We start from the raw sequence: 487,587 nt of genomic DNA on the forward strand, positions 1-487,587 counted from the left end.
TCTGGGGCTAGGCACACCTGCCTGGTGATCCTCCCACAAATGCCAGCTGCAAGTGACCCTGAGCTGTCAGACAGCCACCAAATGCCCTGCAGATAGGAGCACAGCCCTAGAGAAGCTACGTGCAGCCCTACAGCCTGCTTGTAGGGATGCTGATGGAGCCTGATCATCTCTGTATAATCACACAATGATCCTTCAACCCCCAACCCAGGGCTCCAGCAATACCCCCAGCCCTGGTGGAGCCAAGGCAGTTATCCCTCGTTTGGATGACCCTGATGCCCAGCTGATTGGCTGGACAGGGACCATGCTGCTAGGTGGGGGCCAGGCTTTTAGTTGAGTACCAGGCTTCTTGATTGAAGCAGGACTATTGCTGGGGGCCAAGCCTTTCAGTGGGGATCATGCTGCTCAATGGGGACCAGGCCTCCCAATGCAGACCAGGCTTCTCTCTCCCTTGTGCCCATGGAGCTCTCTGAGCTGGGACTGAGCCCAGATGACCGCAGCCCATCCAGCTGTACTTCGTCTCCTCCAGCTCCGCACAGATGTTTGGTGTTCCTTTCACTGCTGTGCTCCCCACCCCCTGCTCTGCCCCAACTCCAAATTTTGCCTTCAAAAGCTCAGCACATCCATAGCCAAACTAGAGCAACCCGTCACTTTTGGTCACGTTTCATGCCAATATTTCTCCTCCGGCCGAAGTTGTCTGGCTGGCTCTGTATTTCCTCAAGGCAGTTGGACAGACACTGAAAAACCAACTTGCACTAACTCCGGTTTCACATTTGGGATTTGCTACACTGTGAGATAAGCGGAAGGGGGAAATGACTTTCAGTGCTTCTCAGTGCAGTCGTGTTCCTGTTCCCAAATTGGTACAGCACCAAAAGCTGAGCCGTCAGCGTGGTGAGAACAGCCCCAGGATGTGAACACAAAACATACAGCTGGATGGCACCATTTTGCATCGTTGCTTATGGATTTAATTCCATCGTCTTTCAGGCGAATGTTATTGTCTGGGCACAGACCGTCATGTTTGCATAGCAAAATCCTCCCACCACAAACCTAATATTAAAAATGAATCCAGGAAAAAACACTTTAACAGAAACCCATTCCAGCAGCAATTGTGGCCCGAAAGAGCAGACAAGTATCCTTCTGTCTCTAATGGTACGTACACTGTCATCTCCTGGAGAGATTCTCTTTTCTGCCTTTTGGTCTTATTTAAAACAGGAAAGATTGATAAGAAAAGGAGGAAGTCAACAGTCTCTAGCAGAAGGTGTAACTAAATATTGAGTCTGAGCACACGCCCTCCAATGTGCATTATCATACACTCAGCTTTGCTGGGAAACATTTTGGAATACGAAACAAGTAATGTGGATATTATAAAATGGCTGTCTTGGAATTAGATTTTAAGATATTGATGTGTCACGATAATAAAATAGAAAACACTTTTAATATCAATGGTGAGCGGTGTGATCCCTTTCATATTTATTTTGCGGCTGTTGGCTTCTTTTTGCTGCAGGGAAACCTTGGAAAGGAGAATGTGAGCCCCCCACAAGTATTGAATCTGATCCTGTACTGTTTGGTTTGGGGAAAACAAAACCAGACCCCAGTAAATGTATTTGCACTCTCTCTTCCCAACCTGCCAGAGCTGCGCTGCCCAGCCCAGGACCCAGCCCTGATCTGCATGGTGTCATTTCTTGGGCCAGGAGCTATGGGCAGCAGGGTCACAACCCCCACTCAGCCCCAGCACTGAGGGAAGGGCCGGGCTGGAGCCAAGGCCACAGCCCTGAGGGTCTCCCTTGGGGGAAGCAGGGTGGAACTTTCCCACCCATAGGGTTTTCTTCCTCCTGCGCAGGGTGATGGCCCAGAACAAGGCTGAGCACAGATGGAACACAGAGTGATTCCCCATCAGGGAATAATTCCCCACGCTGCTGCTGGAGGTTTCCTTCCCTTCAGCCCTGCTTTCTGCACCATCCCACTGCTATCAGCCTGCCCCAGCGCTGCCTGTGCCGCTCGGGGAATTTCCCCACCCGCTTTAATGCAGAGCTCCATGGTCCCTGCAATTAACACAGGTGCTACATGCACAGCCAGAGCCTACAAACAGCTCTGGGATGGGGAGCCAAACCCACCCAGAGCTTCCGAACACAGAAGACTCAAGCAAAGCCAAACAGAAAAAGCACTAACTCTATTTTCATCTTAAGCAGCCCAGCCTCTGCACCAGCTCCCATCCACGTCTCCTCTCAGGGATCTAATAGGGAAGAGCAAAGCGCTCCATGATTTATTCAGTACCCCAGAGACCTTTTTTTTTTTTTTTTTTTTGCTTTTTTATCTTTTATTTTTCGTTTCCACATAAATTACACAAGCACTTTATAAAATGAATACACAGAAAACACCTTATAAGTGCATAACTTAAAAAAAAAAAAAAAGCCTTAAAAAAATCTCACTGAAAATAGGTTTTCTGCTCGCTTGCCTGTAGTAGCTGTTTAAATTGGCAGTGCTGCTTTAGATTATAAGTAACTGAAAAATATATACTGTATATATAATATCTATATATTCCCAGCGTTTGCTATAAGAAGTGCTTTGCTTAATTGTGTCTCATTCCCTCAGAACAATTAAAAGAAACAACCAAGTTGGAAGCGAAATCGATTTTCGCCCTCGCAAACCACCTCGTAAAGGGACACGGGTAAAACAACCCGGCGGGCCACGCTTTGCAAATGAAATGGAAATAACCCACAGAACGGAGTGGCAGCACCCCTGCCCAGCCGGGCTCTCCTGGTTATTAAAGCGCGGGTTGATCGGCGCCGCGGCCATGGCGGCTGGGGACAGTTTGGGCTCTTCGTGCAATAGAGAGATCACATTTACCGTCCTCAGGAGGCTGTCAGTTCCTTCGCTTCTTCCCCCCTCGCAGGAAAAAATTAATGAAATATGGGAGGAGATGCAGCTAGGTGAGATCTGCTGGGAGGCCAACAGACGGCTGGGCTTTCTCCATTTGTTGCATCCCCAAACGTCTCCAGCGCCGAAGGCCCAGCGCGGTGCCTGGCTGCACAGACACGCTGCCCAGGGAGCCGCATCCTTTTGTTCCGATCAATCCAAAGTGCGTACCTATAGACGCACATTATATATACATATAGTCTTATGGGGTGCCCCGAGCCCTGCAGAACCCAGAGGAAGTTCCCCCAGCCGGGTGCTCGCCTGCGGCCACGTCTGTCAGGGCTCAGCTTTGTCTGGCAGCGTGTCAGGAAGTTTGAGGCCGGCACCAGAGACTTTCAGAAGAACAAAAGGGCTGGGGGGAGGAGAGCTGCTGCTGCTCCGCGGCCCTGCGGGCAGGGAGAGTTTGGGGGCAAATTTTCCTTCCCCATCAGTCCTCATAGAAGGATGCTCCGCAGGATGAACATGTGCCCAGTGACAAAGGGGACACCGCAGGTGCCAGCCCTTATTCACAGGCGGAGGCGACGGTGGTGACGCTGGTGATCTTGGTGGAGTCGTCAGACCAGGGCTGGAGGTTCTGCAGGGCGAAGAGAGAGGAGTTGTGCACGCAGATGGGGTCGGCCTGGATGGGCTGGTTGATGGTTTTTTGGAAGGCTTCCTGCTGCAGCTGCATGAGAATGCGGTTCGCTTGCTGCCGCTCGGCCTCCCGCTCCTCTGCTGTCTGCCTCCTAGGAGAAAGGCAGCCGTCAGTGGGTTGTGGAGTGGGAATGGGGAGGAAAAGAGGGGCTGGGGACACAGCCCTGACCCCATCCCACAAACCGCTGCTATGTCCCATGCACTGGTGGCTGTAGATACTTCTTTTACACAAGGAAAAACCTCTCCCTCAGGTTAAGAAGTGAAAGGCTCCACTTTAGTTCTGGCCCTGGGAGAAATCCACACAGAAATCAAAGCATCCAAAGGAGCAAAGAGGGGACTGCAAAGTGCAGTTCCCTGCAGTGCTGCAGCAGGGAGCAAGGGGATGCCTCGGAAGGGTGCATGGTCACTGGCATCCCATCCCTCAGACCTGCCATCTCTTTTCCTGGGCTGCAGTGCTGAGACTGAAGCAAGGAGTTGCTTGCAGTAAACAGGACAAAAATCACACCTTGCAAGCAGCAAAACATAGCCTAAATTCTAGAAACACAGAGCAATGAGAACAACCAAATACCAGCACACACTGACTGGGCAGGGAGGAGGAGGGAATTTTTAAGAACAGGTCAGACACGCGCCTGTCTGGAATGGCAGAGGCAGAGCTGAGCTCATCCAGGGAGGGGAGGGGGGATTAGGGGGCGGCTGGAGGAGATGCCCTGCAGGTCCGAGCCCCGGAGTGTCTGGGAGGAGGGGATAGAAGAGGAATGGCCTCAACGTGCTTAAATCCACAAGGAAAATCTCACCTCTCTACCTCGATAGCTGCAACCTGTAGTGCCCCAGCTCCCACCAGGGAGCATCCCTGGCACCCCTCCCTTGCTTACAGACAGGGGCAATGACAGCTTTTTAATTTAGCAACTCGCAGGGAACACAAATCATCTTGTCTTCTTCCTCCATAGGGATTGGAGGTGGCAGCTCTGAGTGCAGTAGTGACACCCGGAACAGGGCTGGGGACACGGGGCATTAGGCCACCAGGTGTGCACAGGCAGCGTGTGGCTCACAGCTCAGTCCCTGTTCTCATCACAGTGTCAACATCTCCCTGTGTCACACATCCCAGCGACGGGGGCTCCTGTGGCACCAGGGCCGCTCAGTCTGCACTGCAATGAATTTTTAATGACTGCCTGCATAAGGAGGAGATGCTCCTGGGGATGGGAACAGGGAGCCCCACGGTTGGGCAGCTGAAGCATGATGCCACCAGCACCTGGCTGTGCACTCACCCTTCTGCCTCAGGCTGGAATTTGCAGGTTCAGATCTGCTCGGTCAGAGGAAGGAACCAAACTTCATGCCTGTCTCAAGCGAGCACCCAAATCTGGGAAGGGGACCACTCAGCCACCTCATTCCCATGGATGCAAGTGAGGAAGGGGCTTCAGACACAGGAAAAGCTCTCCCCCAGCCCTTATTTATTTAAGCTCAGGCTCATGTGGATTCTCCCATATCTAATACCGTGGCTGAGGTCAGGCTGCAGCCTTTCCCTCCGACAGAACCAGTCATTCCTTTCTCTTCACCCAGCTATTTTTCTTTGTCAAGTGTATGAATAGGTTTGTATCCTCTGCTCCCCTGCCAAAGGGGATTGAACTTAGCCAACAGACGCAAGGAGTATTGACAGACGCAAGGAGAGGCAGCCAAGCCACATTTGCCTCACTTCCTTAGGAAACCAGGTTAGAAGACAGCTGACCCTGTTGTGCAGGGCTGTTCCTCCTCCTCCAGGACCTTGCTCTTAGCCAACAGAAACCCCTTCTGCCCTCAGCTTCCCTGTGCTGAAGGAGCTGCTCTCTGTGGGCTCTTTATGAGTGGCTCACCCCTTGGTTCAAGCTCCCTATCCCCCATTGCTCACCCAAACCCACTCAGCTCCTGGGGAAGCCCATTTCCTCCACACTGGAGAAAACATAGAAACAACCAGGAGTGAAGCTTTAACTTGCAAAATACCCATGATCAGCTTGGTCTTCCTATGGAAGGATTCAGCCCTTTGTACATGCAGTATCCAGATGGGAAAGGGGAGAGAGGAGAGATACGGCCCCATTTTCCTGCCTGGAATCCTTTACTTTGGCAGTGTGCACACATTCAGGCAGCTCACACATAGGAAAAGCAAAAGGTGCCTCCCTTCTGCACCAAACAGTACAGCCCCCCCAGCACCCAGCTGCCCCTCACCCAACTTTGCAGCCTGTTGCTAAAGCTGATTGCCTCTCCAGGGACATGCTGGGAAGCTGCAGCATGGGGTAGAGCCTGGGAGCTCCATGAGAGCCTGACCTCCTCCTCTCCTGCCCGCATGTACTGGCACATCCAGGAGGAAAAAAATGCACTTTTGCAAGGAGGAGCAGTAAGCCCTGCGGGGGGCAAAATCCGAGCATATGCAGGGCTCCGTATCCCAATAGCACCAGGTGCAGGACCCAGCCCAGGCCCCCCAGTACCATCCAACACAGAAGGATCCCTGAGGGTCCCACTGCCAACACAGCACAGGAGCCGTGCAGCCACAGTTGTGACTCCCCGGTGGGCTCCCATGTGCATACACCAGGACACCTCCACACGTACATACACACACAGACCCCATAGTGCTCTCACCATCGCATCCCCCAGCCCAGGATCGGCCCCACGCTGCAGCCCTCAGCCCCCTCACCTCCACTTGGTGCGCCGGTTCTGGAACCAGGTCTTCACCTGTGCGTCCGTCATCTTGAGGGCCTTGGCCAGGGCTGCACGCTCAGCAGAGGCCAGGTACTTCTGCCGGTGGAAGCGCTTCTCCAGCTCACAGATCTGCAGGCGGGTGAAGGACGTGCGCGGCTTCTTCTTCTTGGGGGGCGTGCGGTTCTGGTAGGGGTGACCTATACGGCGTGTTACAGTGAAGGGTGAGAGGGCCACTGGGGGGGACATGGAAGGGGGGATGAGAGGCAAAGAAGCAAGCAGCGACATATCAGCACAAGGGCTCCGGCTCCCGGGCGCTGGGCTGGGGACCCCCCCACTGTGGAGCCGCGGGGCAGAGATGGGCACGGGCGGAGGAACGCAGCCGGGCACCGAACTCCGACCTCGGCGGCCATAATAGGGGGGAGAGCCCGGGGCTGCAGACGGGCTGCGGGCACGGCGGGCGGGACGGGCAGCACCTCACCCGGCTTCGACCCGGTTATTTGCAGCCCTTAAGGTTGAAAAATAAAAAATAAAATAAAATAGAATAAATAAAATAAAATTAAAATTAAAAAATAAAAATAAGAAAGAAAAGAAAGAAAAAGGGAAAGAATAAAGAAAAGAAAACAAAACAAAACAAGCAATGGCGGGGTTGGGGCGGCGGGGCAGCACGGAGCTTTCGGAAAGAAACGAAAAAGCAGCAGTGAAGCAGCGGAGAGTGGGAGTTTGAGTTCGGAGAGGGTCCCGTTGTCTGCCCTCAGCCCGACCCGGCCCGGCCCCATCGCTCCAACCCTGAAGCGTTGCAGAGGGCCCGGCCCGGTTCTCCTCGTCCCGTGCGATCGGGAACCGGGGCAGTTTCAGCTCGGCTCTGCCATAACAGCCCTGCCCGATCATTTTGTACCCAAAAAATAACTTCGCGCGTTGAGAACGGGACTCGCTTTTCGGTTTTGTTTCGTTTCGTTTGTTTTTCTCCACGAAAATAATAATTAGAAAAAAATAATCTAATAATATTAATTGGGTAAAACCCGAGTTGTTTGCGAGCGCTGCGGCCGGGCAGGGTCGGGGCCGCCGGGACGGGGCTAAATGCGAACGGAGAGAAACGAAACGGGAACTTGAGCAAAAGCGGTCCCGGTGCCGCGGCCGAGAAAATGTTCCCGATTAAGAATTCGTTGGGGGTTTGTTTTGTTTTGTTTTGTTGGGTGGTTGTTGTTGGTTTTTTTTTTTCCCCATTATTTTCGTTGTTGGAGTTTTTGCTTTGTTTGGAGAAACAAAACAAACGAACAAAACCAACTGAAAATGATAAACGAGAGCTGCTACACCTGGAAAAGGCGGCGGCTCCGGGAAGCGGCTCCAGCCCCGCTCGGGGCTGTGCGAAGTCCCCGTTGGTTGGGGAAGGGCTGAACGCGGCGGGGACGCGGGGCACGAGGAAGCCGAAGCGGCCGCACGGACCGGGACCGCCGCCCTCCGCCGGGCCGGGGCTACTGACGGTGCCTCATCGACCAAACAACTTTGGGTGGGTGACTTGTGCGGGCGGCGGGGGCTCGAGGAGTTCTCCGCCTTTCCCCAAGAATTATAATAATAATAACGACGGCAAAACGCAGGGGAACCGGAATGCTCCCGCATTCCCTCCCCTTCGCGTTCCCGGCCTGTTCCAGCCCCGACGGCCGGGAGCGGCCCGGCACCGGCTCTTGCTTGCCCAGCGAGGAGGGGAATGGGGAAGGAAGGGGTCCGGACTCACCTGTGAACCTGTCCTTTGTGTACCGCCTGTTGCTCTCCATCCAGGGGAAGGTGAGCCCCGTCAGACTGTTCATGCCGTTCACCGGCGGCACGGCGGCAGAGAGGGGCTGGTGCACGCCGCCGGCTACGGGGCGGTGGGCCGGGACGCGGATCACCCCCCCGGCCGAGCTCAGAGCGTTGCCGTTCATGCTCACCGCCATGTTCACGTTGTAGGAGCCGGGCAAGGCTCCCATACTGCACGAAGTGCCGCCGTAGGCTCCGGCCCCGCCGCCGCTCGCCCCGTAGCCGCCGGTGACCGTGTTGTAGGCGCTGCCTACGATGCAACCCAGGCCGTAATCTGCCGAGTCCTGCAGCCGCGAGTGGGACACCATGCAGCTGCCCGGCTCCGACGTGTTGAGGATCTGGTCGATGCCGAAGCTGATGGGCTCGGCTTGGCCTTGGTGCAGGTGGTGAGCCCCGAGGTGCTCCATGCCTCCACCGTCCGTCCTCGCTCCAGCAGCGGAGCAGCGCACTGAGCCCCGGGGCCCCTCCGCTGGACCCCGACACAGCCGTGCAGACCCCAAAATGCGGCAGCAGAAGGCAGGAGCCGGGCTCTGGCAGGCACTACGCTCTCAGACCCATCGCGCCGCAGCTGCGCGCCTCGGGATATCGCGACAGAGCCACGCACAACCGCTCCACGCCAGCCCCACACTCAGAGCCACGCATCGCCGGGGAGCACACGGGAGACACAGCCCAGACCCTGAGACTCTCTGACCCCAATAGCACCTCACACCCCCACCCAAGATACCATCACCGACACGCGAGAACCAGGAGCCGAAGCCCCCACCGGCAATGTGAAGCCGAAGCCCCGCGGTGCGGAGCAGAGAGCGGCAGAGTGCGTGTGCGAGAGCCCCTCCGTCCTGTTCGCCCATCAATCACACTACCCAAGGCCTGCTGCTCCCAGGCCCTCACTCTCCATTGGCTGCATGCTGAAAGGAGCCGAGTGAATGACAGCGGAGAGGAGCACACGAGAAAAGGAGTTTCTTCTTCCCCGGCCCCCCCCCTAAAAAGAAAAAAAATTCACCACCCGGCTCGGCCCTATAAAGGCAGCACTGCTGCACTGGGTGTGTGCAGGGCAGTGTGGAGATGTTGTGGAAGGAGGGGGAGACTCAGGAAGATAATATTTCCCCCAAGAGCAACAGTGGGACCCAGTGTGGGGCAGAAGGAGGCTTTTGGTCCTGGAGTTGGTAAGGAGTGAGAACAGCAATGGCTCTGGTGGAGCTCTGCCTCCCCCCTTTCTGCAGATGGGTTTTCAAATCTAAGCACCTCTCAAAATCTGAGCAGGAGGAGGTGCCCCTGTTTTCAGACCCCTGAGTGGAGGCACAGGCAGAAGGTCCCCACAGATGCCCAGGCTTGGAAGGAGTTGCCTTTGGAGGGGGAAGCACAGGAGGAGGTGGTGAGAGCCGGGGCCTACCTTCCTGTGTTGTGAGGTTTTGCCATGGGGCCTCATTGCCCAAGGCACAAACTGGTTCCAGCTGCTCCCCCCATGGTGAGGGCTGCAGGGGTGCCTGCTGCTCCTGGCTGTGTCCTGCTTTGTCCCTGCCTCTGTTGTGCCTCTATGCCCACCACTGTCACTACCACCTCCTGCACCTGCCTCCTCCTCCTCTCCTGCAGGGAGATGAGTATTTTGCTCATTGTGCTGCCCCACAATCCCACATTTCCACAGTCACTTGCACAGCTGTGTTCTTGCATGTCTGTCCACCCATTATATCCCAGCATCAGGGTGCTGTGACACCTCAACACCCTCACTGGGGGCCCTCTTATCACCACAGCCCCACAGCAAGGACACTGCAGGGACACTGGGGACACTATAGGGATACAGCAGGCAGCAGCTCCTGGCAGCCCCATGCCCAGCTTGGTGCCCGGTTGGCCACCTCCCCCCACCCCCCGCCTGCCGGGGTCAGGTTTCCCCCCTCCCCGTACCTGCCTCAGTTCTTGACTTCTGAACTCTTCAGGGAACTCGCTGGCGCCAGCTCCATCAACCAAAGTCCTTGTGGTTAGGAGGAGCTGGGAAAGGAGGGAGGGAGTGAGGGCTGGGGCCAGCGGGTCCGGGGGGCTGTGCCCAAGCAGGGGCTTTCTGGTCCCCTGAGGTTGCAGCTGCCTTCATCCTTCTCCAGGGACCAACCTGAGCCTCTTCTCCAGCCCCTTCACATTTAGGGCAGCTGGGGTTTGAGACCTCTGGAAGTCGATGGGAATTACTGATGAGTTAGGGGACGATGCACAATCCCAGGATTTAATTCTTGTACAAGCAATAGACCTCACCTGTAGCCTTGGGGAAGCCATGCAGCTCGTAGCACTGGGAGTCTGGGCACTGCTTGTCTCAGCCCCATGACAACACCTGGTTCAGATGCTCCAGTTGAAATTGCTCCTGGCCTCAGTTTCCCCAAGGGCTTTCTGTGGATGGGGCTTGAAAATGTCATAGAGCACAAGGCTCTAGAAATGTCCTGTCTTGTAAGAACTGGCAGCTCATTTTTGCATTCAGCTCTCTAATTCTGAGACTGAAGGGGGCTTGCACACAGCGCCACTAATGCTCACACCCGGCCAAGTCAGGGCCAGTCTTGGTGCTTTCAGGTTCACATCCCTAGAACAGAAAAAACGAGGATCAGCACTCACTTTGAGGTGCATCCGGTGCCCCTACAAACAGACAGCCTGGTGGCAGAGCTGTCCCAGGACAGCCAGCGCAGCCTTACACACTCCTCACAGCCTTGAAACTTTGGTTCCCCCTCATCCATCCTCAAGCAGCTGCAGGAACAGGCTCATTCCCAAAGCAGTGGCTCAGCCCTACCCCAGCTCGGAGTTAGGGTCTGGGAAAAGCCCTGTTAGATGGCAGTGGAGGCGATACTCTGTCTCTCTCCCCTCCCACAAAAGTCTGGGACCCTTTCTCAGGTTTTCTCATTGATCCGGAGCATCTGCCTCCTGCTAGCCGAGAGGGACAGCCCAACCGGGGCCTGACCTCCACCCTCCGCTCCCATTTCCTTCTGCTTTGCTGAATTTCGAGGGCTTCCCCCTCGTACCCCGCTCTCCTCCAGAGCTCGAGGCTCCCAAGAGCTGCGAGCTGCCCCCGGCCCGGCAGCTGTTGCGAAACACAAAGCCCTCCTGCGGGAACCGGGGACAAAAGTGGCACGCCTGGCACTTTGGCGGAGTCCCAGCAAACGCTTCTCTTCCTCCAAAGACCGCGTTTCGAGCAGCACTTTCAGGAACTTGCAATACTTTCCCTATTTCCTAAAATCGGATCGACCGACGGCTGCGGGCAGACCTCACCTCAATAGCTCACCCCCACCCCCGGGCGTCTCCTTCCTTTTCTCCTTCCTTAATTCGTTCAATTCGTTTGCTTGGGGGACTCTTCCAGCCCCGGGCGGTTATTCACCCTTCTGCACATCCATCACTCGCCGAAGTTCTTTCTCTCCCTCCCCGTCCCCTGTGAAATCAATTACCGAACGCGGCACATGTGGGGCCGAGTTGCGCCCCCTCGGAGACCCGCTACGCCTCGGCCAGTCGCGATCTGTCACGACAGAGGCCGAGAAGAGCGTCTTCCCTCCACCTCCCGACAGCAGCCGAAGCCGGGCGGGTTTCTCAACTCCGAATCTCACTTCCCTCATCGAGCAGCGGCCCCCAGAACCCCCACCCCGTCGGGGCCGGGCGGGCAGCAGCTTTCCTCGGGCTCGGAAAGGGCGGGCCGCTCTTCCTGGGCACTGAAAGCAATTAACACCATTTGGGGAATTTTTAATTGCTCTATAAAGCACGCCGTAAATAATTACTCCCAGCTCCGTTGATCCCTCGAATACGCACTGACAGTTGTAATTTATGGCTTTGGAAACGTGGCCCCTTGTATTCAGCATAACTCCTTATTACGGTAATGACTTAGCGCCGCTGCACTTAATGAGTATAAAGTGCCCGGCGCTGCGGGAGCCGCGGCACCGCGCAAACTTCGCCCGCACCAATATTTCTCCCCTTTATGGTTACAAACGACCGAACTGCCAGGAGCTCATAGGGCGGCGGGGCCCGGGGAGCGGAGCTTTGGGCCGCACGTCGGGGCTGAGGGATCCCAGCGCGGTGTGCCCTCTATTCCTGGCACGAGGGCATGCAACAGGCCGGCGGCCCGGTGGGGACAAAGCCACCAGCTTAGGTCCCCTCGGAGGGAACGGGACGGTGGTAGGTGGGGGCTGAAGCACCCGGGGGCACTCCATGAATATTCAACGTTCCCTCTCGCCGGGGAGCATCTGCCAAGAAGTTATTGGTCCTGCGGCAGCAGCCCCTCTCCCGACCGTGCAGAAATGCGTGAAATCCCATTAGCCCCCTCCCCTCGGCCACCCGCCCAGCACCAGCCCCGCTAATGAACTGCGTCTGGCCGCTACCCCCGCGGGCACCGACGGCAACGGGGGACACCGGAGGCTCTGCCCCGTTAATAACTCCCGGCTTAATTACACACCTCTCGTGCCAGCTAATTGCGGCTCCGAATTCAGTGAGGGAGCACGAGTGGGCTCCCGAAGTGCTGCCCCCCCCTTTACAGCCTGGCCTGTCGCGACCGAGCGAGTGGCTTCGTTCTGTCGGGGCTGCCGGCAGCTGCCCCTCGTGTTTGTTTGCCGGGGGAGCGGCTTTTGTCTGCTGCCTATTCCAGCCCCCGGGCCTTTTTCGCGATCAGACAAAGTCCTGTTTTGCCAACAGATTTTTGTCTCTTCCCCTCTCTCCCTCCTCCCAGCTTAAAAGCAGCCCCCGGGGGCAGGGGCAGCTCCGCAAAGGGCGTGCGGACGGGGAGCGGCACGCCCGGCTCCGCTACCAGAGCAGCTTTCACTAACAAGAAGATCCAATAATAACGAACTTAATTATTGCAAACATTGTTACGAGCTTAGCCGTAAAACCTCCAAAACCCTCATCGCGCTTGTTTATTTGTTGGTCCGGGGTTTTTCTTTCCTCCCTTTTTCCCTCCCCGAGGTTAATTAGCACACAAAAAGCAAATAGGAATCACGGCAAAGCCAATGGGTAAACTTAAACCTGATTTGCTGTTGTTTGCATTAGCCCTCGGAGAGCAGGGCCGGAGGCACCGACGCCGGACGGGACACGGGTGAGGCCGGACCGCCCCGTTCGGGCTGCGGGGATGGGGACGAGCCGTGCTCGGTGTCCCTATTGCTCCAGAGAATGGGGGTCACCCCGCGCTCCGCACATCTTCCTCCGCCCACAGGAAGAAAGCCGAGTTCTTCCTCTTGCAGCATAGGGTGGGTTAGGGGTTACGCGTGACCAAAAAGAGGGAGATGTTGCAGTTTGGTCACAGTGGGGGTCCCAAGAGAAGCTCCCATTCCATGGCGCACACACCGTACCTGGCCGCGGGGATTATCAGAGTTTAAACACCGCTGAAGGTCTGCACAAACAGCTTTCTCCACACTTGTAAATTAAACTGATTAATTGCGTTGTTTACAGGTGCATTAATTGCGTTTTCCACCTGCAATTAGTTGCTATTTCCAGTATCGCTGCCCTCGGAACAGACACCCTGTGTGGGCCCCGACGGCAGGCGGACACACACACCGCGCCAGTGCACGTCGGGGGGAGAGAAGGAGACGCGGTTCTGCGTGTCACCATCGCGAAGCGTCGCTACGAACAGAGTCAGTTTGGGACAGAGCTTGAGGGACCCCAGAGCAGCCCCAGGTCCAAGCAGAGATCCTGGGGGAGCGCTGGGGTCCAACACAGGAGAAAAAGTCCCAGCAAAGCCCGGACCCGCGCCTCACACAGTTCCAGGGGTGGCTCAGCAGTAGAGCTCCCATATTCAGTGTCCCATCAAGCACTAACGTTGCAGCTCTGACGTCCCCGTCCCAAATTCCCCCGATCCCTCCCGGCGCCTTTTATTTTTCCCCAGGACTTTTACTGCTCGGAGGAGATGAGCCAAGACATTTCCTTCTCCCCTTCCATAAATATTGCATCTCCCAAATGCAATTACCAAGGGCAAAGCAGCACAAGTGTTTGCTAAATAAGATTATGTGATAATGTTAATGTATTTTATGCCTGTGCTGTGACACTCGACAAACCCTCTATTAATAACAGCTCAATAAGGTGTGGAAGTTCTTAACAGGATGCTTTAGGGGACAGGGAATTTTTCACTCCAGGGGGAAGGTTTGCACAACAGCACCACAGCATCAGTTATGCTAGAGGAAGAGCGGTACCCACGGACAGCATTTCTAGGGTTAGCACCCATCACTGTCTGAGGTTGGGACTCCCCTATGAGCATCAGCACATCACTAACCTGAAACCAATAAAAAAACAGCTGAAAACACCCTCTAGTCTTCCCCCATTTGAACAACAACCCCAACAAACCTACATCCCTCTCTGCCTATTGCCTATCCCCAAGCTGTGCCCTTTATCCACTTGCCCTCCAGCGGCCACATCCATCTGCCACCTCTTATTGACCCACCCATCCCTTGTGGTCTTTTGCCTCTATCATATGACTCAGCCATGGGCTCATTGATGGCCAGATGTTGGTTGCTCAGCCTGAGACACTCAGCTCCAGCCACTGAGTTCCACTTCACCCTTCCCTCGGGTTAGCTTCAGCTGCAGCATCCCCACCAGAACCCACTGCCATGGGTGGCAGGGCCATCACCCCATGTTGGTGCAGACAACATGACACACGAGTCCTTTGCCTTCTTTGATGCTTCCAGAGCAGATTCCTCCAGAGTCTGCAAAGTTTGCCTCTCCATTTCACATTAACACTAGTTTGGAGCTGCCCTCTGGCCCCCGAGGGTGAAAGGTCAATCCTTTATTTACTCAGCCCCTCACTTAGTTCATCTGCAACCCTTTCAGGGACTGGGATAACAGACACAAAGTGGGCTCCTAACCTGCTCCCTGTCCCCCGCCTGCTGCACCAGGCAGGGAGAAGATGAGCATCACATGTTCCAGAGGCAGCACAGCATTTTCTGCCCAGGGACAAGGTTTGTCACAGTGTGAAGCAGAGTTCAGAACATTGGGAGTTCGTGGGCAGGAGGGAGTCATGCTAAGTTCCTGTACCACCTGAGCGCCTAAGCAGCCCCAGCTCTGCACTGATCCCATACAAAGCCATACAACACCTGAATATTTCCCAGCATCTCCCACACCTGACCTTACCTTTGAGAGCAGAGTCTCCCCAAGAGCCTTACAACCTGGGATCAGCAGTGCCTAAAAGAAGAACAGCACTGAGTGCTGATATCCCCTGCAACACCACCTTTCCCTTGGAGAATTCAGCTAAAGGAGGGTTGTGTCCCTGCTGAGGGTTATATGGCCAAGGCAGAGCTGTGCCCCATGTGCTCAGCATTTGGCAGGATTAAATGCCCACAGCTGTGGGGAGACTTCTTCATTTGTTTTCAGGATTTATTATTGTTGCTATTGTTATTACTGGGGAAAAGGCTTTACTTTTTGTGTTTTCCCCGTGTCTATGGGAGCACATTGCAGCCCCAAGTGCTGCAGTCACTGTGGGCAGTGCACTGGGAAGCTCCCCGGGTGCCCACTTCTCTTTTTGCACCCCCCAGATGTGCAGAGGCTTTGCAAGTGCTGTCAAAATGCTTCCAGTGTGTCTTTCACTGAGAAAAATAATAATAAATGGAATCTCATTAAATCTGCTTTGAAGTAGAAGGGAAAATCCACACGCTGTGCCAGTGCTTCACTTTGTCTCCATTGGACAATTAGGAAGAATGTGGCTTTCCAGGAGCATCGCTTGTTCTTTCTCAGCTTTCAAACTTCTCTTCCACCTTGTTCTCCAGGCAGCAGTTTTGAACTTCACATCAGCTGTGAAAAAAAAAAAAATAATATTAAGGTGTTCTATTTCTGGGAGTGGAAGAATACAGACCTAAATTTTCCACTTGAAAACTTTCCTCACTAACAAGCTACAGGCCAAGAGATGTGCACCTTTTCCCCTAAGCTATCCAAAGTCTTTCTTCCTTCTGAAATTTAGGAAGAAAAAAAAAGACAAAAATTCAGTAGTTTCCTCCCCGAGCTGATGGAGATCTCTCTGGAGGAAATGTGTCCGATAAGCCCAAGTGGAGTGGCCTCCCTGCTTTATCTCAAGCAGTGTCAGATGGGTATTTCCAACAGGATCCTTCCTGGACACCGCAGCGTCAGGTTTCTCTCCCGTCCTAACCAGGCATTGCAATGGGAATGCCCATTCTATAGCACACAACGGGAGTTGGGCCCGGAAAAGCTGGCTGAAAATGGGGCCAATTACCCATTAATTGGTGCTGCTCGTTCCCTGGTGATTAATTGTTGGGAAAAAATGTGTCACATTTTGCAAGCCCAGACTCCAGCACAGTGACACTGTGGGTCCTTTATCAGCCCCGGGGCCAGGCACGGCACCAGCCTGTCTGAGCCTGGCAGGTACCTCCGTGTCCCGTAGCTTGTTTGTTTTGGTGTAAGCCTGAGCATAATTGGGGCTAAAGCAAAATATCCACAGCAAAACAAATGTGGCGCCAATGATGGACACAGCCCTGCAGCCAGCATGAAGACAGATGTGAGGAGAGCCTGTTCAAGCAGCCCAGGTGGAGATGTTCAGAGAGTTCAACATGCGGCTGTTGACCAAGCAATTAATTTCCAGCCACCTCTCTGAGATCAAATAGCCACGAATCTGCAGCATGGCCACCTGGATATGGGCAGCCCCCATGCCAGCTCCACTTAGAGCCACGGGGCAGAATAGGGGGAACCATGGGTTGGGTGTCCGTGCGACGGGATGCCCAGGAGGTGGGTTGTTGGTGGGATGAGCTGTCTTTGGGATGGAAAGTCCATACAATGGGTTGTCCATGGGATGGGCTGTCAGTGGGATGGGACATCCATAGGATGGGCCGTCCATTGGGCAGTGTCCCCGTAGGGTAGGTCAGTCCTTCTGTATCCCATGCTACCCTTCTGTTTGGGGGAGCAAGGTCACTGGCACCAGCCATGGGACTTTCACATGGCTTTCCTTGCCTTGGCATCATCCTGAATAATTCATGTACAAGACAGAGAAGAGGATAAATTGCAGGCAATGATTAACATGAGTTATTTTATGTGGTAGGAAGATCTATCAGTCTGGCCCCGCCAGGCTGCAGTGATTAATGCAGTGTTGCTTCCTCAGACTGGAGTTCCTGCATTCAATTACAGGTGCTGGTGGGCTGCTGAGCAGCCAGAAATCAGCAGGGAAGGTCTGTGTTCAGGACCAGGACAAGCTGAAGCAAAGGGGAAGGCACTCACCCCCTGCCACACTGCGATCTGCCAGATCAGAGTGATATGAGTCCGATCCATTAACACAGAAAGTTATTAGTAGGCTCTTGGGCAGAGTCTATTTTCATATTCATTTGCCTAATTAAATGTAAATCATTGCTTGGGATTACCACACAGCATCCCAAGCCCCATTAGCCAGCATGTATTCACCAGGGAGAAAGGGCTGCACCCTTCAGTTCACCTGTGACCTGCCCAGACTGCATGGCCACCAGTGGATCTCTCACCTGTGGTCAATGACAGACATGGGGGAGGACTCAGGGTGACCCTGCAGAGCACTCCTTGCTTTGGCAGTGCTGGGGATCACATCTCTCCACTTCAAGCAGTGACATCTGGCCATGGCTGCGTGGGAGAGGCTCCATGAGCATCCCAGCCATGATCAATATTTGGAGCCTGCCAGGCCTGGCCACCCCCCCCCCCCACCCCCTCCCCCTGCCCCCCAGGGGCCCAGCAGAGCATATGGGTGTTCCCAAGCCAGCAGCTCGTGTTGCAGCAGCTTTTAAGATGTCACCAACCTCCTTGCGGGTCCCTCTGCCAATCACCTATAGAAAAGCAGTTGGAGTCCAGCACCCAGCTTGGGGGTCCTCACTGGGGTCCCACCACCAGCCCAGGATCAAGGGACAGGGCTGATGTGCAGCTGAGCATCCCTGAGCAGTCCACAGAACATGCCGCAAACCTTTCCTGGAACATCTTTGGAAGAAGATCCCACAGTCCTGTGGGATCATTATAGGGTGGAAGGGTTGCTGCAGCCCCCAGCAATCCTCTAAGGTTGTCCCATCACTCTCCTCCCCTCCCTTGTCCTTCCTTAATTATTCTTAATGGGCAAGCTCATAAGAGGTTCTATTAACTTTATTACCAGATCAATTAGTGCTTGCTTTTCCCCCTCCTCCACCCCCAGTGCTAATAATCCTATCAAATATGAAGACAGCATCACACCGGTGCCCAGCAACCTGCAGAAGGTGCTCCAGCCGAGCTCCAGCTGCTCCATTGGACATCGCTGAGATCGATGGATCCTCCCCAGGATTCAGCCCAGCGAGGAGGGGAGAGAGAAGATTAATTGGAGAAGACTTTGGCACCGACCAGTTCCAATATCTACTAACATGAGCTGAGCAGGAACAGTTGGCAGCTGGATGCAGCCTCTCGCCTGGAGCCCCATAGCTGGAGGAGGATACAGGTGTTTGTCGATGGGAAGATGCTGTAACATCAATCAGAGGCGGGGGCAGAGAGAGGGGGATGGGTGCTGGTGCCTCCAGTCATGGCCTTGCACTCTGAGCAGAGAGAAGACCCACAGAGAGGAGGAGACCTCTGGCAGTGTGCCTGGCACTGGATGAGAGTTGGCCCCAGAGATCCTTCCCCTGCATCCATCCCCTTTGGGTCCCAACCCCAAACGCAGCTTTCTCACTCCACTTCTGTACATTCCAGGCACAGACGGGGTTGCTGGCTGCCAGCTGTAGCCGTGCCGGATGCCCAGGCTGAGTGACAGCCCTTGAAGGGGACATTCAGGGAAATCGTGGGAGCGAAAGGATGTTGAGATGTTTGACCGGGGTCCTGGCTTGCAAAGCATCCCTCTTGCAGGGATGCTGGTTCCCACCCCAACGCGTTTCTCAGAATATCCTATGCAGTTTGAAAGGACTCACTTGAGACTCCAGGAAAGGCCACGGCGTTCCCATCAGCCTGGACTGCGTGCCCTGCCTGTGTCACGCTGATGGTTCGCAGCTTTGGCACTGGGAAGGACACCAAGACCACTGGAGAACTCAGGCACTGAATCAGTCACGGGGCAGCACAGCTCAGAGCCAAGGGGCTCCACGTGGGTTTGCAGCCCCCCAGGACCTGCAGCAATGTGCTCATGGCAAAGGAGCACCCAGAGCCTGAAGGGTTTCACAAACCTAGACCTTGCACATGGATGGGGTTGGAATGGCCATTGGGAACAGGGCCCTGCTCTCATTTCCTCAATCAGCCTTGAAACCAACACCAGGACCATTTCCAGGTAGTGATCCTACTGGGCACTGGGGGTCTCTCAATCACTGCAGGGCTCTCCAGCCCCTACCCCAAATCCTGCCCTTTGGCCATTTTTCCAAGCAGCCCATTCCCAGCCAGACCTTGTCCCTAATCTTTCCCATGAACATCCTTCTCCTTGTCAAGTCAACCTGAGACTATTTGGACTCCACATACCAAGCACCTAGGACCTGCCCCATCTATCTGGCACTGAACCTGATGACACCAGAAAACAGACCCTAAAGACTTCCAACTTCAAGGCCAAGTGCTGCCCTATAGAGATGGCAAGGGAGAGGGTGATGCTTTTCTTCGATGGGGCCATTGCTGGGCTATGAGATAAGAGAGCAAAGAGGCACTGCCTCCCCCAGCCCTTCCCAACCCAATGGGACTGGGAAATAATGCTCCATGCAAAAGGAATTAAAAGGGCTTCTGCGTGTGCACGCGCGCATGTGTGCGAGCCCTGCCAGGTTAATACTGCTGCCTATTTGCCTGACAGCTCCAAGATTGATTACCCGCCGCAGCGCTCTTTATAACTTGATCAGTTGAATTAATCTCTGGCTGCGGGCCCATCTGATGCCAGGCATCACAAATTTAATTTGGAGGTGTACGGGATCTTTTATCCCCGCCTCCTTCTGCCCCCCCATCCTTTTCCCTTTCTTCCCCACTTGCCTGCACTGTGCTGCTGCTGTGGGGACAGCCCAGGCTGTCAGAGCTTCCTATGGCCTGTAGGGAATAGCATCAGCAGGTAAACCCCTGCTACCCACAGAAAAAAGAGAGGAAAAATAATAAAAAAACAACATCAGAGGCCAAAGCAGACACTAAGTAAGACATATTAATGTGCTAAAGACTTAATGAAGTTTAGGGGGGGTGGTGGGGATGGAGGGGAAAGTGCTTACTTTATTAGTTTATGGCCGATTAATGGGAACGGTCATTACATTGATGGAGATGGATTGCTCCCGTCAAACACAACCACCAGCCCCATTCAGAAGGTAGAGGGGTGCTGGCGCTGGGGAATCTCTGTGTGGCTGGGGCACAACATGGGAAGGTGGGTGCTGGATGGAAGGGGGTGGAGGGAGCCCAAGGGTGCCATGAGCTGGTGTTCAGGTGGTGGGAGTGGGGTCAGTGCTTGGTGGAGGGGAAAGAAATGTGGGAATGGGTGAGGATGGAGGCAAAGGAGACTCCAAGCCAGTGGGGCGATTTCAGGGCCCCAAAGTGTGCTCAGGTCTAGAGGGAGGGCACCCTGCAGGCCAGATCCCAGCCAGTGAGGCCACAGCACAGACCTATTGCCAGGAGGAGGCAGCTCTATGATAGTGTGAGCAGTAGAACCTTCATGCAAGGTCTTTGGGACATGGAAATGTCTTCCCACCCCTTTCCTAGCTCAGCATCCGTCCACCTGGATACATTCTATTGTAGATCAGCTCCTATCCAAGCAGCTGCTGGGTGATCATAAGGATAACTCAGCCCCAGATCTGAGCAGAGCAATATCAGCTTGCTCCTTAGTGCAACTCAGGGGCTGAGGGACCATCCCTATCCCCGCTGGTGGTCAGCATGGGAAGGATACTCAGCCACATGCCAGCATCAAGCAGCACCACTCCCCAGCACCTGCATGGACCTGCAGCCTTTCATCATTCCCAAGTGATGAATAACCATCCTAATGAATGGAGGGAAATTGGATTAGTGCTGAACACCCATGTGCTTAAACTGGGGCTGATTAAACCCCCATCTGTGCAGGGAGTGGTTGAGCTTTATGCTGCTCGATGCAGGGAGCTGGCAGCACTTGTGCATGGCTCTGCCTGCAGCCTGTTGGGTCGGTTATGGTGTTAAGGGTTATGGTGTTAGAATAGGGCAGTGTACAAGACTTAGAGATACCTGCCCCAGCCTCCGTGTCTCAGTTTCCCCCATCTCCAACTCATACAGGTGACATCTGCTCCAGTGCAGATGTGTTCTGTTCTGGGGCACACTAAGATGCTTGCAGTTCACTGGGTGCTGCCCCTTGTCAGGATGACAGCCCACCTGGGCTTAGTGCCTCCCTGGCTGTGCCAAGAGCCCCTTTGGATTGGCACAACCTGGGGTTTGGCTGCAAGCACAGCTGGCACTGATTTGCTCTCACTTTTCTAAGAGATGAAACTGCAACAGCTGCTGAGTGGGCATCGGTATGCAGGAAAGTGCTGCTCTGACAGTCCCAGCAGTGCCAGGACAAGGTCCAGCTGCATGTCATGTATCACCCCATCAACCTAGAACCCCAAATCTCCCCTCAAGGGATGTGTAGACCAGCACCTCACATCCCAGCCAAGCCACGTGCCCCATGGATCCTCTACCATAATAAAGCCTCAGGTGTCCCAGCCCGGCCACATCACCTCCTCCACATGCTGCACAGCGCTGGAGCAGCAATAAAAGTGTCACGGCCATCTCCTCGTGCATCACCAGAGTGCGGCATTTCGGGAGCGGCCCGCGCAGAGGTTAATTATTGCTTCCCTCTCTTCCCCTCTCGCTCCCAGTTTAAGATGGATCTGACTGTCAGCAGGGGTGACAGATGAAGACAAAGCACAGGTACGGCTCCCATGAACTCTGCGCCTGCCTGCATCATCCCAGAGCAGCCAGGAGTGCTTAGAGGAGCTGGGGGAGGATGAGGAGGGGGCATAGGGAGGAAGCAGTGACCTGTCATTGTGGAGTAGGGATGCCAGGCTGGGAGAAGGGAACACAGCTCTGCTCATCCTTCTTATGCCTCTAAAGGGGGGCAATTCCCTGACCATGGGATCAGGGAGAAGGGAATAGCCTCTTCAGTTTCAGGGCAGCCCAGAATCTTCCATTAGGAAGATGGATTTGTGCCCCTTCCCCTGCAAGTCGCCTGCAGCTTGTTGCGGTCTGGTTTAGCTCTCAGCCATGCGGAGGAGCTGCCAAAGACCCAGGGACTGTGCGTTGGGGGATGTACCAGGGTAGAGCTGCAGCTGCATCACCCTCAAAACCAGGGGTATTTCCAGTGGGATAGGGGCAGAGAACGCTGTGTTGATGGGGCTGGAAGCCGCTCTGCAGCTGCCCAGGACAGGGCAGGAGCTCCACCTCCTGTCCCCATCTTGTGGCTGAACCAGCAGGGAAGGTCTGACTCCAGCCGTTCCCAAAGGACACGCTTCCTCTCCAGGCTTTCCGGCCGCTTCAGCCTCATTTGATGCCATTTACTGCAGCCGCTGAAGGAAACATCACTTCAAATTAAACCAAAGGGGAGCACTTCAGCTGGACAACTTTGAAGTAGGAGATTTTGATAAAAGCCCACGTTTCTTCCCCCTCTTGATCTTTGTTTTCCTCTCCAAATGCTGAGATCCAGACTTGCCCAGCCAGGGGAAAGGCTGCAGTTCTCCCCCGGAGACCAAACCCAGCACCAAACATTCTCCCCTGGGACAAAGCCATGGGTTTGGTACCCCAGGTGCAGCTCCCAACCCCAGCAATTCTCCTGAGCTGCACAGCCCGGGGACCTGGCTGGGAGCACATCCCTCCCTGAGCGACAGCTAAACAAGCTGAGACAATTAAATGTGCTGTTTGATGGCTGCCTGGCAGCGCCTCTCTCTCTTTTAATAAAAGGCCTCTTTCCTGAAGTCGCTCAGGCTGCAGAGAGGGCTGAAGCACGGGAGCCCTTCACATTTAATTAAACAGCACATCCAAGGCTGTATCTGTGCTGCTAGGGATGCTCTGGCACAGGACAGGCAAAATGTCCTTACCCAGATGCTGGCCCCATGACCCAGAAACAGGGATTCCTCTTTGGGGACCCCATCCCCACTTCCGCCAGTTCTGCTCCTCATCAGGAGGCAGAGGGAAGCACCCTGCTCCTGGGGATAAGAGAGATGGATAAGGGCAAGGGCAGAGGGTAGGCTGGGCAGCTGCGGGATGTCCCAGGGAGCACTTGCTCTGCTGGGACCTTCAGCTTAACCCTTCCATAACCATGGGTAGGTGGCAGTGAGAGAAAGATGGAGTTTGGGGTGACTCGAGGCCAGGAGACCCCATCCTGATGTGCTCCAATCCATTGCTGCACCCCCAAGACATCCCAGATCTGGGATGTGAGTTTTCAGGTTGTTCACCCAGGAGCTGCAGTTTCCCTGGGGAGTGGGGCTGGGAGGCTGTGAAAGAGCACAGGCACCTCCCAGCCCGTATGGGCGCAGGGGCTGCTGCCATCACTCACACTTTGAGGCCTGCCAAGCCAAAGGCACGGTAATTGTGAGCCAGATCCCCCCACTTCGGAAGCAGCAGGGACCAGGCACGGAGGCTCCCGTTTCCGCCTGCCTCCGGCTGTTACAGAGCAGAGAAGTGACAGAGAGCAGCCCCAGGGCCAAAAACACTGTGAGGAGAGACAGCAGCCAGCCCTGCGATAAGGCCATCCCCCTACACTGCCCAGATAACCCCCTCAAGCACAGCCAAACCAGCGCTCCCCAAAGCATAACCCCACCCCAACCCTAACCCCAACACCAGCCCTTCAGTTCAGGGGACATGTCACTCTCCCCCCCCCACATCCAGCACCTCGCAGTGCCGGAGACGGCAACCTGCCGCTGTTATTAAACTCTTTGCTTCCTGTTTTAAGCTGAATAATAAATAGCATGTCACATTACAGCGGGGTTTATTAAAACCCATTGGCGTGGGCTCTGCGCTGCAGCGGCATTTGAATTATTGAAAGCCACCCCCCGTGGAGACCCATTTGCTTCAAAGACGGGAGGATTTGTTTCCATTTTATTTATCAGACAGCATAAGGGCTGGGCAGAGGCAGGGAAACGCTCTTCTTCAGACGTGAACAGGGGCGAGGAGGGGTCATCGTGCAGAGAATACAAGGGATGCTGCCTTCCCTAGGGTTGGGGACAGGTTGGGGACAGAGGTCCTGCACGCAGGTGGCCGCAGTGCTTGAGTCTTGGCTGCTCCGTGCCTCAGTTTCCCAGCGGCCAAGCGAGGAAGCCGGTGCTCACGCGGTGGCTCTGCCGGGAGGTGGCACTGTTCGGCGGCGGATGGGGACTGCACTGCGGTCCCCCGAGCCCGGGGAAGGACGGCAGCAGCTGCAGGGAGGGCTGCAGCCCCCGCCCCTGGCTCCCACCCCTTGGTTCGGTGGCTGCTCTGGATGCGTGCGCCTGGGCAAGCAGCTGGTAGCACCAGGACGAGAGGGTGGGATGATCACTGAGGGCAGTGGGACACCATTGCGTCACCCCTGTGGGCAGTCACCATCCTGATCCTGGAGTGTTCCGTGGACCATGATGTGACCTCATACCTGTGCTGTGGAAAAACCCAGCAGCAGGGGTTGGATTTGTGGCAGAAAGCAACTAATTCTGGAGCTCGAGCTGTGAGTTCACAACCAGAGCGGCCAAAACATTTGGGGGTGCCAAGCAGCACCGGTCCTGTACGTGTCCTGTAGGGCTTTGGGTCTGGTAGAGATCTGACTGCTCTTTTAGCACATACCCCTGGATGCCAGCAGGATGGGACCCTTTCCTTTATCCCCAGCCCTGTGACAGCCTTCAGTATCATGGGGTGCTGGGGCATTAGTGAGGCTCCCCAGGAACCTCCAGGTGCCCAGAGCTGAGCATAGTCCTCATGCATCCCCTCAGGGAGGCACCCGTGCAGAGCTGACCAAACATTTCAGAGGCAACAAATAACCTCAATTACACTGTGTGGCAGTGACCAATTCCAGGCACACAGCGATATCAGCTCCTTTAATTTTTAAGTGGCACAGGGGACACCAACCCCACTGCCTTGCAAGGAGTGGAGCCCCAGATCTGCAGCTGCTGCTCTATGGATGGGCTCCAGCCCCTCAGTCCCCACCAGCCTGGTGACGCAGTAGCACAGGCAGGGCTGGCACAGGAGCATGGCTAGAGGCCAGCAAAGGGCCAGGTGGCTCCAAGCCATGGGATGCTCTCAGGTTTCCCTACTGCAGCAACAGCCCCAGCATGGCCCAGTTCCACCAAACACTCGTTGTACAGAACAGGGAGGGGATCAGCAGTGGGGGAAACGGCCCAGGCAGCAGCAGAAGCAGCACAGGAGTCGAGGCTGTCACAGCTCCATAGGGTGCACCATCATGAAAAGAGCCCAGGAACCACCACAGAGGTGCAGGGACCTGGTGGGGCTGGGGAGGCAGCACTGCTGGCTGCAGCATGGGGTAGGGGCCAGCCCAGCCTCACCGGCTGAAGGAATTTCGGGCTGCTGCCAACTCCAGACAAACCCCTTTTATTTGCTCGCTCAGGTTTTGATGCTGTAATTGCATCGTCTGAGCCAGCTTTCAAGAGAAAGAGGAAGGGAAGAAAGAAGAAAGGGAAGGAGAGCAGCCAACCCAGAGGGACCCCATGGGACGAACCCTGTTGGTTGCTCAGAGCTCTGCGTGTACACTTGGCCCAGCACTCACTGAGATGTCAGCACAGAGAGCTGTTTGGGAGAAGAAGCATAAAGCCAATCCAAAAAGGCCAAAATGTTTATGGCCACGTGGGTTTTTAGGACAACATTGTCCAGGGGTGAAACCACAAATGTCAGGTTGCCTCAAATCACTACTTTTCTCATTAAAAACAAAATGGGAAAGAAAGGCACTTTGGCAGCAAGCTCCTGGGTGTCCCTGCCTGAGGGTGACACACAAGCCACAGAGTCGTTGTGTCTCCAGCCCAAAAAGAGATGTTCAGAGAGGAGTTCAGGGCTGAGTGTGCTTGCTCTGGTTCCATCCCTGACCCCAAAGCACCACGGGTTGAGCGTTGCCCACTGCCAAGCTCCGCAGCTGGGCTAGTAGTACTCCTCCTCGCTGTCCCCGTAGTCCTCAGGTATGGCGTGGGGTTCCGGCAGAGACAAGCCCGTCAGGTTGAGCTGGTCTGAAATAGCAGCACAGGGACTCTGTGACACTACCACCCCTGAAAGCCAGTGCCCTGCCCAAAGGTCCCCTCCCGCTGCTCACCCGGAGTGAGGACAGTCAGGCTGGCCACTGCCACCACAGCCCCAACCCTGTTCCTGGCGAAGCAGCGGTACGTGCCCTCATCTGTCACCCGCACGCCCTGGATCTGCAGCCAGCCGGTCACCTCGTATTTCTGGGGGCCACCTCTGAACTGCAAAGAGAGAGACAGCAGTGAGCCCCAAGGCAAGGGAACCCCCAAGAGGTGACCCTTTGGGGTGGTGAGGAGTGGGATGTGGAGAAACTCTTGTTACCCTATTAAGAACTGCTCTGGGTTGGGAGCCAGCCCTAAGCTCCCTGGCGCCAACTGTGCTATGTCCTGTTTGTCCCCAGCAAGAAACAGCTTCTTCAGGCCCCAGCTGTGCTGCAGCTGTGTTTGCAGGCAGCTATTTCAGTGCAGTGGCCGGGGATGGAAGATGCTTCCATCCATGCCTCTGCCCACACCCTATAATAGCCGGGTATGACCCAGCAGGGCTATATTTGGGGCTGGCCACAGGCAGGATGCATGCAGGGTGAGCAGAGATGAACCAGGCTGGTCCACTTGTGCAGCCCTGTGTGTGCGAGTTCAGCAGTGCTCAATTGCACATCTCAGTCACCATCCCCTATGCCAACCGCTCACCTGGACAGAGATGTGGGGGTCATCTCCTGGCAGCAGCATCTCTGTGCCATCCTTCCTCCACTCAATGGACGCCATGGGGTAGGCAAAGACCTCACAGCCAAAGATGACGTCCTGGCCAGTGACATTCCATGCATCATAAGGAGGAGAGGTGATCTGAGGCTCTGGGAATAGAGGATGGGAAGGAGACAGGGGAGCATACTGGGCTGAGGGTACCAGGCTCTGGTAGTGACGCCAGGACCCTTCCCATTCCCCTCCCCTCATCCACAATTGCAGAAGGTCACTGTGCCAAGACTGGGGGTCCCCCAGCTCCCCAGTGACCCATGGAGGACTCCAACCCCTCCTGGCCTCGCTTCCCCCACCTGCACAAGGAACTCCCCTGGGATGCAGCCTTCACATCTCCTGTCCTGGCCATAAACCTCTCCTCTCCCTGTGCCTGTCCCAGCTCTTACGGGCAGCCAAGAGGGGAAAAAACTCAAAGATACCATGAGATAAAGAAAACTAAGTCAACCCTGATCCCCTCCTTGAGGTGCAGTGAATGGTGTTAGTTGGTCACCCCAACCCCATAGTCACATACACGGCTTCAAACAGGAGATGGAAGCAGTGCAGCCCCCTGACTTGGCCCAGCTTTCCATGAAGGAGCCACGTTCCTGGGGCGTTCCTTGGCCCCAGCCACACTCCAGCCACACTGCAGCCAAAAGCTCGCTAACGACGCCTGGCTCTGCCCCAGCCAGCATCGCTCACCGCCTCCCATAAATCCCGAGCTGCCTTGGCACAGCCTCTCCCCTGCACCAGACCCACTGCACAGGGCCCTCTGCATGAAATACTTAAGCCAACCTCCCGTCCTCGCTCTCCCTCTCCCCAGGCACTACCTGCCTCACAGGGACCCTCATGGGCCATGGTGAGGTTGGCATCGGGGTGGGCACGTGCAGACTCGAGGAAGCGGCAGATCTGGGGGTAGGTGCGTCCGTCGGAGCCGCACAGCGCCTGTTGGGAGAGGCAGGCACACTGGGGCTCGGGCACCTCGCCGCGCTGCAGGTCTCCAGCCTCCAGCTGGCACTCCAGGTGCTCCCCGCATTTGCCATAGAAGTGGTTGGTGTTGTCCAGGTCGCAGATCTGTCCCTCCAGGTTGGCGCATTCCCAGCAGCAGTCACAGGCATCCCGCACTGTGCCAGCCAGGCAGCCCCGTGGCTCCGGGCACTCCTCTGGCCGGCACTCGGCACAGCCCTCACCCTCCTCCAGCAGTCGCTGCCAGCCCCGCTGCAGGTACTCGGCACTGCTGGGGAAAGCTCGGGCTGACTGGAGGCAAGCCCAGTGCAGGGTGAGCAGGGAGAGCAGCAGGCAGGAGGAGCTCAGCACCTCAGGCATCCTCGTGGCCGTTCCCAGAGTCTGATTCCAGCATCACTCGGATGGAGATTTGGATGGGTCAGAGCCAAGCAGGCATTGTGATCTGCAAGGAAGAGAACGTGTGTTAGCAGCACTGTGAGATATGCAGCATCCTGGGGCTCTCCACCTCCTACCATGCTACAAAAACAGCTTGCTCCCCCAGATGTGATGCTGTGTGTCCCCTCTTACCCGCTGCCCTGACCCGTACCCACAGGCTTCAGCCTTCTCCCCTGACAGTTAGATCCCAGCCCACTGCAATCCCACTTGAGGGGCTGCCTCATATTCTCCCAGCTGCTTCATGCTCCGCTCCTCTCATGGAGCAGCTCTGGAGCCAGGCACCCCTCTCCTTTTCTCACCTCTCCTCAAAAGTCATGAGGATTTTTCCCTCCATCACTGCCCAGAGGAGCACATGAAGGGCTCTTTCCATGCAGGAGGCAGCCAGCCCAGGGAAGCTGAGCCAGAAGGATGCTTCCACTCATGCCTGGCTTTTGTCCTCCCCTCCCTGCTCTGAGCCCCACATCTCAGTCACACCAGGAAAGCTCCACAAATCCTGCAGTTATCACACTGGTGGCTGAGCACCAGGGAACTCAGCGCACAAGTGAGAACAACAGGGTCCCCACCCCCCAGCCTATGTTAACCCCTCTCCTGCAGCAAGCAGAGAGGCTGATCGGCCCTCAAACATCCCATCTCTGCTGGGGAGGATGTGCAGGTCCAGATGAGCTGTGCTATCCCCCAACCCCCAGTTTTCATCTCCTGTGTTGGAGGGACAGAGTGAAGTTACAGCCACCTGTGCCAGGACCACCCTGCAGCACCAAGTGGAGGCTGAAAGGTAAACTCCAGCATGGGAGTCCCCACGCTCCCCCCCCCCCCCGGCAAGTTTCAGCCCTCTGATAGCCCCACAGAAGCCAGACTAAGGCAGCCCAAAGCCTGGCAGGGATTTGTTACCCCTCCGACCACAAACACGGAGCTCTGCCCCATTTCCCGGAGACCCCAAGGCAGCGGGGGAAAAAGGGGCCGGGGGGGGAAAACCTGCTTGCCCTCCCTTCCTGCCCCCGGGCTGCAGGGAGGAAAGCTCCAACCCCAGGAAAAGGGGCCAGGAAAGGGGCAGACGAGGGGACGCTACCCTGAATCTCTATAGGAGTTGTCCCGGGGTGAGGGTCCCGCTCGAGACAGCACTTACCAGAGCGCGGTGCGGGCCCCTCCGACGGCTGCGGTGCACAATGGCTTTGGCAGCCGCGCGGCGCGGGGCTCCGCTGCCACCGGCCGTGATGTCAGCGCCACGCCAGTCCCCACGCCCCCCGCGGGCCCCGGCCCAGCTCCGGACGGGCCCCGCACTGGCGGCCACCCCTTCCCTGCCGGCTGTCGGGCCGGGATCTTCCGTCCATCAGCAACACGCAGCTCCCAGATGGGATCTATGAAGGTACCCGGCGCCGTCCTAGACTGAGCGTGAGCTTGATGCTAAGGGAGCCTGCAGCCCTCCCCCCCACCTCACTCCCGATGAGGAATTTGTGGGATTTGCTTCTGCGGCAAGTCTGCAAAGCTAAAAGCATCCCGGGACCCCTCGAAGGATCTGGTTTCTTTCTCTGCACTGCAAAAATCTGCTTTTGCTTTCCAGAACCCCGCTGCAAATCCATACTGGGCTCCTGAGCTTTCATTCAGGCACGATGCAAATCTGGCCGGTGCTAAGGATGGAAAATGCACGAGGCTTTGTGCTGCCGAGGGGCTTCCTGCCGGTTCTGCTTCCCCTTTGGTGGCCCCCAGCCCCACGGCTGGGCTTGGAACTGCAGAACTGGGGGCAGCTGGGGCTGGAGAAGTGCTGCTGAGGCTGCTTTGGGAGCTGGGGGTGGGGCTGAGGTACCGCTCTGTGCACCCCCAGGGGCATTTTGGAGAGGCAGAGTTGGGGAACCCCCCCACCCACTCCTTGCTGGGGAATCCCTGTGCCCAGTGCTGCCATTGCCCAGCCCATCACCTGAAAACAGCTTAGCTCAGTCCTGGGAACAAGATGGAGTTCCAGCCCAGCAGGTAATTAAACCTCCTGCTTAATGAGACTGTTGAATGTGCTAATAAATAGCAGCAGCTCTGAATTAGGGGGGTGGGAGATTTAACCTGTGCTTAATAAGGAGCTGTGCTCTGGTTTAGTCAGTACATCCCATTGCATAGCACACCCCAGGGCTGTGGGAGGGGTCCTCCTGCTCTTATCACTATTACCCCATTAATGGTCCCTCAGAGATGCTCCCTCAGCCATGGAATCCCTCCATGGGTTCTAACATGTGCCCCCATCACTGCTTCTGTGCCCATCCCAGGTTGCCCCGGCCATGCCCTGGGCTGATATCCTGGCTGATCCCAACGGGCTGTGGCTGATGAGCAAATTCCCACCCTGGAAAAAAGGCTGTGGGCCAGATGACTCAACACTGTGTCAGTTCTGGCAGGGCAGAAGGCTGCGTGACGCCCGGGGCAGAGCACGTGTCAGCAGGGCTGCTGGCCCGCCGGATGGCTCTCAGATCATGAAGGCTGATTCCAATTGTAACTCAGATCTCCCATGTTTCAGCTCAGTGTCCATCTCTGCTTCCTGCCACTCTGACCCTGGCTCCACGTAGCTCTCAATGGGGTCCTGGCTGCATCCCACAGGACCCTATTGGGGATGAGGCCCCCACCCCGTGTGCCAAGCAGGGCCAATACCACCAAGCTCAGGTTTCCCCACAGCAAATTCCTGCCCAGAACAAACCCGTCAGCAAATTCTTGGGGAAGTGGCTGCAGCTGTGTGCAGGAGGGAGGCAGGTTTCCCAAGGGGCCCCCAGCAGCACTGTCTGGGTGGTGAGGCTCACTCTGTCACTGGGTACTCTGCAGTCCATCACCTCTGCAAGTCACCCCGTGCCTGGGAGCTGTGGGGACTGCCTTCTCCCCAAGCATGCTGCTCAGCATCCCCCTGCCAGCTTTAACACCTTGGGGTCAAGAGCACAGTTCCCACCCCCTTGCCACATGCCAGGCTCCACCCTGACCCCCAGCACAGAGCAAGCAAGAGCTCAGCCAGGTTCTGCAATGGGGAGCAGTCCTATAGATTTGGGGTGAGAGGGCCACGCTCTGCAGTCCCACTCCCATGCAAATAGTTTTGTGCACGACTATTGCCTTTCCCAGCCTAGTGCTGGTGGTCTCCTTGTCACGAGAATGTCCCCCCCACCCCAGTGAGGTCATCTCCAGCACTTACCCCAAGGGTCATTTCTGGCTGGAATCTGGGGACCTGGACTGGGAACTCTCCCCATTTTGCTACAGGGTGCCCCATCCCATATGAGCTGCAATTAGGGTGTGGGGGGGCCCCTTGTGTTTGGTGGCCTAAACGTTTCCCCCCCCGGGGGGTGACGCTGCTGTTGAAGCCGTGGGGACAGGCTATGGGGTCTCTGCTGCCACCTCCAGGGCGCTGCTGGCCTCGTCTGCGTCCCCTTGCCGTCACAGCCCGACCCTGTCCCGGCAGGTACATGACCCCCACACACACCTCTCTTCACCTCAAAGCACCCCACCATGCGACCACTCTGGAGACACCTCCCAGGGTACAACGTCGTGTCCCCTCTAATAGGGGTTTGGGGACGCAGCCGGGGAAGGTGACCCCCACCCGGCACCCCCTGCCCCAGGGACGCTCTGTGGGGAGGGGGGGAGCCTGCCAGCGGGCAGCCCATTTCCAGGCGTCATTAAAGAGCAATTAGCTGGAAATTAAGCTGAGAACAAGTATTGATTAGCTCATTAAGGCTGGGGGAGCGGGAGGGATTGCTGCCGCTCGCCCTCATTATGGGCAAGGTTAAAGCCTGTGGTTGGGCGGCTCATTAACAATGCCAGGGAGCAATCGATGACCCCCCCCCCCACACACACACAACCCCGGCACCGCGACCTCTGGGATAGGACGGTGTCCCCAGGGTGACGGCGGTACCACCTGCAGCGTGTCACCATACATAACCCCATATCTGCTGCTCCCAGAGCAGTAAGAGCTGTCCCTGCACCAGGCGGGGGGGGGGTGGGAGAAGTGTCATCATTATTTTTGTTTTCTTTGCTCTGCCCTGGAAATATATTGTATTCTCAGCTAATCCAGTTCAATTACACCACAATAAAACACATAATAAAAACGTAATTCATTTTTCCCGAGCGCTCCCTCTCTCCCCGCGTCTTGGCAAGCTATTAAAAATTTGTCTTCATTTTTCTGGCAAGAGCCTTGTACCTTTTCATCTTTAATTTATGAGAGCAGAACAGCAATTGACAAGCCCTTATTGCACGGCGAGGGGCTGCATTATTTATAAGCTGCCGATGGCTGGCTCAGGGGAGATATGTGCAATATGCCGGGGCTGGGGGGAGTGGGGGCTGCTCCTGCATCCCTAATGGGTGCTGCGTGCTCTGTGCTGAGCATCCATCCCCCCTGACCACCACGGCATAGGAAGCAGTAAGCAAGGAACTTCTCTTTGCTTTTGTATAAACAACCTGCCTTTATTATTTGGTAGATAGAGGTACGGAGTGTGTATAACAAAAATAACCAGAGGAAACAGCGATGTGCTTAAAGCCATATGAGAAGGTCCATGGAGGAAGCCACATAGGAGCCAAACCTTGAGCAAAGGCGGTGTTAAAGGGAATAAAACGGGGACTGCTGAGATTAAAATGTGCCATTTGCTCCGGGGAAAGCCAGATTACAGCCCGGATCAGCACAGAGCAGTGTGCACGGGGAGCTGCGCACGCACACCCGGGCTGGAGCAGCCCCCCCTGCCACACTGTACATCCCATAGTGCTCACTCCTGGCTTCTGGGGGTTGTGTTTTCAGGATGCAGTGCCCAAAAGTGGGAGCATCCATCTCAGGTTCTAGCCTGGGGGATGCCACGAGACACAGCCTTGATAGACATATACACACTGGGTATGGGAAACACGCTGGGTGACAGCCAGGAGTGGAGACACCTGGTATGACGTGGGTCAGAGATTGCAGGGACACCAGCAGCACAGTCACCCCATGATATTGCCTGAGGCTGGGACACTTGTGTGCCCCTGCACCGTGCAGCACAGCAGGAGGATGGCAGCAGCACACAGGGTCCCCCTGTCCCCACCCCTGTGAAGCACCACTTGTCCAGTGCCCAGGTCTGCTGCCCACTAGCCTTGTGCCACCGGGGGAATATTCCCTCCTCCTGGCACCAGGCTGGTGGCCCTCAGGACAGCCCCACGTGGGGACAGGAGAGCAGCAAAGCACAGCTCAGGGGAGGTGCTGGGATGGGAGCCCGCTGTGTGTGGGGGCTCAGCTATACTGCAGCACCTGGGGACAGGAGGTGGCCACGGGGCAGCAGCTGCATCCTTGGGATGCTCTGAGCTCAGTGACACAGCGGCCCTGTGCTCACAGGCCCTTGTTGAAGTAGACAGTTTGCAGCTGTGGGTCCACCTCCCGGATCTGAGCTTGGACGCTGGGCTCCAGGCGGCTCACCTGCATCGAGCTGCCAAGAGATGTGGGGTGTTGGGGGGGGCACAGGCATGTGCAAACTTCTGGCTCAAAAGGAGCAAAAGCACCCCTGGAAAGCTGGGCACAACGCCCATCCTTACCTCTTCTGTGGGAAGAGCGCACAGCACAGCGGGGTTGCAAACACCAAGCTGCATGGGGAAGACAAGGAGAGCAGTAGGGGCAGCCAGGAGATGAGGAGGGGCTCTCCCAGCCCCAGACCTCAGACCCCAGTGTGGGGCAAACAAGGATGGTGAGGGTTTCATCTGTCCCACCAAGTGCAAACCTGCTCCTGGCACAGGGCATCACCCCCATCCCACCTCCCTGGGATCACTTACCAGAGTCCCACCAAGCCAACCTGCAGGGGAGCGTTCAGGTACGGGTACCGCTGTAGGGGACAGTTTGGTGTCAGTGGGGCAGGCAGGTGCTGTTCCCCTGCAGGGTGCCAGCACAGTGCCAGTGGGCCATCCCTATGCCCGCTCTCCTGCCCCTGTACCTTGAGGAAGGCTCTCTTCTCCAGCATATTCATGATCACCGGGGGGATGGCTGGGACAGAGGAGAAGGAAATGAGCTCCATGGGACCAGACTCGCATGGCCAGGGCTAGGGCTGCGTACTCACCCATGGCCGGGGCTGCCATCCCAATGCGGGACACCACCACCTGGAAGATGGCCTTCTGGGCAGCTGCCGTGGACTCACCCAGGCGGTTCCCATTCTCATCTGTGATGGGGATCCCCACTTTGAGTTCCCTGTAAGGGGGTCAAGGGCACAGCAAGGAGAGAAGTCAGTGTCCCTCCATGTCCCCCACCCATGCACTATGTGATATGCTGGGTCTCTTGGCTGGACTCCACGTGCACACCCAGGGAAACTGGCATTAACCCACAGCTATTGGGATGCAAGCAGGTGCTGGTACCCCCAGACCAGCCTTTTGGTGTACAGGGCCCCATAAAGCCTTTGCAGAGCACAGACATTGCTCCCCACGGTGTCCCCCACATCCCCCCTGCAGCTGGGCACCCACCTCTGCCTCATCAGCGGGATGTTGATGCAGTTGGCAGCAGCCACGGCCGCAAAAGGCACGTAGCGCCCGATGATGGCCGGCAGGTGCTGGGGGGGAGCAAGGAGTAGGTCACTGAGAGGCTTTGGGGACACAACTGGCTGTCCCCAAACACCCAGAACATCCTTACCTTGGTGAGGGACTTGAGCCCCAGTGCTGTAACAACCGCCCCTCCGGTGGCGCTCACGTAGGCTGTCCCCAGCTGGCTGCAAAGGCAGGAGGTGACACCACATCCCACCACCCCACGGATGGATATCGCAGCATGTCAGGGAAACTCACCTGGGTGTGATGGGGGCATCCCCGCTGCGGTTGGTGTAGTTAACGATGGCATTGAAGGACTGGTTCACCCACTGCCAGAACACCACAGCCGGTGTGGTCCTACGGGTACCGGCATCATTGCGGGGTGTCCATGACAGGGGGGGGACACGGGCACCCGGGGGTGCCGGGGATGGGGAGGGGCCCGGTACCTGTAGAAGGTCAGCATGCAGCCGGTGATGGTCATGTTCATGGGCACCTGGGCCGACATGCGCCCGATGAGCAGCATCTTCTCTCCCGTGTCGGGGTGGAAGGCGGAATCATAGATGTACTTGGCACGCCACAGCTCATCCTCGGTCAGCCCCGGGGGCACCGTGCCCGCCCTGCAGGCAGCGCACAGCTGCGGCACGGTACCCACCGCTGTCCCGTGTGGATGGGACCCCCCCCGTCCCATACCTGTAGGCCAGCACCAGGCGGCGCGCCTCATCCAGGGCTGCCCCCGACAGCAGCAGGTTGCGGGGGTCGGTGACGGTGAAGAAGTGCTTGGCCCGGCCCTGGAACGTGCTCTGATCCCAGCGGGGCTCGCGGATGTCGATGGTGGTGGGCAGCGTGGGGGGCATCCTCTGGGAGAAGGGAAGTGGGGGGGGGTAGCACAGGGAGATGCGGTGACACGCCGTCCCGGAGCCGCCCCCCGGAAAAGCTCCGGTCCGGCCCCGCTCCCGCCCGTTCTGCAGCCGCTCCCGGGGCTCGGCAGCTCGGCCCGCGATCCCCGCCAGCCCCGCGGGGTGACCCCCCCCCCGACCCCCGCTCCCGGCCGACACTCACGGCTCCGGGCAGCGCCCGCTCGGCAACGCGTCGCTCCGCCCCGATGACGTCCGCGCCCGTCACGGGGCCGCCCCACGCCGGGAGTGGGAGCGCGGAGGGGGGGCAAGGCGGTGGCGGCCGGGGCCGAGCGGGGCCATGTGCTCCACGCGGAGCGACGTGCGGAGCGGCACGGCCACGAGGCGGGGAAACGAGTGGGGATGAACGCGGGGCGGACCCGCGTGGGGGAGATCAAGCGGGCGGGAACACGAGTGGGCGCGTGCGTATGCGAGTGTTTGGGCGTGTTTCCTTGCACCCACGCGTGGCACGGTGCACGCGTGCGCGGCAAACGGGGACGAGCCGCCCGTGCGCACATCCGTCATCCATCCGCGCGGGGGGAAACACTCGCATTAGCGGCGGCTCGTGGGCTGCGCCGTCCAATGAGCAGCGCTGTCAGACCCAACCGGCTGACCCGCACCCCCCCCGCTGCTGCGCATCACCTGAAACCGGCGCGGTGTCGGGTTCTCGCAGCTGGCGCCAGCCCCGCCGTGTGTCACGGCCAACCCCGGCACGGAAAGGGGAGGGGGGGGGACACCGGCTGGCACCGTTCGGGCCGGGAGGGGGGCACCCTTCAGCCCCGTTTCGTGCCTCAGTCCTCCCGTGCGTGGCGTTCGGCTCCGCGCGCAGCCCCGCGGGGGGGGCTCATCCCACGGGAGGAAGGGGGTGTGACACGGGGCTCCCCCCGCGCCCGGCGCCGCACTGAGTGACAGCTCCCGCGGCCGGCACAGCGCCGGGACGGCCAATCCCCGCTGGCACCGACGGGCGAGAGGCGGTGCTGCTGTCACCCCCCCGTCTCCCCCCCCCGCGTCCTCTCCATCCCCCCCGCGCCGACCGGTGTCTCTTTCGCAGGTGGCACCATGGGGACAGGTGAGGAGGGCACGGGGAGGGGGGGACGGAGGTGACAGGGGGACCCCAGCGCCGGGCGCCCCCTCGGGGGAGAGCGCCGTTGGAGCGCGGAGGGGTAGCCCTTGGGAGGGGGGGCTGCCGGGCGGCGGGGACACCGTGGAGGGGACGCACGCAGAGGAGACATCACTTATTTATGGAGGTCAGGCCGGGGCGAGCGAGGGGAGCTGGGAAAATCCCCCCCGTCCTTCTTTTGGGAATGGGGCGATTCTTGGGGCTCTGGGGGCGGGGAGGCTCCGTGCTAATCCGCATCCCGTGGCTGAAGTCCCCGCTGTGCCGCCGGCGATCCCACTGGGAAGCGGCAAGTCGGGGCACCCGGGCGGCAGTGGAGGTCGCGCCGTGACGCTCGCTGTCCCACTCAGGCTGTGCCGCCGGGACCCTTCCTGCTGCCCCCCGACCGGCCCCAGCGCTGCGCTGCTGAGGATCGCGCCCCAACCTGGGCATGTGCTGCGGGACGGTGCCACGGTCTCTCCCCGCTGGCGGGCAGCCCCGGCCCCGTGAGCACCCGGCGAGCCGCGGTCACACCGCTCGGCCGCCGCCATGGCCCAGGGCTGGGAGGACGCGGAGATGACGGCGGCCGGGCGGTCGCGGAGCTCCAGCAGCGAGGTCAGCCTGGCGCCCCGCTGCCTGCTCAGCAAACAGAGCCGCCTGCTCAACGGGGTCACCCGCAGCGCCCGCGCCACGTCCCCTATGGGGCGCGTCATCCTCATCAACTCCCCTATCGAAGGTACGTGGGCACCCACCCGGACGGCTGTCCCCGCATAGGGGTGGCTGCGTCCCCCAGCACGGGTCTGAGCCGGTGACATGTCTGTCCCCGCAGCCAGCAGCAATGAGAGCGATGTCATCAACGCCATCACGGTGGAGAAGAGCACGGACGGCAAGCTGGGCTTTAGTGTCCGCGGTGGCTCCGAGCATGGACTGGGCATCTTCGTCAGCAAAGTGGAGGAGGGCAGCGCTGCCGGTAGGTGGCACTGAGCAAGGGGCAGATACACGCCACCAGGACACAGGGGAGCTGGGGGGGACATGGTGCCATGGTGGTGATGCCACCCTTCATGTCATCACCTGCATCAGAAATCAGAAATCACAGAGTGGTTTGGGTTGGAAGGGACCTCCACCTTGTGCAGCTTGTTCCCACTGGGTTGGGATGAGACTGGGGACACGGGAGGGAGCAGATCAACCTACTTAAGGACAGGTCAACCCACCTGGGAACAGGTCAACCTGCTCGGGAACGGGGCACCCAGCAAGGTTAGACTGGGTGCCCAACTGAGCTGCTCACCCCTTGCAGAGCAGGCTGGGCTGTGCGTGGGGGACAAGATCACAGAGGTGAACAGCGTGAGCCTAGAGAACATCACCATGAGCAGTGCTGTCAAGGTCCTCACTGGCAACAACCGCCTCCGCATGGTGGTCCGGCGTATGGGCCGTGTGCCGGGCATCAAGTTCTCCAAGGAGAAGACAGCCTGGTGAGCAGGACACCCACACCCCAAACCCAGCCCCATGGAATGGGGAGGCTTGGTGGGGGATGCTGGAGGGCAAGTAGGGACCCAGAGGTGGGAGACACTCACTCTACTGGGTGACATCAGTGTCCCACTGGATGACAAGAGATGCCTTCCCCCAATGCTGTGTCCGTGCCCCAGGGTGGATGTGGTGAACAGGCGGCTGGTGGTGGAGAAGAGTGGCTCAACACCATCAGAAAGTGGCTCTGAGGATGGTCTGCGTCGCATCGTCCACCTCTACACCACCTCTGATGATTACTGCCTGGGCTTCAATATCCGCGGAGGTCGGGAGTTCGGCCTTGGCATCTATGTCTCCAAGTATGGCCGCTCGTGTGTCCTCATCCTGGGGGGCACCGGGGGGACGCAGCACTCAGTTTCTACCGTGATCACTTTGGGGCTGAACGTACCTTTCTGACTGATGCTGGTGCATCACTGCATTGGGTGCTGGGGTATCACCACACTGGGTGTTGGGGCATCACGGCATTGGGTGCTGGGGTATCACCACGCTGGGTGCAGGTGCACCGAGACTTTTGGTGTTGGGACACAGGGCTGCCTGGGCAGAATATTAGGGTCTCCATCCCCAATCTGTCCCTCTGTCACTGTAGGGTGGACCCTGGGGGGCTGGCAGAGCAGAATGGCATTCGGGTGGGCGACCAAGTCCTTGCAGCCAATGGAGTCAAGTTTGAAGACATAAGCCATAGCAAGGCGGTGGAGGTGCTCAAGGGGCAGACCCACATCATGCTTACCATCAAGGTACATGTCCAGCCCTATGGGGTTGGTGAGCCCCCATGTTGGCACTGTCCCAGCACATCCCAGTTGCCGGGGGGGTTGGCAAGGCCGTGAGCCGCTTGGGTTTCATGGCTGGTGGGAGAGGGATGCATTATTCATGGCTGGCACCCGGATCGGGTTCAGCCGGCACGCGCTGACCCCTCGTCTTTTCCCTGTGTGTAGGAGACCGGCCGCTTCCCTGCCTACAAGGAGCTGGTGGCCGAGTACTGCTGGCTCAGCCGCTGTAAGGACCATGACACTTGGGTACTGGGGGGGCACACGGTGGGCCTGGGGCCTCAGTGCAAAGATGTCCAGAGGATCCCAATGGGGAGGGAGAAGGTCTGCGTGCCATGGGGTCATGTGTGTCCTCTGTCCTGGGAGGGAATATGTGCCGTGGCCAGCATCTCTGCAGTCCCACTCGTCTCCATCCCTCCAGGGGACATGAAATCCCCAGGGACACAAAGATGTCTGTGCCATGTCCCACAGCCCTGTGGTCCCATATGCCCCCCTCCCTTTGCAATACTAGCAGCCCACCTTCCTTGTGGCCCTATGGTCCCCATGTCCCCATGTCCCTGTTCTTGAGGGATGTGAAGCTCCTGTGTTCCCTGGTGAGTCACCCCATGTCTCCCCAGCATGTCACCCTGTGTCCCCTGGTGTGTCACCACCTGTCCCTGCCGTGCCTTGCAGTGACCAACGGGCAGCTGCAGCAGCTCTCTCAGACCTCGGAGACCAGCTCCTCCATCTCCTCCTACTCCTCGGGGCCACCGCCAGGGACAGTGAACGGGCTGGGGACGGTGACCCCTGTGCCACCCACACGCACAGTGGACGTTGCCATCTCCACAGAGGATGGGCCACGTCGGGGCTGGGCACGGGATCGTGCTGAACGGGCCATGCAGACAGAACCAGCCACCGAGGGGCTGCAGGAAACACGGCGCACAGTGCGGCCCCCAGAGCTGCTGCGGGACACGGCCATCCGAGGCCAGGGTGCCCGCGAGCCCCCCGGCACCCACCCGCGCCGCACCTTCTCCCACTCCCCCAAAACGGCTCTGCTGTTGGCGCTGAGCCGGCCCCGGCAGCCCATCACACGTTCCCAGAGCGACCTCACAGTGGCTGGTAGGAATTCAGCACCCATAGTGCCCCAGCCCCAAACACTATTTTGGTGTTCCCCCCTTCCCCCCCGGTGCACCCCAACCTCCTGCTCTGTTCCCAGAGGAGAAGAGGAAGAAGAAGCCAGAGGGACAGGGGTCACGGGGGGCTACTCCCGGGCTGCACCGCTCCAAGACCCTCGTCAACCTCTTCTTCAAGGGTGGTCGCACCAGCAGCCAGAGCTGGGTACCCCCCAGCCCTGAGCCCCCCAGCTCCGAGCGCCGGGCACGCACCAAGTCCCCAGGGCGCCCTGATGGGGACAGAGGTACTGGGATGGGGTCAGGGACTGGGCACAGAGCTCCACTGACAGGAGACAGGGGTGGAGATGGGGTCCCTATGTGCACAATTTCAGTGCCGCCCCAGTTGCTCACCCATCTCCATCTCCCTTGCAGTAGGTGCTGTGCAGAAGTTTGTCATCCGGAGCCTGAAACGGGGTAATGGGGGTGGCTGTGGGGGGGGCCTGCATGCGCCTGTCCTTGCATGGTGTGGCCAAGGAAGGAGTGGGCACCAGGGGTCCCCATCTCCAGTGCTTTGTGTGTGACTTTGGCATGGATCGAGCCCACATAGGTGTTTGAGGCTGGTATGGGGCAGTTGGCACTGGGTGTCCCTGCTTCACTGACCCTCCGCTCTGCCCCCATAGAGAAAAGCCGCCGTGGCCCCATCCCAGCCCCATTCTGCAGCCTGGCCACCCCACAGCCTGACAGTGGTGATCCCGAGGCACGGCTTACACTTATCCAGGATACAGCGGCACGGCTGCTCAGCCCTGATGAGGTGACAGCTGTGCTCCGCCACTGCACTCGGGTACGGCACCATGGGCATCACCAGGAGGTAAATTGGGGCACGGGATTGGAGCTGACACCAACTCTATGCCTGCAGTACCTGCATGAGGGCGGCGTGGAGGACCTGGTGCGGCCATTGCTTGCTATCCTGGACAGGCCCGAGAAGGTGCTGCTGCTGCGGGACGTCAGGTGGGCACTTGGTGCCACTGGAACGATTGGAGCCCTGCGCTCCGCTCACAACACACTGTGAGCCCTGTTTGTCCTTACAGGAGTGTGGTGGCCCCCACAGACCTGGGACGCTTTGACAGCATGGTGATGCCGCTGGAGCTGGAGGCTTTTGATGCCCTCAAGAGCCGCTCAGGTAGAGCCCGGCATGGAGCTGGGGGTCAGAGTGGGAGGGTACCATCCTGACCCCACTGTTCCCCTCCTGCAGTGCGCTCGCCTGCCCTGCGCCCAGCCCACCACGATGTCACCCCCAAGCGACACCTCATCACGCCTGTGCCTGGTGCGTGCCCTGGGACAGGGGGGTTACAGGGGCAATTTGGGGAGGGGGGCTCCAAGGAAGGAGTGTGTACTCCAGGAAGAGGGGTTCAGGGGTCCAATGGGGTGGTGCCAAGGATGCCAACCCTCTCTGAGCCCCTCTCACTGCAGATTACCGTGGAGGGTTCCTGCTGAAACCAGCAGGGGCCCCTGAACCAGAGGAAGCTGAGGGGCTGCCACAGAGCCCGGCCCGGCCGCGGGCCTCCCCAAGCCCCCGCCGACTACACCCCCGCGCCTACACCCCACTCCCTGACGTGCCAGTGGACGCCTACGCCTATGCCAGTGGCCCCTCACCCACCTCTAGCCCCAGGCCCCCCAACTGGCTGCTGGCCGAGCCCCCGCACAGCCCCCAGCCCCAGGATGGGCGCTCCTCGGTGCCGGTGAAGCCCCGGAGAGGACGGGCTCCCCTCACACTGGGAGGGGAGAGGGGGGCTGTACCCCTCGCCAATGGCCCCAGGGAGGAAGAGGTGGAGGAGGAGCGGCTGCTGACTGTCACCTTGTCCAAGCTGAAGCATTCACTGGGTAAGTGAGGGCCTCGTGGTTGGGGCATCAGCACCTTTGGGATGGTTGGGACCCCCTTAGCAAGGGATGGGTAAGCACACGGACAAAACATTGAGCACTGCCAGTTGCAGTTGCTTAGGACCTACCAAAACAGGGCAGAGAGAGGCTGTGCAGCCCAGGGATGGGGGTGCCATGGGGGTTCCCATGTTGTCTGAGAGCATCACGGTTCCACTGCAGGGATCAGCATCTCTGGTGGCATTGAATCACGGGCACAGCCGATGGTGAAGATTGAGAAGATCTTCCCAGGAGGGGCCGCTTTCCTCAGTGGTGTCCTCAAGGTAGGGGGCAGCTCTGGGGGACCCAGACCCTCGTCCCTTCATCACTGAGCCCTCCTGCAACACATCTCATAACTTTCCTCTTGGCACCAGGCAGGGCATGAGCTGGTGTCAGTAGATGGAGAGAGCCTGCAGAATGTCACACACCAGCGCGCCGTGGACATCATTCGCCAGGCCTACCGCAACAAAGCCAAGGAGCCCATGGAGCTGGTGGTGCGGGTGCCTGCTGCCCCCCCGGAGTGACAGCACACCTCCCCGGGAACCATCCTGCATCCCCATGGAGCTGGCTCACTCTGCACCGAGCTGCAGCCAGTCTCAGCCAGCAGGGACAAAGGGACCTGTGGGCACAGAGGGTCAGAGCAAAATGGGAGTGAGGTGGGGGCACGTTGGGGATAAGGGAGGAAGGCAGGCAGCCCAAACCCTGCTACAGATACATGGACACTGCCCTGAAAAACACAGCCAGGGGCTTGTCTTTAATCAGTGTTTCCAGGTGGTACGAGGGCAAGCCGGGCTCTGGAAGTGGGACACAACAGAAATAAAAGTACAAAAATACAACCCCCCCCAGCAGCCAGGGGTGAGCAAGCCAGAGCTGGGCATGGCCAGACTCTTCCTTTGGTTTGACCCCGTGGGCACACAGCCTGTCCCCATCCCTGGTGTCCCCGTGCTGGTGGCCAGCGCTGGCTCCTGGCACTAAGCCCCTCTTCCCACGCTGAGTGGGCTGGGAATCACAGGGGCATGGCTGGGCTTTTGGGGGGGGGCACACAGGGACAAGGGCACGGGGAAGGCACTAAGGGCAATGTGCCCCATGGTAGGGGTGAGGAGACCATGGCCAGACAGGGGGGTGAGTAAGGGGGAAGAGGTGTTTTTTGGTAGGTCCTATAAAAATAGAGTTATTTAAAATGGCACAGAAATGAATCCCCTGACAAACACGCTGGGGAAGGTGGGGGGGAAGGCTGGCATGAGCAGGGACATGGCACGCTGTCCCTATGGGAAGTGGCTGTGTGACAGTGCTGGGAGGGATGTGAGGGAGGTGACTACGCACCCTCCCCAAGGTGACCCTGGCTGAAGTCAGCACGCTAATCCCTGGCTGCTAAGAGGATCAGCAGGAACCAGCTTTGAGACATGGCACCCCCTCGGCTCCACAGCTCACGGGCACCCCCTGCCATGGTGCAGCCAACACAACCTCAACCTACACCGCGATGCTGGGGAGGGGGCAGCACCTGAGGTCCCCAATGCCCCCTCCCAGTGCATAGCAGTGGTAAGCGGGAACACCCGCTCTCAGCCCCACAGCTCCCAACATCCCAGGGGCTGTGGCAGGCAGTGTCTCAGATCTCAGTGGCCGTGATCTCCTCAAAGGGCAGATCGGGGCCGGGGGTCTCGCAGGGCTCTGTCGGGGGCTCCTCTCCCTGCAGCCGGAGGTGTTGCAGCCGCTGCTCCAGGCGCCGGTTGCGGCGGTACATCTGGATGTAGTTGTACTGCAGCTGCTTCTGGTAGCGGATCACCCTCTCCTTCTCTCCCTGCCACGTGCTGCGCTCCTGCTCGAAGGCGTCCCGCTGCTCCTGCCCGCGCTGCCGCTCCAGGGCCACCTCTGCCCGCAGCCTCTCCAGCTGCCGCTGCAGCCCCGCCATGCCCCGCGGCTCCTCACCAGACTCGGGGCAGCCCTCGCTGGGCTGAGGGCAGCATCCCCGGGCGGCATCCCGCAGCCCGGCCACCTCCTGCTCCAGACGACCCGCTTTGGCACGGAACAGGTCAGCCTCGCTCTTGCGTCGCTGCAGTTCATTGGCGCACACCTCCAGCTCCAGTGCCTTCAGCCGGGCGGCCTCCTGCAGCCCCCGTGCCTGCTGCTCACCTGCCTGCAGCTCGGCCCGCGCCTCGCGCAGCTGCGCTCGCAGCACCAGCAGTTCCGTACCGCGCTGCGCCAGTTCTGCCTGCGACTCCTTCAGCTGCTGCTTCAGCAGCGAGATCTCACCTGACTTCTGGCACACCTGTGGACAGCGGATGCTCAGGCACCGGCCACGGCCCCACCCTCGCCCCCGAGTGACAGGGACACCACGGTTGTCCCCAGCATAGCTCACCTCCCACTTGGTCTCCTCCAGCCGTGGCCCCAGCTCGGTGTGCTCCCGCTGGAAGGATGCGCAGCGACGCTCCAGCAGCTCCCGCTCCTGCAGCAGCTGAGCAAAGTCCTCCTGCAGTTGCTTCTTCTCCTGCTGCAGCTGCAGCACCTGGAGCTGCAGGACCTGCTGCCCACGCTGCGCCTGCTGGGCCGCCTGTCGCACCTGGGCCGCACAGCGCTGCCGCAAACCCTCCAGCTCCTGCTCACAGCGACGCTGCTTCTCTTCATACACCTGGGCACAGGCACACGCTGAGATGGGACATCCCACATCCCACACCACCTCCATGTCTCCCCAAGTCAGCATCTAGAATGTCCATGGGGTTCCCCAGACACATCACTGCATGCACAACCCAAACCCACACAATGGGACCGTATGGGCACCCCCAGCCCTGAGAGCTCCCCTGGTTCTCCTCACCCTTATATGGTTCCTACCTGGCAGATGGCCACCTCATTCTCATCCAGGCTGTCCCGCAGCTGCTGCAGCTCGGCCTCCCTCTCCCGCAGCTTGTCCTCCAGTTCACGCACCAGCAGAACCTCCTCACCAGGCAGCGGCGAGCGCCCACAGGAGCCACTCTCGGAGGAGGGCCGGCCCCGGCCACTCAGCGAGCCTGTGCTTTTGCTGGAGGATGAGCGCCCACTGTCCGAGTTGGAGGGGCCGGCTGGTGGGCGGTAGCCACCTGGGGGCTCAGGGTGGCTGTGAGGGGTGGCTGCGAGGTTGCCAGGCTCAGTATGTTGGCTGCAGCCTGTGCTGTAGGTGGGCAGGCTGGACAGAGAGTTGCGTCCCGAGTCTGAGAGCGTGCCTGAGTGGCTGCTGGTGCGGCAGCTCAGTGAGCCAGGCTTGTCGGCCCCGGTGGTCCCCAGCAGGTGGGTGAGGCTCACCTGGCTCTCTGATAATGCTGCAGCCCCTGGACGTACCCCTTGGCTGGCTGGGCCCGGAGCAGCCCTGACTTTGGGTACCACCGGTTTGAATGCCATGGGGCGGATCAGGGTCTTCTCCACATTCTGCAAGGCAAAAGAGGAGAGAGTGGGATCTGGGGACCAGGTACACTCCAGAGGTGGCCTGGCAGATGCTGGGGATGCTGCCAGAGCACCAGGGAGGACTCGGTAACCCCACCAATTCTGCTCCCACCCAACACCTCAGAGTGTCACAGCTCTATAGAAGATGACCACTAGGTGCCCTCTGCTCCATGCAGCAGTTTCAGAGAGGCTCCCACACACACATGGCCACTCCTGACATGAGGAAGAGGGCAGCAGGAGCACAGAGATCACCACCACCCCCAGCGACATGGACCATGTGCTCTCTCTATGCATGCACCAGCACGTCTCCCCAAGCCCAGCAGCCCCAGTGCAGCACAGGGCTGAGCAGATCCCCCAGCACTGCTTCCACCTTACCTCTTCTAGCTTGCCAGAGACGGGGACAAGCTTGGGGGGCGGCCCCCGGATGCCACCACTTGGGGCTTGTTCATCCCGCGCCTCGTCTGAGTCGCTACAGGGGCTGACGGGAGAGGCTGCCTCCAGCCACTCCCCATGAAAAACTTCATTGGTGTAGGCATGGGCAGTGGCTGAGCACGGCTTCTTGGGGGGCAAAGTGTGGAGCAGGGGATCCGGGGGGCTGGCTCGCAGCAGCGTATCCTGCACACGGAAGGGACCACCAGCACCAGCAGGCTGGCAGGAGCGATCGTGGCATGGTCGGCTGGCAATCAGGCTGCCCACACTGCCCATGGTGCCGTGGGTGGGCAGGGGGGAGCGGGTGGCAGTGCGGAGCTGGGCAGCAGCCTCAGGCGTGGCCTCGATGGAAACTGGCAGTGTCTGCACAATGGCCATGGCAGGGGGGCCCCCAGCGGGCAGGGGGGCGCAGACAGCCTGTAAAAGAAAGGCAACGTGAGGCCTTGAGCAATAAACTCACTCACTCATCCCATAGGACACCAATGAATATAGGACCCCCATAATGGCGCAGGCAGATGTGGGATGGCTGCAAGAGATATGCTGGGCATGAGCAGGCGTCGAGCAGAACAGCATAAAGCTGGGATTAGCCGGAGCAGGGGGAGGCACGGGGCATGCAGGGGGCTCACGCAGCACCAGTGCTCCCGTGCAGGGCCCAAAGGAAGAGCCCCACAGGGGCAGCCCCATGCACTAAGCAGGGTCCCCACTGCATAGCAGTCACGGTGCCTTCTCTGCCCCACTGCTCCCGGTCCTGCACCCCTGCTCTGCCCCACGGCGCTGCCTACACTGCCATACCTCAGCTCCAGCCTCAGAGAGACGCCCCAAACACCTCATCCTGAAGCATCCTCCTCCCCAACCCCCCCAACCCCGGCACCAACATCACCCCGCTCCCCAACCCCCGTCCCTACACCCCTCTCTCCCACAGCTCACGGTCCCCACGCCGCCCCCTCCCCCCGCCCTGGAGCTCCACACCGACGCGTCTCCCCGGGCCGAGCCGGACCCACCCGGGCCGGGCCGCCCCATGATGCGCTCGGGCCGCCGCGCTCCGCCCGCCGCGCTGGCACCGCCCCGGGGCCGCCCCCCGCTTCCACCGCCCCCAGCATCACCCCGGGGTGACGCCGGGCCCCCTCTCCCGTTGCGGGTCGCCCCGCTTCTCACCTGGCCGGCCGCGGCCCATCCGTCCGGCGGGTCCCGGCCCGACTCCGCCGCCCCCTGAGCCGGGAAAAGGAAGAGAGAGCGGGGTCAGGGCCGCCCCCCCCCGTCCCTCCTCTCCGTAGCGCCCCACTGTGTCTCCGCCGGGTCCCACCGGCCCGTTCCGGCCCAGGCCCGGCCGCCCTCGCTCACGCTCCGCTCCGCACCGCCGCTCTCCGCCGGCCCGGCCCGCGCCAGGCCCCGCCCGCCCCGCCGCCCCCGGCCCCCGGCCCCGCGGCGGATGGGAGGCGGCAGGGGGTTGCCCTACGGCCGGGCCGCGGGGCAGCGACGGCAGCGAAGGGCCCTCAGGGGGCGGCCGGGCCTCAGCCCGCACCACGGCCCCGCAGGCAGCACGGGGGGGGCTGCGTCCCGCTCACCTCCGCGGCCCCGTCCTCCGCCATGGGCCCGGCTCCCGGCGCGGCGGCCAATGCCTCCTCCCGGCCCCACGCGTGGGAGCCGTGGGGCGCGGTGGCGGGGAGGTGCCCGATGCTGGGTCAGCGCTGGGGCGGGAGGTGTGTGTGTGCGTGGGGCCATGGGGCCCCGCTGTGCCGTCCTGCCCCACGCACAGCACGGACACGGGGCTGAATGGGACCCAAAGTTGGAGGGATGGGGGATGGGAGCACGGGGACGCTCATGCAGCGAAGGACAAACAGCTTGAAGAGCTCTGCTTTAATAAAAGTGTAAAGAAAACAGAGGGATGGGCCAAAAGCCCACGGCGCGCTCCCCTGTGCTGGGGAGGATTGGCTCAGACACAGTGTTTTGCCATGAGAGGCTCCGAGGCGCCCAGGGCTGTGTCCCTGAGGCATTGCTGCTGCTGCTGCTGGTGGTACATGTGGCCAGAGGGGCCGGGCTCAGAGCCGGCAGAGCTGCACCAGCACCACACCGTGCGGGAGGTAAACCTGGGCTGCAGCCTCCACTTAGCAACCGTATATTGACCTGCTCAGGGTACAGAGACCCCAAAGCCTGCACATCCACTCCTCTCCCATCTCCCAGCATCGTGCTCTGCTCAGGAGGAGCACAGCTGCACGGCACCTGGTGTGCCCGAGTACCAAGGTTGTCCCTGCCACAATCAGGGCTTGCCAGAGCCACCCACACCTCCTCCATTGGGACCCTTCTTGGGTGAAGGCGCCTTCTCCTCCTTCACCTTCTTCAGCTTGGCCTTGCTTTTGCCGTAGGAGGAGAAGGTGAGCGAGGCCTTGTTGAATTCCAGCGGGAAGACGCCTACATCGCCATCAAAGCGGTTCTTGGACACCTGCAGGTAGCGCTTCCCGGGACCCGTCGTGAGCTTGCGGTCCTGCAGGATGAGGACGTTGTCGGCCTCCTGGCTGGCCTGGGGGAGGAGAACATCTCCAGGGGGTGCTGCAGGGCACGGGGCACCCCCACACCCAGCATCCTCCCTGCTACCCCACGGAGCAACTCATGCCACGTCCCACCCACAGCTGATGAGCATCAATCAGCCGCGTGCCACCAGATGGCAGGGGACACCCAGCCCCACTGTGGCACAGTTTGGGTCACGGCGACGTGCCAATGTCCCCACCCTGTCCCCGCCTGAGGCCCAGGAGGAGCCACCTTGGCAGAGCCGAAGATGGAGGCGGTCTGCAGCTCCTTCTCATCGTCCTCCTTGCGCGGGTGGATGACCAGCGTGATGTGGCACGTGTTGTCGGTGGCAAACTTGCGGAAGGCGCCGACGATGAAGTCCTGTGCTGCCAACCTGCAGGGGAACAGCAAGGGGGCAAATGGGGACAGTGCCACAACCCCGTGTGTGTTAGCGCTCAGTGGGGGCGACTGCCCCAAAATGGGACAGGTTGGATATTAGGATCGTTCTTCTCAGAGAGCAGTGAGGGACTGGAATGGGCTGGTGGTGACATCAGCCTCCCTGCAGGTGTTAAAGATGTGGCACCGAGGGACATGGTTTAGTGATCACAGTGAGGATGGCCTGGGTTTGGACTCAATGATCTTTGAGGTGTTTTCCAATCCAAATGATTCTAATGTGGGCTCCTACACCAGACAGGACAGCCAGGTGGTATCACCACTCCCAGAGAAGCATTACCTGTCTGCAGAGAGCTGCTCGTGGCCCATCATGAACTGCAGGTTGTCCACCACCACGTGGGTGATGTCATACATGTAGACGGCATGCTGCATGGTGTCAAGCACCGTCCTGCAAGGGGAACACCAGCACTGGGGACACCCAGCCAGGCACAGGGGGAGGTGGAAGCACCACCATGCCTGTCCCCCTCCTTCCTTTCCTCCCCCCCCCCTCCACCAGTTGGATGCCACTGTGCAGCCCAGTGAGCCACCCTTTGCCACCCTAACCACCACAGTGTGCCCAGCCCCACATCTACCCCTCTGTGCCACAGCACACGGAAGGAGAACTCCATTAAAGGACAAAGGGACGGTGCCATACTTGATGTTCTGTTGTCCATGGAAGGTCATGAAGTAGAGCGGCAGGTCCTCAAAGCGGTCGGCCCACTCGTCATACAGCTCCAGCTGGTCCTCCAAGCGCCGGGTGGCAAACTGGGTCAGCATGATCTTGGCCAGGCGGACGTTGTTGATCTCAAAGCTGCCCCACAGCGTGCACACCCCTTGCGTGCACAGGTCCAGTGCATACTCACTAATGAATGTCGTCTTTCCGCTGCCTGTCGGACCTGAAAGTAAACAGGAAAATGAGTGCAATGGCGATGGTCATACTAAGGCACGGTTGGAGAAGAATTCAAAAGGGGCAACCCGAGCCTGGGATGGGATGGGCAGCAAGCTGGAGGAGAATGCACAATGGCAATGGTCATATCAAGAAGAACCAGAAGAAGGACCCAATGGGAGTAACCCAAGCTTGGGATGAGCTGGGAAGTGAGCTGGGGGAGAATGCGCAATGATGATGGTCGTACAAAAAAGAACCCAGTGGTAGAAACCCAAGGTTGGGATGAGCAGCATCCCATGCCAGATTTGTGTGGAGACCCTCACCAGTGAATACAGTGAGCTCGCCCCGGCGGTGCCCCTTGAGCAGCTTGTTGAGCTCAGGGAAGCGCGCCCACTTGACTCCAGCCACCTGCTCGCTGTTGGCCAGCTCCCCAAACACCTCCTCGCGCAGCTGTCGGAAGGACACGATGGCTTTGTGTCCGGCAGGCAGGGCGGCACGCAGGATCTTGGTGAGGTTCAGCCCCCTGTTCAGCGCCTCCAATGGCCGTGGCTGGAGGTCTCCGGGCTGCACCAGCGAGCAGCGCTTGGGGTTCAGCTTGCGGGCGAAGATCTTGGCGGCCTCCCAGGAGCGCAGGTCATCACCCAGCCACAGCGTGACGCGCCTGAACTGCTCCAGGTACGGCAGCAGGGCGGGCGGCAGGATGGTGGCCCCGCGTGGCAGCGCCAGGCAGGGCACACCGGTGGCCTGGTGCAGGGCCAGGGCATCCAGCTCCCTCCCGGTCAGCACGACCTCGGTGTCGCGGCGGCCGATGAGCGGCAGCCCAAAGAGGTTGCGGTAGGCATCGAAACGGGGGAACGTCTCCTCGGTGTAGCTCACGGCGTCACCTCGCCGCTCTGCCACCAGCAGCTTCAGGCCCCGCAGCGCCGCATCGCGTGGGGCGAACCAAGGGAACACCAGGGCCTTGGCCGCCCGCAGGTAGCGCACCCCGAAGCGCTTCAGCGTGCTGTCGGCCAGCGGGGCGATGCCGAAGGCCGCCTTGGTGCTCTGCGTCTCCTCCTGGTCCAGCAGCTCTCCCAGCGGCAGCGCCCGCTCCCAGATGCGCCGAGCATCCTCGCGCGCTCTCCTCGCCTCCTCCTCCTCCTCCTCGTGCTCTTCTCCTTCCTCAGGGCCGGGCGCCGGGACCCCGCGGTGCCGCAGCTCCACGGCAGCCTGCAGGTCCTGCCAGCCGCCCTCGGCCAACGTGGCGGTGCAGAGGAAGCTGCCCGTCGTCTTGTCGATGAACAGCGTGAAGGGCGGCCCGGCGGCGGGCGGCTCGGTGCCGAACATGCTGGGTGCGTGCAGGCAGCTGTAGCCGTCCTGGAAGGGGACGCCCTGAGCGCGGAGGTACCGCCGGATCTCGGTGACGGACACGGCGGGCGCGGCGCCGCCGGGCTCGGGCAGCACGTCCTTCTTGTAGCGCCGCTGCGACACCCGGCCCGGCCCCGCCGCCCACGGGGACGCCCCGCGGCTCCGCGCCCCGCCGCGCAGCAGCGGCAGGAGCCGGCCCGAGGCTCTGCAGGGCCGCAGCGGCACCGCCGCCATCCCGGCACAGCATCGGCACGGCTCAGGCCGCCCCCCCCACGTGGAGCCCCGCGGGCGCCGCCATGTCTGCCCCGGCCGCCGTCACTACCGGCCGGATGTTCGCCCTGCTCCTCCGCGCCCAGCTCCGTTCCGGTTCCGGGCGGCGACATGACGGGCCGCGGCACGGCGAGCCGCTTCCTGACGGCCGTGCTGCACAACGGCGTGGGCCGGTACGTGCGGCAGCTGCAGCGCCTGCACGTCGTGTTCAGCCCCAACGCGCCCGACGCACGCGGAGCCAGGTGAGACCTTCGGCCCCCGGCACCCCCGGCACCACGAGCCCCGAGCTCGGCTCATCCCGCTCCGTCCGCAGGCAGTTCGTGGAGGAGCAGGCGGTGGACTTCGCCCGGAGACACCCGGACGTGGTGCTGTACGTGCGGCCCTGCGACTGCCCCGCGCCCCTGCTGCAGGCCGAGTACCGTGAGTGCGGGGAACGGCAAGGACACACCGAGCGTCTGTTACCGAGTGTCTGTTACAGTGTCTGTGTGTGTTACCGAGTGTCTGTGTGTGTTACCGAGTGTCTGTTACAGTGTCTGTCTGTGTTACCGAGTGTGTGTGTGTGTTACCGAGTGGCTGTGTGTGTTACCCCGCAGTGAACGGCACGGTGCGGGAGGAGCTGATCGCCAGTAAGAGCAGCGAGGAGATCGTGCAGCTGGCCGCCAAGCTGGCCTCCCAGTCCGGCCTGGACATCGTGCGGATCCGCAAACCCTTCCACACCGCCAACCCCAGCGTGCAGGGCCAGTGGCACCCGCTCACCAACAAACCTTCCTCCCTCACCGTGCGCGGCCCCCGCACGGCGCCGCAATAAACAGCACGTTGATGCACCGCCGCTTCCACGCGGAGCCGTCGCCTTTATTGCCCTGGGGCCATAAGGGGGAATGCGGTGTCCCCTCGGGGTGGCTCATCCACCCCACACAGGGAATGGAATGCCCGTCGGGGAGGGGCTGTGCTTTGGGCCATGCCCTCAGTCCAGGGGGTGTGACAGAGGGGACACGAGGGACAGAGCTGGGGTGTCCTTCTTGTCTCCAGGGTTTGGGAGAAGAGGTAGATGAGGGAGTGAGGAGCTGCAGGGAGCTGGAGGCCCCGCATGGAGCAGGCCATGGGGCAGCTCCTCAGTGTGCAAGGGGACAGTCCGTGGCATGGGGGCAGCAGCCAAGATCCCAGCATCTGCTGGCACCACGTAAGGATGCAGAAGCGCATCGTGTCCAGTCTGCAGGGCAAGGATGCTGAGAGGACGCTGGTCCCTTCCCACAGCACATGGCGAAGATGCAGACAAGCCAACCGGTGTGCATGGCCCTCAGCACAGAGAGCAGTCCTGCTGCCAGCAGCACCCTGCGGGAGGAGGGCAACACGCTGTCAGGGTTGGGTTCCCCACAGTGGTACCCCTCCCCATAGCACCCATTCTGTGTCTCACCCTGGGCTGATGGTGGGCACGGGTAACTTCATCCCACTTGTGGGGACAGCTCTCCTCTTCTTCCTCGCCGTCCCTCGCTGTGCATCCTTCCTGCAGGCAGCCCTGGGGAGCACACGTGCAGCAGGCAGCGGCTGGCGGCCCAGCAGCACAGCCCAGAGCCCACAGTCCTGCTCTGCACCCACCTCTCAGCGCCTGGACACCCAGGGCTGGGGATGCCCAGTGGGGTGGACCAGGTCCACACATCCAGGACAGGGTCTCTCCTGCCTGGATGGACAGACGGACAGACAGACACAAGCCCTCCCTCCCCATGTCCACCATTAGCCGTGCTCCGGCTCCTGCCTCCAGCTCGTGGCCACCATCCGTGGGTTGTTATACATAAATAGAGCTCCCAAATTTAAATAGATTCTTCTTTGGGGGATATTTCTCTCTTTCTTTTCCCATAGTGGTTTTTTTTCTGTACATTGAGTCTCAAAAGTGAGTGAAAAGCCATAGGGATGGCCAAGCCCGGGCCCAGCCCGGCGCTGCGGTCCCAGAGGTAGTTTCGCTGAGTCTGTAACACTGCTGGCAGGGGTGGGAAAAGGGACTGGAGGGACCCCAGTCCTACACGGAGCTCTCATCCAGCTTCTCCACCAGCTGCATGTGTTTCCGCTTCTCCAGGATCTTGCTGAGCTCCTCGGTGAAGGACGCGCTGTAGAGCGGTGAGGCCAGCGGCTCGTCCTGCTGCTGCAGCAGCATGTAGCTGTTGCCATTCATCTTGCGGAGGACGTTGGGCAGAGAGCCCACCCCGTTGGTGAGCTCGGTGGGCAGCGGTGGCGGCGGAGGTGGGGGCACGGCCACCGGCAGCTCCTTGGCTGGGGACACGGTGGCTGTGGGTGCTTCACCGGGGATGATGCGCAGGCAGGGATAAGCCAGATCCTCTTCATCCTCCTCATCCTCCTCCTCCCCGCGGGTTTTGCGCAGGCAGCTGCCTGACACCGTCTGCAGCTCCGGGCTCACAGCCCGCGGCTCCCCCAGCACATACTTCCCCCTGCGCTTCTCCAGGCAGGACACGTAGAGCAGGACGGTGCCCAGCACGGCACACAGCACCACCAGCACCACGATAGCCGACACGTAGACCACCTTGGTGTCTCCAGAAGCCTGGCTGGCTGCTACGGGCCCGGAGGTGGTGGTGGCAGCAGCACGAGGCAGCTGGGGCAGCACAGTGAGGCTGTATGCAGCCAGCAGCGTGCGCAGCCCACGCTCCTCGCCGTAGCAGCGGTACTCGCCGCTGTGTCCTGGCATCGTGTTGGTCACCAGCAGCCCATCCACGCCAATGCGCAGCCGTTCCTGCCCCGTGCCCGGCACCTCGCTGCCATTCACCAGCCAGACAGCCCGTGCCAAGTTGGAGCGCTGGTCACAGGGCAGCAGCACATCATCCCCACGCAGCACCGTGCGGTTCTTCCACGGCAGAGAGCCTGCGGGGACACATGTCAAAAGGACATTTATCACTTGGAGGGAGGCGAGGCCCTGCCACATGCTGCCCAGAGGGCTGTGGGTGCCCCCATCCATGGAGGTGTTCAAGGTCAGGCTGGATGGGATCCTGGGCATCCTGACCTTCCAACCCCCCATGACAGGGGTTGAAAATGGATGGGCTTTAGGGTCCCCTTCCAACCCAACCGCTCAGTGATTCTATGATGACTTACCCCGACCGGAGCCACTCCGACATCCCACATTGCCACTCTGCACATCCTGCACCAGCCCTGTGCTGTGGGACACTGGAGTTCAGCACATGGCCCTGCTGCCAGCCCCACAGCCACCACCCATCAGCACTGTCCCTACCTGTCCCCGCTGGAAGTGTCACGGCAGGCCCTGCCATCCCAGGCACAGTAGGGATCCCGGGCGAGGATGCAGTCATAGCAGGAGCTGTACCTGGCGCAGGAGGCCAGGGGCACCTGCAGGACTCCACTAGCAGCCCCCACATACAGGCTCCTCTGGGATGGAAAGGGCCAGCTCGCAGTGTTGCCCCACACATGGGTGCCCCGTGCCGCCCCCAGCCCCATTGCTGCCCCTCACCTGTCTGTGGGACACCACCAGCGTCTCCACAGGCTGCGGGTCCTGGAACACCTGCACCTCCTCGATGATGTGGAGGCTGGAGCCCAGCACCACGGCCTTGTGCAGCCAGCCATCCCCTGCAAAAAGGGCAGTGAGGGGATGCGGGACCCCCAGCACCACGCGCAGACCCGTCCCATGTCCTACTACTCACCCGTCCCCATGAACAGCACATCATAGGAGCGCCCATCGAGGGCCTGCACCCTGTCCACCGCCAGGCGGCTGTATGCCACGCTCCTCTTCACCAGCAGAGGCTCACCGCCCGCCGGCTGCACCTCCTCGAACATCAGCGGGTGCAGCTTAACAAAGTCCAGCACGCTGTTGGGCAGGTCCTGCGACGAGTTGTAGCCCCTCCGGCGGGAGCTGTCGGTGATGCACTGCCCAGGGGAGGACACGGCTGTCAGTGGGGGCTCACCCACCTACGCCCCCTCCCCAAACCCACCACATCCCCAGCACTCACGGAGCCGGGCCGGGGTTCGGGCACTGCTCCATCATAGCGGGACCACTTGCGGGAGGAGTCCTGGTACTCCATGTAGGGCCCCTCGAAGGCACGCTGCACCTCAGAGATGTCATAGCGGCACACAGCCGAGGCCTCCATTGTCCTCCTGGGCGCAGGACCTCCCGTTATCCCCCAGCACCACCTCCATCCAGCCCCACGCCCGGCCCTGCTCACCACTGCGCTGAGAGTGTGAAGGCGGCGTAGAAGACGGTGCTGGCCCAGCCGCCGCCGTCCAGGCTGCAGACGCTGCGCAGCACCTCATAGTAGGGGATGTAGCACACCAGGCGCGCCTTCATGAAGGACGTCCACTTGCGCTGCAGAATCTTCTTCCCCCCCAGGTCACTCTGGGAAGGTGGACAGGGGTTCTTGGTGGGTGCACTGAGCCCAGCATCCGCAGTGCAGAGCCAGTCCCCATCCTCACAATCCCCATTCCCCACTATGGGAAGCCCAACCCCCCGAGCACACAACCAGCTCTGCCCCCAGGTGCATGCCCACATCCTTTGCCCCACAGGGACACCCCTACCTTGCACACGCGGGCCACCCGGGCTACCCGAGCCACCTGGCTCTTGTCGAAGAAGGACGTGGTCTCTTCTCCTGCTCGCTCCATGAAGAAGTAATAGATTTTGTCATCGTCACCCACGAGACTGTCCTTGCTTTCCTGGACCAGTACGGAGGTCACAAAGTCAGCATCTGGGGGAAATGGAGTGAGAAGTAACAACTGGGAACTCACCAGCTCCCCACAATCCCTCCCTGCCTCAGTCCTCCCCTGCAGGACAACACTCTGGACAAGCCCAGGGGACAAGGACACCTTTACCATTCAGCCAGTGCAGAGGGGACTCCTCTGTCTTCAGTGGCCGCTGGTGCAGGTTCCTCCGGATGTCAGGGAGGCTCCGAAACTCATAGCGTGTGGCTGTGTACAATCCACCATCTGCACAATGCAGGCACCCATCAGCATGGCCACCGTACCCCAGGGACTGTGGGGACAGCCCCAAAAGCCGCCACATCCACATGCCCCGGGCAGTGGAGGAGGAGAAGGAAGGAGATAACCAATCTCACTACACCTTGACTGCCCCTAATTGTCCTGACCTGGTGAAGTACCACTTACCCACAATGAGGCCGGTGTAGCCACGGGAGGGGTCGTAGGGACACTTCTCTTTGCCTTCCTCGAAGCGGGAGGGCAGCGTGAACCTGTCAGCATCCTGCAGGACCGGGGATATCAGCACAGGGAACAGCCCTGTGCCCACCAGTGCAGGGACAAAGCCATGCCCACGGCCACCCCCTCCAGGCAGGATGAGCCCCCAGCAAAACACCAACACCCAATGTTATCCTCAGCAGGGCTGGGTCTTCCCTGCAACATCTGTGTCACCATAGGAGTTATTTTCTTCGGGGGTTCGAGTTCAAAGCACTTAAAATAATGATGGAGCCAAGTGTGGCAGCTCCTCTAGTGGCTGGGGACACACCAGACCGGCAGCGCAGCCTTAAAAACAGGCACAGACCTGCCATGAGCAGCTGGGGACTTGGAGACACACACCATGGCTGTGGGGGGGGTGTGGGACATGCAGGAGCCCACGTGGCTGTCAGGGACCTGCGGCATCAGTGTGACAGCAACTGTGCCCGGGTGCTGCCATCCCAAAGCCACCCTGGATGCGGACAATGATGGGGACGGGCGGACTCACAATGGAAGCACAGAGCGGGTGGAAGGCGTAGGTGCCACAGGCGTAGAGGTGTGTGGTGTTCAGCCTCTGTAGGAACCGCACGTGGTTGAAGCACTCAGTCTGCGGTGGACAGGACACACATTACTGCCTGGGGACACCACAGGGGGACACCATGGGACCCCCACTGCCCAGTGATGGCCGTACCTTGTTGTTCCTGCCCTTCTGCAGGCAGTCCAGCTGCTTCTCTGGAGATGCTTCCCAATGGATCTGCACAGGGAGAAGTGCCATCACAGCATTGAACCCCACCCCAAAAGTTTGGAGACGGCTTGGGAATGGGGGACAGCAGCTCACCATACGGTGCGAACCATCAGCCACATTGCTGGCATTGAGGGCAAAGATGGCCCCCCTGGCCCCCACATACAGCACACCCCGCTCGTCCTCCAGCAGCAGCGTGGTGTAGTTCAGGCTGCGCCCGCTGAACCGCTGCACGCCCAGCAGCTCTGCAGGGAGAAATGGTTGTCACAGTGAGATGCTCCCAAGCAGGGTGAGCTTCCTTCCTGTCCCCCCCCCCCCAAAGCCCTCGTACCATCAAAGCTGACTGTCGTCCTGGGGGTGGCATCCAGGTTGGTGGCGGAGCGCCGGTTGGGGTAGCCCATGGCCGTGGCCACCAGCAGGGCGGTCAGCAGCCGCATTGTGCCCCCACACATCCTCAGTCCCTGGCACCCAGCGAGGGCAGCCCCCAGCCAGAGGGGCTGGCACAGCCGCTGTTGGGGATGGGCTGCCTGGGAACCTCCTGAAACAGAAAGCTAAGATCACAGGGGCTGCTGGGCACAGGAATTTGGCCACCAAAGAAGGCAGCAGTGCAGCCGGTGTGACCTGAAAGCCAAAGGGTTCTGCTCCTTCCACAGAGCCAAGTCAGGAGCCGGCAGGAAGGAAATAAAACCCCAAACATGCAGAGAGCTGACTGGGACTGCTGAGGACAGAGGTTTGGGGAGGGATGCTCCAGGCACACGCAGCACAGGGCAAAACGAAAGCAATACAAAATCACTTGGCACCTCCACCATGTGTTTTCAAGCAAGACTGTGTTTTTTTTCCCCCCACAGTGTTTTTCCACTATATTTCAGTTTCCCTTTTATCAACAGCTGGCTTGAAGTTCAGCATCCTCATCTCGGGAGGCAAATCCTGGCTAAGAAACCACCACAGGGAGGCATGGAGCTGAGCGGCCACATGGGGACACCAAAGTCCACAGGGACCAAAACCACGACAGGAGAATGGGGAGACGTGGGGAGGCCGGATGGGACGGTGGGATCCCAGCACCCCACAGCAGCCTGCTGAGAACACAGACCATAGGATATCTCCGCACAGGAGAGCTCCCTGCAAAGCAGCCGGCATTAACCTGTTTGCTTAGGGCTCTTTTCTATATAGACACCAAATACCTGGCCCTCCAGCGAAGCTGTTCAAACACGCCTGCTGCAGACAGATTCCCTAAAAGCAAATACCGCACCGGGCTTTGGGCAGAGGGGAGGGAGAAGGGAAACAGGGAACCAGCAGGGCATAGAAGTGAGCAAGCAGGCCCACAGCATCCCCTGCCCACGTCACATCACAGCGCTACGAGCTCAGCACAGCCCAGACAGCACTGGGAACAAACACAGCAGGGCCATGCGTGCGGCCGGACGGCACCTCCTGCACGCACACCCTGCCCTCGTCACACTGCAACACCGGACTTTACCCAGGAGAACCCAGGCAGAGCCGGGGCTGGGCACGTTGTGCTGTTCCAGCCCATAGGCTGCACCCATGTGCAAAGGCTCCTTCACCCCAGATCAGATCAACTTTGTCCTGAAGGAAATGGAGCAGCTCGCTCCAAGAGCTCGTTAATGTTTTACCCGAAGGGAAGGGCTGCTCCGAGCTTCTCTTTTCTATTTATTTGTTTCTGTGAGTGTGTGTTTTAATACCCACAGAGTGGGGGAAGGAGCAGGACGGAACTGCATCCCTGGTCCAGCTCAGATCACAGCACTGCTGTGCTCCCCATGACAGCAACTCCCACACCCCACAGCGACCCAGGCTCTTTGTACCCAGGCCCTGCTCCCGACCTGAGCCCAGAGCGTGGGATGCGACTGGGAGAAACCCAGAGCTCCCCCGGCCACCAGCATCCCTAAGCCGTGCTCTGCAAGGCGGTGCATGCATCTGAGCTTAGGGAGGCAGGGAGACGAGGGAAAGCTGAGCAAAATGACAATGTCCATTTAGGGCCGTGCAGCCCCGGCAATCCGCTGTTTTGGGAAAGGCAGCGAAATCCTGCGAGATCCCGCGGTACCCAGCGAGCAGAGCTGGGATGAAGGTTGCCAGGCAACTTTCTGCAGCTTTTCCCCAACTTGCAGCCCTGCCGTGGCTCTGCTGCAGCAGACTGTGAAACATCCCTGGGTGCAGCACCAGCAAACGGCCCCAAACGGGGCACAGCAGGGACACCCAACCCATATGTCAGTGCTGCCACTCAGGGTGGGAGGCAATCAATCCGCTCCTCAGCCAGACAGGACTTTGTTAAGAGCAGCAAGAAAAACGCCTACTTGGCAAAAAGTGCTCCGGGAAAAAGGGATCCGTGACGTGCTGGGTGCTGGGCCGGGGAGGGAAGGAGCGCCGTGACCTCCGCCAGCCAGCGCTGCTCCGCGTTTATTTTGGTTCTTTAAACAAAACCCTGCTCGACCCCGAGGCGCTTCCCAGGAGATGCGGGAGATAGCGCGGCTCACGCGATGCTTCTCCTTTCCCCAAATTTGGGATGTGGGTGCAGCAGAGGGAGAGCACCATGGGAGCACAACAGGAACTGAGACGTGAGCTGAGCCACCGCAGCCCTCCACCAGCACATGGAGGGGGGGATGGGGATGTGAGGTGTTGCGTCCTGCCTTCCTGGGGGCATCACAGGGCTGAGCACCCCTGGGGCAAAGCCATCCCCACATCCCACCTCCTCCATCCTCAGCAGCGCCTCCCTGGCCCCACATTTCCACTGGGAAAAAAAGCAGGCAGTGCTGGGAAAATCTCCACCGAGAACAAACAAACAACGTCCCTGTTTTTCATTCCCTGCTGTGGCCAAACGAGACTGCATGGCCAGACGGATGGACAGAGACACACAGCCCTCAGTGCCCAGCACAGCTCCCCACAGAGGTTCCCGTGCCGGTTCTCTCGCACGCCGTGGCTCATCGCTGCAGCTCAGCCTTAAAAGGATTTGTGGTCGGAGCACATTGCTTCCACAGCAGAAGCAGGAGAATAATTTTAGAATTAAACCCCCAGGAACAATTAAAAATGAAAAAACAACAACACAACTCAAAGCCCCAACCCTAAATTTAAAGGGACGCTGCAGAGCCAGCAGCTGCTGGTGCAGCCACGCTCAGATTTGGGGGTTGGGACCAATTTGGGCCCATTTGCTCATCCCCGTGGATGCACTGCGCTCCATCTCGCTGGGCCATGGGTCACCATTGGATCTGCTCAGGGTTTTGCCACCCGTGTTCTCCCCGGTGCTCGGGTTTCAGGCACTGCTCCCATGGCTGCAGGATGCAGGAAGAGGGGCCCTGGCCCGTGGGGGCCGCCTGCACGCCTGTTTCTTTATGCTTTATTTATTCCAACGATAAACTGTTTCCTTATTATTATTGTTTTTCCCCCAAAGTCCAGCAAAACTAAATGATGGCAGCGTCCTTATTGGTTCCAGCTTAACGACCTCGTCTTGTTTGTTCCAGTTTCCCTCCAAAACAATTCCAGCTTTGGGGTCAAACTGCAGCTGATGCTCTTTAACTCTGCATCCCTCTCCCATACACCCCACGAGTGTGGCACTCGGCCTTTACCGATGTGGTTTGCATCAGAGCCGGGTGGATTTGCATGGGTTTGGCAGCGGGGAGATGGAGTGATCCTCAGCCCCCAGGGGGGCAGCAATGGGGCTCTCCTCCCACCCTGCAGGAGGGGAGCAGCAGGCAGAGCACAGCCTGGTACCAAAGGTGCCCCGTAACCTCACCTTCCTCCTGGCTGCCCTCACCCCAGATTCACTGCCGGTACTACTGGTGGGGAAAGGTTCCAACAGATGGACGCTGGAGGTGGGGGGAGGAAAAGCCCTGCAGCCCTCGTTCGTGGGAGCTGAAAGGGTTGGCATTGGTTTTGTGTTTTTCTTTCCCCTCCGGTTGCAACACAAAAACAAAGCGCTGATAGGGATCGCAGCACGGCGGGGGCAGCTCAGCCCCGTACCCGTCGGGCACATCCCATGGGGGGCGGCGGCGGCAGCGTCCCCACGGCCGTATGGGGTGGGGGCCGGCAGCGGGCATCGCTCCCAGCAACACATCCCCGCTATGGGGGAGCCTGCGCTGCTCGTCCATTTTGGGCAGCCCTTTGTCTTACAGCCGGTGCCCCGGCACCACCGGATCCCTGCCGAGTCCCCCGCCCCCACCTCAGGCTCCGGGATGGAGGAGCCGCGGGCCCACCTGGGCTGCGGGCAGAGCGAGCACAGCCCCAGCCCTGCCCCAGGAGCACAACGCTCTGCCCCGGCACAAGCACAGTGTCCAGCACGACGCAACTCCCTGCTCGGGGCATCCCGAGCTCCAGCGGCGCAGCCCCAGACCCCGATCGGGACGGGGCAGCAGGGAGGGCAGCAGGGAGGGCAGCAGGGGGGGCTTCACCGCCCCCAGCCCCGCGCGTCGCTTCCTCCCCCGCAGCTGCGGCCACCCCAAACCCCCGCCAGGTGCCCCCCGCCTCCATCCCGCCCCGCTCCCCGCTCCCAGCCCCCCCCAGCCCCGCTTCACCTCCATCCCGATCCGTCTCGAGGTGTCTCCCCGCAGCCCGGCCCGGCGCCCCGAGCCGCTCCGGACGCAGCCCCGGCCCGTAGCTGTGCGCAGCGCCGGACCCGGCACCCGCAGCCCCAGCCCAGCCCGGGGATGAGCCAGCACCCCGTGCTCAGCACTCGCACCCTGCGCTGGGGCACGCAGCACCTCATCTGCGGACCCAAAGCCCCAGATCCAGCACCCGAACCCCACTCCCCTCCGGTACCCGGCCCCGATCCCATCTCCCCGGCGCTTACCTGCGGCTCGGCTCGGTCCGGTTCGGCCCGGCTGTGCGCTGGCTGTGCCGCCCGCCGCAGGTCGCTGTGCGCAGCCCCGCCGTGGGCCGTGCCGCGCCGCCCGCACTATGGCACCCCCTGCCGCCCGTCCCCGGCTCTACGAGGGCCGCGGAGCTGCGGGGCCCGGAGCGCGGAGCGGCGGGAGCGGCCCCCGAGTCCCGCAGCGCCCGGCGTGAGGCCACCCCGATCCCCCGGAGCCGTGGGTGGGTGCCTGGAGCGCGGCCAGCTGCCGGGAGCAGGAGCCTGCACGCCCAGCTGGGCACTGCGCCCGGCCACGAGCTGCGCCAGGGCAAAGTCCTCCAAGGGGAAAAAACGACGGCACAGCCTCGTTGCGCCACAGCCGGCCCGCAGCCAAAGAGCCCCCGGTGCGCTGCGCTGCCCTGCGGTGCCGGCACCCCGCGCGTGGGCACTGCTGGGGGTGCCGAGCCCCCGGGAGCCTCCCGTGCCCCACGCGGCTCAGCCCTCCTTCCTCATCCGTCACGGAGACGCGGAGCACAAGCACGGCGTGCAATCTGCAGGTCGCATCTAGGGCACTGGGAGCTGGCTGGAGCAGGAGCTGGGTGCTGTGCCTCCCTGCTGTGCTGGCACGGCATGCAGCTCCGCTCCCAGCTCACTGCCCTCTCCACACGCTCCTGCCCTCCCTCCCTGCACGCTACAGCGGCTCATTGCCATTTCCTCCCGTCCTCACTTCTCCCCAACACCTCGCTCTGCCTCCTGCCTGCCCCATGTTAGACACACACCCGCAGCCCTGCCTGGCACAGCCTGGATGGAGCCAGCCAGCCCCAGCGCACTGCAGGGCAGCAGCACTGCACACACAGCTTGTTGGGGATGGAGCATTCAGAGCACGGGGTGTGTGTGCTGCATCCTGACTCCACATGCACAGCATGGAGGGAGCCACCTGTGTCAGCTGTCACTATGGGGAGTTCGAGGAGGCTCTGACGGCTGCTGCCTGCAGTCACCTTCATGGGACGGGGATGGGCACAGGGAGAGCTGTTTGCAAGCACCAGCCGTGCTTCAACCCATTACTCCCCAGCTCCCATCCCATCCCATCCCATCCCATCCCATCCTGTCCCACAGCAGCACTCCTGTCCGCCCACGTGGCCCGAAGCCCAAATTCAGGCTGTGCTCGCTCCTGGCCTTGGAGTGGGGTAATTAGTGCATGAGCAAAGAGCAAGCTGAGCCTGGTGTGCTCCATGCTGCCTATTTACAGGCCTGAGCTTGCGAGGCTTTAATTAATTAACGCGAGTCATCGGCAGCTGGAAACAGATCTATTTTCAGAGCTTCCGCTTGCTCTGCTGCCCCCACGAGATTCTCCGGAGCAATCGAGGGCCCCGCTGGTGCAGAGGCCGGGCCTCGCCTGCCATGTGCAGCCTTCCTGGGGCTGCAGCTGGAGCTGGGGGCCCAACACAGTGCAGTCCTGCTGCAGCCCCGTGGCGCAGTGCAGCCGGGTGGGGAGGAAGAAGAGGAGCCGCAGCGGTGCCCAGCCGGCCAGCCCAGCCCTGCCGCTCTGTAATTGCCCTCTGTGTCACGCAGAACACCTGGCTGGCTCTCAGTGAGCCGCCTGCTGCTCGCTTTGCCCCTCTGACACCCAGCCAGCACGGTGATGGCTTCCACATCACACCACACCCCCATCACAAGTGACACCACTAACACGGCCACAGTGCTCCATTCCCCATTGGGACCATCACACCATGCAGGCTATTCTCAGTGTGCTGCCTTCAGTCAGAACGCACTTGGTGGGGAGGCTGGGCTGCTCCCGGTGCTGCCCCTCCTTCGCTCCGAGCCGGAGCAGTGAGATGCAGCCCCATTGCAGGGATTTGGCTCGGTGCCGCCAGTTACAAAACGTCCTTGCGCTGGGAGCTGGGGATTTATGAAACCCTGTGAAATCCATGCTAATCCAGCATGGTGCCCACCAGCTCACAGCCCCAAGGGGTGCAGGGAGATCCCTTTAGTTCTGGATGAACCCAGTGCAGGAATGGCACAGCACTCCCCCCTGCACCCTCCAGGCACGGCGCAGACCTGGGCACAAGGAGCCAATGGTCATCCTGACCAGGCACAGCTCTTGTGAGCCCTGCCAAGCGCATCGGCCCTGGGATGAACACACCAGCAGGCACAGAGCGTGGAAGGCACGGGATCCTTTTCCCTTTGAGACACTGAGCAAACTTTCCAAAACACCGTTCCTTTGAGCCGGGAGCCAGCAAGGAAAATTACCATTGCAGGATTCGTCTGAGAAAGCTGTAATGTGCCAGAAGGCAGGGGCATGGCCAGCCCTCCTGCTGCGGATCCTGCGGGCACTTGGGGCTGTTTCTTTTATAGGTGAGACTTTTCCCCTGGCTCCGTACAGCATTGGGGGGGGGGAACAGGACACTGCCCCCAACCTCTGCACGCTCCCCCCTGACCCGGTGCCAACGTTTGCAAATGGAAATGGGGATGCTTTGCCCAGGTGCCGGTTGGCTGCAGGGAGCAGCAGCTGAGTCACGGCAGCCTCCGCCTGCCCTCCCTGCCCTGCTGCCCCAGGGGAAGGCAGGGGAAGCCATCCCAGCCTGTCCAGACGGACAGACAGCACACGGCCAGGGCAGCTCAGCAGCAGGTGGGACAGGAGGGAACAGAAACACTCCGGGGATGAGCAGCGATGGCAGAGATGCAGCCACACGCTGCCAACTGAAGGGCTCAGACCTCTCCCTCCTGCGCACTGAGCCCGGGCTGCTGCCATCCACACGATTTAAGCAGCAGCCTCGGCAGCACCGTAAATAACCCACAAGCGCTGGCAGCCGAAGCTGAGCGCGTACATCACTCTCAGGGTTTTTCTTCGCCTCTGACACTTTGATAGGGGCGAGGGGGTGGGGGAAGGAGAGCGGCTTCCAAAATTTATGAGCTGGGATTTAAAAATACATCTGCTAGAGAAGAGCTGCAGAGACAGGGAGGAGGGCGGCTGCAAGGCTGCCTTCAGCAAGGCGCAGCAGGGAGCCGGCAGAGCTGGGAGAGCTGCGTGGCTGTGTCGCAAGCAAAGTGCCTGCAGGGAATGCACTGCGAGTGGCGGCTGTCCGTGCCCTGCATGACAAGGCTCCTGTGGAACCTGAGGTAGGGGCAACAAATCAGGCGCTAAAATCCCTCTGGCCCTATGGCAACGTCAGCAGTTATGTGGAGCTATAGGGCTCTCAGCTCCCCTCGCCTGCAGCTTCTCCCCATCCCCAAGAGGACCATCCATCCACCTTCCCATGGCTCCCGGCCTCATCTGGGCACACAGCCCTTTGTTCAGAGACGAGGCGTGCGGCTGGGATGGAGCTGAGACATCTCCTCAGTGGGGAATCACGGGTCAGACAATGAAGCCAAGTGGACATCAGGAAGAATCACTGCGATAGCCGAGTGCTTGGCCTTACAGGCACTGCCCCAGTGGGGTGCTGCACAGTGAGCGGCTCAGAAAGGCTGCCCAATCCCCAGCAACATTTAAAAGTAATTTAGCCTGAGCAACAACGATGCTCAAAGCAAGTATTTGTCTGCTGAGACAAAATGAGCTATTTCAGTCTCGCCTCTGGTTTTCGTTTTCTTTTCAAGTCAGAGGACTGGCAATGCTGAGCCCAGGCCTTCCCACACAGCCCGCAGCTCCCTCCCTTCTCTGGAGCGATGCTGTGAGCACACAGGACAGTCCCAAGGGTCACAGCCCTGCTGAGGGCGATGCTTTGCCATGGAAACATCTCCTCTTAACAACACATCTATCAGCATGTGTCCCAAACGCAGCCCGGCCTCCGTGACGTGGTGAATTTTGTTTCCACCTGAGGAAGATGGCAGCCATACCCTCTGTGTGCTGTTTGTTAAAGTTCTGGGGTAGCCCATGGAAAGGATGGCAGAGGAGCCTTGGGCACGTGCTGTGTGGACATGAAACTTTCCAAACACAGGCTTTGCAGCTCAATGCAATATCTCTGCAGCCTTCTGTCTGCATCTCACCTCTACCTCTGCTGCTTAACCAAGTTAATGTATTCCAAAGCCTGATGGTTTTCCCCCTACGCAGCCGGATTTGGGGAAATTACGCCGAGATGCCTCACTCACAAACAGCCTTTGTCCTGAGGTGTTTATGGACTGGGCAGCATTCATCACATCCCGGTGTTAAAGCACATCTCCTATTACATGACTGTGTAAATTGGGGCTTCTTAAGAGTCAGCTGAATTCCTTTGATTCATGTCCATGCATATCCATACAGCTAATTTACCTTTATAAACAACAAGGGGAAAAAAAAAAGAGAAGAAAAAAAAAAAAAAAAGAGGAGGGAGCTATTAAAGGCAGTGTCAAAGCCAGCGAAGCACACACCGCAGGGCTGGGTTAATGAGCAGCCGGAGCCGCTGTCCCAGCAGGGCTGACTCAGCCCAGCAGCCTGAGCAGGCAGCTCCTGGGCACCCACAGCTGCTGGGGGCTGTGGGGCTGCATGCAGCCTGTGACACCGGGGCTTCTCACAGCCATGGCACATGCATGGCCACAGCCAGCCCTCCCGCTGCACTTCAGGGGGAAAAAAGCCAACTCGGGATGCAGTGCTATGCATACAGGAGGCATCGATTTTGTACGGCACGCCAAGGCCGCTCTGTGCGCATCGCGTGACCGGCCGAGCACGCAGCGTCCCCCTGCCTGCCAGCCAATGTCACCAGCAGCTCCCTGCAAGGACACTTCCAAGGCGAGGGAGTGGGGATCTATACCAGACACCCGTCATCGTCGTTTATTCTCGTCATTTCTGACCCTCGGGGTAGGAAGAACATCAGAGCACTGTGGGCACGAAACAACAAGCTTTGTAGGTCATATCAGCGTGCTAAGCCCCATTAGGAACCGCAGCACGAAGCATGAATAATACTCCTTTTATTCCACCATATACCTCAACGCCCTTTGAATAAATGTAAATGGTTATTTACGGACAGGGTTTGTGTGGCACGTCTGCCTGCGAACACAGGACTCCAGCGGAGCTGGAGCAATAAGTTTGCTATCTCCCCTACATACAAGTCAGGGTAACCGCAGTGCTGATAGGATTAGCGATTGCCCAAGGGATCCCTGGCAAAAGAGCAGCAGGAGAGCACAGTAAATCTTACACGAGTGGATTTCTGCGCTGCCCATTAGCCTGGAGCTGCAGAGCCAGGCTCTCCATGCCAGGCTCTCCAAAGGACAGCGAGGCAGCAGAAACTTTGACAGATGCAGCGTCGGGACCTTCAAGAAGCAACTGGGTCATTTCTGAAAAGCAGCGCTCAGGCCAACCCACACAGCTTCCCTTCGAGCCTTTCAGCAATAACTGCATCGATTGCCAAAAATTATCTGATAAAGCAAAGCCAGGGAGAGACGCAGTGAGTCATTTCCCCCCCCCCCCCAGCGCATTAACTCCCTTTTGTCTTTGCCACGGCTGGAGCAGGCCGAGGTTGCCCCCAAGAGGCAAACCCGACACAGCAGATACAGAGGGAAATAAACTGTCCCGAAGGTACCCCATGGGGAAGGCTTCAAATCCAGTCTCACATCCCCTTGTTTTTGCTTCTCTGCCAGTCGACATCATCTATGGGATGGGGTGGGAGGTGGGATTGGCTCCCTGTCCCACACCCTGCAGGGCACAGCCTGGAAGCTCTCAGCCAGGGATGGTCGCTTTCAATTCACAGACCCTGATGGGTTTTTCTGTCACTATAACACATTTTGAATATCTCTGCTTTCAGCCTCCACAACATCCCGAGGCAAGAAGGTCCCCAGCTCCACCGTCTCCTTTTGTTCACTTTGAGCCTTCGTGCTAATAAAAGAACTACAGAGTCTGAAGCCAAATTACAGAGCAGCACTGAATAACTTCACTCTATTCACCCATTTTCAGGCCATTTGACTGGAGAGCTCTCCATCCATCTCACTTTCCAACATTACAACTATTATCTATTTCCCAGCTGATGAGATGCAGCCTGCAGACGACGGCAGCTTGCTTTGTTCCTCCCCTATACACACACAGGCTCCATCCCAGAGGGCTGAACCCAGACAGGGCTGTAACCTTGGCTCTGACACAGCTGGAGCTGCTCTACAAGAAGACATGGGCAGCTGGAGCATCCCAGCTGTGAGGAGTGGGGGTCACTTACTGCTCCATGCTGGGCTCCTGGCGGGTCCCCCCGCACCACCCCGCATCCCCAGCTTACGGTCAGCTCCCCGACAGAGGTGACATCTCCAGGATGGCCGCCACGCTCGCTCCTGCCAGGCTCTTAATTACAAGGAAGGCTGACACGGCTCCTCAGCAAACAGCATCTGCGTTCTGCAGGGAAAAACAGAATGAGGGCAAAGGAAAAAAACGGGCTAATAGGAAGGGAAAATCAACCAGAATGAGAAACAACGCTGTGCCGTGCAAACTTTACCTTAACAATGCTGGAGCCCAAATACTGACTAAATAGGTTAGTGCTCGGGGGAGGCAGGCAGTGCTCCACGGCTGCGTAAGAGAAGCGAGATGTGGCACAGCACCTGAGCAGCTTCACCTGCCAGGCCTCCCTCCGGCTGGGTGTGGGGCAAAGCGTGTGGATTCAGTTTCCAGCATGCAGATCAGCTCTGTGAGCCTGAGGAGCCCACAGCTGCCCCGCATGATTTACGCTGCCTTTATAAAGCCTGCAGTGTGAAGAAAGCACCAAACGTAATGCCTGGCCTTCTTCTTCCCAGTGCTGAGCCTGCCAGCCTTAAGCTGATATTTTTATTCCAGTAAGAGCCCAGCAGTCAGCTCAGAGGGGATGGACCTCCTGATACTGCCCAAGCCGCAGGGGGCAGGACCTCCACCTCTAAGCAGGCTTTGAGAAAAGAGCTGGAATTAAGTGGCAAAGCCCTCAAGCCTTTAAGCCGTCCCCCAGCACCCAGCAGTCACAACTGAAGGACCCTCACCCAGCAGTCCCGAAGCAGCATTGCTGTTATTTACCCCGCAGGACGGAAGGAGCGTGGCTCACCCGGCTTCTAGCAGCTGCAGCAGCGAGTGTGAGCCCAGAGGAAGGCACGGGGAACAGGGTGTGTGCCAGTGGCCCCATTTCCTACGGTCGGGAGCCCTCCTCCACACATCACATGGGGTAAAGCCACCTCGGGCGGCCCCGGGCTGCTGGCAGAGCCTGGACCGCCTCGATGACGGACGCTGGAAGGATTCCAGCCGAGCTGCCACCTCCTCCCTTATTACCTCCCTGCAGGGAGGGGGCAGGGAGGCTGGAAGAGATGAAGGTGCTGCTCACCGGGCTGAGGGAGACATCCAAAGAGCTGCAACGCGTCTGAATGCAGCTTAAAGGCCACCTGAACACACATCTGGACCGGCAGCGCTCACAGCAGGCGGGGGGAGCAGCTTTCAGCACCCACGGCAAAGGATCAAGGCAGGAAGACGGGAATGTTTTCCCTCTGTCACCACCCAGCGCCGCTCCTGATAGCAGGTAAAGAGCTCCCTTTCAAATCCCTGACTACAAAGACCAAGAAATGCCGGCTGAAAGAAGTCAGACAAAACTAAAAGCGCCTCGCTGAGGACCAGCCCTTCGAGGAATTTACTTTCCCTCTGAGCCTTCCCGGCAGCAGCCCAGGCCGTTCCTCGGCACGGAAAGTCCTTTTCAACACCAGATAAGGAGGGGCCCCATCAGTTCAGCTGGCAAAACATCCACAAGGCAGAACATGAAGGCGTTTGGCAGCCCAGGGGAAGACGGGAAAACTCGCAATCCGAACATCACTGAGAGCATTCGGATAATATAAACCACAAGGCACGAGCTAAATGCGGCCGCCTGACCTCCTGCAGCCCCTTAACTGGGTTCTGTACAGCATTTCTGAACCCCCCTCCATTACCCAGTATCACACAGGACTGGGAGGAGGTGAGATGTGCCTACGGCTTTGCTGACAGGTTTCTTCAACTTCAAAACAAGCTTTTTCTTATTTTTAAAGCCATAGAGAGGCTCGTTGGGGGGGGCTGGGGGGGGAAAGGAAGAAAAAAGCAAAGCCACAAATGTCTATTTTATAGCCCACTTTTAATTCTTTTTGTCTGTGATTACTGCAATAAAGTACACCTAATTGCCCATGAAACGAGATAACATGATTCTTAATACAACCAACACCATATCAAAAAGATAAACCTCAGTGCAAAAACGCTTATCTGAAAACAACCGAAGCAGTTAAGACGTGTAGTGTGCAAACAGCCTTTTGCAATGCACGTAACTTGTGGCTGGGGGCCAGTGAGTGAGAGGGTGAAACAAGATGGCTGCAGGTTTGCTGGGCCATTCCTCGGGTCCCAGGGCAGCACCCAGCTCAGCAGCCCCTTGTAAGACACTGCAGTGATGCTTTGGTTTCACCTCTGCAGGGGCTGGATGAGCTCCAGTTCAACCAAGGTCCAGGTGGAGCAAGGCAGGGGGGATTGGTGCTCAGCTACAGCCAGATGGAAGGGAGTCCAGACAAAGAGGGAGGGGGAGAGAGGCAAAACACCAGAATGTATACACAGGCATCGAGCATGAAAACACAGAACTGGCAGAGCTAAGAATTGCTTCAGGACTTTCTCCATTTATAGTAAGCGAATCAGCTGTGAAACTACACGCTGCAGGAAGGCCCGGGTGGGACCTGCAGCCATTTCCTTGCACAGAGGTTGATGTGCTGACTCTGCACAGAGATGCTGCATTAGAAAAGGTGGGTTTTATTTTCTCCTTGGTCTATTAAATAAAAGTAAATATCAAAGTTGTTATTTAGTACAGAAAAAAAAGAAAAATCCCCAGCACTTTCAAGGTGCTCCAAACTGCAATACAAGGAACAAAGAAAGACACGGATCTAAACCTCACCCCCTTCCTTCTCCAAAATATACAGGACCACAGATTCAATTTTACACACACGATAAGAAAATATATACACATTAAAGTGAACTTGGTCTGTACTTTTACAAACTGTATACAACGTCAGTGAGAAAGCGATAAAAACATTAATAAAATCACGTACAACATAGTCAACACAGGAAGCAACTGCTACCAGAGGGAAGGTCGTCACACAGGGAACGATGGGCAGAGAATGGCATTGGCGTACCTGTACATCACCACATCACTTCTGTTTTCAGCCTAAGACAGTCCTGTTGTCAAACAAAGATTTCCTTTGAGGTAGATTCGACCAGTTCTGAAACTACACGCTGGAACACAAGGATTAAAAAAGGGACTTCTTTGTGCCCTCGGGTAAGGATGGACGCAGCACTTGGTGGGACTAAGAGAAGTTAAGAGCAACCCTGGGAAGGGTACGGAGATGCTGCAGACTTCGCCTAAGCCCCACACATTTGAAAGGAAAGACAAAACACCGAATGGGAATCGCCACCAAAATGCCCTCCCTGGAGGCAGGGTCCCACCTCGAGCAGCTCCTTTACACACAACATGCAGACTTAAGATTTAACTTTAATTTTAATCTTATTTTACATTCCCGTCGAGTTGTAGGAAGTTCACTGTACAAGATAAGACAGGCCGTTCTACAAAGATTAAAAGGAAATAATACTCTAAAACGCACATGTAATAGTATTAAAAACCTGTGCTTTCCACTTGGTATTCTACCCAACACTTTAACTTCCTGTTCACACCTACCACAGACAAAACACAGTGCACCATTTAAATGATGGCACTTCCTGTGCAGTCACATTCACTGCATAAATAGTGCCCAAAGGTGAGGAAGTCCAAACAAATGCACCGCAGTAACAGTGAATGCTGTTTTGTTATGTGCAGTAAGTTCTGCTTTCTTATTTGTTAGAAGACATGAGAGCAAAGCAGCATCCACTTAGACTACATGGGCACAGCCTCTCCAGCTGTCTCCACCCTCAAGAGAACACAACACCCCCATCACTCGTGCACGTCACTGCCATATTTTATTATTTAGAGACACTGGACGGTCATGCCCATTAATCTTGCTTTGCAGCTCAACGTGTGTGGGCAGCTGTTATTCAGATCGATAGTGAAACACTTCCTCACCTGCTTACAACAGAGAAGGTCTAATACTGTTTCTAGCCTCATATTTCCTATCACAGGGCAGTTCTTTCCCAGCTATCTCAAAGCAATACTTACATAGGTGTGTGCTGGCAAGAAAACCGACACACGCATTTTCCAAAGACACGTCACGATTGACAATGGAAATAAGAAAACTTCCTTCAACTTTCAGTGTGATAAAATGCAATGCAGACAGAGCTATAGAAACAGCTGCTGCTTCAGTTCACCCACTTTCAGAAAGTACCACATTCATATTAAAAGCAATGCCAATCACATTGGATCACCGTGTTTTTCATATCTGCTTGAACCAAGCGGAGGTTCTAATTCAGGCGACCAGTAAACTCTTGCCTTCTGATCAAGGTGAAGCGCTGCTCCTTCGACACATCCCTTGGTTTCAGCTATTTCCTTTTGTTATTCCCCTGATCTAGGTGAGATGTCACGAATGTGGCTCCCAGAAGTCATGCAGCTTTCCCTGAAGAGCAGAAACAAAATAGGAAACTCAAAACAAACCACCAGACACTGAAGTGAGAAGAGCAGGCAACTGCTTAGCATGAGAACCCCGCATCAGTTTGCAAGTCCCTACAATGTTATTTGTAAACACTTGGAGGTTTCCCCATATGTGAATCAAACCCAAATATCTCTATAACAGTTGCATTGTTACCAGCTTTCATCATCTGCTAAATAACCCCTGCAACCACATCTGCCACCTAATTCACCTTGCTTCCTGTAGCAGGAAACCTTGGATACAACAGGTGATGCCTTCTTTTGAATACTGCTTCGACTGATCAAAATGCTTTAGAGACAAATGTTTCATTACACAGTTTTTAATTGAAATCAGTACTGAGGGTATACACGTAATTTAAACTTCCTGTTAGAAATTCACTGTATTACAAAATATTAAAGGGTTTTGAAGAGTGATCCCCATCATCTCACAGAATTATATTGGAGGGGCTGTGTTCATCAAGAGCTGCTGAACAGATGTGCTTGGAGCACTGGACTGGAGTAGCCTCCAAGTCAAACTGCCAGACAATAGCAGGAAGTGCCTCGCTGCATTCCTGCCCCACTCAAAAGTCCCTTCTGAAGCATCTGCTAATGACTGTAATCAGAGACAGGCCCTGCAACTTGACTCAGTATTCACACTTCAGGTGTTATGTAAACCATTTATGAGAACAGCACTTCTGAGGATAAAAGTGATATCTCTGTTTTACCAAAAGCCAGCAAAGCCAGAATTATAACTGAAGAATATGAACATAAAAATGTTTCATTACGTTACCTGAGTAAGCCGACTGTTTTGTATCAGATCTTGCCATCTGCCATATATCCTAGCAACTAAATCTTTTACCTGTAAATTCAGATTGCTTAGTTTAGCCGTTTAAAATAAGTCAAAAATTAGAGTCACCACCACCACGCAAAACAGAAACCCAACACTCGAGGCTCTCCGGGAGGGAACAGTCTGACAGCAGGCAGACAGCATCACCACCTCAACTCCAAGGAGACCCCCAGCTCAGGTACCTTCACAAACATGTGATCTCCCCTGTTAAGTACCTGGAATCACCACACAAGCCTCTGGCCTCCAAAAACCCATCCCAGCTGCTGTTAAGTTAGGTTTGTGACACGGGTCTTGTTTCTAACTAGAAAAGGTGCCTGCCAATGCAATCACAGAAGCCAAGGATTGCGATCCCCAAATGAATTCCTTATACAAAAAACTGTTGTTTTTTCCTTAGAGCCAAACACAAGCAGGTGTGAAATACAAGAGCTACAAGAGCTGAAATTTGCTCTGTGTTCAATGTAAAACTCAGCACAGTGGTGTATTCTGATAGCTACTGCAGTACTACAATGAAAAAACAGAAATAGCAGCAGGGAGAAACAGAGCAAGGTTATCCTCTCCCAGTGCCTGGATAACAGAAACAGAATAGGCAGGGATCCGAGATTCAAGGCAAGATTCATTAACTTGTTGAAAGGATCCTTGCTCTAACCCATCTGGCTGAATAAAAACCCTCAGCCTCCTTGAGAGTTATGAATACACAGCTGCAAATGTCTGACGTAAGGCTAAAGAAGGCAATTTTCAAAGCTGAGATCAGATTCAGCTTGCTATGACAGCATGCAGAGCATGAAAGTCACAAAGTTAGGACTACCATTAGCAAACTACACACCACAAAGCAAATGAAAGGCAATTAGCCAAGCTTGATGCTACACCACATACAGTGTGGGTATAAGCACACAACATTTTAACAACTAATTTAACTATGTCATTATTTTGAAAATAAAGGGGGACACAAAACAGCCCAATTTCTTCTGCCCCTGAATCCAGCTTTGCCTCCACACCTGGAAGTGCAAGACTGATTCCTGTCAGTTATCAGAGGTTGTCAGGGGAGAGAAAAGGAGCAACTCTGTTGGTCTCAAAGTTGAGATGCCTTCCTAAAAGGAAGACAAGCTCACATCTTCTTGTTGTCACCAAAGAGTATTTTCAGTGCATTAAAACAGATCAGCACTTATGTGTACAGACAGACCAGGAAAAGTAAATATGTGAGGAAGTCTTAGAGCTTGCACAGTTGAGATGAGGGAACAACATTAGAAAAGACCAAATGAAAGTAATGAGAAAAGGTGTCTTACCTTTGTTCGATAGAACAGCCTTGCATCTTCCCTAATATCACATTTTATGTGCTTATCTAAGGTACCACAAAGCTTCAGTAAGTGTTGCTAAATAAAGATAAGAAATGTACAGCTGTTTAAATGTTGAAACTAAAATACCTACTTCAAATATTTATTTCAATGTAAAAAAAGAAGCATGTGCTATAAACTGAAGTTTTCTTTAAACTAGGAAGTAAGGAAAAAGAAAGAAAAAGGGATTACAAGATCCTGTATCAGCTGTTGTTATGCATCTGGCTTAAAAGTTCTACTAGTTTAAATAACCTCTTTAGTAACCATGATTCAGGTAATTTCCTTTCACAGTCCATCAGAATTAACTGAGCAGGTAAAACACACACAGGGTTTATGCACTGATCCTTTTACTTCTCTTTATACTTCTGATGGCTTTAACAACACTGTTTTGCAACTCCACAATCCCCAATAACAGCTCCAAGATCTCCTACACTGTGTGGATTTCATGCTAAAATCCCTGCTCTTAATCTCTCACTATCCTGCTGTAAGGAGGCTGCACTCTCCAAGCAAAACACTATACAATTCCACTTAAATGTTTTCAGGTGCCTCAATGACAACTCACCCCATCCAACAGATGTCTAACCTCCGAGATATCTAGCTACTATCCAATGCCACCCCAATCTCACATCACATATTCAAGAAGAAACTATTTCTTCATCAAGAAATTCAGAGATACGAGTGGTTTTGTGTATATGGCTGCAGGGTTTCTTGTTTGTTTTGTTGTTTGTTTGTTTTTTTAATGTTTTGTTTTCTAATTGAATTCAGAATCCCCATAAATCTTCAGGAAGACGGTTAGAAAGAACAAATCTCAGGTCACTGCAATAGAAGTATTTTCTATACTAAAGATGCTTTGGCTTCATATTACAGCATGTGATCATGCTTTTGCAATTGAGTAGGAAACTTAAGCCCTAAGCCCTTCAGGGGGAGGCAGGAAGATGACAAGGGTGTGTTGCCCTCTATGAGTAAATGCAGCTGCCTGAGGATGGTCAAACACCCCACTGAGATCTTATGGCCTAGAATTAAAGAGAACAGGTAAAGGTGACATTACAGCAGTACCTGCTGCAGGCCACCTACATGTGAAGAACAAGCAGATGAGGCCCTCTACAGACAGAAGAGCAGCTTCACATTCACAAGCTCTGGTCTTAAGATGGGACTTCAACCACCAGCAGGACATCAGCCAGCAGGCTGAGAGCTGATCCTTTCCTCCCTGCATCTGCAGTGTGGTGCCCAGTCAACACAGACATAGTGACACTGCAGGGAGTACAATGAAGGGCCACCAAGGCATTTAAGGGACTGCAGCACCTCTCCCATGAGAAAAAGCCAAGGGAGTTGGGACTTTTCAGCCTAACAAGAATGTTCAGGGTGATCTTATCAATGTCTAAAAACATCTGATGGGAGGCTGCAAAGAGGATTGAGCCAGTGGGGCTTTTTTTGTTGTTTTAAAATTGAGGTTCCCATGACGGGAGGCAATGAGGCACAAACTGAAACACAGGAGGTTGCATTTCAACATGAGAAAACACTTAACTGTGAAGGTGGCTGAGTACTCAAACTGGTTGCAGGAAAGTTTGAGCACCTTCACCCCTTGGAGATACTCAAAAACTGTTGCCTAGCACCATGGCCAGACCTGTTCCAGACAGCACTGCTTGAATAGGGTGGTTGGATCAGATGACCTCCAAAAGTCCCTAAACTATTCTACAACTAAAATGTAAGCAAACATAATGCTTTACCAGTATCTTCAAGAGATCATATGACATTTCTTAAGAGCCGGGAGTGTTCAGCAGGACAGAAGATTTACATAAACACAGTGAAGCAAGGAACTCACAGCAAATGCTTGCAGAAATCTGAATCGAGACTACCAGAAGGCCAAACAGGTCTTGATTAAGGGAAACACAAGGGAAATATTGCTACAGAGAACAGGAGAGATCCAGTCCTAGCCCCCACTTGCCACATGACCGCATCCCAATGCAGCTGTTACGTGTTTCAGCATATTTTACTGGTTATTTTCAAAGTGGTTTTCTTCTACATTGAAATACTTCAGCTTTACTAAAGAAGTTCACACAGGTTCACTGAAGTTCTGAGGATCTATTTGATCTCCGTTTATTCTGTGAAAGATAACACATCTGCTGATCTACAGCCTTATCTCTTTACATAATTCAACTTGCAAAAAAAGCAGAGGTTTCTTTCTCTGCATTTACTGCAGAGAAAAGCCCTTCTGCATTTACTTTGCCTCAGAGCAGAAGTTTCACCCACAACAGACGAAAAGCACATGATGAGTCTTCTAAAATCTAAAGCCCAAGTCACTGAAGTTACTTACCCTTTCATCAGAGTTTACGGTCTCGAAGAAACTAGCTTCACTGACTAGATGGAGGAGGATGTAGATGAGGTAATATACCTGTAGAGAAATCAACAGAGCTGTAGCAGCCAAAACCATCTTAACATACAGCATTCTTGCTGCCTTAATAATTCAGTGTTATGAATTCACTGGCACCCTCCAATAGACAAATAAGAGGACAGACATGTTTTTCCTAAATAACTGGAAATAATACGTTCATATATCATAACATTTAAAAACAGCATTATGCTGTGTTAAGTTACCCAGCTGGCCCACAAAGCTTTCTGGGCTTTTACTGAAAATTAAAGTCATGTTTGACATTATTTTCCCATCATCTACATCCAGATCAAAATACTCACTGATGCATTTCATAGCAGACTAAAGTAACCAATCCAACTCTGAATTTTCAGCTGAAGGGAAGTTCTTCTAGATTTATTTTCAGAACTATAGAAGGCATAAAAAAGATAAATGCAAAAGAAGTCCTGTTGGCTGCATACCTCCTGTTCTAGTTCTGTATTAATGTGTTCTTCAGTGTGTTCTTCACTGACATTCTGCTGCTCATCCTTTCTCATCTTCTCTAGCAGGTTAGAAGGCTTCATGTACACCAGATACCGATGCAGAAGAGACATCTACAGGTACACGTGAATTTACAAATGAGATTGTTTTAGTGGCAGCAGAGAACGTGAAACAGAGCACCACTACCATATTATCCACCTAAGATGAGAACATCTATAACAGGGACTTTTAATTAACATCATAGCTTTGAAGCTTTGGCAATTCTTGGCTATTCACAAACTGAAGTGTTTGTATGATGTCTCACCAACAGATCACTCCTATAAAAACAAAGTGACCCCACATACATATGTAAGAGGAGGACTGAAAAGAAGTCTGTTCTTCTTTCAGTGTTCAACATGAACATTTAGGCACATAAGTAATACTGCACTTAATGTGCACAATGTACTGGTCACACACGTGCAAGCATTCTTTCAATAGTAACCTAAACAAAAAAATCAGTGATTGGCCATTCTTAAACAGGAAAACAGGCTTATGGTACCTAAACAAAGTACATGAAGCACAAACAATAATATAGATGTATTCTAAACTTGGAAACTACACACGCACACACACAGAGTACCTGCTTGTCAGAGTCGTCAGGTATCTTCTTATGCTTTATGTTAAGAAGCTTTGCAATTATCACAAGGCTAAGGCGTCGTCTTACTTCCCTGAAAAACAAGTATGAGTTTTTAACAATTCATTTCCCATTCACACTGTTTCTGAAAGTATAGCAAAGCTAAGCATGGCTTTCCTAGACATAAACGTGCTCAGAGCTGCTACATTACAGAATGCCACTAATCTAAAAAGGAGTCCATTAAGACATAAATACTCTTGCCTTAATGCAGCTTTTCATGTGCATAAGTAAATATTGTTGCATACTTGCCTCCAAGTCTGAAAGCAAGGGGCAAAGTCACTGTCATCTCTCAGATAAGCTATAATATTTATTTCAAGCACACAGAACTCAGAACAGATTGACACAAAAATCAATCGTCCAAAGAACATTTTTGGTCATTCAGACAAAAATGGTGATAGATGTTTGAATCTGAAGCTGTCAATCATTTCTCTACTATAAAGCACCAGGAAGTCTGCAGTCTGTGAAATGGAAAATAACCCTTTTTCACAGAAGAGGTGATGAAGAAATAATATCCAAACAAAAACTGCACATATAACAACTGAAACACACAAGAAAACCCAAATACCTGGTTCAGTTGTTGTTTTTACTTCTTTGGTGCTTTGGATTTTTGCTTGTTTTGAAGTATTTAAAAAAAAAAAAATCAACAAACAACCCCAAACCACCACCTCTGTAACAGCTACTGCATTTATCAGGCTTTGGGTTTACATAAAACAATCAGCTGTTCGAGTGTCATTACCGTCCACGCGTTATCCAGCTGGGCACCAGCTGAACCAGCCACAGCAGATTATGGTGCTGACTGGAGAGTTCGCTCACCCCCAGGCAGAGCTCAGGCATCTTTAAAAAGACAGAAACAATTAAAAAATCCCCAGATTATTGAGTGGTGGATACAGCAGGTATTTGTTTTATTTGCAAAGAAGTACACAGCTGCTCCCAAGCAAAATAAGCAGCACAGACGTTAACAAGAACCGGGCTAGCAAGAGATGATGCACATGAAGATATTCCTGTGCTGCATTTGTACCTAAGCCTGCTAAACAGCATTTTGCAGCAGGCTAGCTGAGATCAGATCGCTTTTGCTGACGTTTGATCAGCTTCCTGCAATCACTGGCTTCATTCTTTCAAACAGCCATCTTAGACATAATCAGTATTTACCCAAATCACTGCAAGCTCTGTACAACAGCCGCTGTGCAGAAGAGGGCAGGCAGATGATGTTATAGGACAAACACCCTCCCAGTATGCCCAGCCACCTCCCAGATCTCACAGAGCTAGAAAGCTCTCTATGTTCTCATTACATTTTCAAGCAGCGCTTTTCTACTATGCCAAAGGGAAAAAAACATTGAAACAAGCTTCTTGAAAATTAAATTGCATTTTCATAAACTCAATGCTACAAAATGAATTCCAAAGTTACCTTTGTGCCCCAGTCTTTAATACTTATCAGGAGTTTTGTGAGAAGGCACTGGAAATCTATTAAAGAAACTTGCTTCAGTTGTTTCTCCAAGCTTATTTTAAAAAGCAACAGAAGTAGCAGCAATATTTCTTCATCTGTATATCCGTCTTGAATTACTGTTGTACAGAAGTCTAAGAACTTAACAAAAAGACAAATAATATTAAAATCTGAAAATAGATTCTATTAAGTGTAATGAGAACTTCACTTTTGCACCCCCACATTAAAGTTTCCTTCAAGCAACAACCCGTCACTGTAACACTTATGTATCCATATTTTCTTATCTCCTAGTAATTGCCTGCATTCTACTTTTTCCCCCCTCAAGCAGCTCCTGGAGGATCATCTAGTGAAACTAGATGCTATGCTAAGATTCTATCTACTCAAACAACCTTGACCAAAGCTTAAGTAAGGTACCAAGGTTTTTGCTTGCAAGAATAAAAAACCCTGTGTGTACTATGTGGCGTTTTCTCACCTTGATCACATTCATTAGATTGCTTTCTGGTAGACTGGAGAAGGCTGGACTGACAGGGTTGGCAGATCCTCCCATCTGCTCTTTGTTCACTGTTTCTTGCATCTGACTTCTAATAAAAGAGACACTAATTTAAGCAATCAGCAATTTAAATGTCCACAAAGCTTTATCTGCATCAAACTGAAGGAAAAAACCCTGCATGTTTTAAACACCTTCAAATGACAATTGTCCTCAGCTACAACACACACACACCTTAAACTTGTAACTCACTATTTACAGTCAGGCTACAACTCTTGTGAACCCCTTAGGAAGTTGTAGGGCAACAAACAACACTGACTCTAAGCAAAAGACATCAAAGCGTCATCAAGGGTCTAAGCAACAGATATAAAAATGAAAACACTTACAAAATATCATGCTCATTAAAGTTGGGCTGAAGGTGTTGCAATGGAAAAAGAGATCTAAGCGCAATACCCATATTGACAAAGACAGTTGTCACATCAGCTAGTGAAGGGATCCACAGTTTAGATTGGTCATCACTGATGGAGGCTACAAATAAGAGATATGGGACATATTAGTTTAAGTTTAGTTGTCTGCATTAATTCCTTTCCACTAGCTCTGATCTCAGAAGAATTGCTGCTACAGTAGTCTAACACAGTATTTTATACTAAATAAACACCTTTGTAGAATCATTAAGGCTGGAAAGACCAATAAGATCATAAAGCATCAACCCATGTCTGTGACAGCTCTGACCGTGTCACTTAGTGTGGCATCCAGCTATTTCTTCAAAAAATATATCATAAATCTAAACAAACAACACTTGAGACATTGTAGTTTCAGATCTTCATGTTTGACTCAGTTAAAAAAAAAAGATGCATCTTTAGTTAAGCAATGGAACAGAATGTCTCAGAACACTCCAGAGACTCTACAGTAGGCAATGTAGTTAAACAAACTCCTCAGGAGCAACTGTAGGTGACTTGATCCCATTTCAAGGGAGATACAGAGACCTGCTGAGACCTGTCTGAGTTCTTTGAACACTCTCTGATTAGTTTCAGTGACTCCTTCCAAAGCAACAAATACAGGAGGCTACAATCTCTCTCATATCAAACAAGTCCTGTTTCCAATGACATTCAGAATACATAGAACAATTTCAATAGATGTGACCAAGTGCTTCAAGTTAACTTGATTACTACAATGTTAACTGGCAGACCTAAATGAAGTAGTGATTCTGATGAATCTAAATAAAGACATGGAGAACATACAAAGGAACTCAAGAAGTTTTAAGAGTACAGATGAAGGCAGGCAGAACACACAAGCAAAAGCATAGGCTGAAGCAGACTCTTCCAAGTGTTTCTATGCACGTACGCAGCTCTTACTTTTGCCATTGATTTGGAAAGTGAACTATGCAGTATTGGGTACTACCAGGTGAAAACCATCTTGTAGTCCCTAAGCTATGAAAGCTTTTACATTAAAAGACAGAGAGGACTTCTGATCAAACTGGGCTCCTCCTCAGGTCAATTCCATTTGCAAACGAAAAGAAGCAAGTATAAAAGGCTCTGCACCAAATGCACAGCTTGGTAAATATACACCAGGATGACACCTTGTGGTAAAGCTTACACACCTTCACTGAAGACCAAGACATTAGCAACAGAAACACAGAACAGAACCAATGCTTTTGTTCTCTATTTAGTGGAAGGGAGATGATTTAATTCAGTTGCTAAGATCTCCATCCCTCAATACTCACCATTGTTTAGTGTTATTTCTATCAACCTGTCTAAAATCTGAGTGGAAACACAACAGCTCGGATGAACAGACATCATCTGTGGAGGAAAAGAAAAGAGAGCTACACGTCAAATACTGAGCTGCACAGCAGTTTTCTTTAGTAAAATAAAAACAACAAAACAGCAAATAAATAACAAGCCCTCTTCAGCAACACAAACCACAGAGAACAGAATATTTTAATTACAGATCATCAGTATCAGAATGCTACAATCCCAAGCTGAATCCATCTACTCATAAGAACGCATTGAGGTGTAGGAGAATGGAGGTATCATATATCTATCCTTTTGGAACCTATTTCTACCTGTGATCAAATTGAAATCTTTAAACAGAAGCGGGGGCAACTGAGAATTGACTGCCACCTTTATCAGTCATTAGTAAGTTGAACATATTCAATACTAAGCCAAGACAATGAATGCCTAACTACAAAAATACAACTGAGAAATACATTCCATGCTTCCTGGTGCCTTTCAGCAGGCCAGTAAAACCCCCTCATTTTTCCCCCCAGGTGCTGGACAGTTTTGTGCTTGGTGAGCAAACTGAGCTGCCTTGCACTTCCACCTTATTTGAAGAACACCAGAGCTCCCATAAGGAGTGCAAGGCAATCTTTTCCCAGCTGGGGAGAACAAGGTGCAGAAACAGGTCCTTACCTGAAAAAGCCACTTTAGAATTGGAATGGGACACACGCTACAACTGTAACAACTTAGAAAACCATGAACAGCCAAAAAGAGCTGCTGTGATACATCAGAACTGTAAGGCAGAGAGTGGGGAAGAGAACAATCCATTAGTGACTGAAGCAGCAGATTCACAGAACTGTTGAGGACTTCCCCACCCCCCGATTCATCAATAACAGATGGAACACAAATAATTGCTGGGATAACAGAAAATCTGTAAGATTTAGCAGTAAACTATTTCAATCTTCCTTATAAAGCGATGCATGCCCTAAGCAGCTGAACTAATGATACTCTATTAACAGCAGCCAATTTCCCACATACCCCTATTTAGTCTCCCCTATTCTCAGTATCTACTGAGACAGGTATGTCTCCTGAGCAACCATCCACCTATCTGACTGATGAGGAGGCTAGGATACATCCATTTGTCAACCAGAGAGCCAATATGTGCCAGCTGGGTGGCTTCAAAATGCCTAAGCAATTCAATCATCATTGCAAGGGATGATTCACTTAATTCTCATTCCTCTGGTTACTGATTTACAAGATACTTCTTGAAGCTTACAACCCTGTGATCTTTAAATCACATTAACAGATAGGTCTCAATCCAGAAGAAGGTAATATGAACACAGCTTTCTCAGAAAGGCCAGTCTTGCCTACAGTTCACTTGTATGCAAATATTATTTTACCTTAAGAACTGCTATCACTTGTGAAAATCCTACAAGTAAACACAACAGAGCAAAGAGGTTATTCTTACCTAGAAAGAAGTTCTTCTATAGGATTTTGAGGGATTAAATGGAAATTCCTCAAGTCAAGGTCATGTTGATTGAAGATTTGCCCAGAGATTGATAAATCAAATACATCCTCTCCAGGATGGTAGTCAGGTATAGCATGAGCTACTACTGAGAATCTCTTTATAAAAGCCCTGTGAAATCCAAAATTGCTTTTATGAATGTGAACAAGAGGCTATTTGCTGTCTCTGACGGTCATTTTCTGATGATGAACACATCAGCCTTATATAAAAGTTGAGCTGGGTTAATGCACAACAACATCTAAGAAAACCCACCCAACCCCCCAAAGATGATAAAAATGGTTCATGACAGACATATTAACAACAGCTGATAGAACAAGGGAAAGATCTGAGGAAAAGACTAAGAAAGAAAAGGGAAGAACTAGACTTAATTGGTTTTGGAACAGCAAGGACCTGTGTTCTTCTGAGAGGTCTCCATTCTCCACAGCATTTTCACTTTCTCCATCTGAAGAATCAATTTCCTTCCTTTGTACATCTTCACGTAATCGCTTTTCTAGTTCATCCAACCTGAAATAACAGTAACAGCAACACATACCAGCGTTTAGCATCAGTTACTAGAACGTGTATCACACACATTCTTTAAGATAAACCATTTATTAGTACATGCCACCAGTGACTGCCCTCAGTACCTGTACCACATTACACTCCTTCCCTGGAAGATCTCTTGCTGGAGCACTCATTAGTTTTATCCACTCAACTGTGTACATGCTTGTGAACTGACAGCCTACAAAACTTTGGAAAACAAAACTGAGCTGTAAATGACTTTGAAGAAACTCACGTAGTCAGCCCACGTAAAGCTTTTATTTCATGCTGGACCAGCAGCCGCTTGCTGGCGAGGTGACCCACAGCAAAGGCAGCAGTGAATTTAGTCCAGCTCTTGTGAGACAGATGTATCACACATCACTCACTACTGCTTGCAGGGAGCCTGCCATTTAACTTTTCAAGTACAGCCATGCTGGTAGGTCCTATCAGACCTATGGCAGTAGTGTTAGGATGCAAAGCTTAACTTGCTGTCACTCAAATGCCATCACGTTTGGGAAGACAAGGTAAGTCTGCATCTACAGCTACACAGTAAATTTTTCAAAGCAGCTTTAAAAACGGCAAACCTTTTAGATTGTTCCTTCTCCTTCAAGAGATGTTCCAAGCTGTTCACATATGACACCTGGGCACCAACAGAAGGCTTAGAAAGCTGCAAAGGGAATAGTAAGACATTTTAAAAATAACGCAGACTACTCACTGTTTCACTATTAGTCGATGTAATACTATAATAGGATGATAACTGCAGGGTGGCAAAGTCTTCAGCTACAGCAAATGAGAAAGAGCCCAAATGCAGCAGCCACGGATACAGAAACGAAGGAAAAGAGCTGCTTACCTTTGGAAGGCCTCAGGTAGGCAGGGATCTCCAGCAAGAGATGCCCTCACCTCCACTGCCAACCCCTAAATGAGGGCTGGAAAAGGGGTGGATCCTGGCTCCACTCTTTCCAGTCACTCAGGAGCACTGCTTGCACCTAAGCCCCCCTGGGTTGGCCCTGCCTTCCCACCAGGTGCTCCATCACTGATTCATCCTGCTTTAGTCACTATTAACCTCTCCAATTTTTATTACTTTACCTGAAAGTAAAATTTCAAAGGAAACCCTGAAAAGCCAGACAAGTAATAGTTGGGTTTCTCAGTACCTTGACAACTTTCAGTAGTGATAAAATCTCACAGTGATTAATTCAGAAATGATGCTTCACAATGAATCAGAAGAGCAAAGCAAGCCTCCTTTTCTCTCCCTGAAGCCAACCTGCAGCTAAGCCCTCATGAACAGCATTCACATCAGAAGCCTTGTACTGCACAGCTTCATTGCAATCCACAGAGACTCCAGGAATCCCCCATTCCTGTGCACAAGAAACTCCTAAAAATGATCCAGTACATCCATGTTACTTCACCATTTCCTGGAGTGCAAAATATCACTCTATGTTAAATCATCTCCTACGTCAAAAGACAAGGGAAAGCTTCAGGTGAGAATCCTAACACAGAAACAAATGAGGAAACCAATAAACAGAGGCAGGGAAGAAAACAAAAATACCCACAAAAAAAAAAAAAACCAACCCAAACCAGCACCTCTACAAAGAACATCTTAACTGCCAGCAAGATTTGTTTCTCTATAGTCAGCAATCTGTTCAGCTGGCTGCAGACAAAACATATCTCAGATCCTTCATAGACACAACTCAGTGCTTTGGACAGGCAGCACCCTTCTGATACGGCCCTCCTAAGCAGGAAAGCCCTCACCAGTGATAAAAGCTTCTTCCTCCCAACTCACTCACTGTAGGAACAACACCGATAAGAGGATACCCTCACACTGGGGATTTTCTATTTCCCAAATACTATAGAAATCTGTTAAGAACCTGCTAATAAAAAAAAAAATAATCACTTAATACACTAACTTTCAGTTAGTGTATTTTTTTTTTTTTTAAAGCTTTAAAGCACTAACTTTCATTAACACAACTGAAATCTGATTCAAATGTAAGCAGCTGCATCTCTTTGGGGGAAAACGTGGGAATGTCGAAGTCCCTTTACCTTATTTCACAGCCATTTAACTCGAGCAAAGTGAACAATGAGAAATCAGGAGTATACTCCAATGTGCACATACGCCTCTTCTTACAGAAGAAGATAAAAATGCCAGTACATGCTGAATCCACAGCCATGGAAATTCTGGGGCAGTTCTTAATTGTTTTGTCTGTGCTGGGCAGGAATTACACAGACAGAGGATACACCATACGATGCAATCACACACGCGTTCCACAAACACTTGGTCTGAGCTGTATCTGCTTATCATTCCCAACCATTAATCACAAAGCCACAGTCGATTAAGATTGTGGAATACGTATGTAGCCATCGAAGTCCATTCTATAATTTGCTTGTTTCATTAACTGCAAGGTCAGATAAAACAATTATGGCTGCCCAAGACTTGTTTATGGAAAAACGATTTAAAAGAAACTCAGCAAAATAAACCATTTCAGAGATTTATAGATGGGACATGAGTAGGACAAGAGTACAGCTGTTCTGCCAACAAGTTTCTTTCCTGTGGTATAAAACCATGGTGGGTTTCCTCCGGTCAGCAGCTAAACAACAGGATCTGCTCACTCCTCCCTCACCACGCAACAGGGCAGTGAGCAAAAGCAAGAACATTCTTGGGGTAGACAATGTCAGTTAAACAAGCAAAGGGAAAACAAATCAACAAGTAAAGCACCTGGCACTCACTCACAACCAGCTCCCAAAAGCAAATCGCTACCTACCTTGTCTCCAAGCAGAGCCTTAATGTTTGCCTGCCAGAAGCTCTGCAGCACCTTTCAGTTCATTGCAGCCCATGACAATGTGCCAGCATATCCCTGGCCCAGCTGCAGCCAGCTGCCCTGCCTGTGCCCCACTACAGCTTCTCTCCCCCTTCTGGCCTATTCACTTCAGGGCCACAGCATGGAGAACAGAAGAAAGCCTTCACACTGTGCAGGTAGTGCTAAGCAACAGCTGTATAACTGATGGCTTACCAACAGCTTCTAGTTACAAACATGAAGCACCTCACACTGCAACAAAGGCTGCTGTGCAGAAAGTTAACTCCAGCCTTGCCAAACACAGCTGAATACAGCCATTCAAACCTGCATTGGCTTTGTCAGGAATGCTACACCCAGTACAAGACTTCGCTAATTAAACCACTACGTTACAATAGAGTTGCAGAGTCACAATTTATTCGATGCTGCCATTGAATAGAATAAGTTTTAAAAAATGAATCAATTCCTTGCCATAGCCTGTAAATCATTAGTTAAATACTTCCTCATTCATCTCTTGTGAAAGGATTTCATTCCACTTGTTGAAATCCTGACAAACTTCAACTTCCACCAAACCCAACCTCAAGGCAAACAGCGGGCAGACCAAGTACTGTACACAGATTTCTGAACCATCTCAAGGGCAAGAGTCACCCTTACACTGACTGCGCTCCACTGCACAGCACAGGACACTCAGGTAAGCCAAGTCACCAGCCTTGCAGGAAAATAACTGAGTTATTAAGAACAAAGGAAGACGGTCATTGGGAAAGGTGCTGTAAGAGCTGACAGTGCTTTTTTTTCCTTTAAAATCCACGTACCTGATCTGTCAGAGCCGTGGTGCGCTTCAAGAGATCATCCAAACTATCTACTCCCAGGGCTTCTGCCTGAGACCTGCTACTTGAAGACAGGATTTCTTGCAGCGGTATGAATGTTTCATCATCATCATTGTCATCATCATCATCTAGAATGTGCGCCAAAGTCTCATCTTCACTATCAAAACTGCTTTTTGATTTGCCATTCATATTGCACATCTCTGTGCAGGGGCTTCCAGCGTTTAACTCTCCTTTACAGTTGTTGTCCTCACACCCTTGTTCAAAAGGCAATGAACGCTGAACCCTTTTACCACTCTTTTCCAAGACTGTGAGCTTTGTAGAACCTTCCACTGGACAAAAATCAGAAACATCTTCTAAAGCCTTTTCTTCCGCTCTTGAAGAAGCGTTTCTGGGTGGAATACTATCAGCTCTATTGTGCATACAGCTTTTTGGTATTACCTGAGAGAACACAGCATTCTGGAGGTGAGATTTCACACCTTTCGTGAGCACAGTATTTGTTTGTTTGACATGGTGTGGAGAAGGCAAGACAGCACTTTCCTCCTGAGAAGGAAAGGAATTGTCCAAGGAGAAGTGTGAGCTGGTCACCTGCAATTGATTCTCTTTAGCGTCTATAACAGAAACCTGGCTATTTTCATCCAGAAGCTGTACAGAATATGATGACAAACCCCCAGAAGAAGAATTATTTCTCTCATTTTCATGGCTTGAGTCAAGGTGTTCCTCTGAGTGAGGAGAACCATGAGACTTTAGCACAGTGTTTTTAATTAAAGCAGACTTTCCGTTTGTCCCAGTTGCAGAGGACCTTCTCAAAGCAGGGTCACTGGAACTTGCTTCTTCGCACTGATCCGAACTGTTTGCATACACACTCATTACAGTGCGTTTTCTCTTCCCAGAAGATATCTGAGATTTATGGCTGACTAATGGAACAGACTGGCTTTTCCACACACTGGCAGCTTTCTCAGGGGACATTCTCAATGAGTTTGAAGATGATACGTCATGTTTCGAGTTCTGCTTTGGCTGGGATGGGCCATCTGTGAAAAACATTTAAGAAGAAAGAAATTATCCCTGGATTTTTTAAGCTTATTTTAAGAACGATCACCCAAGATTGGGCCAGTGACAACAGTGTGGTTGGTTGGCAATCATTAAATCAAGTGATGCAAGTAGAAGAAGACCTGATCCTTTCTAAGAATAATTTTGCCATTCTCAGTTAGTGTTACATAGTATAAAAAGGTAAAATTTGGCATATCAAACCACAGGAATGTTTCTGTATAAAAATAACGCTCAGAAGCAAAGTCACTTCTCTGATCTTATACTCATTTTATCAGGCCACTTCAGGCTCTACTCACACCAGCTTTACATACCGACTTCTACCTCCTGCAGCACAAAATAAGATCTGCTTCCCATAAGGAGTCACAAAGTATTTTTAACAGCTCTCACTATCACTGACATCCATCAAATTGTATGCAAACTGTCCCAATCACCTGAACCCCGCTACCAAACTAACCCTCTTTCTGAGGTAACTTTCACCTTCATTTGCCTTGCACTCTACTATCACAATACATACCACAAGCCAGAGAATCTATCTTAACTACATACATGCAATAGGAAAACATAAAGACAGTAAACGATGAACCTGATTGCTTAATTAATTCCACAAGAGTAGTACTGCATCTACCTGAAGCAGCCTCCCTCGAACCAGAATGTGATATTTTCCTTGAATATCCATTTCCCTAAAAGAAAAGAGGGAGAAGATAAAACATTCATTGCATATGTTTTAAAGACAGAGAATATAACTCCATCTGTAATAAAATATCACATACTTGATATGGTTACTCCCAGCTCTACCCAACCACTGTGGCTTAAGTTCATAAATCTGAACAGATATTCACCACAGCTTCTTACCAGCAGAAATCTGCCAGGCCATTCCCTATGTTACAACATGAGAAAATACAACACCGTTTCCAGTAAGACAACTTCTCTACAAAATAATGGCCATTCAAATCCCATTGCATTTGCACGCTTTCAGCTAAATCAGCCTACTTCTTCTCAAGCCACAATTTCTCATCTACTGAGAAACAATTACGAATCAGCTCATCCAAAAGCACGACCCCATATTTACAGAGGAACAAAGAAAAAGCACTTTGTTGCACGCGCAAAAGGCAGCGCTCAGAATTTCATCCCGCATTAAAACAAAAGCACACACACAATGGTCACTGGCTTCAATCATCAGTAACCTTTCTAAACACACCTGATGTGAGACACTTGTTCCTGAAAATGGCTTTAAGTGATGTGCCTTCGATCGCTTTGTTCTGTGTGTCTTCTGCTTTCCTCCTCTGTGCACAGTTCCCAATGCTAACCTAAACTTGGAGTCGGGAGGAGTGCAGGGCAGCTTCAAGAGAAGCCCTGAGTTCTGACACAGAGACGTGCTGCTTGCATTGCCTTTATTTCTAACACAGGCTTTCTGAGAATCAGCTTCTGATAAAACCCATCTGTCCGAGTCTGAACTGGTCTCTTCTACATCCATACAATCAGTTTTCTGCTCCCAACTGTTCTCACAAGACAGCAGCGTTCTTGTTACATCCAGATACTTCTCACTTCTTCCCTGCTCAGGCTTGACACCTTTATCTTTTTCAGCCAAGATATTCCTGGGAGATGCCGCAGTTACAAAGAGTTTCCGAATCACAACCCTTGGCCATGCTGAACCCAGTGCCTTGCACACCGCATTGTTGTCTAATAGGTTTACACTGCCTTTTTTCTCAATTCCTCTCCGGAAGGCATCTAATATAGGACTTGTTTTTGGTGTCGGGTCTGGCATCTTTTTCCTTCTAACCCTCTTTGCAGGAGTCATTTGCTTCTCAAAGCATTCGGTGCGTAGAACAGACAGTCCAATCCCTGCATCCTTCACGTTTCCTGTGTCCGAGGAACACAACACGCTTCTGTCTTTATGGCCGAGCTCTGAAAGAGCAAAGGGAAGATTCATCATTCACAACCACAATACTGGGGAGGGAAGGGGAAAGAGTCTTGGAAAAGTCTTTTAGTATCTTATTGCTTGGCATTTCACCCCTCTCCCACACAGCCCAAAGTGAATTTACTCGATCACTTAGTGTTTGTTAGTAATACATAATCTACCTCTTATATCAAATCACAACTGCATGATTTTTGACGTGGCTGTTGTTGCTATAACCACCTACCTTGAGCGTGATAAAACAACTCTACTAACTACATTGCTACTTACAGACGTTCACTGTAACAGGAAGTTAATTCTTCAGTTATGTTTTTAAGAAAGAAAAGTATAAATGTGCTCATTTAGACTTATTTGAATATGAAGTCATTGTGCCACTGCTCCTGTTTGGGAAGAGCCCGCTCTTATGTAGACCTCCATAATTCAAACTTTGGTTCTTATTTGTATTTTGTTAGTGGAAGATATTTATATTTACCTTGCTTTAAAACCGGTTTGAAGAACTCTGTAATAGCCTGGTTTCTGAAGAGAAAAGAGAAGTATTATCATCTGAGAGAACAGTGTCTAAACGTCAACACAGTGAATAAAGCAAAAAGCTGAAGTTTATTTCTACAGGGGTTCTGTGGCTTTTCGTTTTGCTGCTGATGCCAGCAGCTCTTATTTCAACCTGCAGTGTGACGTGACTCAGCCTCGGGCACAGAAACGTACCAAACTTCACATAAAATACATGAGTTGACCTCGAAAAGCCTTGAAAAGCACCATCCTGATGGCAAAAAAAGGACAACGAATACACAGAGTCATACACAGAACCTCACAGTGTTCTTTCAGAGGATTATCACACAATGTTTTCTTCTTAGATCAAAGTTTGTTTCTAAATATCCCCAAGCAGCCAAACCGAACCATGTACTTTCACTTTCACTGTCAGGCAGCAACAGAAGAGGAACAGAACTTGTAGCTCCACCCTTCGGGGTTATCAAAACAGAAGATACGTGTCAACAAACAAAACAAGGCGCCGCTCACAGTGTGGGACAGTTGCCACTTGCCTCATACAGCTAGAAGCAAAAGCTCCTCGATCTGGCAGCCTCTGAAAAACCCTATAAGCCTTCAGCAGTTTGGATTTTCAGTACATGGGGAGGTTCATCAGGTCTGTGCTATTAACAGAACTTCTATGTATGTTTTACAACAGGCACAGACTGGAGGGCACCACCAACAGCAACTGAAGGTTCCACTTTACAGTCCAACTGCTGAAGCCTACAGAGAGGCTTGCCAGCAAGCAGTGAGAGGCACATCGGGCACACAGGCAGGTACAACACTCATGGATTTTGAATGACGAGCTGAAAACAGCAGCCAGCATCAGCCCCTTCTGTCACACAGGCTGCCTGCCCGGCACAGGGCAGATGAGGTGGAAGGGACGGCTGGGGCTCACCTGGGATGGAGTTATTAAGTTCTCTGAACAGAAAGACTCCATCGCCTTCCTGACCAACCTGAGCCAGCAGTCACACACACACGGCAGAGAAGAACCACAGAACCACGTGTAATCCCAAGCTGGAAGGGCCACACGGTGATCACAGAACGCATTGGGTTGGAAAGGTCCTTTAAGGTCGCCCAGTTCCACCCCAATACAGGCTGTTCCACCAGCCCAGCACCCCTCCGACCCAGCCGCAGCACCTCCAGTGTCGGGGCACCCCCATGATCTCCTCCTGCCCCCATCCTACCCGTGCTGTCAGCTCAGTGCCGCTCATCACACCGCACACGTTGCTGCCCGTTCCCCTGCAGCCCCGCCGCCATCTCCTCCCGCTCTGACGGCGCCCGGCCCCTCACACTGATTTTCGTGTTAGATCCGTCCCATCCCTACCCTCAGCTCCGGTCCCGCCCCACCATCCCGTTCCCGTTCCCAGGCCTCGCTCCGGCTCCCATCGTTGCTCCCAGCTCCCGGCCATGCACAGTCCCGGTCCCGCCGCCCGCCCCACACACACACTGAGCTCTGCCCCCCTCAGGCCGTACCTGCAGTCCCGGGCCGTGGCCCTGCCTGCTGCCAGCCCAAAATGGCGCTCGGAGCGGGTAGCGGGCGGGCTCGGGGATGGCGATCCCGCTCCGAGCGGACGGGTCATGGCGCCTGTAGCCCGGCCGGTGCTGTGTGGAGCGGCTGAGGGCTGCGAGCACCGCGCCGCACCGCCGCCATTGCGCGGCACCGCCCGACACCCTCAGCCCTGCGAGCCGAGGGCGGGAGGCGGCCGCAGTACTGGGAGCGCTCGCTGATTGGCTCAGCGCATGAAGGACTCGCGCCTCGCATTGGTTCTTCACCTTGGCGGGAGGGACGGGGAGACAATGCCTGGCTACGATTGGCTGCGACGAGCGCGGGGGGCGGGACCGGCCTTCCGCGCCTAAAGGAGAAGGGGAGAGACAGGCACGGGTCCGCCCCGCGGCCCCGCGATCTGATTGGTCTGTGCACGGAGGGGGCGGGCGCAAGCCGCGGCGGGAACGCGCGCCGGGAACGCGCGGAGGGGCGGGAACGCGCGGCGGGGCGCTGTGAGCGCGCGTGGGGCGTGCCCGTGTCGTGCAGCGGATCCCCGGAGCAATATCCCCCGCCCCTAACCCGGCTGTGGGGTCAGTGCCCAGAATCCCAGTGTGAGGCTGCTGGGATGAAGGTCCTTCAGACTCCAGCCCCTGGCTCAGGGGGTCGTTGCCATTAGAGCAGGGTGCGGGAGCTGAGAGCTGAGCTCACGGGCTGTGGCACTGGGTGGGTCCCAGGTCTGAACCTGTTCTAGGGCCCTTCCAAGCAGGAACACGGCTTTGTCTATCGGGGAAATACCCGGCTGGGACTCCCAGCCCTTCCCAGCACGGCTGGGGGGAAAACAGGAACCTGGAGGGGAAAAACAACCCAAGAAACTCCCTTCCCACTGACCACGCTCCCAGCACAGCAAGAACGAGGAGGCTGCTGGTTTCCTCCATCCTGTGTGTCCCTGCTGGTCGTTTCCATTTCTTCCCACTCCTGTAGGCTCGTGAAATGTCACCCAGTTTCTATCTGTGTGGCCAAAAGGATGTGAAAAAAGTGACACGGGACAGAAGCGGCTCCCCGGGTGGAGGGGAGCTGAGGGGGGGCTGCAATATGAGCAGAGCTCTTGCTGTGCTCCTTGAATTGGAGATGCTGGCTGTGTTAGGGATCTGTGTGCTAAATCCCTCGGATCCATCTCACACACTCAGGTGCAAAGCAGCCGCCAGCAGCTCGGTAATCTCAGCCCTGCAGCCTTCCGGGTGCTTCCTGCCCTGAAACACACACAGCCCCCAAAGGCACAAACACTTGGCAGATGTCAGCAGAGCACACGGGCACTCACAGCCCAGCCAGCAAGGAGCACCGGTGCTGCCTCCCACCCGTGTACCCTTTTCCCGTATTGATGTATTTGCCTGTTGCTGTAGGAGGACAGGGAGCGTTGGCTCAGTGCTGCAGCCCCTGCCAGCACCCTGCTCTCACTTCCAACCCAAAGGGAGCCCCGGGGGACCTGACATCGAGTCTGAGCAGAACAATGGTGGGGTAGGAGAAGCCCCCCCGCCCTGCAGCACTGGGGGCTCCTGGCCGTGCCCGAGGGAGCAGCCCCTGTTCCCACATCTGCCCATTTCCCGGGTGTCAGAGCTTCCTGGATATCGCATCTCCCCGCAGCTGCCTCCCTGGCACGGGGATGCCGGTCTCTGCCTCCCACGGTTTCCCCTTTTCTCAGAAATCCTGGAAACCAAAGGTGAAAGAAGTGGGTGGGAACCCCGCACGCTGCCGTCCAGGAAGAGAAGTGAGTAAGTCGGCTGCAGTATTTAACGGTGCCTCCGCCGCACGGCTCGCAGTCCTGATGCCAGAGAGACAGAGCCGGGAGCTGCCGGTAAGTGCCGGGGTTGAGTGCTGCGGGGTTGGGGGGCTATGCCAGAGCCACAGCGAGAGCTGCTCCTGCTCTCCCTCCCATGAGCCAAAGTCCAGCTGTGAGCAGGGAGGATGCATCTTGCTGCAGTCAGGGTGTTGCTCCAACATGGGCTGTGGGGAAGGAGTTAGCAGGTCCACAGGTCTGAGTTTCTCCTGCCTGACTTCAGTTCTAGCTGCAGCTCTTGGGGCAATCTGAGGAACCAGAGCCACCCCACTGATATTTAACATATTTAACCATGGAGTGGGGTGTTTGCGTGTAACTATTTCGGCAGACTTCCTGAGAAGACAAAGCAGGACCATCTGTATGGATGTCCCAGTGCCAAGGGTGTACAACACCCACATGACACTGCTGCCTGTGAACGTCCTCTCCAGTCAGTATCTCCAGCACTAGTCATCTGGCACTGCCAACATGAGGGCACTGCTTCTTTATCAGCCTGGAGATGGGATACTGAGAGGCAGAGCTCAGAGAAGAGCCTGGCACAGGCAGCACATAGGATGCTCCAGCATCTCAGCTCCCCAAAGCCCCTCATAGGAACCAGCCAGACAAGTTCCTGCCTCCCGCAGGTGCCTGCAGTTCTGCACCCCCAGTAGTGCCTCGGGGATGCTGCGTTGTGGGGATGCAGCTTGCAGGAATAGCCACAATCAAAAATGAAGCACAGCTGGAGCTGTTTGTGCTTCAGCCCCCATGTGTTTCCCATCACACCCAGGTCAAACTGTCCTGGTACTTTGGATGATGCCCAGGCCCCACAGTCAGGATACCAAAATCAGGTTGCCTGGTGCTGGCCCTGCTTCATCCAGGCACACCAGGGCACAGGACAGGGCAGAGCACACTGCTAGGCATCCCATGTGGCCCCAAGGCCATCACCTCCCCAGGGCTGCACAGGGAAGGACGGGGACATCTCTTGGGGTATAACAAGGGAAGACATGTCAAAGCTGACCTCCATCCTGCTATTCTACCTGCAGCCCTTCCTTTCTCTTGGAAAATCAGCACACAGTGGAAGCCTAGTTTTCCCTCCCCTCTGCCTTCTAGTCCCCCTGAGCAGTGGCTGCTCAGAGCAGCTGAGAGCTGGAGGCAACCTGAAAGACAGCACTGCCAGGGCCCTGAGCCACCTCTTCCAACTGACACAGTGGCAGCAGAAGGCACCCTGCCAGGACAGAGGGTTCACACTGCCCCAGCTGAACTCGGGCTCCCTGCAGGCAGACTTAAATAGATCCCCACGCAGGCTGCTGAGCCACCACAGAGCTGAAATCTCTGCCGGTGCTTCAAGGCCGTGTGTCATTTCCTGCCCCGAAGCCGGACTGTCAGAGCTGGGGGCTCGACTCCAGCCTGCACCCCTCCCAGCTGCGCTCCGACCACCGTGTGCTGCTGCCGTCAGCACCGCACTGAGCCAAAACGTGTCTCCCATGCATTCAGAAGCCAGCTCCTGGTTGGGCTGAGAACGAATGTCACTTAGTGAGGACCGGCTCTGCCCCCTTCTGCCGGCAGCAGCTTGGTGCTGCTCACCAGGTCCCTGCACATTCCCCTCCACTGCCCACCAGCACAAGCTGCAGGCAGGTACATAGAAGTCCTAAGGCACCTGTTCCTGATCACCACATCTGGAAGAAGCAGTAATTCTCCCAGCATACTGCAGAGCTCAGGGCTGGCACGAGGCTCTATAGCAGCTCCAAATGACAGGGAAGCACTGGAAAAAAGAAATACCAGCCAACTTCAGCAAGGTTTCCAAATAAAGTTGCAGCTCCCTGTGCTGCGTCTGGGGCAGGGCGGTGCCAGAGCCCCCTCCTTGCAGCAGCTTCCCACTGCAAAATCCATGTCAGCTCTTTGCCTGTGCTGTGTCATCAGCACCGTGAGCTCTTTGCTATTTTTCCCTCCTTGCAGATGGAGAAACGGCCACATGGGGCAATGGGAAGCAGTGAGGACTGGCTGCTTGGCTTTGAGAACTGAATTCCATAGGCGTTAAAGCATCCAAAAATGCCCTATGGATTCAGTTCTGCAGTTGGGCAGCAAATAAACCTTCAGGAAGAGAGAGGAGCTGAGTGCTGTGCCTGCAGGAACGTGCACGGAGATCCCAGCAGGGATGGAGGTGAGTTATGACCACAGTGGAAAGCCCCACGGTCAGAGCTGCTCGAGGCAGAGGTCATTTGTTGCAGGTTTCCCTGAAGGGACAAAAAACCCTGCTACAAAATGGTTCTTCCATCTGGAAGTGGAATGGAACTTAAGGAAATAAACGTTGCTGCCTCCCGATGGTTGTAAGCCTGTGCTAAAAATACACATTGTCAACACAACAGCCTGGGTGTGCCTCGAAATCAGATTCCGGGCAGCATAACCCAATAAAACACGGAGAAGACAAACAGGCCAGGCTAAGGCTATGGGCCATGCCTGCTTCCTGGGCTGTCCCCAGCAGGACAGGGCATGCCAGGCTGTGGGAGCAGAGACAGGCAGTGCTGCTGCCAAGTATTCACACAGCTCAGCAGCATGATTCCATAGAAAGCTTTTCTGGACACAACCAGCTCTTTCCACCCATCTGTACTATGACCCTGGGAGGCTTTGGCCAAGTTGAAGGAACAATTTCCATTAAATTATGTTACAAAACTGTCAACAGAAACAACTGGGAGAGTGATATTTGGGGTAACTGATGCAGGTTTTGGCAACTTACGCAGCATCTGACCACCATTAGAAGACAAGCCCCCTGCTCCCCATTCCGTCCCTTAGATGTACTGCTCTGCACCCGCTGCAGAAGCTCACCTAGCACAGCACAGCCCCACCTGCACCAGCTCTGTGATGCTGGAGAAAACCCACAGCATCACATCTGAGTCCTGCATCGCCACATAAGGATCTAGAAGTGCAAGCTTTGGGATTACTGCTTAAACTGCTGCCCATCAGATGGTGAAGGGACAACTGCCAGCCACTGGCAGAGCCAACTCTGGCCCATTCAGCAAGGCCCGTTGCTCACAACACAGCTAGGGAGCAGCAGTAGCTTGATTTGAAGATTCTGTGACAGCTTTTCTGGCTCAGAGCTCCCACCGCTTCATCGAGCAGCAGAGCTCACCCATTTCAGAGAAACAAATGGAACAGTTACATTAAATAAAAAGAAAGAATCCACTTGCTTTTTCCCTATAGCAATTCAAAGCCACCAATGGTCTCCAGATGCACTCTCACAGGCTCTCTCCATCAACATGCTGACATGGAGTGCTGCTTTCTTTCCTCCCATTATGATTGGGAAGCTCATCTCTAATACAGCCTGTTGGAAGGAAACTGTAGGGGGGAAAAGGGCTACATTTCTGGGGCAGCTCACTGTTGGGAGTGGGGCTCAGTTACCAACCAGCAAGGCAAGAGACACACAACTGAAGGAAGACAACTGCAGAGGACAAGATCCTGATTCATAGAAAGGTTCCAGAACAGGTTGAGAATTGTTCACAGCTAAAAAGCAGGAAAAAACAAAATAAAACAACACTATCTACATTCTTTTTTTGAATTGTTTATTTATAATCATTTAAAAGGCACAAGTTTGCAAGCAAGTCATTCTCAGACCCAGGACAGCAGCTGTGGAGGTGCCACAGGACACAGGGCTCTGCTATCTGCAGCAAGGCAGCACCCCCAGCCAGAGCTGGGCCAGACCCAGTAGAGAGCCTCAGGCAGCCACTTCAGCCAGGGGGAATGAGCACCAGGTTACCAAGTGTAAGAGGATCAGGACACCAAGATCTTCTGCCAGAGTGTAGCAAAGTGCTGTGTGCAGGCATCACACCATAAGTACAATGGTACAGCCATAAAACAGCAGTGATGATATGCAGACAGTTACTCTTCACGGAGCCAGAGAACTGCTCTCCCCTCTGAGACTTGCACTGCCTTCATCTTAAAGGAAATCCAGTTTTGATCTCCTCAGGTGAGTGCCAGGGAGGGATCCAGCTCCCAGGACCTTCCCCTGGACAGTGTAGGAAGAGGATCTTCTCACCAAGGGCTGCTTTCTAGGAATCCCCTTTCAGTCTGTGGCCACCCAACCAAACCAGTGATAAGTAAACATCCATTCCAAAACCATGACCAAAGAGCTGATCTGATAGATAAGTGCCAGGTGGTTTCTTCACAGGACAGACATTGTGCATCAAACAGGTGAAGCTGCCATAAGCTTGTGGAGGACACAGAGGAGTTAAAAGCCCAGGGGAGCAGTGGCACCCCTTGCTTGAGCTGCTTTCCAGCTGGCTCCCTGGGGCTGTGGAGCATCCATTTATTGTGAGACCAATCACATCAATGTCTCTGTTTTTTTTTCTTCTTCCTGTTCCGGTCCTCGCTGCTGTCATCTGCTTCGCTGGCGCTGGGGGTCAGAGCTCTCTGGATGACATTTTTCTCCACTGTGTACTCCTGCTCTCCTACCTTGGGGTCTGCTTTGACTAAGAACTCCCCCTTCCGGTAGGTGATGGAGACATTGGTCCGTGGGTAGGTGCCATAAACCCTCCGGAGATCATCCTTAACAAATTCTGGGAGGTCTTTCCTTGGTCCAAACACCTTTCCAAGCCTCCCCCACTGAAGCTCCCCTCTCATGGTGAAGCCCTCTGGCCACGTGTCTCGATACTGGTCTGACCTCTGATAGGCAGCATAGGGATTGTAGTTTGCATAAGGATTGTACAGTGGGACAGGGACCACAGGGGGTAAATGCCAGGTGTAGTACGGATGGAAGTAGGGGTTGGAAGCACTGTACAAGTGGTGATACTCCACCTGACTCCCCACATAGTCAGGGTAGCTGCTTCTGTCTACCACAAAGGTCACGGGGCGGCTGTAGAAGTTGTGCATGTAGATGGGAGGGAACATCGTGGAGCTGCTTGGGTCTTCTGCTCTCCCAGTGCGCAGTGGTAGGTAGGTGTAGGCAGGAGATGGGATCATGGTTGGACAGTACTCCCGTGGTACAAAGCCAGGCTGGTACATGGTACAGGGCGTGAGGCTTTACAAGAGGAATACTTGGCCAGAGCAGGTGCTGAGTTTCAATAGCTGTGAGGACAGGAGTGGAAGAGAAAAATCTTTCCATTGTTACAGGCTCCCAAACCAGGCTGAATAGGGAGACACATCTAGCATTAATGAGAGGATCTCCCCATTCCTGCAGGCTATCATACAAGCAGGTCTGTGTCCACATCCACAACTCCTCTGGCAAGTCCTCACATAGAGGCTTTTCACTTTGGTCTCACTGGCTATTATTATGTTCAAGGGTGCATTTACCCTGAGGAAATCTACCCCACAGCTCAGTTTGTCCTCACCCTGCCCTTAGAGGACCAGATCACCCCCCAGGGCATTGAGCAATGACCTCCCATGACTCATTCTCTCCCCCAAGAACCAGGAAGGGAATGCACACATACAATACTTCAGGTTAGTGTTTGTTTTAAACAGCTTGCTGCCAGAGATGGGAAGAGACCATGCACATAGCAACAAGGTTTTTTTTCCCCTCCACTGCTCAGAACCTTCACCCTTAACCACAGAGTTGCCACATGCCAGCAGCTCTCACTTTAGCTAAGAGAGTAAACTGCCTTGACTGAGGTTTACCCAGCACAGTAGGTGTCTGGTAGGAGGAGGGCAGGCACCATGCTCCTGGGCCTCCTGCCCCAAGGCAGCCTGTGCACTGTGGGATGGTGGAGGAAGCACTACTTGTGCAGTCAGACAGGAGAGCTGACAAAAGGAAGCAACATGAACAGGGAGAACAAAATGAGGACCAAGAGCAGTTGGGAGAGCTCCAAGGCAGCAGTCACATACCCAGCCACAGACATCCCTGGAAGCAGATCACCCTGAGCAGGGTGCTGACAGCTGACATAACCCAGAGAGTGCTCCAGCCCCAGGGGTAGCTGCAGAGCTGCCTGGGCAAGTCACAGAGGCTGTCAATACTGTTCCAAAGCAGCCCAATGCTGCTCTGTTCCTGCTCCAACCTGTCTGCAGCCTTGCACCCTCAGGGGCTGAAAATGTGGCTCATCTCACCATTACACCAGTATGTATTGCTCACATTGCCCCTCGTGCTGCTCCAGTTTCCAGAGGCTGGCTTAGGGAGAACACAGCTGGAGCAAAGTCCTGCTGGACTCTACAGAGCTGAGTGAGGATGCAATAAATCACATGCATTCAGAGGCCGTGCCAGCCTGCTTGAATTTTTCCCCACACTCACAGGGATGGTGAGCAAGTAAGACTTCAAGGAGATAAGGCCAGGCCATCTGTAGCCAGAAGGCACCAAAAGCCAGGTGCTGAAAAATCAAATTTCAGTAGCACTCCCTGAGAGAAGGGTCCAGCCCCATCCCTCCCTTCTCTTCTTCCTCTTCACCCGTTTCTACTTCCATTGCTGTGAAAGTACTAAGTGTAGGAAGGAAGCACCCAACAGCATGAGCTGCTTTTCAGGAGCAGCAGTAGGGAAAAAACAGGAGAAAGATCAGCCTTGTTTTCCTTCAGGCTGTTACCTATTACCTTCACTTTTGTGTCAAACTCTGCAGAACTTCATTAAAAAACAAAACAATTGGAGCACAAAAGAGCAAGCTGGGTTCTGCTCTCTGCTCCTTAACCAGGAACAGCCAGAAGTGCTCACCAGCTTCCCACTGGCACAGGGGCCAAACCAGAACACCAGGACCTGCAGGGAGCAGCAAGGAACTAACCAGTAAGAAAGATACCAGCAAGAGACAAGGTTCTTCCCTTTAAAGTCCTTTTGACCTTGCTAGAAGAGGCTTCAGCCCCACTTGGCTGGAGCTGAATGAGGAGGTTCCCAAGAATGTCACAGCCAGATGAACACAACCACTCTGGGTTTGGAGAACACCCTACTTCAGGCTGTCCCCAGCTTTGCCAAAGCTGACTCCAGCAACTCCCGGTGCAGCTCAAAGAGCCCAACACACCACCACAGCTTCCCAAACACTTGGTCTGCCAAGCACAGCTTGCTTTGGTGCCAGCTGACACAGGCAGAGCCATAAGGGAGAAATTGCAAAACATCGGTGATACAGAGCCACAGAACGCTTGGTAGCTCAAGTGCAGAGAAAACTGTTTCACCTCCCTGTTACACAATTACTTGCTGCAGGTGTTGAATCAACCACTAATAACACCCAGCAGCCCTCCCGGCCTGTGTTTGTAGCAGCAGCAGTTACTTCCTAGCACTACAGAAGAGCTGGCTTTGCTGGACACTCCCTAAGGTAGAATTTTGCTGTCCCCTAAAGCTACTTTTAATTCAGGGAGCTGTTTGGTTACGGCATTCTGGGATACAAGAAAACGACTGTGTGAGCTGTAGAAACCCAAGGAACACAGTCAAACCCAGGTCACACTGCATAGACTCTGAGAAGTGAGCCTGACTGCTGCACTAACCAACAGAGGTTGTGCCACTGTACCATCACAGAAATGCCCATAACACGCCTGCAGATTGCTTTCACAGAGGCAGATTAGGAGATTCCCCTTAGCTGCTTTTTGCTCTCTGCTGTTCCAGCCCCCCCAGCTTTCAGACCTTCCTGTCTTTCTTCCTGCCTTCATCCCCTCTCCACCTCACAAAAATAAATCCACACCACAGATCAGTCACCATTCCCTGTAGCGTCTCCCAAAGGTACAGGGACGAGCGCAGTAAGAGCAATATTTTCCCCTAACCAAGAGGATGGAGAAGTTGTGTTATTTCCAGTTAATCTCTATATTTTTGAGCAGACTCGGCAAAATTTTTGCCACGTGGCAAAGTCTCAAAGGTCTTGCTAGGAAAAAAAGTGGGGAAAAAAGGAAGCTTTAGTGTTTCAGATTTGCACTCCAAAGCTCTGGTGACAGCACTGCATGCTTATCCTGGTAGCTAGAAATAGCTTGTGAGAGAGGATTATAGCAAAGCATCTCCTTATTTTTCCCTTGTAATTTCCTTCTCCTGCCTGCCAGAAAAGATCACTCTCTCTGGTCAAGGTCTCTGAAGAAAATCTCACTCCAGGGTAAGACTCTTGGGTGCTTCTTCGGTAGGGGGAGAGGGAGAGGAGAGGAAGAAGCAGAGAAATCTTACAGCACAATACAACACTTGGTTCCTCCATCATCAGGACCAGTTGGCAGGACAGGACACTTGGATATCTTCCCATAGGGAATGCTCCCACTCAGCCAGACGTGCCTGGCAGCAACACAGGAATTCCCGTAAAGCACAACAGCTTGGTACAGAGCAAGCTGGCTCTTCTGGGTCTTAATTTTTAACTAGGAGCACAAATTCCCACGCTTGCTTCATCCCGCAAGCACTTCCAGGTTTTGCCCCTTTTCCCAAGGGGAAAAAAAAACCAACAGCATCATAGATTTTTGCTACACTCCCCAAGACAACAATAAACCCACACGGTCCCAGCAAAGCTCCCCAAGGAGCAGTAAATACTTTCCCAAGAGGTTCTCACATCATCCCTGAGGCATTAAGATGTACTTCCTGGAAGAGATGAACTCTTGTAGCATCTTGAAAGGCATTTAGTGCAGCAGTGGAGGCAGACACACCAGCTGATGCAGCACAGCAGCTGAGACCGAGCAGGCAGCTCAGGAGGAGCTTGCTGCTTCAATCTTGCACCCTGGATATCACCGTGGGTGTGCTGAAATATGCACAACACATTTCCTATAAAGCCACAGTGCATGTAGCAGCAATCAGCCTCCAGGCAGCTGTTACACAGTGCCTCTCCACACCAATTATCGTAAGATATTTCTGGATGGAAACTTGTTGGAGCAGGAGAACACAGCCTTCACTTCAGAGGGGTGAGGCTGTTTGACACACCCCCTTGTAGTATCTGACAGCGATGGAAGAGAATCGATACTGAAAGCAGCCTGAGAACAGCCACCAGGCGTCAAAGGGCTTTGCAGAGATGCACAGGTACTTGGAATGAAAGCTTAACATTTCCCCCAAAGAGCAGTAGATCTACAGGGTGGAAAAGGTTTGAAGGATTAGATGTGACATTATTACTAGAATCAGGAGAAACCCACCAATTCAGGTAGTTTTGCACATTTCTTCTGAGGACCTGTCCAGGATATTTTAGTGGGATCTGGGTTCAAGGAGTGCTGCAGGAGGTGGGCATTGCTACAGCCCCTGCTTATCTCATTTTCCAAGCTGGAAGGCAGCAGACACCTTCACCTTGTATGAAGGACAGGCAGCAAAGCAGAAGATTCCTCTGAGCTCTGACAGTGCCAGTGAACCACAAAGAGGGCACCAGCTGATGCTGGCACCCATGGCAATAGCAGTGAAGATATTGGTCATCCCTTGCAAAGACTTTCTGAAGAGGAAGCAGATCTGTTTCAGCTATTCAAAGCAGCATTCCCAGAAACACTGAAATCTAGTATAGATCCGGCATTTGGAGTCTGTGCAAAGCACAGGGTCCAGATGAGGTCAAAGCAGCGGGAAAAGTTCCTGGCATTGCAGAGCAAGCCTTTACTTGACTATGATGATGCAAGAGCCTCTCCCTTGGATACCTCTGCCCAAATAGTGGTCAAAAGGCAGCAGGCTGCTGGCTAAGGGAAGGCTGGAGCAGCCAAACCCTCCTCCTCCTCTTGCTGCAGCTGCTGGATAACAGCATCAGAACAGCTGCACAGCAGTAGAAGGGGCAGGTGACACTTCAGGGTTAGCATCAGCAGGGCTCCTAGAGTCAGCCCCACTCACAGCCAGAGCACTCCTAAATACTATTGCCATTCATCCACCCACATAGATTCTGGGGTAGCTTTCCCAGTGCTGACCACACACACACGCATGCCACCCCACTTCTTCTCCTTTGTCTGCACAGCTCCTTTTCCCACGTTCTAGTTTCTGGTTGACTGAAAGTCCCACCACCAGCTTCACTTTTCCCTGTAGGCACCCTTGGCATCAGAGCCATCTTCCTCACCGAGTTCAGGTCTCTGTGCCACACCTCAGGATCTCAGCCTGCATTTCTGGAAGCCACCAACTCTCTTCCAGAGACAGACCTGTTTCTAGAAGCTGCTTTCAAGCACTGTTTTCTTCAGTCTACGCTTAATTGCATTCATGGTCCCAGGGGTCCCCTCCATGTTGAAGAGCAGCTGGCACAAAGCACAACCTCCTCCTCCCAAAGTTCATTGCATAAAGTTAATTCGATGCCCATCTCCTTCACCCACACATCTTTTCAGATAGAAGGTCTCAGTTAGTTCAGGCTTCCAAGATCCTGGATGAGCCCCTTGCTGTCCCTTCTAGAACTAGCTCTCCCCCTTTAGATTAAAGTTCCAATAAACTGATCCAAGAGGTGTTACAGATCGCTCACTCCAACAAGTCAGCTGAAGAATCAATAACCTCATTAACACACTGCTAGTAACTCTTTGTTTTTTATATCATTCTGAGCACAACTAAAGACTTCATTAGAAGCTTTAACAAACCACACACTACAGACACCAAATTACAGGTGCACCTCCCTTCCCTCCCACCATAACTCCCTTGCTCTGCTCTCCCACACCAAACCTTGCTGACTGGGGACAGACTGAATCCAGTAGGTTGTCCAAGGAGGCCACTCCAGCACCCCAGCAGGTTTGGGTCCCCAGGCTAATTTAAGATCTTATTTCTCTCATTTCAGTACTCACTTTTTTGCCTTGCTCAAGCCTCCGCTCTTCCAGCAGTCCCTTCCTAAACAATCAGTCCACCCCTAATCACTCCTTTCCCATTGGTCTCAGTTTTGGTACATCCATAACCAAGCCTACTCTTCCTGATACCGTTACCTAGGCAATCTCAGCCTTATATGGCATTACTGATAGGGTCTGGTTGGCCTTGCAAGGTTCTGCCCTCCAAGAGTTGCTTCAGACTCCCCTGTAATTATCTGATCACAGCTGTTGACTTTACACAAGCCAAAACAAATCCTTCAACTTCAGCCTTGACTCCCTTTCCTAGCTCCAGTTACTTACAGAAACCTCTTCATTGTACATAGACAGTTTGCATAGCAGAACAATAGGCTATATACACTTTTTTTGGTACTTTTGCACCATCCTGCTCTCTCAGCTGCTTGATTACAAGCCTTTACCCTGTAAGTCTTCTTAGGAGAGCTAACTGGTTTGCTGCAAAGGCCTGAGGTCCAGAATGATTTCATGCTCACAGTACATCTCTCCCCTGCCAACAACCAACAACACAGCGAGCAACTTGTACTTCAGCTCTGCATGCATTAACTACATTTGGCATTCCATTCCCTGCATCCTACATAGGAGCTGCATTGTTGAGACAGAAGGAAAGACTGAGTCATTGTAGTGGACCCTCCATAGCATCAGTGCCCAGACAGGGAAGGAAACAGATTATCTCCAGAATTCAGAGTTGCACTACATATCAATCTTTGAGCTCAACTTTGCTTACAGGAATGCATTTTCAGACACCCACAATATGTTTCTAGCTTAAGTTCAAGCTTCTGAGACAAAGTTAGCTGTAGGAATACAGCTCTTATTGTGCCACTAAGACAAACAGCTACAGCTTCTGTAGATCTGGGATTCTATAGAATATAGATCCCCTTTTCAACTTCCTGCTGTTAGCTTCTAGACAACCAAAATATAATTTTTAAGTAGTGTTATTTATTTTATTTTTAATGGAAGAGAAAATGCAACTCTGACTCCAAGAACAGAAAGAGACCTACATCATTTTTCCTTAACTGAGGGGCTTATATCCTATCACTAACAATAACTTAAAATAGCACCTTTCACAACCAGGAGGTACTTGGAAAGTTACAGGCTGGATCAGTACCATAAACCAATACCCCAAGCCAGCTGTACATGGATTTGCCTCTGTTAAAGAACAGAGGATGCATAGAGGTGAAAGGGAAAAGCAACCCAAACAAATCTCAGAGCTGCTCACTTGCAAGCTCATAGCAGCAGCATTGCTTCACCATTACAACATAGTTAAGTCTTTAGCATACAGATAAGTGTATAAACGAGATTCTCAGCGTACTCACTTCCTGAAGGGAGAAAATAGACAAAATGATGCTTTTTCTTGAATCAAGAGCCAGGAAGAGCAGGATACTCTGATGTGGGGAAGGCAACGTCCCTGTTGTTGGCAGCACACTGGGCAGAGGACGCAGGCACAGCACCACACCTTGCTGGAGCACACACCTGCACTCCTCCCACACTGACTGCCCAGCTGGGGGAGCAAAAAGGAATCACCGAGCTACCAAAGCCAACATGAGACATATAACCTCACAGCAAGGAAATGCAGGAGCAGGGCTCAGCTCACGTTTGTACCTCTGCCAGCCCTGTAGGCCCATCACCACCACCTGTGCTGCTTCATGGGCTGCTGCTGGGCCTGCTGCTGGGCTGGGCACCTCCATGGGCCCCTAATTGTAAGAGCTGCAATTAACCACCTGGCTTCCATGACTTTATTAAAGCAATATGGTTAGGAAGCTGCTGCTAATTGTACCATACAAAAACAGTAGGTTGTTGTCCAGTGTTGGATCAGAGCATGGGCTGCAGGGAGAGGCCAAGGACACGTACACCTCTTTGCTCCAGAGAAAGCACTACAATCTGAGCTTCTTCTTTCTTATATGTCGGACAAGGTAACGTAAAACGAGCGTTGAAAGACGTCCCAATGCAGCTGGTGACTAAAGTGATGGGAAGGGCCGCCCTCCGAGCAGACCATAGAGCAACAAGAGTGACCGGGCTAGAAGGGCCACAGAACCACTTCCGGGAGGTCCTTTCCTCCCTCGAACAATATGGCGGCGGGAGGGGCGGCTTCGTTTGCCAGGCCGCAAGATGGCGTCGGGGTGGGGTCGGGACGCTCCCGGGCGCGCATGCGCGGCTGTGCGGTTCGGTGGGACAGCGCCGGTACCGAGCGCAGGTAGGAGGTACCGGGGGGTGGGGGTGGGTTGGGGAGCGGTACCGGGCAGCCATGATGTGTGTCCGTGTTTGCAATGGAGGTTTGGGGCCTCGAATCTCAATTCTCGGCCTGTGCTTTGCAGTGCGGCCGGGCCGGGTTTGGGCTGTGAGGGAATGGCTGCTGCTGTGTGGTGTTCATCATAGCGCTGAGGTTCCGTGTCAGCCCAAAGGGGTGGGGGGTCTGTGGGGCGTTCATGGCTGTACACTGATACCGGGCTGCTGCTGGTTGGTTCTACAGAGCACGGGGTTCTGTGCCGCTGAGACCCGCTTTGAGCCGGTGGGTTGTCTGAGGAAATGAATCATTAACGATTGGAAGCGCTGCTGGCAAAATGAGTGTTGGTTGTGTTGTGGGTGTGGAACGACAGAGCTGGGCTGTCCCTGGGCTTTAGCTAATAAACCTCCCAAACTCCACAGTATGCAGCAGAGGCTGTGGGAGCAAGGGCAGGTGTATTGAGATATTAGGATATTCCTGTATTAGTCACACTGAGGTATTTAGGACATTCCTGTATTACTCACATAGTGGAGGATGCACTGGAAAGTCGTGTTGCTGTGGTCAGGCCTGCAGGTGGCTGCTTTGGTGTACAGGAATCGCCTGGCCCTGCTTCAGGGGCTGGATTGGGTCAAGATGCCCATACGTGGCTCTGCTGCCAACTCAGTACAAGTGGCTTCTGCTGTGGCATGTGCAGCCCAGGCACTGGAGCTGGTCTGTTCTAAAGCCTGAGGGCTGCTGAGTTGCTGTGGGGCATAATAGGTTGTGAACCCAGCTGTGAACCCAGCTGTGAACTGACTAGGAAGCTGGAACAGATTGTGACAGCTCCAAAGTGCGATGTGTTTCCAGCTGCCCTCTGTCAGCACTCTCAAACAAATGCTTTCCTGGTAGATGCTGCTCAAACATCCTCCTCAAAGAAGATAAGATCTGCAGACGTCACTGGCCGGAGCAATGCCAGATGTCAGACGCGGAGGTGGAAATGTTCTGGAGTAAAGGCTGGTTGCTTTCTAATTTACGAGCTTGTTCCTTTATGGCTGTGCGTTATTATTCCCTCTTGCAGTTCCTTTTCCCCTCACTTAAAAACTAATTCTGAAAAGTTCTGACTTACTCCGTGACTAATGCTCTGTCCCAAGGAAAAAGGTTATGAAAATACCACTGTGGCGAGCTTAAATAACACAGTGCTTTGGATGTAGGAACAAAATCTGCTTTTTTTATGAGCTACTATAATTTGTTCCTTTTCATCTGCGTGTTTTAAGATGAGGGAGTTAAAAAAGAGCCCAAAACTTTAATAACTGTCTCAACAAAGTGAAATCGCTTATGTATGTCAGCAGGGCTGCACATCTGTGGGGGAGTGATGGGGAACAGGAAGAGAGGAAGAGGGATGTAACCTTTTTTAAACGGTGTTGTATGGTACGGATGAGAAAACAAGGTGTCTCTGGAAACTTGAGCAGCTGCGGTGTGTGCAACTTGTGCTTGGTGAAGTGCCATTCAGATGGGGGGGGTGTGAACCTAACCCATGTTAGGTGTGCATCCAGTGCTTGGGATCTGGATGCACCAGGGTTTCAAACAGCCCAAAATGATGTTATCTGCCTTGTGCTCAATCCTGTTCTTGCAGGTGCCCAGTGCTCTGCTGGCACGATGTGCCCTTGAGCCAGTCAACTGCAGACAGTTTGTGGTGAGAGACATAGGGTTTATGGTTGGATCAGCTGCCCTAGCTCTGTTCTTCTTAACCTTTATCTTTATCCATCACAAATTCTTGATTCCTTTTCAATTCATGACCGTACAGAATGCAGTTTCCATTTGAGGCTCGTCAGCACGCCTGTCTTTAATTACACCTATAACTGTTCATTGTCTGGCTGAAGGCCCTTTGGAGCGGAGTCATCCTTTTATCTGGCCGTGGGTTTTGGTGCGGTGGGATATGGCGTGGTGGCTCAGTCCCATGAGAGCTCTGCAGTTGGATCCAATTGAGGTCTATTGCTTTGGCAGGGTCGATGCACCGTTTCAATCTAGTGATGCAATTGACGGGAACATATGCTGTGCCTGCTCCTGCTGGGCTAATTACAAGGAATTCCTTGGGCTGAGCAGAGCAGACAGATATCTTTTGTTTTTCTAATCTTGCCTAGAAGTGGTCAGGCTCACGGCTTCTGGGAAATGCTGAATGGAACTGCAGTTTCATCAGCTTTCATACCCAGCTGCTCTTCCCTTGCTCTGCTGTTTCTGCATGGGCTTGCTGTGGCTGATGTCGCAAGCGCAGGGGGATGACTTGGTGCATCATTTCCTGTTCCATACGCTGTTGTGAAGAGGTTCTCTGATGTGTCTGAACAGGGTGCGTGGCTCTGGAGGACTGCACTGGGAGCTGCAAGGGTCATCAGCTCCTTTATTTTGCTTCTGGCAGCATTGAGATAATGACCTTGTTATCACCTGTCATGTGAACAGAGCTTCTTGGGATGGCCTGAGCTGGGAAGCTGACTGACACTGATTTAAGAGCCTGTAACTTCTCACCAGATACTGAATGCATCCATCCAAAGAGATGCCCTGTGTTTTGCCTTTGTTCTGTAGCAGCTGGAGTGTGAAAGGGTGCTCAGCCTGAAGAGCACGGACCTCTGTCATGGGAAGATGATGTCCTGCTTTGGGGATGGGATTCCTGGCCATGAGCTGTGGCTGGTGCTGGCTGAGCAGTCCTACCTTCCCTTCCCCTCCTGCCTCAGCCCTCTGTGAACATACAGTGGCTTCTTCCAGGACACAACTACTGTTTCCACTTGCTTTGCTTCCATATATATTGCTGTTTAGCTGAAGCATCTTTATTTCAGCTTCAACATTCAGGCTGTCCCAAGATGTGCTGGACAGCTGCTACTTGACTTTGGGTAGCCCTTGTTGCATAATGGCACCATGTCTGCCGCGTTCCATCAAGTTCTGATCATATCCCTTCATACCACACAGCAGCAATGCTACTTGCCATAAATACCTCCTGTCTGAGTGAGCCCAGGTGCAGTCAGCTGTGACTGCCTGGGGACAGCAGCATATATGTGTGAGATTACATCAGAGCTGTTATCACTTTTATTTGGATGAAAATTTATAGTGGTACCATAAACGTCAGTCGTTAGGTCTGTGTTCTGAAGGCTGCTTTGTTTGCGGCCACGTAGCTTGATTCTTCCCTGACCTTCCCTTTAAAGAGATGGAAAGAACTAATCAGCTGACTGCTGGATAACAAAGAACATTAAAGTATAAAGGACAGGGCAGGGACAGTGTGCTCACAAAGAGACAGCTGCGCCGGAGCCTGGCCTCAGCTTAATGGAGCAGCTTTAGTGCAGCAGACAGCTTCCTGTCTCATAAATCCCATCCAATCCACTTCTGAACAACTCCTCAAAGCAATACTAATTCTGATCTCTGCTGGCAAAGATTTATCAGTTAATTTGATTCAACTAAGTTCATTTAATAAATTGAATCTGTATTACTTATTTCTTTTTTTCTCTTTTACAGGAGCAACAATGGATTGGCCCCAACAAAGATGTAACAGGTGCTGTGAGAAGACGTCCCACCTGAAATGGAGGTGATCCATGGAGCTGAATGCTGACCCCATCAACATGGGGCTGCGGCTGCTGGCTTGTGTCTTTCATCTGCCCACTGCAGTGATCTACGGGTCCTTGTCGCTGTTTGTTTCCATTTTGCACAATGTATTTCTCCTCTACTACGTGGATACCTTTGTCTCTGTTTACAAGATCGATAAACTGTCCTTTTGGATAGGAGAGGTTAGTCTTCTGCATGGATTCCTGCTCTTGGGAATAAGAAATTCTGAAGCTGAATCTGGTCCTTGCTGCGTGTAGGGCATTTGTTGTAATGGTTGCATTCTTCTTTGGAAAGGAAACAAAGGAGTCCTCTGAGTGCTAATTTGGGCTTTGCAGTTTTTCCCACTTATGTAAACAGAAAACGAGCTGGGATAGAAAAACTGGGACTTTGTGCCTGTGGGAACATCGGAGTGTTTTACTGGTATGGAAAACCACTGGGTTTGCTGTTAGTGGCTATTGCCCCAGACAGGTGTCAGTGCAGAGAAGGTGTGTGAGGGGATCCTGTGATGTATTCACTGTGCAAGCTCAGCACTGCTCCATTCAGTAACAGAAGTGCGTCTTTCCAGAAGCTGTTCTGTGCTTTGTTTCACTGTTCTGTTTCTTTCCTAGACGGTGTTTCTGATCTGGAACAGCCTCAATGACCCTCTGTTTGGCTGGCTGAGCGACAGGGTGTTCCTTAGCACACAGCAGTAAGTTGTGTTCTAAACAGAAAGTATAAGCAAAGTGGTGGGAAAGGATAATTATTTCCTTTTATAATTATTATTTTCCTTTTTATAATTGCCTCAAAGTTGTTCTCAAGTTCTTTGGATTATGGACCACTGTTGACCATTCGCATTTCTCATGTGCTTACTTCAAGCTTTTAATGAAAATCATGATGTGGCTTCCTGCATCTAGTGACAATGGTTTAAGTGTTGGTTGAAATAATCATAGTGCTGTGTTATTAGGGAGCTCCTTATTTTAGAGGAGGAAGAAAACAAACAACAAAACAAACAACAAAACAAAGATTTTTATTTTTTTTCTTTTCATGCTTCTGGCCTTCTTACACCCATATTTTTTTTGTGTATTCACATATTAGCTGAGAGTTATTTGATGTGGGTACTTGTTACGTGACCAAAAGCTGTGTTGATGTCTGGACCTCATAGACAACTTCCTTAGAGAGCAAGGATGCATGATTGTGCTGGGTTTTGTCCAGGAGCCTAAAGCTTTTTGTCTTCTGTTGCAGGCCAGGAGCAGAGATTTCTTCCCCAGAAGTAGTTCTGAAGAGGCTCAGAGCACTAAGCCACAATGGCCCACTCTTTGCCATATCTTTTCTGGCTTTCTGGGTTGCCTGGACTCACCCTGGTTTGCAGTTCCTTCTCTGCCTTTGCATGTATGACAGCTTTCTCACCATGGTTGACCTCCATCACAACGCCTTGCTTGCGGACTTGGCAGTTTCAGCAAAAGACAGGACTAGCCTCAACTTCTACTGCTCCTTCTTCAGTGCCATAGGCTCGCTCTCTGTCTTCATGTCATATGCAGTATGGAACAAGGAAGACTTCTTTTCCTTTCGGATATTCTGTATTGTACTGGCCTTCTGCTCCATCCTCGGCTTTACCTTGTCCACACAGTTGCTCCGCCAGCGATTTGAGACTGATGGGAAGGCAAAATGGGACCAGGAATCAACCTTAAAAGAGTACGTGTCATCAATTCCCCAGCAGGTGACAAAGGCTTAACTTACATCTTTAGAGTCCTGTTATGTGCTGTAGCAAATTGAAGAAAGATCCAGGACAAGGCAAACCATTACTAATTATCTGCAGTTCTTGTCTGTTGACACAGTTTTCAGAATCACCTCTGGCTGAGGTCAGTCTGGCTTCTAAGGCCATCTGAAAACAGGACAAAACTATCTTGTGACACCACCAACCCAAACTGGAGGCAGAGCCCTGACCTGCTGTGTGGTCTATCCAGTGTTTGGAACATGAAATGAGTTAATATCTAGAGCACCCATTGCAGCCTGTGAGTGGCAATATGTCAGAAGCAGCTTATCATTAAAGTATTCCTGCTTGAGCATGAGGCCACTTTAATGCACATTTCCTGTTTAGTAGGACAAGCAGAGATCTCTTACCTTCTTGCTCACTTTGCCTGCCTGGCAGTGGCTGGGCTATATTGCTGAAACTAGATGCATAATGACCCAGTTCAGCTCCTTTGCTTTTCTTTGGGCTGCCTCACTTGTCTCTTGTTATAAGCTACAAGCACTGTGTTCTACTAACAGCAGATCCTGATGAGACCTGCCAGGTGAACTAACTGCAGGATCTGGAGTAGGAGTGTTGTGGCTGATGTGCAATGCTTTTATCAACAGAAATTGTGGGTTCAGGAAACTAATGTTGTTTGGGAGATCTCTAGTGTGTTGACTTCATGTTGTTGAGGACAACACACTCTGGACTCTGCTGTTTTGGTCCAAGGAGAGGGAAGGTTTGAATAAGAGCTGAGGAGGGACAGCTTTGTGTCTGTGCAGAGGCTTTTCCATGCTTGTTGTAAAGGATTCGCTGCTGTGGACTGTTCTGGTTTTGTTTGTTTTAACTTTCTCTCACCTTTCTCTTCTCCCCGTAGGCTGTACATTGAGAAACTCTCTGTTCCCCAGGAGAAGAGGATCACCCTGGCAGAGTATCTCCAGCAGCTCTCTCGGCATCGCAACTTCCTCTGGTTTGTCTGCATGAACCTAATCCAGGTAGGTGCAGCAGTGACGTGCTGGGATTCAGAGGATGAACACGGTTTATGGCTGTTGGGTGATTCACATGCATGTCAGCTTCCCAGGAAGGGCAGGGGAGTTTCTGATGTCTGCTTGCTGTCAGAGCCTCCCACCCAAGCACACTGTGGTCCATCAGCCAGCTGGTAGCCACAGTCTCTACTTGTGAGCTGAGGACAGTTCCTGAACATTTGTGTGGTGCTCCCTCCTCTGCAGTGCAGGCTTAGTTACAGGGGACTGGTTGAGTTCTGCAACAGCCCATCTGGGATGCAGGAGCACCAGGCCTGGCTTGTGGTGGAGAGAGTTCAGGACTACAGTTTGCTGGCTTGGCTTTCCTGGGGCTCGTGCCAGTGTTCTTACTATATCCATCTGGATCTACCTGCCATCTGGCTTTTGCAATTTCTGTTTTTCATTCTTTTAATCTATTACTGCTAAATGCTGTCAGCCTGCTCAGCTTTCCTGAGCTTGATGTGCTGAAATCAGAGCTCTGTCTCCCCAGGGGTCCCTCAGTTCCCTTCAGGCTCTTAGTGCTGGTTTGTATCTTTGTGTTTGAGCCTTGTAGCCTCATTGTTGCCGTCCTGGCTGCTGCTCCCACCTGCCATGGCACTGCCTCCTCCTCCAGATCCCTGTGGCCACTGTTGTCACCTCCTTGCTGTTTCCTGCCCCAGCAGTGCTGTGTGCTGCATGTGTGCTCTATGAGCTTGCTAGTGAGGAATGCTTCAGCAGCTGGGATGTGGTAATTGACCCCAGGCAGCCTTGTGGTCTCAAAGCCTACCATGCTGTAACCTCCATAGCCAAGCTCTTGATTTGCTGAAGTACTTGGGGCCCATCCTGCACGATCGTTTGGCAAAAGACACTCATCTCTTGAGAGTCTAGGGGCCTCTTAGCTTTTTCTGTTCAGTCTTACTAGTGTTGCTGCTTACCAACTTGTTTGTGCACTGCTTTCACAGGTTTTTCACTGCCACTTTAACAGCAACTTTTTCCCTCTGTTCCTGGAGCACCTGCTATCAGACCAGATCTCTGTATCTACTGGATCCTTCCTCCTCGGTGAGTCTTAGAAGGGACTGGAGGGAACATCTGAGTCCGAGCCTGGCCTGATTCTGGATTCTTTCTTTGTAAAATTCAGCTGGAGTGAGGTGTGCTCACAAACAGGTCTTTGGGCTGCAAGTTTCACACATACACACACTTCACAAGTTTTCTTGGGACTTCTGAGTCTTCTTTCCTGGGCACAAGAAAACTAATTTGGAGCCTTTTTCTACTGGTGGAGAGCATGTGCTGCTTCCTGGCCTAGACTCTGTGACTCCACACAGATATTGTTCTCAGTATGACATGTCTGCAGATACAGCTGGGAGGTGCAGCAGGGAACACGGCTCCTAATTTAGTCCCTCTCTGTGGTGTACAATATGTGTCCAGGCTGCTTCAGGTCTGTGGCAGACAGCCTGTAGGGCTGCTGTCGTCCTGGAAGGTTTCTGTGTGGGTCAGCTTTTGTCACGGTGTCCCATCTTGTTGCTGCTCCATGACAGAATCCCAGCCCTTATGTGACACTGGGCAAGTCTTCCCTCTTGCTTGGTGAAGGCCTCCCTCTGTAGGAAGAGTGTGTGCTGTGCCACAAAGCCACTGAACACATCTGCTACCAGCACCCCTGCTTTGTGTGTGTATGTGGTAGGGGGGAGTAGGGTATTCTGCATCACCTGTCCTCCCATGTCGGCAAGCTTTGTATTGTTATTGGTCCTGGGGGGACAGTGGATACTAGAACTCTCTCAAGCATTTGTGCTGCTGTCTCTCTTCAGGTGTTTCCTACATTGCACCCCATCTCAACAACCTCTACTTCCTGTCCCTCTGCCGCCGCTGGGGGGTTTACGCTGTAGTCAGAGGACTCTTCTTCCTGAAGCTGGCTCTCAGTGTTGTCATGCTCCTGGCAGGACCCGATCAGGTGTATCTGCTCTGCATCTTCATAGCAAGGTATGCACACAGCGCTTGCTTCCCTTGCTCTCTGGCAGCTGGGAAGGGAAGCGACTTGTCCCTGTGTCCCAGAAGGAAGAGTAGCAGGGTCACACAGAAGCCATGGGGCTTCCAGCTCTGGTGTCTCCATCTGACAGCTCCCATCTCAGGAGCAATCAATGCTGAATCTGCTGGCCGTGCAGGCAGCAGTGAGGGAGGCAGCAGCGTTCAGGCTCTGCTGTGTGAGAGGACAAAGACTTGGCAGGGCTGGTGGCTGCCTGGGCTGGTAGCAGCCCATGTCAGCTGCTGAGCTGAGCTTCCCTTTTCTTCTGCAGCCTGCGTGGAGTGTTTGCCCTCAGGATATGTGCAGCTGCCTCTTAGCCCCAGCCCAGTGTATCTAGCCCCCAGGCCTCTGTGTGGCAGGACCAAGTCATCACTGTAAGGCACACAAGGCTGTTCTTGCTAGAAGTGTTCCTCTCCAGTAACCAGGGTTTCTGAGAGCATTATTTAAAGTGTTAGGGAACCTTTCTAATCTCTCTCTCCACTTTCTCTGATCTTCCACCCACTCCTGTAACTTCTTGGTGCCCCTATTCAGTGCTTTGCCTGTTGTCCTGCAGCAACCGGGTGTTCACGGAAGGGACCTGTAAGCTGCTCAACCTGGTGGTGACTGACCTGGTGGATGAGGATCTTGTACTGAACCGCAGAAAGCAGGCGGCTTCAGCGCTGCTCTTTGGGATGGTTGCTCTGGTCACCAAGCCAGGACAGACCTTCGCCCCCCTGATAGGCACCTGGCTGCTCTGCGTGTACACAGGTAAGTGCCCTTGAGAAAGCATTGTGGCAGGAGTGGGCAGACCTGTGAGCTCAGTGCCCTCCAGTGTCTTGGGTGGATGCAGAGCTCTCTCACTTACAAAGCTGTGACTGGTCTCTGCATGTCCAAGCCCAGTCACAGTGTCCCATCTAAACAGACTGTTCTTCTACCTCAGGCTATGACATCTTCCAGCGTAACCCCTTGAGCAACGTGGTGAGTGCCCAGCCAAAGCTGGAATCTGATGCAGTCTTGGAGCCAACTCTCCGCCAGGGCTGCTTTTACCTCCTCGTCTTTGTTCCCATCACGTGTGCACTGCTGCAGCTCCTCACTTGGTCTCAGTTCAGCTTGCATGGGAAGCGTCTGCAGATGGTGAAGGCTCAGCGCCAAGGCCTGATGCAAGGCCGAGCACCGGAAATCAAGATGATCTAGGGATGTTTGTGCCCCTGGAAGTGCTTCTGGTTCCAGGCTGGTGCAGGACTGCTGGTAAAGCGAGGGGATTGCTGGCTGGGAAAGCCCCCATGTTTACAGTTTAACTGTGAAGTGCTGTGATGCCAATGTTTACTCATCCCAGGAGGCGGCCACAGGGAAAGCAGAGGAGTGTTGAGCATGTACTGGGCCTGTGATAGATCACTTGGTTACAGCAGTGAGAGCATTCCAACCTTGCTGGTCTGAGAAAGCAGAATTCCCAGGCAGGGTTGCAGCACGTGCTAGAGATGGTTGCACCCCTGGTGTGATGCCCCTCAGGCAGAGCAGGAAGTGGGGAGCAACTGGAAGCTTTTCTTCTACAGCCCTGTGGTATTTGGGAATGAAAGGAGAGGTTTCCAGGGATCAGGTGACAAAGGAGAATTAACTTCAGGAGGAGGTGAGATGGGAAGATCCTGAAGGCCTTTCCCAGTAGCTGGTACGACCTTTCTCATATTCAGTGCTATGGTTCTTGGACCAAATCTGCTCTTAGACTTGTTTCTGGGATAATATCCTGCACAAGATACGCAGACACTCCATTCTGTGTGGCCTTGTGCAGGGAGGTGCTGGGCTCAGAACCTGTATGTCTCATGACATCTTGTTGCTGGTGTTCATCCTTCCCCCTCCTTCAGCCCTTGCAGTCAGCGCTGTTACAGCAGTGCTTCCCACATTATCTGGTGGGTTCAGATCAGGGAAGGAGCCTGTAACACAGCAGACAAAACGTGCCCCTCCCAGGACTGACCCTGTGTGAAGCAGCCCAGTGCCTTCCCTTCTTGCAGGGGGAGAGCACAGCCTGGAGGAGAGAGCAGGTTATGCTTTTGTGCCTTCTATTCCACTGAGAAGCCTGTTTGACATAATGTGGGGCAGTCACAGGGCTGAGATTTTACTTCAGTAGGAGAGAAACATCCTCTTCTGTGCTTCCAAGAGCCCCGAAGGTCAGTTTTTCCTGGCTGCTGAGTGATAGAGCTAAGGAGAGGGGGAAGTTTAGACTCTTCCTGTGGCTGGGAGCAGATGGGGCAGATGGTGCCGAAAGGCCTCAAAATGAGGGAGTGTCTCCTCAGTCTTAGGGCTCCTCTGGGCAGGTAGAAGTGATGTGCTGAAGTAGAATGGGTAGAAGCCAGCAGTGCTCTGCCCTGTGCTTCCTGCAGGAGGTAGAGATTTGCTCCCATTTCTGCTGTTCTCCATTTTGTCACCTCCCAGGCCTTTGTACCAGGTTCCCTCTGCAGATGCAGCCCACAGCTCTGCTATCTTGCCTCAGGACGTGGCTGCCTCCTGTCTTGGACCAAGACATTTCTCTTGTGAGGCTCTTGTTGGTCTTACTGGTTCAATCATAAGTTATTTGTGTAGATTTTAACAAAGTTTGAGAATGATTATTCATTTCATAAATTAAACATGACTTTTTTTCTGTATTGCTGTGGTCTCATTTGAATTGGCAGTGGCCCCATCTGGCCCTGGGTGGGCTCACCTACCCATATAAACCCCAAGGTGCAGTGTCTCTTGCTGGGGTGGGAGGGAAGTAGGAGCTGCAATGGATTTACTTGGAGATGCAGCTGGTGGATGCTCAGGAATGTGCCATCCAGTAATGAAAGACAGCAGTGTATAGCCACAATTTTACTCTGGCCTTTCTCAGTCTGTGACTGAGAACCAGGTCCGATATGTTCCTGCTCAGTGACTTTCTAGCAGGTGGATCTGACATTTCTGGGTTCACACAGTGGTACAGGGGTACAAGCACAGATGCATGGGAGAAAATGAGATTGATAATCAAAGGAGTGGAAGGTGAAGTAGACACCCCTTTCCAGCAAGACTGGGTGCTGGGGCTTGAGCCAGTAACTGCCTTTGGAGAAAGGTAAGTCACTTGTCCCTGCTGCTTTTGAAGACCTTGGGTGACATAAAGGCTGGGGGGAGGTGCAGGCCTGCACAGTGAACCACATAACCATTCCCTCAGGTCTGTCCTGGGAGCAAAGCTTACAATGGGTTCTCAGCAAGCACCTGCCCATGCCAGCAGCATCACTGCTTGTACTATCCCCTTACAGTTTCTCTATCCTTCAGCTGTCCTGTACTTGTCTTCAGTAACAAACTAAAGCTTTGAGAATAATGGTCATTAAGAAAAGCAGCTTTGGACTCTACCAGGGAGACCGGTTACAGGCCAGGCATGTCCTACCTCAGCACAACAGACTGATCAGAAAGGCAGCTTTGGACCACAGTTGTGTTTTCACGCAGAGATTAGCCAGCAAGTTCTGTACAGGCAAGAGAAGAACACACCGTTATCTCCTTAAAAATACAAATGGGGGAAGGTGAGGCCAAGAGGCTTGAAGTTTGTATATGAATGACTTTATTTAAGTATGCTGGGCACCACCAGGCAACATGGTTTGGACAGAGTGCGAGGGAACAGTCAGGCAGATCAAATGAATGCTAGATTGGAGACGGCACCTTTCTGTCCGGTCACTGCAGTTTACAGAATGGAGCACTGCTGCTTCTGCAAGGCCAGCAGAGCTGGGGAGGGGGAAGAGATCACAGGCACTGCCTGGGGCATGTGGTAGGTGAACAGAGAGGGGTTTGTTTCTTCCTCTCTGCATGCTGCAGCTAATCAGCAAGACTGCAAAGATCTTCTGTTAGAACGAGGCTGAGCATTGACGGCTCTTCTCTACCTGACTTGTTCTTACTTCAAAATACAATCTGTTCTGACAGGAGAGTGAGCAGCGTGGCCTCAGCTGGGAACAGGCCACCAAATCTGCCTACCTCCAATTTCTCTGAGCCCAGCAGTGAGCCCTGAGAACATGCTTCCTGCTGGAGCAGCACACTACTTGCTTACATTCATGTCTGCTGGGGCAGTGCACCAGCTTCTGCCAGGCCTCTGCAGCAGGGCTGCCGCTGCCCTTCAGCTCTTGTTCTGTCTCGGATCTGGAGAGTGACCCCAGGGTGTTGTGTGGAAATGAAGAGAAAGGAGGGGAACACAGAGGAACTGCCACCAAACAATTCCAGCCCACTGCTAATGCCAGGTACTGCAGAAAATCAGTGGTGATGCAAATGAGCACCAAGTAATGTATAAGAACGCTCACAAGTAACAGTGCCGCAACCCAACACCAGCTGCTCTGGAGGCCTCCCAATCTCTGCAGAAGCAGCAGCTATAAAAGAGCAGCCAGTAGATGAGCAGAAAGGCATAAGCAGCTCAACAGGACAACAGAACACAGCCACTGCAACAGCCTGCTGCTCACAACCCCGCTGCTCACGTCAGTGTGCATGTACTAATACAACTTATTGTCCTCATATACATGTAGTGTATTCATAGAGAACAGCAAAACTTCCTAAAAAAAGGTTACTGAGTGGTGTAGCAGGGCTGACTGGTTATTATGCTAAGCATATGTGCTGTAAACAGTGTTAACATAAAACAATGGACAGCTGGATAACAGGTGTTCAAAGAAGACCCAAAGAACAATTCCCAGGTGCTGTGGTCAGTATTTGAGAGATATCATTGGAGATTTCAATAAATAAAACAATTCTTACATTACAATGCACCTTTCCAACTATTATTTTGCCCCCCCAAATGGATAAAGTACACAAGAGTTATGCCTGGCTGAAAATACATGCTCCCTTTGCCCTGACATGGCAGAGGAGGAGGGAAACAGCCCCAACTCCTGCAGAGAAAGAACATGAAAGCTGTAAATCTTGGCAGGTTGAGGGAGAACACTCAAGCGCCTTCACTCCCACTCTGGGGCAGTTGCTTCCAGAGGAGAAAAGGTATTTAAAAGAAGGAACAAGAGAATAACCGTCTAGCATAATGAAAGCTGATTAGAGATTGCTTTGTTCTATTCCATGCAATACAAACTAAGTCCTATCACCAACTTCTCCAGCTGTGGCACAGACCCACGCATCAGTCTGAGAAGTTACACACTCACTCACACGCATACACCAAAAATAGTGGGGGCAAATGGGCTTAACTGTTAAGAATGTGCTTTCTCTTAATAATAACAATAAAAAAAGACATTAAAAACAACTTCAAAAACCTACTGATGGCAGAGACACTGATGAAGAAGAAAGTAGCTATGGGGCTCCAGCGATGTATTTCCAGACAATCCAGGCATTGCAGTCAGGCTGACTAAAGCCTACATGAGCAGTTTGCAGTGGTTGGCTCCTTTCTGACTTGCTAGGCAGAGTCTAAGCTGTTCCCTTTGTTTTTCCTTGCTTGTTTTACAGTGGCAAATGTGATGATAACACAGAAACTAAGGAACTGAAATGAAAAATGTATGGGCCGTTCTGAAGAAAAGCAGACTGGTATTTTATCCTTTCCATTAAAAAAAAAAACAAAAACCTCAACAAAAATAAAAAAGAAGTAGTTAGTACTAATACAACCCTCCTGCTGCTGTTGTCTTTGCTCAGTGACATCGGGGCATGCTGGCGCACACACACACATACAGGCAGCTCTCAGACACTCGGACTCAGAAAAGCGAGTTTAGAACTGAAGTGAGTCTTCAGAGGAGACTGAGGATAGGTCCCAGGGCTAGAAGGTTTTTCGGTGGATGGCACGAGCTCCATCTTCTTCATATTCCTTTTTTGAAACCCACATTTTCTTAAAAGTATCCAGCGAGGCCAGAATAGAGCCACTGGGGAGAGACAGACATTAGAGATTAAAGGAGAACGTTGGGAACACTGTCACTACATCTCTGCAGGGAAGAGCTGCTTCTGCTACGCCGCTCTTCCACGCGTAAGAAAGGTGCCAAGTCTCCTAGTTGCCCACAGAAGAAATGCTTTCTGGACAGTCACCTCCACTCCTGTTAGCTTCAAATGTGCTGGTATTACAGAGCCTTTCACGAGCCACCCTCTCACAAACAACGTGCTGACACTGCTGTAAACCAGCAAGTTCTCTTCGCATAAGATCTGATCTCACTTCCTAGGATTCTGGAGCTGAGTTTAGTTCTCCTGATGAACAACAAAGATGTACACAAGAGGGGAAATGTACCTACTGCCTCTGCCCTATGGAATGTGCTACCAATGAGCTTGTTAATGTGGATGTTAGGACTGGTTAAGAAAAAGAAAATTAACAGTCTTGCAGGAGTCTTAAGGATGCAAAGAGCTAAGGGGCTGGCAGCATGAATGGAGGCTCAGTAACCAGGCTGGCTGAGGAGTAATGCCCTCCTGACACACCATAGTAGCAGGAACAACAGTGCAAGCACCAACAGGCTGCAATTCTCCAGCCCTCATCCCACAGGAAGACCCACCACCATGCAGTACTTACCCAATCCATGTAGAATACAATCTCTCCTGAGGAGCTGATATCTAGGAGAAGAAAAGAGTCAGTCAGGACAGCCTCAAAGTACAGTCTGCTTCTCCCAGCATGCTGCCCTGATTTCCTTACAGCTCACACAAGTATGATCCCTCCCACCAAAAATACACCCAGCAGGTTTCCTGCAAAATAACTACTGTGGACCAGATCCTGGACAGAAATCATGCTGTCAGAGGAGCTACCTGCTCCAAGATGAAACCAAACAAGTGTTCATCACAATAAGGCTGTTACTGGTTTGAACCACGTGGCAGCTGCACTCTTAGTGTGGCTTTTTCTTTCTTCAAGAGGGCAAAGGTCACAGAACAACACACAGGATGTGATAAACGCCCAAGAGAATGCTCGTACCCTTATTTTGACATCCTTTGGAGCTAGTTTCTTCACTTCACTCAAGAGCCTATCACCAAAACCTGCACAAGACAAAAAAAAAGAAGCAGTTTGAACCCTTCAGCAAAATCCCAAGTTCCACCTACTAACAACACGGACCTGAACAGTAGAGCAGGGTTTGAACAGGTAAACTAGGGCCTATCTGGAGATGTCTGCCTGTGGTTAGGGGCTGATGGGCTCTGGCAAAGGTTATCTATGTCCATAGGGACCAGATACATGCTGTTATGACTGGGGCTCAGCAAATTACAGAGCAGGGATCAGTCTCCTGCTTCTCACAGTAACTACCCTGAGAACAGAGCTCCCACAGCGGTCATATCATGGGACAAGCTGGGTGTTTATCTCCCCTGTTTCACACAAGACGAGAAAAAGATGTAAGTGACAGCCCACTGAAAAACAAGAGACAAGAACCTTTGAAAAGCGTGGAGCCTCCAGACAGCACAATGTTGGAGAAAAGTGTTCGCCTCAGATCCATATCTGATTTTTGAATGGCAAAAACGAGCACCTCGTGGAGTCCTTCACATTCTTCCCCTATCAGGTCTGGCCGGAATAGGAGCTCCGGGGCACGAAAGCGTGCAGAGCCAATCTGCAAGGAGAGCAGTTAGCACAGAGGGGAGACAACAGCAGTGCGGCACAGTTCACAGTTCACTGTCTACACCCTCAAGGTTGAGTCTTTTTCTGTGAGGCAAAACTTCAGAGGAAGAAAGCTTCATGGACATTCATGCTACATCATTAGCTCCCAAATGATCACCATATTGACCTAAAGCTATTGGCAAAGTTGCCATTTCTATTCTGGAGATGAAAGAGATGAAAAACCGGCTCCATCTCTGGTACTGGAGGTAAGACTTGTATTTCCTCTCCTTCAGCCATTCCACAGAAGGCTCAATGTCTTAAAGAACATTCCCAAGTCAAACTATTCAAACCAGTAGTTTCTGCTCATCTGGGCAGGAAAAAAGGCACATACAAAACCACAGCATAATTTACAGATACCAACCCACACTCTATACCTGATCCACATAAACATTTTCTAGATCAGAATCTGCACTCAAACAGTTCTTAGACTCCATGGTCACGCTTTATCCTTACCAAAGAATTCCAGTAAGATTTCTAATAATATTCTCTTTCCCTAAAAATTCTAGTGCCCCAGCTCAACCTGGGATACATTTTGGTCTTTAAAATTATCCTCTCTCACCCCACATTGCACTAAGTCTCCCATCTTTTACAAACCTCAATAGTGCTTCCATCTGGCAGGTAGTACTGAGCCTTCTCAGTCTCCAGAGTCTCGTCCTTCTGAGGGTTTATGGACAGATAGCAGGCACGCTGAAGAGAGCCAGAGAGAGATGAGAAGGGTAAAACCTAAAACCCTTGACAAATACTTTTCTCACTACAAAAAGCAAATTCCTTTGTTAACAAAATCCAAGTGTATCCTTGGAGGCACCAATTTCAGCACTATTTTGTGTTGACGAAAAGACCTTTTGGGTTCACAACAAGGAAAGTACCTCATCTGCTCTTCATACTACAGCTAGTCACTACTTTTCTAGCTTTTGTTTTTGTCTCTCACTTTGCTTAAGAAGTAATCTCCCTCTGCACTGGTGGGATAACTGTCTTGTGAACTTCCAACCCTTCATAGTGCAAAGCAAAGCAGGCATCTGAAACACCTTTAATGGCATTAACCATGTACAAAGGTAGGTTTAGGTACCTTAGTAATAGATTAAGACTATGAACAAAGTCCCTTGTTACATTCCAGAAGAAACAATAACTAACAAGAACAGTTCAGATTGGAAGACACCTCCCTACTGAAGCAGGATCAGTTAGAACAGGTCACCCAGAACCACATCCTGCCACATTAGGAGCAGTTACACAGAGAGATAAATCTATATCCTCTACTCAGGGCAACTTGTTCCACTGTTTGGTCACCTTCAAAGAATCCAAGCAACATGCAGAAGAGCTCTGATCCCTCTGCACAGCCACACTGAGCTACAGCCATGCAGAACAAGCAAACTATTTCCATTACATTTTTTTTCCCATTAGGTCACAGGCTCAAGAACAGCTCACTGATGTTCTCAAGCCTTGGCTGCTGGCACTGCCCAGAGTTATCTGCGGCAGTTAAAGCTTGTGATGGAGGCCAACAGCATGGCAACAACTGACAGGCATCAGCAGTTCTGATCTTAGTGTTGAAGGCACAAATGCATTGATAGCCCTAAGCCACACAAAGCCTTGCTGAAATCAGATCACAACCTGTCTGCATGAGAACTGCAATGCCACAAAGCTATGGTGAGTAATCACCAGCTGAGCTACTGTTCATTGTCCCTCATTTGCCCTCTTCTCTTGGAACACAAGAAAAGCCAAGGTAACTACTGCATCTCTGCAAGGCCACTGAACACTGTAAATGCCATTAAAAAGGAAAGCCTTTATAAATATGAATGCTGTGAGTGAATTATTTCCATGGAGAGAGAAAGAACGGCAGCAATCCACTTGTGATCCCAAACTACCATGGATTTTCTAAAGTTTTCACTTGAAGATTAGGCAAATACTAGTGAAGGATATCAGACCTGATAAATTGCTCACATATCAAAAAAAAGTTTTCCTTTACATTCAGATGGAGCCTCCTGCGTGTCAGTTTGTGCCTCCTGTCCTTTAACCAGACATCACTGAAATGAGACTAGCTCTGTTTTCTTTGCCCTCTCCCTTCAGATATTAATATACAATGATGAAATCCTCCCTGAACGTCTATTCTCCAGGCTAAACAGTCCAAGCCCCCTCCATCTCTCCTCATACGAGGGATGCTCCAGTCCCTTAATTATCTTATAGGCTCCAGTCTCCCTTTGGTAGATAAAAGAATGAGTTTCAGAACTAGGTAGGCTGGCACTTCCCATTACACTTCAGGGAGTGATGACTTCCACCGGGCAGAAATCTCTTTGTGTATAAGCACAGAAACAGACACTATGTTACCTCTTTGATGGTCTTGACGATCTCAAACTCTGAGGTGGTGTGGAAGTCGTAGCCTTCCTTCCGGAGATAGAGACGCAGGAAGCGTGAGACATCGCGGCCTGCAATGTCGATCCGCATGATGGAGTGAGGCATGGCAAAGCCTTCATAGATGGGGACCGCATGGGTAACGCCATCCCCAGAGTCCAGCACCACTCCTGTAGTCCTCCCAGTAGCATACCTAGCAGAGGGACACAAGACAGATATCAGTGTGGTCTTTCTCAGTTTGGTTTTCTTCTTTGTTTGCAGGAAGGGGAAATAAAAAGATTTCAAGAAACATTTCACAAGTGCACATCAAAGATGAGAAGTACTTACAGACTGAGAACAGCTTGCATGGAGATGAATAGTGCTGGAACATTGAAGGTCTCAAAAAACACTTCAGCAGCACGTTCTCTGTTCTTGCGTGGGTTTAAGGGTGCTTCTGTCAACAGCACGGGATGCTGGTAAAGGAAAAGAGCCAAGCTGTAATAACCAGGATGCAGCTGGATGTACACTCTCAAAAATGCCTGCTTATTTTTCCACTTTAGGAATCACTAGTACAATAGGACACATAGAAGGGACTAATTTCAGCTAGTGAGCTATACTGCACCATGCATAATCTCTATTAGGTTGGAGAACCAATAGGGTGCTGGTCTAGCCATAGAGAAGTCCACCCTGTGAGTGACCCTTTGCTGCAAAGGATGATCAAGATCACTCCTTGTACCAAAAGGAAGACAGTTTTCCCATAACACAGACACCCTAAGAAAGGGTAAAAGCATATAGTCATTATATACAGGCAGAAATACTCCACCAATGACACAACCTATTGCTTTCAGTCATTTAATAAATTTTTTGTTCAGCTCCCTCCAGACCAAGACTGTGTTTTTCTCCTTCCTTACTTCAGATTATGTCACTGCTGAGTGGATACACCTGATGCACAGGCAGAACAAAGCTGCACTTGGTGCAGAGCACCATTATACAAGAGAGGGAGCGAATAACAATCTGACTTTCAGCAAGTCAGATTTGAGTCAGGCCAGAACGTGAGATATGAGAAGAAATTCTGCTTGGATATTTTTTGTGTAGTATCTCCTGAGAGGTGAAAAGAACTTAACTGAGCAAGAGGTGAGTTTAGAAAGAAGAACAAAGGAAGGGTCCCAAATTGCTTCCTGGAGTTCAAAGGCTCCTGGTGTTATACAGAAAGGAAACACACTGGTGCCTCTACACAGTGAGGTATCTCACCTCCTCTGAGAACGTCTGAAGCTGATCTTTTGAATACACGTACTGCCAAATGCGCTCCATGTCATTCCAGTCCTTCACTATGCCATGTTCCATTGGGTATCGGATCGAGAGGAGACCTCTGTGCTCCTGAGCAAACAGAAACAATACAGCATACCTGTCAGAAACTAACAGTTTCATTTCTGAACATTATGAATACAAATTAATCTGACAGACTCAATTACTTTCAGTCCCACTAAAATGTAACACGTCTCTAACATACACTGCAAAGACTGAACAATAACCACAAGCATTTTTCCAGAGAAGTATTAACGAGACTCAATTAGGCCTTTTTATACAGAGGAACACATGACGCTTGCAGAGCACTTTCCATCCTAATGTGTTTTGAGCCACACAGACACCAACCAAACGTTATCTTTGTTCTGCCAGCTCTGTCATGATGAGACAGCAGGGTGATAGCAGGGAATGTAGTTCTGTGGGCTCACTGGAAACATGAGACCATGCTGACAAAAGAAGCACTGTGGACAGCATGTTTCTTGCCCACATCAGAGAGATAAAAGGCAACCAACGAGGGTCCATTTCTAAAGTTTCCAGTCAAGAAAGTGGAGATGTAACCATACAGACCACAAGGTAGCCTAGAAAAGAGGCTAAGTACAAAAGGACTTGGGAAAATGGATTGAGACTGAGAGATCTGTGATCATCAGGCTGGCTCAAGATATTTGTGAAGCTTCCCACTTCAGCTTGGACGCACTAACAAGAAGTGACAGTCTATTCTGCTCTTCTTACAGACACTGATATCAAGGAACCACAGCTGTTAACATGCCAAAAGTGCAACTGCCACGGCCCCTCTAACAGCAGCACAGCAAGATGCACGAAGAGGTGAAGTAACACAGGTTTTCTTACCTCTGCCTTTGGACCAATGAAAATGTCCCCTTCTAAAGCACCAGCCATAACACGAACATGCTTTGGTCTGCCCACACTGGAACAAAGATAAGAGTATAAATGCTTCTAGAGAGACAACTGAGATACACCCGACATTTTATTTCTTTTGTTTTTCTTCTCAGCTCCAACCAGCACTTTCTAACAGCAGTAACAGAGTCTGAAGGCATTACCAAGTGCAGACAGGCTCAGGTTTGCTCTACATGCCAAAAAGAGGGATTCACACCTCAAGATCCAACGTGGTCTTTTTTGACTTCATGTCTCAAGACTACAGGATCCTACAGCTTTGGATGGGGGACGACAAAGAGATAAATCATCTTTTCCCCCAGAAAAATCTCCATGTGTTTAACAGAGGAGACCTTTTCTCCCTAATGTACAGCAGGATGAAGTAGTATAACTTGTTTCTTCTGCTACAAAATTGGACTATTCCCCTCTACATATATAAGTATTGCTAAATGGATTGAGAACTGCTCAAGACCAGCAGAGTACTTACTAGTTTGGAAAGCAGTATTTCGGTATTTGATCGCCAGCAAAACCTGCTTTAATCACACCCGAACCCTGCAGGAGAAACAAACACATGAGTTCATCATCCATTCAGAAATCTTCATTTAACAGAGTAGCATCAGCACTGCCAAATCCTCTCTTTACTTGGAGAATGGAGAATACTTGGAGCTTAGAGAATAAATTCTCCAAGGTGGGGTGGGGGTGCCAGCCTAGGGCCAGGCTGAGCCTCATCCACTCCATTTCCCATCCATGCACAACAGTCCTGAAGCAACGAGGGAACCAACAAGGAACACGCAAGTTTTGGTAAGGAGATTTCCATGGGATCTCCTTCGATAAGTCATTTCACTGCTAATCCCAGAGTATCACAGGATCAAGCTCTTCTATCCAATTTTTCTTGAAAGAAACGTGTACTGGGAGCAATACATGTATATTTGCACTGAAACCAGAGACAGAAAAAGTGCCCATTCACTCTCAAGGGCTCTGCAGCACGACTGCTCTGTTTGTGAGGACATTCTCAATACATTTTAAAATGAACAGCAATGCAGCTCCTCGACAGCTTCCCTGTTCCCATCCTTTCTGTGTGGGTCAATATCACTCACATGTGTGGGGCTGTGCACCTAAGCTCTGGTTGCAGGGGATGCTGAAAGCCCCAACCATCTGCTCTGTAATGAGAGGGGTCAGCAGCCAGCACAGGCTCAGCAGAAAGGAACATGGGACAGTCCAAGGCCTTATTCCCAAGCTCCTTTTGTCAGCTGGTTCAGGTGAGGTGCCCAGCTTTGCAGAGCAGACATACCCTGCCACCATGGTGCAAGCACTCCTGCCTTAAGACGGCCAGAAGCAGGTCTGCAGAGATGGATCTACAAAAAGGGGTACCAGGAACACTGGAAAATGGACATGGCTGGTTATGAGAGATATAAGAGGAATGTAGTGCTGGAACCCCATGTTGGTACCAGCCACAGCTCCCAGCATCTGCACTAACAGGTGCAGGTGGAACAAAGAGCCCCGTGCCATGGTAAGAAATGAGGCCCCCAGGAACATCCTGCCTTCCGACCAGTCAAAGCAAAACAGGGAATAAGACAAAACAAACAGTATTATGACTTTCTTTATATCATCCTTTGTCAAGTCTCACAGTTAAAAAATAAAAATAATGAAGATAATGAATCAAATGCAGTAAGACAGGCACTACCAGAATACGGTGTTTATTGAACATTTTATTCTAGCTAATGCTTGATAGCACAGCCTGCCGCTGGGAAATGGCTTCAGGAGAACAATGATGCTCCTGTTTTAATGCAGTGATCAAAACTTCCCCATGACAGGCCAAAAATTACCCTGCACATCCTGGTGAGCTTCCCAGCAACTTATGCATTTTAAGATTGAAGTACTGAAGTTCAAAGAAATGGAGCTGAAAACTCTTTGCTGGAGTTGGAGATGAAGGTTGCTCTGAAAAGTGATGGGAGGGGATCTGAGCACTGTTGTGCTTCCCAGTGCCTGCAAGCAAACCAAGCACAGATGTCTGCTATCTCTGCACTACAAAGACCCAACAGCATTTTCTGTCACAGCAGGCTGGGACTTCAGGGCCCTGGCTTGTTTACCACCTCAGCTCCCCTGGCCCACCCCCCTTTACACACACATGTACAAGACAGGAGGGCACTCAGCCTCGAGAAGCCGCTGGCAGCTCCCCAGCATCCAGCCCTGCTGAGGCAGCAGAAGCAGCAGCACCTTTCCGAGCAGCTCCAATTGCTATCCTGCCTGAACTCCCAAGTACAAAAATGCAATGTCACCACAAGGCTTGGCCTGCAAGCGTTAAGGGCAGATCTCACAACCGTCTCATTCTGCAGCTTATACAGGCAGGGGCTCATTTATTAGGGAGGCGAGCAGAATTAGCTTTTGTAAGACCAGCTGTTAACATTAAAAAAGAAACAGTCTCTGGCAGCACAAGCCTTTCTTCAGGCCTGAAGCAAGGAGGGGAACAGTCGCTGTGCTAAGTAAGGGAGTCAGACGGAACAGAGACATGGAGTGCTGCTATGTGACCCTATCATAGGTCAGAGGAATAACCAACTTGACCTGAAAAGATTTATGAATCATACAGCTCAAAACAAGTGTAAGGGAATCATACAATGGCTTAGGTTGGAAGGGATGATAAGTATCAGCCCATTCCAAACTCTCTGACATAGACAGGGTTGTTACCCACCAGATCAGGGCCCCTGGCCCCATCCAACCTAGACTTGAACACCTCCAGGGATGGGGCAACCACAGCTTTTTTGGGCAGCCAGTGCCTCACCTCCCTCTGAGTAAAGCCTTTCCTCCTGACATCTAACCCAAACCTCCTCTCTTTTAGTTCAGTCATTCCCCCTTGTCCTGTCACTATCAGACCACAAAAAAAGTTGGTCTCCCTCCTGCTTATAAGCTCCCCTTAAGTACTGGAAGGCCAAAACTAGGTCGTCCTGGAGCTCTTCTTTATAATAGAGATGCTCCATCCCTCTGAGCATCTTTGGAGCCCTCCTCTGCTTCAACAGCTCCACATCCTGTACTGGAGGCCCCAGATCTGGTTGCAGTGTGTCATATGGGGCCCCACGTGTGCAGAGCAGGGAGTGATAATGACCACAGGATTCCACCGAAAGGAAGGTGATGGAGGAAGCACAAACACCAGCCCTTTACACAGCACAACGTGAATCAGCAGCAGCGGGGCCAGAAGGGAGGAGCAGCAGCTTGTGGCTGGCAGCTGTGCAGGAGGCTCCTGGGGATGTTCCACCCCTTCCCTCCTCCCACTCCTGTCACTGAGGCCTCGAGGACGGGGCTGCTTAGAAGAGCCCCAGGCTCACCGCACATAACTGCTCGCATGCAGCTCAGTGCCGCAGTCCTGCCCCCTGCCGAGGCAGCCCGTGAGCAGTGGCGGCCATCAGCACGGCCACACCCTGCTGTCACACCAGGCCTGACGCAACCCGCCCTGGGAGCGGCTCCTCCGGCAGCGCTGCCGGCTCGGCCCGAGGCCTGTGAGCCCACGAGGCCTGTGAGCCCACGAGGTCACCGCCAGCGGTACCGGAGCGTGCCGGGATCCGGCCCCATTGTCCGCCGGGCACAACGCGGGGCGCACAGCCGGGCCGCGGCCCGTGCTGACGGACAGCCGTGACTGACAGCCGTGCCGGCCAATGGGCGCGGCCGATCCCCGCGAGGGCGTTGCCGGGAGGGGCCCCGCTCCGGCAGGTGGCGGCGGGGCGTCCCGTTGACTGACAGCCCCCGCGGCCAATGGGGGCGCGCCGCCCCTCAGGGCCCGCACACAGCCCGGCGGCGGCGGGGGCCGCTCCCCATCGGTGAGGGGCAGCGACCCTCCAGGGGTGACGGGCGGCCGGCTCAGCCAATCGCGGGCCGCACAGCCGCGCTGGCCCCGCCCCGTTCGGCGCCGGGCTCGGGCCCGAGGCGGCGGCCCAGCAGGGAGGGGGGGCGGGCGGGGCGCGGCCAGCACCGATGACAAAGGGATCGCGGCCGGCGGGTAATCCCCCACCCTGCCCGGTACGGGGACTGGAGGCCGCGCACACTCACGTTGTCTATGACGACGGGCTGGTTCGCTATCACGTCGTAGGACTCCATGGCAGGACCCGCCGCAGCCACCCGTCACGGAGCAATAGCCCAGCCGGCCGCGGCACATGCGCAAAGGGGCGGCGCGGAGCCAGCCGGGCGATGTATTCCTGCGGCCGCGGGGCGCGCTGGGAAATGCAGTCCTGGCGGGGAGCGGGGCATGCCGGGAAATGTAGTGCGGAAACACAGCGCGGCCGGAAGCGGCGTGACGTCATGGCGCGGTGTCCGCCCGCCATGAGCGCGGCGTGCGGGGCGGGAGCTCGGAGTGTCCGCGCTCCACCCGTTACTATCAGGGCTGGGCTGCGGGGCTGCCCGCTCCGCTCCACGTTTGTCGGCTGCACCGACACAGCCCCGCACCGCCCGCATCCCGCACGGTTCCCCCGCGGCCTCTGCCCCCCTTGAGGCGCTGTCACTCCTCCGCCGCCAGGGGGCGCTGTCCCGGCACGGCGCGTAGCGGGGCTCATTGGGGCGGCCTCCTCCCGCGCCTCGCGCTGCCATTGGCTGAGCCGAGCTGTCCATCACGGTTACCCGGGCAACCGGGCCCGCCCCCTTCCTCCCGCAGCGCCGCTTGGGCCGGGCCGGACCGGGACAGGAGCGAGAGGAGCGGAGCGGGCGGGAGCTGCCCCGGCCATGGAGGGCGCGCGGCCTGCCGGGGCCAACCCCGCGGGAGGGGCGGGCTCCGGCTCGGGCTCCGGCTCCTTCCCGTCCCTCTTCCCGCCGGGCCTGCACGGAATCTACGGCGAGTGCCGCCGCCTGTACCCCGAGCAGCCCAACCCGCTGCAGGTCACCGCCATCCTCAAGTACTGGTGAGGCGGCCCGGGGCGGTGTGTGAGGCTGGGAGATGTTGGGGTGCTGTTTGGGAGGGTTGTGTGGGGATGGGGGGAAACGTGGGGCCTCGCGTGGGGCTCGTGGGGCCTGCGGAGGAGCTGAGGGAACTGGGGGGTTGAGGAGCAAAGCGCGGAGTTGTGAGGGAGCCGTGTGTGCAGCTGTGGGGGAGTATTGGGGCTGTGGGCGAAGAGCATCAGAGCTGAGGGCCACGTGTGGGGTTTCAGGGGATTTAGGGGGAGTTGTGGGCGTTGCGTGGGGTCAGAGGGAGCTGCTGGGGCTGCAGAGGGTGGGAAGGTAACAGGGCTGGGGGTTGGGAGCTGAATCTGGGAGGAGATGTAATAGAAAGGTTTGGTGCGGTGGGAATGGGGTTGTGATGGGATGGAGGGCATAAGGGGCTACATGCCATCATACAGCTACATGGAGGGAGGGCTGTGCTGCACAGCAGAGATTTGGGGGAGGAACTGGAGGTGGGGGAGGTGTTTGTGGGGTGGTACAGAGCTTCCCTGAGCGGGGATGGAACTGGGTAGTGAGAGGAGGGAGCGTTTCCTCATCTGAATAGCTTATAGTGGGGCTGGGGGTTCTTCTCCTGGGCAGGAGGCTGAAACTCTGTCTGCTGACCTGGAGCTTGGTGTGAACCAGTGTTTAACATCCGAGCCTGATGTGTGCTGTGTGTGCCTGCAGACCTGAGGAACAGACCCGGCTCCTCTTGCCTGTGTGTTGCCACGTGTTACCGCAGACTGAGAATCTGTTGCTTCTCTCCCATCCCTGCTGACACGGTGTCTGACACAGTAACAGCAGTTGTTTGTGTGAGAGAGTGGCACGAAGGAAGTACTTGGATGTTTAGCTAGATAAGTGTCTAGTATCCAGCCCTGTGGGAAGTTGTTCCTCCTCTGCATGAGCTGCAGGATTAAGGGCTGGTCTAGATGAAAAGAAATTGCTGAGCAAAGTTCTGTGCCTTGAAATAAGTATTGTAACACTAATCAGCTTTGTAATTATAGCTATTGGTTTCTCTATTGTTAGCAGCAATTATTGTTGTTCAGGTAGCTGGAGCTGTGTTCTTGGCATACACAGAAGATCCTTCCTTACTTTTATTTTTCTCTTGGAGCTGTTTCCTCTGCCCGCTTTGGGTTTCTCCCTGGACAAACACTTCAGTAACTCCTATCAGCATCCAGAGAAAGCTCCGTATGCAGATGCAAATACCACTTTTCCCCTGAGGCTGCCCTTCTTTCTCCTGAATGAGCACAATGAATAGAGAACGCAACAAATTTGTACCGTACCTGCAGCTTTGAAGTTGGGCTCTCTTTAATAAATCCCTCCAAGGCTTCCAGCTCTTTGTGTGAACCCACATACTGATATGTAGATGTGATATGAGGTGAGCCCTGCAGGAGCACAGTGGGCGGCAGGGCAGGACATACCGGGGCAGGAGTTGTTGGTGCAGCAGCAAAACCTGCCCACAAATGGGGTAAGTTTGTGCCCCAGCCCTTGTGGGGGCTCTTCTGCCTGGGTGAGATCCTGGCTGTGCTGTGAGGAGGGGCTGCCTGAAGCCACTGCAGGGTGCTCCTGTGCTTGTACCTGTGCTGTGCCATGGAAGGATGGTTTAAGAGTTTGCCCAGTGTCAGAACTGTGTCGGCTCCCATCTGACTCATTTGACATCTAAGGTGTTATTAAACCCAGTTTAGGAGCAGGTTTTGTGGGAGAGGGGAACGCTTGTTGCTTAGCAGGTGGGGGTGTTTTCCCTTTGTTTGGGAATCTTATGTGTCAGCTGTGAGGACTTGCTGCGCTCTGCTGACGGCTGTATTGAGCTCTCTTGCTCTGGAGCCTTCCACTAAGGTAGCTTTGTTTGAGCCCTTGTGTGGGGCTCTCCTCAAGGGATCCGCATGCTTGTGTTGCTCATTTCCCTCAGAAGAATGTGGCAGGCACTTCTGCCCAGTTTGAGAACAGGATTTTAGAACCAGGCACAGGGGAAGATCAATAATTGCAGTTTCCCAGGTAGGTTTCCTTGCAAACACTGGGCTAGGAAGATGGCCTGAACCCTGTTAGGGCGTCATAGGGTGCAGGGGCTCTGAGATGTGTGTGTAAAGATGGACCCCATATGCTGTGTTTCATGGGTATTGTGGCAGTGTCCAGCGTGGGATTTCTTTGGCCCTAGTCCCATTGCTCTGGGCAGGGTGCTCACTGCTTCAGCCCGTGGTTCTCATGGCTGCATCACCAGCCTGTCCCAGGATGCCAGAGTTATCCTGGTGTGACTTGTAAGGAAGGGAATGGTGAGGGGCTGTCATGCTCTGCCCCTTTTGGAGAATCAGGAGAACTGCAATTAGTGCTTTGCTGTTTGATCACCCTACAACTCCCTTGCAGGACAGGGTGCCTGTGTCCAGGTGTGGACGTAAACACTTCAGGGTTGTGGAGCATGCTGCAACAGGCTGGATGCTGTGGCTATTTCTTCACAAGTCTGATATATATATACATATAAATATATATATATATAGCTATTGCTCTTTTACTGGTACAATTTTGTGAATGTTTTGAGGAGGTTTTAATATGATTTTCCAGAGTCTTTCATGCTTTAATGTTAAAAACATTGTAGTACATTGCACACATGCACTTTGCCTTCCTGTGCTTGGAGCTGTCTGGACTTAACCCAACCTTTCTCTTCTTTGTTTTTTGTTGTTTTGTTTTTTAATAAAAAAGAGTAATTTGACCGTGCGGGTCTTATTTTTGTCACTAGCTGTGATTTAAAGCAGGTCCCTTGTGGCATCTGTGAAGACTTTTTTGTCTTGAATGAACTGATTTACTTAAAAATCTTTTTGCTTTTACTGCAGGTTGGGGGGTCCCGATCCTCTGGACTATGTCAGCATGTACAGGAACATAGGAAACCCAGCGCTGAATGTTCCTGAGCACTGGCACTATGTCAGTTTTGGGTTAAGTGACTTGTATGGAGATAACAGAGTACATGAGTGAGTATCATCCCAGTTCTGTTGCTGTGCTGAGTTCTGTGTCACATTTGGGGAATGTAGGTAAAACCCTGTCCTGCTGTTTATGTTATTTGAACAGCTGTTTTTCAGCTGAGTACCGTAGGCTGTGGGTCTTGCTAAGGGGTGACGTATGCTTGTTCTTGGATGTAGAAAAGTTACTGTGTTCCCCTCCTTGGGCTTTGCATGCAATATATTTCCTTGCTAGTGTTAAGAAGCGGAGTGACTTCTGCATGTTTGTGTTGGTTTTTATTGTTTGTTTTTTAACTAATGGGGACACTTTTTTTTTCCCCCTTAAACTGAATGGTTTATGTTTTTCCACTCTTGGTAATCTGCTGTGTTTATATGCTTAAATTCTGCTCCCTCCCTGTGCACGCTTAATGACTTACTCTGCAAAAGTGCTGTCAGGGCATTTTTCCTATTGCTGGCACAGCAGTGTTATGGCAGGAAATGAACTGCCACCCCAGTGGCTACTGTATGAAGTGTGAGTCTATCATAACAGAAGAGTAATCAAATCGTTATCTTGGCCTGTTGATATGAGCAGTCTTTAACAGGTGTTTTGCGTTAGTCCAGGCAATCAACATGATCTAACCTTACTCTTGTCTTTCTTTCGCTGACTTTGCTCCTTAACTGCAGATAAGGTGAACAGTAGTCACCACACTTTCACAGTCTCGGGACAGAACTCTTTTAACCAGACAGAAATGGCAGAAGGTTTATGTTGTTAATGTTTAGTTCAACTGTCTTGTGCTGTTCTGCAGTTCCGGGCTAAATATCCACTGTGAACGGTGTGACAAAAGTCCGGATTTGTTCATCCGAGCTTTTCCTCTTCTGTTCATTTAAGTTAAGTTTCAGCCAACAGGTTGTGTTCTGTTTTAACGAGGTGCTTTTGTTGCAACAGCAACAGTCAAGCAGTTCTTTAACTGTGCCTATGTCCTTAAGGCAGTTTCTCCTGTTTGTGGATACAAGCCTGCTTTTCAGAAATCAAGTCTTTTAAGACTGGAGTTTACACAGAAACTTAGTGTCACTGAGACCTTCCTGGAGCATTTTAACCAAAACATCTGGCAACAAACTCCATTCATTACTTGCTGGGGTGGAGAAAGGGTAGGGCAAATGAAAGAAATGAAGTTAAAGGTTACCTTCCCTTGCTTTCACAACAGATGTAGCCGTGCACATGCAGGCTTTAATGTAATGCCTTTATTCTCAAGTAATGAGATTTCATCTTTACCAGTGAAAATGAGAGGTTGCTAAGATTAGGCAGCCTGTGTTTTCCAGCCGCGTTCTACTGGCAGTTCATTTTGGAGGGCATAAGCTGTGCTGACTTCTTCTTTTTGGTGGCTTGTCAGCCTGATGATTTTTCATGTTGAGACTCTTTTTGATCGGGTCTGGTCCTGATGATTTGCAGAGAGAGCAGTAACAGACTGTGTGAGTCTCCACTGAAGGCAGGAAGAGTGAGGAATGGTTTAATGTGTTTTTAGGAACGAGGAAGCAAGTGAGGTAAGGACGTAGCCTCTTGTGGCACATGCTCTGGTTTCTCAGTCCCAGGCTGCTCTCTGCTAAACTATAACCTGTTATTCTGACACAGAGAGCTTGACAGTGAAGGTGTTACACAGGTCTGTCACAACCTTGAAAATCTTACAGGGATGAGACGACCAAACTCTTCATGCTGTCATATAACTTGATCTGGAAATTCAGACTGAGATGATGGAGGATGCCTTGTGCTGGCTGCAGTTCATCACCTTAAGTTTAGTCTCAGTCTTGGAGCTAGAAAACTTAATGTTGCGTGTGCTGTCAAGAAGATTGCCTCTGCTTTTGTTGCAGATAGTCTGACTATACAGTTATGGATGTGGTAAAGCTGTCAAAACCTACGTGTATCTTGAATGCTGAGCCTGAAATTACCAACTGGTAGGTGAGCACTAAGGGTGGATAAACAGAGCTCAGCACCCACCAGTTATTCTTGTTCCTAGCAGCAGCCTCTGCCACCTGCTCACAAAACAGGACTGCTGCATGGACTGCATGTCACAAGGCTGGTGCTGCATGTGTGTTTGCAGGATTGTGGTGGGTTTTGTGTATGCTCAGGAAGCTCTCATTTTTCAGGAAGAAATGTACTGAAGCCCCTGTTTAATACTGTGGGTAGTGGTCTCTGTTGCTCAAAAGGCTTTGGAGTTCTGTTTTCTCAGGTGAAAGCATCCTACAGGATGGTTGGCAGCACAGCGGGGTGGCAGGCACATCGTTTTAGTCTTCAGAGGATTTTCTTTAAAGCTGGTGGGACACTGAGCTCTGTTCAGTTCTGCTGGCCACTGGAGATAGCTGATGGTTTGTGGCTCTTTATTTGCTTTCCAACTCTTTAAAGAGTGCAGAGCTGGGCCTACTTATGGCAGAAAGAGACTGGCAACAGAGGCATGTTTCCATAACCTTGCTGCCTTTCATCCTTCAGAAGGGGACAGATAATACACTGCCAAGTGCCTTGTTCATCTCCTGCTTGACTTTGGACTTACTTCTTGTGGACCTATTATGGCATCCTAAACCAACTACAATGAGTGTTAAATGAGAACGACTTTCTTATGATTATTGTGAGTGAACTAGGGTTGGGTCGGAGGCCCTGTATTTTTATTTATAATGAAATAGCAAACAGATGTAGCGTGTAACATGAAAATGTTGACTTTAATTTATATTTTTTAATAAGAACCTGTAAAGTCTGAAGTGGAGCTCTCCCTGTGCCTCCTTGTTGACAGATTTATTTTCAGTTAAAGCAGCACTATTTCCTGCTCTGCTTAAATGTCAGCTATGCTCTGCTTACGGAACTCTGGCCTGTTCTTAAGAGTCCATGGAATAGCATGGAAGAAATATACAAATTTCAAGCGGGGAAACCTTTTTCATTTAAAAACACTCAGTGTTTCATGGTATAATGGCAACCATGACACCAGCTGTGCTGAGCTGATTGCTCTGAAAATCCTAAATCATGACATCATGACAGCACTGGGGAACCGCGGGCCTTTCCATGGGATTTGATGCCAAGCTGTTTGCATGGCAATAAGTCTCTCCAGTCAAGCATGCTACATAAGTTGAGTGGCAGCAGAAATCCTTCTGGGGTATTTTTGCAAGTTGTTTCTCGCTTTCTTGTTCTTCATAAGTTCTTCTGTCTACTTTAAATCCAAAAGTAATATGTAAGATCTTGAATCCATTCAGCAGGCTTATTTTACTGGCCAAGGTTGAATGTCCAGTTAATTATTCCTATAGTTCCACAAGTACTCGTTCTTTCTGCTAACAATCCTTAAAGTGCACGGAATGTTAGAATCACGATGTAATATGATTACTGTAAACCTTGAATAGCCTTATTTGTATTAAAATTGCAAGGTTGTAACTCAGAGCCACAACAGAAAGCAAAACTGAACTTGTGGCTAGGTTAGGAGATAAGGTTTGTACTTACGGCCTTCCCACATCCTGAGAATAAACATGCCTGCAGTGTTTTGATGTTTCGCCTATTGTGTAAATCCCAATGATTGGGTTTCTTGATCTACACAAACTTCATATAGACAACATGGTTGTTTTTTCTTTTCTGGCAGCTTGCCACTAGCCTCAGTGCAGCATCCCATTTGCATAGAGCCAAAAAGATTCCAGCTGCCTTCATCTCTGATACAGATTCATGGTACCACCCGCCGAGACAACAGGTCCCAGCTTGCTGTGGCCCTTTTGATTTCCACTGCTTCCCATTGGGATGGGGAAGGAGCGGTGCATGCCGGGGAGAACGTGTTGTCTCTGTGGGTGGTGCCTCCCTATTAAAGGTAAGGGTAAGCATGAGCCTTTCATGATCTTCCATCCAGCTTGTGTTCTGCTGGCGTGTATAGATCCTCTGAATGACCTTAACTTGTAAAGGGGCAAGGATGCTTGTTAGAGCTGGGGGGAAGAAAAAGGAGCGCAAAACTGGATCAGGTAACAAATGCGAGGCTTGCAGAGGGGTGGATGTTTTCAGCGAGGCTTTTTCCAAGTATGAAAAGAGTTTGAAAAGAGTATTTAGAAAATAGCCTGGAAGTTGGAACGAGTGCTCTCTTTCTTTGAGTGCGTGCTGGCTTCTCCTTTGAGCCTGCATGAATATAGGATGGAGTGGTGCTGACAGCTGTCACTTTAGTGGCCTCTTAGTTCTGTAGCCTTTCATAAATTCCAAAGCTTGCTGCTGCCAGCCTTTAGCCTTAAATTTTGTTATTTAATGGGTCCCTGAGTGCTTTATAAACCACGTGCCCAAAGCACCTCTGAAATATTACACCCAAGTCTGAGGTGACAATGAACTGTTTTAATAACAGTGGAGATGGTTCTGCTCTTCTTTATTTTCATGAAAATGAAGTAGAATTAAGGACCTTTCGGAAGACTGTGAGTTAGAGGTGGGCAGTGCTGGTTGTTGTGGATTGGTATCTCAGAGAATGTTTTGAAGCAACTCTTGTAGAATACAGCGTATCTAAGAGGGGAAATGAAAGATCAGATCACACTGGGAGCTGAGCCTGAAATTCCAGGAAAATTATTATCCAGTTTGTTTTAAGTGTGCATTCTTCACATAGAGGAACCTGAGGACTTGTTCTGAAATAACAGCAGAGTGGTGCAAGCCATCTCTCCTCATCCTCACCTTGCTTCCCTCGGCTGCTGACTCAGAAGGAAAATGACACCTGCTCAGTAAGGGCTGACTGCTTGGTACCACCTCAGCATATGGAACAGGGAAGCAAGTTTAAGTTCTGGGGACAGATTGAGGACCTGGATAGAGCATCTGCCCCAACTAAAGGGAGCAACGTGGGAAATGGCACTGATAAACTTATAAGCTAACTGATAAGTTTAGGAAGGAGCTACAAGACTTAAGGCTGGAGGAGGGAGAGCCCAAGGTGGGCAATGAGCTCTCAGTGTTCTTTTTCTTCTTGATTCTGTTTGTCTGGCAGAGACCGATCCCAGGTTTAATGCTTTTCTCTTTAGTCATCTTTCTGAGACAGCGGAGTGAGGAAGTTTCATGGCAGAGTAGGAAGGGAGAGGGCACAGAATTGCAGAGTTCTGTGACCAGCAGAAAATATTTCCTTTTAGCAATAGCTTATATAAGATGCCACCAGAGTTGAAATGAATAATTTGAGCTTCAGGGGGGCAATAAGGTTCATATTTTGATGAACTTGTCTCATGCTTAGGTTTGTTACGTGCCTACACAGATGTGAACTAGTCTGAGCTTTTTCCAGACTTCTGCAATACTTGTAACATCTCTCATCTCTGTGCATCTCTGGTGTCTAGAAGTGTAGCTGTGCTTTCACCGATGGACCTGTACATCCATTTTTCTACCTGGCTGTTGTTTCTGCCCACACGTGGTGCTATTGGGACACCTCTTATATTGAAGAGCTTTAAGTGTGACTAATAGAGTTGAACAACTTCAGGGACTTTTTACAATGCACAAGTGTGACCATGAAGGATTCAACTCCGGATCTCCCAAGCCAAAGTGAAACCAAGTGTCATGCCTATTCACACATCCCATTGACCATGTCCCTCTGGTGATGGAGGCAATGCAGTGGGGTGAGGAGTTGTTTGTCTGCTGGAGGCAGACCTCCCTTGAAGCAGTGGTCACCATGGGGAAACCTATTTTTCTCTGCTCCCAGGCAGAGAGCACTTGGCTTCCAAATGCCTTTTGCTGGAGGTGGTTAGCACCGTTAATAATGTGGATGATGCAGGCCACCTACAGAGAGAGGTCTGCTTTGTGCTGCTGTGTATCTGCGTGTGGAGCTTGTGGGATCAGAGCACGCTTGAACTGTGCTAGACTTGGAAATAGTTTTTTGAAGCATTGAAGGAAATTCGTTTAACGTTTACAGCAAAGTAGTTGAATTTACAAGGAGGACTGTTTTCAATAAAAAAAGAAAAGGTTGGATGGAAGTTTACAGCTGAGAGTTGCTGAAGCTGTTTCCTGTGCAGTGGCACATCTGTGCGTGCATCCTGGTAAGCTGAGCCCCTGCTGCCATGTGAGGATGGGACACAGTGCTCAAATGGGGTGACTCCTTTCTGTCAGCAGAGCTGCATTTATGGTCTGCTGTATGGGAGGAGAGCCGGCCCAGCCAGCTCCTCGCTCTCATCTCACAGCTGGGTTAGTGCAGAGCAAGGCAGGAGGGCTCTCGCTTGGCCTGCTGGGATGGGGAGTGACTGGAGATCAAGCTCAGGTCTTCCTGTGTGAGATTGTTTAATTTGATAAGGGTTGTTCTCAGATGTTCTAAAAAGCAATAATTAAAAGATAGGGTTGGTTGTTTTTGGTTTTTTTCCTGGGATGTGAAGGTAAAAGCATTTCATAAGCTGTGCGGCCAGTCCAGCTGTGAGATCAAAGGGAATCTGACTTTTTTTTGTCTTCTTGCTAGCTGGAATAATGATACCAACAAAATAAATGTTTGAGGAGATGCATCTGAATGCTGTTATTCAGACCTAATCTCCTTTTTTCCCCAGTGCAGACACTCTACTTCGGGAGCATGCCTGGCTAACCAGCACAATGCTTGGATATTCTGTCTGCATCTTGATGGGACAGTTCGATGACCAGATTTATTTTAAAATTCAATCTATCGGCATTTCTCTCCCTTAAGCTGCACTGTGGTTACTAAACTCATCTGCCTTTCTACTGTCATCTCAATTTCGAATCAAGCCCCAGTAGGCAGTGACACCAGGCTAACAAAAGCGGGCTGTAAATCTTTGGTGGTCTCCATTCACATGGCATTCCCTTCCCTGGACAAAGGGGTGGCCGGGGCTCCCGAGTGCCACGCTGCCTCCAGGGATGGTGAACAAGGGCTGGATGTCTTGGGGGAGGCATCTGGGACAAAGCTATTTGGGTAGCTGGGATGCCACCTGACAAAGGGGCTGAGGTTTAAAGAGGGATTCTGCTAGGGCTCTTAAGAACAAAAAGCACACACACAAAAAAGGCACAACTGAAAACTATTCCACTATAACCAGGGTGGGAGGAGGTGAAGGGGGACTCAGCCGTTCTTGGGGGGCTCTGATTTAAATCCAGAGTGCAGAAACAAGGGCAGGAGGGAAGGATGCACAGATGGCTCATTGTTTTGTCTCTCTTGGCGTTCTTGCGCTGCCAAAGCGAAGGGCAGTTGTTTTAAAATCCCTGTTGCAAAGGGAGCTGTTTACTTTTCAGCTTTTGCTCATCCCTGAAGATACTAACTGTAAAGCAGCAGGGCTAGACATTGTCACTCTCTTATTCTGAAGGACAGTGCCCTGACCGAGGGCATGGGGTGGCTGTCAGGCAGTATCGCTCTGTGAGGGACCAGTAAAGAGCTGCAGCAGCCAGGGAGCGCACAGGGCAAAGGGGTGCACAATGGGGACTGGTGCAGAGCAGCATATCCAGCTGATGAAACATGGCATAAACCTGCAGCCATACCCAGCGTGCAGTATAGTCCTCTGTCAGCATTTCATTTCTTGTAGCAGACTATTCGTTAGTGCACAGCCATATTCTGCCGTTCCTATACTGTTATTCTTTCTACTGGTGCTGCTCCTTCCCCCGCCTCCCCTGTGGATTGTTGTGGCCTTTCTGGAGCAGGGGCCTTTTTTGGCATAGTCGACAAAAATAAACCATAAAGGCCGCTGTTGTTATGAATAAGGCTCAATGGGGGAATTTCAGCAGTAGAACTACAGCAATATAATTATACTGGTAGACTGGTTACAGTAAATTTGCTCATGAAGACAAGCCTTAAGTTGACATTTCCTAGTAAGTTGAATCCATATGTATAATGTTATTACACAAAAAATAATGTGTCTCTGGGCCTTGAATTCTTTTTTACCCAGAAGAGTAACGTTAAGCAGAAAAGCAAAGAAGTTTGTGTTCAGAGATGGATGGGGATTTTCTGAAGCAGAACTGCCATGATGCTGAACTGAGTTCAGTTGGATGCTGAACTTTATGTTTAACTGAGTAGGTTATTCCTTGGAAATCAAGCAGGAGCGTGAAGAGTGCTTGTGCTTCTTGTACCAAAACCTGAGTGGTACTGAAGTGTGCAGTAAGTTAACATCACTCCCAAGCTTTACTCCCATTAGTAAGAGAAACTGATCCACTGTGCAGTCTCCGTAACTACTTTGGCTGAGAGGCAAAGTAATTTACCTTTAGGTGTAATCCTGGGCCCACTGTGAAATGAGGAGAAAAAAATGTTTATCCCTCCCTTGCTTGTTTTTAAGAGGCCAAGATTCCTTTTATCCTCTTATCCTCTTGTTTTGTTTTTAATCTTGCAGTAGGTAGAGGGTGGGTAATATTTTTGTAAGTCAGGTATTTATTCCTGAAAATCGAAGATATCAGCCTTAAATGTCTGCCTCTGGAAGGTTCTGACTGAGTTTCTAAACCTCCAAAGGAATGATGGTCTTTCAGGAGAAGCTTAATGGAAGATTAATACAAAAATAATACAGGGGACTGCACTCTTTGCAATGAAGTAAGACCAGATACCACCTCAGCAAGTAAGGAGATGTCTTGATTTCTGCAGCTGATGAAGTAAAACATGAAGGATTGGGTCCCAGATCCAGTAGGTAACACAGCTGCTTAAACTCCTGTTGAAGTTTGGCCTTCAGTCTCCTCAAAGCTCCTAAATACTTTTTGTGCTTTAAGCTCATCTGTTGCACTGCTGAGAACTTAGTCGTACAGGAATCCTAAGATGTGATGAAGGTGTTCCCTGTGTTCTTTTTACCTCTGCTCTTAAAGCAGCAGCAAAGTAATGGGAGTAATGCTGTGATACGTTTATGCTCTATGTAACCTGTTGGAGCCTGGGATTTCTAGGCAGTGCTACAAACTAGCTGTAGCTGTCAGTGTAGCTTCTAGCTTTGGGTTTCTCTCTTACTCTTTCCACCCTCCAGTACTGCTTTTGAAAGCCTCCTTTGTTATGCGAAGGGATTCCTCCCAGCAGCTGCAGAACTTTCCACAGTGGGAGCTAGGAAGGAGCCAGCAGACACTGCAAGGAAAGTCGGTGCCCTTTTCCCAGCTGCTCACCGTGCATGGCAGTACTGTCCTCCCCAGCCACGCTGATTGCTGCTGGCCTTTTGTTAACATCCTTTCAGAGCCAAGCCACTAGGTGAAGTTTTTGAGATGTTTTAAGTCTGTTTTTCTTAACTAGCCATTCCATCCAGCCCTCTAATCTCTTAATTTCAAGTGGATATTTTTTTGAATGCATGTTTTTGAAAACATCAAGGTGAAATGATTCGGTCTTGTCAGTTTGGTGATGGCTGAAGTAGGAGATCAAACCATCGCCAACTGGAATGGCAGCATCTTTGTGCCACCGTACACAAAATAAGAACTGCCCTCACGTAGACATCTTGCTGCTGGGGTAAAGGGTGACGTATCCCACTCTGTCTCCTGTTTCATATTTTGGTGTTAAAGTCATTTCCCATTTTCAGTGTTTGTTCATGCTGTGTAGAATATGGAGTTAATTTCCCAGCTTTTCTGTGACCTTTACAGCCAGTATATACAAGCAGTTACTATATCATCCGCGTGTCATGTTACCATCTGAAGTGGGGAAACAGTGTTACTCTACATCTGAGAATGAAATTCTGAAGGAACTCAAAGTAACTTGTGGAGGATGACAGGGTGGTTGTGCCGGACTAGGGATTCATACAGCATCACTCAGATGCTGTTTCAGGACTGTAGAAGTATTCTGCAGTTCCTTACTTAGTGCTAATAACGAAGCAGATCTCTTTGGCACTGAAAGAGCCATTACAGCCTTCTGCCCTTAATCTGCACGCATACTGTTCGTGCACGTACGGCTGTGTGCTGGCACTCTCCAGGACGAGAGGATAATGCTTCCAAGCCCCTGGAGCTCAAAGGCATTAACTCTAGCAGTGAAGCAGAATCTTGTCCTTCTTCCAGATACCACTACTTTCATGGCAGGGACAGCTGAACCTCAAGAAGCAAACCCTAAGCTGCCTTCATTTGCAGCTGGGCACATTAAAGTGACCTGAAAACTGACAGTGGGTTACTTTCACATACTGGGCTGGAGACAGCCCAGTTCTGGAGCAGGTTCACATGTGGGTGGGCAGGAGCTGACCAGCAACTGCTTCTGTCACAACAAGGTTAACTTGTGTGTGAGTTGTCAGCTGTGGGTCCAGTTGGTTTGGGTTTGGATGTGGTGTCAGCAGTGAAACTTCCTACCTGTGTTCTTGGCCATGACGTTTTGCAGGATTGCTTGAGCCAGAAGATTCCTCTGATAGTCTCTGATTAATGCTTGCTTGGAGGGGTGATTTCCACAGCCCCGTGGCATCCAGTGTTTGATGGCTATCATTATTTTCCACCATATCACTGCTTGAATGGTAGCTCAGTGAAGCAGAGCTCTGTTTTCATCCTCACTGGCAGCAAAGCAATTCACAAACTTCCCTCAGAAAACATACTCCTGGGTAAGTGGATCCTACATGAGTATTTCAGAAAGCTGAGAAACCTGCTTGCAAAGAGCTGCATCCGTTTGGATTTAGATGTCAGAATAATGCTCTAAAAACAACAGCAATTGTTGTTTCAAGGAAGGTTTTCCATTTAACTGATGGCAAACACATTTGATGCAATGTACTGCAAAAGCCATCTCCAAGCAGCAGCTCTGGGATAGCTGTAGCCGGACGTCTTGAGCCACGTGTTGCTTACTGCCTGACCTTGATTTTATATTAATAGAACTCTTTGAGCATGTGTTCTTTTCGCATTCATATTTTCCCTTTTTCTGTGGGAAGCATTTTCTTTAAGCAAGGTAGAAAAGAGTCCAGTAGTGCTTTTTGTGCGCAGATTCAGGGCAGCGAGAACTCGTGGAATTTCCTGCCGAGCACTGTGAAGAGATAACCATCTGATGGCCAGATAAAAACATCTGACAAATGCAGGGACTGTTATGTTTTTCTTCAAAATCGATGGTTTTTTTTCGATGCTAAGAGGCAATCCATGAGAATATGGGAACAGGCAGGTGCGTTTGGGCTGGAGCTTTTCTGGGTGCTTTTTAAGCCTTTCAAGGCTCTCAAATGAAACTTTTATATGGTTTGACAGCAGAACTAAAAACAACCATTTCTTGTTAGGCAAGATGGTGAAAGTACTGGGAGGGTCATTTCTTCTTAACTTCTGGAGTCTGTGAATGATTTGCTTGTGGTGTTGGGGCATGGTGCAAGTGCCTCGAGACTGAATCTGAGCAGCCTGGTCTGGGGCATTGCAGCCATTGCCCTACCCTGGAGATGAGGTGTTGTTCCAGGCTTCCCCTTGGGTTTCAGGCAGAAGACCACCCTTTGTTCTGCTGTTCACAGCCAGATGTGAGCAGCAGAAGAGAAGTGGCCTCTGTTTTTTGCAGGGAAAACCTGTGAAGTCTGACGTGTCAGCTCACTTGTTAAATGCCCCGGTGCTTTTTTGTTTCTCCGTGTTCCTAACAGTAATATCTTTGCTAGCTGACAGGACATCCCCTAGGATGGTTTCTCTGCTATCACAGGACTGTGGGCCTGTCTGCTTGAGTTTATCCAGCTTCTCCAATGACCCAGTGTCCTGGCAGGACTGATCTCTAGTGCTGAGAGGCATGGATGCACAAGTGCTGGAACAACTTTTCTGAGGTAGAATTAGGACTATGATGAAAATAACAGCAGCTCTTACTAATGCCAAAGTTTGAAATGCTAGAAACTTTGTATTTCTGCAGCCTTCAAAACAACAGCAGAGCGGCTCACAAACAGCAGAGCAGGAGGCTTTCTCAGGGTAGATGTTAAGAAATGCAATGGAGCCTCAAAGCTAGAGGCAGCGCATGCATTTGCTCAAAAGTAGCAGTGATGGAACTTAAAACTGAAGCTGGGTTCGCTCAGTGGTGCACCATGAGCCTGCCCTCACTTCCCTTCCCAGAGGAACACCTTCTATTTCACTGCAGTTGCTGGGAGCAGGGTTGTAACTTCTGAAAGCTCAGTCCTGACTATTCTCACAGACCCTGAAAGAGCTTTTTTGTTGTTCCCTGGCTGAGATAAATATAAAGAAGGACCAGTGTTTCCCAATGTAAACTCCCATTTTGGGGGCTTGTACATCTAATATGTTTATATGTGCTTACTCTTACACTCTCAAAAAATAAACACCTGGTACACTCTGCTCCTTGTCCAGTGCTGTGTTGCTTTTTGAAGCAGAAATACTGCCATTTCACACTGCAACAAAGCAAATCTTTTCTAGTTCCTTGCAAAGGGGAGAATGAAAATGCTTTGGCAAATAGCTTCGATTTAAACTGAAAAGCCTCTGGCTTTCAGAGCTGCCTTTAAAGCAAAGGGCTAGTTTGGCTTTTGATCCTCTTAAGCTGGCTTATTTGATGTGAAAAACGCCCTGGGTCCTGCTGCAGAGGGGAGTAGCCTTTCAGTTCTCTGTGTGTGGCTTCAGGAGGGGGCTGGCAGCATGGTGGGGGGGGGGAAGCTTGGGAGGCTGCTGGCGCAGCTCTGTAAATAAAGGGGCCTCTATTTCTTTGGATTCTTTTGCTGGAACTAAATATCATGGTCAGAGGAACCCTTACCTCATTAAAGGAACAAGCCAGACGTCTTCAGCCTGTGTGCAGTGCTGCACTGGGGTCTGTTCTGCTGAGCAGATTTGCTGAGCAGATAAAGAGTTTTAAACTGAAGAATGGCATGCAATATATGACCTTGGCTTTCCGACGGTTTGTTTTTGTTCATGTGACAAAAAAAGGTTTTGATGCTAAATGTAGGGTTGGATTTGACTTGGCAGATACCGGAGCCTTCCATTACAACTGTAGCCATAATATGAAGCTATCTGATGGGTGCCAGTGGGCAGCAGCAAGCCAAGAATTTCTCCACCACTGTTTGCTTTTGTGAACGCTTACATGGCTGCTGCAGAGCTGGGCTGCTGGTAGAGGTGATGCCTCCTCTTGTTGGAGGAGCAAAGCAATGGTAGGCAAAACACAACCCAGGCTGTCTCCTTGGGCTTAGTATCTTTGGGGTACAATGAGGATTTTTTTTCCTCTTAGCGCTGGGGGATAGTTTAAGGAAAAAAAGAAACACACACAAACCTTTTGACTCAAAAGTGCAGGGTTCAGCAAAGCAAGGCAGAGACCAAACTATGTGAAATATTTGGATCTGTTAGTGCAGAAACTCGGTGCTGTGTTGCAACTTTCAGTTTATGTACCTGGGGCTATGTGTGGATACAAAACATGCTTTTTGAGGTTTCCTTCTGGCACATTCGCTGTCAGTGCATTGGCTGGTTTGGCACTGTTGTGTTCCTGTTGAGCTGAAGCACTTAGGGACTATTGTATTGAAACTGTGTTGCTGGAGAAATGGTGCGTGATGCCCTTCAGGGTTAGAGTGGAGAACTGAGCTCCAGCCAGAGCCTAAATTGGCTGTTGTAAGAACTGAACACCTTCGGATATAGAAAAAAAAAAAAAAAAAGCAATAATAAAAATACAGAACCCAACCAAAATAAGGGAAAAGAAACCCCTTCAAAACCAACCTGTCAGTTTTCATGTCCCTTCTTCACAAAGAAACCATCACCAAGAGAAACGAAGGCTTGCCAGTGTAGAACCAAAGCCTGTAATAAAGAGGTGTTACCTGCAGGGATTATGCAGGAGCTGGGGTCAGGCTAACCCGGGAACACCGTGGGTGCTTTCATGTCCACTTGGAAGGGAAGAAACAAGGAGGGTGCACTGTGCCTCTGGGTGAATGGGAAGGGCCGTGAGCAAAGCTAGGAAAACAAGTGATTTGGGGAAAGAATGGCTGCTCACTGCCCAGATAGAAAGGAAAAGTCTCTGTCTTAAGGTCCATATGTCTAATGGCCCTTGGCTTATAATGAGGGCAAACTGGGACCTGAGGCTGCTAGAATATCCGCCCTGTTGAATTCCTGCTGTAGTCTTGTTTCAGCTTCTGGTGAATTCAGGATTTATTCCAGGCTACTTTGTAATTGAATTGAGCGTCTGTAGGAAAAGCAACTCCAGAGTCAGCAGCTGGGCATAACATTGACTGCATATATGGTGTGGCTGGATCCGGGGATTGAAGGATTTATGGACAGTTGTTCATCGAGAGATTTTTATGATAGCTGTTAGAGCTAGACTAATTTTCAAATAATAGACTTTTTTGGAAGAATAAAAGCAAAAGCTTTGGCAAAAATGCTGACTGAAATGGACCGCCCTCATTGCATCCTGAAGGTGAATATTCCTTTCGTTCTATGAAGGTTTGTCTGAATTACATAGAAATGATTTTTTTAAATTATCCCAACATTTTAAAGCAGTGTCATTTCAGCAGCCTGCGACCATTAACTGTTTCAAGACATTTTAACTCCAGTTCTTCAGGGATTCTTAGCATCTCAGAAGGAAACTAACTTACTATTCATTTACTTATCTTTTACTCTATGTATCTTCTTACCATTCTTCTCTTTTAAGGCTCCTGTGTTGTTTATGAAACAAAAATCTGTGTGAGTAACATCGCCTGTCAGTGTTACCATTTTGCACCCATTGGTGTGTTGCTGGCCAGCCTTGTTCCCATAGCTCGTTTTTGTTTAAATTTGCTGGAAACCCACCTGCACACTTCTGTTACTCAGTAAGTTGCTTATGGATCAATATAAAACACGTGTGGTCTTCTATGAAGCAGTTATTTCTGTCTACCCCTGAAGCAGGGAGACTGTGGAGTTTAAAAAAATAAAGCCAGCACAAAAGCAAAACTTAGTCAAAATGAGGCTGTTGTTTCAGAACTTGCCTTGAAAGGAGGAAATTCAATAGGGAGCCATCTTACTTTCCAAAAAAATGAACTGCGTAAGTTCAGCTTGAAGGCTTTTTGTTAACTTTGATCCTTTCAGAAACTGACCCATTCATAATGCGTTGCAGTTTATGGTGAATGCTTTTTCCTGGAATCGGTCCCTGAATATTACCCACTTTGAAGCATTTTTGTTTCTCCCTCTATGAAATACTTCTGTTTTTCTTTTGCTAACTGATATGTGAAACTAATAAAACACAACAGGGGTGCTTAATGTACAAAGTACAGCTTTGAATTTACGAGGCCATCACCACCCTGTACCAATCTTCCTGGCAGAGCTGCATGCAGGATCACAGCATGCAGGTTTTGCTGCCCATCCAAATTCCACTCTGCGATCCCTGGCCGTCCAGTTATTCAGTAAGCTTTTGCTTTATTGTAGAACCTAATGTAATTATTTGGCTTGTTGCTTAAAAGTACATTTGTTTCCTAAAAGAGGTTTTATATGTACCAAGTGACCACCATAAAATGTGTTACCTGCTGTTTTCTTGGAGCATTTGCTTCTATAGTACATGAAGTTCAGATTCTTTTTTTTGAGGCTTATATATACAGAAACAAAAATAGACACACTTGCATATTTTTACACAAGTAAGTATTTATTTGCTGTATTATCTTCTTAATATTGTAAGTGTCTGACCTTCCCTGCCTGCCCTCTTGCTTTCAGGCAGAGCTGTTCATTATCTCTGTGGGCTGTTCATGGTTGGGTTCTGTCCTTGGATGTATTACTTAACTATTTTTCTTACGCTATCTTCAAGTCTACCGCAAAACTTTCCTTGAAAGGTCTTCAAATTAAAGCTGCGTCGAATCACAAAGGAGGTACATTGATGCTTAAATTTTGATCAATTTTAGCACTTGTCAGGGTTGCTATAAAGCATTTCTGCTCCAAACAACTTTGTTACTGTTGGAGTGCAAGTCCCAGCACTTGGCAGCAGTCGTGGCACTGCTAGTGAGCTGTGTTTTTCAAATGGAAAGTGCTCTCATCACTTTCCTGACTGCGCTGTTTGGCTGGTTTTACTGGAGGCACAATGTTAACACTTTTGTGCATTGTATCTTTCATGTGTGTCAGCAAGGTACCAGCATCCAAGACATTCACAGTATTTCTCCAGAGAATTTGCCAATGCTTAGACAAGGAGATTTGAGTTTGTAGAATGATGCTGGCTTATGAAAGTTTCTGTGAGGTGTCTTTATGCCCAGAATAAATCGGGGTTTTTTGCATTGTTTTTTTTTTTTTTACATCTGCCTCCTTGGAACAGCTACAACAAATGAATGAGGTGTGTGAGTGCTAGGAAGAAAACTGGTGTTTCCACCTTGCTTTTGAGTTTGTGAGCCTACGTATTTGTCCGCAAGGTAGTAGTTTTTGCTGCTGGGGATTTGGATCTTTGTTGTATGTAGAAATGTCAAATACAGGATTGCGAAGCAGAGCAGTATGCAGCGTTTGTTATTTTCTCCTCTTTTGTTGTTTCCCTGATGCTCCTGATATGAATTTATTCTCTCAGGGAGACCTCGTCAGACCAAACCAAATAAGCTGACATCTGCCTCCGTCAACTTGGGGAAGTGGCCAGATGTCCTGATTTATGGGCTATAGTTATCATGTTCAATGCTTTTCTTCTGTTGTCCTCCTGGGTATAGAAAGAGAAGGTGTACAAGCATATTGGTTTTAAATAAGGTTGCAGCCTACTTCTGAATGTACACAGATTTGAGTTTGCAAGAATGGAATAACATATTCTGTTGTGTACTTTCTTTGGTGCTCTGTGCAAAATTTGCAACTCTTTTGAAAACAAAATCATGTCTCCTAGAAGAAGTTAAGATTTCACAGCATTATTCTGGCTGAAAATATTACTATGGTTGTTATCTTTGAAATTATTACGTCTGTTAAAATATCCACGTTATGCCATTTCAGCTAACATAGGCTGAAATACGAGAATGTGAAAAGGACATTCACCCTTTTTCCATAGTGCTAATACTGAAGACTGTTCTCATTAATCAGAATATGTTCTGACTTCTCTTTTTTCATTCTCTACAGGTTTACGGGAACAGATGGACCAAGCGGATTTGGATTTGAGTTGACATTTCGACTGAAGAGAGAAACGGGGGAGTCGGCTCCACCTACCTGGCCAGCAGAGTTAATGCAAGGCTTAGCCAGATACGTCTTCCAGTCAGGTACTGCAGGGTTCAATCTGTTGCATCTGTCATATGGTGTCACAGTTGGGTCTCACAGTTGTCTGGTCAAATCTTGAGAGGTTTTTTTTTGTGTGTGTGTAAACATTTGACCAAAACCATTAAGTCTCTCCCATCAATGCCCCTTGTTGGGTACAAAACCCAGCTGCTGTTTGGATAATTTCAGATCGCTGATATTGAGGAGCTGAAGGTACAGAACAGTTAGTGCTCTTCCTGTGTTTTGTTGTGCCAGTTGATTGGATATTAGTTTGTGTGGCGAGCTGGTGAAGATCTCTGAGTGGCTGAGTGCATAGCGTGCCTGAAAGGCACCCTTAACCATCACAAGATCTGAATGAAAACATAAGAACTCTGTTTGTTTGTTTTTTTAACCTAACTTGAGCTCCTTTACAGGTAAAGTACCTTCCAAATAAATGATTATTGAATTTGTAGCATTTGGTACTTGCGCTGTTGGTTAATAAATTGCTCAGTAGCTCCTGACTCCATTGCAGGTTTTCAGCCAGCTGGCTGACTCTCAAAAGGGAAAGGTCCAGGTGCAAACAGGATTGCTCTGATAACTTGTCATAAACCTGTGAGGCAGCAGGAACTCTTGTGGTGTGTTTTTTCTAAATACTGGCTGACAGAGACCAGTGTCAGCATAGGTTATTGCTTGTCTTCATACAGGGAATGTCTTTTGTTGCAGTTTAAAATGATGTAATTATTTTTGTAACCCTTGTTGTGCAGCAATCTTTTTCAATTGCCATTTAAGTTTGGGCTCAACTGTTGTAGTGGAAATGTGGAGTCACAGCCTAAAGCAGTGATGGAGCACCTGGTGGGAAGGCAGGGCCAACCCAGGGGAGTTCAGGTGCAAGCAGTGCCCCTGCGTGACTGGAAGGAGTGGAGCCAGGATCCACCCTTTTCCAGCCCTCATTTAGGGGTTGGCAGTGGAGGTGAGGGCATCTCTTGCTGGAGATCTCTGCCTACCTGAGGTCTTCCAAAGGTAAGCAGCTCATTTCCTTCATTTCTGTATCTGTGGCTGCTGCATTTGGGCTTGTTCTCATTTGCCAAATACTTTACCACCCTACTATTTTTGTGGTACTTTCCATCCTATTATAGCATTGTACCTATAATCTGTTCTGTCTGGATTCTTTTTGCTGCTCTTCAGCATCTGATTCCACATTACTTTAATAGTTTTTACTGTTGTTTGAGGTTCTTATCCTGCCTGAATTGTACAGGTGGTAACTTTTTAGCAGTAGACATGCATAGTTCTATTTTCTGCATTTGGGCTGTAGGTTCTGGAAGAAAGCATCTAACTCTAATGTTTCACTTTCAAGTACAGCATACAACATGTTATGTGTTAAACTGTGTTAGATGTAGGGCCCTTCTTGTAGCCTTTAACATTATCTAGTTTGGTATGGTCTCTGTTACAGTAATATCAGTGCCTTATATTTGCATATTAAACGACTGTTGTGCAGTTGCTTGCCTCAACCTTTCCATGAATGAGAAGATGTGTGTGGAGTGAAATGAGATTTAGTGGGATAAGATGTAGGATGAAATTCTTGGAGAGTGATGTGGTGCTGAGGGCAGAAACTTCCCTGATTTGTGCGGCAGCCCTGAAACAGCTCTTCCTTGTAGATGAGGTACCACTTCTTGCTTCTTGGTATTATGGAGCCAGTGCAAGTGTTAATATGCTGCTTAGAAGGGTTTTGTTAAGCAAAAGATTGTTGTACTAGAAGATTTCTTAAGTTTCCTGCACTGATGCTGTCTCAGCTTTCTGAACTCGAAGCAGACAGTTTTTAGACTGGAACGAGCAATTGTACCCATGTGTGTTAAACTCTGTCATGAACTTCTAAGGGCCTTCAATATTATCCTCTGCTTATCCATGCTGATTTTGACTATCTAGTACGACTTTTTAAAGGCGCTGCTCAAATATGCTTTAATAGTTTCTAGCCTCCGGGTATTTAGCTATCAATTTACATTATTAAAAGAAACCCAGAGTATGTATGAATCATAAATCGACCCCTTTGAATGTGGAATTGACTGGGAGCCAACTGTATGCTCACCATACAGCAGGCAAACCACATACTGGGTTACATTGAGAAGAGCATGACCAACGGATTGAGAGAAGTTATTAGCTCTTCTACTTGGCACTTGGCAGACCTTGCTTAAAATACTGGGTCTGGTTTGGAGCCTTGTGGTGTGAGGGGCTGAGAAACCAGAGTCCTTGTAGAGCTGGGAGGCAAGAGTGTAAGCTGGGAGGAGTGCTGGTTTGACTTGTGGGAAGGTGAGGGTTGGCCTAGTGGGATCCAACAGCTGTTGGAAAGGTAGCTACAAGATGGAGGGCTCTCTTTTGATTTTTAGTTGGTCTTTTACAAGACTTTGTTGCTCAGATGTTAAAACTTAAAGACTGCCAGGTACTTGTAGGGTTGGTGTTTCCAAAACCCAATCAGCATTAAGTGCTACTGTGATGTGATGAATGGTTCCTTTCTGATCAAGTTCTTCTGGCTGTGTTATTTGGAGCAACTGTCAAATGCAACAGCGGCAAGCATTGTTTGACTCCAATGTGCGTACCTCACTGTTGTCTTGTTCAGTTGTTTAAAAGTCTGTGGTGAGTCTTTAATACTTCAGATAGCCTTTAAAATACTTGATGAACCAAGACAACTTGAGTATTTTTTGTTAATCCAGTCATAACAAGCAAGAAAAAAAAACCAGCAGGAACTTTTTGGGTAGGTTCCAGATGCTTTGGCTTGTCAAAGGATTGTTTACTTTGAAAGCTATGCTGAGAGCTCAACTCTTATCTCTTGTGTAACAAGCCAACGTCTTGGTTATCACAGATGTGCTTTGCTGGGTCCAGTTGTAGTTATGGGAGCGGAAGATGCAGTTATGCACTTGCTGAGACTCAGCATTTTCAGCTGGTGGTGACTGAGCTGAAGACTGATCTAGCAGCTACTGCTGTCTTAAATCTTGTAGCTGTGTACTGGCATTTCAAAGTGTATCTCATTACAGGTGATGCATTTTTGTAAAAAAGGCTGTTAAGCAAATGAGTGTTGTTTAATTGTTTCCATCTCTCCCTCTCTGTGGCTGTACTTCACTGTCTTCTGCATTACATTTCAGACATCCTTGAGCCTCGGCTTCCCTGTTTGCTGTAAGGAACACTTGATGCTTTGTGCTTTTGATTAAACCGCGCCGTTTCCCCTCCTTCAAGAAAACCAAGTTCGCAAGTCTCAGGAAAAAAAAGTCTTTTGTGGCTTTATCTGTTCTTTATTTTATCACTGTTTGACCACGACCACAAATTCCAACTCTGTTATTTTTAGTCTGCAAAAAGAAACAACCCTACAAACCTTGAAAATGAGACTTTGCACAATTCAGTGACCTTAACTTGTCATGGATCGTGAGTATACTGGGAATGTCTGCTGCTAGAACCAATTTCTGCTTACAGTTGTTAACTCTTTAGGTACTGCAGAATTAGTGCTTGAATGGTACAGTGTGGCCATGGGTTTATTTTCCTGGAATTGAAATCTGTGGATTTTCTTTTTCTCCTTGTGATGAAGTTTGTTTTCAAGTGTATGCATCGTGAGGGCAATATATTGATGCAGTGTGGAAACAAATGCATTGTTTGTATGAGGTCTTGCTGCTATTGTGTTTCCTGAGCTGTAAGGTACAGATTTTGGAGAGCTTGTCCACAAAACAAAGGCATGAGATTTATAATTGGTCAGTTAGATTTTAGCATCTAAGCAACCAGTAGGTTGGAATGTATTAGGGAATAAATCCAGGCAGGAATTTCCATTATCAAAAATAAATGGAAATAAACTAATCAAGTGTCATACTATAGGAAACAAAGAATGCTAGTTACCTTGATAGTGTGAGACTTTGGATGTAGTCTTGTGTAACAGGTATGTGAGCAAGCCAAGAAAACATCATCTTGATAAAAGAAGGGGATGCAATACTGGTTAGATATCTTGACTTTGTGTTGTCCTCAGCCACAGGAAAAGGGTGGATTTGGGATTCCTCTGAAGTCTGTACTAGAGCTTAAGCAGTTTGGGATTGACCAGGATGATGAAGTCATAGAAATGCAAAGTATCCTGATGAAATCTGCAGGCGCAGCAAAGCACTGTCTTGTTTGGGGTGGAGTTCAGAGGTTGATCTTAGCAAAGTGAGGAGATGATCTGGAATGTCTGTGCAGGAAGGTCATTAGGGTGCAACAAGTGCAAATTCCCGTGCTTCTTCAGGAATAACCCAATGCAGTTACTGGCTGGGGACAGACAGGGTAGGGCAGCAGTTTTGCAAGAAGACAGTGATTCAGAGTTGGTTTCACCAGTGAGCTATACCTAAACCAACACTCTTTGGTCTGTGAGGGAAGTAGAATTGTTCTAACACATAAACAGAGCTGCATTTGTTTAGTCTAGGGAAGAGAAAATGGTGGGAAGATGGGAGAACGGTCTTCAAATATGCAAAAGGCTGCTTTAGGGAATGAAGTAATATTTTTCTCTGTGTGCCAACAGGACAGGAGAGACCTATTGCTGCTGATGTTTCTATAAGGTAGACTTGCAGCTTGTCATTAGGAGAATCTTCACCAAGTCAGGGAGCTGCTTGTGTCTGGGGGACTATGAAATAGTAGTGATGAGTTATATGGGCAAAGGAACTAAGTATGTCAGATGCAGTTTCCACATGATGATTTAATGGAGATTTCAGACAGTTACTTCTGAAGAAAGTTGCTTACATGCAGCAGAGGCAGTTGTCAGATCTTAGATAACCTTGACTAAATTATTCCTTAGCAAAGTGTATTACACCCTTTGAAAAGTGCACTGGACAGGACTGATTCCAGCAGATGCGTGACAGGTTACACATGTTGATAGCAATGTGTCAGCACAGTGACCAAACTAGCAATAGATTAGGGCTTTTTTCTTTACATGCGCCTCTCTTGGCATGTCTGACCCTCTGCACGTCACTATGAGGGATTCCCTTTCCAAAGGATTACGTATGAAATGTCTTGTTCGCAGTTTTTTACTGTGAAACCAGTACTAACTGGGTATCTCTGATCTCCTGTCCCATTCTGTCATGGTTCAAGTCTGTGAACCAACTTTCCAAAGTTACTGGAAGGGAAAGGATGCATGAAAGCACCCATTGCACCACAGCCTTGTAAGCCTTTAGAAGTCAGGCTGCGTAGCAAGTCCACATTGAGGTATATCTAGCTTCTGTAGTTACCTCTGACAGGCAGTGATTTCCTGGGGTAGAAATTACTGTCTGATGGGTAGTTTGAGGAAAGCCATATGCGTTCCTGCCTGTGCCATTATTGCACTGAATCAATGTAAGTGTATTATACCAGCTTTGCTGCCTCAATTTCCCCACTGGTAAGTGAGCATAGTTATGAGAGAGGTAAGGACTGCAGCTGAAGATGTGCTCTTATTCAGCAGTTTTCCTCTGATCCAAGTTAGTTTAATCCCGGCCATGGAGGCACTTTGCACTTGACAGGCAGTGTAACTTTTACACCGAAAATGAGACTCAGTGGGATTAAGCGATTTGGCTGAGGTCACAGACCTGAAGCCATTATGCTAGTGAATGCTTTGACACCTGTTGCCCTTGCTTAACCACTAGATCTCATCTTCAGCTCTTCGGGAGTTTAGCAGGCTTCAGTGTGCAGCCTCAATGACTCTTTCCTTGCTGACATGTTTTCAAACACTCTTGACACTGGCCAATTTCTGTGTGTAAAAACAAAACAAACTCCTCGCTTCCTTGAATACAAATGAGGCTTGTCTTGCTTGTTTGTCAAAGTGTTTATTTCTTCCCAATAGAATAACTAAAGCCAAATACAATCTTCCAGTAATTCATACTTTTTTCTTTCCCTGACTGTGCCTTTATATGTTTTTAATCCTCGGCTGATTTATTGTTCTCTTCTGGTTGCTATGACTCTGTAAAATATATATATATATATTTATCATCTGTTTGTAATATTAACCAGTTTCCAGTGTGGAGCTGGCCCTGGCTTCTCTCTTGTATTCCAGGATTTTAGATTAAAAATGGGTGGATTAACTGTGTTTTTTACTCCATGAAGTAGTATAAATCAACATGGATTTCATTTCAGCAGAACCCGTTACACAGTGAACTCTGTGCAGACACAGAAAGCAGTGCAGTGCCATTGTAGAGCAGCACCTGGCCTGCTGCTGCCCATGGGTGAGTAGGATACAGCCAGGCACACAGTTTGTGTGCCCTGGTTCTGCACGGGGGCATGGAAACATTCTGTCCCTGGTTCCAATTTAACCTAAGTTTGTTGTGGCCAAAAGCTCTCATCATCTGATAGTTATTCAGTGGTCCATGAGAAATTGGTTGGGTTTTAGCCTAATTCCTCTTAGACATTTCCCATAAAACAAGCTGTTCTGTGAGCAAAGCGCACATCCTTTACGTATTTGCATCCTTGCTCCTCCCTGTCCCGCAGCACTGCAATAAATCCACTTTTCCATGTGCTGCTGCCCATGAGCTCACCTCCCCAATATTTCCCACTCCCCATCTCCAGAACTAACCCCAGCACATCCCCCTCCTCCAGCTGGGAGCTGCGTGCTGTAGCCAGCACCATGTGCTACGCTCGCTGCTGGAACCAGGCAGCTCCGTCTGGATCCTCAGCAAGGTGCCTGGCAGGATGGGCAGAGCTCTGTCCTGTTAGGTGTTGCAGCAAAGCACTGCTTATAGAGGGATCCAGCTCACTTTCTTCCCCTGTAGACCACAAAGCTTATGCTCTTTTCTGTTCTCAAAGAAATGTCCAGAACCCTTGCGTGTTTTTTAATGTCATGACAGTCTTGCCATCCAGCAGGACTCTACAGGAAGTGTAGCAGTACTAATTGCACACTGTCTGTGCTGTTCAGTACAGGAAAAGAGGGAGGACCCTGGTACAGGTGACACTGAGGCTGGCACATGGGTCAGCATGCAGAGGTGCCTCTACCTTCTCTAACTAAATTTAAGTGCAGTTTCTTCTTTCCAGACTTCCAGAGCTTAATGTCTTTTTGTGTGGCTGTGATTTTGAGTGCATTGCCTTTCCTCATGCTTGTGAAGCAGGGATGTGCAGCTGGGTGCTGAGGGAGGAAGGAGGCTGCAATTGCTGCAGAGGAGCTGTGGTGCCTACCTGTCTGCCAGTCATTCCTCTGAGTCCTGTCTGGGCCAGAGAAGTGGTTTCAGGTCTTGGTGTTAAATTTCAGGTTTTAGAGGGCAGGAAGCCATGAACAGAGCTGCAGGTGCGACTGCTGTGTGGCGCTGCTGTCTCCCCATGGCTGGTATGCTCACTTGCACACTGCCCTGCTCTCATTCTTCTAACGGCATAATTGGAACGGCCTGACCTCAGATTTTGGATGGCTGACTGTACTTGGCTTCTCTTTCTGTTCGGATCAGGCAGGGTGCTGCCTCTCTGCAGTACTGCAGATGTCCCAGCACGGGGCTCCATCCTGCCTACTGCCACTCCTTCCACTGCTGCTGGGACCAAGTAACACTTCCATTTAGTGCTTACTGCTTTCATTGAGTAACATCTCCCTGTGCTTTGCTTGGGAGTTGCATCAAATTGCTTTTTCTGCACTGATGCAAAAGCCCCAGTAGCCCTCTAGCTGGGCTTGAAGAATGCTGTGTGCTTTCTCATGGACTTGAGGGGAGGGGACCTGCAGCACTGCTGTGTGATGCTGCTTTTTGCTTTGTCAGCACAGGGGGTATCAGCCTGGGCTGGGCAGGAGGATCAACAACTTCCTCTCAGGATCAGGAAGGGTCGTTCTGTTCCTTGTCATGAAGCTGCTGTTGTCTCACTGTGTAGCTCCTGGCTGAGCGCAGGTCTCTGACCTTCCTGTGCCCTGAAGCCTGGACTGACACTAAAGCATGGCAAGACTTTGTGCCAGGAGCAGAGGCACAGAAACTCTTTGTTCCTTATAAAAGACTGTTGAAGTAAAGGAAAAGCTATCTTTCTTCTGACTGTATAGTATTTCTATGCAGTAAGCAAAGGATCTCAGCACTGGCTGAAAGAAGAGGCTTGTTTTTAGCTACTGCTGCAATTTAGATAAAGCAGGTTCAGGCCCAGTTTGTGTTGGCTGGATTTCAGCTGGTGCTGTCCCTTTTAATTCTATCAATCCTTGTCCTGTTGCAACCCTGGGAATTGAGCTTGGTTCATTGCTTTTGAGCTGTTCAATATAGTTCATTCAGTTGGTTTATTAAAAGAAAAAAAAAGGCAAAAGGATCTGTCTTCTCTGTGCTCTGCATCAATCCATGTGTCATAGACTGCTCTCAAATGGCATGGAGAGACAGAGCAGTGGCACTTGCAAATCTGACGTATGGTTGCATTTATAAATGCACACGTTACTTCAGCGTATGTTCTGCATGTGGACTCCCCCTGGAAAAGGGAGGAAAGAAACAGGAGTGGATACCCAGAGAAGCCTTGATGTATCTTGGTGCAAGGCTGCTGTGACAGCTGAAGGATGGAAGGGCAGCCAGCTGGCTCCATGCCCTGGAACCCCAGGTTGCTGGCTTCTGGCAGATGTTTTATCAAGAGTGATTGTAGTTCAGGATCAGATCCAATCTTGTTTGTTTTCTGCCCAAGGTGGAGGAAGGTCTACATCCTACCCAGAGTATCCCTGCTATGAAAGGCTGGAGAGCACATGTGCTGGGGACCAGAAGGGTAGTTCAGGCTCCTGGGGTAAGGAAGCAAGGCAGAAGCTGCACGTGTTTTGTCCAGCCTTGGACAAAGGCTCCGACCCTGTGCTGTGGGAGGAATGCAAGACAAAGGGCCTGGCTCAGGGAATGCACAAAACCCCCTCCTGCTGATGTGAGGTCCTCTGGCCTCTTACATATGAGGTCTTTGTCCCACTCAGCCTTTTCTGGGAAACGGAAGCAGCCACTTTTATAGTTAAGGGTTTTTGCATAGAATTGTGCTGCCTCCCCCTGTCAAGGAGCTGAAAGCCACAAAACAGGGATTGTTTTGCAGTCACAGGAGCATCCTCCTTTTCTGCCTATGCCATCATTTGGGATACATGGAGCAGAGAGTGAAGATTGCACAAACCGAGTAGTCTTGTGAAAAGGGTTTGTTTTTTCCTTGACAGCTACCAGCCTGTGTTAGATGAAACTGCAGAGAGAAGGCAGAGCTGGTGGTTGGCTTTGCTGTTACTTAAATCCTTCTTACGCTTTCTATTGAAGATCTGTGAAGCAAGTGGTAGTGAAATGGTGTGTTCTGCCTAACCTGCTCTGTACTCTGCCTTCTGTGGCAGTATGCTGAGCTCATTACAGCCCATCTTCTGGCAGCTTTACATGCAAAGAACCTTTATAGCAGCCTGTCGAGCCAGGAGGCAGCAAATGGTCACAGCAGGGGAAACATTTTGTTCTTGGTGGGGAGGGGAACTGGGAGAGTGCGTACAGAGACTGCAGGCAGACCAGAGCCTGTGCGAAGTGGACTCTTTTTCCTTTTTCTTTGAAAACCTGAGGCTTAAAGGAATCACCTCGGAACACGTGGAATGGAGTTTCAAAAGGTGATCCAGAAACAGGCTAATCACTTTGTTTGAACCATAATTATAGCTCTTGAACAGAGTTTGAGTTTCTTTTGTGTTACTGTAACGAGCTTGTGGAGCTCATCTGGTGAAAATGTGCACAAGGGGTGGGCTCTGGGGTGCTGCTGCCACAGGGCCTGTGGGGTTCCTTGCAGGCAGGAATTGCTGTGATGCCAAGGGGGAGAATTATTCACAGGGCTGCAAACTGTCCCACTCAGGCTCCATGTTTGGCAGGTGCAGCAGTCCTGCTCCTCTGGGGCTGCTTGGCTGGGAGATGGAGAAGGCAGGGTGCAGGTGTCCCACTAGTGTTGGAGGAAGGGAGAGCACACCAGCCATGCAGAACCTGGAGCAGATGGTTGTGGGTGATGAGGTGTAGAGAAGTCAGAGCTTGGAGCAGGAGAGTTCTGTGGGGTTGTGAAAGAACAGCTCATACGCATGTTCATTTTCTTTCCTGTTACAATGCCACGCTGCCTGTGGCATTGTTCATCCTCCCAGTAGGTGAACGCCATGCAGATAAATCAGCAGACCGGTGAGAACTGTGCTGTTCCAAAAGCACCACTGGGGATACATTCTGCCATAGGCAGCACATCTGCAGTGAGATGCCCATATCCTGCAGGAGCTGCAAGGAGCAATGGACTGCTTGGAGCTGGAGGAGCCTGCAGGAAGGCAGAGCAGAAGGGGGCTGGAAGGAGTCAGAGAGAGGGCGGGAGGCCCCCAGCTCCCAGAGGGTGGGAGTGTGCCCTGGGCATGGGAGTCACTTGCTGGGAGCCTGTGTGAGAAATTCTCAGAAGCTGCAGTAATGGAAACTGTGCGTGTAGAGCTGGGCAGGGAGAGGGAGCCAGGCACACAGATGCAGAGGGGATGGGAAAGTATTGTCCTGGGAAACAGAGGGGGTAGAGGAGGCCCAGAGCCGCGCTGGTTGTTGCATGATAGTACTTTAGCAGCTGAATTACTGAGCTCTCCAGTGTCACATAAAGCATCTGGGATCTGCATTGTGATATGAAAACCAGTGTTTGTAACTCCATCAGGGGAAGCTGTGGCACAGAGAGGCACGTGTGCCGCCACCTCAGAGCGAGTGGATGGGTGGCAGTTCTGAGCAGCAAGGAGTCCTCTTTGTTCTGCTGGGGCCGTGGTGGGTTCTGCTTCTGGCCCCTCCACCTGTCTTTCAGTCCAGGACTCTAAAATGATCTGATAAATTATATGTAAGTGTATAAGTTGATGAGCTCTTTTCAGAGGAGCGTTCATTTTCCATATTGAACTGCCAGGATTTAAGGAATAACAAATTATTTTCCACCTGCTGATCAACTTAAAAGAATATCTGCTTTGCTCTTCTGTTTTCTGAACTCAGTCTTCAAACTTCAGAGGTCGAGGAGTCCTTACAGTGCTGATAATCTGTTTCTCTCCCCACTCTTTTTTAAAGAACCGTTTGCCTAGGCCCCTTGTTTATAAAAGCCCAATTTGAATCCCTGCAGTGGAGCCATTGTTTAATTGTGCTCCAGGGATTGAATTCTTCCCAAGGCATCTTGTCCGTGCTGCATGTCTGCAGCGGGCAGCAGCCCTGCGTGAATCTGTGCTGGGGCTGTTCTTGTTTCCCAGACAGAAATAAGGGGCAGCGAAACTGAACTGTGCAGCACAAACATGGGAAAAGGGCTTTTTTGTGTGTAATACAAATATATCATGGCTTGGACTCTACTGATTTCTTCTACGTTCTTGAAACATTCTGCTTGAGCTAAAAATGAAATTACAAACCAATGCTGCCAGCTGGTCCCCCAGAGTATATCACAGTCGTTTTTCTCCTTTATCAACCCATTTGTGCAGTCCTTTGTAGGTTAGGAAAGGAAGCAGACAGGCTGAACTTAGGATTAATTTGGTTTTCCCTAAATTATCTTAATTTAACATGACTGGTAAATGAGTCTGAATGAGCTCTTTCTTTATACTCTGTGCTTTGTGCTATTTTTTTTTTTTAACTTGTCTGTACGATGAGTTGCAATAGCAGTATTGCTTTGAGATTTTTTAGACAGCTTTCGTGTTTAGTCTCTTATAGCTACATATTTGCATGCATGGTCATATCCATTAGTGAGCTAATTAGAAATATATTAAGTAGCTCTGGTGAAAAGCATAGCTAATACATTTCAGTGTTGGACTCTGCATCTGCCCCTTGTTTCTGGTAATTAATTCTAGCTGTTCCATCTGCAAAGTGGTACAGAAACACAGCATCAAATCTTATTTGTGACAGATTGCCAGACTACTTTAAAAAAAAAAACAACAAAAAAACCAAAACCAGACTGAATATTAAAAATGTGTTGGGGAAAATGCACTTATATAATAAATTATATGAGCCATGCATGGGGTAATGGCAGTGTAATAAATTACATGTTTTCTGCAAGTATCGGGTAAGCTGCGTTCAATTTAAATGTCTGGCTGCATCGCTGTCACGCTGGTCAGGAGCTCACCGGGGCCCTTTGTAGCATTCCTGTACTCAAAAGCTCTGGACTCAAATCTTTCTCTGCTTTTCTTTGCCCTCAGCTACATGATTTCTGAGTACTGCTGTCCATTTGTGGCTGCTGACAGCTCAGCTGAGCAGTCGCTGTTGGATGCAACCTGAAAGCTTGTGTGAGCGTTCAAGCTGCTGAGGAGAGCAGGTAGCATAGGTCTGGCTTGCATGAGAGATGGCGTCCCCACTGCCATGCTCTGCTGTGAATTTGTTAGATGTGCTTTTTAGGCCAAACTAGCAGAGAAGTGACAGGAGTTGTGCCAAGCACTGTGACAGCTTGGAGGGCAGCAACCCAGGTCACTGCTGCTGTCACATGGGGACAAGCAGGATCGTTCCTTTCAGCAGCATCTCACACAGCTCAGGAATAAAGGGACCTTATAACCACAGCCTGGCTTTCTACAGAGATGGGGAATTCAAGAGACTTGCTTGAGAAGGATATGGTGCAACAGAACGGCTGTTTGTCCCAAGACAAGCCTCCTTAGTGGCCCAGGACCAGGCTCAGGCTGTGTGCCAGGCTGGGCATGGACAGAAGAGGTGCTCTGAGTTCCCTTTCTGTCTCGTCACTGTTTGAACAGCCTTAGCTCTATATTTTCCTCCACGCTGTCCCCTGTGCACGTACAGGTGAAGATATTTGTCTCTCATGTTCCCATGCCCGCTTTGTGTACAGCATAGCAAGCTGATGGGGAGCATCTCTTAGGCCAGATTCAGCTTGGGGCAGCTTTGAGATGGAGCTCTGTTAGCTCCCAGTGCTTGTTTTGGTGTGCTGTTCTTTTCCACTTGCTCCCTGCAATTATTCAGGGGAGTTAGGGCTCCTAAATAGATGTAAAAATGGCAGATTTTAAAAAAGAAAAGGAAAATACAATAGGAAATAAGCTGTGTCTCTGCAGAGCGAGCCGTTGCCTCCTGAGCTTGGATTGCACGCTCTACGCTTGTTTATAAAGCATCTTGAAGCCAGGAATATGGCTTGTATTTGTTTCTTTAGGCATTAAATGTATTTAGTGAAATTGAATGCAGGGGGAATGCAGTTCAAGAAAATACATAAGCACTGCTGCACAAAGGATTTACTAGTCCACAGTGGGGTGCTTCCTCTGAGTTATTTCCCCAGTTCTCATTACTGAGCAGTTGGGGAGTAAAGCTGGGAGAGATTGCACAGCTGAGTTATGGCCATTGCTGCAGGAAGGAGTTTCACCTGCTTCGTGCAGCCTGTTAAAGAGAATGGATAATGACGTTTTAAAGACTTCAAAATATGGAAGGCTTTATAGAGTAGCGTGGTGTAGTTGTCTTATGGATGCTGCTTTTGCATATTGCTGGTCTGTGGGAAATTTAGAGACTCCTCATTTCTGTGGAGCTAGAGAGATGCTTCTGATTTGCTGTAATAAAATATCAAGTAAAGCAATAAGTTTAAAATGAAATGTTTTAATGATTTCCTTGTTGAGCCCTTATGAAATCAATCCCCACCTGTGAAGCCTTTAAATTCTGTGGCATCAGCATTCCCTGACAGAATAGAATAATTCAGGAGTTCTTGTTAAAACACCCTCTTACAAATTCATGTGGACAGATGACATTACCAGGTCAGGTTTTAAATCCCATTTGCACCCAGACTGATTGGTGCCCCATTTGATGATAGGAAGTGCTGGGTCAGTAACAGCCCCACAGCTACCACAGAAAGTCATCTTACCTTCTCCTGGATTCAGGGCTCAAATGCTGCTGAGACTCTGGAGTTTCAAATGTACTAAACCAAGATGATTTGCAGAGGAACATTCTTATCTGAAAGGAGAGCCGTGGTTTGTCCTAACCCTAACAATTGCAGATGGTACTACGGATATTACTCCTCTAAGACTGAATTACCGTCCTGTGGGATTAAGAGCATCTAATTCCTGCCCCCTGTGGTGTGTTGGGTGCCCCAGACCAGATCAGTGCTCCATCCAACCTGGCATTGGTACATCTTGGAATGGGGTGCCCACCACTTTGGGCAGCAGTGCCAGAGTCTCACCTCCATGTGAGTGATGAATTTCTTCCTGACATCTAACCTTCATCCTCCTCTCTTTTAGTTTAAAGCCTTTCCCCCTTGTCCTATCAGTGTCAGACCACATAATAAATAAGTCAGTCCCTCTCCTGCTTAGGTAAGTACTGGAGAGCCTCACTGAGGTCACCCTGGAGCCTTCTCTTCTCCAGGTTAAACAAGCCCAACTTCCTCAACCTGTCTTCACAGGAGTGATACTCCAGCCCTCTGAGCATCCTTGTGGCTCTCCTCTAGATGCGCTCCAACTGCCCCATAAATATGTATGCATAGGAAGTGTTAACACATCATACACGTCTTTGAGAGTTTATCCAATGTTGTATGTTCTAACTTGGCATTCATTGTAACCAGAAATGTAGCTGTAAATTCATATCTATGAAAGCTTTCAGCACTTTCAATTAAAACATTATAAAGATGTTGGTGGTGTGAGAGGTGGGAATGGAGGATCTGTATTCAGTTCCTGGCCTGGGTGCAAGTGGCCATCCAGTGCTTTGTTCCTGCAATTCCTCAGCTCAAACCCTGCAGTTCAAGCTCTCTTCCATGCTGCCATGGCCTCTATACAGGGGCTGATCTTACATTCTGGGTGGGTTACAATAAATGAGTGTAGAGCTGAGTTTTGGGCTGTAATTCTGATTTTTCTGCACTCTTACAGATTTTAATTGGACTCCATCTTATTTGCAGAGTGTTTTTTTTTGCGTGTGTGTGATTTAATTGAGTAGGCAGTGTGAATTCTGTGGCATTCGTGCGCATGCAAGAGAGAGGGAGATTTTCTAAGTGTTCAGTGTTCGCATAGACATAAACAGGTGGATTTCCAGCAGAGACATTTGCATTTGAAAACCTGCTCTAAACGGGCTGGGATTTCCCAGGAGAAGCAGGAGCAGCAGTGAAACACAGCGATCGATCAGCATAGAATTGTGTGAGCATTTGATGGGCAAAATGTTGTGGTATAGAGACAGGAGCCAAGAATAAGTTCTTTGTGGTTTTGTTTCATTCCTAAAAACTGTGACTGAGAGGCTTTTATCATTTAACAAATACAACTAATCAGCCACATTTGGGCTAACCTGGAGAATATCAACAAGATCCTTTGCAGCTCTGCTGGTTTTGTCTGTTTGTTTAATCCAATTTTGATAGAGGAAAACTTTAAAATCATATTTTTCATTTCTGTCTTTTTCACTGTGTGTCCCAACTCTAAAAGCAAAGTAATGCTACGAGCTGTTTCCTTTTCAGTTGCAGATCTGGAAGTGTGTAATTCATTGTATGTACAGATAAACTCTTTTTCTTTAAGCAGCTCCATTTGATGTGTCTGTTCTATCTTAGTTTTAATGAAGGAAAACATTCCCTTACTTATCACGACGCTTCTGTCCCATGCTTTGTTTTAGGGGCCAAGCTTCTTATGGAATTTAGAGTTGCTTTAATTCTTAATCTACTGAGGTGTCACAGAAATTTGTCTGAAAACCCGTATATAATAAACGTTCAAACCAACGCCAATGGGGACACCTGGTGGAGGAATCATGAGTTGCTCAAGATGCTGCAGTTTAAACCCACAAACATGTAGGGCATGGGTTGGCTCATCACTGGAGTGATTTTCAGATGCAAAAATGCTCATGGCTGGTTGCTTTACTTCTAGTTAATCCACAGAGCAAGTATTGGACGCAGGTGTTCTGCTGTACCCTCTGGTTTGCAGGTGGGATGCAGGGTTATCTGGGGAGAGTTTGTCTTTCTGAGGAGGAGAAAAGGGATTCTTACAGTTGTGAAGAAGGAAGAATGATTTCTGTCTCTTTGTTTAGTTGAAGTCCATTCTGACTTAGAATGAAATTTATAGCCTGCTGGTTTTCTCATTGTTTGGGCAAGAAGGAACATATTAATTACAATTCTTCACCAGAGCCAGCAGGCAATTGGAAGAGAAAGTGACTGACATAGAATGCCGCAAGTTGGGTAGCAGACTGGAGGTTTTTATTAGGTATAGCAAAGTATTATTTAAGTCTAATTTACATTTCAGAATCTGTTTTCTGTGGCAAATCAAATATAAATTGTTGTTGAATAGGCATCCTGTGCAGCCCACAGGCTAACTGTGCCCTCTCATGAAATGAGGCTAACAGTAAATTAGGGAGGGACCAATTGAACTTGATGGTACTAATAGCTAGCCTTTATTTATTTATTGCCACAGGACTAACTCAGGATTGGGCACCATGAGTAGCAACCAGGGACTGAGCTGGGCCTGACCAGAGGTTCCCAGCTGACAGTGGTCAGAAGCAGATCATTGCTAACAGAAACATTATTCTAGCATGTTTTCTGGACTAAATATTTCCTGTTTGTCTTCCCTGTAGAAAACACCTTCTGTAGCGGTGACCATGTGTCGTGGCACAGCCCTTTGGACAACAGTGAGTCCAGAATCCAGCATATGTTGCTGACAGAAGACCCTCAGATGCAGCCTGTGCAGACTCCTTTTGGGGTCGTTACTTTCCTACAGGTATGGCACAGCAGTGGTGGCTCTGGCACCTCTCAGGCATGGGATGCACTAAGCACTACATCTTACTCAGCTTTTATAAGTAAGGTCCTTATTCTCTTGTTTTCGTCCTTCCTGTCATACTTGATTACTGTGGATCTCATCTTTGAGTTGTTGTTCTGGGCATATTCAGTAAGGATTTTACTGGGATTGAGCAATGGCGCATTCAGTTCTCAATGTAGAAGCCTACTTCATGCAGAAAAGGTTTACACCTCAAAACAGACCTGGAATTGAGCATTACCTTACTGCTCTGAAATTTCAAACACAAATGTAAGGTAATAAAGCAGAGAGAAATGCTTAATATTATTACTTTAACGTAGAACTGAATTCAAATTAATGCTATGGCAGTGTTAGTGGGTGACACTCCATTGGTTTCATTTCTAGGAGAGAAGTTTGCAGTAAGACAGAGTTGCATTAGCATTATGTAGTGAACGAAACATAGCTTGCCACATAAAGGTTCTTTAGAGGCTCTGTGAGTTTACCTCTACTGATCTACCATCTAAGGTAGGTTGCTTTGAGAAAGACATCTCTTATATGTTAACCTTACTCTTCAATGAGCAGAGCTTCCTTAGCTAAACAGATTTGCTTGCTATCAGAGACTACATTTTCTCAAGTGGTGTCTCTTGGATGAGGGCTACATCAAATACTTTTAATTTACAAATGCAGTTACTAACCATAGTGACAGAACTAACATCGCTCCCCCTGCTCTTTAGAAAAGCTCCTGCCACGTGGGACAACGCATGTTTTATTTTACAATTACAAGCTTCAGGTTGCTTTTATTTGTCTTTGGCTGCAGCTGCAACACATAAGGGGAAGCTCCAACGTCACAGACCTGCATAATGCAAATGTTGTGCAAGGGCAAAGGCTTTCCTGAACCTTCTCTTTTCCCGAGAACTCTGTGTTTTACCAACAGGAAAAGAGATGAGTGTGGGATTAATAAGTGAAAGGTGAACTGTGGGATCTGGAAGCAAAAATAGAGTCAGGCTAAGCAGGGTGATTCCTGGCTGACTCCCCAGTTAGTGCTGCATTAGTCCTCATCCTTTCTTTAGTACCCAGCTGCTTGGGTTCAAAGAGCTGTCAGCTTGTTGCATCCTGAAGTTTTTGGACTCTAATCTCCCACAGTACATACAGTTGTCTTAATTTCCCTTTTGTTTGATGCTCGTTGTTAAGGATTTATTTTGGTCAATGAGGATGAATGGTTGCAAAAAGTAAAGAATAAACGTGAAATAATTTCATGTTTAGAGTCTCACAGTTTGTATGCTGTTAGTGAGTAGAAGCCCAGGGTGGGGTGTGCTGAATTGAGGGTGATTCAGGCTGTGCGTGGAGGAAGCCTGGGACATGGGTGGGGATGGAATGCATTCTCAGGGCTAGGTCCTGAAAGACTGAGCTCTGTGAGGGGCAGAGGAGTTAGGGTGTGCAGATGTGGGTGCGTGCTGACGTGGGTAGTTTTCCACGCAGATTTCTATCAGTGCACATGTTTGTGGTAAAGGCAGGTCGTGTACTTTTGGTTACCTCTCTTGAGAATTTAGTTTTCAGTTCTCCTCTTCGCTGACAGTACACCAGCTGATCAGATTCTGACTGAAAATTTGATGTCATTGGAAAAAGTTTAATATCTTGAGAGGGGAAATAGAAGTCCACATCTAAAGTCTTTTTTTTTGTCTTGGGGGATGAATCATTGGGCTCCAAGGCACAAGCTGATGGATTAGGGGGGAAAAGAAACACTTCTTGACTTCATTTGGAGTATCTGATCTCAGCTGCCGTGAGAAGGATGTCTGGTATTGCTCAGTGAGGCAGATCCCACCCTGAAAAGCAAATGCATCTTACCTTGCAGAGGAAGGCAGAGATCTGCAGTTGCCTGCGCTGAAGCGTGGATTATGTGGTGTGTTAGCAACTTTACTTTATGGTGGTGGGTAAGATTAAGCCAGTCAGAAGAATTTATGAGCACTAAAGCATTCCTTTGTGGCAGTGTATCTTTTACCAGATTGAAATTGCTGGTTTGTTACCACATTTGCTCCTAGCAAACGGCCAGCAGCACCATGCTTGCCATGCACTTAGACCATGACCTGGCTCAGTGTGGTCTGTCTTACATGAACTGGTTTGAGGTGTGAGAACAGACCAATGGGTCTTCAGTTAACTCTCCTTCTTCACCATTCACCCCTCTTAGTTTAGTTCGCACACTCCATGCAAGATTAAATGTTACATGCCAGGGTGCTTCTCATGGCTTGTTGAGAGCTTGCAGAGTCTCCATGTTGTTTCAGGCTCCATTTGTCTTCACTTATCTACTTAGTTGAAAGGGATGGTGCTTCTCTGTATCTACGCAGTTTGACCCAGCACCATGTGGCCTGTGTTCCCAACAGTTACCACACAGTTTCCATCCGGTTTAGTATCTCTGTTTTTATTTATTTCAGATTGTTGGGGTTTGCACTGAGGAACTGCATGCGGCTCAGCAATGGAACGGGCAAGGGATCTTGGAGCTGCTTCGGACTGTCCCAGTGTAAGTGCTCATGTTGCCTCAGACAGAGGAGTATTTTGACAGAGAACAACTCAGTTGTTTGTTTTTATTAACAATCTTTAACTTGTTGATGGAGCCTGCACTGTAGCCAGGGATGGGAATTCATTGCAAATCTGTTCTCACGCACAGACATTTAGATGGCAAATTAATGCGTGTGGAAATCCACATGTTCAGGGTGGAAATGAATGAGCTCTTGAAAGCTTAATTTCCTTCCTCTTATGCCTGCAGCATATTTTCATTGGTTCTCCCTGAAAGAGCCAGGGCAGCTCTGACCGGTGACCTCTCCGTAGTTCTAAAGAGAGGAAAGTGAGGGTCTGCTTTACTATGCCTAGGAAAGCTTGGGTGCTGTCTGAAAGTGAGGAAATCAATCTCCCAGAAGCCCCACTTGACAGACCAATTTGCAGAAAGAGGAGTATTTGTGATGTAACAGAATGAACTTCACTATCTCCCCTGGCAAGAGAAAGATAGCATTATCATAGAACCACAAGGTTGGAAAGGGCCTACAAGATCATCTAGTCCTACCGTTATGTTAAGGAGGAGATAGATTTTTAAATTTAACATGATGTGTTGATACTTTATTTGCTGTCAGGTTGCAGATAAACTTTTTTTGACTTGCAAATGTGTGGCTTAAATGTTTTCCTGTACGTTCTGAGGAGGTTATTGCAGTGTGATGGTAGCTCTAAAGATATTAGGGAAAATGAATTTTGAATACGTATGCTCTCAGTGCGCTGCCACAATGGGCTGTAATTGATTGATGATTTGGAGGAGTCCAGCCTTTGCTGCTGGATTTCTTAAACTTGAACTTCTCCCACTTAGGTACAAGTGCAGATAATTTGTGCAAACACTTGAGAGAATTTGTCCAGCTGCAAACTTTGTTTCTGGGACCCCAAAGCAATAAACAGTCTGTAGCTCCCTTAACTCCTATGTCAATATAGACATAGCACCCTTCTCCCCAGTCTGTTCTCATATTGGCTTTTTGGCTTTTGTGCTGTGCTGCAAGCACCTTTCCAAGGATAAAGTGAAGTCCAGAAATGTGCCAGGTTCAAAGACAAAGCTGAAAGCTGCTCATATGAAGTCAGGGTGAAAGACTCTTGCATCCTAGTGAGGAACTGAAACAGGTGGCTCTTCTGCAGTTAACAACTTCCGAAGTGATGTGAAAAAGAGTAGATATCGATGCATCTGAAAAACATACAAAATGTTAACTTTTATTGGTCTGACTACAAGTGTTTTTGGAGATGGTAACACAGACAGGGCCAGAGGAGGGGGCTTTTGACTGCAGTGACAGAGTATCTAATGGGAAAAAAAGCACCAAACATTTATACGGTGATTTCAAAAGACTTCAAGTGAGAAGTGCAATCTGAGGCTGATTTCTACAGCCTATGTGCAGTGTGACCCTAAATAAAGTCTCTGTGTAGTTCATCTTCACAGTAAGCTGTTTTCTATCACCTTTGTTGGGAAACATCTTTTCTGACTTTCATTGTTAATGAAAACAAAGATTTCCCTGAAACATCCAAGTATTCAGACAAAATGTCTATTGTGAGATATTCATCAGAGCATGTAAGAAGCTTTTTATGGTACTGAACGTGCTTGCTGATCTCAGCAAAAAATGAGATTCCATTGGGAATCCTGCTGCATCTTTAAATATGTAATAGAGGTATAAATCTTGACCCGATGCCATGCTCATCCTTCATATGCTTAAACTGCACCAGACTTCTCAGTCCCATTTCAGTTACCTATAAAACACAGCTCAGTCTTGTGTGAGTAAGTATATCTACGCAAGGGGCAGATTATGGCAGACCCAGCTGTGTTGCAAGACTTGGTGGTGCCAAACACTAGGCAGGTAACAGGTCACTGAGGTTTTTCATTATCAGCACAAGTCCTTGTTTGTTTCATTACCTTTCTTTCTTTGTAGAGCTGGAGGCCCTTGGCTGATAACAGACATGCGAAGAGGAGAAACAATATTTGAAATTGACCCGCATCTGCAAGTATGTCTTTAGTTAATAAAATAGAGAAATAACATTCAGAAAAATTTAAAATCATTTAAGTATTTTTTTTCCCCATAACCAATGTGACAGTGTAAGTCATTCCTGTAGGATGTCATGTGAGACCAAATAGTATGAATCTGAGAAATAATGGCAAGCTGTAAGTATTTCTTGCTGCTGTTAGTAATACATGCAGGAGGATATACTCAACCCTCTCCATCAGAGCTCAGTTTAATTTCTGAAGTTAAAAGATAGGAATAAGACTTTTCTAGAGGGATTACTGTCCCATGGCATACCTCTGGTTCTTATGTCTGGGAGGCAGTACCGCATCCCTTCAGCAGAGATGTGGTACTGCAGTATGGGATCCCTGGGCAAATCCAGTGTGGTTCTGATCTTGTTTCAGAGAATCACTGAGTGTTCCTTTTAACTGAGAACTTATGGCTTAGCCTGGTAGGGCATGTGCATATGTGCACGTTTTGTACAAGCTCTCGTGTTTGCTTCTGGTCTGTGTGTCTGTATCTCATTACCCTCCATTGCCTCACAGCATCTTTTATTTTGAAAGCTTAGGAAGGAAACCAAATTCTACTTTTACTGTTCTTAAGGTTTTGTTCATCTAAAATAATAACCCCAATTCGAGAGAGAAAAAAGTGTTCCATAAATGTCCCACAGCGTGGGAGTGAACACAACTGCAAGTCCTATAAAGTTTTAGGGCTTTTCACAGTGTTGCCTGTGTGTCCTCTCCCCTCCTGGAGGGTGTTGTCTGTTCTCCACAACACTGGTGATTCCTGACGATAACAGGGGTTTCTTCAATTTACTGTAAATGAGTAGTAGCTCAGCTTACTGGAATGTGAGTCAGCCAAGACAAGTTAAGGCACATGAAGAGTGCTTCTGCCTCACAGTGTGTCCTGCCACCAACGGCTGCTGTGTCTGTGGTCTTTCCGGACTTCCTCACATTAAGACATTCCTGTTTTCTGTTCTCTCTTGCCCCTCCAACAATGAATGTGTGCAGGTGTGTGTGCTGCTCCTTCCTGCTAGTCTCCTGCAGAAGCTTAAAACCTGTGTGGGGCTGCAGTCAGCCCTCACCGTGCATCTCCTGTTCTGCATTAGTGGACAAGGAATAACATGTCATTCATTCACCTGGCATTTTAGTGGTGGGTGGGGGATTATAGGGGGTGTGAAAGCAGAGAGAAAATTGTTGGATTGCTTGGAGCAGGAGTGCATGTTGGGCAGCCCAGGGAGTGGGTATAGAGCTTGTTTTGAGGCTGCATTGTTTCTTGTGGGAACTGTTGAGGCTTAACCCCAGCCCTGGCAGCAGCAGCTGTACTTTCTGTTCGAAGTTGCCGAGAATGGATCCCAGTTAAGATGTCATCCTGGGATGTCAGCAATTAACACTGTGGCAGTGCTGGCTGTTCTCTGTGCAGTCAGGCTTTCCTGTAGGTCACTCTCATTTCCCTGGCACTGCTGTCACACCATCCCTGTTGGTCCCCAGCTCCGTGCTGATGTGCTGTTCTAGCAGATATCTCAGAAGAGAATAAAGCTGATTTGAATTTCCTGAGTTGCGGTTGCTGCTCTGCGGGTCACACTGCAGTGCTCTGGCTCATTTAGAAAGGGATCAATGACTTAGAAGAGCCTCAGAGCATCCCTCCCACATGCTGAGAGGAAAATGGGACAGAAACATCCTTTCTTTGAGGAAGGAAAAAGCTGAACCTCCTTTGCCCTAGGCTCCTCCTGCTCTGCTTTGCTGCCCTTTCATGGGAGGAGGAGCAGCCCCTCACCCATGCACAGCTTTACTGGCTAAGGATGGGGTGAAGTTACTAAAACCAACTGAACTGTTGGGCTTTTCTTGTTTTGATTTGTTTTTCTGTTGGTTTGTTTTTGTTTGTTTGTTTTTTTCCTCCCCTGGACATGCATGTTTGCAAACACAAGCATGCAAATCAGGCTACCTTAGGCCAGCTTGTTTCCATCAGATCCCCTTGATCTCCCAGGGATGCCAATAGAGCAGCTCTTCTTTCCCTGAGGAAGTGCTCTGGAAGCCAGCTGAGATGCAGACAAAGGGCTGCACCCCTCTCCCCTCCCCACAGCTCTGTGCCTGGAGTGGGGCCTCCAGCTGTGGGGATGAAGCAGCACATCCCATAGATTCTCCATCCGGATGCAGTCCTCAGGGCCCTTTCTCTCCCTGCTCGGGGCCAGTTTGGTGGCTCTCCCATGCTTTCTCAATGAGTGGGATGAAAAACAACTGTGCTGACAAGCTGAACCTCTCCATGCTGACTGCTTTGGGTCGTCACAGAGCTCCCTAAAGAGCCACATGGTAAATCTTGCATGGAGCGTCATTAGCATATGTAGCATCAAGATGTATTTCTTTTTCACAGCTTCTATTTCTGGGCAAAACAACAAATTTTCTGTTTAGGATATAACAAAAGAAAATCCCAGCAGATGCATAGTTTGTCACATTTTCCTATTACTTTTTCAGGGAAGCTACTTTCCTGTGACGCCAGAGGAAGGTCCCAGGGAGTAGCTTTCTCTGGGGGAGAGAATCAGAAGGAGGCAGTCTCTTGAATGCTTAAATGTAAGCCAGAACAGCTGTGGTCTTACCCCAAGCTGCAAGTTTCTGCCTCCCTTTTGAGGCCAGAGAGCCAGTGTAGGAAGGTGACCAAGTTTTAAAGAAGTCAGGAAGGGGCAGGGGTGCATGGAGGAGGGTGGGACAGCAGCCAGGTGGATTCCATCATTTTAAACTGCAGCACAACCACACCCCAAGTGTTATGCTTATCTTTGAGCTGCTCAAATCCTTTCCCGAATGGTCACAAGAACAAGTAAAGCTCTTTATAGAGTACAGCAGATAGAACTGGGCAAGGGGAGGAGTGTATGTGGGTTTTAGTATGGAAACTGCTTCTCGAGGAACAGATCTTGCAAAGCACTGAATGCTCCCACGGTCTCTTGACACTAGTGGCAAGGTCAAAGCAGAGGCCAGGAATAATGATCTGCTCCTGTTGTGTAACACAGCTCCGCTCTGCCCTCAGATCTAAAGAGTTTCTGTCCTGCAAGCAGTGGGTCTTATCGCATGTTTGGGGCTGACCCAGATGTATGTAGTGAAATGGAGATCACTGAATGGAACTAGAAGTGACATTCCTGCAAACTGTGAAAAGGAGCCTGATTTGTTCAGTGCCAGTGGAGAGGTACCAGCGTTCTGAGCAGCCCTAAGTTTGTTCAGCTCAACATTACCCCCTTGTGGGAAATAGGTGGAAAATCAAAGTAACAGCAGTTCCCATTAGCAGGTAGGTGTCCTCTGGCTGAAGCTTGGAGTGCAGTCTTGCTGGCAACAGATGCGGGTGTCCTTGAAAAAAAGGTGCGGTGTCTGAGAGCATCCAGCTGCTTGTTGATGTGTGACACCAAACGGTGGTTACGTGCTTGGAAAGTATTTTGCCAAGAGCTCTGACACTTGCATACAGATCAGTATCTCCTTGCACGTTCGTCCTCAGCTGAACATCCCAGTGCGTTAAAAAAGCAGTGGTTGTACAAGCAGTCTGCAAATGGTCATTTGTGAATGAGAGATCACTCTATGCACTTCTTACTGGGGGCTCCTTGGAAAGGGATCTTTGTTACAGTTACTCAGGGGTTTGTTATTGGTGGCAGGTAGACTGCTAAGTTGTGCTGCAAGTAGGAGAATGTAAGTGCTTTGAGTTGTTGTTATAAACTGGAGTTAACACTGAAAGAAGCAACCCTATATACCTCAGGTCTCTCATTTCCACCTCTCACCTGTCTTCTGCCTGTGAGCACCAAGCAGTGAAGCGCTGAGGAAAGGACAGAAGCTCAGCCCAGTCTGTCCTGGTTTGTTTCAGTTCAGATGTGCTCCTGATTTGACTTGCTGTGCAGTCATACTTAGCTGGTACATCAAAACATGGATGGATGGAGCTAGGCTGGGTTTCAGCTCAGGGTCAAGCCACATCCAAAAAAGTTGTGTGGTTTTGGATCTTTTCAAGCAGGAGAGGGTCGACAAAGGGATTGAGACAGACGGCTCAAACCTAAGCGGAGTGAGTGCCAAATGTGCCTGGGATGATCTCAGCCGGCCCCCTGAGGATGACGAGGACAGCAGGAGCATTTGCATCGGAACCCAGCCGCGGCGGCTCTCTGGGAAAGGTAAGAGGTCCTGGGCCGCGGCACTGCCTTGGCTTTTGGGTGCTGATGAGTCTGGGCAGTGCCATGGGGTTCCTAGCAAACAGCACACGTGCTAGAAGGCGCGATATGCCTCAGAGGAACAAAATGAAATTTTGGTGTGGCTTCTTTAAGAAGGGTAGGAGATAGAGAAGGAAATCCTTGTTTTTTTCAACGTGTCCTTCAGGTTTGAGGCTGTTTCTCATCTAAATCTGCAAAGTTAAACTGAGCACTGGGTGAAACCAGGGCTGTAAACACCTGCAAGGTGATGCAATTGCATTTTCCTAGGCTGTGTTTCCTTTTTAATGCAGCCACTTCTGGGGCGGTACATTGGACTGACATTGCATGTTGCTGTGGCTGAACTCAAGTGATTCTTGCAAATATGGAACTCTGGAAAGAAGAAGTTGAGTACAGTGGAGTTCCCCTTTTGCAGCGAGGTGCCATGTCAGGGTACAGATGTCATGGACATTAAGCATGCTTGAAATTATTCATGCTAACTTTCAAATGGGTGAAGTAATAACACGTGAGGGCTTGAGATTTCTTGGAATGAATGATGTGTTCCATAGGAATTATATTTGTTTTAAGTCCATAATAAAAAAAAGTAATAATAAAAATAGCAACCTCTAAGTGTATATGTATATACGGTTCTGTCTGGCCTCTGTGGAAATATTTTGAACTACACTGGATTTAAAAAGACTAGACAATATTGGCCCTGCAGATGGAAAGCCCAAGACAGATATAAATGATGATATTTGTATGTCATGTCCTTTAAGAGATTTTGAAATCATTTTAATATCGTTTTCTCCCCTCAGTCATCAAAAAAGAAGGGGAAATTTCTAAGCAAATTAAGGAAGCATCCCCTTAAAATATTTGGCCACTTGACATTGTAGGAAAATGAAAAAGTGAGGACACTGCATCTGCACTGCGTAATTCGCAGTTTATTTTCAATGTGAGCTTGGGGATGAACTTTATCCGCATAAAAGGTTTTTCTTTTTATGAATTTGGTAGTAAATGAATCAACAGATTTTTCAAAACCAATTGCAAAAACTCCAGGACCTTCTTGCACTTGTTTAGTAAAGGAGTGAGCTCCCACGATGCCTAATGGGAAAAGTGGCTTCCAGCACAAAGGCTGGATATGTCAGAAGGTTCTGCAAGAGCCGCAGTAACAGTAAACACTTCCTTTATGAAAGCATACAAATCTACTCAGAATTTCTACATCGGGGGGCATAGTACCAGAGGTTCCAGTTCTTGCCTGACATAACATTGCAGTTCAGGGAATTCAAGCTGACTTTAAGTGGAATAACTTAAAGGTGCAGGAAGTGCTGTTATAAATTCACCCTTAGTATCTCTTTATTTCTTCCTGAAGGATTTAGATGAAATAGACCTTTTGAGAAGAGCTGGCGTCTCCTTGTGTTTGTGATGTTTCTGGGGACTCTGAGTCACATTAAAAAAATTCTCTTTGCAGATACGGAGCAAATCAGGGAGACTCTGCGAAGAGGGCTGGAGATTAACAGCAAACCTGTTCTACCTCCAATAAATGCACAAAGACAGAATGGGTTGAACCATGACCGAGCACCGTAAGTGCATTCTTCAGTGATGGGAGGGTATAAGAGCACAACGTGGAATGCTAAGTTAAAGCTGGCTGAGAAAAGGCTTGTCAGGAAGGGAAAGCTAATAGCAAATGCTTACAAAGTCCAAAGACAGAGGAGGAAGAGTTGTTCAAGGTGGGTTAATGGGCTACTACTCAGGAGGGGAGATTTTGAGAGGAATTTTGCACAGACTTGTTAATATGGAGTGGCTCTGACAGCGCCTTTTAGGATTTGTTACTCATGGTGTACAGTGTTGGAAATCAGGCACAACTAAGCCATATAAAACTACTTTTTCATATGGTGTTGTGGTATCCAGAGCTACATGGCACAGGTGAGCATTTGCTGATTCTGCATGTGCATTTTCTGTCAGAGTTCATAATTAGAAACCTTTTGGTTAAAATGTTGATTATTTTTTTTCTAAAATCATCTTTGATCTTGCTGAGAAGGCAGGTACTGATATTAATTGATGCCAGTATCACCCTGATGTCTTACAGTCTATAGACTAACAGGTGAGTAAAGTAGGACAAAATGGGTCTGTAGATCTGTCCTCATTCATATATTTAGGCTTCAGTAAGTCTATAGGAGGTTACCTGTGGTTTCAAGCCATCTGCAGTATCTGCACTTCAGTCTTACGGGTTATTTTCCCTTCAGTCTTAGGCTTATTTAATTTACTAGTTGAATCTCTTCCATCAATTGTAACTTTTTCATCTAAGTGGTAGAGAAAAGCATATATCTTTGCACTCTCTCATCTTGGTATTTCCTTTGGTTACCTAGTCTCCTATGAAAACTGTGTTCCAAGAGTAAAGATAGTCATGAAATCAGTTCTTTGCTATAGTGCTATGCAGCATCCTGCTCCATTTCAATTCCATTTTCATTCCTAACTCAAAATATTCCTTGAATAGAACTCTGATGTCCTTTCTTGTTTCATTTTCTGGATGACCTCTCATTTATGTTTGTGTGTGAGTATTTCTGATTTACCTGGTACACCAGGGGAAGCATTAAGTTAACTGCTGATGCTGTGTACTAATAAGTAAGATGATATATTGGTGCTGATTTAAAAAAAAAGGAAAAAAAAAACACACCAAAGTCTCTGGTGGCTTTATTACTGCTTTAGGAATAACCTTATTTCTTATATATAGTAATTATATGGAGTCTGATCCTGACCTGACTCAGATTCTGAGTATAGTGTCTTATGTGAAGGTGGGTCTCATTGAACCATTGGTGGGTCCCATTGGCCCTTCTGAAGAAACGAAATGACGCCATCTGATTTGTAAGCATCACACCCAGCCTCAGAGGGCTGTAAAGTATTGAGCTGGATTTCTCACAGATGCTGGACTCTGCATTCCCAGGTACAGCTTTCTGTTTGCAGTGGCTGGGGGAGACCGGAAACATTTGGGTGCTTACCAGGTCAGGGAGGCAGGTGATGGGTAAGCTGCAATGCTGAGTGGTAGTCATTGCTTAGATAAGAAGGCTGTACATTATCCAAGATATGATAAGCACAGATACACTCAAAACAGAGTGCTGAAATGTTAAGGTGGAGCACACAGATATTTACCTGAGTTTTCAACTGCACTGAGATGGAGAGGAAGGCAGGTAAAAGTCAGAGATTTGTATCCTTGGTTAGTACCCTTTGTAGTAAAGTTGTCTTATTCGTAGCGGCTGAACACCCATCCTCCCTGAAACCCAAATAGCAGGAGTGGCTGGTTCCCTGTGTTTGTTTCCTAAAAGATCAATGCATTACTCTGAGGTCTATGGATACTGCTGAAGAAGCTGCTAGCTAGCCTGTTTCCCAATAATAGCAAAGCAGTTAACAAAAGAGAGATATCAGACTACTGCACATTCTGCCAGTGTCACTGGTGATAGTTATCATCTGAGTGATGGAGGAAATCTCAATTCAAAGAGCAGTGTGTCTTCATATCTCCTTCCTCCATTTTTACCCACTGCTTTGAGAGGAGTTTGGAAAGCATCCTTTTCAACTTCTGCAGTGTTTCTTCCTTTCCAGTTCATGTAATGGATACAACAGGACTTGTTTGATGCACTGAGAGTATTGTAGTACATGAAGCTCTTACGAAGTCTGAGCCTTTTTTAATATGCTTTCTCAGCATGTCTTAAGCATTTGAGCAAGGTTGGACAACCTGCCCCTTTAGTACATGAGCGTGGTCCAAAGTCTCTCAGCTCCTACTGCTGCAGAGATATAGCATAGGAATTCAGTTTTTGCATGCAGTAGTATATCTGCATCCACATTCCCTGTAGGTATGTGCAGTAGCAAAGGCTGAGGCATTAAACCCAGTGTATGTATGGTAATTTCACAGGACTTCACAGGCACCTGAGGTGGACAACTCTGCCCATGGATCTAGTCCTTCTTATACAAGAATCTGTACAAGGTACCTTGCTTTCGGGCCTGTTAGGGCTGGTTCTCAGTTCTGCCCTTCACAAGTCATCTAGCTATTGAGCTTCAATTCTAAGTCTATAAAATGAGACTAATAACAATGTCATCTTCTTGAGGCACCACCAGGATAAATATGTTAACGATTACGAGGTGCTGGCTGATGGGAACCAGGCTTGTGTGTAATCATATCCTGCACTGTACACTCCAGACCATAAAATATCAAAGCCATGGTTCGTTGCAAGGGTCCTGTGAATAACTGGTGCGTTAGGGGCTCCTCAGGAACTTGACAGAAACACTCTGTTGGGGCATGGCAAAGTGTTCCAAATCTACTTTCCATAGGGAGCACTGCAGAGCGCTGGCCATCAAATTTGCACTCAGCTGACATTAGGATGTTAAAGCCTGACATAGACTTTAATGGCTTTGTGCAGGAGAGGAATTTGCTGTTTATTTATCATAGATTTGCAGCCACTGACTGCTTTCCTGGTAGCAATCTCCCCTTTCTCTTCTCCGGCCCTTACCACCCACACACAATAATCTGTCAAGGCTTAGAGTAGGCAACGTATTCCACATTCAGTGTTACTAAATGCATCAGAACACTCCAACTTTTGAATGTTTATTTGTATGAAATGTTGGGATCCAGATGCCATCAGCATTGCCCAGCTTCGTGTTGTTACAGTTTTCAGTGCTTATGCAAAATCCTCACATTGTTTAGTTGCAGATAGGGCTCGATTCAGTGTTCTGGCTCCAGCAAAGCACACACTTAAATGCTAAGCATGCATATTACCAATTGCTTGCTGTCCCAGAGTCCTAAAAAAAGTTCCTTTGAGAAAAAAGCTGGTTTCTGTCAAAACCCTTTTGGGCAGCTGTAGTACTTTGATTCATTAGTGTTATTACTGTAGACTGTGTAGCCATTTTTCTGCTATGGATATGAATAAAGGCACTCTTAATGCTTCAAACTGCATCAGACATCTGTTTCTCAAAATGACTGTTAGCTCAGTTCATAAGCAGCCATTAAATCAGTTTGTATGCATTTAAGGAAAAAAAAAAAACCAACAAAAACTAAATTAATCTTTGGAAACATGTCTAATCATTTTGACCATAGGTAACATAATACTCTTGATTACGCCTTGGAAAAATTAGGCGTGTATGAATACAAATGTACCCTACAGTAGAACGTAATTCATTTCTTATGACCCATCGGCTTGGTAGGTGCAGCTCAGGCAGACAGGAAGGCGAGGCTCCCCATCTCCTTAACTGCAGATTCACCATGGTTGGATGCTGAGCTGTTCCATTCAGATGTCAGACTAAACACTGCTGCTGAGGCCTCCATTGGCTGGAGGCTCCAGATGTCAAAGATCAGTGACACTTGTTGAGTCTCGCTTATTTTGCTGTTTAATTTCTTAATGTTGTAAACTTTGGAGCTGTCTTTCCTGTGGGGTGGGCAAGTAGTAGCCCTGCTTCACAGATGAGGACAGAGGAATTAATTTGCCACAGTTACTGTGAGAGCCAGGGTGGGGAAAGGGGAGTTCTTGACCTTTTCCACCCCTCAAGGGTCCCCTTGATCACGCAGCACTGCTGAAAGCGATGTTTTTCTGCCCCTTGGCTGACTCAGTCTTACTGCTCCTGTCAGCTGAGGCTGGAATAGAAACCCAGAGCTAGCAAGCTGCATTACTGCATGAGCTGAAGCTAAAATTATCAGTAATTGCTACACTTCATTGTTCTAGGTTTCAAGTAATGCCCACGCACATCCCCAGTGTCTCAAGGTGAGGTTTGATAGCAGGAAGAGGTCCCCAGGGCTGTGTTACTTGGACAAAATGCAAGGCTGAACCAAAATCTGTCTGCTGTTTGTCACCCTCCCTTTCCTCGAGAAGGATAAAGTAGCATGGTTCAACTTGTGCATGGTTCCTGTGTTTCGAGCTGGGATTTATTTCCCAAGGAGTGGGACGCTGGTTCCCTGGCCACTCATGCACAGTGGTCGTTTGTCCAGGAGCCCACAGCAGGTGCCCCAAAGGCCTCAAATCCCATCTGTGTTTGATTTCCAAGCAGAGAAACAGGCAGAGTCTAGGGATCCCCGAACATATGGTAGCTCTGCCCGTGTGCTAATTCCATCCAGCCCTGAACAATTTCCAGCTGTGTAGGGAAATGAAGGCAGGCTCCTGGCAAATGGAGCAGGGAACAAGCCTCTGGCAGGTGGGTCTGTTGGGGCTGTCCTGGCTGTGACCTTCTGCTGCAGGACACCCCCACCATCCCAGGTTGTTGCCTTGCCTTTGTGGGAAGTTGTGTCACTTACAGAAATCCTCCTAAAATCACTCCTGGTGATTTCAGTTACTTGCCATGGTGTAGGATCAGGTTTGAGGCATGTGAATGAGAGTGCAAGCTTGTGGGACTGGAGTCCTCTCTATGTGTAGTCCATTTGACTGGTAAAGAGGACACCCTGATTGCTGCTTTTGTTAAGTGCTGTTAATGCAAATCAACAAGCTCAATTTGAGTAACATTTCTGAGGAAATTCTTAGGGTGGTATCAAGGCATAGGATTTGCTTTGAGGCAAGTGTGCACTTTGCTTCTCCCAGTTGCACTAGGTTTTGCTTGCTGCTTTCTTTGGGCGGAGGGGAGCTGTTGTCTGTGTAGCTGGTTTCCTGTCTTCAGTTCTTGGAGGCAAAGTTTTACATAAAGGAGAGCATTTCAGCATTCTCTGAAAATGTCTTGTTTTGGCTAGACTTTCTGATTCTGCAACCACTAAGCAGTAAGTTTCCAACCCAGGCCTGCTTATTTAGGCATGCTCCCTCATGGAGACACATTCAGTGGTGTCTTGCTTAAGTAAGGAATGCTGAATGGGGGGAGGCAGTGTGCTTTAGGGAGTGTCTCTCAGCATGAGCCTGAGTGCTGGGTGACAAGCCTGCAAACTAGGAAAGCAAATGTCTGGAAAACCAGTGTCAGTAGAAGTGCAGAGTGGTCACCGTGCTAATAATTTTGCACTTTTACATAGTTTTCCTCAGATGAGAATCAAAAAGTGCTCTGCAAACACTGACTTAATCCTTGCAACACTCCTACGTGGAAAATCGTCTCAGTTTTACAGATGGGGAACCTGCTGCATAAAAGGGTGGTTTGAGTCTTCAGACTGCCAGTGACACAGCCTAAATCTTTTAATCCTAGTTCAGCTGTAGGTCTGGAACAGTCCAGCCCCTGCAAGCACCGGCACTAATAACTATGCAGCTTTCCAAAGGGGCAAGAAGATTGTTGGTGTTGGCGTTGGCGTTGTCCTTGGAGCCTTTCTGCATCAGGAAACTCATACAGAACCTCTTCACCATCCGGTTGAACCAGGATGATGAGCCTCCAGGTTGGAACGCTGAAGCGGGCCTCGTTTCAGCATGACCACAGCAGGATCCATGCAGCAGCCTCCTCGCTGGTTCTGCACTTGCCTCTGTGCCTCTATGACGTGTCCCAGAACACCACGTGCCAAGATGCTCTGGGCTCTTTCCCACAACTGCTGGTTTGTCCTTCAGGGGAAACTGTGGGAAAGACACTGGAAGATTGCCGGCACTTAAGTGATCTTTGACCGTATCTTCATTAGAGAGTGAGGAATTTTGAAATAGCCCCAGTTGGGAAGGAAAAAGGGAAAAGAAAAAGTGGGGCAGCCTTTCTCTTGCAGCTGTGTAAACCTGCTCTGATTGGCTGCATTTGCTAAGTCATGGCACTGATGCTTGTACCAGGAAGGAGGGATCAGTGATGTAAGTCAGGTTAGTGATGTAAGTCAGGTTAGGGATGTGGTGGGCAGGGCACCCACCATCACAAGGCACTGCCATGGGCAATTTCTAAGAGTCTGTCCTTCATGATGTCAGTACCTGGGTAATGGCTTGGAAATGCAGAGAAACTGTGTTCCGTGTAGGTGATGGAGCTTGGAAGGGAACTGTGACCTCAGTAACAGATCTGTGAGATCAAACACCCTGATCAAAAAGCAGGATGTGAATGCAAGAGTAAATAAACCTTTCTTAATCCGATCAACCTGGTTATTCTGGAATCCCATAAAATAACTGCCATTGGGACTGCTTGAGAAGAGGTTGCCATAAACATGACATACAAGGAGGGGACATCCAAACTTTGCGCAACCTGGTGATTGCATTGGCGGTTTTCCAGGATCCCCCAAGGGCTGCTGCTAATTGGCATAAAATTAAGCAGATTGCAGCTACTCTCATCTTTAATACAAAGAGAAGGCCCCCGGGAGGCTACAGGTTGCAGCGTGTGGCTGCTTCCATCATGGAGCACAGCGCGTGGGGATGTCGGGCTCCTCGGGCTCTTTCTCCCTGTTGAGGGAAGTCTGGGGAGGCTGCAGTCCACAGTGGAGCCCTTTGCAACAGCTTGACCACCCCTCTTTCAAAAACAGTGCTTTCAAAGTAAAATATGGCTTTGATGAAGCTCGTGAACCGTTAATCAGCATTCACAGGATTAAGAAAATAATATTAATAATGTCCTCCTCTCCTCCGCCCAGAAGCAGACTACTGGTAGAAACTGAAGCTGGAAAAAATAGTTGAAAGTCAGCTAAAGTCACCTTGGTAACTGCAGCAATACACTTGCCCAGAATAGGAGACATCAAACCCAACTACAAACAGCTTTAAAGAAACAAAAAGAATGTAATCATCTAAAGAATTAATCTGACAACTGCCCACATTTACACCTCCCACAAGCTCCCAATCAGAGGGAAATGCGCTTTAATCTCCCCCAGCCCCCCTCGAGTTTCACAAAACACTGGATGAGCAGTCCTTAAACTGGGACATTTCCGGCGTGCTGCTTCCATTTAAATCTACTGCCTTTCCGAATGCAGCAGCCCGAGCTGTTGCAGACTTGTTTTTTCTGGACAGTGGGAAACGTGATTTTTTTGTGGGGGTTGGATGAAGTATTAAATCTGGAATAGACAAAGTTTGCAGCGTTTTACGTGATAGTCAGCTAGAGCTTAGTCATAACAAATAAAACTCCACCGGTTTCTGCTGCTGGTTTATTTGGTGATGGGGTGGAGGAAGCGAGGGCTGATGGGTAGCTGGCAGTCATAAAACCAGAGATGTTAGTGTTAGAAAGCGAACTTATTCTAAATTTTCTTCTACGTCTGAAAAGTACAAGCTGTGGATGGCAGGGTGTGTTATGGTGCGAACTTCTCATTGACAACACCCTAGACATCCTAGTGACCCTCTGTCTGGACTGTCACCCTTCAGAAGAGTAAGTACAAGGATTTCTGTTCCCAGTGGGAGGATATTAACAGGTCTTTTAAGAGTTGCTTCACGTGTTGCAGAGGTAAAAGTCACATCTGCTTTGTGGCTTTCCTCAAGCACCTTGTGCCTGGGCATCTCCAAGCATATTGCAAAGCTGGAGGATGCACCTTGAGGTGCTTAGTCCACCACATGGCCAGCAGTGCCCACCCACACAAAGCTCTTGCTTAGAAACATACAGCTTAGATAGAAAGTGGCAGCGTTCTGCTATTGGAGTTTCACCCTCAACCTCAAATAGCTGAAATTACGTGAGCCCCACAAGAAACACTGAAACCGTGACTATCTCGGAAAAGTTTCATGGAAAGGATTAATTATTTCATGTCATTCAAAGTATAAACTACCATTTTGCTTCACTCCTTCACCTTTTTGACAGGAGGGCTGGTTACTTATTAATGTGAAGTCATAATTATTGACAGCCTTAAAGTCATGACAGTTCCGTTTGATAGTTATACATTAGTCAACATCTTCTCTCGAGTGTATAATGACAAACAGCATTTGCTGTTCCTAATAAGATTTAGAAAGCTTCGCCCCTTTTCTCCAGAATATTGTCGTCATTGCTATTATTGCATTAAGAACCGGAGGCTGTTTCCCCTCAGGACTGCAGCCCCATTGTGCTCGCAGCTGTCCTGGCTCATGTGGTGGAAACTGAAAAGCCCACCTTCATTTCATGGGGTTTGGAGGCTGCGGTTGCTGGGATCTGCCCTCTGGCAGCGTGTCCTTCCAAAACATGGGCCTGCAGCACCAGTTGTGGGACGCAGGGGTGGGAGACATGCCTGGCACACGTGAGTGATGCAGGTGAGAAGGGGACAATCTCCTGTCTGCAGCATTAACATTGCTGTGAAACTCATGGTCTGCTCCAGGCTGCATAAACTCTGGAGCTGCATTTAACGAGTGCGAGCTTATAGCCTGCTTGAAAACCATGCGTTGCTAATGGCTGACCCTTTTGGTAGGGATTGATAAATGAATGATTGGAAGCAGTAGACCACAGGCTGACTTTCCCACAGTTCACTTGTGTATATAAGATCTGATAAGGAAGTTCAGGCAAAGCTTACCTTAAGGTCAACTGATCATTAATCAACAGTGCACTTCTCAGGTAATCAGCCTGCAAAATGCTGGCCCACCTCTGTTCTTTGAAGACCCCACCTACAAAGAGCTGTAAAATGTTTGCCCAAGTAGATTAAACACAACTTTAAGTGCCACCTATGGACTACAAAGCATGTTGTGTCTTTGCTTCAGGGTTAACCCACCCGACTGACACTTGGCTGACTGGCAGACCATCAACCCACTCTGTGCATAGACTGTTATCCTGACCTACTGTGTCCTTGCTGCGTCTGTTACTCTTTGTGTGTGGCTAAGGCACAACATGAAGCACATTTCATCTTGCAGGGAGACGAGCTGTACTACTCTGGTTTGTTTTCTCTGCATGTTTCCAGCCTGGGCATGCAGGGTATTTGCAGGCCTTCCTGAGATTGAGGCTGAGCCTGTACCTTTGTATTAGAGTGAGCAGCTCAGCGGCCTGAATGCAAAGCTCTCCTAGGCCTGGGTGACAGGGTAGAGGCAACAGACTGAGCTGCTTTGGAAGCTGTTCTGAACCGTATTGCTGTGTGTGTAGTTGATGGAAGTAGTTTTGAGACAACACCCAAAGGTAAAGTCAAGTAGAGGTGTGATGGGTCGTGAGGGCTTGTGAGGGTCAAGCTGCTTCTTTACATTTTTTTCCAGATGTATGTTCAAGATGGCTCAGCTTGGGTGGAGGAGGGATCTGAGCATGTTTTCACAGTGTTCCCAAATGCAAGATACTCAGCCTGGTAGTGCTGTTTGGTTTTTAATGTGACAAAACAGAACCACATTGCAATATGGCATCTTTCTGCCAGCTCCCTGCTTTCCCTGTCCTCCTCTTTTGGTGATTCTGCAGTATAGAAATTATCTAAACTTAATATAAGTCTTATTTCTATTAATTACACCAAGCAACAAAAATATAAATCACGTGTCAGACTCATCACATCAGTTCATGTCATCCTCAGAAACTCTGAACTCTATGTCCTTCCTTCTTTGTTCTGGACTATCATGTAACTGCTCTTTGAACACATAAAGTGTTTATGGTCAAGTATTTTGAGATAGATACACCTGCTCGATTACCTGGAGGATTCTATCTGGCAAAGTTCCTAATTGTGTACCAACATAACCTTTACTCGTGGCTTCACCACATGCTGGCCTTGCAGAAATGAAAAAATAAAACATAAATAGGAAAGCAAAGCTGCATTGCTTTAAAACAGCCCCACTTCAAGGAGAAGGCAAACCGTGTGTGTCCTGCTCGTTACAAGCAGAATCAGTCTTTGGCTGTTGCACTTGATGCAGGTGGATACAGAGTTCTCAAAACCTTCCAGCTGAGCTGTGGAAAGAAGTAATTTGGTTGTAATTGTAGGGATGCCTCAGACCTGAAAGATATTCCAGGCCACTCTTTCCTGCAGGTCACTGCCTAAAATATCCTGAAAACATAGCAAAAGGGGGCGGGACTGCATACCTGCTAATGTTTCTAAGCTATTTTGTAGTGGTTTGAACATTAGAGAGTGTAGGTTTACTGCAGTTCTTCCCAGAAATTCTATTTCTTGTGTGCCGGGGAGGAACGCAGCATGTGTCTTGGCCAGTTCTGGTCCTAGGTCATCAAACTGAGGCAGCACATACTGGGACTGATAGTCTGTGGGAAGCTGAGTCCATGAAGGGGTGAGAACTCAGCTGTGTCTTCATAACAGTTTGGTCCTGTGTTCCTCAGTATTGACACGGTCGATCTGAATCACAGCAGAAACAGCACACAGCTCTAGGATCCTAAGTGTGCATGTTTTGTCTCTTTTAGAAGCCGGAAGGACAGTTTAGAAAGCGAGAGCTCAGCAGCTATCATTCCTCATGAGCTAATCCGCACGAGACAGCTGGAAAGCGTACACCTGAAGTTTAACCAGGAGTCTGGAGCGCTGATCCCCCTCTGTCTAAGGTGAGTGAGGCCATCCTTCCTTCTTCTCAGCTTCTGCAGCTTTTGCCTTGTGGCACTGTTTCACCATACAGACACGCATGCAATGGTTCTTTAAAGGCCAGAGCTGAATTAATTTTGCCAAAACACATTGGAAACAGATGATTCTTTGCATGTGTGTTCATCATGGTAAGGCTGTTCCTCATTCTTTTTTTCTGTCCTCCAGTGTATTTTAGTGTACTGAAACAGGACAGGGTTAGTCTGCCTTTATTATTAATAGTCCAATGCTGGCAACTCTGATAAAGAAGGGATGTCTTATCATATTCTGTCAAACAAATCCCTTGAGTTGTTAACTATGGCTTATAAACTCAGACACAGATATTTGTGCAAAGCCTGTTTGCAGTCAGTTTATGCATGCAAGTGTGTTTTCTACTCAAATTTTGTCACTTGCATGAGTGAGGAACAGCACATTGTGTGTGTACCCTGTGCATTATCGTTTGGAGGTTAGGCTACGCATAGCACTGTATGTGACTTTTCTAGATACTCACAGTTTCAGTCAGCACTATTTTAAAAAACACATGTGGCAAATGTAGTCGTTAGCATAAAACAAACGATTGCAGGTGATTGAGTTACTTTGGCTTAATTAGTTACCTGCCTGTGGTATCAGAGTTATCAGCAGCAGGTGCACACTCACCTGTGCCTGTTGAGAAACCAATGGGATAGCTGACATGAACATATTTTATTTTACCTTATGAATGTGTGAACACTCTGTTCTGATCAGTTAACACAGCTCAACTGACCAGCAGGAACTCATCAATCAGCTGTGACCCTGTGTTGGGAGCCATATATCTTACCTTAAGTTTTCCCAGTTGCATATTGGAAGCATGCTTGCATGCAGAGGCACTCAGCCTAAGTACCACAGGCATGACAGTTTGATCCCACTGATGATCCTGCTTAGAAAAGCACTGTCTCACTGCCATGTGATGCAAAGTCTGGATCCTCTCCTGCAGTTTTCTTGTTTCTGAAGACTGACTGAAGACTGACAGTCCCCTTTCTGTACATGCACTGGGGCTTCATCATGGGGACAGACATGCAATGGGATCCAGTTAGGCTATTCTAGTTTTGAAGCAAGGCCCCACATTATATAGAGGAAATAAAAGAAAACTTGCCTCAAAAGGAGACTTATGATGGGCTAATCAGACACATGCTGATGGCAGAAGCTATAGCGATACATCTTCATTGATCTGTTGAATGCTGCTCACAGCCTTTCAGTTCACACATGTGTGTTTTATTCCCAGGGGAAGGCTCTTACATGGACGGCACTTTACATATAAAAGTATTACAGGGGACACAGCAATCACATTTGTATCAACGGGAGTAGAAGGCGCATTTGCTACAGAGGAGCACCCCTATGCAGCACATGGACCTTGGTTACAAGTGAGTGAGCCTTCTTCCTTTTTCCTTCCCCCTTTACAGTGTCCTAATTATGATCCTATGTTAAGGGCTTGAAAGTGTAACAAACCTGTTTAGCATCTCTTACAGTTCATGCAGAATATTTTCAGTGATCAGGAACACAAAAAATAATGGTAAACTGTTACTATTTATGTCAGTGGAGCTGAAATTGATGAGCAGTGGCTGGGAAGTTATAAAGTTGTCTGTGAATACAGAAGTATCCATTTCCTGGAGTCAGCAAACACTTTGAAGACTCTTTGCTCTTGATTTCCTCAAGAAAGGAATCTAGGGAGGCAGAGTGGAATGACCTAAATGGAGTCAGGGCAGAAGAGCCAGCAAGCTGATATCCAGAGAAGGCTGTGGGACTTCGATCCTACAGAGCCAGGATCTCAGTTTTACATCACCCTTTACAGGAGGGCAGCACAGAGGGTCAGCCTTTCAGTTTTACTTCTTTCTTAATGATTTTATGACAAAAGTGTGGCTGCTTGAAGCACCCACACATTTTCTGCACCACGCTGTTTCTGTATCACAGATTTCCCTTGGAAGCTCCCCATCTGCTTTGTGTTGAGGGTCAGCCCTTTGGAGCCAGGGATGCACGAATTATAGGATGACATGGCACTATTCTAACCTTGAATTTCTTCATGGTTATAAACACATTGCAAAGATTAAAAAAAAATGCTTTGAGGAATATGTTTATACAGAAAAACACATCTCTGAGAGACTGTATACATGCAGTACATCTCTGCCTTCTCTGTTGCTGTGGCATTCCTGCCTCCCCTTCTGTTTTTAAGGCAGAGGTTTGTTTTAGAGTTGCAGTGTTGTAGTTAACCTTCCAGTGACTTGTTTTCAAGGCATTCCAGTGCATGTGTTCATATGTCTGGAGGACATCATACCTTGAAATCTGTATGACTTGTGAAGGAGCTGATCTTCGCTGGAATCATCTCGTGTAGGGATTTCAAAGAACTTGCATGCTTTGATTGTACTGACTGGAAAGTGCAACACTCCTGTAATGATTAACAGCAAACGGTCAGGCTTAAGGGTGGGTCATTTGCTGTTGGTTCCTGTGCTTGCCAACACATGATACACGGGATCTTGTGACTGTGTTAACTCCAAACATATGAGTGTTTGTCTGCATTTACATCACATCTTGAAACGTATTAATGTGTGGAGCAGTCGGGTAACCTCTAAGAGTGAGGAACGGCAGCAGTTAGGTCACCATTCAGGCAAGTAACCAATATTAACCCTTGTGAACCCAGTTGCTTCTGTGCCTGTTACTGGGGTGCTGAAAATTAAGCAAGTTTTCTGGGAGGGAAAGCTGAAGAGTTCCTGGCTCCTGAGGGACTGAGAGAAGCAAGTTCCCTTGCTTGTCTCCTGCACAAGATCATTGTGTTGGATCTTCTCTTCTGACAAGACTGACTTCGTGCTGGCTCCTGCCCCATCCCGTGATAGGAATGAGGGAGGACAGCCTGGCTGGGAGGGGAAAGGAAGCTAGAAGCAGCCTGGGACAAGAGGAGGAGGACCTGGTTGTGTGAGATAAATGTGGGAGTGTCTGAGGCTCTTGGCTTAATATGCAATGCAAGGCTTCCTCTGTGCTTAGCAGTCCCTTGTGGTGTTGGGAGTGGAGGAGGGAGGTTCATGTGGCTTTGCTTCAGAAGTAAAAGACACTGTGGTGCACAAAATTATCAAGGAGGCGAGTTGTGTTAGTTTAGACCCCTGCAGCCCGAGTTGGCAGCCCCGCAGAGCTTTCAGAATGAGGCCCAGGGGCCCTTCCTTCTCCTCTGCCTGGGACCTGGGGCACTGCAATGCAGAGGCTTGTTACAGAGGCATGCAAATGGAAGGATTATGGAGAGGAAGAGAGATGGCAGGCCTCTTCTTCTGCAGGTTTTTCTCCTATCTTAGGAAACAGAGCCTGAAAAATCCAGGCCTCCACTCTGTGCAGCAGCCAGGGACTGACTCCTTTGGGCCTGAGTGCTGGTGCAGCGAAAGCCCAAACCTGCAGACTAAACACAGCACCTCCTGTTTACATCTCGTGGGCTGGAGTGGAGCATGTCCAAGGTGGGTCAGGCCAGGCTGAGCAATGGGCTGAGAGTCTCTGGCTGCAGTGGGTGCTTAGCAGGTGACAGGAGTTTGGCAGGTCCTGCGCCGTTCCTAGCAGACCGGTGTCCGTATCGCTGCCACAGCTGGGGCTCGGCAGGAGCCCTTTTAGCAATCTCAGCAGAAAAGGCAAGGAGTCATTAGACTATGACGATTGTGTGCCCCATTTCTGTCAACAGTCTTTCCAGGTCACGTTTGAGGTATGTTACTGGGGGAAGCCTGTCCTGCTGCTGCCCATGCTCAGGGGATGATTAGATTATTTCATTCTCCAGAGCTGTCAAATTGGCACCTTTCCCAAGCATTTGGATTTTTATTTTTTTTTTTCCCCATTTAAGTAACATTTAATTAGTTCTAAGAAGCTAAATTCTATTAAAGGTCTAAGCATGTCAGGCTGGTTTATTTCTGAACTTCTTCCACTGTGTCATGTATTGTTGAATAGGGAAATGGCTTTGACTCAGAAATGTACAAACATATTCAAGAAGTCCTCCTTGTTAACACTAGACTCCTGTTTATATGCTAGTTACCGTGGCAAAGTCTCTGATGTGTAACACTTGCATTAACATTACACATGATCAAAGGCTTCCGTCCTTCTTTCTTCCGTTCCCCCTTCCCCCAGCACTGTGACAGCCTTATCCCCATGCCTCCTAAGCACCCCTCATCTCCTCTCCTCTCCTTCCCGAAGGGCAGATGTTCCAGATGCACAGAGAAAGGCTGGGCAGGAGCTGTCTGGCCCAGTGTCAGAGAGTTAAGGATGCTGATCATATAAACAGACTCTGACATTAACTGCCCCACAGAGACATTCATATTCATGGTGGAGTGCCCGAGCTTCTCGGACTGAGCATGCCAAGCATGCAATTCATCACAGATCAACCTTGTTTGTCTGTAAGCCTACCCAAAGCAAGGTGAGGTTGTGCGTGTGTTCTCTTTCCCTCCCTTACTTGTGTTCAGGCAGATGATAGAGACGCTCTGTTGAAATGTCTTGCTGATCAAACCCGACCCAATAAAGTTGCCTGAGCCTTTAATACATATTAATATTATCCTGGGGTAGTTTGTGTCAAAGCCTGTCAGCATGCATCATCCTTTGGGAATTACCATCATTAAGTCTTCGGTGATGGGAGTCAGGACATGCTTCTGCAAAGCTCCTCTGCTTTTATGTGGAGCTCTCTGCCCGTCTAGCACAAAGCAGACTGTTCTCCCCTCCTACCTTGCTCACCTGGACTGCTTACTCTCCCCAGAGGGGAGAAGGAGGTTTGTTTAACACTACCTTCAGATAATTTCTGCTCCTGCTGCTTTAGGCAGTCATTGTTCTAGGGAAGAAGATGACATTCAAGTCTTTGATCATGTACAACGTACATGTTACGCATCAGATATTGCTGCAAACTCTGACATGCGAGCCCATATAGTGCAGTAAAAACAAACTTAAAGAGTCCTCGTTAACTGCAAAATCAAGCATACAGAATTTAAGAAGCATCTGAACAACAGTCTCTGCAGCTTAACCTTGCCCTTGTTATGGATGTGTATTTCAATATCGTATCTAATTGAATGTTCAGATGTATTTTTTACAAGGTACACCACCTCATTCAGTGCACAAGGATGCAGCGTATTTGGAAGTGTAAGGTAGCCTCACACCTATAGGACTTCCACTTTGTTTGTCGAAATTAGGACATGTGTAGTGAATGAGGCAAGTAATTGCAGAAAAATCATAATAATCCCATGGTGAAGCCTGTTACTCTGGAGAACTGAATCCTGTCCCTACCTCTATTATTCTGTTCTTTCTCAATATTGTCTCCAGATTCTTAAGCTAAAATGTTCACAGGTGGCAACTGAGTTTGTGTTCCCCATTTTGTGGATGGCCAGTTTGAGAACTGAGGTCTGATCCATGTTCCCAGCAGCACCAGAGGCCAGGAGGAATTCTGCTGCAGATCGCATGTGTCCCACAGTGCAGAGTGGGCAGGAAAAGTGGGACCTGTGAGTCTTGGGACAGGCACCTGCAAGAAGTAGCCATTCAGAATCTTCATTTCCTTTTCACTTGTTTTCCTCTGTCTGTTAAGGAAAACCTTCTTCCAGCCATCCTGTGAAGATTAATTTAGTGCTTGCAAAGCATTCCAGCACCACAGATGAACACTAGAAGCAATTTCAGGAAGTTATTAAAATTCATTCTTACAAGTCAGGAGAGAGAAAAGAATTCTGTGGGGTAGGGGGTAGGCCTGAGAGTCAAGGCTCACACTGAACCTCCTCTGCTCTTAAGGGTTTTCTCTGAGATTTTGTTAGGTCTCAGCTTCTTTAGCTCCCTCCCCCATCTGCTGCATGGAGAGGAGTGCTCCCTGCCTTGCAGAAATGTGAGGCTGAGCACGTCAGAGACTGTGAGAGCAGGAGGGGCAGTAAGATTAGGTACTTCCAATGTAATCCATGCTGGCAGTAGTCGGATGCAGAGTACTAAATAAAGGGGAAGAGAGTAGGAGGAAATGGGCAAACAACTTGAATGATAATGAAAAGAAATGATGACTAATGCTGCATTCAGTGAGCAGAACCATCCTGAGGACCAAGCAGGGCAGAGGTCTTGTGGGAGAAAAACTGCAGGCGATCTTGTGATTACAGATTTGTTTCGTGATGCAGACATTCACTGGGGCTGAATTAGCATTGCACAGACAGTCTCTATTCAGCCATTTCCAAAGTTTCACATGCCCAATATTGCTGGTCTCTGTAGAGGGGTTTTTTTCCAGGTAATTTACTCCATTTCAAAACAAATGCTGTTAGGCTGATGGAGGCTATGGATCATTTGCAGTTGGCACCTCAGCACAAGGTCTCTGTCTCCACGTGAGCTCTGCTTGCCTCCCATGCCAGCAGGTTTGCAGCGTCCAACAGCCATGGTGTGGATGCTGAGGCTGTGGAAAAGGGGCTCCCCTCCCGTCTCCCTACCCTTTGTGTCACCTCCGGCTTTGGCCTCTGGTCTGCTCTCCATCCTGTTTTTCTATGTCTTTGTCTTCCCCTCATCCTGGCCCGACTCTGCTTTTCTCTCCTCCCCTTCATTCAAGCTGGCAAATTCCTTCACCTCCTCCTCCACATCGCCTGACTTCCAGCAAAAATTCTGAGAGCACTGGAGAGTTTCCTGCTCTGCGTCCCGATGTGCCTGGTGCCATAGCAATCCCTCGTCACTCACAGGAATGATCAAAGGGGAAAGTCCTACTTAGCAGCCTCTGCCCTGTGTCTGGGGGTGAGCTGCCTCGGACTGGGGCATGTTCAATGAATAAGGGACCTTCAGTGCATTTTTCTGCCCTTCTTTGAAAGGCTGTGGGCAAATTGTCACTTTCAGTCACTTCGGACTCTGCAAAGCATTCTCTTGGTAGGGAGAAAGACTTTCCCCTGACCTTCGAGCTCCTCCTGAGGTCTAGTTCCAGTGCTCTGCAACAAAACGATTATCCACATTTGTTAGCACTGTCGGAAACTACTTTTTCCAAAATACCTCTCTGAGATAACTTGATTCCTTTTCCCTTAAAAACCCTTAAAAACCTAAAACAAGACATCCAGCATGGAAAAATAAGTGGAGGCTTAGGACAGCAAGGTCAAACTTCTGGTAGAAAACCTTAGACAAGCGTGTCTGTAGGCAGGATAGGTACGTGGAGCCCGTGGGAAGCATCCAGCTTTCAGGAGCTATCAGCACACACTATCTGTGTTGGCAGTTGCAGGGTGGGGGGTGAGCAGGGTCATAGGGGACAATCCATTCTTTTGGTTTGGCAACCTAAGTGAAAAATCTGGGAAAGAAGAGCAGACCAAGATCAATCTTTAAATGTTCTCAGTTTTTCTAGCTGAAACAAAAGCCTTAAAGAAACCAAAAGCAGAAGAAAATCCTTTTGTGTTGAATGAAACCAGAAATAGAAGGTTTTCTTCAATAAAAACAGACCAAAGGGGAAAAAAAAAAAACAAAACAAGCAAAGTTTTGCAGAATGGAGCTGGGGCCGTTAGAAGTTTTGCCTTCTCTAATCAACATTTGAAGGATAAAGCACTCACCCAGGATATGAAAAACTCATGTTTTATTCCTTTGCTTTTATTTCAACCGCTATTTCTACTTCTTAGCTTTATGGCCGCCACAGCTATAGGGTATTTTGGTTGTTCCTCAGCTCATCCAATTGGAGTTGTTCCACATCATATAAAACACTGAATTAGTCACAGAGACAGAGAGCACAAGAGAATGACTCTGTTCCGGTAGAGTTAGGACATTCCCCTGGAAATGAGCACATCTGGTTCTTCTCTCTGCTATACCACATGTTAAATCATTTATGCGCATTGGCATAATGGCAGCAGTAGAGGTTCAAAGCAACCTTTGTAACAGCTACTCTGGTGCTTCAGTTGCTCACCCATTAAGTGGCAGCTATGGGTTGGATCCAAGGGATTGGTTTTATGTCTCCCCAGACTTGAGTAGCCGTGCCATGCCTAGCCTGGTGAATTTAAGGACAGTGTCCGCAAACTGCCCGAAATCACATACAAGCACAGCCTACTCTTCACCAGATGCATCCGTCCCAAGACAAACATTTTCTAAATCTTTTAGGTGGCTTCCCCCAAATCCTTGGTTAGGCCTGGGGCAATCTAAACTATCACTTTCCAGTAAGTTTATCACCTTCCCACAACACTCCCCCAAATCTCTTTCTGCTCTTTTTTCTCACAGCCTCATTTCATGAGACACCAGGAGAAACTTAACATTGGAAGTTAAAGCATCCCATTAGGTCGTCATGATCCACTCTTCTACAGCAAGTTCTCTACTCCTTTGTCTAGGCTAGTTTTGGACAAGTCAGGTTCTTCCATCCTTCATCCAACTGACTATCCCCCGGCCTAATGCCCCTCCCTTGCTACTTGAACTACATTTTGGCTATTCCTTGTGGCTTTCTTCTTACCCAGTTGGAGCATTTGCTGAAATGCCTGTTCAGCCTTAGCATTTTCACTCCAAATGAATTGGTGTTGCTTGGCTCCCTTGCCAGCTCTCTCTAGTTCAGCCAAACTTTGTGTTTACTGGAAGCAACCCTGTTTACAAGGTTGATCTCATCAGGCTGGACCCAGGACTAGCCTTGTAGCTGGGAATGTCATAGGAGATCTCACAAGGTCAAAATCTTTCAGCGTCATCATATACTTCCTCTTCGGGAATTGTAACATCACAGTGTGAAGCAATAGGGTCCCTCAGGCATCTGCGAGTGGATGTTTTTCCTGTACAAGGAGAGTTATGAATCTCCTGGAAGAGCAACAACGAAATTTCCCATCAAAGGTGTTTGTTGCAATGCTGGTACCTTGGAGGCTGTACTGAGATGGGCCTCTTCAGGCAGTGTCGGGGCTGGTCATGACGTAGAATGGCCTAATGACAAGGCCAGAACCATCAAAGCAAGGCAACGTGAAGAAGGCCAAGCCAAGGGGAAAGCCAGGAGAGCAGCTGGGGATGTTCATGGCACAAAGCACAAATCAAGGGGTGTATTGGTAATGTCTAATTTCAGTGGGAAATGCTGACACACCTCAGCTGCGTTTTCTCTGTGCTGTCAACAGGAATTAATCTGAAACATTTTTAGGGCAAAGGTCTCCTAAATGCTGCTGGGTATTTGCAGAAGTAACAGATGACATGCGGCTTAGGGTACAGCTGCTCCACCCAGCCCAGGTATAGCACCTGTATGGATGAGCAGTGTCTGAGGAGTGCTGGTGTGATTTACCTATGTAAACCTATGTATGGGTTTATTGCAATGCTTCCCCACCTTCTCTGCCTGAGCTGTACAGGCCAGCTCTGTACCAAGTCCAGATCTAATAAAACCTTTATTTTCTTTGACAAACCTGTTAGAAAAGCAAGTGGCAATGTTTAATGCAAACAAAGCACTAGGACAAAGTGTGGGATCATTTGGTTTTGTTTCTAGGTAGGCAAGAACATGGGTATTATCAGTAAAAGCATCCACGCTGAGTTGTCCCTGGGCCAATTGCTTGTATTTTGCCCTGAACAAAGCACATTCCCTGAAGCTAGACAAAGCTGCAGCTTAATTCCTAGCTCAGCTTCTGAGGGTCTTCCAAATCAAAGGTGTGCCAGCTGTTTTAGGCTGTCAGAATCAGCACGAACTGTGGTCCACAGCAACCTCTCCCGTGCTGAGAATTTCTAGTCCTCATGGTAGGGTTGAACCCTAACGTGCGAGAGAGATGGGGTGTTAGGTGTGGAACGGTACCTATAAGCTGACTGTGAAGTCTTTAATGTTTTACTAAGCACAAGTTGCTTTCAAAGTCAGCCGAACTAGTCTAGAGCCCCATGACCTTGTGAACGTCTTTAGATCTCACCTGTTTTCCTGCATTTGCAGCTGTGTACCTGTAACAAGTCACAATACAGGTTTCTCAACTGTCTGCGGGTATGGAGGCTTTGACACAAGCTCCTTCACTTGACCTGTAGCTAAGTCCTGTGGGTAAGAAGTAGGTTTCAGACAAGCTCAGGTGGGATTTACCACGAGAGGGAGACATCATGCTCACAGCATTCCCTGAATGCATCCACCTGAGTGGGGCTGCCAGCCACGGTGTTTTGTAATGTGTCAGCACATGCGGCTATCAGTGAGGCAGAGGGAAATGCAGGCCTTGATTGTTGCAGTAGGTACCTCTGATAGAGAACAGGTACTTCCCCTTTGGGTAGTCACCGTCTTCTGAGCTTCTGCAGCATTACTGACATTCACAGAGCAACAGAGCACATGGGAAATGAAGAGTGAATCTGCTGGCAACGGGATGGCATCTGTCTGGGCCTCTCTGGGTCAGGTCACAGAGATCCCAGTGCAAGCAGAGCTGTATCGCACCAAAGGGAACATCCCAGATAGCCCCAGCTGCTCGGCGAGGCCGTTCCCTGTACGTACTGCAAACAGCCATGACAAAGGCTGAGCTACACCCTGCAACCAGCTTCAGCAGGCCAGGAAGGCGGGAATGTTTGCACAGAGCTGTGAAAACACAGAGCTGTGAGCAGCCGGCCTCTATGGCTCCGGGAGAGCTCCGTCACCTCCTCAGCACTGCCCAAGAGATGTCATGGGAGGAAAGGCTGACTCCGTGTTTTGGATGGCTTCATTTGTCCTACAGATTGCAGAGACTCTTCCCCTAGCTGGAGCTGTTTGTGCTGGGGGAGTGAAAAAGCTGTTTCATCATGATGATCTCTGTGCAGCGTCCTGTTGATAAGATCAACTAACAGCATTGAAGGAAAACTCTAGATTCAGGCCTGAAATATAAAGTGAACAGGACCTATTTGTTTAATTTGAGCTTCTAAGGTTTAAATCCCAAAGGAAATTAAATTAGGTGCCTAGAGCAATGGCAGTCTGTCATGTTTATTTGCTGGGAATGTCACCTTTAATATCATGCACATATAACGTGTGTGTGTTAATGTAATGGGGTATCATACTGTGCAGGAGCAGGCATGCTACAATAGCTGGAAATATGAGATATTCTGAGTGAGGGAAGCTGCGATGGGATCAGATTTATTCTCATCCTTCTCCATAGGAGCAAAGAGTCACCAGCATGAAGCTGTTTTGCTGATTGCAGGTGTGGATGTCGGCCTGATCTATGAGCAGACCTTAATGCTCTTGGGTCATTTAAATTGGTCTACTTCTAAGAGGGGAGATCTTGTCTGGATGCAAATCCAGGACTGCCGTACTTCTTGCTTCAAAGCCCTCTTAGCAGCTGGTGTGCTGGGAGCGTGTGCCTTCTGCATCATCAAGAGAGTTCAGGAGTGCTGCAGGTTCCCTGAGCTGAGGATCACGTCACTTACCCATTTGGTTGCACCCACACTTTAGAAATTCCCTTCTGCTCAAGGAAGGAGGACAAGTTTCCCCAGCTGCATGGGGTAGGAGGCTCTGGGGTGGTTTGTTTCTGACTCAGGCTGCTGCAGGTTGCTGAGGATGGGCTGTGTGTCACACACTGTGTGAATGTCACTGCAGCAGTTTGTCACTGCAGCCAGAGACGCTTGCCCTCCACCAAAGTTAACTATCTATGCAGGGCTTGCAGAACAGCACTGCAATCTTTTCTCAGCCTGCTCCAAAGCACACGCTGCCGCCGCTTCCATCTCACAGCCACAGTCCGTGAGACAGCTGAGCTGCAGACTGCTGTCCCACTCCGCCTGTCAGACCCTTCAGGGAGCCGGTTCAGCTCACTGAATCAGTGGAAGTTGTTATTTGGTCATTGTTTTTTTTTTTTCAGCTGGATTAACAAAATCCACTGAGAGGGTGATGGTGAGCTGCAGATGGGCTGGGCTCAGGGGATCACACCCCATGTTGGTGCTTGTCGCAGTGCTCCACATAAGCTTGTCTCTACTCTGCAAGTCTGTGGCTTAGCCGAGACCTGACTGGTCCCCCGTTTGCTCCCTCGAGCCCTTGCTGCTCACCCCTGCTCACCCTGTGTTGTTTTCCAGCAGCAGAAGAGCAGCTGGCTGCCTCCACATGTGGTTCCCATTTCTTCCCTGCCTCTGGCACCTTGGGAGCGCCCAGGGGTCTTCCTGCTGTGCTTCTCTTCTAGTCCCCCTGCCAAAGATGTGACTCCTCATTCCTGCTCTCTCACCCATCCCAACCTCTGGCATTTTTGTTCATCCGTGGAGGGCTGAATATTCATTTCCTCTTTGCCTGATTGCTGTGAATACCAATTCCTCCTCCTTTTTCCGGCTGCCCTGTACATTTTGATGTCTGCCAAATTGTTTTCATTCCCTCACCCCATTGCAGGCTGCACCTCCGCAGAAACTGATCTGCTCCGCTCAGAGCCCCAGCTCCCCACCCAGCTATTCCTCCTGGGCTGAGCGATCAAGTTGCCCTCCTGCCTCCAACACGGACAGTCAGCTTCCTCGTTCTGTGAGCAGGCCAACAAACGAGTGTCTCCAGTTCAACAGGCAGGATAGTTACAGCCTCCTGCAAGGAGACTGCAGCAGTTTGCAGTGGCGCTGCGTGTTTCAGTGCAATGTTTCTCAGCTTGCCAGTCTGCAGATTGGTGCCAGGTTGCAGAGCTCTGTCCAAAGCAGCGAGCTCCTGGCTGCTGGCTGAAACAGAGCTTTTTCCAGGCTCAAGGTAAGAGCAGAAAGGCCTGATGGGCTACCTGCATCCAAGCTGAGCAGCTCAGTCATAAACCCTGTCCTGAAGCCTGCTGCAGGTTGGAGCTAAGTGAGGAGGGAAATGCAGCAGAGAGTGGAGGCTACAGTTCCCTCATCCTCCAGTGTACACACAGTGTACAGTGTTTGCAGGGCAGCAGGGATGAATGGAAAAGAATTCAGACACATCATAGCTCTTGAATCTGGATTTGGTGTTTTCAGATCAATTCTCTTACCTGTTAAAGGAAGAATAGGAGACCAGAGGACTCCCTTTCTTTTAGCCAACAGCCCTGCTGATATTACCAGAACAGAGGCCAGCACCTTCAGCCAAGTAGCCCATGTTGTCCAGGCAATCATGTGCTCTCCGCTCCCATTCCTGGCACCAGGGAACTGGAGGTGGCTTCCTGCAGGGCCATTAGACAGCCAGGCTGCCCCTCTTCAAGCCCAGGGCAGGAGGAGACAGGGTACAGAAGGGGTCTGGGTATGGTGACTGCTTTGGGAATGGAGAGCAGTGCTGAAGATGGAGGAAAAGGGTGGAGTGAAGGAAGGAAAGGAGGTGCAGTGGGAAAGAAGCAAACCTGTAGGTTGAAGTGGGAATAACACAGTGGGTACGTCTGTAACTCAGCTCCCAGGAATGCCACTCCAAAACACTTGCACTGCGTGGGGATGTTGTCCCCATCCCCTACCACATTTCCATTCCCTTTCCAAATCCGCTGGCTGCTGGGGGCTCCAGCCTTTGGATCTGCTGCAAAAAGAGGCAGAACATGTCTGGTTTTGGCTATCATTGCCTTCCTAAAGAGAGTGTGGGTTTTTCTCCCCGTGAATCTCTGGGGCTTGCTCCCCTGTGTTCTTCAGCTCTGTGTGACTTGTGGTCTTCATGGAGCTTCACTTCAAGAAATCAGATGAAAGCAGCACCGTCTCCCACTGCTTCTCCAGCAATTGTTATATTGACCCCTTTTCCTTCTTCCCTACTCTGTCTTAAAGCCGAGCCTCTAATTTTAGTCTTAGGAAGATAATTGAGGGTCAAAAAAGATTGCCATGTAATTTTAACATTTTTACCGTGGTTGAGGCAGGAGACAAAGTTAGGAGCTCCTTGCCCTTAAACCAATGTGTTGCAGGAATGAAGAACGTGGGGAAGGAGCAAGCTGGTACAATCTGCTCAGTGGAAAAGTCATTTTGTTGCTTGGCAGTTGGCTAAAACTAGGAGTGAGAAGACATAAACCACTGTATTTCCTTTGCAGATCCTATTGACCGAAGAGTTCGTAGAGAGAATGCTGGAAGATTTAGAAGATCTGAACTCTCCAGAGGAAGTAAGGCTGCGTTGTTCCTGCATCCCCAGTGTATGCCCAAGAGAGCCTCACAATCTGGAGGCTTTGCGAGACCTTTACATCTTCTATGGGATAGGGCACTGAAAGAAGGGATTGTGAGAAAAGCAGAGCAGTTTTTGGTATGAAGGGAGATGCTGCACGTCTCTCCTTCAGCATCATTCCCCACTCACTGTCTTGGCACCCCGACCCAAAGCAGGGCAGGCCAGGTGTCAGGGTTTGCCTCCATGCTGTGGGTAACCTCCTTAAGAGCTCACCTCCTCCCCCACTTCCAGAGCAGCTGGATGCAGTGGTAGCACATTTACTACTGAACAGCCTGTCCTTTGGGGCCTCCTTTTTTGGTTTGGGAACATTTTCATGTCTGCTCTTGGCCCTCACCTGCTGCCCCTGCAAGTGAATGCACAGCGTGCAAAAGACCATCCCCAGCCTGAAAGTGTTACAGCAGCGGCTGAAGGAGCTTTATAAAGCTTTGCTCTGTGGTGCTAAACTTCCCCTTGCCATGTGATCTCTTCCTGGGGAACATTTAACACCCTGTCTCCCATGCATGCCATATAAATATTCTGACTGACTTCAAAGAGCAGTGGCAAAAATGACATGTAATATTTTTAATCCCATTTTTTACAGCTCCCTGCAGACTCTAAGGAAACTTTCCTTGGCTTGTCAAGCAGCCCTCCTATCCCTCACCCTGCTCCCCTCCCCCCAGGAAAATCTCAGGGCTCTAATTGTTTAATCCAGAGTTGATTTAATGCCAGGGTGTTCTTTGCTGAGAGAGTGAGGGGAGCACACTGCTGGCTGTGCAGGGACTTTCAGGCCAGCTTTTATCCAGTTAAACCTAATCCAAAGCTCATTTTGGCCGGTGACATGGAAGCCCAGGAGCGCTTGGTCGGAAGGGCCTTTAGCAGGGCTTTGGATTGCTTGTGTTCCTCTGTGCCCTGCAGAGAGGTAAAGACAGTGGACATGGCAGCTTCTGGCACAGCGACCAGCCTCTGAGTTACTGTGACTTTGCTAAATTAAAAAGTGAAAAGCAAACAAATGCAAAGGATGACTTCTCAGAGAGGATTGCTTTGGAACCACTCCTCTTTGTGAAAAGGAAAATACTTGAGATGAAATGTGATCTTTCAGCGTTCAGATCCCTCCAAGGATTTGTACGTTGCAGGATCCCAATTTCGGCCAACTTAACGCGTTCCTCACAGCCCTGGCTGATGATATTCCTGCGACTGAATGAAGCTCTGTCAGTGCTGCAAGGAGAGTCTTTCCTTTGCTATACAACAGATTAAGTGAAATATCTTTATTTGAGTATCTTTAGCATATGTTTCACATACTCTTCACCTTGAACTCAGAAGGATCCCCTGGGCTGTATTGGACCACTGGATTACATGGTCCAGGCCATACACAGGGACTGAGTTAAAGAAAAAACAAGACAGTCCTAATTGGAACTTGGACTGTTTTTGTTTACTAGAGGAGGAAAAAGTAGAAGTTCTGGGGAGCCTTTGCCCTGAACGATCCTTCTGCCTTGCCCTCGGATCATGGGTCAGGCCCAGAACCACCAGCCTGGCACATTAAGGTCAGTGGGTCCCAACTGCAGGTTACCCTTGTACACAAGCTGTACATGGAGCAAGGTCAGGAGCAAATTCATAGGCCACTGCAGCTATCCTTCCTGTGGAGCAGATGGCTGCAGGGGAACAAGAACCTACCACTGAGCAGGCATTGATGTCCTTCAGAATGGGGCTCCTAGGGAAAGAAAGACAACTCAGTGGATAAAGATGGATGATTGCAGGTCATTTTCCCTTGCACAAGCTCTCTATGTATGCAGTAGCCCCTGTGCAACTTCCAGCACTGCTGGCTTTGTTCAGGAAAGGATGGCTGTGTCTGTGGCAGATCTGAAGCAGCTGCCTCCATGTCCTGTGCCTGCAGCTGAGGTAGGATCCTGGTGAGATTCCTTCCTGAGGATGGTGTGGAGGCATCAGGGATGATCACTGTGCTGTGATCACTGAGTGAAGCAGAGTTTTAAATCAAAATCATCCTGCAAACTGGTTTCCAGCCTTGTGTTCTGGATGCTCAGAACAGTCAGTGGGATTGCTTGAAATGCTGGTCCCGAAGTGGCTGTTCTGCTGCCATGTTGCCACATACAGGTTTGAAGCCTTTATTAGTGCTGCATCTAGGATGTTTGCTTTTTTTTCTTTACTTCTTGCACTCTTAGATCTGGCTTTGGCAGTTTAGCAGTGAGAACAAAATTGTAGTGACACACAGGGAGAGCTTTCCTTGCTCCAGGATTGCACTTGTCAACCCACAGATGCCCCACAAGCTTCCCCTGCTAAACAGCAGATCTTTCGGTGCCTGCCCTTTGAACAAGAAGGCGATGGGAGGGCCTGGTCCATGTTAACCCTTGCATGGCTGTCAACACCAGGAAACTGCTAGTGTTTGTTCCACTCTATGATGGTTCAATGCTGCCCTGAACCTCCTGCACTTTCTGTGTGAATGCATGGGCTCTGGTCAAATGTGTTTCTCATGGGAGCTCCTTGGACTTCTGTCTCTAAGCAGTCGTGTTTGGGATCTGAGATGTTCAGGTGCCTTCCCAGCCTCAGGCTGGGTGTCCTGCAACAGCATTAGGACAAGTGGGACAGAAGACTTGCGTTGTTTGGGAAACATCCTCCAGAAACAATGATGTGTAAACCAGGCTGGGGCAAAAATCTCCATTCGCTGTGCTTTAATCAATGTTTGCAAAACAGCCCAAGCAGCTGAGTGCCTGTGCGAATATGAGGCATTGTGCAGGCACTGTGCAAAGCCTTTGTGCAGGGGGTCAGGCTGGAGCAGAACTGCTGCTCAGGCATGCTGACCTCCCAGCCAGGGCTCCCTCCCATGGATGGCCATTTGCAAACCCTGAGTTCTGCCCTCAGCAGGGCTCATGCACCACCCCCCTGCACAGGCAGGGCCTTGAGAGCTGCCAGAATGCTCCCTCTGAAGAAAACTGGGGCTCTGGAGAGGAGGTGGAGGGAAAGGGCCATAGCCAAGTGGAAGGGGAGAAAAAATGCACTTGTGCTGTGATTTTTCAGCGAGATCGGGGAGGGGAGATGGTGATGGGAGCAGAAACCCTCCGGAATCCATCTGATGAAATAAACAATGCTTGGGCTGAAATCTCATAACTTTACTTTGGCAGCTGAGGCACAGGCCACATTATCTAATGTCCACTGCTGTCCAAAACATACTGATGGGGAAATGTTTTCTTAGTGGCCTCTTGTTTTAAGTAATAATAATAACACGGGGCCGCCTGCCTTTGTACCCATTTTGTGTTTTGTTTTGTTTTTTCTTTCTGTGGATTAGATTGCGGTGATATACATTAACTGGTTCTCTGTATTGTCTTACAGTTTAAACTTCCAAAGGAGTACAGCTGGCCTGAAAAGAAACTGAAAGTCTCCATCTTGCCAGATGCTGTGTTCGACAACCCACTGCATTAGAGCTGAATTACACCCTTCTAACAACTGGGAGAGCCAAGTTACTGTCCATTACCCAGTGACTCACAGGATAATTAATGCAGTAAAAACTCTGCCTGCAAATAAAAGAGTTTGCTGCACAACCACTGCAAACAGAAGAGGAGCAACTCAGCACCAGCCCAGACCGAACTGAGCCCTTTCCTTTATCCTTCCCAAGGCTGAGCTCTCTGGGAACAGCCTGCGTATGTGTGAGTGCGAGTGAGAAATATTTAACTATGAAAATTAGTAGTAAGAATCCTTTCTCTCTCCTAGCTACAGAACTTCCCTCTGCCTTAGCCCAGGGTGTAGGCGCTCTGCACGCCTGTATTTACACATGCATTCTGCCAGGTGCAAGCCTATAATCCATGGATTAAATGTTCTTTACGTGACTCTGGAGTCCTTTTGTTAGCCAAACTTTTACTGACTGCAGAACTGTTCTTCCATGTGCTTTTTTTTTTTTTTTCTCTTCAGAAACAGAATGGTATTTCCCCTGTTTAAAGGAGGCCAAAAGCTCACATGCTTGAAGCTGAACAGATTTAAAGATGAACTTTCTAGTTCAGTCAAGAAAAACAAACCCAGATACTCCCTGCCCTCAAATTAGGCATGTTTTAAGTGTTGGTCTTGGTGCTATTAGCTATGGTATCGCTGCAAACAGAGGCAACTTTATTCTCATGCATCCTGTCCTTGTGCCTGAACCCCAGGGAAGGTCGCAACCTCTGGTTTTGCACAAGCAGGAGGAAGAAAGCTACCGGGGCGGGGGAGATCTCCTGTTTACAGTGTGTTTATCTTTAAAGAGATACTGTCAAGTATTTTTTCTTTGCTATTGTACAGAATTTGAGAAGCTAGAAAGAACCGTTTGTTCACAGGGCAACTTCAGCAGCTCTGCAGGATCCAGAGGGGAGGCTCAGCCTCTGTAAATCCAGCTATTCTTGTCGCAATGGGAGTTGTGCCCTATCGTAGCTCTGTTTTCCCCACCAGCCTTGCAGCGGTTGCTCTTGTTGCAGCTGGTGTCCCTCCTTTTTGGTGGATTTGGACTGAAAATCATCCAAAGCAGTTTGAAAAGGCCCTCTCCTCTGGATCCCTTTGGCCTCTCACCCAGAGCGAAACGTGGTGTGCAGAGGACACAGTCTGCTCGGTCATGTTGTGTTTCTGCATCGTGATGCTGGCCCATGTGTTTATGCTGAAGCAATCAACTGCGGGCTTCACCCCCTGCTGCTGCTGCAGGTTCTTCCTGATGCATATTCCCCCAACCTTTCTTTGTCCATTGTCTTTCAGTGGCAACTTTTCTCTCCTTGTCAGAGGAGGTGCAGCTTTCTCTTCCACCCCTTTCTGCCAACTTAGCTTGGCCGTTTCTTCTTCCCAAGTTGTGTGCAATTGCCAGTTGTCGTGTGATCTTAATGCAAGTATAACAATAGCGTTTAACACTTAACTCCCCTGATCAAACAGCAAAGTCCAGGGGGCCTCTTGGTACCCCAGGCTTGGATTTCTGTTTGTTTTTTTCTTCCTGGCACAGACTGCTTTGATGTTTTTTGCATATATTAGAGGCTGGTTAATGCTGGTCAAGAAGCAGAGCTAGGAGCCACAAAGCTTTCCTTGGACTTGCTACAGAATTCCTCTGTGGCCTCAGGCAAGTCACTCAATGTCTCTCTGTGCAGAGAGGGTGATTATTGACTAGAGGGCTGTAGGACCTACCGAAGCATGCCAGGGTTTGCAGGGGAGGGCGTGCTTTGTGTACAAAGTAGTATTTGTATTATTATAATTGTTGTTATATTATAATTTAAGGCAGGCCAAATGCAGGGTCCAACACTGCTCAGCAGAACCTTCCTTTCTGCAAAGCTACGAAAGCAATTTACATGTAAATGAGTTTGTCATTTTGTCTGAACTCAGCGGATCATCTTAAAATCCTGCTGTGAAAGAACAAACTTTCAGATATCTGCATGTGCCAGCCAGAGTGATTTCTGTGCTGTGGCAGACTGCATTCATCCATGGGATCTATTGGCCAGTTTTCATTGTCCTGGTTCACACTAAGCCTGCACAAGCCTTCTGCACTCAAGATTCATAACCAGGGGACACTGTGGGCTGGAGAACAACATGGAAATCTACCAGTCCAGCTTCAGAAACAGTATCACCAAGCGTCCTGTCCCAAGATAATGAACTAACAAACAGTTGTGGTGGTCAGAAAAAGGGCAGGGCGACAACTACAATATTGTCCCAAAGCCATCTACCAGCAGTAGCCCGTGGACTGCTCTGCTATGGGCTTGCTGAGGGTGCCTGCAGCAGCGCTGGGCCATCACCATGTGTTCTTCCTTCCTTCCAGATGCTAGCTCTCATTACATGGAGCTTAAAGTCCACATCTTAGTGGGGAAGGGGTTTTTGGAAGGTCAGTTGTTGCTCTTTTTGCAGAGATGAGCACAGGGCAGAGAGGAGTCCATCACACCCTCTGTGGGTCTGAGACATCTGCAAGGCTGAGGAGCTCCTGCCCTGTGACCTCTGGGAGCCTTTGCAGCAGGGCAGGTGGCTCCTCCAGGCTGCCTTGTGCTCCAGTTCTGTCTATGCGTATGTTGTCCCCACCATATTTACTCTCATCAGACGCTCTGGGTTGGGTTTTCATTGACTTCAGAGGGAGCACACTGAATGCATTTGAAAATCCACCCAGTATTCCTGAGTGTGTGTCGTTTTTTTTGTTCCATGTCATGTATTTATATATAGTTCTGTGTATTGAGTTATGAACAGGTGGCATGCCAGAAATCTCTATTTCTGTGACATTTTCTCAACAGATCTTTGCCAGTAGCCGGATAACAATTACGGGGAGGATTTCAGGGGAAGGAAGTGAAATCTTCCCTTCTAGCTAAGGGGGAAAATATTAGACAAACGTTAACTGCTAAAATAGAAAGCTGTCTTATTGTTAGACCAACTATAGGAGAGAAACTGGTGAAAGTCAACCCTTGAGCTCCAAGGTTGTGCTGCTGCCTCTCAACAGTTATGGAGAAAAAGAAAGTTGCGTGTTGTTTGGCGTTGTGAGGAGCTGCTCACCCACAGGACCTCCCCTCCCCTGAATCGCTTCAAGTCTGCAGCTGTGCCAAAGGCTTACTCATTGGCAAGTAAATGAGATCTCGAGTTTGGATATTTTCATCTTGGGGCGAGAGGACATGCCTGTGTGTGAAGGAACTGGGAAAGAAACCTTTGTATTTTAGTGAGCAAATAGTTTTAAAAAGGGAAATGCACCAGCATTAATAAATGCCATGCTATTTTCTAGCCCAAACCTGCTGAGGTGGTAGGTCTGCTGGTGCTGATTTTTCTTCTAGATTGTGTGAAAGGTCTGAAGCAGGATTATATGAAGCCAAAACCCATGAGGCGTCTGTTGTCTAGAGATAGTGATCTGGATATAAATGTCAGTTTAAAATAAGTGGGTACAGGTTTTCTCTCTCCTGGATGCAGTGAGGTAGGGGTATTTCCAAAGATGAAGAGCCTCGTGGCAGATCTGCAATGCCTTGAAAATGCAACACGTGACAGCAGTTCTGGAACAAGGGAAGTCCCAAAAGCCAGGACTACTTTCCTTCTCAACTTGTGATTAAAAACAGAAGAATTATTGTATAGTTTCAGCATGTGGGATGTGACCTGGGCAGAGCAGTCGGTCCTGTGGCTGGAATGACCTACAGTGATATTTTCAGTGGCTTAGTTAGGTGGTGCCTGCTGTGTATAATATCTTTGAGGATGGTGATATATTGGTTTGACTGTACGTAGATATGCCAGCAGTGATTTGAAGTGATATTCTGAAGCTCCTCACTTCAAATATTCAGTTGCTCTTGGATGACTTTTGAAATGACACCGTCGGGTCATCAAATGGTCTTTGAAGAAGTGGGGATTTTGTTTTTCATCTGCGACCAGTAGAAATATTTAGGAGGTGTAGCTTTAAAAAAAAATAGTTGAAAGCAGAGCTTGGCTTGGAGGGAACAGATTGCTGGGGAGAGGCTGCGTGCTGGAGTCAGGTTAGCAGCCCCCCTTGCACCCACAGCTGGGGCTTCTTTGAGCAGCGCAGTCCTTTGTGCCATCTCAGTGGGATGCAGGGAAGCCAAAAACCAAAGGGGATGGCACTGAGCTGCAATGGTCCCTGCAGACCAGTCCTCGTGTCCACACCACAACCTACCAAGGTCCTGCGTGGGGGTAAGGACCTGGCTGTGCACGTCCCACTGCACATTCACACCTTGGCCTATGCCCATTGCTGAGGGTGTGGGCTGTGAATGACTGTGTTAGCTCAGAGATGGGGAATGGCCGTGCAGCTGCTTCTGAATCATTTGGGTTTTTAATGAGCGTGGGGCAGGGAGTGGAGCTCTCGCTCCAGTGCCCCCCACGGGAGCCCCCAGCCTGGTCACTGGGCGAGCCTTATTGCTCACCCAGCACCCATTTGCTTCATCAAATGTCCCCCAGCTCCTCACCAAACCTCACTGAGATGCTTCACTGAGGACGTTGGGCCGGCTGTGTGCTTCTCAGGGCTGCTGGTTGGAGGATGTGTCTGCATGGGGACTTGGCTGCTTGTCTCTGTGTCTGCCCTGGTGCTCATCCCCTCCTAGGCAGGCGTCCAGAGTTTGTGGCCCACCTTGCAGGCTTGTCTGTGGCACCACAGCAGTGGGGAGACATTCAAGCTGGACAGGGCTCTGAGCACCTGATGGAGCTGTAGGAGTTGCTGTTCATTGCAGGGGAGTTGGACCAGATGGCCTTTAAGGGTCCTTTCCAACTCAAACGATCCTAAGATTCTGTGAGAACCTTCAGGCCTCATGAGCCCGCAGACCCATGTGCCCTATTTTCCCCTATCCTGGACACGGTGCTGCTGGGTGGAGTGCTGGGCTTCAGCTTGTGGGTGAGCTGGGGTCACTGCTGGCACCAGGGCAGCCCCCACTCTCAGCAGGCAATCCTGTGCAAGTGCCCTCCTTCAGATCCCATATTGTGCCTTAATTCTCCCTTCAAGCGACGCTGTGAGGGCAGATGAGCTGTCGAGCACCCGGGAATCCCTCTCAGTGCATCTGTCCCCATGGATAAAAGCAGGCTTGCCCAGAAGCCAGACTGCATCCAAAACAAGCTCTATATGCGCGTTTGCCAGTGGGGTTCACATCCTGAGATGTTAAAGCCGAATTTAGGTCTCTGGGACCAGTTTTTAACAAGCTCTGTAGCAACCTACTATTTTTGTACCATTTTTTTTTTCTCTGCTGTGCGGTGCCTGCTTGTCCTCCTTTTAAAAATAACAAAACAAAGCAAAACAAACCAGCTTGTGTTCCACACGAGTCCAACATTTCAAGCAGAGAAGAAGATGGCGCGGGCTGCAGGCCTGCCCCTAGGGCTCCCCTAAAGCTGTGGGCAAACCCCAGCACTGCTGATGGGCCCCATGGCCATGAAGGGAGCGCGGCCCCTCGTGGGCTCAGCGGCCTTGGGCTGAGCTGGGCACATGAGGCCTACTGCGGCCTACAAGCACCCGCTGCTGTTGTTTATACTCCAGCCGTAATGCTGCTTCTTCTGTCTTTTAATAAAAAAAGAGGAAGAGAGAGGAAAAGAAACGGCCTCTCAAAGCAGGAGGAAAATTCCCTGCGATTGTTGTGTTTTGCAAACACTGCTCTTTTCTCTCAGCCTGTCCCTCCTCTCCCCGGCGAAGCTGGAGATCAAAATGGCTCCTTTGTTCCCGTCCCTGGGGCCCAACCGCAACGAAAGAGCAGCTCCGGAAATAGTGCAGCACGCACAGCGGGGCTGGGGGTGGGAGGAACCGCACCGCCACCATGGGTCCTACATCAGCACGGTGTGTTTGGGTGGGTGCTGCAGCCCCCTGCCCGCTCTGCTCTCTGCGCTGCCCCCCGAGGTGGTGGGGGCTTCGTGCCTCACCCCGACCCCATAGGGGATTCCAGCCCTTCACCCTTGCTGGGCACAGCAGTGTTTCCCTGTAGCGGTGCATGGTGTGGGCCTTGCTGGTCCGTGAGGTGCTTTGCATTTCACAGTGTTTCTGCACAGCTTCCCGGGGGGACCCGGCGACACGTCGGGACCTTGGAGATGGCCTTTATTCCCCACCCCACCCCCTGCTTTCTTTTGGGTTTTTTTGTTGTTTTTTTGTTTTTTGTTTTTTGTGTTTTTGTTTTTGTTTTTTTTTAAATAAAAGACAAAACAGAAAGCTAAACTAGCAGAGGTTTTAAAATATTTTATATTAGTTTCTAATGTAAATTCTTACATGGTTATTTCAGTGCCGGGTACGTTTCGCCTGCACGTGACTTTTGTAATATTTTTGTGGATCACTAAACGTTTTTTCTCCTCCCGTGTATCCTAAGTGCATTAAAGGTATTTGCGTACTTCTCCGTGTCCTTCTCTGTGGGTGCTGGGATGAGATAGTGCTGCGCTAACGGTGCGATGAGTTCCCAGTAACACTGAACGGTTTTGCTGTCATCTTCTTTATGCTCCTCCGTAATAAATTCCTTTAAGGCCAGAGAGGGGAAGGGTGGAAGCTGAATGTGGGGGAGGGAAGGGATGTGCAAGGAGCTGGGTGGGTTTTGTTGCTGTTCATCCAGGGACATTGTCTTGGCCATGCCTGCGTCAGATAGAAGCAATGAGCGAATGGCTGCGGCCGGTTCCCTTGCCCTAAACCCCATGTGCCATCTGCCTCAAAGTGCTGCCCAGCAAGGACAGCACTGGGAACCTCCCCTCTGGCACCCAGTTAATCATTGCAATGCATCAAGGCTGCGTGGGAGATAAGCAGAGCAGCGGGGGAGCTCTGGACCCCACAGCACCGGGATCAGAGAGAACCTGCACTGTCCCTTTGCAAGGCACATCCCAACCAGTGCCGTGCATGGCCCTGGGGTGCTGCTCCTGCCTGCAGCCCTGGCCCGGCCCCGTGCCCCGCCGCACTGTGCTGCCCAGCCTAAAGCACCTTCAGGCGGTGAATTTAATTAAGGTTTGTGAAAAGCGGTGTCTGGGAGCCCCTCCTGGATCTGCGGCTCTGAACTTCATTAGGAGCGGTTTGTTGCTAATAACGCCGGCAGCTCCTCTAATTAATAATGGAAGGGCTGTGAGCAGATGCCAAGCCAAGAGAGGGAAGGGATTTGTTTGTTTATTTCTCTCTCTCTTTTTTCCCTCCTTCCACAGTGTGCAGAGAGGGCTGGGGCTGTTTCCCATCCCAAAAGTGAATGGCAGCACCGGGGACCTGGACAGGCAGGAGGATGCAGAACAGGGAATGGGGTCCCCATGGCAGGGGGCTCATGGTCGCAGTGCTGCTCCCTGCCCACCCCATTTCCCCATAGAGCCGATAGGGGTTCAGGCTCAGGGGCTGCGATGGGGCCTCCTGCAGGCTGCAGCCTGACAGCATTGCGAGGTGTCGGGAGCACCACCAGCGGTGGGAATCCCATCATTGCCTTAAAAGGAGATTTCAGAGACTCTTATTTGAAATTGTTTCCTTGTTATTCAGCTTATTGAGAGTTTTATTGCATTATTTGCAACATGACGTGCGGGGCTGTAGATGCGCTACCCGCAGAATTGACGGCTATGGCCGAGGATGTTTCCATGGGTTTGGGGGCCAGAGGGACCACTAAATCATCCCATCTGACCTCCTGTATGCGGAATTTCACCCAGTTCCTTGCATCGGGCCCAACAACTTGTGTTTTTGATTCAGGCACGCGTTCCAGCAAGACATCCTGTCTTCATTTGGTGACTTCAAGCGATGAAGAATCCACCACTCACTTCCCCTCATTGTTTGTCCTAGTGGTAAAAACACACGAGGAACAAAACCCCACTGCCGACTTATTCTGGATTTGGATGTATCTGGCTCACACCAAAGCAGGGTCGTTCCATCCCTTTTCATCATCACAGAGTGACAAGGATGAGGGGACACCACGGCGCCCACATCGCCCTGGGCTGCCCACGTGTAGATGTGCAGCTGAGCAGCAGTGAAGCCCGGCACCATGTTGGTTTTACCACTGATGGGCAGCTCAAGAGTTAACCAACTTCCCCCAGATGTGACCAACATGTCAAGACACGAGAAGTACGTGGTGTGGATGTTTATAAGTACATCGACAGAAGGCATTCATAAAAGGTTATAAACCGTGGTAATAAGCAACCCATCAACTTGTTTGGACTCTAACACTTGATTAACCATTTATTAAAACACGCAGTAATCATTTATAAGCCGTAAGTGGGACCAAATGCAGTGTATGACTCTCTTTGTGTTCATGGATGCCTCCGCAGTTCCCTTTATGCTGTACTGCTGCCCAAGGCGCTCCATCCCCACCGTGCCCTCTGTGTAAGAGCTCCCAGGCATCCCTGTCCCCATCATGCACAGGATGGGACCCTAGGAATGGTGGCAGCAGGGGACCCAGTTTGGGGACTGGAGCTGTAGGTGAGGAACAGAGTCCTGACCCAGTGATGCAGTGATGGAACTCAGGCACCACAACAGCTTCTCAAAGGACCCTCCTCGTTTTTTGCCTCCCGCTGCCCTCGGAGCAGCCATGTTTTCCTTCTCAGTGTCCTAACGAGACCTAAACCCATAATTGCTCCCATTACACAACCGGGATTGACATTTTATTAGCAATGCTTCCTGACCCAATTTACGCTGATACCGTCGTGCACTTCCCATGTCTGTGGGCAAACAAAACCCTTTGGCTTTCTAGCACTGCAGATGTACGGGCTGCGGGCGAGCACCTGCCCCTTTCCTGCCTCAGTTTCCCTGCACCAAGCAGGACCATGGGTTTGCAGGGCTGCAGATGCTGCCTGCAGCCCTAGGAACAACACATAGCTGTTCAAAGGCAGCTCAGTGGCAGCCCGGCGGGGGGCTTTTTAGCATGCGTGTGGTGCCGGGTCATTTGGCTGTAGCCTGCTTTAATTGCACGGAGCATGCAGAAAGGGAAAAAGGAAGGATGAGAATTGCTCGGGAGCAAAGATTGCAGAGGGTTTGGGTGAGACTGTGCCCTGCTCCTGCTGCCATGCCATCCCTTGTGCTGTAGACATGGAGGTGTACAGGGAGGGATGATGGGGCCACGGTCCTGACCAACCCATGTCAGCCCCAGGGACGTGGCACAGCCACCAGGGAACGCAGAACTCAAATGAGCAGAGAGCTCCGATCTGGGGGCAGTGAGGAGGAGTCCGGCCTGGCCACCCGCCTCCCTTGCTCCCAGAAAAGAGGGAAAGAAAATCGTTCTGTCTTTTTTTATTGTTTGTTTGGGTTTTTTGTTGTTGTTGTTGGGTTGGTTTTTTTTTTCCTCTCTTTTTGGGTTTTTTTCTTTTTTCTTTTTGGAGGTTTGTGGTTTTGACGCAGTTTCCTGAAAATCCTGCCTCATCCTGCCAGGGGCTGAGCCATTCACATCATCCCAGGCCTCCGAGGTGGGGGAGAGCAGAGAAAGGCAGCGACAGAGAGAAAAAAGCCTTTGCCAAACTGGCCTGACCAGAATGTGACACAAGAGCAGGAAATGAGTCACTCTGCAGGGCAGCTGCTCCAGGCATTTCCATAGAAAGAAACCCCACCAGGCAGGGGAGCCGTGCTGCCCCATTCCCAGCAACACCAGGCATGGATAGGGCGGCGAGCATCACCCTGATCACATCCAGCAGTGTGATGGCTGCCCCGCATCTGGGGGGAGGTGGTTCAACACCTGGGGCCGCTGGGATCTGAGGGCTCCAGGCAGCTCCATGGCTGTAGTTAGGAAGTCCTGCTCTATCCCTGCCAACCAATTTGAAGTCATTTGTGACCTCCTGACCGGTGGGAAATGGGTTAACAGCAGCCACGTGCTTTATTCCCCACGCATTTGGGGCCGGACGCAGCACAGCCCGCACAACAGCTGCAGAACCATTTGGTGAGAGCTGTTGGGGGGCAGCTGGCTGCAGAGGGACCCCACGGGACAAATGGCCACTGCTGGCATTGGGAACACCTGGCCCCAACCTGACACAGTGCTGGGACCCCTCTCTGGAGCCCTACTACCCACGCAGCAGGGCACATGTGCCAGCTGGGCCCTGGTCTGCATTGATTGCTGCTGGGGATGTCCTGCACGTCACCAGGGGTGGGACTGGGGGTCTCTGAGATGAGGGTGGTGCTGAGGATGTGCAGCTTGGTGCAAAGCAACAGGGGCAGCCTTCACTATGGGAGAACAAAAGGCCCCAGTGAGCTGCCCTTCCTTTAGGCAGCTGTTGCCCACACCTGCATCTCCGTGTGTATCTCTATCTGCATCTGTATCCCCATCTCCATGTTATCTCCAACCCCATGTCATTCCCATTCCATTCCCATCTCATCATCGTCATCACCCCCACCCAAATCCCATTTCCATCTCCATCTCAACCCAAACACCATTCCCATGCCCACCTCTATTCCATCCCATCTGCATCCCCATCCCAGCACCATCCCCACTTGCCTCCCGTTCTCCATTCCCTTCTCACCTCCTTCCCCACTCCCATCTCATTCCCGTCTCCACCCGATTCCCACCTCATTCCCAACCGAATACCCATTCCCGTGTCCACCTCCATCCCAACGCACCACGCCGACCCAATCCTCACCTCTGTTCCCACCCCCACCCACCCTCTCTCCCCGCACACCGCTCGTGGCCCCGCAGCTCCATCGCCGCTTTAAGGCAGCACCGCCCGCCGTCGGGGCGGACCGCGGTGACGCGTGTCGGGCCGTGCCGTATCTGGCCGTTCCGTGCCGTGCCGGCTCGCAGCGCAGCGCAGCGCGGGGCGGCTCCGAGGCGGTGGCGGCAGCGCCCGTCGGCCCCACCGGCAACTTAGCGGCTGCGGCTCCGGGGCGGGACGCGCCCGCCTCCCCCCGCCCCCGGTCGCTGTCTCCCCGCGGCCGCCGCCCCCATGGCCGCCCCTCCGGGCCCCCAGCGCCGGGGCTGAGCCGGCTCCGAGGCGCCGCCCCGCTCTCTCCCCCCGCCCCAACCCCGCAGCTCCCGGGGATCCGCTCCCCCCCCTCCTCCCCCCGCCGGCCGCGGCCGCCTCCCGGGGGCGGCGGGAGGAAGGCCGGGCGTGGGGCCGCCGGGCAGCGCAAGATGGCAGGAGGCGGCGGGGGCGGCCGCGGGGGGCTGTGCTGAGCTGTGCTGTGCTGAGCTGTGCTGAGCTGAGCTGTACCGAGCTGTACCGAGCTGTGCCGTGCTGATCTGTGCCGAGCGGCCCCGACGGGACGCGGGGACACGGGGCCGGAGCCCGCAGCCCCCAGCGGGGCGGGGGCAGGGAGCGGCGGCGAGGCGACGTTCTTCCGACGGGAGGGGGCGGGGGGGGGTCGGCCTCTTTTTTTTTTTTTTCCCTTTTTTTCCCCTCGTTTCCCTGCGCTGCGCTCCGCTCTCCAATAGGGCAGCGCAAAATGGCTGAGGGCTGACTCGCCCGGAACCGCACGCTCCGGCCCCGCTCCGCTCCGCGCAGCCCCCGGCCCCGCCGCGACCCCCGCCCGCTCTGCGCATTGTTCCGGGGCGGGGGGCGGTGGGGGGAGCAGGGCGGCCCCTCCGGGCTCGGTTATTTTTTTGTCGCCCCTCTCCGGAGAGGACGCGGCCCCCCCGTGAGAACCCGGCAGGTTGATTCGGGGCTCTCCCCTCCCTCCCTTTACGAAACCCATTTTCTTTTTCATTCCTATTTATGAACGGAGGCAGCGCCTGAATGGTTGGCCTGTCCTCCGCTCGGCTCTCCCATTCACCACCTCACAATTCCGGAGCAGCCGAGAGGGTTTTTTTTCCCCTCGTTTCGTTCCTCTCTTGTCTTTTTTCCCCCCTATTCTTTTATTTCTCTTATTATCGCCGCAAACCTTTGGTGCTGCCGAGTTGATTCGTGGGGCTTTTTGGTGGTGTTTTTTTTTTGTGTTTTTTTTTTTTCTACCGTCGTCATCGTCGCTGTTATTTTTTTTCCATTTCCCCGGTCTTCCTCCTTTTCCCGTTTTGGATCTTAACCCTTTGATCTGTTTCCTTTAAAAGACTCCGATTCCGAGCTCCCATCGCGGAGAAAGCCGGGATAAAGCCCGGAGGCAGCCCAGGCGCTCTGCTGTAGTCAGCTTTGGGGAGGGGGGTGGGGGGGGGGGAGGCGGAGGAGGGACAGAAGTCCCTTTAAAATATTGAATGTCGGCGGCGAACCCAAGGAACGAAAAATCGAACCCGGAGCGCTGAATTTCGGAGCTTTATGTGGAACGCGGAGCCCGGCGCTGGATTTTGTATGGATTTCTTTCAACCTTCGGTAAGTTTCGATTCACCCCGTTTGCTGAAAGGAAACCCGCTGCTGCTTTGGGTCAGGCTTTGGGGCTGTAAATCCTGCGCTGTGGCATTGCTGGGTCGTTGGGTTTGTTTTGTTGGTTGGTTGGGGATTTTTTTTTAACTGTTTGTGTTGCGTTTTTAACCAGACGCCACAGATACGGCCCCGGCCCCGCAGGCGTTGGGGCCGGCTTGGATCGGGTCCTGGTCCCTGACCTGCTGGTCGGCACCCAGCCCGTGGTGGGAGCTTGGAGCTGGATGAGCTCTGGGCTCAGCCCCCCCCCAATCCAAGCCATTCTGTAGCGTTTCCTTGCTCGAGATTCCTCGAGTGCTGCCCCGTGGCTCTGAGCTCCGTGGGGCGGAGGGGCAGCCCGGCCGTTCACCCCATCGCTTCCCATTGCAGGGCGACGCCACCCCAGTGCCCGTCCGTAGACCCAACTGAGCCGTTTGGTGGGGAGAGCCGCCAGCGAGCGCCGGCAGCGATGGCCGAGAACTGGAAGAACTGTTTCGAGGAGGAGCTCATCTGCCCCATCTGCCTGCACGTCTTTGTGGAGCCCGTCCAGCTCCCCTGCAAGCACAACTTCTGCCGGGGCTGCATCGGTGAGGCGTGGGCCAAGGAGACGGGTTTGGTGCGCTGTCCGGAGTGCAACCAGGCGTACAACCAGAAACCCAACCTGGAGAAGAACCTGAAGCTCACCAACATCGTGGAGAAGTTCAACTCGCTCAACCTGGAGAAGCCTCCCTCCGTCTTGCACTGCGTCTTCTGCCGCCGGGGCCCCCCACTGCCCGCCCAGAAGATCTGCTTGAGGTGCGAGGCCCCGTGCTGCCAGTCCCACGTCCAGACCCACCTGCAGCAGCCCTCCACGGCCCGTGGGCACCTCCTGGTGGAGGCGGACGACGTTCGGGCCTGGAGCTGCCCCCAGCACAACGCCTACCGCCTGTACCACTGCGAGGCCGAGCAGGTGGCCGTCTGCCAGTTCTGCTGCTACTACAGCGGGGCCCACCAGGGACACTCGGTGTGTGACGTGGAGATCCGGCGCAATGAGATCAGGGTGAGTCTGGTGTCCACTGAGGCCCATGAGCTGTCGTGATGATCACCCAGTGGTGTGTCCGCTGGTGGGGTGCAGTCGGTTGATGTCTTGGCGGTCGGTTGGCCACCGTACTTGAGATCGTGGTCCCTGTGCGAGATGTTGTGGGGGTCTCCACCCCATGGAGCAGCCGCTGTTGGGTGCATTTGGTGGTCATCAGCTGGCCACCGTATTTGAGGTCTATCCACCATGCTCCATAGGAGGTGCTGGGGTAGCGGTACTGAGACCACTGGGGAGAGCTGGAGGAGGTTTCCCATCATTGTGGAGGTTGGGTTGGGTAGGAGCTTCTTCGTGGTGGTTCTCAGCTGGGGATTCTCCCTCTGCCTCCTGGATCTGTGGCGTGCCGTATTTGTTTCCCAACAGGCTGGTGTTTGCGTAGCGCCTACCCAAAAGCCATCCTCCTTGCCAACACCGCGGCCTGTTGTTGTAGAGCTTTGCCAGTGCCCTCCGCAGCACTGGGGCAGCCAGGAGGAAGTCAGCAGGAACAGACATGTTAGATCACGGCTCGGCCGGGTGCAGCGGGGGGGGGGGTTAATTGCAAGGACGGGGCCTCCCATGGGGGTCTGCTGGGGGTCTGCTGGGCCCTTGGTGTCCCCTTGGTGTGAGGTGGGGGTCCCGGTGCTGAGGAGAGGATGGTTGGAGATTTCAGCCCTGCGGTGGTTCAGGGTCAGCTGGAGGCTGCTCACTGACATGCATTGAAATTTGGTGGTGGTGTGTGTGGGGGGGGAGCCCTGAAATGCAGATCCAGGCACCCAGCCCTGGGATGACAAAGCCGCTGCGCGACAGGGACGTGGCCCTGGCCATTGTAAGGCTGATGAATGTCAGAGCCCAGCTCTTCCCACTGTCCTCCCTTTCCTCCCGTATGGCCGGCACCGGATGAGCTTCGTGTTAGGCATTCAGCAGAGATGTGGCTTCTTGCTCCGGGGGCTCAGGGTTGGGTTTTGGCCAAATAGTGCTTTTTCTAATCAGGATAAAGGGGTGACAGGGGCCTGCCCCCAGTCCCTCCGGCAGCGGGAGGCGTTGGGTATGGGGAAAGTGAGTCGGCCGTGCCTGTGGCTGGGCCATCTGGCAGCGGTTTTCACCACGGCTCCGCACCCTGAGGGGTATCACACAGCCCCGCTGTCTCCCCGGTGCCCCCCGCCCGCCTCGACCCTTCCGGAGGGCCCCGGCACTGGTCCGACAAATAAATATTTAACAATGAATTGAATGGTGATTACTGTAAAATGGGGATGATTTCCTGTGTATTTTAATGTTGCCAAAATGAGTCACCATTTAGCAATAAAAAAAAAAAAAAAAAAAAGGAGTCATAAATAAAAATTGCAGTATAATTACTTTCCAATTGGACGGCCAGGCCTGCGGGGGGGTGGGGAGGGGGGGGGCGGCTCCCAGCCTGAGCTCACAGGAAGGTTATTTTCCTCTCCAGGTTTTTTTGGGGAAAACCAGAGACCTCCATGGAGGTGCCACACGCGCTGGGAGGGGAAGGACCCGGGCAGGCTGATGGAGAAGGGCTGTGCTGTTTCTATTTATAGGGAATGGTTTTGGTCTCCCTCTGGCAGGGTGGGGGATCCACCCCGGCAGGCAGGGACGGGGACCCGGAGTGTTTTTCCAGGTCCTTTTCCAGGACGCTTTGATCTCATCGATCCCCGCTCTGCGTTGTTCTGTTGCTGTGCCGTCGTTAGGGCTGGATGTTGGCGTTCAGAACCTGGCGCAAAGCAAGGCCGGATTTTGGCCCCGCTGTGAAATCTGAGGATGTGCGGCCGGGCAGTGAAGGGTTTGTGTCGTAGAGCTGCAGCCTTACGGTGTGACCTTGGCCAGATCCCTTAGAACCTCCATCACTGCGTTATCTTAATTTCCCATCCCTGCAGTGGTCAGCCTGTCTGTGATCACCGTTGGGTGCTCAGCCTGGAGCTGGGCAATGGGGCAGTGGCAGGGTCCCCGCTATGGCTCCCTATTCTCACAGACCAAGAGTGTAGCTATGTCAGCACTGTGTTGGGCCACGTGCGTGTCCCCATCCCGTGTGAGCTCAGCAGTGATGGCTGCCCATGTGCCAGTGTCAGCATGGGATTCCCAGCTGCCGGCTGGCTCCACACTGGGGGATGTGCTCCTGGAGCATCGTGAGTCCCCAACAGCAAGTGGCCCTGAGAGATTTGTTCCACATGTGCCCCTGGGAAGCTCCTGACTGAGAAGTGAGTCAAAGTTTGGAGGCTCAGAGCCTCATCCTCTGCCCGGTGTCTGGCACGTGGGTTACGGGCGTGGGATTGACCCAGTGGTGGAGGCAACCCTGGGGGGCTGGGGGGTGCAGTGCCCTCTGCCGTCATTGTTCCCTGCAGCCCACATTGGGGGCTTTGTGTTGGGCAGGCGGGGGCTCAGAGCTCCTTGGGGAGCACAGCCAGTGCTTCCTCAGCTTGCACAGCACCAAGCTCTGAGGACCTGCAGAGCCCTGGCTCACAGCTGGGTGAACCCAAAGGTGCAAGCAGTAAATAAAATATGTGGTTAATCTTGCTTTTGTGGGCGTATCAGCACCTACCTCCCCTTCCCCCCCCGTGAGATGTTTTCTCCTTTGTTTCCTGTTTTTGTAGTGCTTAAAGAGAGGAAAAAAAATAACACGCTGACAACCCACCCTCTTTTTGTGCTTCTTGACGCAGTGTTTGTGTCGAGGTCTTGAAACAAAACAGTGTTTCCTTCCATCTTTACTGCTGGTGCCATTTACCTCCCAAACCAGAGCACGGGAGGACCTTCTCCAGGGCTGAAATCGGGAAGTTCCCCTGGTCGGAGGAGGACGATCCCTGTGTATTTTTGTGTGCCAGGACGGCAGCACAGGTGGGAAGGCAGCAGCCAAAGGAGGACGTGTGGCAGGGGCTGACCCGAGTGTTTGCTGGGTGCTGCTGTGTTTGTCCCACTGCTGTGTGGGATGTGGTTGGTTGTACTGCTGCTGGAGCGGCTGCCAATGGAAGGGGATGGCTGGGGGCTCCGCTGCTGCTTTGGTGACGCTTCAAGGCTCAGAGACAGCCTCCCCATGACCTTCCTTCCTGCACCGTGTGGGAAGTCGGGAGAAAATCCCGCTGCCTTCTGAAAACCCCGGTGTGACTGAATGAAGAGGAGGCAGACGCACCGTGACCTGTGGGAGGTGTGGGAGCCTTCGTGGTGTCTGGCTGTGACACCAGAGGCACCTGGCAGTGTGCGTGTCCCCTGTCCCATCCCCACGCTCCCTTCTGTGCCATGGGTGGCACCGAGCAAACCCTGCTGCTGGCGATGTGGGGTCGGCCCCACTGCAGGCTTGAGCTGCTGTAGGTCGATTTACTCCAGAACAGGTTTGGTGACTTGCTATGGGGTGGATTTTTATGGGCTCGCTTATTTTCCAGATGAGTTGTTTATGAGGAGCGTGGCATGCAGCCCACGGAGGCACTGTGAGTGCAAGGGCCCGGGTTCTCAGGTGTGAATTGAGTGCTGTGGGCTGGTGCCTGGCAGGCGCTCCCTGGGGCTCTCTGAATGTACCCGGTCCCCATGGTAGGCCCTGCAGAATGGGGGCTCTGCAGGTCTTTGAGCTGGAACCAGCATTTGTCCCTCCTGAGGTCTGGATGTGGGGCCTTCTCCTGCTGAGCTTGAGCATTTCCCTTGTCTGTAGCCTGTCAAGTCCCCAGCAGTTGCTCGCTTTAGACCCGCAGCCATAAGTTGTCTGCACAGTCACCCAAGAAGTGACAGCGGAGGTGGGGGATGCAGGCATCCAGTGTCTGCAGTGGGAGGAAGGAGGTGAAGAGGAGGAGAGGCCGTGCCTGAGGATGTTCTCTTCCCACAGTGGAAAGTGCTGTGTGAATGGGTGCTGGTGAGGAGCGGGGTGGGAGGGGGAAAGAGGCCGTCATCTGTAGGGCTCGAGCCAGGGGTGCAGGGGTGGAGATGTGGCACTGGGGGACAAAGCTTGGTGGCCATGGGGTGGGTTGATGGTTGAACTCGGTGATCTTAGAGGTCTTTTCCAGTCTGAATGAGTCTATGGTCCTTCCCATTCCTCAACTTCCTGGGAGCCAGGGAATGCCAGGAACCTCCTCTTCCCCTCCCTTGGCTCTGGGAAAGCGCTGACTGTGAGCTGTCCCCAGAGCCATGGTGGTACAGGAGCCCATGCTGACGGCCCTTGCTCCTTCCAGAGTGGGGCAGAGCTCGAGGGGGTGGGAGGAGGAGGCAGATTTCCATGGCTCACAAAGGGCACAAGCGATCAGATCCGTGCAACTGCCCAAGAATAAAGAGGCTCTTACATTGCCGGCTGCCCTGACCTCTCCGCGCTCTGTTTGAGGGGACAGCGTGTGACCACACAGGGATTTCTCCACTGTGCTTTGCAGGAAGGCAGCGGGCTTCAGGCCCCAGCTCTGCCTGCACACTGCTGCATTTTTGCCTTTTTTGCTGGTTACCTGGTCTGTTTGCTGGAAGTCTTGGTATGCGCTGGGAGTTTTTCTTCCCTTATCCTTAATTTCTTAGAATTTCTTTATTTATTTTTTAATCTGACCCTGAAATGGGGCTGAGAGCAGCGGTGCTTCCAGAGCAGGGACAAAAGTAACCAGGAAACACAGGGCAAGAGAGGAGGGATCGACACCGAAACAATGAAATAGCCAAGCAAGGGAAGGCTGAATGCTCAATAGCACAGGGCTTTGCAGAAATGCCTGGCTAGTGCAGTATTTTATAATCAGCTTCTGTGCTGGGCTGGCCTGCAACAGTAGTGTGATGGGGGAGGAATGCTTTGAATTAGCTGGATGCCAGAATTAATTCTGTCAGAATTCAAATGTACGTGTATGTACAGATTTATAAATAAACACTTGGAGCTAGATGCTGCTTTGCCACGCAGGCTCTGGGGCAGAGTCTGGTCTGGCCTTGCTTTTTTCTTGGGGGGAAAAGCTGAAATGCTGCAGATCTGCAGCGGTGGCTGGTGACTTTGTCAAGTTGCCGCGTTCATCGGCAGCCTGCAGGCTGGGGAGGTGCTGGCTTGTTGCAGGAAGGGGGTGGCTTGATGGAACCAGAGCTTGGGTTCGTGTGGTGCGGTACCCAACTGAAGCTGCATTTGCTGGTAGGGAAGAAGGGGCAGATGCTATGGGGAGCTGTGGGGTTTGTGGGGCATGAGCAAGGGTTGTCCTCCCCTTCCCTTCATCCATAGGAGGAGGTCTGGTAGGGGTACCCGGCCCTTCTCTGCCAAGGAGGGCTGAATGCTCTGTGTTTGGGAACAGGAGGAGATGCCTGCTCCCAAGCATGGAGGGCTGGGTGGTTGTTTGCAAGCACGAGATGCTGGATGCACGCGAGAGATGTTACATCTGTCCTCCAGATGAACTCCAGGAAGAGGTTCCCAGTGCTGGATCCTTCCTGATAAGGGCAGCTCTGGTCCCTTCTCACCAGGGGACCATGCCTGCCTGCTCTCTGCCTTGTGATGTGCCTGTGGTGGTGACAGGAGCAAAGTCTGTGTCTCAGAGCAGCACCCTGCTGTTCTGGAGCCATGGCTCCTGCGTACCACGCTCTCAAAATGCTCCGTTTGCTGGTCCGGTGCACCACAACTGCCAGAAAACACATAAATTAGCACCAAGTGATTTAATTCCTCTGCCATTCCTCCCCATCTCCATGCTCTCTCTCTCCCAGTACCTCTCCTGTCTCAGCTCCCTGATCTGTGCTTGCTCTGGGGGGGGGGCGGCTCCGGCACGGGTTGCAAACAAGCGAGCTGCGGATGGCTCCAGATGAGGCGGTTGGCAGGGAGTGACGTTCCGGATGGCTGTGTCTCTCTGAAATATGAGTACACGCTGTCAGGCCAGCCGGCTGCAGGACGCGGCGCTGGGTTGCCTCTCTCCCCCCTCCCCATTGCACTGCATCCCCCTGGTCCTGCTCTTCTGCTGGTTGACCTGGGAGCTCCATCCCAGTGCTGGAGCCCTGTGTCCTAATGGAGATGCAGCTTCCCTGCTGTACAGCAGCTTCAGCTGGTTATTGTGTGGCTCCAAGCCCCCGACCCCCACAGCCCCGCTGTTGCTCCTGGTGCTGGAGCTGAACTCTGGGCTTTGGTGCTGGGTCACACACAGACCAGTATTGATCGTGCTGGGGGTGGGCAGCTATTTTTGTGCTGCAGGCTCTTGGGTTTTTGCTTTTGGATGTGCTGGGGGCGGGGGAGATGGTGGCTGGAAGGGACTTTCCTATGTACACTGCCATGTCCTTGGGCTCCGTACCCTCCTGCTGGAGGGGGCTGTGTCCCTTTCCCCGCTCATATCTGCCAGCTGTTGGCTGGGAGCAGGCTTTCCCTGTAGGTGAAACTCCTCTGCACTCAGACAAAGGGATGGGGGTGCTGGTGCCTCCCTTTGTTCTCTGTCCTGGTACACCCAGCTCCACCAGCAGAAGCCCCTCCATGCATGGCTCCTGGGTGGGTGGAGTGGAAGAAATATGCCATGAGGTCCCCTGCCCTGTGCTGTCCCTTTGGGGAGGGGGCTGCTCCTCCCATCCCTCCCTCCCTGCATGCTGTCAGGCCCTGTGATGGTGGGGATGGCTGGATTTGGGGGGTTTACTGCAGCAGGGACCCCACGGGCTGCTCCCACCCCAGTGGTTCTGCCCTTGGTCTTCTCTGAGGCCTGCTTGTGGCTCCTGATATCTGTCAGCACGTGTAGTGCTGATCACTCTTTATTGAGGTGCTTTTGCAGTCATCTAATAAATAACACCAGGCGACAAGCAAAAGCAAAACCGTCATCTACATGTTCAAGCTGGAGCTTCCTTGGGAAACATTCCTCCTTCCCAAAGCACAAGGCTGAGCTTTGCTGTAGGGAGCAACGAGAAGCATCCGAGCAGACAACCTTCATGCTGCCCGCAGTCATGTGTCATCGCAGCACAGGAATTTGAGGAAAGCATTGTGCTTCCCCTGGAGCTGGGACTGGGAGCTGGAGGACATGGGATGGTGGGAGCCCATGGGGTGTGGACCCCGAGCTGTGGCATGCAGGTAAGGAGAAGCTGTCCCAGGCCCCAAGCAGCACGTGGGATGTGTTTTCTGGTGGGCACAAGCTCTTGGGGCTGGACTTGCCCTTCTAGAAAATGGCAGCACGGCCCCTGCTGGAAATGGCTCCTCTGGCTGCACACTGTGCACTGCCCATCCTGCATGGCTCTGGCACATCCCTTAACCTTTGTGCTCCACTGCATCCCCTTTAAAAGAGGATAATGAAAGTGAAAGAGGGAAGTGACGGGTGCTGGAGGCGCCTTGGGCTGCCAGACTTGATAAAGTGCTGCTGATGTGCTGGGGACACAAGGAGCCAGGCTTTGAGTCTGCGGATCAAATGCCAGGTCCATCTGCCCTCTGATTTCCTCAGGGCTGCTCTGCTTTGCCCAGCTCCGCAGCACTTGCATGGAGAGAGGGCAGCCAGCAAAATCCCTCTTGTTTGGGGTTGGAGGCTGAGCTTCACGCGTGGCTCGTGCAGGCTGGTGGCACCAGTGGGGGAGCAGAGTGGGTCCTTGCTCTTGGGAAGGATGGTGTTGGCTGGGTCGGAGCTGCCGGGCTCTCATCTCCCATCAGATCTGGAAGATAGATGACACCTTGGGGGCTAGAGATCGATAATGTCAGAGGCTGGCCCGTAATCAGGCAAGATTAAAAACCAATGACAGGTGTCCTCCCAGGAGCAGCAGTCAGCATGTTGAAGTAGAATGCTGGGGGCTGCATCCAAACCCCCTCCCCAGCAATGCCTCTGACATGGAGCAGGTCCCCTGCAGCATCCTGTCCCCTGTCCCCATGATCTCATGGGTATGTGGGGAAGAGAAAAGCAAGCCAGCGTGGGGCTGGTGTGTGGAGCTGTTAGGTGCTGGGGTGGATTGGGGCTGCAGGGAAAGGGGTGGCCAAGGCTGCATGGTGACACTGTGGGGCTGTGGGTACTGCCATGAAAGGATGCTTGGCTTTGAGGATGGGATCAGAGAGAGGAATTTTGGGAATGCTGGTGGCAAGTGACTTTGCTTGGATCTGTTGATTTTACCTGCTTTTGTTTATTAACCAAGGCCAGATGAGTGTGGTTAACGATGGGCAGTCAGGGCAGACGGTCACATTTTGAGGTTTAGGGGTCACCTTCCCATGTGGGCAGCGGCCCACCACAGTGGAGGAGGTTGAATTCATTTATTTGTAAGAGCAGATTGCTATAAACTCCTGACCCTTCTTCCTGTGCATCTTTCAATGGGTGTGCAATCTTTTGCCATGCTCAGGCTGGAAAATAGGATGTTTCTATTCCTTCCCAAAGTCAAGGGCAATGAAAAGGAGAAGGGGCCATGCTGCCCTGCACTCTGGGAGCTGGAGGTGCTGGCTGCCTTTGCCCTGGGCTCCTCTTCCCCTTCCTCCCACTCTCCGCCAGGAAGCCTGGTGCTGTGAAGTAATGCCTGCTGACACCGTGCTGTGCCAGGGGCAAAACAGGGAGTTCAGGGAGCTGGGGAGTGGGCTGTGTGCTGCAGGAGCCGGGGGCTTGCCTCTCCTTGCGCTGCCCCAGGGCTCCATGCATCTCTTTGGTTACAGTTGTGTCATGAGCACGCAGGGCTCAGCAGCTGGCTGGGTGGGAACTATGGGTCCCAGCGTGCTCCCCAAGGGGACCATGGGGCTGTGGGATGTGTGGTCCCCTCTGGTCTGGCATCGCTGTGCTGTGGAGCCCAGGTCCCTGCCTTCTGCTCCAGACTGGATACAAGGATCAGTCTTTTACAGTAAGGATGGTGAGGCACTGGCACAGGTTGCCCAGAGAGGGGGTGGCTGCCCTGACCCTGGAGACACCCAAGGTCAGGCTGGAGGGTCTCTGAGCACCTGATGGGAGCTGTAGGTGTCCCTGCTCAGTGCAGGGGACTGGATGGCCTTTACAGGTCCCTTCCAACTCAAACGATTCTGTGCTTCTCTGCTCCGCCAGCCCGTGGCTCGGCCCTTCTGTGTCACCGAGCCGGGGAGGGGATTCGGTCCTATTCTTACTCATTTGCAATGTAAATATTTTGATCCCGAGGACGTTGCTGGGAGCTGGGTGTCACGTCGAGGAGCGTGATTCATTCATGCTGCCGCCGCTCGGAGCACAATGAGGCGGCGCTGGGACTGATCCCATGGATTTCCTGCGAGCGCGGCTGGCGGGGAGATGGGACGTCACGTTTGGCTGAGCCCTTTTTGCTCCATCCCTGCGAGCCACGAGGGCTGTGCCCTGCCCAGGCCTGGCCACCTCCCATGGCCGCAGGCTTTGCGCTTGGTCCATCCATCCCTCGCTTGGTCCATCCATCCCTCGCCTGGTCCATCCATCCCTCGCTTTCCTCACGGGGGCTCTGCTCCCTGTGCTGGGATGACGGCAGGGCACGAGGGCAGGCGGTGCCAGGACCCATCCCTGCATCCCTTGCACGTCTCCATCGCGTGCAGTGAGCGCTGCCCCGTCCCCGCTGTGCTCGCAGCCAGGTGTGGCTCTGGATTCGTTCTGGCACCCTCGGTTAGTCCGTGTTTGTTCATGCCGCATTTTTCTTTCTGCTGGCTTGTTTGGACACGCACTGGTACATTCACGGCACTCAGGCGGTAACGTGAGGCTCTTTCCCGTTAGGAAAGGGGCCAGGATTTGGGGGGCTGGGAGGGCGGCTTAAGCAGTAGTTTCTGAGATATTTCCTCCCACTGCCACACCCTGCGTGAAAGAGCAATATCCGCGGCTTCAGCTGCTATCGCCCGGCTCCGAATGTCTCTCTTTTAATATAGATTGGTATCATTTTGCATTTTAAAGTAAAAACACGCTGCAAGCTGCAGACAGCTGTCGGTTGGCAGCTTTGTTTGAACATCTGGTGTTGCTGGGCTGCTGTTCAGCACGCTCTGACTACGGGATTCATAAAGATTAGAATCCGGGCGCTCGGATTCTCAACAGCCACCGCCTCGCAAAGACGGGGCGGGGGAGAAAACCCAATGGCTTCCCTATGGGGTGTCAGTGTGGGGGTCTGTGGTCTGTCGTGCCATGGTGCTCAGCCCATGGAGCCCAGGTGCTTGTGTTCAGACACATCATTTCCAGGAGAAGTGGAGACCTTGACTCAGTTGCTGGGATCACCACGGCCATACGCCCCATCCATCCCCGTGCTCTCCAGTGGGCACCTCGCAGCACTAAGCAGCCTCTCAGCCCCCAACAGGTTTTGTAGCTCTTGTTAGTTGATCTGCATTTTTGCAGAGCTCTCCGGATGCGTTAAGTCACCTTGACTTGCCGTAAGGCGTTGACTCTCAAGTCACTTTCAGGCTCCATTTCTCAGTCAGAGGTGCACAAAAGAAATAAGTGCCCTCTTATCTTTATTAGAAAAGAAAAAACAAAAAGCTGCCTGGAGAAACGTAGCTGTGCTCTGGTTGGTGTGAGCCAGTAACCGAGGTGCACGTAAACCCGTTCTGCCCTTGTTGGTGTTGATTTAACTTACCAGTACAAATGAGAATAGCCTTGAGCAGTTGGAAGTTTAACTGCATTGGTTAGGAGGAAGAAAGTCACTGCCTTGGAATGAAAGTGGGGATTTCTCTCCCTTGCTGCCCTGAGCCCAGAGAGGAGCTCTGTGCCATGGGCACAGCTGGGCTCCTTGGTTCCAGGACCCCCAACTGGGCCGTGATGGGGCACATGGCCATGGGTTATCACCTCCATGTTAATGGATGATGGCAGGGCACATGGCTGTGGGTTGTCACCTCTGCGCCAGTGGACAGTGATGGGGCATGTGGCCGTGGGTTACCTTCTTTGTGCTGATGGACATCTCTGTAGCTGGCACATGGGAGCCACCAGCCACCTGGGTAGCACTGCAGGTGGCACCTGGGTGCCCTCAATCTGGGTCCAAGTCATTGACTGGTCTCAGGGAGAAGGGTCAGCCCTTACCCACCTCACTGAGCCGTGGGGCAAGAGGAGGAGCAGGGGCTGTGGATGAGGGCTCAGACCTTGCAGGCTCATGTCAAGCAGAGGTCTCTGGGCAGGGGAGAGGCAGCTCAGCCCTCAGCAGAAGGGAGGGAGAGGCTGGCTGCATTTCAGCCCTGCGGGGAGAACACTCTGAGATCACACAGGCCAGCTGGATCTTGAATCTGAGATGTTTGTTTGGAAGAGGGAGTGTGGGTTTCTCAATTGTACAGGGGCTGCAGATGGGGGTAGGCTGGCTGCCGGGCGATGGGAGTGGGTCTGAATGGGATGGTAGCATTGGAAGGCAAAGGCATCAAGCCAGGACGGTGCTGGGCTGCAACACACAGCAGCTTGGAGGGTGTTGGGATCCACTGGGGGTGAGCGGGACGGCAGCGGATGGAGGCAGGACTGGGGGTGCTGCCAAAGCCTGTTAGTTTCTTCATGGGGATTATGGAAGGAATAACTCATGGATGATACAGAGCAGAAGCGTGATAGAGGGCTGGTGTGAGGGGCAGGGCTTTGTGATATGACCAAGTTGCAGCCTCCTGTTGGGGCTGTCTCTATGAAACAAGGGACTGAAGAGGGAGAAAAGAAGGTTAGGGCCCCCACAGCTTCCATTTGAACTGATAGAAACTCTCATCCCAGAGGATGCTGCTGCAGAAAAACAGCAACAGCCTTCCTGGGTATCATGCTTAGAGGAAGCTGGGGTCTAAAGGAGTGGAAGCAGGAGCTGGGAGCTGCACTGTGGCCAGGAGCTGGGCTGTCCCCACCCCCTGACACCAGGGAAGTGTCACCTGGCTCCCTGCTGGTGTGGCTGGATAGAAGGCAGAGCCCCAAATAATCCCTGCAGCAGGAGGAAGCAGGGGCTTTGGAGGCAAATGGATGGCCTCCAGGTCCTTCTGAAGGTCGCTGCTGGACTGAGAATAGGTCCCTGTTTCCTGGCCTCCAGTATCCTGCTGCCAGCCTCTGCCATGCAAGGCCTCCTGGTTTCCCCCTGCTCACAGGCTTTTCCTTGCTGCAGCTATAAACAGGGGGAAGGGCATCCTGCAGGACGGGCTCAGTCCCAGGGCCATGGACATCAGCATGTCCCCACAACTGCAAGTTGTGGCTGGGGGGTATGCCTGGCTGCAGCCCCTGTTGGAGTGAGCAGCGGGGATGGGGCCTGGGGTGCTGGGGTGATTACAGGAGATAGGAATTGGGGTTCTGTCCTGTGTTTTCTCCTGCTGGAGTGCTCAGTGCCTTGCAAGGAGGTGGGATGGGATTGCTTGGTGTGAGCAAAGGGCTCTCTGGTGCTCCCAGCTCTGGATATCCCATGCAGCTCCTCTACCCTACCAGGGATCAAGCAGCCCCAGTTCTGCAAAGGGAGCTGCAGAAGAAAAGCAAAACCCCACAGTCAGGGCAGCAGGGGAGACCTGGTGCTCCATCCTGACCTCCCCACCCCCCCCCCCCTTACTGTAAGTATGTGCAAGATGAAACCCCAGCAGCAAACATTTCCTTCCTGTCTCTGTAAGGCAATCAGCTCCTGACAGTGCTGCAGGCCTTTGCAAGAGCTGCGTGTGCCTGGCTGGTCACCGTGACACCCACGGGGTCTGTAGGGTTCCTTGATCTGGGGGAGCACCCTCTGCCCTGGGTTGGGTTTGAGGGATCTCCTTTGTTTGGAGCACATGTGGGCTCTGCCCGTGATGCTGCAGCACCAGGGGACATCCTCAGGATGGACCAGAATAGCTCTGCATGTGGGTTTTTCTTTGAATATCAGTCAGTAGGTGTGAGGCCGGGCGGCTGTGTGTGTGTGCATCCCTCGCTGCCGCCGGCTTTTTGCACATTAGCATTCAGCAGCACGACCTCAGGCCCAGCTCCAGCCCCGCAGAGCTCCATGCCGGGATGCTCCTCAATGGGTGCCCTTGATGCAGGTCCTGCACTCTGCTGCAGGTGGCTGGAGCCATTCCCAAGAAAAGCATCTGTCCTCCGCCGCTCCTCTGCTCCCGTCCCACCTTCCTCCTCCTCACCCGTCCTGCCCCTCTCCCTCCATCCCGTCCTTCCGGTGGCAGTGCACAATGTCTCCATTCAGGCGGTGGCTGTGCTTTGGTGGTATGGGGACGGTGCAGGGCTGTGGGATAAGGATGTAGGGAGCTACGTGCCTGGCCCCAGCCAGCTGCAGGGCTCCTGCTCCCTCCCATACCCCAACCTCCACAGGTTTGGGGCTTTAGAAGTGTTCCTTACAGCAGTGGTTGGGGCCTGGAGCCATACAGTGACCCTGCATCATTGGAGATGTCACCATGGTACAAGCTCTGTCCCAGCCTTTATTTCTTGCTGCTTGTTGTTGATTCTGCTCTCGGGACTCAGCTGTTTTTGCTGTTTGGTTTTTTTTTTTCCATGAGAAAGGGGTGAGATCCCATATAATTGTATCAGAACAAGCTGGCATCCAGCGGCCAGCACTGCCTCACTTGGAACCCACTGGGTTGGGGTGGAACTTCCCGACCACAGATTAATACGTTAATTCATTTGTCACATTAGTTCACATCTGTCGACACTGAAATACGATATTCCTCCATGCTGGGGAACTGCATCTATAACTGTGATTGGAGATAACAGATTTGTGATTGAGGAAGGCCAGTCCTCATGGGGTCTGAGGAGCTCCTCAAAACCCACAGCCGGAGGGTCCTGGCACCTTCTGTGCCTCGGAACATGAATTGGAGCTGCTCAGAGCCTGGGAAGGGCTCGTGTGGGGAGAATGCACATGGAGAGAGCTGCAGCCATCCCAGCACTGGGGTCATGCGTGAAATGTGAGAAATTACCCTGAGAAATTTTGATCCTGGAGGAGGAGTTAATGACTTCAGAAATACCAGATTTGGGAGGGGATGGAAGGGAAAGGGATATATTTTCCTTTTCAAAATACTGAAGGAATTCGGCCTGTGCTGCAGAGACAATGAGATTTCACCTCTCACTGCCAAAAGGGCAGTTTGTACCCTTGTGTCCTGGTCGGGTTTCAGTGGCTGTGGGTGAGAAACTCCCAATCCCAGGCATGGATGGGATGGAGCTGACAGTGCACACCCGGTGCTGCTTGGTCCACCAATCCCTGCAGCATCGTCACATCCTGGGGCTGGTGGTGTCCCCATGGCCACATCCACGTCTACACAGTGTGAGTGCACACATGGGCGCTGTGGCACACAGCTGTGAGCAGGAGGATGGGTTTCTTTTAGCTCCTCGTTATTATTAGCAGTGAGAGCTGCTTTTGGGGCAATGGCTGTGCCATGTGGCCAGGGCGGAGGTGCCCCAGCTCTTAAGGGAAACAACAGGATGGAGAAGGCTCCCAGTTCCTGCTCCGAGCAGAGTTGGAGGTGACAGCCTTTCCCTACAACGCAATTAATCCCAGCAGAGCTTCTGCCGCCCTCCCCCTCCCACCTCGTCCAGGAATTAATTACTTGATTATAAATCCCCGAGTGGCGGTTTATAATAGCAATAATCCCCTCGAAACTCATCTTCGCTGCTGCTTTCTGCCCATCTCACCCCCCCTGCCTGAGCCCCTCTGTGCTGGGGGTCAGGATCCTCCATGGGGCCGGGGTTCACCCCGATGGCGTTCTGTCCCAGTTCTTTGGTGCTCGCTGGGGCCCAGCCCCGGGGTAATGCAGCTCGGTGCCTCCTCTCTCTGTCCCTCCTGATTACGCTGACACTGGCTCTGAGGCTTATCACAGCAGCAGGGATGGGAGAAAGGATGTGGCGTGGCGTGGGGTGTATGGGAGGGATGAGGATGGCTCACGGCAGACACTGGGGGTGGGTGATGGGCATCCAAGTGGTACTTCCATAACAGATTAATCCTTCCATGTGTCCCCCCAAGGCTTGGCTGGGACCAAACCAAGTGGTGAAATGGTAGTCATGGGGCTACCTCTAAGGTTCCCAGCCCTTAGAGCTTCATGTGGGCATGCTGGGGTGAGAGCCCAGGACAAGCTCAGCTTTACTCTGGGATGATCCCAGAGCTCAGCTCTAACAGCTGCTCCTCTCTTCTTCCCCTGCAGAAGATGCTGATGAAGCAGCAGGACCGCCTGGAGGAGCGGGAGCAGGACATTGAGGAGCAGCTCTACAAGCTGGAGTCTGACAAGCGGCTGGTGGAGGTAACAGGGCCAGCACTAAGGCCTGCACCCTCGTGGGACTGGGGTGGGCAGTAGGATGGGGATGGGGAAGGATCTGGGTGTCCTGCAGTGTCACAGAGGTTTGGGGCTGCCAAGGGGCCGACTCTGCTGCCATCCCCCAGGAGAAGGTGAGCCAGCTGAAGGATGAAGTGCGCCTGCAGTATGAGAAGATGCACCAGATCTTGGACGAAGACTTGCGGAAGACCATGGAGATCCTGGACAAGGCCCAGGCCAAATTCTGCAATGAGAACGCAGCCCAGGTCCTGCATCTCAACGAGCGCATGCAGGAGGCCAAGAAGCTCCTCAGCTCTGTCCAGGTCATGTTTGACAAAACTGAGGATATCAATTTCATGAAGGTGAGAACCCTCTGTTGGGGTGGGAGGTAGCCACAGGCCTGGTTCAGCAGTGGGGAGGCCTGGCTCACAATGAGGGGTTAGAGACACTGGTCTGGTGGAGCAGCCAACATTTCTAGTGGGTTCAATGGTGCCCAGTGGGATTAGTGCAAAGAGGGGACAAAGGGATTTGGGACTCAGTGCCCCTCCTGGGCCCTGACAAATCTGTGGCTCACCCAGATGGGGAGGGCGGTAGGATGCCCAGGGACCAGGTGGCTCTGCCTGGCCCTCTGCTGGCTCTGGTGCATCCACCAGGAGTGTGGGATGACCCAGGAGCACTGTGGGCCAGCATATCTTGCATCCATGGGATGTAGAGGCTTCCTCTTGCCCTGGCCAGAGGCACCCAGGCACTGCGTCCCCTCCTGGGGGGATGCAGAAGGTGACATCAACAGGGAGGTGGATGCTGGGATGAGGACTGTCCTCACTGATCAGGGCTTCTCTTTTTCTTCCTAGAACACCAAGTCCGTGAAAATACTAATGGACAGGTGAGTGCAGTGAGCGTGTTTGGAGGGGGCTGTTGTGAGGCACAGCAGCATGACCTACAGGGGCAGAGCAGGACTGGGGATGCTGCAGGGCCTCTGTTTGCCTCTCCATCTCCAGTGAGCTGGGCTGGCAGTGTTGGGAAGGATCCTGGGGGTAACAGATGGGAGCAGCTCCTGGGGAAGAAATTCAGCCCCAGAGGGGTTGGGGAAAGGAGCCCAGTGTGGGGAAGGTGGACTCAGCCCCATGTGCATTTTGTCCCTCACCTCTCCTCTCTGCCCCTGTCTCAACAGGACACAGAACTGTACTGGTGGCAGCCTGCCCCCACCCAAAATTGGCCACCTCAACTCCAAGCTCTTCCTGAATGAGATCGCCAAGAAGGAGAAGCAGCTCAGGAAGCTGCTGGAAGGTGAGTGAAGTGGGAGCACTGGCGGAAGAGGGTTTGTCTGCCTCCTGCATCCAGCACTGGGCATCTTGCAGGTCCCAGCATGAGAAGGTGGGGAGGGCCGTCAAGTTGCAGGGACCCTCTGTGGTCCAGATTAGAATGTGGAGATGCTGTGAAGGCACTCTGTGGCTTGTGGGATGGATGCATGCTGAGGTGATGCCTTGATTTACGGGTCCGGGGCTGTCAGGACAGCAACCTGATGTGGTCCCGCTTTCTTGTTCCCCCCACAGGTCCCCTGAGCACCCCTGTCCCCTTCCTGCAGAGCATCCCCATGTACCCCTGCACCGTCAGCAACTCCGGCGCGGAGAAGCGCAAGCACTCCACCGCCTTCCCCGAGGGCAGCTTCCTCGAGCCATCGTCCGGGACTGTGGCCAGCCAGTACATGAGCCAGGGCGCGTCGTCCGGCGAGGGGCAGTCCGCACAAGCCATGGTGCCTTGTAGCTCCACACAGCACATTGTAGGACTTCCCAGCGGCCCGCAGCCGGTGCACTCGGGCTCCGTCTTCAACCCATCTCACTACCCCAACACCACGTCATCTCAGCAGTCCGTGCTCTCGCAGTACGGCGGGCGCAAAATCCTCGTCTGCTCGGTGGACAACTGTTACTGTTCCTCGGTGTCCAACCACAGCGGGCATCAGCCCTACCCGCGCTCAGGGCACTTCCCCTGGACAGTCTCCTCTCAGGAGTACTCCCACCCGCTGCCACCCGCGCCTGCCGTGCCCCAGTCGCTGCCGGGACTTGCCGTGCGGGATTGGATTGACGCATCCCAGCAGCACGGCCGGCAGGATTTCTATAGGGTGTACGGCCAGCCTTCGGCCAAACACTACGTCACCAGTTAACCCGGCGGACGACGCGTCGGAGAGAGGAGTTGTGCTTCGTTTGGACTTTTTGTTGGTTTTCTTTCAAATCAAACCCAGCGTCCTTCCGCCTCGCGCCCCTCCAGGATTTTGGGGAGGGTTCGTCTTTCATCTCCTTTCTATTTTCATTTTTCAATGAAATAATGATGCTTCTTTCATTTCGATTCTTTTTAATTTAAGTTCGGAATTGTCCCTCCTGCCCCTTGCTGGAAGAGATGAGGGGGGAGTTACGGAGAAGCAGTGGATGGGGATCTGTTGGGCGCGCTGCCCTCACTCGCTGCCGGCACCTCTGACGGGACAATGGCACCTTCTCTGCTCCCACTTCTCTCACTTATTCTTTCAGTTTGGTTCAGTTTCCCCCTTTCCCAGACCCTTCTTTTACCCTTTTTAAAATGAAAGGAAAAAAAACAAAAAAGAAAAAAACCACAAAAAAAAAAAAAAAAAGGCTATCATTGATTCAGTATGAAATGATACATGTAGGTTTGGGGTTTGTTACTTTTATTTCTTTTTAAAGGCTGGTTTTGTTCGTGTTAAAGGCCACCACCTCTCACACGTCTCGGCGTTGGTTGGTTTTGGTTTGGTTTGTTTTCTCCTCCCCCCCCCTCCTCCTTCTTTCAGAGATTTGTAAATACACAATGGCAGGAAATTTAATGCACAAAAAAAAAAAAAAAAAGAAAAAAAAAGAAGAAAAAAAAAAGGAAAAAAAAAAGGGAAAAGAAACTTTAAAAGCAAACAAACAAACAAAAAAAACCAACCCAAACCCACGGATAAATAATAATAATTAAAACCAACAACAAACTGTTCTAGTTTTCAGGAGGGGAAGTGATGCCAAACGCACCCCCCCCCCCTCCGCGTATCGCTGATGCAACTTCCTGTAACAAGCACTTTGTATAAAAAAAAAAGTGGACTTCCTGCTCTAAGGCACAGGTATTTATTCTGTAACCGATTTTAGAACACACACACGCACACACACACACACACAAATATTCAAATAAATGTGATCACTTAGTGCAACCGCCTCGCTCTGCTGCGCTCTGCCCGCTGCGGCTCCGCGGGGCTCTGCGTTCTGGGGTGTTGGGATGAGAGCCCTCGAGCCAGCCCAGAACCCAATGTGCCCTGTAGGGCTGCAGGTCCCCTCCCTGGGTTCATCTCCCAGGGGGACGCAGGAGGGGTGACCCTCCCAGCCCAAGGATGTGAGTCAGGCGCAGGGCTGCGTCCTGCCCACTGCCGCTGGAACAATCCCCATTGTGGCGGCACAGGGATGAGGATGGGGATGGTGGCTTTGCTGCCTGCGGCAGGATTGGGCATAACATGGCCCCAGCCCTGTGGGAAGGGTGAGGAAATGGTGTTGTGTGGGGCTGAGCTGCTCTTCCAGGGGAATGGAGACTGGTGGAGGGGAATGGAAGCCAATGGGGCCAGTCCAGGGGAAAATTGGGGCAATGTAGAGGAATGGAAGCCAGCAGAGGGGAATGGAAGCCAATGGGGCCAGTCCAGGGGAAAAGGAATAGCAGCCTCTATTGGGGCAATAGAGGGGAATGGAGGCCAGCAGAGGGGAATGGAGTCCAATGAGTCCAATCCAGGGGAAAATTGGGGCAATAAAAGGGGATTGGAGGCCAACAGAGGGGAATAGAGCCCAATAGAGGGAGATGGAGGCCAATGGGGCTAATCCAGGGGTAAATTGGTATGATAGAGGGGAAGGAAGGACAGTGGGGCCAGTAGAGGGGAATGGAGGTCAGCAGGGCCAATGGAGGGGAATGGGGAGGCCACTGCAGCCAATGGAGGGGAATGGAGGCCAAGGGGGGCCCATCCAGGGAAAAATGGGTCTTTCTGGAGGCATTGAGGGATTTCTGACATTCTTTTCAAGGTTGGGTTTCTCTGCATTTTTTTTTTCTTTACTCTCCCAGCTGTCCTCATCCTCCTCCTCTGCACAGCTGTGGGCATTAAGGCACCTGTTGCCTATAAAAGGGGCTCTGGGACATGTCCCCACCTGTTTCCATGCCTCATTGGAGCTCCAAACCCAGCGCTGAGCCCTGGTACAAACCCCCAGCGACTGACAAGACCCCAGCACTGGAACTGCTTGATGGCACGTGGGGACGTGGTGGCAGCGGGACCAAGGGGGTAAGCCCAGTGCTGTGGGGTTGTGCTGATGAATGGCTCCATCTGATGGGGGAGAGGAGGAGGGGGTGAGCAGGGGCCATCCATAAACAGCTTGAGTTGTGAATGGAAGGAGATGGATTGGGAGCTGGGTGAAAACTTGTCACACGGCGGAAAGAAAAATGAGCAGCTGGGCCCAACCAAATTGGTGTCTGATGAAGGACATGGAGCAGGGTGGAAAAAGGATCACGGGGCTGGGGAGGCTGATGGGGAACAGCTGGGGCCGGGCACACACATCTGGTGGAGTGGTGAGGGGAGAGGTGGCACCGACACTCGAGTTGTCCCCTGTCCATTGGCACATCATGGGGTCAGTGCTTCGTTTCCAGCTCAGCTCAGGAAGGGTGCAGCTCTGGGGCTGTGGCAGCAATGGGGCCAGGTCCCCACCCACGCTTCCTCCAGCTTTAGGGACATACCCCACTGGGGCTCCACCGTGTCAATGGGTCCCCAGGTGGAGGAGCCTCCCCCCCCATTTGCATACACCTAATTGACAGTCAGCATAATGAGAGTGAATGCAAACTGAGCTCCCAGTTTGCCACCAACTTCTTTTTTTAACCTTGAAAAGGATTTTAGCACAATGGTGCTCTGGCACCTGTACTCCACTGGGTTGGGGACCCCAGACCCAGCCCAGGTGCAGCAGTCAATGCCATCAGATAGAAACCCCTTATCCCCATGGAAGGACACCATGCCACAGTGTGGCTTCCAGGAGCCTTTGTGAGCTGAGGACCTCCCTGGTGCCCCCCATCACTCCAGGACTCCCCTGGGAATGTGGCCCCATGCTTAAACATGAGGGGTATATTTAGACGCCATCAATTTAAGTTTGCACATCAACCTTATAAATATGAAAGCCCATCTCGGAGAGATGTTTTAAGATACCTCATCAGCCCTTGGAAAATATGCAGGAATATTAATTAGCCAGATTTGGGTATTATCTCATAATGAATAAATGAAGATGCGCTGTGGAAGATGAAGCGCTGTCGGCTCACCAGGTTTTCTAACAGCAGTGAAGTTTTGGGGCCGTCCCCCCTTTGCCATGCCCACACCGGGGCCACACAGCGCTCCTTCTGCCCTCAGAACCTTCCTTATGTCTCCCTGCACCTCGACCCCCCTTGGCCACCTCGTGCCCTCCATCCGGGCCAGGACAGGAACTCCCCGGTTGCTGTAGAAACAGGGATGAGGGACATGCTTACAATGGAAAAGCCAAACAAATAATGGCTTTGTGTGCTCCTGGCCAGGAGCTCCTCCACACCGGGACATGGCCACCATGGCACCCTTCTCTGGGGGGTGAGTGCCAAGGGGGTCCATAGGGCTGTGGAGGCTCCTGCTGACTCCAATGGAGGACACCATGAGGCCCCATCTCCACACCAAGGGAAGCCATCTTCGTTTGCAGGACATGGGGCTGGCAGGTGGGAAGGGGTTGGGGGCCAAGCAAGTGACATCTGGGAGGTGGAAGGGGATGGAGACACAGACGTGGGGGTCTGGTGGTCACGAGGAAGGGGCAGTACAGGAGAATAGGAGCTGTGATAGGAGGGAATGGCTGCTGGGGAGTGTCCTCTTGTCCCATCCCACATCCCCAGTGTCCCCACATCTCCAGTGTCCCCTTATCCCACCTCACATCCCCTACACCCCCGTGTCCCCAACATCCCCTTGTCCTATCCCACATCCCCCATCCCATGTTCCCACATCCCCAATGTCCTCAGTGTGCTCCTGTCTCACTCCATGTCCCTGCACCCTGTATGTCCCCTTGTCCTGTCCCATGTCCCCGTGGTCCCCAGCTGGTGCGTGGCGGCTGCTGGGGCGGTGTGTGGGTGCGGGGAGCTGCCGGCTGCCGGAGCTGCCATTGTTTGCCTTCAATCAAGATGTTTCAGGCGGAATCAAAAGCACCAACTGGGGAAATCATCATCACAAAAAATCTTGCGCCTGCAAAATAGGTCAAGTAAGACTCCAAAGAGAGAGAGCGTCTGATCTGCATTGCAAGGAAGAATAGCAACAGCTGTGATCTCCAGTATATATGGATGGGCTTGGGGGGGGATAAATATATATATCCATGCATATGTATAACCGCTTACAGCTGTTGGGCCGTATGTTCATTAGGGCCAACTGTTTTGGAGGCAGAGGGATCAACGCTAATCGGGAAAGGGAGTTTATCACCACATTCAGAGGCAAAAGTGTCAGGAGCAACTGCAGCCCCCTCACCCCCCCCCCTGCACCAGCTGTGCTGCTCAATGCCCCATTCAGCAGCACAGGGCACTGCGGGGCAGACCCCCTGCACACAGCACCCCGTAGGGTGCCGTCCCCATTGCACTCTGGGTGTGGGGACCCCCTGCCCCAAGGCACACCCCAAAGCTGAGCTGTCCTGCAGCCCATCCTCATGTTGGGCCCCAGCAGCTCCCCGCTATGGGGCCGTCCTGGCGTGGTGAGTCACATCAGTTGGAGAGAAGTGGAGCCGGAACTCGCTTCCCTCTCACAAAACTCCCTCTGAACTCGGTCACACTGAACCAAAACCAAACTGTTCTCTGCTTTGCTTTCTTCCCTGTTAGTTTTCCTGCCAGATCAGCAGGGAGCGGGTTCCATGACACGCAGGCTTTTTTTAACCTACAAAATGACTTTGGAGACAATATGCCGCTCTCGAAGCGCTCCATCCTTGCTTCCTCAGTGCTGTGATAGTTTGGGACAAACAAATATCCGATGGAAAAAGCGTTCTTCCAGAATCTGACCGGTTCCAGCGCCAGCAGCTGCTTCGTTCCTCTGGTGAGATGGAGGGAAAGCAGAGGAGGCAACACACAGACAGATGGACAGACGGATGGACAGACAGAGGGGTAGACAGACAGACAGATAGAGGGACAGATAGCCGGAACAGACAGATAGATGGATGGATGGCCTGACAGATGGACAGACAGACAGGCACACATACGGACAGCTGCTGGGGAAATGAAGCCCGCGGAAGGGAAAGGATCACCCCGAGACACCATTTGTCTTTCTACTAAATTGTACTGGTTTATTTTATTTTGACAAAGACATCTAAACCACACACCGAGTACCAACATGAGCAGATATTGCAAATACCCCTTTTTGGTGGAATTCAGAACATAAAAGAAAGAGCTTGTGTGGGCCCGGCCGCAGCAGGACCGCGATGGAAGGGGCAGCGCAGGAGAGGCCTCACCCCACTGCAGTCAGCCAACGCCGTCTGCTGAGCAGGTACAGCTCTGATGGAGAAAAACACCTCTGTCTCACAAGGGGAGCTACTGGGGCGTGGGGAAGAACACAAGGGCAAGGAGAGAAATTCTCCATCGGAGCCAACCGGGGAGGTGGGCTGTGGGCACGAGTCCCTGCTTCAAACATCACAGCCCCATTTCCTGCCGTGCCCTTGGAGAATTTCACTTCTCCATCATCTTTCCCCTCCAGAGAACACCAATGGGCAGGAGAGGCGTCTTTAATCTATCGCAAAGGTAAAACCAGATTTAATGATGTGAAAGTGAAGCACGACAGCCTCCCCCTGGGAAGGGAATTAACCCTTGTGACAGACTCCTCGTGCCCGGGCTGGGCTTGGCCATCGCTCAGAGCTTTAAATCAGGCCGCTGCCTGCCTGGCAGAGGGGCTCTCATTCAAGCGAAGGCATTGAGCTTGCAGCGAGCCTCGCTGGGTGGAATTTAATGGGCTGTGTTATGCGGGAGGTCAGGAGAGAGGAACATAATGGCCCCTTCTGGCTTTAAAAATCTATGAATCGATGCAATGCGCGGCAGAGCTCCACCCATACCAATGAGATGGTTTGCTTTCCTCGGCTGTTACTTCAAAGAGGGCAAAGCAGAGATGTGGAAGGACAAAGCCTCCTCAGGACATCAGCATGAAGCTGAAGGGTCAGGAGGCAGAGGGGCAGCGTCCCTGTTCCCAGCTCCACAGGTGGTACAGAACCGGGTGCTGCTGGGGGCAGAGCGGCAGGTGAGCAGAACCCCACATCCCTTCACATTTCCACCAGGTCAGTACACAGAGCTTACAGTACAGAGAACATTTATGGCCATTGCTGCGAGATGATTTACTTCAGTCATTGTAACCCTCCACCTCCATCCTCCCAGGTAGACCACATTCATCTACCAGATGACGGGTGAAGCTCTGGCTGGAGCAGGACCAAGCAAGCAGGATGTGTGCAAGCATAAGGAACGAGCCAGCAAACGCTTCTGGATCCTGAGTTCAGTAAGGCAATTTTTCCTTCCAAACTGGAGCGAGAGTAAATTTACAGCATTTTATACACGCTTCCAAGTGTAACTAAAGAAATAGCAGGGAGCGGGGCAGCACCCAGCTCTGCAGCCCTGTAGGTGAGGAGGGCTCTCTTCTGCCCCGAGGGGGGTTTTGCTTTGTCCTGATGGGGCAGAGGAGAGGAGCCAAAGCATGTCACACAGCACCCAGTGCACAGTGATGGCCAACGCAAAGCCTGGGAGTACAGCCCACAGCCCAAAGCGCGCCTTCCAGAAGGGGCTGCAACGCTTTACAGCACTTTCATCAGGCAAATATGTGGATAGAGAGGAAAAGGGGACCTCTCAGACATGTGCTGGGATACATTTCTCCTCCTTTGGCTCCAGAAACACGAGGGCTCAGCTTCCTGGGGCTCCCCATGAGCTAACACAGTTGCTCTGTTTAAATGAACATCCCTCCTCACGACTCCTTGCTCAACGCACGCCAACTGGAAGCGTGTCACTTCTTTGTGTCATTAGCTATTGCCTAACAGCTCGATGGAGCCTTTGCTCCCCTCCCAGCCCTGCTTTTTGCAGCAGGCTGCATCACTCTGTCTGCACGTCCTGCCTGGGCTGCAGACAGATGCACTCAGGGTGCTGACTCACAGACGCAGGCAGATTACATTCGGATTGCTGCAGCAGTTGCTGTCCCAGCTGTCCCTCTGCCCCCAGCCACAGCAACGACAGCTGAACTACGCGCAGCCCAAACTCTGAACCATCCCGATGTACGGGGGGGACCTGGAAGCTGCCCGAGATGATTTCAATCTGCTGGGCTGTAACACGGAGGTGGCTTCACGCGCAGTGCAGATGTTTCTGCCGTGAGCTGGAGATGTCCTGGGGAAGGGACGAGCGAGGCGGGGAGCTCCGGGGGTGTCAGCAGCCGCCTGGCTCCATGAGTCAGCTCGCTGGCGCGTGGTGAAGCCACATGCTGCAGGACACACAGCTCGCCCCGTGCTGCCAGCCTGCGAGAGGTGGAAGGGGTAAGGCGGTCCCTGGCCTTTCGCAGGCAGGCAGCAAACAAAGCTGGCAAGCAGGGCAGTGGGATTATTTTACCATCTGTGCATTAGAAACTGGCCCAGGAGTCACCAAGCTCGCTTCAACAGGACGTGGCTGCTTTGGCGCGCTAAGTGACTCCTGTCCGCCGTCAGCTGGGGATAGATTTGAATCACGGACAAGGAGGTGGAAAAAAGCTTTTGCTTTTCTATCTCAGCAACCACGTCCTTCTGCAGGAAAGGCAGTTCAGGGCAGAACAAGCCCTGGCTATAAAGAGCATTTCCCATCTGCTGTTGCAGGCTCCTCACCTCCACCCGGATGAGCTGCAGCTGGCAGCGGGGCTGGGCACCTCCAAGCAGGGCTGCTGAGGAGGGTGGGAGTGGGTTTTGCACACTGCAGAAAGGAAGCCTGGGACCCGGTATCTCATTCTAGAAAGTAATCACGGACTTAATTGCATTTTGCTGCGGAGTTGCCTTAACATCAAGGGAAAATCAACAGGGATTGTTCAACATCAAGACTAATCTCGCATATGGAGCTTACTGAACACAGGAACCACGTTTTTGCTGGCTCAAGGTGAAACGCTGGGCTAAATTCTCCTTCAGCTGCGAGAAAAGCCCCAGGCACGCTCATCCTGCATTATTCCAATTGTAAAGAGCTTCAATTATACACACATAACCCTCTTCCTTCTACGGCAGCGTCGCAATGTAACAGTGTCTCGTTATGATCAAACTCCTCTTTTATGGCTATAGGAATATGCTGAAGTCTTCTACCCTCATTACACAAATGACTTCTTATCAGGTTTTTTTTAAGAAACTACCCACAATTGGTAACAAAACCACGTTTTATCTGTCACTGAGGAAAAGCTGTGACTGACACCTGAGCGTGTCCTCAGCAACTGCAAGCCTGCACGGATAGGGCAGCTCCTATGCATTTAAGCAACTACAGTAACTCACCACTCCCTCTGCTTCACACTGAATCAGTCTTGCTTCTGCTTACAAATCTGCTGGCTAATCAGACATTTAATACTATTTATGCATAGGGAGGAAATATATAATTCCTTTATTGGGATAAAAAACCGATACTAAAGAGCAGGTCAGGTTCCAAATCCAGCAGTAGGTTTTAACCGATGTTGTTCCCTTTTTTTTCTCTCTCTCTTTTTTTTTTTTTTTCTCTTTTAACAGCTGTAGCTGTGCACAGATGGAAAAACATTTGGTCAGAAAGCAGCAAATTAGTGTTTTCAGGCTAGAATTCTGCTCCCACCGCTCCTCCATTTCCATGCAGCTCAGAGCGCTTTATTTCTTCTTTGCATTGACATTTTTGCACACCCAATTCATGCCGTCCTTTAGACAGAGAAAGGCAGTGTTAGTCAAGGGAAGGGAAAGCGAATCTCCAGCCCTCCTCTGCCCCATACCTGTGCTCTGCACCCAAAACCACCATGCGTAAAAGCAAGCGCTTCATTGCTCGGTTATCAGAACCTTCTTCTGACCATAAAAAGTATCATCTCATCCTGTCACTATGCCTCAGTCCTTCAAGGAAGGATCACGTTGCAGTTAAGGTATGTCAGCAGCAGATCGAGGCTCAATTCTGGGTTCGGATCATTTGTGTAACCTTGGCCATGCCACCTTGTCTTTGAGACTATGCATTTTAAGCTGTTTGTTACACAGCCAGCTCCATATTCAGAGCGTGCCTCTAATTCTCTGCACAGCTGCGTGCCTCCTGTGTGTCCCCAGGCAAATCACATCAGCTCAGATGGACGAAAGTCCCTTTAATCACGGGATGTGGACTCTGTGCCTCTCAGGAACAGGCGCTGTGGGGTAACACAGTGGGAATGGAGGTGGTCATGTGTTAGGATGCCGACAGGCTCGTTAGGGTAAACGTGTGCAGCACTTCTTGCCATTGCAAGCAATAGGGCAGCCCTTCAGCAGTGGGTAACTGAGTGCGAGTTTCTTGCTGAGGTCCTAGAATGGGACATGCCCCTGAAGGACACAGTGATGCTTTATCCCACTCCTGTCACTTCACTGATGTGAGGCGCAGGATGCACAGTTCTCATATTGGTGTCCCAGAAAACCCACCTCTATCCTACCTACAAGGCATTGCTGGTGCCACGGTCAGAAAGAAGGCAGGTAGGATGGGACATGGTTGTGCTTGTAAATTGGGTGAAAGCCATTCTGGATCTCTGGAAGGATTTCAGTGCATTATGTTCAATGGTCAACATGCTGTGTTAAAGAATAAACAAGCCCAGTTTGTGCTGGCTGCATGTGGGGCCCAGTACTAATAACACTGCTACCTCAAACCTGGGGGAGGGCTGCTGCCTCCAGTTCCATTTATTTATCTCCACAGCAGAGATCGGCGTAAAACAAATTGTCTGAAATCCTCAGAGCAAATGGGAAAAGACGAGAAGTAGATTCATTTTAAGGCCCAGTAGCTTTGTGTCTTCCCCTTTCAATAACACCGATAACCTAGGTGTAAAACATGTAATGCCTTAAGCAATCAATAGCGCGGTTTAAAGCTTATCACTTTAGAGAGAGAGGGAGCCAGCCGTTCCCAGCCAGAGGAATGCCAGGGCTTAACAATGGGGCTGGGAAGAGAGGTGTCAAGCCTTTGGCTCCATTGTGTGCTTTAGAAATGCGCATGATTGCCTGCAAAGAGTGAAAATAAATAAATAACTAAAAATGCTCCCACAATGATTTCAGCTTCCCCTGCCTCGGAAGCAATAATCACATTTGCACACATCATGGCATACAAGGCAAGCAGAGCTCCTCATTCATTTTGAATGTAGGTTTATTTGCTGAACCAGAACAGCTGAGACAGCTTAAAGTAATAAATATCAGCTGACACCCTCTGCTATTCAGCACAGTAATCTCAGAAACAATACATCACTGCAAAACAACAAACACCCATCCTATCTTCTACCTAATCTGACCACAACCTGAATTCACAGTGATTAAAACTCTGCCTGCTGCCATCGGGGGAGCTCGGGAAGGGGAAAGACAGGCCGTTTTAGCACCAGCGTGGTGAGGGTCATAAAGCAGAGTTTATGATGGGATTTACCGTGGCTGGGAGCCTGGCTGCATCAAGCATATAATGAGGGCAAAAGAATGACATAGCAAAATGCAAGAGGAAAGGTGAACTCCAAACAGGCTTGAAATACGTAAGTAGGTCGCTGAACTTTTAAAGCAGGAATTGATTTTAAAACTCTCTTCTGGCATAAGATAATTGACAGGAAAAATCACATTTAATTGTGAATATCTCCCTGCCTGACAGTGATAAAGAGAAAATGAATGCGGCCAGCTCTACATATGATCTATCTTCCTCATCTTCGGCCTCACTGCAGCTTCTGGTGCAACTTCATATTTTCTGCAGTGCCCTGAGAGCAGCAGCAAATGCAACAGAAGGCAAAGGAAACAAAAAGGTACGTCTGCAGTTTTTTTGCCTAAGGTGTGAAGTGGGACAGGGGGTTGTGAAGACAGAGAAATGGAGGGAAGCTGCTACAAACACAAAGAGCTCTGTGGGGAAAGCATGGGGGAAGGAGGAAAAGATGCTTGAAAGAGTCAAGTCCACAAGGAGTCAACTGCACTCATCTTTTGTCCCTGCATTTTCTGTCCCTATATCTGCATGCTTAAAAGATGGCTCTGTGCAGAAAGTACAGTCCCTACAGTAACATTTAGATCTTGATAGATGTCCTTGGGCTGCTTTGTTGAGACACAGCGACGTTGGCAGATATTCTGAGGATGGAGACGGATACAATATTAGTATTCCAGCCTCAAGTCAACCATGGGAAAACTTAGCCAGGGAAAGATTTCAGATCTTTCAGCTTCAGCTCTCTTAGCTCCTTAACAAGCAGCTAGTAAACTTTACCAAAGCAAAGAGAGAGAACTCCAGGGATGAGGATAATGCTCCTTGCAGAGAAATGCTGCTTAGCGCAACCCTGCCTCGCTGCAGTCACGTCTGCTGTTGCACCAGGGGAGTTGTGCTGTGACACCCTTTGGGAAAGAACTGGTAGAGCCTCCCCCAGGAGGAATGCAAAGTCCTGTTTGAGATTAGCCCACTGCTTGCTTATTCTCTGCGTTATCAGCTTTGTGGCTGTGGGAGTGAAGTAATCTGACTTCAAACACAGCAAACGAGTCCCTTCCACCCCATAAAAAAGCATCCTGATTTCTGCTCCCCTACAAGCCAGGGATCAGGCGAGGCCACAAACTTGTGACCCCTAATGTGACCTTAAGGACAGCAAAGCTTAATCCTTTCATGTAATCTTCTGTCTGCCATAACAAATTGGGTCATGCAAGTACAAAATTCTCCATCTCTAGCATTTTTGGTGTATGTTATTTTAACTGTCACTTTCTTCTTCCTCTGCACAGCCAGAGCTGTGGCTTCATTATCTGTCATTTCTTTGCTCCTCTGCTCAGCATACAGGCAGGCTTTTATAGGCTCCCACAAGTATACCATCCTTGTCTTTGCCTGGGTGCAAGCTTTTTTGTCCTCTGAGACCTTGTATCCCCAGTGCAGCCTTGTAGAGTCTCTTTTTACCCTGCTTAAAAATCACAAGACTTAGCCCTGTAATCTGGAAGTACTGCTGCTTTTCCTCATCACAAGTGGCTCTGCCTGCCCCAGGAGAGCTGCAGTAGTCAAAATTGGTTTAAAATCACATTCACAAGTAGCCCCAGAACCTTCTTAAGATGTGGGAGATCTCTGGCCAGCCTGCTGTGGCTTAGACATCTTTTAGACAAAACCTAGCTCAGAGGATATAACACAGAAGATTGCTGGGAGTTCTGCTCTGAATCTTGCCCCTGTCAAAGTGCTGAATTGCAGGACCAGCATCACGTTGGTCTTGGGCTCCACTGGGCTCCCAGTGGAGAATGGAGCCCAACAGGGAGAAGTAAGCTGTGCAGCCTACAGTCCTTTGGGCCAGACTGGCTCTGCCATAAATTAGAGTTTAGTGGCTAGTCTCATTTCCACTGGTTTTTAATAGTCTCCTGGGTGCTATTATGTTTGGGAGACTCTGGACACAATATGCTGCAGCATCGCTCTGGAGGAGATTCCTTGGGGCAGGCTGAGCTCCTGCTGCCTTGATCTGAGATTCTTGCTTCAAACAAGAAATGAGCTGCAGAGCACAGACTGGTCCAAAGTCTTGAGTCATGTTTAATATATACTGGCCCCTCAGAAGCATCTCCAGCACGAGGGCAGGCAGCTAAGCAGGGGAGTCCCTTCTGCTTTTACCTCACCCCAGCTGGCCAGGATGGAACATGTCTTCATGGATGGAACAACGTCTTCAGCTGGCACAATGCAGGATGCCAGCTGGCTTCCAGAGGGCTCTGTGTGGGGTTTCCAGTTAACCCAGCCACCTCTCTTCTGAACCTGCTCAGAACACTGCTGGGCCCCTCTTCCCGAGTCCCCAATGGTTAATTTTAAAAGAGAAGATGACAATATGGATTCCCTCCTTAATTAACAGTTTTATTAAATAACCCAATTGAAATAATAGTTAAATTCTCTAAATTTATATCATTCTATTAACCATGATCTAATCTCATTAACCTTGAAATCCCCAGTCTTAACTACCCAATTCTATACACCATGGTGCTAGCAGCTAAACTAATTAAATGACCTTCAAACTATTTCTCCTTCACGTATCGGCGTTATTTATCTTTGCTCATTGCTCTTCCTACAAGCCATCACAAGGATCTTCTCCCATGAACTCTACTCCTCCATGTGCTCGGTACTAAATATGCCACTACTCTTCTTTGTGAAATCCATTGGTGATGCCTCTGATTTTCCTCCAGCTAATGCATTCCATCAGCAGTGATGGTTAGTGTGATTGCTCTTTGGCTTTCATTCTGAATACCTGATGCTTCCACATCTTCATTTATTTTTCTGTCACTCATTGTCATTTCTCAAGGAAGTCCTTAAAGCAGTGACCTGAGCACTAGCTACACAGAGAGCTCCCGTCTGAGCCACTGGTAGACAACAGTGTACCATGATTCTCAAAATCTTCTCTCTTAATCTCATGCTCTCAACAAGCTTTTCTTTGATTCCCCTATGTTTTGAGCACATTGACTTATCAGAGTCCCAGGAATGAAGACATTCTTTATTCCTAGGCTGATCCAGTTGCACCTAAAATCATTTAGTTTAAAAGCCATCTTGGAAAACATTCTGTTCAATGAACTGCCAAGGAAAGGGAGAGCTTGGCATCCTCGCAGCCTGACTTGACAGGACTGGAGTTATGGCACAAGAGAAATATAAGGGCTCTTACTACAAAATGCAGAGACTTTGTGACTTGTCTTTTTGCAACAGTCACTTATGGAACAAGCTGCAGTATTTAGAGCAATGAGACTGGGGACGACAGTATGTTATCTGCCCTGCATCTAAATTAATTTGTCCAGATAAGCATGATGAACAACATCTATAGGGCTGCAAATACTTCAGCTCTTGTCTTCTGTTTTCTGGAAGTAAGTACGGAACTGGATTTAATTTCTCTGGCTGAGAACACTGGGCTTATATTCTGGCCAACTGAATGCATATGAAGATGCACTACACTTTGAAGAGAGGGCACAGAAAGGAAGACTGAGCAGCAGATAAGTGGGCAGGGCACTTCAGAGAGCAGCCTGCAGATCAGTTTGGAGATGAGGCATTTTTCAGAGCTCATCAACAGAAAGTGCCATCTTCTGTCATGGAGCTCTTCCACATCCAGCACTCCTCCCAGAATCTCATCTGCCATTCTACTACCCCTAAGAGTTGGACTTAGATAAAACAGAGGAGGGCCTGGAGGAAGGAAGCAGGTAGCCTGCATTTGTCTGCAGCCCTCTGAAACTGTAACCTTGCTTTCCCTATCTCGATCATGATCACATTTCTTTGAACTTCAACACTGCTGCTGCAGAACATCTCCCTCTTAAGACAGCTGCTTCAAAATGAAGATTGCAGAGTTGAAGCTTTTCACAGGTTTGGTTACAACGTAGCTTTGCAGGACACCATCTGCAATGCAACACTTACGTCTAAACGTTAGATTAAGAATTTCAAAGCTAAATATCTACTGTAATGGGTCAGGTCAATGGATGCCAAGGGACAGAACAACTAGGAACAGGGTTCTTTCTCCCAGTCTATGGCCCAGGCTGTTCCTAACTCAAAAGTTATCCCCAGATCTTGTCTGAGGAGTTCTTCTTTAGAAATTCGCTTACTATTTTTCTGAACCAATCAACCTTTGGTTGGAACCTTTGGTTTCCCCAGCATCTTCAGCCAAAGAGATCCACAACTCAATTATGCAACTAGCAATGAAGCAGCTTTTCTTTCTTTTAAATCACTGCTTTGCTAGGAACCTCCTTCCTCTAGAATGTGGGAAAAATAGCACGTAGTCTATCTGTCACTTTTGTATCTCATAAACCCCAAAGACATTCTCACTTTTTGTCCTCTCTCTCTCTTCTAAGCTGCAAATCCCGATCTATTTATTCTCCTTGTTTACAGATGTCACTCTGTACTGCTGATCATTCTCAAAATAATCTCAAAAGAAGATCCTCAAATCTCTCATACTTCCAAGCAGATGTATGGACAGTATTTTTCTAGATGGGGGTAGTTAAGTGCTGGAAGAGATTATGTAGAGAGACAGGGGAATTTCCATGCTTGGAGATACAGCTTGAATGGACAAGGCCCTCAGCAACCTCTTTTGTGCTTTCAGTTAGCTGTGTTTTAAGAGAAAGACCCTTCAACCTAATCTCTATGATTTTACTGCTGCTGAAGTCTTTTTAGATGGGAACAGAGGCAGAAAGGAATGTCGTGTTCAAGGCTGGTGCCTACCACACCTTTATTCTGTTATAGAAGAGAGTTTTCTGGAAAGTTCCTTTTCTAGTTTCTGGTAACTCCCTAGCATTTGTTTTTTCCTTTTTGGTCTTTGCTGAGCACTGAGCTGCTGTTCCCAGTGATCTGCTCTCTGAGTAATGGCAGCTAATTTAGAGCCCATCATCATATATGTCTAGTTAGAGTTGTTGTTCCTCATGTGCGTTATTTTGCGCTTGTCAGCACTGAATTTCATCTGCCATTTTACTGCCCACTCAGTACTGTGGGCTTCTGCTCTGACTTTTCATACTCAGCTTGAGATCTGGCTACCTTGAAGAGCTCTGTAGCATCTGCAAATAAGGAATTCACTGAATATGCAGCGGAGATAAATGGCTTCATGATTTTGTTTCTTTAAGTATCAGCAAAGGGAATAATCCTGACCGCTCGGATTGGGAGCGCTGCAAATATTTCATTAATTCAGGAAAGCCTAAGAGTGAAATAAACAAACCTAGGTTCCATTTACATTACAAAGAGCTACTATGCTTCAGGAACTGGCTACAGCACAGGAGCACAAGAGGCAGCTATTACACTTCAGCTCAGGAACATGGCTCAGCCCCCTGTGCAGGTCTGTGCTGTCCCACATGCTGCCATTAGAAGTGGTCTTTGCCCCACGTGCTGTTCTCCTGTTTCTCAGATCAGAAAAATTGATCGGATTTTCTCTGGCGCCTGGGTTGAGCAAAACGCCAAATGACATTAAGTAGTGAAGGTAAATCAGATTTCTAAAGTGCACACTTGTAACAGTCAAAGGGGTTAATAGTAGAAGGCGATTTGTTTTGTGAAAATGATTAACCTGACAGCAGTCTCTTTAAAATAAATCAATGTCTTCATCTGGCCCGGTCAAGGGGTCCCGGGTGGGGAGGTGAAAGCTCCCCTTTTCCAGGGACAGAGAGATCCCCAGGGCCCATGGCTGCCCCTCCCCTCCACGCAGGAGGTGAGTGAGATACGTGACCTGCTGTGAGCAGTGAGTGTTTGGCCCAGCAGTGAGTGTTTGGCCGTGCTGACCCTCCTTTGAGATGCAGCCAGTCCTGCCCCACCCTGCAGATCCACAGACAAGGATCTCTCTCTGCACATGGCCTGCTGGCACAGCGAGCCCTCTCCAGTGCCTCACCTGTACTCCTTCTCCTGAAAGAGCGGAACAAGACTGGATCTGCCAGACTCTGTCACGGATTGTGTGTAGGTTCAGTCCCTCGGCAATCTCTGAAGCAGGGGCAGCCGTCAGCAAATCCTGCTTGTTAGCGAATATGAGCACGGGGACTCCACCAAGCTTTTCTTCATCCAAAAGCTCAGCCAGCTCCTATATCATTTACAAGAGAGTAGGGTGAGGGGGAAGGCGGAGGGAGGCAAGGGAAGAAAACCTTCAGCCACCAGTGGTTGTCTCTAATTAGAAATATATTTAGGGCAAATGCTGGAAGAGCGTGTTCCAGTGTTCTTATTATATGAGAAGAAAAATGTATACAATCATCCGAGCCCAAGGTTCAAAAGCTACTTCTTCCAATTACAGGTTACAAAAATCTTCATCTTAGTCTGAAATTAGCAGTTGCCTTAAAGGCTACAGCTCTGTGTTTTACCAGTCGCTGCTCACCAGAGACCAAAATTGATGAAACAGCAACAAAACATGTAAATTGGCAGGATGAAGAATCTGTTTTAAGTTACTGCCTGACTGGCATTTGTACCTGAGCAGCCGCTGACACCAGCCCTGATATCTGCACTAATAATGACTTTCAGGGGTTTGTTCCAAGTTCCATAAACTGCAACTTGAGCAGCAGAGGACTTTTTTTCTTTTCTTTTTTTCTTTTCCCCCAGAAATGGAAATCCCACAAGAAAGTGGCAATGCTTTTGAAGGCACTGGCCAGCTGAAGACAAGCTAGGTCAGCTCTGCAAGCTGGATTTTGGCTCCATATGCACAGTACGCATTGGGTGGCATCCTGAGAAATGGGTCTGTTCATTCTAAACCAAATGACTCAAAGAGAGTCTCTCAATAGCCCAAATCTGAATCTGCAGTAGATCAGCAATGGCTGAAATACTTAATGCCTAGGGGTGTGCAATGGCCTCATGTGAAACAAGCACAGTTTCAAGTCGCTTCCCTGTGTGTAAGCGTGTGGCAAACCCAGCAGAACTTCTACCTGTAAGGTCTGCTGGCATTGCAGAGAGATGAGATTTCTGTGGGCTCCTTATTAAGCTGGAAAGGTTCTGCTCTCAGATGCTGTCCTGATATCTTTCATTCACTGACCAGAAACTTTTGGATTAAAAGAGTGCAGTCAGGGAGATGCTAAACTGCAGTGGAAATCCGATTCCATCCCCTCAAAAGCAATGTTTGGTTTGGAAACGAGGGCGAGAGAACAGAGTTATAAACAGAGTTGGCCAGGAATTTCTCAACAAAATAGGTCTTTCATCTGACACGGCTGATTTATTGAAATCAAATTACTTGTGGAAATGTGAGGGGTCCAGCCCGAGTCCACCTGACTCAGGCAAGTGCTCTACGCTTCCGCTTCCTTCCCCCCTCCCCCTTTTGCCTAATGAATATTTAATTGCTGATTATAAAACAAAATGGCATCAACAGGAGAGAAATTTCCCCTGCTCCTCCAATAACCAACGATCCTTCTGCTAGGGTGTGCCCTTGAGACTCCAGAGACAAAAGATCAAGTGCCTCCTTCAAAACAGGCAGAACAGAGGGCTTTAGGTTTAGTCCCTCACTTCTGACTCCCATTTCAAGGGGTGAATCTGCTGGCAGGTATTTTGACACACCTACACTTTCCAATTTTTATAGCATAAAGTTCAAAAGTCCTATTTTTTGTTCCATCCTGAAACACAAAACATTACAAAACATCGAAACTTTGCAGAATGGAAATCTTCTTTTCTAGCCAGTTCTAGTCACAAAGTTCCTGGGTCGTTTTTATGTTGTTCTTTTTTTTTTCAGTTACATCCAAAAGACAATCAAGTCAATATGATTTCCATTTCAACTTTGTAAATAAGGAAATAAGATTCCTAAGGGTCTTGGTTTGGCAAGGTTTAAAGGACTTAGAAAAGTTTTTGTGTTATTTTTTTTTTTTCTTTTAGTATTGGGCTCTGTTTGCTATTCTTGTATAGTTTTAATGAAAACCGTTCTATTTAAACGGAATTAGGCTACCTATTTTCCTTGTTTCACATCTACCAAAATAATCTGCATTGATGTTGAAAGGCAGGTCTCTCTTGAAATGCAAATTTCCCTCATAAACAACAAAATCATCTCCCTAAGTTTTGTGAGCAAGGGGCACTCAGAAGCACTCCGTTACTTCAAAGGAAGCTGGGCATAAGTAACTCACCTGACCTGTTTCTTCAAACCTCTTCCTATCTGCACTGTCAATGACATAGATCTGAAAAAGAAATGAGGGGAAAAAGTTACTTTTCCCAGAATACGCTCTTCCTTCGTATCATATAAATGAGCTAAGCCTAATAATTATGGTTTTGGCCACAAAGATACTTAGTATTATTTATATACCAAGTGTTGGCAAAACATCATGACGTTTAGAGAGGAACCTCCTTTTTCAAAACCAGAGGGAGTGGACAGCCATGTGGTTAGGATCAGAAAGTCACTGGCAGCAGTACTGGGGATGCTCTTACCAGCTCCGTGTTATCTGAAGAGAGTGGGAGACTGCCTGGCATCTTCACAAATGGCCACCTTACAGGCTGAAGCTGAGTACAGGATGGCAAAATGTGGGGGATCCAGGCACAGTCGTTCAAACAGTGCTGCAGTGTTGTGAATAGACCAAGCTGCTTTCTAGCAGAACATGTCACCTTCTCATAAGCCAACGTGGCATATAACGGTGCTCAGGGGACAGATGAAGTTTGAATATATTGGTGACATTGCGTTTCTGTCCTACCACGACCTCCTGGAACAGGTGGCTGGGGACAATGGCTGGATCCAGCTTGCAAGACTCTGTCTTCAGCTGTCAGCTTGTCCTTAAGGGTGGCAGAGGAGACAGGCAGCAGCTGGCTCCTGCAGTCTGACCACAGAGCTCTTCCATCTCCGCGGAGCTGGGCACCACATCTCACAGTCTATGAGGAGGTCCCAGGCAGACATCTGACCCTGGGTGAGGGTGGTTCTCTAGCCTGCAGGCTCCCAGCCTTTGTAGAGGGTCCCCACCCTCTCCAGCAGCATGCCATGTCTTGCTTTCCTCTTGTAAATGCCTCTTGCACAGGCTAAAAGGCTCTTCAAAGACCCCACTAGGTAAGGTATTAGTAAATCCAGCCACCCTTCCTCTCTCCCTCCAGCAGCACTACTGTCATTCAGAAAGCACACATAATAAACTACTAAAGAAACTGGGGTACCTCTGTGTAACATCCAAACAAGAATCATCTCATATAGGAAGGGGAAGGTTGCTGGAGCAGCAGACATGGACAGGACTGGTGATAAACACTGAGTCTTTCACTTTCAGCCCCTGCCATTCTTCATCAGTGCTGACTGAAGCTGCTGGGATGTCATCTGCATGCTCTTTGGTGGCTTACAGGGAGCAAGTGTCAGCCTGGTTTTGAGGGAATAGATGAGCACAGCACCCTGCCATCAAGATAAATGGCATCCTTGCAGGCAGTCTCAGTGCAAAACTCCATGCCTCCAGGATAGTTCTGACCAAACAGTAGGGGAAGGGAAGATCTCTAGCAGCTCTATCTACAAAACTGTAGGTACACCCTCAGTGAGCAGGGCTAGGGTTGTTTAAAATGGGATCAGATGAAAGCTGGAGAATCTGTATGCCAGCCTTGAGAAGGAGGAATCTCTTCAAGCTCACTGGCCTCTTAGCTGAGGCCTCCCTGGTCCTCCCTGTGGCTGATGCACACTGAGAGACCCTATGCATACATAGCAGGGTTGGATGCAGCTGTGCAGGGACGCTGCAGTAGTGCACGTGCCTGGTGCCACGTGATGGGGAAAAGCCCATGGGCATGCGTGACACAGCTTCTCCCTGCAGTGTGATCTCAAGCACCTGCAAAAGTACTGCATCAGCTACACCCATCCTCTCTGCCCCTCCCGAGCACCCACCCCTGTGCATCCCATTTGAGGCAGGAAGCATAGACTAGAAAGAAAGAAGATGTAGAGTGGTGGTTGTGAAACTTGATTATCATCTTTCCTCCTTCAGGACATCTCAGGGGAAGCTTAGCAACACGTGAATGCAATATTAGAGTGCTTCTTCTTAGATAGAAGCTGATACCTTACGTATTATGGTGCTTCTCTAACTGGCAAGGAAGAGTCCCATGTCACAGCCAGCTGGGCTTTCTCCTGCACCGCTCTGTTTCTTGCTAGGGAGCTATCTTGCAAGATGAGAACTGGAGACAAAGTGCTCAGGGCAAAAGCCACAAAAGCACAGCAGAGAAGGTAAAGCATGTGCAGAGTGCCTAATTCCAAACCAGAAACCACTGTGCCAAATAGCTGCAGGTGCCTGTCTGAATATGCAATCAGCCAGATATCCACACCTTATTTGCCTGGGTTAAGCTTCCAAATATCACAGGTGTGTGATGCAAGACCTAGTGCTCATTCAAAGGCACCTGCATGGATTTGAATCTGCAATCACTTCCTGCTTTTTAATGCTTTTTAAAGGGTCCTTTCTGCTTTGTGCAATATATTTTAGGAGAAGACGGAAGCAGGGGGTCCTGGGAACTGTGGTATATCTTATTTCCATCTTTCTTCTGCAGCTAGGCCCACACAAGGCTTGTTTCTGGCTCTAGTGTTTAGTAACATGGTTTGCCAGTTTGAGCAGCCCTCAAGTAGGGTATTGGAGCTTGAGAAAGAAGCTCAGGTAAGGGTGGGTGTCTCCTTTGAGTAGCAGGCCTAAACAAAACCTGGACTAAGTGAGCTGGGCAGAAATTTTGCAAGTGGTGGGGCTGGATGGGGAAATAATACAAGGGATTTGTTAGCTCAGTTTACAGAGGCATGACCTGCACCAGGTTTCATGAGGAGATGAATTACTGGCTTTAAGGGGTGCAAGAGCTGGCAGGAGAACTTGATCTCATCCTTTTTGCTGCTATCCCAGTTTTGGTGCATACTGACATGGAAATCACTGCACTAACATGCAGACTGTCCAGGACTGGCTACTAGCTGGCAAGTAGGGAGTGCAGGCTCATGTCCATATGCACATCTATTATTGCCTCTCTGAATTCACGCTGTTGCTTTTCTCCAAACTGACTCTGATTCTACCAACTATCTTACTTGTATGAAAAGAAAGGTTTCCTCTGCGTGTTGCTTTAGCTAGAGTGGGAGGAGGGCTGGGAACACAGCTGTATTCATCCTCTGTCTTTGAATTCACCTTTATTTCTACACCTCTCATGCAGCACACCCTGGGAAGGGGGGAAGACTACAGACCAGCATAGCTCACTGCTTTGCCAGCAGAGCCTCACAGGCACTGTTTTGCAGTTGCGCAGCCTCTGCAGTCTGAACAACTGCTGTAGCAAAGATCCCCTAGCTGCTGCTTTGCAGTGTTGACTTTGATTTGCAAATCTACATTCACCCCACCAGCAGCTGCAGAGCTCAGACCCAGTGGGCATGATAGAACTGCAGCCATGCCACATTTTCTTGACGTTCACAGAAGGGTATATGTAGTTTGTCCTGCTAGTTTTTCAAACATACAATTTCTCTTTATAAAGATATCACCATTACTCCCTGAAAAAGCAGCCACTCAGGTTTATGCCACGCTGGTTGCCTTGAAACATCTGATTACAAATTAGCAATGGATAAAGAGGCTCCGCAGAAGAGACTAGGGGACTTTTTACACCTATTTAAACAACTTACTCATTTGGACAATGTTTTCTAAGCCTGCAGGTACAGCCAGGCCCTTCAGGACCCCGATGTGAGCCTCGGAGCAAAGAGCCCTACTCCTAGTTGCACTGATCCTCACTGTGGAAATGAACTGAAGCTCCCAGCAAGTCAGTGAGTATGTATGTGTGTGTGAGACAGAAGGGAGGAAGGGCGTCTTTCAGAGAGAGCTTCCTGCTTTCCCATGGGAGCCTGCAGACCTTGCTTAGAATGGCTTTTTCTCTGCTCCCACTGGCAACAGTGCTTAGCAGGGGGGTGGGCATGAAGCCCCCAGACTGTCTCCATCCTGCCACGTGTGGCTGCATGTTAGAGGTGCTCTTTGAAACTAGTCAGGATAGCACTTAGAAGGTCCCAGGGTAACGTGCTCTGGCATGGTCCCACAGTGTAATTATAATGGTAGTCAACTGTAGCTAATTGTAAGGTAACTGCAGCTAAGATGTCAAAAACATTAAAGGACAGTGTAATGATGAAAGGACCAAAGGAAAAGACAAGGGGTCTCTCTGTGTCCCTCAGCCAGAAGCCTTCTTGTCTGATGCCAGACACAACGTTTAACTCTTCTGTGCCTCGGTTTCCCCAACTGTGAAAAAGGCTCCATACTGACCTACATGAGGTTTAAATCGCTCATACCCATGACAGGCTTTCGGAGTCTCCAGTGAAAAGAGCCATAGATGGGCAAACTACAGGCTATTGATGTTTGCTTTTTTGAAAGAGCCTGAGATGAGAAGAAAGGAACTGGCCACAGCCAGCACCATCCCGTGGAAGCAAAAACATACAACTGAATGGCTTCTCCAAACATCACTGTATTTTTCTTAGCGTACCCAACCAATCTTGCCATTTCACTTGGAATAACTCCTGTTATGATGGCAATGGTGTTGCTGAGAACTGGGACATTACACTACTTGTTCCTTTCTGGCCAAGACCATGGATTACATGAAGATAACATTCAACTGCAACCAATACTTACAAGGATATCAGTGTTTTCAAAATAGTTCCTCCAGTACGGCCTGATCTTCCTCTGTCCGCCTATGTCCCATACGTTCAGCTTGAAGCCTTGAGACTGTACGCTTTTGATGTTAAAGCCCTGGAAAGAGCAGAAACAAAGGCACATAGAGCATAAACCTGAATGGCTGGATCAGATTCACAGGCAGACATTAGCACCCTATATATCCCATGCCTGCACCATGCTGTGAGATGGGCCAGGCAGCCATAAAGATGGATCGGCTGCGGGAGAGGCACTGGTGAAAATGAACAGCCACTAAACCATCAGCTGGCCTGTGTTCCTGGGCCAAGGGTTGATGCTGTCATGGCTACGGAAACATATGATGCAGTTAGTACCCTGGAAAGGCTCAGCAGGGTGGGTGCAGGAAGAGGTGGGAGAGCTGCAGATAAGGAGAAAACAAGGGCACTGTGAGAAGCAGGACTGAGCTTGTGAAAGCTGAGTAGAGAGTCCCAGCTCACGTGAAGCCAGAGGTCTCAGCTCAATTCGACACAACGCAACTAATGCCAGGCTTAAAAGAGCAACAGCTGCATGTCTGAAGGGTCCATTTCATCAATTAAAGCACCAACTGAAAGGGCATTCAAGTAGAAAAACAGGATGTGGCGTGGGCTGGCAACGTGCTGCCGCAACACTCAGGGGACTGGGACTTGGAATTAGGGTGTTGGGGCTGGGAGCTTTGCAAGGCAGCTACAGGGTGGGGGGAAGCATCTCCCATAGCTCTCTAGCAACCTCCTCTGGTCAACACAGGAGCAATGCTGCAGCATTTCTGATGGGTGACATCTATCTCCCCAACCCTGATGCTCCAAGAAAGGGGGCCAGAGGTACCAGAGAGGGAACGATGGAATATGCAGGATGTTTGGAGTTGGCTGGATGTAAGACAAAAGGCCTTCCTCACCTGTGTTGGTGTGATGTGGCTTATGTCCTCAGACGCCAGCTGTTTCAGGAGTGTGGTCTTGCCTGCATTATCCAGCCCCAAGAGGAGGATCCTCACCTCCTGGTCTGGGGTGCTTTTCAGTTTACGCAGGATTGACAGTAAACCCTAAATTAGCAAGAGAGACTGTAGTTGTTATTTCCCTCTGACTTTCCCCACCAGGCCGAGCGACCCATCCCTTAAAACAGGTTCTGTTCAGTGCTGGATCCCAGGACAGACTGAACCCCTACCCTCTTCCTTTCCTACTTTTCCCCCTCCCTGCAATTCTCCTTCATCTCCAAGAGCATCAGTGAGGTCTCAGGCAGCACAAATGCCACTCAGTGGGATGCACCACTGACTGCATCGCTCATGTCACACAGCTGTTTGGCACTGCCTAAGCCAGGAAGGCAGTGCCTAAGGATATTACATGTAGGAGCTGCAAACCAAGTCCTTGCGAGCTCTTCATTATCTTTATCAGAGGGAAAACCCCATTAATTTAATCTCCCTCCTAGTTAACTGTAGGTTACGGCACACCTGACATCAGTTCTTTTCATAGTAACTCCCTGATCATCTCAAACCCCGTTTATCTGTCTAAAACATGCTGGACCCATGGGGCACGTGCAGTTCTGATTCTCAGGATGTAGCACTTAACAGCTATCTCAGATCACCACACGTCCTCGCTAAGAAAAGCACAGTGGATTTCAGTCATTAGCCAGGCTCAGCTCTCTGAGCTGACAGTATCACTCAGGATTAGGAAACAGAATATGCAGGTCAGCTCATTTACAACTGTGCACGTTACAGCAGCACACCCAAGCTTTTGTCAGAGACCTGCACCTTTCTGAAATGGATGGAAAACGGTCCAGATCCTGACGTGCAACCACAAGGAGCAAATCACCCTGCTTCCATCTGGACCTCAGCCCCGCAGGAGAAGGGCTGAGATGCATGGATGCTCCTGCAACTTGTTTGCCTAGGAAAAATGCACCCACAGCTCCTTCTGGAGCCTTTGGGATCCTGCTCAGCCTCCTACAGACCACTGCCATGTCTCAAAGGGCAATCATGAGAATGAAGTTCAGATATCAGCACAAGCCTGGGCTGCAGGGGCCCACCTCTCGAGCAGTTTTGTTCTCCCATTTGCAAAACAGAGACAACAAGGGCAAAATTAGCTAAATGTCACAAAGTGCTTTGTTGCTAAGAGGAACTGCGCCCTCTAAGTATTCCTGCTGGGAGCTGAGGACTATCTGAGCCATGAAGGTTGCTCCTCATCCCCTCCAGATCACAACAATCAGAAGCCTGTCCTCAGGATGAAGGGCTGCAGAGTTGCTGTGCTGCTGCTGCACAAAGTGCAGTTTGGAAAGGACGTGGCACTACCCGTCATGATGTCAAAGCTTTCATTGCACAGTGTGAAAATACACCAGACCCAAACACAGGTTAGACTTGATCCATGCCCTCCAAGCATTTTGGATTTGGAAGTAATCTGTTGGCTATCTATGTAATTAACAGATGAAGCTCACAAATACATGATGCAAAAGAAGAGGAGGAACTTACTGAAACTGTTTGATGGATATTTGTAGAATGCTGCGTGGCTGCCATTGTGACTGCACTTTTGTGGAAAGCTGAGGGTCAGAAATTCAGAGCTTGTGCAATGAAAGTTCGTGAAGTGAAATCTTACCCTGCCCCTTGGGCTGCATCACCTGCACCATAAACAGGCTGCTACACACCTGGGAGGCCAGGCCCAGCTCAAGGTGCTAATGGGGAGCAGGCTCTGCTTGCTGGTGGTCAATGCCCGCATGCACCGCCTGCAGCCCAGGCTGTGACACCCCGTGCCAAGGCCGGGTGCCCACAGCTGGCTCTGTGCGGCTGCAGCAGGTTTTTTCACCTGCAGTCAGATTTATGGCTGCATTTGTTGGCCTTTAAATACACAGAGCTCAGCTCCCCATGAGAGCAGGAACTCTAAAATTCACACGTTCTACCCCCTTCCCAGGAAGGGCTGTGAATTTCCCATTCCTACAGGCTGACCCAAGCCAACACAGACCCATCAAAGCGCCGCTGCCGACTTCAGAGGGCTCTGAACCAGGCCCCATTATTTCAGTTTATTGCTCATGGTTAAAAAAAGAAGTTGTTGCAATGCTAATCCTATTCGCAGCACTGCTAAGAGTGGAGCGGTGCATCCCAGAGCAGATCAGGATTAGGAGCTGCTATGTTTCAGAATTCAACTCCGAAACAGCGAGCGCAAAGCAATGTATTACCAAGTATTGCTTATCTACCAGGGAGCAATTCCCAGGGGTCGGGAAAAGGAACTGTTGTAAATGTTAATAGAGCTGCTCCCATTGTAGACGGATGCTATTTCTGGGCCAGTATGACAGCCTACAAGAGAATGATCAGCATCGCTCCATATTCTGCTGGAGTGACACCGCTGCACGGCTGATCGCAGGATTATCTGGGGTAGCCAATGGACAGGAGGATATTTATAGAAATAAAAGTATTCTCTAAGGTATAAAGTAAGCTGATTTAAAAGGCTGGAAGACAAGCAGGCCAACACAGAGAGGTGGACTCTATCTCAGTAACCGCCAGCATAGGTTACATGGTTTGTGTACACAACTTGAATTAAGAGCCAAGTAATAGCCCAGGCTACTGCAATTGTTAGTATTTTGTAAATATTATTACCTACTGGCACCCAGCATTTTCTCCCTAATTAGTGAATACTTAAGGTTAAGTAATGCTGGGCACAGACTGGTTTCTAATATCCTTCCTATTTTTTTTTAATTGGTGTAGTGAGCAGTTAGGAAGACAAAAAGCATTTCCTGACAGCTTGGTAGTCTGGAAAAAAATAACTAAGCTGAGTTGCTTGCAGCATGCAGGTACTACAAGGGACAAGCAACCCTCCCTGCACACATGCTACTGGATTAGCACCTCTGTGCTTGCAGACACGGCGCTGAAACCAACTTGGCCCAATGAGAGACAGGAAACAGCCACTTGATATCCATGGCAGATACAAGGTAAAAAAGCCACCAAATGGGAAAATGTGGTGCAAAGAGGAGACTCAAGTGCCAAGGGAGAGGAGCAAGGCCTTGAGGCGGTGCTGCAACCAAACGTACCCTAAGCAAGGAGGGAGCACAGGTGGGGTAAGGAGCAGGACGGGTCCTGGCAGAGGAGCTGCAGGGATGGCAGCAGGATTGCAAGGGCAGCACGGCATCTGCACAGACTGAGCAGACTGCGGCATCTGTAACAGAGAAGGGAACTGCAGATGCTGTTTGGGTAATGACAGCACAGCATGGCAGCGCGTGCAGCCTTTGGAGAAGGGCAGCCATAGGGAGCAACTCAAGGCAGGGCATGGCCAGCCAGCGACTGCCACTTGGTCATCTCAGGGTTAAGCAAACTATGTGTTCTATGTCAGGTTGGCTCGTTTAAAAACATCATTATCCTTGGTGGAGAGGGCTTTCTTTACAAGCACTGTGAGGAGACAGACTGATGGGGTCAGCAACAAGAAGACGGCATTTTCCAGACAGTGAGTGGGGACATAGGAAAAGAAAAAAAGACTCCTGACAATTACTGTGAAATCAGAGCGGGGCTTTAAATTCAGAGATGCAACTAAATGGGTAAGTGCACTCATAAACACGTTGAGCATGAAAGGGAAGCTAACCATCTTATTAGCATCCTTCTGAAAACAGGGATGTGCGGTTTTATGAAAGCCTATCATTGCTAGGTTTAAAATACCCACTGAATTATCGAAGGACGTTCAGTTATAGCTGCATGCAGTAATCCTGCTCTCCTTAAAAAAAGAAAATACAGACATATATAAAAATACGGTGACATTTATAGTCCTAGCTAAGGCTTTTGTGGGTTTATTCAGCTTTAAATCCAGGCTGTAGATGGGCCTTTTGAACTAGTTGATGCATGTAACTACATCCTGTACCACAGAAGCCGCCGAAAGGAAGATTCGCTTTATAGGCCAAAACAAAAATTGGTTTGGGACAAACAGAGCATTGAGATAATCTGTTTAAATATTGTATCAGATTGGCAATACAAGACCATAACGGAAAGAGCAATTTCCCCTCGTACTGAGGGCAGGACACACAGGGCATGGATAAAGCTCAGCCCGCAAGCCACGGCACAGCACAGTTGATTCCTATTAGGCAAGAAAAGTAAATGTATTCTGTTTAACTTTATTAACCGCAAAGCTCAGATAATGAATTTTAAACAAAACCATCCTCCGTCACCAGCAATCTCTTATCTCGTGGATGTGGGCATTCAGCTGAAATGGAATCCATTCACCGAGACACACCACGGCCACAAGCCCTGTGCCTCTCTAGCCACTGTGATTGCATAGCCCACCCCCTCCCTACCCAGGCTCCCCCTGCCATGGCCGTGGGTCAGACCTTCACCTCCTGGCCCTTTCCAGCCAGCTCATGAGACACGGAGGTGCCGGTTCCATTCCCCAGCAGCACACAGTGTCTCTCTCTGTCCTCTAGCAGCCCCTCTGTGCCTCCCCTACAACCGTGGGAGAAACTTCACCCAACACCCACAAAGCGGCCCACGATTCTCTTGCTAATTCTGCCTCTGCCACACCTACAGTCCTCCAGGAGGTTCTGGCAATGAAGGGGCCAAGTTCAAACCTGCCTCGAATTCACTCTCCTCCTATCGCTCTGTTATCTCTCGCCACGGAGGGGGAACGTCTCCTTGTTCTGCGCCCCGAGCACAGCACAGCCCTGCTCACCACCGACTTTCAGCAAGCAATGCAGCAGCAGTTCACCATTTCTAAATAGATGAAGGCAGTGGGGACAAGCGGTGCTTGGGGAAGGACAAGAGGTTTTGCTGAGCCCAATCTCCTGCTTTCAGCAGTGGATGTTTGAGGCTCCATTGGCAGTTCAGAGTGTGGATCTGCACATACGGAGCTGGAGGAGGGGAGCGGGCCTGACAACTGCACTGATTAGCTGGTGCCCTGAAGAATGACGTTTGATTACCTTTATCTTCGGCTGCAGAACTGCAAATGTCACTAATGGTCATAAAATCACCCAGCCTTTTTCAAAACACAACCGAAGTAAATTAATCTATTGAGCACGGTTTATTCAATACTTCTTACTCTGGCAGAACTCCCAACGAAATCATTTGCTTGCTGCATGTCTCCACCATATGGTGTCATTCAATGCAGACTTTCTTTTCTGTGCTGAAATCCCACATTTATTGGAGCCGAGTCACCTACAGAGCTCTTCCAGCTCAAACCTACTAACACAGTTTTCTGTCAAAGAGGTCACACGGCACTCGCTCTCTCGGTGCATTAACCAACACCAGCATGACTTCTTTCATAATTAAAATCAAACTCCTCTGCTCTTTGCAGACTTCAAGGAAGCGCTCTGCCCTGTGCATGGCATTGCTGATGCCTGCCGCTTTGTCTCCCCTTCAGCGGTGCAGTACTTGGAAACCTCCTCCAGTTGTTGGTATGCTGCACTCCCTGCACATCGTTTCCCATAAAGCTATCGCACAACCAGTAAATAAATGAAAGATGTGTGATGTGCAGCTCTGCTAGGAAACTGGAGCAGCAGAGCACTGCTATAGCTTTGGAAAATGGTTTGTTTTAATGGGGTCGGTTGGGTACAGCCTCCGTGTCAGACAAGGGGCAAAGGGAATATTCTGAGCAGTACAGGCAGCAACACTTGCTGCTTTTGTTACAACTGGGAGCTCGAGGCCAGGAGGAAGATGTTTGACTACACGTTTTGCTATGTCGGTCCTTCATTCTCTGACCAAGATCTGCCTGGTGTCATCCAACCGCTCCGTGACTCAGTTTCCTTGGCTGCACAGTGGGGCCACGCATTGACAGGCCTGGATTGATGCAGCAATGTCATCTTCAGTCAACAGCTTTAGAAGAATTCAGGTCGTCCCCCAGCCCTGCTACCCATCAGCAACAACCATCTCACTTGGTGTAGACAAGCAGGACGCAAGCTCTGCTTCACACAGCACTTCCACAACTCTTGAAGGCTGCTCACCCTTTCATGTAACATCTCCCTTCACTCTTGCTGTGAGCCCAGCACACGTGCTGCTCAACCGAGCCAAAGCCTTCAGCGCCACGCATCTCTCATGCTATGCATTTTTATGGCTCATCTTTCCCTCTGTGCTCCACCTACGACCTTCCAGCACCCCTGCCTCACAGCTGTGAGAAATGCTGGTATGCTCTGCAGAACAAGACACTTCCCCTCTGCGCTTACTTGGATGAGCACTGAAATAATTTAAACATCAGCATTAACCATCTTACCACTGGAATGGGAGCAAGCAGAACTGCTGCCCAGCCCAGCCAGTCCTTTACCCACACCACTTGAGAGGCTGCAACTCCAAGAACTCTCAGAAATGAAAAAAGGAAGCATTAAAATGCTGTAGCAAATAACACAAGCACTGGAAAACACCCAGTCCACCCTCCCCGTGCACAAAGCGCTCACATAACAACAGCCAGATCCCAGACTACACCAGTTTATCAGGACATCACAAAGCAGAAGAGCAGATTTGGCTGGTAGCAGCTGCAGGCCAAATGTGTCCCACAAAGCATGGCGCTGCTGGAGGCAGCTGCCTTCATCTCCACAGCAGATGTCCATCCTGTGATGGCTTTGGTGCCTGGTGTGACAAACTCCATCATCGCCTGATCTAAAATACAGCAGGTCTCACAGTCTTTATCTCAATCTCTTTCTCTGTGGCACGGCAGGTGGGGATGCAGCTAGCATTAACTCAGCAAAGATGAGGAGCTGCCTTTGCTGTTCTCACTTATGCCTCCTCCTGTGCTTTAATACAGCTTGAATCCAGGGGGCTCCTGGACAAAACACAGCTTTGCCCTACAGAAGCTCTTTCCGACATGACCATTTCCTTCAGCCTGGGCTCTCTGCACATGCTGTACCCCAACCACCCCTCTGCTGATCCCCACTCATCCTTTCCTGACAGTCCTTGACAGATTCCACCAGCATCTCCCATCCCACCCCAACTACTGCAGCATCCAGCACCCAAGTCTATCACTCAGCCCCACCCTAACCTGATACAGGCAACATTTCACCCTCACCACACATCTGTCTCCCAGCGATGCCCTCTGTCCTTACCAGACCCTTCACAGTGAGGCTCCAGTTCCTCTCAGTGAACACTGCTCCCCATCAAATACTTTGTTTCCACACTCGAGCATTCCCTTCCCTTCTGGTTCGTCTCTTTCTCTCACTAGCACCAAAGTTCCTCTACTCCTTCCCACAATGAGTTCTTCTCTCTTCAGCCTGTGCTGTTCCCATTTCCTCAGCCCATGGCAGAAAACCCAAGAGCACCCAAATCCCATCACCCTATTCTAGCCAGCCAACAGTGACTGGCACGGTACAGCGATCCCCCAAACTGGTCATCCCACCCTGGTCTCTCCCAGTCCCTGGGCAGTGTCACAGCTCCTTCACCCAGGCTTCTTTGCCAAGACTCCCCTTTTAAGGCCATTTATCAACAGCCCTTCCAACTCCGCATGCCCTCCTGGAGCTCCCTCGACTTCTGCAGCCCCCAGGAACCAGCACAGGACGGATGGGTTGGAACGGATCTTAAAGCCCACCCAGGGCCCCATCCAAGCTGGCCTTGAATTCCTCCAGGGATGGGGAAGCCTTCTCTGGGAAGGCCACACTGAAGCCATACTGAACAGCCGAGTTCTCCAGGCCGAACACGCGCAGCCCCTCAGCCTGTCTCCATAGGAGAAGTGCTCCATCCCTCTGAGCATCCTTGTGGTGCACTCCAACATCCCATGTCTTGTGCTGTGGCCATCACCACCACCATCACCACCACCACCACCACCACCCCCCCTTCCCCCTGGCTGCCCTGTCCATGGTCCTTCCCCGGTCACAGCTCCCCCAGCACTCGGTGTTTGGTCGCTGCCCCCATCACTGCCGTGTCCCTTCAGTCCATCCTCCCTTCCATCTCCCCTGGGGCCAACGGTGCCTCTGCGGCTCCGCTTCCCACCGGCTCCGCTTCCCCCCGACCCCACGCATCCCCCCACGCCCCGACCGTCGGGCCGGACGCCCCAAGGGCCGAGCGATCTCCTCCGACCCGACCCACGCGGCCCGTCCCTGCCCACCCAGTCTCCCCCGTCTCCCCCATGTCCCCGATCTCGCCCCGTTCCCCCCCATGTCCCCTGTTTCCCTCCAGGCCCGGCCCGCCGCCCCCGCCCCGCTCACCATCCTCTACGCGGCAGCGGGGTTACCATGGGCAACTGCGTCACACACACGCCGCCGCTACGTCGCACGTCACCGCTTCCCGCCGGACGTACGGAACGCGCGCGCGGGGCCCGCGGGAGGGGGCGGGGCCAACCGTAGCCACGCCCCCATCCTGAGAGCACGCGGCAGGTGGGCGCGGCCTCTCGGCTCGCTCTGATTGGCTGAGGGTGGCCACGCGGCGCGCCAAAAGTCTGGGTGCCGCGCAGGTAGGGACACGTGGGGTGGGGGCGCGGGTTGAGTGGGGGCTGCGCGATGCGATGCATTGCAATGCGATGCGATGAACGTCACCGGGTGGCTGTGCAGCTCCACGGGTGTGCAGTCAGCAGCCTTGAAGGGGGGGGGGGGGAATGCGACGTAGCACCGTTGGAAGCGTGCATGCCGTGGGGTGTGTGCGGTTATCAGTGTGCAGTGCAGGAGGCCGGCGGCAGCAGCGCCTCGGGTCGCTGAAAGTCCAAGCCAGCTGTTAAATATAAACCCGCAGCAGTTGGCTCGGTGCAGCGCTCCGCAGCAGCACGGCGCTATCCCAAAATGGCTGCTGTGCCCCTCGGCTTCGACATCGATGCCCCGCGCTGGGACCAGAGCACCTTCATGGGGCGGCTGCGGCACTTCTTCAACATCACCGACCCGCGCACTGTGCTGGTGCCGGAGCGGGAGCTGGACCGGGCGCAGGCCGTGGTGGCAGGATGCAGGTGAGCACACAGCTGTGGTGCTGGGGCTGTGCCTGGCACCTGCCCGAGCACTGGTGCAGCATCTGAGCACCCTGATGGAGCTGTAGATGTCTCTGTAGATGTCTCTGTTCGTGGCAGGAGAGTTGGGCTAGATGACCATTAAGGGGCTCTTCCAGCTCAAACGATTCTATGATCTGTCAGAGGTGTTTTTGTGGATGTTTATTGGGGTTTTGGGAGCCCTGAGCTATCGTGGCTGAGCTCCTGCGACTTCGGGCTTGCAGGGCCGGGATGGTGCCACCGGGGAGCAGTCAGGAGCAGCTGCTTTATGCCAAGAAACTGTACGACTCAGCCTTCCACCCTGACAGTGGTGAGAAGATGAACCTCATTGGCAGGATGTCCTTCCAGGTGCCGGGTGGCATGGCCCTCACCGGCTGCATGCTGCAGTTCTACCGGTGAGAGCTGGGGACACAAGTTGGGACACAGCCTGGATGGCCCTCAGCTCCTCTAGGGGCTCTAATGCTATGGGCTCAGGAGTGGGTCGCTCTCACACACCTCTGTCCCCATGAGCTTGCTGCATGCATCACTGAGGGCCAGGTGGATCTTATTCTCATCCCAAACCCCTCAGGGCTATGCCTCCTCCTGTGCTGTCTGCAAGACCCTCTCATACACATTCATTTCCCAGCCCTGCCCCTGCTTCACTCCTTGACCTCAGGCTGCCGTGCCTCAGTTTCTCCCAGCAGACACCAGGACAAGGGTATAGAGGGCATCTTATCTGTTCCCTGATGGCACCTGGGTGCTCTGAGGGCCCTTTTCCCTCTGCAGGACAGTGCCAGCCGTGGTGTTCTGGCAGTGGGTGAACCAATCTTTCAATGCCATCGTCAACTATACCAACCGCAATGCTGCGTCCCCCATCTCTCTGGCGTAAGTGTGCCCCTGGGATGGGACACCTGGTGCCTGTGGGATGCACCAAAAAGACATTCAGGCACCAAAGGAAGAGGATCTCAGTGTCAAAGGCAGTGTTTTATTTTATATTTCCATGCATCTGTTGCAAATCACCAGGCAAATAGGAGTGGCTTACGTCACAGCCACCTCAACAGCCCTGGCCACTGCTGTGGGACTCAACCTCTACACCAAGGTACGTAGAGATGGGGTTGCAACAGCTCCTGGCCGCATCCCACCCCCATGCTGATCCCATCCTTTGTCCTGCAGCGTGCTCCTCCCTTGCTTGCCCGCTGGGTCCCTTTTGCAGCTGTAGCTGCTGCCAACTGTGTGAACATCCCAATGATGAGGCAACAGTGAGTGCATCTGGGGTCTGCCTCTGCTCCCTGGCCCCAAGGGAGGATGGGAGAGGTGGGATGGGATCTGTGTGATCACTACCCTGCATCTGGGAGAGAGTGTCCCTGGTGGGGTGGCCCAGCATTGAACAAAGCAGGAGGGTGGTTTGGGGGTGAAGATATCCCTTTTGGAGTCTATGATGTCCTGGTGCTGCAGGGGGGTTGTTGGAGCTGCAGAAGTCTTGGTGTGTTCCATGGGGTGGGGGTCCCTTGTGTCAGCCATACCCTGAAGGTGGCAGCATCAGCCCAGGGGTGGCACAGCCCAGGGCTGCTGCGTTGCTGTCCCCACAGGGAGATTATCCATGGGATCTCAGTGACCGATGAGGACAACAACGAGCTTGGGCACTCCAGGGTGAGTTTGGGAGGGAGAGCAGATATTGGAATGGGGATGAGTGGACATCAGCAAGGCTGAGCAGCCACTCTTGCTCACAGAGAGCAGCGGTGAAGGGCATTGCACAGGTCGTAGTCTCCAGGATCACCATGGCAGCTCCAGGCATGAGTGAGTGTGGGATGAGGACGGGAATCAGACCCATACTGCAGCCCTGCAGCACTCAGCTTGGCCTGTGCTGATGGAGCTGCGTGGGCTGGTGGGGTCCCTCACTCTTCTCCCTGTGCGCAGTCATTCTGCCCATCATCATGGAGCGGCTGGAGAAGTTTCCCTTCATGCAGGTGAGCCCCTGCTGCTGCTCTGGGTGTGGGATTGTGGCGGTCAGCTGGGGACTGACCCTGCTCTTCCCCTGCAGCGGATCCGGGTTCTCCATGCGCCGCTGCAGGTGTTGCTGTGCGGTGGGTTGTGAGTATCTCAAAAAACCAGTGTGGCTCTGGAGGATGCCTGAAGTCACCCTGGAAAAAGCCCACACCCAGCGGTGATGGCAAAGTTTATTTCCTTCCAACCTGAGCTCTGTTACATTGTGTCCTGGGCTGGGACCATGCAGCGGGGGTTGTGCAGCTCCAGCACTAACACCCGCTCTCCTTTGCCCGCAGCCTGCTCTTCATGGTGCCGGCAGCCTGTGCCCTGTTCCCTCAGAGATGGTACCTGTCCATGGCTTCCCATGGGAGCCCCCCTCCTCCCCTCACTCCCCACAGCCTGTCCTGATGGTCACCCAGGAGGAACAGGATAATGGTCTCAGTCTGTCCCCTCTCCCCACAGCTCCCTTGCGCTGTCTGACCTTGAGCCAGAGCTGCGGGACAGCATCGTGGCCAAGCACGGAGACAAAGTGCCATATGTCTACTTTAACAAAGGGCTGTGAATGGAAGCTATCTTGGGAGCCATTGCACCCCTCCAGCCACCCACCACTGCCAGCCGTGTGCCACTGTGGGGCTTGGATGCATGGTGCAGCCCCCATTAACCCAGTCTGGGAGTGGAGCTGGGATCATTTCCCATTTCCTCCACCCTAAACCACACTGCTGCCTTAAACTGCTGCAGAGGCCTCTGCAAGAGCTGGTACCCCCACGGTGAGTGGGAAAGGACCAGTCCCCTATGTAGGGGAACACCCCAATGCCCTGGGACCAGTGCTATGACTGTGCCTTACACTCAGGATCAGGTTTTATTCACTTTGCGATTGTCACAATCCCAAAGATAAATAGCTAATTGTTTTTAAGCTCCGAATTTTGCAATCAGCTCATTGCACTAAGCATGACAGCCAGGCATTGCCTTGCCATCTTGTGCCTCACTGTCCCTGTGGTGGGACCAAGGACTTGGGAAACACTTGATTCTGACCATTCTGGCCCCCCTCATTTGGAGAGGGTCACAAAGCCATTGGGTTGTGAACTCAGGCCCTAAACAGATCACAGTGCAAATGACAGAGATGGGGAATGGCAAATAAAACGTGGTGATTTTTAAAACAGCTGTGGGCTCTGCTTTTGGCTGGTCTTTGGGTACCTGCTTCCCTGGACAGGGCTGGTTCATGGGTCATACCTGCCCTGGAAAAAGGGAAGGTGCGGGCTCTCTGCTTGCATGTGAAACCATGTATCGTGAAACCATGTATCTCCAGTTGAGTGCCACAGGGAGACATCACTGCTTGGTGTTTGAACTCCTACATTCTGATTGTAGGGTTTCTAAGCTGCAGCAGGAGCCTCCATGGGAAGATTTGTGCCATCTCTGCCACTCGCAGCTCCAATGTGGAGTGCTGGCAGGTGGTTGCAGGCAGTTCAGTCCAGCTTGACTGCATCACACTGCTGCAATAGGAAGGAAACCTCACTGCCAGAAGTCAGTGCCGGACTCAGTCCTATTTGTGAAGAGCTGCGGGTGTTAATTACACTCCAGTGATGAGTCACTCCCAATCTGGGCTTGTCCCATGCTCCAGCTTCTGCCTCCTTCCTACTTCTAATTTCAGGACAGGATGGGAAAGGGAGCGAAGCTCTGCAGGGCTGAAACGTTGGTGCTGCAGCATGTTTACAACCTTCTTTCAATAACAACCAGACCAAAGACGTCCTGTTGGGCTGTGGCAGGGCTGGTGAGCTACAGAAGCCTAAAATTTATGTCTGTGAATGATAAGCAGCCCCAAAACCTTGCCCAAGTGCTGCTGGAGGTGCTTAATCCAGGTTAAGCATGCAGGGTGTGTGCCCAATGGGTTAACTGCTGCCAACCCACGCTCGCAGGGGTGCAGGGTTAGGTGTGCCCCAAGTATCGCCCTGATTGAAGAATCCCAGGGGCAGGAGATAAGCTGCTACGTTGATTATTTTTCTTTGCTGAGCACGTTATCAGAGCATCTCAGGAGCATCACGGTGCCAACCCCCTGTGGGGACTGCCTGGCACTGAGGGATTGGCACTGCACAATGCCTGCACGCTGCCCACCAGCTGTGAGCGATCCACCTGCACCTGGGACAAGCCCAGGCAGAGGTTGCTGTGCTGGGACATCCCTTCCACATGCTGTGGTTCCCAACAGCAGCCCCCACTCAGCTGCTGGGATGTTGGGGGCCATGCCCAGCCCTGACTGGGTAGACTCCAGCACAGCACTTGTGTGCTGCAGGCAGGGCTGTGGGCACCATGGTGTGTTAGCAGTGGCTTTGCAGCCTGCTGCCCATCCTCAGGGCCTGGCGTTGGGCTGGCAGTTTTACTGCCATCAGCACTCGCTGCTGCTGTGGCCATTTCAGCCACTTCCCTGCAGGTTTCCTGGTCAATCCCCAGGGCTGGGTGGGCTGCATGGCTGCAGGGCACTGTGTGCACTGCAGAGGAGGCTGAGCAGGGTTTAAAGCTGCCAGGAGCCATGGCCAGCAGATGTGGCCGTGCGCTGTATGGCCGTCACAGGGCCCCTGAGCTGCCCCCCACGCCGGGGCACGGACACGAGTGGCAGCGCCCACACCCCCTTACACACAGTTCCGCCACTCACAACATGGCGCCCATCGCACCACCCCGGGCCCCCTGTCCGCCGCGCCACACTCAAGATGGCAGCTCCCTGCAGGCAGACCCCGCCCCTCCCGTTCTGGCGTGTCGAGCCAATAGCCGTCCGAGCTGCGCGCCGTCTGACCAATCAGCGATAGAAGGGGGCGGGACAAGGAGCGGGGTACCCCTCGGCTCCCGTCCCGGGCCGCAGTCGGGCTGGGGAGGCGGGGAGCGGGGGGTGGGGGGGATGGCGGGGAGGCTCCGTGCCGCCATGGCCCTCATGTTGTTCCAGGCGCTGCCCGAGGGGCTGCCCGCCAGCCTGGAGCCCGCCCAGGTAGGAGGCAGCCCGGGGGGCGCCGGTCGGAGGGTTCAATGTGTGCTAAGGGGTCGTGAGCGACAGCTGGATGAGAGGGGAGGGGGTTGTCAGCAGGCGAACTGCGGGCTGGGGGCGAGGCCTGGTGGGTCTGTCACGGTTGGGGGCTGAAATAGGGCTGGGGGGGCGGGGAGCGGCGTGTGGGACCGGGCTGGGGCTGGGGGACCCACTGTGCACGGAACAGGGAACACCGCCCGGGGGAGGGCGGCACTGAGAGGGGCACGGGTGTGGGGCGACGGCAGGTGCCGTGTCACCTGGGGAGGGGGCAGCGAACGGGGTGGATGGGCCGGGGAGCGGGGCTTGTCCGGGCACAGGAGGCTGCTGTTGTGCAGGACGTGTGGGGTGAGCATCTAGAGCCAGCACGGCTGGAAAAGGGCTCTGAGAGCATCTAGTCCAACACATCAGCCTGTCACCACCGTGCCCACAAAGCCGTGTTTATCATGGGGAGGAAGGAGGGAGTGCGTTTCAGCCAGGATGATGGGAACCAGCCCTTGTCTTTGTAGGCTGTAACCGCCTTCTTCATTCCGAAGAAGTTCATTTGCTTTCCTCCATCACTTTACTCAGTATTGTGCTTGTGCTGTGATGTGCTCCAGCAGTGTTCTTACACTGCCCTATGCAGAACCCATAGACCTTCACCTTGCTCAGTGTTGCTCATAGACAACTGTGCTGGGCCAGGTGTCCTGTGCACAACCTGGATCTTGTTGTTCATGGAGTCGTTATGTCTTTTTCATCCTCCATAGAACATAAATTGAGCAGGATTCCTTCAGATTTGATGCTCTGCTTAGGAGGCAGGAACTGACTTTCACATTTGTTGAAGATCTGAACCTCCACAGATTATGTGAAGGAATTTACTGAAGGTCTGAATCCCCCTGGATACTGCTCCGTGCCTGCAGAGCACAGGTGCTGTGGTTACACAGTGTGTAGTTTCACCAGGACACGGGTGTGGAGTGTCCTGCTGGGTAAGGCGTCCATTGGAAAACATCCTGACTTCTGAAGCAGGTAGAGACGTGAGGAGTTTGACTGCAGATGTTTTAAAATCTCCTTCTTTCAAGGCAGTGAGAGCACCAGGTGGACTTTAAAGGCTTTGTCATTAGAATCACTATGGTTGGAAATGACCTCTAAGATCATCTAGTCCAACCATCAGATTGGTAGCACCGTCCCAGATTTTCTTGCTGTGGTTTGGCCTTTGATGCAGTAAGGAGCTGCAGGGTTGTGATGAACCGTGTGTTTTCCATGTTGTCTCAACTGTTTCGAACTGGTGGAAGTCCCAGTGCTTGCTCTGCTCCACCACCAAGCCAACATACACAGACTAAGTGTATACAGGCACAAGGTGTTGTGGTGTTCCAGCTATGAGCGGCAGCCAGGTGCTAGGACTGTCTAGACAAAAGCTGTGCAAGTCTTCAGCCCTATAAATACTAATCAAAACACTGTACCTGCTTTGAAGGTTGTGAAGGGCACTCCTTGTACAGCTTGTGCATTAGCCAAGGAACAGGTGGAGGAAAGGAATGGGAAGTAGAAATGGAGGAAGGGAAAAAGAGGGGCGTAGAAGTATTCATACATAGACCTGCTTGTGGAATAGTTGCGTGCTTGACTTGTAGATATCCTCTCCCACCAGTGCACCAGGAATAGTCCTAAAATAGTAAGTCTTGGGTGGTACAGTACGTGATGGTGGGAGAGAAGAGCTTTGGCTGCCTGTGTTTTCTTTAGAGCACTTAGATATGGATGTGTCTCTTACTCGTTTTGTTTTCATAGCTTGTCTATATAAAACCCATGCGGTTTATTTTAGATCTTAGACTGTCTATCAAAGAGCTGGTATTATCTCACGGCATACTACAGATTGACAGCAACCCACTCAAAAACTGTCGTTTTTGAGTAATGTGGGATATATATATATATGTATATGTATATTTGAATAATGTGTGATCAGGGAAATGAGAATGTAACTAAACTTTGTCTGCTTTCATGTTGCCTTAGAGTATGATTTACTTGGAGGTGATGGGCTTGTAGTGGTGAGCAGTGCTGGCTGGGAAGATCTCTGCATCAAGGGTTCCTATGGTTTTAGCTAGACCTGTGACAGCATTCAGCTCTTGGTCTCTGCAGACCATGGCTGCCCTCAGTGCTCATGGTGACTCCTGCCTGCTGCCATCTCTGTATCAGACAGCTGCAATGCCCTGCTTGCTTCTGTGCTGGGGGGAGCTTGTGCAGGGTTTGTGCTTCTCTGAATACTCTCCTACAGAGCTGGAGGTCTGAGGCTGGGAGGTGCTGCAGGAAATGTGTCCTCTAAATAATTCAGGAGGTGGAGCTGTGCAGCCTAGCCACACTGAGCAAACATTGCTGAGAACACGCTGTACTATGCAGGAGGGTCTGATTTTTTCAGGTTAAAATAAGTCCAGGCTGCTGAGAATCTTTGAAGACCTTTCTTTGAATGAAGTCTTGTTTTGGGTGGCACATAGAGGAGAATGAAGATAATTAGCAAAGCCAAGTCCTGAGTCCAAGTGTTTTACCCTGTGACTGTTCATTGCATGTGTGCTTGCCATGGAGCACAAAGCTCTGTTAACAGGAGTTGGAGCACCTATCTGCAGATTAAAGGAAGATATGCTGCTGTTGTGTAACAAAAATAAGATCAGAGTAAACACAGGAAAAAGGAACCTGGCCATGCCCGGTTATGGCTGCACTTGTATAGCATTATCTGTGCACTGTCCTCATGCACAGAGAGGGACAGGGAAGTGGGGAAGTAAGAAATGAATTAGGGTGTCCTTTAAAATGAATGTCTTTTAGGAACAAGCTTGATCAAATTTGTAATGTTAAACTTTGAACATTAATCATTATTCTGTTGCGGATTCTATTGCAGTACATCCCTATGGGGCGAACTAAAGGTTATTTGATTGTCCATCTGCTTCCCACTGCAAGCAGCTTAATTATCACATCGTTTTCTCAACTGTTGTTTTCTTTAAAAACAAGAGATTTAAGTGAATGTTAACTATGTGGCAAGCCTGAGGAATCTGTCTTTCTCTAATAAGATGGTTTGGAGCCAAAATCTGACAGAAGCACAGATCTCCTTAAAGGCTCATTTCATTCCAAATTGAAGAGTTCTTGAAATGCTGTGACTCCAGAGATGATTCATCTGGGTGGCAGAGAGGAGCCTTGTGTCCAGGGCAGGCTTGACGTGACTTGGTGCATCTGACACCCCTTTAGCGCAGTGTTTGTGCTCAGGGCTGTGCTGGCTGTGACCGCACATGAAGTTACTGGGCTTGGTCCAGACCTGCCTGTGCTTGGGACCCTTTAGGAGTGTCACTGAGTAGTGTGTGAGCAGCAAAGCTTCAGTTATCCACATCTAAGAGGGACCCATCTCAAAATCCACACCAACTTCTTCAGTTAACGTATAGGTAATTAGTTGCAATAGCACTTTGGTGCTTCCTGAAATGCTATGTGTCTTTCAGGAGGAGAACTGCTTATACAACCCCAGAGTTGTATTTCGCCTGCTGAAATATCTTTGTGACTCTTGCTTTTTGGCTTGCTGATTTCCCCAGTTTTGGCAGGAGGCAGCAGAGATCAAAGTACGGCCTGTACTTGCTCAGAGTGGAGCCACTAAATAACTGTGCAGATTGAATTAAGGACTGCTCGTACCGCCGTGGTTATACCTCTGTGCGCTCCAGTGTCTCATCTGGATAGCGTGCTTCCCCACTGATTAACATTCTTCCATTCGTGAGCTGCCCTCATGATTGCACACAATGCTGTAAGAATTTCTTATTGCATCCTTGCAGCTGTGCAGCAGATGGAAGGCCTGGTCTGAAAGTATCCTGTGCACCCTAGGAGAGAGCAGGGTGTTTTGTTTAGGCCAAAAGTGATGGGCTGATCTTCTGGCCTCGTCCTCTGTCCCACGGTGTCTGTGCTGTGCCCTTTGGTCACGGCTGTGCCTGTGCAGCTCTGTCCTTGTCAGGCATATCCCGGATTGTTGGTAATGCATTGCTGCAGGTGGCCCTTTGTTCTGTCTCCTGACAGCATGCAGGTTTGGAGGTGTTCCTTTGACTCACACTGCCCTAATCTACAGGGGACAAGGTAAGAGGTAACCAGGTAACCCTTCCTGGTTAGCTGCGTAAGAATCTCCTCGGCTTGCTGATGTGTTTAGCTGGTGACTTTATGGCTGTACGTGCTCCCATCTGGCATTTGATTTAGTGGGTTCATCAATCCCAGAGGACTGGGCAGCTACTGATGGGGTTGTAAGGACCCAGCATATCAGGGATGTCTCAACAGCAGTCCTTGAATCCAGGCTAGTGACAGATAGTCATGGAAGGGCAACCATTCATGGATGCAATCCTTAGGACAAGCAGTGGAAAGATTTTACCTCAATAAATTCTCCATTCCTCTTTATTCTTTTGCATTGCTATGAGATGGAAGTTCATTACTTGTAGTGGTGATGTGGTTTTAATTATAGAATCCTTAGAGTTGGGATCCTTAAAGGTCATCTGGTCCCACTCCCCTGCAATGAACAGGGACACATACAGCTCCATCATGTGCTTCACTTGGAGCTCGATTTGCTGTCCTGCAATGTCAGTCAGCCTCGTGGAGTGAACTGATGGGAGGTCAGCTTTCAGAGCTGGTCAGCTTTCAGAGTTCTGGTTACGGAACTACTTTTATTTTCTTTTTTCTCCTGCTGGCTGAACCACAGACAGAAGTGGAAAAGGCTGATGAGCTGTAGAGATGGTGATGGTTTCAGCCGGAATCTCACCACCATCTTGAACCTGTGCAAAAGGTATCGAGCGTTGCCTGTTGGAAGTGGGGAAACTCAGGCATGAATGGTATGTCTACAGGCATTGCAGAGGGTTTTTAATGAGCAGAACTGATTGGCACTTTTCTCTTGTGTCCTGACACTTTGTAATGAGTTTTAATTTGTTAATGCTGAGTCAGAAGTTGGGTGCTTGGAAACTTATCTTCCGTGGGATCTGCTTTATGTCCCTGGTGGTGGGTGATGGCCAACATGGGAGCTGTCTGTTGGATCCTTCGGATCAGGCTGTTACATTGCATCCATCGGTGCCTCTGACAGTTCTGTGGCTCTGGCTGTGGGCACATGGATCCCAGCTGGCTCCTTAGGGATTGGGAATGACCAGGGGGGGAATAGGAGGATTAAACACTACCTGGGGCCTGGAGGAGGCGGTGGGCATTGTACAGGGATAAAGGATAAAGGCTGGGAAAAACCTTTTAAGAATGCAGTCTGTCTTCAAGGCCATGCTGTTGTGCTGACTTCATTGTGTCTTGTTCATCAACTGTTACAAACCCATGGGGAAATTTACTCTTAAGTGTTCCCCTCACCCCTTCTTGCAGGGAGAAAAGTCTTTTTCGCATAGGACTGGAAGGACCTTTGCTCTGTGCTTGGAAAGCATTTAGTGCTGCTACCTGAATGTATTTGAGGGTCATGAGTCATGTCTGGGTCTCCTGTGTGGTGAATTCCTCCCTTTGTTGCTGGTTGTCCTGTTGGTTAGGCTGCAGGCTGCTTTTCAAGCAGCAAACGCTGAAGTGGAGGTGGAGGGTTGGGGGTGCATTGCGTTGTCTTCAGATTGCTTTGTCATTTTCACTTCTGCCTATTTAGGAGGAACAAACTTCACCAACAGCTTTCATTCGACTCTTCAGCCTCCTGTGATGTGAAGCTGAGATAAAGCAGGCTTGCAGACATCTGTCACTGCTGATTGTCCCTGTTTACTGACACTTAGCGCTCGGGCTCAGACAAAGCCTGCCTGAAATTGCAGTGGCAAATATAAGTTTTCCCTTAAGTTACTTCTCTCTCCTTTTTCTACCTGTATTGATTGCTCTGTTCCTTTGTTCACCTCCTGCTTTTGTAGGGAAAAGGAGCATCCATTTGGAATCTTTTCCATCTCATCTCCTTGAATATTAATTTTCCTCTTGAGTTTGTGGTTTATTTTACAGCATTTCTTGCTATTACACCCTGTCCTCCCCAGGCCTTAGCAGTGTCATCACAGAGCAGTTAGGCTCCGCACACCAGTTTTGTGCCCTTAGGTCTGTCCCTTGCCTGCAAAGTCCAAGGACCATCCTTTCATTAGAAGATGAAGGATTTCATTCCAGGAAAGCGTGGAATGATTCTCCTCATCATTGCGCTGCTTTTCATAGGAAACTTTAAGTTCTTGTAGCGTTTTTCAAGTATGGTCAGACTCTGAAATGAGTGCCCCTAAATTGTGTTTATTTGTGTCCTTGCTGTGAGAGCTCTTCTTATCACCAGTTCTTCTCTTGCACAGGCACTGTCTGCCAACAGCTCTTCTGAAGGCACTTTCCTTCCCTGCAGGACAGGGTGCAAGGTAAAACTTGTTTATGCTTTTAACTAATGTCTAATGTCTTTCATTAAAGGAACAGGCTTCAAAAATACTGCTTTTACCCAGTTCATCCCATTAACTTGTTAATTGCAGGCCTGACACTGCTTCTGTGTCAGCTTTTTTCCCTGCCCCAAGAGCAAGCATTTCGCATTTGGGAGCTTTTGATGAGAGGGAGGGATATGAAGGAAAAAAAAATACACAATTTTGGTTTTTAATTTTGCAGAGGGTTTTTTTTTTCCCCCTTCTATGGTGAATTTTAAATTATTGTCAAAAATAATGTTTTTTTTTATGTCACTTTGTGCTTCTGGGTCTTTCCTTTGGATGCTGCTGCTTTTTGCAGGGGCTCTTCAGCTCTGATCCTGGCTCACTGTGATATTAAGCAAGCAGTTCCACATATCTCAGCGTCCCCGTGTCAAGTGGTGGATGCACAGTGAGCTGTGGGGCTTTTGTGTGGGTCAGGATATGAGAAGGTTGCGTGGCACCTGGTGTGTAGATGCTGTGTATTTCCCTCGTCAGCTGGAGGCCTAGATGAAAGCCTTCAGGTCTCAGTTATTAGTTAACCAAGAAGCTGCTGGTTTTCTTCTGCAAGGTTTCGGTCTAGAGGTTTTCAATGGCCTCCAGTGCTATGGTCAATTTTTACCTAATCATTGAGACATGGTTTTATGGCTCTTGGCTTCTGCTGTGCTCAGGTGGGAGCTGTTCTTCTGTTTGTCTGGAAGGCATTGCTGTAAATCATCTACATGCAACAATGTGAGAGGCTCCAGCTTTTGTGCCCCTTGCATGGCATGTGCTGTGTTTGCTGCACGGAGAACAAATATTCCAAGTGTAAGCTTTTCTTCCTTTGCAGCTCTTGGTTAATTGGCTCTGCAGTCAGGAAGCTGAGTTTCACGTACTGCCTTCCCCTTGGAGGCAGTGGCAGGCAGAGCTGCAGGCTGGGACTCAACCAGCAGGTTGAGTGAGCGAGGCTGTGAAACCAGAGCTCTGCAATGCTAACACAGGATCTGCAAAGTGAGCACAGAACCCAAACTGGCGGTGCAGACTGTTTTGATAGCTGCATTTTGGCTTTAAAAATCCTCAGATGCTTAGAACAAGGGAGTCTGTTTTCTAGACCTGTGAACCAAAAAGCAAAAACCTTTGGATGGCCGTGAACCACAGGAGCCTGCTGTACATTCCTTGGAGAGTGGGGGGGAGAGAAGCTGGGAGCACGCTGCCAGCAGGTCCTATTGCACGGGGGTGGTGTTGGCCAGGCAGGCAGCACGGCTTCCAAGTGCCCCCGAGACACGGACGTCAGCACGCAAGCTTGCCTTGCTTTCTTTGGCAGCGACAAGTTCAACTGCCCAGCAACTCAGCTGCTGGAAAGGCTCGGACATCTGTTTTAAGTTCTTAGAGGATGGGATCCCTTCATAATAGCCATACTTTCTTTGAAGAGTAAGGTGATCTGATGTGTTTGAGGAGGGCGAGGAGGACGTTTTATATTTGCACACCAAAAAGACACCCTCTGTTTCCAAACAAGCACCTCCTGCTTTTTCTCATTGCACCTTTCATTCAGGTGATGGGGTGGACCTGCTGATTTGACTGCCTGGTTCGTTAGGGTTAGCTCACCTCCATTCTGACATGCTTAGACTTTCCATCCAGCAACCCTGCAGATAACCCTCCAGTTCTTCTGAGAATAGCGAGTGCTTCTGCCTGGTGGTGTGTGTTCCTCTGTGCATTCATTGCTCTCATTAAAGCGAGTATGTACCAATAACACCTTTGAGCCTCTTACTCAAATTAGGTAGTGTGTGTCCTACAGAAGAGCCCTCTTCAGAGTGCCTCCCAAGGTTATGCTGCCACACGATGGTTAATAAATGTTCATCAAAACGAAATGAACTGGAGACTTTGAATAGTTTCCCAAGTCCAGTTCTCCATAGTGCAGTTTGCAGCAAGCGTGACTTACTCTCAGCAGATTGACCTCGTGTGGACTTGTGCCTGTGTAAGAAGCAGCTTAAATCAGTGGTCAGAGTGCTAATCACAAGCTGCAGACAGTGGGGTATTATGCAGGGAGAATGCTCCATGAGCCTCTTGTTGCAGCATTCTCATTCAAAAGGTCACTTCCGTGAGTTCGTGTGCAGCTGAATTTAATGTTCTTTCTCAGCGAGGCAGGCCACAGCGGAGAGTGCATAATTACAATAAATACAACTTTGTTCTCAGCTGAAAAATCCATCTGAAATAAATTTTTTCCAGCCCTTCCAAGAAACGCTTCTAGTAAGATAAATAAAAGCAATTCTTGCAGATTTCACATTCATTCAGCAGGAATGTTGGTGGGTGTAGGGTGCCTCCACTTAAGTCACTCACTGTAGTGCCTTCTGGGCTCTGTCAGCCCATGTTTTCAATAGCTGGCCATGGGTAGTATTTGCAAATTGGGCTTCTTACAAGCCAAGTAGGGCCAAGTTCTTTCATTGCTTAGTGTGAACTCTGCGTATTACTTTGGAGTAAAATTGGTCTTAACAGCAAGTACAGGGAGTTGTTAGGCTCTCAACTTGAAAAAACTCACAATGATGCTTTAATAGGTGTATCTGTTTTTAGGGACATGCATGTATTTATACGAGCTTTCGTGGCTTTTTTTTCCCTCTCACTGTGTAGGCAAAGTGGATTTGTTTTCTTCTGTATTCTGTTTCGCAACACTGGAAATATAGAGAAGGTCTCTGCCTAAACACAGAAGGGAAGCTAAGGGGATTTTTTTTTATACTGAACTTCTAAGCAAGTACTTAAACAAAAAATCCCCTCTTTGCTTTCATCTTCTGAGAGGCTGAGCTGTGTGAGAAATGCTCCGACTTCCCTTGCTTTTAGTATCTTAACCAAGTATAGCAAAGACCCTGTGCTCTTTGATCAGGATCCTGCTGCTGATGGAAGCTGAACCTTCGTGTTGTGTCTCTGGGACCCTGAGCAGGTCTGGTTACCTTTCAGATTCAGAGGGACTGTATGGGGTGGCCCTTGAGTGTCTTTACCCTGTTGCTGCAGGGGCTTTGGATAAGCAGTTCCCAGTCCTCTGGACTCATGTGCCTTGCTCCAAGTTGCTGTAGCCTTGGTTTGGGGAACTACCTGGTCTTGCCATGTGGTTTCCCATTGCTGTGAGGTCTATCTTCCTCAGGGTTCATCTGGAGCCTATAAGAAAGAAGGCTTGCATGTTGATGTCATCACTAAATGAAAGAACGCAGATGCTTGGCTCTTGCAGTGAGCTTGGACATCCCCGTGGTGCCCTGCTCAGTGTGAGGAATTGCTCCTAAGCTGTGGTCCCGAATATATCTTCCCATTTCCTTTTAATTTTGGATTTCACCAAAGCTGGCATTTCAAAAGGGAAAAAATCCTAAATGTGATCTCTGGGCAGAAAGTGGAGGAAGCTCACTGAAATCTGACCGCTCTGACTTGATTAAATGCAAGTGATAGTGCTGGGAGGAGGGGTGGAAAGTCGCTTCTCCTTTCATTCATGGTCTTTGTGCTAGGCTAGATACTCATAAGACTTGATACCTCTACGAGCTCCAGTGGGTCTCCAGTGAAACCAGAGGGTGATCAAAGGGAAAATATACTCTGTTATCAGAGCGTTGGTTAGTACCTTGTGGTCACCTTCCATATCAACCAGGAGCAGATTTCATCAACAGTCTGCCTTTCTTTTTTTCTTTTTTTTTTTTTCCTTTATTTTCTCATGGTATTTTTTTATTCTTTTCTCTCCTTGCTTGTCTTTGTTCCTCCCACTGCCTTCGGATTCCTGATGCAAGTCTCTGTGTTCTCTTAATTTTATCTACTGAAATGATCAGGAGGGAGTGCATGGTACTTGCTAATGAAGTTCTTTGGCAATTAGAGGACTGGGGAAACTCCTCCAAACAAATTGCTGTTTCAGGATCTCTCTAGGCATCTTGACCCTGACTGCAGATGGTTTTGGTGGTTTTTCCCCCCTCCAAAGATTGCCTTGAGTTAGAAAATCAGCTTGTCTTAAAATGAAAATGTTCTTCAAAACCTGAATTTCACGTGGGCTTTGTAAACTTGTAATTCGGATTTGGTTTGGTCTTTGGAAAGTAGGCAGTGCTGTTGTCTGGGAAGTTACAGGGCGAGAAACATGAGGAACTGCTGGAAGTCACATTAACTGAGTCTGCATGGAGAGCTGCCTCAGTTCTCTCCAAGAAGGCCTGACTTCTGCATTTCTGCCGTGTGCTGTGGGTGACACTCACAAGGATGGTCACTTGAATAGTTGCAACAGTCTTGGATGCACAACATTACAAAGGGTAGAAAGAATGCCAGGCTTCCAGATAGTCCCCTAGGACTCTACTTCAGCCTCTGCGCTGATCTCTAGAAGCACATTCTGCTTTGATCCTTGCTAAGTTTTATGTGGGCAAACCAGAAAGCCCTTTTTCTAGAGGTTCACGCCCTTGGACTTCTGGAGGTGATAGCTGGGGGTGTTTGCTGGCATCTTTACTCCTTTCCAAGCTCCATCAGGGCCAGTGTTCGAGGTTTTGAGCTGACCCGGATGGTCCCTATCCCTATCCACTACAGGTTTCCGGTGGGAGGTATTAGACTTACTCCCCTCTTTTTCAACCCTGAGAACAGCTGTTATTTAAAAGTTGCTCAAGTTTTTCAACATGATTTTGGGGTGACTGCTGATTCCTCCAGCCCCTTGTTTTCTTTTAGAATTTCTAATCCCATTTTCTATGACTAACTTCAGTTGCGTGGTTTCCACAGCAAGGATTAGGGTTTACTGCCATAGGTACGTCATTCTGCCTTTGAAGCTGCTTGCTCATGCTTTCCTTGGCAAGCTCTTGCAGATGTGCTCAGCAACAACAGAGATCTTATCTTTTCTAAAGCTGCAAAAGGGTTAATCTGAGGAGTGTTTTTATGAAGCCAGGTTCTTTATTCTTCAAAGCTTTTACTGTGATTGTTTTTGATGATTTTGGAAGATTTATCACATCTGTCTTTGTAATTTATATTACGTTTTTCTTTCTTTGCTTGAAGCTTTTTTAATGATACATAGGATATAGTTAAAGTTAAGAGTGATAAGCAGCTTTCCTTGGCAAGCCCTAAATTGCATGCCCCTTGGGTACAAACTGGAGAACGTGACTGTCTACACATGGATGGCAAGAGGTTTTTGGCTAGTATGTCTGGGGTGGTTGAATGAGCGAGCACAGGGCATCTGAAGTATGTCTGCAGCTTATAAACAAAGGCAGGGAAAGGGCTTGCATCTCCTAGGCAGGCGGAGAGCAGCAGCAGCACTTCTTCTTGAGAGCCTTTTTGTGGTGATGGTCACCATTGTGGTTGAGCTCGTTGTGTGCGCAGGGAGGACGGCTGGTGGCTGTTTGAGGGAGTGTTACTTTTCATCAGGGAGATGAAAGATATCGCTATTGATCAGGGAATTCTCTTTATGTGGAGGCTCTCCAATGAAATGGAGCACCTGTGCATATGCAGCACTTCATTAAAAATGTGAGACAGGATGTGCCCTCTGATGGGAGCTGTTAATTGTGCTTTTGGCTCCGTCTGCCTCTCCAGCAGATGTACACCACGGTGACATTTTTGCAACCTAATAAAATATTACAGGATGCTTCACCTCAAGTGGAAACTTGATTGCTGCTTTCAGCCAACGTGTCTTTGGAATCAGGTGAGGTGCGTGCACGCCTCACAGGCAGTTGCACCTATCTGCTGGCAGAGCTGCAGGGTGTTGATGCAAGGTTCATGGACTGCAAGGGCCTGAATGGCTCTGGTGGGATAGGTGTTAGATGCCTGACTCTGCTTGTTTGGTACGACGTAGTTGATGGGCAGATGGTCCCGATATTAGTTTTTAATCACTGACTCACTGTGCAGTTGTTTGCGTAGTTCAATCCAAAATATCTTGAATTTTTTTGTGCGCTTCTAAAGACACAAGGGAGACTTCTTTGGACTCGCTGTGTTTATCCCTCATCTAGTAATGAAGGCTGAACTTTGTTAATTGTGACTCCTGGCACGAAGTTGTGTGCTTGAATACATGTAATATACGGGTCTTCCAGAAACCCCTGGGAATCTGGTGACTTGTCTTTCAATTTTATTGCTTTTTGGAGTTGCACAGATCGAGAAGCTTTTATTTCTGAAGATTTCATTTGTCTAACATTTTCCTACGCAGGAAGTAGCGTCTCCTGGGATTTAAGTATTTGCTGATGCAAACCTCTGCCATCATAGGACTGTTAAAGAACTATCAAGTGTCACATCATTCGGTCACCAGTTCAAATCTAGTCCAAAGCAGTAATGGATATTTTTGTACTTTTGACATCTTTCATCCAGATTTATGTGTTGTTGCTTCAACTAAAGACACTGCTTGCTACTCAGAATTATGGACTCAAGTGGAAAGTAAAGACTAGAAGCAGATGTTTCTATAGTAAGAACTTCTATTTGGCTTCTGTATATGGTTGTAAATCTATATGGTTGTCAGTGCTTTAGAAATAATAAAAGTAGTGTCTTCCCAGAGGAGCATGTGGTTCGCTGTATAGGATGCAGTGCAGAAAAGTGACCTCATTGGCCAGAAAAGCAAATGCATTAGTTAAATGTGGTGTTATTATGTGAACTTTCCTATGGCTTTTGAATTCCAAGAGTCTTTGAAGACAATACAGGAAGAATTAGACAATGAAGAGTGTGAGTGATATTAGAATTGGACAGAGTTTTGGTTGCTATCACAAACATTTCTGGACAAAGTGCTTCCCAAATTCTTCGAGGCAGCTGCTCTTCAAAGGAGTGATGGATGCTTGGCTGGGTGTGTGGCTGGGTAGGTTCTTTCCTTGTTTCTTCCAGCATTTGTTTCAGAATCTTTGTACAATTCGCTTCTTCCCTTCTAAGCTTTGCCTTTTATTTCACATTTCTGGTCAGGAATTATAGGGACTTTAGTTTAGGGTAACATGTAGTACTTACACTAACTCACAGGACTGTACGTTCTCCGAACTGTAGAGAGCTTGAAATAGTTCAGTCCTGTGTCCTCCCACAGTGTTGTAGTTCATCTTTTTGGTTCCTTTTTCAGAAGTTGGCAAATCCATGCAATCTCTTCTAGATGTGTTGGGACATAGAAAGCCTAGTGAATCCCCGCATCCAAGGGCCTGATCTACTTGCAACCACCTCCTGCTTCCCAACCTTTTCCTGAGCATTTCCTGAACGCTTTCTGGCTTCTTTCAGGGACCAGATTGGCAGCGTATCAGGAATCAGTAGCTGGAGTCCTTCAGGAAAGAAGCTGGAGATGCTGAATTCTGGTGTCCTGATTGTTAGAATCTGTTAGCAGAGACCTGTGTGTCTTTATAAATATGTCTTTATGTTTGTGTTCTGCAATGATTGAGGAGGGAATTGTCATTCTTAGGTCAATATGGAGCCCTGGCAATTGAGGAGAAGTTGTGAGGTAGTTCACTTTCGTTCCTGATGCCACTTATTGCTGTCATTTCCCTGGATGTCTCAGAGACAACTGGTCAGTTATTTATTACTTACAATACTCTGTTACAAAGAAGTGGCTCAGAAGCACCCTGGTTTGTTTTAATGATAATTTGCTTTACAAAGGCACTATTAAGTTTCAATCTTAGCTGCAGTGGGATACCACTGAACAACTTCAGTCTGTCTTTTACGTTTCTGTCTAATTATTGCTGTGATTTCAACTGGAAATGGCACATGAATATAGAAATCATAAATTATCATCCATCTTTTTGCTGGAGACTAAAAATGGAGAGCTACTAAAGTGCAAAGGAAACCTCTTTATTTTTTTATTGTTTAACTGAGTCATGGCAAGATTGGCAAGTTGCAAGGGAAAATATAAATCTGGTGTTTACTGTAGCTAACAATGAAATCCTCCTTTGACAAAAAAATAGTAAGGATGAATTACGCTTTCAGTTTCCTTGCTGCTGTGGAGGAGTTAAGTGGAACATCGTGGTTTTTTTTCCATCCTTGGACTGGAATGGGGATAAATCAAAGGAAGTTACCCATTTGCTTTGCTCATTTTCTGAAGTTTGGTCCTGAAAACATGGTAGTCATCTATAATTTCTGACTTTCACAAGTGGTATTACAGTTTGTGTCTGTTTTCCTTCATTATTGACCAATCACTGAGTCGTGCAATATCCAATTTTGAAACCTGTGATCTTTCACTTAGGTATGAATCCTGATACGTATATAGACAAACACCGAACTAGCGTGAAATAACATGTTGAATCTTTGGTGTTGTGTAAAATAATAGATGGTATCTACAAATATTAATTACTCTGCCTCCACTTCTGATACCATAAATGTTATTGAGGGAAAATAATAGAAAATAGCAAGGCTTTGCCAAACATGAAGTTAAGCATCATGTGAAGATGGGCCAGGAGTCATTGGTGTCCTGATTCTGTGACATTTAAAGGCTAAAATAGGTCTTATAGGAGAAAGGAATGCTGAATGTTAGAATAATATTATCTGTCTTTTTTGGAAACAGATGAAGTAGATTGCAGAAGAACGTATTTGTCAAGAGGAAATAACCATAACTTAAGAGTCATGTAGGCATCCAGCAGGACTGAACAAGACTGTAGAGAATAAAGACAGAGCCTCTTTCCTCTTGCTTTTCATGACGTGCAGAAAACACCTTCTCTCGTTGTTTCACACAGCTTTGGTGTGTGTGCAGTGTCTTGATCCAGGTATTGTGCTAGGCTTTTGGAACACAGAATCTAGACCACAACGAGTGAAGCTTGATGAAGTGGAAAGCCATGGCCTTTCCACTCTTGGTGTCAAAGAGGTATTTAGATATTAGTAAGAATTTATGTACATCACATCAAATGTAAGAACCTCAAGCTGTCCCACTGTGGACTTCTGTTGTGCTCCGCTTTACTGAGCTGTTCCATGCTATGAAGGACGTTTTGAGATTGCATTGATCAAGATAGTACTGTGAGTGTGTTTGTCTTCCAAGGAGAAAAGTGAGGTCAGTAGGAATGAATGCTGTGCTGCAACTCAAACTGGAGGAGAGATACTTTGGTGTCCTGAGAAGAATGTGTGTCAAACTTCTGCTTTGGGGCATGGTTTAATATGGCAGTCTTACGTTATGTGACAGGTGACTTTCTTGTCTTCCTTGTTGAGCTGCTCTGACTGTTCAGTTAAAGTTCTGTGCTTTGTCCTTTACCAACTCCTCCTGGAAAGGATCATTTCTGTTGCTCCAGCATGTGCTCTTCAGCTTTGCTTGCTGCACCTTCCCAGCTCAGAATTCTACCACGTTGCTTCTTGTAGGTGTAGCCCAATATCCCACCCTTCAAAATGCTGAAGGTTTGATTTTAGGTCACCTCCACGTGTTTTCTGGAGGCAACACATAGCATGGAAGTCATATGGATTTTGGATATTTGAATACTTATATATTGTGTTGGGAATTAAGGCAACCAGAAAGGCAGCAGATTGGAAAATCCCTTCTGTACACTGTCTGCCAGTTATCTGATGGGATAAAACTGAGATGCTCTCTTAACCCAACTCTCCCACTTTTTGGGTTAGGTCCACTTGTTTATTCAATGAGTGAAGAGCATGTTGTGTATCTGAACAGGTGGAGAAATGGGATGGCTACATATACTGCTCTTAAAAGCCCATAGAAGATAAAATAGGCATTCTCACCATTTCCCACATATTCTGCACTTCCACAGGGGCCTCTCTTGTAGATGGATGGCAAAACATACAACTCTTCTTTTTTTGATCTTACTTCCCTTCCTCAGCTTAACCTTTTCTATGAATTCTCTCTGGTTAAAGTATATCGACAAAATCTTTATTATCTTGGTTTTACAAATTTGGCTTAAAAATTCTTGAGTTGAAGCTTGGCAAACACTGCCTTAGTATGCAAACAGTGAGGATGGAAGAAGCAAAATCATTTGGCTGTTGAAAAGCTACATATGGGGAAGTCACATGGAGCCTCCAGTGTTTTATTTATAATTCTGGAAAGGCCTCTGTTAATTTGTAGAAGTAGGAAAGACCAAATAGTGGCTTCTGGAAAGCAAACAACTCATTTATTTTTTTTTTCCATGAGTATTTTTAATGTAAGGATTGACTTCACAGATTGTAACACTCTTTCCTTCTTACATTTTTATTTTTTGAAGCTTTCAGGATGTATAACTGGCTAAACTAACATCACAATGAAAACCTTAACTCTTGCAGCTTCTTACTCCTTGAGTTCTGATTGTGAAGCCGTGAGAGGTGTTTTGCTTTCATTCAGCAGATACATGTTGAGCTTCCAGGAAGGTAACTTGATTTACAGTAGGTGCACACAGTGGGAACCAGATGATTTTCACACAATTCACTAGCTTAACCACTCAGGACCATGTAGTAAGTAAACACTAAAGCCTTCCAGCTTTGGCTGTACCTGTGAACAGACATTTCTAAACATTAGTCCTAATTCTACCAGTTATTGATGCCACATTGAGTTTTATACTGGCCTGATTCTGAGCAATGTTTCACAAATACCACCACAAAGCAACTATATTATGTGAAAATGCTTGATCAAAACAATTGTAATAGAGGTGGTGGTGGTGGGCTGCTTGGGAGGCTGCAGTGCTCTCCTGCTCGGATTGCTAAACACGGGTAACTCTTTACAGAAGGGCCTTTAAGGTTACATTAGGAGTCATTAGGTTATAAACAGCCCACGGGATATTTTGCATGCTTCATGTTAATATTGCTCCGAAAGTCTGGATTCCCCAGGGAGGAATGAGAAAATGCACCAAAAGACATTTTCAGTTCTCGAGGTTTATCCACAGCTTCCTCGATCGCTAAAGCTTGACTGTCTCACGAAGAAGTTGTTACAAAACAAACTTCGGTACAGTTCTCAGAGTGTTTATATGTACAGAGGGATACATTGGTGACGCCCTTCCCTTTAGCTGTTGGATTTCTGTATTTTTGCTGGCTGGCTGCAGATGTTGATTACAATTCAGAAAGTCTTTGGGACCTGAATTGGGTAAATTTACTTGAACCTTTGTTTTCAGTCATGCCTTTTGATCTTTTACTGTGTTGGTAAAGGACTTGGCAGGGGTGGTCAGGTCTTGATACAGTGTCTCAATCTGTGCTGTTTACTACAGAAAAGAGTCGGTCCTTTCTTGTTTCCCACTAAGACTCATTGTGAAGGAATTTTGGGCACTTCTGGACGATACCAGAGCATTTCTAAGAGAGCTGTCCCACTATTTGATCTGTTACCAAGAATGATTCTCTGTCTTTTGGCTGTGAGTGGTTGTTTTATGCTGGGCACAATCTGTATAAAAGTGGATCTGTGGGGACTGTCCTGTGCTTGTGAAGTCTTCTGAGCATTTCCTGCCTTTCCAAATGCTTGGCCTCAGTAGCGGGTGTTCCTTGCAGGTTGGTCAATCTTGGGCAGCAGCCTGAAATAAAACCAAACTTATAGAGCACCAGCTCATCCTTCAGAAACCGATCTTATTTCAGGTTGCCGTGTTACTTTGCGGAAGGCTGGGATTTGGAGACCTGGCGGGAGGCTCCGGGTGGGTTATCACACTGCAGCGAGATCTGGGCTCTCAGTCAAACCCTTGACCTCAGTTGACGTGTCTCATACCTGAGGATGGAACTCACAAGGGACGTTCTTGGCATCTGTGCACATTCAGATTTCTTCCAGCTCATCCAGTTAAGAGAGACCAGGAGGACTTGAATTGGGATCTGCCTGAGAGCTGCTAGAAGTGGCAGCGAGACGAGCAAGTTCCATTTCACTGACGAGCTTCTGCATGTACAAAAGATTGTGTTGTGTTTTATTTATTTGTTTATTTTGAGTGAAATGCTGCTCGAAGTTCCCAGGAATTCAGGGATGTTTTTGACAGTCACTTATTTTTCCTCACACTGACCTCAACTCAGCATGAGGTCAGACTCGACAAATAGTCTGCTGGGTGCTGACACTTTAAAAGATAGTTGTGTTGTTGGTTTATGCTGAATTCGCTGCACAAATGGCCTATATGTTTTAATCCATCTGACATCTTTTTCTTATGCCACATCTGATTTTTATTTTTATCTTTTTATTGTATTTCTTGCTGATGTGGAACCAACTAGTAAGTTCAGTCTCCCAGAACCGGAGGGATAATAAAGACTACTGTTCTTCTTTACTTTTGGCCTTACATTTATATTGCAGCTGATGAGGAATACTCAAGGCTTAAGAAAATGTTCTGAAAATATGGACTCTAAAGATTGATGAGAAAAAGAGAATGGAAGTGTTAATCTAAAATAAAATGAAAAAAGTAGAAAATGGTGGGGCTGCTGAACTTTGCCACTGAGCACTTAAGGGTGACTGAGGGAATGTGTTGCTTATGGGATGTTGAGTAGAGAACTGTGTTTGGGATTAAATTATGGTACACTGTGTTCGTTAAGTGACTGGAATATATGCTGAAGAGTCATCTGTGGAAGTGGTGGGATCCTGGAGAGGTCTGTTCTGCTCTGTGCTAACAGTGTGGGAGATAAAGTACTTGAGATAAAGACTTGTGCGTATTTTTGAAGATGGGAGAAGAAATAATGTGAAGCCCAGAGCCAAAGTCAGTAAAAAATACAGGAAGAGGCAAATAGAGGGAGCAGCCCTGTCATGAGAGGCTCAGATTGCTGTGTGAAGGAGGCTCGGCATTGCGGGTCACCCTGTCCTCCTCCAGCCCTGCTGCAGCCAGGGGAGTGCTCACCTTATCTGCTGGTGGAATAACAACCACTAATGGAAATTACAGCAATTGGGATAAGATAATGTCCGTTAAGGCAGGTTGTGCTGGTCACTGTTTTGTCCTGAGATAAAGCTGAAATGTGTTTGTAATTATTGAGCATTGAACTTTATTTAATAAAGCATATTGATGCATGCTAGGGGAATGTAGTTTGATGCCGAAGGAGTGACCCTACAGATAGAAGCAAGGTGGGAAGCAAGACAGCGGGGTGTCTGCGGTGTCTGCCCTTGGAATGACAGCGCTGCCTGACTCGCAGGTATGCAGCAGAGATTGAGAACCTGGCTGCGATTCCAGGTGCCACCAGTGCTTCCAATGCTTGAGCGAAGTGCAAACTGTGTAATGTCAGCACTGAAACTCGACCTGCAGGCATGGCTTCCTGCAGGCTGCTTGCTCCTTATGCAACGTGCCTGTCCTGGGGCAGCAGTGCTGCTGGGCACCCACAGTAAGTACACCCAGTGGGTGTTCTTAGAGCCCCGCTGCTGAGACCTCAAGCAACTTTCTGGCACTCTCCGTGTTTTACACTCAAGGAAGTTGCAGCAGAAGGGCACAGCTGATCGTGGGAGGCATTTAATTTGCTCTGTGTGCTTGAATCAAAGCAAGTTGGTACCTGGAAACCCACATCCACACGCTCTGTGCTTTACGTAGGTGATGCTATCTGAGGGCTTTCCTGGTTGATACGATCCCAAAAGTTCTCCACTGTGGTTGGCAGAGCAACAAAGCATGTAGGATTTTGGGGGGCCATTCTTGTCATTTGACAACACAAGCCAAACAGAACCTATGCTACAGCAGAGGAAAGGGTAGGCTTGCAGGTCCTGACCTAACCCCTGTCTGAAACAGCAGGAAAACTGGAAACTGTATTAAATATATACTGAGTTGGTTTATTTATTCCTCATCTTCTGTTCATTCCTCATTTCAAAAGAAAGTGATGAGTTTGCGTTTCTTCTCCGGATGCTCAGAGAGCTCCTTAACGCAGTAATTTGAGATAGAGAAGATGTACTTAAGATGAGGCTTTCTGAAGTGGTTTTTCCCTGAAGTTTCGTGTTTTAAAAAGTTTCTAACAGCAGAGGTTAAGATCTGATAGCTCTCCTTGTGTTTTGTCTGGTGATTTAAAAGTGATGGCTTTAATACTGTTGTGTTGTGATCTCTTAAATGCTTGTGGTATTGAGCTTTCTTAATAGCTAAACTTGTGGTTTCCTTTTATTCTTCACTTTGGTTGTATGAAGATACACGTACACAACCCTTAGTGCTCGTTATTTTGGAGAGCAATCAGTGCTGCCTTGTTGCTGTCAGTGGGAAGCCTTCCATGCCTCCTTGTGCCTCAGTTAAACCCCCCTTGTTTGTGGATGTGTCCTGTGATGTGTGATCCATCACCCACTGATCAATGGGTGGAGGGGGAATGGCAGAGCCCAGGTTAGGCTCTGAAAACACCAGTGAACTTCTGAAACATCTGACCGGGCTGTATAAGTCACAGATATCCCAGCAAAGCCTTATGCAATGAAAGAACCTGTCAAGGCACAGAGTTGGTTAAACGGCCAATTAACTGCACCATGTCTGAAGAAAGACCTGAGCATGTCTGTGCTGTCAGGTGCCCATTTGACAGTGGTCGCTGAACAGTTTTCTTTGGCTAATAAGAAAAGTAGCAGAGGTCAAACAGGCCAATGCTTCTTAATGTGCAGGGATGCCATCCTTTCAAATTGCATACTTCTGTACATGTGGAATTACAGGCTGCATATACTATGTGCTTGCATCCGTGTGGGTGTTTCCCAGGTCACTGCACCTACACCCGGTGTGTGGGACTGGGTTGTGTCTGCACAGCAGCATTTTGCAGAGTGGCACTTGAGGGGAGGCAAACGAGGTGGGGACCCATGACCTCTCCTGGGTTTTGTCTTCCTGCCCATGCTGATGTGATGCAATTTAGCTGATCCCTGACCCTCTTCTGCTCCAGACTTCTGCCTTCATGCATATCTTGGTGATGAAATGCCACATAACCTCCTTAATCTTCAGTTCTCTGTTTTTGTGAGAGATTCTTTTAAAACGCATCTGCGGGTAGAGAAAGATCAAGCCCTGTGCGATCTGCAGGGGCTTGTTCCTGTCGTGGTGAGGCCCAGCAGCAGCAGTGCTGCATCCCAGATAATTGCCCCACGTCTGCACCTATCCTTCTTATTGAAAACCCGTACGTTCAGACTGTCTGCTGGCATAATTGCCTTAGACCCTGATGAAAAATTCATCTCCTAGGACCCCAGAGGGTCATTTGGAGCAGCATTATTCCATGAAGTCTAAGGGCAATAGAAGAGCAAGGAAGGAAAGTAACCTTGGAATCGATGCTAGTCTCCCCAGCACTAGTGCCGTTAGCTTTGGCAAATCCTTTTTCAACAATAAAGCCAGCTGCCATTTTGGCATCAGAACAAGCAGACTTGGCATCAGCCCCTCTGGCACCAAATACACAGCTTCGTGGGAGCTGGCATCAGCGGTGTGAAACAAGGGTAAGGCCCAAGGGAAATGCCAAGCAGACATGAGATGAGCACTAAAAATAGCAAGTTGCTGTCATTTGGAGAGAAAACAAATAGCGCCCTTAAGAGGAGGGTGTCTTGAGATTTCCATCAAGGTTATGCTGGTAAGCAACTAGCATTAGCAGCTTTGGGACAATGCTGTCTGCTGTGATGATGTGACCAGAGGCCAGGCACCTGCTGTATTTTTGGTACCCACATGGCACAAGACGCTAAAACAAGAACAGACTCTTACCGTCTCGATCCCATGTTTGGAGGATCCTATTACTGTCTGCACTCTGCCTTCAGCCCAGTCTGGAGCACGGTGTCTCTTCTTGAGCCCTTACCAAAGGTCCTGTTTGCACACACGAGCTGACGGAAAACAAGAGCAGCGCTGCCAACAGCGAGAAGCCTGGCGGGTGTCCCTGCAGCACCCCGACATGCCAGCCCTGCTGGAGTCATCTCATCAAGTGTGTAACAGCTGATCCCCCACCCTGCCCTGTGCTGGCTCTGAGGGAGGAGTTGGCTTTCCTATGATTTCATGGCCCGCTCCAAACTAAAACTGAAAAAGCTGGCAGCACTAGAGGGACAGAATTGACCCTGACTACACTGCAGCAGGTAAAGTCATCTCTAATAGGGCAATTCTGTCTCTTTACTCCCTTCTACTTCAGTGGCTCAGGACTTTAAAACTTTTTGTGAGGTCTCTGGGCTTCCATAGCAGGCCTGGGTATGAAACAGCAGTCGTACAAAATAACCATGCAAATAGCCTTCGGTGTTACCACATATTGGCTTGGCCACAGCTCTGCTGCTGGGAAGAAGTGCCTGCTGGACCTGTGGCTATCATTTTCCCCTCCTCAAGCAAAAAGCATTGGGAAACAACGTCACTGAGGGCTGAAAATTTCAAGCTATGCTTCACAAAAACTATTTTGGTCTCAGGGAAGGAGCCTGGACTTTTCATTGCCACTGCTCTGCCATCAGCTGAACCAGTGGGGCTTGTGGTGGGGCTGGGACAGCCGGGACATAGCTGGGTCCTGCCTCTTCTTTTGGATGGGTGCTGGGAAGGGCTCCTCTTGGGCATCCCCTGCCCCATCTCAGCTCCCTGCCCTTTCTTGCAGCAGCTTAATACAGAAAGCGGCTTCAGAAAAGGAACTGCTGGCTGAGTTACAGCCACTGAGGCTCTTCACCACACTGAGTGTTTTTTGAAGTGCGCAGCCTCTTCCTCCCTGGTTAACCAGTTACTTGGAGACAAAGCACAGATGAGGTTGAAAAGCAGTGTCCCTATTTGCTTATCTAGACTGAGTAAAGCTGTAGAACTGTATTGTGCTTTGAAACCACTGAGATGACAGAAGCAGCAGCGGGCTGCAGGGAGAGGGACCTACCCAAGGAGATTCTGACCACTGTAAGTCCTTGTGCTTCCATGCACGTCAGAATGTATTGATCCAGCAGGCCTTGAGCTCCCTTGCATGTTTAAATGTATTGAACAGTCTAGTTGTGGCACTGGCTCAAAAGTCAGTTTCCACACGTGCAATGTGTTTTGCTGGTGCTGCTCTTTGTTCTCTCTAGCAATGAGGAAGTTGGTTTGGCCTGGGAAACATTAAACGTAAGTGACTTTGGTGTCCTCATTTTGTCTTTGGACTGCATACAAACTGGGGGGGAGGACCCAGCTTAGTCAGCTCCAAAATAGTCCTGTGGCAGTAGACACAGAGGATCTGGAAGGTTTATCAGGACCATGTATCCCCTAAGGAATAGAGTAGATACTCAGGGTGCTGGGAAATGCTTGGACTGTCCTGTTCCTATTGTCCTCTGGAATTTTCTGAGGCCATTCTTTGAAGTCAACATTAGTGGTACATGTTACAAGAACCCAGTGCACCCACTCTGTGTTGGAAAGCTGTGTTGGAGTGGGTGAGTGGCCCTTTGCTTTTCAGCAATCAGTGACCAGTGGGCAGACTTTGCAGGCAGAAATGGTGTGCAGGCAGCTTTACACTGCTTTCCTGTTCCAGTGCTGCTCATCTCCAGATAGCTCATCCTGTTTTTGCTAGCAAACAAGTCCCTTTAGAACTTATTCTGTCAAAGCAGATGGAGCTTGCTTATTCCTGGATGTTATCTTACTGAAGAGAAACAGGGATCTGCTTTTATGCCTTCCTATACACTGTTCACCCAACCCCCTTTTTTTCTTTAATCCCGAAGCCATCTTCAGGATGGGGAAAGATAAAGTCACGCTCCTTCAGGTTGCTTCTTTCACACGTTGTTTGAAGTGCCTGGCAGCTCTGTGCAGTCTCAGTTCTAGCATCCCAGGCTGTATGATGTCTAATGGAAGCAGATAGCTGATGCTCAAGGGATGATGCTGGTAACAAAATAACAGTGTCCTGGGATAAATGTAGAAGCTCTTAGATACAATTGTTCCACCTTCATGGTCATCCTGCATATGTATAGCTGCACTGTATGATTTTTGGTTGTTTTTTTTTCCCCTAGAACTGTGATATTGAAGTTTGAGGGCATACTATAGACCACACAGATTTACTGTTCCTCCAGCAGGACTCCAGCAGTGGAGCCACTAAGGGTGGCTGGTGGCTGCCTAAACAAGCAGATTTTCAAAATAATGTTGATCCTTTAACATGTTCTTACTTCAGCCTTGACTTTTCAGAGCCCTCACGTGATTTATTTACAGAGAAACTGTAAAAACCTGTGTTTGCTCTTTTCATTTTATCTTTGATAAACACGCGAGATATGTGGCCTTGCAGATGCGAAGCTCCAGGTTCGCATAAAGGAAGTGAAACCCATGCTGAGCTGTTGCTTTCATTGAAATAATAATTATTTCAGCACTGCGTGCTCACAAGCAGAGGGCAGTAGAAAGTTGGAAGGGTTTTGGAACGCATGATGAGCAGATGAGGGCTTTGGGAGAAGATTTTGCATTAAGAGGGGTAGGAAGATTGATATCTTTCACAAGAAGTTATCTAACAAGTACAGACTAATGAATGGGTGAGAAGATAGATGGGGACTTCTGTTCCCACCTGGTAATATTATGGAAGTCAAATTAGAAGGTGGTGAATTCACTACAGACAAAGGAGCTATTTGTTCATAACTGCTGCCTGTGAAACTCATGGCTGCTAGACAAATCACTGGGGTTAGGGCTTTGGATTTAAAAACAGTGAAATAAAAGAGGGTAAAATGATACCACTCGGAACACCCAAAGCAATTGCAAAGATAAGGAGAGCCTATGTGATTTGAAAGATATTGTGTCAATCAGGGATCAAAAGGGTATAGGCTGACTTGCCCAACTGCTGAGGCTGGAAGGGATGTTACTGCTTTACCACTAAGTTGCTGCCTTTGTGACTTGTTTTAGATCTGGAATGAAACTTTGCGTTTTGAATAATGCTGGGGAAGAGCAGGTTGTCAAAGCTGCATTACCTCTGACTGAGGGATTCGGAGATGGCTGCGTTGGCTCAGCCCTGAAATCTGCCCAGGGCCCAACAGCAGCAGCCAAACGGGGTATTTCAAAGGATAATGTGAGGCTGCAGAAGTGATTACTAGAACAGAAAGCTGCCCTTTTATATTGTTGGTGTTTGTCTTCAGAATTGGAAAAGCAAAGGTTGAGAGTTTGATCCGGAAAGCACAGGAGCTGGAAAATGCCATTGCCTGACTGATGGTGGTTCATGCTGATGTTTTTTATCCTTCAGGAAATTGCTGATGTGCCTATTAGGAAAAACAGAGATGTGCTTACCATAGACAGCAAGTCTCTTTGGTGGCTTAAAACTAGTGAAAAGTAGATAATATTGATGACATCCTCACAGCCTGATTGTATGGGCACGCCCAGCATGGGGTTCTTGCTTGGGGTTGGGAGGTGGTAGCAGTGCTCAGGGAGGACTTCTGGCTTGAGGACAGTGGTTATTGCGCCTGGCACTGCTGCAAACTGCTTGGTTCCAGAAGTTAGAGAGGCCAAAATCTGAGGGAGTTTCCTCTCTGCTGAACGTCCCCTGCGGTGCTTGGAGGGGTGCTGGCCCCCACGGGACGGACGAGGACAGCTGCTCATTGAAGAGATGCCCGAAAAATAGAGGCTGCTGAGTGTAGGTAGGAAAAGGAAGTTAAATTTAGATTACCTTCTGCAGTGTCATCTCCTACCTCGCTGTGGAACTTGCTGTACTCCTTGCTGGGGAGAGAGGACAAACAAGAAATGCCATCCTGCACACCAGATGATGAATTTGTTTATAAGGCTTAATTGCCCCCTGGCACAGCAGAGTGAAATGAGGTCTCTTAGAATTAGAAACCGTTGGTGGGTCGGGGCTGGTCGTGCTCTCACTAGGGAGAGGGATTAAAGTGCCTGCTATCACTTGTCCCAGGGCACCCGATGCCAGTGGCAGTGGGGGATCAGTGCCTACGGCTCTGTGGGGCCAGGGCTGAGTGGGGACTTGAGAGGTGTTTGGAAACAGTGAGGACACGGTATGGGACCATCTGGAGATGCTCCAACGGAACCTGCTGCTCACCAAACAGCAAATAAATGTAGGCATTTCACCTATTCTGAGGGAAAAGGTTCTTTTGCTTACGAGCTTTAGTCCCCAGCGGGAGACCAGAGCCCGACCTGCTGCCGGCGTCCCGCACCGGCATTGCGGCTCCTCTGCGCCTTCACCGGCACTGCCTCGAGGTTCAGCCTTTTTTCTCTCTGCTGTTTTTTTCAGAAGTGCCCGACCTGATGTCATTTCCACCCCGGCTGGGCTGCGTCTGAGATATGTCACGGGGAGTGGGAGGAGGAGGAGGGGGAGCCAGCGAGTGCGCGCCGTGCCCCAGGACCCTGTTTACTTTGCATTCCCGGCCGAGGAAGCCCTGGTTTAAATAGGATCGGAGGCGCGGGCTGCCCACAGCTGAGGAGGAAATGCTTGCTGCGGGGCTTTAAATTCCTGCGTTCCCATGTGCGGGTGCAGAGGATGAGCCTGCAGAATGCCTTTCCTCTTGGGTCTCAGACAGGTAACTGGGCTCGGTGCGGTGGGCGCTGCTTGCTCGAGGCTGTGACTTGCTTTAACTTTATTTTATTTCCCCTTCCTGCGCTGGGAAATGATTTCCAGTTCCCACAAGCCCTACAGGAGGCACTTCCCCACCCGTAGCACTGAACTGGGGAGCGCGGCTGATTTTTGCTTAGTGAGGAAGGAGCAAAGCAGTTGTCTGGGGGAAGAAACCCCTGTTTTGGTGGCGGCATGTAGGGCTGCAGCTCTTTGTGCCTGGTTGGTTATTATGGATACTTTCCGTAATCCTTAATATGAGATTGTGTATACAGTGCTGAAAACTTGTGCCAAACTTTCTTGCACGAGCACTATTTTGAGTGTTAAGCTGCGTTTAATAGAAAAACAAGTTAGGCACGTGTATAATCTCACTCTCTCTTCTCTGCCAATGGTCACCAAACAGAAAATGGCAACTTGCTGCTCCCCACTTTGGTGGCTTTTTGATTTTTCAACATGAACAAGGAGCTTGGGTAATGTGGCTGGGCATGGAGGGGAGTGAGAAACGGTAGCAACTGGCCAGCTGCTCCCTGCCGGAGGAGAGTGCCAACTATTTGTTCTTGGGCTCAGGGAGAGCAAACCCTTTTTTTGGTCTGGGAGGCACGTCTGGAGGGGAATCTTAACTGTAAACTCTCTCCAGTGCTGCTGGGTTCTGTAATCCACAGTAAATGGATACTGCATGATACCAGAGTGCTGCCTGCAGTTTCTGAGGGGGCTTTAAAATTTCAGGGTCTGGCTGCAGTGTGGTTGAACTCCCAACTTGCTGTTGTTTGGAAGGCAGAATGACTTAACACACTGCTGAGCAAACAGTGCTGCCTCATTTTCCTTATCAGTTCAGTTTTTGGTGAAACGCAGCTCCCCCCTCCCTCCCTCCTCCCAGCCTGCTGATCTGAAAACAGTTTTACATAAGAAACTACCTCTAGCACAATGACCTTCTGTCGCTGGATGCAATAGCTATAACAACATTTCACTTGTCAGCACTCGGGGCAAAGGGGCTTTCCCTAAAAACCTGGGATCTGAACCGAGGAGGGAGATGGAGACACAAAACCTAAACAACTTTGGGTAACTCAAGTTGCAGTCAGCACAGCTGGCTTTACGCTGAGATTGCTCCAGTTCCACGGGCATGTTTTTCTCTCAAGTTCCTCTTTCTAAACGAACCTTTTCATTTTGGGAAGATATTTGGCACGATTGAGGCGCTGCATAAAGTGCAGAGCAAGCAGTGAGGTGTCCTGGTGCCTGGTTTGCTCGCAGTGCTCCCAGCTGTTTATCTGGGAGTGCTGGATGGTGCTTTTCTGACTGCTTGTGACTTTTCTGCATAGCTACAGAGGCATTTACAGGAAGCAGAAGAAGGTGTTGCCTCAAGAGCAGTTGAGCAAATCTCTCGACTATTTTTATCCACTGATGAGGGATCCAGTGGAAATGAACTGCTTGAACTTCAGTTTTAGATGAGGGGAAAAAAAAACCAAACAGAAAGTATTTAGGGCCGTGTCCTTCGTGTAGATGGCAACAAGAAATTTCTTTCCCCACTTCTAAAATGGGGAACAAAGGAGTTGGTAGCGAACAGTGCTGTTTAATTAAAAGTGTGGGAGGGATTCAGGAACATCTCGTCATGCATCCGCCTCTATTGTCTCTGCTGTTTGCACTCAGACTGTAAACCCTGCGGTGTCAGGGGGGGGCTCTGCTGTGCTCCTGCTGCAGGGCACCCTGCTTCCCTCAGCCCCATGGCATTGCAGCAGGTGGGCTGCCCGGTGCGTGGTGGAAGCAGTGTTTTGGTTTGGGTTTGTTATTTTTCAGTGGGAGTGATGTTTAAATGCCTTTGACGTCAGCACTAAGTGGGTGTCTGTTTAAAGCTCCCGCCCCAGGAAGCGCCGTGGTGCAGGAGCTCAGTGATCGTTTTTAAGCCCGTTTCCTCTCAGGGTTACAGGTGGAAGCTTGGCTGCATCCTTCTGCTCCACTGCAGAAATAACAAAGGAACAGAAAGTTAAAGAACTGGATGCCAAACTTCCAATCTTTTACTTTTTGGTGTTGTCAGCTGTTTGGTGGCGTGAAACACCCAAACACAACAACCTCAGAGCTGTCATTTCCTGGATCTGGTGTTACTGCAGCTGGGAAGCTTCTGGTGGGATGTAAACACTTCCACGTGAGGTGTGGGTATGGAGCTTCTGCAGCCTGAAAGTGAAACTTGCCATAAAGAAAAATGAAAGCAACCCTTCTCAAAGTGTACCGCTGCATTGTCATGTGTGGGAGGGCAGCGCTCCTTTAGGTGGTTGGGGTGTTTCTCTGCAATAACTGAGCGCTACAGACTGATTTGTTCCGTAGGTGAAGGTTGGTGAAACCTCAGAGGTGCTGCATGCTGTGTGGGTGAGCATGGGCATGTGTGTAGGGTGCCTTATGAAGCAGTGTCTGGGCTTCGTTTATTTTCAGCCTAAGCTGTCCATCACAAGGCAGGCTTACAGGGATCTGCCTGCTGTCGTGCTGCCAGAGGCCAATACCCGAGGTTCCTGCACATCACGGTGGTCAACACTGCTTTCACCTCCATCAGACTTTGGTGCTGTTCAGTTAGTTGCAGCTAGTCTTGGCCCAGCCTGATATTTTCAGCAGCTCATCTTGTGAAGCAGTTTTGTGTTTGCCAAACAAACACTGGTGACGTGTGCTAAGATAACAATAGTCACTTTTGTCACTCCAGGTGCTTATGAGTATATATGGTTCTAACACTGCTTGCGAGTCACTCTGAATACCTGGCATTTGTGCACTGTCCTGCAGGTAGCACCTCTTGTTTGAATTCCTTCCTATGTGGCTGTCCTGGCAGTGGCTGAGTACTGGAAGTGAGGGTCTGTGAGCAGTGAGATTAGGGGAATATCTGGGTCAAGATTTTTGTAGTAGATGCTTATTGCTGCAGTCCCATGCAAGCCATGCAACCAGGAGGCCTGGCACGGTCAGAGGTTGTGCCTGAGGGCCACTGATGCCAGCAGCACCATGCCAAGGCGTGGGTGCCATCTTGGCAGGCCCCTTCAGCCTGCAGCAGCTCTTTTCCCCATGGCACTTGGTTCTTTACCCCTGGCATACCATTTTAATCCTCGTCTCTTACAGTCCAGCCACTAACTGCTGTACGCACTGACAAAGCCTGAAGCTTGGAGTGGAGAAAGTATTAGCGTAGGCCTAAAACCTGGCTACCCTATCATAGAGGGCAATGGCAGGGAGCCTGCTGCCAGGAGACACAAGTCCAAGTGTTCTGGCTCTGTGGATGTCACTGAGGCCAGGACGGATTGATATACCCTGGCAGGGCAAGGCAAATAACACAGAGGACATGCGCATGCAAGGTGCTCATATTTAAGGTAGCGGAGGCTGGATTTCTGCGGAAAGGAGAGACAGAGCAAAAAGCTACGGTGGTTATTAGATCTCAGCAGTATCAGGCACTCCTGGTTTGAGTTACCTGGTCAGTGCCAGCTGAGGAGTCATCTTTTGTAGGCGGTTCATGCCAACTATGCACTTCTGAGCGTGGGCTGCGGTGTTTATTGCTGCTGTTGCACGTATTAATTTTCAGCTTGGAAAATAGCCACGCGGGTCTGGAATTCGCTCATCTTCATCTTTCTCCATTTTGACATAGCAACAGTGTTACCAGGCTAGGTGCTGTTTTTTCATGTGCTTGGAAGTTCCTTGATTCTTTGAGTGCAGTAATATTGCACTGTTGGTCCCTCCATTCCCTGTATTGGCCTCAGATGCAGTAAATCTTAGCGATTACAGACATTAAACCCAAGCATTTTGTTCTGAAATCCTCTACAGAGAAGAAGAAGGTCTGATTACCTCATTGGTTACAGTGTGGGGCTGTGTGGGCAACCTGCAGACTTCCACGAATGCCTCCGGTCTTGATTGTGTCCCACATTTCGACCTTTAATTTGTCACGTAGACCTCCAGCAAAGGTCCAATATGGAGCTGGAAGGTGGAGAATGGTGCTGGCACTTTTCCCTGATGTTGATGTTAGTGTTTGCTGTGGCTTCAAGCCTGATATGTGCTGCTGCCTTGAGTCCTCTTATACCTGCTGCTGCTGGGTGTTTTAAGGATTGTTTGTAAAAGCACTTGACAGCAAAAGCGTGCTCCTGGCAGAGTTGGCAGCGTGCTTGTGAGTCTATCAGCAATGCCAGTATATCAACAAGAACAGAAAAAGAAGTAAAAAAATCATCATCATCTTGTGTTTGTATGGAAACACAGTTGGTTTACAAAGTTTGTTTATGACAAAGGAAAACTTAATCCAAAACACCAGATCTAGAATATGAAGACTCTCCAAGTGCACCAAAATGAAGTCTTCCCAAGTCAATGAGTTCCTTAAGAATTAGGTTTTAGCCAGCTCGTTGAAATTAGCTGGAATTCTCCAAGGCTTTGCAGGAGGGAGATAAGGGATGGCATGTTCAGGCCTCTTACTTGTGAAACAGGAATACTCTGCTCTGTTAGGGCTGAGCACACTGAGAACAACCCCATGTAGACACTGCTTAGTAATCCTGTCCGGAGGCGTCTGCAGCTGGCTCAGCAAGGGCTGGCAGGAGGGCTGTGCCTGCTGGGGCAACCAGAAGGCAGGCAGTCCTTCTGCAGGGAAGCCTGTGCTGGAATGCAATAGCCACTGGGTGCTGGCTGGGAAAGTGCTTTAGGGAAGAAACCTTCCCCCTTGGTTGTTTTTGTAAGGCTATCTTAAGAAAAAAATACAACCAACAAAGCATCTTTGTAGTACTTCAGTGCAAACTCCATGCTGCTAAGAATGGTCTAAAATGATCATTAAAAGTGGTGCTAGATGGCAGCTAGAAATGACGGCATCCCAAGAAAGTGTGAATATTCCAATTTTGCTTCTGTGAGGTTTTTTTCCCCTTCCCATGTGCGTGTTATCTATAAAATTACTGTTTCATTCCTGTGCCTTGTCTGTGGCTGTTGGTGTGAAAGAGGAAGCGCGAGCCCTTGTCTTGTTTCCAGGCGACACTTAGACTGTAGATAACTCCGTTACTGATATGTCTTAAGTATTAACCCTTTGGCTGCTTGTGACAGAAAGGAATGAACGGGAGAAGTAAAAAGTAATGCCACAGTGATAATAAGAAACGTGCAGGATGGGATTTAATTAGAAAATGAAGCCTTATCAATGTGCTTGGCAGTAGGTAGAGGATTCCTGGCAAGACATGGTGCTGCCTGTGCCATGGCAGGGCATGACCTCTTCCTTGGCTTGTGAAACAGCAGATGAAAACATGCAGGGGCTCTTCTTTTTGCTCTTCTTTATGCTTGACCTGAGAAGGGAGAGGAAAAGAGGCTGAAACACTTGTTGCAAAGGACGTCCCTGTAACTCTAACCCAATGCTCTCCCAGCGCTGGACTTTCTATCTAGTATCTTTTTTCTAAAGATTTGGTGCTTTTCCCTTTTATTTCTTTCCCATGCCAAGGTGTGTAACCCGACATTGGAGGTAGCTGTGCTCTGAGCAGGGGTTTGGGCCACATGACCTGCTGGGATTCTTTCCAAACTGAATTATTCCTGGATTCTGTGAAACAATTTGGAAACAAGTTCTGGGTTTGACACGTGGAACTCAGTCTGGCTCCAAGAAGAGCACCCAGCCACCTGCTGGCCTCAATGCAGGGCAGCCAGCACCGCGTCCTGCTTGGGCTTTGGCAGCATGGCTGGTGGCCAGCACCACATGGGCTCTGAAACCTGGGGCTGTCTGAACTGGGGGTGCAGAGAGCAAACTCTGAGCTCATTGACAGCTATGGGTGCTTCCACATCACCATTGCTCTTGGTCATAGTGCAGAGAAACCTTGGACAGTAAGCCTGAGTTCTGCTTCAGGTGGGAAAGCAGGATGTTGGTTGATTCTGAATCTCCAAGAGCAGACAGGAGATCCTCTGGAAACGCTGATGTTGATAGAGGTTGCTGCTGCCAAAAGGCACCGTTATGTTCCTTCTTGTTAGTCTTTTGAAGCAGGTAACGCAGCGTGGAACAAATTCTGTGGGGAGAATAAACACAGGTGGTCAAGGACAGATCGGTTGTGATGCAAAGGGGATCCTGAAATGGCACCATGGGACTCTGTTCTTCTGCCAGCCTTGCAGGACTCATTTGCTAGTTCAGCATCGATCCTCGTGTGTCACAACTGTAAACCTCCAGTGGTGACTTTCTGGCTCGTGAATTACCTAGGATTGCAATTTTGCAATAGGAACTTAATTTCTCAATTGGGCTGATGTGAGAGCCAAAATCTATCACGTTCATCAGTTGCACTAACTCTGCGAGGCCAGCAAAAGTGAGGAAAAATCCAAATAATAAGAACAGATAAGGGAATAGACATGTTCTATTTCTTTTCCTGACCAAAATAACAATTTTTGGAATGAGCAGTGTGCCTGAAATGGAAAATACTATGTTAGCTCAGCAGTGCCTGCTAAGTGTTACTGTAGGCCACTGATTAGAGATGGAAAGCTGCCCCTTACTCTGTATGAGAAAGTTCCTACTTTTAACGTACGACATTTTAAGACAGAATATGAAAGTTTGCTTTAGCTACCTGCAAAGCAGCTGTGCTTGCAACATTGATGTGCTTTAATAAGGTTTGTTTGTTTTCAAGGAGAGATGTTTTGTTTCCTGACTTCCAGGTTGCCCTGCCACCTGTTAGAGGTGTACACACCACAGCCTGTAAAGCACTTCTGTATTCTTGTATTTGATACTTTTTCCCACTCATGTTTTCAGACTAGAAGGAAAACTGGGACACCCGAGGGGAGTGGGGGGCACTGAGACTTCACAGCAAACTCCTTTTACATCTTAAGTGTCCTGAGGACCTGCTGGGTGACACGGTGCAGCTGATTTGGCTCTGATCCTGGACTACTTCACGATTCCAGGAAGAAGTTTTACAGGAATGCTGATCTTACATAAAGCACATGGCTAATTATGAGGGATTCATTTGAGATTGGAATCTTGCAGGAACATACTGTAATTGCCATTTAGATCTAAATGAATCCAAGCAGTATTTTCTCAGATTATAACGTTCTGTTTATGCTGTGTTTCCTCCACTCAGTGTTCAGCCCCAGTAATGCAGTAATACTATGTAAAACAGGGAATAAATGACATTTCATCTACAAAATAATGTCTTGTGCCCAAAGCATGATATCTGTTAACAGAAAAGAAGAGGTTGATAAGAAAACAGCATTGTCTAGATGCTAAAGCAGGAGTTATTTAAGAGAGTTAACGGGTTTTCTTCAAAGCTGTCATTTGTGGGACCTATTCTTTGATGGTCCCTTGAAATGTTTTAATCTCTTTGTGTATTTTAAAATGTCCCAAGACCATAACTTGTGACTCTTAAAATGCTTGCAAAATAAATTACATTTCAGAAGATACTGACCAAACATCTTAAAAGTGTGTCTGTTTAATTTTAGGACAAGGAAACCTGCATGGGTGTCAACAATCAAAGTTACATATGTGAAACGGGCCACTGTTGTGGACAGTCCCAGTGTTGCAACTACTACTATGAACTCTGGTGTAAGTCCTTCTGTTTTGTATGGCTTCCCTTCCTAATCTGCATGGCTGTCATACTGCAGGTCTGGCTTGTGTCTTGGGAATGTTGTATTCAGCTCTTGTTTTGCATTGCTGTTGCATTTCGCTGCAACGCAAACTAGAGTTGACTCAATAAAGCAAGGGAAAAATAGGGCTATTGCAATGATCATTGCCTTCTTGTGGGGAGTAATGGGGCTGTCTTCACATGTTCATGACTGAAAATTTGTTGTTTGGTCTTCTTACTGGTCTGGGCAATAGCATTGTATGTGACTGAGGAAACCACACTTAAGGGAAAACGTTCACATGTACAACTCTTAAGTTTGACACGCTCAGAATTAATTCAGTATCTTCCTTCTTACTGTTTTGATATTTTTTCAAGAATGACAGTTTACATCTGATTTATTTCGTTAAAGAGGGGCCAGAACCTGTATTCTCCAAGGAAACACAGCGTTGGGAGCACAGCTCCTTGGGCACAGTGGGCCTGGGGCAAATTCTGTGAGCTGGCAGTACCTGAATATGGTCTATTGTGAGGAGCGTGCATTGCCCATTGCAGCTCTCTTATTTCCTGAGCATTTCTGCAAAATCTGGGCTTTAAACCTACTTGTTTCTCACTAATGGTTAAGTGAACTTTGTGCTAAGTGTGTGCAGAGCAGCAGGCAGGTCAAAGCAGGCCAGCAAGGCTGATAAAGAAGCTGAAGGGGTAGGAAAGTAAGAAATGCGGAAGTTCCAAGGCAGCCTTTGAGTTGTGCCTGGGCTGATGGTGTCTTCCTTTCCCAAGGAGGAGCCATGGAGGGTTGAACACTGACCTTGACATGCTGCAGTACTGCCAGGAACCAGGGCTGTGAGAAGGCATTTGTCCTCCAGAAAGTTGGAAATCAGGATCTCTGAATATTGTATCTCTGCATTAGGGACTGGTGTTATCTTCCTACTGTATCTTGTGGTATCTTGTGGTTTTTATGTAACTCTGGTATCTACATAATCCCTCTGCAGTGCCAACAGTTTTTCACTTTCAAAGTAGCTTGTGTCTGTGGAAATGTATTATACATACAAAGAGTGTTCGCTTAGCCTGAATCTAAGGACAGGAATAGCTGATGCTTCATCCTTTAGTCTAGAAACATGCTTTTACTGAAGTATGGAGGACATGGCTGTAGATTAAACAGGACTGTAATGGACTCGTTGAAGACATGTTGGGCACGAGGGTGTTGTGCCTGGCTGTGTAAATGCAAATGGCAGCAGCTGAATGCTCTGCGGGCTTTTGACAGCAGCTTTATGTTCAGAAGTCTCCAAGCAGTTGCGGGAATGTTTTGGGATGGGGTGGGTAACCCCAGGGACAGCCGGCTGGGATTTGTCTGGACCAAATGGGGATGCATGAACAGAGCAGAGTTGGGAAGGTCAGACCCTGCTTTGGGCTTGTGTGGGTGGGAATGTAGAGGAAGAGGCACGTATCCAAGGGCTTAGATGCTCTGTGGCAAACAGGATCTAAATTGAGCAACAGCATGGAGTACAGCTGCACGCTGATGCTTGTCGCAGAGTTGCCATGTTTCTCCCCTGTACGCCTGGAAAGAGAGACTTAATGGAACTGCATGCAAACAACAGAGTCGGAACAATAGCCCCCTGCTATTTTAATGAAAGGATGTTACTTTAACTCTCTTTGTTTTCTCTACATGGCACAGGCTTTTAGATTAGACAGTGTCTGACTGCGTCATGAATGGTTTTGGAAGATAAAAACAGCTTTTGCTAGGAGGAAGCAGAACATTTCAGGCCTCTTTCTAGGGCGAGCACACAAGCTGCTTTGAGATCATGGAATGAGCACATTAATGGCACACACTGATGAATGGTTCCTTGGGGGAAATGGGTTTCTGTGTTGAGTTTCACGTTCCTTCTGCATTGGGGAGAGCATCAGACGTGGCTCTGAGACAAGGGCAGTAATGCAAACAGGAGACCTATTCTCCCCGGCTTTTTGCAAATCCGGGCAAGTGCCCAGCATTGATTTACAGCTGGTTAATGTTTTCAGGGCTTGCTTTGCCCTTACATTTGTCAGGAAAAGGTTTCTGGGTTGGGGGTGGACATGCAGGGAGGAGCACGTCCTTTTAAATGAAAACTCATGTTTTAGAGCGTGCCACCACAGCTTCAGAGTCATTCTCTTCCTCCAGAAATTGTGGAATATCTTCTGTTTATGCATGTAGTGAGGCTTAAGACCCTTAAGACCTTTGAGGTGAACAGCAACAGGAATATATGCAAATAGTTTTAATAGCAGCTGTGAAGTGATGGTGGCAAGCAACAGCAAGGAAATTGATTGGCTTTGTTGAAGTTGATAGTACGTTTTGGTTAATGATCAGTTAAGTCAGCAGCACCTTTTAGGTACAAGCTTCACACTTGTGTTGTAATTCAATTTTAACTGGTGTGTGCATATACTGAAGTAACTATTTTCAGGAGTTTCCCCTTTGCTCAGAAGCTCCCCTGACCACCAGTGCCTGGAAAAGACCTTCTTGCTTGTCATGTGAAATCCAGGATATTTCACTGCTTAGTGGGGAGAAGCAGCAGAGGAGGGTGGCATTCGAAATGGAAAAGAAAACTCGTCTGGCTTTGTTGGCTCTGCCTTTTGAAATGTGATCCCGTCTTGCAGCCACTTGGAGGATTTCCTATAAAAAGGATCATTTTTTCCCTGTTTAAGAATTTAAGGGAAGTTTGTCTTTGAAAATGGCTGATCTCAACGTTTCTAGACAGCAAGTGAGGTTATGGTAATTATAAAGCAGTCCTTGAGGGCTGCGGAATAGGATGTGAAATCAAGGTATTATTTTGTTAAGGGGTGGAGAGGAGGAATGGGGAATATGATATGCCAAGCAGGTGGACAGCCTGTGTTTAAAATTAGATAACAGCTCAGTTCAGATTCCCCGCTCATCTCTTATTAAAAATATATATATGGCTCTGTGTTGCCAAATAATAAGGTTAGATCCAGGTTTACATATGTAGGACTGATACATATAGGTCCAATTAATTCCTAGCTGAAGGTTGGCATAGGGTGAAATGGTGTGGGGAGGGTGCTGCAGGATTTAGAAAGCAAAACAGAGAGAAGAGGCTTTACAGTTGTGTTTCCCCACCCAAAGGAAGCTGCCCTTGTGGCTGATGGTTGCACTTTTTGGCCTAATAGTTTCTTTAGGCTCCCCAGAGAGGTCACAGTACCCATGGAGGAGGTTGTGGTCTTGGGACAGCCGCAGGATTCTGCTTACAAGTAGTTTTTGTTCATGTCCCTTATGATGTGCTTGTGATTTACCAGAGTTTTCTGTTGCTGGCCTTTGTCCAGGCTTAATGGTTGTTTTGATGCAAAATGTTCCAAAATGGCACTTTTCAAACTAGAAAAAAGGAGGTAATTGAGGACTGCAGTTACTGTGTTTTGCAGGTTAAGAATTAAGGCTCAAAAGTTCCAGATTTTCTGAAGTTTGTGCCTATAATGTGGTTTGAGAACCTAGTCCAGATGTCCTGACACCCATCCTCACGTCTCCCTTACCCTATGGAGGAGCAGCACTAAATTAAGATGGCTCCTGAGGCATCAGACACAGCAAACAAAGCTATGGAAAAGTGTTTTACGTGGCGCAGTTGGAAGAGCAGTATGAGGTGCTTGGGGAATCACGGAGCATGGAGGCAGGCAGCTGCAGCCCCTGGGTCATTGAGGTACAGCACAGCAAGCTGCGGTGTTGAGTGAGGATTCACATGTGCTTTATTTTGCTTCATTTTGGCTACGTTAGCAGTGACACTAAGCCCTTCTGTTTCTAGGGAAGGGAAGGGAAGTCATCTTGACTATTTGGGCCTTAGTGGAAGGGTTGTACGGGAAAAAATGTTCTGTTTGCAGGCAGCACAGTTGATGTTTTTGCTGATTTTGAATGTTTTGCTCATCTCTGCACGCTTCCCCTTGGAATCTCTAGACAGCTCTTTTCCCCAAAAAGTGTGCTGCCAGAAAATGTTGGCAGGGATCTGCTTAGTTGCTGAAACTCCAGCAACTGCTGTAACACGTACGTGTTCCAGGTCAGCTTCATAACAGGAATTCATTCCCTAAGACTTTGCTGCAGTCTCCAAAGCCCTCAGTCAAATAACATCAGTCCCATGTTTTCTTTCTAGCCCCGTGTTATCCTTCAGTCTAACCAAGTCCTTTTCTGGAGGGGTTTGCCCTGTTCCCCACCTTTCTCCCAGCCACCTGCATGGCTCTCCTTGCCCTCCCTTTCTCAGGTGCTTCAGTTCTGGCTGCTGTTATTCCTTGGCTGATGCTTCAGCCATAACAACAGTGTCTGCAGATTGACTGCCTCAACTGCAAGATAAGCAAAAGGTTTTTCTGAAACACTTATTTTTTTCCATTTTTTTCCATGGCATTGGAGGTACTGTGTGTATTGGCTGTGACTCTGAAAGCTAGAAACCAGCTGTCGTTAATATCCATCGTCTTTGCTTGGAGTCATCGATCTGGGGGCGAGTGAGCAGGAGCTGGAGATGTAACTTCAGTAACTTTTTCCTGCAGTGCAGTCAGGCTGGGGCTGCTGTTCCACTAACATAAAGTTTGCACTGAAAATCAGTCTTTCCCTTGTGGCTCATTGGTCGTACGGATGGGTTTCAGCCCGCTCTGGTTCCCCAGAACCAGTTAAAAGCACAGTTGCACACAGCATAGTGCTGGCACAAGAAGAGTTGGAGGAGAGGCAGCATGGGGTGTGGAAGAGACAGGCAGGAGAGGACCGCGTTGTTCAGCAGCCTTATTTTTCCTTAAGTGTTCATAGGCCCATGGCCTGGATCCCCGTCTCACATTCTGGAGCAGCCACACCAACTCATACAGGCTCATGGCTGAAGAAGCAGGAGATGATGTGGTCTCTGTGCCAAGGACACCGTAAAACCCATGTGCAGCTGAACTATGGTACCGGTTAAGTGCCTTCTGTTCTTGATAGTAGCACTGGCCCTAGGAAAGACAATTTCCTCCTGGCTATGGCCAGCTGTGAGGCCACTAGTTGGGAGATCACATTTTAGTCAATGAAATTGTCCCACTTCTGTTTAGAACCAGCTCTTGTGAAGCCAAAGCTATTACCCAGATGCTTGTCAGGCAGACACAGAAACACTTTGCATTATATTTTGGCTTTCTTTTAGGGGACTTCCTGCCAATAGAACAATGGCATTTGCCCAAGTTTACCATGAACTTGAGGGCAGATTTCTCTGTTCCTACCCTTGGAACGCTCCAGAAAACATGTTTTCCATTTTGCACAGGATAAAAGGAGCTTCCCTCGATGGGACTGTTGGTGGCAGCATCCCAGACAGCAAGCACAGTACATGACATTCTCCGCATCAGAACGGACACTGCTCCTTGCTTGTTTCTAGGACGGGAATGCTCTATTTCATACTCATGAGATAGATAGTTTATTCTTTATTTTTCTTAAGTTTGGGCAAAACTATGGTCTGGTTAGTGCCCATGAAAAGTTTTCTCTAAGCTTGACATATTATTCCATGGCTGGTAAGAGGCATCTCCAGTGGATGGAGACACTCCATTGGATGGGACATCCCCTTTGAATGGGACACCTTTCCCAAGGAAGCTGTAAGCATCACAGCCTTCTCCTTCCTGGGTGTTTCCTCTGCTTGTGTGCCGTAGCTTTCCTAGGAAGTAATTCTGTTCTCAGGTCTTTCTGCAGTTCCTGTTTTGATTTCCTGAGCTCTGAGCCTGTCTGATGCTGAGTAAGAGGCTGGTATTTCTGTTGTATCTCTATGAAAGCTTTCAATGCTCTGGCAGGGAAATTTCTTGGCAGAACTCAGCTCCTTGGCTGTGTCTGATTCACTCTTTGCTTGCATCATTATCGACCCACTGGCATCACCAGTGAATCTGACAGAAGATACAGCAGCACTTCTCAGAACTCAGCCTTTTTGGGATCACAGCGTTTCCACTTCTGACTCCTCCATAAACCAAGAGCAAGCCTAAAGATGCCTTGAAACCCAACAGTCTGTTGCTGCATGTTTAGCTCCAAAATGCTGCATTGCTGTTATCCATCAGTGGTTTTGATTATTTTTTTTCTCTCTCTATTTGTCATCTGCCCCTCAGACTGCAGCAAGTTTTGCTCCCCATGATCCTGCCCTAGTGGTAAATGGTAAATGCACACTGGAGCTTTTCTCTCAGACAATGTTCTGACAAACCTGGCTCAGGATGCACGCTGCCTCCCAGCAGTTTTTCCTTTTCCAGTGATGGCCACAATAGCTCAGTGCAGTATGGCTGAACACCAGCTCATGTCCATATGGGCAGGAGGCACGTGTGGAAGAGCACTAGCAAAGCTTTTGAGGACAGTGAAGACAACAAGAAGCCCATTTTTATTGGGCTTTTAGAAACCCTTTCTTGCCAGACTTCTGTGGCTTTTGCACGTCACCCACTTCAGCACAAGGCAGGTCCAGTGCCTGCTTTGCCATGAACCAGGTATTAGCTTGCACCGTTACTGTGCTCAGCCTCCACGTTTCCTGTTCCCGTAGTGTTGTCTTTGGATGAAACTGAAATTTCCCTTCTTCCCCTCTTGCCAGATGAGCTGCTGGGTGCACGGGCCAGTGCTCTCCTTGATTTGCTCCCTGCTGCTAGTTTGAAGCCAAACGTCACCAGGTGTACAAATGCACAGCTCAGCCCTGGACATATTCACTGTTCTCTCCATACTTTTAGACATAATATTTACACTTGGCAGTTACCCGTAGCTTTATTTCAAATAAATGACTGTACTATATATTTGCTGGGCTTTTACAGTTTTTCTGTTCTGCAGCCAACGTTGCAGCTGTGCCCAAACTTCTGGCTAGGGCATGTTACGGAGCCTTTTATGGACTCCCAGCACCGCTCTGGGCATGCAACCAGACCTGCTCCATCTCCTGGCTCTGGCTCCTCTGCTCAAGCAACAGGTGAGCAGCTCAGCACTGACAGTGTCCTGTCCTGTTGCTTCCTCCTTGCTGGGAAGGCTTATGGTCCTATGACACAGACATGCTGCTGTCTGACAAAGTGGGGGAAAGCCCTTAAAGAGGAAACCAGAAGCCAAGTGGAGCAAATAGATCTGGGGGCACAACGCTGACCCGTTGCCATCACCCAGGCAAGTCCTTGGGCGTGTGCTGAGTCAGGAGTTGAGTAATTCCTAGAAGCTCCAGGAAGTGTTGGTGGTTAATGAAACCAAGCAATACCGTGGTATTAGTGGGTTCTTTTTCTGGAAATTCCCATGAAAAACACGACTTCTTGTGCACTTGTGGTTGCGAGTGCACATTGAGACCCTTGGCACAAGGATGGAGGTGTTGTTCCTGGCACCGTGACCAGATTGCAGCGCAGTAAATTACGATCTGTTTACTTACAAACGCCACCTGTGGTTTCAGTAGGATCCAGCATTAATTTATTAGCCCGAACTGCTGTACGCTGTTTACAGAGCTGCTGCACGTCTTCTTGGGAATGGCTGAGCTGATTTTGACCCCTATTCCGAGCTTATGCACCAGTTTGTCTGCAAAGCATTTTGGGATTTGGAATGAGTAGAGAAGATTTCTAAAGAAATGCTTTTTAAATCCACTGGATGCAGGCTTGGGTGGGAGCAGTTATTCCCTGCAGAAAAATTCTGCTGCTACAGCTGAGATTGCTTAACAGTGGCACTTCTCCAGGACCTCTTAACTAAGTGCTGCTTGCTGCCGTTGCATCTAGAGTGCTTGGGAAAGAACATGAAAAAATGTGTTAAAAATCATCTATTTTCATAACTAGCTGAAATCCCTGGATAGCTGGGTGTAATTTTCCATTGTTTTTGAACGGATGATCACGGATTGCTCTTTGAATGTAAGGAGTGCTGAAAGATGAACTGCAGGCCTGCTTTGGAACATGGTGACGTGCTGTGCGAGTGACCTGGTTTCCATGAGTTGTTTTTGCTTCCTTGGCCAGCAAGAGCTGAGGAACCTTCCTTTAGCAAGAGATAAAATATGTTGGTGGGAGTCTTCTAACTGCAAGACAGCAACTGCAAACCGTAGTATGGAATTATGTCGATCATTAAGGTTGGAATGACCAATGAGGTCATCCAGTCCAGCCATCAGGCCATGCTTGTGACTGCTCTAGACCATGTCACTCAATGTACCCTTGTCTTGAACACCTCTAGGGACAGTGACTTCACCACCTCCATCAGCAGCCTATGCCAATCACTCACCTCTCCTCCTGAGAAGAAATTCTTGCTACTATCCAACCTGAACCTCCCCTGGCACAGCTTAAGGCCATTACCCCTCATCCTGCCTGTGTGACTGGCTCTGGAGGGAAGGGAGGACTTCAGCAATCCCTGGAAAACTTTTTGAAAGCTTTCGCTGGGATCAAGGGCTGTTTGGAGGGCAGTAGACGTCCCTTGGCTCAGTCTGAAGGGAGCATAGAGGGCATCTTTAGTGCTTTTCTTTTTCCTTTGCTTTTACAGAGCAGAGATCAGGCTTCTTCCTGCCCTTCTTCATAGGGCTGTGCAGGCTGGCTGGAAAATCTGCCTGGGAACCTTGATTGCCAGCCACAAAGAAAAAGAACATCTAAAAAATAAATGAGAAGGGAACATGCAACACCTTAATTTGATAGCAAGTTTTGATAAATCTGAGTATGAGACAGAATCCAGTCCATTAGGGAAGCAGGTTGTGCAAGGCAAGGGAGAGATTTCAGTTTGCTGTGCCAAAATAACGTGGAGGTTTGGGTTACGACACAGGGAGGTGCAAGTCCCTGCTCAGAATGCCTGGAGGCACAGCACCAACTCACCTCCACCAGCACAAGGCTCTGACACCAGCAGTGCAGGTTGATTGCACTTTGTCCTAAGCCAGAGCAGTATTCCTCTCGTTCTTCACATTCCTCAACTGTTCACCTTTCCCCACCCAGTTCTTAGCAAAGAAAACATTTCTAATCCAGAAGGAGATGCTGAGAGCACGGAGGTATTGTAATGTTGGGCTAGAGGATATTATTAGAGCAGGTTAGTATCGAAGGGCGGAGTGACCACGTTGAAAATGGGCTTTAGCATTGGCTCTGTGTGTTTGGGAAAAGGAAGCTGTAGCTTTGTTGGTACATCTCTGAAACTCATTGCTAATGTATGGCAGTGGGGAGGCAGCTTTAAAGGAAAGGGGGTTTCTTGGCGTGTTGGCAGGACTGGGGAGAATTCGGAAAGTGCTCGTATTAAATTTCCTTTCAGAGAGCACCGTGTGTCCTGTGACCATGCACTGAAACCAGCTGTGGCCACGGGCAGAGCAGAAGTTGGGTTTCTTAAGGATTCAAGGGCTGGATTAATTTAATTTGGGATAATTTAAGGCATTGAATACAAAAATAAGTTTTAAAAATATTTTGAGACGCGTATGTAAAAAGAGTATGTTTTTGTTAGACATAACAATGAAGGATTTGGGCTGGAAATTAAAGAGCAGCGCAAACAAAAGCAAAACGTAGTGCTTGGGGTTTTTCTCTTCTTCTGTGGTTGATCTGCAGAATGTCTTTTGTGTCTTGATTATTATTTGGAAACCAGTGTGGCTGTGGGAGTCAAATTCAATGGTAGTCACTGATCTGCTTGTGTTTTTCTTTTTGTCAGAAGAAAGAGTTTCCAAAGGATGGGTTGGGTGGGTTGGATGGGATGGGATGGGATGGATTGGATGGATGGATGGATGGATGGATGGATGGATGGATGGATGGATGGATGGATGGATGGATGGAGGTGCCTAAGCCCCATATTTTGCTCTCCCCCAGACCCGTGACTGTCAGACATGCTCCATGCTGTACTGAAGCATTCTCCCAGTGCACAGACACAGACTTTCTGACAGTTGTCCCAGTTGTGTTTGTAAAGTTCCCTGGTGCTGGATGTGGCTCTTCATTGTGACTAACTCTGCTCTCCCTCTGCAGGGTTTTGGCTGGTGTGGACCATCATCATCATCCTCAGCTGCTGTTGTGTTTGCCACCACCGCCGCACCAAGCATCGTCTGCAGGCCCAGCAGAGGCAGCATGAGATCAACTTGATTGCTTACCGGGAAGCCCACAACTATTCAGCCCTGCCGTTTTATTTCCGTATGTACCTCCCATCTCTACCTGGCAGTCATGGGGAGCAGTGGCTGGGCTCAGCAGGAGGTGGGGGCAGCTCTAACCTTTGGTCATAGAACAGAAGGGGCATATTTCAGCTTCTGAATGCATCTGAGCCCTCCTAAATCTGCAGTTGAGCAACACCAGCTGCAACACCTGCTGAATCTACCACTGATTAAGCTGCATGTGTGCAGTGATAAGCTGGGTGTCTTCCTGGGAAGGTTTTTAAAATACCTCCTTTAGAATGCTACTCCTTCCCAGCCTGCACTCATTACACTCTTGCCCCAGCAGTCTTTTACTCCCTAGTCCGAAGCAATTGCACATGGAAAACTGCAGTGCTGTCTCTAATTGTTTCCATTATTTAAGCCCATTTTGTCTATGTAGGTTATGCTGTTGGCTGTTATGGAACAAATGACATCCTCCTTAGATTTGAGGGGCTGTACGTACAGCAATCTCACTTCTTCTGCCAGTACTGCCAGTTTATTCTGACCACATGAGAAAAGCTGAATCCAGCACTGAAACAACAATAAGCCCAGATCCTAAGTTTTTTGTCTCGCTGTATTTTCACAAAGCTCTGTGAGATTAAATCTTTGCTCATTAAAGTGGAAGCTCAGCTGAGAAGTCAGTACTGCAGGAGGCTGGGGGTGAGTTACCTCCCAGCTTGTCCCATCAGCCAACACATGCTTTCCCTTGAGGAGGTTCATGGGGGCCATGTTGGGGTATCCTAGAGTCGTGGAATCATTAAGGTTGAAAAAGACCTCTAAGATTATGCAGTCCATCAGGCCATCCTCACCATGCCAACCAGTGCCACATCCCCACTGTTCCTGAACATCTCCAGGGATGGTAACTCCACCACTTCTCTGAGCAGCCTTTGCCAGTGCCTCACCACTCTTTCTGAGAGTAATTTGTTCCTGATGTCCAACTTGAACCCCCCCCGGCACAACTTGAGGCCATTCCACCTTATAGGGAGGTAGTGACCTGGTACATCTAGATGTGGAACTAAGAGCCAAGAAACCTGGCTGCTGTTCCCAGCTGTGTCCATCTCTTCACATATCTGTGCCCTCCTGTGCTGCGATTGCTGCTCCTCTAAAACACAGAGCATCTCACTGATTTGAGTTCCAGCATTGCACATAAAGCCCGTTGAGCTGTTTGGTGGGAGGGTGCTGGTACGGCACACAGACCTACATTAATGCCAAGTTTCCTAAGATAGTCTGTCCGCAAAATAACTTCTCCTCGCCTCCCACTTTCAGGGTTTCTGCCAAATTATTTACTACCTCCCTATGAGGAAGTGGTGAACAGACCGCCGACCCCCCCGCCGCCATACAGTGCCTTACATCAGCAGTGCGTCCCAGCAGGCAGCAGTAGCACAATCCCAGACACGCCGAGAAACCTGCAGCCAGCACAGAGCAGCTCGGCAGCACCCAGCGGCAATAACAGCAGTACTGACAGCACCGGGTCCCCTGGCCTCGGAGACCCTGAGCCTTCCAGCACTGTGCTGGTCGAGCGAGCAGTAGCCAAAATGCAGAGTGTGGAGCCTGGAGGCACCAGCACGGGAGCCGAGCTAGTGGAGAGAACCGGTCCCGAAAAGGATACGGAGTGCAAGGAGGAACTGCTGAAAGGTTACAGCACGGAGAGCTTAGAGCAGAGCGGCGCCATTCCCGACGCCAAGGACAAGACGCCGGGCAGGCAGCGCCGCTTCACGGGCGACTCGGGCATCGAAGTCTGCGTATGCAACCGGGGCCATCACGACGATGACCTCAAGGAGTTTGATGGGCTCATCAATGACGCTCTGGATGGGCCCATGGACTTCTGTGACAGCTGCAGCGGCCGCCCGCACGGCGATGAGGAGGAAGGGCTTTTTAATGCCACGGAGGAGCAGCACCGCGAACACAGCCACCACCACCTGCCCCGGCAGCCGGTGTGTGTACTCTTGAACACAATAAATGAGCAGGACTCTCCAAACTCCCGCACCAACAGCTCCCCCAGCTAAGGAGGCAGAGCGGGAAGGAGAACTGGGGGAAAACGAGGAAAACAGTGAAACACGCAGACAGAAACTTTGAAAGGAGAAAAAGGTGATATGACCTTTTTTGTTCTTGGTTTGTTTGTTTTCTTTTTCCCCCCCTCCAGTGTAAGTCGGGGACTCGTCCCGAAGGCCCGGCTTGTGGGGGACGGGCTGCTCTGGGTTTTGTTAATCACGTCCGTTCTGCTCCACAGGGCAGGGACTGTTGTTTGTCGATGAGACCTTCTCACAAATGGAACTTTCCCACTGGTGATTTTGGTGATGGTTATTATGAGTTTGTTGGTATTAGTTTTCCAGAACACTGCTTTATCTCGCAATCAGTAAAGCTCAGCAAATCTCACCCTGGGAGGATACGAAATCACCATGACGCTTCAACCTCCAGGTGTCTTCCCAGAAGCAGCAGCTTCTGACAGTGCCGGCAGTCAGTAGCCCAAGAGTTCTGGTCTGATCGAGTGCTCTTGAGGCATTGGGGGTTTCGTTTCTTTTTCACTTTTAGGGTTTGTTGGTGGTTTCTGTTTGTTTGTTATTTTCTTTCGGTGTTGAACTTTCCCAAAGCTGATGAATGCCTCAACACATCAGCCCCGTAATCTCTGGTGCTTCAGTGTTTAAAGACAGCAGGTAGGAAATATCCCACTTGAAGCTGGTGGCAGAGAGACCAGTTTCTTCCAGGAGTGTCGGGTCTACCACAAGCAGTCTGCAAGGAGAGCTGTTCCACAAATTTGCCTTTCTGTGTAATTTCCAACAAGTGTATTCCTTCAATGCCTCCAAGAGCACAGCTAGAAGTAGAATCAAGGCAGCTGGGCTGCCTTCCAAGTACTGTGGTCTCCGAATGACCTTTTCCCGGTGTGCTGCAAAAGGGCTTGGCTTTATTTTTTTCCCTTATTTTCGCACCCTGAGGGCAGCACACTCAGTGAAGGTGACAAAAATAAAACAGAACAGGGCTCTCTTTGGCCAGTGTGCCTTCAAGCTTCAGCGATGCGTGTTGAACAAATGGAGACGAGAGCTCCGTCCGTTGCGAAGGGGTGACTTACCGTGTAGATGTGGAACACCTGTGCAGTATTTCTTTTGTTTTCGGATCCAGAAGTTTGGTGCGATTCTGATGTTGACCACTTCAAGAAAATGAATGTCTGTTTTCTTTTATTATTATTATTTTTTTTTAATAGTGGCAACTGGCTACTGTATCATGTCTGTGAGCGTGTGTGTGTGACTGCAATCCATGCATGCGAGTCCTACTGGTAATATGAAAACCTGCTGTAAGACTGCAAGAAAATTTACTGTAGCTTTGCTTTAATAAACGGTAGATTTTGTTAGTGACAACCTGAAGGGAAAAACAAAACGAGCTGAAAACTAACATTCCCTGGTGTGCTCGTGTGGAAGAGAGCACAATTCAGACTGTGTATCTTGTTCTCGGGTTATCTCCCCATCCCTTTTATAATTATGGTCGTCTGGATCATTGCTATTGTGGGGAAAGAAATTGAAAACTGAACTCAGTCGTATTCAGATTTGATTGATTGAAAACCAAAATCAGTTTCAAATAAGGTGGAAACCAAAATATAATGCCTTTTCTGATAACCTGCCTCTGTGTTTGCGTATCATTTTGTGAGTCATAGACTCATACAATGGTTGGGTTGGAAGGGACCTTAAACCCATCCAGTTCTCTCCCTGCTGTGGGCTGGGTGCCCTCTGCCTGGAACAAAGCTGGAGGGCTTCAGCCCAGGCACCAGGCACTGAGGGTTTGCTGGTTTGGGGTCCCAAGGGCCCCTCGTTTCTTGAGGCAGGTGGTTAGATGGGGAAGCCTGGCTGCTGCCATCCAAACTGAGAGAGAAAATGTAAACCAAACGTGGATAGAAGAGTTAGGAGCGAGGAGAGACTGGGTGTGCTGGCTTTCCTGCCCACCAGCAAGAGTTAAAGTGCAGGGGAAGCACAGGGGGGCAGGGAAGGTGGAGGTGCACAGAGCTACAGGGTTAAATATTAAGAGGTCAGGTAATAGAGAATCAGAAACCTAATTGCACACTGCCCTCGCTGGCAGGGTGTCCTATGGTAACTGGCTCCTACTGGCATGGGCTCAGTGTGCACACATGTGTACAAACATGTATGTGCATGCATGTATGTGTAGGCATGCATGAATGCATCTCTGTGCCTGCACACACTTGCAAGCACGCAGCTGTGCAGGTGCATGCAGTGTGTGACTGTGCACAGCGGGAGCCACTCGGGAGCTAAAAATGCAGCAGTGTTTGAGCTGTTTTGTTTGTTTCCCTGTACACAGCAGGTTCCCAGCCATGTCACTGTGGCCCCCAATGGCCCTTCAGCCCATGTCCATGGGGCAATGTCTGCAGCCCCACAGAGGGACCATGCTCACACTTCAGCCCAGCACTCACATGAGATTTTGGGGCCCTTCCACCTGCTCTGCCATCTGTCACCTGCCCAAAAAGCAGCCTGAGCCATGCTGGGTTGGGGACAGCTTTATTCAGACAATCTCACATCTACGAGGCAGGCAGAGCACAGTCTCCACGGTGTCCACCCACTCCATTCCACTTATCCCAAGTACCCCATCTCACCCCACCTTCTCTCCTCTCCAGGCCTCCCGTAGCCTGGCTTTCACCCGAAACTTCTGCACCTGCAGCACGACACCAAACTTGCCCTCCAGCGAGGGCAGGGGCTGATCCTGCGGACACTCGAGCGTGAATCTCTGCAGCACCCAGGCCAGGAAGAGGAAGAGCTCCATCTTGGCCAGGACTTCACCCAGACACACGCGGATGCCGGCCCCAAAGGGCAGGTAGCTGGGAGACGGCGAGTGGATGTGCTGGCCCTGCTCATCCAGGAAGCGGCCTGCAAGGGGAAAGGGCACCACTGGGGATCTGTCCCTTCTGCCTGAGACCTGCCCCAATTCATCCTCCCTCCCCCCTGGGCACTGGGCTGGGAGCTCACAACTCACCAGGGTTGAACTCCTCGGGTTTATCCCACTCCTTCTCATCGTGGTGAACAGACCAGAGGTTGATGACCACCCTGGCGCCCTTGGGGATGGAGTACTCACCGATGCTGCAGGGCAGACACGGTGTGAGATGGATGCTCCCTCCCCAACCTCTGCCCACACCCCCGCTGGTCTCACCTGGTGTCGGCAAGGGACACGTGTGGGATGAGCAGGGGGGACACAGGCCGGATGCGCAGCACCTCGCTGATGGTAGCCTCCAGGTAGGGCAGCAGTGGGCGGTCACTGAGGTGGGGGTGACGTGCCAGGCCAATCTTCTGGTCCATCTCCTCCTGGATCTTCTTCTGGACCTGCAACAGGAGATAAATAGGGAGCCTGGGAGGGGTATGCTCTGTGCAAGGGGCACCTCCAGCACACCCTGGCAGATAAGGGCAGAAATAAAGCTCTCACATCCCAGTACCACTTATCTCTAAAGCCTGACATCTCTTTCCCAAAGCCCTCTGCAATGGCCCTGGTGCACGAGGGACCCCACAGACCCTACCTCAGGGTAGTGGAGCAGGTAGAGCACAGCCCACTTGAGCACGGTGGTGGTGGTCTCCACACCAGCCCCAAAGATGTCCCCCACTGTCATGAGGAGGTGGTCGTCTGTCAGCTCCAAACCTGGCTCAGGGCTGTTGTTCTCAGCGTTGAGCCTCACTTGCAGCAGGGCATCCATCAGGTCCCTCACAGTGTCCCCACTAAAGGCTTCCTGCCAGGGGACACGTGTGAGTTGGGCTGTGCCATGCACAGTCCTACAGCCCAGCTCCAGCAGTTGCAGCCCCAGGCATCCCCTGCCCCCTTCAGCACCTTGTGTTCATTGAACTTCTGCTGCAGCAGCTGGTCCCTGACCTTGAGGCATCGCTTCAGCAGGGCCAAGTCCTTGTTGGGGAAGATCTGGGGGAGAAAAGCCCCGTTGCATCAAAAGGCTCCTGTGGGACACATCCCAACCCCTTCCTGTATTCCAGCAACAAGAGACCCACGTGGTTGCTGTGTCCCCACTCACCTGCAGCCAGGGGAAGATGTCTACCAGGCTCTCCTTGGCCACGGTGTCCACGATGCCCTGGCTGTACTCCAGCATGGCCTCAAACTCGGGGTCCCCACGCCGGTAGGAGGAGTTGAAGCAGAGGGAGCAGACCACGTTGGTGACAGCCCGTGTGAGCTCCGGGGCCATGTCCAGGGCCATATCCTGCGCAGCACCGAGGGTCTCACACAGGGATGCGGCCTCCCTGCAGACTTTGGGTAGAAGGAGAGGGGCAGTGAGCTCTGGGGGCAACCAATCCCCAATTATTTGCCCCAGGAAACCCGAGCATGGTGAAAGCCCAACACTTACTGATCTTCTCCAGGGCGACTGAGCCCTCCCCAAACATGGAGAGGGCAGCATGCACCAGTTTGCGCTGGAACTTCCAGAGGGGACCGTAGCTGGCAAAGGCGATGTCCTTGCCCCCGCGGGACAGTAGGTCCGTGGTCACCTGTAGGACACACAGCCACGGGGTCACCCCGTGCAGCATCCTCGCCCCATCTCAGGGGGGTCCAAAACACTGTCGCCGTGACCCCACGACTCACGGTGCGGGGCCGTCCAGCAAAAGCCTTCCCCTTCTTCAGCAGCACCTCCCGGGCGTGCTGGTAGCTATTGACCACCACCACGTAGTGGGAGCCCATCCAGAGCCCGTAGAGGCTGCCGTAGCGGCCCTGCAGGCTCCACAGCCGCAGGTGGAGCTGCGGGTGCCCGGCCAGCTGCAGCAGGCTTCCCACCAGCGGCAGGGCTGGAAGGCTCCGCAGCCGCCCCGTCCCCGTCCCCGTGGGAGCCTGACTGCACGACAGCCTCCATGCACACAGCAGGGCCAGCGCCAGCAGCAGGACGGCGAGCGGCGGCATGGTGGGACGGCTGTGCGGCTGAGCGGCTGTGGGCTCTTTATACCCGCTCAGGGGCATCCCCTTGACCCTGGGACGGGGGCGGCTCATCGGGGGGATGGCGGTGACGGGCAGCGGGGCCAGCGCTGCAGCTGGGTGAGGGCAGCGGGGCAGGAGTGATAGCGGAGCGCTGGGGGATCCAGCTCCAGCTGCAGCTGCAGCCACCGCCAAGGTGCGCGGGGGGGGGCTGGGGGCTGGTGCTGCTCTAGGAGACATTCCAGGTGCCTGCGCTGCAATGGGATGAACTGGGATGAACTGGGATGTATTGGGATGCACTGGGATGCACTGGGGCTGCACTGGGATGCACTGGGGCTGCACTGGGATGCACTGGGATGCACTGGGGCTGCATTGGGATGCACTGGGATGCATTGGGATGCACTGGGATGCATTGGGATGCACTGGGATACACTGGGGATGCACTGGGATGCATTGGGATGCACTGGGATGCATTGGGATGCATTGGGATGCACTGGGATACACTGGGGATGCACTGGGATGCATTGGGATGCACTGGGGATGCACTGGGATGCATTGGGATGCATTGGGACTGCACTGGGGCTGCACTGGGATGCATTGGGATGCATTGGGATGCACTGGGATGCATTGGGATGCATTGGGATGCACTGGGATGCACTGGGATGCATTGTGATGCATTGAGATGCACTGGGGATGCACTGGGATGCACTGAGCAGCTCAGAGCAGTACTGGGCAGCACCACTCAGCACTGGGCAGCCCTGATCATTGGGCAGTAGCGGTCAGGACTGGGTATAAGGGGCACCATTGGAATGGCTGGGCAGCTGTGGACGGCGCTGCAGGACAGCAGTGGGCAGCACAGAGCAGCAGCAGCAGCAGCAGCAGCAGCGCGTTCTCTCCCCTTCAGTCCCTCTCCGCTCGCCGTATCGCGGCCGTGGGGCACGGCAAGATGGCGGCGGGGGTCCCGGCGGAGGCTCAGTCGCGGTTCGGACACTCGGTGAAGGGGCTGCTGACCGAGAAGGTGACGAGCTGCGGCACCGACGTGATCGCGCTGACCAAGCAGGTGCTGAAGGGCTCCCGCAGCGCAGAGGTGAGCGGCGGGGAGCTCGGCGGGGCGCGGCAGGACGGGGCGGAGGGGCAGGGCCGGGCCGGGCCGCTCGGCTCCCCCCCGTTATCGCTTCGTGCCTTCCTTCCTGTGGCAGCTGCTGGGCCAGGCCGCCAGGAACATGGTGCTGCAGGAGGACGCCATCCTGCACTCTGAGGATGTAAGCTGTGTTTGCTGGGGCTGCCGCGGTTCTGCTTGGTGGTGGTGGTGGGAGACGTTCATTGTCGGTCTTGTTCTCCACAGAGCTTAAGGAAAATGGCCATAATAACCACGCACCTGCAGTACCAGTGAGTATGGACACCGTGTGCGCTCTGGGGATGCGAACGGATCCTTTTGTTGCTTCTCTTTCTTTGTAATTCGTGATGCTGTAAGGACTTTGTGGAGCCTCCATGCAGGCCTGTTTGCTGCACCTCCCATAGCTGAGCACAGCCTGGGGCTGGGAGCGTAGAACTGTAGAATCATTTGAGTTGGAAAGGACCCTTAAAGGCCATCTGGTTCAGCTCACCTGCACTGAGCAGGGACACCTACAGCTCCACCAGGTGCACACAGCCCCTCCAGCCTGACCTTGGGTGTCTCCAGAGCTGGGCATCCACTGCTTCTCTGGGCAACCTATGCCAGTACTTTAGTACCCTCCAGCCCCACCACATCCACTGATATGGACGAGGCTGTTTTGGGGTGAGAGCTGTGATTTTAGTTTCCTATGTGCCATGCACTGGGTCTCCTGTATCAGTGTGTGATGCTGAGAGGGAGAAAAGTGCCACTGCTTTCTGCTCTGGGCATAATCCAGACACATTTGAAGGTTTTTGCCTCCTGAGCCCTCAGTCAAATCCTCATCAGTATCACACAAATGCTGTTGTTGAGATTCTGAGTATTTTTTTCTAATGCTCTTTCCTCTGCTTTTCTCCTCTAGGCAGGAAGCAATTCAGAAGAAGTGAGTACCCAGCTGAGGAATGCCAGGCCGACATGGGAAGCAGAATGTCAAGACTGATGGGAAAGGGATGACTGATTGATAGAATGGGGAGGGGGAGAATGGAACTGGAAATATTTACAGCTGCTTTTGAAACAGATGCCGGCCCAGCAGGAAAATGTTTCACTGCTGTGAAGATCAGTACTGTGGAGGGCTGAGAATTTGGGTGAAGAGATGATTTATGCTAAAGCTTCCATTTGTTTCATTGCCACACACATGAGCACAAAGAGTGAGGTTTGCTTTAAGAGGCAATGGAATTGGGCTGGGGAGATCCAGGGTTTCTTTCTTCTGTAATGTAAATGTCAGAGTTGTTCTGGGTGCTTGAGTGCACATCTCACTGTGAACCTCTTCTTATTTTGTCCCCAGTGTGGAGCAGTCATCAAACCTGCAGGACCAGCTGAGTCACTTACTGAAATGAAGCCTAACTGAAGGCACTGGACATCACTGGCACTGAGCCGTCCTCTTCCTTCTGGGCCTGGGGCTCAAACCCGTGTCTGGATGGTGCTGGATGCCAGCTGGGATACATGCAGAGCTCACATTCCTGAGCGTGCAGGCACCTCTCAGGTGCTCCCATCCACATCTCTGTGTGCAGAACACTCTCCTGATTCCCTACATTTAACTGGAACCTTTGCAGAAACTTCACTTCTACAGCAGTTCCTGTGTTCCCTTTTTCCCTACGTGCTCAGCCTGTGCCTGTACCTCAGCACCTGCATTCTTTAGCTGATGGCCCCGTGTTTGAAATGGTTTGTCAGCCCAGGATGTAGCACATGTTGTTTGTCCAAAGCCTTTTCTCTACATGTCCACAGCAGGATGAGTTTTCTTCCCATCTCTGCTGAGTCATTAGCTGTCTCCTGTAAGATGGTGTGGTACTTACCTAACGAGCTACAACTATCATAGAGCTGGGATTTTCATACAGTGTAATTTCCCCCCTTCCCTGCCCTCCCAGTTAAGTGAAATAGAGCTGAGGGTTTTAAATACAGATACCTGCAGCTTGACACTGGACCTTGTTTACACACAGAGCTGATGGGTGCAGGTTATTTAGAGCGTGTTAATCAGTGGGAGCTGTAAGTGGCTGTGTGGGTGTAGAGGTGCATCAGCGTGGACTGAGGTGCCTGTTGCAGAGCAGAACTTTATAGAGCGTGGATCTGGGCGGGTAGTGCTGTCCCTGAGCCAGCTGGACACGGCTTGACATCCTGCTCTGAGGTTATCTGAACTTTTTGCTAAGCCAGAATTTGGAACGTCATCTCTTTGCCAACACATCTGCGCTGCTTTCGGCCTTCAGTTGCATTCCAGTTCTGGTTTGCTCCGCCAGTTCTTGATTAAGCAGCCTTGGTAGCGCTGTGTATCTGTCACATTGGCAAGGTGTCCAGACACACGGTTGGGCTGTGGGCACTGAGGGGCAGAAGAACATCAGGAGCTGGTGTATTCAGTTCTGCAGTGCTCTGTGCTGAGGACTTAGTGACCGGGCTCCTGTTTGCGTCTCAGGTAGTGAGATGCTATAAATAGTATGTCTTGTTTTTCTTCACTCTCTTATCTGTTGCACTTGGAGCACACTGGAAGCACTTGTTTGCGCGAGTGTGCTTTTCAGCAGCTGATAGGGCAGGAGCGTGGATCAACCTGCCACATTCCTGCAGCGTGGTTCCGCTGGTGTGCAGTGCCACGTGGCTCTGCCCTTGCTGCTCTTCCAGTACCACTGCCTGCCTGTCTGCCTGCCCTCACCTTGCAGCACCCAGTCTGTTTCCACTGAGGTGTGCAGTGGTGCTGTTAGCTTTTCCTCTGCACTGTGCCTCTGCTCAGGCACGAACGCAGCCACGCAGTGTGTGGAGAGCTGCGGTGCTTTGCTTTGTTGTTATAAAAGCTTGGTTTCCTATACCGTAAGTCTGTCGTCTTTTCATCTCTCGTGCATGGTTACCTCCATAGCAGGGGTCGTACCCTGCACTATGTGAGGTGCACCTGAACAAGGTGGGTGCCAGGGGGTGTTTGTTTCCCTCGAGCTTCTTGAGAATAACAGAGCTGTCCCAGCCATCACCGTGCTGCAGCTGTGTGTGCTGCCAGTCACCCTGAGCAGTGTGGAGCAGCTTGGCACGCTCCCTCCTGCTTCAGCTCCAGGGTCTTCCTGTGGACACAGTGTCCTTATTGCAGGTGGCCTATTCCCTGCTGGAGGTCCCGTCTGCAGGGCTTGGAGCAGCACTGGGGCATCGCCATGGGGTCTCCTTGTGTTTGGGACAAGGAGGAGGCTGAGATGGGCTGTGCTGAGGGAGGGACACAGCCCAATGGCAATGGCTGCGGGTACCTGCAGTGAGCAGGGCTGTGTGCCAGGGTTGGAGGCCTGGTGGGAAATGACCTCAGGCGGAAGCAGAGAGTCGGGGCGGAGTGTGGCTGAGCTGCAGCTGGAAGCAGTAAGGCACAGGGCAGGGTGCGGGGCCCTGTCCTACAGGGGACCTTGTGGGACACTGGGGGGGGAGGATTTGCCCTCTGGCAGGGGTGGGGTTGGGGTGTTTCAACGAGGGTGTTGGCAAGGGGTTCCCTTCTCACTAGGATGTGGGTCTGGGGGGCTCCTTGGTGTTGCCAGACGGAGATGGGGGAAGTGTTGTGGTATTTTGAGGAGGGTCTTTGAGAAGGACACTAAGTGGTGCCCATGGCAGCAGCATTGGCAGCAGCTGTGTGCTCCTGTTGCTGCAGTGGCTGCCCCGTGCATGAACTGTGCCACTGAGGACGGCATCTCCCAGGACCGGATCCACCACGAGGTGCAGGTGAGGGTGTGAGCGGGGTAGTTGGGAAGGAGCACTGGGCCAAGGCAGAGCTGGGACAGGGCAAAACTTACTGTGGGATTCCAGTGAGTGCTCAGAGCAGCTGGCTGCTGCCCGTGGAGTTCTGGAGCAGCATTTTGCTCATCTTCATGATGGGGATGGGAAGGGATGAGCTGGGGAAGGTTGGGATGGAGAGACATGTCACGTTACCCAGTTTTTTAGCTGCAGAGGGCACTGCTGCCATATGCAAGCTGCATGACTCCAAGTTTGGTGTGTGTGGAGGCACCACGGCTCAGCCTGCTGTAGTTGGGTGGCTCATGTTTGTCCTGTGCCAGGATTACTATGGCAGAGAGCTGCAGAAGTCAGAGGACCTGAAAACCAATGCTTGCATCACACCAAACAAGCCTGTTCCCAAGGCGGTGAGAGATGCTCTGCAGCGTGTCCATGAGGAGGTGGTGTCCAGGTGAGCCCTGCATTTCTCCCCACGGCACCTCCCAGGGACTGCAGCACCCCCCACTCAGCCCCAACCCTCCAGGTACTATGGCTGTGGTCTGATCATCCCTGAGTGCCTGACATCCTGCCGGGTCCTGGACCTGGGCAGCGGCAGCGGCAGGGACTGCTACGTGCTGAGCCAGCTGGTGGGGGAGCAGGGCCACGTCACTGGCATCGACATGACTGAGGCACAGGTATGGCACAGGGCCACCCATGGGGTCAGGTCACCTTGTCTCCACCCCGAGTCCTGCCATGCTCCTCTTCCTCCTCCCAGGTCAATGTAGCAAAGAAGCACATTGCTTATCACATGGAGAAGTTTGGCTACCAAAAGTCAAACGTGGAATTCCTCCAGGGCTACATGGAGAACCTTGGTGATGTTGGGCTGTCTGATGAGAGCTACGATATTGTCGTGTAGGTACCCTGCAGGGACTGTACTGGATCTGCACCCACATCTCCAAGGGGTCCATTTGGGGATCGATGCCCTTTGACATCTTTATCAGTGACATAGACAGTGGGATTGAATGCACCCTCAGCAAGTTTGCTGATGACACCAAGCTGAGTGGAGCAGTTGATACAATAGGAAGAAGGGACATTATACAGAGTGGTTTTTAACTAGAAGAGAAGAGATTGAAGTGAGATATTAAGAAGAAATCCTTTATTCAGAGGGAGGTGAGGCCCTGGCACTGCTGCCCTGATAGCGGTGGGTGCCCCATCCCTGGAGGCATTCAAGGCCAGGTTGGATGGAGCCTTTGGTCCTGATCTGGTGGGAGGAATGCAGCCCACACAGAGGGCTGGAACTGTATGGGCTTCAAGATCCCCTCCAACATAAGCCATTCTATGATTCTATGTACATTCCTGCTGGGCTGCTCACTTCAACAACATGTTAGGAAATTAAAACTAAAGGTTTTAAGCTGTAGCCTGGGAATATGGAATTTCCCTTTTTCATGGTTGAATGTTGCAATGAGTGATGGACTGTGTGGCAGCTGGTGGTGCTGAGCATAAGTGGTGATGCTGCAAAGAATCTTTGGTGTCCTCCTCCCAGCTCCAACTGTGTGATCAACCTCGCCCCTGACAAGAGGGCTGTGCTTCGGGAGGCCTACCGTGTGCTGAAGGTGGGGAGCCACGTGGGGCTGGGTTGGCCCTGCTGCAGGTGCCTGTTTTGTCCCATGACCTCTCATCCACTCCTTACTGCCTTCCAGCCTGGAGGAGAGATGTACTTCAGCGATGTCTATGCCAACCAGCGCCTGAGTGAGGCTGTGCGGAAGCACAGTGTGCTGTGGGGTGTGTAGGGTACTGCAACACATGGGATGGGCAGCCTTTGGGTCTGATGTGCATGGTGTCACTGTGCCCATGTCCTCATGGCAGGAGAGTGTCTGGCAGGAGCCCTGTTCTGGAGAGACCTGTACAGCATTGCCAAGGAGGTGGGTTTCAGCCCTCCATGCCTGGTCACTGCCAGTCCCATCACTATCAGCAACGAGGAGCTGGAGAGAATCACTGGTGAGGGTTCCACCATCTCCTTTTGGCCATGAGTGCGGCACTGGGACCCCATGTGCAGTGCCTCTCCCTTGCAGGTGACTGCTGCTTCGTCTCTGCCACATTCCGGCTCTTCAAGGTGCCAGAGAGCAGCCGAACCGGGCCAGGCCAGGTCATCTACAATGGTGGGATTGTGGGGCACGAGCAAGAGCTGGTCTTTGATGCCAACTTCACCTTCAAGGTATGGGGAGGTACATTTGGGCTCCCGAGGATGCCACAATGGAAGGTTCAGGTTGGACATTAGGAAAAGTTTATTTTCAGAAAGAGTGATGAGGCATTGAAACAGGCTGCCCAGGGAGGTGGTAGGGCCAATGTCATTATATATAAACCAAGGGAGATGAAAACAGGGCATGGAGAGGAAGTCAGAGCTGTGCAGTGTGTTGGGGTGAAGATGGGAGCAGTACATCCCTGGTGCTACACCAGGTGGTTTGCAGCCAGCTTGCTCCCTGTCGGTGTATCTCCAGCTTTTGGGCTTTGAGCATCATCTCTCTGGGCACTGGGGGAACCCTGGTCTACGTGTCCCAGGCTCCAGCCCCATGATGTTTCCCCCTCCTCAGGAAGGAGAAGTGGTGGATGTGGATGCTGAAATGGCTGCGATATTGCGGAGCTCCAGGTTTGCGGAGATGTTCCTGATCCGGGCTGGTGGGTCTGATGGTGCTGCACCACGAGGCTGCTGTCACGGGAAGGTGAAGGTTGGTAGCTACGTATTGGGCTCAGGGATGGGGACACTGCTGCTGTGTGCTATCACAGGGATACTCTGAAGTATAGGAGGGTGGTCTCATGACACCCATGTTCTTCTGGGCCAGGCAAGAGCCTATGGGAGACTGGGTGGCACCAGGTGCTTGAGTTTGGGCAGCTGTGCCCCGTTCAGGATTGCTGAGGTTTATTTTGCCTCCACAGGGGTTTGCTGTGGCTTGAGAGCCCTTCATCCCCTGCACATGTTTGTGGAGGACACTGCAGGTCTCCATGGGAGATACCCTTCCTATAGGCAGGTGGTGGCCACCCCCAGCTGCCCCTTTCTGCTGCTGTGAGCTTGACCCTGGCTGCCAGCCCTGACCCTGCAGCTCCTTTATCTGCTGGCGGCCTCTCCTTGCCCCTTTGCCATCCTTTCAGCCTCAGATGGGCCAGCTGGGGCTGTGAAGTGGGGGTCACTGGCAGGCAAAGGAGCCTGCAGTTGCCTGTCCCTGAAACGCAGCCTTGCACTTGAGTCTCTGTTCCCCATCCAAGCATTTCTCAGATAAAAGCAGAGCAAAAATCCTGGAGAAGATCACAGTGTCCCCCTTATGGCCGATCAGCTGTGTCACCTATGGGGCTCTGCCGGGGCTGGGAGAAAGCGGTGGGGAACTGCTGCTCCCCCACGGCCTTGACCCCATCCCTCGTTGTTCTCCGCCCTGCAGGAGAAGATCTGTGACCCGTTCCTGCTGCAGCAGCGGGCAGCCCCAGCTCCTTCCTGCGGCGCTGCCGGGACCTGCGGGCCGCGGGGCTGCTGCTGAGCGGAGCGACGTCCGCACAGCTCTGGGAGCCGGGGGGAAATACAACGAACTGCTTGAGCTGCTGAGCCGGGCTGTCATTTCTTCGCCTGGGGCTGAGGGTGGGCAGCGCCTCGGGGGCTCCATCGTGCTGGGCGTCTCACCGCCCTGCGCGGCCACGGGGAGCGCTGCGGAACAGGCAGCGGGCGTGAGTGAGGCGCCATCGCATCTGCTCGTTTTAAGCTCCCCGTGCCGACCTCCGCGCTTCCCGCAGCGGGTCCTCGGGCGGGGACGGAGCCGGGATCCGGATCCTGGAGCCGGGATCCCGATCGTGCCCCGTGCGGCGCTGCCGAGCTTCGTTTTATCCCAAACACAAACACAACTATCGCCCCACACAGCGCCGCGCTGCGCTCAGCCCCCGCCGAACGGGCGGCGCGTGGCCGCCAGGGGGCGCTGCGGGACCGCGGAGCGGGGACAGGAGGCGGAGCGGGAACGGGGCGGGGGGAGCTGCGGGACCGGGCCGAGAGACCGGGCCGTGCTGCTCTGCCCGCTCCGTGCCGCCCCGTCCCGTCCCTTTCTGTCCCGTTCCGTCCCGTTCTATCCCGTTCCATCCCATTCCGTCCCGTTCTGTCCCGTTCCATCCCATTCCATCCCATTCCATCCCATTCCGTCCCATTCCATCCTGTTCCATCCCATTCCATCCCATTCCGTCCCATTCCATCCCGTTCCATCCCGTTCCATCCCATTCCGTCCCGTTCCATCCCGTTCTGTCCCGTTCCATCCCATTCCGTCCCATTCCATCCCATTCCATCCCGTTCCATCCCGTTCCATCCCATTCCGTCCCGTTCCATCCCGTTCTGTCCCGTTCCATCCCATTCCGTCCCATTCCATCCCATTCCATCCCATTCCATCCCATTCCGTCCCATTCCATCCCGTTCCATCCCGTTCCATCCCATTCCGTCCCGTTCCATCCCGTTCTATCCCGCCCCTTCTCGCTCAGCACTCCCCGTTCCCGTCCCTCCGGCCGCTCCTCTCCCCCATTGGTCGCGCCCCCCCTAGGCCCCGCCCCCCGGCCCCATATCCGCTCTGCTATTGGTCGGCTCCCCGCCGCCGGCCCCGCCCCCGCCTCCCGCCGTACACACGGAGTCACGCGCCGCCCGTCCCGCGGTGGCCGCTGAGCGCCGTGCTCAGGCCCCGCCCCCCCGTTCCGCTGCGGGCTCCTATTGGCTGATCCCGGCCCAGGCCCCGCCCCCTGGCGGCGGTGGCTGCGTTGTGGGCGGGGCGGCGCTGATGCCGCTCGCTGTGAGCCGGGCCCGGCCCCGCAGTGTCCGCCCGTCGGGTCCCGCTCTCGGCCGCTCCCGCCCCAGCGCCCGCCGCCACCGCCGTGTGTCCGGGCCCGGCCGCAGGCGCACAGCGGCGATGCGGGGCCGCGGCGGCGCCGAGCCCTGACTAAAGATGGCCGCGCTGCCCGGTGGGAACATGGCGGGGGGCGGCCGGGGGGCGCGGGTGGAGCCGCTGCCGCCGCCGCCGCCGCCGCTGCTGCTGCTGCTGCTGCTGCTCGCCGCCTGTCCCGGCCCACGGACACCGGCAGCCGCCGCCGCCGCCGCGCCGCCCGCAGCGCCCAGCGCGGAGGAGACGGTGATTATCGGGCTGCGGCTGGAGGACACGGACGACGTCTCCTTCATGGAGGGGGGAGCGCTGCGGGTGAGCGAGAGGACGCGGGTGAAGCTGCGGGTGTACGGGCAGAACATCAACAACGAGACGTGGTCGCGCATCGCCTTCACGGAGCACGAGCGGCGGCGGGGCGGGCGGGCGGCGGCGGGGGCGGCGGGGCGAGGAGGAGCGGGAGGCGGCGGAGCGGCGGGGGGCGGCGGAGCCCCGCAGCGCTGCGGCATCCGAACGTCGGACATCATCATCCTGCCGCACATCGTGCTCAACCGCCGCACGTCGGGCATCATCGAGATCGAGATCAAACCGCTGCGCAAGACCGAGAAGAGCAAGTCGTACTACCTGTGCACCTCCGTGTCCGCCGCCGCGCTCGGGCCCGGGGCCGCCGGGAGGATGGTGGACGCCGAGGGGCGGGACGGGCCCCCGCCGTGGGGAGAGACCGCGTGGATCTACCACGACGGGGAGGACACCAAGATGATCGTGGGCGAGGAGAAGAAGTTCCTGCTGCCCTTCTGGCTGCAGGTGATCTTCATCTCGCTGCTGCTCTGCCTCTCGGGCATGTTCAGCGGCCTCAACCTGGGCCTCATGGCCCTGGACCCCATGGAGCTGCGCATCGTGCAGAACTGCGGCACCGACAAGGAGAAGAACTACGCCAAGCGCATCGAGCCCGTGCGCCGCCAGGGCAACTACCTGCTGTGCTCCCTCCTGCTGGGCAACGTCCTGGTCAACACCACGCTGACCATCCTGCTGGACGACATCGCCGGCTCGGGGCTGGTGGCCGTGGTGGTCTCCACCATCGGTATCGTCATCTTCGGCGAGATCGTGCCGCAGGCCATTTGCTCTCGGCACGGCCTGGCCGTGGGCGCCAACACCATCTTCCTCACCAAGTTTTTCATGATGATGACCTTCCCGGCCTCCTACCCGGTCAGCAAACTGCTGGACTGCGTGCTGGGCCAGGAGATCGGTACGGTCTACAACCGTGAGAAGTTGCTGGAGATGCTGCGGGTCACCGACCCTTACAACGACCTGGTCAAGGAGGAGCTCAACATCATACAGGGAGCCCTGGAGCTGCGCACCAAGACGGTGGAGGACGTGATGACTCCGCTACGAGACTGTTTCATGATCACCGCCGAGGCCGTGCTGGACTTCAACACTATGTCCGAGATCATGGAGAGCGGCTACACCCGCATCCCCGTTTTTGAGGGCGACCGGTCCAACATCGTGGACCTGCTCTTCGTCAAGGACCTGGCTTTCGTGGACCCTGACGACTGCACTCTGCTCAAGACCATCACCCGCTTCTACAACCACCCGCTGCACTTCGTCTTCAATGACACCAAGCTGGACGCCATGCTGGAGGAGTTCAAGAAAGGTGGGCTGGCGGCGGGGCGGGAGCTGTGGGTGCTATGGGGAGCTCAGAGGTGTGCAGGGGGGCAACGAGAGGCCGCACTTATGGCATCAGAAGCTTTTCTGATCCGGGGCTGGACGATGGTTTGTGCCCCGGCCTCTTTTCCCCACTCCTGGGATGTGTGTGTGGGCACTGTGCCAGGCACGTTTCTTTTTCCACTCGTCTGCCCATCGTGGCAGGAATTGCTGACGTGAATCTGCAGCCGTTGCTCGGCCGCATCTCTCCGTGCTTTTTCAGCTGGCCCCTGGTGCAGGTCGCTCCTCTCCTCCTTGCTCATCGCACACACGTGCTGAGATAAACACGGCGTTCCCACTCCATTCATTGGCTCTGCTGGCCGCCTTCAGCCCTGCGGTTGTGTTGCTGTTACTGTGATTGATGCTTTGGTCCGGTGACTCAGGCAGTGTCGGAGCTTTGCGGTGTATTTGAGTGCGCCTGTTAGTGCTGCACTTTGGGTCGTGGGCTTTCTTATTGAGCTTGTCCCTTGCGCTGAGAACCACACTCAGCCGTGTCTGAATTTGCCTTGTATCAGACTCAGGAGTTACCTGGAAGAGAGCTCTGTGCATTCAGTAAATGGTCTTTCCAGTTAATAAATTGCAATGTCCACCTACGTTTCCAGGTGCTGTTTGGTCCATGCACTGGGCTGTGACAGTACAGTGTTCGGTCTGTGTTCAGTCTGTTCCCTCCTTAACCCAGGGTGGGAGATTTGAGCGTTATGCTGTTGGTTTCCTCTTTTTCCTTTCGCTCTCAGAGAAGGCAAATGTACTCCTGCATTTTGCAGAGCAGAACTGCAGTTCTGTTTACCTCCTGTCTCAGTGTAATGGTGGGGAAATCCTACTCTGCTTCAGAGCTGTTAAGTGGGAAAGGTGGGAGAGCCTTGACTGTGGTTTCAGTGCTGCAGAATCTGTGGCTGGGATCTGGGAACCTGAGTTACGTCACCTCACTGCTGGCTGGTGACTGTGGATTTTGCTGTCTGTGTGGTCACGGTGCTTGTTCCCCTCTGTCTGTCTGACTCCAGACAGCACCATGTGGTTCTGAGCCTGCAGCCAGGCTTAGTGTGTCTGAAAAATTAATGTTACATAGGAGGATGCTTTATTCCCTGGCTGAGGGAGGTGAAGTTCACCCGTGTGTTAGTCCTTTGATTTAATAGCTGGCAGAACCAGGTAAGCGTTTCAGTCCTGGTATTGTGGCAGAGCCAGTTATGCATCCTTTGCTTTTCTGAAATTTGTGATTAAAACAGGCTTTGTAATTCCCCTGGGCTGTTGGACCAGAGGATGCTCTTACTGACAGCCAGTGAGCCTCCCCTGCTGCACCAGGATGCTTCCCAGCAGCACAGGTTTAGGACAGCTCACCAATGCGTGTACCCTCCTGTGCTCTGTGGTGTGGGTTTAATTCAGGGTACTTCCATCCTACCCAGCGTTTACTCCCCAGCAGTTATGCTGGTGGGTCTGCATCGACAAGCCCTGGGGTTAGGACGAGCTGTGTCTTAACTGGTTTCTCTTTAAACAAACAGATACGGTGGAAATAAATGGCTTCCTTTGTCCTTTGAAATGAATGTAAATAACTGATAGCTTGCTTGATCTGGCATAGCACGGTGTCTTTTGCAAGAGTTCTTCAAACTTTCTTCTTTGTAGCAACCTTGCCAAATTCCCATGAGAATGTACAAATTAAGGGTGAGAATCAAATTGCACGTTGCTCTCTGGTACAACACTGGAAATAAATAAGCTTACAGTTCTTAATCACCCCTTTCCCACCGCACTGACCTTCCACTGCCTGCTTCAAAGCCCTGGGTGCTGCCCAAAGAGCCTTTGCTGCTGTCAGAGCAGCGGGCAGCTCTGGGGACGGTGCTGCTGTCACTGAAACGCTTCAGTCTGATCAAGGGAAGAGGCTTTTCTTAAAGAGGTTTGGAAATGAGCTGAATGGGTGGGGTTATGAAGTGCACTTTTTGGGCAGGAACAAAATATTTTTAACCCAAACATAGGATGGAGGCTCACGAGGAGGAGGTGAAGAGCCAAGCACGGCGGGATAGATGTCCTTATGCTGTTGGAGGATGGAGCTGGTAATTCGGTGCTTGGGCAGGCGGGAAGGAGGGTTTGGTGCTGAGCCTGTTCTTCGTGTTCTTTGCCCACAGCTGCAAAATGAATATATGTTTCACTTCTACGCTGCCAGGCAAGAAACTTAATTTTGAGAGAGCCGCAGCACATTCCCATTCCCTTGCTGCTCTAATCTCTTGAAGTATGAATAAACGTGACTTCTGAAGCAGTCTGCAGGAACGCTTTTCTTCTAGAAAGCATTGTTCGTTTTAAAACAAATAAAAAGCTGTTGAAAGTGGAGCAGTTTTCTATTCCTGTTGACAGACCTCGAACCCCTACCAGCACTGCCAAGCCTGTCTGCCAGCGAGCTGTGCAGGCAGCGTGTACTGCTTGACTCTGACCCATTCGGCTCCAGCTTAATGCAAGGAAGTACAAGGTACTCTTTACCTTAGGCAAGGGCATGCAGTGAGCAAAGTCAGGCAGTTCAAAGATGCATCTTGTTGGTCTGCCATTGTCTCCAGGGTCAGTCAGTACCCAGCTCCTGAGGTGCGGTGAGGAGCGTATGAACAAGGGAGTCATTTTTGGAAGGAAGCTAAGGGCTATCTGCACTGCTCTCCTTCCCCTGCTGATCGGTGTCTGGGCTTTTTTTCCCTTTTGACAGTTTTCCTAGGGTTCTGTTCAAATGCTCGTTGGCACTTGCTCATAGTGTTTTTCACTGGCAGATCTCTGTGTGTGTGATCCCAAATCCAAAGCATTCTATTTCTAGCTCCCTGCATGCCACAGCTACAAGAATTCAGCTTGAAAAGCCCTGTGCTGTAATACTAATATTTTAAGATTGGCCCACTTTTTACAAGCCGTTGTACAGCTGCTCTCCTGGTGGCCTGGACAGCTTCAACATACAGCAGTTTCTCAGCCATGCTCCTCCTTATCTGTCCTTGCAGATCTGGGGACTTGGAGCTGTGTGTTCTGATTTCATTTATCTGCCTCTGCTATTAGGTTATAATAAAAGATTGGAGTTAATAACCCATTACAAAGAAGTCGTGGTGATTGTGCAGCAGTTCTGAGCTCTTATTTTCTAATCACATGGCAACCTGGAGGAAATTCCTAGATTCCTTATTAAAATTATTACCAACTGGACCATAAAAGATTTTTCTTCCCTAAAACCTTGTCAGTTTTACTTGATGATCTTTTCTTCACACTCTGTTGATCTTGTATCATCTGTTTGTTTTAATAGTGTGCGTGTTTAGTGTGGACCCAGGACCTTGCCTGTTTCTTTTTCAGCTCCTACCCTGCTCCCAGGGAAGCCACAGGAACCAGAAACATAAAACCCTTACTTTTAATGGGAACAGAGGGGAATGCCCAGATGTATTTACTCCTCTTTTGAGTACACAGGTGATCATTTTGTCAGCGAGACAGCAAGTGACTGGTAGCCCACAGACCCAAAGCTCAGCATTGCTGCTGTTCTGATCCGAGTTGTTTCTGTTGACGGTCATTTACCTTTCTGGTACTCGTCAAACCTGCATTTTTAGGTGGCTGCTTTCCTGGTCCCTTTTGAGTTTTATGGCTTTCCATTCTGATGAGCCCAGGCTTCCCGTAAGGAAAGGTCCAGGGTGGAGACTTCATGTGTGGTGAGGACTGGGGAGCTGTAGGTGGGAAAGAATTTGCCCACCAAGATCCAGAAGACTCAGCCTGATGTGCTGGCAGATTTGTTCCCTGAGCAGATATTACATGTGGGGGTGGGGGCTGCCATGTGACAGAGGCTTCTTGGCTGCCTGACAGCGTGGCACCCACAGGGTCAGAGCTGCCAGGAGCTCTGCTGCCCTTGCAGAATGCTGGGGGTGTGTGCCTGTGGCGCTGCCAAGGGCAGACGTGGGCTGCTGTGGGCGGCCATCCTGCTGGCATGTAGAGAGGGGGGTGTTGAGATCAGCCCCTACTCCTCTTGGGGTCCTGGCTGCTACTCTTTGTTAAAGCCCAGGAGAAGATGAGCAGTAGAGGTTTGAATCTGATACTTGTGCTGGGAATGGTTCTTGATTGCTTTCTAATTGTTAAGATTGCCCATTGCTCAGCAAAGACAAGATGATGCTGTTTTCTCCATAGCATTTGCCAAGTTAGCAGACTCCTTTCTACTCTAAAAGTAATCCTGCAAGGGAACCAGGCTCCTTTCTGCTTTCTCTTTGTCTGTAAATGTTATCTGCCATGGAAAGAGCAGACTTCAAACTTCAGCTGTATAGACAGCAGCATTTAATGGCAATTCTGAAGCAGAACAGAGAGGAAGGGCCTCAACTTCTGTGCAAGCCCAGTTGTGCAGCAGCATGGTTGGGCAGTGCAGCCATCTCTCACCAAGCTACGATTCAGCAACTTCTGAAACCAAATACGTTGTCTTTAATAAACTGCCTACAGGTTTGCTCCTTTCTGTGAGTGAGTCTAATCAACGTGGAAGCTTTGTCAGCTTTTGTGTGTAGGTGATCAGTAATAGTGTGGTATCTCCCATCAGTTGCTTTGTAACACAAGTGGCAGAAGGAGACGGATCTAAAGGTTGCGTTGCTGATTGTGATCTCTGGAAGATGCTAAACTAGGAATGAAATGCTGTTGTGGTTTTGCTGTTCAGTCAAAGGTCAGAAATACTACAATGGAAGATACCTGTACAATATTATTTGATGCTAAAGTATCATAGAGTAGCTTGAGTTGGAATGGACCTTGAAGATCATCCCGTCCCCCCACTAGGTCAGGCTGCTCAGGGCCCAGTATGAAAGCATTATAATGCCGTTTTTAATTATGTGATTATTGTCTATCCAGGATCTCTGGGTAGCCACGTGATGGAAGAAGTGAACCTGAGATATTCTCAGCCTCTTCAGTGCTCTGTGCCAAAGCAAATGTTCAGGACAAAATTGTCTACTGTTTAACCTAATGTAGTAATATAGTAGACCCATTTCTTTCTTTCTTTCTTTTAATTTAATGTATCAAGTCCATTCTGAAACATAAATATTGAGTCATTCACAATTATAGGAGTGGCCAAACCATCCAAAGACAGTTTCCCTTTTGGCACACTGTAATATTGCTCAAGCTGGTTTTAGAGGAAAGGAGGGAGCTGGCCAGCTCACATTTCATAGATGTTCACTGCCTCAGTCCCCTCCCTTCTCTGTTGAAGGAATCAAACACTATAGTGCCTGGGATTATGGGCAAGGTTTTTAGGGCACTTAGTTTGTAGCATCACTGACACTCAACTGGAGAGAGGAGTAGTGTCAGATTTTGTCTTGCTCACTTGAAGAGCAGACGTAGTACAGAGGAGGGAAGATATGGAGAATTTGAAGGCCTGTTTTTAGGCACTTCGTAGTGTATGCTTAATATTACGAGTTGTAAATCAGTTTTATAGCTGCTTCAGTTCTATAAAGTGGCCTAGAATGGAGTGTCTGAGCAGTGTGTTGAATGGGTCTTTTTCCATTAATACTTAAGAACTCTAATTTTCATTAGCTGATGTGCCTCTGTAGAGCTGTGGTGTATTTGCCAGTCTGGGTGAACCAATTGCACTTCTGGTACCAAGTCCTTTACAGTTTGAGTCATGGAGCTTATAAAACAGAGACTCAATGCAGCTTATAAAACAGAGACTCCTCTGAACCATACTCCGGTGAGTGTGCCCTGGCACAATCAAGACCATCCAGTGATGGATTTTTATTTCGCTTTTTCTGTGGTTATGCTGATAAAGTGAGATCTGTCAGTAGGAATCCACCTCTTTGGCCTAGGAATCAACATGGCTCAATACGTGCTGGCAGAAGAAGCTCTGCTGAGTCTAGATTTAAATGATGTTACAAGATCAGAGCACAGAGGGTAGAGAGATCCATTTCTTAGAGCAAAGCCCACAGAGCTTAGAGAGCAGCTTCATGCTGCATATACCTGGTCAGTTTGTCTTTCCATTCCTGGTCCCAGTAATGTAGAGGCTTTGTTTCTTCCAAACTTGTCTCTACTAACTCTTTTCAGTCTTCCATTATTCAAAAATACTCTCTTCTCTGTTTATGGTTCTGTCTGTACTAACTTTGCTCTGAAGGGTCGTGAGTAGTGGCCCTTGGAGACCTTTGAGCCATTGTTCTTATGTTTTGTGTTAAAACTGCCTGGCAGCACTGCAGAATTCGGGTAGACAGCCAGATTTCACTGAACAGAAGAGTGATTTTCAGGATTTACTACACTTCTGTGCTGTCTATGGTATATACATTGAAAGGGCCACCTGTCTTTGGTAGTTGTGTTGGTTTTGTGCACGGCCTTTAAATGCAAGAGGTGGGTGACTGGGTCAGCTGGCGTGTTGGAAAACAGGGTTCTCACATGGGTGTTTGTGGTTATTCTTGTGATTTAGAGACGTGAGTCAATCTTGCTCTTTACCTACTAGTGATGGTATCTTGAGAGTTCTAGTAAACAAATTCTAGGAAAGCAACTTGTCTTGTAACCGAGTTGTCTTCAAGTTCCCAAAGCCTTAAACTGGACAGAAACCTCAGAGCTAAAAGCTCGTGTGAGTGGGACTTGTCTCGTTGCATCAAACATTATTCCTTGTAAACAAAGTCAGGTACAGTAATTTCAGTGTTTAAACATGAAGCAACAGCCCTTCTCATCAAGGAATTGTAATTTGGAGGGTAGAGCAAGTGCAATGCCCGTCAATCTGGGAACTGCAACCTGGTGATTACTGGGGCCTCAAGAGTTATAAGTTAATGTGATTCTGCCGCAGTTAATCAGTAACCAAGCAAGAGCTTTGCTCCAGCCGACAGAGCTGGGGCCAGGAGATGAGCGCATACGTTTAGTATGAAAGATCTGTATAGTTTTGTTCTGTGTGATGCTTTCCGTTGGGATTGCACCATCCTCTTGCTGGCAGTCCTAAAGGGATCACGCATCAAATGAGAGTGATGTTGTAAGGCTGTCCCTGTGGGGTGAGCCATGTCATTGAGACTGGCTTCTCACTCACTCAGTTGAGGATCTCTCCTGCAAGAAGCCTGAATGACAGTTGTTCTTTTATAGTGAGCTTTTATGGTGATATAATCTCTTAAGTGATACAACAGAGTCATCCATGGCAGTTGACCATTATGGATTGGAGATGAAGTAGGCTTTTTTACCTACTTGTCCACGGTAATCAGAGCAACAAAATGCTGACTCTGCCTCCGAGTTGGTCACTCTGCTACCAGCAAACAGTTTTAAGAAGGATCTTGCCATTTCTGGTTTCCTTCCAGCACTCCACCTCCTGCTTTCGGAAGATCGTCCTGCCTGCCCTTTGCACTATGGGGTTCAAAGTGCAGCCTTGCTGAGCAGGAGTCTGCAGGCCCCCCTTCTGGGCGGCAGTTATGTGAGGACAGGGGTGAGCGGGTGCCCACTTTTATTGCTCGTGGATTGCTTGTCAGCATATTCTGGTTTCCTACAACAGCAACAAAAAAAAAAGGAAGACAACCTTCTGCCGGTATGAACTTGTTCTTGATAAAAAATTATATCTGGCACCAAGAGTAGGTGTGGCTGTGGGTTTTAGGCAAGCTGCAGGCTTAGTTCTTCCTATCTAGGCTGGGACATCTTTCCATTTGAAGCAAGTACAGCTTTTACAGTTACAATTCCCATACACAGCAAGTGCAGACAGGGGCTCTAATTTAGTATTACAGGGCACCCAGTAAGAGGTTTCAGTTAAATGCTGCCCTTCTGCAGTAGGGCCGAGCTGTGAATTATCCAGTAACGCTGACTTGAGTGCCAAGGGACAGCACTAAACTGGTTTTGCTTCAGGATGGATAAATTAGCGTGACGTGTTTTTGCTGTGTGAATTCATGTTTTTTCACCCATGCATAACTGAGATACATGTGTAGAAAATAAAAGCTGAAAGAAAAAGTTTTTAGTGCTGTGAGGGTTGTAGGCCCATGTTGGATGAAGACTTCTGGAGTAGGTCTTGCTGTCCAACAAGAGAGGATGCCCCACCACAGGGTGAGGTAGCTCCCAGTATGGGCTGCTTTACCCTGCTCTATGGCTGTGACTTGCCCTTTGATGTGTGCTGGTTCCCTGCCCTCACCAGAATGACTTTTATCTTCTCCTCGGTATTCCAGTTTGCCTGGAGCCTTTTGGGGTGGTTAAGGCATAGCTACATTCAAGGACTTCATCATTTGCACTGGGAGTACTTTTTCTTCATAGCTCAAGCATTTCTCCAACACAAAGTGAATGGCATTTCTCTAAGAAAAATAAAGATCCTTTTGTAAATCATTGTTTTTCTCTCTCACTGAAAATCCCATACAGTGTGCTTTAGACTTAACATCAGCTACTAAATGGTTGCTTGCAACGACAAGCCTAAAAACCTCCTTGTATCATATGTTTGCATGTGACCCTTACAGAGGTCATAACAACCTTCAAGTTTTGTTTCTTTTCCATATGATAAAGTCAGCCTCTGTCATAACCAGGACCGACAGTTTAGTAGCTCTGTCTGTTGAGCTCAAAAGGCCTGAGGGGGGTTATGATCGCTAATGTGGAACTGCTTTGCCAGTAGCTTACTGGTTTAATCCAGCTCATGCTGTACTGACTGAGCGCTCCCAAGAAAAACCTGGACATCACAGAGCTGCACAGTTCACCCCACAGGCTGTCTTGGTGGGGGGTGAAGTCTTCTCAACATGGGAATCCCCTGAGGTTAGAGCTGGAGGAAGGCAGTGAGGGAACTTAATTACCTACATAATGGATGCAGTCTCCAAAAACTACAGCAATCTGTTACTTGATGCCTGTTGGAAGGTGGAACCTGTCAGTGCAGTAGTAGGGTGCACAGCCAATATACGAGCAAATACAGTAGCATTCTTTTTCTCTGCTTTTTCCAATGCCCCTGGGGTGAAAGGTGGGGCTGAAGGATTCCCCATGCTGCCTGATGCATCACAGATGGGAATCCCAATCTCTCCTGCTCTCCCTGGGGGCACACCTGCTGCATATAGGATGAGATGTCTACCAGGTGAGCTCTGATGTTAAGGGCTTCATTCTGCTGATGTTTTTCTTGCCTACCAGAACAGCTATTTTGAATTTTCTATTTTATTTTTTTGCTGTAAACTTTCTCTTTTATATGTGAGAGACAAACAGGGGAAGGGAGCTGGGAGGAGGGAAGATGTATATACCTCTGAGCATTGATGGCACTTTGTTTTCTGACTCCTGGTCTGAAAGGTGGATTTGAACATATTACTTGCTTGCTGTTTGGACGTGGCCCAGAGGTAAGAGGCCTTAATATGTTTCTCCTTTGTAAATCATCAATCTCACATCTTCCAGTAAAGGAAAGAATTTGGGAGAACAGCTTCCAAGAGTAATAGCCATCTCAGCCCCATGCAATGCACAGGCTCCAACTCAGAAGTTCCAAGGAAAATATTCAGAGAGGGGAAACTTATCTAGCTGTATCCCTGTCCATTTCCTAACGAGGCTTCTGGATTTTGAAGATAGATCAGTATTTTATTTATTTATTAGTTTTCCAAATAGTTCCAGGATGGCTGTATATCTATTAACTCTGTGGAATATCTTAATCCAAGAGCCCAGGATGTTCATTTAACAGATGTGGCGACATGATTGTGTTTGATTGATACACAAGGTAGCAGGTGATGAGGCTGGTGGGAAAAGCTCCACTTACAGAATAAGAATCTGTGCTGGCATTACCTGAGATGAGAAGCAGAGCTCTCCATTTTGCCAAGATTCAAGCTGTTTGCCTGTTTTTTTTGCATTCATGTTGCCCACTTTGATGGTGTGTCAGAGAAATACAGCTAAGAGCATGTTCCTCTTGAAAGGGAAGACTTTGGATGGCATTTGGAAATCCAAAAGATCAAATTGTCATACAAGCTGCTATGGCTTCTTTTTGTGCTTCAGTTATTTTGCACTAGAATGAGAAATATTTTCTGTTCTCTTATGCTGGCTTATGCAGAACCATTCAGCAGGTACATTTCTGCTTTTCTCCTGTAATTTTAGGTATATAACATGAGTTTGGTTTGCCCTTCATGTAAGAGGTTTCTTATATGACCATTGCAACTTTCTGTGGACTGACAGTCCAACTAATGAGTCATATTTTGGTTTCTCTTGCCCTGAGGTTATTATCTCTCAGTGTCTTTATTTAGTGTCATCACTGTGCAAACTGATGTGTAGTACTCTTGGCACTCTTTGTTGGCAGAAAGTGAAGAAAGGAGAGACGGGGAGATAGTAGCTACAGGTGAGATGAGGCCATCTGCTAAAGAAGTGAAGACAGAGTTAAGGTGAATGCCCTAGCAGTTAATGGTTTATTCTGTGTAGTTTATGGATACTAAAATTAGTGCCGTAAAGTTCACTGTCGAATGATTTCTAACCCCTTACTGACCCAGGAGTTTGTGATCTGTTTTTTTTCCTTACTGTGTCACAGGCACCATTTATCCTTTTTATCCCATGTGTCTTTTGTTTTCAGACAGCTTTAAAGTAACGTTCAGCTTATGATTGATTGCACACTAAATGTTTTTCTGTTTTGGCTGGGCTGAAAACCTAGTAGGCAAGTGTTTAAGTGGCAGGACTGTTGTTATTGCTTAAATTCCCACTCTTGTGCAATATAGAGTCATTTGAATTGGAAGGGTCCCTTAAAAGCCATGTTGTCCAGCTCCCCTGTAATGAACAGTGACACCTACAGCTCCATCAGGTTGCTCACTGCAAGAGAAATGTGTGAGTAGATCTCCTTTCTGAGAGGTAACAAGGTGTTGACCAAAGTAAAACAAAAAGCCTTGACTTCATTATGAGAAAGGAATTCTCAAGTTTTTTTTCTTGTGTTGACTGGAAAGATGGTTTTACACTGTGGACAGGTTTGTTTCTCTAGAATTATTGCTCGTAATTGCTGTACTTTCAAAGGAGTTTTGAACCATTTGGGTGAGGGGTGCATTGACACAGGTCTGGGCCTGGTCTCACTGCTGGTGAAATCTGATCTGAAAGGGGTGGTTGAATTGGACTTTTCCTCTTATTTCTATATATGCTGTTGTGACATGGGTGATAATGGCAAGTGCATTGTGTGCAAGATGTGCCCTCTTGATGGATCAGCCCTGCTCTGTGGTTGTGCAGGCTTACTCTCCTGTATAGCACACTCCATCTTTCTCTGGGTGTGTTGGCAGACTGGATTCTGCCACAAGTGGCTTGATGTTGTTAGAGAAAATGTACTTCTTCCTGGTTTTGAATCCCTTTGTGTTGCAGCAGGGTGATGGAGGTTGTGATGGCAGGTGTAGGCAGGGCAGCTCCAGAAGGACGTGCAAGGACGAGATGGAGTGTTGCAACCTCAGAACTGTTAACCTTTACGAGCTGCATGGGGCGGATGTGTCATTGCCTTTGCCCCCACTCATGTGCATTTTTACCTGTGACATACCAAGCAAATGGCTTTCTGCCTCAGAGATGGCGAAGGGTTGTTAAACCTGTTTGACTTCGAGTCAGTCATTCTGGGGATCCACTTGTGTGAGGGGCAGGAGCTACAAAAGCCCTCTCGTGCCCGAGGTCCTTTCTGCAGGACATGCACTTAGGGCAAAAGCTTTTGTATCAGTTGGTAAAGGTGGTTGAGTTTTACTGCGTGCTTACAAGGTCTGGTAGATCGTTCCTCCAGGGTCAGATGAGGAAGCTGCAGGGCTTATGGGGAAACTGCAGCCCCAGTATAACAAGCAAGTGACTCCTCACCATAGGGGTGTGCTTGAGAATGGTGTTTGAAGATACTATTAGAGAAGAAATAGAACATTAAACTAGGTCTGCAGTTTGTGGTTTAAAGCTAAATACTAAGGTTACTGCTGCTTGATGTACACACTTAAAGCAATACAAAAAGCTTAGCAATTCTTGAAGACAATAGTCATGTGCTTCTTATTTTCTCTGTGAGAGCAAACTGGTTTTAACATGCGTAGCTGACTGCATTAACACCCGTCTCAGTGCTATCATGTGCACACAGATGTGTCTTGACAGCAGTCATATCTTGGGAGATGGCACGTTTTTAGTAGGTGACAATAATACTGAACAAAGCCGTTAGCACTTATGGTGTGCTTATGGTGTTTTATCTTATTACACATACTGTAACATCCTACGAAATGGTTGAGACAAGGCTGAGCACGGGGGTGGATGGGAGGAATCCAGAAACTCTGAAAGGGGGAAAAGTGCTGTTATTCAGTGCGTGGGGGAAGGTTAAAGCACTGAATGCAGAAAATAAAAACTATGATGGAAAATTAGGGAAAAATTAGCAGTAAAAGCTACTGATTAGGGTAATTGCTGAAGTATGTGACCTTACTCTGCTGTTCTTGTCACAGCCAGCATGCTCCTGGTAGAGCTTGCATGCCCTTCTGGTGTGTCTCAGTGATCCATAAAGTCACTAAAACAGGTGCTACTGACAGGAAAATGAGCTTTCCTCTTAGTGCTCCACCGAAGGATGTGACTCATTGCTGAAGTGATGGTTCATTGAGCAGAGCAGTTGAGTTAAAAGTGTGGAACTTGTCAGGTTTTTCACTGATAACTATTTCCTTTGGATATTTCTTGTGTTATGGAGTCAGCAAATAAGATTTTGACTGTGGGTGCTGGTCTATTAGGAATTGGATTGGAGATGTAAATGTAACTTAAGTGAGCCTCAACACTGGTATCTGCTTGGTAGTACAGTTCTGCTAGTTTCAAACCTAAAGAAAAATACTAATTTGATCCCTTAACCCGTCAGCTCCTTCTTTGCTCCTGTTTTCTGTTTGGGTGTTGTAGTTTTGGTGTGTTTTTGGAAAGGGCACTGGGAAAATTAGCAAACGTTTTTCAAACAAAAGATGGTTTGTCTTTGTGGCTGGGAGGGCTGATTTGGACTTGCTCTGTATTTCTTTTTTTTTTGTTGTTTGTTTGTTTGGAAAACTGAAGTTCTTAGAAATTAGATGGCCTTGGCTTTCTTTGTTCTCTTCTGTCTCAGACATCTGTATCAGCTCTCTCACCGAGCTCTTTATCTTGCTTGGCTTTTCTGTGGATGCCTGGAGGCCTTGGCTCACATTCTCAAGAGTGTCCACTGGTTCAAGAAGCCATCACTGCTATCAAATTACCTTGACAGCTGTTGTCCCATTTCATATTTGCCATTCCCTCCCCCTGGCTCTCTTGTGATTTTTGGCAGAAACTGTGGCTATTGAGCAATAAAACTTGGATCTGTGAATCCTATTGCTGGTGGGAAAATGAGATGAGAGCATACTAGTTAATGCCTTGCAACTTGACTTCTTGCTGATATATAATCAGTAGCATCTTTGTTTAAAAACAAAACCTACCACTAGCTACTCTGTGGTTCAAATGGATGGTTCATTTACTGTTCATCCGGAGTTGTGTGATAAGTGCTGATCTCTATAATAGTGCACTCTGCATAATGATATATATGACCAGGCAAGCTCTTGATCTGAAGCCCTTGACAAATTCCTATGCCTGAGGACTGCAAAAACAGCTATGATGCTCATGTAAATGAGTATTCCTGCAAAAGTAATCCATAAAGACTGTTCACTTTTGTCTTTGTTTTTGTTTTGCTTCCTGGATTACCTTACTCCAGGACAGAGCTCATGTAGTGCCTTCTAGTAGATGTTAAAGGTGACCCTACAATAAGTGATCAGTCTTGCTTGGATTCAGATTAGCAAAATGTAGAGGTGATGTGAAGGGGTTCATCCTTTGTGCTTGTTTGGGGATTTCATTGCCTTTCTTTTTAATCATAAAACACTTTTGACAACTGACAGAAGTGGGATCAGCCATCATAACAGAGCTGCCATCTTTGAAATCCTCTCCTTCTGAAGATGCCTTGCATCTCCTCTGTCAGTTGTTTGAGAAGTTGGCTGGTGTGTGGCACTGTCTAATCTCCACTGATCATTTTCTTGTCCCTGTTGGAACACGTCAGCAACTAAATTTTGTGTAAGATACTGGGAAAATTAGGGAGGAAGGAAGGAGCAGGTCTTAATTGGAAGGATGACTGACAGAAAACGATTAAGGCATGCAGAACACTTGGTTCCAAGCAACGCATATAGGAAAAGCAAATTAAAAAATTCTTTTGCTTTCACCATGCATGATTTATTAGCTGATAACATTAGTGTGAAATGTGAAGCTTGTAAAAGTCTGGATCAGACCAGCCTTAATGCGTGTCTTACAGCTCCTAAGTACTGTGCTGAAAGGGGAAGACTGGGCTCCTTCTGCAGTGTGTGCTAGGGCTGCATGGTGTGTGTCAGTGGGCAGGGTGTTCTGAGCAGCTGGTGCGTGGTGTTGTGTAGGGGGTGGAATCGCAGCTCTGGGCTGTGGGTGTAAATCTGGGGGCTGGTGCACTGTCCTGGTAGGGACCAGTGGGTCATGGCACACCGTGGGTCTTGGGTGCTGGTGGGTCCTCCTGGGCTGTGCCAGGGGGCAGCCAGGGCATAATGCAGCCAGATGGGATGTCAGGGAAATGTGAAAAACATGAGTGTGAAGGTGGTGTCCTCTGACTTGAGAAGTCTCTATGTCAACATCACCTCAGAAAAGAAATAAAAGGGAGTACAATAGAGAACAGATTGCATCTATGTGAAGAATGCATGAAATGCTCCTCTGCTAGCTGTCACGTTTGGGCTGCAAGGTGAGATGCTGAGTTTTCTGTTGCCATATAGGGAAGTATCTCTCTTCTCCCTGCCTCCTGAAAGAAAACAAAATTCTCTATTTGGTGTACAGCTTAATTGAAGAGATTAAAAAAAAAAGGTGGTAAATTATCTTTCCTGCCCAGCATCCCTTGATATTCCAGCCCTTAGTGTAAGATTAAATAAGGTGCTCCTTGGGCTGTTCGCTTAACGGAGATCACAGAAAGCACTAGAAACACTGGAGTGTCCTGCGATCCTGGCAAGTCTTGCGTTACGCAGCTACGGTTATTGTAGCAGTAGGAGACTTGTTAGTTTTCCAACTGCAGTTCCCAGTGAACGCGTCTGCTCTGCGGTGTGGACTCCTGCATGCTCAGTGTTAAAATAGTTCTATAGCTTTCAGGCATCTTGCATTTCAACTATGGGTGGAGAAACAAGCGTTGGCCTTTAAGGCAGGGGTTTCAAAGCTTTTTGATATCAAAGGCCATGTTGACAACTTGGCAAGAGCTTGTGGGCCCATGTGTGTTAGATCTTTAGGATATGAGCTGACTTGCTGCAGGCGTTGGAAAGGATGTTTTGCATTGTTTAAGTGTATTGTCAGGTGTGCTAAATCCTGGCTTTGCAGCATGGCTGCTGAAGGGTCTCCTGCTCTCGTGCTAGCTTGGCTTGCTTTGCTGTCAGCCAGAGAGGGGCCAACCTGGTCTCCTCCAGCTCCTGTCTTGCTCTCCAGTCTCCTCTACTTAAACCCGCTGTTGTGAAGAATCCCAGCTCTTGCAGCAACTGTGGCGTCAAAAAGCAGTTTTGTAAGCAGGTTGTGGGGTAGAAGGAAGAGGCTCAACCTCACCCTGGTGTGGGAAAGCAGAAGGATTCTGCAAACCCAGGAGAGCTGCCGGTTCTGGCAGGGCAGAGCTTGTCTATCCTGGTCAAGGTCTTAGAGGTCTCACCAGGTTACTCGCTTGTTGACTGTTTGAAATACCAGCATGTAGCTTCCGCTCTGCTCTTGCACTTTCCAACCTTACTGAACAGCCGCTCTGCTTTCTCATGCTGAGTGCAATAACTTTGTTATTTTGCTGCACTATTCGAGCACCTTTGGGATGATGGAGGAACATCTTACCAGTACGTAAAGAACTGTGCTCTACCTCTGTAAGGAGGTTTGTTTTCATCTTGTGAGGCAAGTACAAAGGTCAGTGCTACAACAGAGTGTAGAAGGATAAATGCAATGTGCTTAGATATACAAAAGGCTTTTAAGATCGGCTCTGTTGGTGTGGGGTGCACCAGGATAACTGGGTGCTTGCCTGGCTCATGGATATAGACTGCAGCTTGCTGGAAGGAGCAAAGCAAGCTTAAGTGCTTCTGCTTTGAAATGCAGTCAGGTTTTGGATTCAGGGTGGAGGCTTGCTTTCAGAGCCACGCTGCTTTGCGTAGAAGACTAAACACCAAATCTGTAGCAGTTCGAAGTGGGAGCAAGTTCTCCTAATGCCCAGTCATGTGCTTTCACCACAAAGACCCTGTTTCTTCTTTTACTTAACTGAAGAATTCCATTAGATCAAAAGCTAGTTAAGGAAAATAGAGCCCCATGTGGTCCTGTGTGGTTACTTAGGCAAGTGCTATTTTTAGGTATCCCAATTGAGTAAGCCCTGGCTCTCGCTGCTGTTCAAATCCATGGAAGCAAAATTAAAAGTTGTCCGTTCCTCTGGGCCGCATGGGGGCCGCTTGGCTCTGCCACCTGTTTGTCCTCCCCCAGCTCATTCCCTGCCTTGCGGGGGGATTTGTGCCTTTCCAAGGGAGAGTTAATCAGTTCCTTGGGTGTGGGAGATTTGGAATAAGGCAGGTAGGAAGTAACGAGTTGTTCCCGTTCTGCACCTCTGAGGATTGTTATCGGAGATGTTAATGAGCTGTTGCCCTCCAGCCTTTTGGTTCACCCTAACGCTGTTTCTCTCCTCTTTAGCTTTGTGGCCCAGTTCTGTCCCTGTGTGGAAGATGCTCCTTGCCTGCTTCTCTGCCTACTGAGAGCAGAGAGCCCAGCTGTGCAAAATGGGACTTGTCTACAGCTTTTTCTCCTCCGTGCTGCTGGGGGAAACTTCTTGCTTGCAGAATTTTCTCTTTAGTCCTTTTTATTTGGTGGGGGTGAAGGGAAGGGAAGGTGATGATATAAGAAGGACTTATTCTATTCCAAGAGGAACGATGAACAGATTTATCTCCACAGAGTCTCATCTCTGCTTACAGCACATAGAATAGATATTTCATTGATTTCTGTAACAAGTATTTTTCTCTCTATCAGAGCAGAAAAGCAGGAGAGGGATAAGATGGAAAGCATGGCAGGAGAAATAATGAGAGGCTAAAGGCTGGAAAAGCTTTGGGAATGTGGCTCCAGGGAAGGTCTGCTGAATGATCCTGAGCAGGCTGCAAGGGCTGAGAAGTGGATACTTGGTTCTGATTCATACTGTTTGAAAGAAAATCGCTCTGCCACAGTCCTAAGAATATTGTTTGTTGTAAGAACTCAGTTCAGAAGTGAGGGCAAACAGTGTTTGGAGTCTGGTGAGCCTCTCTTGGCTCATTACTTTCTTCAGGTTGTGTGACCTCTGCTTAGAGAACCCAGCATCTAAACAAAGCTAAAGCAAAAACCTTCTGAGATCTTGTGTGAGGGCTAATGCTGGTATGCCCAGGCTGTGTGGAGAAAGTGCTATGATATGCTGTGAAACATCTGAGTTCCTTTAATGCAGAGCAAGTAATTGGTTGCCATTTAAGTGGTTGAGATTAGCCACTTGCTAATGTATAATGTCAGGCTGAAGTGATGTCGGGGATGAAGCTGGTCAGGGATAAAATTTGGTGTCTGGTATAAGTAAAGTTAGATGATTAGTTTTCTTAATGTTTCTTAAGATTTCTCTTTAAGATTCTCTTTAAGATTTTTGCAGAGAATTCTCAGAGTGTATGTGGTTATAGCTCTTCAGGGCTAACATCTTCTGTCTTGATGATTTGGGGGCTTTACTACTTCCCATCGTGGAACAGAAGCTTAAGGAAATAATCTCAAATAATTTGCAAAATGTGGGATAGGTAACTTGGCTGCCCATCACATGGAGTAGGGACCAGAAACAGCATCAGTACTGAGCTGCTGTGAAGATTAACTGTACAAAACTGCGTGACTGGGAGTCAGGAACTTTGCTCATGTAGTATTAATCACAGTCCTTGCTGTGAAAGAAATTGAGGTGATGTCATGTTTTTGCAGGGTCTCCTTGCTGCAGCTTAACCGAAAAACAGGCCACTGTCAAGGCACAGGGTGGAAATAGGGGGATGCAGTGAACTGCATGGCAAGATCAAATAAACTGAATAAGCATGACATTTCTTGCTTGTGTACTTGCAGTTGGAGGAGAAAATGTGCCTTGTGATGCTGTTTAGTCTGTCGGACTAGTTCTGTACTGGTACCTTTTTTGCCAAACCTCACACTTCCTGGCTGGCACAGCAATGTGTGACTGTTAGCTAGCATGCTAGTCTGCTTTTTCTGACTTTTATTCTCTTCTCTTAAAGTTGTTGTTTCATTAATGGTATTTTCCTATGATTTTTGTTATTCTTTGATATCCCCAAACCATATATATTGCTTTAGTGCTGGGTGCACATTTCACTTTAACTCATTGCTCGGCTATAGTGTGGCCTAGCTGTCCTCTGTTGTGTGCCATCATTTTGAGGACATGCAGAGATGGTTGGGTCCTGTAGTGTTGCTTTTAAATGGTAAATACTGTGGCTGTTCATACCTTGCTGAGTTCTGATCTTTCTTTAAGGGGGTAAAGGGACTGTGATGCTTTGGAGAGCTGCAGGGGAGGTGAGCAGGAAAAGGGCACTGTTAGAAGCCGATAAAGAACAGCTCAGCAGCAGGACTTCAGCTTTTGCACCTACTGAGGAGAGCACCTGCAGTTCTCACTCCCCAGAAGATGACAGAGCAGTGAATATTAAGCAGAGAGGGCCGACTGTGTTGAGAAGGACAACATAAAAAGGTGGCCCTGCTTTGCTTCCACTCCTCGCTGAGCTGCGCGGATGGAGCTGCTGACTCACGGTAGCCGGCGCTGCAGGGAGAGCAGGAGGAAAAGTGTGTCACCTCAGCCCTAGAGAGCTGCAGGAAATGAAGTACGGCGATATATTAAAATTACATCAAAGGCTTTGGGAGATTTTAATGAGATCAGCCCCATATTTATTTCCATGGTTAGGAGCAGAAATAACTGAATAATGTCATGGAAATATTCTAGAATGAAGAGATGGAACAGCCACTGTGTTAACTCCAGACTGGCTGCATCCAGTTAGGGAATCAAGGGCTCATGCATACAGGGCTTATGCAGAGCACAGTCCTGGTGAAGGACCTGGAAAAGCTAAAATGGCAGAGCATTCCTTGCCCCAGCCCATCCATTCCACCAGCAACATGACCAAGTCAGCATTGTTTTAGCTGTGTTCTCTTGCTACTCTCTGTTAGCCTGTTCATGCTATTGAAAGGGGCTGGAGCTCCTTCTGATGGTGTTTGGGCTCACACACATTGTCCTCTGACAGGCTCAGTGTGGCTCATGGTGGCTGGGCCCTGCTGCTTGCCATGGCAGTCCTCAGCCTGGCTTTTACTTTGCAGACAAGTGGGTGCATCAGTATGTAGGACTGCAGTCATTTCAGGGCCTTACTTTTGTAAGGGTGCCCCAAATTTCTGGGGAGTTGGCCTGCGGAGGCCATCTGCATATAGGTCAGCAGCAGAAAGGCATCATGTTCTGGAGTTTAAGTCCAGTTGCAGTGGCCTCAGGGACGTTTATGCATGGTAGCCATGTCCCAGAAGGGCAGGGAAGCCATGGACTGAATCAACAATGACTGTACTTGGCAAAATTTTTGCATCTCCAAAAGTCATCTCAAGGCGATACAGTCTGGTGAAGATGTGAGGCTGGAAAGGTGTGGTCTGTTCCCAGTGTTCCCTCAGAGAATAGGATTGTCTTTACATTGTCCTCTGAACATCTAACAGTGTTTGCGCTTTATGGTTGACCTTGAAACATCCTTTTAATCTGCCTTTGAAAAGAGAGGAGATGCTTTTTTTAATTTCCAGAATGCTTTTATTACAATTTCCATTGTCGTTTTGTGGCTTAAATTAAACATTTAAACATACCGCTAGCAAAGACCGACTCTCTGGACTTTAAAATAGAGCGTGAGGGTCATCTTCATCCTGAAAATGCAGCATTACGCTTTGATAGAGAGAAGATAATAGAACGTGACTGCCTGAGATGAGCAGTTGCTTCATCGTGCATGACAGAGCAAATCAATTTTCCTCCCATCGCTTTTCCTCTTGGAATTTAACATGCCAAAATAGTCACTACCCTGTACTGTGAAGGTTCAGGATTAGACAAGTCGTGCACAGAGGTTAGTTGTCTTTTGGGTTTTGTTTTTTTCCTTTTCCTCCTAATGGCTTAAATAAGTTTGCCTTTGGATGCCCCAGCACAGGAATTCAGACATCATAAAAATAAATTGCAATCCCACTGCTTTACTAAAATATTTCTAGATACTTTTTACTCCTTTTAGAACTCTGCAGGTAAATCAGAAATGCAATTGCCTTAAGGCTGAAGGTGCTTGTGGAAAGCACTTGGCTCTGCTATGAATCTTCTGTTTATCAAAAATCTCTTCAGGAAAAGTACTTTTATTCCCCTCTTAACACAAGTGTTTTCTCTTGTTTTCTGACACTGGAAGTACAGCATTTCACTGTTGGATGAATTATTAAAACTGTTGTGAGAAACTGGCAAACGTACCATCCCTCAAGGAGAGGGAAATGAGGTAGAGATCATTTTAATGTATCAGATGTAGTGTTGTAGAAAGAGTAAAGCAATCTAAGAAGTCTCAGTGTGAATGTTAAACAGGTATAATGGAAGTGATATGGAATTTTAAAGAGCGTTGCAAGTGGTGCGCATTTAAGGAACTGAGAAATGCTGCTGGGTGTTGGGGCTGTGTACGATGATGGAGACCAGAGTCTCAGTGAAGTGAATTTGGTTGTCTCTGGTAGCCGAACATACCCACCTTGTTTTCAGGAAAAGCTCTGCTACTGCAGTTTAAAAAGGATAAAATAAGAAGTGTTCCTTGGTACCAACATTTTTCTTTGCTTGTAGTGTGCAGCAGTTCAGCTGCAGCGCAGAATTACTGAAGTGTTCTGAAATGCGCAAGGAAAAGAGCAGTCTGGACAATTACTGCATTGAACTTTGGGTTGCAAGAAGGTGGGAGCTGGCAGCAGACAGCTGGAGTTTCTGTCTTGAAAGCTGCTCATAAAAACTCCTAATTAGCAGTAACCTCTGTATCTTGACTCGTACATTTCTGGTAAAGTCTCTCACAAGCCCAGAGCAGACTGATGGTGAAGCTGTGCTTAACCTGTCTCCATTTGTTGTTAGCCAACTCAGGAGACTGATCTGCCTTGTTCTGAGATTGACAGTGTAGCACAGCACTGTTGGGTAGCTGGGTTTACTTTGTCTCTGGCAGACATCTCAGGGATGGTATATACATCTTATAGAGCACTTGGGGTGAGGGTGCAGCCATCACCTGGTCTTCTTGGTGCGTGACTTTTTTTCAGGAGAAAATGAACACATGCCTATAGTGAGGTAGAGGCTGACATCTACTTAGTGATCCCTTTGCAGTCAAAAGAGCAATAGCTAGCAGTACAGCAAAGGCCGAGGTCTGCTACCTCCTCTGAATTGAAAACAGACATCAGTGAAGTGACTTTGCCCAAGATAAAGCCTAATTAAAAGAGCTCCTGATTCCCCAGTTTATTACCAAATATCTGTTTTGAGTCATCTGGAAGCCTGTGTGATTGCTGCAATGGGATGTGGGCTCATTAGTCCATGTGCAGAAGACAATGTGTGCATTGAGTACATGAAGCTGGTGGTATTCTGGGCAGCTTTGTGGGGCTTGGTCCTTCTTGTCCTGGTGGAAAGAGATCCTAGTACAGCTCTTGGCATCTTGTTTGTTTGGTTAATTTGTCAAAGGAATTTTCTTACGTTATCTTCACCAGAGGCAGACCAACGCAGCATGAAGATAAAAGCTGCTCTCCATCTGTTTTATCTGTAGTTATTAATTAAAAACTGATGAAAGAAGCAAACTTTGGTTCAAAGCTGATTCCTTGCAATTTGGGCAGCCTGCATACTGAAGCTTTGGCACTTCATAGCCAAGTAGAGCACTGAGCTGAAACTAAGATAGCTGGATTTATTCACACACTGATGGGGGCTTTATACAAATTATTTAGATGGGAATAACGCTCTCACTTGCTCTCAAACCATATTTGGTGACATGTTCTGTCTCTCACAATTCTACCAAACGTTGTCAAAGTCAGGCAGTGCGCAGGTCCTACTAAAGGAGCTTGAGTCAAATTAGGGTTTCTCAAGATGTCTGAAAGTATCTCTGCTTATGCTTCCTCTATTTGAAGATAAGTAAGAGGTGCTATGAGTAATATTTTCATCTCTTTCTATTCTCTCTTCCTTGTCTGTGTCTGAGACTAGGCAAGAAGGGAACACAGAAAGTCGCCTTTGTGAATACGTGTTGGGTGTTCTCTGCTGTGACTCTGAGTGCAGTGATGTAGTCTGCAGGGACCACACACTACAGAACTGCTTGCTGAACAGAAATCCAACTCATTTGTTGCCCTTCAAGTTAGTTTTATGAAGGTGCTTTGCTGGGTAAGCAAAACATTTTTCTGAGTAGGCACATACCCAGTAAGCGTCATAAGGCACAATGCAAGGGATACCATGCTGTGGCACAGTCCTGGAAGCCAAGGATGTCCTTCAGGTGGATGCACTACAGCTCTTGAGCCTGCATATTCAGCAGCTGCTTTGAGTTCAGATAGTACCATGACACAGCAGAAAAACAAAAGCCAAACAAGCTTTTTTTGGGCTATTACAGCAGAGCAATATAATTTAAGGTAAAATGAGAAAAAGAAGGGGAAAAGGTAACTTATTTTATCTGTGCGGTCTTAGCAGCGCTGAGGACTGTCCAAGGGTATGAGAAATAGCTGTTCCTTGTGCTGCAGTGAAGGAACCAGGGCCTTCTAGGGTCGCTGGACCAAGCAGTGACAGCATGAGGTGCTCCTCTGACTTCATGTTGGTGGCCAGCGTGTGTTCAGCTGACCTTCCAGAATAGATGGGAGATGTCATCTTGTGTTTGCCTTTTGATTTGAGAACCCTGTGGGAACTGGGGCTTGTTACAGCAGAGAAGGACTAGTGGGAAGCTTTGGATGATGCTGATGTCACTTGGAGGGCAGGGAGCGTTGCTTGGCAGGAAGCTTGTGTTTGACTTCTCACGAAGCTGTGGTCTTCGTGCTGGTGGTCATTAGTTCCATTCCTTTTAAGGCAACTGTGAGGTTATCTTGATGTCCCAACCTTCCTTGGCTCCTGTTGGATTGCGCTGACCTGGATGTAGCCTGAACTGGGACAGCAGAAACCTAAAGACATAGTAAACCCAAAAGCAAAACCAGCCAGTCATGTTTTCAGCTGGCTTTTAAAACTGCTGCGCGCTGGCAAGGCTTTGTGCTTAGGCCTTCATTTAGTGAAAAAAGGCTGTGTTGCTGCAGCCACAGGTGCTGTGTGCTGCCATCTGCAGTTGTCTGAGGTGTGTGTATTTGGTCTTTCCTGTGAATTCTTTGTGGCTCATCTTGTGGGTCTGGCCAAAATGGTGGGAGGTCAAACCTCAGGGTTTGGTATTGAAATCCTGATGTAAAGTAAAGTATGTTTAGTTTAACTGCATGCAGCTGTCCATTGAAGTGGCCATGGTCCTGTACCATCTGTTGCAGTGAGGGGAGGCAAGCTTTGTTTTTTCCTAATAAAGAGATTATCTCCTGCTATTTAGGCTTTTCCAGTTCTCTGGTTTGCTGTTTTCTGTCTATATAATCACGTGACAACAATGCAAGTTAATGCTGTTTCCTTAGACTCTGCAGAGGTCAGCTTCTAAGTGAGGACGAAAGTACATTTCTGCAAGTTTGCATCCTGTATGGTGCAAGTAGTTTCTGATATGACTTAGCTGAGTGGCAGTGTGAAGGCTTAGAGGACAACCTGCCTCTTTCACAGCAGTTGATGTATGTGAGAAACGTATAGAAACTACTTTGAATTTGATTGAAAAGCTGCTGATAAGGAGAAGGATATCTGTACTTCTGTAATGGCAAATACATGGAATCCTGTGCCATTCTCTTCTTATTGCTAGAAATTCTTTGGTGGCTGTAAAATGATGTAACCTTGTATATACTTTGTTAGACAGAAACACACCTATAAAATTGTCACCGTGCTACAAAGCAAGCATCTCTGCAGTCTCCTTTGCAAATGCTGACCGTACTGGTTCAGCTCTCCTTATTTTCCAAGTTCAAAGCTGATAACATAAATGCTGAGTCCAAGTTCCACAGAGATGACTCAGACGTGATTTCTGTAAATAGATAAAACTGATACAGTAGCTATAAATAACGAATATATTCCACTTAAAACAACGGAATTCAGGGTTTGAATCTGATTACTTATCTCGAGTTTTGCCATTGCCCTAGGTAAGCCTAATTATAAATGTTAATAAATATTGCAGGCTTGAATTCACCTTTAATCCTGAGTAAAGGATGGGATAGTGAATGAAAATGCAAGTTGCAGGAGGTTGGTGAACACTTGGAAGACACTTGCTTATTGAAGGCAAGAGGTGACTGTGTGTACAGCATCTGTGCTGTAAAACAGCATGCATGGATTCAGTGATTTGCCCTCTAAAAAACAGAGCAGTCTTAGTATGAGCGGTTTCTGCTATGTATGATGTGAAAGAATGAGTTCATCTAATAGTTACTAAAGTTCAGGATGGAAAAGGTCTGGCAGTTAACTGCAGGTTAAGGATACCTGTCCTTAACTTACAGCTTGACTATTGATAAGGGATGAGAAGGTGAAACTGAACCTCTTTAACTATTTATTCCTTCTCTTTACCCTATAAGATTTCTTTCAGGCTTTGCTCCGGCCTTGCTGCCTGCAAGTGTGTGTTGGGCTGTTCTCTGGGTGACTGCGCTGCTTCTCTGCAGCAGCGCTTTGCAATTGCTGCAATGCTTTCATACTTGCTGAGGAGCCTGGAGGTGGTCTGCACTTTTGTCTGACTTGAAGGCAGAATCTATAGTTACCTTATTGTCAGACTGTGAACAAGGGAAAGGAGGTGATGAATGCCCACCTTGGTGCTTCTGGACCAGTTTCAGTGCCCACACAGGAGTTCTAAATGTGGCTGTTGTGGGAGCTGCATCACAGTACTTTGTTGCTTTCTGCTTTGGGCATCCTTGCTCCTTGAAGCTGTTGACTTTACATTTGTGAAGTGGGATATTCTGTTGCTTTTGAAAAATAAAAGCAACATCTTTTTCCTTTTTTTTAAATTTTTCATTAGATAATTAGCAGCAGGCTTGTGTAGGTACTTAAATGCTAAGCCATGTACAGAAGGCAATATGCCAATGTCATAATGTAGGCAAGAGAGTTCCTACCTTCTCTTTGTTCCATTCCCACAGATTCTTCCCTTGATAGAGATTTGGATCCTGTCTCAGTCGTAGCCTGTTACTCTAGGAAGCCTTGCAGCAATGTACTGGCACTGCAGTGGCTGAGGTTCGCTGCTTTGACAAAATCACCAAGAGCTTTACATGTGCAGGTTCTGAATCTCATAGGTGGTTTGCCTTCATGAAGCAGCGGCTATTGATTAAAGGAAAATTAGAAACTCTTAATGCTACATTGGACCAGATTAACTTCATAAGTGCCCAAAATAGTTATTCTTCCAAAAAGATGAGGATTTCTGAAAGTTACTTGGTGTGTGTTATGCTTAAGGACCTGCTTCTTTTTTAAACAGAAGTAGCTCCAATGAATATTAATGTGTCACATCTCATCTGTTGCTCTTGTTGTATGTCCAAACACAGCAGCTCATTCTTGTGAGTCACTTTCTTACTTTTATTTTGCAAACCATTAGGGTTACTGGCTTTATTTCTTGCCTCCTCCTCTGCCCACTGAGCCCTCCATGCTAGTGCTGCTCTGAACATTGCTGCAGTTGTCTGCAGTTGTCAGGGACTGTGTGCAAGCCAGCAGGGAAATGAAGACAACCTCCAAGATGTTGTTCCAGTAGAGCCTTGTTCTGACACGATAATACCAAGTTTCAGAGCAAATACTTCTTGTCAGCCCCGCTGCTAATTGTCACAGTTGCTACTGGAATGGTTTAGCAGAAATGCCATCTCATGATGGGCTGGAACATCTCTGCTAACATACCTGCTAATTGCTATCTGTGTAATGCTGACTAGTACTGCAGGGATGTGTGCTCTGTGTTCTGGTGCTGAGTGGTAATACTTTGCACTCCCTGTGCACATGTGCATGCTGCCATTCACTTTGCTTGGTACCAGAGCTGCTTAAAAGGGAACCTAAAGGAGAGCTGAGCCCAATGCTGTTGCTTTTCTGTGTGGATTGGCTGCTCAGTAACACAGAGATGACAGATAATAATCTCTGTAAACACTGAGTTGAACCTCCCACCCATACTGATCTTTATAATCTACATTTCCAGTTATAAGTATCGAGCTCCCAGCAAGGCACACCACAGGGCTGATTATTCAATCCCAATCAGAGCTGGAGAGGATTAAATTTCCCTAGTGCACAGACAGCAGATAAACCTGCTCCACATATTTGTTAAATATGAGTTCTGACTTTGAGATCCTATAATGAGAAATCTCAGGTAATTAAACCAAGTTTTAGCTAGTTGCTGATTTACAAGCCATATTTTTCTGTTTGTTTTTGGTTTTCCTGCTCACGTTGTCTCTTTTTGGTTCTTCTGGTGTTGTATGTGGGGGAGCAAGGTGTTCATTTCTATGTGGAAGAGTGTTTAAACTTTGTTCTCATTGTGGCACTATTTGCTGTGCCTGGTTGCATTCCCACAGCTTAACGGGGACTGTAGAGCTTTTATTAGTAATTAGCTCGTTGTGGCTTTAGGGCTTTCAGACACGAGGAGTTGTTTTCATCAGGGGTATTAATTATGAATCACAAACCTGTAAACAGCTACAGCCAAGAATGTGCACATTTGCAGATAGGGCTGTTTTGCTGTTCAGCTCTGGGTTAGCTCTGCGCTGCCCTCGTTGTTGTTGCAGAGAAGTGTATGCAAAACATACTTTTAACCTCCTAGATGCTATTGAGTTCCTACATTGCAGTATGTGGAACTGGGGGAAAACAAATCCAGGCGTCTGTTTTCAGAGCAGCCTGTTTTAAGGAGGATGGTTTGAGCAGAAACAAGGGCTTAGGGAGCCCAGCTTCAAAAAGCCACGCATGTAAGGTCTTCTGATAAACAAACATGTTGGATTTTGTTTGATTCCCTTCTTTGGAGGTTGGAGGAGAATGCAGCTTACTGAGAATATTTTTACTGGGTTAGCATCACTTTGCTTTACTTCTAGTGTCATTTTCCTGATTTTCTTTTTTAATTTATTATTTTTTTAAAGCAATGGTGCCAAACTAAGAAATATAATGAAATTCTCGACCTATTATAGTTGAGAACAAACCTTCCTTTTAACTGAGTGGAGCTGTTTTCATTCATTCACGTGGGGAGAGCTTGCTGACCGCTCAAAGAAACAGGGTCCTTATACATCATGGTCCCTGGGAGGCCCTAGCAGCACCTTTGGGTTGAACAGGACAGTGGCTATTGTGGCTTCAGGATAGAGACCCAGTACGGGTGGTTGGATGTCTGGATTTCTGTTGTGGGAGTGGTCTCTGACCACATGGGATGAGTGGCTCTTGAGCACTGGATTTATCAACAACTTTTATCCAGTTTTCTCTCCTCCCCTTCCAAGAAACAGATGGTCTGACCTGTGTGAGGTTTTAAGTGTTGGGATTGGCACCAGTGACTTTGTAAGGATTATTTAAAAAATAAATACAAAATAACCAGGAAGCGTAATGTCTTTGCTCAGTGTGAAAGCTCATTTACACAAAAATAGCAGGCTCACAATATGTGACTGTGATGCTTCCCCAGACCTAAATAAGGAAAGCCATTACCTGATGTTTGGAACTTGGCTTTTAGCGGTTTCCTCCCACCTCCCCTCCCCTGCCCATCAGTGCACTCTTTGCTGCTGTGCTGCAGCTTCAGGTATCTCCTATCAAAGCTCGTGCAATGCTGACCGTTGCCTAGAGGACAGATTGCGAGGAGGCTGTTTGCAGTGGGGCTGTTTTATACGTAGTAGAGCACAGTGTTTGGGCCAGGAAGGAAACTGCTGGAGAGCTGTTAATGAAAGGTACCTGCCGTATCTAATCTGGGTAGAGATAGCCACCCATGACTAGTTGATTTGTTTCCTTTTTAAGTTAATGTTTCTTGAAAATAAAGGTAAGCTTACAGCTATTTTGGGTCACAGACAGTTAAATTAATGGTTCTTCACAATGTGGTTACTGACAATGAGTTTATTGACTTCTGAGCGAGAGGTTGTTGAGGAGGAAGGAATACATAAAAATTAAAATTTCATTAACACCTGTTAGGTTTTACTGGTGTCTCTATTAATGAGATCCTGGGCTGAATCTCAGGATTAAATTGAGCTTTTTCAGCACAGCATAGCCAAGAAATGCAATTCTATTGTAAAGCTTGTGTATAACTACTTTGGTTGAGATGGGTCACGAGAGTAGATCACAAAATTATGGTTCTGAAGGGTGACGTCATTGTCACTTTAAGCTCTGCTGTGATGTTATGTGAGCTCTGCAGCTTGCTTTGTTTCCCTGGACTTCTGCTGTTGGTCCTGGGGAGAAAGGTTTGGGGTTAGAGAGATGTTTCACCTCGCCTCTTAAAAGCTATTTCTGCAGACAGACCTCTCAGCTCTGTTTAGGGTGAAGCTGCAGGTTTAACTCCGCTCTCATAGATTGAAAGCAATATGTGTGCTTGTTAAATAAGGCTGTGATGACAGTGCAGGTGGAAGAGGAGTGATTCTCATTAGTGCTGCCTTTCTGGAGGAGAAGATGGGAATTAGATGAGAATCTACAATCCAAGCAGTGATAGCTACATCCTGTCCTCTCAGGTTTGTATTTAACCTACTGTCACTGTCTGACTAAAGGCTGTCACGTCACTTCTTGTGTCCTCCTTGGTGCTTGCTATCTGTGGCCAATTATCTTCCCTGCAATGTCTCCTTTTCTTGGATTTTCTTTAACAAGAAGGTCTGTGAGAAAAGTGTTCATTTTGCTGCCTCCCTTAAAAAGGACTATCTGGCAAAATTATTTGATCTTGCTTATGTTACTACATTGAGATGTTTCACTAAAAGCAACCCAGGCAGCCAATATAGGGCAGAAATAACATTCACTGCATCATAGCTCAGCTGTTCTGTATGGACGGAGCTCTGCATTCTTTGGGGTAAGGCTTTCAGTGTGCTACTTTGAAAGCCATCTCTTCTGGGTTTGTAAACTTTGTTCCTTGTGGTTTTTTGGTATTTATTTATGTATTTATTTTTGTGGGGAGCGTGAGGCTTTTGAATTACCAGTTTATTCATTTATTATTGCAAGCAGGTCAATAATGACAAGATGCTTATGGGGCTAGAGAAGAGCTTTCCCACTGGGGCTACTGTGTTCTGGTGAATTTCTTTCATTAGGTGTTCTTTAATCTCATCAGACCTAATTAACAGGTCTGGCCTAGCAAAATTAACTCTTCTGCCAACTGTATTTAGATGTTACTGGGGTTTTTTTTGTTTGTTTTGTTTTTTGGTGTTTTGATTTGTTTTTTAACTCTTCAGTAATCCTATTATACTTTCAACAACCTGATCTGTGCACTGGACAGGCAGCAGAGCAAATCTGAGCTGGCAAGTCATTCAGCCATTCAAGGGCAGGACTCAGAGTCATCTGGGATAAAGAAAAAAGGCACTGAATGTTTGTTAAAACCAAGAATGCTTAGGAAAAGTTGAAGGGTTTTTAGGAGCAGGTGTTCTATGCAGTGTTTGCAGGGAGATGAAGCTTTTTATCTGTATCTTGAATTAAGCACGTGGCGCCAACTTTGAAGGGACAATGAAAATAATGAGATGAAGTTGGGAGGATCAGAGAGTTGACATTTTACAGTCAGTGTGGTTTGATGGTTTTTGTTGTGCCTTTTGGAAATGGGCTGAGGATGGACCGTGAAATTCCTTGGTGGGCTGGCTCAGCTATTTCGTCTGATGCGATGGAGAAATGGCTCTTGTGTGCAAGACTTCTGCTGGAGAAGTTCACAAAGCTCATCTGTCAGAGAAGAGCTAAGAGCATTGCTCTCTAATTGGCTGAACCACATAATCTTCTTGCTAGACTAGCTGCCGATAAACCCTCAAGCAAGGTACATATTGAACTTCAGGTATGAATGGGTGCCTGAGAAAACTAAGAAGATGCAACAAATAAAACAGATTGCCCCGCTATACAGACACTAAGAGTCCCTTCCTGGTCTTCCACTCCAGACCTTCAGTTAGACTCTCATGTACCATTTAAATTAAGTTCTTTTGGAATTGCTAATTAATTTTTCCTACTGAATTTACACCACTGTGACTGTAAGGACTTTAATAGGAACTACTGCTGACTCACGCCTACAATAGAGAAAAGATTACCCTTACCCCACTGTCTGTTTTTGTTTCTTTTTAGATCATCACAACAATGTTCAGGTTTTGGTGAGAGGCTACAATGCTACAACAGCTTCCACTTAATTTCCATAGGAGTTACTTTCTGATGCTAATTTCACGCTTGATAAATACGGTCCCTTGTTGCCTAGGCTACGAGTTACGGCACAAATGTTCATTACTGCACTACTGGTTAATGAGTCTCCAGTGTTCTGAAAAAAATAAAGCCAGAAGTAAGTGGGCTTATTCACTTTAATCTTAAATCAGCAACAACTTAGGCGACCAATCTGCAGAATATTTCCAGTTAGAAGTGATAGGCAAATTCAATAATGGCAGCACCACCAGAAAAAACAATAGAAGTCTTTGGTACATCACTGTCATGGTAAATGCATGCATTCTTCTTCATCACTCTCTGGAGGGCTGCTGCTTATGAAGGTGACTTTGTTCTGAACAACAAAATATTTCACAGTTAAAATGGAATTATCTTGGAATGCACCAATTGTCAACTTCCATAGTATTTCTCAGAATTATCTGTCTTGGCTGAGTGAGCCTGATGGTTTCTAAGCAATTTCAGAGTTAAGATTTTATCTGCTTTGCATCCTGTCATTCCCGAATTTATTGTACCACAAATTAGAATGTACTTGATTTGATGTCTTGAGACAGCATTAATGTATTTTAATATGGATGTGTCAGAGGCTCTCTTGCTAGAGGATAGTTTTGCACCAAATCCTCAGTTTAATTTTTCTTTTTTTTTGGTAGAAGAATTGAAGTCTCATTTATGAAGATTTGTTCAACTTGCTTTGGTTCACATGTAATTAAGGCAAGAATTCCTCAGCGCTCAGTTGGTTGAGAGGAGGCTTTGCTTGTTGACCTTTCCCTTGGTGACTCAGCATGGAGAACTCAACACTTCCCTACCGGGCAGAAGCCATTGTTAACTTTTATTCCATTATTATTTTTCATTTAAAAGCTAATTAACTCTTTTGCCTTCAATCCACGTCATACATCTTATTCCAGCTGTTAAGTAATATGAAAGTTTGTCTTCGGCAGGCTGCACATGTCATCTTGCCTTGGGAAATCAAAAGGGAAGATTACATAACAGCTGACAGTAAATTTGGCTCCAGAATGTCATTAAACTAATGAACGTTGAGTTTTCTTTCTCAGCTGCAATATTCTCAAGTTCAAAGCTAAAAACTCTTTTTATGTGAAACCTAGAGTGCATTTAGGTGAATTGCAAAGCTCTAGGAGCCTTCTGCTCCTATGTTTATTAAACAGAACATGCCTGTTGGTTTAAGAATTGGAAGTACAGTGCAGACATATGGAAGCCAATTGTCCTTAAGTGAATTTAGAGTAATTTAACTTCTAAATTCTGTCTCTTACCAACATTACTATTACAATTACCTCAGCTTGATGTGGCTCGGAATTCGCCTGCTGATGCAATCCGACTGCTGATTTGAATGCAGAAAAACATTGTCTTCTTTTAATTTGTAAAACCCTTCAAAAATAGTAATAATAATTGATTTTTCAACACTGATTCTGGTTTGTTTTATGGAAGACTAAAGAATTTTAGGACCAAGAATTGTAGGACCTAAAAAGTCAAGATAAATGCGAAATACGTAGCACAACCACGTGTTTATTACATGTTATTAAAAACATGAACAGTGTCAGAATGAAGTTTGGTGTCTGATGCGTGTATTTTAACTAAGACCCAAAGGTTTCTCCTGGAATTAATCAGTTCAGCTCTTCACCACTGTAGCTCCTTAACAGTTTCTATAAGAAAGAAGGAGGGAATTGGTCACTTTCATTTTGATTAAAAGCACATTTTAAATGAGAAGGCTGTTCAGTCACATCTTAGGACTCCCTGCTGCTTTCAATTGCAGGAAGGGTTCTGCATTTACATCACGGCTACAGTTGTATGCTTCTGTTAGTTGTTTGCCCTGCTAGGTGTATGTTGAAAATGCTATAATACCAGTTGAAGTCAGAAAGCATGTTTGCACTGAGTTCTTACAGAACTATATTCAGGCTTAACACGTCTGAAAATCTCTACTGGGCAGGACTTTGAGTTTTTGTTGTGCAGGCTTTTTCGCTTGTTTTAATCCTGTCTTTCAGAAGGCCTTTATCCATCAAGCTAATGAGAAATTGGGTTTTGGAGTAAGTGAAGGATGTAGTAGGATGCATGGCTGTGGGCTGCTGTTCAGGATGCTGCTGACTAGGATGCACTTGATTGTTCCTTCCTAACAGAAGAAACTTGTTCAGCATGAAGTCATGCTGTTACTTTTATCTCCTACTATGAGAAACAACACTAAATGCATTTGAGCACTCTTTCCCTTTCTGAATACCTAAGATGAAAATAGTTTTTTCTGGTCCTTAAAAGCAAGCCACGTGTATGTTGTGAATAATGATGCAAGAATTCCATTAAACTACCGGATTAAGTCGTGTCTAATGTAGACAACTTGTATTTTCATGTCTATGCATCACAGCAACCCTCTTGTGAATACAAGTAACTTTGTTTGAAGTGGGGTCCTTGCTACTTGGTTCAAAGTTGAGGCTTTTCTTGCACAGCAAAGAAGTCTGTTTTGCAAAAATAATCAGAACCCTGAGGCAGGTGAGATGCTTAAAACTATTTTGTATGTACACTTGCACTGGCCCAGATATCAAGGGCAGATGATGAAAAGTACTGAGTAGGAAGGTCACGTTAAGTATGGTTGGATTTGTTAAAAATATATGGGCAGCTTAATAGATTGGCTAGCATAGTAAACCCGATGCAAAAGTAGAGCCTGTATGCAAGTCACACTTGTTCTATGAAGCAGAATATTCCTTTTCCAGTTACAGCGTAATATTCCCTAAGAGCATATCATATTTTTCTTCCTTCTTTCTCACAAAACTGTGGCAAACTGTTGAGAGTTCAGATTTCCCATGGCTGTACCTGCTTGCTGACCCATGGGACCTTCAAACCAAGCCTTTCAGCAGAATTTGTTCCCATTCCTATTTCTCTGTCAAGAAGCTGTTGTTTTGTGCAGGATCAAGGCGAGTGACTCAAGTTCTCTCAAAATCTATTCAGAACCTGTTTAAAATTAAAGGCAAAATAAGCAGCACGTGCTCCTTTTGGATAACCTGGTTCTTGTAATCTTGTGCTAGTGCTGCAAATAGTACAGAGTGGGTCAGCCTGGGTACTGCGGTTGCAAGTGGAAATACATGGTTCTGTTTACTCAGTCTTTAAACTTACTTCGTATGCATAGCCTACTCTGCTCAATATTCAAAGGCAAAAAGTGTGGACACTTACAAAATGCTTCAACCTGGACATAGTGTTCGAGGTGCTGATCAAGTGTACAAACTGTTTTGTTCAGTGTTCAGGGCCCACTGCCTCAGGGAATGCATTTCCAAGTGCACTGAGCCAGGATGGGCAAGCAGTGATGGGGGGGTGAAGAACTGAGTGCTGGCACAGGAGGCTGGGGCAGGATCTTCTGTTACAGGAGAACTTCAGCCAGGCTTGTGAAGGAGCAGTGACCCTGCACGGCATCTACTTCGCAAGGTTGCCACTTTTTCTTAGGAAAGTCCCTAATTTGCAGGTATTTTGTTAAGCTTCTGTAAGGCCTAAGATGTGCCTTATGTGATTTGTCAGCTCTTGGTTGTTGCTGAGAGGAGTGTGCTAGGCTAGGTGGATTTCTTTGTTTTGACTTTGTGTGGCAGTTTGGAAGCTCCTAGAGGAGTACTGAACCAAACCTGTGGCCTGGGCCACAAACTAACAATGTAAGGCAAAGTGAGATGGTCCTTCCACCTTCCTCCTGCGGGATCCCACTTAAAATCATGGAATTGATCATTAAGGTTGGAAAAGACCACTAAGTTAACTTAGTCCAACCATCAACCCATCACTACCATGCCAACCAAATCATGCCCTTCAGTACTACATCTTTGTTCTACACAGGTGATCCCAGTGCAAGTAAGTTTGGTATATTGGACCCAGAGTAATCTATTCACTTCCTTTTCTGGGTTAACTTTCAGCAAATCTGCTGTCCTGAGCTGGAACAGGACAGGATCCTCCCAGCACCAGGTTAGTAAATTTGGGCAAATGGATGAAGCTGGATCCAGTTGAAGATGCATTCCAATGCATTTATCTGTTGAAGTCTTTCCATGTCCATCTGTGGAACGGCCATCCTGGGTGAAATCAAGTGCCCTTCCAGCTCAGGTCTTGTCTCTAGTAAGAGCAAAGAGTAGAAGCCTGGAAAATAAGAGTAGTAGAGGTAGTATATATACATACAAGGCTGTGGACTTTCATGTATGCATGCATGTACAGCCCTAGTACACCTTTTCTATCTCCAAACCCCTCTGGCACAAATCCTTTCTAAAACAGAAGTAGCATCCTTATATTTACTAGCCTTCAGTTGATTTCCTAGCATCCCTCTGCTTTACTTCAATCACTTACAGCATCCTATGCCAAGACGTTCTCATTCACAGAGTGTACATGGCTGCTTACCTCGTTGATGGCTTTGACCTTGCTATCAGTTTCTTTTCTGCTGGAAAAGAGCATGAGCAATGCTTTGTTACTTCTTCCACATCACTGATTTTTATACACCTACAGAAGCCATAGTGAATCTGGCAGCGCTTATTCATCTGAACTGCTCATCCTGATGGTACAGTGCAAGCCTTTGATCAGTAAGAAACTGAACCAGTGAAACTGAATCACCAGCTGACCATAGGAAAAGGCAGCTCGAGTCAGGTTCCTCTTCCCTGTTCTTATCCTATTGTTTGAATCTTTTTTCCCCTCGCTGTGTTAGGCTGTACCGTAAAGGCTGATGACAGTGCAGAATAGCACTGCATCGGGAACAGAATAGGAAAGAAAATAGCAGAAGCCTGAAGCAGTGGTGGAAGATGTGAATAGATGAAACCCTGAAGTGGCTGTGCCAGAGCTATGGGAAGTCCCTATATTTAATCTTCCTTGGGCGAGCAGTAAAATGCTTAAATGCCACTTATGAAGATTCAGACTACACATCAGGAAAAAGTGATGATAGAGCAATGGAATAAGCTAATGCACTAGGAGGTGAGGACACTCAAAGGATTTGTTGAGTGAGAAGATGGAAAGGGTGTGTTTGCCTGGTTAAACAATTACTCTCTGCCATTGATGAGCTCGTGTAGAGGCCGATATTAAAGGGGTGTTTTTTTGTTGTTGTTGTTTTATAATAAACTAGTCCCTTCTGTCTGCTCATGATACATATGTTCCCCCTGTGAGGAATTACCTTTGATAGTGACATCTCTTTATTAAGATGTTTAACAAACCTTGTTTATTTTGTCTCTGAGAATAAGCTTGGGGTAGGAAGGCTGTTGCATCATTTAAAGAGTGAGAGCGCAGTATACCTGATGATGCTCTGGTTAGATCAGCTTCATCCTTTGCACTGCAGATGTTGTTTCTGTAACCATAATTACAGCAGTTTGTTTGGGAACACCAGAGAAACAGGACTGCTGTAGGAAATCGTTTAGGGAGGCAGGATTGAGATAGGATCTAAAATGACAGAGCCATCTTAGCCTGCAGCCTCTATGTTGCCTGCTGCTTTACTCTTCTGTACTTGACTCCCTTGTCAGTCTGTGCGGTTACCACTGAAACTTGTTATTTTAGAAATAATTTTAAGCTGTGATTTAAACAAATGCCAGGAGTTGCTCCTTAGGTAGGCAGTGCCCCATGCTGTATCAGTTCAGTGCGCCTGTAGTTATGTGGCAGCTCTGCCATGTCTGCCAGAATTCTTCCTTACCTCTCCCCCTGTGGCTCTGGATGTGGCTCTGGGCTGGTGACTGGTGACTCTGCCCATGGCCGGGGAGTTGGAACTGGACGATCTTTGAGGTCCTTTTCAACCCAGGCCCTTCTATGATTCTTTTCAGTGTCTTCCTGTTTTCCTTAAAGCGCATACAGTATGGATGTAAGACCCACTGTTGAGGGCAATACAACATAACAAGGTTTGTATGTGTACTGTTTGACTGAAGATGTGATATTTTTATACCAGCATTTACAGACCGAGCTGAGCTAACTGTCCTTGGGCTAATATTAAAAGCCCCAAATAAAGACTAGCCTAGTGCAGAGATTTTTGTGTCTGCTTTGGCCTGAAGCTCATGTATCCAATCTACTTGTGTTAATCTGCTGCTGTACTTGGGTGAATAAGCTGCAGGGTCTTGGAGGTCTGCCATAGATTGAATTGTCTCTGTGCAATGGTCTGTTTTCTGCTTTAGATGTGCTCTTTGCATGTGCCCAGTTGATATTTCCTGCCACATATGGGTGACTGAAGGGACTGTAGGGATTGATGGTGATGGCAGGAGATGATGATTTCCCTTTGACTCTAATGCTTGCTGCCTCCTTCCCACTGAGACTCTCTGTCTTTACATTGTTTTGGGGTGAGCTTTTAAAGTGAAGGTCGTGTTGTGACAAATTTTATATTCAGCTTTTGTTTTCAGTCTCAAAAGATCCTCCTGCTTCCTATTTGGAGGTGACTAATAAACTTTCCGTGGGTGTTATCAGGTGTATTTGTTTCTTGCTTGGCACCATTCTCTGTTTTTCAGGGTGATGTTTGGTAGCTTTAGAACTAAATAAAGCTCTCAGTGAGCTCTTCTGCTATGCATTCTTTTCCCAGGGTACATTATAGCCAGCACAACCCAAATTACGTCTCCTCTTTTTATCTGGAAATACTGTTCTGGTGAAAGTTGACACTATTTTATCTGGCTTTTCTGAATAAACAGTAGCCTAGTCCTGTCTGTTCTGGATGTCTGCATACAATGCAACTTTTTATGCTACGCTTCTGTGTTTTACTGCTCCCTCCTCTAGCAGTGTCCCTGAATGGTGTGGGTGATCCCAGGGTACTTTGACCTCTGAGCAGATTTCACTTTACCTGTGGATTTTGAATGCGTTTTTTTATAGTAATTCTGCAGTCAGGATGTTATTTCATCCTCTGGCAGCCACTGCACGCATTAAGTATGTAAGCTTCTTCTGATGTCACAGGAACATGGGCACTGAAGGCAGAACGGAGAGGTCTCAGGTGCGTGTAGATGAAAGAGGATGCTTGGCCTCTGCACAAGCTAGGTCATGTTTCAGTGGGAAAGCTTGCTTTGGGCCAGATAAGTTCCGTTATCTCTTGAGCTGTTCCTGAGCTGGACTGGACTGCAGGTCTGTTTCTCAGTATACCTCGATATATATATTTGTTCTGCTCTTGCTGGGTTCACCGCCTGGCATTTGAGAGCCACGTTTACTGATGTGAAGACTCCAGGCCTCCTGTGAGAGTGTTGCCATATTTATTACAGCAATGTAGGTTGGTGACCCTAAAACAAGTTCTCGTGCTGTAAAGGTACAGCCCGCAGGGTAGTGACCTACCTTGGCTTTCTAGAGTACATTCAGAGCGGGCTGGGAATAGCATTTGTGTCAGAGAGCAGCAATATCTGATGCTGTAATTGTGACTGGAAATAGGGAAGGGCCAGGAAGATATTCATATAAGAAAAGAGAAGCAGACAAGCAAAGGTGGGCATGCTGAGTTCAAATGAAGCAGAAGCTTGTGTAGCTGTCTGAGTTGCTGCTGCCTAGTGACTAGTTTTGTGAGAATATATACCCATTTCCAATCTCTTCTTGAAGCTTCCTAGCCTGGAATGTTGCATGGTCTCTGTGCTGCAGTTTCCAAGTCTCAAAATCAGAGCTATCCTCACCGTCAAGGGCCCTCTATTTTGTCCAGAGCTATTTGTTTTTGTTCTGTAAAAACCAAATCATTTCACTGTGAATGAAATGCAGGAGATAAACAGTGCATGCTTGTATATGTGTGTTCAGAAGTGTCTCAGGAAGGCATGGAGGGATGTCAGTGTATTGACAAGAGAAGAGCACAGTGTTTAAGGCTTGATCTGGTGACTGTTCCAAAGCAATTGCCATAATCAACCTCCTTGAAATGCATAATTGATGTGAACAGCACCTTATACTTCTGGGTTAGTAGTTTCCATTTCTCTGTGGTGTTGAGTAGCTGTCCTGTGACAGCCCCTGTAACCATACGACGTGATAACATGTCATGTTTTGAATTCCTCCCTCATTAGAGGTGCTCGGGCTTGCTGAGTGCAGGAATGCATGTTTGAGTACATTTATGCCCTTTGGATGTGATGGACTCTGTGATTATGCCCGGGGTTGGAAGAATAGCACAGCCCTGTGTTTACTGCTCCATTAGGGGCATAGGAGTCCATGCCACAGGAACAACTGCTGGTGCAGGCATCTGAACTTCAGCCTCATGGTCCGCATTCTCAGTAGACCTTGTCCTTAATTATGCACTTAGAACCTCAGTGCAAAAAGGCCGTATGATCCATCATTTGTTCTGGGCCTGCACCTCACAGACTGAAGTTACAGCACTGGTATGGTAGAAATGTGTCAAGAAAGCAGGGGGCTGTGCCTGCAGCTGCACTGTGACCTGCCCGACAGAGCTTTGGGAGGGTGCTCATGCTCTGCACATGGGAGGAGAAAACATAGAAGCAAAATCTCCATTGGCTGTTTCATGGAGCTCATAATAGCTCTGAAAATGATGTAGATAAAGGTTGGATCCAATAAGACTTGTGTTCAGGAGTGTTTTACTGTCATGCCCTGTGAAGATGGACACTTGCTGAGGTCTAGTGGAGCTGAGCTACCTGCTGACCCAGCCCTGGGCTCTTTCTCTTAGCTTTCTTTCAGTAAGTGCAGTGTTGGAGCCAGCCTTCCCCCTAGACAAATCCATGGCTTAAGAGAAAAAGCATGCTCACTAATTGCATTTACTGATATGTCTCATCAACAACTGCACTTGAAACCCTCCCCTTGTGGTCTTCAGAACACAGAATGGCCCCAGGCCGCCTCAGTGCAGCCTCAAAGACTCAGACAGAGGCAATGCACTGCCAGTTCCTGAAATTTCATACTCTGCTAATGTCTTTAGAAAAGGCCCTTGGGTCAGTGGTCACCCACTCGCTACACCAGCCAGATAAAATTTGCTTGCATTAGGAAACAGTTCTCTTATTAAAAGGTCATCTGCAGACCAAGTGGGTTTCTTGGAAATGTGTTTTCATACCTTTGTGTTAGTAGCTTTCCATCTTAGCTTTCTCAGGGCTCTTCAGGTCTAACAAGTAGCACGGTGTTCCAAGAAAATGAAGGAAATTGGGCAATGCTGAATGCTGGTATGTGAAACTCACTGGAGATCTTTTTGATCATGTTAAAGGGGTAGCATTTTTTTCAATCAGCTTTGACCATCTTAACCTTTTTTTATTATTTTTTTTCCCTGCTAATCCAGTTACAAAAATAAAAGTGGCTCTTTGGAGGGATCCTGCATGTTTCTTTTGCTGCGGGTAGTGGGAGGTGCTTCGGTATTTTGAAAATAAACGTATAATTGAAGAAAATTCCATTTACTATGAAAATGGTGAGAGAGGGGACAGAGCAGGTCATTGCCTGCAGGAAATGTGTGCTTGGATGGCATCCCAAAAGGATGCTAAACCTTCTCCCATTCAGGGTAAATTACTGGAAGGGATTTTGATAAGGGCTAGAGTAGAAGCCCAGAGGTGTTCTTGGTGGCTGTTTTGGCTCATCACTTTGTGCTTTTCTGTTGACCACGTAACTTCCAGTTATTTCCCAGCTCACAAACAAGCTTTTATATATTTATAAAATATTTTTGCATAGATGCTTTCTTGCTGCTGCTCCAAGCTTTGGTGTTTGTTTTAACCACCTACTGCCATCCTGTTACACAGTTATTTTGGACAGCTTGCTACTTTAGATGGTACTGTATCACCTCTTTCTTCAGAGACTGCAATAAGTTCTACATGCTCATACTGTTTTTCTGGTTTCTTACCCTCTTCCTTCAAGGAATCTTTATACATGTAGGCTGAAAAAGCTGGCAAAAGAAAAATATATATGACCTGTTCCTGACAGCCTTTCTTACTTTCTTGTATGGACAGTTTCCCCTCTCAATAACAGGCTCTTCTTCTGGTTAGTTTTGGTAGGTCTGAAGCAACAATTCACTGTTGTTCTGTGCAGTGTCATAGTGGAATGGGACTGCTTGCTCGTACACAGCCCAGCTCAGCCTTGAAGCTGTGACATGCTCTAAAGGCAGGAATCTCTGGTGTGCATTTAACGGTGTTAGAGAATACTTTCCTTTGCCTAATATCATACACCTCTTCTGACTGTTGTCTTTTAGGAGGATGGAGCCCTTCTGCTCTTAAGGGCTAATGCATTTGAGATGTGAATAGTAAATTCTGGGGATTAGTGGATGGGTTTAATCCCACTACTCTACCCAATCACCTCTAATCTTATTACAGTGCTCAGCTGATTAAAAGGAATGGTGATTCCGGTCAGGATACAGCTTTCCTTAACCTGTTAGCAGTCTTCCTGGGGACCACAGCTGCTCTGTACTGCCGTGAGGCGCTGAGTGATTCATTCCTTTGCTCTTTACCTTGCACTGTTGAGTCTGTCAAGGTCTTTGTAAGAGCATTGCTAATAGTATTTGATTCACAGTGCTACGATTTAATCTTCTTTCTTTTCTATAATAATATCTCCATTAATTGGGATATGTTCCCATGTTGTGTCTTCTATGTTTAAAATCCTTGAAAAGGTGAGGGGAAATATTTGTCATAGAGGAGAAGCTTTCTGGCTTCATTGAAATGAATATATCTAGGAGGTTAGTGTACTAAAATAACAAAAGGAACACTAGTTGTGTTCCTTCCATTGCTTACTCTGTTCTTTAACTGCTAATGACTCTCAGACATTATTTTTCTGATTGATCTCCATCCAGTCCCTGGGAGAGTCCCTGTGCTATATTTTGTGCTGGCAGTCACAGGTTAATATTAGGTGTGATAATGTTCATCAGCCAAGTACAAGTATTACCTGGACATCCTGTAAACTTGCAATCCTCTGTGTGGACTAAAGATATATCAAAGCTTCTTCTGTTTTCCAGCACATTTCATTCAAGTTTGTGAATGATGTTCAGTCAGGTTCTGTGCTAAGATAAATTGATACCGGTGCATTGAATAGGAAGAAGAACATGGGTCTGGAGTAGAGGAGAATTGCCCAGGATAGTGAACAAGTTGCAAAGCAGGAACAGGGCCCAGATTCCTGCCCTTTGTTCTAATTGCTTGACTGTTTCCTTTCCATTTTTTACAATAATTGTGTATGATCCCAGCTTTGAGTCACTTTAATCCTACAGAGCTCATCTGTTTGGGAATTTTAACTATGACTGATATCCACTCCCTACTTCATTTCCAAAAAAGCTCATGGAATTATACATACCAGTCTTTGTAGCCAGAGCTGTGCTTCCCATGGGCTGTCTGGCTGTGGGGAACAGTGATCTGCTCAGTCCTCAGCCCTCCGGGAACAGGGAATGCTTCTTCCCTGAGTCAGAGCTTCTCTGGGATTATGGAAAAATTAAGTCTTGAGATAATATCCATCCCTGTTGATGCAGGAAAAAATTATATTTTTTAACAAAACAAAACTGAAAATCTCCCGAGTCAGTATCATACGTCAGTATGAGGTATTGTTCCATTTCCATCATCTTCAGGGAATGCTCTGCCACCTTTTGGCCCACCAAGACTCTTTCATTTCTGTCTTAGGAACAGGTATTGAACACTCCTCTCAAGGTAATGAGAACTAGGATAGAACCTTTTCCCGTTTCATACAGAGAACAGCCTTCATTGAGATGTTAGACAGATGTTTGCCCAGTTTGAGTGACCAAAAATATTGAATGCTGTCTTCTCATCTCTCTCTCAAACTTTGATAGTTTCAGCAGTGTTATAGATCCATGTACCACCTTCTTCTCGTGTTTATGCAGTAGCTCTGTTCTCTTTTGCAAGTGGGCTATCAATCAGGCTGTGGGCGCTTGTGCTTAATGCCCCCTTTGCAGCAGCAGAGCTTAATGAAGTACATTCTTGTTTTGTTGTTTTCTCAACTTCATCTTAATGCAGCTGGACACAGAACTGCATCAGTCACTGTCTGCCCAGCAGCTGTATCCATCTCTGTGTATGTATGCATAACGCCTTGTCTTGTATGAACATTGAATATTTCTACATCTAAACTTAAAAGTTTCCTTAGGATGTTAATGAATTCAGTGCAGATATTTGTTGTTCTCTTCCACCTTGTACAGCTTAAACCACCAAGAGCAAGTGCAAAAGTGACCCTTTCAATATGATAGTGCATGGTGCTTGAACTTGGATTTCTCAGTTGCAGTGAGATACTCGTAGGAGACAGGGTTGGGTTTTTTTGGTTTTTATTTTTTTCCTTCTTGTAAGCCTTCAAAGAGCAACCTGCTCAACTTTACTGTTTACATTGTACCACAGAAGATTGCATTAATCACAAGGCTTGGTGCCAGACCTGAACTTTTTTGCCAGCTGCTAATTGCTGAGCACCTCGGAGTGGTGATGGCAGTGAGCTGTGCCCCACTGGTGTTTCACCATTGTGTTTCTTTCAGGGGCTGACGTAAAATTAACCAAGGAAATGAGAATGAGGACAAAATACTTGGGAGAGAAGGGGGAGTTATGCAAAAACCTGACAGATTTTCTTGAGTAGAGGGATCAAACTAAGGAGCTTTACCACCACGCAGCAGTGTCAGGGTTGCTGACCCCTGCCAACTCCATGGCTGTTTGCCTGCCTGTGGTATTGCTCTGGAGGACTTTTCTATAGAAGGCGCATTTTCATTAAAGAATATTAGTGCTGCATTCAAAGTAAACTGCATAAATATCAATTATTGAAAACAAACAAACAAAAACCCTTGAATCTTTCATGTTGTTCTTAAGTAGGATTTGTGCTCGCGATACAACATATACTTGCAGCTATTACTGTCTTAACGAGACCTACTCTCATTACATACTCTGTGCCTCCTGCTGAAGATTTCTGTCATCCACTTTGTACAGGTCAGTGGCTCTGTGGTCTGGAAGAGAGAATTCATTTGAAGTAAAGCAACTTTCGATGACCGTAACATAGGTGTGGGTATAGAGAGAAATACTGAGAGACTGTATCTCAGCTTCTGAATTTTAATGACCAAGTAAAATAAATTGGGAGTTGAAAAAGCATGGTAAAAAAGTGTATGCATGAATAAAAGAGCAGGAGTGAGATGATGATATCAGCCGGTTCTGAGGGCTGATTATCATATGCTTCAGACAAGTTCACTTCCTTCGCTGCAGACAATACCTCCTCCAGTTTTTGAACAGTTTTGAAATGGAAATCATGTTCAGATGAACTTAATCATGTAAAAACTGTATCTATTATAGCTAAAATGTGGATTGTTAAAATAACCTTAAGTGCTGTCACTTTTGCTTGTAAGTTTGGATTCACTTTCTCTCTAAACAGTTCAGTACAAATGTATGTATATTCAAAAAAAAAACCACAAAAACTCCACAATTACTGTCTCATAACACAAGGGGAAATCAAATAGCCCGGTAGGGTTGAATTATGGTTGCCTTGTTCCTCAAATAGATGTGGATGGTGTTATCACTGAAGCAGTATGCTGAAATGGCACTAGGGACAGGAACCAGCCCAGGAGATAGGGACAGGAGGAGGGCCACTTCACCTGGCTGTCCTTGCTGCCAAATGCAAAGCCACAGCTGGAGAGGCTGCCAGGAGGTGGTTTGGTTATTGCACAGGAGAGTATGTTTAAGTATGATCCTATATTTCTTCCCTAGGTATTGAATAAGTGGCATGGCTCAGTAGAGGCCTGTAAAGTCAGCAGTTTTGCTATCATGCATGTTCTTCCCACCTTTAAGAAACCTGTCATCTCTTCTCTTTGCTGTTTATCTGCTGCCTCTCCATTCAAAACTGTTCAGTCCCCACACATGCAAAATAGTAGTCAAAACCCAGAGATAGCGCCAGGAGTGCTCTTTTCTTCTCTTTCCTGATGCGACCCTAAGCAAAATGCCTGCAGTCTCAAGCTTTTATCTTATTTCTTTCTCTGTGCACTGTCAGACCTGTTCTGTTATGCTTTGTAACGGATGTAGAATGGATTAGGGTCAGTCAGTGTGTCCCAGCTGAGAAGCAGGGGACTTCCAGTGCTGGAACACAGCTGCTTTAACCACTGTAGTGCAGTCATTTATAATCATCTAATTAAACTCAGCATGAGCAAGTACATGGTGGGATTCTGACACGTAAGACTGATGTAGCAAAACTGACAAATAAGCACCAATTCCTGTGGTCAGTTTTGTATATGTAGCTAGTCAAAGGATGTTCTGCTAGCAGGAAAATATGATTTTAAGAATCATAATATTGAAACAATGTCAGTGCTTTCTCTTCTTTCTGACTTAGAGGAAAGTTGTCTTACTCTTTGTGGCATTGTCCTCTTAAGTACCTGTTCTATGGACCTTGCTGGAGACTCCTTATTCTCCCAGGATGAAGGGAAGTAAAGTAGTCCTTCTGTAGCTCAAGGTTCCATAGTAGATTCAAGGTGCTGAACAACTCAGTGAGCAAAGCCCCGTGTCAGCTGGGAAGCACTGTTAGACTGTTGTGCAGATTCTTTCTATGAAGTCGAAAGGCTACCGGAAGGAGAAAGGAAATAATCATGAGCCTCAAACATCCTGCAGCAAATGTACTTGGACAAACCTCCTGCAGCTGGAGTTAGAGTGTACTCACCCGCAAATCCCTTTAGCGGACAATGTCATTAATTTATTCCTCCTCTGAATATTATTAAGAATTCTTAGGAAGAAATGAAAAGCTCAAGGTTAGTAATGATAGGTTCTTTATTAAGAAGAAACCTCAGTGAAGTGAAATTATCTTTCAGAGCTGCAGTAGAGCCCCCACTGTTAAAATGAAGGTCTTAATGTGCTTTAGCAGAGCAGAAAGCACTCTGTAAAAGTTCTTTTGGATAAGAAGATCAATGCCGAATGCATTATTGAACTTTATGAGCTGCTTGAATTTTTAAGGCATTCTGGAAGGGAAACACATAATGCAAGGTTAGTTGAAATTATTCCAGAAAGTACAGTCTCCCTGAAATGAGTTCATTATGTTCCCCAGCCTCCCTTTAGACCACCTAATGCTTTACTTTCTAAGGTATGACGTGTGTGGCATGACTTCTGCTTATGGGGTGCAGGGAAAGTGTGCTGAAAGTTAGGACATGATTTATTGTGATGATCAGATGAGTAGGTTTTGAATAGCCATACAAGGATATATCCTACAATGATGCTATCAGCTTCTGGCACAGGATGTCAGGGTGGAGGCTGCCTTGTAGCCAACATGCAGATGGCCTTACAACCTTAACTATTCTGTGACTGAGTAATGCTCTGCAGGACATGCAATCACAGCACCACTGAGCTCAATGCATCTAGACACTCTGGGGAGATAACTGTGATGTTTTTACTCTACTTCACCTACTATTGAGGGTAATAGACCATGATCCAAGTTTTATACTTGGACATTTGGGGTCCCGCCCTCTATAGGGGACACCTCTCATGATGACAAGTGACATAGGAAGCCTGCCCTACTAGCTTGTGCTTGGTTGTGCCAATATCATTGTGTGGGCTGTACTGTTGTTTGCCTGAGGAGGTGGAACTGGATTACAAAGATCTCCCTTTCTCATGGTTATTTTGAAGTGTTGTCAGTTCTGTGTCACCCAGCAGCCCTCAGTGCCAGTGTAACACGTGCAGGCAGGATCCTGCAGCCAGTGGCCGGGGTGGAAGCTGCACAAAGGGTGTCCCTGCAGCCTCAGTTTCTCTTGCCAAGAAAGCTAATGTGCTGAGCTCTTGCTTCTTATTAAATGGCATTGCCTCTATTGACAGCTGTCATTGCGTCATCTTTCAGTGCTGAAGCATAAATCCTGGCCATCTAAAGAGCTAAAGGATGAGGGCTGTTGGATCAAAGATTGATGCAAACTCTTACAGCTTTAGAAATGATGCAGCCTTGAGGGAGGCAATCAAAGTGTCATTGTGTGTTAGGCTGCGTCTCCAGCGTTGGGCCGTGTCACTCTTGAGCATCTTGGAAGAGCTGAGTTGGTGTATTGGATGATGATGGTTCACATGTGTATGTTGCTTGCTGCTTTTTTTGTGTAAGAACTAAACTCGTAAAATAGACTGAAGCGGGTAGAAGATGTCTCTGCATGCTATATTGAACACAATGTGGAGATGCTTACCTGCTTATCTTTCAGTTACAGCATTCAGAAAGTCTCTTCTTATGCACATACCCCTTGTGTATTCCTGGTAAAATATACTGGGAATGGCAAATCTTATGAAGGAATAAATAAAAAATTAAAAACATAGCTGAAAAGCATTCTGGCAAGTACTTGTAGAATGTACAAGTCAGGGTAAAAGGAGTCAGAGGAAAAGCTTGCAAAAGGTATCAAAGCTAAATAGCTGGAAAACTGGCAGAGGGTCAGCAAGAGTTGCTAGATGATAAGGACATGTATAAAGGAACATTCAGAGAGAATATCAAAGCTGTGGCAGAGGTATAAATAAGATCTGGTTTCTCTGAAGGAGGCTGAAGGTTGCCACACCAGATTTCGTCTGTGGGGGGTGCAGGAGCTGACACTGATTGAAGAAGGTCTGGAACAAACGGTAGCAAAGTTCAAAGCCTGTATTCACACACAGGAATTTTATATGGATTTATAGCCAAAATATCTAAACTACTGCCATCAGTGTATAGTCTCTCACCAAAATCTCCAATTAAGAGCAGTGAAAAACAGAATCTAATAGAGGTGCTGAAAGTCTTTGTGGTAATAAGTTACAAGCTTAAGTTACAAGTCAGATTAAATTAATTGAGGGAAGTTGTGAAGTAGCTGCAGTGATGGGTTCCAACCTACCTCTCATTTCACCACAGGCAGAAGCCAAATGAATGTGGACCTAAGTGCAGTGGTATATTGGAGTTCAGAAGTTGCTAGAAAAGTAGGTATGGCAGAGAATTAGGGTTGAACACAGTATATACTTAGAGAAGTCTAAGAAGCAGCCCTAGAACAAGGCAGTGTGAACTATCTATGGGTTGATTTATGCTGGAAGTAGGACGTGCTTTTTTTCACCATTTCAGCAGTTAGTCCTGGACTGGCATGCCAGTCAGTCACAGGAATGAGAACACAGCAAGATGGTGCTCAATGGTGCTTATAAAAGGGATTATAAAACAATTTGTCTGTTATGAATGCCACAAAATAGCTTTTCCAGTCCTGCTACTATGTGAGAAGATAAGTTGTAAGTAAATCAGTCTTTACAGCAGTGTTATTACATTAGAAAGCAGGAAGTGGGAAATGAATTCCTTTTATTTAGGAGTGAGCTGCATACCCAGTAAAACCTCCCAGACAAACACAACCTCATTAGAGCTATGCTTGGCTGCTTATTCACTTGTGACAATTGTGATTAAATGCTTAGGAAGACGAGGCTTATTCAGTATTCCCTGGTGGGCGTTCAGTTCAGGCATTACAGATTTTGAGTGAAAAGCAGCTGTTGACCAGAATTGAATTTAGATGTATTGGAAAAGGAGGAGCTGATCATGAATGGTTGATAAGAACAGAATGAAGGAGGAGGGTAAGGTCCTACTACTCCTATGGAGAAGGAGCTGGGGAATACTCTCGCTTACTCCTCCTCTATTACCTGCTTCTGGTTTCCTAGGTAGGAACAACCTTGTGTTTTTAGCTGAGGCTCAGGGTCCTGCCTAGATGAGTATCCTGTCATCTGTAATTACTCCCCCAAACCCTTCTGAGACAGGTGCAGGAGCCTAATCAGTGGCCAGGCTTTGAATGTACCTGCTTGTTTTCTTTATCAGCACGTGTAGAAAGGCACTTTGCCGATCTCATCCCTTTCTCTCCCCTCTTTAATCACCATCTGGCCAGTAACTTAGGAAACTTACCACATCTGGCAGATGAGAAAAGGCTACAAAATTTGAATGTGTTCAGGGAAGCTCGAGGTGAGGAAGCTGAGGGGGAAAAGATCCCAACAAACCAAAAGCTTGGAGTTCCCTCGCAGTGAAGGCAACACCATCAACTTCACGATGCATCCGATCAGTTTGTTTTGCTCTGTGGCTGGAGAGCTTATTTTATTGGCTGTCAGATCAGAGTGTGCATCTCTGAACCAGCCATAGCATGTGCTGCTCCTTGCTCAGTTCTGAAGGATTTATGAAGGACCTGAGGATATTGGTTTGAAGTACAGATTGAGAAGTACTGTAAGGGAGTGGAGGGAATAAAATAGAAAATACCAGAAGCAGGGGGTGTGGGAAGGGTTTTTATGGAAACACGCCTGGTTTTCCATAGAGTCGTGTTTCATTAGGTCTAGTAATTCTGAAATCAGTTGTTATTAAATAAGGAAAACAGTAATGGCTATGTAATTTTCTGGGGGACAAGATAAAGACCAAGTACTCTGAAAAAGGGCTGAAATCCATGCTTACCACTCAGAGAAAGCCATGCTGAGATCTGTACTCACGTTTTTTCTGGTAAATGAAACCACACAAATCACCATTCTAGGAATATCAGCTCTTAAATCCTGCAGGGTTACAATTGTTCATTATCTGCTTTTACTTCCTTTTCCCCTGACCTGTGTTGCTAAAGCCTTTTGAAAGCAGTGGTGTGATGTTACTGCCAGCATGCCAGTGGATGTAAATCTAGCTTATACTACAGTAGGTTGTGGTAGCTTTTGAAATCTGAACAGTTAGTTCTGATCAAGGATTATCTCAGAGCCGTGGTGTTAGAATGGACATTTTTTTCTCATTCTCTGAGTAGAGAGTCAGATCATTTTAGCTAGAGCTGGCACTGAAAGGCATGGTGCTTATAGAGAGCTTCTTTCGTGGTACTGAGACTGAAATCCTGGTTGTAATTTTTGGGTATTTCAGTTAATCCTAACTAAATACCAATCTCATCTTGGTCTTCATTTTCTTCTGTAGTTTCAGTAGATAAAATCCTTATTTCCATTCTTTTACAAAACCTACCCAGGCACTGTTCAAGAATCTACTTCTTTTTATGCAGATACTGAGAGCAATACTCATAGCAGGATATAAGCTAAGATTTTCAAGAGTACTTAAGTCCCTGTGATGCTCTGGCATTCACCCAGGTAGAGAAACCTCAGAGGATCTACTACTTTCTGAAATTCATTTTCCTCTGAGGGTCACAAGCTTGGCATTTAAAAGCCTTGGCCATAATTGTCAATCTAAGGACCAAGTTATTGACTAAAATAAAGTTATAACATTGACTAATGAGAATAGTGAACTAAAAGCAAAAAGTTTTCAGTACATGGGATGCTGTGGTGAAATGTTTATCACATAAATCTGTATTGCTGAGAGGCAATGAGATTAAGAAGTAGTTGGTGGAACACGCCATAGATTGAATTTGCTGCTAGTAATTATGAGCCTGTTCGAGCCAAGCACTTTCCCCTTCACGCATGCCTTGGGAAGTGCCAAACCAATGAATTATTCTTCTTACCAAGAGCAAAGGGTAACTTCTGCTACTGTATTTTCTATTCTGTGTGTTTTTATTGGATGTAAAACAGTCACAAAGAAAGTAATAGAAATACCACACATGTCTGGGGAAAAAGAATTCTGCAGATTTTATTGCATCCATCCAGTTATTGACACTGCAGCCCCCTCTGTAAATCTATGGACACACACTCACAGGCTTCTTGTGAAGTTTCTCAGTTGCCTCCTGTAGGAACTGCATGACAAGGTCATACCCAAGATCTGTCCATCTGCAACAGTGCCAGTGACCAAATGCTTCATGGAAACATGGAGCAAGGATGTGTGTGTATTTGGACCCAGCTTCCCACTAGATCCCAACTTGGTCTATGGTAGAGAAAGCGGGATGTTCATAGCTTTGTGATTTTTATCTATTTAATTCAACTGCCCTTTCTCAAGAAGCCATCTGGATTAGAAAGCAGGCACCTTGCTGATCACCTGGCTGTTCTTGGTGGCTCAGCTGGAGCTCTTGCTTTTTTCCTAAAGGGGTATTTTCGATGGTGGTACAGTGCCATCTGTAGGGGACTAAAGGAGCACAGAAAGGCATCAACTGCAGTGACTGTAGATATACGGGTAGTAAAGGGGAAGTCCCACTGCTCCTTCCTTAGTCATCATACTACATCCGCATATAGGTTTTAGTGGGAATAAACCACATTCAGTTAACACTTGTTAGGCTCAGTATTAATCATTAGCCGCAGGATACCCTGTGCATTAGAAGTTCAGCAGCCAACCTGAGTTAAAACGTATAGGTGCCAGGAGCTGGAGAGCTGATGAATGAGACTTAAAGTGCTGAATACTTAAAATTTTGTGAACGACTGATGTGCATGGATGATTTAGGTGAGATGCTGGAGTAACAAAGGTGTAACTGCACTGCAGCTAGCAAAAGAATACAGTTCCTTTGGGTACTGCTGTGTATGTGCTGGGCATAGGTTAGCAAAGAAGATTCTGTGCCACGTCTCCCAAGTGGGCTCATCATGGTTCTGGTACCAGCTGTGTTAATGCAGCAGCTCTTGAGAGTACCTAAAAGTTACCTCTCTGGTATGAGTGCCTGCCATACAATTAACTCAAAACTCTTTGTTAGTGAGATCCTGGTACTGAGCAGTTGCTGGCAGGCAAACCTTGCCAATGTGGTTTGTTTCTTTCTTTGTCTTATTTCTTTTTTATTTAAAAAAGGGGCTTAGAAATGCTGGTATGGGACATTGGTGGTTGCTTTCTCATGACGTATCTCTCAAAGCTGGGTCCAAATCCACAATTAGATATTTGATTGTACTTGCTCTGTTGTGTTGTTTTTTTTTGAAAACCAGCTTTCAAGTTAACTTGGGATCTGCATGGGAAAGTGCTTTTTCTTCTCCTTTACCAAATCAGACCTACCAATTTCCTTGTTGATGGATGTTTTATAAACCAGTGCTTTTTTGAAGACGGGGTTGGGAAAGGGTCAGCCTTGGTTTATGATGGAAACTTGGTGTCAGTCGTGGCTCTGGAGCAAGCTCTATTTCTCCATAATGGGATTTGAGGCGTGTAGGTTCCCCAGCAGGTCAAGGATTGTGCTCTCCTGCCTGGGGCTGCACCAGAGTGTCAGCACAGGACCAGCTGCAAGGGAAAGAAAGGTGCATATGCAGAGCGGGGTGCTCTGCTGGAAGGTCACTGACTTCACAGAGACTTGTGACCGCTGGGAGCAGAGCGAGTGGTCTGAAGCCTTGTCACCTAAGGAGATGGTAAAACAGGTAGTGCACCCTGACGCAAGCAGTGCAAGACTAAATGGCTGTGAATGGAACAACTTACCAGCAGCATTTTCCATTTGCAGCTCCATGTTGAGGTAATTAGCTCCTGTGAGCTCAAACTGCTGGAAAACTGCAAGAGCAATGGAAAATGAAAAGGTCATTGTGCATTGCAGGGGTTAAACAGCTGGACTGAAAAACCTGCAGATCTCTATAAATTAAAGGGAAAACTTCCTTCATTCAGTAGCTCTAATACTTCTCAGAAGGAGTTTTCAAGAAGCTTTTAACTTCTACTTGCCTCTGTTTCATTACTTGAATCAGAGTTGTTTACAGTCCTCCCTAAGGTTGCTTTTAGCTTTATGGTTGGAGAAAATTCATCAGGGAGAAGTTCAATCTGCCCAATAATTATCCATGTTAGGCTTTGGTTTCAACGCCCCTGCCAAAAGTAACAGAGAGCACAGTGCCCCCTCTTCTGCACCCTTTTCCCACCAGCTTCATGACACATTCTTTCCTCTGGATTTCTAAAATACAGTTTGAAATAGCAAACAAAAAAACCACCCATAAAATCGAAAGAAACCTAAACCCGCAACAAAAAAACAACTGAGCAACGTGTTCTCACCATAAAGAGATTTTTTGCACTCATTTTCTGCTTGGAGTTTGTGGCTTTAAAATACCAAAATTATAAGTTTTGACCTTGAGAACGTTGTTTGTACTGTGCTGCTGTTCTGGTGTTTAGCATGGGAGAGGTGAGCAGAGGGACCTGGAGTAGGTGGGTGTGTTATGAGGGTGGTTTTCTGTGCTGGGAACTCCAGTGCGTGTCCCATAGCGGAGGCCAAGCTCACAGGTATCAGTTGATGCTGTTACTTCGAGGCTCAGAAGAGGATTAGAGTAAAGAGGCTTTCGGTAACTGAGCGTAATTGCACTAGAGCCCTTCACAGCAGAAACAGAAAATTGCTGATGAGAAGCTCTGAGGGGATCAGCGGGAAATTGGATTTGGAAAGCAAATTTCCATGCACCATGAACTCTTGCTTAAAATCTCTGTTGCTGTCTAATTGTAAAGTGAACGTGAGTGTTTGCATTGGTTGATCCGCTGTGCTGTGTCAGGCAGACAGGCTTTCTTTTGCTCTCTCCGTGTAACTGTGCAGCTGATGTGTTATTCTGGGTGGAGGAGCTGGCTGAAGGACTTCCTGCTTTGGCTCATTTGGTATTTCTCTTCTTGGTTTGACATCTCTCTTTTTTCCGTTGTCAGCGAACACTGCTTTTTTGTTCAGCAGGTGACCACAGCAGTTTCAAGCTGTTGCAGGTAGCCTATCATGTCCCCTTCATTTCTCAAGACTCTGTTGAGAGGATTTCATGGGTAAAAGAAGATGGACTGCTTCTCATCATCCTCCACTTCTCAGAAACATTGGCCTTCTTTGAAATATTACTGCTTTTTATCATTCCCTTATTATACAAGCATGCTTCCCTGCTTTCCTTCAGATCCTTTCTCAGATCTCCCCTTTGCCATGAGACTGCAGAGGTTGGGTTGAGCACCACCTGCTGTGCTGAAAGTGCCGTCCCATGGTAATTCTTTGTGTCTGGATGCATCAGTTCTCTCCAGTGTTAGATCAGAACCTCTTTGGAGCAATGCCCAAGCATCTGGTAGCTCAGGGTACTAGTACATGTCTGGTGCTCCCAGATACTAAAATAATACAGGAAATTATTGGTAATGGTTAACTGCGTGCTTACCACATGTCCTTCTTTGGATGAAGAGTAATGCGAAAATAGCATCCAGTTCTGGTATGTGTAAGGAGAAGTCATCGATTTGAAATATGGCTGGTTCTGAGTATTTCTGTGTACTTCTACCCTTGGGTGTCCTCCTCATATTTTTATGATTTAACCATCCAGTTCCTTTTTTGTTCTTTTTTATCTCCCCTATAGTACATTTCCATACTTATTTTAGTTGCAGATCAAAACAGTAATCTGTTTTTCCAGATTATGCAAAATCTAAAACTTCTTTTGCTTTGGCTTTCTCAGCTCTTGAGAACAAATTGTCATTTGTTGGGATGGGGAAAAAACACGTTGCCACCTACTCAAAAATGAGGTGTGGAATCGGGTGAGTGAAGATTCTTTAAGGAAAACAGTTATATAGTGACTCAGGTCAGATAACAAAGCTTATCTCTGCACACTTGAGAAGCTGCAGTGGGTCCAGTGACTACTTGAACCCTGTATTTGCATAGGTAATGGAAACAAAGCCACCACAACTGACCAACACCTCTTGTGAGATGGATGTGTACACACCTGCCTTTTAGTTGATGCCGTGTAGGTGTGAGTGGAGGTAATGAATGAGTGACCATGCAGATCATATGCTGTACCAGCTGTGGATACCTCATCCCTGAAAGCGTTCAAGGCAAGGTTTGACAGGGCTTTGAGCAACCTGGTCTAGTGGAAGGTGTCTGCTTACAGTGCGGGAAGTTAGAACTACAGATGGTATCTAAGGTCTCTTGCAGTCTAAACCATGCTGTGATACTATGATACAGAACCTGGGGCTGGCCAACTCATGGGAACGCAGTTTTAATGCTCACTCTTTCCCTGGAGATGCTGCCATGGTTTCTTTGCTGCATGTATAAGCACTGTCTAAGAGCATGTTGAAGTAGGGTTCACTGCGGAATTGTTTCACTTGCCCTTCATTTTGAGCTACTGACTTCCCTTCTGCTTTGTCCTTACTGGAGTTAGCAGGCTGAATGCTTACGCTTGGGATGGTATTTGCCAAAACCACCAGACAGAATTCTTCTTCCTGCAGATCCAGCTGTCTGGAGAGATAGTCCTTTATGTATATAAACAGCACATCAGGCACCAAATTTTAACCTCTCTTGTCCCACATGCCAAGCTATGATCTCATACGTGGAGTCAGGACTGCTCAGTGGGAAACTGCTTTTGGTCTTGGTACTCTGTGTGCTGGTGCCTACTCCTGTCAAGAGCCACAGGTCACATTCCTTTCCAGCTCTTGCTCTAAGGCAGGAGGTTTTGGTTGTCAAATCAGTCTGTTCAGATAAGAAAGAATGTTTGTTGGAGGGGATTTACCTGGTATTGGTTTAGGATCCCAGAGTCAGTGGTCCTACCAGCTTCACCAGAACTTGCCACTGCTGTCTCGTTAGCAAATGGTTCCTCTTGCACTCAAGCTCTCCATGACCCTGTTGCTAGCTGGCAATTTGTTCGTTTTCCCTATGGGAAGTATTAAGTAGGTAAGCCATGAACAAAGCTGGTCTGGGCTGCTGTTTTCAGGGATATTGTTGTTTCTTCTGGATAAGAGATGGGAGCCTAACTTGAGTAAGGCTTTACAGCACACTACCGATTCTTAAGTTGTCCCAGGACCTCAGAATGACCAGCAGTCAATTAACGCTGACCTCTCGTGGTTTCAGAGTCTGGATCCAAATGCTGAGGTTTGACTCTCTCTGTCTAAAACCCTTGACCACAGTTCGTGTTTTTAGGCAGGGATTGAAGACCGTGATCTTCTGGAATTCATTATCTGCCCCTCCCTTCTGCTTGCCCCAACTCCCTTTCCAATTAATGGAGATGATGCTGTGTTAGTGCAACTTGCCAGTCCCATCCATTGCTGTTATGGTACATCGGGGCCATGGCCTGAGATACCTGAGCTGCATTCACATTGTGCTGAAGCATCCTGGCACCAGTGGGCCTCATTGACTTCTGAAGCAGTTTCCAAGCCCCGATCGAGGTATTTTCTCTCTTTGCCATGACTTGACCCTTCCCCTTCCACTTGTGTTTTTGTTTTCTTTGGGAACATGCGGTTGACTTCCCGTGGGTCAGGGTAGGCATTCCTGCAGCTCTTCACTTGCTTGTCCCAGTGTCCAAACCACCCATGTTTTCTCATGTCATCCAGGCCACCTGCTGGTGTCCCTCCAGCCTCTCCACCAGCCCAAATCTCAGCAGAAAACCCAGTGGCTTTAGCTTCCCTGATGAAGCACTAACTTGATTATTAGAACTTCGGGTTGAAGTAGAGGCTCTGGGAGCAGAGCACATATCACAGTGTCAGCCCACTGAGACATATGCTTAGCAGCAGGGGTCTGTTTCCTTTGGGTCTCATATTTAGGTTAGAAATGCTTTCTTTTGGGGGCCAAACAGTCATTCTCAGACACTGCAGTCAGTCTTGCTATCAACCCCATGAAGACTGCATGTCTAAAGGAAATGACAGAAATAGATGCGTTTGTTTCCAAAACAAAACCCTTTGGTCCAGAGAAAAGATACCTGCCTCTTGGGAGAGACAAGAGGGCTCCCATCTCTCCTATTTGTCTGAGCTCAAGGTCTCTCATCCTTTGTCTTCGACTTGTTTCCCATCGCTTATCATTTACTAGAAAAACATTCCAGCCAGCGCTCAATGCTCGGCCACCAAAAAAGATGAAGAAGAGATGGATGCACTGCTGCTTCTCTATTTATAGGAAGAGAGACAAACCAAAATTGATATGGGAAAATTCAAATCTTTAAATACTCTGGGAGAGATGGATGGAAAAAAGGGCTGCTTTCATTGTTCACATGGCTCAGGAGACTTTCTCACGAGCAGCTTGTTGTATAACTCACTGAACAACTCACTTGTATGACTGAGGGTTTACTATCCCCCCTTGTTTCTAGAATATCTCATCTGCTTCTACTAGATTGATATCTGCATATCAGGAGCGGCGTCGACCTCAGCTTCACTTTCTGCCATGAGCTCTTTCTTTACTCAGACAGTAAATGTGGAGAAACACTTGAGAGTTTGAAGCATCACACTGTGCCAGGTGGGCCTCGTCTCACCCCCAGTCCTCCCACCTCTCCCCTGCCAGGTGTCTGTCACCTCCCTCTTGCCCTCTCTTAGGTCTGCAGGACTCTCTTGTCCCCCGGTTTCTGTGGCTGCCTCTGGAGGTTTCCTTAGAGAAACAGACAAATTATTGGGTAACCTAGTGTACTGGGGCAGGAATGGTGGCTTGAGCACTGATTCATTGTTACCGCAGTGGAAAAATAGCATGAATCTCATTTGCAGTTCCCATAGTTCCTTTCTTTCTCCTCTCCCTCTATTTTGCTCCTGTTGATTAGCCTCTAAATACTGCCTTTCAAAGAAAACCACTGCTGCCAACCACTGATTCCAGCTTCAGTTTTTCTTTGGCAATACAGTGGTGTGGGATTTGGCATTTGGGGTCTGCTCCGCAGCTGCACCCACTCTCACTTTCTGCTCAGAGCCCTTGTGATGTACCTACTATAAGCAGTCCCAGGCTAGAGGCTCCTGCACAAAGGGAATACATCACTCTGGCAACAAAACCAGGTTTGGTGTTTGAATCAGCAGCTGTGCTTGACAGTAGGGTAGCTGGGCATATACGTGCTCTGTAGCTGTCTGGGAACATTGCTCTGCGCAGCCATCCCATAATGTCAACTGGATCGTCAGACTGTAGGCAATTCAACAGGTTTTTCAGAAACCTGTTTAATTCACAGAAAATCTTCTGAACAGCAGATAGAGACTTTCAGCCCCCTCCTCACCATTGTCACCAGTAAGAAGGTCTTTATTTTGCAAAGACCCGTAACAGTTTGATTTCAGGCTTTTAAGTCTTAGTATTTTATACAGTAAGGAAGATTGCTCACTGTTTGGATAAAAGACTTCCAGAAAATAACAAGGTCTGGTGAATTTTTTGCTTTTTAATCTTAAGCCTAAGGACTATTTCTGATGTTGCGGTGAATGGTATCTTGGAAACACTAAGTCTGCTGTCCGTGACAGTTTGTCTGTGCAAAGCTCTGCATTCCCACTGAGCATTTTTAGCAGTCCACAAATTGACAAAGTTTGAAGGCTCTTGTTGCAGTCAGTTTGGCAAATGGTTTCCTTTGGGTTGTTACGCTGCGTAAATATTCCACTGTCCTGCCAAGAGCTGTTGTTCTGCCAGACACGTCATCATCTACATGAATAATAGATCTCAGCTCCTGATCATTTGTGGTCATGAAAGAACTGGGTGTGCTGTGAGGCTGAATGGGATTGGGGTTCTTGGACTCTAGAGCAAGGTCTAGTCCTGCTCTAGATCAGTGTAATACTCCTTTACTGCGCAGCTGAAACTTGTTAGGAGTTGCTGATTTTCAGCCAGCTGGAAAGTTGTGATGTTGTCAAATGGGACAGAAATCTGTAAAGCTTTTCTAAGAAGTCTTTGAGTCTTCACTGCCCCAACAGTGCAATCGAACTTATTCATCCTCAGTCCTGTTTGTGTTTCTGGATACTCTGATGCAGCACTTCAGTGAAGGAGGGAAGAGTGATAGATACCAAGAGCTTTTTGATAGGAAGAGTTGCCATGTAAATATGCAGGTGAGATGTCACCAGCCTTTGAAGATTGAGAGGAGACAAATTTTGTTACTGAGAGTAAACAGGATGTCTTAAATTCTGGAGAGCTGTCTGCCTGTTTTGCTGTACATCCACACATATGTGTGGGTCTCCATTACAGCTCTATGAGCAGTGCCTGCTGTGTGTGGTTCCCCACTCAGACCACTTTGTGAATGTTATTCTTGGTTGCTTTGTCTGGTTGTGCTACTCAGTGTTGTATTACTGGGACAGAGGGCTGGAATGCTGTGATTTCAGTAGTTTTACTGTATTTTAGAAAAACCCTTGAGTTACTGTCCAAGGACTTGTTTTATGTGTTGATGATAATTGCTGTGGAATGGCTACACAGCTGCTTGGCCTCTGTTGCTGAAAACTTTTCATCAAAAACTTCTCTTTTTCATCAAATCTAGGACTCTGTACTTGTCAGTTAAGTCATCCAAGCAGAGCTGTTTGTTTAAAACAGGTACCTGTGATAGTTCTAAGGACTATGGTTCAGATACTGTGCAAGAAGCGTCATGGTTTGGAACAGTGCTTGAACAAATGTGATGAGATGGGATCGAAGGGCTGTTTAATGAGAAAAATGGGAAGCAGTGTACTCTGCAGCTATTTCACTAACTCTCTGAGGGCGAGGAAATACTGTTTAAATGTCCTTTAAAACAAACTTTTGCTGCATTTTGTGCATGTTTATTTTCCCAGCTTTAACACTTAGGTAAGACAATTTTACTTCGTTACGTTCTAATCTAATGCAAAACTGTGTTATGTGAAACAGCAAACCATGGAGGAGAAATTAGGAACTAGAATTAAAATCCTTTTGATTTCATAGAATCATTAAGGTTGGAAGAGACCACTATGATGATCATGTAGTCCAACCCGTCCCCACTGTGCCAACCAAAGCACATCCCTCATTGCAACCTCCCCAGGGATGGTGACTTCACCACCTCCTCCCTGGGCAGCCTGTGCCAGTGCATCACCACTCTTTCTGAGAAGAAATTTTTCTCAGTATCCAATCTAATATCATTTTTGTGAATAGGACTTACAGAGAACATTTATGACCTTCATGTGATATGTACCAAAAGTACCAAAGTACTTTTCTTTGTGGGGCATTGTGGTGTGAAATGTTCTCTCAGGGGTAGTAGTGGCGGTGGTCACTTGGAATGTTTCCTCCAAAGCAATTTGAAGTGCTAAGGACCTTAGTGAAACCATCTTTTGTTGACTGGGAAGCAAGCTGTGTGGCAGATTCCTGTGCCTCTGACTTATGGCTCCTTTCAGGGGTTTTGCTGGAGTGGAAGAACAAAAAAGATGAGGAATAGAAGTCTCTCCAACAGGCCTATTGGACTCATCTCCTACTTTGTTTATTTATTTGAGTATTTCTTGTGTCAGAGCAATACTCCGGGGATTTCACCATTCAGCATTTCATACTGAAATCATCATAAATCCAAGGGTGGTTTGCTGCTTTGTCTGCTTCATGGCAAAGCTCACTGGATAGCTAAGTCATTTTTTTCCTTGTGTGTAACTTCCAATTCCATGAACTAATATTAGTTATACAGTGAGGAGACATCTATATATAACCACACCATTTCGTGTGTTTCCATATATACTCATGTTTCTATATATAAGCAAAATGCTTTCCTAGGAATATTTCAAAATATTTGTCACATTTTGTCGTGTATTTTATGGTGGGAAAGTGTAATCGGAAAAAATGCATTTAGTTCTTGTGGGACAGTAAGGTAAAATAGCTACTTGTGTGAACCGAGTCTTTTTTTAGATGCGGGCAATACAGAAATATCCAAGTGCTAGCCCTGCTGTGAACTCAGAGAGCATTTCCTTTTTGCCAGCACCTGCAGGCCTGTTTGTCTAACCCTTGTGTGGCTGCAGGGCAGCAGGGAAGGGAGCCTGGCATCACCAGGGCTCCTTGCTTTGCCCTGAAGAAATCATAATGTTTTTCTTGTAGGTAGAAGTGATAGTGATGCTTTGAAGTTCTTTCTGCTCCTGTCACTTGTGGGGCTGCCAGGGGGTCTTCCTCCCTGCTGTTGTGGGAAGGATTTCTTGGGGGACCTCCCATTTGTTTGGGGTTTTGTATGTTGGTTTTGTTTTGATTAAGATTCAATCTTACTGAAAGCAAAACTTGTAAGTCTTAGTTGTTCTTTATTTTTTTCCTGTTCTGGTCTTCCATGACTCCAGAAATCACGAAATTAAAGATGCAAGAAGAGGCCAGGAGTTCTGCGGGCCTAAGGAGGGGGTGCAGGGAAAGGTGAGGGTCATAGGATGGGTGGGTTGGAAGGGACCTTGAAGATCACCTATTTCCAACTCTCCTACCATGGGCAGGGTTTCCATCTACTAGATCAAACACCAGATCAGGCTGCCCAGGGCCCCATGCAACCTGGCCTTGAACACCTCCAGGGATGGGGCATCCCCAGCCTCTCTGGCCAGAATGTGCCTCACTGCTCTCTAAGTGAAACAATTCTCCCTGACATTTAATCTAAATCTTCCCTCCTTTACTTTAAAACCATTCCCCCTCGGCCCATCACTGTCTACCTGTGTAAAAAGTTGAATTCCCTGCTTTTTATAATCTCCCTTCAAATATAAGTTGGTATTGCAGAAGGAAAGTGAAGGCTTTACAGCAGGGACAGGAAATGTTGACCCATCCATCTAAAAATAAAAGGCAGGTAGACATTTGGCTCTGGCTCTCATTTCTCATGCCCCAGCCCTTGGATCATCTCCTGTGAAGAAACATCTGTTTTGCTATTGTTAATATGCTGGATAAATACTGGTGTTTATACTTGTAGATTTAAGGGCAAGTCCTTGGAGTATAGTAGACTGGCTTTCTGATTGAGGTTTATATTGATGTTTTTGTATGGGCATACCCAGAATGTTTGGATTTACAAGCAGTCATGGAAAATAGCAGTGAAGTGTGCACATGTACATTGCGTGACCTAATTGCCTGTCTTTTCTAGCAGAAGCTAGAGCTGCTTTACTTTAGTGTTTATTGAGATGTAGAAGAATTCGGCCTAATCCTAGCTAAAACCAAACAAGTCTGAAGTAGAAGTCACGACAACAGGACATCATCATTCTGTGGTCCTTTCTGTGGCCGGAGCATTTTGGTGATGCACGATTGTTGGTATCATACCCTACCGAGCGCTGGTAGTGTGGGTGCAGATTTGTGGCCAAAGCTGAGTGGGAAGCTTGAGTTCCAGTGCCCATCTGGACAAGGAAGCAAGAGAACTGCGAACCATGGATCTGTTGACTAATCCAATCTTTACCAGTGACTCCAACCTGGTAACTGAGTTGATTTCCCTATCCAGTGCTGTTGTGCTTTACTGTAGCTCTCATCAGGGTGTTGTGAAGGCAGCTGGGTGCATCCTGAGTTCCTTGGATCACGGGCTTAGCTTCTTCTAGAGTGAAGTGGTCAAAATAATTGAAATCCCAGAAGCGATAATAAAGTTGCTTGCTTAGATCATATGGCACCAAGTATGTCCAGCTTCGTTTTGGATGGGAATAAAATGATGATACAGACAGGCAGAATGAGGGGGTTAGTTGCACTACCCCTTCCCTGAGATAATCAGGCAGATCAGGGAAGAAATACATCCTGGCAGGCTAAAATATCATCCTGTCACAAGAGAAAAAAGGTTATTGCATCTCTTCACTTTATGGTAAATATTAGACAAAGAGGAACTTGGATAATGCTGTAACGCAGGTGTGAACTCCTTGTCTTCCCCTCCCATCCAGCTGACACGCTGTTGGGCTACCCTGATTTATGTGCCCTCTTTGAAAGCATTTTGGCCTGAATTTTAAGATAAAACATGGAGCAGCCTTTGCACTAATACTTTGTATTGCCTTCTTGCTTCCTCAGACGCTGTGCATACTGTCTCTGTCATTAGATTCAGAAAACTGTGATGGAAATTGTCATAAATACTGTAGCAAAATATTTCAGTAAAATGCGGTCTCAGATTCAATTGGAATATATCTAAGAGTTGCTGTCTCTCAGTGTGTCTTTTTAATTGCTCTTTAAGGCTACTGTTGATTATTAATTATAGACTGTGTTTGCTGTTCCAAACTGATTTTCTTCGCTATTTAGATAGGCCTTGTTAAACCTTAATTTTCTGAAACAGAAGAACTCTTCATCACAGAGAAAACAGTGGTGACAAATTCACAGCATCCTGCTTTGGACTCCTCTTTGTTTGCTCTCTAGTGCCTTGTTTCTCAATAGGAAAGGCTTTGCTTTCTTATCTGGCAGATTTCCTTCCTCCTTCAGAAGCTCTGGGCAAATTCATCCTACCGGAGAGATGCTCATGGTGGCCAACAGAAATTCTAAAAACTGCATTGTTCCCACACTCAGACTATATTTGCTTTATATAGTCAATAATTAAAAATGGTCGTGCTGTCGTGGCCAAAGACTGATCTTTGAAGTCCTTGTTTCTAAAATCTGACTCAGTAACACTTGTTTTTAAAGAGTTAATATTGCTTTGTCTGAAGGGATCGATGGTGATGTATTACTTGTTCATTTGAAAACCCTGCACTTAGGAACAAAGCCACTTATTCTACGTTTGCTCTTCTATAGTGTTAATAATGTTATTATTAATGTGACAGTATTGTCACTCTTTCAAACAAGGCAGTTTACTGTAATATTATCTTTTCCTGGATATAGTGACTCAGAAGTTAAACTACAAATCCTGGTTCGTTTGGCTGCTTTGCTTAGTAGGGTTATTAAATAACGTGTCATTAAGGTAGAATCTATTTAAATCCTGAGCAAAATGCAAAGTCACTTTTCCCTCCCTCTGTACACTGAAATAGCTCTGAAATAGTAGGTGCTCTTATTCTGTCTCTTTGCTGTTGCGTCAGGCAGCTTCAGCATCTCTTCAAGGGGGGAGGAGAGGGGGGTTAAATGATTTCCCTGCATCCTTACATCTCGTCTCGTGGTACCTGAGCCCAGGCCTGACCTGCATAAACACCTGTGCAAAAAGAAGGCTGCGTTCCTTGTGCTTTCAAGTTGCTGGGGCACCCTTCATCTGAAGTCTTTCTTTCATGGTGGCTGTCACAGCTTGGTACGTGGAACTGGGGCATCCTGTGTTACGTTTTGGAGAAATAAATGTGCAGTGTCAGAGAGGAAGAGCTCACATGGCTGTGAGTCTGCTCCCATGCAAAGTTGAGCTCACTGCTGCAGGCTGTGTTTGCAGGCATGTTTATGCTGCTGCTTTGCTCCCTGTGAAAGCACAGGCATGCATGTGCTTCTAAAGTTGCATAAATCCCACTGTGTAGGGGTTGCTGTTACCAGTTTAGAGAGCTAACAGGGTAGCTTTTTGTTAAGCTTCCCCAGGCTGATGCCACAATAGAAATCAGAAAGCCTTGCACTGAGCTCAAAAATCAGACAGTGCCATTGACCAGCTGGGGTTTGAGCTGCTGGAATTGCAAGCTGTGTGTGGTATAAGTGGCTGAAAGTAAAACAGGTCATTAAAATAGAATATTCATGATCTATAAGGTGTTGGTAATGCAATAACCCATTTTAATTTATGTCCTGAATAGTGAGCTAAAAGTAAACCACGGGAGCTGCTGATGGTAATCAAATCCAGCCCCCGGTTCCTATCTCAACCACAGTCCCAAGATGCTGCTCTTCCTTCTCAGCTCACACGCTTTGCTCTCAGCACTGCTTGGGTCCTTATGTAAGTACGCTGGCCTCAGCTAACCTCCTACTGATGTCCAAGCGTGTTTCTGTTACGCCTTCTAGTACTTTACCTTTGCAGGATTTTAAATCCCATGGTGTAGATGCCAAAATCCCAAATTAAACTCCATTCCAGGAATGGAGGGGGGCAGGATTAGAGGGAGGATTAGGATCTAGGATTTTTGGCTGTGATGATACACGTCGGGCTGTTGTTTGTCATGTTTTGATTACCTGAACATGGGAGCGATTCAAGTTCATCACTCTTCATGGCTGACTTCTGGTCATGTACATAGAATCATAGAATCGTTAAGGTTGGAAAAGACCTCTGAAATTGTGTGGTCCAACCACCAACCTATCACTGCTTTGAATTTAACATACCCAAGGTTTTGCACTCCCTCTACTGGCTGCATTTCTGCTGCCTGGTGCCTGCTCTTCATCCCTGAAGGAATGCTGGAATTGGTGGGGGCAATCCTAACAAACAGGGAAGTAATGAAATATGCATGGGTCCTTTACAGGGTCCTTGGCCATGCTGTGAAGGTTCAGGTCAGTAGCGATGCATTTCCTGTGCTTCTTTCCAAAAGGTCATTGTTTGCCTTGGGAAGTGGAGGCACAGCAGCATAAGTCACACTTCAGAATCTTCTGAAGCTGGTGTGGAAGATGTGAACTGTGACCAGGAATGACTTGAATAGTCTGTTTGCTTGCCTTACATTTTATCTGTGTTATTTTCTTCGGTGTTAGCCCAAATAGCAATAGATCTCCCTCCAGATTTGGTGTTTTCTCAGTGTTGCCACCTCTTCTCTCAGCTTCTATTTGCTGCATGCTCTCAAATACTTTCTTGACTCGTGTAGTAGACTTCCAGCTTTTTTCTCATTTCAAGCCACCAGTGTCCTGATAACACAACTTCTGCTTTGAGTCTCAAAGGAGAGGGTATCAAAAATGCTTTGTTTTGAGAGTTTCCTCCTTCAAACCTTATGTTTTCGATCTCTTCCTCTCCCACTTCAGACCTCGCAGATACTTCTCTAGCATGGTAGCTTCCAGTTTTGGGAGTCAGCTTCTATTTGTCCACGTACCAGCCTGCAGTCAGATGTTCTGGCCAGCACTGATAGCAGCCAGTGGTGTGCGTTTCACCAGACCCTGGTTTTGCCATTCTCAGCTGTATCCAGCCCAGATTCCCTCCTGGATAGGGACTGAGTGACCAGGACGCATTGGCACACTGTCCATGCCAAGGGGACCAGTACTAATGTACAGGGACTTTGAAACCATTCCTCTTTACTCTTTCATTTCAGTTTTGCTGCTCACATGCACCTGGTAATAGGTTGCCATAAATGTCCTCATTTCTCTGGATTCTCCCCTAAGATTTCCACTTTGATAGCAGAGCTCTGAGTTTAAATGACTTTTTTCCTTACTGACAAGTTATCTTTGGTTTCCTGCTGACTTCTACTCATGGACCTACTCTTGGACTTTCAGCCTCTGATCTGAACTTGCCCAGTGCAGTCTGGTTGCGTTTAACCTGCCCCAGGTAGCAGCTTTCTCTTGCTATGCTTTTACTGTAAAAAGAAAAAGACAACCTGCAAAGTACATTAATTTTGGTGTTATGCTTCTCACCAATGTCTGACCAGTACAAACTGAAGGGTAGCAGAGGCAGCAAAGCTGGAGTGCATGGAAGGGTGATAGGCTGCTGGAGATGGAAAATGTTAGCTCATCTGTTCTCTTCCATCTGCCACAAGGCAGCAGAGAGCTACTGAGACCTTTCTAGGAGACTTGTCCAGTTTTCAGAGTTGCAAGTAACTGAGCTCCTGCCATTTCCCTTGGGAAAGTATTCCTTATGAATACAATTCACTGTCAGGAAGTCATTCTGCATCTCTATGTAATGTTTCCCTTATTTGTGTCCTCCCACTAAAATGGGCGTTCAGTGTTTTAACACACCAAAAAATCTATTTAAAGTGCGACTTTTTAATTTTCCTGTCAAGGCTGCTGCGGTTTCTAGTTAATGTTTGTGCGAGGCTGTGAGCGCTCTCATTTAAAGGCAAAGAATCACTGTATTCCCCATGGTACCACTAATACTTCCACTTGTTCCTTGAGCTTTGTGCGGCTGCATTAAGTGAGTTTTAGTTATTGGATTCCCTTCCCAAATGTATATTTAAGTATGTGTGTGTTGTTGCTGAAAGGAGCTGGATGTAAAAAGCCTATTCTGAATCTAGATTACGTTTGTGCAGGAGTTGTGGTTTTCTCAGGGTTCTGTGAATGGTGGTGTGTTGAATGGGCAGACGGCAGTAGGTAAAAGAGGACATGGGGGGAAAGCAGCAGCCCCATTCCCCTGCTGAAAACAATCGATGTGCAAAAGCAAACAGCATGAATGCAAATTTCACTAATAGAAAAGAGATGTGATGCCCTTGAGCTGTGCTGCAGAAAGGAGATTCAGGAAAACACACCGTCTGGGGCAGGTGTTGGTCGTGATGGAACATTTGCATCTCTAGTTTGGGCTGCTTGACAGTATTCTTAAAGCCTTTGCTCTAAACCTAGAAGTGCCTCAGGATCAAAGGATCTTTTTTTTTCCTCTCCTTTTTTTCCCCGTTTCTTTCAAGGAGTGGTCAAGGTGCTGACCAAGAGAATCATTATTTCAAGCATTTCTTCCCACGGTGTTCTGTGCAACCAGTCACATGGACTCACTTGAGCTCATTCAAGGTTCACTGACCCATGTGGATTCCACTAAGCATCTTCATGCTCCTTGATTAGCTTAATAAATTAATCTGAAGCAGTGGCACAAAGCAAAATCCAAGCTGAGAGGCAAGATTCTGAGCAGTTGGGTGAGAATGCATTTGCTTTTAATAAACTCCTTGGTAAAGTAACACTGATTTGCACTTGTCCCAGTTTGTATCCAGCGCTGTGCACATGTGTAAGCTCTGCAGGCTCTTGCTGATGTAACCTGCCACTGCTATAGCTAGGGAAGCTGAGGCAGAAAGCAAACACTCCCTCTTTGCCCTCTTTCTGTTTAATATGTGTTCTGTTATTAAAGGCCTATTAATAAATACAGACAATCCAGGTTTCCTTACCTGAACCTGTTCTTTGCTCAGCTCCTACTTGGATATGTATCACATGTAATTAACAATGGAAAATGCAGCTGAATCTTCTCTTTCTCAATTGAATAGTAAGGTATGGCACGTACCAATGGCCTAATAACGTTTTTAAATAAAGCTGTAGCCAATTTCTGTTTATTATGCTCAGAGGAGTCATTATCGTACTTACAGACCACCTTTAAAATTGGTTGCATGCTGTGTTGTGCTTCTTTTTATGATGTATTAAGGACTCTTTGCACTCCTTTGATTTTTCCTTTCTCCTTTACTGCCTTGATTGCTTCCATGCTTGGGGGGTGTTTGGCAGTCTCCTTTACAACAACCAGAACTCAGGCTGACACTCAGAAGGCAGCCAGTCTGGGATTGTGTCTTCTTCGCATCTCTGTAACCAATGCATGTTCCACTGTCTGATGATTTCTGGCAAATCTCTGGACCTGGATCAAAATTAACATACAGAGAATCAAGAAATACAATGTTCAGATCTGATCTTTTTCCTTGAGTGACCACAGGAGCACTGAAGGAAAAGAGTAGACTTTGAGAACAAATTAGGTTGGTTTAAATTCACCTGGTCCCGGCTATGTGATGAATTCATGATAGTTGTGAACATGAAAACTTGAAAGTCAAGAGGGAAAGAAGATGAGCATCAAACTGGATAAGGCTGAGCACTGCATTAATAGCACTGTTGTGTTGCTTGAAGGAGGTTTATTTTATTTTACCCACTCAAATGGATTTGAGCAGTCTTATTGCTAATTGATGGAGGAGAATGGTGATACTGGGAACCAGCATCTAAATGGGCAGGTGTGAACGAGCTGCTCTGGTCTGTGACAGGCTTAAGGACTTAAATCTTAAAGGAGTAGTATATTACAGCAGAAGAGGAATGGTAATAACATGTAGATCTTCCATCTTTCTATGAAGTTGTTTTTTTTTTAACGCTGTTCATTGAGCAGTAAAAAGAGCTGGAAGTCTTACAAGGAATACAAAGAAATAAAATCTGGCGTAGTGAAAGGCTTTCAGTACAATACAAACATACTTAAAATCACAAGTCATCCTTCTGTTAATTCACTGTAGAATAAGGTCTCTTCAAGATAAGACTCAGCAGTGCTGTGGAGTTGGTATTTAAAGTATGTCCATCTGCATCTAAACGAGTAGCTCCAAGACAATCAGATTATGCAGTAGTTACTTTGGTGAGAATATCGCCTAAGTGGAATGGAAACTTCATTTTGAGTCTAATATTAGACCTTGCTTTGGAAAATTCCTTTTAAATGATCACAAGCTGGGAATAGCAAAAGAATTTAACTTTCGACAGACAGCATTCACCAAGAATTTGTTTTTAACTGCTTATGTTGGGTCCCTGGGAAAGCAGATGTGAAAAACTTACCAAAGTGAATTGACTTGACCTGATGCAATGTTTATATCAGTAGTTGATAAGTTTTCCTCCCTCGTCTAATTTGCTCAGGATATTTTCATTCTTTAGGCATGAGTAAGTCTGGGTTGGAATAGTTTGAATGCTTGTTAGTCTAATAATCTGAATCTTAAAACACGCAGACATTGTTGCCTATAAAGGGGTCTAAGCGGAGTTGAACTATTTTGGTTATCTTCCATGGATGGAGATAAGCATCATTTTTGAGACTAGCAAAGAACTCGAGATTGTTGCTTACCTCCCAACAGCTCACAAGGCACAGTAAGACCTGTATTTGTGCTCAGAATGCTGCTGGCATTTGGAGCAGCTTCTGAATGCAGAGATCAGCATTGCCTGTTTGTGCACCTTTACAAAGGGTGACGCTCAGTGGCGGCTAGGGGAGCTGGAAGGGTGTGGGAGCAGTTCAGAGGGTTGGAGTACTTCTGTCATTCCTGTGGCAGAAAGGTCCTTAGGATTCATCAGATACACTGTGGGTGATGCACAGCTTAGGAATCTTTAGAGGCACTAGTATATCTCATCTTAACGTTTCTCTTTGTTAATCAGACCCCGTTGCTTTGCGCATTTTGATTAATTAATTCATAAATAAGCCCCTTTCTGCATAGAGCCTGACTAAATAAATTGTATTTGAGAGAAGGGAGATGGAAGAGAACTTGTGGATTTGGCTGAGCTCCTCTCCCCAGCTCTGCCCCTTCCCATGTCCTTTTGTGGTTTGGCCACTTTGGAACCATTGTAGGAGCTCCCTACAAAAGAAGGCTCCAGCCTGACCTGGACAGGACAAGGGGAAATGGCTTTAAACTGGAAGAGGGTAGGTATAGACTAGGTATCAGGAAGAAATTCTTTACTGTGATGGTGGTTAAATGCTGAAATAGGTTGCCCAGAATGGTTCTGAACGCCACACCTCGGGAGGTATTGAAGGCCAGGCTGGGTGGGACTTTGAGCAACCTGGTCCGATGAGGGATGTCCCTGCCTACAGCAGGGAGGGTTGGAAACTACATCTTAAAGGTCCCTTCCAACCCAGACTGTTCTATGATTTTATGTCCTTTCTCAGTCAGTGCAGGACATGAGAAGAGAAACAACCATCCGCAGAATAATATAAGGTGACAGTGTCTCTGGGAGAAGAAATTAGGAAGAGACTCCTGATGTCTTGACTATCCTTTAGTGTGTTAGGTGGATCTATGCAGTCCAGGACTGTGTTTCTTACAGGGACATCAGATTATGACTTTGTGCATCTCAAAAATTTTGGATCTTATTAATGGGGTGTGACACCAACTTTTCTGTCTTTCTCTTTATACCTGTCTGTAATTTTGCTGTAATTTCTGATCTTTTAGGAATTCTGAAATGTGTAAACTAAACTACTGATCTGTTCCCTTGCAGGCAAGTCTCACCTGGCTATAGTACAAAGAGTAAACAATGAAGGAGAAGGGGATCCTTTTTATGAAGTCCTGGGAATTGTCACTTTAGAAGATGTGATTGAAGAGATCATCAAGTCGGAGATTCTGGATGAAACAGATCTATACAGTGAGTAGAAATATTTGCACCTTTTCTTTTTAATAGACAAGAGAGAAGACACCATCTAGCAGCAGCTGTGCCTTACAGCTAAGGTGCTGATGGTCAGATGATCTGCAAATCCCTCAGGTGGTCAAAATGATTTTTATGTTCACAACAAGGGCACCTCACCTCTTTAAGCTGCATGAATTCAGAAACAGGACAGCTTTCTTTATTTCATCCTTCCATCTCAAAGATCTAGATTTGCAGTGTCCCCATCTCTCCTGTTAGCTGTTCTCCACCATAGTTGCCTAGTTCAAACCTCTTTATTCTAATGCTTGTGACCTCCCATGTTTTCTCCTAAGCCTGTGGTCTGTGTCCCCACCATACTTTATAAAGAAGGCAGGCAGGTGGATATCCATGCCTCAGGGAATGGATTCTCTTTGGGGTCCATCTCTGTCACTCAGTCAGAGAGAGCCTGAGAGTGGGAAGGCTTCCTCAGGGCTGCAAACCTGCAAGTCCTAAAGAACTCCTCTTGTTATCACTCAGTGCAGCTCTTTCTTTCCTTAGTGCTGGTTTATGTTATGCCAGATGATGGTTCAGGTTTAGCATTATCTGAGACTTGAAAGATCTGGACTTCTTTCTCAGTTTAGAGTTTCTCTGTTTTTTGGCCAGTTATCAAAGTGTCTTTACTTCTGTTTCCATCTGCACAATCTAGCCTGTGCATATTGGACATCCGCTCTGTCATTCTTCATCTGTCTTATCTGTACTTTGATCGCTTGCTGGCAGATGCTATTTTTTACTATGTATTCATGGGTAGCACAAGGATGTCTGTAGGCTCTATTGTAATAGAAATAATAGAAATGGTCATTTTAAATATAGTTTATGCCGTTCAACTGCCCTTTTTTTTTTCTTTCTTTTTTTTTTTTTCTTTTTTTTTTCCTTTTCTCATGAAAAGGATCTGGATGTTTCTGCAGCATCTTTTTCAGGCCAATACAAGCATTTTCCTATCTGCCCTCCAGCCCAAAAGGCAAATCAGCACTTTGCACTGTGGGATAGACAGACTTGTACTTTTCCTAGTACATTTCTGTTGCCTGAGCTACTTTCCATGGCTGCTCAGTATTTTAGCAGTATTTATGTGCCCAAAGATTCCTGTAAATCACGGCTGTGTTTTGTGTTGTATTGAACATTCTGATTACTATGGAAGTCACAGAGCTCCAGTTAGTACTGATCTTTTTCATACTTTCACAAGTGAATTGCTGGGTTCATCAGTTACAACATAATGCTTTTACAAGGTGAATTCAGACTTTATGTAATAATCCAAAATACTGGGGTTTGTTTGTTTTTTTTCTTGTTTGTTAAGAGAAACTGTATAGATCATGTTGTGTTGTTTTTCAAGGAAAAAAAAAAAGGAGTTTAGACCATTAATAGCATGTTAGAGGGCAAGGAAATCAATAGTTAATTTTACTCTATGAAGACTTCCTAAAGACTTCCTAGATTAACAAGATAGAGCTGAACATGAAATATGAATTCATTTGAAACCATCCTTCATGGGAAGGTTTTGTATAGAAAATTCCTGATTTCAGAATAGGAGAGAAACTTATCCTCTAGGAAGCCTGAGAAGCTACAGGAGAATCTGAGGGGTAGCTCCTACCACATACAATTGAGATCACCTTCTGGTTTCATTATCATAGAATCACTGAATGGCTTATGTTGCAGGAGACCCCTCTGCTGGTGCAGCCCAGGTTACTGTTGGCCTTCTGGGCTGTAAGTGCACACTGCTGCCTCTCCTCCAGCTTTTCATCTACCAGGACCCCCAAGTCCTTCTCTGCTGGACTCCTCTCAAGGTGTTTTTTTCTCCCTTTCCTAAAAGTCAGTGTGATGTTACCCATTTTCCATTCACAAGGGACTTTACCTGACAGCTACAACTTTTCAGATATGATGGAGTGTGGTTTGGCAGCCACATCAACCAGTTTCTTCAGGCCCCGAGATGCATGTTGTCCAGCCCTATAGGCTTGTACACATTCACCCTCAAGAGGTGGTCTGGGATTTGTTCTGCTTGTACACTGGGAGGGATTTCAATCTCCTGAACCCCACCTGGAGGTTTGGGGGTGTGAGAGACATGGGAAGCTAAACTGCCAGTGAAGACTGAGGCAAACAATTTTAGTGTGTTGGTAGGCTGTAACAAATTCTCATTGGTGTAGTGTTGGAAACATGCTAGTAATGAAGCTTGTTGCCCATAATATATTAAGATGGCTTGATTTTTGCTGTGTCAGTGCCAATAACTCCCTGTTATATTCATGCTCTCTGCTGCTGTTCATTATTAGACCAAGCCAGCTTCTCAGAACTTGAGGCCTTTGAACTGATTTGCTCTGTCCTATATGTTTACTTATAAGTAGACCTTATGATGAATTTTGGCAGTTTTTTATGCCTTTGTTCTGAAGCTTTCAACATGTTCTGTTGTGTTTTGATGGAAACTAGAAATTTAATGCCTTTGTGTTCTGGAGCTGTGCCTTTCTGCTGCTTACATGAAAATGTGTTTTGACTGTGTTATGGTAGAAGCAATCACAACCTTGTGGATCTTGTTGAAAGCTGCTGTCACTGCTGAAGCTCCACAGCTGAATTTCTCACAGGTTGTGCTCCCGGTGGATGCATGCTACTTCTTCATGCTGCTCCATCTGCTGTACCTTTAAGTTTGCAGAAATGGCGGGAGCAAGAGAAAGTGTGAAATATCTTTGATCTCCAACTGCTTGGATTGAGTGCTTCTGAGTGTACAGCTGTACTGGGAATGATGATGGGGTGGAGAGAAGAGGTTTCTGTTGTGATACAGGTGGGCTCTGAAAACGTCTCAGCCAGTGTCACAGTGAATAGCTGTGTATGGAGCATTTGATGCACCACAGGAATATGTGTGCTTTGCACCGACCGTGGTAAAAGAGCATTTTTCAGCCTTCTCAAAGGCCAGCAGGTCTCAGTGCAGAGCGCAGCATCTCCTGAGAGGCACAGAGTTCACCATTGTGACCCATGTTTGACCGGTGTCATGACTTATTTAGCTCTAGCAGGAGATGAGTTTAATCATCCCCTTAGTGTGACTAGAATGCTGCTGTTTTGCATTCATACAGATGAGAGAGGGTTGGCCCCATATGAAATCAAGGACTCTTCTACAAATGATCAGCACTTCATAGAATTATAGTCATTTGAGTTGGAAGGGACGTTTAAAGATCATCTTGTCCACCTGCCCTGCAGTGAACAGGGACATCTACAGCTCAATCAGGTTGCTCAGAACCTGAGGGGAAGACCACATCTTACCTTAATATTCCTATTTCCAAAGAATTGTCAGAACAGGTATGTTAAATATATGTGCTTGTAAACTCTGTGCCACATCTGCTCTGTGAACTGCAGAGCTACAGAGCAAAAAATTGTTTGCCCTAGGAAGTATTTTCATCGACATCCAGTGAAATGGTAGCAACATACTTTGCACAATGGCGATTTGCCTGGCTAGACCTGCAGATATTGGTAGTGTGTAAACCAGTGTGCTATGGCAGGAAAATGGAGCTTTTTGCAGCTGGAATCTGATCTTTAGGCATACCCAGGCTGTTACAACCCCCTAGACAGTGGTGCTCTTACACTGTTGGCCCCTAGCTTTGTGGACTTGCTAACATTCTGTACCATAGCAGTGTAGGCTGTAGGAGCAGCATCCTTACAGGAAGCTACTGCATGTGAGTAAAAGAAGATAGTTGGCACATATTCTTTCTGAACAATTTTCTGTTGTTATTAACACTGAGCTGGACTCCTCCTGCCTGCCTAGAAGTGAACACACTGTATGAACAATATGCAGAACTGCTCTGCAGTTAGATGCTTGCAAGCAGTCACTTCTCTTCTATTGAGATAACAAAGTCTGTGGGTTCTGGGGTCTGAGCCTGTGGCTCAGGTCACGATTATTTCTAGTTTTTAAGGTGTATAAGCAAGCAGGGCTCTGCGTGTGTACCGCAGATGGGTCTGTCTGCTCAGTTGCTCTGGATGGCTGTCCCTGCTGGCTCCATCCAGCACAGTTCATGTTGGACCCCATTCTAACAGAAATCGCTTCCTTCCTTTCTTCTCCCACCCTCCGTTCCCCAGCTGATAACAAGACGAAAAAGAAAGTAGCTCATCGAGACAGGAAGCAGGACTTCTCTGCCTTCAAGCAGACAGACAGCGAGATGAAGGTTAAAATATCACCGCAGCTCCTCCTGGCAATGCACCGCTTCCTGGCAACAGGCAAGTGTGGATTATCTTGTTTCACAAACGTGCCAGAGCCTCGGAGGCAGTTGGTCAGCAAAGGCCGGTGAGGCGGGTGGGACAGTGCAGTTGGGAAGGGAGGCTGGACTGTGGGGTGACAAATAATGCCACTGTTGTGTTTTTCTTTTTAAATTCTCTCCTCTCCTGTGTTCAGTGTCGGCATGAACCCTCTGAGACATTTACCAGGGGTGGACCAGTAACTTTAAATTGGTCTGAAAGGTAAGGATGAATGCCAAGTGCCGCACTGCACGTGTAGAGTCCGTCAGATTAACGACTAGCAAGCTCACCCCATTAGGAAGAGCTCAGGGAACAAACTGCAGAGGACTCGATACCGCTGGCCAGCTGACTGTAATTGCACTCTGGCACTTCATCCAGAAAGAGATGCTGGACTTTTTGCAGGACGGCATAAGCCTGTTCCATGAGATTTGTGACTTGAAGTGAAAAACTCTCAACACACTTAGTGCAGGCTGTGCAAGAGGTTCAACTGTACATTTAAAAGTGGATTTCTTGCTGGCTTGCGTGACCTCCGTTGATGGCTTCAGAGGACAGTTGTCCCCGTCTCACATCACCTTGATGCTTTAGCCCTTGTGTGGGCAGTCTGGAAGAGAGGCCCGGGGCTTGAATGCTGACATTGCCTTTCATCGTAAAGTTGGTCCCTTCACCTCAGGGATGGGACCTGTTAACGTGAGAGCCTGTGGAAAGCAGACCTTCCTATTGCTCATGTTGTCTCTCTTTGGCATATAACGACTTCTCAATATGCAGGTCATTCAGACATGCATCTTTCACTTCTATATTCGTGGACTGAAAGTGATAAAGTTCTCTCTCCGGTTGGCCAGCTCAAGCTGGAAATTAATGCTTCCCCTCCTCTAAGATACAGTAGCTGCGTGCCTAGATGCTCTCAGTCCACCTTCATGCTTTGTTCTGCCTCTGCAGCTTAAATGTGTGTGTGATCAGTTATTGCATCTCAGCTGAGGGGCCGTCAGTCCTTAAAAGGCTCGGATTTCTGCGGCTCACGTGCACGTGAGCATCTCCTTGGTGAGAGGAAACATTGCTACAGGAAGATGTGGATTTATCAGCAAGCAGAGCATTGTTCACTTAGTTGTACAAGACTCAGTGGAGTTCCCTAAGCACCTGCTCAACAGACATAGTCTTGTAGTGCTGTGTCTCTGCTTGTTTTGTGGATAAAAGAGCTAACTGTGTAGCTTCGAACTGCCAGTGCTTCGAAGTGGCACTGCGGAATGAGATGAAAGCTACAATTTTGGGTTATCTGCTCTAGTCTGAGAATAGTGTCTCTAGCAGGTGAGAGGTGCTGGGTCATTAATGGTCCTGTTCTGAAATGAGGCATTAGGAATGCTTATCAGTTTGCATGTGTGAATCTCGACGTCCCTGGTCTAACTCTCACACAAGGATGAGCGTTTTCATTTCTTGCAGCTGTTGTTGGCAATACTGATGATTGAAAAGCTAGTGGGTAGGGAACCTTTTCTGTTGTGTCAGGTATTAATCCCACATGGTTTGAACTGACTTGCACTGTGCATCACTTTGAGTAACTTCCCGTGTGATCCACGGCAGCTCAAATCATGTCTTCAGATTATGCAGAGTATCTATCTAGAGTAACTTTCAAGGCCCCAAACAGTGATTTTTTTTTTCTAACTTTTATTTTTTTTAATGCAATAAATACAGTAACTTCAGTACATTCGGAGGAAGGAAAAATTACATCCAAAGGTTCTGTGTACCCCAACTGTAGAGCTCTTCCATTTACAACTCTCCAGTGAACCTGTTCAACTGTGACTGCACTCTCACATGGGCAAGACTGCCTTCCTGTGTCTTTTTTCTTTCAGATGAAGACATGCTTTTGGTGGTTGTCGTTTGTTTTATAAATACTTCATTGGGGTGTTCTTGTTCTTTTCCCCTTACAAATTTAACAGTCTTAAGAGACAGGAAGCGTGCAATTCCATAATGGATCTCCCTGCATCTGTGTGTCATTTATGGGCAAATGCTTATTAATGAGTACTGCTAACTTCTTGCCAGGCGTATGAAGTGTAATGCCTACTTGTATCTTGTGTTATAGAAGTAGAAGCCTTTGGTCCATCCCAGATGTCAGAGAAGATCCTTCTCAGGCTGCTAAAACATCCCAACGTCATCCAGGAGCTGAAATTCGACGAGAAGAACAAGAAAGCCCCAGAACACTACCTCTACCAGCGAAACAAGCCTGTCGACTACTTTGTTCTCATTTTACAGGTCAGACACGCGATTATGTACTTGATATGTGCAATATTGTGCATCTCCTGACATATCACTCTTGATATCTCTTCCACTTGTTGAAGTTTGTTGTCTTTCAAGTGTGGGACTGGAGCTTTGCTCATGGAAAATGCTTGTCTCCTTCATGATCTTGCCACACTTCAAAGAGCTCATTCAGTTGCTTTTAGCCCCAGTTAAACCTGCTGTGATATCTGCTGAAAGTTATTTGTGCTTTAGGTGTTACAATGCGGAAGAACCCTGGTGTGCAGTTGGCACTGCTTGTAGAACAGGGTATGAAAAGCCTTGTGTCAGTAGGAGCTTGGCCAGGATGCTTTCCCCAGTGGATTTTTCCATTTGCAAAAGGTGCCATGGGGAGTTTGACAGTTTGGGAAGAAGGCATTTCTTCTGTGCAGTTTTGAAGTCCAAAGCCTTTGGTGCTGTGATAAATGCAGGTTTCTGTGGGGCCACTGCACCATCTGCTGTAGGTACAGCCTCCTGCCGTAGCTCTGTGCTACCTTGGGCACCTGAGCTCTCACTCTGCACTGAGATCGTTGCCTTTGGGTGGGTTTAGGTTGCAGCCCTGAGGGAGGTGGGGAAGGACTGATTTCCGTTTGTTCACTATAGGGTCACTTCCAGTGCTGATCATCTCCCAGGGTCCCTTGATACAGAAGCTTAACTCCCATCTAGCACTGTTCAAGCAGTAACAGTCTTTTAAATAAGAGACATGTTGCTGCAACGGTGCTTATGTTGTCTTTGAGGGTAACTGAAATGAGTTTTGGTTATACAGACAAGAGCACTGCAACTGAAACTGTGGCAGAGGGCTTGAAACCATTGCTTCTAACAACAGCAAAATGGTGAGGGTGTTAAACATCATCAGTGATCTGTATCAAAGAAAGCACTGGAATATGATGATGTTGATTCAAGATAGTTCTCTTAAAAAAGAATTTGTTGCTTTTTCTTAAAGTGTTTTTTTAACTGCTGGTTCTTATGTGCTGATTTGTTGCAACCTGAAATATGCAGGAGCACTGTCTGGCTTCTGGAATGAGGTAATGCTGCAAAACTGTAACTGGAGGACGTGTACGATACAAAAGAACAAATAGTTCTTTCTGAGCTATTCTTCAATCAATAAGTATTTAGTAAAAACACTGTGCTAAGTCTGTAATGCTTTTGGAAAAGGGAGTCATGCAGTAGGGACATATTACAAAAACATTAAGTCTTGGTTCTGCAAGGATCAGTGGATCAATACTCTGCTTCTGTTATTTAAATCATCTGCTCTGGAGCATCTTCTCTCACCTGGAGAGATTGAGAGTACCTTCACAGTGAATGATACCGGAACAGAAGCAAATGCATGTTTTTTGCATTGTTTGCTAGTTTAATCTCTGGAGTTACTGTTGCAGATGGAAAGTCACCTCTTTGCAGCAGTTTTTCTCTTAGCTCCTGGGAAGCTCTTCTGTATTGGTTTGCTTTTGTCATTGTGTTCTTTCAGAATTCCCATTGGAGCATTAAGCAGTGCAAACCCACAAACCAGAGGTGTGTACGCTTCAGCAGCAGAGCACATCTCATAGCATACATGGAGAATCCTCACTGGCTCTTCAGCTGCTGTGGCAATGCCAAGCATGTGCAGCCTTCTTGTGGCCACCACTGGGAAGTGCTGTGTGTGCTGACAGCAGCGCTGGAACTGAAGCTCTGCTCTTAGTGCTAGTTACAACCTTGTTGTTCTTTGGGTGCTAACACCAGGCTGACTGTATGTGAATATCAAAGCCTGTTTGCATATTTATTTTAAAGACCTGGCCTTGGTTGGTAGGGAACTACCAATTATGAACAGAGTGAGAGCCCTGTTTATAACCAGTCTTTGCCTGGGTGACCAACATGTATCTAAATATTGGTATTGTGGAGTGAAATTGATTTTAAAAGGGACTACATGAAGTGATTGGTTTTGATAGCAGGAAAGTGGGTTTGTGAGCTAAGCATCCTCTTTCCACGAGGTAGATGCCATTTTTTTCTGGTTTGGAATGGTTAGAAAAACTGACTTGACATGGGGTCACACAGCCTGATTTCTTTCCCATGTTTTTCTGCCCTGATACAGTGCTGTGAAATTAAACACATGTTTAATTAATATTAATTGCTTTTCGAACAGTAAGCACGTAGAAGTAAAAGCTACCTTTTGGACTTGTTTTAACCTGATTGTGTCCATCTGATGGTCAGTTCACTTGGTACATGTAGCGTGGGCAGTCTGTCTGCCCTTTCCATTGCATTGCAAGTAATTATGTTGTCTGCCTAAAGTCTCAGCCTTTATGTAGCTCAGCTTGAAAGCTGCCTGAGATGGCTTCTTTCTGCAGTTAGGTCCTGTAATTCTCAGTACAGTACCAGTAAGGATGGAGGGGAAAACCAGATCCCACTAAGAAGTGAGTTATTTATTGCTATTTATATATCAAAATAACTGGGATATTTACTGCTACATTTGATATGGTAGTTTCTCTTCTAGAGTTGTTTGTATGATATCAGTATCTGTTGTTAAATGTTTGGTACAGACCACATCAGAAATGGGTACATTGTGTGGTAGGGTGGTGTGGAGCCTGGGAAGCTCTGAGGGTTTTTCTAAACAAGATCCTTCTCTTTTTGCAGAGTCTTAATTTCAGGGTGCTGGAATATGTAAAAGTGCCAGAAACCAACAAAATCAAAACAGCCCCAGGATTGCTGCATCAGGAATAAAGGCCTTTATTCTGTGGGAATCTCATCTGGGAAAACAAATTCCATCTGAGATGTTGTCTTCCATCTCCATTTCCCATATTCATGTTAGAAAGGACTTGATGTGAATGTGAGCCGTGCCCTCAAATGGCTTCTCAAGACCCCAGATGACTGGGTGCATACAAACCTCTTGTGATACTGGCTGAGGACAGGCAGTCTGTCTGCCCTTGGATCATGTCAGTAGTACCATCGCTGTGACCCTACTCTCCCTGCAGGGACTTACAGGCACAGGGACCCAAGGGCCAGAATTGCCCAGGACAAGTGTGTTCTTTCCCCCAGGGTCTGTCCCTTTTCAGGCATCATTACAGACTGCAGGGACCATGACACTACTTAGCACAGTCAAGAAGGACTGGCTACTAGGGCTGAAGTCTGGTCTTGTGCCTCAGGACCTATGGTCCCTTTTAATTGCAGCTCTCTGTCCTTTTCCTTAACAGGGGAAGGTGGAAGTGGAGGCTGGGAAGGAGGGGATGAAGTTTGAAGCTGGTGCTTTTTCCTACTATGGGGTGATGGCCCTCACAGCATCACCAGGTATGTCCTCTTACCTTCTGCTTCTGGAATACACTTGTGCACAAGTCTGTCTGCTGGTGTGTGTTTGTGAGGGGAGCATGCAGGGCATCCCCCCATGCCATCCTGTGGGCTGATGGAAGCAACACTATACTGAAAGTAGAACCCCCTGCCTGACACAGCAGCCTGGTGGCAGTGCTGGCTCTGACATCCAAACAAGCAGCCAGCAGTGGCTGGTGGCTCCTGCAGGATGCACACGTTGGCCTTAGCAAAGGAGGTACTGGGCACGGGAGGAGAGCTTTGTGGTTCTTTTCATTGTGGCGCAACGTTGAATTATAGAGAATAGATAATTAGTAGCACAGGGACATCTAGTGGTCTAATGTACAAACAACCTGCTAGTTTGGATATGGTTTGCTTTACTATTCATTGTTTCTAAAGCCATTCTGAGGGAAATGAGGGCAGTGGAACAAGGAATATAAAGGTTGTGCCTGTCAGCTTATGCAGAGATATAGCTGAGAGATCAGCAAAGGAAGAGGCTGAGATGTGAGCAAGTCTCCAGCACATAAATATTAGCTGCACAGCCCAGCATCTCACAGACACGGGTCAGGGGTTTGCCTTACAGTCAACCAGGAGTTTGCTCCCTTGCTCCAATGGGTGATGCCCTGCTGTCCACCGCACTCACTGGGGTGTCTGCATGTGCGTTTCAGTGCCAGCAGCATCTGCTTTTAGATGATGAAGATCTAAGAGTTGGGTTGGCATCTCAGCCCTGGTAGAAGAGCTGGGTGTTAGTGCTGGCAGTGGCCACATGCTCAGTTGATCTCTTCAAGGAGGGTTTCTCATGCCAATATCACCACTTGCATAGAGGCACCACAGGTTGTTGTTCACTTGGGAGGCAGTTTGTTTTAGTAATAAGTTAATGGGAACTCTACACGAATGCTTATGTATGTAGATGTACACTAGTGGATGGCTTTGGAATGAAATTTATTTTGTAAGTTATGCGTATTGCCACATTAAACTGTACAACCATCAGCAGCTCCTGTGGATGTTTGAGCTCTGTGTTGCCACTGTATGAGTCTTGCACTGACTCCTTTCTTGTTAGGAGCTCAGGAAGGAGTCGTTCTTAAGTATATGCACTTTAATCAATCTTGCTTATACCTTTTGAGGCTTGACAAATTTGAAATGTGCAGACATTGAGAGGATTTTATCTGTGCAGTGACAGCAGTGTTCATAATGAATTGCATGTAATGTGTACAGCTGTGTCATACCCTTGCTGTTTGTTCAGTGTTGAAGCTTAGCTTTTGCACTGTGGGCCAGACACAGAGCTGAATTAGGCATGAGCACTTCTGTCCTATCACACCTACGCCTGGAAGTGATTAATGGCGTCTCTGTTTGGCCAGCATTGCTCAGTTTGAATGTTCTCATGTTTCTGTTTTTCCCATGTTGCTAATTCCACAATCTCACCAGTTACCCCAATTCCTGTGAGATCAAACGATCTCCCCTTTCTCGCCTCTGCCCTGGAATCCCTCTCGGATTTGTTGTGTCAAACTCAAGCACATACACGATTTTACATTACACTTGACCACCCTTGGATTTGTTTACCTTCAGCTGCTTGTGCCAGTAGCAAACCCTCCTTTTTTGCTGGCTTTTTCCCCAGGTCTTAGAGGAGTTGCAACACTGTGAGATTTCTGTTAGGTTGAGCTCATAAAAATAAAAGTAATTCTTATTGCTTTGAGTATGTGTGAAAGGCCTTACAAACCAGGGAAAGGTCCTGTTCTTCCCTGTCTCCTGGTGGGATGTCACATAGCTGCTCTCTCCATCTGGAATATGAAGCCAATAACAGGAATTTTAACAACAGAACAGTGTAACTTTCCTTAATGAATAACTGGAGGTGTAATTATCAGTACCATACCCATTCTGGTAGGGATGAGCTTGGAGAATCACAGCCTTGCTTGACATTTTACTGAAAACTTGAACTGCAAAGTGTCTTTTGGATTTATTTTTATTCTATTCTCATAAGGAACTGCACCCATGAAAGCTTTCTGGCTTCTTCTGACTCTGCCTACCAGGGTGGGCACCACTGTTCCTTTTGAACCATTTGAATAGTGAGCATACTCTGATGGATTCTATGCTGGATGACCATTCAAATTAGCAAGTGAAAATCATTTCACTGTAATTCCACAGTCTCGTTGTTTGGTTCATTCCTAAAATTGTTCAGTTGTCTTCTTTGATTTGTTTCAGTTTGGTTTTTAACCCTTTACTTTTCCACAGTTGATTTGCACTTCTGGTTTTAGTTCTTCAGTATGTGAACTGGCTCCCTCCCCTGTCGAGTGTGGATAGCTGCCACCCTTCTGGTCGTGATCTCATCCTTTTTCTCTCCCTCTTCTAGTTCCCTTGTCCCTGTCTCGTACCTTTGTTGTCAGCAGAACAGAGTTGTTAGCAGCAGGTTCTCCAGGTAAATCCGCATGCTTCTATTTTCACCATTCTTGTGACTGCCCTGATACCATAACAAGTCAGCTGCAGTCTGTATTTTATCTGACCCCTTTGCTCGTTAGGGAGAAGTCCAGCACAGAATTATGCCTCACAGGTAGGTATCCTGAACTTGTGTTTGTGACAACTGGTAGCGACGTGATGGAGTCGTCCAAATGGGAAGAACTAAAACCATGTTTAAAAAAATGTATTTGTTAATGTGTTCAGATTTCTTGTATGTGAACTGGTGGGAGATTAGGATGAGAAGTTTTAAAAGAAGATTTTCTCCCCCAAGATGAGGTTTAAGAACTGAAAAATTTCCTGAAGAAAATGCATTTGGCAAAGGGGGATGTGTGCTGCTGCACTGCATTAAGAGGAGAACTTACATGAAAGAATTCCTACATTCTCTTATGGGTAAATTCTATGGTTTGAAACCATTTCAAGTGCTCAAAAACTTTGAATTTTCTTTCACTGAGATTAATGCTGTGATAATGTACTGAGTGGGTGGATTTGCAATGGAATGTGCAGGAAGGCTGTGGGAGCTCCTGCGGGGTTTTTGGTTCCCATTTTGCTTAAGACCTTTCCTTGATGAATGACCAAATTGATTGACACTGAAATCCCTTTGGAGAGCAGAGACCGAGGAGAGAATAAATTGTTGGGTCAAAATGAGCTCTGAGATGTGGTTGAAAACTTGGGAATTGGGAAAGAACCGAACTTTGCAGATACTGCATTCAGAGTAGCTGAGAAAGATGGAAACCCATCAGGAAAGTGTGTAGGAGCAGCAGAATCCTACAAGAGTTTGGGCTGATGAAATGGTGTTTCCTGGATGTAAATTGATAGATACATTTAACGATATTGAATGTAATGATGTGATGGGGATATTGGAGTGAAACACGTAACCATCAGTACGTGTCAGGCATTTCATAGATTTCCACTCTCTGCTCCCTGTATTTTCTCTTCTTTTTTCAGCTTTGAAAATGTCTCTCGCCGTCAGTCCCTAAATTAAAGCACACTCCCAATGAACTATGGAATAAACTATTGCTCATTGCCCTGCAGGGGATTTTTTCCTGCTCTTTTAAGGTTTCCTGCTGCTAAGCTTGAAAGAAGCAGGGAGAAATATAATCTTTCTTTAATTAAAGCACCTGATGGCTTTCTCTTAAGCTCAGAGGCATATCTTTTTTTTTTTCTTTAGCTTAGTTCTTTAATTTTGCCAGGTCTTCCTTCCTTTTCCATATATTTTTCCTGTTTCTGTTCTATAAGTAAGCAAACACCTTGCACATACAAGTTGTTTCCAATAAAAATGCCAAGCTTATTTTCCTCATTTTTTTCCCCCTCCAAATAACAATAATAAAAAATCAGATTAATAATGGAAAATGGGAAGAATCTCTTTAGAAAGGAGCCGGTGTGGTGAGTCTGCTCACTGTGACAGTGTGGTTCCTGTTCCATTGAACCCAACACCTTTTGGTGGGTCCTTCTAAGAAAGTTCCTCTCATTGAACCCCATGTTATGAGATCCACAGTGTGCTTGCATTGATGTGTGCCTTGAGGTTTGTGCTCTTGGCACCTTCAGTACTTAAAGGTGAGGAGAACCTGGGTAGGAAGGATCTATGCAGGTGTTGGCTGGGCACTGCTGAGCAACCACAGACCTGTGTGCTGTGCCTTCTGCCACCCGCTCTTCCTGTACCCCCCCTTCTTTAGTAACCTCTCCCTTCTCATCTTGTACATGATTCCAAAAGCAATGTCCTTACCCTCAGATTTTAAGTAGTCTCACTTCTTTGTTCTGTCTTTTTGTCCTTTTCCTGTATGTGCTTTGTCATGGAGCTGCCTGTCCTTCCTCCTTTCTATCAGTAACACACCATGAGACACCTGGGCACAGCTTGCTGTGGCTTTGGAGATGGAGGGTGGGTGTGGAGGGAAACCATGTGGGGCTCTGAGCGCTTCCCTCTGTGCCCATCCTTGGAGTTACCATAAGGTTGAATGTAGAGACATAGAGCAAGCTGCATCTATTTGCCAGGGAGAGATGTTTATTTTTAAGACCATTTTGTAGGTAAAGGAATCTTTAAAACTGCAAAACACATGTGATACTGTTGCTGATGTGCTGAAAGGGCTTTGTATCTTAAGGTGATTAAAAAGTAACCTTTCAGCTGAGAATGGGGACCACACGGGGAGTGGTGCAGGTGGTGACAGTTAGTGCTTGGGCTGAAGGGGTAACATTTAGCTGCAGTAACTCACCAGTCCCCACGTGCATGTGTGGAGAAACCCATCTGCAGAAGGGCTTGAGAACTCCTTTAGGATGTATTTCTGCATGTCCTCTGGGTGGACATGGGTGGAAGCTGAGGATGCAAAATGCCTGTGATCAGTCATACTCCTAAGGGATTGCTGGGGGATTTTCAAGTGAAAGCCTGCAGTGTGTATGAAAAGTTTGATATGGAATTACAACTATACATGGTTAAGAAAAAAGATCTGTCAAGTGTGGTTGGACTACAAAGAGCTCCTGTAAGGAAGCTGAGGGAAGCTGCCTTTCTCTGATGGCCACCACTCATCAGTGGAAGCGCTGTGAGCAGGTGTGGGCAGGGCACGTCTATTGTAGCACAGACAGAACCAGGTTTGTTTGAATCATACTCATTGACATCCACCACCAGCTCTGGTTTCAAAATGTGCTCTTGTTCTGGACTGTTTTATTTAGCTGCATGTCAGTTATGAGTAGGCCAACTATTTGGTGATCTGTTTCACACTGCAATTTCTTGTGGCCCTTTGAAACTGGTGACTTGAAGTATTTTCTCCTTGATGTAAGAAGCCTGTTGCTCTTGCCTGTTTCCCAGCTGAAAACAAGTCTCCACCTCGACCCTGCGGCTTGAATCACTCAGACTCTTTAAACCGAGGTGATCGCATCGACGCGGTGACACCAACGTTAGGGAGCAGCAACAACCAGCTGAATGCATCTTTCCTGCAAGTGTACGTTCCAGACTACTCAGTGAAAGCACTCACAGACATTCAGTTTGTCAAGGTAGGAAAAAAGCTGGGGAGCCTGGGGGGGGAGATTCCTCTAGACTCCTTGTGACCTCAACTTCTGTCAAAGTTAATTCAGTATTGAAAGTAGGAAATAGGATAGAAATACTGGAATGCTAAATCAATTGTTTCACATCTACAGGTAGCCAGATTTTAAGAAGAGGGTACTGTCTTGTGTTCAGAACTTGGCAAATGGAAATGTACTGATCAGTGGTTCAGGGATGTTAGTAGAAGTGGAGTCGATGCCAGGTGAACAGGAGTTGAAGTGTGATCATCTGGAAAGGGGGGGTTCTTCGTTTTCCTGCGGTGTCCTGTGAGAGACACACGAGCTTGACTGGCCCTTTCTGTTCCTTCCTTCTGTGCCCTGAGCAGATCTCAAGACAGCAGTACCAAAATGCCCTGATGGCATCCCGGATGGACAAAACACCTCAGTCCTCGGACAGTGAAAACACTAAAATCGAACTGACTCTTACGGAGCTGCATGACGGTTTGCCGGACGAGACAGCAAACCTGCTGAACGAACAGAACTGTGTGACTCACAACAAGCCCAACCACAGTATGCACAGTGAAGGAGCCATCTAGGAGCTGACTCCCCGCAACCTACCCATCCCATCTCCTCAGCAGGACCAGCCCTCGCTCCTTCCTGTCTCCTCCCCAAGTGTGACACCGTTAGTACGTGCTTGCGACACTGTGCTGCATCCAGTGTTCTGAGACCAAAGACTTTTGCGTCCGTTGTGGGAGCAAGAAGAGGAAGAAACAGGAAGAAAGGAGCAAAGAGCAAGACAGAGAGACTGAAGCCCCAAGTGTACTTTGGGAATGGTGAGCCACCCTTGAGAACAATGATAATACTTCTCGCAAAGTAGAATCGTGTTTATTTTTTATCTGTATTTTTGATCCTCGTTGGGTTTTTCCTCCTCAGACACATCTGGAGAAGTTTAAAAACTGCTCCGGTTATTTTTTCAAGAGAGATCATGTTTTTGAAGAGTATTTTGCAGAGTTTTAAATTGTTTCTGTCCCTCCCCAACCTCAAATAGGCTCCGTCGTGGTTTTGTGCGTTGGCTCTGATGTCCTTAGGCCTCTTTTCACCTCTCTCTGTTCCTTTTTGTTGCCACGTCGAAGAAGTTAGTAACTGGTACTTGTATGTATTTGTGTCCTAAGAATGAGTGAGCGAGCTTCAAGGAACCTCTGGTTTCAGCCTCCTGGAGGGTCACGGGATGAGTATTATTCCATTCTTGCAGTTAAGTTTCAGGGAAGGAGCGGTTGTTTTAATGTTTAATGATCTCTCAAATTTCAGAAGGTTTATCTGTAAAACAGGCAGACGCGTTGTTATTCTCTACAGCTTTGTGACCTCCGAAAACTTGGTGTACGTTGAAGATGATTCTGGGGGGATGGACTCACTCAATTAGCAAAGCTGTGGTCTCGTGAGATGAAAGCCGGGTGTAATGTTCAATACCAAAGTCACCGGGTGGTTTTCTGTTGACACTCCTGACGATGGCGTGGTGAAGTGATGCGTGCGCCCAAAACCAACTAACTTTAAGCACCCACGTGCTGTAGTGGTCTGTACACCGTTACCTCGGCCAGGGGCAGATTGCAGTGTTTGTTAGTAACAGCGTACAGCAGTCCTTATCCCTCCCTCAGATCTCTAGTGTTAACACAAAAGATGCTGCTACAGTTATGCCCAAAGTACATCCTCCAGGTGACAGAAAACCTCGGCCAGCACAAGGACAGCTCTGCTGAGGAGTTGGGACCATCCTGTCCTCTCCAGGAACTGATGACAACTTTCCAGACATGAGTGTATTGCACTTCAGGGATTCGGAGAGGTTCATTCCCAGGCTGTTCCCAGCCACGTTCCTTCCAGTGAGTGGTTTCGGTGCATTTCCTTCTCTCTGGCCCCTTTTAACAGCCACTTTAGGGGTGACCGTGGTAGCAGAGCAGGGAGCCTCCTGCCCAGGTGCCATCGTTGTGGGGCAGCAGGAGCCAGGTCCTCCACCCCAAAGCCTGAACGCAGCCTGGGTGCAGCAAGGGGCACCTGTGGCAGTTGTGCATTGCATGTTCCCCAGTCCTATGAATGGAGCTTAAGTCTTCAAATGGAAGAAAACAAAACAAAACAAAAACATTCCCCCCTCCTTATCCTCTCCCGTTCCAGTGCTGTCTCAAACAAAATGTGAACATTGCCCTCAGTATTAATGCAAGCAGAAACCAATAAACCAGGCATTGTGATTTCTCTGTTCCAAGCCCCTGATTATGTAGCATCTCCTTTCCTTACTTTGCACCCAGATAGTCTCCCCTGACCCCCAGAGAAGCCCCAAATGCAACTGCTCTGTGCCTACCTGAGTTAGAGGTGCCCCCCTCAGCACCCATGGTCTAGACGCCTTGGTGAATGTCAGCTGGAAAGGCAAAATGCTGCAGCAGCAACACCCTGCAGGAAACAGGTTGTGCAGCCCTGGGGCAGGCTTGGGGCCACAAAGCAAGGCCCCGAGGCTTAACTCCTTTATCAGCTTTGTATTAGCACATTCTGGGTCCCGTCTAAAAGCCACCACTCTGAGGCGCCCCGCACTGCACCAAGAGCTGTCAGTGTTGCACCTTTCTCCCAAAGCAAAGCATTGAGATGTGGCGGTGTTTGCCTTGGCACGGTGAGCCCCTTGCTGTGCTGCTGTTCCTATAAGTGTTACTGAATGTAAAGGTTTGTTGGAAGTGACCGACACGGTGGTGAACCTGAGATGCAGTATCTGTTCTGTAAAGCCTGCCAAAGGAGGGGAGGCTCAAAGTGGGAGGCTGCCCACTGGGTGTGAGTTCTGCTGCTGATGGCAGGTGATGGATTTGTTGGAGTGTCTGTTTCCATTAAAAAACAACAACAAAAAAACCCAAAAAAGCCAAAATTTCCTACCAAAGCCTTGTGATCCCAAAGGAAATACCTCCTGCTTCAGCCCATGCTGCACTGATCACAAATTTCCAGGCCCTTTATTTAGTATTTTTTGCATGACTTTTTCATCATATACGCAGATCTGATCATGGAAAGTGAAATGATTTCCAGAAAACTAGTTGATTGTAGATGTGTTCCGTATGGAAAATATGTGCCTGACCCAGAGGGGTTGGGAGCTGCTACTATAAATTAGTTTGAAGTGCAAGGCATGGTCCGCACAGCGGAGGGGAAGGAATCCTATCTCCCTGTTCTCAGGGGATTTGCAGTCTTACTGCTCCACAAAGGCAAGGGGTTCCCAGCCCTGTGCTAGCAGCCAGCACAAGCAGAGGAGCCCCATTCATCTCAGATAGCTCTGGAGCTCGGCTCTCCCCACCAGGGTGGAAAAGCTGTGGCTCTGAGCAGTGCCAGCACTGGGTCAGGTTACCCGGGCTCACTGCTGGCTTCTTTGTTCAGGTGGGCTCAGATGCCACAACCTGTGCCACTTGTGTTGGAGCAGCAGGTCAGTGCGGTGGCTTGGGGCACTGGTGGTGGCTTTGGGAGTTGTTGGGCTTGGCCTCAGACCTCAGCAAGGCTTTGGCTTTCAGAAAGGATACTGCATCTTCCCATGTTAGCTCTGCTGCCACCGAGCTCACCGTGTCTGTCATGGGGCGGGTGGCAGCCTGGGGGTTGGGAGGGCATCTGGCCATGGTTTCTACTGTCAATACAATTTTGCACAAAGAGTTCTTTGAAGTGACATTTTAAACACTAATATCTTAAATGCACAACTGTGAATTATAACTTTTACACTCCTGTTGGTTGAATTTCCTTTAAAGAAATGAACCTGAATCTGTTGTAACTATGATTTTATTTTATTTTATTTTATTTTTTAAATTCTGTGTATTGCCAAATCTTTGTAAAGAGTGAAGGAATGTTCTTGCTTTCCAATGAGAATCATTCTCCAAACAAGACTGGCTCTGGTGACATGGAGATCATACGAAGCATGTGGCTGAGCACAGAGGGGCTCGGGTGGGCGCAGTGAGACACCTCGGCCTCTGGAGCTGATGGAGCGCTCTGGTTTGTCCCCTTGCTTGGACTCCAGCTCGTCTGTTGTCCCCAGGGCTCAGGATGAGGTTTCCCAGGGGTGAGAGCTGGGGGGCTGGATGCTGGTCCCAGACCGTGCCCTGGCGGTGCCACCAGCAGCTCCTGTCCTCCCCACGCTTCCCTCCCCTGCTCCAGCCGTGCCCCAGCTGTGTCCCTGCTGCCCCTCGTGCTTTTGGTGCCCTGACACACACACATGGAGCTGCTCTGGGTCCCCCTGCGTGGGGCTGAGGCTCCACAGTCTGTCCCCCCTCTCTTCTACACTTATCCCTTCCTCACTGTAGGGTTATTATCACTTTTTATTCTTCTTTTCTTTAAGTGCCTTTTTGAGTGGGTGGAGCAGGCACCTGCAGGAAGCTCAGCTGCCCGTGACACCCACGGACACATCGCCCTGTGCTGCTCCCCAGCTGCAGGCCCAGTTCCAGAGGTGAGGTTGGCACTGGTGGGACTCTGGCTCAGTTCAGCTCAGAGGAAAGGAAACCAGAGGCGGCTCTGTGAGGGGCTGCCCCCCAGCGAACATCCTGTGTAAGTACCCCGTCCTAAGGAGAGCACGGCCACCTTCTCCAGGACTGCTTGGGATGTACATCTTCCTTGTGCTGAAATTGGCTGTAGAGATCGTTCCCACATGAAAGATGTATCATGTTTTATATGCTGTCTAATACACGTCTGTGGTTTTAAAACCAGTGCCTATGTACCAGTTGTTGCATTATCCAATGTCTGGATTGCCAGTAGGAAGCTGGGGCTGGCGGGTGGGGAGCGATCTGTAGTGAGAGAGATAGTGCCAAAGAAGTGCCTGGTTCATGGATACTGAGGGTTAATTGTTGCTGAACCAACAATCTTAACAAATGGGAGTGGAAACCAGACGTCATTGCACAGCATTGAAGAGGGAGCAGCCTTCATCCTGACCTAATGCAGAGGACAAGCCCTGTGCTGCTCTCCAGTGTCCTCGGTCCATCAGCTGCAGGGCCCTGCACTGTGACCCCCAACACAGCACCAGCACAGGGGGACACAGACATGCTCGGTGTTCTGCTCTCATCCTGGAGCTTGTCCTCCTGGTCCTCTGTTTCCAATTCCATGGCCTCGTGCTCGAGGCTGTGCCCAGCTGAGGGGACACGGCTGCCTGCTGCAGATCCACAGTGGGATGGCTGAGCTTCTCAGGTTGGATTTGTGTATCTGCCGTTGTGTTAGGAGGTGGATGTGGGCCCTGGGCATGTTCCCCAAGCAGGCCTGGGTGCAGGTGGTGAAGGAAAGGTTTCATGGGTCAGTAGCATCAAACTCTACCAAAGTGACATTGTCCTTTTTGTTATCCTTGTGTCAGACCATAGAGGTTTTGCACCTTGCAGATAAGGTACTTGAGCTACTGCTTTTCTGGTTACAGTTGAAAAATGTTGTGATCTCTCCTGAGGTTTTCCTTCGGGTACTGGTTTCCTTCAAGTAGGGCCAATAATGGAGTCCTCCAGAGCTCAGTTCCTGAGCGCTTCTCTCTTAGTCTTTCCCCCAGGTGGGCTTGGGCTGAGGGGGGCAGAGCAGGGCGTGCAGCAAAAGCTGTGGTAGCTCCAGTGCTCAGGAAGTGGCTTTGATGTTTCTATGATCATCTGTTCTCCCCCCCAAATCAGGACAGGAGTTGGCTGAGCAGTAGGGTCGATTGAGGAGGAAGGGCTCATCCCAGCACTCAGTGCTTGGAGGAGGGGTCTGGCATCGCCTTTCTGCTGTTTGGAGACCACAGAACTTTATAAAAGGAAGTTTTGATCCTCCGGGGTTGGCTGTTGAACCTAGTCCCTCTGAATTCGAGTGAGAGAACTCGGGGGGTCAGATGAGCAGCCAAAGGCCTTTTGTTGGATGTGCCAATACTGAAGGAATGCCTTCGGGTTTTGTCCAAAGACCAGTGTGGGAGTACGGCAGGGCTCCTGGTGACTGCTCTGCAGCCAGGCCTGGATCCGCTTTACCTGCTATGGGTGCTCTGTGTGCCCTCAGCTTTGCACCTGGATGCCAAACAGATTGAATCCAAAATCTCAAGTACTTGAGGGCACCTTCCTGTGTCACCGGGAAACCACACCGAGCTGCTTCTCTGCAGCCAGTGGGCTCTGAAACCAAACCTTTCTCCTGCATTTGGGAGCATGGCACAAAGCCTCAGCCCGGCTGAGCCCAGCGCTCCCCTGGTCTCTCACGTCCCATTGCCCATCACACGTGGTCTGTGCTGGTTGTATCATATTGTACATTATGTCGGGTCTCCGGAGTTGTAGTGTTCTGACTACAGTGTTTCCATGCGTGTACATAAACCCGAGTAAGCACAACCGAAATCGTGAATGAAGTGTATACGTTTCATATACTGATTGTCATACAAATGAATTTTATAATTATTTCTAATTTTGTTGTAGATTTCCAACCTTTCCTATTTATTTTGTACCTGATTTATTTGTATATGTTGTGATTTTGTTTAAAAGCGTTTTGTTTATTTCTGTTCTTCTAGATAAATGATGATTTTGTTTCTGTTGGACATTGCGGTTTATGCATTTTTCCCTCCTCCGTTCCTCCCCCCTATTCCAAAGGGCCGGCTCTTGGCATGTGGGTGGGGGGCTGATGGTGGTGACCCTGGCCCCAGCTCTCTGCTGACCAGGAATTGCTGTTGGCACCGGGCAGCCTTTACCTCCTCAGCAGTAGTTGGGAGCCACAAAGAAGCCAGATCCTGTAGGGCCAGGTTGTGTTCTTTGCATTGGGGTCTGGGGGCCGTTCATTTGTGGGGGGGGGAAGGGGCAAAGGCAGCGGTGCCTCAATGCTGATGGCCTTTTTCTTCCTCTAATAAAAGACCCTTATTTACAACATGCTTGCCATACATCACATTTGTTTGTTGGGAAGCGGGAACACCATCTGCTTGGCCCTACCCCATCCCCAGTGTGTGTCGTGCAGGGTCTTGGTGTGGCCACACTGAGAGTGTAAGGGAGAGGAATGGGGCAGGGTGGGCACAAAAGGCCGGGGAATGGGAATGGGTTTGTCTGCCCCATCCTGGTGTAGGAAGGGCCTGGCTGCGTCACTGCCAAGCAGTGCCTAGAAGTCAGCAGAAAAAGGGTTTTTATTGACTGTGAGACTGTGGCTTTTCTCCTGCCCTGTAGTGTGACTGTCTGGGACAGTGCTGGCAGCACCCAGGATGCGCCCAGCATCTCTACATGTGTTCTTTGGAGCAGCAGCTGTGGGATTCCAGCACCAAGGGCCAGGTCACTGCGAGCAGCTCATGAGGACTGGCAGACCCACAGGTGGGTGCTGGTAGAGAGACCCCTGGGCATGGCACAGGACTGACAGACAGCTGCTGCTTGTTGGACAGTCCTGATGGCAGCTGTGTTGGCTGTTATGTGCTGTCTGAAATTCTTTACTCAGAGGGAGTTGAGGCCCTGGCTCTGCTGCACAGTGAGTTGTGGGTGCCCCATCGCTGGAGGTGCCCAAGGCTGGTTTGGATGAGGCCCTGAGCAGCCTGAGTTGGTGGGTGGCTCCCAGCTCACGACAGCAGGGTGGGACCGGTTGGGCTTTAAGATCCTCTCTAACCCAATGGTTCTGTGATTCAGAGCCCCATAAGAGGTGGGATGAGGGAGAAGGCCTGGCAGGCTCTGCCTCTGCTTTCCCACCGGTGAGGGCCAGATACCTTCCATTGCTCCAGCCTTTCAACATCTCCCTATCACAGGCAGAAATAGCCCTGGGCTGGAAGCGAGCTATTTGTGGGACTACAGAGGCAGAAGGAATGTGCAATGCCCCCCACACAGCCCTGCTCACAGCCTCGTGCCTCGTCCAGCTGCCGAGCTAACGCCTGAAGAATCCAAGTGGCTCTGCTTGGAGAAATGGCCATACATAGCAAATCCCAGCACGGCCTCCAGTGCGAGGATGCAGGGCTGGCTCTGCCACTCCCCTCCAGCTGGGGCTGTTCCCCACCCGCTGTCCCCCCACACCAACTGCTGCCCAGTGCCAGCCACCCCCCGGCCCAGCACCGTGCCACACTGCACCAGGCACTTCTTAGAAACATCACTGTTTATTGACTTGAAGAACTGCCACTTCAGTAGCAGCGTTTCCTGCTCAGAGGGTGGTGATGTGCATTAATTTTATTTTCTCCTAAGGTACTTTAAAATGGGGGGAAAAAAAGAAAAAAAAGAAGATTAAATGCGCTTATGGTACTGAAACAGCAGTCAAATTCATTACAAGAGGCTCCCACTGTAATCCCTTCACATGTGAACGGCACAGGCTGCACTCAGGGAAGCTGCACCCACAACACAAAGAAAGACCAGCAATGGCAGAGCTGCACCATCGGCCACACAACCAGTTCCCACATGGCAGCCGTGAGTCACCCCTCAGCCAGGACGTGGCCCTCGCTGTGCTCCACACCGGGCCAAAGGCAATGGAGCTGTGGGCGGATGAGGGCCTCCTGCAGCACTGTGGCTTATGCTGTTTCCTATTGCAGGCAGAGCTGTGTGGCCCCGCAGCACCCTGGAAGACCGGGCCCTTCACCGTGGCTGGTTTTGTCTTTGGGACACTGAGCAGACAGAAGGGTCAGGAACAGGCAGTGAGGAAGACAAGCTGACTAATGTAATGCTAAAGCGGTAGCTTGAAGCTGTGGGGTTAATATTTACTGTTGGAAGTACAGGAGCTGAGTTGAGAATCACAGCGTGCGGCTCCGCTGTTTGGAAACGTGCTGGCAGTCAGGCACTGAATGCTGCTGATGGAAGAGAGTGTGAAGCAGAGGGAGGGGACAACGCCGCCTACAAACCAAAATGTGTACAGCTGCAAAATGCACCTAAGGGCCGAAATCCTGCTGCTATCTGTGGTGGACGGAGGAACTGAACCATTCACAGGGAGACTCCTGCAAGCAGGGGTGGACGTGGAGCTGGAAGCCACAGCAGTGCCCTGGCTAACGTGGCGGGGGTGCTTTGAGTGCAGGAGAGCAAAGGGTGGCAACCCAAACAGCAGGAGTTGGATTGTTGCATCTCCTGCAGGGCTCAGCAAATCCCTTTCTCCTCCACGTGAATGTAACAAATGGCAAAAACCGTTTACAGGACACCGTTCGAATGGAAACACATCATGGGAAAGGAAAAGTCATGCAGCATCCCCGAATGGAACGGGAGCAGCATTACAGCACGGGCGGGCGCTGCCATCTGACCGCACCACCCAGGCAGATCCATCAGCTCGTTGAACCGTCTGCAGAACTGAAAACAAAGGTTTCCTCCTGATTAGTGTTAATTTGTTGAAAGTTTCCGGCCGCTCTCAAAATGTGCCTTTGCAGGAATCACACACCCCCAACCCATCACCCCAAGGGCCCCAACATAGGAATCTGCTCCTGATCACTGCTAGAGTCATGGTTTATCTTCAGAAATGCTTTACTTTTTCCTTCTTATTCTTCTTCCTCCTCCTCCTCTTCCTCCTCCTCTTCCTCTTCCTCATCGTCATCTTCATCGTGGCAGTGTGTGATTTCCTGAGGTGCCTGAGGGAAGAGGTTGGGCGGTTTGATCTCGCTGATGGAGCGGGTCAGTTGGTGCCGCTTGTAGTCGGAATCTTTAAAATCCACCGAGGTGCGATTGCGCGTGGCCATGGGCGACTCCTTCTCGTTGATGTCAACGTGTGTGTGCTCTACCGTGGACTCGTGTGGCATCTAAAGGTGTAAGAGAGAGAGGAGATGGCGAGGCAACCAGAGCGCAAGGCCCAGCACATGCCACCCCGTCCTCCCAGTGCTGCCAGCTCGTGGGAGTGCTTCCCAGCGTCTGCAACTCACCAGGACGTGGGCGGCTCTGAAGAGGTAGCTGAAGGGATAGTAAAGGAGGTTGATGAAGGAGGCTGCATAGAGGTCGGCGTAGCGCATCACCTGGCTGGCAAACAGTGTCTGCCGGGAGCCACTGCGGAAGAGGCTCCCCATCATCCCGTAGCACATGTCCATGTCATGGGTCACTTTCTACAAGCAAAGAGCAGGTTAAATCCTGGCCTGGGCACACGGCAGCACAGAGCTGACCCTGCCTCAGCATCGTTGAGGGCTGGGGGCTACGTGAAGCCTGCGAGGATCTCCAGTGAGCTTTTGTGTGCTCTTATCCCAAGGCATCAAAGCACAGCTGGGCCCCAGCTAACAGAAAGGAAGGCAGCAGCGGCACCAGGGCCAGCACCCGCCCCAGGCTGGGACCTCGAACACAGGGCTGGCTGAACCAGAGGCTGCGGCCCCTCCAGGCACACAGCAGCACCCTGCTCTGTAGCAGCGAGCACTGTAAGCAGGTGCTACATACACGAGGAAGGAGACCCTATTCCAGACCAGGCTGCCTTTCAGGAGTGCCAGTGACACCAGTGAGCTGGGAAGCTCCTCCGTTTGCGTCCACAGACAGAACGGCTTTACCAAGCCTGCCTTGCCCACCCAAAGGCAAAGCAAAGCATTTCAGGGCTGAGCAGTGGGTCGGGTTGTCAAGCCCTTTGGGATCCAAAAGGATGAGAAGGGATTTTTATGATTGGTACCTTAATGCGTCTCTGGATGGAGCTGATGTCAGGGCGTTCATTGCTGCTACTGTCCAGATGCCTAGTTACAGGCGAGAAGGTAAATACATGCTGTGAAAAGCCTTTCAGAACCAGATGTTGTGGGATGGGGGCTTAGGGAGGGAGGCTGGTCTGGAGGGGAAGGTTGGTCTCAGGGGAGGAACCCAGGCCTGAGGCAAAGCTCTGGCAGCAGTGCTGCCAACCCAACCCCAAGGGTTCACCAGAGCCACGCATTAGCTGTCGCTAGGCTGGGAGAGGCAGCAGTACACGTCAGTGTTTGAACACTCACTTGTATAACTCGGCCAAGAAGATGTCCAGGCTCTGCAGCTCTTCAAAAAGGGCTGGATAATCCAGAAAAGAAAGGGGGAAAAGGTAAGTTTAACCTCAAAATGAAAAAGCTGAAAGCAAATGCACCATTCTGCCCAGGTGGCTGTGGTGGGGCATGTAGTTTGTCACAGCCACTGTGCAGGGAGGTGGTTTGATTGTGCTCTATGCCATCAAGAGAGCTCTGGGCTTAGTTTCTGGTTGCCACTTTAGTTTTTGAGGCTGAACCTTCACAGCCCTCACAGAAACCTTCCAACCAGTCATGGGACAATGTGCATAACCCCCAAACCGACTCACACATCAGTATGCAAACCTGGGAGAAAGGCAGTAGTGCTCAAGGATGGGAAACAGCACTTTGGCAGCAGAAAGAGGAGAAGGAGGAGGAAGGAAGAGGAAGTGGCTGGTAAGCAGGGATTCCCTGCAGGCTGGAGAGTAGTCATGGCTCGGGTGACACAGGGACAAAAAAAAGGGCTGTCTTGTTAGATACTTTCTACTAGACAAGCCATGGCTCTACAGAGACAAGAGGCAGAGGAGTGCTGGGGACTGATGAGCTCAACCCAAAACAAAGCAGCAGCAGCTTTTCCCCTGGCCAAGTCAAGGCTGGGGTGATCACAGGCAAATGACCTGGGACCCTGTGAGCAACCCAGCTGCTTCACCAACACCCCATCCCTGGGAAAAAAGGATCTAAGGGGGGTTTAGGAGAAAGGTTACAAGATGGAGTGATCCCCCCCCCGTTCCCCCTTGCCCCCTGCTGACCACTTTTGTCAGTCCAGACGTGTAGTTCCTGTGCCAGCTCAGGGATCACCAGGAAGGTTCTCCATCCCTGGCGCTTCTTGGATTTGAGGATGTCTCCGAAGATGTGGTCTCCAATGTACAGAATGTCCTTCCCTTTAGCCCCCAGCAGGTCACAGACTGTGTCTGAGGAGCCTGAAACAAAGAACAGAATGGCTTAGAATGAGGAGCTAAAGGGAAATGCAGGGCTTTGTCCTGAGGATCAGAGTTAGGGGTGCAACTGCTTCATTTTCCTCCCAGAAATCTCCAGCTGCTAAACTTAACAGGGCACTGCACACTCACCTTCCCTTGGAATATAAACACACCTTCATACAAGTGTATCAGCAAAGGGACCTTGTAGCCTCCTGGCCATGTAACAGTGATGGAGCCAAGGGCATTATGGACAGCCCTGTGCAGCCATTGCATTCCCCTGTTGCAGCCACTCTGTGCAGCATTCCCAGCTGTCAGCTGTCCCCACTGCTGCCAACGAGACCAGCTGCATCTCTCCCCACTCCCAGCCCTGCAGTGGCATTTCCCAGGCCCTCCATAACAAGGAAGGGAAAGGCCTTGAGGAACAGCTCCCTTTCTTCTCAGTTCTGAGCAGCAATAGTGACAGAAGGTTTTTTTGGTGCAGAAGGCACAGAATGATGTGTTTCACATCACAGCCCTGCCTAGATTCTGGCATAACACCCAGCCACCCTGCATGAGTGGATGAAGGCCACGAGGGCATGTCAAAGCCACTTCACAGGACAAGAATTGTTTGCCTCACCTCCCGAATACACGATGCCGTGCTGCAGTGGGCCAGTGTAGGTACCGATCTTCAGCTTCCCAGTCACCTGAAGGAGGAGATACTGCATTAGTAAAGAACAGCTGATGCTCTGAGTCTTTTCTGTCCTATTCTTTCTTTACTCTCTTTCTAGGGTAAGTCCAGCCTAAACACTGCACTGCCCATTCCCACTAAGAGACTGCATGTGAGCCCCTGCAGCCTTTGAGGTGCCCTCTGTGTGGTGCTCACCGTGTCCACCTGCCGCAGCACAGTGCCTTCCCCAAAGAAGAGGGGTTTCCGTGCATCCACCAGGATCAGGTCAAAGTAGGATTGCCAAGGCCGATGGGCACTGCCAGGCTGCAAAAGCAAAAACAAAGCCTAGAACTGGGCACCACATAAACAATCACATGGAATTTAACTGGAGCGTCACTGCCCACAGCCAGAATCTTTTACACAGCTGGTCCATCAGATGCACCAATTCTCTCAGTTCATGCCTCTGCGGCACGATCCATCTGCTGTTTTACACAACTCCTTCCCTTCCATCAAGACATTATTTAACAAACCGCTGTATAAGATTAAGAAGAAATCTGGCTGTAAAATGCCACAGCTAAAATGTGTTAATGCTAAAATAATGTTATCACTAACACAGATTATTGTTTGAGACTAGATGATGCCTCTTTTCTCTTTGTTATATTGTATTTGCTTTGATCCTATTCAAATAGGGCGCTAAACAGCAAGCGTATTTTAACCAGATTAAAGCAACTAATCCCATGCAGCTGATGAAGCAGGATTAAAATGCTTGCCAGCTACACAGATAATTAGGCACATCAACTCCTTTTGGAACTGGAATCTAGAAACCACATACCTTTGGTCCATGTGGAAAGTCAAACAAGTAAGTCATAATTTTCTGAAAGACAGAAAGTATTCAAAGATGCATTTTTTTATGCAGTTTAGTTAATAAAAACATATTTTCCTGCTCTTGTCTTTTCAGGCTACAAAAATTTTCAGCATTTACAGGAAAGTCAGCCTAAGATTTGGAGGCAGAATGAATGGATTGACTTAAAGTAAAAGGAAATATAATCGACAGACACATCTGCCTCAGGAATCTGCACACTGCTTCAGCTGTATCTTGCAATGCTTTCTAATGGCATGTGATTCTACACTTTAGCAGTGTGGCAACAAGCTGACATTCAGCAGCACAGCACACAGCCTGCTCTGGCTCCTGGCCCTCTCCAAGATCATGGGTTTGGTGACCTCTCCCTACTAAGAACTGACTCACTTGGAAGAGCAGATTACCACATTTTCTTTCACCTTCTTAATTGCTGAGAAACAGAGGCACAAAGCGACTTAAGCCAGGCCTACCCCAGGTCAGTAGCAGAGCCAGGACTATAAAAGAGAAATCTCACCACCTAATTGGCATTCACCACTAAATCATCCCAGCTCAGAAAGCACCCAGTTCCCCACCAATTCCCTACTATCCTGCCAAATCCCATACACTAGGTGGTTGGCTTTTGTTCATTCCATTACATACTGATGCACCAGTTCACACAGCACTTACATCTGTGTATTTGTAGTCGCTGTTTGTCACAAGAAACACCTTCCCAACTTCGTTCATGCGGCTCAGCAGCAGTGGCAGCTTCCCCTGCAAGTCAGAGGACAGAACAGTCAGACACGGAGACACAGAGCTACACCATGGGCATAAAATACAGCTCAGCTGTGATCCCATCAGACAAAACAAGGAAAGCACTGCTACCACCACCCCCCAGCCCCAGATCTCCTCCCAAAATGGGCCCACGGGAGGTGAAATCTGAGCTCGCGTGAGCCACGAGTTGAAGTGTGTTATGATTCCAACCTCAAATTAGGGAGAATTTATTCCTGGAGCTATTTTTATGGAATCGTAAATCTCAGGGCTGTTGCCGTAAGAGCTGATGACCTCGCAGGATGGTTTCCTAAGAATTTTGCAGGCATGTAACTAGAAACAAGGTTAACTGCTTTAAAATGGTATTGCACCACCAAAGGAGAAGCCCACAGAGAGCGTTTAAACTGAATAATAATTATAAAATGATGGGTCCCCGCAGGGGCCCTGCACATTGCAGAGGGTGAATGTAAGGGGGCCACTGGAGCTTGCTCAGCTAGATGTGCTGAGCACATGTTTTGGGGCTTATCAAAGTACTGGGCTTTGGTGAGTCTCTCAGGATTTTCCCCTCAATCTGTCATTGTAATAGAGGTGTAAAGCTTTTGCTGGATGGTGGAGGAATACTTCTGTTTCAATGATGCTCGCCTGTTACTTTTAGAAAGAGTTCTGCAGCAGAGGATTGCTTGGGCAGAGAAAATGGGGGCAAGGGACTATACAGCTGCTTTGAGCACCAAAAGAAACAGCGTAAGCCTGGCCAGCATGTCCACCTGTGTCCCATGATAAAGTTTCCTCTGGCTTTTATATTTTACGTGAAAAACACGCGCGTGAATACGAAATCACGTGGATCACTGGCTCAGAATAAAGGCTGCGTCCGAACTTTCCACTTTGTCTTTGGTTATTACAATGGAAATCACAGCGTTATCTGTTTTGTGATGTAGTAAAGCAAATCAGCGTATTTCCTTCTTGCCTGCTTACTCAGTACAGAATGTCACGTAGCACAAGTGAAGCAACTTCTCACTTACATCTTTCACCACGTACTTCTCCAGATTCTCAAGGGTCTTCTCCTTCAGCGATCCCTGAAATAGAAACAACAGAATCCAGTGAGGTGATGGAAACTTACGATGTAAGAGACATCAAAGTAATGCCAACTTTCACACTTCAAAATGCTGTGAAAGTACAAACCAGGGCGAATCTGAACCAGTGACTCTAGAGATGAGAGGCTTTGAGTAGCAGGGACCATCACAAACTCTGTGATCCATCGATTCCCTCACCATGGTAAATAATCCACTTCAACAGCATTTTAACCCTTTCAGAAGGGAATACAATAGAAACAAACAAAAAATAGATTTGCCATAGCAAACAAGACAGTCAACGACCTGTCTCCAACACTGACCACCATAGTGGCTGACTGCAACACGTATCATATAACATTGCATAAGGAAAGAAAAACAGATTCCCAACTTCTGCATGACTCAAACAACCACAAGTACAACTGTGAGCAGAGATGTCCTGTGACAGTTCCCCATCCCACCCCAGCAGACCTCTTGAATGAGGAAGAACAAGAAGATCAGGTCCTGGACAATGTATTAATGCTCACAAGATCTACATTCTAAATTTGCACACGTGTGCTGAAGAATGGCTTCCTCTCTGATGAAATCTGTTTAATGCAGGTAGCTTTTAGACAACATAAGGTAGCACCACTGGGACATATTTACAATAAAATTGCTTTTTTTTCTTTTTTTTTTTTTTAAATAGTGACAACGTGTAAGTTGTGAATTGTAAGTGCAAATATCCTCACCGCAGCACATTCTAAAACCCAGCAATTATAGCAAGGAAGCAGAGTCTAGGCACAACAAAACGAAATAGGAAGCCAGCAGAGATATACTGCAGTGCCAATACCTTGACTTCCTCGCATAAAACTGCAGTTCATTATTTGCTCACTAGGTGGCAAAGCAAGGCCCTTGCCCAAAAGTAGACTATCTTAACTAAGAGTTACAAACCAGTCCCTCTAACTCATTTATGACTATGGATGTCTCGAGGAGTTCTTGCAGTCACCTTGTAATGAACCCAGTCAACAGCATCTCTGACATCTTGGAACATACTCCTGAATGACATGAAGAGGTCTCCATCTTTAAACCCTGTTTCACAGCTGTGAAGAGACAGAGGAGAGGTTGCAGTGGCCAATTGCAGGTTCAAAACGTATGGAGCATTTTTATCTTACCACACTCATTTCTTATCGACTCCTTTACTGCAGCAATGGATACACTACATGATTAAACTTTTCCAGTCAGAAAACATGCAAAAATGACCCATTATATAAGTCAGCTGCACAGTAGTGCTCTGACTTGCAGCTTTTTGTTTTTATGTTTTTATCTATTTGAAAGCTAGGAAAATACATACATTGCTGAAACAGCCTTTTAAACTACACTGAATATCTGAATATTTCAGTTTTTGATTACACAAAGTTCTCAATTATAACTTGTGGTAACTGGCTGAGGAAACTTAGCCTCTCAGTTACCTGCTCAAACATGGATCCAAATGACACGGGTTGAAAATGAGCTGTGCAGTGGCTGTAATCACTCTTTAATATGTATGTGGCCTTAGAAACTGTCCCAAATACCTGTGCCAGCCACTACAGCATGCCCTGTGAAGGAGACCCACATAACCAGTCTCAGTCAGTTCATCCCTCTCATCAGCACTAAATTAATTTAATATCAAGAGATTAAGAGGTCTGAATGTTTCCCCATTGAGAGGTCTTCAGAGATACTAACAGCAGGTGCATCTGTATTATATATATTGCATTTTATAACAACAATCTTACAGTATTATCAGCGTGTGTAACCAGAGGGGACACATACCTAGTGTACCGGTCACAGTTAGTAAAGAAATCCACGAGGCAAGCCAACAGGTAGGTCTCTGCAAAGAAGCAAAGCAAGACTTTAAAACAAGGATAACACCATGTAGCTAAATCTGGGCCCTGTGCCTGAAAGAATAAAGTTCATGCAAAAACAAATAAATCAAACAGCTGAGTAAGGCATTAGCAAAGCTTTACAGGCTTCAAAGATACAGGGACAGTCATATGGGACTCACCTGGTAGATTGAACAATGTGTTCAGAATGTAAAACCTATCTGTGTCATCCCTCTGGATAAATTTGTTCGGATATTGATCCCGTGTTTCAGGCCTGAGAACAGATAAGGTGGAGAAGAATGAAGCCACAAAACATACTGTGGATACAGTACGCTGACCGGCAGAACATGGGTTTAGTAGGGTCCATCAGCAAGTAGTATCTCTGTGCTTTAACCAACACCCAGCTTTCCTACGTGCACAGCACCCACCGCATGTCACTGTCACTGTGCTGGCTGCGGCAGCACCGGGCACAGAGCCCTCAACCTGAGTCAGCATAAGAGCCAAGCCCCCAGAGGGAAACCATGGTCAGGAGTCCACAACTCGACCTTAAGCCCCATGCTGCTGGCTATGGGTATGCCTTACATCATCTGCACTTTCATTGTTTGCTTATCTTAAACTTTCCCCCACTTTCCATGTGCTGCTGAACACCCCTCTGAGCAGCTTCCCACAGGGCAGTACAGGGCTGTGCTGCAGGAGCCTTGCCTGGACCCTGCTGCAATTAACCAGCAGGGTGGTGATGATTAAAGTCACTCAGTTGTTCTCGTTTCCTTCATTTCTGGAGCTTCAGAAGATCACCTTTGACTCGAGGAGGAACTTGACTGCACTCATAAGGTCTTTTATAAAATGTTCACCTCCTGCTGTAGGGACTTACATGCCTACAATGACAGGCTCATCACCTTGATGCTGGCCCGTGCTTGCCTTCCATTCCTCTGCCTTGCAGGTAGGAGGGGATTTGCTGGGATACATCAGGCTTGCAGCACTGCAGCCCCCTCTGCTTCCCTAAGCACCTTCTCTGGGGCACAAGGAAAGCAAGCAGATGGAAAAAGGTGCAGGAAATGGCACATGATCCATCACAGAACCTAGAATCATAGGGGTTAGAAGTGACCTCTGGAGATCAGCAGAGTTTCCTTACAGCAGGTTGAGCGGGAAAGCATCCAGGCAGGCCTTGCATAAAGACTTCTGGCTGCCTCTGACCTTGGGCCCTTGAATTTTCTTAGACGCAGCATCGGAAGTCTTCACAAGTCCTTATGCAATAGATGCCCTACAGATCACATTAAGTCAGAAAGAGCGGTCAAGAGTAAGCACTCACCCTCTGAGGAAATTAAAGCCGTGTGCACACACCAGGAGGTTTCCATAGGCATCGACTTTCAGCAAGTTTCCATAGTGGGTATCAAACACCAGGCCTCTGTTAAGAAAGCGATTAATGATATGAAGCAGAGAACAGAGAAAGAGGTGACCATTTCAACACCAGTTCTTTTCAACCCAGCTCTAGAGCAGCTGTCTTGCTTGGCAGAAGGCATATGACCAAAGCTGCTTTTATTGTGCAGATGGAAGCTCACTTTTTACCTGGGTGCAGGTATTCAACAACAAAGCCCTGCATTGCCAGGGTAAAAGATACAGCTGATCTGCTCTGCGTGGACTTGAAAGTGGAGCCGTTTAACCTGGCACAGGCTTAGCTGTGCATTTACCAGGACCTCTTCTACAGGGTCACGAATCTGAAACCTGCGCTTCTGGTCACTGACAGCCCTGTGGGAGTTGGGATAAGGGAATTTCTCCTCTCCTTTTCATCTGTCTGTCATAGACAGAGCCGGGTGGGGTGTGTTTGTATGGCACAGAATGCTTGGGACAATTTTTCCAAGTCCAGCAAAACTCTGTCTCGCTTATTTAGTATCTTGCACATGAGAAAGCAGCATTCCCACAGAGACACCCTTTCTGGCCTTTCCCTGAGATGAACGGGAGGGATTTAAGGAGTCTTTAAGACATGGTCATAACGTTTTGTTATGGGTATGGGAGCACACAGCACCGGTCTCAGTGTAAATCATGCAGGCAGGAAGGAAGGAGGCTGCCAGACTAAAACTGGAGCACCAAGCTTCTACTTCAGTCTTTTGTAAAAAGCAAAAGGCCCCAGAGGAGCCAAAAGCAAAATCCAGCAAAGACACAAGTGGAAATGGCTTAAAGGCACCGAGTTAGGTTAAAAGCCTTTAGAACAAGCAATAACCATTTAACTTCTGCTACAAACAGACTAAATGTAAGAGTTCAGTAACTCTGCACCGCTAAGTCCCACTCTTATTGCTGGTAACCATCAGCTTAATTTTTCAGGATATCTAATGTGCCAGGATGCTGTTGCATCTGATTTGACAAAATCAAAGGAAAACACATTAATTCATTAAAATAATTACAGAAAATGTTCTAAGACTTTCTGGCCTCGTGGACATTAGCAGCTCCTTCTTTCCAAGCCTTGATTTTGATTTTGTTCCAGGTCCCACTGTGTCTCTGTTGTCTTTGCTTTTAAAGTTATTTTTGGACTGTGACTTCAGCAGCCTCTCCTGCTCTCCTTCTCCTTGCTAGCATGGACTTCAGTGTGCAAAGGCCTTCCATGTACCAGAGCAGTCCTCTCCCTTCCCCATGATCTGTGGGCAACCACAGGCTTCAAAGGCACAACTCTGAACACCTGGCCTCAGTGCATCACCTCTGAACGTAACAGAACAAATATTCAAGGCCTCAAGCAGGCTGGGTTGGTATCTGTTAGTCATTTACCTGGTAGGGAATGCAGGATCATACACAAAATTGAGCAGCTCATGAGGGTATCCAATGGAAACTAATCTTTCTACGGTCAGGTCAAATCCAAGAGATTCGTATTCAGGGGATTTATACACTGTACCAAGATGAGATTTCAGTTAGAAAATGTGCACACAGCTCGGGGGTTAAACAAGAAGGCAGTTACAAGTCATGTTCCCATTCACCCTCCTCCCTCCTCCACGTTACACAGATGCACAAACTCTCCCTCTTCCACCTGCTCAGATCGGGTTTGGTTTGCTGTGATTTCACAAAGCTGGTGAAGAAACCAATACATTTTGGGAGCACATGTATTCATGGTTAGAAAGCCTGAAATTCATTGCTGCTGTGCTACCAGATACAATCCCAAAGCTTAACATTGTCTTCAGATTTCACCTCAGGGGAATTTCTGTTTGCTGCAGACTAAGTTAGCTTGAAGGTAGAGCTGTCAACTTAACATACGGTTTGTTTGTTAATAATACCATATGGTGCTGTACAAATCTGTTAGCTATTATTCTTGTACCAAAACGCTACTCTTTCAGGCAAGCTTGCTGCTCCCACATTTCCCACAAGCTGCTCATCTGTGACACACACCTTAGCTCAACACAGAACGAATGACTCGTTCAACCAAGTCATTCCTACCTTCAGGACTGTCTTCTTCCTGCAAATGACCTTCCCATGCACTGGGAATATTACTATTTAATTAGATCATTAACTGAACATTTAGAAGGAAATTGCTGCGTCCCTGTGACAGATGGAAATCATTGTATTTCTATGACAGCGTGTTGATATTTGTTGCATGACACTGTCTTAAATTGGTTCTAAGATATAATGAGGTCAAACAAAACCCTTTACTTCATTGAGGCCTACTGGGGGTCCAATGAGTCCAGCTGTGTCTCGGATTCTTGCATATGTTGTATTTAACTCAGCCAAGTTTGAAAGTAAGAAAGCTTTTTAGAAGACAAACTGCTTTTCCTGAGAGGTAGCTCACACATCTGTGGGCATCATAATGCCTATTAATGCCATTGTCTATACTGCCCAGGTAGTCACCACCATATGTATACTGTGGAATACAGAAGCTCAATCTGAAAGGAGAAAACAAATGAATAAAATACTATAAAAATACTAAAAAAGGTAGGAACTATCAAAGAAATAAGACTCAGAGTAACCATGTGAGAGGGGTCCCATATCTATTAACAATCCAGAAGTATTCTGTAAGTTCATTCTTCTCATTAAACTCAACACCATTCAAATGCAAAAAACAAACCGGTAATGTTCTTGAACACAGAACCAAAGCCAAATAATTACCAAGATCTTCAAGCATCATTAAACCAGTGACAAACATATCAGTAACACGATACAACACTCAGTGCACGTAGCCTTTTCTGTCCTTTAGGAAAGGAAGGGTTGATTGAGCTACAGATAGGAATAAGCAATCAAAAACTACAGCTAATGAAGGAAGCAGTGACTGACAAGGCAATCCTGGGGAGTGAGCTAGAGTTGGAGGGAGCAAAAGGCAGTTAGGTGATGAACATTGTGAGAGTGACACCAGAGCATCATCTGGAAAAAGGAACTCCTTTGATGCAGGACAACAGAGATACTTCCCAGGGAAAACAGTGAGAAATACACCTGCACATACTCTCAGAGGGCGAGAGCACAGCAAAGTTGGCCCCATGATGTGAAGTAGCCTCTACTCCCCACTCTGTCCACGCAGCTCCCTGAGACCACATTACCAATTGTCCATAAACCATCACTTCCCAATAAAACATCTCCCAGAAATCCCTGCCCCTTCTGAACTCACCGACCACCACGGCACGGCCCAGACATAACAAACATCAAGGAACATGCTGGCACCTCCTCTGGACAAACAGAAGTGGTTTGAGAGCTTCTCCAGCAGAACCCTTCTAGGCAAACCACAGGGCTTTCAGTCACACAGCCTGTGCATCTGCTCAGCAAACAGCTCACGTGTGGCTGATCACTCAGCTTCTTCCCTTCTGTATTTCCCTTTCCATCACATTTATCACTGCAAACCTCCACTGAACTGAGCCTACAGAAACAAGCTGACACACCAGCAGGAAAAAGGCTGAAGAACAGGTTTCATCATCCCAAGTCTCTGCTCAGACAGCACCACAACACAGTTAATCTGAATTCTAATTTCTGTAGGAAGTAATCATTCCCCTTCCATCTCAAGCTACAAATAGCACCTCCTTGATTCCTCCTTGCATAAAAGTAAGATACCAGCTCATTCATACCTCACGTCTCCTCCATGTTTTTCTACCAATTCCATCACACCTGGAAAACAAGAGTCTTCTTGTTGATACACGAACTACATGGGGACACTGAGCTCCAGGGGATGGGAAAGGGACAACGAGCACTCCCCAGTTACCATGATACTGCCCAAGATAAACTTTCCTTTAATTACACACAGCTGGGAACAGACTGAGAGATGACTGAGCCCTCCTAGACTGCACTGCAGCACTACACCGCAGCCCGCGCTGCATCAGCCGGTACCAACCACAGCCCACGCTTCTTGTAAGCTTTGTGAACACCTGTTTAAGCAACGTGAGCTTTCAGGCAAACAAGCAATCCATCTCCTTGAGACCAAACATGAACAAGCTAACAGTACAGCAATGACAGCAGCACATCTGGGGATGATGCCCCCGCCACATGCATTAAGAGACTGCTTAGCCTAGATAGAAAATGTATTCTAGTACTGTACTCAGGGCTGGCCCTGCTTTCTCATCTTCAGGCATCCAAAGAGATAAAGAGAGGGCGCAGCAGTATTTTCTTCTGCAGTTGGACAATGAAAACAATAGCTTAAACCTTTCTGGGAGCTTAAATCCCCCCAGTCCTGTGCTGAAACACAACGGGAGGTAACTCACAGGCTGTGGTGCTGCAGGAATTGGGCAGTTTGCCATGCAGTATATCCTGTGCTCTGCTCTCACCCTCTGAGCAGCCCCATCCCAATGAAGGTGAAGCAGAACCACCACACCACAGCCCACAGTGCCCTTGCCATCTCTCAGCCCAAAAAGCACACAGGGTGAGAGTACAATTGAAGCATGAGTTGCGACTCACCCCAACCTCCTTTCTGCCTTTTCACTGCTCGATGGCCGTGTCTCTGCCACCGTGCCAAGTCCTCTCCTCCAATAGAAAAGTTATTAAAATCATTTGTGCTTGAACACAGACAGCTGCTCTGATGGCTCAGGGTGATGGACACCCCATGCTTGTGCATTATGTAATTGCGCTTGAGAGAAAACAACCAAACCTTTACAAAACTGCAGCCAGCTGACAGCATTTCAGCTTCCCCTTCACATCGTCACTTGCCTTAAAACGACACTAGTGAAAGTTAAAAGCAGGACCCCGGGAGTGAACGCTGCAAGCCTCTGGTCTGTGAGGAGTGTTAGGAGGGAGCCGAGCTGCAAGGAGCGGGGTTGTGCAGTAAGGTATGCCATTCTCATGCATTTGTGTGGTTGTTTTTACCTTTGCTGCCAAGACACATACAGTAACAATTTTATAGCCTTCCTGTAAAGGAAAAAAAAAAAAAAAAAAAAAGAAAAAAAGAAAAAAAAAGAAAGAAAGGAAAAAAAAATAAAAAAAGATCTCTACAGAGGCTCCAGCTTATGCAAAATGCCGCTGCCAGGATTTTAACTCACATGAGGCAGATGCAGATTCAGAGTGTCACTCCAGTCTTGACGGAGTTACACTGGGCTCCCCTGTTAAAGAAAAAAATCAGACTGATTTTAAAACTGCAACAGCTCGGTGCCACGTGGGACGGTGTCGCTGGAGCCGTGTCCTCGGGTAAGCTCGGCAGCCGACCTGGCAGCTATTCCAAATGCACTTACAGCTGATTTATAGAGGAGGCACAGTTGGTAATCGTGCATCCTGCAGGCAAAATTCTGTCCTCATATCCACAAAGCAGCCTTAGATCATCAGCTCAGTGGTAATTAGAAGGATGAGGCTACATGTGCATTGCCCAAGTGACATAAACCCTTCAGGTTTCTCTTGGACACAGAGCAAGTGACTCAAGAAAGGGTCTCGTGCTCTTTTTGGGGCTTTGCCATTATTGCCCATCCCTCCGTTGGTCACAGATTGCTGCTGTCAGGTCACTCCATTTCTTTCACAGCACAAAACACCTGCACATGTTCTCGCAGGAGACCTGGGAGACAGTCAGGAGCTACTCCAGGAACTTGAGAAGAGAATTTTGCCCTCCCAGCAAGAGCCTCAAACATGGAGTCAGTCTGATGCAGCGCATCCAAATTCAATCACGTTCTTTAACACTTACTTTTACATTTAAGCTTCTAAGTGTAAAGCACTGAGGGATGAACCAGCATCAATCCTGTCCATTGCTGCAGCCTACTGCAGTGCTCTGGTTCACAAGCACACACAGGAAGAAGGCAAGACCTCTTTGCAACTTACAGGTATGCATGGAATAATCAGAAATCGCTTTTGAGATCAAATTGGCACTAAATGCAAAGCTAGGCAAGTTGGAATGACTTTGCAAAAAGGACCCACAGAAGTATGTAGACCTCCTGTAAGGCTGCTCTGAAGATAAGTGCTTAATGCCTGTAGCTGGGTCAGGTAGCAGTGATTCTGATGGCTCAGTTTAAGCTGTGGAGAGAAGAAAGCCCTTTAAGGGCTGCCCATTTCTTTCCTTGTTCCTCCTCCCCACACACACGTTTTCCAATTCACAGGCAGGGCAGCTTCTTGTGGTTCCTTAAGTGTCACCCCTCCATCCCCTCAGCCAGCTCCTCCAGGCTGGGAGCCCCAAGCAGCCCCGGCTGCCCCTGGCATATGGCTGGACCTGCCTGCCCCAACGCCTGGACTCAAATGCAGGTGCTGAGAGCACCATCCCTGTGGGCTTCCCTGTCCTTGCCCCTGGTAGCTGAGATTTGGGATTAGAAACACCTTAGCCAACCCTCATGGCTCTGGCTGGCAGATGGAAACTATGAAACTTCCTAATATCAGGTATTCAGATAAGATCAGCATTTCTCAAACTACAGGTGATGACCTCCTCTGATGGCTTGCACAAAGCTTAAGGAACACTCAGTCTTGAGTAATTCTACCCGCTATTTGAGTTCTCTGGGGATGACACAGACAGGTAAGTCAAAAAGCAGACAGATAACGTGAAGGGTTCAGCCTTGCCTCTGAAGCACAGGAAACGCAGCCCAATTACTTTGTGTTAAGTCTTGAAGAACTGAAAGTGAAATAACTAGAAACAGGTTATTTCAGCTGCTGACTATTCCCCAGTGGCCGGGGCATGCAAATCCGGCAGTTAGGACCTATATGGGCAGGTGGGTACAATAGCCAGGTTTCTATATAGGCACAGCATGCATAATTGAGCTTGTGCAAACACATGTCTGAAATTACGCACACCGCATATAAAGAGCAGGATCAAAGTTCTGCTGAAGTATCGATCCACATTCTGAATTGCATCACAAATACATAATGCAAGTACATATCAAGAATACATTGTTATCAGTGTTGTGCTGATGAAAAGTGCTTAGTTAAAGCCTTGAGAGTCGAGATGCCCTTTCACAACCCGTCTGTCGTGGCAGTAAAAATACCTACGGAACCTGCCCCACCATGGTCTACAAAATGGGATCTCGGCTGAGCATCCCAGACCAGGACAGATCTCTACCATGTTCTCCATTCTGTCAGCATTTCCTCTGCACACAGCCCTGACACCGAGCACACACTCACGTACCACTGTGATGTACCACCAGTTCTCTGATGTTCCACACAACCACCACGTGTTCTGGCACTTCCAATTCAGAATCTAGAAGGAAACTGAGCAACCAAACCCAGAGGTGCTTGAAACACTGGACTTAATTAGAAAGTAAACCCCACTGAGGCAAGAATTCCAATTAAACAGATTAATAAGCACCGGGCGAGCATTCCACAGAGCCATGGTTTGAAGAAAGCCTGTCTCAGCTGTAGGCCCAGAGGTCTGAGAACTCCCCAGACATAACCAGATAATGATCGTAATTTACACACCAAACCCCTTCTAGGGAATTTATTACCATCAGTTTGCACACACAATTATTAAAGAATAGGATTAATGCTTTAGGATAAACCTGACATCAGCTTGTGTTGTGGGGCCTTTTCTAACCAGGGTAGTTGCAGTCAGGTGCTGGCCCTGAAACTGAAGTCTGAGCACCGTTACTTCTGCCATGGTAAATGCAGGCATTTCACCTGCCAGCATCCTCCGTCAGCACAGGGGAGAACACAGACACCACTGCAGGAAGGTTGTGCAGAGCACAGACCTCAAGCCACCTCTGCCCAGCACAGCACAAGGAGATGGGCCTGCTCTGCCTCTCAGTGCTGGGGACTCACATCTGTGCTGACCTGGGTGCTCGGTGCCTGCAAACAAACTGGTAAATGTGCCTGGTCGTAACCTCAAGAAATCCCAAGGGACAGCTCGTACCTTTTAAGCTAGGAACGTGGTGAATCACCCAACTGTCGTTTGTTTATGGACTTGGCTGAACTGCGACCATAAGGGATTCGTCCGAGGTCAAAACAAGTTGAAAAACAGCCAGGAATAGAACCCAGCTCCCTTCAGTCTCACTGTTTGATTTTAACTACTAGACCATACATAAAACCACACTGTATTATGCAAAACAAAACTGCAATATTTCAGCTTCTATTTGAATTGAGATTTCCTTGTACTGAACAAACAAAATGGCTATGAGCAGCCAAGTTTTCAATCTGAAATGGGAAGAAATCACTGTCATATCGATCATAACTTTCATTTATCCAAACAAACACAATCAAACACAGCCCTGTTCTTTCCAGCAAGACAAAGCTGAGCTTTAAATATGCTTCAATACTTAATGCATCTCTTCTATTTCACTAGAAATTATTTTTTTGAGGTGATCAGCGATCAAGACCTCAACAAAACCTCCGGCTGTATTTCTGTATGCCTCACACAGGAGCTGCTCTCTGCATATGAAGAGCCAGTCTTGCACTGAGCCCTGTGCAGCCACAGATGTTTCTGATGGTGAATCTGATAACAGGAAACAAGGCAAGAGCCACCGCATGTTGGAGGGCCAAACCTTTTAGATCCTGTACATCTGAGCTTCAGTGGCAGCCCAGTGCCCTTTCAGACAGTCCAGTGCTGGTTTTAGGTGGTAATCACAGCACACCTACAGAGAACAAAGGCACTGCAGTCCGCAACTGCAGCAGTGCCCATAAAGCAGCTCGGCACCCACTCTGCAGCCTAGAGTGATGGAAAATTCCTCACCTCTAATGCTCCCGCACACATTCCCAAGTGCACAGCACAGCTTTCAGCTATAAAACCTCTAACCTGGAACTGTATCAGCTCCTGTGCTCCCACTCTGCATGCTAAAAGGATCTGTAAAGACCGCGTTTGTTGTTGCTCTGAAGACTGACCCACCATTGTATGATCAGCTTGGCTCTGAATTGCTGGATTTCTACACTTCGGGTTGCTTTAGTGCTGTGTTTCTACTTGTTTAACACTAAGAAAAAATGTTGTCAAGTATCATCAGCTTTAACTCTTCCCAAAGCAGGCTTGTTAGTGCTCTCATTGGTAAATGCTAGATATTTTTAGCTTTCTGCTGCTGCATTTTGTTTGCCTTTGATGTAACAAAGATTGGGGCTGCTTGGATATGCCTCAGAGGCCAACAAAACAGAGCTTCAGCTTGGAAACACTGCTTCTACTGAATAAAAATGCATGGCTTGAGGTAACAACGGCACTGAGGTGACATTCTGCGTGTTGAGAGAAGCAATTCAGACCGACTCTGCATTTCAAGAAACTTCAATTTGTCAATTTTAATCGTTGGCATAACATCCCTTTGCTCCGGAATAGTATTTTATAGATGACTGCACAGTCACCTGTTCTTTAGGGGAAATTGTTTATTTTTTTACAGTTCCCCTGGCACAAGAGAATCTTTCCGTGCTTACTGAGCGGCCTTCATCATTCACCTCTCTCAAGATACAGCCCACTGGGAGTCATAATCCCATAATGGAAGTATCCCTCCATTTCCATGGAAACAAACTACTGTGCCAAAATATGGGTTTAGTGTTCAATAAAAACTTCCTGAACAGGGAAGAAATAGTTGCATGGGCTTCATGTTGAAAAATAATTCAGTTGCATCTAGAAATAAAATGACTTAAAGGCACAGCAGCCATTTATAGTCTATATCTAAGGCGCTTTTCAGGCATATCAGCATCCAAGTAGACGAGACTTGTTACTTCTCTCCACATCATTTCTACTTGCCTGTTGATGGCCTTGCTCACTTTCCCTTCAGATACGATTTTTAAAACAAAAGGAAACAAAACTCACGGTTGGTATAGGAGTCTCAAAGTCAGGCATTCTCCACATCCATCTCCCCCAGCTCCATCAGACTCACTGCCTGACCATATTCACTTAAGAGAGCAGTCCTTTAAAGCTACACATTTAATTTGTTTAACAGTATGCACCTGGGCATATATGTAGCACAAATGCCCATGCCATCAATGAGCCACATACACAAGCTTTTCTGCCATGTGCTAAAATAAAGCATTTACAAAGCACTAGCACACATGTGATCTCAGAGTTAAATCCTTCTGTGCTCTCAGCTTTGGTTCCTCCTACAGAGAAAGCTATCTGCTTCATCACTGGGGTATTTGCAACTTAATAGTACTTCTATTGTGGTATTGAGATTACTAGATAAGGGCATCTATTAGATTGAAAAATACCTCCATATTTCTATCTGTCTGGCAAAAGCAGGAACTGCTGACCCAGACAGGGTTATTCCTGTGTTCTTGACAGCAAGAGAGCGGAGTACCACAGCCTTTGAAACCTTCCTTACACCGTGAGGACTTGTTCTTCCCCCAGCTTTGTTTAATGCTCCAATTCTTCAAGAATCCACTGACGGCTGATGAACAGTCAGGCAGTGATTTACTGGCACAGAGCAAGCAACACGTGCTTCTTCCACTCCACATTTCCAATGCCAGCATTCTGAAAAGCCACAGCTCCACATCTTGGGTTTGCTGCTGTACGCAGCTTTACACGGACAAACTCCTGCAAGCAGCCACACAAGGAGAACAGGGACAACAGTCACCCTTAGCACTGCACTGGTATGTGAAAAACATCCAGCTCAAAGCATACTAGGAACAACTCGACTTCTCCATCTGCCTTCAGCTTTAAAACACCAATGGCCAAAACAGCTTCTGAAATCTGCAAAATCTGCACCTGTTAAAACTGAAACGTGCAAACATGAAAACGCAGACAGCAGATGTGCAAGAGTCAAAGCATCTTTCAGTGTCTGCTAGGACAGCTTGAAGGCCACTGTTGTCACATCTACCACTCCCCCTCCCTAGTCACCACACGCCTAAATGACACACAGAGCTGAATTACTCTGAGACCTGGGATAAAAGTAGAGCTGCTGAGCTTCCAAGCCCAGAATCCTTAGACTATGATGAAACAGATGACAAACCTTTAACCTAAGCAGGAGAGCTCTGTTAGAACATTCATATTTAACAGTAAACATGCAGCAGTGGCATCTGAGCAGAACAAATATTTCTTTGTAGCTGCTTACATTATGAGCTTTGTTAAGTGTTCAGCTCAACCTTTCATGTGTAAAACTCCCACGTTTATACTTTGCTTTTCATCTGCGTAATCCAGAAAGTCTTACACGAGGAACAAATTCGTCAGTCCCATTTCTCAGTTATGGAAACTGAAACATACAAACTTGACGGAGGTACAAACACTGGACGGACTCAAGAACAAGTTCTCAGCTGCCACCTTTTCCTGCAGATCTGCAGCCAATCCTACTGACTGTTTGGGTGGATCTTTTCCAGAGCCATTATGTAAAGTCAAACGTTTCCAAATAAGATGTAGGTGTGTAACACTTCGCTCACCCCCAGACTGCCTGGATGGCTTAGGCATGAACGTGAGGAAGGGGCCAAACTTGTTTATGCATGTTGCATTTTGGAGAGAGCTGGGAAAGGCAGCCACAAACAATGACTAAAGCTGCCTTTCCCGTGTCTTTCCCATGTGATAAGAAGGGAAATGCTGTAGCTGAAAGCATAAGCAATTTTGCAATAAAACATTTGCAGTGCACCAAATCTTGGCATTACATTGGTAACGTTTCCAGGACACGAGCTACATTCCAGATGATGTTGAATTAATCATATTTGCACACAATAAAAACAGTATTTTTCAAGCTTCATTTCCCCTTCTTTTTTATTGAAACAGTTTGCAGCCACTAGTGATGATTTTATTATAGTTTAATGGAGAACATGGAAGCAACAGTGATTTAAGTACAGGGAAGGCCTCCCAAATGCTGGTCTTGCTGATCTTACGTCCTATCTACCTTGGAGATGGAAGATAAAATTTTCAGCATGGCTCTAACGTCTGGAGAAGGGCGGTGGTCACTGAGGAATCTTTTCAAGCACAACCCAGTTTGTCATACTTACTAACTCTTCTCCATCTGCCCATGGCCTGGTGTGAAATTACAGCCAGTCCAAAAACCTTGCTGCTGTAGCCCTGTGCCTGTCAAGGGACAACTATCCACAGCCTCATTGTGCAACCCATCCCATGTAATACTCCGGAATGCCAAGGCCTCCTGCATTACTTAGATACAGTCCTAATAATTAAAAGTGTAGCTCATCCTGAGAAAGAAGCAGCCGAACAAAATTTCCCCTAAAAGCCATTTCTCTCAGCTGCATTTCCAAAGGGACACAAGACAGGGGGACAAGTAAACTGACATCCTACAAAGATTTTGGAGCCTTTGGTATTAATGTACCTTGCACAACAACCCAGAGAGCACTGCAAGCTTCCATGCATGTAGGAGACCTCATTCACCCCACAAGGATTAATCCTTGAGGGGAAAAGGTGGAATCTAAAACCTGAAAGAGTCATTTCAATTTGCTTCCACTTTATTTTGAGCTCCTAGCGGCCAAATTATTTCCAGCTGTAACCACAGTTAAATTCAGCAATTTAATGTTCATAATTTCTCAGAATAGAAGGCTAAAACCTTCAGGCTCTTTTCTTCAATAAGACTTTACTTGCCCAACCCACCTCTATTAACAGTATTTCCCAACCCTATGCAGGGAAAGAGACAAACACAATGAGAAAACATAAAAGTTATTAACAAGAATTTAAAGCATAACGCAATTTTGACTAGCAAACAAAATCACTGTGACAGTGCTGCATTGAGCAGCCTCAAATTCTTTTTGTTTTCAAGTCAAGTGGTCTTTTAATTTAATAAGGTTAAGAAATATTACCCTATGAAACAAATGTCTGGAGTCATATTTTATTTGCAGCGTAACATGATGATACTAACACTGCTGTCAGTTGGCAAGCTGACACTCTCAGTCATGCAAGTAGCAAAATGTATGATCACTGCAGCATGTGTGTAGTAGGTGTTACTACATCCATACATACTTGCAAATGGAAATATCACATTCCTACCAAATCAGCTCATTTCAGACAGAAATCAGTGCTATTATGAGTAGGTTTGTCTACTTAAACTCATACAAATACAAAACCATCTCAAGCTTCCAAAGTGCAGAAAGATTCTGACTTCTCTGGTACTGAATCACTTCCTAAAGAGGCTTTTGGTGCCACAAGTGGCCATTGATTTGGGAGGAAAGAGACTTACTGTGTTCTCTTTCATTGACGCATCCTCTTCACAAGATGGGCAATTCAGGGCATTCAAAAATAACCAATCTGCTCCTGAGCTGTCAAAATCTATGACTGGCAGCTACAGCATGAATGCCATCAGATTAGAGATGACATGAAAGGTCATGAAACAGAGCAGAGCAAAAACACAGTTTTAGACAGGTCTAATGGGTCTGACTGCTGTCAATCACTGAATAAAAAGACTGGGCTTGGGATACATCTAAACATCTTTACAAAAGTGACTTTGCAACATTTGAAAGCACAAATGTAGAAAACAGATGAGGACACTGGAGGAGCTTCCATTCTTCTTCACCTATTCACATAAGTCATGAACAGGCCTCCAAAATGCATCTGCTCACCATATACCACCTGGTATGCAGATGCTATTTCCAAGTGTTAAACTGTGGATAAACAAGCTTTATATACACGTGTGTATACATAAATATACACATACAAGTCTAGACAGCAAACATATCCATGTGAAAGAGTCTGTGGGCGATAATTTGCCCTTAAAGAAAACATGACTGTGTCTTATGAATGCACTACAATGCATGAATGTTATACTTGACCACTTCTTCATTATAATTCCAATTAATTAATTGAGATAATATTTTTACACCATGTTCTTTAACGCCCCTGCAATTAATAAATAATTTTTATTGTGTGCCACAGTTTCGCACAGCAAATAATGGTCAAATAACAAAAGCCCATACGGAGAAGAAGGGATGATGGTGAGACACAGTAACAAGATGAACAGGTAGTTGATAGTTTCACAGTTGATTAAAACAGAAAGGGGAACTAGAGCTTAGCAGGCATAAGGCTTTTCATCTGAAAATGGCTTTCTAGCCTAACTATACTCTTACAACTCCCTGTAAAATGACCTACAGCTCTTATCTCTGCTATACCGCAGGAGAAGGCACAGGCCAGCAGCTTACCCAAGAGCGGTCCAGATTTCCTGTTTTCTGCTCAGATCCCATCTCGTTTCTTTTTTTGCCCCACTCAGCCCCCTCAAATGCACCGACTGCCTGCTGAATTGTGTGGCTGTGACCTTCCAGCCTTGGAAGCCTCACGTTTCCACATCCCAAAGAACCGATTAAGGATGCTTGAAGCATTCACATCTTTCCTCTCATCAAACTGAGCATCATTTTGTGGATAGCAACACATTTGCTCTGTGTTTACAGGAACATGCAACACTTGAGTAAAATGAACAGTCGGAGGAGTGAGGAGAGCGCTGAAACTCTCCTTCTGTCAGTTAGCAACACGCTTCTTGTTCCACCGGGATCACCCGCGTCCTTGGAAATGCTGCCAGTTTGTCAAAGTAAGTTGTTCTTTCAGTATGGAATTGAAACCTACAACTTCTTTCTTTTTTTTTTTTCTTTAAAGCATTTGTTCTTGAACTGTTTTGCTCTCCCTAAAAGCCCGGCCATAAGGCTGTCACAGCTGGGAAATGCAAACACGGAAAGCGCGTGCCTGCAGTTGTATCTGAGCCCTCTTTGGAACTGTATCTGGAAAATCCAGCACAGATTAACTGCGATACACTTTATGACTTAAAAAGTGGCAGGAATTTTAAGCAGATTTATAAATAAGGTGTTAAATAACCAAACCTTTTACATGTTACTAGCACCTCATTGGCAACTGCTCGAAAACAAATTGCACCAAAGCAAATGGCTGAAATCTGAACATCAGTTACTTGCCATAGCCTCCAAAACTGCTTTTTGAGCACTGTGTCTAACCATGAGAGCACACGGGGCCTTCCCTAACCTTCACTTACCCACTTGCACTGCCCATAGCATCCCTCATATCTACTCAATAGACACAGTAACTAGGTGACCCAACTTGACATGCTGCGTTAACCTATTATTAGGTGACCCTCTTACTTTACTTTATATATCTCAGCGTATACTCAGTATTTTAAGTTGAAATATCAAGAGTGATAGAAATTTCCTATCCACAACATTGGAAGTGGTAGTGAGAAAGAAGGTAGAATTCTATGTGACAGCCTTAGTTACAGCCTACCTGACACTACAGCCTAGGAAAGTGGAAGTGGGGTTTTTATCTTTTCCTTCCTGAAAACATGTAACATCATGTAAGTTTGATTACACAGAAAACTGCAACTCTACCCTTGTCTTCAGCAGAAGACTCAGAGAAGTTGCCTGTCAAGTATTTGAAAGATGGAGAAGCCCTGCAGAAAAGTGTATGAAACTGAAAATCTTATGCAACCTCCCAAAGACTTTCTGCCACAAAGAACGGGCAATGCTTTCTAAATTAACTCTATCAGCCAACGCTAGTCCCCTGCCTTGCTGCTTCTCATAGACACATCACTGATGTGGCCAGGAGACGAGGGAAAAAGGAAAACTTACTCCAAAATGACCCAAGATGCAAGAACATCTGTTGATTAAAGGTGTAGCCCATCATAGGCACCAAGGACAATAAAATCACACTGTTAGTCAAAACCAGGCTTTCATCAGGGACAATATCAAATGACAGCGGAATATAAGCAAGTAAATATACTTTCCAGGTTTCAATTTCCTTGAAACTGTACTAAAGCTATGTGGCTCATAACCAAATACAGCTTCCAGATAACAAATTAAAGAGAAACACCTGAAATGAAAGTGGAACGAACATTGAATTACATATTTGCTAACACAGGAAGCACCTGCTAACTGGAGCAGTCCGATCAATTACTGGTCTTCTCTCAACAAGAAGTAATATTCCAAACTAAGTCAGTGAGAAAGAGCAAGAAGATACTCACCAGCAAGCGTATAATCCATATCAAAACCAAAGCACTTGATCTTTTCCATAGCTAAACTTCTGTTTACAAAGACCCTGAAAAAAGAGAAAAAACAAAGCCATTGGTTTGAGTATTTTCAACATAAACATATTTTAGAACAAATACATCTGCCTGGTGTCGTAGGTCGAAACCAGAATATACCTGAAAACAGAGGCAAGATTCATTTTTGGCCATGAGTTCTCCAGAAGAAAAGCCATGACTTTGCAGGGTTATTCTAATTATTGGTACGCCATCAAGAGACATACACGCATGCATGCACGCACACACATGGTTCTGCATGTGACCTGCAAAAATTCCTAAGAATAGATGTGCAGAAGCTCCTGAAGCAGAATTCAGAGTTCAAGTGGAAACAGAAGATAGCAAGCACTACAGTTTGCTTGACTACAATCAAAGATCACAAAGAGGTAAAAAGGGAAGGAAAAGAAAACAACATTTCTGTGAATAAACCGACAGCATTTAAACCTTTTTTGGAATTCTATCTGGAAACTCAAAGCAAATACTCACTGCCACATTTATATCAATATGGTTAACAAACATTTAACAGACCTCTGAAAAACAGAGAAAGAAATTTTCACCCATATTATTTCTATTGTGAAAAAATATTATTTATATCTATCATAAAATCTGCCAGTCCTCCTCAAAAAATACCAGTTTTTAATTCCATTTTGGCTGTTAATGCTTATAGCAATGAGAATCCAAGCTGTGTACTTCCAGGCTCTTTTTGATCATGACATTTTAATACGCTATATTCAATTTAAATTTGAGTAAATACCACAGTAAAGAAATAGGTCAGGGAATGCAACAAAAGCTTCTCTTGCTTCCTGCTCCAACTGCCGCAGTAACTAAGCTGCTCATGTTTCCTCAGAACTTTACAGCACACAACAGATCTGTAATTCAGCAGGGCTTCTCCCCGCTGCCTTTTATCGGAACGCTGCGGATGAGACTGAGCGGCACAGGCAGGAGTTTGGTGCGGGATGGAAGCTGAGCTGCTCAGCACTGAGCTCAGACAGAAATCCCTCATTCTGCTCATCATTCCCTGTGACGCCGAGGGAAAGGTCTGTATGAGAACAGCCACGAGTCCTCCACCTGTACTTCGCTTCCAGAACGTGAACATTTTCCAAATATTTAACATCTCTAATGCCCTCAGCAGAGTAATCAGAAACCAAACTCGGCAGGAGGAGGAGGAGTGGCACAGAGGAACCCGAGCAATGGAGACAGTAAGTAAAAAGCCAAGCGCTCAGATATTCTGGAAAGCTCACGGAAAGCCCGGCTGCAGGCAGGGGGCACACAGTGCCAGCCCACCGCCGTGCCGACCCCCAAAGCCAGTGATTTCACCACAAACTAACACCTAACTGTCACGCTTCTATGCAAGTCCCCTTACCTCATCTCTCACCGATGTGCTCCTTGTTCAGCGTGCAGCAGTCTGATTCATCTACTCGCCTGAATCATGTTACACAAGTCCTTAAAAGCTTTCCTAGTACAGATGCAGTTTTGCTTGGATCTGATTTGACTTCAGAAGATCATTATGCCTCAACCGAGCCTTAAAGTACTGTGTATCTTCTTGGACGGTGCTATAGAAAACACATCTGTGGCTAATTTAACTAGTCACTGGATATCGTTGTTGTTCCACACAAATCCACTCGGAATAGTTTCTCTGGCAATAGAATGCTTTGCCCCTAACCTTGCACACTCTCTCTGGGAGTCACAGTTTCCTGGCACATCGCCTGCCTTTGACAATGGGGCTTGTCACCGAGGGGCCACAGAGGTTAGCGATGACTATCTTTAATGATAGATTTATGGATTACCTAAACGATACAAAATTATGGGGGGGGGGGGAACCACCTTGTAAACTAGTAAAGAAAAGCCTTTTGGAAATGCAAGATGGGATCATAAATCACTCAAATTCACTCTTGCGATGCAAAAATGCACTCTTGCTTTCAAGTAGGTGGAGCACATTACCCAAATCCACAGCTTGAATCAGTGCTTGTTTGCCTTAACATCTCGATAGCTCTGATTTAGCAGAGGCAATGCAAAATGTTATTCAGTACTAAAGAATCTCATACTTTGTATAATGAAGACAACTGCGTTCTATTGATGCTGGTGCCAGGAAGCACTATTTATTATTTAAATCCAGCACATGATTTCTGTCCTAATCCTCGTGCAGTTTGTTTCTACAAGAGATATTTAAGAAGGAATAACATACCTCTGGGAAACGCTAGCAACATTTTTTGTCCAACCTGCGGAGTCCCATTTTGTTCTCTCCTTTAGGCTCAGCCCCTGGAGCATAGCTCTCCGTCCAAGCAAAACGCCCAGACTGCCCGTCCCCTCTGGACACAGCAGGAATAGGAAGGGAAATTTAAAGAAGCTCGGGAGTCTGAAGGCCGACTCAGAATTGCAACATTTGGGAACGGTTTCCCAAACGAGGACAGAAAACAAGCGCTGCTGAGACAGAGCTGAATGCACTTATAAAAAGGGCAATACGACAGTGCCTGGGAAAGGCGAAAACAAGGGAGCTGTGACCCAGGAGATCGCTTCCAGTCCAGCATGCCTATGTTTAGATGATGACGACACCAAACTGACCAAAACCATGGAAAGATCTCTAAGCCTCCAACATTTTTTCATCACTTTCTTTCGGAATATTTACAAACTGAACCCTGGGACTAAATAAAACACACAGCACGTGGTGATACCGATGATCTGGGAAAGTTTACTAAAGGCAATGAAAGAAACAACATCTATAAGCATATTTTTTGTTCCAAAACAGGTCTTCGGTCTAAAACAAGAAATTCACTATACCAGTCCTGACTTGGTAACAGCTGGTGAAGGCTGATCTTTCTCCATCAACCTGTACATATCCCCCGTGACCTAGAAACTGTATGTGGCAAGGGCTGATCGTACCCTGACAGTCTGTGGGACCTGGCAGACTTCAAGGCATCCACCAACACACTTGGCAGGATGATTGCTTCACTCACCAGTGCTGAAGTGAAACTGAGCAATTAAGTCTTAAAAAAAAATAAATAAGGCTATTGTGCAACATGTTCAGGACAGGAAATGAGAACACATGAATCGATTTAAACTTGGATCCATGAAGGCAGATTAAATGGCAGACTAAACAGTGGCAAAGCAATTGGAACCAATCTCACTTATCTCGTGCAGGCCCAGGCAGATGTTCCATTCCTTTGTAGGTGCTCAGAACCACAGTTCCAAATCCCAATAAAGGAAGACATCTCCTATGAATGGGACCCCTCTATGCACAAGAGGCATAGATAGAGGGGAGAAGAGGGAAGAGCCAGGTGCTTGGTAGAAGCTGCAGCCCAGCCCCATGCTTAGAGCTGAATGAGCGTAGGCTCAGCTATCTCAGTAATACTGCTCAGGTGTGCAAAAAATGTAACGTCACCACAGCAGCTTAGGTGAAGAAAGAAGTGACAAGAGCTTGTAAACCCTGCATGTTAATAAAAGGTCTGCAGAAGGAGTCAGCATAAGATGAAAACTAATATCACACAGCCTTCTGAGGAAAAGACATTTTAACCTCAAGTCATTTTTCCAATTGCCAGAATTACAAGTAATCATGCTTTCACTTCCCCAGATTTTGGTCTTTGCCATTCAGAAAATAATTGTTTTAACTTGGAGCACTGGAGTTAAAAATTAAACTGATTTGAACATTCACCAGCAGTGGACAATATGAGCAGCCAAATGCAGGCACCGCATGAGATCACCTCCTGTATCCCTGCACTGGTGCTGTTCCCAGCTCCACATCTATCAGCAGCCAGGCATCTCCCTCACCAGGACACCACTTTTCTCTTGTCTTCACCTATCCTTCCCTTGTGAAAAAGCAAGCATTACACCTCTGGTTGGAGGAATATCCTTGTGACTGTGTCAGAGATCTGCATCCCTGGTACAGTAACCCTTGGCAGGCTGGAAGCAGGTGGCTAAGCCCACAACAGATCCACAGCCTTAGAAAAAACAGACTTCAGGTGCTGGTTCTGTGCTAATTTCCCTACTAATGAGCTCTTCCTCAAAGATTAAAGCCTACAGCTTGGCCGCAGCAGAAGGCGCTCAGTGACGACAGTATTTATTTTCTTTTTAAGAATTGTGCTGAACAAGAGAAAAATGCGTTGAACGGCAAGGAAGAAGGAACTGCTGAGCACGCATAACAGGAGTCACAGAGCCCTGATATCCTCAGTACTGCAATTCACAGTCCTTCATATTTTCACAAGTGAACCGATCAGGGTTTTGTTACTGTTCTTGTCAATCAGTTCAGAGGTAGGAACCTAAATCCCATTTCTTCTCGAGTAACACGGGAGAGGAGCACAGGCAGAGAGGGAGGCAGTTTTCATTTTGTTTGTGCAGAGTCTCAGAAGCACACTGTGCTCCGAGTGCAATTTGCATGTATAATATTGTGGTAATGTGACCAACAAAACAAACAAAATGCGCCAGAATTACACATCTACAGAGGAACGTTGGCAGACGGCTCCTGACTCCTCATAGGAGAGATTTCTGGGACAGAGCACTTCATAACATGTCCAGAAATATTTTGCAGCAAATAAAGTTAATTGTAAAGGGGTATGTTTCACTAGAAAAGCAACACAACTTGCAGCCGTGCTGAAAGGAACAGCAAATGCAATGGGAGCTGGCTATGTGTGATTAACATGTATGGTTTATAAAGGATTGTGCTGGATGGTTGGGTTTGAGCCAGCCATGACATGGGGACTCAGATTCCTGCTTCCTCATGGTTGAGACACTCTGTTTAATCTTCGCTTTAAGGACAACTTCTGTGTTTTAATAAGCAGGAAGAGTTATAAGGAAACATGAGGGAACTAAGTGGACTGGCTTTTGAGAGCCTCCCGTGTCCAAGTTCCCCAAAGCCTTTGTAAAATGATAATAATGAAAAAATATATCACCACTGACAGGATGACCAGATGCTCTGGTACCAGTTAGTCCCCAGATGTGTGCTTAAAGGAGAGGTCCCAGCATATGACAGACAGCTCTGGCTGCAGGTGGCTCTGCCAGCAGCACTGAGAGCTTGGATGAACCTTCAAAGACTTCACCCAACCTGCACACATTGTGTGAGATACCTCCAGGAGATACAGACACACAGCTATATTTGTAATTGTATTAAGAGTGAGTGAGTGGGCCTGAGATTTATTTAGGCAGGTGAAACAGTTTCAGATAGGAGACAGAGAATAAAGGTATCAAAGTTCTATGGCAACTTGTAGTAAGATTCCCAACACAACACCCAGCAATTTCCCAAGACTAACCAACCATCCCTACATAATTTCACTGCCATAAAACTGAAAAATCAGATTACAGCTGGGACTTAGAAGTCTGATGGGGCTGTATCCAGAAACACAACCATGAGCACTTCCCTCCCAAACCCAGCAGCATTCAGAGAGAAGCAGAAAGCCTTCACCACTTCTATTTCCATTGTTTGCATTTTTTTCCCAGGCAACAGCAAAGTGCCAAGAAGCTCACGTATGGATTCCATCCCAAAATAACACCCGACTGCTCCATGAAACTATTACAGATCACGGGACATTTTCAAAGTCGTTTCTTTATTATTAATTTGGCAAGTGTTCTGCTTTCTCATAAGCTCATCCATTCTGCCGCCTTAACACCCTCTCTCCCCCCTCTCTCCGATGTCGAAAGCACTAAAGCAAAATAAATAACAGAGGCACACGCTGCCTGCAGCTCTACACATGCCACTGCATGAGCCCACAGAGACTGCACAAAGACATATGAGGACAGACTGGAGCCAGCAGTGCCTACAGAACTGCGCCACTTGAAGTTACATGGGAAATTCCACCTATCGCCCACAGGAACGTGTCTGAAGAGAAGAGGTACACAGCATTTTCAGACTAATAATAGTGTTTTTTTCTCATTTGCCACCCGATCCAAATGATCGTTACAAAGGGACCTTGTATACAGCTAACCAAATAGACAGTTTCAATCTCTTAACTTAGTCTAGATAACATTTTTAGCTATTTGCAACCACCAAATCAACAAAACGAAGAAACTAAATTATTAGTGAATAACCCAGCATTTACAAATTTGAACATGCTGAAACATATCTTAAATACATCTTTATATCTAGAAATGGAAACGATTGGTAATCCTTTTGCTTTGATGTTCCTGAAGTATATTCCATTGGTTTTGACACAGGATTTCAAAGTATATTAACAGTTCTAATTGCGTAACTCATACTAACACCATAAGATGCCTTAAAAGCAAACTGGAGCATGCAGTCATGAAGCAACTTAGTTGAAGGTCCGTGATCAGTCAGCAGCTGAATTAGGATTAGAAATTGTGATGCCACATCCCCTGAGGTAGCCAGTAAACAACTCTGTGACAAAACAAAACTACAACTACACAAACCCCACATTCAGGACGAGGAGCCTCAAATGACTTTGGTGCAAAATAGCAAAAGCATCCCAAAGCCCACACGTTTAACATAAATGGCTCTCCCAATCTTGCTGCGAAGCCAAAACCACAGAATAAAAGTAAATGCAAATACCTGTTTCCTGGATCTTGGGAACTGTCAGTAACAAGAGTGGATGGAACACCAACTTTTTCCATTATTTGCTTTAACTAGATACGCTTTCTATTTAAACCCTACAGAGCTATGCGAGGTAATCCAGAGGGTGCCTAGAAGTGCTCACTCCAAGTTAAAAAATAGACACTAGGGCAATTTGGTGGCTCAGAGTCAACCTAGTTCTTGGTTAATTACAATCACATTAAATGACAGTACTCCTCCAGAACAAATGACCTGGTGATTATCCTGTACCCGGTAAAGTCAACAAGAGCAGCATGAGGGAGGTGGCCTCACAACCACACACACAAAGGAAAAAGCACCTAGCAGCTACACGTCCATTTTACTTCTGAATTAAAATGCATGCTGCTAATAGTGCAGTGATGCAGTATCCTCTTACCAGTGACCTCTGCTAGAGAATGAATAACATCTAGCTTGTATATTAATTCATCTTTAGACCTCACCTCCAACGGGCGCCAACAATGTTGTATAACTAGGTTTGTGGCTTACTGCAACACTACCCAACTTACAGTCCCAGTTAAAGCGATCAGAAATACTCTGACGATATTAAACCACCCCTTTTCCTCCCCTACAGATTTTTTAATTGTTGATGTTGCTTATACAGCCCTTGAGCACTACAGCATAGCACGCACTTTCATATTCTCAAGCTCTGCTTGCTTCCTCAGTAACCTCAAAACTCTAATTTCTCAAGATGCCATACAAATTGACTCAAACACCAAGCAAAAACCCAGGGAGGAAAGCATCTATTAATATTGATTTTGAGCATTCTTGCCAATGGCATGCAGACATGATTACAAAATAGTCATTACACTCTGAGTCAGTATGCACTACACCAGTTAAACCAGTCTTAGATGGGATTTCTGCCAACAGCGTTACATGTTGCGGATCCATCCATCAATAAGATACACTAAGAAGTGAAGCATCTGAAAAAACAGATTCGCTATAGAGAAAAATCACAGTATTAGAATAGTAATTTCAGGGCTCATTTTAGAGAAAGTTTTCAAGAAGTTTAAAGCCCATGAGAGCATCTTAATGGTACATTATACTGCTTGGCTTGGAAACTTTTCCCCTCACTTTTTGTTGTTTCAACATTTACAATTCGAGCATTTCGCATCTGCTCTACTTCATGAGAACCAGAAAGTGAAATCAATTGGTTTAAGTATTTCCACTGATAATAAATTAAGCATGAAATAAATGAACAGCAATGCATCTTTTTTGACATTTCACACCTCAGAAAAGCACTAGTAGCAGCAATCAGAAAATCCCAGTGAGAGACTTTGAGCACAAATGGGACTCCAGCACGGAGGTGAGCATAGCCCCAGCCATGCTTATGTCTGAGTTTGGCACTGCTGCCAAGTCCTTCCAGCCTTCCAGATGGGACCCATAAAATCACTGGGGCAAGCTTAAAGGTAAATATATATATTTATAATAGTCTTAAATTTGTTATTTTTATTGCATTCCTAAATCTCTTTGGATTTGCATCCCCAAGGATTTTTTTTTTTAGTTTTATTTTTTAGCCGCTAGAATAAGAAGAAAAAGAGACAGAAAAACAGACTCAGAGAGACAGAAACAGAAAGAAGATATCCTGTATCTGAACAATTAATGAAATACTAAAAACAAAACAAACAAAAAACCAACAAGGAGAAATAACTTTGTTCCCACCCTGTCACTTAAAGCCTGCATTTATCTTTTAAGCAACAACACATCTGTTAGTATCAAGATCACAAAAACTACCAGAAATAGAAGTCTGACAGCACTGCCTCTGGAATGAAGTTGTTTCAGATTCTTACAATACTGGATTATTAAAATAACTCCCATGAAACTGGTACACCAAAGCCATTAATAGCACAGATTTATACTACAGCCTTGGCATCGGGTTCTCTCATTCTCTCTCACGTTTCCTCCCTCTCTAACAAGAATAGTAATTTCAAAAAGAAAATATGCCTCCCCTTAATGTATTTCAAATGCCGTGCTTTCCATGAAAACCTGAAGAGTCAGCAGCATTTCTGCTCAATGAGTCTTGAATAAGATATTTCTAGGCTCTATAACAGGATATTTAAACTGTGAAAGACACCGATTTCAGACCAGCTGATCCCAACTGCTTTGAAAAACCCTTCCTTTATATGAGTGCATTCTCATTTACGGTGGGGAAATTGATTCTGCAGATACAGCTTTTTTGCACAAGTAAGGGTTAATATGAAGAGTACTTAAATGTGTGAGCTCTTGAGGACAAGTACTGCGTCCCTCAGATCTTGTACTACATTTAGCAACCTGTCAGCACCTAACTATAGTAAACGTTGAGCTAACATTTAGGAAATAAATAAGCAGGCTTTACTCTGATTTCATTTACATCAGTCTAAATCAGAAGTAACACAACTAGAGTCCTAGGTAAATTCATGACTCAGAGACAAACTTGTCAATGACTTCAAGGTTAAGATTTTTGTGAGGGAACAGTATAAAATCCGTATCTCTTTATATGCTATACAGTTACATCAGGACTCTTCATATCTTGACAAACCAGCTGACACAAAAGAGAATCAAATAATGTCAGCATTTAAGACACATACCCAAACATCCTTCAATGGAAATTGGAAAGCTTCAGAAAGGCATCACAGGATCCATTACTCAGCCTTTTACATTGCAGCTTGCACAGTCTGGCCTATCATATCATGTTAAGGCATTTTTCTCTAATTAGATTCCATTTGGAGATTCAAAGATATCTAACACTTCTTAAGCATTTCCTCAGAAATACCACCACGTATGAATCACAAACGCAACATGGCATTTAAGCATGAGGTTGGGAAACTTGACATCTTTTTCTATTTCTGCATCAGATTTCCATCTCCCAACTCCTGCTGAACATACCCTGATTATCATACTGCAGGACTTCTCAAATTAAACAAGCTAAAATTTGAAGGTACACCTCCCACAGTCAGAATACTGACAATTACTAGATACCGCTGTTTTTAATGCTGTAACAGTCCAGACATCTGATGAGGATACAGACTGCAACCACCTTATGCTCGAGGTCTTGGACCTTGGGAGCTGTGGGCTGAATTCTTGGCTCAACCAAACACCCAACGTGATCTTATGAAAACAATCTAGTCTCTGTTCTTTGATTCCTAAGTGATAAAATGAGAGCAACAACATTTATTTTATTCCATAATCCTGTTTATTTAGATTGTTTTCTTTGTTGTTTTTCTGTTTGTTTTTTGTTGTGCGTTTCTTTTTTTTTTTTACAGCAATGACAGTTTTAGGCACCTACCACAGACAAGGAAGCCATTAGGTCAATATGTAGATACACAATTCTTGAACACTCAATTGCTGCCCTACTTGATTCTTCATTATTTTTACTTCTACATTCCAGTGCCTAAACTTATGCTCTTTCATTCTGCAGCACAATAATCACTACAACGTTTCTGTCACTTACTATTTCTTGACTCCAAAGCTTCTATCCCAAAATTTAACCTGGAATTAATCTTTCAGCTGCATTCAGAAAGCACACTTTCGCTTGCTCTAGCACATGCATCTCACCTCTACTGTTTGTACATTCCTGCAGGCAAATACAGCCTTACATCCTAAAACATCTTCTACTATCCAGAATTGCTAGGAGGTGGGAATGACCTTTCAGTTTGCAACAGCTCGTAGGAAGCAAGAAAGGTAAGGATTGTGTTTAGCATATTTCCCTCTCTGTCAGCACTTCAGCTGTGAAGCTCCATCAAGGACTTACCGGTGATAGGCTTCCCGGCGGTACTTTTTCAGAGCATGCCCGTCCATGTTTGCAGGGAGATCTGCAGCATTCTGGAGTCGGTCACTCCACGAGGTTGTCATCTTTAAATGCTTCTTTATTTCTGAAAGAACCAGAAGAGAAAATCTTCCTTAAATTCGAGATCTGTTTCACCAACAAGCTGCCTGTTTCCTGATGCTAAGAGATGCAATGTAACTCAGGAAGTGTTGCGAAGTACCCAGTGGTACTTTGCCTTCCTGAGATGGCAGACGAGATGGGGAGCCAAGACAAGAGTAGGGAGGGCTCTTCCATATGGCTGAAACTTCTAAGATATACCTACCCACTGTGTTGGAAATGCATTTAGGAACAAAGACCTTGCCTTCATTGCTGAAAAGTCACCTTTTTTTTTTTTTTTTTTCCTTTTTAAATCTTAAGAGTTACAAATAAGCATACACTAACACTGTTGGAAAAGTTAACTTCTACATGTGAGATAGATCAGGCAAAGTAAACCCTACCAACTCCAGCAGGACCAACCTTGTCACGTTTACCACAGTAAAAATACAGTGCCTTTCCTCTGGCTTTAATTCTCATTTGGCCTCTGGGGAAAGACAGTGCTTCAGACTGATGCCAACTTAGCAGAAGAAATTGAAGGGAAGTATAAAGATTATTATCTTTTGCCATCTGAAGGTCAGCCCCACTAGGGCAAAGAGAGAACCCACTCAAACTGCACTGCTACCCATGCTGATACACACAAACATCTGCAACCCTTCACAAGAAGTGGCTGTCAAAACTAAACCTGTAGAAAGCTCCAGGAAGGCTGTGCATTGAAGCAAGAGGGGTACACTCCCCCCTGTGTTATTCACACACCGGTGGGAGACATGTCCCACAGGGACATCAGATGAGGCACAACACAAAACTACAGCTCTGTGCAATCATGCAGCTGCCAGACCACAGGGCCTGCTTTGTTTGCTCTTCCTTAAAAGAAACACAACCACCCACAAGCTAGATGGGTAATGACACCATAACCATCTCTAGACACCTTTAAAAGAAGCCTGCCCTTTGTTCTACAGAAGGAAAACATGATTTCAGCAAACAGAGAGCACAGCATGCATTCATGGTACAACTGGAAGTCACCGTGCTTTTGGCGGTCATGGTGTGCTCGCTCTCCTAGAGGCAATCTGTATCATTTCTTAGTTTTAATTTTGATTAAAGACCAACAGCTGTGATCATCACAGCATCTGCTAGTGCATTCGCCTACTATTTGTTGGTCATAAAAATCAAACAGGAGGCAAATAGCTTGGCTGTAAAGAATACGTTCCTCCCTCCCCCAGCATTCACTGCCGGTCTTTCAGTTACTATAAGCAACGTTTACAAACGCATCTGATGCCACATCCTAAAGGTCACCAAATTTAGGCCCTGGCAGGCAGCCACGGGGATGCATTCCTGTGCTGAGAGCTGCCTGCCACCAATTCCCCACAGCACCCCCAGGGAGGAGGTCAGCACAGCCAGAGGGACGCGGGCACGTCAGCCAACCACAGCTTCCACAACAGGGCATGCAGGGAGACACAGCTACCAAAATAGCCCCAGCCCAGGCCACTAAGGGCTTATGAGCAATTACCAGCAATTTAAGCAATGCCCAAAGGCAGTAAGGGAATGAACAGCCTGTGAGCATCAACCTGTTTCTCTTCAAAGCGGGGCGTTGTGCCCACAGCACAGCCTGCCAGGGGCTTTCTGCAGCAGCCCTGCTGGAGGAGAGGGCTTAGGGAGCTCAAGGCCCACACACAACAACAGGCCTCAGGATCTTGTGGTACCCCAAGACTGAAAGCTACAGAAAGCTTGTCTTCAAAAGGTGGAAAATGGGCTATCCCATAAGCATTGTGAGATGGTTTATTATCATCACCACTATCATCTTACCCAGAGCTATTGTAAAGCTACTAGCCTTGAGCTATGGATTCAGATCTAAAAGATACACGTGTTCAAGGCCTCTGAAAGGAAAATCAAATAGCTGTACAAAACTGTCGCATGGTTGATTGTGAGATCTTGATCTGCCAGCTGAATGCAAACTGCTCACCAAGATCTGAAGACTTACAACCATGTCCAAAATGAGAGCCTTTCCATTATGCTAGCTGCTTCCCACTTCATCTGCTTCCCATCATTATTACGCCACCTTAAACAGAGGTGCTGACACAGGTACTAGGACAGGTCTGTACCCAAAGGCCCTCCATGCCAGACGTCTGATAGTTCCCCAACAGCATCCCACAAAGAATACTAAAGCCCAGATGGTAGAAGACTGTTAGCAGGTTACTTCTGTCAGTGTCCCATCTAAAATGAGGAGTCAGTGAAGCAGTCTGAGCTCCCATGCGAAGCCCTCTTCTACACAGGAGAGATCAGAAAGAATCAGACTGAGTGTTGGGATTCAAAAATCCAAGCCTTGAGGAAGCCACAAAAATCTGAGTTTCCACAGTTAAGCAAGAAAGACATGAATTATTTTAATGTTCCAGCAGTTATTTTTCTGTAGCTGTGATGAATAGAGTTCAAAGGGAGGACAAGGTCTGTAGACAGAGGCAATATCTTTTATTAGACCTACTGGTATGGCTGGAAAAAATAGACAAGCTCTTGGGCATACAAGCTTGTCTAAATTTTCAAAGTCTATCATTTGCTCTAATAAAAGACATTACTTCTGCCTTCAGGCATTGCTGATTTATTTATTAAAGTAGTTGTTTTTAATGTTCACAGAGCATAAAATAAAAAAAATATATTACTGCAGTTTTGTATTACATAAACTCAAAGGCACTCTTACAGCTTAGCAGGCTGCTCTGGAGCTCTGATGATAACTTACTGCTCTCAAATTAAACACTAATCACTTACAAATGATATTGCGATACCTCTTTCCCACCTAGAAACTCCACTCACACAAGAAGTCTTACTGACTTGAACGAAATTGTTCCAGTGGTCCAAGGTACCAAAACCAGCCAGCCTGAGTAAAGAAGAGACATGGGACCTGATCCCTGAATACAAATATTCCCCTTCACAGCGGTGCCAAATATAGGGAGAAAAATAAGAAGGGGTGAATCACTCCATGCACTCGTAAGCCACAGGAATAAACATCTAAGAGAGCAGGCATCCAGCCAGGCAAGATCCCCAACTCCAAGTAACTGAAATACGATGCATCTTTCTTTAGTTACTGATCTATTTTTGAAATCAATAATCTGTAAATAGCCTCACATAAAAATAGAAGTCTTTACATAGATGAAGCATGTTAGAACACCTCCCTATAATTTATTGCAAACATGCTCCTTGCTGGTGCAGTCTTAATTAAACATCTGATAGCATTTAGGGCACAGGGTTCATTTTGAATAAGTATTTTAAAACTCCACGTCAAAGCTTCAGCCCAGAGCTACTATCCATTACACGTGCTTTTGTCCAGAAGAACATCAGATCTTTAACACATATTTTGTAAGAAATTAATTTGCTTCTTCTGTTAAGCCTCAGCTGATTGTAAGAATCACAGATAGTGTATTTCTTTCAGACACTCCTACAGGTTAAATAACAGGCATAGAGGCACTCCCCTCCAAGGAGTTTTACGAGTTAATTTCTTCATCTTTTTTTGGCCAATAGTTAGAAATGTCTGCACCTGATAATACCTGATGTGTTTGGTTTACATGCACCGCTTGTATTTTTTCTGAGTTTGTTTTCAACACTTGGATGATGCAATGCCAAATCAGAGGCATACACACCAAAATGTAGGGATAAACAAAACAGCAGTGACGAGTCCACTCTTTCCAGGATCCTGTCCAAGAGCTTATGGAGCAGAAAACAAACTCGCAGCAAACCAATCCCAAGGCACCAATTTGCCACGCACTACATCTGTCCTTTTCGCACACATGCTGCTTTAGGAATCCTTGGTATCTTGTCAGCACGACCCACACGTGTATGTACACGTGGGCAAAGTGAGCAGGGACATCGATGATCACAGCTAAGGTTTGGTACATAAAGGCTCTGTGTCTGGCCCGAGGCAGTGATACACAGAGCTCCTGGTGCCTTGCCAAGCCACAAGATGTTCCTGACCCCTGGCTGCAAGGTTGCTCCATCCCAGGTGGCCCGGTGATCTCAGCAAGGAAGGAGTTAATGGTCCTGAGAAAGGGGAAAAGGAAAGGGAGAAGGACTGGGGTAGGTTCAGTCAAAGCACAGTTCAAACTCCAGGCCCAGGTCATAGCATGGCCTCACAAATTGGGAACGAGAAGGGAAAAACACTTGCCTGCTGAGAGGTCTGTCTGTGTCACTGTGGTTCAGAATGAGTGGCTTACTTGCCAGGAGCATCCTTATCCTTCAACTGTGCACTGAAGTAACTTCCATCTATGTCAAGCTTAGGCCAGACACTTTGGACAACTAGCATCAGTGGAGGTGAAGCCCACTCAGGTTATAGCACATACCCCCTGGTCCTCTGAAGCATCTGACACCTTGGGATGGAAAGCTTACAGGATGTGGCCTGGACTCTGTAATCCTCCTAAGCGGCATCTCCTGCTTCACCACGAGGGCAGGACCTCATGCCTGTCATCCCAGAGTTCTCTACAAACTCTCTTCCACTGTAAACACATTCAGAGACAGTCAAAGGTGCTGTCCCCATTTTGTAAGCAACAGATAACATGGCATAGAACAGCAGAGAGAAGAGAACAATCCTCAAACTTCCTTTAAACTTTCCACAAGCTCCAGCTCAGCATGTCACAAACACACTGAAGCCCTGGAGGTGTTCAAGGCCAGACTAGATGTGGCCCTGATCTGGTGCCTGGCAACCCTGCTTGTGACAAGAGGTTGGAACTAGATGATAATTGAGGTCCCTTCCAATCCATCCATTCTATCACTTTGTGTTGTAATAAACTTCTGACACACCTCAGGACTGCCAGGAGGCAAAGTAACGAAGAACTTCTAGAAACAAAAACGCCAACTAAGGAGAAAAAAATCCAGTGGGTGGCATTTCTGAAACCCAAGGGAACTATTCATGTGAGCTCAACACTGAAATCTCTACTCACACTCTGCTTAGGAAGAACAATACAGAGAAATTGGTGGAGATATGGGAGGACTCTCTAGTATGTATTGTAATGTTCCTGTCTCTAAGTAGAGATGTTTGTAAGCAATATAAACAATAAATACACTTTCTATTTTCCTCTTTTTGTCTAAAGTTAAGTTATTTATCTGAAGAATAGAACACCTTATATCTGCATCTTTGACATTGTAGCTTCAGGCTCTCGATGGCAGGAAAGGACAAGATCGTCTCTTCCTATTCTAATTCTATGTTACTTCCAAAAGAAACTTCAGAGTTTACTCAAGTTCAACTGCACTTGAGGTAGGCTTTCAGAATGGTAACTGTATGGGCATGGCAGGGTACTAAAGAAGTAGAGATCTGCCTTTAAATACCTATTAATAATACAGATGCACTCACTTGCAGTTTGTTCAAAAACCTATCATATCCCATTACATTCATAATACAGCCCTTGCTCTATGGATTGCACTGATCCTCCCATCCCCAGCTTTCCCTTTCAAATACCAGCTCCAAGTTTTCCCTCTGAAGGATACCTGCTTCCCCTGTGCTCTACCACAGAACGGACTTCAGTGATGCTGCATTTCCAAGGGAAAGCTTTTAGAGAAACTGGAAAAGCATTTCCACCTGTACACTTATCTGAGAACATTCTGACTGATAGATGACAGTATGTTATGGGTTATTTCTGGATGGGAAAGGGATAAGAAGGCAGAATGCTGCTTGTGTGGCTTGTTAGAAGATTTAATTCCAGGCTGAATTTTACTGTGAATCTACATCTTAAACTAACAGCTATGTAACAATAAAATACAATATATTTAACAAACCTCTGTTTTATTTTACATGAGTATTGTTTATCAGACTATTTCTAGTGACAACCATATCCACAGAGTGCCTCTACCATGCTTAGAGCCTCAGCAATGATCCAGTAAGCAAAATGTATTAGAAGCAGTAAAAAAAAAAAACTTAGGACAGATAAATGAGGAGATTTATTAAGGTTTTTTTTCCCCCCATTTCTATCCAAGGAGTTCAGATCATTCCGGAACTTCAAAGAGCAAGAGTCATTTTAAATATTTTCATTATTTTAAATAGGACTTAATTATCGCCAATTTCAGGGTTGATTAGAAAGGAGCCTGGAAAAATACTCTGAAATCCACAGTACTCTGTGAGGAGCAAACCTCAAACCTGACCCTCTCTGACTATCAAGAGACCATCTATTCTCCTGAATCACCTGTAATTGAGTTTACTACCTTAAAATGGATACCACAAATTCTCCCATAAGCTAATGAGAACATTTTCCAGCTTCCACACAGCTCATGCTTCTCAGTATCTCCTGCAGAGCTGCCATTTCAGTCAAGTTACTTCCAGCATGCTGCTCATTACACCAGCAATTTGCCAGAGGTACTTCCAGTTCTCCCACTCTCTAAGCCCAGTGTGGCCAGCACTTCCCACCACCAGAAGAAAAGAAGGCAGAGTACGCTTAAAGAATGGAAGAAGGAGAAATCTCCAAGGTTTCACCTGGAGAGAAGGTGAATGGACAAAGGCATTTCTTGGGCCACTCACTTCCTTAAGAGGCCTTCTGCAGGGAAAGAGCCCAGCAGCCTGCAGCAGCCTCTGCTGCAGAGGTTCCCAAGCTGTTGTCCAATTGACCACCTGCCAACAGCAAGCACGGACCTGGCTAATAACATCATGTACTCACTGCTGCTTGTTTCCAGCTGTTACATTCCTGCAAGAAACCCAGAAGATAGTTCAAATACTTCACTTGTGCTGTTCTTCCTGTAAGCAATTGCTCTACTTGCACAAGGTCTTAAAAGGTTGAAATGCAGAGGTGAGTTTGATCTCTCTGCTGTGATAAAGTCTACCCCCTAAAGGAAACATACAGGGATTCCCATGTGTATGCTCTAGCTTAAAACTGAGAGGTGAGCTTTGATGCAGATGCCCACTATAGTGGGGATTCAGTGTTTGATGTCCGCAGATCCTAATTTTATTACTACAAAGATGAAGCATAACAGAGTGCTAGCTGAGCTGCAGGTTAACACAAATAGCACTAAAGGCAGAAATGTCAGCACAGAAATGAACGTGCTGAGTTCCACAAATCAAAAAGGAAAGCCAAAATAAACTTTTCTATTCTATCTCTACTGCTTTGCTTCAGAACAAACTGAAACATTACTTGTGTAAGAAGCTGCTACCAGATCATGATGGCTCAACCCTACAAGTTTGTGACTCGCAAAGAGAGTGAGCATGACGAGACGTGCCGTCCCCAGTGAGAAAACTGGAAGCCGTTAGTCCACATACCAATTTCAGACCAAGGAACAACCGCCACTCCAACCTGCTAATAGGGATTATACAACAGTAACTCCTTTGGCGGCAGATCAGGGTATTTCAAGACAATGATGCTTTTCATTCGATACCGCTGTGTCTCAGGAAGCAAGTACAGCCTTAACAAGCCCTTCCAGCAGCGTGGTGGTAACCGACGAAGTATTTGAGTTGCACAGCTCAGATCAGGCACACAGTCATTCTGAAAGCATGCAACTGGGTCAGCTTGGATAACGCAAACAGCCAAAAGCCTTCTTTATCTTCTAAACACGGAAGGTGGGGGAGACAACATTTTTATTGGCTTCCCTTGCTGACAGTACTTAACCAGTATGAGAAAACAAGCCAAGAGGTGTCTTTGAAGAGCATGGTCCCTACTTCATTAATATTTTACAAAAAAAGCAAAGATCCTGAAAGCTTATTCTGACTTCTTTTCTAATCTTTTAAAGTAGAAGTGAAAATAAGGATGACTTTTAAAAGACACCTGAACTCTCTTCCACACTGAATGGCCTCTCTGTACATGTTTACAAGCTGCAAAAGCAGATGCAACAGCAAAATCTGCAGCTGAACCATCTCTGCAGGCTGGAGACTGTTCCCATCTCTATGGGCTGGAAGCTGTCCCTGCCCAGCCCAGGTGCAGTGAGCCAGCTGGCTGCACCGCACCAGTCCCATGGGCATCGCATGCAGCACCAGCCCAGGGACGTGCTGCTCAGCAAAGAAGCTGGCATGCTTCAACTTTCTTTCATAAAGTTACTGAAAATAAATGCTGAGATCAACAGCTAAGATGATGTGGTAATCTCAAGAGTTGCCCTGTCAAAATCAGTTAGAAGTCTTTTTTTCCCCACTGCTACCAGTTCTGTTTTCCAGCACCATCCCCTGCATCTCGCTTATATATAAATTCAGTCTCTCCTTTTGAGATCTTACCTATCAATGACAAGCAGAGCAGTTGCAAGGCAGGTAGTGTGAAGTCTGGAGGTGTTTCAAAGTGCTCTTAGCAGCGTGCAGTTCCCCTCTGCATACGGAGAGCACAACTCGTTCCTTTTTTGACCTGTTTTTTTAATCAGAGGCAAATGTAGTAATTATAGTCTGTCTGATTGCAAATGAAATTACAAACCTATCCTTAGGGCACAATAGTGTCCCCACCTACATGTTATCAGCCCCCAAATCTCATTTAATCTTGAGAGATATGTAGTACTGAGGCATCACTTCAAGAAACTCTGCGAGTAAATCAATTTTATGAACACCTTTCTGTGCAGTTTTCTCATGCTCTTCCAAAAGTCTGTTAATTCATCCAGCGCTTCTTACGCAACCTATGTAACTCAATTCATCAGCAAAGTAACCCAACACCTCTGATGACTGAGCTTTTGCTCAGTCTCTGGCTTCCCTTTGATAACCTAACTGTCTCAGCTTTATCGACTGATACCAAAGGCCTACATTAAGCTGTTCTCTAACAGTATCAACTTCTCTCTTTTCTTCACAAACCTTTTGCAACCCTGCCCAAGCACAACACAGAACACTATGTTCATTTGGGGAAAACACAACCAGACTTCCACGGACCCTTCAGTTCACTAGTTTTTAATACATCAAATCAATCCTGCTGACGCAGGAGATTGTTCCCTGGCAGGAGCTGAGGAGGGCACACACAATGTTCTCCCTGTACTTGTCCCAACACAGACTGCGCTCAGAGAGGACACGGATGAAGCAACAAATCCACTCCTGCATCTGTGACCTGGAAGAAACACTCCAGCCTGAAGGGTGAGAGAACATTAAAAAAGAACTAAAGCAGCGTTGTCAGCAGGTCCTCGTTACCCCAGAACCAGAGCTGAGAGTTAACAACACTGAACCCTCCCTTGGGCCATGACTTCTCTTTGGGGAACACGAAGTAACTCGTTAGTGGAGACTCAAAGACCCACAGCATCGGGCTTTGGGAAGACAGCTCTCTGCATGCCCTCTATTCACCAATTATTTGTTCTCAACACCAGAACACATACATTTACAAAGACTGCAAGTGGTTTTTATTACTTTGTTAATATCTACCTGCTACAAGGTTGTGAAGAAAAATGAGTGGCAGATGAGTACAGCTTGGTTGAGTTTTATCATCCCTTCCCTCATGATTGCTCAAGCACAGCTAGCAGATTTCTTGGCCTCGGTTCATCAAACTGTCAGTGCAATATTGCAAGAGAAGTTACAGTACACATAACAGAAGAGGTTAAGAACCGGCCTAATCTATTGCCAAGGCAAAGGCAAACAGGAAAGGTTAGATCACAAATGTGTTTGTGTTTGGCTTTCAGCAACAATTTCTTTTTTTCTTCTTCTTTTTTTTTTTTTTTTTTTTTTTTTTTAAAAGCCAGAGGAAATTTGCACATGCAGTATCCAGCCCTAAACACTCACAGACACAGAACAGGTACTTTCCTGGTGCCCATAAACACCACTAGTGCACCAACTGACAGATGCTTGCAATGTGAAGTGGAAACTGAAATCTGACTCCTGCCTCAGTTTCCAGACAGCAGAACGAACAGATGATTTACCAGCCTGGCTTGCTTCTATCTTCAATTCCTCTTTCCAACACCACTCAGCCACTTGGATTACAATGATGGCAAAGCTACAGGAACTGAACTGGAAGGGCAGTTTCCAGGGTCAGCTTCAAGCTAACAGGTGCTCTGGGCACCTGAAATTTATGGTCAACTAATTGGTTCTCTTCAGGGAGGGAACTCATCCTAACCCAGAAGCACATACACACTATAACATGAAATGAGTTGAAATGAACAAGCACTGAAAAATAACTATGCAACTACTACAGGTATCTGTAGACACTCAGTGAACACTGCAACATGTCAGAAGGCACACGATTTAGCCGTAACACTCAGGATTAATCCTTGCAGTCATTTACTCTGACACATCTTCAGATCTTCACAGTCTTGAGACTGAATTGCTTTGTAATATCCAAATGAGTGAGCTGCAAACATCGAACATATGCAGCTCCTCCTTAGGAGGAAAAAAAAAAAGGATAGAATCCTAACTCAGACGGAGAAAACTAAGAACAGCATCCAGAAAGATTATTTGCTTTTAACTACAACTGGTTCCACTTAGTGACTTCCAAAATTACCTGCAGTTCACTAGCACTTACCCTTTAATGCTGCCACTGGTGATCGCTGTTTACAAAGCAGTGGCATACATCTCACTCAGCACTTCTTTGGGTTTCTGAGGGCAGAACATTCACATGCTCTTCTCTGACCCCACGTTCCTAATTATTGCTGTTCACGTCGATATGCAACTCATCACCAGCTGAACCAACCCAAACACCAGCTGAATTCAGCTGGCCCTGGGATTTTGGCATGCTTTATACTAAGCCATCAGTCTTCTCCCTTTGGAGTTTACCTTCTATTCTAGGTTACTTTAGAAGCTGAATAGAAAGCTTATCTTGTTACATGCTGTGGCCAGATGTGCTACATTTGATGGAAAGGCCAAGAAGCGCTCAGTCCAAGCAGTAACATGCGAGTTGACTAACACCCATTACTACTGTTTGGCAAAGCAGATGAAAAAAACCAATGTAAGCTGCAAACCCTACCTCACCAGCATCCCACCTCCCCCTGAACCGGATGCACAAAGCAGGGATGCAGCTGTTGCTACTCCAGCAGTGCAGACATCTGCTGCTGCCTGGGGAAAGGCAGCAGCTCACCCAAGGGAAGGGGCAACTCACTCCGTAGGCCCCACAGTCCAGAGCAGCCCTGCATGGCTATCAAGGCCCGACCATCCTGGCTGAAAAAAGCCTTTTTGGAAATGCACCTTCACAGAGGGTTCAGTGAGAATTTTCTTCCTGAAAGATCCAGCAATAATGTGTCTCAAGTGTTTTATGTATTATGCCAATGTTAACACGGAGAAGTACAAGGCCCAGGTCAAAACCAGCTAATCCAAAGGGCTGTTCTTAAGTAAACAGTGGAAAACCACTCTACTTCAGAGCCTCTCATAGAAACGCACACAGGAAGCCTCTCTTCCCCCTTCCGCTGAACCAAATGTGCCAAGTAAGTTAAATGATAATCTAGCAGTAAGCATATGTGTGAAAGAGTAGGCCTTTGTTTGAAAATATCTGGACCGCAGCTGGGAGCTGTGAATAGTCAGTAACTAAATTAGGCTAAGTTTAGACTACATAATGACCTCAACTTCTGTTGAAGGAACCTTTGTTTTGAAACAAATTGCAAGCGCTAAGATGAGAGGGAGTGGTAGTTTTGGACACTGAAACTGCTCAATTACAGTTTAAGTGCAACACAAGCAGCACTAGGGTACACTGTCCCCACACACTTGTTTCTAATTCACTTTGATGCCACCTTCCAATTTCTAAAGACTCACATCTGACTAGGCCTCCCTTTCTTCTATTGCTCTACAGAAGTGGTGCAACCTCTGTTTTCAAAAGAGAAATGAACAGACCATTCACCAGCCAGCATCACCACTACAGGTACTTCATTACTGCAATTCCAGCTCTCCGCATTTAATGCACCTCACACCTTTGCAGAATTTAAAGCGGTTTCCGCTGCTAAGTGGCACAGGATAACAACCTGCCCGTCTTCTTTACTTGCACGTTAACAGAGAGCAGCATACAAACAAGCTCAGTGGGGTTTCCAACTTCCCTGGCTCAGACAGAACCCTCTTGCTGATGAAACTACCAAAAAAGGGCTGGCTGTGCTGGTAAAGTCCACAGCAGGTAGTCATGCCCTGAGAATGATAAGCGGGGGACACTGCAAGCAACAAGTTTAGCCTCTGCCATTCTGCACCAGACTTGAGAAAGTGACAGGAACACAAGGGCTGGCATGCAGCCATCCAGTGCTCGCACACGTGGGGACCTGAGAGTCCAGGAAGTAAGAGCAGATGGGATCCCGGCCTAACCGTAAGGCAAATGCACTGCTAGACCTATGGGTAGCTGTCAGATTTGGTTTTTAGGCTGAATTACTCAGTCTCCCTTCTTGACCCTGCACCTTCACACAAAAGAAAGCATCTCCCCCATCAGAGGTTTGCACCTTTTTAGCCCTGCAAAGACATTCATAAGACTTATTAACTACCCTCACGTAGCCAGGTTTGGATTAGCAATCGCTTACAGTGGCTACCTGAAATACCTACGCAATATTGTCCAGATGTTGCTTAAGGTCTATTTACTGTACATTAAGTTCTATTTATTGTGCACACTGGGTTGTCTCTGTGGTTGTGTTAAGCAGAGTCATGTTATACGCACTCTCTAGGCAGAGTGCACAGTCCAAGGTTTTAGGAACCATTCCAGTAAACAACTCATAGTGATTAAAAAGCAAAATACAGATCATTGCTACGAGCATCATAACATGACATATAATAGTAATTTCTTTAGAAGTGGGAAACATGTTTTAGAGTAAGAATTCATTTATATGAATGCACAGTTTGTAAGATGTGCTTAAACATAGAACAGCCAGCTTTTAGAGACTTAAACCGCAGCCATTTCAAATGTTTGTGTTGCTGACATAAGAAATAAAACTAAAAAACTAGATGGAGTACAGACAATAAGCAAAGAATTCCCACGCGCTGACTTAGTAACATCTCATCCTGAGGACTGAGACAAGACTTCCACTCCGGGCACATTCTGTTCAGTTTTCCATCCCATTATTCTCACTGCTAAAAAAACCACAGCTGTTTTCTATCAGGACACCCACGTTGGCAAGCCACCCCGAGGCAAGGACACGGCGCAGAGCAGGAAGGTGCACCACTTGGGCTGTCCTCAGTTTCCCTCAGGGTAGAGCCCACGTGCCTGTCCCCTCCATGGCTCTGTGCTGGGTGGCACAGCAGCCCTTCTTATCCCGAGGTGATTAGTTACAGAGGTGTGCTTTTAACAGGCTAAAGACAAGGCCCTGCCAAACAGCAAGCCAGTTCCTATGACAACTTTCCACTGCAGCTTGGCTGGAGACCATTAATACACCTTCCTCAGGCCAAGTAGCTCCTACACAGTAACACTTCCGTGGGTCATTACAGACCTCAGCACGACTTCCAGCAGCGTCCAAGCGATGGCAGGTTGCATTGCATGGAAAGCAAGGGAACAGCATTCCCTCACTTTCAAATCATACAAAAGGTTTGCTGAGCACACCCACTTTTGTCTCTCACCCACCATTTTCTGGGCAGAGCTGCAGCCAGCCCTTCTTCCTGCACCTCCTGTGAGTCACAACCCACAACCCATGCAGACTCAAAGGCTGTGGGTCAGCTCACTTTGCCCCAGGGAAGCAGCAGCCCAACCTGCACCAGCCCCAGGCCACCTCCTGATAACAGCTCTGCAAACTAACAAGCCACATTTCATTTTTCTAACAGAAGCATCGCTTCATTCAGCTGCACCACAAATCACAGGTAGAAGGCCAGCAAATAAACCTATCTGCTTTTTCAATAAGCATCATTTAAAACATCGTATTTAAATCGTCTGTTTCCTTTTTACTTCAGATGCACAAACAAGATACGTGTAGGTTTTAAGGGAAATACGACATTCAGTGTATTTCTAAAGATCCCAATACTGCTGTGTTTAACAGGAAACATCAAACTGAGCTTTCTGGGTGTTTTCTTTTCACAAACAAACACTCCTGGTGATGTTAAAAAAGCACAGGACAAATATTTCTAGTGGTTTTAGATAGGGTATATAACACTAATGCAACCAAAGCAAATGTACTGACAGGCTCCAAACCTCAAACCTCAGCTGAAAATGTTTGTCCCATTCTTACAGTTTTTCTCCCCATTTATCTCTGCAATTGTATTTCATTCAATGGAGCATTTCAAACGTAATTCAGCGGTGCATTTTGCAATACAGTTTGCTTGAATGACGCTATACAGAGTAAAGGTTGTATTGTACTATATAATGAAACAACGTCCATGCTTGAACAAACTCCAACTGCTGTTAATCGAACCAGCAAGTTCCTGAATGATCTTTTGGAGTCGGGACTAAATAGATTATTTTAAATAGCAGCCCTGCTCTAAAGTATGTTTAGGTTGACACGGGCTGATCAGCTTGCAGTTAAAACACAGCAGTTCACCCTCTGTGCCAGCGTGACAAACGCAATGTGCAACCTGAAGATCAACACGTAGCTTTGAGTTTTGCTTCTGGTTTCCAGCACAGCCCTGCAGCACCTGAGATGGGTTGTAAGTCTTCCCTTTTGTTCACTAGGCACCACGTACCGCCCAGTCCCCAAAGCAAACAGCTGGATGGATCAGTGGAATCACAGAACTGTTAGGGTCAGAAAAGACCCCTCAGATCACCTGGATCAAGCACCAAACACAGCTCTGAGCTGGCGATAAGGTGTTAACCTACACTGAGGCAGACAGGAAAGGCTACGTTTATATATGTCCCTCAGAAAGCGAGCTGCAATCTTTGTGGTTTAGACCTTCCAGAACTAACAAAATATATATGTTATATAGAAATAAAAACTTTCCAGCAGTCCCCACACTACGGGGTAACATTCTCAAGGCCATTTCCGAGCGGCTCCCGGCCATGCAGCCGTTCAGCCTCAGAAAGGCAGCAGCGGAACGTTTCACCATCTCACACTTCGGAACGCCTCAAAGATCCTGCCCGAGCTGCTGCCTCTGACGGTCCCCGTGAGCACAGCGGGGAAGCCCGCACCGTATCACCCAGTATCACCCAGTATCCCAGCCTCGTGCTGCTCACGGCATCGTTTTGGGGCACAAAATGAGATAAGAAACGCGGTGGAGCGGAGCAGCCTCGTGCTGTGATCCCCCCTCCGAGGGGATCCGGCACACACGGAGCGAGCAGCTCAGAGCACCCGGGACGGGCAGGCGGCAGCGGGGACAACGGGTGCCTCCCTGCGCGGCCGGAGGGGAAGCGTCTCGATGCGCACAGCCGGAGCTCCGCTCCCTGCGCTCCCCCTCGGCACGGAGCCCCCTCCCCGGCTCCCCCTGCCCTGTTCCCCCCCCATCAGTTCCGAACGGTCGCTTCCAACGCTCCCGGCCACGCACCCGCACGCACACACACACACACACACGCGCGCCCCGGCCGGTGCTCACCTCCCGCCGCGCTCGGAAGAAGTGCCCCGCACCGCTGCCGCAGAGCACAGCGCGATGCATTGCGCGTGCGCCGCACCCGCACCGCCCCCTCCGGGAGCCAGGGAGCGGGGAGAGTGTGCGAGGAGGGAGGAAGGGCGGAGGATGTAAGGGAGTGTCGGCAAAGAGCATAGACACAGCGCTGTACTGTGATAAACCCTGCGGGAAAGAAGAGGTTGCTGTCGTTTATTGACTCAGACTCCTCAAACAACCAGCCTAGATCAAAGTGAAGATTCCTATCCAGGCCATAGGATGAGGCTGCAGGGTTTGCTCTGCCGCCGGAACACATGTACTTGTGTCACAGAATCACACAATGCTGGGAGCTTAAAGACCATCCAGTTACAACTCTCTGTTGTGTCCATGGACACTTTGCACTAAACCAGGCTGCCCAAAGCCCCTTTCCAACCCTGCCTTGAACGCCCCTATGGATGAGGCAGGGCAGGGAATGGCTGTGCTAAAATGGGCTTCACAAAGACTGAATGCTTCTAGGAAAGCTCTGAGAGCAGATCTGAGTCCTGGAAAGCAGTGCACAAGCCAAGTCTCTTGTATTTATACTTCCTGGATTTTTAGTTTTGTCTCTGCTGGCTGACACTTCTTATTTCCCCCATACACTACAAGGCAGGTGCACAAGACGAAGGCAGGATTTATATGTATGCATGTGCATCCCATTACCAACCCCTGACAGCACATCTGGGACCAGCCTGCTGCAGCAGTGAACTGCAATGAACTGTGTGTGTAGTGCTGCACCCACCTCACTCACAAAGAAAAGGGATGTTTCTGCCTTGTGACCACCTTCCAAGTGCGCTAGCTGGGATGTGGGCTCCTATACAAGCCATAGGTGTTGCCACAATTGCGGGGCTTCCTCCAGAGCCATGATAGTGACCAGGTTCCGATCTTGAGGGGATTTGAATCCCAGCACCGTTCCTCCTGCTTTGGCTGGTCTCTTTGAAACAGCAGCAGCTGTTACAGAAGCAATGACTCTTTCCAGTCCTGGCTTGCTCACCCTCTTGTCTCACCATCTGGACCTCACTGACATGATCCTCTTGCCACCTGAGAGGATAAATGGGGACAGGAGGAGTGGGAAAACCAGGCTCCAGCTCTGATCAATGCAAAAGGGATTTGCAGCAGGAAGCCCAGCTGCATGTTTTGTCCTGTGTGGGGCATGGACTAGCACCCAGGACACTGCCACCCCGGCACAAACACACAGTGTGACTTCCCTTCAGAACCGGTGGGGACGAGTGCTCTGTGCATGTACATGGTGTGTGCCCACCCATCGGTGTTCCTGCCTGTTTGTATGCCTGCCTGTGCTTCTCCACCTGCCCATTCCTGCCTGCTTCTTTAAGCATCTCTGCCTCTCCTTCCTTGTGCGTCTGTGCTCAATTCTCTGCACGTCTGCTCTTCCCTTTGTCTGCCACTCAGCGTGTGTACGTGTGAATGTGTCCGTGCCTTTCTGAGTGCTTGTGCATCCACCTGGCTCTTTGTGTGCGTTTCACAGCACCCATCTCTCCTCCCGTGTGTCCGTCCACTCCTACACCCCCCATATTTCCATTTATCTATTAATCCACCCATCCATCCATCAACCTAACGATCTATCCCCGCACCCTCCCGCCGCAGCCTTTCAGCACCGCGCCTGGTGGACAGCTCCCGCCTCCTCCTACCGCGGCTGCCCCGCCGCAGCTCCGCGCCCCGCTCCGCCCCGCATCCCATCGCTCCATATCGCATCCCACAGCACCGCATCCCATCGCTCCGTACCGCATCCGACAGCACCGCATCCCCCCGCCCCTCCCCGCATCCCATCGCTCCGCACCCCTCCCTCCGTAGCTGCCCGCGCCCCGCCCTGCTCCGACCCGCCGTACATAAGCGCTCCGCCGCCGCCCGCCTCGCTTCGCTCCTCTCCGCCGCGATGAGTTACAGCGTGGAACCGTCGGCCCTGGCCGCCTCCTCCCGCCGCCTGCTCGCCCAGGCCCCGGGCCGCACCGAGGGCCTTGAGCCGCGCCGTGCCAGCGAGAAGGAGCAGCTGCGGGGCCTCAACGAGCGCTTCGCCGGTTACATCGAGCGTGTGCGGGCGCTGGAAGAGCGCAACCGGGCGCTGGCCGGAGAGCTGGCGGAGCTGAGGCGGCTGCCGCCCGAGCCGCGCCGGCTGGGGCAGCTGCTGGGCGGGGAGCTGCGGGCCCTGCGAGCCCGTTTGGAGGAGGCGCACGGCGAGCGGGCGCAGGCAGCGCTGGAGCGGGCGAGGCTGGCCGAGGAGACGCAGCGGCTGCGGGCGAGATGCGAGGAGGAGGCGCGGGGCCGAGCCGAGGCGGAGCAGGCTTTGCGCGCCCGGCAGCAGGCGGCCGACGGGGCGGCCAGAGACCGAGCCGACCTGGAGCGTCGGGCGGAGGCGCTGCGGGAGGAGCTGGCGGAGCTGAGGCGCGCCCACGCCGAGCAGCTGGCACAGCTGGGAGCTGCGCTCCGCGCCGCCGCTCCACCGGCATCCGGACCCCCGACGGCTCGGCCCGACCTGGCGGCTGCGCTGCGGGAGCTGCGCGCTCAGTACGAGGCGCTGCCGGCCCGCAACCTGCAGGCGGCCGAGGACTGGTACCGCGCTCGCTGCGCCAGCCTCCACGAGCGGGCGGCCCGCAGCCAGGAGGCCGTTCGGGCCAGCCGCCGCGAGGCTGGAGAGTGCCGGCGGCAGCTGCAGGCACGGGTGGTGGAGATGGAGAGTCTGCGCGGAGCCCACGAGTCCCTCGAGCGGCAGCTGCAGGAGCTGGAGGAAAGGCACAGCGCCGAGGCCGCGGGGCTGCAGGTGAGCGGGTCCCCTCCGTCCCGCCCTGCCCTCCCGAACCGTCTGCCCCATCGCACGGCACCGCCCTGACCCTGCACCGATGCCTCGCGCCCGCCCCACGCGGCTGCGGTGCCCCCGCTCTGCGCAGTGCCCTCATCCCTGCAGCCTTCTCCCCGGCACAGGGCTTCCATCTGCCCTGCCTGAGCATTGCCCGCTGCTTTCACCCTTCCTCCGTACTCGGCACCCTAGGGAGCAGGAAAGGCCTTTCGGGAGGGATCAGCATGGACACCCCTCTGCAAAGCCTATTGTCGCAGGGGACAAAGACCTCTGTGCACACACAGGTGCTGCTTGGGGACATCACTCCATCCCTGTCCCCCAAGTCCGCGGTCACTCCCCCCCACTGTGGGTAATTCCTCGAAGCCACCTGCCCAGACTTGGCCACTTGCCCTGGGGTCTGGCTTTTGGCACCGGCACTGCAGATGCAAAGGCAGCCAGATCCCAGCATCCCGTGTCCTTGGACAGATTTATGGGGTGGACACTGAGCACTCCATACCTTTTATTCCATTAATACAACATGACCCCTTTTTCTTATTACAGGGAAAATGTCCATGGTTTAGGACATAATAAACCCCAAGATTGTTGTATTACATGTCTACTAAGCGATCTCTGGTTTCCAAATCAAGCCATTTCCATATTGATAATGAAACGACAGCTTTACTTCATACCCGAGGGCTGCTGTTGTTCCTCTGCCAAGTATTGCTGTGTCATGGAGCCCACATCCTGCCAGGCTCTCTAGGAAGCTGGGCTGCAGCTCTGCAATGCTTGCAGGGTACTTGAGGCCTTCAGCAAATACTGTGGAAATAGACAATATGCAACATTTCCTTCAGTGGATGGAAGGATTACACCTGGGAGCAACCTATATTTGGAATAAAATTGGAATTTAAGAACAGCAACAATGCAGCTGGGTTAAACAGCACTGTACTTCAAACTGATTTAACTGCAGAACAGTGATTTCTCACTTCATGACCCACAGGCTCTGCTGTGAGTGTGACAGTTTGTTGCACAGTGTGCCTAATTAGGAGCTAAATGATGCTCAGTGCTATGGCAGAGGCAGTGAGAAGGGCTGGTTGTAGGAGATGGGAGCTGGTGTTTGCAGTGGCCACCGCAGGTTCTGCAGGCACTTGCTGCAAACTGCTTACTCATTGTCCGTGCCCATCGTGCAGCCTTGATGACAGTGGGGCATCCAATGTGGGAAAGCATTTGGCCTGGAATGATCCCCTGTGGGGGTGGGTTTTGCTGCTTTCAGGCCAGCAGCTCTGCAGATTTGCCAGACAGGATTTGGTCTTCCCCTCCTGGTGCAAGCTTTTCCCTTCCATTGGCCCTGGAGCTGTGTCCCAACCATCTGCTGGGGGCTCTGTCTGGTCCCATTGAACCCCATACTTGTCCTGATGGTGTTTAAACTTACTGAAGAATATATAAAACCATCAGTGTTTAAAGCCCCTTCCCACTGCATGCTGTTACAAGCTGTGCCCAGCACTCTGCCTGCTTCTCCATCTCCATTAGCACCCAAGCTCCTGGTTGGGATGTGCAGAGCTGAACAGCTGTGGGGAGAAAGAACACCCCAAACCAAAACATGGTCCTGAGAACCCTTGTCATTGGCTCCCTGCAGGACACCATTGGGCAGCTGGAGGCTGACCTGCGAAACACTAAAACTGAAATGGCTCGACACCTGAGGGAGTACCAGGACCTGCTGAATGTCAAGATGGCCCTGGATATCGAGATCGCTGCCTACAGGTAGGGTGCTCTGGCCCTGTCTGAGCCCAGTCCAACACCCTGCTCCATGCAGCCAAGCCTGGCACCAAAATCAGACCTGGGTCTGTTTTCATCCAAATCAGCTGCATCCTGGTGCTGTGAAGGTGCCTTGTGAGGTGACCCCCACCTAAACCCTTTCATTTGTGCTGTGCTTGCAGGAAGCTGCTGGAGGGAGAGGAAAACCTGTTCAGCATGGGGAGCGCTGGCCTTCCAGCCATGAACCCCCTCCCCAACCCCACCTACTCTTTCCAGCCACGCTCCTCCACTCCATCCTACAAGAAAGAGGAGCAAAGAGAGGCGGCTAGAGCAAGCTCCAAGATACCACCTGGTCAGGCTGGGATGCTTGATGGGACCATAACCACTGCCAAGAAGGCGGAGAGATTCAACGTACGTGGAGGAATCATTGCAAATCCTAAAGAGTAATGGTGGGGATCCCATCCCTTTTGCATTTGAGGGGGAGCAGTCTTCAGTCGGCCCTTTAATTGCCTCTTGGGCACCGGGTTGTGCTCAGTAGCTCTGATTATAATGACCCCCACAGGGTCAGGGCTCAGCAGCCTCTGGCAAAGCAAGGGCCGAGCTCAGCACACTGCTCCCTCTCAAGTCAGGTGGCGGCCACACGGGTCGCTGGGTGCATGCTGGTGGGTGTTGTGGGTGCACGGGGGTTTGTGGCAGCGAGCAGGGGACTCACTGCAGTTTGGGGAGGGGGTGGCGAGGGCATTGGAACTCAACTACAACTAGGGTTAAGGCTACAACCCTTCACCCACTGTCCAAATCCATGTGTAGCTAGAGTGTTTCCTCCTCTTCGAGGTGTAGCCATCCACTTTTAACCCAGAAGCACAGAAATAGCCATAAACACACCTTGTTTCTGGTCTGTGAGCCACTTACATTTTAAACTATAAGGAATGTCTTCTTTCTCATTCCAACAACTCCTTCTGTTTCTCAGTAGCGTTATCTTGGCCATGTGCATGAGGTTTGTTGGTTGGGAACTGGCACCCAGTGCCTGTCACCACGTACAGCCAGGAGGGCTGGGTGCTGCCAAATGCCACATTCACGCCTCCGCTCCAGCCTTCCAACACGTGCCAAATCTGATGTAGGATTTACAACTGTAGGTTTCTTTCAATGCCTTAAAACTGCCAGCTTCTGCAAGAGACGGAGACTGCGTGTGTGTGTGTGTGTGTGCTACACATCGGTGCCCAGACAAGGTTGCTGTCACAAGACCTTATTGCCCTCTCAGTGTTGCCAGAGTAGTTCCTGGAACCAGCAAAGTGTTCACTCACACTCCTTCCTATTGTACTGTAAGGCACAGGTTAATAATTAAAAAGAAAGAAATAGTTACATGAACCAAAAGTTCTTGTCTTCTTTCCTCCTGCTTCACACGGTGTGCAGCACCCTTAGTCATAGAAACATTAAGGTTGCAAAAGACCACTAAGATCATCCAATCCAACCCCAGCCCATCCCCACCGTGCCCACTGACCACGTTCCTCAGTGCCACATCTCCACATTTCTTGAACACCCCCATGGATGGTGACCCCACCAGCTCCTTGGGCAGCCTGTGCCACTGCCTCACCACTCCAGAGAAGAAATCCTTCCTATCAACCTATCACAGTCTGAGGCCATTCCCTGTTCTGTCACTAGTTACCCAGGAGATAGCCATGATCAAGGACATCCTGTGTGTGATGGTTTCGGTGACAGACCCTATGGCTCAGCTCTCACAAAGACCAGCAGACAAGAAGGAACTTTATGGCAGGCGAAACCCCATCCTGCCA

At 49.0% G+C, this 487,587-nt stretch overlaps 24 protein-coding genes and 2 long non-coding RNA genes across 96 annotated transcripts; 13 read left to right on the plus strand and 13 right to left on the minus strand.

Annotated features, from left to right (window-relative positions):
* Positions 1-2,322: 2,322 nt before the first annotated feature.
* On the minus strand, positions 2,323-10,564 carry TLX1 (T cell leukemia homeobox 1). Of its 2 annotated transcripts, XM_015866899.3 has the most exons (4): positions 10,246-10,564; positions 7,946-10,161; positions 6,209-6,410; positions 2,323-3,638 (listed from the first exon to the last, which is right to left on the minus strand). In XM_015866899.3, the coding sequence occupies exons 2-4, from the start codon at positions 8,412-8,414 to the stop codon at positions 3,416-3,418; spliced, it is 894 nt and encodes a 297-aa protein (XP_015722385.1). In that variant the 5' UTR covers positions 8,415-10,161; positions 10,246-10,564; the 3' UTR covers positions 2,323-3,415. The 2 variants fall into 2 exon arrangements, with proteins under 2 accessions (XP_015722385.1, XP_015722384.1); XM_015866898.3 differs by lacking the exon at positions 10,246-10,564 and having other exon boundaries at positions 6,209-6,446; positions 7,946-8,864.
* A 14,788-nt stretch (positions 10,565-25,352) lies between these two features.
* KAZALD1 (Kazal type serine peptidase inhibitor domain 1) lies at positions 25,353-29,340 on the minus strand. The gene is made up of 5 exons (XM_015867280.3): positions 29,254-29,340; positions 27,560-28,137; positions 26,691-26,851; positions 26,078-26,225; positions 25,353-25,994 (listed from the first exon to the last, which is right to left on the minus strand). Exons 2-5 carry the CDS (start codon positions 28,053-28,055, stop codon positions 25,909-25,911), a joined length of 891 nt encoding a protein of 296 aa, XP_015722766.2. The 5' UTR covers positions 28,056-28,137; positions 29,254-29,340; the 3' UTR covers positions 25,353-25,908.
* Positions 29,341-32,519: 3,179 nt separating this feature from the next.
* On the minus strand, positions 32,520-36,265 carry SFXN3 (sideroflexin 3). 2 transcript variants are annotated; one of them, XM_015867073.3, is made up of 11 exons: positions 36,134-36,265; positions 35,289-35,455; positions 35,045-35,215; positions 34,857-34,955; positions 34,708-34,783; positions 34,542-34,627; positions 34,145-34,272; positions 34,022-34,071; positions 33,864-33,913; positions 33,630-33,677; positions 32,520-33,523 (listed from the first exon to the last, which is right to left on the minus strand). In XM_015867073.3, exons 2-11 carry the CDS (start codon positions 35,450-35,452, stop codon positions 33,427-33,429), a joined length of 969 nt encoding a protein of 322 aa, XP_015722559.2. In that variant the 5' UTR covers positions 35,453-35,455; positions 36,134-36,265; the 3' UTR covers positions 32,520-33,426. The 2 variants fall into 2 exon arrangements, with proteins under 2 accessions (XP_015722559.2, XP_015722558.2); XM_015867072.3 differs by lacking the exon at positions 36,134-36,265 and adding an exon at positions 35,658-35,699.
* Positions 36,266-36,431: 166 nt separating this feature from the next.
* On the plus strand, positions 36,432-42,746 carry PDZD7 (PDZ domain containing 7). 2 transcript variants are annotated; one of them, XM_015867065.3, is made up of 16 exons: positions 36,432-36,560; positions 36,959-37,323; positions 37,417-37,557; positions 37,882-38,056; positions 38,231-38,407; positions 38,695-38,842; positions 39,041-39,101; positions 39,545-39,970; positions 40,068-40,268; positions 40,644-40,804; positions 40,880-40,971; positions 41,052-41,143; positions 41,216-41,287; positions 41,434-41,844; positions 42,061-42,161; positions 42,252-42,746. In XM_015867065.3, exons 2-16 carry the CDS (start codon positions 37,137-37,139, stop codon positions 42,399-42,401), a joined length of 2,595 nt encoding a protein of 864 aa, XP_015722551.2. In that variant the 5' UTR covers positions 36,432-36,560; positions 36,959-37,136; the 3' UTR covers positions 42,402-42,746. The 2 variants fall into 2 exon arrangements, with proteins under 2 accessions (XP_015722551.2, XP_085410774.1); XM_085554648.1 differs by lacking the exon at positions 36,432-36,560 and adding an exon at positions 40,396-40,437 and having other exon boundaries at positions 37,000-37,323.
* On the minus strand, positions 42,606-47,368 carry LZTS2 (leucine zipper tumor suppressor 2). Of its 4 annotated transcripts, none has more exons than XM_085554649.1 (6): positions 47,283-47,368; positions 46,873-46,926; positions 45,664-46,134; positions 44,704-45,273; positions 44,234-44,503; positions 42,606-44,143 (listed from the first exon to the last, which is right to left on the minus strand). In XM_085554649.1, the coding sequence occupies exons 1-6, from the start codon at positions 47,304-47,306 to the stop codon at positions 43,484-43,486; spliced, it is 2,049 nt and encodes a 682-aa protein (XP_085410775.1). In that variant the 5' UTR covers positions 47,307-47,368; the 3' UTR covers positions 42,606-43,483. The 4 variants fall into 4 exon arrangements, with proteins under 4 accessions (XP_085410775.1, XP_085410776.1, XP_015722552.2 ...); XM_085554650.1 differs by lacking the exon at positions 47,283-47,368 and adding an exon at positions 47,021-47,116; XM_015867066.3 differs by lacking the exons at positions 46,873-46,926; positions 47,283-47,368 and adding an exon at positions 46,719-46,787.
* Positions 47,369-47,559: 191 nt separating this feature from the next.
* On the minus strand, positions 47,560-51,121 carry TWNK (twinkle mtDNA helicase). Of its 2 annotated transcripts, none has more exons than XM_015867071.2 (5): positions 49,864-51,121; positions 49,310-49,550; positions 48,956-49,063; positions 48,475-48,616; positions 47,560-48,199 (listed from the first exon to the last, which is right to left on the minus strand). In XM_015867071.2, the coding sequence occupies exons 1-5, from the start codon at positions 51,119-51,121 to the stop codon at positions 47,975-47,977; spliced, it is 1,974 nt and encodes a 657-aa protein (XP_015722557.2). In that variant the 3' UTR covers positions 47,560-47,974. The 2 variants fall into 2 exon arrangements, with proteins under 2 accessions (XP_015722557.2, XP_015722556.2); XM_015867070.2 differs by having other exon boundaries at positions 47,560-48,235.
* A 62-nt stretch (positions 51,122-51,183) lies between these two features.
* MRPL43 (mitochondrial ribosomal protein L43) lies at positions 51,184-51,986 on the plus strand. 8 transcript variants are annotated; one of them, XM_085554655.1, is made up of 3 exons: positions 51,184-51,399; positions 51,475-51,640; positions 51,751-51,986. In XM_085554655.1, exons 1-3 carry the CDS (start codon positions 51,184-51,186, stop codon positions 51,963-51,965), a joined length of 597 nt encoding a protein of 198 aa, XP_085410781.1. In that variant the 3' UTR covers positions 51,966-51,986. The 8 variants fall into 8 exon arrangements, with proteins under 8 accessions (XP_085410781.1, XP_085410782.1, XP_015722560.2 ...); XM_085554656.1 differs by having other exon boundaries at positions 51,475-51,577; XM_015867074.3 differs by having other exon boundaries at positions 51,248-51,399; positions 51,471-51,640.
* Positions 51,978-69,438, minus strand: SEMA4G (semaphorin 4G). 9 transcript variants are annotated; one of them, XM_032445562.2, is made up of 17 exons: positions 68,820-69,438; positions 68,034-68,146; positions 57,400-57,606; positions 57,165-57,313; positions 57,018-57,080; positions 56,835-56,933; positions 56,264-56,357; positions 55,973-56,086; positions 55,682-55,848; positions 55,333-55,502; positions 55,120-55,264; positions 54,814-55,036; positions 54,624-54,739; positions 54,390-54,541; positions 54,254-54,315; positions 52,572-54,025; positions 51,978-52,489 (listed from the first exon to the last, which is right to left on the minus strand). In XM_032445562.2, exons 3-16 carry the CDS (start codon positions 57,518-57,520, stop codon positions 53,172-53,174), a joined length of 2,529 nt encoding a protein of 842 aa, XP_032301453.2. In that variant the 5' UTR covers positions 57,521-57,606; positions 68,034-68,146; positions 68,820-69,438; the 3' UTR covers positions 51,978-52,489; positions 52,572-53,171. The 9 variants fall into 9 exon arrangements, with proteins under 9 accessions (XP_032301453.2, XP_085410771.1, XP_015722549.2 ...); XM_085554645.1 differs by having other exon boundaries at positions 69,093-69,107; XM_015867063.3 differs by having other exon boundaries at positions 68,758-68,977.
* A 406-nt stretch (positions 69,439-69,844) lies between these two features.
* Positions 69,845-92,484, minus strand: SLF2 (SMC5/6 complex localization factor 2). Its single transcript, XM_015867056.3, has 20 exons — positions 92,277-92,484; positions 90,751-90,794; positions 89,562-90,268; positions 88,989-89,043; positions 87,302-88,344; positions 84,288-84,370; positions 83,575-83,688; positions 83,128-83,295; positions 82,353-82,452; positions 81,668-81,743; positions 80,331-80,472; positions 79,930-80,038; positions 79,422-79,598; positions 78,753-78,850; positions 77,963-78,050; positions 77,325-77,456; positions 76,810-76,887; positions 74,448-74,534; positions 73,108-73,176; positions 69,845-72,306 (listed from the first exon to the last, which is right to left on the minus strand). Exons 1-20 carry the CDS (start codon positions 92,381-92,383, stop codon positions 72,271-72,273), a joined length of 3,513 nt encoding a protein of 1,170 aa, XP_015722542.2. The 5' UTR covers positions 92,384-92,484; the 3' UTR covers positions 69,845-72,270.
* Positions 92,485-93,897: 1,413 nt separating this feature from the next.
* LOC146759984 (uncharacterized) lies at positions 93,898-96,419 on the plus strand. Its single transcript, XR_014948726.1, has 2 exons — positions 93,898-94,141; positions 96,056-96,419. It is a non-coding gene; the product is annotated as an uncharacterized LOC146759984 (long non-coding RNA).
* A 1,220-nt stretch (positions 96,420-97,639) lies between these two features.
* On the minus strand, positions 97,640-106,161 carry C8H10orf95 (chromosome 8 C10orf95 homolog). 6 transcript variants are annotated; one of them, XM_015866984.3, is made up of 2 exons: positions 106,024-106,161; positions 97,640-99,157 (listed from the first exon to the last, which is right to left on the minus strand). In XM_015866984.3, exon 2 carries the CDS (start codon positions 99,092-99,094, stop codon positions 98,420-98,422), a length of 675 nt encoding a protein of 224 aa, XP_015722470.2. In that variant the 5' UTR covers positions 99,095-99,157; positions 106,024-106,161; the 3' UTR covers positions 97,640-98,419. The 6 variants fall into 6 exon arrangements, with proteins under 6 accessions (XP_015722470.2, XP_015722469.2, XP_015722472.2 ...); XM_015866983.3 differs by lacking the exon at positions 106,024-106,161 and adding an exon at positions 104,678-104,794; XM_015866986.3 differs by lacking the exon at positions 106,024-106,161 and adding an exon at positions 104,559-104,672.
* A 679-nt stretch (positions 106,162-106,840) lies between these two features.
* Positions 106,841-117,836, plus strand: SLC68A1 (solute carrier family 68 member 1). 6 transcript variants are annotated; one of them, XM_015866975.3, is made up of 10 exons: positions 106,841-106,901; positions 107,820-107,923; positions 110,409-110,677; positions 111,104-111,183; positions 111,717-112,166; positions 113,081-113,198; positions 114,167-114,263; positions 115,007-115,178; positions 115,775-115,968; positions 116,141-117,836. In XM_015866975.3, exons 3-10 carry the CDS (start codon positions 110,486-110,488, stop codon positions 116,392-116,394), a joined length of 1,557 nt encoding a protein of 518 aa, XP_015722461.2. In that variant the 5' UTR covers positions 106,841-106,901; positions 107,820-107,923; positions 110,409-110,485; the 3' UTR covers positions 116,395-117,836. The 6 variants fall into 6 exon arrangements, with proteins under 6 accessions (XP_015722461.2, XP_085410784.1, XP_015722460.2 ...); XM_085554658.1 differs by lacking the exon at positions 111,717-112,166; XM_015866974.3 differs by lacking the exon at positions 107,820-107,923.
* A 906-nt stretch (positions 117,837-118,742) lies between these two features.
* On the minus strand, positions 118,743-131,374 carry ACTR1A (actin related protein 1A). 3 transcript variants are annotated; one of them, XM_015866982.2, is made up of 11 exons: positions 131,276-131,374; positions 127,725-127,789; positions 127,196-127,271; positions 126,296-126,421; positions 125,393-125,517; positions 125,042-125,258; positions 123,317-123,409; positions 122,501-122,675; positions 122,054-122,115; positions 121,661-121,701; positions 118,743-121,028 (listed from the first exon to the last, which is right to left on the minus strand). In XM_015866982.2, exons 1-11 carry the CDS (start codon positions 131,321-131,323, stop codon positions 120,926-120,928), a joined length of 1,131 nt encoding a protein of 376 aa, XP_015722468.1. In that variant the 5' UTR covers positions 131,324-131,374; the 3' UTR covers positions 118,743-120,925. The 3 variants fall into 3 exon arrangements, with proteins under 3 accessions (XP_015722468.1, XP_085410788.1, XP_085410787.1); XM_085554662.1 differs by lacking the exons at positions 127,196-127,271; positions 127,725-127,789; positions 131,276-131,374 and adding an exon at positions 126,555-126,682; XM_085554661.1 differs by lacking the exons at positions 127,196-127,271; positions 127,725-127,789; positions 131,276-131,374 and adding an exon at positions 126,517-126,567.
* Positions 131,375-131,896: 522 nt separating this feature from the next.
* On the plus strand, positions 131,897-213,045 carry SUFU (SUFU negative regulator of hedgehog signaling). 3 transcript variants are annotated; one of them, XM_015866980.3, is made up of 12 exons: positions 131,897-132,117; positions 134,959-135,093; positions 151,832-151,968; positions 168,307-168,449; positions 170,894-170,979; positions 172,910-172,982; positions 176,957-177,113; positions 178,594-178,705; positions 189,216-189,350; positions 190,625-190,763; positions 203,166-203,234; positions 206,615-213,045. In XM_015866980.3, exons 1-12 carry the CDS (start codon positions 131,942-131,944, stop codon positions 206,702-206,704), a joined length of 1,452 nt encoding a protein of 483 aa, XP_015722466.1. In that variant the 5' UTR covers positions 131,897-131,941; the 3' UTR covers positions 206,705-213,045. The 3 variants fall into 3 exon arrangements, with proteins under 3 accessions (XP_015722466.1, XP_015722467.1, XP_032301220.1); XM_015866981.3 differs by having other exon boundaries at positions 176,960-177,113; XM_032445329.2 differs by lacking the exon at positions 203,166-203,234 and having other exon boundaries at positions 206,615-207,108.
* On the minus strand, positions 212,744-218,285 carry LOC107315952 (uncharacterized). Of its 4 annotated transcripts, none has more exons than XM_032445330.2 (2): positions 217,262-218,285; positions 212,744-213,281 (listed from the first exon to the last, which is right to left on the minus strand). In XM_032445330.2, the coding sequence occupies exons 1-2, from the start codon at positions 218,283-218,285 to the stop codon at positions 212,992-212,994; spliced, it is 1,314 nt and encodes a 437-aa protein (XP_032301221.2). In that variant the 3' UTR covers positions 212,744-212,991. The 4 variants fall into 4 exon arrangements, with proteins under 4 accessions (XP_032301221.2, XP_085410786.1, XP_032301222.2 ...); XM_085554660.1 differs by lacking the exon at positions 212,744-213,281 and adding an exon at positions 214,829-215,220; XM_032445331.2 differs by lacking the exon at positions 212,744-213,281 and adding an exon at positions 215,874-216,395.
* A 461-nt stretch (positions 218,286-218,746) lies between these two features.
* Positions 218,747-238,126, plus strand: TRIM8 (tripartite motif containing 8). The gene is made up of 7 exons (XM_015866972.3): positions 218,747-218,881; positions 219,299-219,947; positions 234,826-234,921; positions 235,062-235,295; positions 235,785-235,816; positions 236,105-236,220; positions 236,487-238,126. Exons 2-7 carry the CDS (start codon positions 219,378-219,380, stop codon positions 237,092-237,094), a joined length of 1,656 nt encoding a protein of 551 aa, XP_015722458.1. The 5' UTR covers positions 218,747-218,881; positions 219,299-219,377; the 3' UTR covers positions 237,095-238,126.
* Positions 238,127-242,234: 4,108 nt separating this feature from the next.
* On the minus strand, positions 242,235-269,203 carry ARL3 (ARF like GTPase 3). Of its 2 annotated transcripts, none has more exons than XM_015867191.3 (6): positions 269,160-269,203; positions 260,977-261,120; positions 260,049-260,165; positions 255,609-255,659; positions 253,415-253,600; positions 242,235-245,825 (listed from the first exon to the last, which is right to left on the minus strand). In XM_015867191.3, exons 1-6 carry the CDS (start codon positions 269,160-269,162, stop codon positions 245,778-245,780), a joined length of 549 nt encoding a protein of 182 aa, XP_015722677.1. In that variant the 5' UTR covers positions 269,163-269,203; the 3' UTR covers positions 242,235-245,777. The 2 variants fall into 2 exon arrangements, with proteins under 2 accessions (XP_015722677.1, XP_085410791.1); XM_085554665.1 differs by lacking the exon at positions 242,235-245,825 and adding an exon at positions 247,249-248,210.
* On the plus strand, positions 247,759-265,349 carry LOC107316075 (uncharacterized). Of its 3 annotated transcripts, none has more exons than XR_014948727.1 (3): positions 247,759-247,897; positions 259,084-259,198; positions 265,212-265,349. It is a non-coding gene; the product is annotated as an uncharacterized LOC107316075 (long non-coding RNA). The 3 variants fall into 3 exon arrangements; XR_014948729.1 differs by lacking the exon at positions 265,212-265,349 and adding an exon at positions 259,598-259,721; XR_014948728.1 differs by lacking the exon at positions 265,212-265,349 and adding an exon at positions 259,598-259,720 and having other exon boundaries at positions 259,084-259,202.
* Positions 269,204-269,378: 175 nt separating the features above from the next.
* SFXN2 (sideroflexin 2) lies at positions 269,379-273,047 on the plus strand. Its single transcript, XM_015867189.3, has 12 exons — positions 269,379-269,404; positions 269,680-269,887; positions 270,148-270,318; positions 270,689-270,787; positions 270,926-271,001; positions 271,076-271,161; positions 271,492-271,552; positions 271,633-271,699; positions 271,820-271,869; positions 271,944-271,993; positions 272,185-272,232; positions 272,351-273,047. Exons 2-12 carry the CDS (start codon positions 269,727-269,729, stop codon positions 272,448-272,450), a joined length of 969 nt encoding a protein of 322 aa, XP_015722675.2. The 5' UTR covers positions 269,379-269,404; positions 269,680-269,726; the 3' UTR covers positions 272,451-273,047.
* A 1,691-nt stretch (positions 273,048-274,738) lies between these two features.
* Positions 274,739-322,462, plus strand: WBP1L (WW domain binding protein 1 like). Of its 8 annotated transcripts, none has more exons than XM_085554679.1 (5): positions 274,739-274,859; positions 278,901-278,957; positions 308,726-308,828; positions 318,697-318,858; positions 320,121-322,462. In XM_085554679.1, exons 3-5 carry the CDS (start codon positions 308,741-308,743, stop codon positions 320,858-320,860), a joined length of 990 nt encoding a protein of 329 aa, XP_085410805.1. In that variant the 5' UTR covers positions 274,739-274,859; positions 278,901-278,957; positions 308,726-308,740; the 3' UTR covers positions 320,861-322,462. The 8 variants fall into 8 exon arrangements, with proteins under 8 accessions (XP_085410805.1, XP_015722695.2, XP_015722699.2 ...); XM_015867209.2 differs by lacking the exon at positions 278,901-278,957 and adding an exon at positions 281,147-281,206; XM_015867213.2 differs by lacking the exon at positions 278,901-278,957 and adding an exon at positions 301,031-301,316.
* Positions 322,463-323,337: 875 nt separating this feature from the next.
* Positions 323,338-325,942, minus strand: CYP17A1 (cytochrome P450 family 17 subfamily A member 1). Its single transcript, XM_015867237.2, has 8 exons — positions 325,422-325,942; positions 325,189-325,327; positions 324,862-325,091; positions 324,666-324,752; positions 324,361-324,567; positions 324,000-324,169; positions 323,826-323,929; positions 323,338-323,719 (listed from the first exon to the last, which is right to left on the minus strand). Exons 1-8 carry the CDS (start codon positions 325,818-325,820, stop codon positions 323,445-323,447), a joined length of 1,611 nt encoding a protein of 536 aa, XP_015722723.2. The 5' UTR covers positions 325,821-325,942; the 3' UTR covers positions 323,338-323,444.
* A 728-nt stretch (positions 325,943-326,670) lies between these two features.
* Positions 326,671-329,692, plus strand: BORCS7 (BLOC-1 related complex subunit 7). 2 transcript variants are annotated; one of them, XM_015867244.3, is made up of 5 exons: positions 326,671-326,832; positions 326,945-327,007; positions 327,091-327,134; positions 327,758-327,778; positions 328,181-329,692. In XM_015867244.3, exons 1-5 carry the CDS (start codon positions 326,692-326,694, stop codon positions 328,230-328,232), a joined length of 321 nt encoding a protein of 106 aa, XP_015722730.1. In that variant the 5' UTR covers positions 326,671-326,691; the 3' UTR covers positions 328,233-329,692. The 2 variants fall into 2 exon arrangements, with proteins under 2 accessions (XP_015722730.1, XP_015722731.1); XM_015867245.3 differs by lacking the exon at positions 326,945-327,007.
* A 380-nt stretch (positions 329,693-330,072) lies between these two features.
* Positions 330,073-334,147, plus strand: AS3MT (arsenite methyltransferase). 3 transcript variants are annotated; one of them, XM_015867240.3, is made up of 11 exons: positions 330,073-330,259; positions 330,497-330,567; positions 330,900-331,027; positions 331,100-331,250; positions 331,331-331,467; positions 332,099-332,168; positions 332,256-332,337; positions 332,422-332,553; positions 332,628-332,770; positions 333,147-333,281; positions 333,987-334,147. In XM_015867240.3, exons 1-11 carry the CDS (start codon positions 330,088-330,090, stop codon positions 334,080-334,082), a joined length of 1,317 nt encoding a protein of 438 aa, XP_015722726.3. In that variant the 5' UTR covers positions 330,073-330,087; the 3' UTR covers positions 334,083-334,147. The 3 variants fall into 3 exon arrangements, with proteins under 3 accessions (XP_015722726.3, XP_085410802.1, XP_015722724.1); XM_085554676.1 differs by having other exon boundaries at positions 330,172-330,230; XM_015867238.3 differs by having other exon boundaries at positions 330,172-330,213.
* Positions 334,148-335,357: 1,210 nt separating this feature from the next.
* Positions 335,358-428,313, plus strand: CNNM2 (cyclin and CBS domain divalent metal cation transport mediator 2). 8 transcript variants are annotated; one of them, XM_015866919.3, is made up of 8 exons: positions 335,358-337,095; positions 406,142-406,285; positions 410,369-410,506; positions 412,596-412,765; positions 415,948-416,041; positions 418,404-418,469; positions 421,305-421,489; positions 421,864-428,313. In XM_015866919.3, the coding sequence occupies exons 1-8, from the start codon at positions 335,514-335,516 to the stop codon at positions 422,071-422,073; spliced, it is 2,589 nt and encodes an 862-aa protein (XP_015722405.2). In that variant the 5' UTR covers positions 335,358-335,513; the 3' UTR covers positions 422,074-428,313. The 8 variants fall into 8 exon arrangements, 7 of the variants coding, with proteins under 7 accessions (XP_015722405.2, XP_015722406.2, XP_015722407.2 ...); XM_015866920.3 differs by lacking the exon at positions 418,404-418,469; XM_015866921.3 differs by lacking the exon at positions 410,369-410,506.
* Positions 428,314-429,487: 1,174 nt separating this feature from the next.
* Positions 429,488-481,272, minus strand: NT5C2 (5'-nucleotidase, cytosolic II). Of its 12 annotated transcripts, XM_085554672.1 has the most exons (20): positions 481,210-481,272; positions 474,121-474,244; positions 465,852-465,972; positions 455,536-455,609; positions 444,811-444,870; positions 441,140-441,257; positions 439,692-439,787; positions 438,565-438,656; positions 438,333-438,390; positions 437,530-437,623; positions 436,497-436,550; positions 435,397-435,480; positions 434,704-434,745; positions 434,088-434,195; positions 433,842-433,908; positions 433,058-433,228; positions 432,267-432,318; positions 431,960-432,020; positions 431,238-431,414; positions 429,488-431,117 (listed from the first exon to the last, which is right to left on the minus strand). In XM_085554672.1, the coding sequence occupies exons 10-20, from the start codon at positions 437,587-437,589 to the stop codon at positions 430,860-430,862; spliced, it is 1,134 nt and encodes a 377-aa protein (XP_085410798.1). In that variant the 5' UTR covers positions 437,590-437,623; positions 438,333-438,390; positions 438,565-438,656; positions 439,692-439,787; positions 441,140-441,257; positions 444,811-444,870; positions 455,536-455,609; positions 465,852-465,972; positions 474,121-474,244; positions 481,210-481,272; the 3' UTR covers positions 429,488-430,859. The 12 variants fall into 12 exon arrangements, 10 of the variants coding, with proteins under 10 accessions (XP_085410798.1, XP_085410799.1, XP_015722410.2 ...); XM_085554673.1 differs by lacking the exon at positions 474,121-474,244; XM_015866924.3 differs by lacking the exon at positions 444,811-444,870.
* Positions 481,273-482,833: 1,561 nt separating this feature from the next.
* Positions 482,834-487,162, plus strand: INA (internexin neuronal intermediate filament protein alpha). The gene is made up of 3 exons (XM_015866926.3): positions 482,834-484,030; positions 485,679-485,803; positions 485,980-487,162. Exons 1-3 carry the CDS (start codon positions 483,149-483,151, stop codon positions 486,242-486,244), a joined length of 1,272 nt encoding a protein of 423 aa, XP_015722412.2. The 5' UTR covers positions 482,834-483,148; the 3' UTR covers positions 486,245-487,162.
* The last annotated feature ends 425 nt before the right edge of the window (positions 487,163-487,587 follow it).

This window comes from Coturnix japonica, chromosome 8 (genome assembly GCF_054131305.1).
Source record: "Coturnix japonica strain WE chromosome 8, WE-NBRP24, whole genome shotgun sequence".
Taxonomy (NCBI): Eukaryota; Metazoa; Chordata; class Aves; order Galliformes; family Phasianidae; genus Coturnix; species Coturnix japonica.

Excerpts from the sequence above, each read along its gene's own strand:
- SFXN3 (XM_015867073.3), bottom strand. The coding sequence starts at position 35,452 with ATGCCCCCCACGCTGCCCACCACCATCGACATCCGCGAGCCCCGCTGG. Across the intron at positions 35,216-35,288 it reads CGCCTGGTGCTGGCCTACAG|GGCGGGCACGGTGCCCCCGG; the intron begins GTATGGGACGGG and ends CGCTGCCTGCAG. Across the intron at positions 34,072-34,144 it reads GATGGCAGCCCCGGCCATGG|CCATCCCCCCGGTGATCATG; the intron begins GTGAGTACGCAG and ends CCTCTGTCCCAG.
- CYP17A1 (XM_015867237.2), bottom strand. The coding sequence starts at position 325,820 with ATGAGCCGCCCCCGTCCCAGGGTCAAGGGGATGCCCCTGAGCGGGTAT. Across the intron at positions 325,328-325,421 it reads TTGCTGGACGGCCCCGCACC|GTGACCACGGACCTACTGTC; the intron begins GTGAGTCGTGGG and ends TGTGTCCTACAG. Across the intron at positions 325,092-325,188 it reads AGTCGCCCTGGAGAAGATCA|TCTGCAGGGAGGCCGCATCC; the intron begins GTAAGTGTTGGG and ends TTCTACCCAAAG.
- TRIM8 (XM_015866972.3), top strand. The coding sequence starts at position 219,378 with ATGGCCGAGAACTGGAAGAACTGTTTCGAGGAGGAGCTCATCTGCCCC. Across the intron at positions 234,922-235,061 it reads CTGACAAGCGGCTGGTGGAG|GAGAAGGTGAGCCAGCTGAA; the intron begins GTAACAGGGCCA and ends GCCATCCCCCAG. Across the intron at positions 236,221-236,486 it reads GCTCAGGAAGCTGCTGGAAG|GTCCCCTGAGCACCCCTGTC; the intron begins GTGAGTGAAGTG and ends TTCCCCCCACAG.
- NT5C2 (XM_015866923.2), bottom strand. The coding sequence starts at position 465,952 with ATGACAACCTCGTGGAGTGACCGACTCCAGAATGCTGCAGATCTCCCT. Across the intron at positions 434,196-434,703 it reads ACTTTCCACATGGACCAAAG|CCTGGCAGTGCCCATCGGCC; the intron begins GTATGTGGTTTC and ends TTGCTTTTGCAG. Across the intron at positions 432,021-432,266 it reads TTCTTGGCCGAGTTATACAA|GCATCTGGACAGTAGCAGCA; the intron begins GTGAGTGTTCAA and ends GCCTGTAACTAG.
- ACTR1A (XM_015866982.2), bottom strand. The coding sequence starts at position 131,323 with ATGGAGTCCTACGACGTGATAGCGAACCAGCCCGTCGTCATAGACAAC. Across the intron at positions 123,410-125,041 it reads TCGTCAAGACCATCAAAGAG|CGTGCCTGCTATCTGTCCAT; the intron begins GTAACATAGTGT and ends GGCTCTCTTCAG. Across the intron at positions 121,029-121,660 it reads TTGTATTCTACATGGATTGG|TGGCTCTATTCTGGCCTCGC; the intron begins GTAAGTACTGCA and ends GTCTCTCCCCAG.
- PDZD7 (XM_085554648.1), top strand. The coding sequence starts at position 37,137 with ATGGCCCAGGGCTGGGAGGACGCGGAGATGACGGCGGCCGGGCGGTCG. Across the intron at positions 41,288-41,433 it reads CCTCATCACGCCTGTGCCTG|ATTACCGTGGAGGGTTCCTG; the intron begins GTGCGTGCCCTG and ends CTCTCACTGCAG. Across the intron at positions 42,162-42,251 it reads TCCTCAGTGGTGTCCTCAAG|GCAGGGCATGAGCTGGTGTC; the intron begins GTAGGGGGCAGC and ends TCTTGGCACCAG.
- TWNK (XM_015867070.2), bottom strand. The coding sequence starts at position 51,121 with ATGGCGGCGGTGCCGCTGCGGCCCTGCAGAGCCTCGGGCCGGCTCCTG. Across the intron at positions 49,551-49,863 it reads CGAGCTCACTGTATTCACTG|GTCCGACAGGCAGCGGAAAG; the intron begins GTGAGGGTCTCC and ends GTTTACTTTCAG. Across the intron at positions 48,617-48,955 it reads GAGCAGCTCTCTGCAGACAG|GTTGGCAGCACAGGACTTCA; the intron begins GTAATGCTTCTC and ends GTTCCCCTGCAG.
- MRPL43 (XM_085554655.1), top strand. The coding sequence starts at position 51,184 with ATGTCTGCCCCGGCCGCCGTCACTACCGGCCGGATGTTCGCCCTGCTC. Across the intron at positions 51,400-51,474 it reads CCCGACGCACGCGGAGCCAG|TTCGTGGAGGAGCAGGCGGT; the intron begins GTGAGACCTTCG and ends GTCCGCAGGCAG. Across the intron at positions 51,641-51,750 it reads GAGTGTCTGTTACAGTGTCT|TGAACGGCACGGTGCGGGAG; the intron begins GTGTGTGTTACC and ends GTTACCCCGCAG.
- CNNM2 (XM_015866919.3), top strand. The coding sequence starts at position 335,514 with ATGGCCGCGCTGCCCGGTGGGAACATGGCGGGGGGCGGCCGGGGGGCG. Across the intron at positions 406,286-410,368 it reads GGATGAAACAGATCTATACA|CTGATAACAAGACGAAAAAG; the intron begins GTGAGTAGAAAT and ends TCCGTTCCCCAG. Across the intron at positions 416,042-418,403 it reads GGCCCTCACAGCATCACCAG|TTCCCTTGTCCCTGTCTCGT; the intron begins GTATGTCCTCTT and ends TCCCTCTTCTAG.
- SEMA4G (XM_085554647.1), bottom strand. The coding sequence starts at position 61,776 with ATGAGGTGCTGCGTGCCCCAGCGCAGGGTGCGAGTGCTGAGCACGGGG. Across the intron at positions 55,503-55,681 it reads GGGTGGCCCGCGTGTGCAAG|AGTGACCTGGGGGGGAAGAA; the intron begins GTAGGGGTGTCC and ends CCACCTTCCCAG. Across the intron at positions 54,542-54,623 it reads TGGTGGTGTCCCACAGACAG|AGGAGCCTGTATGTGGGGGC; the intron begins GTGAGGGGCAGC and ends TTTCCATCCCAG.
- WBP1L (XM_085554677.1), top strand. The coding sequence starts at position 300,703 with ATGCCAGTGGCAGTGGGGGATCAGTGCCTACGGCTCTGTGGGGCCAGG. Across the intron at positions 315,735-318,696 it reads CTCCTCTGCTCAAGCAACAG|GGTTTTGGCTGGTGTGGACC; the intron begins GTGAGCAGCTCA and ends CTCCCTCTGCAG. Across the intron at positions 318,859-320,120 it reads AGCCCTGCCGTTTTATTTCC|GGTTTCTGCCAAATTATTTA; the intron begins GTATGTACCTCC and ends TCCCACTTTCAG.
- LOC107315952 (XM_032445330.2), bottom strand. The coding sequence starts at position 218,285 with ATGAAAAAGAAAATGGGTTTCGTAAAGGGAGGGAGGGGAGAGCCCCGA. Across the intron at positions 213,282-217,261 it reads GAGCTGCGGGGCCACGAGCG|GCATGGCCAAGACAATGTCC; the intron begins GTGTGCGGGGAG and ends TATCTGACGCAG.
- BORCS7 (XM_015867244.3), top strand. The coding sequence starts at position 326,692 with ATGGCGGCGGGGGTCCCGGCGGAGGCTCAGTCGCGGTTCGGACACTCG. Across the intron at positions 326,833-326,944 it reads AGGGCTCCCGCAGCGCAGAG|CTGCTGGGCCAGGCCGCCAG; the intron begins GTGAGCGGCGGG and ends TTCCTGTGGCAG. Across the intron at positions 327,135-327,757 it reads ACCACGCACCTGCAGTACCA|GCAGGAAGCAATTCAGAAGA; the intron begins GTGAGTATGGAC and ends TTTCTCCTCTAG.
- SUFU (XM_015866980.3), top strand. The coding sequence starts at position 131,942 with ATGGAGGGCGCGCGGCCTGCCGGGGCCAACCCCGCGGGAGGGGCGGGC. Across the intron at positions 135,094-151,831 it reads GGAGATAACAGAGTACATGA|GTTTACGGGAACAGATGGAC; the intron begins GTGAGTATCATC and ends CATTCTCTACAG. Across the intron at positions 177,114-178,593 it reads GCGGCGGCTCTCTGGGAAAG|ATACGGAGCAAATCAGGGAG; the intron begins GTAAGAGGTCCT and ends TTCTCTTTGCAG.
- INA (XM_015866926.3), top strand. The coding sequence starts at position 483,149 with ATGAGTTACAGCGTGGAACCGTCGGCCCTGGCCGCCTCCTCCCGCCGC. Across the intron at positions 484,031-485,678 it reads CCGAGGCCGCGGGGCTGCAG|GACACCATTGGGCAGCTGGA; the intron begins GTGAGCGGGTCC and ends GGCTCCCTGCAG. Across the intron at positions 485,804-485,979 it reads ATCGAGATCGCTGCCTACAG|GAAGCTGCTGGAGGGAGAGG; the intron begins GTAGGGTGCTCT and ends CTGTGCTTGCAG.
- SLF2 (XM_015867056.3), bottom strand. The coding sequence starts at position 92,383 with ATGACCCGTCCGCTCGGAGCGGGATCGCCATCCCCGAGCCCGCCCGCT. Across the intron at positions 76,888-77,324 it reads ATACAGAACTAGAACAGGAG|GTATATTACCTCATCTACAT; the intron begins GTATGCAGCCAA and ends ATTTCTCTACAG. Across the intron at positions 72,307-73,107 it reads AAAACAGTCGGCTTACTCAG|GGAAAGCTGCATGACTTCTG; the intron begins GTAACGTAATGA and ends TCTGCTCTTCAG.
- AS3MT (XM_015867240.3), top strand. The coding sequence starts at position 330,088 with ATGGCAATGGCTGCGGGTACCTGCAGTGAGCAGGGCTGTGTGCCAGGG. Across the intron at positions 330,568-330,899 it reads GGATCCACCACGAGGTGCAG|GATTACTATGGCAGAGAGCT; the intron begins GTGAGGGTGTGA and ends GTCCTGTGCCAG. Across the intron at positions 332,554-332,627 it reads GGAGCTGGAGAGAATCACTG|GTGACTGCTGCTTCGTCTCT; the intron begins GTGAGGGTTCCA and ends TCTCCCTTGCAG.
- TLX1 (XM_015866898.3), bottom strand. The coding sequence starts at position 8,414 with ATGGAGCACCTCGGGGCTCACCACCTGCACCAAGGCCAAGCCGAGCCC. Across the intron at positions 6,447-7,945 it reads CACAAAGGACAGGTTCACAG|TGGCCCTCTCACCCTTCACT; the intron begins GTGAGTCCGGAC and ends TGTCCCCCCCAG. Across the intron at positions 3,639-6,208 it reads AACCGGCGCACCAAGTGGAG|GAGGCAGACAGCAGAGGAGC; the intron begins GTGAGGGGGCTG and ends CCTTTCTCCTAG.
- C8H10orf95 (XM_015866984.3), bottom strand. The coding sequence starts at position 99,094 with ATGTACCAGCCTGGCTTTGTACCACGGGAGTACTGTCCAACCATGATC.
- SLC68A1 (XM_015866975.3), top strand. The coding sequence starts at position 110,486 with ATGGAGCTGAATGCTGACCCCATCAACATGGGGCTGCGGCTGCTGGCT. Across the intron at positions 115,179-115,774 it reads CTCTGCATCTTCATAGCAAG|CAACCGGGTGTTCACGGAAG; the intron begins GTATGCACACAG and ends GTTGTCCTGCAG. Across the intron at positions 115,969-116,140 it reads GCTGCTCTGCGTGTACACAG|GCTATGACATCTTCCAGCGT; the intron begins GTAAGTGCCCTT and ends CTTCTACCTCAG.
- LZTS2 (XM_085554649.1), bottom strand. The coding sequence starts at position 47,306 with ATGGCGGAGGACGGGGCCGCGGAG. Across the intron at positions 46,927-47,282 it reads CGGAGGACGGGGCCGCGGAG|GGGGCGGCGGAGTCGGGCCG; the intron begins GTGAGCGGGACG and ends TTCCCGGCTCAG. Across the intron at positions 44,144-44,233 it reads TGGAGGAGACCAAGTGGGAG|GTGTGCCAGAAGTCAGGTGA; the intron begins GTGAGCTATGCT and ends CGCTGTCCACAG.
- SFXN2 (XM_015867189.3), top strand. The coding sequence starts at position 269,727 with ATGGCTGCTGTGCCCCTCGGCTTCGACATCGATGCCCCGCGCTGGGAC. Across the intron at positions 271,002-271,075 it reads GACTCAACCTCTACACCAAG|CGTGCTCCTCCCTTGCTTGC; the intron begins GTACGTAGAGAT and ends TTTGTCCTGCAG. Across the intron at positions 271,700-271,819 it reads CATGGCAGCTCCAGGCATGA|TCATTCTGCCCATCATCATG; the intron begins GTGAGTGTGGGA and ends CCCTGTGCGCAG.
- ARL3 (XM_085554665.1), bottom strand. Across the intron at positions 255,660-260,048 it reads TTGAAAACACTGATATCCTT|ATCTATGTCATTGACAGTGC; the intron begins GTAAGTATTGGT and ends TTTCTTTTTCAG. Across the intron at positions 253,601-255,608 it reads GGTTTGAAGAAACAGGTCAG|GAGCTGGCTGAGCTTTTGGA; the intron begins GTGAGTTACTTA and ends TAAATGATATAG.
- KAZALD1 (XM_015867280.3), bottom strand. The coding sequence starts at position 28,055 with ATGCCTGAGGTGCTGAGCTCCTCCTGCCTGCTGCTCTCCCTGCTCACC. Across the intron at positions 26,226-26,690 it reads ACCCCCACATCTCTGTCCAG|TTCAGAGGTGGCCCCCAGAA; the intron begins GTGAGCGGTTGG and ends CTCTCTTTGCAG. Across the intron at positions 25,995-26,077 it reads CCTGACTGTCCTCACTCCGG|ACCAGCTCAACCTGACGGGC; the intron begins GTGAGCAGCGGG and ends CTGCTATTTCAG.